General features: G+C 38.4%; 4 protein-coding genes, 3 long non-coding RNA genes and 2 pseudogenes across 34 annotated transcripts; 4 read left to right on the top strand and 5 right to left on the bottom strand.

The window, feature by feature from the left end:
* Positions 1-14,506: 14,506 nt before the first annotated feature.
* On the bottom strand, positions 14,507-28,219 carry LOC140632961 (uncharacterized). Of its 2 annotated transcripts, none has more exons than XR_012030600.1 (4): positions 27,902-28,219; positions 27,694-27,811; positions 18,007-18,092; positions 14,507-14,793 (listed from the first exon to the last, which is right to left on the bottom strand). It is a non-coding gene; the product is annotated as an uncharacterized lncRNA (long non-coding RNA). The 2 variants fall into 2 exon arrangements; XR_012030601.1 differs by having other exon boundaries at positions 27,907-28,219.
* Positions 28,220-28,398: 179 nt separating this feature from the next.
* LOC140633632 (uncharacterized) lies at positions 28,399-64,403 on the top strand. Of its 7 annotated transcripts, XR_012031199.1 has the most exons (6): positions 28,399-28,546; positions 30,832-30,978; positions 35,559-35,671; positions 53,296-53,581; positions 58,667-58,820; positions 61,914-62,184. It is a non-coding gene; the product is annotated as an uncharacterized lncRNA (long non-coding RNA). The 7 variants fall into 7 exon arrangements; XR_012031201.1 differs by lacking the exons at positions 58,667-58,820; positions 61,914-62,184 and adding an exon at positions 64,253-64,403; XR_012031200.1 differs by lacking the exon at positions 58,667-58,820 and having other exon boundaries at positions 61,914-62,180.
* A 1,199-nt stretch (positions 64,404-65,602) lies between these two features.
* IL6ST (interleukin 6 cytokine family signal transducer) lies at positions 65,603-124,834 on the top strand. Of its 4 annotated transcripts, XM_072826483.1 has the most exons (18): positions 65,603-65,833; positions 78,403-78,490; positions 90,626-90,705; positions 95,654-95,959; positions 96,832-96,952; positions 102,688-102,854; positions 103,440-103,594; positions 105,505-105,664; positions 107,581-107,663; positions 108,462-108,672; positions 109,349-109,531; positions 111,245-111,346; positions 111,781-111,927; positions 112,243-112,383; positions 115,868-115,964; positions 118,886-118,967; positions 119,745-120,122; positions 122,103-124,834. In XM_072826483.1, the coding sequence occupies exons 3-18, from the start codon at positions 90,642-90,644 to the stop codon at positions 122,199-122,201; spliced, it is 2,496 nt and encodes an 831-aa protein (XP_072682584.1). In that variant the 5' UTR covers positions 65,603-65,833; positions 78,403-78,490; positions 90,626-90,641; the 3' UTR covers positions 122,202-124,834. The 4 variants fall into 4 exon arrangements, with proteins under 4 accessions (XP_072682584.1, XP_072682585.1, XP_072682582.1 ...); XM_072826484.1 differs by lacking the exon at positions 119,745-120,122; XM_072826481.1 differs by having other exon boundaries at positions 119,745-124,834.
* A 7,824-nt stretch (positions 124,835-132,658) lies between these two features.
* On the top strand, positions 132,659-133,250 carry LOC140632960 (large ribosomal subunit protein eL19-like; annotated as a pseudogene).
* Positions 133,251-140,680: 7,430 nt separating this feature from the next.
* Positions 140,681-225,661, bottom strand: IL31RA (interleukin 31 receptor A). Of its 6 annotated transcripts, none has more exons than XM_072826429.1 (16): positions 225,392-225,661; positions 201,693-201,754; positions 194,713-194,791; positions 181,719-181,836; positions 177,811-177,992; positions 175,143-175,294; positions 170,712-170,877; positions 164,705-164,784; positions 162,058-162,274; positions 156,092-156,274; positions 155,105-155,206; positions 154,132-154,278; positions 152,025-152,165; positions 149,878-149,971; positions 148,678-148,759; positions 140,681-147,052 (listed from the first exon to the last, which is right to left on the bottom strand). In XM_072826429.1, the coding sequence occupies exons 3-16, from the start codon at positions 194,768-194,770 to the stop codon at positions 146,588-146,590; spliced, it is 2,187 nt and encodes a 728-aa protein (XP_072682530.1). In that variant the 5' UTR covers positions 194,771-194,791; positions 201,693-201,754; positions 225,392-225,661; the 3' UTR covers positions 140,681-146,587. The 6 variants fall into 6 exon arrangements, with proteins under 6 accessions (XP_072682530.1, XP_072682527.1, XP_072682528.1 ...); XM_072826426.1 differs by having other exon boundaries at positions 194,713-194,803; positions 225,392-225,660; XM_072826427.1 differs by lacking the exon at positions 201,693-201,754 and having other exon boundaries at positions 194,713-194,803.
* A 3,668-nt stretch (positions 225,662-229,329) lies between these two features.
* Positions 229,330-312,467, bottom strand: DDX4 (DEAD-box helicase 4). Of its 4 annotated transcripts, XM_072826421.1 has the most exons (22): positions 312,336-312,467; positions 311,443-311,536; positions 302,076-302,136; positions 279,798-279,875; positions 273,156-273,233; positions 271,699-271,746; positions 267,299-267,358; positions 257,690-257,791; positions 256,664-256,744; positions 255,109-255,156; positions 253,365-253,412; positions 253,219-253,266; positions 252,854-252,996; positions 252,078-252,230; positions 250,595-250,749; positions 246,667-246,796; positions 244,980-245,146; positions 241,297-241,442; positions 231,612-231,711; positions 230,590-230,860; positions 230,324-230,434; positions 229,330-229,648 (listed from the first exon to the last, which is right to left on the bottom strand). In XM_072826421.1, exons 2-22 carry the CDS (start codon positions 311,512-311,514, stop codon positions 229,562-229,564), a joined length of 2,187 nt encoding a protein of 728 aa, XP_072682522.1. In that variant the 5' UTR covers positions 311,515-311,536; positions 312,336-312,467; the 3' UTR covers positions 229,330-229,561. The 4 variants fall into 4 exon arrangements, with proteins under 4 accessions (XP_072682522.1, XP_072682523.1, XP_072682524.1 ...); XM_072826422.1 differs by lacking the exon at positions 273,156-273,233; XM_072826423.1 differs by lacking the exon at positions 257,690-257,791 and having other exon boundaries at positions 312,336-312,466.
* A 16,543-nt stretch (positions 312,468-329,010) lies between these two features.
* LOC140633617 (uncharacterized) lies at positions 329,011-349,547 on the bottom strand. The gene is made up of 3 exons (XR_012031192.1): positions 349,278-349,547; positions 346,940-347,065; positions 329,011-329,327 (listed from the first exon to the last, which is right to left on the bottom strand). It is a non-coding gene; the product is annotated as an uncharacterized lncRNA (long non-coding RNA).
* SLC38A9 (solute carrier family 38 member 9) lies at positions 334,258-416,592 on the top strand. 10 transcript variants are annotated; one of them, XM_072826438.1, is made up of 16 exons: positions 334,298-334,397; positions 346,933-347,079; positions 358,210-358,294; positions 362,322-362,454; positions 366,175-366,296; positions 366,434-366,497; positions 366,714-366,807; positions 368,512-368,682; positions 372,774-372,833; positions 377,213-377,407; positions 379,193-379,300; positions 395,373-395,479; positions 406,635-406,748; positions 408,283-408,431; positions 414,280-414,369; positions 415,803-416,592. In XM_072826438.1, exons 4-16 carry the CDS (start codon positions 362,398-362,400, stop codon positions 415,966-415,968), a joined length of 1,497 nt encoding a protein of 498 aa, XP_072682539.1. In that variant the 5' UTR covers positions 334,298-334,397; positions 346,933-347,079; positions 358,210-358,294; positions 362,322-362,397; the 3' UTR covers positions 415,969-416,592. The 10 variants fall into 10 exon arrangements, 9 of the variants coding, with proteins under 9 accessions (XP_072682533.1, XP_072682539.1, XP_072682535.1 ...); XM_072826434.1 differs by having other exon boundaries at positions 334,321-334,397; positions 362,194-362,454; XM_072826432.1 differs by lacking the exon at positions 358,210-358,294 and having other exon boundaries at positions 334,258-334,397.
* LOC140633616 (B-cell CLL/lymphoma 7 protein family member C pseudogene) lies at positions 373,557-374,266 on the bottom strand (annotated as a pseudogene).
* Positions 416,593-465,450: the final 48,858 nt, after the last annotated feature.

Genomic DNA, 465,450 nt, shown 5'->3' with positions numbered 1-465,450 from the left:
AGAGATCAGACTGTGCCATTAACTAAATAGAAGCTCCTCTGAGCCCAAATCATAGTTCTTTGGCTTTGCACTTCCAGAAATGTGTACAGTGCCTGGCACATAACAGGCACTCAGTCTTTTTTTTTTTTTTTTTCCAGGAAAGAAGGAAGGGAAGAAAGTAGGGATGTAGAGAGGAAGGTGGCAAGGTAGAGAGACATAGGAAGTGATAGTAAAGAGGTCCACAGTCTCATTTTGACAATGATAGTAGTCTGAATTAAAGATTATAGAAGAGAAAGCCCATGGCCAGTCATCCAAGCTAGACAGTAGCTGGTAGGGAGGACAAATCCTGGTGCAAATGGGAGAGCTCTCAGGACATAGATTCTGAGGGGTTTTCTGTTATGTTTTGTTTTGTTCTCTTTTCTTTTGTTTGTGCACTGCATATTTGAAAAATCATTCCCTGTGAGAATGATTTAGGTGAATCATTCATAATCATATTAATTAGGTGGTTCTATTATGTCACCTGGTTACTTCTGAATCTCTGTTCACCTGCAGGAGATACCTGGCCATCTACTGTTTGGCTTAATCAGGATAGGACAGCCTCTACTTCAATAATAAACAACCCCAAAAATCTCACCGGCTGACAGTTCTCATTCACAATACATGTCCCACACCAGCTGGCAGAGTTGGCTGATGTAGATTCTACTTCAGCATCCACCTCCTTGGTGACGAGAACAGAGGAAGTGCAAGGTAAGTCTCACACTACCTTTCACATTTCATTTGCCAAATCAAGTCGTATGGACATGCCTAAGTCCAAATGAGGTAAGCAAATGCAATCCTTCCATGGGCAGGAAAGGGGAGAATTGGAATATTTATGAATTATCCAAAAGATTACCACACTAACCAAAGCTCAGTCCCTAAGTGATCATTTAAGGTCCCTTTACCAAGTAGATAGCTAAGAGGCCAAAGCAATTAAAAAGACAAATAAGCAAACCATACCTGTTATAGCTAGGGGAAAAACCCACCATCCCCCAGCACTTGTACTTCTTTTCTTTTCTTTTTTTTTTTTTTTTTAAGATTTATTTATTTTATTTTAGAGAGTGGGAGAGAGAGCACAGGGAGGAGGGACAGAGGGGGAGGGAGAGAGAGAGAGAAAAAAAAAATCATGAGCAGACTCTGCTGAGCAGGGAGCCTGATGTGGGGCTCAATCCCATGACCCTAAGATCATGACCTGAGCTGAAACCGAGTTGGACACTCAACCAACTAAGCCACTCAGGTGCCCCCACACATAGCGTTTTCTAGTGTTAGGCCTTTCCCCTGAAGTGGATTTAAGGATCTTTTGTTAGATATGAAGAAGTAATTTCTACCAATCACCACCTTTTAAAATTAGAGCAGTTACCCTTTTGCCACCAAGAAAAGTTGCTTGTTTGGGGTGGATTTATCCTCAAGCCAATATTTTACTGATGAAATCAGATATTAGGTAATCACTGATTTGTGCCCAACTTAAAAAAATGTCAAGCGAGTTTTTCTTCTAAAATGACAGTTCTCTTATTTGACCTCTTATATTCCCCTTCCCTGCTAAGAACATATCATTTATTTACACACGAATCATAACTTTTCATTCATTATTTCATCGGGACTATTACATCAATTTATATTCTCCAAGTACAGACAAGGAATCCAGGGCAAAGAAAGAAGTTAACTAATTTGCCTGAAGTCACACAGCTAATGGCAGTCTTTCTAGTCACATAGTCCACATACATAATTCCCATATCTTGTTTTCCTGTTCCACAAGTTTCAATGGTGTGATACACCTTTGGCAAAGTGTCACTTTCTGAATTTATTCATTCAGCCTAAAAGCTGTAGAGGCATAATGGAGCTAATATTAATATTTGTGGCAAGAGTCCACCAGTTCAGTAATTTGTGCTAACCAATTAGAGTTGTTGGAAGGTAGGGTTTCCCCCCCATTTTTCTTACTTCCTTTTGGTGATCACCTGGTGTAACACAGGTGTTCTTTCTCCCCATAAACACTAAACGCTAATGTTCTCATTTCATAGATTCAGCCAACATAAATAGCTTTCTGTGGCTCTAGCTTATTATCCTTTCCAACTCTATTAAATCACAGCTTGATACAAAATTTTAGAAAGCCTCACCAAGTGACCAATTAGAAACAGTGCCTCCCAGAAAGACAAACATAACTAGTGATTTTGCTTTTGCCCCTACTCTTTGAAGTTTACCAACGCATGTCTCTAAGCAAGGGTATCCTGGCATTTTAAAGGTAGTCTTTTGAAAACAACCCCTTGGAATCTACCATAGGGCTCAAATGGGGGTAATTAAGAAGGAACATATTTGACCTTACCATAAAATACAACACTCAAGTTAAAAATCAAATTAATAATAAATAAAAAACATGAAAGCAGCTATCACATGTAGTAGTTAGCCTCTCTTACTGCCTTCAGGGAAAATGATCTTTCTCCTTAGGGGCACCTGGGTGGCTCAGCTGGGATAAGCAACCAACTTGATTTCTGCTCAGGTTATGATCTCAGGGTCCTGGGATTGAGTTCCGCATTGGGCTCCACACTCAGCATGGAGTCTGCTTGTCTCTCTCCCTCTACTCTTCCCTTAGTGCACACTTGCCTGTGCTCTCTCTCAAATCAATAAAATCTTTTTTTAAAAAAATAAAATAAAATCAGGAAATTCTATCAGATTCACATGTTTCCTAGATATTGGCATAGAAATATTAATACTGATAGGTGAAGACTGTCAACAAACGTTTCCATCAAAACTATTCTTTTCAAAGAAAATGCTTTCCCATTCCAACCTCGATTTTAATCCATCCAATCTTGGTCTTTTAGGCAGCTGAGCTCCAAGAAATCCCCAAAGTCCAAATACGAAAAGTCAATGAAGAAATAATATCAAAAGCTCAGGAGCATCACTATTGAGCCAAACACTAACCATGTTTGAAAGTATAACTTATTCAAGCTGCAGAGCTAGACAAGAAAAAGTATCTTGAAAGTATGTAAGAGAATAACAAATAGATGGTGAGGATAATCAGCGTTGTGGTTTACAGCGAAACAGAGGCTACCAGAGGAGTTTTCTCAAGTATCTATGACAAAGCCAAGCAAGCCTTTGAATTCCAGAGAAGTTAATGTTCTCCTGTGTCAAAATAGCTCGCTCTAAGATATCTACCCCCATGTTCTCTGAATAAGTGACTTTGAGGAGGAAAAAATAGAAATGCAAAGAAAAGGGAAAAGATTTAAAGAATCTCCCTTCCACCGAATGTTGAGTTCCTGAGTTTCTGAGAGCCAGGCCATTCAGTCTCCATTAGTGGAGCTGCCACACTGCACCAGTGAAGGATGAAGAGTCAAATTTCCATAAAGCCCTTTGTACTGTTCTAACAAAGACTTATGTAATAAATAAGATTTTGCTTCCTTGGATATGCTGGAGCCAGCTCTTACCAGCCTGTAAGAGTTGATTGTTAAATCCAGAATTCAAGAATTCTGTGAACTGGTTGTTCAACCGTTGATGGCTTGATATTGGCCCTGGTAGGAACATTTCCACCATGGAAACTGGAAAACACTGCAAATCAGGGCTTTTATTTGAGATCTGGTTTACAAGCATACCACTGGGTGTAACATTCTGGGGGGTAATCTTCCAGATTTAAGAGCACTTCAATTTTGCTTTCTGCAAAAGCTTCACTGTTTCCATTTGGCCTGTGGCCTGCGAGGGGGCTCCCGGTAGGCCGGGGAAGGGGCTCAGGCCGGAGCCCCGAGGGGCCTGAGGGGGCCGAGGAGACGCCGTCCCGCCCCGCCCGGGCCGCCCGCGGGGTCGCCAGGCCACCGGCTCCTCCGGGCGGCACCTGCGCCGAGGCGAGCTCCGGGCGCCCGGGGGGGGGGGGGGGGGGGGGGGGTGTGTCGGCGTGGGCGGGGGCCAGGCTTGCACCCCGGGGGGGGTTGGGGGACCTGCCTCGGGCTCCCCCCGGCGCGGCCGCCCGCTCGGTGCGCACCTTCAAGGGCGCGGGGGACCCGGGGCTTCCCGGTGGCGGCGGAGCACGTGCTCCCGGGGAAGGGCGGCCCCGAGACTGGGGGGGGAGGGCAGGGGGGGAGGCGAGGTGGAGAGTGGGGGGGGCAGGTGGCAGTGGCGGGGAGGGGATGGGCCAGGTGGGGCAGAGGGGGTGAGGGGCCGGTGGCAGGGCATGGGTCCCCAGGGCCAGGTGGGCCAGGCGGGAGGGGGGGAGGGGCTGGGCGGCTGTGGGGGGGGGAGGCGCGGGGCCAGGTGGGCCGGGAGGGGTGAGGGGCCAGGGGAGGCAGAGGGTGGTGAGGGGCCAGGTGGCAGGGGGTGGGGCGAGGGGTCCCCGGGGCCAGGTGGGCCGGGTGGGGAGGAGGGGGGAGGGGCCAGATGGACGGGGGGGGGGCGGGGAGTGAGGGGCTGGGCGGCCGTGGGGGGGCGGGGAGGGGGCGGGGCCGGGGGGGCGGGGGGGGGTGGTGAGAGACTGGGCTGCCATGGGGGTGTGCGGGGGCGCGGGGCCAGGTGGGCCTGGCGAGGGGCCCGCAGGGTGGGGGCTGCGGCGGGCCCGGGGCGAGAGGGGGGCGCGGCCTGCCCCCGGGGGGAGTAACCGCGGGCCACGGGAGCCCCGCTCTGCGGGCCGCCGGGGTTAGTGCTGGGGACACAGGGTGGCGCTCCGGGAGGCGGGGCACCCCGAGAAGGTTGCCACGGGAAAGGAGGTTGCAGGGTGTGGGAAGCCGGAGGAAGGGGCGTCCCGGGCCTGTTCCTTCCAAACAGTGTTGAAGCGAGAGACATACCTGGACCTGTGCAGCAGACTGCGATATTTTTAAAATATATCCCTTTGCAAACACTGATGCTGAGGCACGGGAATCATGCCTAGGTTTTACTGTATTAAATTGTAATATTTTATGGGATAGGATATAATCCAGGGGCTAATGAAACCCGTGTAATACGTGTATGCATGACTCAACACTGCACCAAAATGGGATTTCCTCTGAGAGCTCCTCCTGAGCCCGAGCACACCTTTATGAGTATTCATGGGCGAATGCTGTTTCTCCGCCCTACCTTGTGAGCCTATTAACAGTTCACAGCTCAATTTAGTCCATTTTTCTATTCAAGGTGCGTAGCCTGTGGTAATGTAGGCAGCAACTCTCTATAACTTCATGTCTGATCTTATAGTTACCCCCTATAATCCTCGAGAAATGCATAGTTTCCCCCTTAACTGCCCTCCTAGCTCAGAGATCAATACTAGCCAAGGTAAGGGGTGAAAGGCAGGTAGGAAATGAATGTGACCGTGCCTTTCCTTAGGCCACCTCTCCTAGAATCAAGGGAATAAACAAGGTTCTCCTTATATATGTGCGCCAGGCAAATTATCCATCTTTTGTGAAGAAATGGATATACATGGGTCTGAATTGTTTGGCTGGTTGCATAACCCGTCACTTTTGTTGGTAAAGAGAAAGGTTAGTTTGAACCATGTGACCTGAGAACTCAGACATCACTCAGAGGCAGGAAGGCCTCTCCTGTATTCAGTTCTAATATCAACACCTGGAAATTATCTCCATTTCCAGCACCTATTCTCTGTTCTTGCCTTAGCTTGTTTTGGATCAGAAGCAGATGCTTGTAACGCGTTTATGCTGTCATTCATGCTCTCAGCGAGCATTTATGGACTGTTTGCCCTGTAGTAGATGCTGTAGGAAAAAAATGTATAAAGTATAAAGGCTAAAGCAGATTTATATGAGGTTAAGTTATGAGGATTTTCCTGCATTTGTTAGAAGAAAAAAGCCATTTAAACTGTGCACTCTCTGTTTTGCTCATTTTAAAACTTTGGAGCCAATACATTATCTCTTAATATGTGAACCTTAAAAAAAACTATCCAGTTTAGCAGTAAAAAGAGTTTATTTGGGAATAGAAGAATTGCAGTTCTGAACATAAAAACTATGGCAACCATAGGCAAGTCCAGGGAACTAAGGAGAGGAGGGTTCTTTTGTAGGAATGGGTAGGGTGTTGGGAAGACCTGTCAGGAATAAAAGTCCATTGGAAGAGGGCAAGAGTTCCCGGTTGGGGCAGCTTCTCATTGGCTAAATTGCTATAGTTGTCACTGACTGGACTGTTCTGGGCCAGGATAAAACTTCCTTCTTCCTACAGGGTGGTAAAGTAAGCTTCAGCCATGCTTGCTTCTAGTGGGGTCTGCAAACAGGGGCAAGTGGTAGTGTGTGACAGCTCCCCCTTCAGGGTTTCCCAACTCCAGTTTAAATGAGGTGTCCTTTATTCTTTTCACAAGTAAAACCAAATGTTATCTCTTAAATTGCTTTTCTACTTTTATTTTTTAATTAATATATAGCATGTTATTTATTTATTTATCTACCTATTTATTATTTTTTTAAAGATTTTATTTATTTATTCATGAGAGACACAGAGATAGAGAGGCAGAGACACAGAAGCAAGCTCCATGTGGGGAGCCCGATGCAGGACTTGATCCTGGAGTCCCATGATCCTGCCCTGAACCGAAGGCAGATGCTTAACCGCTGAGCCACCCAGGCATCCCCTATTCATTTATTTTAAAGATTTTATTATTAAGTAAGCTCTACACCCAACATGGGGCTCGAACTCACAGCTCCCAGATCGAGAGTCGCACGCTCCACTGTCAGAGCCAGCTGGGTTCCTCTATAGCATTTTAGTTTTTTTAAGAAAATGTTTATGTTCATAGAATACATTTTCATGTTAAAGATTCCCATAGTGGGAAAGTAACAATTTAATGAAATGATAATCCAGAGTATTAATGCTGTACCTCTTCAAGATCCCAAAGATGAAAGCCAGAGTCTTTTTGTAAAGCTGGTACAAGGTCAGAGTATAGGAAATCTGAACCGGATCTTATAAAATGGTAACCTTACTGGCTAGGAAAAAGAAAGAAAGAAAAAAACCTGACATACTTGATAAAGCTGTGCTGCTCTGAAAAGTGTTGGCATTGCCAAGTATTTCTTTCTCAGAATGATACTTCGAGCTAATTTGACCTCATTTCCTCATCAGTAGATCTATTCAGGAAAGGATAGCCAACTGCTGAGACTCTGTAGGAAGTGAGAAAAGGATGGTGGAGGGGGTGGGGGTGGACTTTGAAGCTAATGCTTTCACCATCCCGTCTCTGCCATGCCCAGCCTAACCCAAGGGCCAAGATGAGAGATTCTCCAGGTGAGGGATAGGAGAAGCAATGGTAGTTACCCCAGCAAAGAGTAGGGAGGTGTTTCTGATACTCCTGAGGCCCACTTTTTTAATGGTTTATCCATTATCTCTCTCTCTTGAAGCAAACTGTTTTAACACAGCTGCTCTCGCAAGAGGCAAACAACTGATTTCTGTGATCCCATTTCTCTTAACCTCTTAGCCATTCTGTGGGTGCGTTCATAAACTATGGGAAAGAGAAGGAAAGAGGCCTGCAAGACCTGTCAACGTCCAAAGCAGTCCCCCGATGATAGAGAACTGGCTCTGAGTAGCATAGACCCAAGTATGTGTACATATAGACATCAAGCATAAAGTTAAAAATCATCTGCCTCTTCTGTGTTTTCAATGTGATGCTGGTTCTTTTGAGAAAAGAAACTTAGAACAAAATGTCAGGAAGCTTCTCAAGTGTGTTTTATCATCAACATTTGAAAGCTAACTGTACAAACCATTTTAAAATCAGGATTAAACCTAATAGAACATAATGCTTTGCTCTGAGGGTTTTTTTTTTTTTTTTTTTTTTACTTTACAATCTTCCTGGTAAGAACATATGGGTAATTGCCTTTTTTCAATTAAAGTGAATCTGGAGTAGGTGTCTTTTTGACAGCTTTTAAGAGAATATGAATAATGTGATGAAGAAGAATGGCCATTTAGATCCTAAGACATACATTTTTATAAAATGTGCTGGCCCTTCTAACACTACTAATATATTTTTTGATACAAAGAAGATTACTTCTTAGTAATGACTTTGGTCTTGTAATTAAGAATTCCATAAAAAGTTGTGGCAGAGAATATCAGAAGAAACTATGCAGTCTTTTATAAATGCCTCCTTGTTTTCATTTACCAGTTACCTTCTGCTGCTAACTCTCCCTTCTCCAGACAAAGATTGATTATTTCAGCAAAAAACGTTGTGCACACTCATTATGCACATCATTCTAGGGTGAGGAAGCTACAGTTGTGAATAAAACAAAATGGCTGCTTTTTGTAAAGCTCATTGTCAATGAGGATGCCAACCAAAATTCCCCAGATTGCATTTATATGGGCAAGACGGTGACAAAGACTGTTAATTATCTCAGGTTCTGTTTTCTGACTTTGTCCCATCAGTGTCCAAGGAAATCCACCAAATCTGATTGCCAAATACTGGCATAGCTGCTGCCAATAGCCCTATTCCTCCTGGGGTATATTGCCTGTGCAAATTGACAAAATATACAGGGAGAAAAGTAGAAAACCAGTGGGGACTACGCCACTTAATTTAGAAAGCTTCTCTTTCTCTAAAACGTTGCATTTCTTTAAACAGGCAATAAAGACAAAGTTCCATTAAGAGGAGGTTTTCAGGAGGTATTTGATAGTGGGGAGGGAACTGGAGGCCAGAGGATGGAGTTGAAGCAAAGGGGGCTTTTGCAGCCGGAGGGTGCCTGATGGAGGAGATAAGAATCCCGAACAGAAACAGCCATCCAAAGCAGCAGCAAAGAAGAAAAGAGGAAAGAAAAGGAGAAGTAGATGGAAGTCAGTGAAGGATCTCAAAGATTAGAAAAGAATATTTTTAGGGGAGCCCAGGTAGTTCAGTGGGCTAAGCACCTCACTCTTGATCTCTGCTCAGGGTCGTGAGTTCAAGCCCCATGTGGGCTCCATACTGGGCATGGAACCTACTTTAAAAACAGAAAGAAAAAAAAGAAAACATTTTTAGTTGAAGCTGTCAATAAGAGAGAGGAGAAACAATGGCAGCTCATGTTCTTCTGTTAGGCCTGGTTTAAATGCTTCCCATTCATAAATAGCTACTACCCATTAGTCCCTACTATGGTATAGCCACTGTCCTAAGTCCAGAACTCATGGGAAGCCTCTTGGGTAACCCTCCCAACAATCCCAGTAGACAAGGACCATTACTCTGCCTTACAGTTGTCAACTGCAAAACTACCTGTCCCGTGCCCTTGCAGCAGAGTGAGGCATGGGGTAGTTCTGAAAGTGAGTGGCTGTGATGTGTTTGAACTCCCTAAAACCTCTCATGGGTCCATTCATGTTCTCGCTGAGACTAAGATGTGGAGGACCCAGTGGAGAACTCTGAGGCCATAGAAGATGGTAAAACCACTCCCTGGAAGTGGTCTGAGTCCAAATGCCAAAGACCCAAAGGGACTTCAGTGTTTTCAAGAAATAACTTGTCTAGTCTTAAATCACTGAGATTTGGGAGTTGCTACAATAGTGGCTTTTTGCTGTGAAGACTCCTTTTATTTCACGGAAAAGCTCTTTGTCATCTTGAATAGGGAATCTCAACAAACTAGCGGACTGGCTGTTGGCTTTGCTTGTAGAGCTAACACTTCAGAATTCTTGGTGACCAACAACCCGGGGAAATATACTCTGGAAACCTGTACACTCTGGGAGGCCAAGGAGGCTTGTTAGCCAGAGCTGGTACCTGCATCTTTTAAGAGAGTCAACCTGAACTGGTGCCAGAGGATCCCCAAGGCCAAAAGAGAAGTCTTGCAGTTCAGGCCTCCTCCTCTTACAGTCTGCCAGGTCATTGAGACACCGTTGGGTTCTATCTGTGCATTGCCCAAGAGGTTTCTCAGGGAAAGTTCCACACATTCCTCACTACCCTCAGTATTTTTCTGAATATCCAAGGTCCTGACACACAGCTACCGACAATTGCCTCTTTCCTCTGATATTTTAACCACTCAATCACTGCATCTACTTCTAGACCTTCCAGACCTAAGAAGGAAAGTGGGGTTGGGATTTTTGGTGCTTTGGCAACCACAGAATGCTTGCCAAGCTACAAAAGAAGGTACTCGTATCTTCCCAATCCCGCCAATCACCATAGTACACATGGTAAGTGGTGGTTCATGAGTGGTAAAGGAGAGAATTTGCTGATATTAAAGGGACAACTCAGAAGGAATGAGATTAATGAACTATGGTCATTGTCTGCTCTTCTGTTTTCCTAAAGATCTTTGAAATATCTTTCCACCTTTGCCTCTGCAATTGGAGTGGGGAGAAAACCTCAGGGATGCAGAAGCAACATTCTGTGGAAAGACTGCCATCTTATAAGCCAGCAAGCCTAAATCTCTAAGCAGGCAGGACCCAAATGCTCTCTGAATACTTGGGTCAACTGATCTTATCTAAAACAAGGGCAATTTTGGACTCTGTTTTTGGATGCCCAGGCTTGGCTGTTGGTCAGATATTGCAGTTATTCATAGGCTGACAGATCCCTAGTCTATTAAAAGAAAAAGAAAAAGAAAAAGCAAGCATCCTTGCATCTCCTGCAGAAGCAGTGAACCAGCTGGTGTCTGGAGTGCCTCTCCGACACCAGAGATTACTTCACTCTGTTTTAAGATAGTCTATCCATATCCGTAAGAAAAAAAGTTTGGTTTATTTCAATAACTTCTGTAAGTGGCTGTCAATATTGTAAAATCAGAACCTTGGAACTGAAAGAGATCTTAACGAAATTTAATTTTCCTGATTTATGAAATGAGCATGTTAGACTAGAACATCCTTAAATATACTTCCAACTGTAGAAGTCTATGATTATGTATGTATGATATGTATATACATACATACCCACATCCACATAAAAAGAAGCCATTAAGTATCAAATTGATTTTTTTTTTTTTTTTTAGCAAAGATTCCCAAATGCCTTTGAGACCCATTTCTTTTAAGAAGTCTCAGGGTGCCTGGGTGGGCTCAGTCAGTTAAGCATCTGCCTTCAACTCAGGTCATGATTCCCAGGGTCCTGGGATCAAGTCCAGATGCTTCTCCCTCTCCCTCTGCCATGCCCCTTGCTTGTGCTCTCTCACTCTCTCTCTCTCTCTGTAGAAGAAATAAAATTTAAAAAAAAAAAAAGTAAGTCTCAATCAACAGTGAATATGAAATCAATTTTAATGTTGCCCATCACTTCCTAGTAGACAGAGACCATTTTTCTAGGCTCTAGATAAAATCTCTGGCAGGTCCCATAGGTTTTCAGGCGTAAGAACAGTCTGTCATGTTCAAGGATCAGAGCAGTTTAACATCTTAACTCCAACCTAATCCTCATCTGAAGTTCTAGTGCAAGTTGGCTTTAGGTTTGGAGGCCTGCTGTGGAGAAGTAGATGCCGTTAGCTTCTTCCCTCCTCCTTTATCTATCTCTTCTCCAACCTCCTGGCCCATGTATTGGACCACTCAGGGTCACCTTATGGAGAGAGGAGGGAGCAAAGATCCTAACTGCCCACCTTTCTTTTGGGGTCCCCTCTCTACTCTAAGAAGTTCTCTTCGGCAAGATCCATTTGTCTTAGTCTGTTCAGACCAAGAAAGGTGTAAGAAATAGATTTCTGTTGTTCTAACAGTCTCTGGGACTTGGTATAGGAGCCCAATTGGGTGAAGACAACACCTCTCCTCCCAGTCTGAATAGTAGTATAAGGAAGCCTGAAATATAACAATTTCTCCTCTCTGAAGATGAAATGGAATAATTTCATCCAGGAATGGCCTGGCTTTCCCTGTTAGGGCGTTGCAACTGTTTTATAACAAATGTGGGTGAAGACTCTGGAGATGGCAATCGCCAGCCAGGAGCAGATGTGTAAGTTACAATACTATTTATGGTTTCTGCCAGATATGCTCAAAGCTTCAGATGTAGGAATGTCTCTTTGCTCTAGGAGATCATCAGAAATTCCACTAACTCATAAATAGTGACCTCATTGTGCTTCACAATGACCTCCTTTTTCCCATATTAGCCATTAATATTAGCATATCATGTTAGCAACTGCATTTCTACAAGCAAACCAAAAGATGGCTTTGGTTTATTAATTATTTATGAGAATGAGAGATGGGAAACATGTGGTCCAGGTCAAACAGTTGAAAAACAAACCCTAAACAAGTATATTTTTAAGAGGTGATGATTTGGCCTTAGCATTTCTCAGCTTCTCCTAAATAGTTAGATGTACATGGTCAAAATATCATGGATAGCTGGGAAATCTATCCCCCTGAGGTTAGTGTTGCTTAAGGTCAGTGATTAGTTCTTTGGGCTTCCATACACTGGCCCCTACAAGGATGATCTCAGTTGTAATCACCACTGAAATAAAAAATGAAAGTGACTTTATTTAAATACCATTTCAATGGAATAAATAAGGAAGTCGTCTGGCTATTTTCCCTGCCCTTGGAAAATAGCATGACCTGTATTTAGCGTTCAGTGAATATTATTTTTGATGACGAAAGGAGCATGAGAACAATAATGTTAGTGTTCTCAGGACAGGCCATCTCACTGAACCACTCTTGCCCACAAGCATTGGTTGGAATCACAGTCATTTATTAAGCAAGCATTTTTGTCAGCACTGTGCAAGGTGTTAGAAATGGTATAGTCAGCCAGAGATGGGCTTGCCCTCAAGGTGCTTACCACTATCAGACACTGACAGGAATGTGGTAAGACTTTTGATCTTTGAGGTACTCTGTTGGCTCTGGAGCCACCTAAAAATCAGAAAAGGCTTTAAGAGGTGGGATTCATATCTCTAACCTGGGATCTGATAATGAGCTAGAGTGAGCCAGGAACAGGAGAAGGAAAGAGAATCCATGGAACTGCACAGACAAAGGCTAAGAGATGAGAAAGGGCATTTAAGACACTGCCAACAGTTCCATATGATGGGGTAACAGCAGGGATGATAGGAAATGAGACAAGAGAAGCACTCTTCTTGAGAAGAACTCAAGAAGAAAGTCCTTGGCGGTCATGTGGAGAAATGTGGCCTTTATCCCAAGGGTAATGAGGCACAATCAAAGGGGTACAAAGTCTCCACAAAGCGGTTGTGTATTCTGATGCACATGTATAGAGAGCGCGCTGGCTGCAATGTGAAAAATGGAAGAAAGGGACAAAACTGGAGTCAGAGAAACTATTAGCGACCATGGAGATAGACGGAAATAAATAGATTGGAAAAACTGAAGAAGTAAAACTGATAGGCCTCAGTGACTAACTAGATGTGGGGAATGTGGCAGAGGGAGGAGCCAGGGACGCCATCGAGACTCTGTCTGGAACCACAACAGGGAGGACAGTGCCCTTCACTGAGAAAGGGAGTACAGTGGGGAGGGGGCGTGGGGTGGAGCTGTGATCTCAGTTTAGGATGTCCCCATTCTAAAATGCAGTAGATATCCACGTGGAGATGACAAGTATACTATTGAATTCTCTATGGATTCTGCAGTAAACAGATAAACAGAAATGGAACCCACAAAAGATTCTAAGAAACTGTGGTAAAAAAGATAGATATCACTAAAGCCAAAGGAAAGCAGTTTCAAGAGAACAGTGATTACCCGTATCAGATGCTGCTTAGAGCTTAAATCAAACAATGCCAGAAAAGTTACCTTACATTTTAGCAACACGATTATTCGTGATCTTGACAGGAGCAGTATTAGAGGAGTGCTGGAAGAGAAGCTAAACTTCAGGAGATTTTCAGAGCAGAGGGTAAGGAGGTGGTGAAGGTGAGTATAGACACCTGTTTCAATATACTTGACAGAAACCAAAAATAAACAGATAAGGAAGCAGGCTGATATTTTAAAATTAGAAAATGAAGTTTCATTATTATTCCAGTAATGGGGAGTTAGCAGATCAGGAGATGGAAACATGGAATACATAGTTTGTTACAGTTCCCAAGAGGAGGGGCACACCGGGCCACACAGGGCCACTTGGGGGGAGCACCAGGAGGCAGGGCGGTGGTGGGGGGAAACATGGACAGAAGACTTGATTGTGGATTTTACAGGGACCAAAGGCAAGGTGGGGTGAACAGGCTTAGGATTGGCTAGTGGGAATGATTCCCGCAGGCTCTGGGCAGAGGGGCTGTCTGTAGTTGTCTGATATCTGGCCCTGGGATGGTTAGGGTAGGAAGAAGTGGGCCAAGTACAGTGGTTCTGTGAGAGCTACATAAAAGAGGTGGTTAGGGTATGGGTTCCTAACTGGCTAGTTTGCACAGGACAGACACACTCTCAGGTGAGTTGTTTTATGTCTCTAGGAGTTAGCTAAGCTGAAGAGAGGCAAACCCCCGCCCCTCTGGTCAACAAGGCCTCAGATCCTAGAGCATCAAGAATGCAGAATTACAAAAATATAGTTAATACACTGGAAAGGAATGTGGCCACAAAGGAGGGCATTGTTTGGGGGCTGGGAGAAACTTAAGCTGGTTTAAATGCTGATGAAATGAAGCAGTAGCAAGAGGCAGCAGGAAGGGGAAGGGACTAGAAGGGAGCCAAATCCATCAGGCTACCAGGGAAACTGACCGTGGCAATGAGCAATCTCTTCAGCTGCGGTGGAGGGAGCAGACGAAGGGAAGGGCGGAAGAAAGGTGTGTGGCAAGAACCTGAGGGAGTTTCTCTCCAATGGCTTTTATTTTCTCTTAAAAAGTAGAGAGAAAATCCCCCAACAGGCCACTGACTAAAAAAACCCAGATAGATAGATGCCAACTTTACGGTCACAAATTTTCTCCGAACGTGGTTTCACTTATAAGTAGAAAACATGACAAAACAGACCTTGTCATCCAGTCATCCTCTTTCCTTCCTTTAAAAGGTGGGTCTTAGCTCCCAGCCACCCACTGGAGGACCGGGCCAGCCCCCCGCCTGGGGCCCCGGGGACCAGTCCTGGCGCCGCCTCAGGTCCTGGAGCTCGGGAAGCAGAGGCTAAGGGGAAGGAAGAAAGAACCTAGCGGTAGAAGTGCAGCAGCGGTGCAGTCCGCTCTCAGACCTGCACAGTCAAGCGGTGCGGTGCGTCCAGATTTTGAAGATGCACGCTTGCTTTTCTCTCTCCCTCCTCCTCCCTCAGCTTTCTGTTTGTTTTAGGATCCTTGAGACCATTTTCTGCACTTAGTGGCTTCAATCAAGCGCCAATCTGCTGTACAGCTCAAGTGATTATTTCATGTCATTTAGTTGCTTTCATAATATGGTCTCAGAAAGCCGGAGCCACCTGAGATCCACCCCCCCACCGTCCCCCCACCAGTACAGCTTTCCACAGGAAGGGGACTGTCCACCCCACACAGCTGATCCCAGAAGACCAGGTACCCCTGCGGGCACAGGTGCCCGAGACCCCATCCGGGAGTGTCGTCAGGACACCTAAAAGCTGTTTTCAAGGCTCTGCCCGCCTTTGACACTCTCTGCAATCTGCTTTCCAGATCAGCCACATAATAAAGTGGTGGCGATGAGCCACCATTATTTGCCAAAATGACCAGGCCTCCTGCTGGCTCCTGGGGAGGAAGCAAAGGAGCTTTTCCCATGTCCATGCTCTGCTCTTACTCTGAGGATCAGGGTTTTTTCTCTACCACAAGGAGGGGAGTCCTTGAGAGGTCCCCTGGTCTGTCTCCAGCACCAACCCCTCCCCCAACACACATAGGCTCCACAAACTGTTGCCAAAAAAAAGAGAGGCTCCCACCCGCTTTAGTAAAACCTGTGGATAAAGAGATTTCATAAATTTCCGCAGTGACGATTTCAAAACCAAATAACGTTCTGATTTTGCCAGCCACTGAAATGAAAGTAGAGAAAGGGAGTGGAGGGGAGTGGGAAGCAGAAGGGCAGAAGGAAGAGCACCACTGCCAACAGGGAAAACAGGAAACAGAATTCTTCAGAGGAAGAACCAAATAATAAAACGGTTTAACCGACCCCTACATTAAGAATTTTGGATGGAAGTCTAAAGTCGTCTCTTTTCTCCCCTTTGTTGCCTATCAACCCTGTTCGGGAAGAATGAAATGTGACCTACTGCAGCACTAGAAATGTAGCTGTTGGAGAGATTTTCCTTGTTAAAAAAACAAAACAAAGCCCAAAACCCTAAAACACAAATGGAGCCAAAGCCAACAGATGTTCATATCAGAGTGGAGAAGACTGTCCCCTCAGGATTTCCAGCTCACATGCCCTGCTTTCATGACTCCTTGTCCAATTCCCTCTTTGCCTAAAGAGGGGTCAACAGTCTTAGGATTCCTCTCTGTTGAAAGCCTGAAATGTTCACGTTCTCTGGCTGCCTTTGGCCCAGGGACTCTTAAACACCCAGCTGTCCCAAAACTTCCCACCAACTCAATTCTCTCCCTTCCCCAAGCAGCCCACCTCTTCCTCTTCCTCTGAAATGAAAAGTAGATCCTGTTCTTCCTGGATGATTTGCTGGAGTGTCTCAGCCAAGACAATTCCCTGCAGACATTATGGCGGAGACTATGGACAAAACCCCTCCTATTTCTCAGTTCAATCAATGGAAATGTCTTTTTTCTTTTCTTCTACTTTTTCTTTTCCGCCAGGAGCAGCCAGTGTGAATGATTTACTGCCTGGAGACAGACCATCTGTCTGGAGCAAGAGGGTCGGGGGTGGCGCTGCTGGACCTTATATCACTTAGGAAACAGGGATGGGGGTGCCTGGATGGCTCAGTGGTTGAGCGTCTGCCTTTGGCTCAGGGCGTGATCCCGGGGTACTGGGATCGAGTCCCACATCAGGTTCCTGATGGAGCCTGCTTCTCCCTCTGTCTATGTCTCTGCCTCTCTCTGTGTGTCTCTTGTGAATAAATAAATACAATCTTTAAAAAAAAAAAAAGGAAACGAGGGATGGATTTGAGAGGCCATTGAGTTCATGGAAGTTAAGAGGAGAGAATTTAATTTCATTTAAAAACGGTGGCCCCTGAGTGCTGCTACCCATAATGAAGACTCAGAGCCCCAAGGTCAAGGACTCTGTCCTCAGCATGTTTTATGGACTCTGGGTCTTCATGTGGCTGTGCTGGCAGCTATAGAGGGAGCTGTGCAGGTTCCCTGCCTGATTGGAAGGTGCACACCCCCTGGGGCATGCCCACATGGAGGCCAGGGTGCCAGGAGAACAGTGGTGGGCCGAATCACCCCACTGTTCAGTCGCCCCTTCTCCTCTCTCACTTTTTTCTAGGGCACAAATCAAATATTTGATTTTTGAGAAGTTAAAAATGCTGATGACATAATTCCAGGCAGAGGTTTAAAGAGTTTGATTTGCATTAGTCCAATTTCTTGTTCTACTACAAGAAATTGTAGGATTGTAGGATCCCTACAACCACTCTCATGGAGCTAAAACTTTTTTTTTTTAATAATAAACCAATTGTTTATTGCACACTTAATGTTTGCCAGGCATTATGACCAAGCATTAAAAATAGCGTCTTTGCTCTCTGCCAGTGACAGCAACATTGGAAGAGAAGATTCTAGAATACTTGCAAGCAGATACCTCTTGGTTCATGATGAGAAGTGTTAAGGCCGTCCCCAGAGGAGTGAAATCACTACAAGCTGGGGATATAGGAGGGCTTTGTGGTGTGCGTGTGTCCCAGCAGGGAGGCAAGGGCCTCAGATGAGGGTGTCCTGGCTGAGCGCTGCCTCTGCCACTTACTAGCTGTGTGACTTTCGAAGTCTCAGTTTCACTTCTGTTAACGAGGACAACGATAGTGCATACCTCGTAGAACTTTCATGAGGATTAGAGAAGATGGAGTATGTGAGAGCCTGGCACACAGTAAGCACTCAATAAATGCTTGTAGGGTTATCCTGAGCAGGGCCCTGAAGGATGGCTAGGATTTGGACAAGCAGATGGGGGAGAGGGGAAAGTCCAGGCTTTGAGGCCATCTGCAGTGAGGATAATGGGAAGGAAGTACAGCCGTGATAAAACGGATGTGAGTTCTCATCCCGGTTCTCCTATTTTCTTGTGATCTGGGGCAAGTACGCTCTGTGCCACAGCTTCCTCGTCGATTAACGAAGAGAGTAATCGTAGTCCCGTGTAAGGTTGTAGTGAGGATTAACTGTGGTGATGCTCTTTAAATGCTCAGCACACCACCTTGGAAGGCAAACAAACACTGGGGACTGGTGAGCTGCGGTGACTCTGGGCAGAATGTTTCGGGAACACAAATGGAAGACTTACCTTATGGACGTCTCACTCTGTGCACTCCAGTTTCTTTTCAGTGTTCAGTGTTTTAGTGGATGGAGACTGCCAATTCTTAAGAAAACCTCAAAAAGCAGATGCAAAAAGAGATCATCAATAAGGAGCCTGGTCTATAGTAAGTACAAAACGGGAACCAGCATTATGCGATTACTGCTGCAATACTAACATACTCCACATGGGACAAAACCACATTCTTCCTCACCTGCAAAAAAGAAAAAGTGCAGAAAAAGCTCAAGAGATAGACTCCATCAAAGCAATATTTTGAAAAACAAGATTTGCAAAACAAATGCTAAAATCATGTTTAGCCTCCTGAAGGAAACAAACTGTGCTCAAGTACTTAAAGTGATTTTAACATCTATTTTATAACACTTAATTGACCTAATTGCATCCCCCACCCCCAGCAGATAAACACTCCCTGGAGGATTTCTACTTGCTTCCTCAGCTTTTTAACTCCTAAAGAACATGCCTTAAAATAATAACTTTATGTTTATTTTAAAAATTAACACATAATTTATGTTTTTATCCACATCAGACTTCTTTGACGCTATTCTGAGTTACTGAGAGCTCACTGTATGCTCCAGAGCTGTCCATCAGTATTTCTTCTCCAGCTTTGGCTTGAACTTCTATTTGCTTCCTTTTCCTGCCTCTTTTTCCTTCTTATGCCTCATTTCCCATTCTTTTCCCCGTGCACAGAGATCCTGTGGATCAGCTTGGTAGGTTCTCCTTGGCAGCTCTACAGCCTTTTAAGCAAAGACGTCAATTCTAAAAGGCTTCCCTAATTTCTCCAAAGCCCCCTGGGCCAGGAGGTTGACTAATGAGCTCTGAGAACCCCAGGCTTTGCTTTCCAGGCTTGGCTCAGAGCCCGGCCTCCCCCTGGGCACTCACACTCACCCAGTTTCCCATCACACACACCTGCAGAGGATCTGTAGGGAATCACTGACATTCAGCGACGGCCAGGAGCCCAGTTACTCAAAGGCGCCACACATGCATGTAAGAGAACCTTCCTGTGTTAAACCATTTGTTGACTTTCTAAAAATCCGACCACTTTACATTTTGTGTTAATCATTAGAGGGCCTGTGTCTTCCTTCAGTTAAACTCAACCTATGACTCTTTCCTCTTACTACCGGAAATCTATTGTGTAGCAAATATGCTAACAGTGCTTAAATTCCAGATTAAAAGTACAAGAAGCAAAGAGGAAACAATCTCAGCAAAACCTGTGTCCTTGAGGTTTCATTTTTGAATTCTAATTTTTCTGAGTCATAGGCAATATTTGTCTTGAAGTAGATTTTAGATTTTAGATTGGAGATTGTTTTTCCATCTGGCTTTTCCACTTAGAAAATTCATCAGGAACAAAGCTGAAGTCAAAATTCTCACAGCTCTGCAGTGGCAGCTTGATTATAGCTCTTCATCCAAGAAAAAAAAGTAAAATTGATTTGAACAGAGGACAAGACGTACAGAAAATACGCTTGGAAATATCAGACTTTCCCAACTTCCTGCTGTTTGCCTCACAGAGGAGAACAGATCTCACATTCCTCCTCTTTGGCCCCAAACACTTCTCTGGAAATTCTGCTGCATGAGAGCCAAGGATACCCCATATTTAGAGCCTGACATGTGATTAAGGGCAAATGATCAGTTTAAAAAGAGCAAGACTAGAGCTATTATTTCTTCCAGATGGATAGGGAGTCATTTTTAAAGAAATAAAGGCATTGATTTCTTTGGGGTCTTGTCAATAACAGTTCACAGTTTGCAATATCAGAGGAGGAGAGAAGCTTCCTCTTCTAGGAAAAGCTGGTAGACTTAGTGACGGGAACTCTGAAGACTTTTCTATAAAGCCATGAATTAATGAAGGTTAAGCTGCAGGGCCCCTCACTTGCCCAGGCCCCTGCAAGTGCTGGGAGTTCATTGCTGGTGGGAAGGGGAGGGCAGTTTGCAATCAGGAAGCTTTTCTTTGTAAGCATTTCTGGTAAATTACCTAATCTCAGAAGAAAAGGATTCAAATCTCCATGGCGCCAGTAATTTGTTGTGATTTATTTTCATTTTACGTATATTTATTTTCACACAATTTTATATTCATAATTTTGTATTATTTTCCTTAAAGAGAGCTCCCCAACATTGTATAAGCTCCAGGACCCACAAAATCTGATTTACTATTATATAAGAGTGAATCACTTTTCACTATAATTTATTGCCTGGTTTCCTTAATTGGTAGCTTCTTTTTAATTTTAAAAAGAGTTATTATAGTATTATCTTTCTTTCATCCAGCCAAGCCATGGAATGAGAATTTAGAGAAGTCTGTGTGTGTGCATGTGTTTGTGTGTGTGTTGATGGAGGAGGGGAACAGTGAGAGGAGGGCTTCTGAAGACAGGACTTTCTTTTTCTTCTAGAAGGTAGACTCTTAGGTTTTGTTCTCACTGAAACATCGAAATTTCTTAACTTGCCAATATGTTTCTGGCTTTCCAAAGTTATGAACACACACTGACGTTTCAAAGAAACAACCACCACCCACCCTTCCCCTCTGTAGAATTTGCTATAAAGAAAGATGCTATTAGAAAGAACTTATCATTGGATCTCCTGTAAAGATATGGTTGACCACAGTGTTCAGCATTTCACTGTCCTGTTACAGGGGACTCTCTAAAGCATTTGTCTAGTCTTAGTACCAAGAATGATTTACTTGTTTGGGGCCACTGACCTGTTCATCTTATCAGCTACATGAACTGTATGTATAACCAGCAGTACTCTCCAATCTGAGTTGGTTGCTGGGAAGCCTGGAGTTCACTTTGCAGCTGAATCATGCCTAGTGCTTATGACATGCTTTTATAATCATGTTCTTGTCTCTGTTTAATGTTGTCTTTCCCCCCTTTATTTCCAATAATTATTCATGCTATACAATTGGATTTTCTATCTCCTTTCTCTAGAGAATAGGGATATGAATTAATAAAAGATTCTCTCCAAAGCATTCTGGTTACAGTTTTGGTACAGGTATATGAATTTGAAGCAAAAATTCTTTACTAACCACACCAGAAAATACAAGGATTTCAAAGGGAAAGTAATTGAGATATGAAGCATTCTTCTCGTTTGTTCCCACTTCCACCTCTGCTCATTCATACTTCTGCTTGCTCACCAAGAGTGGCAGGTGTGCTTTTTGCATCATCCCAGTGTTCTGTTATTGAACATCCAGGGGCACTAATGGTGGCACTTTTTCTGATTCCTCCTTGCCACACTCAGAATTTATTCCTGCCCCCCCCCCCCCAGGCGCACCATCCCATTCCTGGAAGCTCCCTGATGCTTCGAGAGTAGTTACCAAGATCCAAATTGTACCCACGATATCAATCAAATGCACTCAGAGCAGATGGATACAAAAGAAGTTTCAGGGAAAGTTCTCCAAAGTCTGAAAAAGGGTGTGAGGGCATTCTGGCTCTAGGAAGAACATCACAAATAAACCAGACAGGAAAGAGATCTGACTGAGGGACCGGTAGGCCCAACCTCCTACAACTCCCTGCAAGACTTTAGCTACTGTTGTAGACATGCTGGCCCTCCTGGAAGATGCAGGCAAAGATTGATACACCCTGGTGGCCTGAAGGTGGAGAGAGCTGCTGCTTGACAAGGACGGGAGTTAAGTCTGCTAGGGTTAACCCAGGCCAGGACAGTCTTCCTCTGGACCAGTCTGAAGAATTTAGTAGTCTCCATCTTTTTCTTTTCTATTTCTTTTTCTTTTTCTTTTTTTAATTTTTAATTTTTTTTTTTTTTGAGAGAAAGAGAGAGCAGGTGGGGAGGGGCAGAGGAGTATCAGCAGGCTCCATACCCAGCCCAGAGCCCAACATGGATCTTGAGCTCATGACCCTGAGATCATGACCTGAACCGAAATCACGAGTCGGAAGCTTAACCAGCTGAGCCACCCAGACACCCCCAGTAGCTTCCATCTGAAACTTCTAATCACTCAGGATTTCAGATTCAGCTGAGAGTGTCCACTGAATCTAAAGGAGAGAGAGGCATAACCGTTACTCCAGATTTCCTGTTCTGATGGCCTTTGCCCCAAGTGTACCCACCATATAGGTATTCAGCTTTCAGATCCCCCTCCTGCAGCATCCCCCACCCATCTCATTGATAACACTGACCTCTTTCCTCTGTTTCAATCAGACATACCTTTCTCAGACTTTTCCTCCTATTCCTAAAAAGGGGGTGGGTTGACTGTGGGTAAATTTGAAAGTCTTCATGAATCAGGATGATGTAAGTGTTTTATTTCCACCCACAAATTGAGATGACTAGTACTGAGTTCTGTCACCTAAGAAAGGAAGTCACCATTCAAAAGTACTCTAAGACTGAGATGGTGAGCAATGTTGAATGATGTCTTGGTCACTTTGGGCTGCTAAGCCATAGATGCAGTGGCTTATAAACAACAGGAATTCATTTCTCATAGTTCTGGAGACTGGAAAGTCCAAGATCAAGGTGTTGGCAGATCTGATGTCTGGTGAAATCCCACTTCCTGGTTCATCCACTCCACAACGAAGGTTGTAGACACCCGAACTAAATGACAGACATATCTGTTACCTCCCAGTATTCACACTCCCACACTCCCACACTCCCTTTGCTGATGAAGTCCCCTTTGGTCCACATATTAGATGACCACATGTTTCAGAAACACAGGACTCTTCTCCATCCCAGGGATGAATTCTGATTAGTCTAGGCTAGTCATGGTATTCTCTTCTTACCAAGGCTAGTGTAGGATTATGAAGCAACTGAGGAAGGGAGTCTGTCAGGGGACTTCTGCAAGAGTTTACATCATCCTTACAATGGCACATGGAAGGGACATGCCTCTTCCCCTCTTCCAACCTTAGGACACAGTGAGCTATGGCAGCCATGTTGAGAACATGAGGGGGTGTGCCTGAAAATAAACTGAGGATGGCAGAACAGAAAAGTGGAAAGAACCTGGCTCCTTGATTACATCTTAAAGCCTTTGAACTAGTCAACTCTGGAGTCCCTGTGTTTCTCACATTTTAATGAAAGATAATACAATTTTCCTATTATTTAAACTACATTCAGTTCTGTTTTCTGTTACTTAAATCAAAAGCATATTCATTGGTATAATGACAAAAAATATAAGAACCAATAAAAAAAAATACCAGTACTCAACACTCACCCTGGTGAGAAGAGCTAAGAGTATGTATGTTGGGAACAATTAAGATTCCCAGCAAGGCCAAATAACACCAACTTACATTTTATAAATACAACCTTGACAATTTATCATTTTCATTATGATTCATTTGCCTAAAGTTATGCATATTATTCAGTGGCTTTCTCCCAAGTTATTTTACACTCACTGCTTTTTTTTTTTTTTTTTTTTTTTTTTGGAGGTGGGGGCAGCTAATTACACTCTAGAACAGGAGTCAGTAAGTTTTTCTGTGAAGGGCCAGGTAGTAAATATTTTATGCTTTGTGGGCCATATGTCTTTGTCCCAACTCCTTAACTCTGCCACCGTAGCTATAAAAGTAGATATAGACATTATGCAAATCCATGAGTGTGGCTGTGTTCCAATCAAACTGTATTTATGGATGCTGAAATTTGAATTATGTATACTTTTCACTTGTCACACATTATTATTCTTTTGATTGTTTTCAAACATTTAAAAAACGTAAAAACTGCACAAATGAGTACATGGAAAACAGGGCAAATCTGAACAAAATCAGTGGATTATACCAATGTCAACTTCCTGGTTATATGATGTATAGTTTTTTTTTTTTTTGATGTATAGTTTTTAAGATGATACCACACTTACCTCAGAAGAAACTGGAGTATACATGGGATCTCTTTGTATTCCTTTTTTTCAAATCTTGGTAAAATACACATAACATAAAATGTATCATTTTAACCATTTTTAAGTTTATTATTTAATGGAGTTTAGTGGCATTATAGAGTTATATAGCTATCACCACTACCCATCTCCAGAACGTTATCATTCCAAAATGAAACAGTAGCCACTTAAAAACAATTCCTCATTCTTCTTTTCCTGCAACTCTCTTTCAGTCTTTATGAATGTGACTATTCTAGATACCTTAGAATAAGTGGTATCACGCAGTATTTGTCCTTTAGTGTCTGGTTAATTTTGCTTAGCATATTTTTTTAGGTTCATTTGTGTTTTACCATGTATGAGAATTTCATTCCCTTTTAAAGATTTTATTGGGGATCCCTGGGTGGCGCAGCGGTTTGGCACCTGCCTTTGGCCCAGGGCGCGATCCTGGAGACCCAGGATCGAATCCTACATCAGGCTCCCTGCATGGAGCCTGCTTCTCCCTCTGCCTGTGTCTCCGCCTCTCTTTCTCTCTCTCTGTGACTATCATAAATAAATAAATAAATAAATAAATAAATAAATAAATAAATGCCATTTAAAAAAATAATAATAAAATAAAGATTTTATTTATTTATTTATGAGAGAAAGAGAGAGAGAGAGAGAGTGCATGAGTGGGGAAAGGAGCAGAGCAGAGGAAGAAGCAGAGAATCCCAAGCATACTCTGTGTTGTACACAGAGCTAACACAGAGCTTGATCCCATGACCCTGAGATCATGACCTGAGCTGAAACTAAGAGTCCGATGCTTAACCGATTGAGCTACCCAGGTACTCCCAGAATTTCATTCCTTTGTAAAGCTGAATAATGGTCCATGGTATGTATATACCACATTTTGCTTATCTTTTTATCCATTTAATGGACATTTGAGCTGTCTTGGCTATTGTGAATAATACTGCTGTGATCCTAAGTGTACTTATATATGGTTAAGTCCTTGCTTCTCATCCTTTTGTATATATAACTAAAAGTGCAATTGCTGGATCATATGGTAGCTCTGGATTTTTGTTTGTTTGTTTGTTTTTAAGATTTTATTTATTCATGAGAGACGGAGAGAGAGAGAGAGGCAGAGACACAGGCAGGGGGAAAAGCAGGCTCTCTGCAGAAGCCTATTGTGGGACTCCATCCCAGACCCTGGGATCATGCCCTGAGCCAAAGGCAGACACTTAATTGCTGAACCACCCAGGAGTCCCTGTTTTTAATTTTTAGAACAGCCACCATAATGTTTTCCATGGCAGCTACACTATCCTACATTGTTACCGGCAGTGTGTAAGAGTTTCAGTTTCTCCACATTCTTGCCAGCATTTGCTATCTTCTGAAGTTTTTTTTTTTCCCTGATTTCTCATAGCCATCCTAATGATTGTAGGTGGTCTCTTGCTGTTTTTTTTTTTTCTTGGTGTGGTTTTGATTTGCATTTCCCTAATGATTATTGATGTTGGCCATCTTTTCAAGGGCTTATTAGCCATTTTATATCTTCTTTGGAGAAATGTTTATTGAAGTCCTTGCCCCCCTCCCCTTTTTTAGAGAGAAGGAGTGGGAGAGGGGTAGAAGGAGAGAGAGAATCCCAAAGCAGGCTTAACCCCCAGCACGGAGCTGGATGGGGGGAGGTGTTCAATCTTCCTACCCTGAAATCATAACCTAAGCTGAAATCAAGAGTTGAATACTCAACTGACCAAGCCACCCAGATGCCCCATCTTTTGCCCATGTTTTTAATAGGATTGTCTGGGGATTTTTGTTGTTGAGTAAGAACGTATATTTTAGATATTAATCACTTATCAAGTATATGATTTGCAAGTATTTTCCCCATTTCTGTGAGTTGCCTTTTCACACTTTTGATAGTCCTTTAATGCACAAAAATTTTAAATTTAAATAAATCCAGTTTATCAACTTTTTTCTGTATTCTTATAACTGTGTGCAAATCTACAACTATCTCAAATTTAAAAGTTGAGTCAGTCAGACAAAAGGTACACACCAGGGGATCCCTGGATGGCTCAGTATTTTGGTGCCTGCCTTTGGCCCAGGGCATGATCTTGGAGTCCTGGGATTGAGTCCCGCATGGGGCTCCCTGCCTGGAGCTTGCTTCTCCCTCTGCCTGTGTGTCTCTGCCTCTCTCTCTGTGTCTCTCATGAATAAATAAATTAAATCTTTTAAAAAACAAAACAAAACACAAAATGTACAGCCATCCTTAGCTCATGGAACAAAAACAATCATCATTTGGCCCAAAAGCAGTCATGTGCCAATCCATGCTACAGAATAGGAATTGGAGTTATTGCCACTGTTTCTTTGAATTCAAAACACTAACCCCTCATTCTGCTCCTAACTCACTACTTCAAGGGCTCAAGAACTCAAAATACCTCAGCCACATAAATTGCTATGTATTTGAATTTATGTATGCACATGGTTCCATCTTATTTCAAATATCAAGGAATTATCCAAAAAACAGCCGTACTTCCACATTTACTCTAAGAAGCCACACCCAAGGTTTTTAAATGCTCCCTTGAAAGCTTTGCTCCTAATATATTTATTCTATTCATTGGCATTGAAATTTTTAGGATTCTTAGAATTTGAATATTTTAGGATTGGCACCTTTGCCAAGTCACTACCAGCTTTCCTACCCTCCCTGGACACTTTCCCCCACACCCTGACACAGGCTGCCCCTTGGCCTCCCTGGGCCTTCCATGGCCTCCCAAGGCAGCCTCTCCTATTGTGTAAAAGCTCTGATTATTAGAAAATCCTGATATCACTGCATTCCAAGGAAAGTTTGAATCCCCTTTTAAAATTGAGCACACAGTTATTTTGTTAAATTAACTAGAGTTGTGGTCCTTGTTTAAAGAGGGTTTTCATAATGATAATGTTCTAGTCCTGAAATAAGGAGATGCCTGTGGATTTTTCCTTATAATTTAATGTTACATGAATTCTTTTTTATCTATTGAGTATTTTTATAACAACAAATTTTAAGAGGAACCATTCATCATTCTTGTTTCTATTAGAAATATTGTTATATAAAAGGCATCAGTGCAAACTATCTCGGGATAAAAGAGAATATCTTCAGGACACCTGGGTGGCTCAGTGGTTGAGCATCTGCCTTTGGCTCAGGCGTGATTCTGGGTCTGGGGATAGAATCATGCATCAGGCCCCCTGCAGGGAGCCTGTTTCTCCCTCTGTCTATGTCTCTCTGCCTCTCTCTTTTTGTGTCTCTCATGAATAAATAAATAAAATCTTAAAAAAAAAAAAAAAAGAAAAGAGAATATCTTCAAGCCTACAGACCAGCCCATGGCAATCCAACTGGCTTCCCACAGTCATACATGCCTCCCTCTGGTGCCTTCTCCACCCTGCAGCCAGACTTCTCTTTAAAGGTCCTATCTGAGTATGCCCCTCTCCTGCATAAAACATTTTAATAGTCTCTCATCAGTCTCAGAAGAGTAAAATGCCTACCATGGCCCACAAAACCCAGCACTGAATATGCCTCTAGCCTCGTCTCGTTGCCTTCTCCTGCCCTCGCTGCTCCACATCCTCAGTCTTCCAACCTATCATGCTCTTGAAGGTGCCATTTCATCTGCCTGAATGCTCTGTTTCCACCACAGGTACCACTCCCCACCAGGGGTATGTGTTTTCATTTCCCTTAGGTAAATACCTAAGAATGAGATTGTTATTTTCTATGCTAAGTGTGTGTTTAACTTTGTAAGAAACCACCCAGTTGTTTTCCAAAGTAGCTGTACCAGGAATGTAGAGCAACGTATGAAGGTTCCAGTTGCTTCAAGTCCTTGCTAGCACTTGGCATTGGTAGCCTTTGTTATATGCTATATTTTTAATAAAGCATAGAATGATACCTGATGATGAGGTTCCACGGAAATGCATACAAGATGAGTAACTCCTCTGAATTCGCTTCAGCGAGAGCACTCGGTCTCCCCCTCTGAGCCTTCATAGTAGTAACCTTTAGCCAAGCTGCTGTGAAAGCACAAGGGGATTTAACATGCTTAACCACAGAGATTGTTTTTCAGACTGAATTGATGATGTACAGCAGCTTCAAAGTCTTACCTTACCATCTCTATAAAACCCTGACCACGACTTGTCTGTTGGAATCAACGTGGTGAGTGTGAAGGTCACATGTGTGGAAATGTCACAAAAGGCATAGTCACAAAGGGTGTGAAGACTTCCGGGAACGGAAATACTTTTGAAGACTGGTTAACATATTTTCCAGATCTACTTCTGGTTTAACTCCTCAGAAGATTACCAGTGAATTCTTTTTTTCTTTTTTCTTTAACACAAAATCTAAATGTTGGTAAACGCTGGGAGACGCAGGTGCCTTTGACAACTGTAGTTTACAATACTGAGTGTAAGTGTGGCTAATATTACACCAACTTAAAAAGGCTGACGCGCAAATTGCTTGGGGCTTTTTACAGACAATTTGCTTTTTATGTCATCAGAATATTCCAGTGAGAATGTTTTTGACTCAGAGGTAATAGAAGCCTGGCTCTGGAGCTAGCCTTTGCTAAGGTAACATATTAATGAGTCATCAGAAGCTATAAATAGAACTCACCGTGAACTTCTGTCCACAAGTACACCACTGTTCCCACAAAAAGAGCTTTTACTAATGACAGAACATGGTCTGCTCACCACCGTTACAACCAAGGGGGGGTGTGGACCCAGATAACCACAACCTTGTGGGAAATGTTCCTTGAGGTATGATTTGCCAAGATGTCATTATGTACTCTCTTGGTCTCCTTTATAGGCAGTGAAGCACTTGTATTGTTTTCCTTAGGGATCATCATTGTGTGCACCAGACAAGATGTTCAATCTCTCTCGCATGAATCCCAGATGTTAACTACCTTAAGGCAGTTATTTATCTCCCTTCTCTTTGTCTCTTCCTCCTCTCCTTTCCAGCATATGGTATAGTAATCATATAGAACAATAGTGGGTGCATAGGAAGGCTCCATAAATATTTATTGAATGCATAGACGGATGTATAAGCGTGTTAACTTTATGCTTCCATATAAATACTCCAGAATTTTGACCTTTCATGTATACAAGTCGATAGAGTCAAGTCAGTTTCCTATGTAATACACATTATGTTCCCGCATCCAAAAATATATCTCCACCAAAATCACTACCATGTTTCCTCACACTTCTGCCCTGCTTGTTTCTTCGGGTAATAGTGAGGGTAGAAGAAAATATCACGTGGAAGCAGAGAGAGAGTGAACATCTTAAGATTGTGCCATTTGCCACACCTTCAGCCCAATTTCATACCAGTTCTAAAGGGAAGAGATGATACAAGAAAAATAAGATTGAGGAAAGAAGAGTGGTCAGAAATGGTGAAGTACCTAAAGTCTTGCTGAGGTAGACAGCCCCAGAGCTCTCCACCCTAGGAGTCTCTAAAGACACTGAGTTCTGGGGGAAGAAGTCCAGGAAGGAAGATAAAAAGTCAGCCAAACAAATGGTCTTGCCTACAAGTTTTCCTGATTGTCCCTCATCCCCATGACCAATCTGTAGTAACCGCTCCCGGGCAAGAAAGTCAAGGTGTGGGGGCGGGGGAGGGCTGTAAATTCATTTTTTCTCATGATCAGATGCAGTCTAGGTAGACAGGAAGCTGAGTCAGTGATCTCTTCCTCACCGGTTCCAGACTGAACTGTGACCTCCTTGTGATACTACCCCCCCTCCCAATCTCTCTTTTTCCTTCCCCCACATCATACAAAGCACCCCCTTCTCCAGGCCATCCTTCCACCTCTGCTTTATCTCAAGTACAGTCTTATCTGCCTTTCTCCCCTTCATGTTTCAGCTCATGAAACTTAATAGGGAAAAGGCAATGATGGCCAGACGAGTAAAAGACAAGTGTCAAAAATTCTGCAGTATTGAGACCAATCTATCTATCCATTCTATCCAATCTATCTTTCTATTTCAGGGAGAAAGGAAAAGGTAGAGAAAGGACTCCCCTGACATACTAGACAGGGTTCTTTGGAGCTAGTAAGAAAAAGGCCAAAGTGTGTCTTTTTCAGATTCTAAGATTCAGTCCTCCCAGAGATGCATGGAGCTTGGGATGACGCCTGCCTTTCGGAAGGACTTTCCACAGTTCACTGGGGCTTAGGGAAACCCTGAGGGATTGAGTTCGACTCTGAGCTCCAGTTCCCAACTATCTTCTCTCTCTGCTTGTCCCCTCATTGACGAAACAGCTGGGAACACACAAATCCCAGAAGAAGATGTTCATGTAGGATGATCCTCTGGTTTCAAAGGTGGCTAGAAACACAAGTGATACAGAAAAACAAAAACAGAAAGCATAAGGATATAGGGATTTTGAGGGAAACAGAGTCTGTAGACTCTGGATTTGAATAGGAAATGGAGGACCCAAGAGACCCAGAGAATCTATTCTTTGTCCCTCCACTTCAGTCTTTCCAGCAAAAGAAAAATCCAGAACTAAGACTAAGGTCACTCATTTCATTGTCCTATGCTTTTTTTTTTTTTTTTTTTTTTTAATCTCACACCCTGTCTGACTGGTTTGGCTCATATCTGCAGGGCTAGACATACTCGAGCACAGTCAGGGCTATGAATGTAAGGTTATCTTGTGCCAGTGTAATGAGGTGTGGTCTATTCATCTGTTGCAGTAAGCAGCTCTATCTCTGCTGATGAAAAGTAAAAACCCCAGAGGGATGGGAATTGATAGGCAGCCAATCGCAAGCATCCACAGTTATTCTGTAAAATGTCTCAACAGACTCTAGAGCTGGCATGTCCCTGGTAACCTTCCGTGAGAAGAATGCCAGCCACACAGCTCTGCTCCAGGAGAAGCTGGACCCGGGCTTAATGCCAATTCCTTAGAGCTCTGCTTACACCAAAGCAGAATTGTGGTGACCTAGAATTCTAGATCCGTTCCAACCAGGAGCACCCTCCAAGAGCACTTAAACTACAGGTTTACCTTCTAACCACCAAAAGTTATTAAGACTCCCCAAACTTTCTAAAGAAAATTCCTTTTGTTACAGATCCATGAGTTGAAGATAGGGCCCACTTCCGAGGCTGTTATCTTGAGGCCAGCGTCTAACAAATACAGACAACTTGAATATGAAAGCCTCCTAAGATCAGGACTTCCCAACATCAGAATCACCTGGGAAGCATCGCTTTTAGTTGAGGTAAAATTTATATACTATAATATTAACTATTAATCATTTTAAAGCGTACATTTCAGTGGCATTTCATACATTCACAGTGCTGTGTATCCATAACCTATATCTCTTTCTAAGACCTTTTCATCACCCTGAAAGGACACTCTGCACCCATTAAGAATTCATACCTGCGGAGCATTTTAAAAGTATATATTCCAAGGCCTCACACCCAAGTGATTGTAATTCAGTGAGTATAGAAATGTTTTCTACAAGTTTCCAGGTATCCCATTCCTAGATATTCTGTTCCCAGAAGAAATGATAATGTGTGTCCACCAGAGATCTATATATGAATGATTATAGCAGCTTTACTCATAATCATCCAAACTTGGGAATAACTGAAGTATCTCTCAGTTGGAGATATAAAACAAACTGTGATAAATCCCTATAATGGAATGGTACTCAGCAATTAAAATGGGATAAGTTTTTGAACAAAAATGAGGATGAGGGGCTTCTGGGTGGCTCAGGGAATTAAGTGCCCAATTCTTGATTTTGGCTCATGTCAGAATCTCATAGTCATGAGATCAAGTCCCATGTTGGGCTGCATGCTGAGCATGGGGTTTGCTCAAGCTTCTCTCTCTCCCTCTGCCCTTCCCCCTGCTCACACATGTTTTCTCAAAAACAAAAACAAAAAAAACAAGGATGAACCTTTAGTGGAGGAATCCACTTTCCATACTGTATTCCACTTATATGACATTCTGGAAAATGCAGATTCATTGTTTTTTAGAGTGTAAGGGTGGAGGGTAGTTAGTTTTGGGTAAAAAGAGATAGCATAGGGTGCTGGAGTGGCTTAGTTATTGAGCATCTGCCTTTGGCTCAGGGCATGAGTCCTGGGTCTTGGGATCAAGTCTTGCTTCAGGTTCCCCATAGGGAGCCTGCTTCTCCCTCTGCCTATGTCTCTGTGTCTCTCGTGAATTAAAAAAATAAAATCTTCTTTTAAAAAAAAGAAGGGGGGGGAGATAGCACAGGGAATTTGGGGAGGCGTGATGAAACAGTTTTGGATCTTGACTGTGATGACAGTAACGAGCCTTTGTCCCAATGCATAGAACTTGACACTGAAAAGTGACTTTTACTCTACTTAAAGGTTTTTATTTATTTATTTATTTTTGAGAGAGAGAGAGAGAACTCTGTGCAGGAGCATACACATGAGCAGGGGGAGGGACAGGGCAGATGGAGAGAGAAAATCCCAAGCAGTCTCCACTGCAGAGCTCAGAATCCCATGTGAAGCTGGATCCCATGACTCTGAGATCATGACCTGAGCTGAAATCACAAGTTGTACACTTAACCGACAGAACCACCCAGGTGCCCCTTACTCCATTTAAATTTAAAAATAAACTGGGAAACATTTTATTTTATTTTTTTTCTGGGAAACATTTTAAACATTTTAAACCTCTCTAGGTGTTTATGATGTGTAGCCTGTTTGGGAAATGAGTACATAGATGATGCTGGACAACCTAGTTATTCTATAACCCAGTTGAGTTGCGCTTTGGACACCTGGGACCAGCCAACTTACCATTACTATTTCTCTGGTTATTATCACAGTATTTGGATTTTGCACAGACTAAAAGTACAGGAGTAAGTCGCCATGCCCAGGAGTATGGTATATATCTGAGTATTAGCAGATCACAGGACACGGGCTATGCAGTGATTTTATAACAGTGTTTGCCAAACTAAAACCACCACAGCAAATGTGGTGACTTTAGAGCTTTCTTTAAAAATATGAGTTCTACTTTCTCTCTTAGATTAATTATAATCAGAGTAATATGGAAATCATTTACAGTGATGGAGATTAGAATACAACCTATGAATTTCCAAAAACATCACATGTAACAGCTGAAACATCATGTTTAACAATTTATTTTTAAAATCAATCCCAAATCAGAAACCAAAAACAAGTTTTTATATGATAAACCCAATGATCCTAACCAACACCAATGTAAGTCATTTTGGTTATTTTCCTAAAATTTGATTTTCAAATTTCACATAGAGGAAAATAAGACTGACATATTTGACAGTAGCCTCCTCACAGAGCCCTGGATCCCTTTATTTGTGAAAATCTGTGGAAAACAAATGAAAATCATGGGCAGATGTTTATGTGGGACACCAGCCCCCCTTGGTTATGGGGCTAGACTTGTGCTCAGTCTCACTTGAAAAAAAAAAAAAAAACCACCCATATCCTGCTGTGGCTGATCATCTATCTACTCAAACAAGGTGGCTAAAATACAAATAGAAACTCCCAGGTATAAGAAGAAAAAAGCAAGAAGCAGGCAATGGTTAGATGCAAAGATAATGCTAATTTCAACTGTGAGACAAAGGAAGGAAAAACATCACAAAACAAAACATGTAGTGAGGTAGATCCTATCTGATGTTTCTGTCCCTGTAGAATATATTTTCTAATTTGCCAATCTCTTTGCTTGCCCTAATCTCAAACTATTTCTAACACTATTGCTTCCTCATCAGTTTGCAAACCCTAGCTACAGCTCTCTCTCAGGCATTCTGTTCACATTGCTTCTTTTTTTAGAGCTGCTTGTGCCCAAGAGGGAGGAAATGGAGCTACAAGTGTTTCCTTTCCATTCAAGACTGGCACTTGTAGTGGGGGAGGTAGGTAGCTGAGGACTAGCAGCTTGCTCCCAGCAGCTTGAGATAGCACTGAGTTTTCTTTCCTATAAGCCTCTCTTGAAGTCCTTGTGTTGTAAATTATTTATAAATTTTATCACAACCTCCAGGAAGCAAACAGGACCAGTTTTCCTGACGCCACATGGCTCAGCAGACTTTTCAGATGTATACTCCATTGTATATCCCAGCTTCTATTGCCCCACTCCCCAAAAGTCCATCCAGCTAGAAAGCGCATTAAAGGCTCATTATGTCATGGGTCCCCAGGCAAAACTTCTTCCATGAAGGAGTTAGACCCTTCCTCAAACTGAGAATAGGGTGTGTTCTTCATCTTTGCTATCTAAGCACCTCTAAGTGAGGAGGAGTATGTACAGAACTGGGCATCTAGCTATAGGCAGGTGTTCTTTTTTTTTTTTCAAGATTTTATTTATTTATTCATCAGAGACACAGAAAGAGAGGCAGAGACACAGGCAGAGGGAGAAGCAGGCTCCATGCTGGGAGCCCGATGGCAGACTCAGTCCCAGGACCCCAGGATCATGCCCTGAGCCAAAGGCAGACGCTCAACCACTGAGCCACCCAGGCATCCCTAGGCAGGGTTCTATCCAATTTTACACACGTATATAATATATTATATATATTACATATTTATATATATATGATTTAAAATAAAAATAATGTTTGGGGGGTTGTACAAATTTGTCTTTTTTTTTTTTTTTTTAGATTTTATTTATTTATTCATGAGAGATACAGAGAGAGAGAGAGAGAGGCAGAGATACAGGCAGAGGGAGAAGCAGGCTCCATGCAGGGAGCCTGACGTGGGACTCGATCCCAGGTCTCCGGGATTAGGCCCTGGGCTGAAGGCAGGGGCTAAACCGCTGAGCCACCTGGGCTGCCCGGTTGTACAAATTTGATAGCAAACAATGACTCTTCAGGAAAATTGCCACATATGGTCTGTAAGTGACAGATATATGTGCACTAGGTCAGAGAGGGAAGGGCACCTATTGGCTCATATAACCAGGAAGGACCAGGAAAAGAGTGACTGAGGGGCCCCAAACCCCTAGTTCACTTTTCCTCTCTGCCTCTTGCTTCTGCTTCTGTCTGCAAGTGGAGGACATGGCAGGATTTGGGGACCCACAGTTCAGTTTCACCAGCAAAGAGAAAAGAAAGAATGTAACATGCTTGTACACACACACACACACCAATCATATTTGTAGGATTTAGGCAGCATATTGGAGAAATGGGGTACAAAGGAACTCTTCCCCCAAAAGAAGAAGGAGAGCACAGAGGTGGCTCCTGTGGGAATTGTCCTGAGCCAGAAGTAGATTATTTTTATCTTGAGGCTTCATATTCTCCAGAATACATTTAAGTCCGTTTGAAAAGCAGACACACATGTGGTATCTCAGATGCTTCGAATTCGATGGCCCATGGAGTTCCCCAGTGAAACACTTCTTTCTCCGATAGGACATTTGATGGTTGGTGAGAGCTTCAGGAATCTGTGGGAGATCGAGGCGATGAGAAAGAGTTACAAAACTTTTTTAGAAAAAAAAATTAATTAATTAGTGTTGGGTTAGGGATGAGAGAAAAGGGTAGAAGGAAGGAAGGGAGAGAGAAGAATGTCAGCGTGAGGCTCGACGTTACATTAAAAACTCCCCAGTAGTGAAAAGGCCAAGGAATTCCTAAACTTAGGCGATGTAACATTAAATTTGAAGTTGTGTTTCCGCGGCGCAGGTCCTGTGACAGGGACAGATCAGGTGCTCTACCAAACCCGTTTTCTTCATGGGCTGGAAACTGGACTACGTTTCCCAGCGTCCCTTGCAGTTAGGTACAGTCACGTGGCTAGTTCTAGCCAATGGGATCCGGCAGGGGTGGGGCCGCCCCCTCCAGGCCTGGCTTACACAGCTACCCCTGTAACCTCCACTCTCTTCCCTCTCCTGCAGGCTGGCCGTAGAAGACCAAGTGGAGGGCGCCATGACCCCAACTGAACTTAGAGCCACCAGATGCACGAAGGCTCTGTCTGTCCCCTTGCCACCTCCATGGGACAATGATATGAGTAAGAGAATATCCTTTTGCTATTGCTAAGTTATTGCCGTTGAGGCTTGATTGTTATAGCAGTTGACTTATGCTGACAAATGCAAACTTTTTCACCCCTACCCCCTCAGATCTTCAAAATACACACAAATGTCCTGTGAGAGTGGGAGTCCTGTAGCAATCATAAAGGAGGCTGAATTCCACAGCTGGGTTCACATGGCGTGGAACAGAAACCACATTTACAGGGAGTAATATATTCAATAATCTAAACCGACGGCAAAAGCAGGAGTTTGAGGCCAGAGGTGACCATGAGGCCATAAACTCCTTGGGAATTTGCAAAGTGTTGGAATGGACTTTGGCTTCTGCAGAGCATGGAATAAGGGAGGTTTCAGGAACCTTATCAAGATCTGAAGGGAATGACATATGGATTGCGTTGTTATTTTTTTGTGGTACAGGGTGCTAGGAGTGAAAAAAGTTTTTGACTCACATGTCAAGGATGGAAATTGAATAATGCTTCTGACCACAAAATCCTTAAATAATACTTAAATGACTTGGATGCTTACAGAATTATTTTGCTTGGAGAAATCCTTGATAGACAGCTGAATGGAATCTGTTTAACTGGCAGTGAGAGAGAAACTAGGAGATCTATACTTCCCCTGGCTGTCCAGCCTAAATTACATTCTCCCCATTTTTTGTCTCCCATAGCATGCTGTGGTTTCCCTTTAAGGCATTAATTAGATATTTATTATGGCATTTATTTTTTAGATGTGTCCCCCCTGCTAGAATCTAAGCTCAATGAGGACAAGGACTGTGTCTCTTTCATCCCCCAATTTACACCCGGCATCTGGCATAGTGCCTGGCACCCACTTCATGCATATTTGTTGCAACAAAATGAAATCTGTACCTGTGAGAGCCTCACATGAGCACCTTTTAGCCTCAGAGAATTCATCTCCTAACTTAGGTTTGAAAGATCATATATTTCTTAGCTATCTGATGATTTGAAAATGCATTATTACCTTTATGTAAAGAGAAAGATGGCATTTATCATATATGAATATGGTAGGAGTTCTCATCCGTGAATCTTATAACCCCAGTAGCTATGTAGGGTTGTTATTATTATTGATGACATCTGCTTCTCCCTAGAAAATGTGTGAATCCTTTTCCCATGGGTTATAGTTTCGGTTGAGTTTCAAAATAAGAGTGTCTCTTTCCCTTCAATCCCGGCAGCACACTGTTAAGTAAATAGCCTTCCTGGCTGAACCTCAGCTGACCTGCCTACTGGAACCTTTCTTATCAGAGTTCCAGGAATGATTACTTTTGTTTTTTAAGAACAAGATATTGAAAGAGCATAGTGGTATCCTTTTTTTTCCCCCCCTGATGACTTTGTATGCCTCTGGCAGTTCTTCCTCACACAGTACAGCTTAAACTCATAATTATGCTTTTCCTCACCATTTCCCACCCTCTCCCAGCCACTGGAATGCAAAGTCGAAACTTCAACCTTCACACCCTTTTAGGAGGTTTTAATCATTTTGTGCATATTTATGTCGAATATATACTTACCTCTTTTTCATCATTTGCTTATAAGCTTATTGGGGCAGATTTGGCAAATGCCTACTGATTTTCTTTATTCCTTCATTCTGACAATATGTCCCTGAGATTCTTTCTCAGAATGGTAGGAAAAAAATGAAGAAGAATATCTTGGTTCCTGAGACAAAGAAGAAAATGCAGATCTGTTGTTAGAATGACTAGGATTTAATTCTGAGGTGACACTTGATTGGATGTTCAGCACATAGTTAGTCCACAGTAAATATTAGCATACTGCTTACTTCTCTCAGTGACTTTCTAGAGCCTAGTAGTGAGAAAGATTATAAAGCCACTTCTAAGCTTAGAGAGGAAGAAAATGCCATGATCTATTATCCCTGTCACCTTGGGTACAATAAACAAGCTCAGAATAATTTACTGAATTAGTGAAGTTCACAGAGACGCTGCACATAAGTGAACTTTTGATGACTCTAAACATTGGTAGAGTATCCAGATGTCATTTACTGCCAATAACTGCCCTGTGCAAACCAGGAGCCACTAGCAAGACATGGCAATTTGAATTCATTAAAACTAAATGAAAATTGGGGTGCTTGGCTGGCTCAGTCATAAGAGCGTGAGACTCTTGATCTTAGGGTCATGATTTTGAGCCCCACATTGGATGTAGAACTTACTAAGAATAAATAAGTAAGCTTTTTAAAAAACTAAATGAAATAAAAAATGCAATTTCTTGCATTTTAAGTGCTTGGTAGTCCCATGTACTGTTGGCTACTCTATTGGATAGCGCAGACCTAGGACATTCTCATCATTTCAGAAAGTTCTGTTGGACGGAGATGCTCTCTAGGAATAGTTAGAAAATGGTGCTAATGCTTAAAGGACATACACTTATATGTAGCCCACAGTAACAGTGTTTTACAAATTTGTTCAATTAGTGTGTACACTTTTTTGCTTTGTTTAGTGAGCACACTTTTTAGTCCTTGAAGAATAATGAATTAAACTGTCCCTCAGCTAGCCACTGAATATTTAAAGAAGTCTCAGTGGTTGACAACACTATGGCTGGTTTCACTTGCTGGGGAATAAAGCTCAGAAGATGAAAATCAAAAGATTAACTCTTATTTTCTTGCAAGTGATAAAAAGGAGTCATCATAGTTAGGGTTTTTGAGGCTGAGTAGGTGTTTGGGGTTTGAGAGCTAGTCACTACCACATGACCAACCTCACTATAAAATATTGATACCACTTGAACTAAGTCATCCCAAATGTTTCACACTCAGACTATAATACCATAGAGGGATTTTCTGAAGATTGAGTAGCCTGTTAGAACGGATTGGCAGGGCGGGGAGTGGCGGCATTTTGAAAGCTATGGTAGGAATCAAAGTGGGCATTGCTGGCGGCTCTGAGGAAGGTGGGAGCAGAAAAGATGAAGAGGAGGGAGGAGATTCATCTTCATTCATCTAGTACAGGCAAGATGTACTAAGGGCCTCTGCATGTGATACGAGGTCCCATCTTTTGACCAAAGACCGACAAGTTCCTACTGGAACAAGAAGCATGTTAGCAACTTCTCTCCTCAGTGTAGAGGCTTTGGCCACTGCCATGTCCTCAAGGAGGGAGGAGGAAGGGAAAGGATCAGGACTCGGGCAGAGGAAAAGGAAAGAAGGAAGGTTGCAGACGATTGACCACAACCCAGCCAGAGCCAGCACTCAGAGCTACAGAAACCATTACCCAGAGCCCTCCTTCACCTGTTCTTAGATAAGCATCATCTCTCTCCACTCTCCACTCCCTACCTCCACTTGGCCTCTGCTCTGGTTGTTGTCAGAGCGGAGGGAACAAGGAAGGACAGATTGCTTTAGACTTTGGCATCTTCCACATATTTTCAGCAACTGACAGTATCCGTGAAATAGAAATAAGAGATAAATTTATTTGGAGAAGATTAACATTACTTCCAATGGATCTGATTAGGTACCCAGTTGACTCAACCAGAAACCAGAAACCTTCTGGAATTCCTAAGAAAGGGACCACACCTCTGTTCTTCTGGAAATTAAAGAAAGACAGCCGAGGACCACCTAAACTGCCCAAACCGTGAGCAAGGGATGTCCACACTTACAGCCCTTTTGAGAGAAAACAAAGTAGTTTTACTTCCTTAGTGCAGCCAAGCCCAAGTAAGATAGATTTATATTCTGGCTGTTTTATTTTTAACGCATGCTACAGAGGAATTGGAGCCAGAAGACATGAATTCAACTCTTCTTTTATCAGCTTTATGACTTTAGGCCAAGCGTTTAATTAGGCTCTCTGAATCTTAATATGGTCGCTTTTCAAATAGGATTAATAAAAGTGCATGGCAAGTCGACTCAAATGTGCTCCAATGTGTAGGAGTCATTTGAAATTGAAAATAGCCAGAGAGAGGGAAATTCTGATATAATTAGACCGTGGTCTGTGCCTGGAAGGACTATCACTGTGGAACTGCTAGTCCATTGTCCCAGGACGCACAGAAGCCGCAGGGAAGTACAGGTGTGCTAGAGAGCAACACCGCGTCCGTGGGCTGATCTTGTGAAGCCCACCAGCCCTTCTCCCGGAGCCGTAGGCCCTCAGGGATGTGAGAGCATATGAGCTCCATTCCTGAGCCACAGTTTGGTCACTTTTGCCTGGTTTCAAAGTGCTTCCTTCATGTGACCTGAATAGACTTTTAAGGCAAATAAACATTGTGTTTGAGCCTCAGAGGACTGTATTTGCTGTTAGTCATATGTTTGTCTCATTGGGGTGAATAACAGCCTGTAAATATCTAAAGCTTCACCCTACAAGTGTTATTGTGCACTTCTTCTTTAGTTACTAAGTGTGAAGAGAAACATACCTACAAGGCGGCTATGTGTGTTTTTTAACCAAAGGTTTGTGCCTTATAAGCCAGGCAGAGCAAGATCGAGGCTGCACTGAGGCAAGAATTCCTAAAGCATTCTCCAGAGTTGTCCTGGCACATTCAGGAGGCCTCCAGCAATTAATCCACAAATTGGGAGACATATTAACCTAACTAATAAAAGGGTATATGCCCAAGATTTTAGACAGCCAAGGTTTCAGCAAAGTTTTATGTAACCTGTGGAAAGTCTGTAGACCTCAGTTTCTCCAACTGTAAAATGAGGGTTAGGTAACCCTTAGGGACCTAAATTCCCCACACCAAATCTCTCTATCTGGACCAGTACTACAAAAAATTTCAATTTCTCCACTTTTTCCTGAGTTCCTTTGGGGAAAGGTGACCATCCTTGGAGCTCAAGGGGATCCTTGCCCCAAGGATGTCTCTTTAGAGGGACTCTAGCTTTTCTCTGGATGCCTTGCTCCACACAGATCAAGGAGTCAGCAGGCCAAGGGATATGCCCACCAGGAGCCCACTCTACACTCCCTGTATTAGGGACTTGGACTATCCAAGGGACTTGGACTATCAGCTTGGACTATTGTAACAGAATACTACAGACTCAGGGGTGCTTAAACAACAGAAATTTATTTTTTCACAGCTCTAGAGACTAGAATTCTGCAATCAGTAGTGTGCCAATAAGGACAATTTCTGGTGAGAACTCTATTTCTTGCTTGCAGATGGGCACCTTCTGTCTTCACATGGCCTTTCCTCCGTGCAAAGACAGGGAGAGAGCAAGCTCTCTGTTGTCTCTTTTCATAAGGACACCAATCCCATCGGATCAGGGACCCAGCCCACTAACCTTATTCAACCTTACTTATTTTCTTAGAGGTCCCATTTCTAAATAAGCCATATTGGGAGTTAGAACTTCAATAAATGAATTTGGGAGTTGGAGGCAGAGGACACAGATATTCAGTGTATAACACTCCCCTTCCTGAATAGTTCATGGTACCCAAGACAATGGAATTTTCTGCCCAAAGAGCTCAGGCCACATTGCACAATATCTGCCTGAGATTTCCCTGAGCGAGGTGGCACATTGCCATCACTGGGATGTATATGGGGTGGGAGTTCTGGGCTTGACCTTGGACACTGAAGCAGGAAGAAGAAGAAGGCAAGAAGGGAAGAGGGTAGAGGCCAGGGCCTGGAGACCAGGGGCTGGACACTGGCTCTCTCTGTCCCTCCAGCTTCTTCTGGCATGCAACTCTGAGAATTCTGCATCCCAACCTGAATTTCCAGGTTGTTGAGAGGTGTATTTGTCAAGATAGGAGGATAGAAAACGTTTAACAGATTTTAACTTGATATATAACTTCTAAATATTTAAAATATGGTAGGTGGGCTACATTTATTACATTCTCTCCCAGTACCCTCCAAATGTGAGTGCAGACCTGGTGGCAGGTTGTCCCAGTTTCTTTGGACTCTCTTTTCAACTCCTACTCTGATGAATTAGCCAGTGTTAATCAGGTAATGAAGTTAAGGAGAGTAATATTAGTCTAATTCTACCTGAGATCAGGTTCTTGACTCACTACTATTCCTGACAGGAATTCTGTTATGATTCTTACATCATAATATTAACTAATACTTACTTAATCCAGACTTGCCATGTGCCAGTTATTGTTCTAAGCCCTTTATATATATTAACTCACTTGATCTGACAAATTATAAAATAATGTTATTATCTTCATTTTACACACAAAGACATAGAAACACAGAGGGATTAGGAAACTTGCCTCTAAAGATTTGAACCGACAGTTTGGCCTTAAAATCCTGCTCCTAGGGATCCCTGGGTGGCGCAGCGGTTTAGCGCCTGCCTTTGGCCCAGGGCGCGATCCTGGAGACCCAGGATCGAATCCCACGTCAGTCTCCCGGTGCATGGAGCCTGCTTCTCCCTCTGCCTATGTCTCTGCCTCTCTCTCTCTGTGTGTGACTATCATAAAAAAAAAAAAAAAAAAAAAAAAATCCTGCTCCTAACCATTATGCTATAGCCTCCTCAAATAAAAACTAATATTTAGTGAGCACTCCCTGTAGACCAGACCCTGTACTAGTACTATGAGGTTGGTACTATTATTTCCCCATTTTATAGGTAAAGAAACTGTACTTTAGGAAGGTAAAAAAAAATGCATCCAGATATACACTCCTAACAAGATATGTTGGTTGACTTGAACATGGGTATTCTGGTCCCAAGCACATGCCCTTAACTAGACCCATTCTGCTTGCTTGATGACCTTTCCTTGAAGGAGAACACACAGGTGGTGAGCCTGGACATATCACTGGGTCAAATGGTGACGGTTACCACAGAGGAAATCCATCTCTACTCAACAAAGAAATAGGGTGTTTTGAGTAATAGGGTTTGAGGAAGTTAAATGGATTCAGATTGCAGGTCATGTTAAACATTGGGAAATATACTTGCATTTTTAGTTCCTGTGGCTTTGATATGAAATCTCAGAGTGAATCATTACCATCACATTCTGACTTTAAGCATGTCTTTAGTCCCAGTAACAGTGATTTATTCCTCAGGAATTTATGAGCAACTTGAAAGAGGTGGGCTCTGAAGCAACCTCACCTTTGGGTTTCTGATAGTAAACTGGCTTTCTCCACAAGGAAGAATTTTGAATCTACGTTTGGGTTTGTCAACTACAAGGCTTTTCTTATGACATCTCAGCTCTACTTTGGGACATTGTTCACATCCTCATTGATGTGCTCGAAAGCTGGAAATAAGATGATATGAAGAATGTCCAAAACCACATTGTCATCCCTCCTTCATAGACTCATATCTAAAGGTTCTCTCAAAGCCACAGGGGTCATTGAGGGACAAAATGGGTAGCAACACCTCACTCTTCTGCCCCAACTCTCATGACCACAGTGGTCTGGCATGACATCATCTGTTATTGTTGTAATTGAGAACCCAACAGATTCCTAGCAGGCGTCTTGGGTCAGGTGGCTTTGGATGTTTTTCAGCCCCTTTGTCTAGTGTAGGGCCTTATTGATCTTCATTGTCTTTGAGAACATTATTTGATTATGGGGAAGAGCCTGCCTATAGTAGGTTAAAATATAAACTCCTAGGCAATACAAAAAGAGCTTTAGCTCAATGGGAAAAGATGGCTGCCCATAAGATATGATTTCCTGAGAAGGAGCCTATATCTCAAAAAAAAAAAAAAAAAAATACAACTTCTGCTCTCACACCTAGAGTCCCCCCTAGTTAATGTCTGACATTTCTGTTGCCACACTTAACATTTTAAGCTAAATGGAGCCCTCCCTATGCTCATGTTTATAACTAGAATGTTCTCTTCATCAGAAAGGACAAGTATCTAACTCAGTTATATTCAAGTTACAAGTTTAGAATGCTATACATTAAGTTAGGATTGCATATTTTACTATGCATCAGAATCACCTGGAGGGCTTTAAAAAATATTTTATTTATTTATTCATGAGACACACACACACAGAGAGAGAGAGAGAGAGGGAGAGAGAGAGGCAGAGACACAAGCAGAAGGAGAGGCAGGCTCCCTGCAGGGAACCTGACTTGGGACTCAATCCCAAGACTCCAGGAACACACCTTGGGCCGAAGGCAGGTGCTAAACCGCTGAGCCACCCAGGCTGCCCCTGGAGGGCTTTTTAAAACAGGTTTGTGGACTATACCCTTGAGAGTATGTCTAGAGTTAGGCCTGAGAATTTGAATTTCTTTTTTTTTTTTTTTGAGAATTTGAATTTCTTTTTTTTTAATAAATTTATTTTTTTATTGGTGTTCAATTTACCAACATACAGAATAACTCCCAGTGCTCATCCCATCAAGTGCCCCCCTCAGTGCCCGTCACCCATTCACCCCCATCCCCCGCCCTCCTCCCCTTCCACCACCCCTAGTTCGTTTCCCAGAGTTAGGGGTCTTTATGTTCTGTCTCCCTTTCTGATATTTCCCACACACTTCTTCTCCCTTCCCTTATATTCCCTTTCACTATTATTTATATTCCCCAAATGAATGAGAACATATAATATTTGTCCTTCTCCGACTGACTTACTTCACTCAGCATAATACCCTCCAGTTCCATCCACGTTGAAGCAAATGGTGGGTATTTGTCGTTTCTAATGGCTGAGGAATATTCCATTGTATACATAAACCACATCTTCTTTATCCATTCATCTTTCGATGGACACCGAGTCTCCTTCCACAGTTTGGCTATTGTGGACATTGCTGCTATAAACATTGGGGTGCAGGTGTCCTGGCGTTTCATTGCATCTGTATCTTTGGGGTAAATCCCCAACAGTGCATTTGCTGGGTCGTAGGGCAGGTCTATTTTTAACTCTTTGAGGAACCTCCACACAGTTTTCAGAGTGGCTGCACCAGTTCACATTCCCACCAACAATGTAAGAGGGTTCCCTTTTCTCTGCATCCCCTCCAACATTTGTGGTTTCCTGCCTTGTTAATTTTCCCCATTCTCACTGGTGTGAGGTGGTATCTCATTGTGGTTTTGATTTGTATTTCCCTGATGGCAAGCGATGCAGAGCATTTTCTCATGTGCGTGTTGGCCATGTCTGTGTCTTCCTTTGTGAGATTTCTGTTCATGTCTTTTGCCCATTTCATGATTGGATTGTTTGTTTCTTTGGTGTTGAGTTTAAGAAGTTCTTTATAGATCTTGGAAACTAGCCCTTATCTGATACGTCATTTGCAAATATCTTCTCCCATTCTGTAGGTTGTCTTTTAGTTTTGTTGACTGTATCCTTTGCTGTGCAAAAGCTTCTTATCTTGATGAAGTTCCAATAGTTCATTTTTGCTTTTGTTTCTTTTGCCTTCGTGGATGTATCTTGCAAGAAGTTACTGTGGCCGAGTTCAAAAAGGGTGTTGCCTGTGTTCTTCTCTAGGATTTTGATGGAATCTTGTCTCACATTTAGATCTTTCATCCATTTTGAGTTTATCTTTGTGTATGGTGTAAGAGAATGGTCTGGTTTCATTCTTCTGCATGTGGATGTCCAATTTTCCCAGCACCATTTGTTGAAGAGACTGTCTTTCTTCCAATGGATAGTTTTTCCTCCTTTATCGAATATTAGTTGACCATAAAGTTCAGGGTCCACTTCTGGGTTCTCTATTCTGTTCCACTGATCTATGTGTCTGTTTTTGTGCCAGTACCACACTGTCTTGATGACCACAGCTTTGTAGTACAACCTGAAATCTGGCATTGTGATGCCCCCAGATATGGTTTTCTTTTTTAAAATTCCCCTGGCTGGGCAGCCCTGGTGGCGCAGTGGTTTGGCGCTGCCTGCAGCCCGGGATGTGATCCTGGAGACCGGGGATCGAGTCCCGCATCCGGCTTCCTGCATGGAGCCTGCTTGCTTCTCCCTCTGCCTGTGTCTCTGCCTCTCTCTTCTCTCTCTCTGAATGAATAAATAAATAAATCTTTAAAAAAAAAATTCCCCTGGCTATTCGGGGTCTTTTCTGATTCCACACAAATCTTAAAATAATTTGTTCTAACTCTCTGAAGAAAGTCCATGGTATTTTGATAGGGATTGCATTAAATGTGTATATTGCCCTGGGTAACATTGACATTTTCACAATATTAGAGAATTTGAATTTCTAATAAGTTCCCAGGTGATACTGATGCTGCTGGTGTGTGAAACACCTTGAGAATGACTGGACTGATGGTTCTCATGCTTTCTTCGCCACATTAACACTACTGGTGGTAGGACACTGGGGATGGTGGGATGCTGTCCTGTCAGTAATAGGGGATCACCAGGGCAGTGATCCTAGCTGCATATTAAAAGCACACGGGGGGATCCCTGGGTGGCTCAGCGGTTTGGCACCTGCCTTTGGCCCAGAGTGCGATCCTGGAGTCCCAGGATCGAGTCCCACGTTGGGCTCCCGGCATGGAGCCTGCTTCTCCCTCTGCCTGTGTCTCTGCCTCTCTGTCTCTCTCTCTGTCTATCATAAATAAATAAATAAATCTTTAAAAAATAAAAATTGAAAATTAAAAAAAATTTTAAAAAAATTAAAGCACATGGGGTTTTTAAAAAAATATATCAATCAGGATTGTACCTCAGACCAAAAAATTAAGAATGCCTAGAGGTGGGACCCGGGTCTGGGTAATTTCTAAAAATTCCACAAGTAATTTTATTTTATTATTTTTAAAAAGATTTATTTATTTGTTTGTTTGTTTATTTATTTGAGAGAAAGAGCACTAACAGTGGGGGGCAGAGGGAGAGGGAGAAGTAGACTTCCCAGTGAGCAAAGGGTCTAACACTGGGCTAGTCCCAGGATGCTGGTGTCATGACAAATGCAGATGCTTAACCCACTGAGCCACCCAGGTGCCCCTCCACAGATAATTTTAATGTGTAGTCAGGGTTAAGAACCTTTGCTCAGGTGAGATCCTTTGGTGGGGGCAGGGGCGGGGGTGTGAGGGTCTAGGCAGAGATTCATGGTTTAACACCCTCCTCGCACATAGTTTTGATACATTTCTATAGGGTAAGACTCCTTCTGCCTGTTTTGTAACCAGGTTGAAAATCTCCAGACAAAATGTCCACATGACATTCCTAAAAGTGAAATGGTCAGGGTCACATATCTAGAATTCTTTTGTGATTATCATTTTCCTTCCCCCACCCCTCCGTATAATCACATAGGAGATGGCCACATAGCAAGTTGAGAGCCACAGTAAGGTAAAGGAGCTGAAATAAACATGGTTGATTCCTTCTTTGGCCTCTTCTCCTGCCCCCACTTTTACCCATATACCCTCCTTTGTACCTGCTGATACCTGGACCAGAGGGAGGGCTGAACCCCAATAGCAAAGACAAGCCGATAGCACCCTGAGAACTCACAGCTGAGTCCTTTTGACATCAAGGATGTGGACCCCAGAAACAGGTGAGATCTGAGTGGGTGTTACAGTGAAAGCCTCCTGGCTCACAAGAAGGCCTGGAGCCAAAAGTTTCCATTCTAGTATTAACACTCCATCAGTGACTAAGGATAAGCCATTGATCTTCCCAGAATCTCAATTCCCCCACGTATACAGTTAGAAAACATGCTAAGTTATCTAATAGAGAAGTCTTGTCAGACCAACTACATGTTCTTATATAATCATAAAGCAAAAAAAAAAAAAAGAGAGAAGAAAAGAAAGAAGAGAAAAGAAAAATGCTCATGCTGTATTCTTTGGATTAGAAAATACTGCCATTTTCACTCCATGGTATTTCCGCATATCTAATTCCACCTTTATAAACACCGAGGAATTCTAGAGTTCATAATTCTGTAGCAATACTTTAATACATGTACATATGATTCAGACTTCTGCACAGAGAGCAGTTCATAAATATTTGTTGACTAAATGACAGGTGATGAATCAATTGATTAAATGAAGGCATTTTCAAAATCAGATGTACCACTAATAAAATCACAAGCTGTTATTCTAAATGAATAACTCAATGAATACTTCCTAAGCTGAATTAATCACCATGGTCTACAATGATTCTACATTAGAGATATTAAATATGTAAAATATGTAGTAAATTTCCAAGTTAATCAGTTTACTCATGGCTAGGCTAAAACAGGGTGAGGTACTTAGAGTTGAGACAGCAGAAATCAAAGAAGGGACAACCATGTTAATGAGATCAGTGATTCCTGCCATGTTGTGACCAGAAGAATGTAGTCCCAGCACCCCCTATCCTGCTTTACTTTTTCTTGATTTTCATAGCATTTAGCACCTGCCAATATAGTATATATATAGCTGACTTTATATTATGTAAGCCAACCAATGCTTCAAGTTCACATTTGTATAGTGAAATATCATTATTTCTTTATTATTCTACATTTTTCCATATGATTTCATATTTGGTAACTTAAAAGTCTTCTGGATTACAGGACCTGGAAAGAAGCTCATCTAAAAAGAAAAAAATGCAGATTTTAGAGGACCTCAAGTTTAACTGGCATACAATGTGTTTCTGAAAAACCAAAGCCAATATTATATTCCATGTGGCCTACAAGGACATATAGAATCCAGCTCACAGAAAATAATGTCTCAATGTATTCTGCATTGGTCTGAATGAACTTAGGATATTCTATGCTCTGTTCTAGACAACATTATTTTGATGAGACAGGCACATGCTGGAGTGATCTCAAAATGGGCAGGCTAAGGGCACATGGGTGGCTCAGTGGTTGAGTGTCTGTCTTCGGCTCAGGTCATGATCCTGGGGTCCTGGGATTGAGTCCTGTCTTGGGCTCCCTGCAAAGAACCTGCTTCTCCATCTGCCTGTGTCTCTGCCTCTTTCTCTTTGTCTCTCATGAGTAAATAAAATCTTTTTTAAAAAATGGGGGGGGGGCTAGACAGTGATCTGGAAATTTTATCAGATAAAGAAAAATGGAACTCACTGTGAATTTTCATTTTAAAGACTAAGTGTTAGAGTGCTCATAATAGTTGACAGTTCTGGTATAGAAAAGTCAGTACACATATTCTTAGCTCAGGCTTCTATAACAAAATATCATAGATTAGATGGCTTAATTAACAGAAATTTATTTCTCACAGTTCCAGAGGCCAGAAGTCCAACATCAAGGTGCCAGCCTATTCAGTTTCTGCAGCATTCTCTCCCTGGCTTGCAGAGTGCTCACTGTGTGCTCACATGGCCTTTTCTCAGTGCTTGCAGGGCTTGCTCCCTCTCTTCCTTTTCTTATAAGGACATCAACCCTATCAGATTAGGACCCCACCTGTATAACCTCATTTAACCTTAATTAACCTCCCAAAACCCCTCTCTCCAAATTCAGTCACATTGGGGGTTAGGGCTCAAACATACAAATTTTGGGAGGACACAATTTAATCCACAGTAGTCTGTAGCCCTCTAAAGTAAATATATTGGGAGGGGGATCCCTGGGTGGCTCAGCGGTTTCGCGCCTGCCTTTGGCTCAGGGCGTGATCCTGGAGTCCCGGGATCGAGTCCTGTGTCGGGCTCCCGGCATGGGGCCTGCTTCTCCCTCTGCCTGTGTCTCTGCCTCTCCCTCTCTCTCTCTGTGTCTATCATGAATAAATAAAAATAAATCTTTAAAAAATAAATAAATAAAGTAAATATATTTGGAGGCATATTGTAACCAGTGTAAAAAAACTTTCTAGCTGAAGCTGTTCAACCATGAAGCCAATTGCCAACCCTCTGAAACTGCGGTCTTCCTATCACTGGAAGTCATAATTCAGCTCAAAGAACCATCTCTCAGTGATGTTGGAGCGGAGATTCCTACTGTGAATGGAAGTTTAGAACAGAAGATTACTAGGGTCTCTGCAGCTCAAAAATTCTACCATATTTAAACTTTTAAAATGTTGCTATTTTACTGGATACACCCTTATTTGTCCTTCTCTCAAAGGATTGAAACCATATGTGGTTATTTTGGCATAAGAAGAGAAGTTCAGTAAAAGGCTTAAAACAACAAAATTCAAACAATTTTGGATTAAGTAAAATTTCACAATTCTTGGTTTTGCAGAGAGCAACGATATATCTATGATTCTCATCTGGACTTGCTCGGGGTTATGATTTTGTGTGGGGTTGGGAGGAAGTGGTTTAAGAAAATTCTTAAACTGCATCCCAAACACTGCTAGTTTTCAGTTGCTTTCTTAAGAAACTCGGAGAGGTCAGACTGGATTCCATGAACAAGATTGGAGGTGTCTAATATGTAAGATCATTTCATACCTAGTGTTTGGTAACCTTTAGGTAGAAAAAGCCAAGAAAAAGAAACTAGATTAAGAAAGAAAAATAGGAATATTTTTTCACTACTTTTCTTCCAGAAATTACATGGCATCCTAGCATGACTGCCAGATGTAGTAAATATTCAATAAAAACTTTTAGTTCTGGATGAACCAAAACTGCTTGGCAACCAACACTGTTTATTAATTCTGAACTCTCTCTTATTGTGAGTTGCATTATGGTCAAAGTTTTAAAAATATGATAGTTTAGTTTAATACAAAATATGCTTTGAATTTTCCTAAAAATTATGTCAATGAGCCTAAGACAAAAGGAGTTAGTTGCAGTTGATGCCTTACTATTTAGTAAAATGAGTTATACTCTTACAAATGCTTAGCAAAAAGAATATCAAAAGCTGTATTTATGATTAGTAGAGAATAGTTTCCATACAAATTAAGAGCAGTGCTTCCAAAAGACAACAGTCAAGATCCAACAGCATAAAATATGGTTCGTAGTGATGGCTTGCTCTCTCTCTCTCTCTCTCTCTCTCTCTCTTTCTTTCTTCCTTTATTTTAGGTCCTTGAACACAGGACAAAGAAGAGATCTCCAAGTTGGTCCACATATTTTATTGATGAATCTTAGTATGAACTAGGATTTATAAGCCTGTGCTGACTTATAAAGAGGAGTCTTTGACTTGAACTCATAGTTTACTATAGTAAGATAATCATGTAATTTATATGTGAAGATGACCAAGGCACTTTTGAAAGTGAAAGGGAGCATAATTATATTAGCTTAATAGGCATAAACAGAAACTGTCCCAGGCAAACCAGGATATTTGGTGGCCATATCATCGGACACATTACAGTTGATGCTCCAACCTCCATTTCACCCCAAATGATATTCGAGGATGGTAGTCCTCAAAGTCTGGTCCCAGACCAGCAGTGCCAGCATCACATGGCAACTTATTAGAAATGTAACTTCTGACCCCCAGACCTATGGAATCAGAAACTCTGAGGTAGGCAGGGCAGCAGTATGTGGGTTTTAGAAGCCCTCCTGTTGATTCCAAGGAAGGCTAAAGTTTGAGATCTACTGGTGTAAGCCAATCATAATATTTATTTCCTTCATCACCGATGGGTTTAAAAACAGGAAAGCCTAAAGCCAGTTTGAGCCAATGAAATATAAAAAGAGGCTAGCTGGGGATTTCTGGGAAAGATCAGTCAATCTCTCTCTTGTTGAACAAGGAGATATATTGCCTTACTGATTGAAGACAAATGACTTTTTTTTTTCTCTGTGAACTGTAGAGCAGACACTTGAAAAGACACTGGCACTGTTTGGCTATTGGATCAAGCAATCCAGACGTCTATCCAACCTCTGGACTATGTGAAAGAATTTATTTGTTGAAGCCATTTCTATTTCAACCAACTGAAAGCATCCTTCTATGCCAGCACCCATTCCCACTTGTCTTGAACCTGCCTTCACACCATTATCTTCTCCCACAATGCCATCCTCTCTTTTCTCCCTCCTATCCCCACTCCTTGTCTCCTAGTCAGATCCTACCCCTCCTTCAAAGTCTAGTTCACTGCCTCCCTCATAAAGGCTCTGCCCCAATTTGTCTCTTCTTCAGAATTCAGTTTCACTTGCTTTCTGAAGCACTGGTCTGTTTTCATCATATCCTACCTCCTACTGCTTTGTCTCCTAAGTGCCTTGTCATGTGCGAGTACATGGCACCTGGCATAGGGATCCATGTACCAGGATATCAGGAACTATTTGGTATAGATGGTGATTCCACTGGTCCATGGAGATGAGGGATTCGGTGTGGCACCCGTTGCTGCCACTGTTAGCAACTGCCATTCCCAGGTCACAGGTGTTCCTTGGCTATGACCACCACATCAAACCCTGCCTTAATTACAACTCTAATTCTGCCTTGGCCTAAAATTAGACACCTTTATGACATCTATGAGACAGAAACTCCAAGAGCAAAAAGAGATAGGTTACCAGGTTAATGCTCGGCCACCTGTACAGAACAGGACTTGATGGCACTGAAGCAGGTCTATGCAGTGAGTAGGAAATGGAGTTGCCAGACCATCATTAGCACCCTTCTCGGCATTTGCTCTCTTCAGAAACTGGATACACCAACAGAGTTGTGCTGGTGGCAGGAAGCTGAGAGTGAAGAGATTACTCTGGCTCCTAAGAAGGCTGTTTGAGGATGTGAGCTTCAAAATCAGACCACCTGGTGCTCGCTTCAGCAGCACATATACTAAAAATAGAATCAGACCACCTGGATTTGACTCTTCATAGAGTCTACTGTCTACTTATAATCTTAGACAAGTTATTTGACTTTTCTGACTCTCAGTTTCCTCATCTGTAAAATGGGGGTACTAATTATACCTCATTTTCTGACATGAGAAATAAATAAGATCATGTATGTAAGACACTTAGCATCATGCCTGGTATACAGTAAGCACTCAATAAATAGTAGTTCTTGTTAGTGACCCAACCTCTCTGTGGCTCTGTGCTGGCCTCCCTCCTCCCTGTGGATGTGGGAGGAGGGGGGTGGCTGGCACTTCCCTGTTCGTAGGCAGGGCAGTGAGTGAATAGTAAAGGGAGGAAACTGGAATCTCAATGCAGCTAGAGAGAGCAGTCTTTGCCCTGGCTTTCTGCCTGCCCAGCAGCTGTGGTTTAGCATCTGAATATAAAACTGACCCATATCCTCCTCAGCAGAACACTTTCTCGCACCACCTTCAAGAGCCACCACCCTCACAGGGAGTCACAGGCAAAGCAGGGATGTTCTGTGGTTGATATTAACTCCTTGCATTTACCCAGCACTTTACAGTTTAGAAAGCCCTTTCCCATCGTTTCTCTCATTTGGCCCTCGTACCATCCTTGTGCCATAGCCAGGGATCACCCCTGTTGGCCCCATTTTACCCATTAGGAATCAGAGCAATTGTGTGACTTGCCAAAGACTTCAGAGTCAGGAAGTTACAGAGCCAGGACTCAGAGATATTCTCACTCTTAGTCATCTGCCCGCCTCCTTCATGACCCATATGCCCTGTACATGGAATAAGGTTTTCCAAAGAAAAGCATAATTCATATGTTCTACATGTAAGATTATTCGGCCAAATGTCAAATAGTGAAAAACTTTTCACCTCTCTCTCCAGGATCCTTTGCTTAATGTTCAAGTATGTATATGATTCCCAAGAAAAAGAGACCACAGGTCTGCTTTCAATTTGTTATGCAGAAAGTATTTACTATAAGGGACGCCTGGGTGGCTCAGTGGTTGAGCATCTGCCTTTGGCTCAGGGCATGATCCCAGGGTCCTGGGATGGAGCCCTGCATTGGCCTCCCCGCAGGGAGCCTGCTTCTCCCTCTGTCTATGTCTCTGCCTCTCTGTGTCTCTCATGAATAAATAAAACCTTCAAAAAAAAAAAAAAGTATATACTGTCATGCCTGAACCCTAAGCAAGCAGGACCCAAATCCTATTTCACTTGAGTGTTTACCCAAAGCTCTACTTTTGTTAATGCAAAAAAGGTTCCCATATTTGCCTATCTATTGTGATTCTTTGCTTTCCCTTCTTATTCAAGGAAGGAACCTGAAGTGCTTATGGAAATTGCAAGAAGAGGACAAAATCAGTTGGAAAGATTTAGAGATCTGGGGTCAAAACAGTGTGAAATCACTGCCCAAAGGGAAGGATTCTAAGCACTTGTCTGAAACAGAGAATCTTAGTGTAAATCACATTAAGCAAGCAACTCCAGTGTGGGACAGCTGATTGTGGTGCAGAAGTCTTGTTGTAAGAGTGGCAAAGAACTGAAAACATGGCCAAGAATGTATCGGCCAGCCTTAGTCTCTGAGCCATCCATACCCACCACGGTAAGTGACATAAAGAGCCTGGACTTCAGGATCTTACAGACCTGATGTAGAATCCTACTCTTGAAGTTTACCAGTTCTGTGACCTTAAGTAACTTCCCTAGCCTCTCTGAACTTTGCTTTCATCTGTAAAATGGGAGAGTGGTACCAACCTTCCAGACTGGGGGGAGAGGGGGAGGATTAAGTTATCCAATTTAAGTGAAGTACCTGGCACATACTGGGTGATTGATAAATGGTAGGTATGACTTCTTATTTTAAGCAATTCACAGGAATTATACCATGGCAGTGTTTTCTAAACAGTATCTTTACAGATAATATAATTTAATGATAATCAGAAAAATGGCAAAAATCCATTGGTTGTCCTCAATCCCTCTCTGGCCTCCATCAGGTGCAGCCAGTTACTCAGGAACCTCAATTATTTGCAGACATAAGATCCTGCGTCTGCATGTGACGAGATCACTTTAGGGTTTAACATCAGATCTAGGCTGTTCTAAGTCATTCATTCTTGTAGCATATTTATTTGATGTCATCAGTCTGATGTCATCCCACTTCTGCCGTTAACTATTTGTTTCATGCAAGTACTAATTGGAACTAATTGACAAGTCCCAATTTCTTCATCGGCAAAAAAGTTTGGACATAGAGTATATTTTCTACAGTCTCTACCCATTAATTCCTTAAAGCTGTGATTCTGGAATCTAGAAAGAATCCTGCCTTCACTGCTTGGTGAATAGGTAGCAGGAACTAGAAAATAAAAATAAAAAAATTTAAAAACCTATCTCATCTTTACCAAGCTCACCAACTAAACAAATTGCTCTGTGTGTGTGTGTAAAGATCTGACATTTATGTTTTCGTTTTATTTTGGGACCTTAAACTACAGACTTCTACGAAGCTATCACAGTTCACTAGTCAGTATATAGGTCTTTCCATGATTGAGCTTAATAGTTAAAAATAATCATAAAGCAATAATAACACACCTTCCCATTTATATTATTTTTCCATAAAAAGCAACTTTACATGTTTTGATTTCATAATAACTTGCTGAACTAAATTGTATTCCCATATTAAGATAAGAACTGGAGACTTAGATGAGACATTTAACTCCCCTAAAATCATAGAGCAAATACATGCTAGAACCATGTGGCCTTCAGTCTCCTCACCCTGTGCTTCCTCTCCACCCCATCATCTTAAATAGCAAATCATTTCCAACTGTTCAGCACGTACATGGGGTTGTGCCCGCCTCTAGCTGCCTGACTGGTTGCTTCCACCAAAGCCTGACAGAACAGAAAGCAGAACCAGCAGCCACCCCACCCCACGATCAGGGCCTTGCACCCTTACGTGTAATGTGATGATTGGGATCTCTACTGAGAGACCAACACAAAACGTGAAGTCATCGGAAGGCACAAAACAGCAATTAATAATTCTCTATATTGATGTTTTCCCCTTTCTTCTACAATGTTATAGCTTTACAAATGCTACTGTAGATTTTCCTTTAGGGCAGCTTCAATGATGTGATCCATTTCCTTGTGTGAGAAAGGCTCAAAAATATTGGAACTCACTACTTGCCTCAAAGAAGAAAATATTTTGTTTGGCACAATGTTGATTGTTGATCTACAAGTTCAACCTGACTGTTCTACTTAGAATAAGCACAGATGAGTTTAGATGCACAAATTCAGGATCAGGGGCCCCTGCGTGGTTCAGTGGTTTAGCATCTGCCTTTGGCTCAAGTCATGATCCCGGGGTCCTGGGATCAAGTTCTGCATGGAACTCCTCGCAGGGAGCCTGCTTCTCCCTCTACCTATGTCTCTACTTCTTCCTGTGTGTCTCTCATGAATAAATAAATAATATCTTTCAAAAATTCAGGATCTAAAGTCTTCTGACCAAATCCTAAAGAAATTGGCCCTCTTAAAAGTGAAAATTCTAACCAAAATGAAAAACACCTTGCACAGAGGCAATACCATATGTTTTTAGAGATGATGCCAGAGCCATGATGAGGGTTTTCAGAGTCATGCAATGGCAGCTCTTTCTACCCATGATCTGCCATACTTCTAATTAATTTTTTCCCATTGTTTGGTCTTTTTACCCAGGGTAGCAAGTTTCCCAGGTCATGAGGGGGTGTGTGTTGGTATCTAATGTTTTTATGTTGGAGAATGTGGGGCTCGAGCAAACTGGGCCAGATGCTTCTGGCACATGTGAGCCTTCCTTCCCCTCATCCTCTCCCTCACAAGCCAAGCCCCAGAAGCCTTGCAAAGAGGGGCTTGAGGCATGGCTGTAGGAGAGGCAAGAGTACCGAGGAGCAGTCTGGTATCTGCCCCTTCCAAGACCAGACCCAGGCTCACTTGAAGTAATCACACCCTCCGGCCATGTCTACTGCCAAGATCTATATATGGGAAATCTATTGGAAGATTTCATTGAGCTAATAAAAGCTTTATAAGTGTATTCAGTAAAATGAGCTTTTAACAATGTGGGAAATTGCTTAAGCCATAATGGTAAATGAAGAAATAAAACAAAAGGAATATGTAAGTAAAAAATATTCTTAGACAATAAAATTTGAAGAAAATACACAAAATATTAACACTACTAGGCTGGAAATACTGTGGACTACTGCTGTATCCTGCCCAGTACACATTCTCCCTCCAGGAAATTATCCCCTATGTTTGCCTTGTTGAACCACCTTCCCCTTTTTCTCAGACAAGTATCTTGGGTAAGTTGCAGGGGTGGGACCCAGTGGATTAAAGCTAGTCATCTCATCCTTCCTACCATGGTCTGTGCATGGACATTTAGCCAAATTTGAGCCGATGAGACATGAGGAAATGTTTGCTAGAATTTGAAGGAAAGGCAGATTTCACTCTTCTCCTATTGAAATGGCATGTGATGCTAAGTTTCAAACTGCAGCAGTCATTTTGTCAGAGTGAAAGCATGGTAATGACTCCGGTGACCACTGAGTAGAGCCCAAAGCTCCAGCCATACTGTCAACTCTGAGTAAAGACAGAGAAGCCAGGTTCTTGGTGGCATCATTTGAGCCCTTGGACCAAAGCTTGCCTGGAGCCTCTGGACTTCTCAGAAGTGGTATCGGGTTATTTTGTTGCTTGCAGTATAAGAAGCCCTGGTTGATACAGAAATTGATACTGACTGTATTTTAAATTATAAAAGTAACTTTTTACTCTGTAATTTATGAGTAGCTTTTCCCATAGTATTTAAGAGCAGTCTCAGGATTCAAATCCCAGAGTTCCCATTTAGTAGCAATGAGACTTTGGGATAGTAGCTTTACCACTCTGAGATTTAAAAGGAGGATAATAATACTCATTGCACAGAATTGTTGTGAGAATTGATAATTAAGATATAAAACACTTAGAAAAGTGTCCAGCCTGTGGTAAACACTAGTGTTTGTTATCACCCTGATTTTCACACAGTAATCCCCAGAGGCAGCAGTGTGACAGAGCATTGTGGATAGAAAAGATTTTTCTTCCAATCCTCTCTGTCCCATTACATTTTTGACAAAGCTCAAAATAATGAAAATCATTAGAAGGTATTTGTGAAACATGGTGAAGTGATAATGTGGCATCATGAAAGAGCATGATTTTTGAGAACGATAAAGACTTAGGCCCCAGTCCCCATAAACAAATTTCCAGCTGTGTGACCTTGAGTGGTTGTTTAAACTTTCAGAGCTTTGGCTTCCCCATATATAAAATGGGAATGACAACACTTCCCACACTGGTTCATTGCAAAGATTAATATAGTGAGTGCCCAATCTTGTCACACAGCTGGCACTCAAGGAAGGGTGGCCTAATGACTAGTTATTTAGGCATTGGATGTTTGTCTCTGATCAGTTAGAGAAAACAGCATGACTTAATCCTACTTGCAAGAAAAATCACTTTATCTTCTTTTTAAAATCAAAATCACAGCCTACATTATTTAGAACAGTTTTCTGTATATAAGGTTGGATCATTTAGTCCATTGGTAGCTAGATGCTAGAGATGTAAAGATATACTGGGTTTCCTTTCTCCCTACCTCCTACCGTTACAGGTAAACACATGAGAGGAATTGTCCATTCTTTCATTTCCTGTTCTGCTTTCATGCATGCAGAAAAAGGTAGTGTATGATGTGTGGCGGCACACTGGGACATTGGCCACCCTCTCTCGCACAGATCCACAAGCAGAACCAGAGCTGGACACAAAAAGTGCAATGCCACACAGCTTTTTTAGTTGTTCCCTTTATTTACCACAATCAAGAGTGTGAGCTGCCCTGAATGTCCCTGGAAATTTTCTACATGACCTCTGAGGCTCAGTTCCCAAGCCAGTCAACCCTTGGGAAAAAGCCTTGTTTTAAACTCTGGCCCCGGGTACTTGAAAGTGAGTTTTCACCGGGTTGATCTCTCCCCTCTTCTCATTCCCTCCGTAGCAAAAATCACATTTAGGACAGCAGATACTCTTTATTCTAACTTGGGGCTTCTTACCTCTGACTGTCTTGGCAGATGTGAGAGGAGAGAGCACAGGTTTGGAAGAGCTAAAAAGTTTCTTCTGGTATGACAAGTATTTTAGTGAAGTTCATTCCAAATTAAGTTTTTTCTCTTTGCACTTCCCCTTTACTAACTTTCCCCCATTTCTTTAGAAAAATTATCACAGCATTAGTCAGGAATAAAGGTATAAAACTCTTGGCCTTCAAATTCAAAAGACTTGGTCAGGTGTAAGAAGGACTTGGGAAGAGTGTTTGCTGGCCAGTTTTTGTTGCCCCTCCTGCAAACATCAGCCTCCCACCCACACCCACCTCCAGGCCAGAGAAAGCCTTCCCAAGCTGGGGAGAGCAGAAGTAGATAAATGAGTGTAAGCAAAAGAAGTAGAAGTAGTGAAGAAAAAAAAAAAAAAAGAAAGGATCGTCTACCATGTCCTTTACCTTGAGGTTAGCTCTACGGTGGGGAAGGATGATGGAGGCTCATGATGATATTGGGGATCTGTTACCATGTGAAATCTTGGGAAGCAATAGCCTCTCAGTGTTTCCTAGCACACAATGCTCTGACAGTAGTAAGTTAAAGATGGCCACATGGAGTGCCGTGAGTAGGAAAAGCTTAACACAGCCCCTCTGAATCTCTAGCAGCCCCAGAGAGGCACAGGTGAAGTGCTGAATGGCCCCTAGACACCAAGAAGGGCACAGAATTTAGCTGACAAAGAGCCCACGTGGTCTTATCATCATAACAGTGAGTCATAAAAGTGAGAAGTGGCATGGAATGTGCACATCACGAGTCCAGGTGAGTCAAGAACATCTCCACAGGTAACCTAATGTGGCAGCCGTGACACCCAGGAACCACAGTGGGCTGTTGGTCATCTCAGCAGAAGCCAGGCCATGTCAAGACTGGGGACAGAAGCCCTTTCCCACTGCCCCCAGAAGTTAGCTCTCTGGAGAGAAGAAAATAGAGGAGGTCATCTGGAATCATTTGCATTCTTTTGTTGTGTGTTTCTCATGGCCTAGAGCAGGGAGAAATCAGATATATTTCTGGGAGAAGGAAATAACTCCTAAGACGAATATTGAAAGACGGTAATCAAGATAGGCGAAGAAAGTGAAGGAGGCAATGATAGGCCAAGGGAACAGTGTAAAGCTGTGTTTTCTTGGCATGGAAGTAGGAAACAGTATATTGGAAGCTAGCCCAGGAACCATTAGCAAATTGGTAATATGACAGCCTGGAGTTGGAGGTTATGATGAAGATATGGTTGGAGAAGTAAGTAGAGGTCAGGACTTTTGGAGGACTTTCATGACACACAAAAGTGGCTTACGTGACATAAAGGCATTGAAAGGGTTGGATTTTCAACATTGTGCATGATGGATCTGAGGGTTTAATTCTGGTTGTTTATTCCTAACAAAACTTAGTGATTTCAAATAACATTTTTTTACATGTTACAGTTTTGGAGGTCAGGAATTTGGGCAGGGCTCAGCTAGGCAATTCTTCTGCTCTATATGCACTGGTTGGCACCCCAGTAGTATTCATCTGCCAGTTGATCTGGTATGGATGTTATAAGATGGTTTTACACTCATGCCTGGTAACTGGGCAGTCAAGTCACTGTTCCTCTCTGTGTCATCTCAACCCTTTCCATATGGTCTAACAAGAGTGTTGGACTTATTCATGGTGGCCCAGGACTTCCAGAGACCAAGGTGAAAACTTCTCTTAAATGTTAGGCATAGGGATCCCTGGGTGGCGCAGCAGTTTAGCGCCTGCCTTTGGCCCAGGGCACGATCCTGGAGACCCGGGATCGAATCCCACGACGGGCTCCCGGTGCATGGAGCCTGCTTCTCCCTCTGCCTATGTCTCTGCCTCTCTCTCTCTCTATCATAAATAAATTTTAAAAAATTAAAAAAAAAAAAGATTTAAATGTTAGGCATAGAGTCACTTTCTGTACCATATGGATCAGCGCCATACTCAAGCTTAGCTAAATTCACCAGGAAGGGAAATAAACCTCACCCCTCCACAGAGAAGTATCAAAGAATTTGTGGCCATCTTTAACCCACCACAGAGTGAGAAGATGTGAGATTGGAGGTAGAGAGAAGTTCATAACTCTTATAACCCCTAGTTCCTTAAGTATTCTTGCACAAGCACTTGCAAATGTTCTCTTAACACCTTTCTCATGGCACTATGACATGGCCATACTTGTCTGGCTATCTCATTACACTTTGAGATTTTCAAGATTTTTAAAAATTTTTTTCTATTTATTCATAAGAGACAGAGAGAGAGAGAGAGAGAGAGAAGCAGAGACATAGGCAGAGGGAGAAGCAGGCTCCCTTCAGGGAGCCTGATGTGGGACTCGATCTCAGGACCCCAGGATCACACCCTGAGCCCAAGGCAGACACTCAACCGCTGAGCCACCCAGGCATCCCTGAGATTCTCAAGATCAACACATGTCTAATTCAGATCCATATCTAAGGGCCTGGCACATAGTGGATGTTCAGTAATTGTTTATGGAATAAATGAACTGAATAAATTGGAACAATTGGGGTCCCCTTAATTCCTGGTTCTTTGGAACACCAGAGCAAGTTCCTATTTGATATAATTCCCTTTCCCAGATCTAGATCTTCTTATTGACTTAAGAAATGCTGGATTTGAATGTGTACAAATAACAGTCTGCATGAACATATATGTAAATAGCTTTTGACTTTTGCCCGCTGTGTTAGTTCTCTATTGCTGCAGAACAAGTTACTACAAACTTAGCATCTTAAAATGACACACATTTATTATCTCATAGTTTCTGTGGGTCAAGAGTCTGAGCACAGGTTGACTGGGTTCTCTGCTTTGGGGTCTCACAGGACTACAGTCAGTTTGTTGGCTGAGGATGTTGTCTAATCCGAGGCTTGACTTGGGCAGGATCTGCTTTTGTTGGCAGAATTCAGTTCCTTGAGTTGTAAGACTGAAGGCTTCAGTTTCTAATCAGCTGTTAGCCAGAGGCCACCCTTCATTAGATCTCTCCATATGCCAGCTCTCAGTATGGCAGGTTGCTTCATCAAAGCCAGCAAGGAAGAGAGTCTCCTCACCAGACAAGCATTACAATTTCATATAACTTAGAGGCTACAACATGGCTATTTGATTTTTCAAAGCCACAACAGACACTAGCAAGATGGGCACCGTAATCTTTCATCACGTAGTCCTCTGCATCTCTTCTATCATGAAGAGAAAACCACACAAAGAACACGGAGAAGCAAGAGGTCAAAGAATTTACATTAAAAGTCTATCATGCCCACTTAGAGCAAAATAATGATTCTCATAATTTGAAATATGAGCTAGATTAGCTTCATTCTGAGTTTCATTTGACTCTGACACTAAATTCCCTTTATTATTTGTTGATCCTGGAAAATGATCAAACCCTAAAATTCTACAGAAAAATCAGAAAGGACCATTTTCAAGAAATTTCAGCTGTCTGAAGAAGTATCTTCACTTAACGTTTGCCTTTTCGGTAGGTACCGCCAGCTTCCCTTGAGGAGACAGACTCACATTTGCCTAAGCCAGTATTTAATACAGTTAGTACCAAATCTTTATCCAAATTCTAGGCAAAAGGCTGGGAATTCTTGGCCATACAAGCCCACAAAATAAAATATATTTTTTAAAACATTCATGTTGGTACTTTCTTATTTATCTGGTAAGTATCAGACTTGGAGCCAAGGAATCTATTTTGTAACTAAACAGTATTCTCGCATATGAAGGTCAACAAAAGAAAAACTTTTGCTTCTCTCAAGAGTTGTGTCAGAGTTAACAAAAAGCAAATTATGGTAAAAATCATCAAGATGATATTCTGAAGCTAGTCTAGGCTGTTGCAAAGTTAGTGTCCCAATACCTGACTTCCTTATCCTATCTATGCAGGTGTCTAAGAATAAGATGCCACCTCATTGCTGCTCACACTTCTACACTGGCCTTTCCTGCTCCCTGTGAATGAGGGAATTCAAGATCATTGACAAGCCCAGGGCCATTTGACAGGGTTTCCCAGAGGTCTAGAGTAACGAGAAGCTAGATGCCCTCTGCTTCAACAAAGTCAATTTGCATCTGTGTTTAATTTTTATAGAGAGCAGTATTCATTTTATATAGAGCAGAACACTCTACTATAGTTATCCATTACAATGCAATAAAATAAGCAAATACTAATAACATGAAAAAGTTTCTGCTAAATTCTCATTTTTAAAACGATAGCCATAAAACTATGATGTTAGAAGTCACAATAGGGGTCACCAGTGGCTTTCCAATAACTAGAAGGAAGCAAGAGGGGCCTTTGGGGGGTGTTGCTCTTTTTCTTGATCTAGATGCTGATTATATGGCTTTGTTCAGTTTGTGAAAAACTTTCAAGCTGTGCTCTTACAGTATGCCCAGATATAATGTAAAATTTTTGAAATAGAGTCACATTGTTGCCTAGTTTTGTTGCTATGAAATGAATTTGTCATGTTTTTGAGTTTTTAAATTAGGTACAACTTGATTTAAGTTCATACTTCATCCCAAACTTATTAAGCAGGTTATAATGTGGCTGAAACTGCTTCATTTTGAAATTTATTTTGAATTACTTTTCATTCTGCTTGGTGAATTAGATGCTATTAGGTTACAAAGATTTTAACACATACAGAAAAGCCGTCCCCAACTCACCATTGATTAAATATTTCATTTTTAAAATTTTCTTAAGGTATTTTAGGCTAATAATGAAAAATATAAAACTAGGGGACTGAAATTGGTAAGAGTAGGACCAAGAATGCAGAAGGAGGAAAACTTTAAAAGAGTAAGGCAATGGGAAAAGAAGGGTATACAGTTTCCTCCTAAATTGGAGAAAAGTTAAGATTGCACACAAATGAGGATGGTACTGATTTTTTTCCAGGGAATAATGAAACAAGGTTCTGTACTAGGAATAGAATGTTGGGTTAGGGCTAGTAGTTCAAGGACAAGGGAAATGAGAAATAGCATTGATAAGGTAAACGTGGCTGAAAGTCAAGGGAATTGAGGATACTAGTGAGAGTGTGGTTTAAAAAGTCAATAAAAGGGTTCCCACAGTTTAGGGAGATAAGCAAAGGTAGGAAATAACTGATAAACTTTGAGAACAAAGACTGGAGGTCATGCTGAGGACAAACTGTAGACTCAATAGGAGTGAGCCAGTAAGAGAGGTACAAGAGTAGGTGGTGTTGGGTAGAGAGAAACTTACAATAGAAAAATTTGCAGGTGTTGTAATTTCATCTGATGACTGGATTCAAGGAGTGACTACATCTGTGGGTTTTGATATAGATGAAAAAAGAGATGATTGGAAAAGAACGATGAGAAACTGGGAGGTCAGGGTTCTAAGTGAGTCATTATCATGGATGCTAGAATCATTGGGCTGGGACGGGACATGCAGATAGTTCCAAGGCTGACACAGAGTTTCAGAAGCACGTTGGGCACAGGCAAGGAAGTAAATGGCTATCTTGGTCACAGCCAACTATATGAAAATACAAGCAGGCCAAATTTGTCTTTGGCATATATTACCTTTGTTGTGTAGCATTTTTTTTCTAGTTTTGTTCACCTACTCTCGACTAACCTCATTATCCTCATGTTGCTCTCACTGTACACTTCCTCTGCTTTTGACATATGTGAAATCCCAAATGATCCTAAGGCATACATGGAAAGTTCTCGATGGCTATGTCACTTTTTCCACTTATTGTTGCATTTTGACAGAGTTTTCTCCTGACAAATCCTTAACCAAAAAGTGGTCATTGCAGGGCCAATACCCTAAAGAGGTGTCTGCAAAGTCATGGAATTCCAGCCCGGGAAGGGAAGGAGGCTCTTCCTGTTTTGAAAAATCTTTCTCCAATATTGATCTATTCTTTTAGCCCAGGACTTCAACCATCCCCATAAAATGTGAGTTTCTGAGACATTAGGGCTGGTTTAAGCCAATACAGAGATACCCACGAAAGGACTCAGTCTTTTGCTCTCTTGACCAGTGCACAAGGCAGACTAGTGTGCTATGAGATATTGATTCCTTCCATCTTTATTCCCTGTACCAGTGAAATATCATCATTTTCAATATATGCGTCAACGCAAAAGGTTTGGGAAGCACCGACATAGAAGACATTCAAAAGCAGTTGGCATATATTGAGCACCTACTGTATACCAAACACTTCATGTCTGGTATATAATTTACTTCACCTTTGCAGCAATCCTATTAGGTCGGTACTATTATTCTGATTTTGCAGATAAAGAAACTGAGATAACTTGCCAACCAACTGTCACAGACACAGGAAATGGCAGCAACAGGATGCCAACTCAGGTGATTTGGAACCAGAAAGTACACTTAACCACTATCCATTGCCTCTAAATAAATGTTTGCTAGCTCTAAATAAACATTTTAATTTAAATCTTTTCTACGTTTGTTTTCAGCACCCCTATAAATGGCAGGACTAGGATACAATTCCATCATACCCTGTAGGTTAGCTGTAGCCTGACAGGGAGGAGCGAGAGCTGAACACGGTGGAGCTCTGCGTCTCTTACAGCACCGTCGCCGGGTTTGCTTGGGAGTCCCTTAGCCCTAGATCTGCTTTTCCGTGTCTCTTCAAAATTATCTGATCAACAACTAAGAGATTGTAACTTGTCCTGTGTTTTATTCTCTCTGCATCTGAATCCTCAATATAATGACAAACTTTGTAATTTTTCATTTAGGGGTATAATGTGTTCTAAGTCTGTTAAACCCTTGTTGCCCTCCTACGGCCTGGCCTGCCGTTCTTCCACAAAAGGCCCTGGCCTCTGGGTGTTTCTTGACACGCGCACGCGCACGCGCACACGGCTTATCCTACAAGTTTCTCCATGCCCTCGGTGGGGGAGTAAAAAAAAAAAAAAAAAATCACAGCGAGCCTGAAGGTCCATTTCTCAGGCGGGGGAGGCATGTAACGAAATTAGTTTTTGCTAGGTATTTTTTTATCACAGCTTGAGAGGTACAAACCGCAAGGAAGAACTAGTTTCTTGGCAGGTCACGCCAGCTCTGGGGGGTTCACCGATCAATCGCAGCCAAACTTGGAAATACATATCGTGGCAAGGTTCGTTTATGGTAGACTCGCACCGAGGCCGCCGCCGCCACGGTCTGCGGTCACCTCGTGTCGAGTCACGACCATCGAGTCCTTCACTTTCCCTGAGAAACTCCCACGCCTGCCCTGTCCCCAGGGGAGCCGGCGGTCCCTCGGGGAAGGCCGCGAGGGCAGGCCCGGGGCACCGCAGCGAGACGGGACGGCGGCGGGCGTAGGAAGCACCGGGCTTCAGTTCACGAGCCTGTTATTCCACGGAAAAATGGAACATTCCGCTCCTTCCGCCCGCAGAGGAGAGGCGGGGGGAACCCTTCGATCTGGTCTAGGAAAGGCGACGCGGGCGCAGCCGCCGGAATCCCGGACGCCAGGAGCCGCGTTACGGGAATCGCAGCTGCCCGGAGTCCCGCCCCTTCGCCGTCGGGCGGCCTCCCGACCAATGCCCGGGCGCGCCGGGTCTCGCCGGAGCCAATCAGCATACAGCCCCTAAATCCGGAGGCGGGGCGCGGCGAGGGCGCTGCGAGGCGGGGTCAGGGGGCGCAGCGCCCCGCGGTGGGAGGAGGGCCGCGTGCCGCGTCTGCGGGAAGGAACCGGGAGCGAGCCGGAGCCGGAGCTGAGAGCTGAGAGGCCGGCGGAGCCGCGAGGGGAACGCCCGGGCGCAGCTGAGCTGGAGGCCGCGACTGTGCGGCCGACCGGCCCGGCCTGGCGCCGGGGGAGTCCTGCGTTGTACGGATGCGGTTGAGTGAAGCGCCGAGGCCTGAGGTGAGGAGGTGCCGCGACCGAGTGAAGGGCCGCGTAGCGCGAGGACGAGGGCTAGGTCGGAGCGTTCGGGCCTGGGGCCGGGCCCTCCAGGGGGCCGCCCTGCCGCGGGAGAGGGGCGCCCCAGCGCCGCGCGTCCCCAGCTTGCTAGTTCCAGCCTGGAAACCCCCGCATTCCTCCTTCCATTCCGTGTTCACACAGCCCGGAATCTGATTCCCACAACTTTGTCACCTATATTTCTCCGGTACACACGCGCGCGCGCACACACACACACACACACACACACACACCCTTCTTAGGCCCACGCCCCCCAGGCCCCACTTTTCGCTCCTTTCCGTCTCCCCTTCAATTCCGCCGGCCCCGCACTTGACTCTTCACTTTCTCCCTGGAAGTTAGCAGCTCCTCAGCAAAGCCATCTTTCCATCCTGAAATCATAATGTCTCAACCCTGTTGAAAGTTCACCTTAATTCAAACATTTTCAACTCACAGCCTCTTCTTTCTTCTTTTTCTCTCTCACATGTATCCTCCCTTAAAGAATCCCACCTTAACGCTGTATCTGAAAAGTACCAAATCCATCTTTAAAACTTCACCCCTCCCCCAAGCTTAAAGGTTATTCCAAGCGGCAAGGTTCTGTTTTTCAGTAGATGAACAGCATTTTATTCATAACTCCAAATGAAAAAAATATCAGATTAGAAATAAGACTTGCCACTTGGAGGTTGTTGGGGTTTTGTCGTGTCCCCCCCTCCCCCCCCCCCCCCCCCCACTTCAGAACACCCATTTCGGCTTAATTTGTGTAGTCATGGGCATTTCAGCAGTTACACTAAGCTTTAAAATAATTAGTGATTAGAATGCCAGGGTGACTCTTCTAAAAGATTGGAGTCTTTGGTTAAGTCGGAGCTGTAAACAAACCCTTTAGACCGTGTGACTGCCAGCTTCAAGTTGGAACAACTCTTAATTTGAAATTCCTGACTCAGATCATCCTAGGAGCTGTTCGCCATTATCTTAATTTCTTAAATTCATGGTAATTCCCATTTTGAAGTATTTTTGAACTGTAAATAGAACTCTACGTTTATAAAGCCAACTGGATACTAAGTTAAATCCTGTTTTCCAGTTATTTCTTTCGGGGGATAGTTTTTGAACACTTGTTTTTAATTACAAGTGAAAGAAGAAAGTTACAGGATGGAGAAAGTGTGAGAAAAGGGGAGTAAGTTTCATGGTGGAATTTTCCCCTCTTTTCAAGTCTGTATAATTGACAGTGCTACAACATGTTTAGTTTTCTCATAGGTAATTTGGAATATTCTAAATACTGCGGACATATTTTCTTATGTAATGAAAAATGTGCACAGTGTCCTCATTTTTATTTATGACTTGCAGTGTTTTCAGTTTATTTATAGGTTTTCCCAAGGGCATTTGCACTGCAGTTAAATGTTAGGGTGAATGTCGATTATTATATACATTTGAAGTAAAATGTCTCAGTATCCACTTTACAGAGAAGGAAACTGAGGCTCAGGGTCCTTTTGAAACGTAGATCTGTGTAATTCCAACCCCTGTACTCTCACTTGGTCTTTCTGTTATACTGACACACTTCTCATGGAGGATCCACTACTACAGTTTAGTTTGGCCACTTATGGACTCCCCATAACTGATCTGCAGGGAGGGCTTTTTTCCTCCACAGAAGCTATTTTAGAGCTTCTTATTTTAACAGGAGTCAGGACTCCCTGGCTCTAATATATTTGCAGCTTGGCTCCTAGAGAAGTGTGGAATGTTCTCACAGTCTTCTCCATTTCTTTGATTGCAAAGGCTGTATGATCAGATTTGAAGTTTCTACTCTGTTATTTTACATAATAAATAGTAACCACTTACTGCTGGCTACAGGAATTCACAAATATGCATGAGATATTGTTAGGACATGTATAGAGCTTATAGAAATTGGGCTGACAAATGTATGAAAAATTGCAAGGATGCAAGGCAGCTTTAATTAAGTGTAGAATGATGCAGAAACTGCTATAGATATCTAAATTAGGAGTGATAAAAAATAATAAATTAGGAGTGATTATTAAAGAGTTGGAATAATCAAAGGATTGAGCAGAGGTCAGACCTGAAACCTTTGTGAGACCTGGATAAAGAGAAAAATGAAAGAAGCCCATTCCAAATAGAGGTCTATGTAGAAAGAGTCAGGAAAAAAAAATATTAATTACAATAGCCAGTACAAAAATAATGCTTATTTGTGCCAGTCACTGTTCTGAGCACTTTGCCTGTATTAATTCTTTTAATCCTCATAACCTTAGGAGGTAAATGTTACCATCTTCCTTTTACAAAGAAGGAAACCAAAGCAAAGAGAGGTTAATTTGTCTAGTGCCACGCTGAATAAGGGGTAGATCTAGAATTCATACATAGATAGCCTGGCTTCAGAATCTGAGCTTTTAACTGTGATGCATATATTCCCTCTTCATATAGTATATTTGAAAGGCAGTGACTAAAATAATATGGCCATACCAGGAGGTCTTTTAAAACCCACTCTTAATTGCCCTCGTCATGCCTCAAAGTATCTTGGATTCTGAGGATATTGAGACATAGAAACAGTTATATTACAGGGCTTGAACTCCTATTATGGAATTGTACGCAAGTGCATTGGGAGCAAAGATGTTTGTGGGAATGGGGGGGATTTCCTTAGGAGACATGATGTTTCATCTGAGTTACACACGGGGCAAATCAGAGTCTGGGGAAAGACATTGTAGAGTTAGGGGATGGCATATGTAGAAGTACAAACTCTTAAATAACAAAATGTGTTAGAGAAAGTCTGGTAGTTTGCTGTGTCTTGAGCTTGGTCTGTGGGAGTGAGCTTAGTCTGTAGGAGTAGGAAATGATAAAAAGTAGACCAAAATATGAATGGCGTGATGAGGTCAAAGAAAAATGAAAGCTTAAGATATTTGCTTTGCATTTGGGAAACTACATTAATAATTTCAACAGATTGTTCACTATTCTCTTTAGATGTACAGCTACAAGTGGTAGCTTAGGGAACAGTTTGAGTAGAGAGCTTTTTAGAGTCGTCTTTAGTATTTGTTTGTTTGTTGTAAGTAATCTCTACACCCAACGTGGGGCTTGAACTCAAAACTCTTAGATCAAGAGTTACTTGCTTTACCAGCTAAGCCAGCCAGGCTCCTCTAGAATAGATTTTAAATACTGGAAAAGATAATTTGGACAGGCACATGAAGCCAAACTTTTAGGTTCTTAAATAGCTAAAATATTTGGCATTGTTACTGCCCCTTGGAAAAACTTTTGAGCTTAAGAGTGACAAGTTTAAGGTAGTGTTTTAGGTGTATTCATTCACCTATAATGTCAGAATGATTTGGAGGATGGAAAGAGACTGGAAGCAGGAAGGCAGATAAGTATTAAGATGATCAGTGCCTAAATCACATTTGTCATGGTAGAGGGTAGAAAAGAAGAGACAAATGGGAAAGACAGCATAAAAGAAGATTGGATAAGCTAGAATTTAATGGATCCCATTGACTTTAGCAATTCAAAAAAGGTGGTCTTAGATGGGGGAAAGATAAGTACTGTGACTTTTTTTAGAAGCGCATGCGGTTACATATATATATATATACATGTGTGTATTGTTTTTAGACCTTTCTATTTGAGTTAGAGGCAGAATATCCAAGACAATGATACGTAACTGGAATCAAAAGAAAGGTCCCAACCAGAGTTCTTGAAAGTATTTTGTTTGAAATAGTGATAGTTCAAGTCATATGTCTTCAAAGAAGTTGTTATTTAAAAAAAAAAATTTAAAGTTTTTAAAAAATAGTAGGTTCCAAATACTCAGGTACATTCATAGCCGAGAGGTAAAACCTAGCAGAGAATTCAGTGAAGAAGACAATAAAGTAGGTAAAAGAATTCAACCACATGAAACCATTACATAGAAACCAGGAGAGAAAATTCAAGAAGCAAACATGGTCAACAATGTTTCAGAAACATTTGTGATATTGTTACAATGGCTACAGTCTCTTTTTCTATGTCTGTTTAGTATAGCTCAGTGAGATTTAATGAGATACTAGTTAGCTAATGGATCATGACTAAGAGAGCTCTATGTGTTGAAATGTGGCTGCAGTGTAGATTATTATTTTAAAGCTGTCTGTATACATATCCAGAGCCGGAGTTTTATTCCTTTCAGCACAATAAATCTGTTGCCCTCTTAAAATTTAGATGTTCTGCCTCCAGACTTTCTTTTTCTCTTTACTCAAACCAATCGGTTTCATCCTGTGCTCTGAGGCATTTGTATTGGTTGTCTACACAACCTGTTTTTGTTTGTATGTTCTGTTGTATGTATGCCCTCACCTCCATTCCCTAACACAAAGTAAACTCATCAGAGCTGTGTTTCAGAGAGCACAGCTCTGGTTTATACACTGGTATGTGCTGGGATTTTGCCATTGATAATATAATCTTCATTTGGCATTTAGAGTCAAAGATAACATATAGCTCAGGTGTATGCTATTTTCTCTCTTTAGAAAAAATCTTTATGTGTATTTTCATTTCTGGGCCTTCCTGGGCCCTTTGGGACTTGGGCTATTCTCCAAGCCTCTGTAGCATTCTGTGCATATTCTACCTTTCTGAACTTTGAACTTCTTGAGGGCAAGATGTGTTTATTTGGCTCAACTGTGTTTGTTATATTTTATTGAAGCTGTACTGAGAATGTGGGTGGTATCAAAAATACTCCTTAAACCTTTTTCATAGGTCTAAAACAGTTGGTCATAATATGTAGGGGGACTTATCTAACTCTAAGGTCATAAACCTAACTGTATTTTCTTCTAATACTCTTAATCTGAAGATCCTTAATCAGGAGTATATTTATCTGTAATGAAATAGAGCTCTTCAACTTTGTTTGTGGAGCCAGTTGTCCCAGTACTGTTTATTAAATGCTGCTTTATTTCCCCGGTGATATGCAGTGCTTTTTTTTTTTTTTTTAATCAGATGATTACATTCTTAAGTATATATGGATCTCTTTCTGGATTTTTGGTTTTATACCATTGATCGAATTATTCATATGCAATGTCATGTTTTAATTACTATAATGTTTTAGTACATCTTCATAGATGATAGGGCAAGTATTCTCTTTATTCCTTTTGAAAATTGGCTTTTGGCTATTATCTAATATTTTATATGAAATTTTAAATTGGTTTGTAAAGTTCTATAATAAACCACTTTGCAATTTGGATTAAAATTATATTGCATTACTATGTTAATTTGTGAAGAACTACGTATAGTTTGTGTCTACGTATAATTTGTGTCTCTACATATAGTTTGTTTTTCATTCCATGGCATTTAAGTCTTAAATGATGAGCTATTTAGTAAAGGTTTATAGTTTTCTGTATAAAGTTATTACGTAGTTCTGATTAGATTTTTTCTTAGCTGTTACAGTTTTTGATGCTATTATGAATAGAATTTTTTCTTTTACATTTCTAATTGATTCTGGTATATAGGAGAGCTCTATATTTTGATGGTCTTTTGCTTAAATCTAATGTTAAATTTTCAGTAGTTGTAGTAGTTTGTCATTTGATTCTCTCTTTTTTTTTCATAGATAATATCATCTACAAGTTTTTCTTTTTCCATTTTTATATTACTTGTTTGTTCTATTTTTGGTTAAGCCCTCTGGAACAGTGTTGAATAAGTGATAACTCCAAGCACCTTGTTTGAATTATGACTTGAATAGGAATGCTTCTAATTTTTATTTTTGAATATGACATTTACGCTAGGTTTCTGATAAAGGACTATGGCAGCAACAGCAAAAGCTGTGTTGGTAACAACAGGTTACCATGTATTGTGTACATAATATGAGCAGGTAGATTCCAAGTGCTTTATGTTTATTGACTTATTTAATCTTCACACAAGTCCTAGGTAATAAGTGGGTAGGTGGTGCTGTTATGCTCATTTTATAGATAAGGAAAATGAAAGTGAGGGATATCAAATAACTTAGCTAAGATGTTTTACAAAAAAATTAAGGAGTCCGGGTTTGAACATAGGCAATCTGATTTCATAATCCATCCTCTTCTTTGTTGTACTTCATCAAGATAAGGACGGTCTCTTTCAGTCTTAGTTTTCTGACACTTTGTTGTTATTTTTTAATTTGAATTGAATAGTTGTTGAATATTATCATTGTCATATGATTCTCAAGCATCTATTGGAATGATTTTATAGTTCTCTTATCTTAATAAATAGAGTGGGTAATATTTAATATTGTTATCTTTTTGCTTACTGGACCATACTTGTATTTTTAGGCTAAATACTTGTTAGAATTTATGGGCTTTTTGTTGTTGTTTTCATGTATTCTGCTAAAATTAATTTGCAAATGCTTTAATTAGGATATTTCACACCAGTATGCATAACAGTTTGACAATGGTTTTATTATGTACTCCTTGTTTGATTTGGTATCCAAATGACTATGCAACTTGCACTTAGGGCCAAAATGAGATAATAAGGATAGGATTTACTCTCCTGCCTGAAACAACCATAAAACAAACACATGAGACAATATAATCAAGATACTTCACACTGGATAATGAAAGGCACTAGTCTTGATAGGTGGGAAACAAGTAAGATGAAACATATGATTGCACTAGCCTACTATTTTGAAAAAGTTTCCAGGCCATGACACAGGTAGTGGGAATCCAGGGTAAGCTCCGTGGATTCTCTTTGACCTGTGGAGATGGCTGGCAATATCAAAAGAGCTAGAGTTCACAGAACAGAATACTAGAGGACTCTTGAAAGCTTCAAAGGTCCCCTAAACGATTCAGCTGAATACTGACCAGTGCATGCATATAAAGAAATTACTATAGGCCAGAGAAAGAACCTCCTGGAGGGGTAAAGATAACAGTACTTGGTGGTTGCATAGGGTCAGGAAAGGTACTTGTCCTCACCAGCCAGGGTGGGAACTGTTTGACTCATGGGACACTGATAGAGATACAGAAGAATCCTGCCTCAGTAGTAGGGAATAAATAAATCACCCTAGAATAAGCACTGCTCCAACCTCACCCAGTGTACCTTTTTTTTTTTTTTTGAGTTTTAATTTTAATTCCAGTTAGTTAACATACAGTATGATATTAATTTCAGGTGTATAATATAGTGATTCTTTATTACACCCAGTGCTCATCACAAGTGCACTCCTTAATCCCCATCACCTGTTTCACCCATCTCCCCTCTGGTAACCATCAGTTCATTTTCTTTAGTCTTTCTTGGTTTGCCTTTCTTTTTTTCCCCTTTGCTTGTTTTATTTCTTAAACTCCAAATATGAGTGAAATCGTATGATATTTGTCCCTGACTTGTTTCACTTAGCATAGGATTCTCTAGTTCCATCCACATCATTGCAAATGCCAAGATTTCATTCTTTTTTGATGGCTGAGTAATAATCCATTGTGTATATATAACACATCATCTTTATCCATTCATCAGTCAATGGCTGTTTCCATAATTTGGGCTATTTACATAATTTGACTATTGTAGATAGCACTGCTATAAGCATCAAGTGCATGTATCCCTTTATATTAATATTTTTGTATTCTTTGGATAAATAACCTAAATATTTTTAGGTATGTAAAACCTTAAAGAATTCATCACTAGCAGAACCACACTGCAAATAATAATCCATCATAATCATCATCATCATCATCATCCTTCAGGCAAAGAAAATATTAGATGGAAATATAGACCTTAAACAAAGGATTTGAAACTCTGGAAATGTTACTGACATGTATATATATATATACATAAGATATTTATATTATAGAAATCTCTTTTATTTATTTATTCATGAGAAACAGAGAGAGAGAGAGAGAGGCAGAGACACAGGCAGAGGGAGAAGTAGGCTCCATGCAGGGAGCCTGACGTGGGACTCAATCCCGGGACTCCAGGATCACACCCTGGACTGAAGGCAGGTGCTAAACCACTGAGCCACCCAGGGATCCCCCAGAAATCTCTTTTAAAATAATTGTTTAAACCAAAACAGTAACAGTATGGTTTACAACATATATAAAGTACATCTGAAGTTTATAAAATATGTAAAAGTAACTTGTATGCCGAAAATAGCATAAAGATCAAGAGGAGGAAAAAAAAAAGATTAAGAGGAGAGAAATAGATGTCTACTCCTGTGCATGAGGTGCTATAACATCACTTGTAGACTGAAAAGTTTAAGATACATACTATAAACCTTAAATTACTAAGATAACAAAATAAAGAATTAATAGCTTATAAGTCAGGAAGGAAGGCAAAATAGAAATCCTAAAACATACTCAACACAAATGGCAGAAATAGAAGAAAAGGAGGAGCAGAGATTAGATAAGTAGAAAGCAAAAAGATGATAGCTTTAAACCTAACTGTATCAATAATAATATATTAGTGGCCTAGACACCCAAAAAAAGCAGACTTTGTCCGATTAGATACAACTATATGCTACCTACCAAAACAAAACACAACAAAAAACACAGTGCTCTTTAAATCTGAAGAAATAAACAGATAAAATATAAAAGAATGGAGAAAGATAAACCATGATAACACTAATGGAAGAGAAGATTAGATGTCTGTAATAATGTCAAAATAGATTTCAGAGCAAAGAATATTACCATTGGTAAAGAACATCATTACACTATAGTAGAAGAGCCACTTCATCAAGACCTTATATTTATGTGCCTAATAACATAGCTTCAAAACAGGGCAAAATCTAAAAGAAGTGGAAGAAGAAATAAAGCCACAGTTCTATTTGGGAATATCAATACCTCCTTTTCAATAATTGGTAGAGGAAATAGACAGAAAATGACTAAAGATAAAGATTTGGAAAAAAAAAAAAAAAAGATTTGAATAACACTGTCAACCAGATTGGCCCGATTGACATTTATATAACACTCCTGCAACAGCCATGTTTTTTAAGTACACACAGAACACTGATTTCAAGACTTATAAGCAGATAGATCAATGAAACAGAATAGAGCAGGAATTGGGTAATTAGAGCTCACAGGTGAAATCCAGGGTGCCTCCTGTTTTTATAAAGTATTGTTAGAACACAACCACATTCATTTGTTTATGTATTATCTATGGCTGCTTTTGTGCTACAAACAGCAGATGGGATAGTTCCAACAGACATTATGGTCTGCAAAGCCTAAAACATTTATTCTCTGGCTCTTTACATAAAAAGTTTGCCCAGCCGTGGAATAGAGTACTAAATAGACCCACACATATATGGACAACTGATTTTTGATGAAAGTGTAAAGGCAATTCGCTTGAGAAAGGATAGTTTTTCTACAAATAGTTTAGATACTATCCGTATGTAACAAAATGAACTCGAATACCTACTTTACACCATATATAAAAATTATCTCAAAATAGTTGATAGACCTGAGTATATAACCTAAAACTATAAAACTTACAACGAGAAAACATAGAAAACTTTTGAGACTTTGGGTTAGGCAAGGATTTCTCAGATACAGTACTAAAAGTATTAATTCATAGATTGGACTCCATTAAAATGAAAATGTCTCCTCTTTAGAAAGCACAGTTAAAAGAATGGGAAGATAAGCCACAGGGAGAAATTACGAAGGATTTTCTAATAAAGACCTTATATCTAGCATTCTATTTTTTTTAAACTTTCTAAACATATTAATGAGAAAACAACACACCCAATTTAAAAATGAGCGAAGTATTTGGACACATCACCAAAGAAGAATATGAATAAATACTTACCATATATAGTACCTAGCTATTCAGTATTTTACCAAGAGAAATGAAAGCTATGTCCATGCAAAGACTTGGGACTAATATAGTGTATTTATTCCACTAATACATTATGCACCTACTTATAACAAGGAAGTCAGTTTATCCAACAAATATATTGGGGTGCTTACTATGCCCGGTATGATTCTTGATGCTAGGAATACAGTAGAGAACAAAACAACAAAATTTCTTGCCTAATTTGCTAGCATTCTGTTTTAGGTGCACAGACAATGTATTAGTTTCCCAGAGTGGCTGTAACAAAGTGCCACAAACTGGATGACTTAAAATAACAGGAGTTTATTCTCTTAAGGTTCTGGAGGCCAGGGGGATCCCTGGGTGGCCCAGCGGTTTGGCGCCTGCCTTTGGCCCAGGGCGCGGTCCTGGAGACCCGGGATCGAATCCCACGTCGGGCTCCCGGTGCATGGAGCCTGCTTCTCCCTCTGCCTGTGTCTCTGCCTCTCTCTCTCTCTCACTGTGTGCCTATCATAAATAAATAAAAGTTTAAAAAAAATTTAAAAAAAAAAAGGTTCTGGAGGCCAGAAGTCCTTCTGAAACTCTTGATAGAATCTTTCCTTGCCTTTTCATTACTTCTGATGGTGGTTCTTAGTTAGCCCTTGACATTTCTTAGCTTATAGCTCTATCACTCCAATGCTTGCCTGTGTTGTCACATGGCATTGTGCCTGTGTGTTTCATAAGGATAGCCAATCATATTGTATTAAGGACCCACCCTACTCCTTTATCACATCTTAACTAATTACATCAGTCACAGCCCTATTTCCAAACAGGGTCACATGATGAGATACTGGGGGGTTAGGACATCAACATATCTTTCAAGAGGAAAACACAATTCAATCCATAACAGCCAATAAAATAAGTAAATTAAATATTATTTTAGAGCAGGGGTTGGCATACTATGGTCTGCAGACCAAATCTAGTGTGCATCCTATCGTAATAAATAATTTTATTAGAATTTACCCATGCCCATTTGTTTACTATCTATAACAAAGTTGAAAAATTGCAACAGAGACCTTAATACCTACAAAACCTAAAATATTTATTGTCTGGCCCTTTACAAGAAATGTTTGCCAAATCATTTTAGAAAGTGTTAAGTGCCATTGAGAAAAAAAATAGGAAAGGGGTGTCCTTCTGTCTAAAATGAGTCTCTTGTAGACAGCAGATAGATGGGTCCTGCTTTTTTATCCAGTCTGAAACCCTGCACCTTTTGATGGGGTCATTAAGCCCGTTCACGTTCAGAGTTACTGTGGAAGGAGCCTCGGTGTCCATCGAAAGATGAGTGGATAAAGAAGATGTGGTTTATGTATACAATGGAATATTACTCAGCTATTAGAAATGACAAATACCCACCATTTGCTTCAACGTGGATGGACCTGGAGGGTATTATGCTGAGTGAAGTAAGTCAGTCGGAGAAGGACAAACATTATATGTTCTCATTCATTTGGGGAATATAAATAATAGTGAAAGGGAATATAAGGGAAGGGAGAAGAAATGTGTGGGAAATATCAGAAAGGGAGACAGAACGTAAAGACTGCTAACTCTGGGAAACGAACTAGGGGTGGTAGAAGGGGAGGAGGGCAGGGGGTGGGAGTGAATGGGTGACGGGCACTGGGGGTTATTCTGTATGTTGGTAAATTGAACACCAATAAAAATAAATTTAAAAAAAATAGGAAAGGGGGAAAAGCAATCCTGGGTGCTCAGGGAAGACCTGTTTGAGAAGGTGAATTTAAGAAAATGCTATAAGGAATTAATCTTTATGTATTGACTTAGAAAGGTGTCCAAATATAAGTGAAAAATGCATGTTACAGAACATTTTTGTGATCCCATTTTTGTATAATAAGAATGCATATACTTGGGCGACCCGGGTGGCTCAGCGGTTTAGCGCCACCTTCAGCCCAGGGCCTGATCCTGGAGACCCGGGATCGAGTCCCACGTCAGGCTCCCTGCATGGAGCCTGCTTCTCCCTCTGTGTATTTCTCTGACTCACTCTCTCTGTATGTCTCTCATTAATAAATAAATAAAATCTTAAAAAAAAAGAATGCATATATTTATACAATATAATGTTGTAATATACAAATTGAAAAAGTCTTTTATAATCCCACCAAGATAACTAATGTGAACAATTTGGTGGATACTTTTGGAAAAAAGACTTGTATATGATGTATTTTCAACTTCTGTTCATTTGAAATTTTAAAAATAATTTTTCCTTTGCATTTTAATATCTCATTGATATAAATTTAATTTCTTATGTATTATTAAATTACATCAAAGGCTTAATACGTGTGAAATAGTAATGGAGGATTCAACTTCTTGCCCAAGTTTGAAGTTATCTTTTATATTTCAAAGAGGAACCGCCATCACTCACACTAGAATTTAACCTGGAACTGAATTTTAAACTGAATTTTTATGTCTGTGTGCACAAAATAGTATGGCAGTTGAAGAGTCAGTAGCCTTTAACTGCTAGTGAAAGGGTAAAAGGTGTGATTCTGTTAATAATTTGCTTTTACTCCCTTTGTCACATTCAACAAAATATCCCTTTCATGTCTCTGTGACATTATGTCAACATCAGGGAAGTTTGGACTGGACATGGAGGGCTGATAATGTTTCCAAGTATTTTTCAAAACAGGACTAGGATGCTTAAATATTGTTATATAGGTGTTTATAGGATTGTTTTCTACTGAAGATCCAAGGGTATGTAAAATGGGATACTTTCAGAAATGCTTATAGCAGGCAAAGATTTAAGAAGAATGCTTATAATAAATATTATCAAAGCCAGCTTTCTGAACAAGGCTCTCCTCTCTTTATAGTGAGACCTGATGAAAAGAGCATGACCTTTGGAGACAGAAGACTTAGTTTCAAGTCCCTGTTTCTTCACTTCTTAATTTTGTGATTTGGGTAGTAACTTAAACTGTCAGAATTTTTCTTTTGTAAAGTTCCAGTAATTAATCCTTGCAATGGAAACCCATTGAATGTACAACACCATCGAGCCCTTAAGGTAAACTGTAGACTTAGGGTAATTCAAGTGTGTCAGTGTAAGTTCATCCTTGGTAAAATGTACTATTCTGGTGAGTGATACTGACCATAGCAGAAGCTATGCATGTGTAGGGGCAGAGAGTTATGGGAATTCTCTGTACCTTCCTCTCAATTTCATTTAAACCTAAAGCTGTTCTAAAAATATAAACTTTTAAAATAATGAAATAATGATTCCTGCCCTACCCACCTCCTTTTCTAGGATATTAGGAGAATCAACTGAAGTAATTTACATAAAAGCACTTGTGTAATGTGTCATAGTATGTAAGTGTTAGTATGAATTAATAATTAGTAATAATGGAATAGAGCAGAGTTGGATAATTTTTAAGATAATAATTAGTATAATGTAGGGTATGACTGACTCTTTGCATATTTATTCAAAGTAACACTGTAATGTGTATATATGATACCATATTTAAATTGTCCCCATCCTTATCCCTGCCCAGCTTACTCATTCAACAAACATTACTTTGCCTTCTTTTTTGGCAATTGTACTTCATCTACCATTCTACAATTATAGGAGTAACGTTACTATAGTAACTAAGTTTATATTGACATTCTTCCTCCCATGAAATCTGTATCTAAATGTATTATTCATACTTTTTCTTCTGTCCTTCCATCAAAAAGAAAAAGAGACTCAAAAATCAATCCATAAGTAACAAAAATAATTTATAAAGGGCATAACTATTAAATATTTATTAATTATAATTCCCACTTAAGAAAATACATGAGAATGAAAATGAATAAGAGTGATCAACTATAGGGATAATCTTGAATGTGTTCTAATTTTTAAAAACCATTTATAGACTTTATTGCTTTAATAGTCAATTACTTGTGATGCATCTTTTTTTTCCTCCAATTAGCTTTATTTATTTTTTTTAATTTATTTTTTATTGGTGTTCAATTTACTAACATACAGAATAACCCCCAGTGCCTGTCACACATTCACTCCCACCCCCCGCCCTCCTCCCCTTCTGCCACCCCTAGTTCATTTCCCAGAGTTAGCAGTCTTTACGTTCTGTCTCCCTTTCTGATATTTCCCACACACTTCTTCTCCCTTCCCTTATATTCCCTTTCACTATTATTTATATTCCCCAAATGAATGAGAACATATAATGTTTGTCCTTCTCCGACTGACTTACTTCACTCAGCATAATACCCTCCAGTTCCATCCACGTTGAAGCAAATGGTATTTGTCATTTCTAATAGCTGAGTAATATTCCATTGTATACATAAACCACATCTTCTTTATCCATTCATCTTTCGTTGGACACCGAGGCTCCTTCCACAGTTTGGCTATTGTGGCCATTGATGCTATAAACGTCGGGGTGCAGGTGTCCCGGCGTTTCATTGCATTTGTATCTTTGGGGTAAATCCCCAACAGTGCAATTGCTGGGTCGTAGGGCAGGTATATTTTTAACTCTTTGAGGAACCTCCACACAGTTTTCCAGAGTGGCTGCACCAGTTCACATTCCCACCAACAGTGTAAGAGGGTTCCCTTTTCACCACATCCTCTCCAACATTTGTTGTTTCCTGCCTTGTTAATTTGCCCCATTCTCACTGGTGTGAGGTGGTATCTCATTGTGGTTTTGATTTGTATTTCCCTGATGGCAAGTGATGCAGAGCATTTTCTCATATGCATGTTGGCCATGTCTATGTCTTCCTCTGTGAGATTTCTCTTCATGTCTTTTGCCCATTTCATGATTGGATTGTTTGTTTCTTTGGTGTTGAGTTTAATAAGTTCTTTATAGATCTTGGAAACTAGCCCTTTATCTGATAAGTCCTTTGCAAATATCTTCTCCCATTCTGTGGTTGTCTTTTAGTTTTGTTGACTGTATCCTTTGCTGTGCAAAAGCTTCTTATCTTGATGAAGTCCCAATAGTTCATTTTTGCTTTTGTTTCTTTTGCCTTCGTGGATGTATCTTGCAAGAAGTTACTGTGGCCGAGTTCAAAAAGGGTGTTGCCTGTGTTCTTCTCTAGGATTTTGATGGAATCTTGTCTCACATTTAGATCTTTCATCCATTTTGAGTTTATCTTTGTGTATGGTGAAAGAGAGTGGTCTAGTTTCATTCTTCTGCATGTGGATGTCCAATTTTCCCAGCACCATTTATTGAAGAGACTGTCTTTCTTCCAATGGATAGTCTTTCCTCCTATATCAAATATTAGTTGAGCATAAAGTTCAGGGTCCACTTCTGGGTTCTCTATTCTGTTCCACTGATCTATGTGTCTGTTTTTGTGCCAGTACCACACTGTCTTGATGACCACAGCTTTGTAGTACAACCTGAAATCCGGCATTGTGATGCCCCCAGATATGGTTTTCTTTTTTAAAATTCCCCTGGCTATTCAGGGTCTTTTCTGATTCCACACAAATCTTAAAATAATTTGTTCTAACTCTCTGAAGAAAGTCCATGGTATTTTGATAGGGATTGCATTAAACGTGTATATTGCCCTGGGTAACATTGACATTTTCACAATATTAATTCTGCCAATCCATGAGCATGGAATATTTTTCCATCTCTTTGTGTCTTCCTCAATTTCTTTCAGAAATGTTCTATAGTTTTTAGGGTATAGATCCTTTACATCTTTGGTTAGGTTTATTCCTAGGTATCTTATGCTTTTGGGTGCAATTGTAAATGGGATTGACTCCTTAATTTCTCTTTCTTCAGTCTCATTGTTAGTGTATAGAAATGCCACTGATTTCTGGGCATTGATTTTGTATCCTGCCACGCTACCAAATTGCTGTATGAGTTCTAGCAATCTTGGGGTGGAGACTTTTGGGTTTTCTATGTAGAGTATCATGTCATCGGTGAAGAGGGAGAGTTTGACTTCTTTGCCAATTTGAATGCCTTTAATGTCTCTTTGTTGTCTGATTGCTGAGGCTAGGACTTCCAATACTATGTTGAATAGCAGTGGTGAGAGTGGACATCCCTGTCTTGTTCCTGATCTTAGGGGAAAGGCTCCCAGTGCTTCCCCATTGAGAATGATATTTGCTGTGGGCTTTTCATAGATGGCTTTTAAGATGTCGAGGAATGTTCCCTCTATCCGTACACTCTGAAGAGTTTTGATCAGAAATGGATGCTGTATTTTGTCAAATGCTTTCTCTGCATCTAATGAGAGGATCATATGGTTCTTGGTTTTTCTCTTGCTGATATGATGAATCACATTGATTGTTTTACGGGTGTTGAACCAGCCTTGTGTCCCAGGGATAAATCCTACTTGGTCATGGTGAATAATTTTCGTAAGGTACTGTTGGATCCTATTGGCCAGTATCTTGTTGAGAATTTTTGCATCCATGTTCATCAGGGATATTGGTCTGTAATTCTCCTTTTTGGTGGGGTCTTTGTCTGGTTTTGGAATTAAGGTGATGCTGGCCTCATAGAACGAATTTGGAAGTACTCCGTCTCTTTCTATCTTTCCAAACAGCTTTAGGAGAATAGGTATGGTTTCTTCTTTAAACGTTTGATAAAATTCCCCTGGGAAGCCATCTGGCCCTGGACTTTTGTGTCTTGGGAGGTTTTTGATGACTGCTTCAATTTCCTCCCTGGTTATTGGCCTGTTAAGTTTTTCTATTTCTTCCTGTTCCAGTTTTGGTAGTTTGTGGCTTTCCAGGAATGGGTCCATTTCTTCTAGATTGCCTAATTTATTGGTGTATAGCTGTTCATAATATGTTTTTAAAATCGTTTGTATTTCCTTGGTGTTGCTAGTGATCTCTCCTTTCTCATTCATGATTTTATTAATTTGAGTCTTCTCTCTCTTCTTTTTAATAAGGCTGGCTAATGGTTTATCTATCTTATTAATTCTTTCAAAGAACCAACTCCTGGTTCTGTTGATCTGTTCCACAGTTCTTCTGGTCTCGATTTCGTTGAGTTCTGCTCGAATCTTTATTAACTCCCTTCTTCTCTTGGGTGTAGGATCTATTTGCTGTTTTTTCTCTAGCTCCTTTATGTGTAAGGTTAGCTTTTGTATTTGAGTTCTTTCCAGTTTTTGAATGGATGCTTGTATTGCGATGTATTTCCCCCTTAGGACTGCTTTTGCTGCATCCCAAAGATTTTGAACGGTTGTATCTTCATTCTCATTAGTTTCCATGAATCTTTTTAATTCTTCCTTAATTTCCTGGTTGACCCTTTCATCTTTTAGCAGGATGGTCCTTAACCTCCACGTGTTTGAGGTCCTTCCAAACTTCTTGTTGTGATTTAGTTCTAATTTCAAGGCATTATGGTCTGCGAATATGCAGGGGACGATCCCAGTCTTTTGGTATCAGTTCAGACCCGATTTGTGACCCAATATGTGGTCTATTCTGGAGAAAGTTCCATGTGCACTTGAGAAGAATGTGTATTCAGTTGAGTTTGGATGTAAAGTTCTGTAGATATCTGTGAAATCCATCTGGTCCAGTGTATCATTTAAAGCTCTCGTTTCTTTGGAGATGTTGTGCTTAGAAGACCTATCAAGTATAGAAAGAGCTAGATTGAAGTCACCAAGTATAAGTGTATTATTATCTAAGTATTTCTTCACTTTGGTTAATAATTGATTTATATATTTGGCAGCTCCCACATTCGGGGCATATATATTGAGGATTGTTAAGTCCTCTTGTTGAATAGATCCTTTAAGTATGATATAGTGTCCCTCTTCATCTCTCACTACAGTCTTCGGGGTAAATTTTAGTTTATCTGATATAAGGATGGCTACCCCTGCTTTCTTTTGAGGACCATTCGAATGGTAAATGGTTCTCCAACCTTTTATTTTCAGGCTGTAGGTGTCCTTCTGTCTAAAATGAGTCTCTTGTAGACAGCAAATAGATGGGTCCTGCTTTTTTATCCAGTCTGAAACCCTGCGCCTTTTGATGGGGTCATTAAGCCCATTCACGTTCAGAGTTACTATTGAGAGATATGAGTTTAGTGTCATCATGATATCTATTCAGTCCTTGTTTTTGTGCAATGTTCCACTGAACTTCTTCTTAAAGGGGAATTTTAAGAGTCCCCCTTAAAATTTCTTGCAGAGCTGGTTTGGAGGTCACATATTCTTTTAGTTGCTGCCTGTCTTGGAAGCTCTTTATCTCTCCTTCCATTTTGAATGAGAGCCTTGCTGGATAAAGTATTCTTGGTTGCATGTTTTTCTCATTTAGGACCCTGAATATATCCTGCCAGCCCTTTCTGGCCTGCCAGGTCTCTGTGGAGAGGTCTGCTGTTACCCTAATACTCCTCCCCATAAAAGTCAGGGATTTCTTGTCTCTTGCTGCTTTAAGGATCTTCTCTTTATCTTTGGAATTTGCAAGCTTCACTATTAAATGTCGAGGTGTTGAACGGTTTTTATTGATTTTAGGGGGGGATCTCTCTATTTCCTGGATCTGAATGCCTGTTTCCCTTCCCAGATTAGGAAAGTTTTCAGCTAGAATTTGTTCAAATACATATCTGGCCCTCTGTCCCTTTTGGCGCCCTCGGGAACACCAATTAAACGTAAGTTTTTCTTCCTCAGGCTCGTTTATTTCCCTTAATCTATCTTTCCCTTAATCTATCTTCATGGTCTTTTAATTGTTTGTCTCTTTTTTCCTCAGTTTCCCTCTGCTATCAACTTGTCTTCTATGTCACTCACTCGTTCTTCCACCTCGTTAACCCTCGTCGTTAGGACTTCTAGTTTGGATTGCATCTCATTCCATTGATTTTTAATTTCTGCCTGATTAGCTCTAAACTCTGCAGTCATGAAGTCTCTTGAGTCCTTTATGCTTTTTTCTAGAGCCACCAGTAGCTGTATAATAGTGCTTCTGAATTGGCTTTCTGACATTGAATTGTAATCCAGATTTTGTAATTCTGTGGGAGAGAGGACTGTTTCTGATTCTTTCTTTTGAGGTGAGGTTTTCCTTCTAGTCATTTTGCTCAGTGCAGAGTGGCCAAAAGCAAGTTGTTTTGGGAAAAGGAGAAAAAGAGAGGAGAGAAAGAAGGAAAGAAAAGAGAAAGAGAAAAAAAAGGAAGAAAAAAAATGAAAAAAAAAAGAAGAAAAAGAAAGAAAGAAAAAAGGGGGGTGGGGGAAGGAAACAAATCAAAAAGCAAAACAAAACAAAACAACACAACAACAACAAAAAAAGAACCACGGGGGAGTATCTTCTGATTCTGTGTACTTTAAGTCCCTTGGCTTCTCCTGGAAGTTGTCCGTCTAGCTGGTCTTCTGGGGGAGGGGCCTGTTGTGCTGATTTTCAGGTGTTAGCAGTTGGGGGAGCTGCTGTGCCCCTGCCTGGTGCAGGGCTCAGTGGGGGTTGTTTACCCCGTGAGGCCCCAGGAGCAACAGCCCTAGTGGCGGGGCCAGCTCTGGAGCCCTGGAGTCAGCCCCCGCAGTAACCCCGGAGCTCTCCGTATGCAGGGCCTGGAGGCTCCGGGGCGGGGCCGCTGATCTGCTCAGCTCGGGGCAGGAGCGTCCTCTCTGTCCTGGGCCCTCTGGGCCTCTGCCTGTCCCGGGGGGAGGCCGGATCCTGGGCTGTGTCCCGGCGCCCTGTGCTCCGGGGCCTGCGCTGTTGGATTCGCGCTCCCGGGCCGCAGCCCCCTCCGCGGAGCCGCCGCCCGAGCCCCTCTGAGCTGCTCCGGGTCCCGCCAGGTCCTGCCGTGCGCGCTGCAGCCCTTAGGGAGCTCGGCGCACTCTCCTGGGCGCGCAGTTGCTCTGTTAGTGTCCCCGGGAGCCCGAGGGCATCCTCGCCCTTCTGGGTCCTACTCCAACTCCCTGCGAACCCCTTTCCGCCCGGGAAGGTCGGTGCAGCTCCTGCTTCTCCGGGACGGGGCTCTCCTGTCCTGGGGACACTCGCCCCGGCCTCAGCCCGGCTCCTCGCGGGGCCCCTCCCCCTTGGAGGCCTTTGTTTCTTTATTTCTTTTTCCCCGTCTTCCTACCTTGATAGAAGCGCAAACTCTTCTCACTGTAGCATTCCAGGTGTTCTCTCTTTAATTCTCAGGCCGAATTCATAGATTTTCAGGATAATTTGAAGGTTTTCTAGGTAATTTGGTGGAGACAGGTGATTTAGAGACCCTACTCTTCCGCCATCTTGCCCCTCCTCCTCCACTTGTGATGCATCTTATAGCACCTTTCAACACATTACCTTGTTGAACCACCGTAGTTGGGGAATTGTCACTCTAGAAGAACCACTCAGTGCTTGGAATAAACCTTCTGTATATGTGGTTAATAATTATATTTTGGTTTTATAGAATCTTGTAAGATATATGCAGAATTCAAGGAAAATCATTGTATGCAATATGTGGTTATATGCATGGAAATATATACGTGAAAAATTCTGCCAGAGATGAAGGAGGATAAGGCTAATAATAGAAATTTAAGTTGAATATGTATTGCCAACAAAATGAAAGGAGAGGAACAGTAAGCAGTATACTGTCAATTTGGTCCATTTTAAAACAAGCCCCAAAATGAAGTTGACTGTATTGCATTTAATATTTTAGGTAGTGCTACTGTGTTTCCATATCTTAGGTTGGGACTATGAAATTAAGTTCCTTAATAGATGTTTCTTCACATCTCAATGACAATCTTTTAAAAATCAGGAAACATTACTTTTTTAAAAAGATTTTATTTATTTGAGTGACAGAAAATGAGCAGGGAGAGGGACAGAAGTGGAGAGAGAGACAGAGAGAGAGAAGCAGACTCCTGCTGAGCAGGGAGTCCCATGTGGGCTCAGTCCCAGGACCTGGAGATCATGACCTGAACCAAAGGCAGATGCTTAACTGACTGAGCCACGCAGGCACCCCTGCTTGCTTGCTTTTTTTTTTTTTTTTTTAAGATTTTATTTATTTGAGAGAGAGAGCACAAGCAAGGTGGGCAGAGGAAGAGGGAGAAGCAGACCCTGCTAAGTGCAGAGCCCAACACAGGGACACCATCCCAGGACCCTGGGATCATGCCCTGAGCTGAAGGCAGTTGCTTTACCAGCTGAGGCACTCAGGTGCCCCAGGAAACATTACTAACTATTAAAATGTGAAACCTACCTTTGCCTGTTTTTCTTTTACATACTTTGTTTCACAGCCCTGCTTAGATAAATTTAATTGCTTTGTGGTAACTATAAATACTTTTATGGGATCTCTTTGTATCCGAGTTTTGTTACAAGATTATAGTGCAGCAAGAGAAAGATTGCCAGTCTCTAGGAACCACAGAGAATCTTCCCTACACTGTGAACAAACTCATTGGTGTAGGTGGTCTGGATGGCATGACCACATAGTACTCTCCCAGTATGCTCAGATGTTTTCTTCTTTTTGTCTTGATGAGCAGTTGAATTATGTGGATTTTTCTAATATGGGACTATTTAAAGTTAGGAACTAAGAAATAAAACAGGTGGAGAAAAATAGTCCTGCAACTTAATTCTTTAATCCTTTATCCTGGAATAGTCTGAACAGTTTGTGATGAGCAAATAATTTATAGAGTGATTGTTGCATGGTTAGCGGGTCAAGTTAGTATTGATATTTAATAAAAGAATACCATATTCCAGATGTAGTACTGTGAAGCCCTCATCAAGAAGTTCATAGTTTTGTAAAGTACTAAAGAAGTTACATCTCAAGTATTTTTTAATTTAAATTTAGGTTTGACTAAGTACTGAAGTCACATGGTACAACATTGGAAAGATGCAAAGAGTATATGTAGAGGATTTTCCTTCTACCCTGGCATCTCACCCAGTGGCAGCCAGTCTTTATTTTTATCCTGCTAGAGGTATTTTATGCTTATATAAGGAAATGAGTGTGTGTTTTAGCTCCTTTTGGGCTTCTCCCCACAAATAACAAATATACTGTTCTCTGCCTTAATAATATTTTATTTTAGATATCATTACACACCTCTAGGTAGAGATCTAGAGCTTCCTCGGTTTTTTTGTAGCTACACGTATGCTATACTTGGATATACCATAATTTAACTGGTCCCCTATTCACGTGTCAACCTTTTATTATTAAAAACAATGCTACGGGGGCGCCTGGGTGGCTCAGTCAGTTAAGTGTCTGTCTTCCGTTGAGGTCATGATCCCAGGGTCACAGGATCAAGCTCTCTGCTCAGTGGGGAGCCTGCTTCTTCCTCTGCCTTTCCCTTTGTCCCTCCCTGTGCTTTCTCTTTCTCTCTCTCTCTCTCTCTCTCTCAAATGAATAAATAAAATCTTTAAAAAAAAAACAAAAACAGTGCTGTAGTGAATAACCTTGTATGTATTGTTTTGCTCATATCTATAGGATAAAATACTAGAAGTAGAATCATTGGATTCAAATGTGTATGTATATTTTAATTTTGATTGATAATGTAAAACTGGACATAAACCTTGTCTGGGTAGTTCTTTGTTTATAATTGAGTTTTAATTTACAAACAATGAAATTCACTTTTAAATTCCCACAGTTTGGGGAACCCTGGGTGGCGCAGCGGTTTGGCGCCTGCCTTTGGCCCGGGGCGCGATCCTGGAGACCCGGGATCGAATCCCATGTCGGGCTCCCGGTGCATGGAGCCTGCTTCTCCCTCTGCCTGTGTCTCTGCCTCTCTCTCTCTCTCTGTGACTATCATAAATAAATAAAAAAATTTAAAAAAATAAAAAAATAAAAAAAATAATAATAAATTCCCACAGTTTGTTGGGAAGGTTATGCCATTTTACACCATACTGTGCAGTGTATAAGAATGCCTTTATGTCATAGTCTCATAATACTGTGTTGATAATTTTTTAGTTTTTATATTTTTGCCAAAACTAGAAATGATACTGGGGTAGTTTTTGTTTAGTGTTTTTACTAAGTACAACTTAATATACAATAAAGTCCACAGATCACAAGTTTACAGCTCAGTAAGTTTGGGTTTTTTTAAGGTTTTATTTATTTATTCATGAGAGACACAGTGAGAGGGTAAAAGACATAGAGGGAGAAGCAAGCTCCCTGTGGGGAACTCGATGCAGAACTCAATCCCAGGACCCTGGGATCACACCCTGAGCCGAAGGCAGATGCTCGACCACTGAGCCACTCAGGCATCCCAATCGCAGTAAGTTTTAATCACCATCTAGTTCAAAGTATAGAACATGTCCAGCGTCCCAGAAGGCTCCCTTCTGCCCTCTTCCCCAACCCCCCAAAAAGATAACCACTGTTCTGATCTCTATCACCACAGATGACATTTGCCTGATTTTGAACTTTATATAGAGGGAATCATGTATAATTTTTTTGTGTCTCATTTCTTTCTTCTCTGTTATATATGAAATTCAGTCATGTTGTAAGTACCTGTAGTTCATTTTCATTGCTGTAATTGAGTTACTTGAATTTTTCTGTTTTACTATATTTGTGGTTTTGGTTGCTTCTACTTTTCAGTACTTAGAAATAAAACTTGTATGTACATTCTTGTACATGTCTTTTGGAGGAGTGAAGCACTCATTTCTTTTGACTCCATACGTCGGGTAGATTTGGTTGATTTAATATCTAATCTAATTAGCATTTAATTTATAAAGAATAAAATCTATCATTTTTAGTGTGCAGTTTTTAGGGAACAATTCCTCATAGGGCTCTTGAAGATTTTCTTAGAGGCTTAGAAAATAGAGATAATGTCTCTCTCTAGAGTAAAAGACAGACATGCTTACGCCCATTTTAAAAGGCCTGGTTTCCTAAGCTCAGTCTTCATCCCTGTAACATGACCCACTGGGTGTACAGGTGTTACCAGTCTCTCTTCACAGCGCTTTGTCAGAAACGGGCCCAGGCAGCCAGCACAAGAAAATGCTAATACTCTGAAAATGCTGCTCCTGGTATGAGTGATAAAGTCTTCTGTCTCTGACACAAGAGTCTTGTGTCTTCGGCCAATATCCATGGAACTAGCAGGCTAAATTGTTAGCTTGCAAATAGGGTAAAATCTCAGTGCTTTCACAATTCTTGATACAATTCAGTGAATTTTGACAAATATTTAGAGTTTTATCACTGCCACAATGAGGTCATAGAACATTCTTACCACCCTTAGAAAGTTCTTTTGTACCTTTTTACATTTATTTCCCTTTTCCACTTCAGCCCCAGCCAGCCCCTGATCTGCTTTCTGTCACCCTGGTTGTGTCATTTATTGAATATCCCATAAATGGAATTATATAGTACATAGCCTTTTATGCATGGCTTCCTTCATTCAGCTTAATGCTTTGGAGATTCATTCATGCCCTTGCATGTATCACTAGGTCATTCCCTTTTATTGCTGAGTGGTATTCTACTATATGGATGTTATTGTTTAGATATTGAGTATTTGTTTATTCTTTCTCCAGTTAAAAGACATTTTAGTTGATTATAGTTTGGAACTATGATGAATAAAGCTGCTGTGAACATTTGAGTATAAGTCTTCATGTGGACATGTTTTTTTAGTTCTCTTGAATACATTCTTGCAGCTTATTATTATGTTCATTTAACTTGGTAAAGAACTGTCAAATTGTTTTCCAAAGTATTTGTATCCTCTTGCATTCCTTTCTGGGGTAGTTTTAATTTGCATCTTTCATTATGAGTAGGGTTGAAAGTATCAATCCATATGTTTAAATTATTTGTATTTCCTTTTCTATAAATTGCCTATTCAGCTCATCTTGCTGGTTTTTCTCTTAGGTGTTGGAGATTTTTAGTGATTTGTAGGCATTCTTCATATGATGGGATGTTTTTGGTCATGGTATGAATTACAAACTTTTTTTTTTTTTTTTTTACATTTTGGCAAGTAGCTTTTGAGGTTGCTTTTGGTAGGTTTTGCCTACTAAAAGAAATTTGTCTCTCTGAAGTACTTGCTAATAGCATAAGTCCTCACATGATAAAGAAACAGGATTGCTCTTTTAATTAACCTTAGAGTATAAGTTGTGTTTCATCACTATTTTATGTAACCATAATTCCAGTGAGAATAAAGAAAAATATTCTGAAGAGTTAAATGTGTTTTCTGCATTCTCTAAAATTTTACCACCTTTTAGAAGATAGCTTATACAATGGAAACAAGAGCTTTAGAAATCGAGTCTTTACTTACTTTGTGTAATAAGAGAAAAATTAATAAAAATAATATTATATGTGTCTTTTACAGAAATATCTACTGCAAGATGTTGACATTGAAGATTTGGATAGTGCAAGCATTGTTTATTTTCTTCACCACTGAATCTGTAGGTAAGGCTCATGAAATACCCTACCTCCCAACCTCACAAATTAGGTTTATATATTTTTATATAATTATGTAATTATAATTTGACATGAAAAGTCACCCAGTAATCCTAAATTCTGTCTAGGTATACTAAAAATAACTTTAAGGTGGGAGGGGGAAAATATGTTGTTGGTTTTTTGGTTGTTTAATATATAGGAGAAAATCTGTTAACCTTTAGCGCTTTGTTTTTTAATGGCCAAAGGTGTCACTGCTGTTCAGTGCTCAGTGACACCTTTAGCAGAATAAAAAGGTCTGAAGCAGTACTGCTCAGACTGGTCCACAGCCTGATGATTCCTTTATTACTACTTCACAATGAGATAAGTACAGAAATTAAGAAAAAATGTTTAGACACTCTTAACAGTTTGACATAGCGGTGACATCCAAACATGTGATCATTGGACTTATCTCATCAAACATGGTATAGAGCGAAAGTATAAGTCTGTGAAACATTGAGGATAAAAAACCAAACTGATCTTTCATCACAGATAGCTTGAAAAGCACTGCCATAAATCAACCCTTTCTAAATCCGGGAACGCAGCTTCTTTTTGAACACTTCAAGTGACATAAAACTTATTTTGAAAAGTTTTGTTATTTAGAAATTTTTTCCTCATTCTTGAGCCCAAATTTTCCTTCTTGTAATTTTTTCCCATTATCCTTAATTCTAGAGTAGTCCCACTTTCTCTTCCCACTGTTCAGCTCTTGAAAAATATTGAAGGACTGCTTTCATGTGTCTCTGAGGCATCTCCTGCCCAAACTAAACTTACCCAGTGTCCTAATTATTCTTTATAGGACTTGACTTCTAACCCTATATATGCTGATTACCCTTCCTGATTCTTCTCTTGGTTGCCCATAGCCCATTTGAAATAGACCATCACACCTCTCACACTTACCAGCTGTAGGACTAGGCCAGTTGCTTGATTTGTGTCAGTTTCCTGATCTATAAGATGGAGATAATAATGGTTCCTGACTCCTATGGATATTGTGAAAATTATATGAGTTACTATACTGAAGACATCTGGACAGTGCCTGGCCCACAGTAAACATTATAAAAAGGATAGTAATTATCTGATTATTATTGAGGTTTGAATAAAATGCACTTAAGAAAAAAATGAATTTAATATACCAGAACTGGACATGGTCTGAATATAGTGATTTTATTATTTACTTTGATCTGAACATCATTTTTATTTAATCAGCATAGTTTTTGCTAGCTAAGATAGACCATAGTTTCATGGTAAGCTACTGGTCAGTGAAAATTCTTAGGTTTTCACATGGATTACTTTTAAGCCATTTCTCCCTTACTGTATGTTTATTTAATCTCAGCTTGAGTAAGAGATATTATCCTCTCTAGCAAGTTTCATTATATTAGTTTTGGCCTGTTGGTCTAATCTTTTAAAATAATTTTAATTCTAGTATTACCATCCAAAGTGTTGGCAATTCTTCATAGTCTTGTCCTTTGCTAATTTGATGTGTGTGTGTGTATATGTGTCTGTTTTCTGCCAAATTATTAAAAACATGTTCAGAATAGCAGGACTACATTATTGCTGCCTCACAAATTACTCAAAAACTTCATGGCTTAAAATGATAGTAATTATTTCTCAGGGTTTGTGTGTGTCAGAAATAAAGTTGGGCACAACTGGACTGTTTCATCTTTGCTTTGTGATGTCCGAGGCCTCAGCTGGAATATTCAGAGATTGGTGACTAGAATTATCTGAAGGCACATTCATTTACATGTCTAGTATTAATGCTGGCTGTAGGCTGAGGGCTTTGCTAGGCTTGTTGGCCAGAACACTACATGTGGTCTCCCCTTGTGGCCTTGGCTTCCCTGTAACGTGGGTAGGTTCCAAGGACAGATGTCCCAAGAGAAAAAGAACGGTAGTCGAAAGTTGTGTTCTTTTCATAGTCTGGCTAGTCACATAGCACATTTCATTGGCTGAGGCAGACATAAGCACCCACACAGATCTGAGGGCAGAAGGGGAATATTGACCCTATTTCTTTGTATTGGGGGTATCGGTCACATTGTAAGAAGAGCATGTGGTATGGAGTAAATACATAGGTATGACCATGTCTGGAAAATATAGTCTACTGCAAGGACTTCAGCATATTCTACTTAAGACCTCTCTGACTTTTTTTGGTAGTATTTTTTATATATGAGTTATCAACCAATTAAGAATCTCTTAGTTTGAACCTATGAAATTTCTTTTTTTTAAGGATTTATTCATTCATTCATTCATTCATTCATTCATGAGAGACACAGAGAGAGGCAGAGACATAGGTGGAGGGAGAAGCAGGCTCCCCATAGGAAGCCAGATGCAGGACTCAATCTTGGGGCTTCAGGATCACGCCCTGAGCCATTGGCAGGCACTCAACCCCTTAGCCACCCAGGCATCCGAAACCCATGAAATTTCTATTTTTGTAGACCAAGGACAGCCAGATATCAGCAGTTTTGTAATGTTCAGCTGTTATCTGTTATGGTATATACTAACCTATATTTCTTCATCTTGTCTGAATAATTACCCCAACTAACTTTATCAAATGCTTTTTTAAAATTAAAATGCTCTCAGGACGCCTGGGTGGGCTTAGCGGTTAAGCGTCTGCCTTTGGCTCAGGGTGAAATCCTGGAGTTCTAGGATTGAGTCCCACATCAGGCTCCCTGCGTGGAGCCTGCTTCTTCCTCTGCCTATGTCTTTGCCTCTCTCTCTCTGTGTGTGTGTGTGTGTGTGTGTGTCTCATGAATAAATAAAATCAATCAATCAATCAATAAAATTAAAATGCTCTTTTTATAATTTAATCTCAAATAGCCTGATAGCCCTGTAAAAATTAGATAAATTTGGCATAGGATGATTAATGAGCCTGTGTTTCACTTTGGAACATTTGCTCATTTCTAGTATTTCTCTTATTCTGTGTGATTAAAAATGACTAAGTCTGTAGTTACATCTTATGTTCTTTAGTATTTTAAACTATATTTCATATTTACTGTTCCTTATTACTTTCTCTAAATCATAAGAGTGATTTTACCAAGGAATAAAGTGAGGTCTAGGGAGTTGTAAGGACCGGCTCAGTATTACAGGGTAACTTATTAGTTTACCATAAGATGAAGTTGCATACATTTGGCTGTGTAGAGTAATATGTACACTGGGATTTAGTGTAGACATATGTAAATAATAGTAAGGTCATATAAACAGCCCATAAGTTTTGAAATAGAGAAATACACATTCCTACTCTGGGCATTATAGGTTTTATGAGAGGTTCTGGGATTCCATTTGAGAGTATAGTTTTGACCTAAAAAACTGTTTTTAATTCTTCCTGCTGATTTTGAGAGAACCTTCCAGACCCAATCAGTGTGACTTGATTGTCTCTGGAGAGTAATAATAATGATGATAGGCTACCATTTATTATTGGTAGACTGCTGAATACCAGGCATTGTTATAGATGCTTTACATAAGTAATTTTTAATCTCAAAACTCTTTAAGATAGCTTTTATTAACTTCATTTTCCAAGTGAAAAAACCGAACCTCAGTTAGAATGGGTAATCACCGAAGAACCCATTGGCAAATAGGGTTCGCTAGGGAAAGCTGCCTTACACTTCTGGGCAGTGAGGCTAGAATCATGCCAAGTACTTAGGATTTTATCTTGATGGTAGTAGGTAGCCATTAAATAATTTAAAATAGGGAAATGGCATGATCATTTTGAACAGTAATTCTGATAGCAGTATATAGGGTAAACTAGAAGGAGGTCAGACTGCAATATAATGGCTTGAACTTCAGTAAGCAAAATATGGTTGGGGGTAAAGAAGTTGATAGACATATTAAGAATATAGAACCAACAAGATTTCAAGTGATATTGTTAAGTTGGAAGTTGGAAGAGATGTAGAAGGTGACTGCAAGATATCTGGCCTAGATGACTGGATATAAATAGTGCTGTTAGCAGAGGTAGCGAAATAAGAATAAGTTTGAAAGGGACTGTGATGCTTGTAGTTTTAAATGTATTTATCCTTTTTTTTTTTTTTTTTAATATTTGAGAGTGGATGGGTGAGTGGGGGGAGGGGCAAAGGGGGAATCTCAAACAGACTTCCCACTGAGCACAGAGCCTGATGTGGAGCTCAATCCGACCACCCAGGAGATGAAAGCCTGAGTCAAAACCAGCCTGATGTTCAACCAGCTGGGCCACCTAGGCACCCTTTAGATGTGTTCATCTTAAAGTACTTAGGGTTTATCTCAGATAGATGTGTCTCACAGGTTATTGAAAGCAGTAGGAAGTTAGAGCTGGAGATAGGAATATAGTTATCATCAGCATGGAGTTAGGTGATAGTTAAAGCATATAGTTGTGGTATACTTATTTTTTATACAGGCTGATTTTTTGATTTTTAATATGGGATTTTACCCCATTCATTTATTGTTAAAACTAATATATTTGACCATCTTGTTCTCTTATGTTTTTTTTGTTGCTCCCTTGCTGTTTCCTTTGTTGTCTGAATTTTGATAAATGAACAATGTATAATATCTTCCCTGGCCCCATCCACATCCAACAGCATTCAGGACCAGAGAGGAACAGAGCCTACCACTGCCTGTTTGCTGGGGGTGGGTTTAATTTAGACCCTGGGACAGGAACAGGATTGGTGGTGGAGTAAGTATGAATCATGCTGTAGACAGTCTGTGTTTCCTTAAAGTAAAGTTAGATATTATAAAGAGGGCTAAAGCTAGGATAGTTTTTTTTCATCAGCCTTATAATTTGTATATTTCTTTACAAATCAAGGCACTGAATTCTGGCCATATTATTTTTTCACTGTGTATTTCTTTTTCCCTGTCTTTCAGAGGTAGTTTAGTGAAGATTAAGGGACTGCATTGATATGAAGTATCATTTTATACCAGAATAATTCAGTCCATTTTTATATTTTCTCTTGTTCCTTTTCAGGTGAACTTCTGGATCCATGTGGCTATATCAAACCTGAATCTCCAATTGTACAACTTGGTTCTAATTTCACTGCAGTTTGTGTGCTAAAAGAAAAATGTATGGATTATTTTCATGTGAATGCTAATTATATTTTCTGGAAAACAAACCATGTTACTATTCCCAAAGAACAATATACCATCATAAACAAAACAGCATCTAGTGTCACATTTACAGATATATCTTTATTAAATATTCAGCTCACTTGCAACATTCGTACGTTTGGACAGATTGATCAGAATGTTTATGGAATCAGAATAATTTCAGGCTGTAAGTTTTATTTTGTTTTTGTCTCATTTCAAACTTTGTTATGACTACTGAATTGCGTTTGTAATGTCTGGTTGGTCTTTAGGTAATGCATTTATTTGTTGATTCATTGGCTTTTGTACATACTTGTTTTAAAAAAAATACGTTTTGAAGTAGGACTCCATTTGCATCACTAATATACAGAAAGCCTGAAGAGTAACATAAGATTTGTATCTTTCCTGAAAGCCAAGTATCTGTCAGTTTTCTAGAAAAATGTTTTTACATGAGACCTGCAAAAAAGCAGTGTTAAATTGAAACTTCTGAGTGTATTCATAGTAACTTTTAGTATCCTTCAATTGCTGAGAAGATTCACATTTAAAGCAACTATCTGAAGAAAGTGAATAAATACTGGACAAAGTCCTTCTGTGTCAGAATAAATAATATGATCCAAGAGTGGACTGTCAAATTTTTGGATCCCCAAAACCATAATTTGGTATTTGCTTTTCCTCCAGCAGAGTTTCAGAAAACAATAGGAAGCGAAGTATAAGTGAATCATATATTTCCATTTAATTGCCTCTTACTAACATGCAGTATATTACTTTTTAAAATACACTTCATTGAGAATCAGTAAATATTCTTACTTATAAATGAAAGCTGATTTTATGTAGAAAATTAATTTGAAACATGCTAGTTAGTGATAGTTATAGAAAATGTGTATTAACCTAAAAATAGAAAAGATTAAGTTTTTAATCACTAATCTTTCTTTGTGTCCATACGTTTTGCTCATGTTTGGTTTTTTCATCTAATTTAGGTTACAAATGTCTTGGGTAGTATATAAATTGCATATTATTTGTGGATATAAAGCTTTTTGAAAATTGCTCATTTTTCCCTTTTAGTGCCACCAGAAAAACCTACAAATTTGAGTTGCATTGTGAATGAAGGAAAGAAAATGATGTGTCAGTGGGATCCTGGAAGGGAAACATACCTGGAAACAAACTTCACTTTAAAATCTGAATGGCAAGTTGTTTTTTATTTTTGTGTGTGTTAAACTTATAAAGTTAGTAATTTGTGCTGGAGTTTCTTTTTCTTCAAGTGGAAATATTAAATGCATATTTTTGTTTAAGCTTTTATTTTAGAACATCTGAAACATATAAAAATAGAAAGTATAATAAATTCCCATGGGTTCATCATCCAGCTTCAGTAACAATCCGCTCATGACCAGTCTTATATACCCCACCCCAAATTATCTTAAAAAATATCATCTCATCCATAAATATTTTAGTTTATATCTCTAAAAGATAGGGATACTTTTTTAAAACACATAACTATATACCATTATACCAAAATATAATTGAAGATACTTTAATTGTTGCATTTCATTTAGTACTCCTCTTTCCTCAGATGTTTCATGAATAGATGTATATACATATTTTTAAATTTTTTTCTTTGGCTGTAGTTGACAATGTTATAATAGTTTCAGCTGTACAATGTAATGATTCAACTTTTCTATGTCTTAGGCAATACCACAACATAGCTTCTGCCATCATATAACACTATTAAAATATTATTGACTCGGGATCCCTGGGTGGCGCAGCGGTTTGGCGCCTGCCTTTGGCCCAGGGCGCGATCCTGGAGACACGGGATCGAATCCCACGTCGGGCTCCCGGTGCATGGAGCCTGCTTCTCCCTCTGCCTGTGTCTCTGCCTCTCTCTCTCTCTCTGTGTGTGACTATCATAAATAAATAAAAAAAAAAAAATTAAAAAAAAAATATTATTGACTCTATTCCTTATGCTGTATCATGAATATATGTATATATTTTTACAAGTTACCAAATCACAGTCTAAATAATCTCCATGCGTTGCAAATTGATAATGTAAATCTAAGTAATCTCCATGCATTTCTCTTTCTTTTTCTTTACAATTCAGTTGTTCAAGTAACAGTTATACATTGTTTAACATACTCCTCTTTTTTTTTTTTTTCCTAGAAATTGCTATTAGATCTAGACACTTGATCAGATTTGGGATTCTTTTTTTCCCCAAAAATAATTCATAGGGGTGGTGTATACTTCTAATCAGGAACACGACATAGTGTTTGATTCTTTTTTCTCCCCTTTTGCTGCCTTTTTTTTTTTTTTTTTTTTAGGCGCACACCATATTTTATCACAATTTAAAGTGGAGTAATAATAAGCAATTAGACAATGTATGTCTACTATTTTTGTCAGTCATTTTAATCTTTTCTAGTTTTATTGTGAAATCCTTGATATACATTACTGTATAAGTTTAAGGCATAGAGAATGGTGGTTTGATTTACCTAAATTGTGAAGAGATTACCACAGTAGGTTTAATCTAACATCCATCTTTTCGTATAGACATAATAAAAAAAAAAAGAAGGGAAAACTTTTTCCTTGTTATAACTCATAGGATTTATTCCCTTAACATCTTTCCTATGTATTGTACAGTAGCTTTCTCTTCTTTCACTTAGCATAATGTCTTCAAAGTATATCTCTGTTAATGCAAATGTAGGATTTCCTCATTTTTTAATGGCTGAATAAATAGTACATTGTTACCACTTTTTTATCCATTTATCTATTGATGGACGCTTCAGGTTGTTTTCATGTCTTGGCTGTTGGAAGTAATGTTGCTATGAATGGGGCTTGCGGTGGGGGAGGTGGTGGTGGTGGTGCTGATACCTTTTTGAGTTAGCAGTTTTGATTCATTTGAATGTATTCCCCAGAAGTGGAATTCCTGGATCATGGCCACTGTATTTTTAATTTTTTTAGGATCTTCCATACTGTTTTTCATACTGGCTATAGCACTTTACAGTTTCACCAACAGAGCATAAGGGAACCGTTATGCTCCACATGCAGACCAACATTTGTTATCTTTTTCATGATGACCAGTCTAATAGGCTTGAGGTGATACATCATTATGGTTTTAATTAATATTCTTCCCATGACAGGTGATGTTGAGTGTCTTTTCATGTACCTATTGCCCTTTCGTAGATCTTTGGAGAAATGTCTGTTCAAGTCTTTTGCCAATTATTTATTTGAATTATTTGTTTTTTTGCTGTTAGTTGCATGAGCTCTTAATATATTATGAATATTAACCCCTTATTAGGTCTAGGGCTTCCAAATATTTTTTCCTATTCTATAGGTTGCCTTTTCTCTTTGTTGATGGTTTCTATGTGGATTTTTAGTTTCATGTAGTTCTACTTGTCTATTTTTATTTTTGCTTGTGCTTTGAGTGCTGTATTCAAAAAATCAGTACAAAGACCCATGTCACAGAGCTTTATTCCTGTGTTTTCTTCTAGGAGTTTCATGGTTTGAGATCATACATTTAAGTCTTTAATCCATTTTGAGTTCGTTTTTGTGAATGGTATGAGATAGGGGTATATTTCATTCTTTTATATGTGAATATCCAATTATCCCAGCACTAGTTATTGAAAAGAGGCTCTTTTCCACAAGTATTCCTCTTGGCTCCCTTGTCAAATATTAATTGGCTTAATTAGTTGAAGTATGCTTGGATTTATTTCTCTCAGTCCTGTTCCGTTGGTCCATTTGTTTTTATGATAGTACCATACTGTTTTGATGACTTTAACTGTGTAGTATAGCTTGAAATCAGGTAGTGTGATATCTCTGGCATTTATTTTTATCAGGATTTTTTTTGACTATTCAGTCTTTTGCGTTTCCACATAAGTTTTCAGAGTGTTTTTCTCTATTTTTGTAAAAAATTGGAATCTTGGTAAGGACTGCATTGAATCTATACATGGCTTTTGGTGGTAGTAACACTTTAACAATATCAATTCTTTGAATTCATTAACACAGGGCACCTTTGCATTTATTGCATCTTTGATGATTTCTTTCATCAGTGTCTTAGTTTTCAGAGTAGAGATCTTTTACCTCCCTAGTTAAATTTATTCCTATTTTTTTTAAGATTTTATTTATTTATTCATGAGACAGAGAGAGAGAGAGGCAGAGACACAGGCAGAGGGAGAAGCAGGCTCCACGCAGGGAGCCCGATGTGGGACTCGATCCTGGGTTTCCAGGATCAGACCCCTGGCTGAAGGCGGTGCTAAACTGCTGAGCCACCTGGGCTGCCGATTTATTCCTATTTCTAACAAATCTTTTGGTTGATATTTTTTGTTTTTCTGGTACTAAGATTGAGCACTGGTTTCAGTTGTCAGCTTGATCCATTTGTTATAAAATTTCTCTTTTTTTTTTGCAAGGACAGTTTCTGTTTATTGGACTTGGCTTTTTTTTTTTTTTTAAGATTTTATTTATTTATTCATGAGAGACACAGAGAGAGGGGCAGATTCATAGGCAGAGGAGAAGTAGGCTCCTTGCAGGGAGCCCAGTGTGGGACACCCAATGCAGGACTAGATCTGAGGACCATGGGATCACACCCTGAGCCAAAGACAGATGCTCAACCACTGAGCCACTCAAGTGTCCCTGGACTTGGCTTTGACATGAGTGACACATTCTGCATACCCTAGTACAAATTGATCATAAACAAACAGTTCTTGGCACAATTTTTATCAAATATAAAAGCTGGAAGAACTTTTTAGTGAATGTTTACACAGATCCATCACATATGTCATACAACATTTTACTATATTTGCTGTATCATATATATGTTTATCTATGCATCCTTCTCCCCACCTATCCATCTTTTTTTTTTTTTTTTTTTTTTAACTGTATTTTAAAGTGATTTGCAGGCATTAGTATAATTCATCCTTAAACACTTTGGTGTTTACATCACTAATTAGATGTAATTAACTAGATATTTACATGTACATTTTTGGTTTTTGGTAAAATTTATGTGTATCTTAAAATATACTTACATACCTTATGTGTATCAGTCAGTAACTTTTGACTAGTACAGTTATGTAACTCAGACCCTTACCAAGGTATAAAACATTATTCATACCCCCAGAAAGTTCCCTCCTGTTCCTTCCCAGTCGAATCCACCCCCATCTCACGTCATCCCACAAGACAACTACTGAAATGATTTTCTTCACTGTAGATTTTTGCTTGTTTTGAATGTCCTGTAATGTAATCACACAGTATATACTCTTCTGTGCAAGGTTATGACTCAGCAAAACGTTTTGGGGATTTAACTATATTGCTTCCCATTAGTTTTTCACTTAAAGGTTTGAGATCATCAGTGATCATTATTTGTATATGAGGTACAAAATAGTGGTATTCTTTTTTTTATTTTTTTTTTATTTTTTTTATTTTTTTTTCTTTTTTTTAAAACCTGATATACTTAAAACTTTCTTTTATTACCTGTTGGTTATCCTGAGGTACATTCATATAGAGAAGCAAAATGGTATTAATGTTTTCCCTTTCTAACCAGTTTTATAATGAGTTAGCATCCTCCACAGGTAGATGATGGTTATTCCCTTCATTTTGAATTCCTATTAAGATATATTTGAGGTGTTTCAGTCCATTACCATTATTTTTATTGATACTTATATTGTCCCATCTTTGGTTTGTAGGAACTTACTCAGATTGGCTTTTCCTTTTGACTTCAGTCATTAGTCTTGACAGCTTCCTTCATTTCTGATATGACATGATTTTCCAGTTTCATCTTCGTATATATGTCTTGCCCCAGACCTAAAATCAACCATTTCCCAAGTAGCCATGATTCCATTTAATATGAAATACTATTTAGAGACTATCTATTGTCTGGGTGCAAGGGGAGCTTACTGCTACTGGGTTGTTCTTTCTGAGCTTTTTCAGCAGAAAAACCTAGAAAATGTTTTTAAGGTAAAATATGTCATGTACTAATACTGATGTTTCTAGTTTAAAATCTGGACTGTTTTTACTTAATTTCATCCATCTAACATCTACATCTCTTTTTTTCTATGCTGAAAACCTCTCCAACAGCACCAATATAATTCATTTGCTTTATCTCATAGTAAACATAACAGCTGCAGAATAGTAATGCCAGTAACAGCACCAACAATATGAATACTAAAAAGAATTTTAAGATTGTTTTTATTCCACTAAGGATATAGTTAAATTACTGTTTTAAATATACTTAAAATAGTTTCCTATGTGTTATAGTACCAACTCAATGGAAGAGTTCATTTGTTCATTTTACTTTTGATTTTTAGGAATTTTTAAATTAAGATATAATTGATATACAATATTTTATTTGTTTCAGGTGTGTGTACATCATAGTGATTCATAAAAGTTTCCTGTTTTGTGGTTTTGACTTGCTCTTTTATTTAAAGACTATGTGTATTTTTTTTAACTGATGCATAATTTAAATATGAATGAGTAAATAGTAGTATCACTTGAAACTTTTTTGGTGATAGAAATCAGGAAGCTTTTGCCTTGGTTTGACTGCAAAGAGGCTAATGGGATTTTTCTGGGGTTGACAGAAATTTTTATCCCTGTCCCCCTAGCATATTGTGTTTAGAAAAAACATATTGTACTTAAAGAAAGGCATTGCAGGTAGTTTTCTGGAATGGAAAGAAATAGTAGTAAGATTACAGGAAATAGATGATTTTTAGAGAAGTATCATTGGGGATAGAGCACAGTATTCTAAATGTAATAGTGTTCTTGGAGTAAAAATTCAAAAATAATGTGTTTTAAAATATAGATCAAACTCAGTTTTAAAGGAAAGCATATTTTTAAGAAATTTTATTTCAAGTTGTAATAATCTGGGTCTCATCAAGTAACCTTTTTCACTCTAATTTTTTAGAATCTATTTTTAATGACTGATTCTTCCATTTTTGTATTTAGGGCAACAGAGAAGTTTGCTGATTGTAAAACAAAACGTGACACACCCACCTCATGCACTGTTGATTATTCTCCTGTGTATTTTGTCAACATTGAAGTCTGGGTAGAAGCAGAGAATGCCCTTGGGAAGGTTACGTCAGATCATATAAATTTTGATCCTGTAGATAAAGGTAGTTATAAACCTGAATTTTAGAACTTATTAGGATATATAGAGTGGCTTATTAATTAAAGTGGTTTTTATCCAATAAATAAATAAATAAAGTGGTTTTTAGATTTTAATTAATATAGAAACAAGCACTTACTATCTTAGTGACTTCTAAAAATTCATTTTATCAACAACATTAAAAATAATCTGGAAAAATCTCAATAATCTAACTGTACTTATAGTAGTTTTCACTTTGAATGTTACCTGTTAGTATTTATGCAATTTTCAAACATTTTATAACATAGTAATCATAGTATACATGTTTGATTTTTATTGTCTTTTTCTATACATATATCATAAATACTTTTGATAACTGAACCTAAAAAGATTAACGAGCATATAATAAATTGACAAAGAAAAGTAAGATTTCTTTAGAAACCTTTGCTCTTCATTATATTAGTATGACATTGCATTGTTTTCAAAAAAATTAGTTCATTTGGTAAGAATGAATATTGTGAAATAAAGAAAATATAAGGAGTATGTTTGATTTTATGTAAGAAGTTGTAAAAATAAACCACGATAAACATTCAGATTTATTTTTTTTCTTTAGTGAAGCCCAGTCCACCACATAATTTGTCAGTAAGCAACTCAGAGGAACTGTCCAGTATCTTAAAATTGACATGGATCAACTCAAGTATTCAGGGTTTTATAGGACTGAAATATAACATTCAGTATAGGACCAGAGATGCCTCAACTTGGAGCCAGGTAAATTGCAAGTTACTGTTTATGCAAATAGTCTTGCATCCCTCTAACCTAAAAGTCTCAGTGTCCTAAGATTGTGGTTATATGAAATATTTTGCTTGACATCTCCTCTTGTTCTATATTTCATAAGGGCAAACAGGAGGACTTTCAGATAAAAAATAGAGTTTTACTGAGTACAGTAGCTTTTAAGTGAAGTATGGAAGCGATACAAGGTGATAAGGAATAGTATTTTTTTTTAAGGTTTTATATATTTATTTGAGAGAGAAAACATATGGGCTGGGGGGGAGGGGCAGAGGGAGAAGCAGACTCCCCACTGAGCAGGGAACCCAAGGTGGTGCTTGATCCCAGGACTCCGAGGTCCTCACCTGAGCCAGAGGCAGACCCTTTGACTCAGCCACCCAGGTACCCCAGAAATAATACTTTTGATGGAAGGTTAAAGGAACATAAAAAATAAGCATATTAAGTGGGGGAATATATGAAGAGATTATATAACTCAAGTAGAGCAGAGGTTGGCAAACTATATCTGCAAGCCAATTTCAGCCTGCTTTGTTTTTATAAATAAAATGTTATTGGAACACAGCCACACTCTTTTTTTTTAATATTGTCTTTGGCTATTTTGTGCTACAGTGCACAAGTTGAGTAGTTAGAGCAGAGACCATCTGACCCATAGCCTAAAGTATTTACTATCTAGCCATTTTTAGAAAATTTGTCAAGCTCTTAGTAAAGGAAGGAGTTGTTGGGAACTTATAGGACTGAAAAGGAACAGTGAACCAAAGATGATGCTGTCATCAAAAGAAGTGCTTGGAACTATTTAAAAGATGATCACCATAGCTTTGTGCTCCCCAACGATATTCTTTGTTATAGCTTCATTTGTAACTAACAGTATGCTTTTGCTTTCTCTGGTTGCAATAATGAGCTCATAAGGGATTTGAGCCCATGACCTTAATACTTCTGCTCTCCATTCCACTTATCTAAAAGGCTACTCAAAATAAAATTAGAAAAAGCAACAAATGAAAATGGCTCAATGCCTCTTGTTTTACAGAGAGTATACATACCTGAACTTCAAAATATTTTTTAATATCATAGAATCTTAATTCTTTGATACAAAAAAGTTGATATACCTATTTTGTATTCAATATTGAAATCTCAGAGTAGTACAATCAGTTATCTATATATTCTCTTTTCCTGAAAACCAAGTTTATATACAATGATACCTTTTGCTTTTCTTGATTGAGCTGGATATCTTCCTTTTGCCTATCCAGAGCTGTACTCTGTTCTTCCCTACTTTACTCTGTCTTGGAATGCTGATCCGTATGAATTTCATCTGTGGATTCACATTCTCTCTGGTTTCCTCATGAATATGGTTAATGAGAGCCAGAGGGTCTGATGAAAGAGGAGGGAAGAAAAGTGAGATCAGCATATTTATTTTCCCTGCTTCCTTCCTGGAGCTGCCCATGTCTTTCAACCTAAGGCCACTGCTCCTCTCAAGTTAATCCCAACTGACCCTCTTCCAGTTTCGGGTACCTCGCCTCATTTGGGCCTATGGGTGATAATAGCTACAAGCCCCAAAGTCCTTACCACTGTCTAAGGTTTCCCTCCATTCTGCCCATACTTCCTTTAGTAAACTCTTCTTGAATTAAATTCTAATTGGAACATACCATCTTTTTCCTGCTAAGTGGTAGAGGCCCCATGGAAGAAAGAAATAAAAATAAATGATTAATAATAGATACTTCCATACTTCCTAAATCTATTAACTTCACTAATTTAGACTGCTTTTGGACTTGCACTTATTTCTTTCTAGAGCTTGAGTTTATTCTCATTTCATTAAATCACTTTCTAAAATCTTAGGGAATTTAGGACCCTTACAATAAATACCACTGGATTTTTTGTTGGCTGATGTGCTTTGATTTCAGATTCCTCCTGAAGATACAGCATCCACCCGATATTCATTCACTGTCCAGGACCTTAAACCTTTTACAGAATATGTGTTTAGGATTCGTTGTATGAAGGAAGATGGTAAAGGATTCTGGAGTGACTGGAGTGAAGAAGCAAGTGGTATCACATATGAAGATAGTGAGTAATTAAGATATATGAAGAAATAAAGGTTTTGGAATTGCGGCTATGCATTGTGCCTGGCTTTAATAATTAAGACCTCATTGCTTTATTTTTGTGATTATTTTATTCAAATTTACATGTTACAGTTTTATTTTAAGGACATCAAGATATAAAATGTACATTGATAGTATAAATCTATTTGATTTTTAATAAAGAAAATTATCATGGAATGACCATGAGAAAACTGTTGACCTAACAGTTAAGTATAGAACATTTTATTAAAGGACAGTGGTTCAGAGATGTCCCTATATAGAGAATCATATCCTGAGTCATTAAAATCATACTAACAAAATGTACCATAGTCCCTCACTATCATAAATATGTTTATACTATTATGTTTTTTTCTACCAGCACTTAAACCCCTTGAAAAGGACCCTGGAGTTTTGGTTGGTTTATTTTCATTTTCCTTTTTTCCCTCCATGATCATATAGGGCATATAGTACAGAATCCTAAAGGGTATAGGGTCTAAGGTAAGATTCCCTGCCCAGAGCAGTTAACATCACTGAGTTCTTTTGTAGCAGTCAAGAAATAGTCCTGTGGCATAAAGATTTTCCTTTTTGAACATTTTTCTTTAATAGTCTCACCTTTCATGTGTCAATGGCAACAGCTATGTCTGTAAATCCTCCTATAACCACCTCTATTCTTTCATTTCCAGCTCCACTAGATAGTGAAGTCAACATGTGAAAGGTAGAAAAGTAAAGTGCCCTTCTTCACAAAGAATTTTCTTTTATTCTCGTAAATGACATGAAAGAAAGCAATTCTGCTATTGCTGATTTGGGAGTTCTCAACCGGATTTCTTTGTCTTGGCCAGGAATTCTTACTGGAATCATTGGGGCGTTGAAAGTTAGTGGGTCAGTCTGGGGAGTGTGAGGGGTGGGTTCCAGAACTACTTTAAAGTGTAGACAAAATATTATGGTTAGTGCCTATATGTATTTTCTGGAGAGATGGTACTACATAATCTTTATCAAAGAGATACTTGGAAAATGATGAACCATTAAATTAAGTAAGCATTTCTTCAACTTAATGAATGATGCCTCTAGGTTCTTCTTATGTTAGGAAGTCTTTCTGGCCTGTAACATTTCTTAGAGTTTCTTGGTCTTTATTTTGTATACTCATGTATGTATATCTGTTTGACCCCCCTGTACTGGCAGCCTTGGCCCCAGCCTCCCTCATCTGCCTTGCCTTTTTTCTCTATTTTGTCCTCCATAATTACCTTTTTATAATCAGCATATCACTGCTTAGATTTTGTTCAGATCCTTTTTTATTCTGTTGAGTGCCATATCTTATAATTGCATTTATAAAAATTTTGAAAAATCACTTGATTCCATAGGAATTTTTAAAACCTAATTACTAGCATTTGATACTTGGTTTTATAAAGTGGACTTTCATTTTTCACATTGGTTGGTGATTATCAGAAAATGCTGTGAATTCATCTTTATTATATCCTATAAACAATCATCCCAACATAAGGTAATAAACTTGGCCCACATTTACCCCATTTATTTTGTTTTGTATTCTTACATATATGAATTCAGGAGTTTTAAGTATATATCTAAATATAATTTTTCAACTTGATTTTTAGCAGTAAGAAATGGTGATGCATCTTTGGTTATACCTTAGGATATATTTGTAGCTTTACAATTTTAAGATTAGAAAAGCATTCCAGCATAATTAAATTATCAAGCTATCTGTCATTCTGACTAAAGGAAGACCCAGGCATAGCATGCTAGGGTGCGGAAAAATGCTAGTTTAAACAAAGAGAGATACCATGTGACTGAAGAGCAAGAATATTAAGAACAAAATGAGAATAATCTCCGGGATTATATTTTAATGTTAAAAACTTTTATTTTAAAAAGTTTATATCATTTCTTTAGGACCATCCAAGGCACCAAGTTTCTGGTATAAGATAGAGCCATCTCATACTCATGGCTATAGATCTGTACAACTCATATGGAAGGTAAAAAACAAAAATTGCATGTTTATATTCTTTTTCACTTACATAAATACATTTTATATGGCATTATGAGTATAGTTTTTTAACTTCAATTTTTATTCATCTTAATATCAGGAAAACATTTGATAACATACAAACACAAAGCTTCATGTGTACTACTACATAAAAGAGCATAAGCTGCAGGTTATATCTCATAGATAATTTAGGACAATTCTATGGAAGTTTTATAAGAAGGATCTTGTCTATCATTGAACTTTCCTTAGTTTCATAGAAAATAATTATTAGAGGTTTTGAGTAATCAAAATGTATGCCAGTAATAGGAAATATAATATGTATGCAAGTAATAGGAAATATAAAATTATGCCAGTAATAGGAAATAAAGAATTATTGTCAACTCCATAAATGCAAGTGTATCATACAAAGAAAAAGAAGAAAGAAAGAAAGAAAGAAAGAAAGAAAGAAAGAAAGAAAGAAAGAAAGAAAGAAAAAAAAGAAAAGAAAAGAAAAAAAAATACTCAAACATAAAATAATTTAGGGCCAGATAGTCACAGTGCAGAAACCTATATAGAACTAAAAGCTAACAAAATGGTGCTACTTTCCTGCCTAGTCAAAGTCATAGGTTTACTCATTTACTATGTAATAGTTTTACTTAGGATAGTGAGTTGTAAATAAGGTTGCCAGTACCTTTCAGTTAAACATTTAGAGGTTTGACATAACAAAATTTGTGAACATCGAGAAAAATGATTAGCTTTATTAAAGAGTTGTTAAACATATTTTAAAAAATAAACTATCTTATTATAGACATTGCCTCCTTTTGAAGCTAATGGAAAAATTTTGGATTATGAAGTGACTCTCACAAGATGGAAATCACGTTTGCAGAATTACACAGTTAATGACACAAAATGGACAGTAAACATCACAAATGATCGTTATATAGCGACTCTGACAGCAAGAAATCTGGTTGGCAAATCAAATGCAGCTGTTTTAACTATCCCTGCCTATGACTTTCAAGGTTTGTGTCTGTGAGATGGAGTCGGACTTATGGGTGGAAAATGGCAGTTGATCATATATAAGACGGGGCAACCCCGGGTGGCTCAGCAGTTTAGCATCGCCTTCGGCCCAGGGCATGATCCTGGAGACCTGGGATCGAGTCCCACATCTGGCTCCCTGCCTGGAGCCTGCTTCTCCCTCTCCCTGTGTCTCTGTCTCTCTCTGTGTCTCTTATGAATAAATAAATAAAATCTTTAAAAATATATATATATATAAGATATTCTAAGACATAATACATAATGATTCTAAGTCAACAGCCACATAGTTTGTTCCATTATTATGCACCTCACTTAAACTTTGAAGTAATTTTCTGATTTCTTATCTGGTTTTTTAAATATTACTTTAAGGCTCTGGGAGCCATAGACGAATATCACTGAGATATATTGTTTATTGCTTTAAAGAAGAAAAATTGCCATTTACCTATAGAAAAGATTTGAAGAATTTTGAGAAAACTTTCGTTTCAAAATAAATTATATGTGTAAATTATAATAAAGTGCTTTTATTCATGAAAATACATAGTAATACTATAGGCTACAAAATTTGATAGCAAGGTTACATGGTCAAGCAAATGTAAAATATCAAAATTTAAATTTTTAAATGTTCATTTATCATATCAGTATTCAAACTTTGTTTTAAAGCTACTCGCCCTGTAACGGATCTTAAAGCATTTCCCAAAGATAATATGCTTTGGGTAGAATGGACTGCTCCAAATGAATCTGTAAACAAATACATACTTGAGTGGTGTGTATTATCAGATAAAGCACCTTGTATCCAAGACTGGCAACAAGAAGATGGTACTGTACACCGCACCTATTTAAGAGGTATACCCGGCTAGAAGAAATTTAAATTGATATCCTTTGTGTAACTCTTCAGATAGATTTTTCTTTTACATATTTTTTCATGCTTTATAGATGTTGTGGTCCATTGAAAAGATTGTCAATTTATGGCAGTTACTGGTTACATCTAGTTTTCTAGATGTGTGACTCTCACATTGTCACATTTAACCTCTCTCAATTGTAGGGTCTGTTTATCAACAAAATGGGGTTAGTAGTATCTTCTTTTTATAACTAAGTATTTTGATCATCAAAGAAACACTTAATGGTAAAGGAAGAGAAATCTAATCTGACCTCTGATGGTACTTAGTTGCATGTTTTCTGTACCTGATTTAACTCCCTCCTCCTGCAGTGAGAAAATAATTTCTTGTAGCATCTGAATGACTTGTTAACCTCTTAAAAATGTTGAATAGGGGAACCAGAACTAGAACTCAGATTTTCTTATGTCTTTTAACTGTAAGTTGTAATGGAGGACAGAAAGTAATGATGTTGTAGAGCTCCAAAATGGTGGATTGCTCTTTGTTTTAAGGTACAACTTACTACATAATTTTAAAGTGATAAAACAACTTTAAAGAGAAAACATTCTGCTTGAATCTGGGTTTTTGGTTTTTTGGGGTTTTTTTAGTGAAGAAGGATAAACATTAGAATTCAGCAATGAATAACAGGATTAATTAGAGAAAAGTTGTAAAACAAGAACATATCTGCCATAAAGTTTGTGAGTTTTATTTATAAAATAGGCTATTTGGCCCTCATTAACCTCTTATTTATTAAACAATTTTAATAAATTTTATTGTTTATCAGCCTTATCAAATTAAAAACCAGGTGGAGCTAGAGAGAAGATACATGTTGATAGTAACTGGACAATAGAAATGTTTTTAAGAAAGCATGGCATAATCTCCAGAGACCTTCAGGTTGCACAGGGAGCCCCAAAGCTCAATAGCTCTTACAACATCACAGAATATAACACTTAATCATTATCTTCCTGATAATATTGAGTCAAGAAAAAATAAAATTACTCTGTTTAAGAAAGCAAAAGAGCATATATAACTTTATGAATAATACTTAAGGAAATAAAAGTTCTTGTTGAATGTATAAGCTTCAGTATAACAAATACCTTATTTTCTGTTATGGACAGATAAAATTCTATATAAAAAGAAAGATTAAAAAAGATTTTACTATTGTATATTAAAGGAATAGATACTTTGTTAATTTGAAGAGATTATAAAGAGATATTCAAGATAACTTTTTATTCTGAAACTTTTTTTACTTTCTGGGGGAAATTACATGAATTCTTTTTTTCCCAGTTGCCTGACAAACCAGGACCATTTTCCTAGCTCTTACCAGTGAGTCTTTAGGCAGTTCTCAGATAATTAGTTAATATATACAAACACTGTCAAGCTATAAGGCCAAGGATAATTCGAAATCAGTATTTTAGAAGTTCTGGATATAAATATAATTACTTTTACTGACAGTATATTTTTTATATACATCATATTGGCAATAAAAGTAAGCTTTTACTTTCATAAACAGCTTTACTCTATTAAGCTTGAATCCATTACACAAAAAGCAATGCTTACTTTAAAAACTGCAGTTAGAAAAGAAAGTTCAATAACCATGAAATTATAATGTAAAAATAAATAATGGAATTAGACTCTTTTCTTATGGGGGGAAAAAATGCTTACTCTCCTATTCTTTCTTTAGGAAACCTAGCAGAGAGCAAATGTTATTTGATAACAGTTACTCCAGTGTATGCTGATGGGCCAGGAAGCACTGAGTCCATAAAAGCTTACCTTAAGCAAGCTCGTAAGTCCAAACTCATTTTCTTTGAATCGTGTTGAGGGATCCCTGGGTGGCTCAGCGGTTTGGCGCCTGCCTTCTTCGGCCCAGGGCGTGATCCTGGAAACCCGGGTTTGAATCCTACATCAGGCTCCCTGCATGGAGTCTGCTTCTCCCTCTGCCTGTGTCTCTGCCTATCTCTTTCTCTCTCTCTCTCTCTCTCTCTCTCTCTCTATATATATATATATATATATATATATATATATATATCTCAGGAATATATAAAATCTTTAAAAAAAATGAAATGTGTTGAAATTTCTGTTAACAAAGACATTTTATCTTTTTAAAATAAGGGGGTGTCTCATAATGTTCAAATATCATAATAATGAAATTTTGGCAAATTTTAGTGATAGACTGAATCGTAATATTTTCAGTTATCAAATACTTTTATTCTGTTCTAGCACCTTCCAAAGGACCTACTGTTCGGACAAAAAAAGTGGGGAAAAATGAAGCTGTCTTAGAGTGGGACCAACTTCCTGTTGATGTTCAGAATGGATTTATCCGAAATTATACTATATTTTATAGAACAATCATTGGAAATGAAACTGGTAATGAAACTATCAGTTATTAAGAATTACTGGGGGGTTTTTCTTAAGCTTTTAGATATTAAGTCTCACCTTATGTTATACATCTTAGTAGGGTATATTATCCTCAGAAAAGAGACACCTGAGAACATGCCTTGTGGTGGCTTTCATGGTTATATTGAAGACATACTGTGTTGTGATTGTAAAATATTGTCAGATACAAAAGTTTTCTGAAAAATATATTTTTATTCCTTTTTAATACTTTTGCAATGTCAAATAAAAGCCAAATCAAACAGAAACATTGAGTAGTAATAAAGCACACTTCTTGATTTCTTCTAGCTGTGAATGTGGATTCTTCCCACACAGAATATACACTGTCCTCTTTGACCAGTGACACTTTGTACATGGTACGAATGGCAGCATACACAGATGAAGGTGGAAAGGATGGCCCAGAATTCACTTTTACTACACCAAAGTTTGGTAAGAAATAATGATGTTTGTTCTTTTCTTTTTTCTTTTTAAAATTTAATCAGATTAAAAACCAGCTTAGTTAATAAGCTAAAATTTTGTTAAAAGTGCGTCTTTGGATTCATAGAAATGCACTGTCCATAAATAATGGTCTTTGTACTGTTTATCTGATTTTGGTTGTTTCTTTAAACTGTCAAAACTCACCTCTGTTATTTCATGAACTGCTTCTGACTGATTTCATCTATACTCTATAAATGCCAAAAGAATTTGTGTTTCTTTCTAAGTGGTTCATATATTCACTGGCTAAAGTCAACTGTGGTCTCTTTCCTCCTTCTCTTATTGCTTCTTTTTATAGGCAGGCTGCTGGAAAGATGAGTCCACCCTTGCAGGCTCCACTTCCATTCCTCCACTCAGTCTTTAACTTGCTAAAAACAGGACTCCAACCCACCACTCCACTGAAATCTCCCTAATGTCACTCAGGGAAGACCTCCTAGTTATGATCTCCAGAGCATGTTTTTAGTCTTCTTTTTTCTGTACTTCTCAGCATTTGACTCTTGGCTTCTCCATCCTTGAAACTGCCTCTTCCCTTGGTTCTTCTAACTTCTTTTTGTAATAGCAAATTTATTCTCCTTCTCCTGAGTCTTCTCCCTCTCTACTTCCTTCTTGGCCTCCTTTTCGCTCTTTTTAAAAATGGTTTGTATTTTCCAGAACTCTGTTCTCAATCCTATTTTATTATCTACCTGTTCACACTCCCTGTCCATGACTTCAGCCATCCTTTCTCTCCTTCCCGAATACATTTCTCTTTTCCCTGCCACATTCAAGTCTTTGCCAAAGCCAGAAATTTAGATAAGGATATAGTAAATTTCTTCCTTTCTTTGTGCTTACATAAGCCAAGTATAAAGTCCTGTTGATCATGTCTTCTAATTACTGCTTTTGCATGCCCTTTCATAGTCTCTTTCCTTGACCCTAAGCTTCTCATGATTTTCTCCATCTTTTTGTCTTTTCCTACTCACCTTCTCTTGTTTTGCCTGTTCCTGTAGCATCCCTAAGGCAGACTGAAGCTGCATTCTTTAGTCCTACTACATTTTTAATCATTACAGAAATTACCTTATTTTATTATAATTGTAACCCCCACCCCCAAGTACCAGCACAGCAATTGATAAATAGAAACTCCATATCCCTTGTTGATTGAATGGTTGCTGAAAGAGAAAATGAATGAATAATTACATAAAATAGATGATAAAAGATCCTGAGCTTTGCTGGGATAGCCAGTAATGAATATAATTTCTGAATAAGATTTGTGGTGACATATTAACAAAATATATATGTAACAAGTAATATTTGAAATTGATCTTTAGAAAAAAAATAAACTTTTAAAATATTATCCAGATTATGAAAGTAACATTCATTAATGGGAGTAGACTGCATCCTATATTGTCCTCTAAACTATACCATAAAATACAGAAAAGAAAAATCACTTCTAATCCCTCATCTAGAATAATCTCTTAACATATTTGTATATTCTTCTAGTATTTTCTATGCATACATTTTTTTCTAAAAATTAGAGCATATGTGTTAGGATTACTTCATCATCTGCTGTTTTCTCTGATCTGTTTATTGTTTTATGGATCTATTATGACGTCATATAACATGCTCCCAAAGGACCTTACAGCTTATTTGAAGAAATACAGCATAAGTAAAATAATTAAATGGAAAAGCATTTGGGCTGTGTAGGCAGTAGATAGAGTAGGAATTTAAAGGGGAGGAGTTTCATCTTCAAAGAAAGGAGAGAGTACTTGAGCCTCAAGATTAGGATGTGGACAAATAGGAGGAGAAGGGCATCTTAGGACAGAATGAGCAAAGGTCCAAGACATAAGAACATAGTAAATTGAGCAGCAGTAAAGAAAGGTTCTGCCTGAATTCAATTTGGTATATATATGAAACCTGAGTGTACAAGAGTTAGTATATGCCGGTCTATAGTCTGTTGATCTGATTTACTGATTTGTGTTAGGCTTCATAGAAAATCAAGTTCCCTACAAAGGGATATGTGTGGTGCAAAGATTAGAGTAAATGAATAGTATGTGACTCCAATATTTTATAAATTTTTCCAATAAAATACTAATTAGAAGGAGACTGGAGGAGTTAACCTGAGACAACCAGAAGATAAATCATTAAAAAATATCTCCACAATATAAACTATCCAATTAGTGATTCATTTGATTAAGTCAGCCCTCTTTTAAATGCAGATTAGGGATCATCTGCTATTTAGAAATCTTATGCTTACTGGTTTTTAGGTGCTTCCACTCCTGGTGCTTAAGATTCTTAAAAATTCTGGGGCACCTGGGTGGCTCAGTTGGTTAAGCATCTGCCTTTGGCTTGGGTCATGATCCTGGAGCCCTGGGATCGAGCCCTGTCTAGCGCTCCCCACTAAGCAAGAAGCCTGTTTCTCTCTCTCCTGCTCCTCCTCACCTCCTGTGCTCTCTTCTGTCTCTCAAATAAGTAATGTCTTAAATTAAAGAAAAAAAAGATTCTTATAAATCCTTAGCCGTTTATCAGATATGCCATCTTTTTTTTTTTTTTTTTTTTTAAGATTTACTTACTTATTTGAGAGAGAGAGAGCACACATGAGCGAGCATGTGGTGGGGGAGAGGGAGGAGCAGAAAGAGGGAGAGAATCTCCTGCAGACCCCTTGCTGAGTGCAGAGCCTGATGCAGGACTCAGTTCCACCACCCTGAGATCATGACCTCAGCCAAAATCAAGAGTTAGACGCTTAACCAACTGAGCCACCCAGGTGCCCCAATGACATCTATTTCAAAATAGTAAATAACTACTAAAAATTTTGCTTGAACCTTTATTTCTTTTTTTTTTTTTTTTTTTTTTTTTTAATTTTTATTTATTTATGATAGTCACACACAGAGAGAAAGAGAGAGGCAGAGACACAGGCAGAGGGAGAAGCAGGCTCCATGCACCGAGAGCCCGATGTGGGACTCGATCCTGGGTCTCCAGGATCGCGCCCTGGGCCAAAGGCAGGCGCCAAACCGCTGCGCCACCCAGGGATCCCGAACCTTTATTTCTTATAGAGAATCACAGTGCAACTTTTCCACTTCTCCACAGAACTCAAACAGACCTCAAAGATAAGGTTTTGTTAAGGCTCTGCTGAGGGGAAATCATAAATGTAATAAATAGGTTTGGAAGCTTTAACTTATTGGTAGATTGTCCAGTAAGATAAACTAGTCATTTTATTCCCCTAACCAACATACAGTTTATCTTACCCTGTGGCCAGGTTACTGTGTAAGGTATAAGGGGCTAGGATATCATTTACCAAGGAAAGAAGGGGAGAAAATAGCCTCTAAGTTTGAAAGGGCTATAAAAACAGGATGGTATTTTGTCTTTTCAACAGTCCTCTCTGGCTGGGAAGTTTCATTATTTGTGTTAGTACATGTGCTGACAATTATTTTCTTTTTTTTTTTTTTTCCTTCTTATCTCTGTTTTTTAGCTCAAGGAGAAATTGAAGCCATAGTTGTACCTGTTTGCTTAGCATTCCTGTTGACTACCCTTTTGGGAGTATTGTTCTGCTTTAATAAGCGAGACCTGTAAGTACCCCTATTTTTATTTTTGGTGTTTTTTCCTGGGTTTATGCTCTGTTCTCTCCCTCAACCCCTAGCCCCATATAATCACTGATCTGCTTTCTGTGACTGTAGATTTGCCTTTTCTAGGATTTCATAGAGAGTCAAATAATATGTAGTCTTATTTTTATATAGTGTTTCTGAGACTCATTGTTGCATATACTCCTATTTTTCTATTTATTGAATAGTAATCTATAGATTTATCAAAGTTTGTTCATATATCTGGTATGGAAATTCGGGTTGTTTCTTTGAATTGGGGCTATTGTGAATAGTGTTGCCATGAACATTCACCTACAGAGCTTTGTGTGGACATATCTTATAATTTATCTTGTGAAAAAGCTAGTAGTGGGATTGCTGGGTCATATAGTAAGTGCCTATTTAACTTTATAAGAAACTGTCAAACTATTTTTCAAAGCAGATATACCATCTTGTAGTCTCACCAGCTCTGTGGGTTACAGTTTCATATTATCAACACTTGGTACAGTCAGGGTTTTTAATTTTAGCTAGTTTCTTATTGGTGTTAATGCCATTTTTACATTGGGTTATTTGCCTTAATATTGAACTTAGGACTTCTTTATGTATTCTGAGTACAAAATTATTGTCAAATGTATTTTGGAAAGTCTGGTCTTGTGGCTTTTCTCATTTTCTTCACTGTGACTTTAGAAAAACAAGGTTTTTAATTGTCATGAAGTCCATTTTATCAATTTTTTTGTGATTCTTGTTTTATGTCCTGTGTAGGAAATCTTTTCCTAAGTCAGTGTCACGAATACGTTCTTTGTTCTCCTCTAGAACTATAATCATTTTAGCCATATATCTGTGATCTAATCAGAATTTCATGAGATCAGGGTCAAAGTTCTTTTTTTGTCATAGATAACTAGTTAGTTGCTCCAGCCTTACGTGCTGAAAATACTTGTATTGCCTAGATATCTTTGCCAAAATCAATTATCCATGTAAGTCTGGATTTGTGGATTCTCAATTCTATTCAATTGATCTATATGTCTATTCATCCCAATACCATACTGTCTTGATTTTTACTACTCTATAATAAGCTTGAAAGTAGCTAGTAGAATTCTTAAAATATTTTTCAAAATTATTTTGGCTAGGTTCTTTCATAAGCTTATAATATTTATGGAAAGGAATTTCCTTTAAAAACTGAGATTTTATTGAATCTGTAAATCAGTTCAGAGAAAGAAATGTAATCTGAACAGGAGTTTGCATCTTTATAAGTCACCCTTTCAGTCCAGGAACATGTTAATTCTTTAGATTTTCTTTAATTTTCTTTTGTAGTGTGTTGTGGTTTCCAGTGGATAATGAGCCTTATACATCTTATGTTAAATTTATTCCTAAATATTTTTTATATAATTGTAAATGGCATTTTGAGAAATTTTTATTTTCTAGTCACTCATTGCTAGAAATGCAATTTTTAAAAATATATTGTCCTTATATACTAAGACCTGGGTACATTCATCTACTCTATACCTTTTTGGATTTCTTAGCATTTTCAATGCTCACCAGTAAAGATGGTTATTCTGATGTTTATGTTTTCATTTACTTTTATTATACTGATTGAGTAGTAACTTTTCATTATCCCCAATTTTAAGGGAAAAAGCATTCAGTCTTGATCATTATATGTGATGTGGTTTTAAATTGAGAAAGTTGGGATCCCTGGGTGGCGCAGCGGTTTGGCGCCTGCACAGGGCGTGATCCTGGAGACCCGGGATCGAATCCCACATCGGGCTCCTGGTGCATGGAGCCTGCTTCTCCCTCTGCCTATGTCTCTGCCTCTCTCTCTCTCTTTCTCTCTCTGTGTGACTATCATAAATAAATAAATAAATAAATAAATAAATAAATAAATAAATAAATAAATAGAGAAAGTTCTCTTATATTTCTATTTTGCTGAGAGTTTTTGTCATCAGTAAGTGCTACATTTTGTCAGGTGTTTTTTTGGCATCTGCTGAGATGATCATACTATTTTTCTCCTTCCTACACATATGGTGAATTTTATTCGTTGTTTTTTTTTCATGTACTAAACCATCCTTGCATTTCTTAGACTTTTCTGGATTCATTGTGTTAATTTTTGCATTTATGTTTCATGAGTGATGTTAGTCTGGTCTCTTTTGTGGTGTCTTTATCTACTTTTGAAATCAGGGTAATAGTAATTACCTCATAAAATGAATAGCCTCATCAAATTAATGGGGACACATTGCCTTCTCTGTTTTCTGGGAGAGTTTACATAGGATTCATATTATTTCTCTTTAAGTGTTTGCTAGAATTTACCAATCCATTTGAGCCTGAAATTTTCCTATGGGAGGAAGGTTAATTTAACTCAGATTTTCTTTCAGTCCGTTTCCAGGAATTCACCTATTGACAGGTTGGTCTTTTTGTTTAGGTTGTTAACTTTATTGCTTTTTATGTTACACCCAGATTGTTATAGTAGTTTCCACAGGACAGTCAGTCTAGTCTGTTAGGATCTTATTACTCATTTTTATTTTTATATTTGAACCTATTCTCAAGATGACTCACTTCCTGTATACTTAGTATACACTTAGGGACCTTTAACTTTGGGCTAGGAATTATATTAAGGGAAATAATCTTGTGAAAAACCAAATTTATCATGTTTTATCTGGTAACTATGTGATAATTTATTATTTGATTTTAGTTGGAAATGGAACACTTTTGCTTTTTTTGTTGTTGGGAAGGGGTGTACTATAAAGTTTTGTGACTTGGCTCAACTTTGAATTGGTTTTTATTGCAGAATTTTATTTCAGTTTTTTTACATTGAATATTTAACAGATTTTTATTATGACTAGATTAAGCTCATGTTTAGAATTAGGGACTATTATTTATTGCATGTAATTCTACAGACATTATATTTCTTTTTTCTCCAGCATTAAGAAACATATCTGGCCTAATGTTCCAGATCCTTCAAAGAGTCATATTGCCCAATGGTCACCTCATACACCTCCAAGGGTAAGATAATATTTCTGACTTGTTTATACACAGGCATGTTAAGGGTACATTTAAGGAGTTGACCAAATGATGAGACCAAATTGAAAAGTAAATGATAGTAAGATATTATCACAGCATATTCTGATATTCCTTAGTCTAGTCAGTAAACATGAAAAGTACTTGATTGAACTTGCAAATAGAAAAGTTCATGTGTAAATACTACTATATGGCAACTGTGTTAGAAGGCAAGCATTTGGACTGGATATTAAAACCAAATTTAAATCCAATTTAATACTGTTGAAATAATTTCTAGAAACCTAGATTAAATTCTTTGAAATTCTCTAAAGCCACAATAACTGAACTATATTACCTTCTAATAATTCTTGAATTTTATGTTAAACTGTGTAACACATTTTAATCTTCTGTAAGACTTAAGTCATTTGAGTTTGATTTCTCATGTTTTCTAGTTTTTCTGTCCTGTTAATCCTAGGCTCTGTACTCTAGCAATGAAATACTCTGTACACCAGTAGCTTATCAAAATTTAACAACAGTGTTGATTTGGAATTCTGATGAAATACAGACTGATTCTTATTTCTCAGAATCATTTCCAACAGTATCTGCAGTTCATCTAGTTGACAGGGCTTACTGATAGATTATCTCTGCACCATGGGAATTACTGAGAAGTTTCAGAGATGCATTTCTCTGTGGCTTTAACTAGAATTTGACATATGTGCTTCAGAGTTTCTAAATGAACATATGCCATAGATGATAATACCTTCTTCTTTCTTTCTTTCTTAGCATAATTTTAATTCAAAAGATCAAATGTATTCAGATGGTAATTTCACTGATGTAAGTGTTGTGGAAATAGAAGCAGCAAATGACAAAAAGCCTTTTCCAGAAGATCTGAAATCATTGGATCTGTTCAAGAAGGAAAAAATTAGTACTGAAGGACACAGCAGTGGTATTGGAGGGTCTTCATGCATGTCCTCCTCTAGGCCAAGCATTTCTAGCAGCGATGAAAATGAGTCTGCACAAAACACCTCGGGCACTGTTCAGTATTCCACAGTGGTGCACAGTGGCTACAGACACCAGGTTCCATCGGTCCAAGTCTTCTCAAGATCCGAGTCCACCCAGCCTTTGTTAGATTCTGAGGAGCGGCCAGAAGATCTACAGCTGGTAGATAACATAGATAGCAGTGTTGGCAATTTGCCCAGGCAACAGTATTTCAAACAGAACTGCAGTCAACATGAAACCAGTCCAGATATTTCACATTTTGAAAGGTCAAAGCAAGTTTCATCAGTCAATGAAGAAGATTTTGTTAGACTCAAACAGCAGATTTCAGATATTTCACAGCCCTATGGATCTGGGCAAATGAAAATGTTTCAGGAAATTTCTGTAGCAGATGCTTTTGGCCCACGTACTGAGGGACAGGTAGAGAGATTTGAAACAGTTGGGATGGAGGCCGCAATTGATGAAGGAATGCCTAAAAGTTACCTACCACAGACTGTCAGAAGAGGTGGCTACATGCCTCAGTGAAAGACTAGTTCCTGTTACAACTTCAGCAGTACCTGTAAACTAAAGCTAATTTTATCTGTTATTTCAGATAAAAATAATCTTCACTCACTGAAGATGATCATTTGCCCTTGAGGACAACAATAAACTGTCCTCCCACATGGGCTATTTCTCTTCCAGAATATCTGGGATTCTACTTTCAAGCACTACATAAACTGACTTCATCCTCTGAATAGCTGAATGATTTTGTGCTGTTTCAGGATGTTTGCACTGAAGAAAAACAGAAAGCTTGTCTGAAATTTATAAAGTAAAACTTTGTTTTGGTAGCTAGAAAACAGAGGGTATTTAAATAATAAGCAGTGATATACTTAGCACAGCTATACTGATTTTAATGAGAATAGTCACCAAACACATTGGCTGAGATAGAGTTAAGATAAAAAATAACTTAGTCTGAGCAAGATCTAGACTCTACTTCGGCTGACAGCTTAAAGAGATGCAGGTGGCATAATTTTACAAACCCAGTTTTTGATGTCTGACCAAACTCAAACCCCCCCACCCCAAAAAGTGGGCTTAATTATAATCTTATCAACAGAAAGTAGTGGACATTCTCTTCCTCTCTTCCATTGGTAATGATGCTGCCAGTAACTAGAAAATGGAATTCTAGAGTCTGAATTTTGCAAATTAAAAAAAATATTTTTGAACATTATATAATCATAAATAATCTAACTAAATTTTCAGAATTTGCTTTCTGTCATTATTACATTATTACAAACTCAGCAGACTGCCCAGTTTGGAGGTAGCAGTGAATGCCAAACTGTGTTAACCATTTAAAAAATTCTTTGCCATTTATGAAAATTTATTTATTAACATTTTTCTATAAACATTATTGACCCTTTTTGTTAAAAGGCTAGAGAATTTGGTTGATGAAGCACTTTATACAATGAATCTTCACCTTAAAATGTGTTTTAATTTAATAGGTTTTGGTTTTGATTTTAAGTAGGCCAAGATTTGAAGGTTGTTGTTTTTTTCTCTAATTGTGTGAAGCAAACTAAGAGGACATGGGCACTACTTATCAAAATAAAGCACCATCCAAAAATGTACGTGTTGATGTTCGTAAATATCACAGTGCATACCCTTGTTGTAAAGGCACTTAATGAAGGGATAGTATTTTAGTGTCTGCCAGTTCTGAGGTAGGTGGAACTTAGTTCCCCATTGTGATTTAGATTTTAAGCGTCTCCCCACATGTTCTGTTCTTCCCAGAGAGAAGTTAGCCAGGACTCCAGAGTTAGCACTAACTCCACTTTCACATTTATGCCATACTCTACCTACCCACCACATTTGACGAGGAGGCAGGCAAAAGACAGGAACAAGAAGTATGAAGAAATTTTCATTAATCATTAGTGGTTGACTAGTGCTATCGAGTAGATTTGCAGAAAGTATGTTTTGGTTTTCTGTCGTATTTAACTCACAAAGACCAGGCCAACTTCAGATAATTTGTAGAAGTTACTCAATAATAAAAGGCTAAGAAAAGTTGCTATACATTGACAATTGAAATCTAATTTTATTCAGTACTATGAGACTATTGTCCATATTAGACCTCCTGTTTACAAGATATCCTGTGTATTCTTGCCTGCTATGTTTCAGAGCGCTTTCACGTACATGGTCTTGGTGAGATGGGGCAGAGGCATCATGAGATTGGCAAGGAAGCACATGATGAAGACTGGGCACAGAGAAGCCAAATAGGGACAGAAGGACCCCAAAGTCACACTACAGGATAATGGCACCACCACCATTTAGGTTGGTCAAAGCCTGGTCCAAACCAGGATTTCACTGATCTTGCTAGGAGTCTGTCAAGAAATTTCTATCAATTTTATTTTTCATTTCCTCCAAGTAAGTAGTCATGTTATTATAATCATGGTCAGCTCTACCCTTCCTCATGATAAACAGCAGCATTAGGAAGAATTCCAGTGTGACATGTACTCGGCAGCATAGGAGCAGTTAGAAAATGTTAACTCATAATCTAAGGGAATGAGAATGAAATCATTGAAGAAAGAACACTGTATAAGCAAATCTGTTGAAACTGGTCTAGAACATGGTGCCCTGGGTGTCCCCCAGCTGCCAGGCCACTTTAGACATACTAAATAGTTGCTATACAAATAATCCATTCAGGAAATAGCCCTAGATTCGTTTATAATATGTGATATACATCTTTGCCCGACAAGAGAAAAGCATTCATCAAGCTTGTTTACAGTACAAAACTACTTTCCTAAGCCAGGTCTTAGGATAAATTGGGGTTAGGGGCGGTTTCTTCAAGTTTCAGGGTAATTTGTTTTGAGGCATGAAATTGTATCTTAGGTAGGCATAGAAACAAATCTGGTTTATATGAAAATGAGTCTATGAGTTAGTGGCTGTGTTACTAACTCTTGAGTATCTAAAAATTTCCTGTAAAGTAATGCTGGCAGAGCCTCTCAATGGACAAAACTAATGCACTGCTTCTGATGCACTTGCCCTCGGATGGGATTAAAAAAATACAAGTGTGTCACATGTATTGCCACTGTAGTTTGACTGTTCCTGGCGTGTTGGGTATCCCATCCCCTTATAAAGGCATGATGCTGAGCAACTATGGGGAAACACCCAAACCTCAAACCCATTAAAATCTAAAACTTTTTTTTTTAAACTTGGATCAGTAGGTCAGCACCCAGGAACATACCCAACATGGAAGTAGAAGCAGGGGGAAAAGCAAAACAATTCACATGTTATGTGTTCATATCAGTTCTCTACCTGTCTGTTCATTTAATTTCAACCTTACACATGAAGTTACCTAATCTTCCTGGCGTACTGTGAAGTTCATGGTTCATGAAGTAGAAATATACTTGTAAAACATTTATTTATGAAAGCTCATCCTTTAAGTAGAACATCTTAAATAGTTTCATAAGTAGAAATCAAATTTTTTAAAATGTCTGTGTTCTCTCCACAGGGTTAACTAGTTAAAATCATGGCAGAGAATGTACAAGTAGGATAATCATACATACAATTCTCTAAAACTTGTTAACTGGCATGTATCAACCAAGTATAAGTAGGAGAGCTCTTCCTCCCTTCTGTTATATTCCACATCATTCTCCTATGTTTGGTTTTAAGAAGTTTTTAAACCATATATATATGTTACTTCATTGAGAGGGGTAGTATGTCAATGTAATAAGCTATATAAAATTTTTAAAATTCAACTGTTAAAAGTTACTGGGATAGCTTCCTGTTGCAGGTCGTGTTCAGTTCTGTTGCCTGAGTAATACTGCTTTAAAAAATTCATTGCACTTTTCTATGTATTGAGACTATGGAGCCATAAAATGGCAAGCTGTTTAATGTAAAATTGTTCATTGTTGGGGCACCTGGCTGGCTCAGTCAGAAGAGCATGCGACTCTTGATCTCAGTGTCGTAGGTTCAAGCCCCACGCTGGGTGTAGAGATTACTAAAAAAAAATAATAAAGTAAATAAAATTGGTCATCCTCATGGATTTCGAAAATGGTATAAACTAACAACTTAGAGCCTAATTCTTTTGGCTGGTCTTTTGATAGCAGTTCCTTTTCAGAACTGCTGACTACTTCTAAACAGAATTCAGATGTAAGTCAAAACAGACTTTCCAGAGCCAAACGTACCATCTTTTCAATCTTTTTTTGTCACACGTGCTCCTAGTATGCATTAGCGTGGTATTTTGGTCTACACTGCATTAAAAAGGAAAGAAGGGAACTTAGTGTGAGCTCAATTGGTGTCCATTTTTTTCGTAAATTTTTAAGGGCTTTTTGCAGTCAGCAGCTCCTACAAGTGGGTTAGTTTCACTTCATTACCCAATGCTTTAAAGTTGATTATAATGAAAATGCATTGAAGACCAATGGAGATACATGTCCTAGATCTCTTATCCCTTAAAAACAAGCTTCGTCTGGATGGTAACTACATGTTTCAAGTGCTATAACATGAATACCAAAATGTGATGTCAAATGGGTATTTTAAAAGCAGATATTTGAAAATTCTTGTCTTAATATATGTTTATTGAATATACTCTAAATAAGTGTGCAATTTGCTAGTATTACAATACAGTGATTAGCATTAGGTATGTATCCTCTTTATATCCCAGCTGTGTCCCTTTTACTTGTAAGTGCAATCCTTTCAAGTTCACTTGCTATTTTACCCCCACCTAGTCTACCTTCACGTAGAAGGCTTGCCTAGAGAGTATTGTACGTATTTTCACTTGTGTAGTGAATTGCATGTGCCAATTGTTACCGTAGTTATCAGTCTTATGTTAACAAGTCTAAATGTTACTGTAAATGTATCAGCTCTAATCTTTCAAGTAAATTTAAGAAATAAATTCTTGTTTAAATTTTTTTCTGCGTGATCACTAATGTGATGTAACTGCATGTAATGTTTGAGAAAACTTATTTGTCACTACTGTTGTTGGGTCTTACTGTAAACTAGATGCTTTTAGAGGTTTCTTTGGCTTTTTAAATGTTCATTTAGCATAATGGAATGGGTTTTAGAAGAAAATTAGTACATTATCTTGGTCTTAGTAACATGGAATGGACTGAGAGCTTGTAAATCTGGAAAACTGTTAAATGAATTTGCCAAGTTGAGTTCTGGAATCCAACCATCATACCGCCTCCCCGTAGGTTTTATTTTTTGGTTTTGGTTTTTCTGTTGGGCTGCCGGCGGACCAGCCAAGTGCAGAGGTACTGCGCCATCTAGTGGCTGGCCGAAGCCACACTTCTAGAGTCTCCTTACTGGCAGAGGCATGAAGCCAACTGAAGACGCAGCATCCCACTGCTACCCTGAGGTTGCTGAGTAGTAGTATGTAAATCTAAGTCAACAGTTCCACTTGGAAAATCCTACGCTATTAGATTTGCACATCTTCTCATTGTGATTTTGTCTAAAATATGCAGGGAGTTAAATCCACAAACCAAGTTAACTTCATCGCCTCACATACGTACTACAGGTTACAAAAATAATAATCTGGCTTTGGGCTAAGTGTTCCTGTTTTAAAATCCCTCATTTGACCCTAACAGGCTCAGTCTGACTTCTTAGTAGCACTTCTTGTCATTTATGTCATTTATATTATGCATCCAATACCTGCTTCCAGGAAGATTACAGACTTCCCTCAGCATTCCGTTCCCCTAGCTCAGGGGCAGAGACAACTTTGAGCTGTCTGTAATGATTTAGCTCAGAAGCCTGCCTTCCCCCGCCAGCCCCTGCATTTGCTCTTAGCACACACAGCAGCACCCCAAAGGGAGGTAAATGTACTGGAACTTAAATAAAAACAAGAAAAGAAACAGAAACAGGAAGGAAGGGAGAGAGGAGGAAAGGGAAGCAAAAGGGTCCTTCCTTCCTCAGCAGAATGCATTTTAACCCAACGCCTGCTCCCTCTTGGGCCTCGAGGGGAGGTGGAACCCGGCGCACAGCAGCTCGTGACAAGAGGCTCTGGGGGCAGGAGCCCTTTCCTGAGGGCCCAGGTCCCACACGTCCTGTCCCCGCCGTCCTGCCAGGCCGCCCACGCCCACGCCGGCGCCCCGGGCTCGCACCCGCCCGGCTTGGCCCCGCCCGGCTCCTGCCGAGCCGCTAGGGGGCAGCACTGGCGGCGTGAAAGGCCTGCCGCTGTCCAACGACTCGCAGCCTAGGGCCAAACACTGGCTTTTTCGGTTCAATCACCTTTCCTGGTCGGGCTGTGCCTCTCTTTCCATGCTTGTGTAGCCTCCTTTCCAGATCTATACCCTCCAGTTGCTGGAACACAGTTTTCTCCTACCTCCCAGGCTACACACATGATTTTTTTTTTCTTCTAAAATGTTCTCCTAGGCCCAGTCTCTTGTTTAGCTAGAAAATTTCTCACGTATTGATGAAGGAGAGACTCCCCTAGATCCTCCTGGGTGGGATCTTTCACTCCTCTTTCTCCCCAGGCTTGATGGCCTTCCGCGTCCCGAGACCACACTGATGGCCAGTGCTTGCCTCCAACCTAGGAGCCACACCCCTGGAGGCAGGTTCCCTGTTTCATCTCCGAGTCCCTGGCACCTAGTATGTCAGGTGGATGTAGGTGCTTGGTAGATCTTGCTTAGAGGAAGAAATCAAAGCGTGAGTATCAGAGCAGATTTCCAAATTCGTTAGTCAAATTCTTTTTTAGCACAGGTGTCATGTTTCTTTTTGCCCAAGGGTGCGTGGTACCCAGGCAGTCAGGGCCTTGCCTCTCCTCCACCTCCAACATGAAAGCACCCCCTGATTCCCACCTCTAACCAGCAAGGGCTTAAAGGCTTTTCTAAAGCAACACAGATACTCGATGTGTCAAAAAACAACTTCCCCCCTCCCCCCCAAAAAAATTTAAAGCCGGGATGGATCCTTACAGCTTCTTGTTCCATCTCCTCATCCCTCAGACAAGGACCATGAGAAGACAATCCAACAAACATTGCCACACCACAGGAGGGCAAAACTCAATTTGGGGGTGATTACACCAGAAAAAGACAACAGCCCTGTCCTCAGAAGTTATTCTGGAGAGGAAGATGAAATAAACACTTTGGATGAGCCTTAGCCTTAAAAAAAAAGAGTACATCAGAAAAGGAACATTAAGTGCAGACTAGGGAACCCAGGTTCTCGGTTACCTCAGGGCTTGAATATAAGGCAGCCCCAAATAAAGAGACATCTCCCAATTTTCCCTTAAGAAAAACCTGAAGAAAATTTTTGAACACGAATGTGTACCTTTTATAAATGTTGATTAAATAGCTGCATGTCTGCCTCTAGTTGCTATTTTAAATCAGACAATATCCAATACACCAGGACAAAGTACTGATTTTTCACTCATGAAATAATTCTATCCAAATCTTTCTGTGCTCATGGACAACAGGGTTTTCCCTTGTCATCACCAGTTCCTCTTTTTGAAGTATTAGCACAGTTTTCCAGAGCTCATCCGTGTCACTGCCACACAGCTGAGACACAGAGTGATGCAGCTGTCGGGAAACAGACTCCCAGTCCTGAGTACCCACTTGTGTAATATTGACAGTTTCCCCAACTGCCTCCGAAGTGGATATGCATTATCCCCATAAGGTAACTGCTTACCATTTTGCTTTTTAAGAGAGTCTTTAAAAAAAAAAAAAAAACTTCCTTAAAATGAAATCATATATATTTAATAGTGAGCTCATACCATGGGAGTGATTACTAAATCTGTGGGGTTTGCCTTTGGCTCTGTTTATGGCAATTCTTCTGGTGATCTCCACTAAAACTTCCAAACTAAGCCTAATTGAGGTCTTTTCCATTTATGAGTCTTTCCCAAACACTCCTATTTTCAAACTGAAAAAGAGCATGTAATAAGAGCAACTTTGCAGGGAATTTATTTTTAGGTGACTCCTCCTTTCCCTGGAAATGATTTTAAGGAAAGTACTCATTTCATATTCAGGCAAAAATCTGTTCATTAGGCATGCCTTCCTGGAAGAAAAGAACTTTCTATAAAACTTTGAAGAAGTGATGGGCATGGATGGATCAAAGAAGAGAGATCAGTATGTGCACACTGTTCTCAACTTAATGCTGCCTTTCTTCTCTGGGTCAGATTCAACTGTAATTCTTTTTATAATATGAGATTTAAATTTCAAAACTAAGTCAACCATAATTCTTTTTTTGTAAAAAAAATATAAAAATAAAAATAAAAATTCTTTTTTTGTAGTAGGATATTAAAATTCCAAAACTGTAATAGGAGATCAAAATTTCAAAGGAATTTTGTTGACCTTTCTAGCAACACCCAGATGTTACCAGCCCTACTTCCGGCCCACAGCCAAAAGTGCGACTTTCTCAAGCAAGGACCCTAAGTGTCCTAACACTACTACTCTCAGGCTGGCCACGGTCAGGCTGATCTGCAATCCACAGTCCTGTGCAAGGCAGAGAGCATCCTGCACTTTTTCTTCACCCAGGACAGAAATAGGAAGGCCTTCTAATCATGGATCTCTGACCACAGTTGAGGAAGGTTCAAGACAAATATCCAATTGCAAGCTTTTTACTGATTTTGAGGCAACATTTGAACAGGATTCTCTCCTCTCCTAAAGAATCATGGAAAGCAAACCAGTCCCATTTCTAAGCAACAAGGCTCTATGCAAATAATCCTGCAGGTGAGAGTCTCTCCTGACCCCATGATAATCCAAGTGTCAGGATTTGATAATGTCAGACAGCCTCCCTAGGACCTGTCATAGCACAAAGGGAATAGTTAGAAAAAAGAATGAGCAGGACAGACGGAGCTTGGTGACAGGCCTGGCTTGAGGCCATCCTGACACTCAGGATATGTCAGTAAAAGAGGCACTCTGGGTGCATGTGCACGGCCTTAAGGGTAAGCAGGTGCCTCCCTTGTTCCCATCTTGCTTGGAGAAGGTGTAGCTCTGGGATTTCTGTCAACTCATGAGACTGGGAGTATTCCAGGTTCTCTAGCTGGGCAAGTGGGGTGACCGTGAGATTCTGGTTAAGGAATGGACAAGAGAGAGTAAAGCCTGGGGGAGGACAAATGTTACAAAAAGCTTTGTTGATGCTGATGAAGGGTGACACAGGAAGGCAAAGACAGCTCACTAGACATCCCAGAAACCACACTGCCCAACAGGAAAGAGGTAAATGAGCCACAAGGTGAGACACAGGCTATACTTCTTTTGATGCTGTGGATAATGTGCCCAAGGAGAGACATCTTGCAGATAATGAGTGAAGCCTAAGGATCTAGGTCCCTGGCTTATGACACCAGGCCCTATCTCCCCTCCGTAGTAGTACTGGCAGGTTTCTGTCTTGGGGAGGCCATTTTATTGATTGCAGGGGCTCCTGTCTATGCTATGCCTCTGGCTGTGCCCACTAGCTGGAGAGGGTGAAGCCAACAGGAAGGAAGCGTTTCCTGGATGTGACTAGATAGGAAACCTCACAAGGGTATCTCCATGCAATCACTAATGGCCAGGAGCTGAGAAAGAGCTCATTTCCCTTTTTAAGACAATTGTAGTCAATACCCCTGCCCAATCAATATCTACCTGTATCCCTCCTTCCTATGTTCCAGCATCCACTGACTAGCCTTTGAGAGCACAGCCCTGAGACTACAGGCCTCAGCTGAGATTCTGTTTGTGGAAAGCATCAAGAAAAATGGTAGAGAAGGGGGTAGGAAAATGTGGAACTCCTGCCCCAGCTGCTCCCCAGGTTTTCAGTAACAGCCAAGTTCACACCCCCTCCCCCCACCCCAGAATTTAGCCATCCGCAATTACACACTCTGACCCACATAGAAATGAACAAACTGCAAGATTACCCATTAGAATCAGCAGGGACTTTGAAGGCACACTAACTTGGTACCACTTCTCTGACCCTCATTTTAATAACAACAATAAGCATACACCAACCAACTGGACAACCGGACATGGATAAATTCCTAGAAACACACAATTTACCAAGATTGAATCATGCATGGAAAATCTTAACAGACTGATTACTAGTAAGAAGATTGAATTGGTAATCAAAAACCTCCCAAAACACAGAAGTCCAGGACCAAATGACTTCTCTAGTAAGTTCTATCAGTCATTCAAAGCAGAAATCATACCAATCTTTCTCAAACTCTTCCAAAACAATAGAAGAGGAAGGAGCATTTCCAAACTTATATCATTAAGCCAGTATTACCCTGAAACCAAAACCAGATAATGACACTACATGAAAATTAGAGGCCAATATCCCTGATGAACATAGATGCAAAAATCTTCAACAGCTCTACAGCCATATCACCCTGAACATGCCCAATCTTGTCTGATCTCAGAAGCAGAGCAGGGTCAGGCCTGGTTAGTACTTGGATAGGAGAAGTGTTGAATTAAACTAACATTACACAGTATGTTACATAATTGGAATTTAAATAAAAACTCTTAAAGTCCTCAATAAAATATTACCAAATTGAATTTAACAATGTTCTAAAAAATCATACACCATGACTGAACAGGATTTATTCCAGAGATGCCAGAAAGGATCAACATTTTCACAAAAGTCAACATCCACTGACAACAAGAAACTCTCAACAAAATGGGACAGAGGAAACATACCTCAATATAATTAAGACTGTATATGACAAGCGCCTAGCTAATATCATACTCAACAGTGAAAATCTGAAATCTTTTTTTCTTCAGGAATAAGACAAGGATGTCTACTCTTGCCAGTTTTATTCAACAAAGTATTGGAAGTCCTAGCCAGGGCAATTAGGCCAAGAAAAAGAAGTAAAAAGCACCTAAATCAGACAGGAAGAAGTAGAAATGTCACTATTTTCAGATGACATAGTTCTGTATGTAGAAAGTCCGAAGACTATCAGAAAATTGTTAGAATAAACAAATTTAGTAAAGCTGCAAGATATGAAAATCAATATAAAAAAACCCTCTTGCATTCCCATATGCTAGTAACAAACTGGAAGAGAAATTAAGAAAACAATCCCATTTACAATTGCCATAAATAAATTGAACTCAAGAGGTGAAAGACCTGGGCTCTAAAAACTATAAGACACTGATGAAAGATAAAGATGACACAAGTAAATGGGAAGGTATTCCATGCTCATAGATTGGAAAAATATTGCTAAAAGCCCTTACTAAGAGGGGTCCAGGATGGCAGTGTAACAAGACCCTGACCTCCTCCAATGGACTCACCAAATCTACCTACATTTAGAGCAACTCTTCCTGAAGAACTCACAGCTGACTAAACCACCTCTGCCCAACAAAGGATAGAGGGATCACAAAGAGAACAGCAGGAGACATGGAGACAGTTATGACAGGAACCCCAGCCCCAGTGCTACAAATTTCAGCAGGAAAGGATATCACCGAGGGGCCCACGTACAGATTCACTTGACCTGGGGCAGAGCAAACAAAACAAAACAAAACCCCAGTTGTTTAAAGGGCAACTAGACTGTCAGTAAAGGAAACCTGTTTAACAAACCCTAGACCATCCCCTAAACGGTGGGAGAGCTGCTTCAACTTTCTCCAGGGTTGGAGGTGCTGATGAGTGGTAGGTTTGCATTTCCCCTCCACCTTGACAGAACAGGTGGAAGCAGGGTGCGGGCATTTTAGCTGACTTGCTGCCTCCATGGGCCCCAGGCACCTAGCCCACACCAGCCCATCATCATCTCAACACACGCCCCCGCCTGTGCTGAGCTACAGCCATCCCACCAAGGCTGCCGTGGTGCAATGCACACCAGGGAATCTTCAGCCTATGCCCACTACAACCCCATCCATCCTGCCAGGTGACCACTGGCCAGTGTCTCTCCTGGCTCCAGCCATCCTGCCAGGGTGGCCCTGGCATGGAGCACCCTAGAATCTGCCAGGCCATACCCACTTCAGCTCCAGCCATCTCAACATGACACCCTCTGTGAGGAATGCCCCAGCTCATGCTTCCTGAAGCTCTAGTCATCGCAGCAGGGTGGCTCCAGCATGGAAAGGCCCGGAACCCTGGCCTACACATGCCCAGATCCAACCAACTAGTCAAAGCTGCCAGGCATATGTAGTCCACACAAGGAAATTCCTATACAAGCCCACTCCTTTAAGACAGAAAAGTAGATGTTTCACCCATTTCATAGGAACAAAGTCAAACAAAATGAAAAGGCAGAGGAATAGGTCACAAAAGAACAACACAAAATTGCAGAAGAACAATTTTTAAAATGAAGATAAACAATTAACCTGATAAAGAGTTCAAAGTATGGTCATAAAGATGCTCACTCAGCATGAGAGAAGAGTACATGAACTCAGTGAGAATTTTAAAAAAGAGACAGAAAATATAAAAAACAACCAGTCAGTGTTAAAGAATACAACAACTGAAATTTTAAAAACATGCCAAAGGGAATCAACAGCAGATTAGAGGATGCAGAACAGATCAGCAATGTGGAAAACAGGAAGTAGAGGGAAGCACCTAAGCTGAATGGTAAAAAGAAAAAGAATTTTTAAAAATAATGATAGGGTAAGGGAACTCTGGGACAATATCGAGCATGTGAACACTCACATTATAGGGGTCCCGGAAGGAGAGGGGAAAGACTAAGGGGAAAAAACTTAATTGGAGAAATAATAGCTGAAAACTGCCCTGATCTAGGGAATGAAACAGATATCCAGATCCAAGAAGCACAGAGAGCCCCCAAAAATATGAACCCAAGGAGAGCCACACCAAGACACATAATAATTAAAATGGCACAAATTTCCCTTTCAGCACTACGGCCACAGCCATGAGTATGCTCAGGCTTCAGAAGAGGCTTGCCTCCAGGGACCTCCACTGTGGCAAAAAGAAGCTCTGGTTGGACCCCAATGAGACCAATGAAATCACCAATGCAAACTCCCATCAGCAGATACGAAAACTGATCAAAGGTGGGCTGATCATCTGAAAGCCTGCGACTGTCCATTCCCAGGCTCGGGGCCAGAAAAACACTCTGGCCCACCGGGGAGGCATATGGGCATTGGTAAGAGAAAAGGTATTGCCAATGCTCGAATGCCTGAGAAGGCAACATGGATGAGGAGGATGAGAATTCTGCACAGGCTGCTCAGAAGATACCGGGAATCTAGGAAGATTGACCACCACATGTGTCACAGCCTGTACCTGAAAGTGAAGGGTAACATGTTCAAAAACAAGTGGATTCTCATGGAACACATCCACAAGCTGAAGGCAGACAAGGATCGCAAGAAGCTTCTGGCTGACCAGACTGAAGCCTGCAGATCTAAGGCCAAGGAGGCCCGCAAGCACCGTGAAGAGTGGCTTCAGGCCACAAAGGAGGAGATCATCAAGATTCTGTCCAAGGAGGAAGAGACCAAGAAATAAAACTCCCTCTCTCTTGTCTGTATGTAGTGGCCTCAGCATTAATCAGATCAGTTATTCGAAAAAAAAAAATCAGTTATTCGATAAAACACATCTTTATGTACCCCCCCAAAATAAATTAAAAAAATAAAATAAAATAAAATGGCACAAATTTTAAAAAGAGAATCTTAAAATCAGCAAGAGAAAATAACTGGTTGTGCACAAGGGACACCTCATAAAGCTATCAGTTGATTTTTCAGCAGAAATTTTGCAGGCCAGAAGAGAGAAGCAGGATACATTCAAAATGCAAAATGGAAAAAACTGACAGCCAAAAATACCCTACCCGGCAAGATGGTCATTCCAAACTGAAGAAGAGTTTCCCAGACAAAAAAAAAATTAAAGGAGGTCATCACCACTGAACAAGTCTTATAAGAACTTATCAGGAACTTCTTTAACCAAAATAAGTCCTACCTAGATTTAAGGAAATTAGAAAGGGAGAAATCTCACTGGTAATTGCAAATATACAATAAAGGTAGAAGATCAATCACTTACAAAGCTAGTGTGAAGGTTCAAAGACAAAAATAGTAAAAGTTCAATTTTATCAAAAAATAGAGGATTCAACAAAACAGAAGTATGTAATGTAATATACTATGCAAATTATGTGGAGAAGAAAAATTAAAAATGTATTGCTTTTATAATGTGTTTCAATTTAAGTGACTATCAACTTAATAGAGGTGTCTGTGTACTTAGGATGTAACATAGGTGCAGAGTAACCACAAAACCAACCTATTACCGATACACAGAATAAAGCCAAGAGTAACATTACAGAAAGCAATCAATCCCAAAGAAGGAGAGCAAGAGTGAAATAGTGCAGAACTACAAAAACAACCAGAAACCAATTAACAAAATGGCTGTAAGTGCATAACAATCAATAATTTCTTTAAATGTAAATGGTGTAAATACTCTAGTCAAAAGACACAGGTTGATGTAATGAAGTAAAAAAAATAAAACAAGACCCATCTATATGCTGCCTACAAGAAATTCACTGTAGACCTAAAGACAAAAACAGACTGAAGGAAAGGAAAAAGATATTTAAACTCAAATTGAAATGAAAAAAAAAAAAGAAAAAGCTGTGGTACCAAGACTTGTATCAGATAAAATTGACTTTAAAACAGACTGAGGAGGGCAGCCCGGGTGACTCAGCGATTTAGCACCGCCTTCGGCCCAGGGCGTGATCCTGGAGACCCGGGATCCAGTCCCACGTCGGGTTCCCTGCATGGAGCCTGCTTCTCCCTCTGCCTGTGTCTCTGCATGTCTCTCTCTCTCTCTCTCTCTCTCTCTCTCTCTCTCTCTCTGTGTGTGTGTGTCTCTCATGAATAAATAAATAAAATCTTAAAAAAAAAAAAAAAACAGACTGAAGAGGACGAGTTAAGATGGCACAGCAGTAGATGAACCCTAAGCTTGCCCCATTCCTTGAGCACAGCTAGATAAACATCAAATCATTCTAAACACCCAAGAAATTGACCTGAGGACTGAGAGAACAAAACAAACTGCACAATTCAAGGGAGAAACACAGGTTTCTCCTCCCTTGAAGGGAGGAGCTGTGGAGTTGATTTAGGGGAGAAAAGAGCTGCAGGTGCTGCAGAGGGGAGGCAGCCTTGATCACAGAAAGGAGAGAGAGAGAGAGAGAGAGAGAGAGGGAAAGCATGAGCAGGAGATTGTGCTAGGAAACTACTAGTTTGGCTTCCTCAAAACTACTGGCTGGGATAAGGAGAGGAACTGACTGCAGCAAGTTTTTATAAGCAGCAGAGAGCAGTCTAAAGTTTTAAAGTCTGTCCATGGCCAGAGTCATGCCTGGTGGGGTAGTAATGTTCCAGTGTGAAGGAGAGGGGAGACCTGGGAGTGGACAGTGTGGGCAGAGAATCCACTGGATCACATGGGGAAACAGATTTCCTCTTCCTGGAGTGCTTTTGGGAGTGGTGACATGGCTTCTCTGGGGACAAAAGAACTGGTGGTGCCAACATGTCACCCTGTTCCCTAGCAAAGTAACAAAGACACCTTGGCTTCTTGCTGCATATAAACTACAAACCACCGTGTGGTCACAGACCATTTTCTGGGGTGCACTGGCCACAGCACAGCAAGACCCTCCCAGGGCACCTGGGTGGCTCAGCAGTGCACACTCTTGAACACCTCCTGAAGCACCAGGCCCAAGACCAGCTAGGGCCTTTCCTACTATAGTCAGTCTCAGAAGCAGGACTAGAACAGGCTTTCCTTACTATGACCCAAAAACAGTGACCTAGACAAAATAACAGGATGGAGGAAATCACCCCCCCAAAAAAGAAAAGGAAGAAGTAACAGCCAGAGATTTTATCAATACACATATAAGTAAAATACCTGAACCAGAATTTGAAATGACAATAATAAGGATACTGGGTGGACTTGAAAAAAGCATAGAATACACTAGAGAACCCCTTACTGCAGAAATAAAAGAATTAAAAACTAGTCAGGCTGAAATAAAAAATGCTATAATTGAGATGCAAAGCCAACTGGATGCAATAACAAGGAAGATGGATGGAGCAGAGGAACAAATCAGTGATATAGAAGATAAAATTATGGAAAATAATAGAGCTGAAAAGAGGGGAAAGAAAGATTTTGGATCATGAATGTAGACTTAGGGAACTCAGCAGCTCCTTAAAAATTAGTAACATTCATATCCTAGGAGTCCCAGAAAAAGAAAAGAAATAAAAACTTGTTTGAACAAATTATAGCTGAAAACTTCCCAAATCTGGGAAAGGAAACAGACATCAAAATCCAAGAAGCACAGAGAACTCGCATTAAATTCAACAAAAGTAGGCTATCACCAGGACCCAGGAGATCGTGACCTGAGCCGAAACTAAGAGCCAGATGCACTACAAACTGAGCTACCCAGCTCCCTCTGAACATTTTCTAATTGAAGACTGGTTAACGTACAACATATTTGCCTCAAGTGTGTCAAGTTTGAATTTGTGTTTTTTGCATTCTTTGGATAAATAGCCAGGAGTGCCATTGCTGGATCATAGGGTAGTTCTCTTTTTAACTTTTTGAGGAACCTCCACACTTTTCTACAGTGACTGCATCAGTTTGCCTTCCCACCAACAGTGCAAGAGGACTCCTTTTTCTGCACATCCTCACCAACACTTGATGTTTCTTGTGTTTTTTTAGACACTCCGACAGGTGTAAAGTGATTATCTCATTGCAGTTTTGATTTGCATTTCCCTTATGTTAAGAGGTATTGAGGCCATTGAATGTCTTCTTTGGAATGTCTTTTCGTGTCTTCTGCCCTTTCTTAAATTGGATTATTTGGTTTTGGGGTGTTGAGTCGTGTCAGTTCTTTATATATTTTGGATACTAATCCTTTATGAAGTATGCCATCTGCAAATATTTTCTCCCATTCCATAGGCTGCCTTTTAGCATTGTTGTTTCTTTCACTATGCAGAAGCTTATTATTTTGAAAAACAACAATAACCATATGTTATTCACCGGGGACGTACTGTGTGCCATGCCCTCCATTAAGCTCCAATCATTTCTTCATTTCATCTCTCCTTAACTGTATGCAGTGTTACTACTATCCCCCCCCCCAACAGTTTATAGATTAAAGAAGCTGAGGTTGAGGGGCTCGTGCCAGACCACAGACAGATGAGCAAGCAGCAAAGCTGAGGCAGTTTAACGGAAATGCTTCTGCTGCGAACTCTATCTTAACAATAGAGGGTTGCTCTTACAGGACTGCCATGGGAATATTAAATAACACAAGCTTTGACCAACACACACAGACCAAAGAATCTGCTGCATGTTAGAAAACACATCCTGGGGGCTCCTGGATGCCTCAGTCCATTAAGCATCCAACTCGTGATTTCGGCTCAGATTATGATCACAGGGTCTTGATATCAAGCCCCATGTGGGACTCCAGGCTGGACCTGAAGCCTGCTTAAGATTCTCTCTCTCTCCCACTCCCCTTTCCCTCTCTCCCCCTCTCTGCTCCTCCCCCATGCTCCTGTGAGCGTGTTCTTTCTTTAAAAACAAAACATATGCATTTTTAGTCGCTAAATCTGACAGCCTTACCAGGATACCTCCCAACCTACCAGCATCCAACATCTGAGAGCTTTTTTCTGTCACCTGGCCCCGAAGCTCCCATTGGGTGGCTGGCCTCCTCCACCTCTATATGGAGCCAAAAGTGCCTAAAAGTTACACATCCAGTGAAGAAGCCCTTAGCAGTGACTGAGGGGTTTAGGAGTGTGAAAACTCAAGTCCCTTGCCTTGACTGGCGACACACTCCAGGAACCCAGTTACTTACCTCTAATGTCCCCCCAGAATCAGGGTGGGTGTGGGGGGGAGGACTCTGCCCTCCACTGGCATTTGAAATCCCACCATATTTGGTTTCTTCCCCTTCCCTCTAAGCCTTCCCTCACTCCTTGACCAGTTTTTCCTGGGAATGTGCCCCTAGTAAATTAGTCACCTGAACTTGTGTCTCAGTGTTTGCTTCTGGGGAATTAATCTCAGATACCACCCCAACCCACACCCTGCACAGATGCAGGCTTCAGTACTCTAACCATATGGGTGTGGCCTTAATTTGGGGTGAGAGTGAGCCCCAAATAAGAGAGAGATAGGGGGGCCCAGGTGATGGGCGGAGGCAGACTCACACAAAGGCTCACACTCGCTCACCAGGCCCCAGTTTATCCAACTCAGAAAGGGCCCATCAGCATAACTTGTTTATGCAACCATTTAACAGCCAGGCTTCACTTAGAAATGTGGACGGAAGAGAACCTACACCTGGATCCCATCAGCCGCGCAGTACTCTCCTGCTTCCCCACCCACAACACGAGCTGACTCCTGACCCCAAGGCCCTCCACCAGGAACCACCCTGCCCCAAGGAAACAATGGTGCCCCATTTTGTTTCAGGTTCCATTTTTAAGATGTTGGCGTCCACAGCAGTTTCTAATTAGATGCCAGTTGTGTATCTTCATTTACAACACTCAGGCAGAGATAGTCTATACTCTGATCACCAGAGATACAGTATCCAAGGCCGGGGAGTTTTTCAAGGATCTACGAAAACATACACATCCTTAGCAAGAAAAGAGCATTGCTAAGTTGAAAATTGAAGGGTATTTGAGTAAGTGGTTATAAAACAAAATATCAACTTCATTATTTTAGAAGTTATAAAAATGTTATGTTGTTCCCTATAGAGGGAAGCCCAGGTGGCTCAGTGGCTTAGCGCCACCTTCAGTCCGGGTGTGGTCCTGGAGACCCAGGATCGAGTCCCCCGTCAGGCTCCCTGCATGGAATGGAGCCTGCTTCTCCCTCTGCCTGTGTCTCTGCCTCTCTCCCTCTATCATGAATAAATAAATAAAAATTTTTAAAAAAGAATCCCTATAGATACAGGATGATTGCTGAGAAATGTAATCATATAATAAAATTACATATAGTCAAGTAATTTCAAAAGCAAAACATAAAAACCCTTACAAAATGTTTATGGAAAAAAATGTAATGTGAGTGGAAGCTTCGATATAGTTGACAGTATGCAGGCTCCCTAACGTCTCTGCAAGCTCAGGAGGCCCAGGTTTTAGGATATGTATTAACCCCAACCAACAGGCCCCAACTGCTGAAGCACAATGCTGGCAGGCCAGCCAGAAATGAACCTATTCGTCATCATGCTGCAGGGGAAGGGATTTGACCGATCTAATCTGAGGGGGCTCATCACAGCCCCAAGGGGAGTACAAGCTTGCTCACAGCAGGCTTTGCCAATGGCGTGGCAGGGCTGTGGTCTGTTGGGAAGAGCAGATGCTTCTAGGACACCAGTGCCGCTCAGGAAGGATGGGGGCCTAGGTCATCCTAGGAAATGGAACAGAGCAAATCCTGAGGTCTGTGGTCCCACGCCCAGCTGGATCAGTGGCAAAAGCAGGTTAGAATGGACCCTGGCTATAGGAGTGAAGCGAGAGGAGATCCCATTTTGTTGCTGGTTTAAAAAAAAAAAAAAAGGACTGAATGTGTCACGGGGCAATTTTCTGTGACATGACCAGATGTGCTGACGGGGCCAGCTGGGGTCACAAGGAGCATCATGGCAACAGGGAGGGACACTGGAGCCTTACTGGAGGCCGATGAGCCTCAGGAGCAAGCGGACCAGGAGCGCCCCGCGCACCACACCAGCTTATGCCCCGGTTGGAGGATGGGCTCCCCGGGGGTGCTGTCACAGAGCACAAGCCGCCTGAGGCTCTGGGAGCAAGCGCACCGGCAAACGGAAGGTAACACCCGCACAAGCACAGAACTTTAAACGAGGCAAGAGGCCCGAGTTGCTACAGGAGAGGATCACACTACCCGGGTTTACTGGGACTTGGGGGTTCTGTCGCGGCAGGACCCACGCCCGGGCAGACGCCTCGGTCCCACTCAGCTGGGCTCCTACCACAGCCCCGGCTCCGCACAGCCCTTCAGGAGCCGGGGGCAGCCCTGGGCACGAGGGACGACCAGGTAGCCATGTAACCCTACAAAAGAGGGCTTTGTTGCTTGGTTCTGGAGCCCTGGTGGTGAGAATAAGCCAGAGAATCCCTGCTGTGTTATCGGCCTCTGTCCGAATCCCACCGGAATGTGGCCTGGCGAAGCTGGGGTGCCAGCGTGCCAATGCCCCAGAGCCTCTACCGTCGGTCATCGCCCCCCCGGGCAGCTACGTGGGACATGGCCTGATCTCCCCCGAAACCACGGGCTGACCCCTGGAGAGAACCGGCAGGCAGCCAGAGGTGCAGAGCAGATGCACACTCTGTTGTCTTTTAACACAGAAGTGACCTGAGCAATGTTTATGGAAACTGATGGGAAGGACTCACTCAAGATAGGGAAGTTGGGGGACGCCTGGGCAGCTCAGTGGCTGAGCGTCTGCCTTTGGCTTAGGGCGTGATCCCAGGGTTGTGGGATCGAGTCCTACTCTGGGCTCCCTGCCTGCAGCCTATTTCTCCCTCTGCCTCTCTTTCTGTGTCTCTAATAAATACATAAAATCTTTAAAAAGAGAGAGAGAGAGAGAGAAGTTGAAAGTAACGAGAGCCAGAGGGAGGGAGGTATACAAGCAGGGCCCCCTCTGCCTCGGAGACCTTCCCAGAAGTCTGGCCTGAGGGGAGGACAGATGGGCTGGTGCATCCCCTGTGGAGTAGGGGAAACACATCATCTGCTGAGAGCCGTGAGGGGAGATGCTGAGGGAACTTCAGGAGCTAGGATTGAAAATGCTGCCCCTGGGAATCAAGTAGAAGCAGGGTGAGGCGCAGCCGAATCCCCGGCGGGAGGTATGCTGGCAGGAGCAATTCCCTATGTCTGATTCCTGCTCCTCTGTGGGTCCGTCATCAAGAGACTCCCTTGATCTTTAACAAAGGTGGATATTTACATTTTGAAGTCTCATTTTAAACACCGGAGTAGGTAAAACTTTAAAACAGTAGCATAGCTTTACATGAAAATGTTATTACAGTTTTATTGCCTGAAAGATTGAAATACAGATGTGCTTACCGTAAAGGATTTTAAAGGCTATTCGAATTATAGCACCCCCTTTTCATACTCTGCTTAGGAGGACGAACTGTCACACACATGCATTACATACGGTATCGATTTCTGAACAATACGTGGGAAAGACAGCATGCAGAGCCTAGAGAGAGTGGTCCTCTTGGCACACAGGTCCGGCCTTCTGCATTACAATCATTCAGAACATTCTGCGTGTCCATTCTGCTTCGCCCATTTTGACTTCTATTTCAAAGTCCAGGCCGCAGGCTACTTTCCTGGCATTTTAGCTCACACACACAGTGAGGTTGGGCAGAACAGAGAATCCCGTTCCTAAAAATGAAATCGGTAGTATGTGCGCCTAGATTCCCTTGAATGACCATCTGAGGCTTGTGACTGCTGCCTTTGCACTCTCGTGGGCTTCCTCCCCTTGCCTTCTCTCACACCATTCTCAGCAGCAAGGGCCATGCACCTCCAGGCTTTCACCAACATGGACTGGGGCAGTTTGCGCTTCTGAGCAAACTCGCTCCCCGCTGACCCCAGCGTTGAGTAAAAGCTGCAACATGACAAGAACTGCTAATGGCATTGTCATACTTGGTCCACCCCCCAAAAGCACAAGACACAGATAATGTCCCGTATTACAATTACAAATAGGCCTTGTCACTAATAGGAAACACATCAGTGTGAAATTTCCTTTTGAATGCCCTACAAAACCCACATTATTTTAAGTAGTCAACCAAATGACAAAGTCAACCCATTGTTGTAAAGTTTGGCTGAGGGCTTCAAATGCCTAGCAGCTCAGCTGGTCTCTCAATGCCCCAATGGCTTGGAGGTAGAACATTCTGTAATGTCAGCAGGTGGACAAGCAGACTGTAAAATACACACGGGAAAACTTTGTCTTCACAATGACTTAACACAAATAACTATGAAGTGTCATTAACCATATCCAATAAATTGACAAAATCCAGTGTACAGCAGTAAATGGTTGATTATCAATAGCAAAGTCAAAGGATACCCCAGATACCCCAGGCGATATTGCAAACCATTGTAGCTTTCTTGGGGAACAGAGTTATGCAATAGGTGACAACAACTATAAAAGTTTGATCCAGTAAATCTACCTTAAGAAAGAGCCCCCGAGGAATTAGGACAAAGGTAGGAAAGGGAAGTGTGCAAAGAACAACATCTACTGAAGTTGCTCTCTATACAAAGATGATGTTTAAAACAATCCTATCAAATACGGGGCCTTAGCAAGCCATAGTATGCAGGGACACCGTGGAGTCCTGAGTGCCCATTCATAATGCTACCATGATGGACTATGTTCCCGCGTGAAATTTTAAACATGAAATAGTAAGTGAAAGTAAAGGTAAAATACAATAGAATCAATATATAACACGCAGTGAGATGAACACGTATATAAGTACACACAGATCATATCAGGAAGGGACAAAAAAATGATACAAATTATTGGTGTTTAGAGATTTTTGTTGTTGATGGTGGTATTGTTACAGGAGAGTCCAAAACAAATTTTAAATTCAAAAAGCGGGGAGGGGATCAGCTATGGACAATGAGTAGCACCCGTGCAAGCGGGCAGAGGTAGCTCAACCTGGATTTCTAAATCTCAACACTACTGAGGTTTTGGGCCAGATAATTCTTTGTTGTGGAGGCTATTTGGTGCATTGCAGGGTCTCTACCAGCATTGCTCACTCCTACCCACTAGATGCCAGCAGCACACTCCCCAAAATACCTCAAGGCATTGCCAAATACCTTGAGTTGGAGGGAAACCAAATAAACTGTATCAAGAACCACTGGGGTGAGTGATAGGCAACCACCAACTCTCCACCTGAGCTGTGGGCAGTTATGAAGCCTGGGCTGGGAGCAGAGTGTGTGCCCTTCCTACAGAAGCAGCCCCTGCTCAGAAATCCAGAATGATCATGACCATTTTGTTTAATTAGCAGCTAATTCAAAGTTAAAACGTTCTGTGGGCCAACACTGTGCGGTCCGAGCCTCCTGTCTGTGGGCTACCCAGCGGTGAGCGAACTTTACCTGTACGGGGCCAGGTGGTGAATATTTTAGGCTTTGTGGGAGAAATTCTCTCTCACAACTAACTCAGGTCTGCCTTTGTGGGAGGAAAGCTGACACGGAGGATACGTAAAGGATGGGCATGGCTCTTTTCCAATTAAACTTTATTTATGGACCCTGAAATTAGAATTCCATACAATTTTCACATGTCATTAAACATTATTTTTCCTTTGGTTTTGTTATCCAGCCTTTAAAAATATCAACATCATTTCTGGGTCATGGGCCTTAGAAAAACAAGGCCCAGCTTTAGCCCGAGGGCCAATCTGCAGACAGTAGGCAACAACTAGGGGTGTGCCAGGAGAGGGTGCTAGAAAGCCCTCAGGGTGTCTGGGCAGCCGGGCACAGGCTTCCTCCACACAAGGGAGGAACAGCAGTGGGCATCTTGCGACCCACACCAGATGCCTCTCCGTTCCCAACTCCCTCTCCCCATCTGCTGTCTCTTTTCAAAACCTACCTCCCGGCCCCATAGTGTCTGTACTGGGTGTGGTTTTTGCTGCCTCCAGAAAAACCACAATGAGAGTATCACTTTTTTTTTTTTTTTCCCCAGCCACACAGTGGCTTTTCTGCCAATCTTTTAACATTTTCTGGCATTATTAGAAAAGCCATTAATAAGGCACGGACATAGCGGTTTACATGATTCCCAGAGCCCCAGAAAACTTCATTGGGAATGTTAACAGTTTTTAATGACCTTACTGAAACACAAGTTTTCCTGCTTGTGTTCTGTCTCTTTGATATAACAGAGAAAATGCAGATGGCTTTTTCAGGCCAGAGTCAGCCCAGGATGCTGGGAGTGGGGACAATTTGTGACTCAATCCAAGGAAAGAAAGGCCACTGTGGCCTTGTAGCTTTTAGGCCTGCGTCCTATGAATCTGCTCTGGAGAGCAGTGTGTGGCCTGCTGAAGAAGCTTTTGGGGTTCCTGCTCCCCTTATGGCAGGAAACACTGACTCCCATGACCTATCTCAGGCCATCTAGAACACAACAAAGAGCCCGTTTCCCTAGCCCTCAAGACAGCAAAAGTCAGTATGAAAAATGATAAAAGGAGGCTAGTGGAAAAGGAAGAAAAAAAGAGAAGATAGAAGAAAGAAAAAACTGAATTTAAATAAAATGCATTTTAAAAAAAGAAAGAAAAAAAGAGTAACTGTTAAAAATATGAACAGCTCCTGGGAGAGACAGGAAAGCCAAAGACAGGAGGCAAGAAGGGAGGGAGGCATGAAGCAGAGGAAGGACCAGGAGCGTGGCATATGCCAACTGTCCACCAGAAGACACTTCAGGCTTTAATGAATAAGGGAGGAGGAGCAGAGGGGAATGTCTTCGTCTCTGAGACCCACTCACAGGAGCCATCTGGGGCCTCTCCTTTCTCCTCAGACATCTCATTCTTGAGTTTTAGGTTAAAAAACTTCATCCAGGGGCATCTCCCGTCAGTTCAGGTCATAATCCCAGGGTCCTGGGATCAAGCCCCGCATTGGGCTCCCTGCTCAGCAGAGAGCCTGCTTCTCCCTCTCCCTCTGCTGCTCCCCCTGCTTGTGCTCACTTGCTCTAATAAATTTTAAAAGTCTTGGAAAAAAAAAAACAAAACACTGGGTATTGTACTGTATATTGGCAAACTGAATTTAAACAAACATTAAAAAAAAATCTCATCTAGGTGTGAAACAGACAAGATTAGGGGAACTCATTCCAGGCACTCCCCTCCTCCTCCACTTTGCCCCTACAAAATTTGTGAAGATCTCTCAGTGGGAGTGGGCAGATGGCCACGGGAAAGAGGACAGTTGTGGGGTACAAGGCCAGCGTCTCCCTATAAGTGCACAAGTCCAAAGGCACAGGTGGAAAGGTCTCCATCTGAAACTCTGGAGGGCAGGGGTCCATAGAAGTGCCTGAGTCACCACAGATAGGGTGGGAAGATAGCAGAGAGAGCCTACCACAGCTGGATCTGGGGTATCCCTTTTGTTTGGCTCTGTTCTACTCCCAGTACAAAGGGGCAGGTTCCCCAGTGAGGCCTCCTGCCCCAGGCCTCCCTCACTCCTTGCCTTCTCAGCAGCCACTGTTCAGTACACTAGGCGTGAAGAGTTCCAGGTGGGGGGCAGCGTAGTGTGTGGAAGGGTGCTGCAGACACTGGAGATTTCATGAGGAGAAAACTCATGGAGAACAGCACTATCTGCTTGTGCCCAGGGTAAGGATGCAGCAATTGGCTGAGGAAAGCAGCAGGTGACCCAACAGGTGGGGGCATAGGCACATCCCCAGACCAGAGTTAGGCAGACACCAAACGGGAGAGAAAACCCTGCGGTCCCACTGAATAACCCTGTGGCACTCACAATCAGCCCCAGGTTGGACAGGGGAGTCAAAATCCTGAATGTGACTGAGTTCAAACCCAAAGCCACTCAAAAATCACCAAATTGGTTATTTCCAAATATCAAGGGCTTGGGCCAGAAATTAATTTCAGTTATAATTCCAGCATCCTGGAAAGTAAAGTGATATTTTTGCACATCTGAACTGGTGGCTTGTGAAGTGCATGCCTGCTACCTAAGTACTGACTTCTTATGCTCTCTTATAAAAAAAAAATACCGTCAGCCTTTCTGGCCGGTAAATGCCAGATTCACAGCCCCTTGGCTGCTCGCTTGTTGCCTGGCCTCCCCCGATCTCACCAGGCTCTTGCCACCTCCCTGAACCACCAGATGAATCAAAGCCCACACTAGGAAGTCGTCTGGCACCACTGGGGTCAAGATGCCAGGTCTTGACAACTGAATCCTGCCTGCCCTTAGCACTTGGCCTAAAGGCTCCCTTGACTATCATAAGTTCTGTGTTCAGCCAAGGCAAAGGAGAGAGGAGTCCTGGTGACGGAGCAGCAAAATTTTAGCAGCATGTTTCCACACCCTACTCAGGTCGTTCCGGGAAGAGGCCCTGAAGGTTGTGCTCAGGAAGCATTCCCAGGCTCGAGCCAGTGTGAGGGCCCAGAGTCGCTGTCTAAAAGCAGGCAGTGTTTGGTGCCTTCCTACTCCCAGGCTTGGGTGCAAGAGAAAGTGGCAGCAAAGGCCTCCAGGAATTGTTTCCAGGGCTGGGCAATGTTAAGATTGGGGTGGACCTTCTGGCCCAGCCTAGAGTCTACTCCCCAGTGCCCTGCTGAGACCTCCCCACATTCCTTGATTAACCAGCAGCCAATGTGCTGTGAGCTACTGGCAAGAATCCTGAGTGGAGGTACTGCTGCAGAACACTTGAGATGTTATGAGGTTAATAAGAAACCTCAGGCAGGCACACCATCAGGAAAGGCCACTCCATTTCCCCTACCTCTATATTGAGGGACAAACAAAATCTCAAAAGTGAGATTTCAGTGCTGCCTTGGAGGTGGAGGCCAGAGCTCAGGGGAGATCAAGGTATAAGGAGAGACTCTCACTTCCTACCAGACCTCTGTCCTCTTACAACTGGGAAAGTCTGCTGGAACTCTGAGGAGTAGCTCCAGCAAAAGCTGTGACAATGACCTCATTCCTAGGGAAGGCCAGATATATCCATCTTAGAAGCCCCACTGTTCCTTAAAGTCAGTTTCAGAGGCCTCAGGGTGAAATTGAAAAAAATAAACTGCTTTTTCCTGGGCAACGTGCTCAGACATATCATCACCCCTTCTCAGGCAAGTTACATGTCTGTGCCAACCAAGCTCAAGAAGCCCCTTGGGGGTATGTGAGAGTTTCTCTAACACAAGCAAGGGTGGGGAGACAGCCAAAGAAGCTCTTCTGGCAAGTCATGATACATTCTCTCTGCAAGAGTCACCCACACTGAGACCCATAGAGATTCAAGCCACAGCAACACTAAACTTCTCTTTAGGCTTGGTCTTGAAGTTTTTCAGACAGACAAATTCTCTGGTTGTCACTGAATTTTTCAAGTATGGATTTGGTTCTCCTTCCTCACAGAGATGGTCTGGCCCTAAACTCTGAACAGAAGAGAAAAGTTGCTCTTTGGTTTCTGAGCAGGTCCCCTCTGGTATTCTAGAACACAGCTGCTGGGGTTTTCTCTGTGGAATCTCGGTTGAAATGGGAGGATGATGAAGGCAATATGGAGAAGTCACATGCTTATTCTTTTCCTCTTTCAAAATGTTTTCCTGACTCTTTCCAAGTTCCTCTGTGGAAACCTCTTCCAAAAAATTCTCAAAGTTCACCACCAACTTGTCAATAAAGTCAGTGGGGGCAGAGTATGGTTTTAGAACCTGATCTTCTTCCATGTTCACAGGGTCATCAGACTCCTTCAGATTTAGCTTATCCTGAAAAAAGAAAGGGACACCCCCTATGATCATTTGGGAGCTACACATGAAGTATTCTACAGTTCATTAGGTTAGGGATTACCAATGTCTAACCTCTTGACCAGCTCCCCCTACATTCCTTCTAGAGACCAGAAGTGATGGCCAATCACCTCCATATGCCCTTCCATAGAAGCCTGGCAAGACTGGCCCATCTCCTGAGAAACAGCATATGATATTCAAACAACTTTTTTCTTCTAGAGAGCTCAAGGATATTTTCTACACAATCATAAGCTCACAAAACTCTAGTTGAGATGGGAGCATCAAAATTAGAATTCTTACAGATGAAAAATTATAATCATGAAGACAAGTGACCTTACCCAACATTACCAGAAAATCAAAGGTGGGCAGGGGCAGTGTCTTTGTCATCTTTGTGTCCCCAGAGCCTAACTCAATGCTTGGCATTCAGTGAGTGATTAATAAGTGCTTGCTATGGAAGTCAGCCCTATATTATACAAAAAAGCATTTTAAACATCAGACAATATTACCTATAAATTCACTTACTCTCTTCACGACTTTTAATAAGTAGCAAATAGAGTAACACACAGATGATAAAGGAGAGAAGAAAACAAATAACAAATATTAAGATAAATTAAAATGTCCATGTTTAGAAAATATTTCTGAGTTGAAACAAGCGCTAATACTAAAAATTCCTGCATCAAGAAGTACTAGAAACAGGGGCACCTGAATGGCTCAGTGGTTGAGCGTCTGCCTTCGGCTCAGGTCATGATCCCAGGGTCCTGGGATTGAGTCCATACCAGGCTCCCAGAGGGAACCTACTTCTCCCTTTGCCTGTGTCTCTGCCTCTCTCTCTCTGTCTCTCAGGAATAAATAAATGAAATTTTTTTAAAAATAAAAGAAATACTATAAATTATATAATTATAATATAATTAATATATATAATATAATTAATATATTATATAATATAATATAATTATTGAAAGACTTTTCAATAATTAAATTAATGGTTATATTTGAAAGGGCTTATTTTTACTAAGAAATTATACCTTAAAAATTCCAAAACAGTTTTCAATTTAAACTTATAAGAAAGGAAGTTTTCTACTTATGGATAACTCACTAAAAAACCCGATTGCCAGTTAAAATCTGGCTGTAACTCCTCCAAACTGGGGAAAACTGGAGGCAGCCTTGTGAGCCTTTGGACAGCTTCATATGTCAACATTCCCTAACAGTTTCTGGTGGTCTTTAGATTAGCTTGCTCTTGACTGCTTTTTAAATAGTCTTGAATCTTATAGCCAGGCTTTCTTTTGCTCCCCAATTAGGCAGTCAGGTCCTTCAGGGTAGGGCCAGTGTCCTTCAGTACCATCCCCAGTAGACCAGCTCCATCCCCAGCACACACTAGGTCCTCTGAGCCTAGTGAAGTCCTTTCTGCTCGTCCAAGAGGACTAAGGCCAAAGTGGATTCAGGAAGGCTGGTTCCACCTGTCATGCCAGCCATACCTCAAGTTCTGTTTATGTGAACCCTGTACAAATCTCAGCCCTGGACTGACTCCTCCCCACCTCCATCGCCCTTCCTTGTCTTCTGCAACCAGCCTGCTCAATGATTTCCTTAACAAAAACAGATGCATTTACCTTGAAATCATCTCCACGCCATGTGGCTATACTGCTTTCAGCAGGGTTGGGGACATCAGGCCAGCATAAGTGCTTCAATTTGCTAATAAGAAATGAGATTTTAAAATATGAAGCGAATTCAAGAAGTATGTTACTTACACTGCCTGGCTATGCTAGAAGAGGGAAGCTTTGCTCCGGGGAATTGTATGGCTCCCTGTTAAACAATGGCAGGCTTCTGACCTCCTGACAGAAACTGAGAACACATAGTCTGGGGAGTGAAACTGCAAGTCATCAATGGGATGTGATGGAAAGACACCTTTTCTACCTTCCCCTGCCCCTGCATCTCTACCACTGGTCCTGATGCTGGAAATCACACCATCACGGAACCATGTCTTTGAGATGTGTTCTCCAGGAAGAGTACCACTCGAAGCCTGATACAATACCCACACTTTAGTGCAGTGATTCTCAAAGTGTGGCTTCAACCAGCAGCAGCATCACCTGGGAGTTTGTCAGCCAAACAAGAGTTTGGTTGGTCACTTGGTTTCTACCTATAGTTGGGAAATAAGGTTGACATTCCTTTAACTATAACCAAGCACAGCTGTGTGGCAGAGTAGGCCCAGAACTATGCAGTTCTGGAGAGAGAGGTCTACTGGGGAGGGAGCCCTTGACCAGCAGGATAGCATGAGGCTCTCTGGGGAGAGAAAGCACAAGACTCTGAAGATGAGCTTCCTTTTCCACAGTGGCCAGGGCAGGCAGGACAAATGTCCTTGCAGCCAGGCCTCCAACACTGCACCACGAGCAAGGAGCAAGTCTATGCTGGGCATAGTACTGGCCAGTGCTCTAATTCCATGGGTATGTTCCCTCTCTACCCAGAAAAGCAGCTAGTGGCCTAAGGCCTCTTGCTGCTGCCAGACACTGGGAGAAAGGACCTTCTCCCTAACTTTAGTTTCAGATGCCAGATACAGAAGATAAAGCCTATGGGGCAGCTGGTAATCCCCTGGCGTAAGCCTGCTGCATGGGGCTGCGAGAAGTGAAAGTCATCTTGTTTGGTCAGAATTCTGATAAGCAGGCTATGGCAATATAATAAACTCAGTATATATGTACCAGATTAATAAATGAATCAATACCCTCTTAATAACAGAGTACCCTCTCCACTTATGACATCTCCCACCCCTTTCGATCCCTGATTTTGAGGGTATGTGCTGTTGCCTATAAACTCACTTGGGTTTTTTGAGACCATATGCCACTGTCAACATGATGAGAATGAGAAAGCCACCTCCAACCAAAGAAGTTATGAAGAAAATCTCAAGGACACCTTTGGGAATAGGAGAACAAAAGTCAGTAAAAGGATGGCCTCCTCACTTTCTTGACAAAAATTAATCTTTTTTCTTCCAGTAGTTTCAGCAACACATTGCTTAGGAGTTTTCAGTTCAATTAAAATTTATTTATAAAAAGAAACATGGTATTTGTGGCTCCTCATCCAGTTCTCTTCTGCCTGAATAATACCAAGTTTATTCTCCAACTTGTTCATTTAGTACATATTTACTGAGCACTTACCATTTATCAACCACTATTCTGGGTAATAAAACAAACAGCAATAAGCAAGAAATACAAGATCCCTACTCTACATTCTGGTACAAGGAGTCAGACAATAAAAAAAGGTTATTTCAAATATAACAGGATGATCAAATGTAATGTGGAAGGACAGTTAGTAACTTTCCATATTGGCAAAGGAAGATTTCTCTGAGAGGTGAAATTTGAGCTAATGTTAATAATAAAAAGAAACCACTCATGCAAAAATATGGAGAAAGGATTCCTGACAGAAGGAAAAGCAGATGCAAAAGCCTTGAAGCAGGAAGAAGTCAGAGAGCACAGATGGAAGCAGAAAGCAGTAGGAGGTGAGTTCAATAAACCAAAGCTCATGAAGGATCCTGAAGGCTATGGGTAGGTATTTGCATTTTATTTAAAACCCAACAGAAGCTACTGGTGGGTTTCAAGCAGAAGGCTAGAGTTTTAAACTCTGACTGCCGTGTGGAGAATAGACTGCAGAGGAATAAAGATAGGAGCAGAGAGATCTGCAATCTGCAGACAAGTGTAAGAAATATTGAGGCTCCAAGGTAGGCTCTTGCCTAAATTTGACCCATGGAGAAAATTCTAGCAGATAATGTAATCTGTGCCTAGTGCTATGAAAATACAGTATGATTTTAAAAGATTCTAAAGAATAATATCAAAAAGAACTCCGAAAAGGCAGTATTAGTCCTTAAAGACAGAACATGTTTTCTGTGTAAATACACATACTATACTTATAGTTTCCAGAACCTTAAAGATATTTTTCTTTTGAAAATATGTTGAGTAAGAGGCTTTCCAAAGTACTTGAACCACGGGTACCTGGATGGCTCAGTGGGATGGGTGTCTTGATTTCCGGTCAGGTCATGATCTCAGGGTCATGAAGCTAAGCCCCACGTCGGGCTCCATGCTGAGCATGGAGCCTGCTTAAGATTCTCTTTCTCCCTCTCTCTCTGTCTCTCTCTGCTCTTCCCCACCCTCCACCTACACTTTCTCTTTAAAAAAGAGAGAGAGAAAGAACTTAAACCAGATTATTTTCAGTTTTTACTGCAAAAATTGGCAATGTCTCTTCACTTTTAATATAAATAGTTCTTAAAACAGTTCTAGTATATGCTTAACACCAAACCTCTGCCCCTCAAAGACTTGAAAAAATTAACATATTTCTGTTTCTCTCATTCCCCTTCTTTCTCTCTTCATCTCTCTTCTCATTCTTCTTTTCTTCTTGATTATTTCCCATAACCATCCTATAACACTATATTATATTTCATATTTTGTTATTTACTAAATTTTTATTTCTATTTTTTCATGTAAAAGCTGGTAAGTAGAACATAGTATGTACTTTTTTTGCTCAAAAATCTTCACAAGTGATGGAGGTTAAGTTCCTTCCTGTGGGACAACAGTGCTTGTTCAACCAAGGCTTTCCCTCCAAGGCCCCACTGTGCAGTAACCTCTGACACACAGAAACTGGTGACTATGACCTTGGGGACAGCTGTGAAGCAGGGGCTGGTTTGGACTGAGAGTGAAGTTGGAATTAATTTGATCCCCTCTCCTCAAGAGGACATGGTAGTATCCATGAAGAAGGAGCAAAAGGACCTGTCTTTTCAAAATCACTTCTCAGTGTGCCTGCTCTCTCCTCACCCATATGCCTTCCAGAAAGGTCAATGAGCCAGAGGGCAGATGGTTCTTCTCACTTATATACTTCCTCTATGTTAGGCTTCCCCCTGCCTTTGGCAAATATCATCTTTAACTGGCCTAATGGAAATGCCAGGAAGACCTAGCCAAGGTGTAAAGGAAATACTCACTAATGGATAATGTCTTGAAGTTTATCTTGGTGCCATTAGTTCCCCCAGCATTGGTGCTGGCCATGACTTGGAGACTATAAGAGGTTCTTCGTGTCAGGGACTCCAGTCTGTACTGCAGGATGTTGGAATTGACTGTCTTGGCTAAAGGAAAAATATAGAAGTCAAATACAATAGCCAAGCCCAAGTAAAAACTGTGCTTTAGAACAGTAAAATAAGAGTAATGGAACCTGTACTCCCAAGCCAGTCCATCACATATCCCAATCTCTCTATCCATGTTCTGCTTAAAATTACTCTATAAACATATACCAAAGACCTAAACATAAAAGCTACCACTATAAAACTCTTAAAAGTCAACATAGGGTAAATGGTGGCCTTGAATTTGGCAGTGGTTTCTATATGATGCCAAATACATAAGTAACAAAAGAAAATAGATTAATCTGGACTTCACCAAAATTAAAAGGTTTTGTGCATCAAAAGACATTATCAAGAGGGATGCCCGGGTGGCTCAGCAGTTGAGCATTTGCCTTTGACTCAGGGCATGATCCTGGGCCTGGGGATCAAGTCCCACATCAGGCTCCCTGCGAGGAGCCTGACTCTCCCTCTGTGTCTCTGCCTCTGTGCCTGTGTGTCTCTCATGAATAAGTATATAAAATCTTTAAAAAAAAAAAAGACATTCAAGAGACATATCAAGAGAGTGAAACGACAAACCACAGAATGAGAAAAAATATTTACAAATCATGTATATTATATGGAACTTCTATCCAGAATATATATTTAAAAAATTCTTATGACTCAACAACTGAAAAGACAATCCAAATTGTAAAAAGGGCAAAGAAATTGAAAAGATTTTTTCAAAGAAGATATACAAATAGCCAATAAGCACATGCAAAGATGCTCAACATCATTAGTTATTAAGGAAATACAAAACAAACCATCCACACTGATAAACCATTTCATACCCACTAGAATAGCCATAATAACTTTTTTAACAGATAATAAGTGTTGGTAAGAATGTTGAGGAATTATAACTCTCATCCATTGCTGGTAGGCATGTAACATGGGGCAGCCACTATGGAAAATAGTTGGGTAGCTTCTCAAAAAGTTAAACTAGAATTATCATATGACCAGCAATTCTACTCATAGGCATATGCCCCAAAGAATTAAAAGCAGAGATTCAAACAGTATTTGCACACTGATGTTCATAGCAGTACTAATTACAGTAGCCAAAAAGTGCAAACAACCCAAATGCCCATCAACTGATGAATGAAAATGTAGAATAATAGAATATTCTTCAGCAATAAAAAGGAATGAGATACTAATACAATCTACATGATGGATAAACTCTGAAAACATGATGCCAGATGCAAAAAGCCTTAGATTGTATGATTCCATTTATTGGAGATAGCCAGAATTAGGTAAAACCAAAAAGACAAATAGCAATTGTGTGGTTTCCAGGGACTGTGGGAAGAAGACAATGAGAAGTGATTGATGAATAGGTATGGGGTTTCTATTCGGGGTGGAAACAGATAGAGATGATGGTCACAAAACATTCCTGATACACTTAATGCCACTAAATTATACACTTTCAAATGTTTCAAGTGGTAAATTTTGTTATATGTATTTTACCATAACAACAGCAACAACAACAAAATGTTAGCCTAAATAGGAATCCAAGCCTTGTCCAGAATTTAGGATGTGAGTAGTTATTGTGGATCAAGACAAAAGTATGACTTAGCAGTGGGCAGCAGGAGTCAGGATAATGGGTCCTGCACTGAGGTAAGTGCCACCACTCTACTCTTTAATCCAGGATAACCCCACTCTGCATTAATGATTGGGAAGCTCCCAGGAGGCCAACTTGTTTACAGCCTAACAAAGACAAACTGTATCAACTCCTGTGGTTCCTACAGGATGCTTAAATACTATCACTTCACTCTCATTTGACTCCAAAAGAACTCAAGAGGTAGGTGCTCTTGGTCTCATTATCAGAGAGAGTCAAAGAAGCGAAGTGACTGATGCAGACTGTAGAGCACCAGCCCTTATGGCAGGTGTATCCATAGCATCTACTTGGGATTTGGAGGTTTTCCGACTTGTCTACAAGCACACTTACAAAATTCCTTTCCATCTTCAGCTTGGTAAAATATGGTGTAGTTTTTGATAAAACCATTTCTCTTACTCTTGGGAATCTCTTTCCATGTGATTGTGACTGTCTTCACACCAATGCTGTCTGCCTGGGTCACAGGACCTGCTGATGGAACTTTACAGGACAGGGAGAAAACCAATAAACACTGAATCACAGCTGAGTAGATCCTTTCTCCACAAAGGTTGTGGCTAGTACTCAAAGCAAAACCGGTGCCAGAGGTGGAAGATAGGGGCAGAGTAGGGACACGATGTATCACCTTGTTTGGGAACACAGTTTTCTGGCAGTATCCATCTTGAACAGAATAAAAGCACTATTAAAGGCCTACAAAAAAGTACTTTCTTGCAGAGCCCTCACTGTCAGTTGGCATTCAGCTTTCATTCATATCACTAATCACTATTATCAAATATAGCTGAAGGACATGTCCCCATGGGTTACATCTGAGTGACAGGATTTATTTTCTCACATTGAATCTGGAAAAAGTTAACTACTAAAAGATAAAAATAAAGCGTGAGCAGTTCATCAGTACAAACCTTGATTACTGCCGCACAATTAAAAAAATTTTTTAGCATCTCCGACTTATGATTTAAATCTGTAAAGTCCCTAACTTGGTCTTAAATAAACGTTATTTCTGCTTATAGGGCTATTTGCACAAAGTTCCTTTGTGAGGCTGGGCAAACTATCTCACCTCTCTGAGCCTTGATATTCCATTTGTAAAATGAGGGACTTGGACTTGATGGTCTTTAACTTCTACCCCAGCTTTGAAATTCAGTGAACCTACAGCCTGCCCACACTGTGTCAAGAATATGTAGTTTACAAGCTGAAGGTGCAGCACAGCTAAGCACTGAGGCAACTGTGAATGGGCTACAGACATTCATAGCCTCATCTGGATGTTTGACAGGCCCCAGTGTTTACTCGCTCCACATGGCTTTTCCATACATACTGCCTTCTTGGACGTAAGCCTGGGTGGAATATGGCTGACCCACTCGGTCTCGCAACACTGGATACACAGAGATGTTATAGCACCATAAGGGTTTTAATTCATCTGTAAGAGAGAGAGAGAGAGAGAGAACAAGTCTTAAGCTCAGAGCCTGGCAAAGGAGAAGAACCACTAGACCCAGTTACAGCTATGACTTAGGGAAGATACTCTATTTCTCTACAGGTACCACATTTGGAAAATAAAGAGATTAGGTTGGATGGTCTCCAATGCCTATTCCAGTTCTAAGCTTTTAAAATTAATTCTTAGAATTAAGTCTGTGCCACTCTGATGAGATGACAGAGCCATCAAGGAAGGGAAACGTAAGAGATCCAGTCCCTCTTCCATCGTGGATTTTGTTACACGATTTGGAAGCACAGCAGAATAAAATGTAATCCTTCTGTTAACAACATGTCACCCTGAGAACTCAGATACCATGAATTCCAGCTCCTCTGTCTGCCTGAATCTCTGCAAGAGTGTAACTCTTTATATAGATGCTATCAAGTATTAAGAAATGGTTGGGCTGACAGGATTGGGAGGGTGAAGCCTCACTCATCTGTCTTTCAAGGAGCAGGGACTTTTTTGAAAAAGAAGGCTATTTCCTGGAGAAGGGACATAGATCTTAAACAGGAAACCACAACTAAAAGGGTAGCCTGGACAGAACAGGTGGGATACAAACTCTAGTGTTATCTATATGATCAAGAATCCAGGAAGGACTCTCTGATGGTGGTTTCCACCTGGAAATGGGACAAATACCTGGTCTGATACCCATGGCTTCCCAACCCAGCCTAAGGGAAATGCCAAGAAGTATGTCACTTCACTAAGCTTGCACTCATTGTGCCAAACACTATTAACCACATCTACACCTTTGAAGTCAAAGTTAAAGACTTTAAAACTAATGGAAATGAAACCGAATCCTATACACAGGGAGACTATGGGATCCACAATGGCTACCTTTCTGGATTGTCCAGTTCCTGGCCTGAGACACAGATTCCCAGGAAAAACTGGAGGGCTCTGAGTCCACATCTGGGAACCACTCAACCATCCATGTGTCCACCTCTGGAGCAGAGCTTTGCCATTCCACCACCAGCTGGTCCTGAGTGAGGCAGGCCTGCATGGCCTCAATGCACTGAAATGCTAAGGGAAGGAAAAAAGAAAAGAGAAAGCTGCTCAACTCATTCTCCAAATGCAATAACCACACTGGCATCCATTCACTGCCCAAATCAAAGAAGGTCAAAGTTCAAGATCTCCAGTGCAGTCTCCCTTATGGTGCTGTTTCCATCCTTTGTATTGTATCACTTTTCCTTGCGCCTCACCTTTGATGATTAATTACCTTCTTAATCTTTCCTTATATCCCCACAATTTACCTGTTTCCAAGAAAGGATCTCACTAGACTCACAAGACTTCCCTTCCACATATGTCAGTGCAAGTAAAAGGAAGCAAGTCTGAAACAAGGAGTGAATCTTCACAAAATTTCAGGTATCAGTAATTCTACGTCTGGGAACTGGGAGATGGTGTCCCTACAGTCATACCTGGGAGGTGGCTTCAAATTTTGACTGTCTAGGCTGGCCCCACACAACCTGGCTATGGATTCCTATCCCCAACGTGGTAAGAATTGTATCTGTACCAGAAAGATGCATACACACTCTCCAAAGCACCTAGGTATGGACTGATATGCAAATGACAACATTTTCTACAAGCATAACAAAAAAAAAAAAAAAAAAACCCTCATGTCTGGAAACGGGCAACAAGGACTCCTTTACTAGAAATTTGAACATGGGGGTTTAAATACAATACCTAGGATTTAATTAGAATCAGAGAACTATCTTTTTAAGATTTTTTTATTTGTTTGAGAGAGAGAGAGAGCAGAATGAGCAAGAGAGAGCAAAGCAGGGGGAGAGGCAGAGAGAGAGGGAGAAGCAGACTCCTCACTGAGCAGGAAGCCTGATGCAGGGCTCAATTCCAGGATTCCGGGATCATGACCTGAGCTGAAGGCAGATGCCTAACCAATTGAGCCACCCAGGTGCTGCCCAGAGAGCTATCTTACTAAAAATGTTCTAAATAAGCAAAATTGAGGAGAACTACTGGAGGGCAGTGTGGTACGGAAGCATGGCACAAAGGGGTGGGGCCCAGAAGATCACAGGATGCCACTCTCCCCTTTTCTCTGCTCCTTGCCACATGCCTAAGGCTTCAAACTTGGAATTAACAGAAAGTATACTTCAATGAACATTAAAGATAGTCCTGGATAAAGACAGTAGACAGTGTCTTTCAAAAACAAAAACAAAAACAAATCAGAGAGCTTCTGAAGCTAGAAGCCTAGGCCAAGTATAGGAATTTGGGAGGGGTCTAGGAGTGCTGAATCCTGCTATTGCTAGGCAACATGCCTCAATAGCTGTGTGCGTATTTTGAAGCTTCTATTCTTGAAGGCTACACTTTATGAATCTTTTCCCAAACTGGGCCTTTATGAGACACTCCAACTGCTAGTCCCAAGAACAAGGCCAGGTAATTTGTCAGCCTGAAAGGGTCAGGAAATGCACCTGAGGCATAAAGGAAATGTGAGGTGGAGGAGGGGCGGGGGCCAGGGTATCAACCCCACGTGATCCCTAGAGCTTCTATCACCCCTACATCTGCTCATAACCTCTAAGTATCCTTAGTTACCATTCCAGTCAGACTAAAAGGCTTCTGGAACCCTCCCTAGCCTCCTGTAGCAGGTGTTGTTCATGCTCCCTGATCTTCTCAATTCCTTCTGACTGTTTTTGTGTGTTCTCTTTGGTTGGAAGAACTGTGTGATGTAACTCCACACTCCAGAGTCCCCTTGCAGGTCATGCTGGAACCACCCTCCCTAAGATTTTTATTACAGATTGTACCCATTATGGGTTGAACTGTGTCCCTCACAAAAAAAAAAAGATATCCTCAGTACTGCAGAATTTAAGCTTATCAGGAAATCAGGTTGTTGCAGATGTCAGTAGTTAACCCAATAGGACTGGTGTCCTCCAAAGTGGAATGTGAACACAGAGACCGAAAGACATAGGAAGATGGCCCTGTGAAGATCAAAGCAGAGACTGAAGTTATACTGTCGAAGCCTAAGCCTATGGCTGTCAAAAGCTGGAAGAAGGAAGGAAGGATCCTCCCTTGGGCCACGGCCCTACCAGTACCTTAGACTTCTAGCCTCCAAACAATGAGACAATAAATTTCTGTTGAGAAACCACTCAGTCTATGGTACATTGTTACAGCAGCCCTGGGAAAATCACATAGCACATTTGGCTTGGCCAACTCCCCTTCCCCGGCCTTGTTTCCTTTACATCCTCTTCTGGACTCCCTGGAGGCACTTTCGTAATAATTTCTTGCACACAAATCCTGACCTGAACACAGGAGTGAGTGTTGGTTCCTAAGCCCACACTCCTTTACTTTACCAACACTAGCTGTCTGAGGATCAGGAGTCAGGTTGAAAGAGCCAAACATGCTGCAGGAATGAAGGGACTAGCCCAGTCTCTAGGCCATGGGAGGTGTGGAAAAGGCTCAATTAAGCCATAACTGTGTCAAGGGTGCTGAAAGAGAAGTTTCCAAATCATCACTCCACTTTATGTAAAGTAACTCCTGAATCCTTCTATTATTCAACAAGAGTATTTTGGGATGCCTGGGTGGCTCAGCAGTTGGGCACTTGCCTTTGGCTCAGGTCATGATCCTGGGGTCCTGGGATGGAGTTCCACATCATGCTCCCTGCAGGGAGCCTGCTTCTCCCTCTGCCTATGTTTCTGCCTCTCTCTCTGTCTCTCATGAATAAATAAATAAAATCTTTAAAAAGAGAACATTCTAAACAATTTCTCCAAATACAACATACCCCCAGGTGCAGTAGAAAAATCCATATTCTTCCTGAAAGAGGGAGGAGCTTTGACTGCTAACACCTTGAAGTTCTTGTGGTTTACATGAAGGCAGTCACTGTGGACCATCAAGGACAGCCCTGGGTGCTTCAGTGCCTCACCTTAGCTGTCTGAGCCTACCCTCAGCTCTGCCCCAAGAATCCTGACCACCTCTCATCCCCCACCACACAGTGGCTGTGCTCTTCTGGGCCCTGCCTCAGATCACTCCAGAGCCACCTGCTGGCTAAGGTCCTTTAAAACTTAAAGGAGGTTCAGGCTGGAAGGAATCTGAAGGTCTATCTATTCCAAACCCTTATTTTAAAGATGGTAAAAATGGAGGCCTTCAGAGGTATATGTTCAGTGTCAAATAGCATCAAGTCCAAGATTCTGAATAAAGTATATTGTACAAGCTTGGAACCTGCAGACCTGGGTTTGAATTCTACCTGAGTGGTCATGGACAGATTCCTAAGCTTTCCTGAATCTCAGCTTCATCATCTATGAAATGGTTCTAATAGCATCTACCTCATGGACCACTTCACAGCTAACATTAAATAAACCTATGTCATCTTAGCACAATGTGTGACATATACTAATAGACAGTATATGATAATTACACTTACTTAGTGATTGTTCTTAGTGAACACTTAGTGTTCTTAGTGATTGTTATAATAATAATTATTATTATAACTATTCTCTAGTTGACTCTACCTACCTTATTAACCAAAGTTCTGTAAAGCATTACTTTCTTATATGTCTAAAACAGTAGTCTTCAAACAGTCTCTGTATGAAGCCAAATAGTAAATATTTTAGGTTTTATAGGACACATGGTCTTTGTCACAACTATTCAACTCTGCCACTGTTGCACAAAGGGAGACATAAAAAAATGTAAACAAACAGGTGTGGCTGTGTTTCAATAAAACTTTATTTACTAAAACAGATGTCAGGCTAGGTTTCATCCATAAACTGTAACTTGCCCACTTCTGGTCTGGGACCATTATAACTGAGGATCACACTGATGCTTCTGCCACAAAGCAAGTACCTTCTGAATTGGGAAAAATTAAAAACTCTATGGGAATTTAGCCTAATTTTAGTTAAAATCAGATTTTGTAGTATTTTTTAAGTTGATAATCCCTCTCTAATAAAAATTTAATCAATCAGACATCTTATTAAGAATGACAATAGTGGGGTGCCTGAGTGACTCAGTCCATTGAGCATTCAAATCTTGGTTTTGGCTTAGGCCATAATCTTGCAGTTATGAGAATGAGCCCTGCACTGGGCTGTGCTCAACAGAGTCAGTTTCACATTCTCTCTCCCTCTTCCTCGGCCTCCCCCTCGCTCTCGCTCTCTCTTTCAAATAAACAAACAAACAAATAAAATCCTTTTTTAAAAAGGAATGAAAATAGTAATAATTAGAATTAGGCAAATTATTTTAAATACACACTCTCATTTCAACCTCACAACAGCTCTGTGAAGGAGGTGTTACTATATAATAGTTCCATTTCACAAGTAGCTGAGGTTTAGAGACGTTAGATAACTTGCCCAAGTTTAATGGTATCTAGATTTCTGTAGCTCAAAACACAGATTTTGTATATAACTGACCCTTGAACAACATGGGGGTTAGGAGCACCAACCCCATGTACAATTGAAAACCTGTGTATAACTTTTGACACCCCCAAAACTTAACTACTAATAGCCTACTATTGACTGGAAGCCTTACTAATAATAATGGATTAACACATATTTTGTATGTTACATGTATTACATATTATATTTTTACAATAAAGTATGCTAGAGAAAATAAAATGTTATTTAGAAAGTTGTAAGAGAAAACACATTTACAGTATTGTACTGTAAATAACTGACATTTAAGTGGACTCACTCAGTTCAAACCCATGTTGTTCAAGGGTCAACTGTATATAGGAGTTCTAAAATGAGGCAAAAGGGAAGAAATGGGTTAAGTCTGAGGTGAAGAGAAAGAAGGGAGTATAGACAAACAAGTCTAGGGCTGATAATACAAAGGACTGAATCAGTCTAGGTCTATGTAAAGAGAGGTCTACGTCTATATAAAGAGAGGTAAGAAACTGGAGAGTACATTATCTAACTATGATGTGTTTCAACAAATAGTTACTGAGTACCTTTTCAATGCCAACTGCTCTATGCCTGTTCTAGGTGTTGCAGATGGGGGAAGTGATATGAGAAAGAGAAAGAGGAGGAAAAGAAAAACAGACAAAAATCTCTGTGCTCAGGAAGTTACATCCAACTGACAGAGAGATAGATAATAAACAAAATAAATGAGAAAATCTATAGAATAAGAAACAGTAAGATTTATAGACAAAAAGAAAGAAGAAATCCCTTGCCTGCAATTCCTTGAATAAGAATCAAAGAAGGTATTTTATTCCAATATGCAATATAAAATATGTGTTTGCCTGGGAGCAGTAAAATGTTTAAAACTGCTTAACCAAAAGTATAATGAGCATTTTTTTTTTCAATTAAATTGAATGGTTTTATTTTTATTTGTTTTTTTGTATTTTTTTTATTGGAGTTCAATTTGCCAACATATAGCATAACACCCAGTGCAATAATGAGCATTTAATTGACAAGTACAAACATCAGAAATTTTCCCAACTGAGTAGTCACATGGAAAAGGGAAAAAAAAGAACACAGAAGAGTGAGCAGACAAAGGCTGGGATATGGTCAATACTGTGAGAAGGAGAGCTCAAAAGAGAAGTTTCTGCCACTGAGGACAAACATGATTTATCTGACAGTTTTATATGGCTCACTCAGACCAAAACAAATATGAACTGCTTGTAAAACTTCTAGGTGTATGACTTTGTCTCATATGACTTTATGAAGTCTCAGATTTTAACACAGGCTTTGTTCTAAAGGAATTGTATCTCATGAGTTCATTAATTACCACAAGATTTTGGTTTCCTCACCATAACCTAAAAGGTTTCCACTTCATTTGCATTTTGACTTGAGGGAAATAGCCATCCTTGAGTGGACTTCCTGGCCAACTAGTTGGGACAGGGCATCTAAGTAAGAAGTTTACACTGTACTTACTCTTTTCATTAAGAGCTGGAATCCTCAGGGTAGCCACCGGAGATTCTCCAAGAGAATTATAAGAAACCACATACACCCAATAGGTCTTGCCTCCCAGATACAGTTCATGTGTCTGGTTAGTGGTGTTCACTGTCTCTGTGAGATTAGTGTTGTTTTCTGGAAAGTACCATATGTTGTAGCCAAGTGCCTTCTCCAGGACTGGGGCTCCAGTTGCTTTCTGAACCCAAAGGAAACAAAACATGTTGCCAGAAACAAGAAAAGACAAGCATTGAGACAGTGATAAATGGTGAGGATGAGGGGTGCGGGGTAATGTTAATTATTAGGTGCTAAACTACAATTAGGTTATCACCCTTCTGGGATGAACAGTACAATCTGTGCTGTGATATTAACCCTTCAAGGGCCAAAAGAGATTTGATAAATAGTCTAATTCCATGAGGCAGTTTTAACTAGGAGAATGTCCAAGCCAATGTAAGCAAGTCACCCTCATAACCTTTTGATGCTTATCTTTTTTTTTCCTTCTCCCACATGCATAGGACAGTATAAGCTAAAAATGTGAGTCATTCACTCTAAGAATCCCAATTCTGTTCTGGCCTTGGGTCATCTCCTGTCTAGAAGCTTCCAAGGGCTGAAAAGTACTTGTGCTACTGCATAAAAAGCAGCATGCCTCCTTCTTTGAGAAAGGAATTAGCTTCTCTGGACCAGGCATACCAGAAATCCCAGCTAAGAGTCCTAAAATATTCAGGGTTGCCCTGTCAATCTAAATCTGTGGTGAGAAGCCTAAGGTGACCCCAGGGACTCCAAGCCAAACTCTTCTTTTCAGCCTTGAACCTGAACCTACTAACCTTATGTTTTGCTTAGGGATCAGCACACTGAGTATTTCCCAGGAACTATAAGGCTTTCCAGTTGTTCACTTTATGTTACTGATAACACACACAGATGGAATAGAATGAATGTAAGGTCAAACAGGACTTTAGAAGTCACTTTGTCCCTTTGCCTTTCCAGTTCAGGAATTGACTGAAACTTCCTAATGACTGGGAGGTTTTTACCTCTTAGGACAATGCATTCTCTTTTGTAAACAACAGCTTTATTAAGATATAATTCAGATGCCATAAAATTCACTATTTTAAAGTATACAATTAGGGATTTTTTTTTTTTTTTTTTTTTTTTTAGTATATTCTCAGACCTGCGCAATCATAACCACCATTCAGTTTTGGTCCAATCTTTTTAACTAACTTTAATTCTTAGAAAAATCTCTTACTGAGGCAAAAAGAAAGACCTCCCCAGGTGAGGGGGAGAAAGAGGAAGGTATTCAAGTCCATTTCACCAGCCTCACATGTTAGCCTACTTGACCCAACACTCTGTGGCTGACCACAGATGGAATATGTGCCACTGTTTGCTCTCCTTCTCCCAAAATATGTTGACTGAGTGATTTGTTTCCACACTTAATCACTGAGAAAGAAAACACAACATCTGGGATTCTCACAATCTTGATTTTCAAAGGTTTCCCAGTGTCCCTGTTTGTGTGCTCCCTGGCCTGCTGCCTCTGCAACCAGAGGGCGTCCCATAGCCCTAGGGTTTGACGCGAGTGGGGAAAGTAGAGGACATAATTGGAAATAGAATATCATTTTATAAAGCAGGTGATTTCTCCATTTCCAGAAGGATTTTAAACTTGCCTGGACTTTAGCAAGTGTGAAATAATATGATGAGTATCCCCTGAGAACTCTGGACACTACTAAAGAATTCTGACATCTTGCTGCTCTCCTTCCTCTCTTCTCCTCTCCCAAACTCTCCCGTTTTTAATCTGCTGGCTCCTGGCTGGGTTGTTTTTTTCTCATATTTGTCCCTTTCCTTTCCTGTTTATTGTTTCTTCCCCTCCTTTTCTGTCCTTTATCCTACCTCTTTTTCTTTTCTCTGCATGATGCCCCCACCTTCTCCTTTGCTCCTCCATCCCAGGCCTCCAACCTAGAAAGGACCATTTGGCCCCTGTTCTGTCCTTGTACCCCACTATACCAGTGCTCAAAGGGACATATATACAATATATGTTTTCAATGACATGAGGACGTGAGCTGACCACAAGTCAGTGTTCTTCTCCCATGTCGGGGTGGGTACTATACAATTTTACACTGCCTTCTAATGTAGCCAGCAGGTTGCAGGGGTGGGGGGGGGGGGGGTGTTCCCAGAAGGTCAAGGTGCTGCCTGCATTTGAACTTTGTACCTGTCCTAAATGTTAATTTTTAAGACCAAAGAAGAGAGGAGACAGGGTCTATAATGCACATTTAGGCCATCTATAAGATGACCTATGTGGCTTTCGGAAATGGAAAAACCATAGTAAGATTTGGGGCATTATAAAGCCTTGAGGGAAGGAAATTCAGGAGGTAAATTTCAAGAATTAGTTCTTAGAGGTGTAAAGGCCAAGAGTTTGTTTTTTTAAATATTTTATTTATTTATTCATGAGAGACAGAGAGAGAGAGAGAGGCAGAGACGTAGAGGGAGAACCAGGCTCTGTGCAGGGAGCCCGACACGGGACTCAATCCCAGGACTCCAGGATCACACCCTGAGCTGAAGGCAGACGCTTAACCACTGAGCCACCCAGGCATCCCAAGGCCAAGGGTTTTTAAACAGAAAAATATATATATAAGCAAGTCACCTTCCACATCAACTGCACTGGCCTTCTTCCATCAACCATGGCTGGCTTCAGGACTCTCCACAGATCCAGGCCATATGGAGCTGTAAGGAAACAAGAGTGGGGTGTCAACATAAGACAGAAGGGAGCTGAAACAAAATATGGGGAAATTAGCTGGGCTGCCTGTTAGAAATGCAGTTGGGAAGGATTTGCTGAAATGCAGTAGGAGAAAAGTGATTGGTGGAGGGAAGGCAGCATTGCAACAACCAATGATGTCTTCTTTTGTGGCCAAAAGATTGACATCAACCAAAAGTAAAAAATAAAATTGCTCTCAGATCTGATGACTTAATGTAAGGTAAAAGAAAAATACAATAGGTACTACTGTAATATAACTTATCACTGAAATCCGGATTGAAATGTAACATCTCATGTCCTCTAAGATAAAACATCTACATATGCTAAAGCTAAGAATAACAGAAATAACTGATGAGATAGACACATAGATAGAGATATATTATATTATATATGCTATTTCAGGGTGGGGAAAAGAGAGAGTAGGAGAGGGAGGAAGGGAGAAAGAGAGACCAAGATTGATTCCAAATAAGGATAAAACTGTATACTTAAAATGTTATAAAATATAAGAAAGAATTAAAGAAGAAAGGAGCCAAGAAATAATCTTTACTAGGTCATTCCCTGAGCTTTAAATTCAATGCCGATCTTCGTGGCAGAAAAAGCCAAAAAGATCATATTGAATTGCACGTTTCTCATAGGCTGATAAAAAGCAACCATATGAAGGAGCAAGTATTTTCTGGCTAGGGGAATGAATTAATAAATGGAATTTATAATGGGGATCTTCTCAAAAAATGGGTAACATAAAGTTCAATGTCTGCTATCAGAGTTGAGCAAAAGCACAAAAAATGGCATATGTATTTTTCATATTTATGTTCCATAAAATGCAAGGGCATGATGTTAAACCTGATTTGTACATTTCTCCAGTGAATAACATAATCCAAGACAATACAGTTCAAGTTGTATTAGCTTCTGATGATTTAACCACACAGAGATAATTTCAAAATCCTGAGTTTCTGGTTTAAGAATGACCTATGCACTTTAGCAATGAGAAGAAAGCAGAGAATTCTAAAGAACTGTCCAGAAAGCTAGTGCACTGCCTGTAACTTAGAGAAGGAATCAAATGCCTCTAATTGAAGATGCAGCTGATGAGTTCTGAATTTTTCTTGAGGAAACCACATGGCTGAAGATAAGGTAAGTAGGTCTGCAGAGAATGGGGTCAACCACTCAGGCCAAGATCTGAGCTATTTTAGTACTGCCAGACTGTTTTCAAGTATCTGAAATCACACTTTGGGAGATGGGGTGTCTTAAGGTGAAATTGCTGAACTTCAACTGAAAACAACTTCATAACGTAGAAAAATGAGCCAAAGGGCAATTAAGTCAGTAGCCTGTTTTATCATAAATGGAGAGCCACATTTCTACAACTACTCATGCAGAAGCTAAAGTGCGGGTAAAACAGCTTAACTGGTAGGACCCAATCTTAATGAGATCTACTGTAACTCTATGTTAAGTTGCATATCAAGAAATTAGAACTGTTTAGACTTTTAACATAACTTCATTTGTGCTCCACTAAGATGTTGTCTTACTGTCTTATGTGCTCTGTCATAAGTTTTCTGATTTCCCAAAGAAATCGATATTCTTCAATATCAGTATCTTCAAATTGATTCTTCAATAAAGAAATCAGAAGACAGCCTGTAGCTACCATTCTCAGACAGAGAACAAGAGGCTGGTTTCCACCCGTCTACAAACCAATAAGATGTGAACACAGGGTTCCTCCCAGCAGATAGCTTTAGCACAAAGCTCCAAAGTCACAAGATCTTCAAAGGTAACCCACAGAATCGGAAGGACTCTCACTCCATCTCTCACTTGCAGAGTCTCTCCGTTCCAGTTATGTTCAGTCAGACTCAGGGATAATAGCACTGAGGGTAAAAAAGAAAAAAATCTAAAGGCAAAGTGTGTATTACAATCCAGCTCCAAATAGTCATCTGATGGACAAAGGCAAAATAAATTGATTATTAGATAATCAATCATTCCAGGTACTTGGTTAGAAATATGAGTGAAATTCTCCTTATATTTATCCCACAGGCAGCCATTTAGTTATAGTAGATGATGACGGTAAAGAAATTTAATCAGATATTTTCTCCTTTCACTTGAAGCCACTATTTCCTGTAGATAAAGTCCAAAGAGGAACAGTCTTCTCGCTACTGACTTCCCACAGATGCAGCTTTTACTGAAACCACTGCCTGAGTAGCACGGAAACCTTCTACAATTAACAGCAATTTTCCATTAGCCATGCGCTAGTAATGGCTTTGCAGTATAACCAAAGTTAGAAAAGTACTAATTCTGTATTGTAAAAGAGCAAAATTAAATTTTTCCAAGTCCATAAAAATTACAGCTACATATTCAAAGGCATCAATTCTTTGAACCCATTAGCAACAATTTGATACTATTTTGCTTCCATTACAATCTTCCATTACAATCCAGACTGACAACCACCACCAGTCAGACACCTCAGGCACATCCTGGTGCCCTTGCTGAAAACCAGTAACAGGAATAGTTAACTTTTAGCATTTTATAGTATATAGTTGCTCTACTAAGCACTTTACCTGATTTATCTCATTTAACCTTGACACTCTTACAATTAGGTACAGTACTATCATCATTACTATTTCTGAAACACAGAGAAGCCTCTTTCAGTGTTATAAGCTTTTAGGTAATAAAGCCAGGATCAGAATATAATTACATCTGTGTCATATAGTAGATACTTATATGCTTAAATGTGGGCAAATAACCCTAACAATCAATCTATGGAAATCCAAATGAAAATAAATAATTTTCACATTTAACTTAGAAGAGAAAATTTCAGTTAGAAATGGTTTGAGGTGATGCGTATTCAACAACTGGCATTTCATTGTGAAATAGAGAAACAAATTGTTTATGAATTGGAAAAGGGGAAATCAGGATTTGCTAAGGGCCAGGGGGTGCATCTTCATCGATTTTCACTGGGATCCTGAAAAAATGAAGAGAAACAAAAACAAAAGTTCTATAGTGATGACTTTGATAAACAAGTGGTTTGCTTTATCAGACAGGCATCTAGTGTTCTGCTAACAAATCCTAGCCTAGTTAGCCAAAATAATACATCAGCTGAAATGGTAAATCTTGTTTCTGGCAATAAAACAAGTGGATGGAACTGAAGCTGACATGAGAGAGTGGCTGGGCTGTCATGTGCTAACTGAAGACCCGGAGCCATAGTGGCCTCAGAAGGTCACTGGAGAGAAGACTGCCAGCTACAGTGCAGAGAAGGGAAGTGCAAAACCTGAAGTGGAACTTAACCTCCTAGACTGCCTGCTGAAAGGTGTAGCAAAGGCAGAGGACACTTTGCTCAATGACACTGCGTGCGTTGCCTTCTAATCTTTTAAAAGGGAGGGCTCAGTTAAAATACAACGACTACTCCAATAGATTATAACCAATGGGCTCTTTTTTGCTGGGTAACTTATGTGCTGTTTTGTATTTATAAACTATTGTATCTGTACTCATTTGACACTTTGAGGTGATGTCTGTAGAATGCAAATAAGTTCTCAAAAATTGTATGTAATTTTAATCAAAAGTTACATAAGAACTTATGTAACTTATGTAACTTATGTAACTCTTACATAAGAACCAACCAACCAATCTGACTAGTTTTGTTTTAATCATTTCTGTATTTCTATTGATGTAAAATTTAAATAGCCTTATCATTTGTAGTACTGTTAGAAGTACATAAAGACATAATGATTTGGGATTCTCTACGACTTTTTCTTGTACTGCTGGAGCCTGGCATAGAAAACTAGATGCCTGAATGACATTGATGAATGGAGTCTTGGGGTGAAAAGGGTCTTCTCAGCCTGGGGTGCTTGAGTGGCTCAGTTGGGCAAGTATCTGCCTTCCCCTTAGGTCATGATCTTAGGGTCCTGGGATCAAGTCCCATATCAGGTTCTCTGCTCAATGGGGAGTCTGCTTCTCCCTCTTCCTCTGCCTCTGCACTCACTCTTTCTATATATATATATATATATTTCCCTCAAATAAGTGAATTTAAAAAGAAAAGAAAACAGGAAGTCATCTAGCCTAGTTTCCCATGTGCTTCATGAACCACTGTTGTGCAACCACATCCATCAAAGGGTAGTTTAGATTGAACTAGCATGGACATCTCCAGTGGGGGCTACAAAACTCAGAAGACACTGGATTATTTCCAGACATCTGACCATCTGGGCAAATGTGCTGAACATCTGTTAATACCAACTTGGTCTCATAGGAAACTCACCCAAGATCCAGAGGAATAAATTGTCATATGGACCAAGGAGCACAGAAATTGACTGCAAATGTTATCTGAGATCTCTATGATACTTGGCTGTAAGACTGAATAAGACTTACAAGAATATGACTGAAATTATGGCTGAATGTGTGAGTGGGGGAAATTTAAGGTCTAGAACCTGTGTGTCTTACAAACAAATGACAGTAAAGCCTCAGAAAGTTAGAAGGATTAGCATTTTGCATTTCTTCTCCTTATTTCAAAAGATGTGTGGACATACCAAGTATTCGACTACCCATTCATTCATTCATTCATGGTATCAGGCTGAAAAATGTACCCCAAAGATCTAAATCCTAATCCTTGCCATTTGTAAAGGTTACCTTATATGGCCAAAGGGATTTTGCCCAGATGTGATTACATTAGGATCTTGAATTGGAGAGATTATCCTGGATTATCTGGGTGGGCCCTAAATGTTTTCACAAAGGTCATTATAAGAGTGGAACAAAGAAATCTGACACAGAAGAGGAGAAAAAAAGAGTAATGTAATGATGGTTGCAGATACCAGAGTGATGTGTTTAGTAAATGCGGGAAGGGGCCCACGAACCAAGGAATACAGGCAACCACGGGAGCTGGAAATGGCAAGAAAATATATTCTACCCTCATAGTCTCCAAAAGGTAACAACCCTGCCAACAACTTGACTCTAGTCCAGTGAAACTAATTTTGGACTCCTGACTTCCAGAACTGTAAGAGAAAAAACTTTGTTGTTTTAAGTCATTAAATTTGTGATAATTTGTCACAGTGGCCATAAGAAACTGATACATTCAGCAAACATTTATTGACTACTGAGGGACAGGCATTGGGAAGACTCTTGATTTACAAAAAATGGTAACACAGGCTGAGTGATCCTGAGCAATCTGCTAATACTTAAGAAACCCAGATCCTTCACCTCCAAATAAATGGGGGTGGTTCCACATATTTTATGGGGCTCCTAGGAGATTTAATAAAACAGAAAGCCTGGCATGTATTGAATGTTTATTGCGAGCTAAGTACATTCTTTCATTTAATTTTTAAAATAACACTAAACAGTAGGGACTACTTTTAACTCAATTTTATAAATTATATTCCATTATGGAAAAGGGGAATAAATAATGAGAAAACTGAGGCTTAGAGATTAGGTGTCTACCCAAAGTCACTCCACAGCCAGGCTGGGATTTCGCCAAGCCCACAGAGTTAAAGTACTGCTCTAAATGACCATTCCTGAGTCACAATGAGCGCTCATTCATTGTACGGTCCTTTTTCTTTCCATCACTATCATTAAGAATCTGAATTTTTTTTTCTTATTAATTATACCTTTATTTATCTCTTAGTAGCAGTTCCATGGCTTATGCTTACAATATATAGCTTTATCATAGGATACCTTTGAATAATATTACACCGCTTCACATATAGTATAAGAAGTTTTAAGAATATTAAAGATGTGATCTTCTGCCTTTGAGGAGGGCTGGCTTACCGTGTGGGCTCAGGTGGGCACAGTGAGTGCCCTGAGGAGAGGGAATGTACAGACTGTGAGAGCGCATGATTCTCAAGTACAGAGCTTGACAAAACCCACTCAGGCTTGGCCCAGGCCACCCAAAAGCGCTAGGCAGAGAAGGAATTGCAGGGGACCAGCTTGCCTTCTTCCTCAGTTGTTCCCACTTTCTCTTGGCTCCAGCCACTCCAGAACATAGACTCCGCCGGGGCACATCGCAGAGTCATGACGTACTCTGTAAAAGCCTGTAGCTCTGTGAGGTTGTAGGTCTCATCTCTATCAATATCTTCTTTGGTGAAGTTGACTTCCATCTAAAAGACAGAGATGACCCTGAGTTTCTGAGTTGGATGGGAGACCACCTGTTATCTTTCTATTTTTCTTCTCCACTCCCCAACCCTATCTTACCTTTTCAGAACTAGAAGCATTGTACCTTAAGTTTAAAAAAGTATAATTTTCATAAATAAACCTCCATGCATGCCTAGGAATTATTTGCACCTAAACAGATGTGAGTCATCCACCACCCTCCCGGTTTCCTGTCTCCAAGTTTGGAGAGCAGAGATTCCTGCCCCTGGGCTGGGTGTGAATGAGCAGTCTTGTTTTGGAAAATACAAGGTGGAGTCCTGGGACACAGGGCAACCTGGGCCTCAGTTTAAACATGGCAGGTGACTCTAACACTTCGATATACGGAATAATAGGCAACAGAGATCTTAGTGGCATTAAGTTCAACCTCAGGTCATGGGCAAGACCTCACAAAGTTAAGTGACCATGGACTACATCAGGGTTTGTTATAGGCAACACTGGGATCAGAACATAGATTTCCTCCCTCCTAGACACTTTCCCTTTACCAAAATCTTCCACAGCAAATTACTGGTCTTTGGGTGACCAATAGGGCTGCTAAGGATCTCAGCATGAATTCATTTTGACGTTCTCTTGAAAGAGTGGAGGGGGAGAGGTAAATAAATAAATAAATAAATAAATAAATAAATAAAGTAAACAAATCACTTTTCCTTTCTAGACCTCAGTTTCCTTATTGGTAAAATTGCCTTATATAATCTCTAAAGTCCCTTGTGGATCCAAATTTCCAAGAAAACTAAAAATTCGGATATTTATTTTTGAGCATGGTTACTGTTGCTGCTATAAGAACTTTTAGGTGTTCGTTTATATAAACTCATATTCAGTTGATTAATAAACTGCACTAATAGGCATGTCTATTTTGAGAGTATGCCCACTAGTCCCATAAAACCTTATGAGAGAGGGAAGTCATGACATTTCTTATGTGTATATAACAGCTGTGAAAATAAGTACATAATTATAGGTATTGGGCCTAAAGGAAATTGAGCAAAATGAGAATGTGTATATGTGGCAAAAAGCTGAGCATCCCAGCTGCAGATAGACACTTCTGTACTGCCGGGCTAGTAAAATGGTGCTGGGAAAAGGAGGTAGGAACTAGAGGTTTCACAGCTAAATCCAAAGTTCCCTGATCACCCTCCTCCAACAGCCTCTGGAAATGTGCAATGGCAGAACAGGGTCACTAGGATAATCCATCATCTCTGGGAGTGTAGCCTCCCCAACTGAGCCTAGTTACGGGGAGAGTTGAAGCAAGATTAAGACCTTTAGAAGAAAGCCAATCATACATATGGTGCCTTCCTTATGTGAATCAAAATAAAAACCATATTAACCAAAAAAATAGATGCAAAGAAGTCTAATAAAGTTCTATTTTCCTTTTATGCTCATTTAAATATGTAATATTCTTTTAAAATAATCTTTCAAAGTTTTCTCTTGCTTTACTAGTATCCTCAAGCACACACTTGGCCTATATGTTGGGGATCCTCGGATTCATGCTTAGAGAGCTCTAATGTAACTATGCAAGCATGTTCTTTCCAGCCCTACTCCCAAAGCAAAAAGAAATAAAGAAAAAGAAAAAGAAAAATCTGCTCAGTCTTTTAAACAATGTGCCTGCCAGAAAGGCTTCTTTTAGTTTGGCTTTTTGTCCAGGCAAGTCCAAGATCAATTGGCCCTCAATTGATCCTCCCTATACATGCTTAACTAAAACTTCCCCAGCTCAACACAGACAAGGACTCCTAACAAAATACTAATTAACTTCATTAGGTTAACTTCATCAGGTTTGTTTCTAACAACCTATACTTTATGCCAAATTCTAGCTCGCCCAAAGTGTTTATGTTTTAAGAGATGAGTCAAAACTATTGGTACAAATCCTAAATTAAACTCTTAAAACAGTCTTGAGATCCTTTGGCAGAGTGCTCATATGGTTTCATTTTATAAAAGTGGAAACTCCTTAGAATAGGCAACAGGAAGATGGTCTGGAGGTTGCTAAAATATGGTCAAGTGAATGACAACTTGGAGTCAGAAAACCTTTGCAACTTATAAAACTTTAAATCTTGGACAAGGGATTTAAGCTCTATACATCACAATTTACTAATCTGTAAAAATAATAATAGTGATGCCTCATTGAAAGGTATATGCAAGGATTAAATAGCCTGGAGTATTAAGAAAGCACTGTGCAACCCATACAGCATCATACAAATGTAAGTCTCCCTGATATGGACATATTGGGATTTTTTTATAGTCTAATGCATGGAGAGATGACTTTAAATGACAGTGCTGAGTATTATTAAGTGCAGTGACAGAGGAGGAGTACCTCTCTCAAGTTCTCAGAAGGAAGTATGTCAGAACTGAGTTCTGAGACATGAATAGACTTAACAAGTTTGTGGGAAGGAGGAGAGGTACAAAGCAGAGAGACAGAATAGTGAAATGACATGACATAAGGGAAACCAGCAATTTAGAGCCATTAGAGAAACAAGGGCAGGATGAAAGATGAGGTTGGAGAGTTTGGTAGGGGCCACATCTTGGAGGGGTAAGGATCTGGACCTTTTCTGTAGAAAAGTTGGGTTGTTATAGTTGGATTTAGAATTGATTGTATTTGAAAGCTGAAAGCAGAGAGATACTAAATACATATTCCACTTCCCTTCTCATTTCCTTCAGGAGAGAAGAAGAAGGACCTCTTACCTCAGACACTGGAAGGAATAGAGCAAAGATACGTGAAGATGTAGGTGAGTTTGTCAAAGAGGTGGTGTAGAGAATGCTGAATGCTGGGGTAGTTTACACCTGCTGCCCTCACTGTTGTACATGGCTTATTAATTTTCTAGAGGAAGAGATTCTGGTTTATTTTTCTTGTTGAATCCTATTCAGCAGCCATAGGACTCTGGGCTCAGACAAACAGAATAAATCAAGGGCAGATCACCCTAGCAAGTCCTTAGCTTTACTTAAACAATAAATGTGGTGTGAAGGAAGATGAGCTTATGTTGTGCCAGGAATTACCTTGCTTAAGGGTTACCTTCTGGGTTTCGAAAACTACAAATTAGTAATCTTACATTACATGTAGTCAGGTACTAGGAGTATGGTTCCAAAGCTGGCATAGAAAGAAAACCAAGAGGAAGAGTGAACATCTTTATTTCTTTTGTCTTAAACACAGACAAGTGAAATTTAACCAACTTTCCTTTCTGAAAAGGTTTAGGTTAAGAAAGGATGCAATAGATAAAATTTGATAAAATGTGATAATATTAAAATAAAGAAGTTCTGTTCATCCAAAGTAACCATTAGGAAAGTGAAAAGGCAAACCACATAGTGAGATATGTTTACAACACACATAACAAACAAAAACTCAGAAATGAAATATATAAGAAACCCCTACAAGTCCATTTAAAATTCAGACCACCCACTAGAAAAAAAAATGTGCAAAAGGCTTAAATCAACACTTCACAAAGAAGGACTCTAAACAGACAATAAACACATGAAAAGGTACATGAGCTCATTAAAAGTCAGGTAAATGCAAATTAAAGCCATGATTCCACTGTGTTTGTATAATGTAAAATTATACAACAATGAAAATGTATAAACTCCAGCATTATATAACATGAATGAACCTTAAAAGTACAATACTGAAAGAAGCCAAATACTTAAAAAATACAAAATGTATGGATTTCTATTACATAATGTCTCAAGCCATGCTGTTCAGGGATGCAGGTTTAAATGGTAAATCCATAATAAAAAGTGAAGGATTATTTACCATGAAAAATCAAGATAACAGCTTTAAGGAGGTATGAGGGTTGTCATTAGGAAAATGCAGGCAGGGAACCTTGGTATACTATTTTAGACCTCACTGATTCTAACATAAGTGCTGACTTACTATAATTTATTAAATGTAATATTTATGTTTTGTTCACTTTTCTAAGTACAAGTCATATATCACAATTTCATAAAAGGTTGGAAAAATAAAAAAGGAAATAGCCAAGCCATAGACTCTTTGACCACCAACACATCTAGACACAACCAGAGTGGAATGCAAAAGTAAATTTCTCACTCTTTAATATGTCCCTGTACCCAGAATGCAAGTGAAACACTTGTCTGATCTAAAAGGCCCAAATAGGAAATTGGCAAGAAAAGTATTACTATGGTCTGTCTTCTGTTTTTTCAAGGTAGAAAAAGGAAAAAATTAGTTATCAATAATTCTCTTATTTGGGCTCACTAATAGAAACATTGTAAAGGCATAACTTACCCAGTAGGCACTATTTATTGTTCTGAATCGAAGAGTGTATTTTAAAGTAGATGAATGAGGAGCCAACACAGGCCTTATCCATTTTATTTGAAGCATTCGTTTGATGCCCAAAACTGATTTCACACTGAAAATCTCAGGTGGTTCAATTTTCACTGAAAATAAAAGTCATAAATTTCTCATATTTGCAAAAAGACCAGAAGGTGCCAATAACATCCACCTAAAATTGAAAAAAAAAAGAAAACTAGAAAGGAAATCATAATGCGTATTTTGTAATCTGTTATATGTAGATGGCATTAGGAAAGCAGTACAAGGGACACCTGAGTGGCTTAGTGGCTGAGCGTCTACCTTTGGCTCATGTAGGGATCCTGAGGTCCTGGGATGGAGTCCCTCCTCAGGCTTCCTGCAGGAAGCCTGCTTCTTCCTCTGTCTATGTCTCTGCCTCTCTCTGCATCTCTCATGAATAAATAAATAACATCTTTTAAAAAAAGAAAGAGGAAGGCAGTACAAAAGGAATGGTGCCACCCTTGCTTCTCCCACTCCCCCACCCCACCATAAAAAGGAATGGCCAGTGAGGAGAACATTCCTCTGATTTTTCTACAAATGTACCTTTTACTGATTGGTTCCAGATCTTATGCCAACAAGAAAGGAGGTCAAATGAAGAGACTACATGACTAGAAAATGTGTTGTTTCCCTTATTTACTCTCCACACCCCTCAACCTCTCTTTCCTAGACTCCCAAAAGTGTCTAGTAGAAAGCACCTCTCATTTCCCTTGAACACTATGAATATTCTCACCCTAAGTCTCTCTCTTTCAAAATACGTAACATTTTTCTGGTTTTCAAAGTAGCATATGCTTATTCCAAAAAATATTAAATATAGAAAAATACAAAGAAAAAGTTTAAATCATCCATACTTCCATCAACCAGAGCCATTATAACATTCTAGTGTATTTCCAGGCTTTTCTATGTAAATATTTGTCTATTTGTTTTTTTTTTAATTTTTATTTATTTATGATAGTCACAGAGAGAGAGAGAGAGAGAGAGGCAGAGACACAGGCAGAGGGAGAAGCAGGCTCCATGCACCGGGAGCCCGATGTGGGATTCGATCCCGGGTCTCCAGGATAGCGCCCTGGGCCAAAGGCAGGTGCCAAACTGCTGCGCCACCCAGGGATCCTTATTTGTCTATTTGTTAAACAAAGTTGATATTATGCTAACTAAAACCTTTGTCTTCTTAAATAACATTATTCAATCAGTATGTACTGTCTAGCATTAAAATTCTTCCAAACAATGAATTTAATAAGGTTGCAGGATATAAAACTAATATACAGCAATCTGTTGCATTTCTATACACTAGTAACAGAGTAGGAGAAAGGAAAATTAAGAAAACAATCCCATTCACATTTGCATCAAAAAGAATAAAATGCCTAGGAATACACTTAAACAAGGAAGTAAAAGACCTGTACTCTGAAACCTATGACACTGGTGAAAGAAACTGAAGACAACAGAAACAAATGAAAAGATATACCATGCTCATAGATTGGAAGAATTAAAAAATTTTAAATGCCCATGATGCCCAAAGCAATATACAGATTCAGTACAATCCCTATCAAAATGACAACATTTTTCACAGAACTAGAAAAAAATAATGCTAAAATATGTATGGAACCACAACAACAGACTCCAAATAATCAAAGAAATCTTGAAAAACAAGAATAAAGCTTCAAGTATCACAATCCAAGATTTCAAGCTACACTTCAGAGCTAGAGCAATCAAAACAGCATGGTACTGGCATAAAAACAGACACATAAATCAGTGGAACAGGATTGAGAGTCCAGAAATAAACATAAACATATCATCAATTAATATATCACAAAGGTGGCGAGAATATACACTGGGGAAAAAGAATCTCTTCAATAAATGGTGCTGGGAAAACTGGATAGTACTTCAAAAGAATAAAAGTGGACCACTTTCTCACACTATGCACAAAAATAAACTCAAAATAGATTAAAGACTTAAATATGAGTCCTGAAACCATAAAACTCCTAAAGGAAACACAGGCAGCAACCTCTTGGACATTGGCCTTAGGAACATTTTTCTAGATATATCTCCTCAGGCAAGGGAAATAAAAGCAAAAATAAGCTATCAGGACCTCATCAAAATAAAAAGCTTTTGCACAGTGAAGAAAATCATCATCAAATTGAAAAGGCAATTTACTGAGTGGAAAAAGAAATCTGCAAATGATATATCCAAAAAGGGGCTAATATCCAAAATATATAAAGTCATACAACTCAACGCCAAAACAAAACAAAACAAACAAAAAACCCACACACAATTTGAATTAAAAAATGGGCAGAGGACCTGAAAAAGACATTTTCCAAAGACAAAGAGAGGGTGAAGAGATACATGTAAAGATGCTCAACATCACTAATAATCAGAGAAATGCAAATCAAAACCCCAATAAGATACCACCTCATACTAGTCAGAATGGTATGAGAAAAAGAAATAACAAGCATTGGTGAAGATGTGAAGAAAAAGGAACCCTCATACATATCCATAACTCTAGGTATACCCCTAACACATACCTACCATATCCTTGAGTTTTGAATCACTTTTGGGTCTTCACCTCTTTGAGAAAAAAAAATGAGTATATAAGAATAAAAATGATACTTACTTATGGCATCTAAGTTCCAATATGTTATATCAGATTTCATTATACCATCTGCATTTTGAGCTTCTACTTGAATGGTGTAATTATCTGGGTTTGTTATTGTTGGAGGAAGAAAGGAGCAAGAAGCATGATTTCCCCTTGTAGAATTATCAGTTGAGCAAATATCACTTTTATATCCATAAGAGCTTTGAAGGAAAAAGCAATTCAACATGAGTTTAGTACAGCAGTTTGGAAACAAAGTCATACGTAACATATTAAGCATGTATTTATTAGTTTCATTCTGGGTTTCTCTGAGGACTATATCGACCCAAATATGATGCCTCTCTCCAAATTGCTTCCTCATCTCTTCCCAGGAGAGATCAGTTACCTGCTTTTTGCCTGAGATGCTATGAGCCATGGAGACTTCCTTGCAACTCTGTAAGTCCACCAAAATCTATGCTTGTAATACATCTCCTAATGGTAAGAAATACTGACTAGGATCCTGAAAACCCCAGATTCTAGCCTTGAGAAGTTATTCTTAAAAAGAAAAATCAAAGAGCATTTGTTAAATAAAGAGTGGTAGATATATAAACAGAATTTAAAATATAGTTTTTAACACATCTATAGTTATTGATATGGAAAGATGCCCGTACACTTACTGGTGGTAGAAGAAAAAAAAGGATGCATATTAAGTATTGAATAATCACATTTATATATATAAACTTATATATTTATATAACTATTCTTAGGGCAGCCCAGGTGGCTCAGTGGCTTAGCGCCACTTTTGGCCCAGGGTGTGATCCTGGAGACCCGGCATCAAGTCCCACGTCGGGCTCCCTACATGGAGCCTGCTTCTCCCTCTGCCTGTGCCTGTGCCTCTCTCTCTCTCTCTCTCTCTCTCTCTCTCTCTGTGTGTGTGTGTGTCTTTTGTGATTAAATAAATAAAATCTTTAAAAAAATGAAGTCATTTAAAAAAAGTAACTATTCTTAGAGATGTCTGGAAAAGTATTCATCAAAATGTTAAAGTTATTACCTTTAGTGATGGAATTTCAAGGTTTTTTTTACATTCTTTTTATTTTTCAGATTGAATTTTTTACCATTGGCATATATTGTTTTCAGACAACTCATTAAATTTTTTTCCTTAGACATACAGGTAACTTAAATCCTATCAAACTACAACTTAATGAACACAAGTACAAAGATTGGTAGGAATCAGATGGGTGGGTATAGTCAGAGTCTCCATGGCTATGGGAATGATATCAGAGATGAAATAGGCAGAGAATAGAAAAGGCCCCACTTTGCAAGATGCCAATGTTGGCTGGGGTTGAGGGCAAAGGAGCAGAGCTTAAATATATAGAATAATAAAATTTTGAAAGTAAAAAAGACTTTAAAGGCTTTCTATGGTTATTGTGCAGTGTAAAAATGGCCTCCAGAGTAATATTGGTTTGTGGTTAAAAGCACAAGCTCTGAAAGCTGGCCAGGTTTGAATCCTATGCCTTGGGCAAGTTTCCTAACCTCTCCATGCCTGAGTTTACTCATCTTTAAAATGAGAATAGTAATATATCTATAACATAGCACTGTTAGAAGGATGAAATAAGCTGATATACATAAAGTACTTTTAAAATGTCAGCCACTTAGTCAAAAAGTGAGATGTTACTATCATTGTTATTAGTACTATTACTATAATTGAATATTTTTGCATCTATTCATGCTATAACCTTTAAGAAATACCCTTTCTTCCCTTTTCTGCACCTCTAGAGCTCCTTTACCTCTCAGTTCAAAAGTCACTACCTCCAGAAAGGCATCCCAACTCCTCTTATTCTTTCCCAAGGAAAAAGCCATTCCTATCATTTCTGATCATCAGTAGGTTTTTTTGTTCATACCACTGACCCAACATCATCCCATCCACAAGAAATCTTCCCATTCTACCTTGAAGAGATATTCTCAGTGATAAGCTTAGAAAAGTACAAACAGTCTGGGAGTCCTGGAGATCCCAGCAGGCCTGAGCCATCAATAAGGGTTGTATACAGGCCTAAGAACACCAAGGCCTGGGGCACCTGGGTGGCTCAGTTGGTTAAGCACCTGACTTCAGCTCAGGTCATGATCTCAGGGTAGTGGGACTGAGCCCCACATTGGGCTCCCTGCTCAGCGAGGAGTCAGCTAGGCCCTCTCTCTCTCTGCCCCTTCCCGCCACCCCACCTGCTCGTGTTCTGTCTCTCTCTGAAATAAATAAATAAAATCTTAAGGAAAACACAACCAGGTGCTTCCTACTTTTACATGACCAATGGGTGAGAATGATAATGCACAGGGAGTGATGGAAGAGGTCGAATGACTCCTTAAAAGAAAAAACAGGAGTACACTTACTAAGGTTCCAGATTTTCATTCTACAGGTACTTTCTATTCAATACTGGGCCTAGAACTAATAAATCTGGGGGAAGATAAAAACACTTGGACCATGGATTATTGGGCCTTTATCACTCATTTTCAGAAGCAGGGCTCAGCAAAGTAGGCCTGCAGGCCAAGTATAGCCTACTTCCTGTTCTTGTATGGCCCACAGGTTAAAAACAGGTTTTATAGGGACATATGGTGGCTCAGTGGTTGAGCGTCTGCCTTTGGCTCAGGTCGTGATCCTGGGGTCCTGGGATCGAGTCCCATGTCAGGCTCCCCACAGAGAACCTGCTTCTCCCTCTGCCTATGTCTCTGCCTCTCTCTCTGTGTCTCTCATGAATAAACAAATAAAATCTTTAAAAAAAAAAACAGGCTTTATATTGTTAAATGGTTGGGGAAAATACATAAAAAGAAAAGACTTTGTGGCATGTAAAAATTATTTGAAATTCAAATTTCAGTGTTCACAAATAGTTTTACTGGACAATAGTCTGGTCCATTGGTTTACACATTGTCTATGGCAGCTTTCCTGCTATAGCAGGAGTGTTAAATATTTTCACAGAGACACAATCTCCTCTAGGTCTAAAATATTTACTATCTGTCCCTTTATAGAAAAAGTTTCCTGACCTCTGTTTTAAATCATCTCTCTGACATATCATTGATATATGAGTACTGCAAAGGATAGTGTTTGCTTTTTTCCTTTTATCCTACCATAAAAAATGACGTATACTTTCCGTACAACACTAGTTACCAATTTCCAAGGGGTAGAGGGAAAATACATATAAATAAGATCTTGTATTGAAAAACAAAACAAAACAGAAACTTGGAATTACAGACTTTCTTTTTGAAACATAAAAAATTTAAAGATCATCTTTCAATATTTCCTAACATGGGCTTCCTTATTCTTAGGGGAACATGAAGGACATAAAGGGTTTTATGAGCTATTTTTAAATTTTCAAAAAATTCTCTGCAAATGCTCACTAAAACATCTAGCTTTTGGCTAGAATTATAATAAAAATTTTATAATTTTTATCCTAATAGAATTAGAATAAAAAGGGATGCTTGAGGTAGTGACAAATGTGTGAATCACTGTCCGGGTGGAATACTTTTTGACAAGTGTCACAAGCAAATAAGTGGCAAACTGAGAAAAATTTGCCTCTTAGTTCTGGGTTTGTAACCTCACTTACTATAATTAGATCCATAAAAAAGGAACAGTTTTATGACACGTTATGGAAAGAGGACAAATATAGCTGAATATAGTAAACAAACAGATTTTTTTCCACTGGTGACTACTCTCAGCCGATTCAGGGCTTCTCAGAGGAGGTCATCATAAAGTTACACCTCCTCTCCCTCTGTAGCTACAGATCCTGTCAGCATGGCTACAGTAGCCAAGATGTCACCCCAGACAATGAACGCAAATAGGGGTCATCAAGAAGCTGTAATGGAGAAAAAACTTCACTTCATAATTGACTAGAACCAAGAATGAACCAGGAGTCTCTGCCTCCTTCCCTTACTCCCACTGATAGCACACAAGCTCCCATACTTACTAAGTTCTCTTCACTTTGTACCATGTATAACTGGCTTCTTTCTCTGGACTCCAGGTGCAAGTAAAATTTTCCTCATAGTAGAAGATACAGGAAATGTTCTCAGGCTTAGCTGGCAGAACTAAATAAATACAAAGACACACACAATCATTTCATGAAAATAGGCAGATCAAAGCTGGTCTTTTTTGATTAGTTGATAATAGATTCTCCCATTCAAGGCCAACGAAAGAATCTAACTCCCTCTCTTCAAATATCCCCCTCAAAGAACTAGATTTCTACTTTTTAAAAAACACTTTTTATATCTTACTCAAAAATAATATTTGAGAAGCAAAACTCATATTAAAATACCAGGTAAATATAAAGTGTTAGTTAAATACTAAATAAAGCATCATATGCTAGAACCGGTCCGGGTAATTAGGCAATGGATGATATGTGGAAAAGAGAAAAACACAAAACATTCAACTATACCACACTTCAAACTTATGTATCAATAATTTTTCCCTAAAGGACTGCATTAATAGAGAAAATTTCTAAAATATCCTTATCTGTATTTTCATAGCTTATAAATCTTGCTCCTTGTAGTTTCTCACCTAGTAATACCTATTCCTTCATAGGAAAATCAGATACAATCTAGAATATGGATCTAGACCCTGCAAGGGTCCAGAGATACAATCTATGGGTACATGAACTTAAAGAGGAAAATATTTTCACTAGTTTATTGTTGAAATTAATAATTTCCTTTCATCATGAATGTGGTCAACAATCTATAGTTGAATCATTACTTGTGATGTCACCATCAAAAGAGTATTTTCATACTATATTTATATTTATTGCAAATACCTTGAAAATATCAAATACTACTGTAACTATTACTAATAATTAAAGTAATTATTAGGCCTTCTTATTTCTTTTCTTTTGATTGATTGATTCATGAGAGACACATAAAGAGAGAGAGAGAGAGAGAGAGAGAGAGGCAGAGACATAGGCAGAGGGAGAAGCAGGCTCCATGCAGGGAGCCTGACGTGGGACTCGATCCCGGGTCTTCAGAATCAGGCCCTGGGCTGAAGACAGTGCTAAACCGCTGAGCCACCCGGGCTGCCCACATATTATTTTGAGAAGTGGTCCAGACATTTCACCAAATGACAAGGGGTTAATCTACACACTCATCCATGGACATATACACATACATAATTAAGAACAAAGGCAAATCTAAACTAAGGGCAATGTTCAGTTCTGAGACTGAAACTAACTTCTTTTTGAGTCTTTAGTAAAACCAATTTTAAGAAGCAGGCATTTTTGGGAGAGGAAGACAACTTAGGTTACCTTTTCATATCAAAGTAAAGCTTCAGTGCATCTAGGAAGAAGTCCTCGCAAGACAAGAAATAGGAAAAAGCCCATCACTTCTAGCAAGTAAAATACTCATGGGGATGGGTGGAGAGACAATGAAAGTAAGGTAGAGCAAGGAGCTCAGATGTCAGTGTTCTTGGTGGAGCAGTAGAAACACACAGATGGATCTGTGAAACAAGATCATCTGGGCTGGTGACCTACTTCATCAGGCACAGCCTGGGGCAGGTCACAAGCCTTTAATCTAAAAGAAGCCTTATTGGATCCCTGGGTGGCTCAGAGGTTAGCACTGCCTTCGGCCCAGGGTATGATCTTGGAGACTCGGGATCGAGTCCCACATCGGGCTCCCTGTATGGGGCCTGCTTCTCCCTCTGCCTGTGTCTCTGTCTTTCTCTTTCTCTCTCTCTGTGTGTCTCTTATGTATAAATAAAATATTTTAAAAATAAAAAAATAAAAAATAAATAAAAGAAGACTTATGCTCCACTCAGCTTCAACTCCAGCATAATGCAGAAGTCCTAACACTGCAATGGCACAGTGTAAGCTGAGGCAGCAGCTCTATACAGGCAAGGGCATGCAGAGATCCTGAAGTCCCTGGTATCTCAGGGTGGGGAGTGGGTATAGATGTGTGATGTTGGTCCAGGCCTGGGATTTAGATGAAGAAACTTCTGCACACGGAAGACTTCAGGAGCACAGGAAAACAAATGGGACATGAGCTTCAGGAACAGGTGCTAATTTGATGCCTCAAAGTCTAGACAAAGCCACCTGTCCTGCAATAGATAGCAGAGAAAGCATGAGACCAAAGCAGGCAGTCCAGAGAAGACCAGAAGGCAACACAAAGACTTTCTTACATAGATTCACAATCCCTTACCAGACGCTCTGCAGTCAGTCATATAAACTCTGATCATATACCCAGATACCATCTTAAAGAGGAGCAGGGGAAAGGCAGGAACTCTGGAAAGTGAGCATTTGCACCAGAGAGACTAAATTAGCTGAAAGACACTACAAACCAGAAGAAACTGAGCCAAGTTAACAAATAAGAGTGCTGCCCACTCTCCCCTCCTCCTCTCAACTCTGCCTGGCTTTCCAGGGTAGAAGGAACTTTTGGAATTGATTAGTTTGATCATAGACTATAAGGATGTTTTATTTTCTTTGCACACCTAACCCACACTATATTTATTTCACCTCTGTCAGAGGCATTAACTTCTAACAAAAAGGTAGCAAGCAATAAATGGTTCCAGAATGGATGGCATTCACTGTTTTGTTTAAGTCTAGGATTTTTGAATTTGTATATTTATTCATATATTTGTTCTATGAAATGAGAATTGTCCACATGGGTAAAGTAGCCCCTGGGAATAATAAATAAGAATGAGGGAGAGCTTGGTGACTGCATATTGTGTCAATACTCCCAGCTGTTTCTTGAGAAGCTGCTTTCCTCTGAATGCTACACTCCATCCTTGAAGCACCTATTAGTTAGGGACTTCAGAAAGACTCCTCCAGTAACAAAGGAGTTGGTAGGCACCATTTCACACCCCTGCCTCCCAGCATAAACTCATAGCCACCTATGGGAACCAGTAATTTGCCCACACTCCCTACCTAACTTGCTTGCAACAAGTCCCCCACCCCATGCTTCAATGGATCTGCCCTTTCCAGTCACACTTGCCTCAGTCCCAGCACTGTGGAGCCCCTCCCACAAAAGATCAATATAAACCTCACTAGTGCTACATCTCTTAACCTGTGCCTTTTGCAGAGCCTTGGTCATGATGGCGGCAGACTCTGAAAAAGCCTAAGGCACACCTTATTAAAAGTCCAAGACCTTCAGACAGTGTCCTTTGCAGATCTGCTTAGGCTGGCCAGTACCAATAGCAGCAGCTCCAGGTCTAAAGTAGAAGGCAGACCAGCATGTACTTTGTTTAAATGCAGGCTACACCTGCCAGGAACCAAACACTACTCACAACAGGCAGAGAGAGCCACTTCAGACAACTAAACTGATGCAAAAAAAGATAAGAATGCAACAAGGCAAATGCAATACCCACAGGAGAAACTCCCTAAAGAGCTAGGTCCTGGGGAGCAGGGAATGGTGCATTGCAAGGCACTTTAGGACCTCTTTTTCATATGGCCATTACCTTTAAGAACAGGAGCTATAGCTGACTTACCTTACACATAGAAAGACACAGACAATTACAAAAAATGAGAAGACAGAGAAATATATCCAAGTGAAAGAATTGGACCAATACACAGCAAGAGACCTAAGCAAAACAGACATAATATGCCTGATAGAGAATCTATAGTAATGACCATAAAGATACTCATTGGACTTTAGAAAAGAGTAGAGGGTATCAGTGAGACACTTAACAAAAAGATTAAAAAAAAGAATAAATCAGAGATAAAGACCACAATAAATGAAATTAAAAATACACTTAATGTAATAAATAGAAGGCTAAATGAAAGAGAGGAATGAATTAATGACCTAGAAGACAGAGTAATAGAAAGTAACCAAACTGAGCAAATGAGAGGGAAAAAACTATGCAATTTGAGAACAGTCTTAGGGAATTCAGTGACTCCATCAAGTCTGATTAACACTTGCATTATAGGAATAGCAGGGAAGAAAAGAGTAGAAAGGGGGGCAAAAATTTATCTGAAGAAATAATAGCTGAAAAAATTCCCTAATCTGGGAAAAGAAACATATATCCAGGTCCAAGAGGCACAGAGAACCACCCCACTTCCCCCAAAAAAAATCAATGCAGGAGATCCACACAAGACACATAGTAATTAAAATCGTAAAAAGTCGTGATGAAGAAAAATATCATAAAAGCGGCAAGAGAAAAAAAGTTACAAATAGAACAGTCCAAATATTTGGGACATAGAAAAATGGGATCTAAGAGGGAAGTTTATAGCAATACAGGCCTATTTCAAGAAGCAAAAAATGTCTCAAATAAACAATCTAAACTTACACCTAAATTAGGAGCTAGAAAAATAACAAATAAAATCCAAAACCAGCAGAAGGAAGGAAATAATAAAGATTAGAACAGAAATAAATGATAAAGGAACTAAAAAACAATCCAACAGATCAATGACCAGGAGATGGTTCTTTGAAAAGGTCAATAAAATTGATAAATGTCTAGCCAGACTCATCAAAAGAGAGAGAGAGAGAGAGAGAGAGAGAGAGAGCGCTCAACAGAATCACAAATGTAAAAGGAGAAATAACAACCCACACCACAGAAAGACAAACAAATGTAAGAGAATGTTACGAAAAATTATGTGCCAACAAACTGGACAACCTAGAAGAAATGGATAAATTCCTAGAAACATAAAATTATCAAAACTGAAATAGGAAGAAATAGAAAATCTGAACAGATTCATTACTAGAAAGGAAATTGAGTTAGTAATCAAAAAAACTCCAAGGAAACAAAAGTCCAGAATCAGATGGCTCCACAGGTGAATTCTAACAAACATTTACACAAGAGTTAATATGTATTCTTCTCAAACTATTCCAAAAAATAGAAAAGGAAGGTAAATTTCCAAATTCATTCTATGAGGCAAGAACCACCCTAATACCAAAACCAGACAAATCCACCAAAAAAAAGAGAACTACAGGCCAATATCTTTGATGAATATAGATGTAAAAATCCTCAATGGGATACCAGCAAATTGAATCCAATGATACATTAAAAGAAATCGTTCACCACAATCCAGTAGGATTTATCCCAAGATTGCAGGGGTGATTGAATATTCTCAAATCAATCAATGTGATACACATCATATTTAAAGAGAAATGATAAAAACCATATGATCATTTCAATAGATGCAGAAAAACCATTTAACAAAGTATAACCCATTTATGATAAAAACTCTCAACAAAGTAGATATAGAGGGAACATACCTCATTATAACAAGGCCTTATATGGAAAAACCCACAGCCAACATCCTATTCAATGGGAAAAAACTGAGAACTTTTCCCCTACGATCAGGAACAAGACAAAGATGTCCACTCTCACCACTTTTATTCAACATAATACTGGGAATCCTAACCACAGAAAACAGATAATAAAAAGAAATAAAAGGTATCCAAATTGGTAAGGAAGAAGTAAAACTTTCACTATTTGCAGATGACATGATACTATATATAGAAAATGCTAAAGAGGGCAGCCCGGGTGGCTGAGCAGTTTAGCGCCTGCCTTCAGCCCAGGGCATGATCCTGGAGACCCGGGATGGGTCTCCCCGCACGGAGCCTACTTCTCCCTCTGCCTGTGTCTCTGCCTCTTTCTCTCTGTGTCTCTCATGAGTAAATAAATAAAATCTTTAAAAAAAAAAAAGAAAATGCTAAAGACTACACAAAAAAACTACTAGTATTGATCAATGAATTCACTGAAGTCTCAGGAGACAGAATCAATGTACAAAAATCTGTTGCATTTCTATACACTAATAATGAAGCCACAGAAAGAGAAATTAAGAAAGCAATCCCATTTACAATTACACCAAAAATAATAAAGTACCTAGGAATAAGCTTAACCAAGGAGGTGAAAGACCTGTATTCTGAAAACTATATAACATTAATGAAAGAAATTGAAGATGACACAAAAAAATGGAAGACTGGAAGAAAAAATACCACTAAAATGTCTATCCTACCCAAAGCAATATACACATTTAATACAATCCCTATCAAAATAACAACATTTTTCATAGAACCAAAACAAACAATCCTAAAATTTGTATGGAACCACAAAAGACCTCAAAGAGTCAAAGCAATTTTGTTTGGAAAAGAAAAGCAAAGCTGGAGGCATCACAATTCCAGAGTTCTAGTTACACTACAAAGCTGTAGTAATCAAAATAGTATGGTACTGACATAAATATAGACACATAAATCAGAACAGAATAGGAAACTTAAAAATAGGAGTACCTGCATGGCTCAGTTGGTTGAGCTTTGCCTTCAGCTCAGGTTGTGATCTCAGGGTCCTGGGATCGAACCCTATATTGGACTTCCTGCTCTGTGGGGAGTCTACTTTTCCCTCTCCCTCTGACCCTCCTCTCCACTGGTGCTCTCTCTCTCTCTCTCTGAACTAAATAAAGACTTAAAAAAAAAAGAAAACTTAGAAATAAACCCACAATTATATGGTCAGGGATTCTTCAACAAAGCAGGAACAAATATCCAATGGGAAAAAGACAGTCTCTTCAACAAATGGTGTTGGGAAAACTAAACAGCAACATGCAAAAGAATGAAACTGGACCATTTTCTTACACCATACACAAAAATAAATTCAAAATGGATTGAAGACCTAAATGTGAGACCTGAAACCATAAAAATCCTAGAAGAGAGCATAGGTGGTAATTTCTATGACATTGGTTGTAGCAATATTTTTCTAGATAGGTCTCCTGAAGCAAGGGAAATAAAAGCAAAAATAAACTGTTGAGACTTCATCAAAATAAAATGCTTCAGCACAGCAAAGGAAACAATCAACAAAACCAAAAGACAATCCACTGAATGGGATAATATATTTGCAAATGACATCTCTGATAAAAGGTTCTTATCTGAAATATATAAAGAACTGATACAATTCAACACTCAAAAAGAAAATAATTCAATTAAAAAATTGGCAGAAAAAAAATTGGCAGAAGACATGAACGGACATTTCTCCAAAGAAGGCATCCAGATGGTCAACTAATACATAAAAAGATGTTCAACATCACTTATCATCACACCTGTCAAAATGGCTAAATCAAAAACAATAAAGAATAAGTGTTGGTGAGGATGTAGAGAAAAAGGAGCCCTCTTGTACTGTTGTTGGTGGAAATGCAAACTAGGAATGCCACTGTGGAAAATAGTATGGAGCTTCCTCAAAAAGTTAAAAATAGAAGTACCCTCTAATCCAGTAATCACACTATTGGATATTTACCCAAAAAAATACAAAACACTAATTCAAAAGTATTCATGCACCCCTATGTTTATTGCAGATTTATAATAGCCAAGATATGAAGCAGCTCGTGTCCAATGATAGATAAAGTGTGATATAAATAAATAAATACAATAATATTCAGCCATAAAAAATAATCTTGCCATTTGTAATAACATGGATGGAGGTATAGAGTATAATCCTAAGAAAAATAAGTCATAGAAAGACAAATACTATATGATTTCACTCATATGTGGAATTCAAGAAACAAAACATATGAGCAAAGGGAACAAAGAGAGAGAAATAAACCAAAAAGCAGACTCTTAAAAAATAAACTAATGATTACCTGAGGAGAGGTGGGTGGGTGAATGGGTGAAATAGGTGATAGGGATTAAAGAAGGCACTTGTCATGATGAACACTGGGTGATATATGGAATTGTTGAATCACTATACAGTACACCTGAAACTAATATAACTGTATGGTAACTAGATTGTAATTAAAATACAACAAATTTTTAAAAAGATTTTCTGTCTTTACTGCATGCATGCTAAAAACCATGACAAAGACAGTGATCTCTAAGTCCAAATGCTTAAAAAGACCGAGGTACCATTAGCATGATAAGTCATTCTCCATGACCTCACCTTCAATATGGAGGTGTCTGTGTGTCTAAAATGAGTCTCTTGTAGACAGTATATTGATAGGTTTTGTTTTTAATCCAGTATGATACTCTGGCTTTGGATTGGAGCATTTTTAGCCCATATACATTCAGAATTATTATTGAAAGATATGAATTTAGTGCCATTGTATTACCTGCAAAGCCACTGTTTCTGTAGACTGACTCTGTTCTTTTTTGGTCTTTGTGATTTTTGGGCTCTTTGTTCAAATGATCCCCTTTAATATTTCTTGCAGGGATGGTTTAGTGATCACAAATTCTTTTAGTTTCTGTTTGTCCTGGAAGCTCTTTATCTCTCCTTCCATTATGAATGACAGCCTTGCTGAATAAAGGATTCTTGGCTGCATATTTTTCTCATTTAGCACCTTGAATATATCATGCCAGTCTTTTTCGGCCTGCCAGGTCTCTGTGGACAGGTCTGCTGCCAGCCTTATGTTTCTACCCTTATAGGTTAAGGACCTCTTGTCCTGGAGCTGCTTTCAGGATTTTCTTTTTATCTCTGAAATTTGCAAGCTTCATTATTATATGTCAGAGTGTTGACCATTTTTATTGATTTTGAGTGCCTTGTGGACTTAAATGCCTATTTCCTTCCCCAGATTAGGGAAGTTCTCAGCTATAATTTGTTCAAATAAGCCTTCTGCCCCGACCCCACCTCCTCCACCCCCCCACTCCCTTATCTTCGCTTATCTTCTGGGACCCCTATTAGAATATTATTGTGCTTTACAGAATCACTGATTTCTCCACTCATGATCCACTAGTTGTTTTTCTCTCTTTTTCTCAGCTTCCTTACTTCCCATCATTTTGTCTTCTATATCACTGTCTCTTCTGCCTTGTTTATCCTAGCAATTAGAGCCTCCATTTTTTTACTGCATCTCAGTCAAACATCTGGTTCCATGGGTATCAGGAAAAAATTGTTTTAAGAATGATATTGTAGGGGATCCCTGGGTGGCTCAGCGGTTTGGCACCTGCCTTTGGTCCAGGGTGCTATCCTGGAGTCTCGGGATCGAGTCCCACGTCAGGCTCCTGGCATGGAGCCTGCTTCTCCCTCTGCCTGTGTCTCTGCCTCTCTCTCTCTATGTCTATCATGAATAAATAAAATCTTAAAAAAAAAGAATGATATTCTACTCTACGTGAGCTTATTATAAATGAAACTACATTTGTCTTATCCTTACTGCTTGGAATAGGACAAGAAAGCAATATTCTTTTTTAATATTTTATTTATTTATTCATGAGAGACACAGAGAGGGGTGGGGCAGAGACATAGGCAGAGGGAGAAGCAGGCTCCATGCAGGGAGCCCAATGCGGGACTTGACCCCAGTACTGTGGGATCACACCCTGAGCCAAAGGCAGGTGCCAAACCGCTGAGCCACCCAGGCATCCCAGAAAACAATATTCTTTTTCAGTATATGTGCTGCCAAAGCAAGCACCAGAAAGCAATATACTTATAAAGATATTGGAATTTAAGAAGAAAAAAATCTTATTTCTTCTACCCTCCTAGGTTCTGCAGCTGGAACCTTAAAGATGAGATTAACAAAAGACAGATTAAAAAAAAGAAAAACAGTTTATTAATGCATGAAGCACAATTCATACAGGAGAAACGTCAATGAAGAGTAACTCAAAGAGGTGGTTAGATCACAGGCTCACACAGTATCTTAACAAAAATACAATAAATTTGTGCAGAAGAGACAAAACAAAGGAAAAGGAATTTAGTCTTTTTAAAATATTTTTATTTATTTATTCATGAGAGACAGAGAGAGGAAAAGAGAGAGACAGAGATACAGGCAAAGGGAGAAGCAGGCTCCATGCAGGGAGCCCGATGTGGGACTCGATCCCAGGACTCCAGGACCACACCCTGGGCTGAAGGCAGGTGCTAAACCACTGAGCCACCCAGGGATCCCTGGAATTTAGGTTTTTAAGGGTAGTAAACTACAGGAAGGTAAATACAGGTAGGAAACTCATGGAGTAGCCTTCATTTCTGAATCTGTTGATTCTCATCATGTGTTTCCATATCAAAATAATCCTCACGTCAAAGTGGCATATTTTGCAAGGGAATATTCTGATCCCCTACCCAGGTATTACAGAAAAGATCTGTGATGAATAAAATATATGTTCAGTTGTGTTTCCAATGTTTATCAATATCTCCCCTTCTTGGACATATGGCAAGATTTTATTTTCTTGCCTCCTTGAAATTAGGTGTGGCCATATGACTTGCTCTGGCCAGTGACATAAGAGGAGCGTTTAAGTTCTGGTGTATGATTCTCCTTTCTCTCCTTCCTCTGTTCCTGCACACTCTGCAAATTCATGCTGAGATGATAGTGTCTTAAGATGGTAGAGCCTTCATCACCCTGGGCTCCTGCCTACTTCTGATAGACATATAGAATTTGCCATTTTAAACACTGAGATTTTCACAGCATGAACGACTTCCCTGAGTAATGTGAAAAAAGAGACAGTCTGCTTTAAAAATCCAGGATGCTAAGACTTGGGAGAATAATTCATTTAATCAGTAGTTTTCTTTCTTCTCTTCATGTGTCCTCATGAATTCAAGTTCTACACATGTATCTTAGGCCATTTGAGATTAGTTTTATCACCATTTGGGGATGGGAAGAACTGGAATAAGGAACCAGATAACAAATAATGTTAGGCTTCACTTTAACATACTTGCTTTACTTACAATTACATTTTTGCCAGTTACCTGGTGTGATCCCGCATATCCTAACAGCTTTTACTTTATGTATGTAGTAGAACCACCAGTATTCACAGAGCCTACATCTCTATCATCCTCCCTTTCCCCTTACTGGCATACAGGGTACTGATTTTAAGTCTTATCCACTATCCCTAATTCTAGTATCAACTCTATATCTGAAAACTGTTACAAACATGTGATAGGGCACAAAGGGCACTTCACCTCTGTTATACTTTTTATAAAAGCTCAGGAGTACTGGCAAGTACTCAAAAGTTTTAATAAGATCATGAGAAGTAAGGAAAAACTAAGAAACTGTCACAGACCACAAGAGATCAGAGAGATGTGACAATGCAATGCAATATAGTACCCTGAATTCAATCCTGGAACAGAAAGAACATTAATGAAAAAACTAGTGAAATCCAAATAAAGTCTGGAATTTAGTCTATAATAATGTGTCAATATCACTTCCTTAGTTTTGGCAAATGTATTATAAGGTATTAACAATGGGGGCAGTTGGTTGAGGGGTATACAAAAATTGTACTATCTTCACAAGTTTTCTATCAATCTAAGACTATTCAAAAACAGAATTTTGGGCAGCCCGGGTGGCTCAGCGGTTTAGTGTCGCCTTTGGCCCAGGGTGTGATCCTGGAGACCCTATGTCGGGCTTCTTTCATGGAGCCTGCTTCTCCCTCTGCCTATGTCTCTGCCTCTCTCTCTCTCTCTCTCTCTGTCTCTCATGAATAAGTAAATAAAACATTTTTTTTAAAAAGCCAGAATTTTTATTTTTTAAAAATGGGCATCTGAAGGCTAGATTTGCCATTTTGCATATCTATCCTTCCCCAACATGTTCAAAAAAGAAGCTTTAACTATATTCCTATGTTTCTAAGACTATCTATTTCTCCTATGTCTAGAACTAAGGGGAAATATTCATTAGCTTTCCTCTAAGAAAGATGAGAAGAATATTCATGTTTATCAGAGAATTTCCCACATGAAAAAAGAATATTTTTCAAAATTAAATATCTTTGATCTCCCTTCTTCCCTATATGCTCCTGATGCACTGTTGCAAGTTAGTGTTTTGAAAAATGTCTCGAAAAAGAAGAAGAACAGGGCTGATCAGAAACCTAGGGAAAGATATTCTAGAAGGGAAGTCAGGTGGAAACTGGACCAATTGCACAGAACATGGTTTAAGTAAAAGGTAATAAGAAGAGAAGAAGCCAGAGATAGAAGAAAAAGATAAGGGGAAGGGTGAGTTGATGAAAGCCATGATACACATATTTTGAACTGTAAATTGGATAAGTGGGGCAAATTTTTGGTTTCTAAGCTGGTGAGGAGAGGCTAGATGAGACTGAGAGATACAGGCCTACATGCCTATAGTGTCTATAAAACTCCTAAGCACCACAGGTATACCCCAGGGGTGGCTATAAGGCAGGCCGTCCCAGAGAAGACGTCTGGAAGATATTTTCTGTGGATCACTACTGCCCCTTGGTCACCTTCAATTACCAAATGTTACAGTCTTAATTATATACACCCAAATGCATATGTTGAGGCCCTAACCCCCATTACCTCAGAAAATGATTCTATTTGGAGATAGGGTTTTTAAGGAGGTATTAGTTAACATGAGGCCATTAGGGTATTCCCTAATCCAAATTGATTGGTGTTCTTTAAAATCCTAAGAGATTAGAACACACAGAGGGATGACCATATGAAAAGCCATGGAAAGGAATGCTACTTATGTACCAAGGAGAGAGGTGTCAGAAAATCAACCCTGTGGGCACTTTGACTTCCAGCCTCCAGAACTATGAGAAAATAAATTTCTGCCTTTTAAGCCATTCAGTGTGTAAACTGGTACATGACATGATGCCTTTTCTATGTTCCCAGTCCCCAGTCCCCACTTTTCTTCTCTGCTGTTAATACTTAGATGCAATCAAACTAATGGATATTAAATCCATTATGTACTCTATGGATATTAGGCCTGTAGTCTTGAGTTAGACCATTGTGAAAATGTGTTATTTCATCATTTCCCTTTATGTCCTTGGGAATTATTGAAAATACTGTGAAAATTATATTTTTGTTTTTATGTGTGTGTTTTACATGAAACCACTCCTCCTAACACAAAAACTATTGAGATAAGAACTTACTATCATGCTAAAACAGTGGATCTCAACCTTTTGGGGGGGTCATATTATCCTCTGAAAATATGATAGGCCATCTTGCCAAATTTGCACACAGATATGTGTACATCAACATGCACACACCTATCCACACAAATTCAGGGAGTTCAAAAACCTCTTGTTGCTCATCTACTTATGCCCATGGTCCAGGTGTCCCTTTGCACTCAAATTAATAGTTCTTGTACAAAGAAGTTAATAAAAATCAGATAATCTATAAAAGGGAAAAAGTCAACCTACCTGCCAGGCTGAGTTTACAGAGTAGAAGGAGCATCCATAGTACCTTGGCCCACATCATCCCCAAGTTAATGCAGGAAGGCTGAGAAGAGAACTGAAAATGTCACTGGTCAAAAGTTAGTTTCCTCTTTTGTTTTTATTTTTTTAAGTTGTATTTAAATTTAATTAATTAACTATAATGTTTTATTTATTTCAGAGATAGAGGTCAGTGATCCATCAGTTTTACATAACACCGAGGGTTCATTACATCACATGCGCTCCTTAATGTCCATCACCCAGGGACCCCATATTCCCACTCCACTCCCCTCCAGTGATCCTCAGTTTGTTTGCTATGATTAAAAGTCTCTTATGGTTTGTCTCCCTTCCTGATTCTGTCTTGTTTTATTTTTTCCTCTCTTCCCCTATGATCCTCCTCTCCTTTAAACAACTCTATTTCCAGTGACAAGCATATTCTGGGGTTTTTAAGGAAGAGTCCTTTATTTTTTTTTCTTATTTTATACTTTTAGTTATCACATAGACCCTTCACAATTACTTCATCAATCCCACTCAATATTTAATTTGTCCATAATTCATTCCACTCTATAACTTGAAAAGAATACCAGCCACCAAAAAAAAAAAAGTACTGTGAGTTGTAGAGATCTGAGACCATCATCTTGTCTCTGCCTCAGGCCCTAAGCCCTGCAGCCAAATGGAATGACTCCTAATCTCCCAAAAGTGCCACGGTATTTCAACATCCCCATGTTTTGCTCATGTGGTTCCTTCTGCCTACAATGTCCTTTTCCCCTCATTCTTGGCAAATTAATTCAGTCTTCCAGACTTATCCTTAAGGCTAACCTCTATACTTCTCCCTACCCCAGAGATGGAGTTGTGCACCAACCCCTCACCCTGCAACATATCCTATTGCATGTGCCAGACAGAATGGTGTTACCAGTTGGCTTCTCTATGTAGAGAGAGCTTCTGAATAGTGAAGCTTCTCTTATTCCTCTTTGAAGCTAAGAATTTAAGTACCTACTGGTACATGATAGACATAAAATACTGTTAATGGAATTAATTAGAACAAAAAGTTTGCTGACTCTTCATCTCATCCCACAGAGAGATGGTGGGATAATCTAAGGATGAAGCAAATGGAAAAGCAGTAACTCATTTTTGGAAGAAATAAAGGATGCCACATTTCATCTGACAGATCATTAGAGGGGGAAAAAAAAGAAAAAGAAAGAGTTCTCAACAAAATAAACCATTTGAGAAAAATTCATATGCATCATTTCTGGAAAAAAACACCAGAATAAAATTTTCTCATATACAAACTAAATGAAGTCTTACTAATTGAAAATGCCTATGGCAATAAAGCAGAATGAAAATTTGAGTCTATAGTGGTAAAAATGCCATCAGGAAACAGTATGAGACTGGTTACATAACAGCAATAGTAACCACCTGTTAACTCAACAGCAGTAGCTACTCTCTTAGGAAATAACGGTTTTGATTTAAAGGAGTCAAATCAAAGGGAAATTTTTAACTTTTTAAAATGAGGAATGTGTTCTTTAAAATTAGTTGTAATACTAATAGTATTTGTCAGTGCCTAATTATTCATAACATTGTCTTAATTTTCTCCATTTTGTAGCTAGGAGACATGCCTTTATACTGGTCCTAAAAGCATTCTGGAAAAGGATAGAGGCCCAACCATGAAAACTCTATAAAAACTACGGTGCTCAAATTATCAACAAATGAATAATTATGGATGTGAAAGTTAAAATTGTTATTCTGACATGGGGTTTTATGTTTTTAAAATCTTATCAATATTAACTGTTGAATAAAACATTTTAAAATTTATGGTAATTACTGCTTTCTCCTTTAAAATGAGACTAATCGGGGATCCCTGAGTGGCTCAGCGGTTTGGCACCTGTCTTTGGCCCAGGTGCGATCCTGGAGTCCTGGGATTGAGTCCCGCGTCAGGCTCCTGGCATGGAGCCTGCTTCTCCCTCTGCCTGTGTCTCTGCCTCTCTCTCTCTATCATAAATAAATAAAATATTATAAAAAATAAAAAATAAAATGAGAATACTCATATATTATTTGTGAATTAAAAAAATCCTCAAAACAATTGGTGGGAATGTGAACTGGTGCAGCCACTCTGGAAAACTGTGTGGAGGTTCCTCAAAGAGTTAAAAATAGACCTGCCCTATGACCCAGCAATTGCACTGCTGGGGATTTACCCCAAAGATACAGATGAAGTGAAACGCCGGGACATCTGCACCCCGATGTTTATAGCAGCAATGGCCACAATAGCCAAACTGTGGAAGGAGCCTCGGTGTCCATCGAAAGATGAATGGATAAAGAAGATGTGGTTTATGTATACAATGGAATATTCCTCAGCCATTAGAAACGACAAATACCCACCATTTGCTTCAACGTGGTTGGAACTGGAGGGTATTATGCTGAGTGAAGTAAGTCAATCAGAGAAGGACAAACATTATATGTTCTCATTCATTTGGGGAATATAAATAATAGTGAAAGGGAATATAAGGGAAGGAAGAAGAAATGAGTGGGAAATATCAGAAAGAGAGACAGAACATAAAGACTCCTAACTCTGGGAAACGAACTAGGGGTGGTGGAAAGGGAGGGGGGCGGGGGTGGGGGTGAATGGGTGACGGGCACTGGGGGGCACTTGACGGATGAGCACTGGGTGTTATTCTGTATGTTGGTAAATTGAACACCAATAAAAAATAAATTTATTATAAAAAAATCCTCAAAACAATCAGCAGTACCAAAACATACTCAGAGACAAAACTAGAAAAATTGCAGTAGTTGAAGAGAGTGGTATTCTAGGACTTGACACAGCCTGAGTTCTAGCCCTGGCACTCCTTTGAATCATCTGGTGACCCCAGGTATTCCCTTTAAAAAAAAAAGAAATTTACTCATGAGAGACACAGAGAGAGAGGCAGAGACATAGGCAGAGGGAGAAGCAGGCTTCTTACAGGGAGCCTGACGCAGGACTCAATCCCAGGACCCAGGGTTCACAAGCTGAGCCAAAGGCAGATGCTCAACCACTGAGCCACTCAGGTGCCCCCTCAGGTATTCTCATATTCATTCAGCAGTGTCCTAGCCACACATTAGGTGTGTGGAATAAAAGATAATCCTGTCCTTAACTTCACTCTAGTTCAGTGTTTGTTTGTTTTTTTAACAAGGAAAAGGGAGTCAGAGGATGGAGAGGATGCTAAAATCCAGAGTGAGCTACTATGACTGATGGGTCCATATCATATTCCTCCAAATGGGTTTAAGAAAACAGGAAAAAGAGTTGAGAACCATGGATCACTTGCAGAGACAGAAGCACAGACACTAATAGCAAATACCACATGGTAAGTGCTGTAATTATAATAGTGCAACAAAGAGCACAGAGGATCTAAGGAGAGAAATGAGCCAATGACTATAGAAAGTCAACAAGTGGTTCTAAATGATGATACTCCTCATTCTACCACTTGCCCGTCTTCCAGTGCCTTTTCCACTTTCCCCACACACACCAAAGGACCACCACAAAGTGATTGTTTATGGGGAGTAAACATGAACAAATTTGAGGTGCCTCCCAGGGACTTAGAAATAAGTTCAATTGGGAGTTCAATAGCAAAATCTGTGCACAAAGGCCAATCTAGTTATCTGTGAGTGTAAATCAGTGGGTAGAGGTCAAATGCAGTTGAAGAACTTGAGTTTACTCTAAACTCCCGCCGAGGAAATCTGGGCATATTCTCAGACAAGTGGATCTGGAAAATCATTATCATCATTTAGTTGCAAGAAACTACTCAACTAGTTGTATCTTAAGTGGGAGGAGACTTTGAGAACACAAAGGACAGGTCCCCTCAGACTTTAAAATATTGATGGTTAAAGAAGGGAGAAGTTGGCAGAGTTTATCCCGTACTATCTCCTGGAGGAAATGATGAAATTTCCTTGTACTGAACAAGGCAACTCATCAGACCTAACCACAGTCTTGATGAAAGAAAACTCAAAACCAAAGATTTCCACCATTGCTATGATTCTGCGAAGACTTCTATGATGATTAATTTAAGGGAAGAGACCCTGAACAAGGACATGAAGACTATCCTCAGAGCACCTTAGTAGCTCAGTCAGTTGAACGACTGACTCTTGATTTGGGCTCAGGTAATGATCTCAGGGTGTGAGATAAAGCCCCAAGTTGCCGGGGGTGGGGTGGCGTCCACACTCAGCAAGAAATCTGCTTGAGGATTCTTTCCCTCTGCCTCTCTTCCCTCCCATGCTCCCTTCTTTCTGAAATAAATAAATCTTTAAAAAAAAGAAAAAAAATCCTCCCCACTCCCTTTGGGCACCGTAAAGGTGTCACCTGTCGAAGCTTTTCTTGAAAGCAGTCATATCCTTAGTGCCTCCTTTGACAAGACCATTAGAATTAATGGTTTAAAATCTGGGAAAACCCTGAAGGAATTCTGTGGCCATTCCTCCTTTGTTAATGAAGCAACTTTTACATGAGATGGACTTTTTATTAGTGGGCCATCTGATAGCACTGAGGAAATCTAGAATATGAAGACTACAGAATGTTCAAATACCTTTAAATCCCAAGCAGCACTGAGGGGAGATACCACTGTCAACAGTGTGATCCTGCTTCCCAAAATCCCAGAGCACTTTGTGGTGTGCAAAAGATGAAATATAATGGTCATCATGAACATGCAGGGGGCAGATCAGAAGCTTCAGCTCTGGTAAGAGAGGTGGTGGTGATTTTGTTTGCTGCACCCTAATTGCCTGTGGTGAATGGATCTACTGTGTAGCAGGGGACTTTGTGCTTTAGTGTATTAGCACAGTTATTGGCAAACTGGAGAGAACTTGGACAGTTTACCAGAAGGACATGATTGGTATCGCACATCACTCTCATTAGAACGTGATTGCTACTTAAAGGGAAGATGGACTCCTAAAGCTCTGGAGACCCTAATTCCACTTTTCTTCTAAAATTTGCTTGAAGGTATGTACTTAAGTGAAGACAGATTCATGTATTGCTTTTTTTTTTATGCTACCTTTTCTAAGCAAATATGTGAATTTGGGCACAAGAGTAACTTTGTGAAAATTCGTGTTAAAAAAAACAACACATCAGTCTCCTTGCAGTCTTAAATGAGGTAAAGTAGCCTCACAAAATCTGAGCAATTTCTGGGGGGTATTCAAGACCCTGGGCCACAGGAAATTCACAAATATTATGCCATGTTCTGGAGGAAATCAAACAATTTCCTGCATTCTCTGGGTCATCATCCCTAACATCTAAATGCAGCAGCTTTGAACAACTATCTTCAGTAAAAGGTCACTTCCTAGAAATACAGTTTCTCATTAGAGGGACCTCATTTGAATACAGCATTTAATGGAGACCCAGAAATCTCAAACAACTATGAATATTCCACATTGGACTATAGGACTCTGAAAATATATAGTGATACCACTTAAGTAACCTGTGTTTTTTTAAAGATTTTATTTATTCATTTATTCATGAGAGAAAGAGAGAGGCAGAGACACAGGCAGAGGGAGAAGCAGGCTCCACGCAGGGAACCCAACTCGGGACCCGATCCCCGGTCTCCAGGATCACACCCCTGACCGAAGGCACGCACGTGCACGCACACACACACACACACACACACTATCCTTTGGCCTTTCAACAATTCCCAGCCAAGGCTGCATCCTGGATACAAAGTTTCATGTGAATATATTTGTACAAAAAAGTACCACTATGTGATTTTTCCCAGGGCTGGTCCTACTTTCATTCATTCATTTATTCATACATTCACTCAACTAATGTATGTTGATACTCATTCTCTGCCAGGACCCGTGCATACTATGGAATTGGGTTATTAAAGGATGGGCAAAGAAGAAATAAATTTTAAGTACAGAACTCTGGCCACAAGTTTAATTAAGAATCTATGAACTCTACTGATGGGAGAGAGGAAGCAAACAGGGAGCTACCCAGCCTCATTCAGTACCCCCACATTCCTTAACAATGCATGGTAGTGAACGTTAACTAGACTTGTTGTGGTGATTATTTCACAATATTTTCAAGTATCAAATCATTATGTTGTACACCTAAAACTAATATAATGTTATATGCAATTATATATAAATGTGGGGAAAAAAAGCTGTCAAAAAACCCACAAAGTCTGTAAACCCACTTGAGGTGCAGGATGCCTTTACACAAAGAACATTTTGAGATGCCAGCATCAAGATAGGCAAAATCAGAATTGTGATGTGATAGTGAGAGTCTACAAAGCACTGACACATTACAAAAAATGGTACCTTGCCTTTAAAAAAAATAGATTTTTATTTATTTGAGAGCATGTACAAACAGGAGGGAGGGGCAGAAAGAGAGGGAGCAACAGGTTTGATCCCAGAACCCTGGGATCCTGACCTGAGTTCCAGGCAGACGTTTACCTGACTGAGCCACCCTGGCACCCCATATCCTGCCCTTCTAAAAATCCCTGTGGACTTGGTATTATTAACTCCACTTCACAGATATGGAAGTTGAGGCTCAGTGATATTATACAACCAGTCCAAAAACCATTTATGGCATAGCTGGGATTCTAACCCATGACTGTCTTATCCCAAAGCCTAGACTCTTTCCACAAAAATCAAACAGTAGCTATTAATGATTTTCTGTCCCTCAGATCTCCTGCCACGAAACACTAATACACAAAAGGATCTTCCCCTGAAGCTCCTAATTTTCTCTAGCCTAGAGTTTCCAGAAAGAGAAATCCATTATATATATTCATATATTTCCACCAGCCCCTGACCTTTGATCCCCATGATTCCCCAGCCTTACCTCAGCAATTTAAAAGTGGGTCATATTCCCATAATTATCAAAAACCAATCTAAGGAGTAATTCATATGGTGGGTTCTGACCCATAATTTCATTAAGGAGAAAAGACCCTCACATAATTGAAAAAGAGGCCTAATTTGCAAGGGTTTATCAAACTTCTCTAAAGGAGTATGGCACTCACCTCCCTGTGGTGTCCAGATGTCCTGCTGGTTCAAAGGATCCCCATCAAAGGTGCTCTGTTCCCTACAGCACAAGTCAGGACAGAGAGGGAATTTGGAATTTATCTAGAGATGTGTATTTCCTCTCTGGTTGTCTGGAAGCTTTCTCTTTGCTTTTAAGCAAAACCCAAGACGGGTGGCACTTAACCCATTTATGCTGGGAAGTGAGATGCATTATTGTAACTGGAAAAAAAAATCTGCTTCTGTGAGATTACTCAACTTTACAGGAAAAATGCCATCTGAAAGTGTCATAAACAATTAAAAGGAACTACTAAATTTGAAATTTTCTATTCAGGAAGTCCTTACAAATGTTGTAATGGGTGAAATGCTGAGAATATCTTTAACTGAAAAAGAGAAATATGTAATCATGTGATTGGCTTTAAACGAAGAGAGAGATGAAGGGAAGAAAATAATAGGAGCTCAGAAAAGAGATTTATAATTCTTTATAATTCTTTTTTATGTCTAAAGCCCAAACTAAGCCACCTAAGATTCCTATTTAGCAGTTTATTATGACAATAATGATTAATAATATGTGGAGTTCTTATGGTGTGTCAGGCACAGTACTAAAAACTTTACCTCCTTGGATTTTCCAACATTCCTAAAACATTGATAATATTTTTATTCCCATTTTACAGAGGAGGAAACTGAGGTCCAAACAATTGAGAAACTTGTCCAAAGTTAGTAGTAGAGCCAAGAAATGAGCCAAGGCAGCCTGATCTGCAGTTTCCTACAAATTGAAAGTTTAAGTTACATGATCTCTGGGGTTCCTGTGAGCACTATAGTTCTACGTTCTTTTGCAATGAACAAAATCATAAAGGACATAGACTAAGGAAAAGATTATGATGCAAAGAGAAAGAAACATAAGATTTTATCTTTAGATTTTTATTTATTTGAGAGCGAGAGAATGTGTGTGAGTGGGGAGGAGGAGCAAAAGGAGGGGGAGGGACAAGGAGAATCCTTTCTGAGCTCCAAGCCAGAAACATAGGACTTGATCCCAGGACCCTGAGATCATGAAACCAACAGTCAGACACCCAATCAACGCAGCCGCCCAGGCACCTCAGAAATGGAAGTTTTAAAACATGATATGTTTTCCAACCTCATGTTTTACTTTAAACCCATTCCCTACCTTCCTCAGGCAATGTTCCACTAAATAAAAGAGTTTAGCAAAAATAAGAAGAGAGGTAGTCTCTTACCTAGTAGATTATGACATATTAAAAACCCCACTGTAAAGTATTATCTAGCATAGCTAAACTTATGCATAAAATAGCACTTCTTTAGTTTGTTCAACCAGTACTTAATAAACCCCTATTATATGTGTCACATCTGCCTAAAGATGTGTGTGAAATTAAATTCTGGTTAAGAATTTATTGATTAAACATATACAGTTATCTGTATTCTCTCAGGAAAACCCACAAAAATTATAGGAAAGGTATAGAGCCACAGAACAAAACAAATGGGAGCAGAGACAATTACACATGAAATCAAAGATGTCAACAAGTTTTTGGAAAATGAGAAATGAATCAAGTGGTAACTGAGCTGGTAAAAATGAGAGAGCTGAAAGCTAAAAATGCCTAAGAGAAGAATTATGCCAACAAGAATTATGTCATGGAATTTCATAATGGCTCACAAATTTGAGACACGAGATGGGCATAACCTATCCTTGTTATTCATGGATTCTGTTTGCAGATCTACTCTCTAATCTGTACCCCCAAAATTAATACTCTAGGTGCTTTCACAGTCATTTGCAAATATGTGCACTGGCAAAACACCAGAACCACCTGATGCACATACTTCCAGCGGAGGTGGAGCACTCTGCTCTCATCCTTGTACACAAATATCCTTTTCATAATCTATTGAGAGCCATGTTTTCTGCATTTTTGTTGCTGGTTTTGTTGTTTAAAATGATCCCTAAGAACAATGCTAAAGCACTCATTAGTGTCCCCAAGTGGAAGAAGTAATGTGCCTTACAAAGAAAATACCTGTATTTACTGACCTTAGGCATGAATTACATGGCTACTGGTTTTAAGTTCAAGGTTAATGCATCAACTATACATATTAAATAAGGTATCTTTAGGCCAAAACACACATAAAACAAGATTATATAATGATCAACTGATGAAATCATTGTAACCAGAGGCTTGCATGAACTCAACTGTGTACCTCCCCCCAGAGAGAACGGTTCCTTATTCAATAATTTAGTGTTGTCAGAGAGTTCACAGAACATAATTATCATAAATAACATCTGTGCCACAATGAAGATTAATGTAAATGGAGGCAGGAGAGTAACCTATCTGCAAGGCTCACTGACATTATGGCAGCAGAAGTATGATGACAAGGGTTAAAGGATGCGGTAGCCACATAAGAGGAAAACATGGACAAATCTGAGCATGTACCAGACCACAACAGAGGACAATATCATAAGTGACTAGAACAGATCATTAATTAAGCTTGAATAAAGTAACACTGAGGTTGGAGAAGAGACTCAATCCACACACTCCAGCCTTTCAACCCAATTCCACAAACTTAATTTGACATCAGGTCCTGTGCTGGCACTGTGGAAATGAAAAGAGGCCCCACTCAGAAAAAGTTCACAACTTAACTGGGAAAAGAGACATGTAAACACAATGCTGTAAACCAATATGGCAAGGGGTGCCAAAGAGACATGTATAAAGTGCTACAGAAAATGAAAAAAGGGAGATCTCTGAGTGGCTCAGCGAGTTTAGCACCTGCCTTCAGCCCAGGGCATGATCGTGGAGTCCTGGGATCGAGTCCCATGTCAGGCTCCCTGCATGGAGCCTTCTGCCTGTGTCTCTGCCTCTGTTGCTCTCTCTCTGTGTCTCTCATGAATAAATAAATAAAACCTTAAAAAAAAAAAAAAAGAAAAAAAAGAAAATGACAAAAGGGAGCCAGCCATTAATTCTATGCTAAGGGAAGTGGATCCCAGAAAATAAATAAGAAAAAGGGACTTTTTTGGTCAATCAGAGAAAGATAATTATCATACGATCTCACTTCTATGTGGAATTTAACAAACACAACAGAGGATCATAGGGGAAGACAGGAAAAAATAAAACAAGATGAAATCAGAGATGGAGACAAACCACAAGAGACTCTTAATCATAGAAAACAAACTGAGGGTTGCTGGAGAGGAGACGGATGGGGTAACTGGGTGATGGACATTAAGGAGGGCATGTGATGTAATGAGCACTGGGTGTTATACAAAATTGATGAATCACTGACCTCTACTTCTAAAACCAATAATAATACATTATATGTTAATTAATTTAAGTTAAAAAAATAACTTTAACCATAAAAAAGGGACTTTTTAGTGGAATACAATACATGGATGTATTATAAACATTTCTGGGACAAAGATGTGTAATAGATATTTGCTGACATCTGGGATGAGATCTAGAAGACATACTGGTATCCCTTCACTATACCTCTTGAAGCAGGTTGACTGTTGGACCCCCAGAAGATGTATCCAACCAGAACCTCAGAATATGCTCTTATTTGGATTAAAGGTCTTTGCAGATATAATTAAGATACAGATCTCTAGATGTAATCATCCTGGATTAGGTAGATCCTAAAACCAAGGACCAGTGTCCTTAGAAGAGACAGAAAACACAGAGAGACACAGGGGAAAGCTATGTGACTAGAAAGACAGTCAAAGTGATCAAAGTGATACATCTGCAAATCAAGGAAGCCTAAGACTGCCAAGACACCAGAAGCAAAAAAGGCATGGTACAGATTCTCCCTCAGGGCCTCCAGAAGGAACCAACCCTGCTAACACCTTGATTTTGGACTTCCAGAAATGTGAGAGAACAAATGCCTATTTTTAGCCACCATATTTGTGGTCATTTATTAGATAGCTCAAGGAAACTAACATACTCCTCTAACCCAAGGCAAGGGCAAGTCTGGCCCATCAAATTCTTTCATCTAAGAATATGAAACTGAATCAGCTAGATTGCGGTGGACAATGAGGCTCTCAGGTCGTAAGTGCTGGCAGATATGTTCTAGACATGTAAGAAAAGAATGAAGGTTAGGAAGACAGTGAAGAAAAGAGATAAGCAAAGGAGAAAGATCATGTGAGGGAAGTTCAGTACCCAACTTCCCAGCTGCTTATGTGGAACACATGGGATTCCGGTGCATTCTCTGCCTGTGGATATCCATGACACTACCTGCTATGTCATTCCAATACTATGCTGCTAAGTTATATTTCAATCTGTTTTTGTTCCTTGCAACCAAATGATCCCCAATATAACAAGGATGCTTGGGAGTAACTTGGTTTTAAGAAAATAAAAGGAGGTGGAAATAAAATGGCAGTTACTAAACAAATGAGCTATTTCAAAGTGTAAACTGATTAGGAAAGAAAAGGTTAACAGTTGGGAAATTTTACCAATAAAAAGGCACACTGAAAAGAAAGCAAGCAAGTTTTCTTTCATAAAGACAATGTTGATGGTTTCAGGCCCCAGAGTAAATATTCACATCAGGGGAGAAGTTGGAAAAAGAGAGAATATCCAAACAAAGACTGAAACAAATACAGGTCTACTAACCACAGTTCACATCCTTCCCCAGGGTAGGTCTTGTGGTCCTTCTGCCTTGGATTAGTTCTCAATATCTGATATGCCAATTGCTCAATTCTTTCAGTCTCTGAACATCTATTAGTATGTACTATGTGCCAAGGACTGTGGTAGGTCCAGCGTGGTAGCCACTAGCTACAGGTGGCTGCTAAGCAAGCAAAGTGCAATTCCAAACTGAGATGTGCTAGAAGTGTACTATAAACACCAGATTTCGAAGACTTACTACAAAAAGAAAGTAATATTCTTATTAACAATATTTCTATTGATTATATATTAAAATATTAAAATAACATCTTAAATGCATTGAGTTAAATATATTATAATTGTACTTTTTTTTTTCTTTTGGTAGTCTCCACGCCCAGCATGGAGCCCAATGAGGGGCTTGTACTTACAACCCCAAGATCAAGACCTGAAATGAGATCAAAAGTTGGACCCTAAACAACTAAGCCTGCCACCCAGGTGCCACTACTTTCTTTTACTTTTTAAAACAAGGCTTGCATTATATTTGTTAACTATAGCTGCTCTAGTTCTAATCCAGCCTTGCCTCAGCCTCTCTCCTCCCCCACTCTTCTGAAAATCAACTATATTTTTATACTCTCAAAGTTTGTAAATTTTCCATTAAGTAATCCATGCTTTTCCTTTACCTTGATCTTAAAACTTAAACATTAATAAAATAATCCAATATTATGATTATATGATTGGTAATCACAGAAGAATCAAGTAGTGTTTTGCACAGATAGAAAAAATAAATGTAATTCCATGTCCCTCAAATGGTCTTGCTCGATTGAGTATATTTCAAGAATCAAAGTCAACTGCATTACCTTTTCCTAAACTCTATTCCTCAAAATTATGGCACATTTATTCCTCCTATTTGGACAATGACTTTCTACTAGAGCTTTTTCTTTTTCCTGAAGTTATTATTTTCTCTTTTCTTAGTGATATGAGGAACCTACACCTTCACCTCATACTAAAATCATCCAAATTTTTCATCATATATTTTTTTAAATAAATCCATTTTCCTTATGAAGCATATTGGAACCAGCTACAATGAGGTATTGGCAGTAGGAGGTGGATGCAACAGGAGGAGTGCACAGGAAGTGAGGAAGCAGCACATCTCCTGAAAAGCTTAATTCTGAAATAAACATTGTGACGAGGACACATTGGTAGGATGCAAGGGAGAGGAGAGGGCATGTGTTTATTTGTCCTCCCAGAATTAAGAATGGGCTTGACTGGATGTATCTGTAGATTGGAGTCCTTTCCACCGGACAGCCTCAATCTTCCCCATCAAAATAGGAGAAACAGCCATTTGCTAAGAAAAGGATTTAAGGATCTCATTTACCTCATGAAAGGAGCACACCAGGGGCCAGATCCTGCTGAGGACAAGGATAACTAAGTGGCACTCAGGATCTACATGGCTGAAGAATGAGAACTGGTAAAAAACATCCTCAGATTTCTGTGGCACTTATCTGAAGACTTCAGTTCTTTATTATTTCAAGAGAAAAGAACTATAGTGTAAAATCAAGGAATATGTTCCAGGCACAGATCAAAGGAAGGTTTCTGTTTCCATTACTGTTTCCTTTAATAAACTCTTGACTCATTCCCTCTTCCTGTTTTAATAATTATAACGAGATAATTACATAGTAATCTGCAAATTAACTCTATTAAAACTATAAGAATCTCTGGCAGCCTTTCTCATCTAGGCTCCTCATCTGAACTGCAAACCAGAATTTAAATGACTATTTCACTTCACAAAGAATGAAAATAATTAGTACCAATCCAGATGACAGAAGAGAACTTCACTTACAAGATGTACAATATAATATTACATACAATTGATGTCTTCAGGGTATTAGCTTAATTCTCTCACAGAACTCCAGCTGAGAAAGACCAACTGAGGTGGATATCCAAAAAGGTAGCTGGAATTACTGAATTTTGAGCAATTACAGTATTCTTTTTTTTCAATTACAGTATTCTTAAAATACATTGGTGATCTTATAAATTGACACCCTGAAGAATTAACACTCCTTTAGATTAATAAATTCTGATTTTCAAAATAAATTCCTAAATTGCATAGTTATACTTTCCATAGTTCTTTTTTTAAAAAAGATGTGTTTGTTTATTTGAGAGACAGAGAGAAAGCACAAGTAGGAAGGGCAGGGGGAGAGGGAGAGAGAACCTTAAGCAGACTTTGAGCTGAGTGCAAGACTGATGTAAGGTTCAATCTCACAATCCTGAGATCATGACCTGAGTGGAAACCAAGAGATGGATGCTTAACTGTGTCATGCAGGCACACCCCCTTTCTATAGTTCTTAACTCTATACCTGCAAGAAGCAATGATCCCATTTCCAGGGTTTGGGATTTTAATCCGCTAATGAAGGAATGGTGTATAATTCCACTAATTTAACAAAGGAAAACTATAGTAAAACTCCAAAACTGCTGTGTGCACAATCTCACTTCCAGAGGAATGATGATGTGAATGAGGCACTTTAAAGTGGATTTCTGATACTAACTAGCCCTACAAGATATGTTAAGCAGAAAATTTTAAGTGGAAAACAAAAATCACAGAGTAATAAATATCAGAGGCACAAAAGCAAAATTTAAATTTATCTGTAAAAATCAGTCAAGAGAAACATAAAGTAAAAGGAAGTAAAATATGGTATCAAAACATGGAGGGGAGTGTAGTAAAGAGTGAGTTGTAAAATAAGTGACCAACAGCTTAATATAGACTGCTATATGCAGAAGTTGTTACATATAAACCAAATGGCAATCACAAATAAAAAATAAAAAGTAATAGATGGCAAAAAAATAAGGAATCCAGCTATACAGGCCTACCTCAAGAAGCAAGAAAAATCTCATATAAACAACCTAACCTACATCAAAGGAACTAGAAAAAGAATAACAAAATCCACAACCAGTAGAAGGAAAAAGATAATAATAAAGATCAGAGCAGAAAAAAACAAAATAGAAACTAAAAAAAATAGATCAATGAAACCAGCAACCAGTTCTTTGAAAAGATCAACAAAATCAATAAAACTTTAGCTAGACTCATCAAAAAAAGAGAGGAATCAAATAAATAAAGTCAGAAATAAAAGAGGAGAAATATCAACACACATAAATACAAAACGTTATGAGACTATTAGGAAAAATTAAATGGCAACAAATTAGACAATCTAAAGGAAATAGATAAATTCCTAGAAACATATAACCTCCCAAAATTGAAACAGGGAGAAATTTTCTTTTGACAAAGGAGGCAAGAATATGCAATGGGAAAAATATAGCCTCTCCCAACAAATGGTGTTGGGAAAACTGGACAGTTGCATACAAAACTATGAAACCGGGCCACTTTCTCACACCATACACAAAAATAAATTCAAAATGGATTAAAGACCTAACTATGAGACCTGAAACCATACAAATCCTAGAAAAGAGCACAGGCAGTAATTTCTCTGACATTGATTATAGCAACTTTTTTCTACATATGTTTCCTGGGGTGAGGGAAACAAAAGCTAAAATAAATTATTGGGACTTCACCAAAATAAAAGGCTTCAACACAGCGAAAGAAACAATCAACAAAACTCAAAGACAACCCACTGAATGGGAGAAGACATCTGCAAATGACATCTCAATAAAGGGTAAATATCTAAAATATATTAAGAACTTCTATAACTCAGCAAAATGAAAATAATTCATTTTAAAAATAGGCACAAGACATGAGCAGGTATTTCTCCAAAGAAGACCTCCAGATGGCCAACAGATGAAAAGATGCTCATTATCACTCATCATCAGGAAATGCAAATCAAAACTTCAGTGAGAAATCAAGTCACACTTGTCAGAACGGCTAAAAAAAAAAAAAAAAAAAAAAAAGAATGGCTAAAATCAAAAACACAAGAAAAAAAGAGGATGTGGAGAAACAGGAACCCTCATATACTCTTGGTGGAGTACAAACTGTGCAGCCACTATGGAAAACAGTATGGAGTTAACTCAGAAAGTTAAAAATGGAAGTACCCTATGATTAGAAAAAATACAAATTCAAAGGGATACAGGCACCTCTTTATTTAATGCCACATTATTTACAATAGCCAAACTATGGAAACATCCCAAGTATCCACTGATTAATGAATAAATAAAGAAAATGTGGTATATTCACAATGGAATAATATTCACAGCCATAAAAAGAGTGAAATTTTGCTATTTGCAACAATATCCATGGAACTAGAGATTATAATCCTAAGTGAAATACTAAGCCAGTCAGAGAAAGACAAATACCTATGATCTCACTCTAATGTGGAACTTAAGAAACAAAACAAATGAGCAAAGGAAAAAAAAAAAAAAAACAGGAGATGGTAATATTGTTGAATATAATAATGTACAGAATTGTTGAATCACTATATTGTACACCTGAACTAATATAACACTATATGCTAACTATACTGGAATTTTAAAAAAATTAAAAAATACAAAATAAAGTGGAGTTTTAAAATCTATTTTTCTGAAATAGAATCATATAACTTTAAAGGAGACTCTTAGAAATGGATCCATTACATTATCATGCCAAGAGTTAATGCAGTATTGTGCTTTCTGCGAAATTCTACAAGCCTTTCAAGAATTTACCTCATTAATTAATCTTCAAAAATGTTTAAGATCCATGAATAAAAGAAAACATTATTTGTATTTTCATATAACTAAATATGTCTCACAAATACCAAATCATTTTTCCACATCATTACATCTAAATCATTATACAAAAGAAGAAATGATGTACACAGATAATAGTCATGCTTTCTTTTCTGTGTTAGTATCAGCTGAGAACTAGTCAGTGTGTGCCAGAACCTGGTTTTTCCAAGTAGAGTCTAGGAATTAGCCATGTGAGTATTAACTAGCTTGTTTAGAAATGCAAATCATCAGGATTTGTTAGGCCTGCATCATCTCAGCTCCAATTATCCCTCTGCCAAATCCTGCTTCCTATCCCTTCCTTTCAGAAGCATTGATAAACATGCCATGCCCAAGGTAAAGCAATCACAGTAAATTCCCACAATAAAGACAAAATTTCCATGTTTATGTGCAGCTTGGCACCTGGCAGTATATTAGGTACTGCATAGATTATTAGTTGAACAAGTGGATACAGCTGTCTGCCTTGGAAATCTCAGAGCAATCTTTCATAACCAAATTATGTATTTTCTATAGTAGTGTTTTCCAAATTTACAAATCCACCCTCACTTTTGATTAAAAAAAAAAAAAAAGTAATTCACTCTCCTTTGTAGAAACAGCACAGTGACTCCTCTAGTTGAAAATCTCACATATCGAAGATATCATCAATCCTCTCTGTATATCCCACGAGGCCAAGAAAATTTGGTCTAAATTTATTTCTGTAATCTGTATCATGAAAATAATAGTCTTCTTTTTAGTTTTAAATAAATGAATCTTTTTCTTCAGCCAGTTATTTTGTAACCTTTCATCTCTTACTTGTTCATTTTCTTTAGACAAGGCATGCCACTTACATAATTCCATCACAGAGGGCCCTGCTCTTAAAAAGTCCCTAAATTAGGGTTAATGTCTTGCTACTACTGTCTTGACATTCTTGATTATTTTGCAACAAGGGTCCCCGCATTTTCATTTTGCATAAAGCCCTGTGAATTATGTAAGCTAGTCTCATCGGCAGATTTGGTTCTTAATGAGGGGGTAGCAATCAAAATCATCAGTGAAAGACATTCTTCCCCAAATATAAATAACAGGGCCCCACCTCCCGAAATTCTGATTTAAGAGGTATGGGGTGGGATCTGTACATGTATAATTCTTAAGACACACATATTTAAGAAAAAGTCCATGGTACAAATTCTACCTCATAACTAATCACATTGCTTTAAATAAGTTCTACTCAAAAAAACAAAACAAAACAAAAAAGCTCCTGATGGCTTTTAAGTAGGAAAGGCATTACTTGGTCACTCATAGTATTAGTAATTGATCACTCCAAGCTCTAATTGTTTCTACGTCCTGGGAAATCTGTCTACTCATCCACTAAATATTGACTCCTTTGGGGGTTTTGTCCTAGGCCTTTTCTTCTTTCTCTACATCTCATTCCTCAGAGGTCTCAACCATCATCTATGGATATCAGTTATTTATAACAACGTAGTTTATCATATAAAACATTATGGTTTTTCTATTTGAAACCTTATTTACTAAATATTTCAATTTATTTTTTTCCTTTTTATTCAATTACAATAATTTACAGTGTTACCTTTGTTTCGGGCATACAAAATAATGAGTCAACTATTCTATAAAGTATCAAGTACTCATCATAATAAAAGCACTCTTAAACCCCTTCAATTTTTCTTTTATAGCTTCTTTATTTACAATATTGATTGAGACGTTTTGAGATTTTTTTATACATTTAAATCTTTATATATTTAAATACCTACTCCATATGGAATTTGTTGGGGCCAGGCGGGAAGGGAAACTCCTCAATATGGCGGATACGCCAAAATGGCTGAGGTTCCTGTCACCACCTCCACTTGGGACGACAGCTTGAGCAGACCCTTACACCTCTCCTTTGGACTTCCCCAACCGAACCCAATGCCCTTCAAACCCCAGAGGAGGAAGTCACCTTTGACTGGTCGAATTGCAATCCTTCCTTTGCATAGTGAGGGTCACTCTGACTGGTTGGATTGCAATCCTTCCTTACAACGTTATGTAAACCCCCTACCACCGTGTCTTGGCGCGACTTCCTCGACTCACTCTCTTTCCCCTGTGAGTCGTGGAACCTCGCCCGAGGGTGCCTGCAATAAAATCTGTTCTTGGACCCTCGCTTGCCTTGGCGGTCTCATTTCCATCTAGTTACTAAAAAACTTAACAGAATTTACTTTGCATTCTTCCACTTCTTATTCTACTGAATCAAAGTATCATTTTTTTCATTGATTAATTTCTGGATTTTTCTTCCAATTCTAGGATCTATGTTCTGGAAGTGTGCAGTATATGTGAGGGGAAAGGGAAGAAGAAAAAATTTGTTACCCAAAAGGTCCTGTCATAATCTGGAAATGAGAGCTGATTCACATTATGTACACACTGTGCATTTATTTTAAGGGCCCAGAGGAGCAGATAAAAATAAATAAAAGTCTAGGCACTAGAGAAGCATAGGATCCATACAACTTGTACTATTATTGGCATGCTTATTTTATTTCATGTCAGCAAATCAGCTTTGGGCAAGTTAAAGGTGAAGCCAGAGACCACAGGAATCCTCTGCAATTTAATTAAGTATTCAGAAAAATGGAAAAATATTTGACACAGATAGCATCTTATATGATGGATAAACCAAACCAAAAAACTGAAAAATATTTATGTAGATAATAGGTATTGCAAAGACATTACAAATAGAAACATTATAACCAAGTTGGGATAAAGGTTTCTTTCCTGACAGATTTATGTATACTCCTCATCTTATTACAAGATGTGTGTTGCTGCTGCTACTTTTATTTTTGCAGCAGCACTCTATGAAATTCTACATTAAAGTGGGGAGACTTTTGTGTTATTTTTGTAACATGACCTCTGCTTCTGAGATGACTTGTGTTTGTGGAAAGTATTATTGCTAATTCAATGTTATAGAACACTGAATTTAGCCTCAAGCTTAGAATGTAGAAAATTGCAAGAAAATGTCACTTCCACCTTAACAACAACAAAAACAGCCAGATGATACACAAAAATTTTTCTTGAGCCCATAAAGGAGCTGAGACCCTAAGGCAACCAATAAAAGGAATTCTAAAGAGGGACAAGTTCCTGCAAGGAGAGGCAGAACAGACAAATTGCTTTACCTTAAACAAGAACAGGAGAAAGAACTGGCCACCCTACAAGCAAGACTTGAAACAAATCCTTAATGCCAAGTGTGGGCTAGCTTGTCTTTTTCAAATAGTTGGAGAAGCCAGCCACAAACAAGCTCTTTATCAGAGAGTGCTCCACTGAGTATTCACAAGAAAGACTGGGGATGGGGCAGGAAACTGATCTCACACACACCCAACCCCTCCTCAGTGAAGCAAATGGCAAGGTATCCTCAGTTATCGGCATCATAGGACAAAGAACACTCTCACCACAGGGCACAGACAAAACTCCACTGCCTCTGTAGGAGGAATAAAAGCAAACCCTCTGGATTTTGCTAAAAAGTCCCTAAATTGGGGTTAATGTCTTGCTACACAAGCCACACACAGATTCTCAACTCACTGAAACAGTGAAATAATGTGGAAGAGGGCAGGAAATCCTTTCACCCAGTACTCAAGACACATTGATGGCCTGCCAGAACAAGTACGTCTATTTTCAGATATAAAAAGTATTTACCTGAGTCTCTACACATAACTGGAATTTGAGCAAAATGTGTCAAGATATAGTTAGCAGAATTAAACTAACATATAACTCAGATATTGGAGCTATCAAATGGAAACTTTAATAATTATATGAACAGCTTGGTGAAAAATATTTAAATCATGTCTACGGAGTTTTTTTTATATGTCATCCAACAGGATAGTTTTGAGATGTTAATATTCCACTCTCTTATCTTTCCATTCTTCCATATTACTGGCAAGAAACCAGGACCACTGTTATTTCTTTGACTTAAGAATGTCAACAAACTAGAAATGTCCACCTGAAGTACAGGACTCTTCGTCTTTAGGGAGAGCCCAGATTAATAGAAAAGGTACCTCAGGGAAAGGAGAGGGAGTGCCTTGATGAGCAGCAGAGAGTAAGGGTAAGAAAGCTCCTACCCATCCTCAGACTGAGAATAGATTAAGAATTTGTAGGCTCAAAAAAAAAAAAAAAAAAAAAAAAAAAGAATTTGTAGGCTCTATGAGCTTGATGTGAAGGGCCTGCCCAGGGCTTTGGTGGTGCTCATGACCTAGAATCTCAGCCAACTCTAAGTTTATGTGTTGGGTGAGAGTGATCCCCAATAATGACTGAGATAAGGTTCCTACTAGTCCAATCAGATAAATGAAAGATTCAAAATGAATTTTTAATTTGTGATATTACATTCAAGAGTATAGAACAGGATTCCTATCCTTGTTTTCAATTTTATCATTATGTAATAATATATATTCTGTGGTACACAGCTTCTAAAAGGTCTCCCACTGATCTTGCCTTTTGTTATTCACACTCTCTGTAATGCTCTGTTGAGTTCAGGTTGGAACTAGTAACTCATTTCTAATTAATAGAGAACAGTACAGGTGATGATGGGATGTCACTTTTGAGATCACGTTTTTAACTTCTTTCCCACATTCTCTTGCTCATTCACTTGTCCTAAAGAAGCCAGCAGCTATGTTGTAAACTGTGCTACAGAGATGCACACATGGCAAAGAACTCACAGGGCAGCCTTTGATCAACAGGTTGTGAGAAATGGAGGCCTTCAGGCAGGCCAACAATCTGAGAGGAACTAAATCTTGTGAACAATAATTTGAGCTAGCTTTGTAGCAGATCTTTGCCAAGTCCTGAGATGACTAAATCCCAGCCAATACCTTGACTACAGCTTTGTTAAACACCCAGAAACAGAGGCCTTAGCTAAGCCACAGATTCTCAACTCACTGAAACAGTGAAATAATGTGGCTTTATGGCACTCAATTGGAGGTAATTTATTTTTTTTAAGATTTATTTATTTATTCAGATTGAGAGAGAGAGAGAGAGGCAGAGACACAGGCAGAGGGAGAAGCAGGCTCCATGCAGGGAGCCTGACGTGGGACCTGATCCCAGGTCTCCAGGATCACGCCCTGGGCTGAAGGTGACACTAAACCGCTGAGCCACCTAGGCTGCCCTAATTTATTTTTTTTAAAGATTTTATTTATTTATTCATGAGGGACACAGAGAGAGAGAGAGAGAAGCACAGACACAGGCAGAGGGAGAAGCAGGCTCCATTCAGGGAGCCTGACATGGGACTCAATCCTGGGTCTCCAGGATCACATCCTGGGCTGAAGGCAGCACTGAACCGCTGAGCCACCTGGGCTGCCCTGGAGGTAATTTATTATGCAGTAGTAACTAAAACAGATTTCAAGTAGGAAAGTTATTAGTAAACATCTATCTACACATAGTATTTCTTTCTAAAGTAGGTCTGGACAGTAGTTCTTTTTTAAATTTTATTTGAGAGAGAAAAAGAGAAAGCATGAATGGGGCGGGGGTAGAGGGAGAGGAAGCAAGTTCCCCGCTGAGTGGGGAGCCTGAGGCAGTGCTCAAACCTAGGACCCTGGGAACATGACCTGAGCTGAAGACAGATGTTTAACCAACTGAGCCACCCAGGAGTCCTGTCCAGTATTTTTTTTTTTTTACTTACTTACTTAACCCAGGGCTGATTATGTCACATGTCCTCCTTAATGTCCATTGTCCAGTTACCCCATTCCCCCACCCCGTCTCCTCTAGCAACCCTCAGATTGTTTCTTATGCTTAAGAATCTCTTATGGTTTGTCTCCGTCTCTGATTTCATCTTGTTTTACTTTTTCCTCCCCTACATAACTGTTGTTTCTTAAATTCTACATAGGAGTGAAATCATATAATTGTCTTTCTCTTATTTTGCTGAGCATAAGATCCTCTAGTTCCAACCACGTCATTGCAAATGGCAAGATTTCTTTTTTTGATGGCTGAGTAATATTCCATTGTATATATACACCACATTTTCTTTATCCATTCATCTGTCAATGGACATCTCAGCTTTTTCCATAGGTTGGCTATCGTGGACATTGCTGCTATAAATATTGGAGTTGCAGGTGCCCCTTCGGGTTACTATATTTGTATCTTTGGGATAAATACCCAGTAGTGCAATTACCAGGTCACAGGTTAGCTCTATTTGTATAACTTTTTGAGGAACCTCCATACCGTTTTCCAGAGTTGGCCAGTAGTTCTTAAGCAAGGGTGCATATCAGAATAAGGCAGGGCTAAGGGGAATGTAGGAATGGTGAAATATAGAAGAAAAGCAAAGTGGAGGTAACAGAAAAAGGGAAGACAAAGTCCACTTTGTTCCAATGAGATTCCAATGCCTCAGTTCAGTCGAAGGCAGCTGAGGCTGTCAGAGCCATTGTCCCAGGACAATGATCTCCTTGTTAAAGGGCCCTGGCTTAGGACATTCCTTAAATGGTCCCTTAAGATTCCTTGGTTCCCTGTTCCTATCTCCCATTTGGATTTGGTTTATTTCTTTCTTTTTTTTTTTTTAATATTTTACTTATTTATCCATGAGACACACACACAGAGGGTTGAGAGAGAGAGAGAGAGAGAAGCAGAGACACAGGCAGAGGGAGAAGCAGGCTCCATGCAGGGAACCCAACATGGGACTTGATCCCAGGTCTCCAGGATCAGGCCCTGGGCTGAAGGTGGCGCTAAACCGCTGCCCTGGATTTGGTTTCTATGCTGCATGGAAGACAAATCAGAGTGAAGAAGGATTCCACTAAGATATCATCAGAATCTTATCCCTAGACCTTATTTTGGGACAGCTTTAGCAGTCAGATTTTAGGAAATGGCTCGAAGTGATCCTACAAAAGCTCATAGAACATTCCTTGTTTAATTCATTTATTCTATCCTGGCAAAGCTTATGCAACAGCTCACAGCAATCCTGACACAGTACAAAGAGATATCACTTCATGTGTGTAGTATCTTTACAACTAACTCCCTCAGGATCATGAGCTACCAAATGAGGCAAGTTTCATTTTCAGTCATGTCATATTTCCCAAAAGTACTAAGCAAGATTTCAAGTTATTTCCAGAAAAGGCTGGCATACTTAGGTTCAAACAATCCCTACAAAAGGTAAATAAACCTCAGTGAGGGGAAAAAAAACAACATAAATTTGATAGATAGGTGTTTTTAGTCTATTGGTGACCTTTATAGGATCTAAAGGCCTTTTGTCAGAAAAAAATATCAGAAAACTTACTCTTCTCAGGTAGCTAAGAAATACTTTACTCAATTATGGGAAGCTCTCATACTTAAATATGTGGTAACAACCATTAAAGAACAATCATTCAAGGCAGCTCGGGTGGCTCAGCGGTTTAGTGTCACCTTCAGCCCAGGGCGTGATCCTGGAGACCTGGGATCAGGTCCCACGTCAGGCTCCCTGCATGGAGCCTGCTTCTCCCTCTGCCTATGTCTCTGCCTCTCTTTCTCTCTCTCTCTCTCTCTCTCTCAAATAAATAAAATCTTTAAAAAAAAAAAAAGAACAATCATTCAGATATTAACCTCTCTGCTTCAGAATTTCCCATTATATGCCCTTCTTAATCTATACCCTATATTTAAAATCTATCTCATCAGAACATGTTAGGAAGGTCTAAAATGTAGATGCCAAAGACATAAAATGCCAAATTCATGACCTGATATAGGTAGTTTATGAAGATAAGACAATATAAAAAGATACCACATCTCTTCAAACAATTCCATTTATAGCTGCATCAAAAAGAATAAAATGCCTAGGAATAAACTTAACCAAGGGGGTGAAAGACTTGTACTCTGAAAAATATAAAACACTAATTAAAGAAATTTAAGATGACACTAACAAATGGAAAGATATTCATGCTCATGGATTGGAAGGACTACTATTGTTAAAATGTCCACATTACCCAAAGCGATCTACAGATTCAATGCAATCTCTATCAAAATACCAGCAGCTTTTTTCACAGAACAAAAAATAGTAACTAAAATTTATAAGGAATCACAAAAATCCCCAAATAGTCTAAGAGATCTCGAGAAAAAAGAACAAAACTGAAGGTATCACAATCCCAGATTTCAAGATATACTTACTACAAGGCTGTGGTAATAAAAACAAGATGGTACTGGCACAAAAAAAATGACATAAAGATTAATGGAAAAGAAGGTCCAGAAATAAACCCATGTTTATACAATCAATTAATCTACAATACAGGAGGCAATAATATACAAGGGGGAAAAGACACTGAAACCAAAGACTTTATGATGCTGATACTTTTGATTCTACCCAAAAGTGTCAATGAAAGGTTTCACACAATTAGATCCCAACTGTTATCTGGCTGACATCAACTATAAAATGCATCCTGATTTCAAAGATACTAAAACCTAGGAAAATGTACATCCTGCAATAGATCAAAGTAATTTCAAGTCTTCAGCAGTGATTTTGTACTTGAGGAGTCCAGCTTCTGTCCAAATTTAAAAAACAAAACAAAACAAAACTTCTATGACATTTCAGGACTGACCAAAGGCAATTACAAACACTTTACCTGGCAGGGCTCACAGGAGAAAGCTGTCCTCCTCTCCACTCAGATATGGTATAAAGCCAGCCCACTGCAATTTCTCCAAGTTGCTGCAAGACTCAGACCTAGGTGACTCCATTTGGAGGTCTCCATATGGGGGAAAACTGGAAGACTTAATACTTTTCCATTTTGACTTAATACTTTCCCACTCCTAATCCTCCCTTTTCCTCTTCCTTCCACTGTAGTCTGTAAATCTGCAGAAGCCTTTTTGTGGCTTACTCAACAGTGAGCCAACACCTCATATTCATGCGGATGCTAATGACCTCCAATTAGTAGGCCAATTCATAGGGAGAAGTGTAACGGGGGAGTCTTTCTCTGGTGTAGACTGTTTATACAATTACAGTAAGTGAGAACTTGACTGTAGTGGATAGAACTGGAGGGTATTATGTTGAGTGAAGTAAGTCAATCGGAAAAGGACAACCATATGGTTTCACTCATATGGGGAATACAATAGTGAAAGGAATCATAAGCAAAAGGAGAGAAAATGAGTGGGAAAAATTAGAGAGGGTGACAGAACACGAGACTCCTAACTGGGAAACAAGAGGTAGTGGAAGGGGAGGTGGGCAGGCGGATGGGTGACTGGGTGATGGGCACTGAGGGGGGCACTCGATGGGATGAGCACTGGGTGTTACAGTGTTATACTATATGTTGGCAAATCGAACTCCAATAAAACTTGACTGTCACTTTTATTTTGGCTTGTTTAATCCAGTACTCTGGCACATGGCAGCTCAGCTGAGCTTCTGTGGATCAGTCATGTAGAATGCAGGAAAGTAATTTGAACACAAAGCATGGCAACAGTCAGAGGTTCCTAAGAAGTTTATTAGCCAGAATTCCCAGATTCTTCTCATTTTCTGTGTACTCAAGCTAATGTTGATCAACTGCTACTTATTAAAACACTGAGTTGGATTGCTACACATGATAAAACTTATTAATCAAATGGAAACAATTCACAACTCCGTAAATCAGTATTTGGATGACAAACTACTTGATTCTCATGAGAAAGGAATTCAAGGGAAGAAGAAAGTTACCTCAACTATGGTAATCAAGGAAGGCTTTGTGGAAGAAATGCATCTTTGGTAGAGCACTGAACTAGTACAATTTGGGTAATTAGTGGACAAAACATATACATATTAGAATATAATATTCCCATTTTCTTTTTTTTTTTTTAATTTTTATTTATTTATGATAGTCACAGAGAGAGAGAGAGATAGAGAGGCAGAGACATAGGCAGAGGGAGAAGCAGGCTCCATGCACCGGGAGCCTGATGTGGGATTCGATCCCGGGTCTCCAGGATCACGCCCTGGGCCAAAGGCAGGCGCCAAACCGCTGCGCCACCCAGGGATCCCTAATATTCCCATTTTCAAAGAATATAAAGGTCCTTTTCTAACATTGAGGAAATTTTTCCAGGTTAGATTTTTTTCTTTTTGTAAATTAACAACAAAGTATTTTCCTCTACAGAGGGACACGGAATGGGATATATGATTATTTTTCATATTTGCAGTCTTAAAATTATTTTGACTACATACATTTTCCTTTGATTTGTATACTCCAAACCCAAAGTAGTGGATTACAGAAAGTGTATCTTGAATATTTTGCCATAGTTGTTTACCTAATCCATTATGTGGCATTTAATACGCAATCTGACCAGTTACCAGCCATTGGGTTGGAAAGAGGCATCCTCCAATAAGGTGTAGCCACTCTGGTCTAAATAGCTGCACTTCGAAAGCTAACTAGGAATAACAGAGTTTTGGAAAAGAAGCCTGGCTTCCCTCCAGCTGTTCAATTAAATTAGCTTATTCAATTTGCCTCACTTTCAACTCCACTTAATTGAAAATAGTTTTGATATTATTTTCAAACCACAAATATTTGAGTACTTTCTTGATGCCAGAAAAAAGTTTGTGCTTTCCCTAGAGCCTAGATTTCAAATTCAGTCTAGAATTCTAGAACTGCACTGTTGATACAGAAGCCAGTGACCACATGTGGCTACAGGACACTCCTAACATAGCTAGTGCAACTGAGAAATTTTTAATTTTATTAATCTAAATTTAAATTTTAAAACAGACTTGCTTTAGTTATTGGAAAACTTTTAAATATGTTTGGCACAAATTGAGTATGTGAACCTATACTGGATATGTGAATCACTATGTATTATGTATATTTTACTTCAACTACTATTGAAGTATTTCCAATGAAAACCACGTACAAAACGAGATGTGAAGTAATTATAAAATGTGCAGTTGATTTCAAAGACTTAGTACAAAAAAAAGTAAAATATATCTCATTAATTTTTATATTGATTACATGTTGAAATATTTGGGATGCATTGTTTACATATATGACTCACACTGTGTTACTAAAGTACAGCACAGCTCTAAATCAAGCTTTGCCCATAGAAATCTTAAACACAGGGCTATTTAGGAAGCTCTACTACGTGTACCTCAACTCCTGCTCCTTTTTGTTCTGTTCCCTTTCTTCTTTTTTCCCCTTGTTTGCTTCTTCCTCCTCCAACAGTGACATGCACTGGACTCTTAAGAGCTACAGACTGCTCACCTAGGGTTTAGAGGATTCAAGGCAATCCATCTCTTACTGATCCAAAATTTATTTTTTTTTTAAGATTTCATTTATTTATTCATGAGAGACACAGGGAAAGAGAGACAGAGACACAGGCAGAGGGAGAAGCAGGCTTTATGCAGGGAGCCTGATGTGGGACTCGATCCCAGGTCTCCAGGATCATGCCCCTGGCTGAAAGTGGCACTAAACCACTGAGCCACCAGGGCTGCCCTGATTCGAAATTTATTAACGATAAGAAACAATGGAGTGACACCTGGGTGGCTCAGTGGTTGAGCGTCTTTGGCCCAGAGTGTGATCCCGGAGTCCTGGGCATCAGGCTCTCCGCAGGGAGCCTGCTTCTCTCTATATCTCTGCCTGTCTCTAATGAATAAATAAAATCTTAAAAAAATAAAAAAAGAGAGAGAAACAGTGGAATGACTTAGCAACTCTAACATATTAAGAGGATCTTAGGAACTTTCAGGAAAGGTGTCAAAGAAACAAGCTTCGCATTTCCCCATGGACAGTATCAGAAGTCATTTTCAAATAAGCCACTAAAAACCTCTTAAACACTTTTGAGTTTTAAGATTAAAAAAAATAAGTTTTAAAATCACAATGTCCTAACATATTAATAAAAGATAAGGTAATTAGCTTATTCTAAACTACATTTATTTTATAAATATATCAGATATTAAAAAATAAAATTATAATGGAAAAGATCTTTCAGCAAAGCATTTTAGCCATCACAGAATGGACTCATTAAGTTATCATTATCTGTACTTCTAATAGTCCCTTCTCCAACTCCTACAGCATTTTCAGGCCACACAAAGAGAATGGTAGGTGTCTTCCTTAGCAGTTTATACAGATTCATTGCTATTTGAAGCTAACAAAGAAGTTAGTCTTTTCCTGACTCAATTTAATACAGAAATCTATTTACTATTCCTGAAAACATAACATTTTATCACTATTGGAAAACTGCTGGCTAATTGCAAGCTTCTTGGGCACACAGATAAGGCTACTTTTTCCAGCCTCCTTTATGGTTAGATTCATCTGAGTTCTAAACAGTGGAATATGAGAAGAGATTCTCACAGCTATTGGTGTCACCACTGAGCAGCAAGGTAGCACCCCATGTCTTGATTCTATCTCACACTAAATTTTACCACTTAAGATGTACAGTCTGCACAACCTGACTAGGTAAATATGAAAAACAGATGTAGAAAGACAAAAATGCCCTGCATGCATATGAAAAGGCACTCAACGTCACTGATCACCAGGTAAATATAAATTAAAACCACAGTAAATAGCTAGAATTAATAATACTGGCAGTACGAAGTAACGGTGAATATATGGAACAAATTAAATACTCTTAAAACACTGGCGGCTGTGTTAAATGGTACAACCACTATGGAAAACTCTTTAGCTGTTTCTAACAAAGTTAAACCTACACACCTACCCTATGACCCAGCAGTTTCACTCCTAGGACAATTGAGTGCTTATGTTCACCAAAAGACTTGTAAAAGAATATTTATAGGAGCTTTATTCATAAAAAAAAACTAGAAACAACCCAAGTGCCCATCAATAGGAAATCAGAAAAACAATTTTGTAATATATTCATGACACAATACTACACAACAAAAAAATGAATGAACTACTGATACACAAAACACAACATGGATAAATTTCACATATTTTATGTTGGCCTAAAGCCAAACACTAAGGAATGGCATACTCTATAATTGTTTATATAAAGCTCAAAAACAGGCAAATCTAATCATTGTAATAAAAATCAGAATAGTAATTATCTCTAGGCAGGGATTTGACTGGAAGGGGGAAAGCAGGTGAGAAAAGTGTTACATATCTTGATTTGGGTGATGGTTAGAAGTATACACAGGTAAAAATTTAAGCTATGCTCTTAAGATTTATGCATTTATTATATGTAAATTTTATTTCAAATACAGAAATTAAAAAGCTAACTCGTCCCAGAGCACACAACTATTAGCAAGAAGTTGAGATGGGGTTCCAACTTAGGTCAACTTGAATCTTTTCATTATGGTAGTATTCATTTTCCTACCATATTATATACACAGAGGAGAAAACTACAACCCTCTGTTACCACTTGGTTTAAATAGGTGACTAGCATCACTCTATTTTATTCCTATATCCACACTACGATAAACTATACTTATTTTGGCACTGCATTCTACTTCAAATGCTCATATTTGTGGCACTGTACAACAGTACTTCTGTTTACAAAATTGAAGTAAATCACTGGAACTAAGTCTTCTAGAATTCCAGATGACTGCAACACAGTAAGATAGTTCAGAAGAACAAACATACTAGGATGAAACGGTCAGAACCTGCACTGCATTTACTTGGCAAGAACACACTGACTGATTACCACATGTGAACAATCATGAATAAATCTCCAGGGATGGAACATCTTAAGAATGATGAAAAAAATAACAGATGAGGTACACAGTAAGATGCCAAAATCGTCAGTTAACAAGCATCACTCATGCCCATGTGATATTTACAAGAGATTCAGCCACTATAGTTGTAAATGTGATCTGACTAGTTTCTCAACTACTCATTTAACATTGATAAAGCAGCTAGTGCAATACTAGAATAAGAACATTATAAGTGTACCAATATTTAGCTATGATACTCTGCATTCTTAAACAAGGCTGCCTTTTTAAAAAAAAAATATATCGTACTGTATGCATTGTGTGACTTCTTCATCAGCTGGAGATGAACAGGGAGAAAAATCCAGTTACTGCCTTCTTTTTATATATAAGCCAACCAAGGCCTAAAGCAGATCACCGATTGTCCTAGGCATCACACAAGTCAATAAAGCCAAAGTTAAGGTTACTCCAACTAGTTATTTATTATATAGCATCATGCCCACCGTGTTACACAGGAGCTTCCCCTCCTATACATAAAAGTTTTTTAATAAAGTGTTTGGATTTCTGTTGAGAATGTCTTAATACCCCACATGGTAACCTCCCCTCCCAAAACTAAGACAAAAATCAAATTTAAATATCCAAGACTTTGGGATAATAAGTTCATCTATTCAGAAGAAGCAAAGCTGGTTTTTGTTCCTGAATAGTGAAAAAGAATCCCACAAATACATTGGACTCCAAATGCGGTAAACACTAACTAATGGAGACCAAAAAAAAGAAAAAAGAAAAAAAAAATTCCTTCGAGGAATTCTCACACAGAAAATGCAAATCCAATACTCTGCTGCAACAATTCGCAATCATCCCCTAAATTACAGCAAAACAATTAAAGAATCACTTAAAAGATTAAGGAATTTACCTGAACCACCTGTCCCCAAACTAGAGGACGTCCGTTTGCTCTCTCGGACCGCCAACGACCGCGGGTCCCAGCTCCCCGGCCCGGCTAGGGGCGCGCGCCTCTGCCCAGGGGGGAGTCAGTGTGCGGTTCCGAGCCCCCGCGGTGGGCCCGAGTGGGCTTCAGAGCGGCTGACAAGACCCGTGGGACCGAGGGCACACGTGGGCTCCGTCATTCCCGTGGTGCGGCACGCTGACTCCGGGGTCCCCCGGGCCCACCTCCCGCTCCGCCCCAGCGCCTGTGGGCTGGCTTCCCGGCTTCGCGGCGGGGTGAGCTCCGCCAGGTCCGGGGCAGCGGAGGGACCGCGGTGGGGGCCGCCCGGGAGCAGCCCCGGAGGCCGGACGCCGGCGGCATCTGCTTCCCCGCGGCCGCCGCCGCCGCCGCGCCGCACTGCCCAGGCTCAGCTATCTCCCGGCCGGATCTGAGAGCGCGCCCGCCCTCCCTGCCGCTGCCTCGGACACAGTGAGATTCCTCACGAACTCATGTTTACTAATTTTTTTTTTTTTTTCTAAGCACGCAGTTCGGCGTGGGGCACGGTGGAGGAACCGAGCCGACAGTGAGCAGGAGCAGCGTCGGCCAACCACACACATAGCAGCCACACGCTGCTAAGCGACTGAGAAAGGGGCTCAGCAATCAAAGACTAGAGAGGTGCCCTGTTTTCAACACATTTAATAAATCTATGACGAGCATACAAACCAAACAAAATGAAAAGCTGCCTTCTCCCAAATCAGAGGATCAATAAAATAACAATGCAAACTGGGTAAAGTCAAGGGTAGGGTGGGAGGGGCAAACTTCTGACCAGTGCTGCTGCATTTCTACATAGAAATGTTATCAATGCTGAAAAAAATCTGAAAAACCGTAACTCCTCTACTCCCAGAACTTAGGAACAGACGGGAGTACCTAGGTAAATCTACCCTAAGTGGAATCAGGACCTCTCCTCACCTTTATTTGGTATTACATCACCATTATTCCCAAACCTTCCCAGGATGCTTGATATTCCACATTTTGAGCTTCCTACTTTGGCTTAGTCCAGAGCTTTTGGCTCATTAAAAAATGCAGAAGCCTCTAGGAAAGAGAAACTAAGCTTCATTATTCACATCTCAACCCTATGCCTTGAGAGAAAGCTTTGATGTAGAGTTAGAGAGACAAAGGAGCACTTAGACGATAAGGGCTTCCATGTAAATTCAGATTGCTGAATCTGAGTGAGGCTAGCATTCAAGGGACCTATAATTCATAAATTGATAAAGCCTTCTGATTCTGAAGCCAAGCAGCAGAAAAACAAATACTTAACATTAAAAAAAATATTCTTAAAGTCCTAAGCGAATACTAGCCAGACTTAAAAAGTCCACTCATAAAATTTAAAAACATCAAGATCTTTTGGGATCAATACAGTAACACTGAACCTAGAAAGGTAATAATAAGGTAAAAAGAGCATGTTTCTTCTCCTAGAAAAAAAAATATACAAACTACAGGGTAAACAAATTACTCAAAAAGAGTATGATGCAAGTTTAAATCAAAATAGTATGTGGAATGGTTTTGATCAATTTTCATTTGACCCTGACATGTATAATTCTCTGGAAACACAGATCACAAAATTGGATAAGTGAGTAGAAGAAAGGAAATCAGGCTGTTAATTGGTCCATTCAGCAAACAATATTTATGTAATGTAAACCCTTTCTACTGATTGCCAATTTTAGAATCAACATATAAATAAAAGAAGAGAGACTTTATGGTTATAGAATAGAATGCACATTTTTAGCTCTGGAAATATAAATGTACAGTTTACAGATGATGTAGTATAAAAGTCGTAAAAGAGAGGAGAAAGGGTGCTTTTATCATCATCTCATAAAGTATACTTCTAACTTTAATAAAGTTATCAAGGAAGTGAGAATAAGTTAAATCTTTACCTATTATATAGAAAGCCGAGAGAAATCTAAATTTGGTGAGACAAAAATAAAACATACAATATCAACTACCAGAAATGGTGAAAGTGGGTTGTGGATGTTGAATGTGGGATGTGGATGAGCAATTAGGAAAGGGAGACACAGACTACTGCTTCCTATTATAAACTCTTCTGTGGCATTTTATTTTCTAATCATACCTATATCTGTTACTTTAATATTTTTTAAAGAAATCATTCACATGTATACCTAGAAATGCAGAACGTAAGTGAACATAGGAACATTTACAGTTGGTTTGTAATGACAGTGATATTTGGTACAATGTTCTTTCCTTTTTTATATTTGATTCAGTAATGCTATTATGGTAATTTGACATATCATGCAAATTCAAAAAATTTTTAAAAGTAATTAGGCAGCTATGACCAAAAAGCTCTTTAAGAAATGGGGAAAGGTGAGGGAGACAAATGGGCTGTAAATATTCTTTATAAACAAAACAAAGTGGAGGAGAAAATTAAGACACACAGGTCCTGCAAGTAACGACCCAAACGCTTTCTTCATTTAACCTTTCCCAGAATTGAGATTACAGAATACAGGTTAAATATTTCCCGTGTTTTCATTACTTGAACTTCCCTTTGAAGTTGTCTGTTCTTTGTGCATTCTTCTACTGGTATTCCTATATACCCACATATAAAAAACTACACATGGATAATCCATTATAGTCACAGTAATATTTTTCCTTGTAATAAATTCCCTTTTTGGGCCTGAATTTGTTGTTTCCTTCATGACTTCTGACCCTTGAGATTAAAATCAACTCTCAATCCCAATTCAAAGGTTTCATATTTAGCCATGTTTTTTGTAGTTTAATAATACATGCGGAACAGATTTTGAATATGGCTGGGGCAGGCATCTAATTAGTCCTAACATCTGTTGAATGACCCTCTCTTTTCATATGTGATGCCTCCTTTATTAACCAAATTCATGTAACAAGATATATTTTGGGGACATGTTGTTTTGGATTTTTTTTAAATTAACAATAACAAACATTGATAATTGATCATTTTTTGTCTCCCTAATATTTATATCTCACTTGTTTCATGTCTTAATGTTTTGGTTAATTTTTTTAAAGATTTTATTTATTTATTCATGAGAGACATAGAGAGAGAGAGAGGCAGAGACATAGGCAGAGGGAGAAGCAGGCTCCATGCAGGGAGCCCAATGTGGGACTCAATCCCAAGATTCCAGGATCACGCCCTGAACCAAAGGCAGATGCTCAACTGCTGAGGCACCCACGCGTACCTCGGTTCATTAATGATTTATTAAGAACTACTTAACCTTAGTATGTCAAGAATGTAAGATATACACTAGTAAATGAAAAAAGGATTCTTTCCCTCACTAATCTTAAAATACCAGAAAATTAATTATGGCAAGAGTGAACAGCATTGTATTTTGTTGATATAGTTTGAGTTCAAAGAATGATTTTCACCATTACATCTGTGTAGTAATGTATACTATACATATTTACGTAAGACCTTGTTCATTTCATTGGTTTTACAAGTCTCAAAATTTCGAAATACAGATCTATGATATGCCAATAAAGAAAAATTAAAAGTACTGTTGGAAAACTAAGGGGGGGAAACGTGTTTCATCCTTTATTTTCAAGTAAAGTCTATATAGAATAAAAACAAACATTTGTTATGTTGTTGAGTACAGAGCTCACATTGCATTTCCATTTGCATTATATATCTAATGATCTAAAATAAAAGTCACCTTAAGAGGCTTATGTCTTTCACCGTCTGCTACCTGAAAATGTTACCTTGTTTCAGTGACATACTATTGCTTTAAAGGCTCCTTTTAAGTAAAAAATGAGACTCAATTATTTCTAAACAAGTTTGTCATAAATCTTACTGCTTGTTATAGGGTCAAATAAACACCACACTAAGATTAAGCACTTAGACATGAAACATGTCTAAAACCCCTGAAGAATGCACTAGAAATAAGCAAGACATTTAGAATGCTTTAATCTTTCCAGTTAACACCATGTGTATCAGTAACTGCAATGTTGTAATTTTTAGCATTTCACATAACTAGTAAGAATTTTTTTTAAGGGTGGGAGAACAGAAGAACAGAAGATACGAGAGTGTCAAGTTTCACACTTCTGTTAAAAACTCAAAAATCAAAACTATTTTCTTCTCTGCATCAAAACTATACCACAGACTTGAAGGATGTTTTAGCTTTAATCCCATGACTCATCGTCTACTGGATTGGGAGCTTGTGAAGAAGAAAACCCTGCTGTGTTCAAAGTGCTCTTGCCCTGGTAATTCTTAAAAAGAAAAAAGAAAGACACATTTAATTTTATGTTATCTCTAAAGTTACATTGCCCAGACTCAGAGAAGGGACTCAAGCTTCCCACCATGTTTTCCCCAAATAGATAATAAAAAAACTTGATTCTCACTAAATTTAATCCATTGGGGAAAAAAGGCCCATATCAACCTGAAATCTAAATTGCACAAAATATTTCAAGAAAAAGCTTTCTTACACCAGTAGTTTTGGCAAATGGAACTGAAAGTTCTGTATTTCATAAATAAGCATAATATTTAATGATTAGTACACTCAATGTTTCTGAATAAAAGTGGTGCTGCCTATAAAATGACACATCAAAAAAGACACTCATTTCTAGTATTTTTGTCTTAATAATACCATCAGAATTCTAAAAACAAAGAATTCTTAATAGAAGGCTTAAAAGAATCCAAATTAGAATGTTAAATGCCAGCAAGTTTGGGAAAGGATGTTTGAGCATAAATACTGTTAACTGCTCACTTTTACAACCAAAAATATATACATACATAAAATTTTAAGAAATATTAATCTCCTAGATGAGAAAAAATGGTTTAGATAATTATTGAATGTTAGTTATTTTACATTATTAACCAAGAGTAACTCACATTCACCAAGAGTAAACTGGAAGCCAAGTTTGGAATTTTTCCCCTCAACTAACCTTTCTAGTATCAACTGATGCAAATACATTTCCTCTTGAACTACCACTGAAGCCAGGAACATATGTACTAAAGGCAATTTCTTCCAACCATGCAGGAACATCCTGTTGAGCCTTTAAAAAAGAAATTAACTTCATATACAACATGCAGCAAGTCTCAAAGATTGGAACAGTTTACTTATCCTGAATATACATAAATATATTTAATATCTACTTTCAACGATAAGGTCAGAATACTATCCATTTGGTTTTAAACGTTTAAAACTTACATCTGACAGTACTTTCACTAAAGGTTGTGCCAAATGGTTATCTGATTCAGGATCAAAAAAGGAAATAGCTCTGCCAGTATTTCCACAACGACCAGTACGTCCAATTCGATGAACATATTCATCAATAGTAGAAGGAAGATCAAAATTGATAACGTGTTGAACATTTTCAATATCTAGCCCCCTGGCAGCTACTGAAGTAGCAACAAGAACTGGACACTTCCCACAGCGAAAATCTCCAAGAGCTTGCTCTCTCTCTCTCTGTTCTCGGTCACTAGAAATAAAAGCAAGCATGTGTTAGGACAGCTCTTAAGAAAATTATTACAGTGAACCACTGAAGTTCAACATATATATTTATTTTTAATAGTTTAGTAAAAAATAACAGCATTTAACATTGCTATCTACTTCTTACATACTAGTTATACTAATTCTTTTCAAGCCATCATTTCATTCTGACAATACTTTGAGGGTGGAACAGTTATCCCTATTTGCATATGGAAGTAAGGTAACAAACAGGTAGTACATAGAGCTAAAACACAGACTTCAGTATGATAAACATCAAATCTATTAATAATCTCTTTCTCGTTCTGACAAATAATATACAACTATTTGATTAGAATATCTCCTCAAAAATTTTTAACATATAATCTCAGATTGATTAATATTTTAGATCTACCAATAAAGTTGTATTAATATGACATTTTCATGCAACTCAATAAAAAAAATTGTCAAGCAAGAGAAAGACTGGATTCAGAACAACAACTTAACACCAAAGGATCAGAGAGCCTTAAGCGAACTCTGAGTAGTTACCAGTCCTCATGAGGAGTCTAACACAGACCTTTAACTCACCTACTCCTAACACCTAACTCTTGTAAAAACTCAAAACAAAAAATAACAGTTTAGATCTTGAGAACTCTGAATCCTAATCCTAGGATTATGTGATGTTAGTTATATACACTGGTATTTCTTAACAAATGAGAAATGCAAGTGTCCTCCCTACTGTGAAATCCTATTAATCTACTCACCCATGAATACTTGTTGTTGATATTTTTTCTTGACAAAGAAAAGTAGCAATAAAATCTGCTTTTTTCTTAGTCTCAACAAAAACCATAGTTCTTTCGTCACCTACAAAACAATGAAACAATGATTAACATTCAAACTACAAAATTAGGGAAAAGAAAAGGCGGCAGGGAGGTGTTAATAGGAAATGATCTCATTCACCACTGTATTCCCAAGACCATGATTTATTTCCTTTTTTTTTTTTTTTTAAGATTTTATTTATTTATTTACTCCTGAGAGACACACAGAGAGAGGCAGAGACATAGCAAAGGCAGAAGCAAACTCCCTGCGGGGAGCCAGATGCAAAATTTGATCCCAGGATCCTGGGATCATGACCTGAGTCAAAGGCAGACACTCAACCACTGAGCCACCCAGGTGCCCCGAAAGTTAAATATTTCCTGAATGAATGAATGTCAAAGTTAAAGAATCAAGGACTATTCTCCTACTTTAGAGACAAAAAAGAAAATTAGCTTGCCTATTGCCCTCCCAGGCCAACACCATGGTAGAGACTTAGGGCAAGATAAATGGTATCTATCTGCCAACTCTAAACAGTTACAAATTCATCTCAAGACCTTAATTTCCCTCTCTAGTTCAATAAATGCCTTTGCTCCTTAACTCCCAAGATAATCAAATCATTCATTTTGCCTTGATTGCCCTAGATATTCATAAGGCATCCAACCTAGGGTTGACATATTCTACAATATTCTATGTTCCAACATTCTCTCTTAATTCAAAGTATCATATATTAAGAAAATTATTAGGCCACAGAGATTATTTCACACATTTCCCTATGTTAGAGAGGAAAGAGGATAATTTACAGAAATGGAAAGAAGATTGTATTACTGTTCATAATCCCTCTCCCCCATCTCCCTATTAGTTAGCTTCATTTATTCAACAAATATATAGTGCGTAAGAGATTTCAGTCACTATATTCCAGGTGTTGGAAATACTGCAATAAAATAAAGCCCTGGCTCTCATTGTGAAGAAGCAAATAATAAACTAATGTTACACATTAAGTCCTAAAAAGGAAAAAAAAAACCCCACAAGGATAAAGAGTCTCAAGAGAGTTACTTCAGATATACCCTTATCAGATGATATCTGAGTATAAATAAGAATAAAATAACAAACTCCTGAGATAACTGGGGAAGCACATTACAAGGCATAGGGCAGGAAAAATATAAAGGTTCTGAGGTACAGGTGTTCTTGATGTGCTAAACAGAAAACAAAAACAAACAGAAAAGAGCCAAGTACAAAGTACATAACACTCTTGAGCAGCTTAAGCCCTGTTCTCTTTTCCTGGTTCTCAATATGAACCGAAGTGGCAATAAAAATTTAACTTTGTCTCTCTTGCTCTAAAATTTTTCCTATTGATTTTGTATTTGTTCTAGTTCAGACAATAAGCCATACTATCACTGGTGTCAGCAATAACTGCAAATGTCGCTTTATGATTAGACCATTCAGTGATCTCTATAAATTGATGAATTTTAATTCTCTATTCTGTTGGGTGAGAAGTGATAAAGAATACATTTTGTTAGTCTCTATTAGCCCACTGTGATCTAAATAAAATCAATTAAAAATCTAAAAAGAATTCTGCTAGATTGTAGTTTTTTGTATTTGTGTGAATTCTTGAACTGTGGCTGAAGTGGTAGGACTGAAGCTATAAGCTCTTTATGCATATGTAATTTAGAAAGGGCTTTTTTATCATGTGTAATCATTATGTTAATACCTTATGGATAATATTAACAAATTAAATTATAAAGTCTCTTAATGCCTCTTTAAAAAGCCTCACCCCTGTCAGAATGGCTAAAATAAAACAATCAACAAGTCTTGGCAAGGATGTGGAGAAAAAGGAACCTTCTTACATTGTTGGTAGGAATGCAAACTGGTGTAGCCACTGTAGAAAATAGTATGAGGGTTTCTCAAAAAAATTAACAGGACCACCCTACAATCCAAAAATCGCACTACCGAGTATTCACCCAAAAAATACAAAAACGGTCATTGAAAAGGATACATGCACCCCTATGCTTACTGAAGCATTATTTACAATAACCAAATTCTGGAAGTAGCCCAAGTGTCCATCGATTGATGAATGGATAAAGATGATGTGGGGTGTGTGTGTGCGCGTGTGTATGTGTGTACACACACACATCATGGAATAGTATTTAGCTATAAAAAAAGAATGAAATCTTGCCATTTGCAACAACATGGATGGAGCTAGTAACTATAAAGCTAAGCAAAATCAGTCAGAGAAAGATAAATACCATGGGATCTCACTCATATGTGGAATTTAAGAAACAAAACAAAGGAAAAAGAGAGAGACACAAATCAAGAAAGACTCTGAACTACAAAGAACAAACTGATGGTTACCAGAGGGGAGATAGGTGGGAGGACAGATTAAACAGGTAATGGGGATTAAAGGGTACACTTATCATGAATATTCACTTTATCCCATGAATAAAATACATGGGAGAAGATGAAAAGCCATAAAAGGAGGTAAAGTTTCTACATTTCAAACTAGTAAGATACTGACATCAGTACTGACACACTGTGATAAATTATGAATGTGTAATGCAATGCCTCAAATGATCACTAACAAAGCTATGCCAAGATATACTCCAAAACTAAAAAAAAAAAAAAAAAAAGGAAAATCAAAACTGAATTCTAAAAAATGTTCAAGACAGAAAAAGGGGGAAAAAAAGAAAAACAGAAGGAACAAAAAGAAAATAAAAATGAAATGGTTAGGTCCTAACCTCTAATAAGTGCACTGAATGTAAATGGTATAAATTTAACAATTAAAAGGCAAAAAATTGGCAGAGTGGCTAAAAAAAAAAATACAAGTACATCCATGCCATGGAATACTTCTCAGCAATACAAAGAAATCTACTTTTGATACACACAAAAACCTGGATGAACTTAAGGGCATTATAATGAAAGGGAAAAGCCTATTTCAAAGGTCACAAATGTATGACTCCATTTATATAACATTTTTGAAATTATAATATTATAAAAATGGAAAAGAGATTAGTTGTTTTGAGGGGATAGAGATGGGGAGTAAGGGTAGGAATGGCAGGTCTGACTATAAAAACAGCACAAGGAGTATCTGTGTGGTGATGTAGTAGTTCTGTATCTTGATGTTGGTGCTAATGACACAAATCTACCAACCATGAAGCAAAATGGCAAAGAACTATACACACATTATACAAGTATCTGTTTCTGTAAAAGTGAAGGTAAATCTGAAGAACTACCCAGACTATCTAGAATGCAGCACAGAACAAGTGGAAAATATGAAAATAAGGTTAATAAATACAGATAATGGAATAAGAAGATCTAGCATTATCTAATTAATGTGAAGAATATAATGGAACAGGGGAAATGCAGAACTAGGAAAAAAATGCTAAAGTCTCTTAGAGCGTCTTTAGAAAAGTCTCTTAAAGTTCTATTAAATAAATTGTAGATTTTTTTTTTATTTTTTATTTATGATAGTCACAGAGAGAGAGAGAGAGAGAGGCAGAGACACAGGCAGAGGGAGAAGCAGGCTCCGTGTACCGGGAGCCCGATGTGGGATTCGATCCCGGGTCTCCAGGATCGCGCCCTGGGCCAAAGGCAGGCGCCAAACCGCTGCGCCACCCAGGGATCCCTATTAAATAAATTCTAATTTGGTTTGTTGAGTTAAATAATAATAACAATAATTTATAGAGGTAAGCATTCCTAAAATTTCCAGAAAATAAAGAAATTGAATTCCTAAAACTTTTACTGTATTAAATGTTTTGATAAAAATTCTTCCTACAGGAACTAAATCTGAAACACTTAAGATTCCAAGTACATATAAGTTGAATCTTTGATAAACTCAAGAGTAATTTAATAACTTTGGTTTAAAAAGATAGCCCTATCTCTTCTCTGATTTATCAGTGTTTAGTACAGACACCTTGAGTTTTTCTAAGCATATATAGGTTTGCAACTAAAATAACCTAATATTCTCTATAATGTTTAAGAGTATAAAAAAGTAAATCTATGTTTAAATAAACTGATTCATTATTCAACAGTATTTTCCTTTTGCATAATTTGGAAGATAATTTCCAAGGTCTTTAGCTTTAGGTAACTTAAAACAGCAGACTATATTGAGTAAATTAATTATCAATGAACACAGTTCTCACACATTAATTATTAAATTTGAGTTTATATTCTTTTGCCTATTTCTCATATGCAGTATCTTTCAGTAATGTTAATGAACATGATCATTTTTGCCAATTTAACACTTTACACTTTTATATTTTAACAAAATGTGCCATAGAAAGTAGTATAAAAAGTTCATGAGCTCTAATAGCTACAGTGCTTGTGTCTAACATCTCTCAAATGTTCAGTCCTGCCTCCAGTTTCTTCTATGAAAAAGAAAAACTATGATTCTAAGTTATATTTAACATGACTAGTTGAGACTACCAGAGAAGTAATAATTTTTAAAATTTTTTATTTATTCATTTGAAAGAGAAAAAGAGAAAGAGCGAGCATGAGCAGGAAGAGAGGCAGAGACAGACTCCCCACTGAACAAGGAGTGGGTCATGGAGCTCAATCCCCAAACTCTGAGATTATGACCCAAAGGCAGAAGCTTAACCAACTCAGCCATCCAAGTGCCCCTACAGGAGAAGTAATATTGACAGAGAAATAAAAACTATATGTGCTTTTGTTTTTCAAGGAAAAAAAAAAGGAGTAGTTTTTCCCTCAAAGGAGTAGCTCTCAAAATTTTGGTCTATGGCCCCTTTAAATTCTTAAAAAATTATTGACAATCCCAAAGACTTACGATTAAGTGGGTTATAACTACTGAAATTTGCCATATTAAAACTTAAAACCAATAAAAAAATTAAATATTTGTTTAAATGTATTATGCTAAAGTAAATAATTCTTAGTGTAATAATAAAGTTATTTTACCTCATATACCCCATGAGAAGGTCTCAGGGGCCCTGGAGAAGGCTCATTTTGTCTTAAACTGAATTGACAGCTTACTCCAGAAAATTTTAAAAAGCACAGTAAAGGACAAAATCTGGAAAATGAGTTTTATTTGTGTTGATTTATACTATGTGAGTCTTTTAAAGAGAGCTATGAAGTATATTAAAAACTTAGCAAAATTCAATCAACTGGGAAGTAACTACTTCTTGATTTACTATTGATGATTAATACTTATAATATGAAAGGTTATTCTTTCTTTTCCTTCTAATCAGTTTATACAGCAGAGACTGTTCTGACTTTATTATGTTTTTGATTATTTAAAGGAAAAAAGAGCAAAGGTCCCATATTTATGAAAGAGCTACAGTTCTTTACAGTCATGTTGCCTTCTATATTTACTTTTTTTTTTTTTTTAAGATTTTATTTATTTATTCATGAGAGAGACAGAGAGGCAGGGACACAGGCAGAGGGAGAAGCAGGCTCCATGCAGAGAGCCCGACACGGAACTTGGAACTCGATCCCAGGTCTCCAGGATCCTGCCCTGGGCTGAAGGCAGCGCTAAACCGCTGAGCCACCGGGCTGCCCCTATATTTACTTTTAAATATTTTATTGTCACTTCAATTAAATTGGTAACCAAGTATTGTTTCTCAGGCACCAATGATCCTACACTAATCAAGTATTTAATTCTCCTTTGACAACTCAAATTTTGCCTTTCTAAGAGTACACTCATAAATTCAGAAAAAGATGGGATCCCTGGGTGGCGCAGTGGTTTGGTGCCTGCCTTTGGCCCAGTGCGTGATCCTGGAGACCCGGGATCGAATCCCACATCGGGCTCCCGGTGCATGGAGCCTGCTTCTCCCTCTGCCTGGTCTCTGCGCCTCTCTCTCTCTCTCTGTGACTATCATAAATAAATAAAAATTTTTTTAAAAAAAATTTTTTTAATAAATAAATAAATAAATTCAGAAAAAGAAATACACCCAAACTACCTTTGAGACTTCTCAGAGAACCTCAGGAGGAGCACAAAGTTTTGTTATCTCACCTTATAAAAGAGAGGCTAAAAATAACTAGGCTTGTCTGATGCGTTACTATTTTAAAGTTGCATAGTAAGAGATATCAAATCAAAGAGATACTAAGCTTTCCCTTAGTTAAAAGGTATAGGTAAGATATATACTTTATGGTAATACTTTCAAAATGTATACTTCATGGGAAATCCCTGGAGGTGTATAAATTCCCTTAATATATATATTATGTTTGTACCTTCAGGAGAAACTGAGTAAAACACTTATAAAATAAGTAAAGTTTTTCTATATTCACCAGAGGCCTAGAAGTACAGTGTCTAATATAACAACATAATGTCGCTAGTCATCATTTCACTTATTACTTAAGACATTTATATTTGGTTATGACTATACTTCTTTCTTCATTTGAATCTAGCACATTCTAGGCTAGTGGTTCTCAAATGGGGATATATCCCAGACTTAATCATAGCATTTTGTAAACATACACATAACCAGATTCTATTTGACACTTTTTGTGTCAAATATTTACCGGATATTTTTGGTATGAAAAATCAGGCCTACCCATTTTTATAAATCAAATATGACATTCATATACTTCTTTGAAAACAAGCTTAATCATCATTAGAGACATTTCTTCTAAAATTTCTTTGGTATGCTAAATATTCCAAAATAACGTATTACCTTTATTTTACATGCCAGACAAGCAACCACATTTCCTTATAAGTAGCATTATTTTTATTATGAACCCTCATCAAATCTTCCATGTTTAACAATTATCAGTAATAAATTAACCATGATCACTAAGTCTGTCAACTATACACGGTTTTTGTTTTCTTTTGGTGTTTTCCGAAAGGCTGTGCTATAAACTAGATAGCACAGTTTGTATCTTCACAAAGGATAGACTCCAGGCCTTGTGGAGAAAATAAAAACTGTATCAGGCACTTCAAACTACCTATATTTCAAAAGAATAGTCTTGGATAGAAGGTTCTATGTTGACATGACTTTAATAACTTTCAGATCCTATCACTGGACAAGCAGAATTTCTAGACTAGTTCAGAAGCAGACAGAATCATGAAGGCATATTGCTAACAGGTGCAATGGAACAAGAATTACATGAAATATCACAGGGGGACCTTTAGAAAACAGGAGTTCATTCAAATTTCTATGTACTACAGATATAATTTGACTGAGTTTCCCAGACTCACTTTCCTATCTAAGCAAATAATAGAGGCTTTTAAAAGGTCAATGTCAGATTTCTTAAGCAAACTTCCAAAAAGAAGTGTGTAATCTTAATAATTATGCAATAGTGTGTGGCTCTAGATTTGCAAGACAAACTCAAAGAGGCCTATATTGTTAATTAACAGTCTTGCTGCATCCATGCAAATAAGCCCAACATAATGAAACAATCTTTCTTGTGATCAAGAATAATCTCTAAGATTGTTGTGATCATGAGAGGATATATGTCATCAGGAAAAACTGTAAAAAACTTTGAAACAAGCAAAAAAGATTACTCTCTAGCACGTTTCATGGTTATACATCTTTTACTGTCTTTTTTCTGTTATACCTCTATTGCAACTGATAGCAATGCCAATGATTCTTATGAATAAAAATACTGATAAAGTTTTCCCCTCAAAAGCAGCTGAATATTGCTTTGTGGATATTTATCAATTTTATATTTAAGTGTGAATTTATTTGAGCCTTCCTAATAGCCCCCACATACACTTGGTTCTCTGAATTCTTCGAACTGGCTGTAACATCTTACTAGTTCTATTAAATCTCTGATAAATGTTCAAATAAAATTAAATTATTAAAAAGGCAGTTGGTTATACTATTATAAAATAATGATACCTATACAATTTAAAGGTGCAGGGGACTGGCTAGCAGATTTAACTTAAAGAGTAGAAAAAATATGTAAAATTTGGGGATGTACTGAATTCTATGCAGATTTTTAAATATATACATATATATATAAACTACAAGAACAATGAACTCTAAACTACAAAACATTTAACAGTTTAAATAATACAGAATATAGCGATAATGCTCATACAATGACCTCAAAGGTTTCTCAAAGGCAAAACTGCACTTCTGAAAAATTATCATTGGGATTATTCTTAAAATTATCTTTATTTCACAATTCACAAATAAAATAATCTTAAGGTTATTATATTAGAAATGTGCTTTAACTCCAGCAAAACTACATATTGCTCATTCCACATACGGAATTTCAATTTACTACTGGGCAAGTTATTTGACCTCTCTGTATTTGTGTCATCAATGTTAAAATGTAGTAACAAAACCTACCTCAGAAGGCTGTTTTGAGAATTAAATGAGTTAGCACATGTAAAATGATCAGAACAGTACGTAGCCAATAGAAGTTATCATTTTAATTTTATATGCCCTGTTGGGTATATTACGAAACATGAGATGAAGAAAACCAGTAATATTCCTCAAACTCAAGATGTTTGGCTTTAAAAAAAAAAAAGGCTCAGCAAAACCTAAAGGCTAGACGCCTTTAAAAGTGCTTTCTAAATCAACTTCCTCTTTTTCCCTCTCATTGTCAGAAATTATATAGTTTCCGGCCTTCCCTTATTCTTCCATACCAACAGCAACATCCAAATTGAAACAATTACGGGCAGCTCTGGTGGCCCAGTGGTTTAGCGCTGCCTTCAGCCTGGGGTGTGATCCTGGAGACTCTGTATTGAGTCCCATGTCAGGCTCCCTGCATGGAGCCTGCTTCTCCCTCTGCCTGTGTCTCTGCCCCTCTCTCTCTCTCTCTCTCTCTCTCATGAATAAATAAATATTTTTTTAAAAAATTGAAACAATTACTATAATGAAAGAGGGGCGAAGGAATGTACAGCATATAAGTACACTTACTTAGTCTGTGATGTAGTAAGAAGGTATTAAAATGGTAATATTAGGGGGATCCCTGGGTGGCTCAGTGGTCTAGCGCCTGCCTTTGGCCCAGGGCGTGATCCTGGAGTCCCAGGATCCAGTCCTGCATCAGGCTCCCTGAATGGAGCCTGCTTCTCCCTCTGCCTGTGTCTCTGCCTCTCTCTCTGTGTCTCTCATGAATAAATGAATAAAATCTTTTAAAAAAATAAAAATAAAATGGTGATATTAAAAAGTTTTATTTCCAGGCACAAACTAAGTCTATCTCAATCAAACAAAGAAATAGGACTTCCTCTAAAAATTGTGGTTTTTGGGGGGGTCGGGGGGAGAGAAATTTCTCATGGGTATTGTGAAGAAACACAACTACATCTTTAAAGTTCCCTTCAGCTCTAAAATTCATTGAATCTATGATTATGGGAAGCCTTAGGAAGCAAAAACTGGGAAATAAAAACAAAGAATTCACTTGTGTTGGAGTAAATACAGTTTGATATAAAGATATATTAGTGGCTTTTTTATTTCTTAAATCAAAAAATATGTATTTCTTATGGAATAGTTTTTAGCCAAATACTGTTTAAGTCTCAGATACTTTCTATTTTTAATCTTTATGAAGAAAAGACTATACTGCTACATAATTTACACAGGAAATTGAATCATAAAACCTTTTATAAAGAGAGCTTTAGAGAAAGAGCAATGAAAACAGTTATGCAAAACCTCATACCAAACAATTTGAGTAATTTTTTTAAATTGTCATTTTTAAAAAATCAAAACCATAACAAAAAATAATTATATCAATGTAAGATACCTATGCTTCGTAGAATTTCGACAAGTTTTTCTCTTTTTGAGTACTGGCCAACTTGGAGAATGGTCTGCTGAACATCTCTACATGCTCCACCCACTTGTCCAACAGCAACAAACAAATAATTCGACTTTAAAAACTCCCCAGCCAACCTTCAAAGACAAAAGATTATTCCTTAACTTATCTTCTTCCATTAATACTGAATTTCTGCAAGTGTTACTTCAATATTAGATTTTAACAATTATAATAAGAAAGTAACTTATGTCATCCAAGTACTAATTCCAAAGATCAGTATAAAATGTTAAGATTTTATAAAATATTCAATAACTGTTAGTGAAAAAGTTTGCATCAAATTATGGATACAGTCATTTCAAGTCGATGTGGTAGTCATGCAAAACTATATAAAATGTGTACGTTATAATAAAAGTATGCTTAAGTATCAGGCTACAACAAACAAGAATTTTTGTTAAAAAACTAAAATGCAAGCCTAGAGCAAAAATTCTGTTCTTCACAAATGCTTCTACGTATATTACTGCTAAGAGCTTATTTTCTTATAATATTATTTGTTAAATTACTATACTTTGAACAATTATGAGCAAACCAATCCTAGGTCAGTGCTTTTTGTGTCATGACACATATAAAAAATGATAATATTTATAGAGCATAACTGAGCAAAAAAGTCAGACAGGAGGTGAAGGGTCCTTGGGCTGATGCTCACTCAAAAGGTTAAGGGTATCAGCATGTAGACACACACGTGATTCACTGACAGCAAACAATTAAGGTCTGCTTTAGATCATCTAGAAACATAGGAAAGGGAGAAAGGGAACAGCCAATCAAATAGTTTAGCTTTCTGAGAATAAGGAGGAGATCTAAATCTATCATCACTCCTCTTCTCTCCCATTTAGCAGTTCCTTACTTTCTAGCTGTCTCCTAAAATATCATAAAAATAGTTCAAACTCATCATTTCCAGAATTTTAATAAATCACTGCTGCTTCTTTCGCATCTGCTCTTACAATAAAAGAAAAAGAAAAGCTTCTTTTTGACATCCCTCCTTCTAGAGTCAAGCACCTTCTCAAGCACAAATCTCAAAATCATCTGCAATTCTTTATTATACATCATCCTTTTCATTTGATAAACCATTCAGTGAGTATCTGTGGCAGGCACATATGGCGTAAGGTACTGCAAGGACAAAGATGGATATGATGGTCTCTGCCACTGAGATGCTTGCATCAACAGGATAAACAGTTATATAAAAATAATTACTGTATTTTAAAGTGTTTAACGTTTTAATATTTGCATAATCATATTAAACATTTTAATATTTAATATATTCAATACTTTAGTTTTAATAATTAACATCTACTGAACACATACTATATTCCCAAAAATGTTCAGTGTTTAAAATAGTTTCACAAATATAAGGGCAGGAGATGGATGAGATGAGGTAGATTTAGAAGAATCTTCAAAGTATGAACCTGGATCTGAGCAACAGCAAGCAAGAATGTAGAATGGTGGTGATCAGGGAAAAGCATTCTAAGCAGAAAGAAAGAAGAAACAAGAACAGATAATGAGGAGGGACAGAATTTGGCCTGATTAGCCAACAAGAAATATATGATTCCAAGTAATAAAGTAGCAGATGAAGCAGATTACATCACGTTTAGAGTTTGAAAGCTGGTTAGTCTGTGGAGATGTGAAAACACGGTAAGGTTTATATTGAATAAATGTCTAAAAATCCTAGACTTTATTTTGGAATTACTAACACAAAATTGAGATTAGAGTCAAGGGAGACAGGTTAGAAAGCTACTAATATGAGCAAAGGAAAACCTAAAAGGACTTAAATTAAGGTGGGAAACAGAGGAGAAATGAACAGTTTTGAAATATTTTAGAGGTAACTACCAAAATGACTATTTTTGAAGGGCAGAAAGTTAAAGCAATGTGAGGAAGGAATCAATACGATTCAAAGGATTTTGGCTTAGAAAGACCATGCTGCCAATAAGGAAAACTGGATAGGAAAGAGGGTACCAAAGAATAGCTTCTACTTTAGACACAATGAACATTAGTTACTAGTAATTCTTCTAAGAAAATACTCTTAAAGAGTTAAATTCTTAAGTCTGGCACTCAGGAGAGAGATTAGGGACACAAGTAATAAATTTCAGACAGTTACAGAAAGAAACATAAGCCGAAGAAATGGATGCTGCAAAGATTTAGTCAATATGCACAATGACAAAAGTGTACTTTCAATACGATAATGGGCAGCCTGTAACATTTAAAAGCAGAGAGTAAAGCAAGTGAGGAGTCCTCAGCTCAGGTCCTCTATTCTGTTTATCATATATCCCCAGGACTTATAATCAAATATGGCTCATAAAAAACCCTCAACAAATATTAGTGATGAGAGCACACATTAGTCACTTTGGCCAATATCCAAATACTTTCCTATTTCAGGGCAAATCAAAAAACAGACAGGCAGCAGAATATTACCTGCTATTTAGATAGGTAATTATCTACCCACTATTAATTGTCAAATATGATGATGGAAATGTAGATAACACTTTTCAAATTTAAGACATCATTTAATGTAAGCTATTATTTTATGTGCTACTAAAAACAAAAAGTCCTGATAATTCTTCCTTATAATTTAGACTTTCTCCTCCAAAAAACAGCTTTTTAATATTACAAAAAGACTTTTTATAACATCCCTTAAGTAAACCAAATCAATAGCCAGCCCCCACTATCTGATGACTTGAGAAGTATTGATCCCATGTAACACTGTATCAGACAAGGAGGCAGTTTACAGCAAAAGAGATAACTGAGCATGCCCATAACCATAAGGTTGGTTTATAGGTCGTATCATATCACAACACCCAGAAGCTGTCAGCCTCACAGAAAGTGGAATATACTCTTAAAGAACAGCTCAAAGGCCAACTTAGTGTTTCTTTACAAGGACAGCACATCATTCAACAAGGCACAGTGACTTTCAATCAGAAATCTTTATATCATGCATTTGGTCTGAGAGCCAAGGGGTGCAAGCAAGAGTGGCCCCCTTACCATCCCTCCCAGTGACTCACATAAGAAATCTGTTCCCCACTAAGCTATAGGTATGGAAGTATGGAGGTCGTGGTTCCCCAAGAGAGAAAAGTTCTGTCAGAGTCAAAGGCAGGAGTATTAGTGAATTACAAGCTCAAGCTGCTGTCTGGTCACTTGAGGCACCTTGTGGCCAAGGGAGCAGCAAGCAGGAAGAAGAGTCACAATTCTAGAAAGGGTGTGTCATCCTAATCTGAGAATTCACCAAGCCATAGAGTATATATAGTAAGATACTCAATACATGTCAACAATTGGTACATGAATTTTCTAAAAAAGGCCCAATTCTCCCAAGCCCTATGATTTTGAAGAGAAGGCATAAATATAAAAATAACTTCATTTAGTAAGCACTAATTAAATCCTAGGTAGGTGCTGTGTAATCACACACACATACACATTTTAATAAAATGTGACACTAACGGACAGCCAGAGATAAAGGCAAAAAACAATGAAAAATATAGTACATATTTTAGGAATACATCCACTTTTTAAAACTATGTTAAAATCTTAAAGTAAAAAAAACTCTTAAAAATAATATATTTGAATTGCTTTTCCTTTCACTAAACCATTTATATACAAAACAATTATTTTTAAGAAGAAAAAAATGTCACCTTTGAATTTCTTCTGGAAAAGTTGCACTAAACATAAGGGTTTGACGTTGTTCCTTTGATGGCATTCCAGGGCAGGAAGTTAACTTCTTCATTTCTGGCCCAAAACCCATATCCAGCATGCGATCAGCTTCATCCAAAACTAAGTATTTGACTTGTCTGAGACCAATCTTTAAGAATATTTGCAAGAGTTAGAGCAGAAAATGCATACTAGTCAATATATTAAACTACAATGTTCTCAACCATTCCAACTACTAATTTATTCATAGGCATGAAGATTAGAAATCAATGCATAAAAGGAGAACCGTTATGCTTAGATAACAACATACTCTTAATCTCAGTATTGATGGATCTTTGATCTTCACTAACATGTTAGCCATTAGCCATATGTAACTATTAAGTACTTGAACCATAGCTAGTATGCCTAAAGAACAATTTTTTATATCATTTTAAAATTTGTATAGCCACATGTGGCTACTGACTACCATACTAGACTACATAGATAATAGATCATATTATCTGATAAAGTCAGACTTGAAATTTCCTAACAGCATAACATATTCAAATGTCTTTTAAGTGGTAAATTAAGCTCTAACACTTAAACTCTTCATAAATTCTCCATTTCTCAAAAAAAAATTCTCCATTTCTCTAATCACTTACGAACAAATGAAAAACTTCTGTCACTTGTGCATGAACACTTATTACTAGAAAGAGAAGCAGACATTTTCAAGGAAAACAAATGAATTTGGCACAACCATGTAAAGTTATCTAGTGAAAAATCAAGGTGAATTTCTCTGGATAGTCTGAATAAGTATTCTAAGAAAAGTGCTTTTATGAAGACAGACCATGTTTTGAGTAATCTCTTTAGAGAAGAGCCTAAAAAAAAAGCAAATGAGGTTCATCAAAGTAGACTTAAAGCACTGATTTAATGAATAGGTATATGAATACCTAAAATAAGTACATAAGCCTAAAATGTCTTTTTAAAGACTCAGAAGTTTAATAATCCTGGCTAACATCATTCCCGGGCTTTAACAGGAGACAAAACTGCTAATACCACCAGGCTTTCTTTCAGGAAGAAAACATATCACAACTTATATGAAACTATATAGAATCATTTACTCCATTTTTCCTACTATGGTGGAGTATAAGATACCAACCTGAGTCAGATCCAGATTCTAATCCTAGCTCTACTGCTAGAGGTACCTGAGGGACTTCAAATAAATTATATAATCTCATTGTCTTTTCAAATACAAAAATAGGAAATACTATTTATCATTGTCTTTTCAAATACAAAAATAGGAAATACTATTTATCTCCTATTGGAATTATTTTAAGAATTATGTTAGAATGCATTCAAAGAGTGGTTCCTGGGTGGTGCAGTTGGTTAAGCATCCAGCTCTTGGTTTTTGCTCAGCTCATGGATTCAGGTTTGTGAGATGAAGCCCCTTGCCCAGCGTGGAGTCTACTTAAGACTGTCTTTCCCTCTCCTTCTGCCCCTCCCATCCCATGCTCATGCTCTAAAATAAATAAATCTTAAAAAAAAAAAAAAAAAGAATGCATTCAAAGAATCTGATGGAGGCTAACATAAATTATGCTCTAATAAATATATCTCTCTTTGCATCATTCTTTCCTGTCCCATACAAAAAAATTATTAATCAATCCATAATTGTATTACTTGTATAGAGCCTACCTTTTCTTTACCTATGATATCCATCAGTCTCCCAGGAGTAGCGCACAATATATTACAGCCTTGTACTATTTGTCGAATTGAATACCCCAACTGGGTTCCTCCGTATATAACAACAGCTCTTACACAGGTCCTATTAACAAGAAAAATTCATGTTATTTTCTAGTTATGTGAAAATTATATATTTGTTTCTAACAAAATATGAAAACAAATCTATTAAAGTAAAAAACTAATACATTCAAGTATCTAAAAAATTAAATTATTCCTCGGAAGAAGCTGAAAAGCAAATGATAAATGATGGGGAAAAAAAAAACCCTAAAATCTATCCAATAAAGGGCTCTTCAAAAACAATAGTAAACACCAATAGCACCCACATACAAATTGGCCAAAGACATTAACAAGTGGTTAATAAAAAATATAAATGGCTTTTAAACATTTGTTTAAAGTCAACATTATTTTAAAAATGAAGACAAATGAAGACTAACACATTTTTCCTGAACTGTAGTAATGCCATGTTAACCATGGTGTGGGAAAAGTGGCACTCAAATGGATAAACTGAAACAGGCTCTTTCACAATTTTAATCTCTTTTAAACTTTAAAAACTTCTCAGTATGTCTAGGTGGCTCACTGGTTGAGCATCTGCCTTCAGCTCAGGTTGTGATCCCAGGTCCTAGGATTGAGTCCCACATCGGGCTCCCTGCAGGAAGCCTGCTTCTCCCTCTATGTCTCTGCCTCTCTTTCTGTGTCTCTCATAAATAAATAAATAAAATCCTTTTTAAAAGAAAATAAAATTTAAAAACTTCTCTGTCCCAATAAACTCATACGTATGAATTTACCATTCAGATATGTCCCCACAAAGGGGAAGGTTGACTTTACAGTAATATTCCCTGCCACCTTTATTTATAGCCTCAAGAGACTGAAAATTAAGTGTCTAATAGTAGAAAAACTCTAATTATAGTCCACCCATCCAAAGGGATACCATGCATTCATAAAAAGAAAAGGGGTATAGTTCCAGATTAAGCATTATCTCCAATATTTACTATTGAAAAAAAAAAGAATAACAATAGCTTAGTATGCTACCATCTGCTAAGAAGAGTATTAAAGTGCATACATGTGCACCAGCTATTTCTACACTAAATCACACAAAATTATAAAGAGTTCACTTTAAAGAGGAGAATTAAATAAGTGAAGGGAAAAGAGTACAGGACAATTTTATGGTTTTTTTTTAAGTTTATTTATTTATTTAAGTAATCTCTACACCCAACATGGGGCTCGAGTTTTTGACACTGAGATCAAGAATTGTATGCGTGGGGCTCATGGGTGGCTTAGTTGGCTACGTGTCCAATTTGTAATCTGGCTCAGATTATGATCTCATGGGTCATGAGATCAAGCCCTACATCAGGCTTGCATTGAGCGTGGAGTCTGCCTGAGATTCTCTCTCCCCCTCCACCTCTGCCCCTCTCCCCTCTACTGTACACTAGCATGTGTGTGCTTGCTCTCTCTCAAGTGAATAAATAAATCTTTAAAAAAAAAAAAAAAGTTGCATGCTCCACTCAATGAGCCAGCCAGGGACCCCCAAAACTTTATTTTTATTAAATAAACTCATTACTCTAAAAGAATTCTTTGAAAAAAAAAAAAGAATTCTTTCTTTTCTCCTATTTCTAGGCCTAAATAAGGTAGTACATATAAAATACTTGTAACTTAGCAAATGCTAAGGCTTCAATAACTTAGTTATTACCATTATTATTCTAAGGGTACCATAACTTAACTAGGTCTTGAATGATAGACATTTTGATACTTTTCAGTCTTCTGCCACAACATTACAACAAATTTCCATGTACAAATATTCATTTTGTGCATACATATTATTTGAATTTACCATGCACATGTTTTCATTTCTTTTAAAATATGGTATTTTTTTACTTGATTTAAAAGCCTAAAAGCAACATAGTACACAAGGACTATCAAGAAAAAACACTGGCTGAAGCAATACATATCATCCACCTTTTCCAAAAAAGTCTGTTAAGCTTGACATTAGATTTTTAATAACTTTAGTTTTTCTTCTCATTTTAAAATAAACTGATTCTAACTTGGTGATGGGCACTAAGGAGGGCACATGATGGGATGAGCACTGGGTGTTATACTATATGTTGGCAAATTGAATTTAAATATTTTTAATAACATAAAAAGTAAAATAAAATAAACTGATTCAAGGGGCACCTGAGTGGCTCAGTTGAGTATCCAACTTTTGACCTCACCTCATGTCTTGATCTCAAAGTCATGAGTTCAAGCTGTCATAATGGGCTCCAAATAAAATAAAACAGATTCACAGAAAATAAAATGTAAACAATTCCTACATAGAAAGCTCTAAAGAAAAAACTGCGAAAACATTAAGATCCTATCAGATAAAGTGGTAAATAACAATGTTTAATTAACAAAGAAAAATTTATTAAGCATTCCAAAAGTAGTTCAACTCTTAATAATCAAATAAATGGAAAAAACGAAGATGCTGTGGTGGTTTTAAAATATATACACGAAGTTCTTCCATATTCTTTCCTTTCTTCAAATAAATATCCTCTCTTTCCCCTTAAGTGTGTGCAAGGCTGGCTTCATAGGTGAGCAACCTGTGCAGTCACGTAGGGTCCCAAGATAAGAAGAGCCCTTAGCTTGATTTAATGCTTTAATTCTTATGAATTTTAAGTCCAGAATGGACTCTGCATTTTCATTTTGCACTGGTTCCAGCAAGTGACATAGGTAATCCTGAGTATGGGGTAGACTTAGTAATTTGCTGAGTGATGAATACAATATGGCAGAAGTGACTGAGACTGTTTTATAAGAGCCACTTATAGCTTCCTCCTTGCTCTTTCTCATTCATTCTCTAAGCAAGCCAGCTGTCACTTCCTAAGGACAACCAAGGATCCTCATAGGAGCGGTACAGTGAAGCCTTCAGATGACTACAACTGTGGCTGGTACCTTGTATGCAGTCTCATGAGAGACCCTCAAGCAAAAGCACTCAGCTGAACTGTTCCCCAATTCCTAATCCCCAGTAACTATTAGGTAATATTTATCATTTTGAGCAACTAGGTTTTAGGTAATTTATTAGGCAGCAATAGATAACATAATACAAAATGTTGACAAAATGTGTAGTGAAATTGGCATTCTTATATACTGCTGATAGAAAGGTATATATTGGTGAAAGTTTTGAGTTCATACCCTTTAACATTAAACTTTTAAAAACCTACTCTAAGGAAATACTTAAAACATAAAAATAGAGTTTATTTAGCCAGCTATTCATTATAATTTTATTTCTAGTAGGTCCCAAACTAGAAACCTAAATGCCACAAAAGAGAGAAATAAAATACACACACATAAACAATCTTAAAATGATAAAAAATTTGGGTGATTATAAGCCTTTTATATATCACGAAGTTGTATGTAAACATTATTATTAGGAACACCCAAAGTGCATTATACATACATTCAAAATACCAGAAAATATGCCACCAATATGTTCACTACTTTATCAACCTTCTATTACCATTGATTTTTTTTTTAAGATTGTATTTATTTATTCATGAGAGACACAGAGAGAGAGGCAGAGACACAGGCAGAGGGAGAAGCAGGTTCCATGCACAAGCCCAATGCGGGACTCAATCCCAGGACCACAGGATCACGCCATGAGCCAAAGGCAGATGCTTAACCGCTGAGCCATGCAGGCATTCCTACCACTGATTTTTAATATGCATATTTATTTTAAAATATAAGCATGCTTCTTATAATAAAAATAAATAGGGAATTCCATAAAGAAAACTATGAAGAAGTACACTTAAATCAAGTAACACTAATTACACGATTACACTGAGTTCTTCCCAAAATATGTGAAAAAAGTCTCTACAGAAAAACTTTTGAGTGGCATTCCAGATGTACATACCCAAAAGAAAATTTTCTGGCTTCCAGATAAATCTGATTGATCAATTCTCGAGTTGGTGCTACAATAATACACTCTGGTTCCTGCAGCTCTTTAAAACGACTGGCTGTTATTCCATCATGCATCATATGTGCCAAAATTGGCAAGAGAAAAGCTGCCTAGAAGTTGAATTACATAATTTACAAATTTTTTAATACATCATCCTTCTCCCTGTAGAAGTAAATGTATTCCTTACTCCCTTACAGCCTCTATATTCTTCTTACACCTTGCTAATAAATTTAAAATTAGAGAGGAAAACAATTTTTATTTCAGTGAATATTTAACACTTTAGCTTTTATGCTGGTATTTTTTCCGTTAATTGAAAAGCACATCATACCCACCAATTCTAAATAATTAACTTTAACTTATTTACAGAGGATAATGTACACATAACCTGATACAAATCACTGCACTTAGCAATTATTCTAAATGAATTCCTTTTGGAGTAGAGATAAAATTCTCAGACTGCCTGCCAAAAGTGGTACACAAACAACAAAAATTGGGAAATCAATCATTTGGATTACCCACACTTAGTCAAGTTACTGTGGCAGAAGAAATTTTGTGCTATAGTTTTTCTCATTAAGCAAATTAGACACTAAAATCTACCTCCAAAATCATGTGTAAGTCATACATCAGCTGCTGTATTATACAACTCATTTATTATCCCTTCAACTCTACTACAGAGGCTGATTAAAACCAAAAGAGCATGAACTACAGTTCTATGATTCAGAAACGACAGTCTGTCATTAAGACTCATCTCAAGAGCCCTACTTAACAGACAGATTCCAGAGGTAAGTCCTAAGAGCAACCTGATCTCATCAGTCTTTTAGATAGCATAACCTGAAGTTACTTCATATTAAAGACCAGGTGCAATGCATATTGCTATTTCTCATTCTTTTGACTCCAAAATTTTATCCACTTTATTATGTAACTTATTTTCTCTCTTTCTCTGCATTTCCTAACCTCTGGTGCCTTGACCCTCAATCATTTTTTTTTTTTGAGGGGGGAGGGGCAAAGACAGAGGGAGAGAGAACTCCAAGCAGGCTCCATGCCCAACACAGAGTCCAGTGAGGGGGCTCAATCTCATAACCTTGAGATCATGACCTGAGCTAAAATCAAAAGTCAGACACTTAACCAACTGAGCCACCCAGGCACCCCTCAATTGTTTTGTTTTAGATACTACCATGTTCCAGAAGGAGTTGTTTTAAAACAGACTAAACATCTATGAACTTCAACATTGCTCCAGAAACAATTCAAAATTCTTTTTTGAGAAGTACACAAACCCCAATAAAACCAGAATTCAGAAGCAAAACTCAGTATGACAGGACATCAAAATCATCAGCCTTCCATCCAACAAAAAATATTCAAACTACTTCATAAGAACTAAAGTTCAAAAACTGCTAATAGTTTGATTATGGGGCAGAATACATGTGGGAAAAGGACTTACAGTCTTTCCAGATCCTGTCTGAGCACAAGCCATCAAATCTCGTCCTGCTAATATAATAGGAATACTGTATTTTTGCACAGGAGTAAGCCTAGTATAACCGGCTTTAGCAATGTTGTTATTCAGTGTCTGACAGAGATTAGCTTCCTCAAAAGTCTAAAACAAAAAGGGGAGGAATATGATTAAATTCCATATATCCTATGCAGATCATTCCATAAACTTCTTTCATTTGAGTTAGTCTCAAGTTTTTGTTAATTCCACTTTATCTACTAAAGTTACTTTACCAATACGCCCCTGCACAAAAGTACTATCTAGAGCCTGTATACTATTTCTTGATGGAATTAAAGAATATTCTCTGTAGATACTAGTTCTAAAGACATTTTTTTCTGGCCTCTTAGAACCTGTGAAATACAAACACAATGATCATTAACCAGAGACTACTGAAGGCACCAACCAACTCCTTAGAATATCATTCTCCTAAGGGAGACTTTTCTTATATACTTAGGAAGCAGAAATCTTCAATCTCTAGGAAAAACACCCTTTTTAGTAAATTTAAAGGAAGTTCTCTTACTAGTTTGGGAATGTGGGATGAAATTTAATACTCTTTCAACATAGCCCTTAATTCCATAAGTAATACATGGTAGATATGTCTCAATTTTTAATCTAAACCATTATATGTGAAAAATGAAATTTTTGTATTAATATCAACTTACAAAAATATACTATATATTTTATACATAAAGTTTGCTATATATTCAATACATAATTATTATACTGACCAGAATTGCTGGTGGTGCATCATGTCCAGATACTTCTACAAGAATAGTATCATATTTGTCAAAGTTTATGCCTGTTTGATAATGTGCAAAGATGGAGTCCTCATCCTCAGGTGGAGGAGGTGGTATGTAGGTAACCTTTGGTCCTTAGAATTCAAATAAAAGATAGAGCTTACATTACAATGATCAGAAGAAAATTAAGAGGGAAAACAAAACCTGAAAATCAAATTTTAAATACTGAAGAACTTCCCAATGTTTACCATTAAAGTTTTCACTTCAAATAAAAAAAAAGGTTAACTCTGTTCTTATTTTTCATTTTTATTATAATGCAACAGACGTTCATGTGGTTCACACAAAAATTAATATACCTTGAGTGTCACCACTTTCTCCTCCTTCAGCTTCCGATTTCCAAGAATCTTAAAGGGAATCAAACCAGAGATAAATATATTTTTATTTGAGGGGTGAAAGAACTTTCACTGTAAAAATCAAATACCTTATCTAAAATAAAACTTACTTTTTCCAGAGCTTGTTATTACTTCTTCATTTAAACCTTTGTAACCACCTAATTAAAGAAATCCATATTGACAATTAATCAAGATACAAGGCTATGCACCTCTTTATTTTCATTGCTTATCTTCAAAGAGAACAAGTTCTAAAAATGGACATTTTTAAAGTCCTTCATACAAATAAGACAAGACAGAATTCTTAACTATTTTAAGTTTCTTTAATATTCAAAATGCTGATTTTATGTAAATTATACTGTTTCATACTACTAGTTTTTACTTAAGCTGCTCTGTCCCTTTCCTCATTTCTATATTCCTCAGCAAAGGAATGCATTTTTTTAAATGAACTAAAAGTCCATCTGTATTGGGTATCCCCACTACCATTCCCAGGTTGTATGATTCAGCAGGACTCAGAATAGTCATACGCACAGCTATGATTTATTACAGTGAAAGGAAAGGGAGAACCAGCATGGGGCAAAGTCCAGAGTTAACTAGACACAAGTTTCCAAGAGTCCTCTCCCACTGGTGTCATACAGGATACAGTTAATTTCCCAAGCAACAAGTTGTGACAACATGTTAAAACTGTTGCCCACCTGAGAAGCTCATTAGAGACACAGTACTCATGGTTTTTATTAGAGGTTGAAAATGTAGACATTTTCTGGTTGGCACATACTAATATTCCACACTCCTGAATGAAAAGCATGTATTAAAACTACATTGTTGTACAAATACTCCAGACACAGTAAGCCACTCTTAAAACTAGTTGGGTGATGAGAACACTTCCCAAATCCAATTTCCCAGATGCCAAGCAAAAAACAACCTTGTAAGCAGGACATTAGAAGAATAGCAGTCAGCCCTGTCACGTTAACTCTTTTCCATATACTACCTTCATGGTTTTAGATAACTAGTTATCTATTAAAGTCACTTTCTGGTATTATCACAGAAAAGAGTAAGAACTGCATTCTATTTGAAAATCTAACTGGATATATATTTACATGCAAGCTCTCTAACTTCCTTGTCCTGAACATCCACAGGTCTTGAAATCCTTTTCCCAACAAGATTTGAGCATTTGTAGATATAGTTTAACTAGCCATTAATAACCTCCTTCTATAATGAAGAATCTAAGAATCAAGGGGAGAAATAAAGACAGTTCCAGGGAGTCATCTATTTGAATGCTCTCAGACTACTAAAGATCACTGAGGATTTTTCAGAGACATCAAACAAGTTTTATTATTTTCCTAGTCTGGAAAGCATTTTAACTTTTATATTATGAAATCTAAACATTTGTAACTCTGAAAAATTTTTTCATAGTACAAAATCATGTATACTGAAACTTTATGCCTTATGCCAAATTAAATAACTATCTCATGAAAAAGCATTGTTTTATTATAAGAACATGTACATATAGACATATTTCAATCTTCAACATCTGGACAGTATCCCGTTTTATGGTTATATTATTTATTAAACCATTATTTGTCAATGAATTTTGGTTGCTTTTCAGGTTTTATTTATTATAAATGAAGCTTCGGTGAACAACACCCTTGTGCATACATTGAGCAAATACATCTATGGTATATAATTCCTATAATGGAACTGTTACACTGAGAAGTATTAAATAACTCTCCAAAACAGGTGGAACAAATGTCTACTTCTCAAAGTATATAAAAGCAGTAACAGTTACCTTTAACTTTAAAAATTAAGTTGAGATTCCATAATGTTAACCATTTATAGGTAAACCAAGTAAGAACTCACCTCGTCTACTTCCACTGCCACTTCTGCTTTGGTAAGTGTCACCATTACCTGTAATGCATTTTTTTGCAGATTATTTTGAGAAAACTCAGCTCATTTTTTTAAACACAGTTCTCCTTTTTTATTTAAATATTTTACCTATTTATTAGAGAGAGAGAGCGTGCAAGCACAAGTGAGTAGAGGGGCAGAGGGAGCAGCAGACTCCCCGCTGAGCAGGAAGCCCAACATGGGGCTCTACCCTGGGACCTCAGGATCATGACCTGAGCTGAAGGCAGATGCTTAACTGACTGAGCCACCCAGGTGCCCCTATTGGGTCTCTTCCTTGAACATGTAAACCATATAGCTATTTCTATTCAAGTATTAAGTGTTGAGGATTCCTGGTCCCTTCATTTATCCATCTCTTAATTCTACATTTATTTTAAAACTTTTCTTCATTTGAACATTGTTCAAAGACTTCCTGGTTTTGTTTTTTTTTTTTGAGAGTTTCGAGTTTACAGAAAAATTGAAGGAAAGGAACAGAGATTTCCCATATACCTCCTCCTGCCCCCACATTTGAAGAGCCTCCCTCATCATCAATATCCCCCATCAGAGTAGTACATTTGTTACAGCTGATGAACTCAAGCTGACATGGCATAATCCAAGTTTACATTAAGGCTCACTCTTGATGTTGTACATTCTATGCATTTGGACAAATATAAAATGACATGTATCCACCATTAATGTATCATATAAAGTATTTTCACTATCCTAAAAAATCCTCATGCTATTCATCCCTCCCCACAACCCCTGGCAACCACTGATGTTTTTACCCTTCTCCAGAGTTGTTCCTTTTCCAGAACTTCGTAAAGTTAGAACTTATACAGTATGTAGCCTATCCATATTGGCTTCCTTCACTTAATAACATGCATTTAGGGTTCCTCCTTATCTTTTCATACTTCGAAAGCTCATTTCCTTTTAGTGCTCAATAATATTCTATTGTCTTGATATACCAGTTTATCCACATTTGCACATTTTTATCAACAACTGTGGTTTGTTTGTTTGGTTGGTTTTCATTTTCTCTTCAAATCCCCTAACTCAGAGTTCTGTCTTTGAAACTATTGCAGGGACACCTGGGTGGCTCAGCGGTTGAGCTTCTGCCTTCGGCTCAGGGCGTGATCCCAGAGTCCCAGATCAAGTCCCACATCAGGCTTCCTTCATGGAGCTTGCTTCTCCCTCTGCCTGTGTATCTGTGTGTGTGTGTGTGTGTGTGTGTGTGTCTCATGAATAAATAAAATCTTTAAAAAAAAGAAACTAGAAACTATTGCAAATTTAATTTTCCTTCCCCCAATTAAAGCTATAATTTACACCTCAAATTAACTGGTAGATAAGAGAGAAGAAGTAATTCACAATGCACAATTTTGTAAGGAAGGCAAACTTGCCCATGAATTTTTGCCTGCTGGTCTAAAAAGCAGAGAAAATCATGAGCTAACCTAGTATACTTAAACATATTAGGTTACTAACTGTAGAGCTAAAATCATATATAAATTATTAACATTCAATAAGAAATTCTATTTCTTACCTGCACCACTTAATACTGGTCTTCTAGAACCAAAAGGGCCACCAGTGCGCTGTGTCCCCTCATCTTGTTCATATTCACGATCTATATTTGTACATAATAAAATGAGATTGTTACTTTTAAGAAGTTTTAAAACCATACAGCAAAGAAAAGAAAATCAAATTATAGTGCCAGAAATTAAAGATGTGAGGCAAAACAGTTTAAATTTTACAGGAATCAAAATAAGCATTCTTCTAAGTACCATACAAAGGACTTCTCCACAAACTATTTCTTTCAATTATAAATTACGTCCTCAAAGTTTTATTTTATTAAAATTATTTTATAAAAGAAGCTAGGGCCAATGCTATGTTAAAATAGCATATAAGCAAAAGTTAAAGAACCTCCAAAAAGTAAACTGTTACTGCCCCCAAAATTTCAGAATTACATAATCTCATTACTTACTCTCCAGAATAGCACCCCCTTATTCCCACTGTTGCCAAATGAAAGCTTTCAAGTCCTGAACAACAACCCCTAGACCCCTACTCTTTTTTAAATGTGACAATTCACTAATCTCTTACACATTTATTAAATCATTATTACAAATTTAACTTCCAAAACCACTAATCTAACCATTAAGAGACAAATGCAATCCAACAGTGACTTCTGAAGTCAATACCCCTAGCTCCAAAGAATGATGGCTGGAGTAATTTAAGGGAGAAAGCCACATTAGTAAATGTACAATGAGGGGTAGAAACTTAGAGAAGGCCATCTCTTTCTAAGCTTGGTCATTATCATCAGAGCTCTAAAACACTTAAATAAGATTAAAGAGCTGAGTCACACAAACTTCTAGAAAGATTCATATATTCCAACTAACAAGTATGCAATTAGATATGGATCTAAAAAATAATGTTATATACAATGTAGGTGATTATGTACCAGTCTGAAAAGCTATTCTCATATAATCCTCTCAACAATATTATGTGTTAAGGAGGAAATGATGAAAAATAAAACCTAATAGATAAAGCACACCGTTTGCAATTCACTACTAACTTGGATTTCCTAGACCAAATCCTCCACGGCAACCTCGGAAACTACCTCTTCCACCTCTTCTAGATGACCCTGAAGCTTCTGAATCATTTCCATCTTGAAAGCCTATAGTATTAAAACACACACACAAAAAAACAATACAAAACAACAACAAAAATCTTGGAGAAATGGTGGCCAAATTTAATTTAAGCCCTGGATATTTCAATGACCTTAAACATTTTAAGACATTAATAGTTATTAAAAAGAACTGCCATATTTGACCTATAAGGGTTCAACTTAACTAACATAAACAAACATAGCTACAATTTAGGAAAAAAAAAACACAATGCTTGCTTTGAAAAAACTAAAACTGACTAGGGGTGGCTGGCTGGCTTAGTTGGTAGAATATGTGACTCCTGGCTTCAGGGTCTTGAGTTTAAACCCATGTTGAGGGTAGAGTTTACTTAAAAAAAAAAAAAAACTAAAAATGACTAAAAGGAAAAAGTGTCACTTGTAAAACAATGAAAGTTGCCACAGTTGGATCATTAACAAGATTTTTACAATGTAGAGAAGGATTAGATAAATCTATACTTCTATTTATTCTTTACAGAAAATAGTAAAACATCTTAAAGCACAGATATATAGGCATATATAAAGTCTGATTTCCTGCTATAATGTATTAATTCAACTGAATACCAAAAATCAGAATAAACAGCTCAAGTAAAATTTGATCCCACCTGCAGCAAAACAAGATCAATTCAAAACCAAAATGTCAACTGGGCAGAAAATAAGGAAACTGAGATTTAGTTTATGAATCTGTCACTATTTTACACCCAAAGAAACTGATCAATAAAGGTAAAAATTCTCCATATATTTCTTGCTATTGAAGTACATGTGTTTTTAAAACCTTAAGGGCAGACTTAATGTAAGGTAAATTCAGAGTTATACATCTACTACTTAAAACTTAGATTCCTCAATCTGGCAATAATCTTTTTGTCAATAATTATATCCACCTTTTAATTCTAATTTATTTGTGCCTCTTTATCTTTGAATAAACTTTGTTGGGGTTTATCTCTTTTCAAGAGACAGTTTATCTTTTTGATCCACTTCTTTTTAAGGTATGTTACTTTGGTGTGTGAACATGAATAAATAAAATATATAAAACATATGTATATATATATATGTGTGTGTGTGTGTGTGTATATATATACATATATATATACACACACACACACACACACACAAGTTTAAAAAATAAAATCAAAACCTATGGACTCACTACCCAGCTTAAAACAAAAAATTTTCAATACCTCTGGAGCCATGGATAGTCTTTTTCTCTATAATATTTCCCTTTCTTTCTCAACCAATATCCTAAATTATTTTTAATTTCCTTGCTCTTAATTTTAGCAACCATGTACATATCTTTATGCAACATATTGGTCAGTTTTGTGTTTGAGCTTTATGTAATGGAATTATACAGAATATATTCTTGGTCCTGCTTCTTTTATCCACCTTTGTTGTTGTTGTTGATTTGTAAAAATGTACTTCACTTTTACTGTTGAATAATACTTCATTGTTTCTGTTTCATTCATGTTTATTATCTTTTTAAGTGGCTTCTACTAAGTTTTTAATTACTTAAGTTGAACACTTAGCTCACTTCTTTTCTACTCCATATATTTAAGACTATAAACTTTCCTTAAAAAGTTAGCTGCTTAATAGGTTTTGATGTTTTTACTGCCAATTCAGTTCTAAATACATTATTACTGCCATATGAATTTTAATTCATAAATTGAAATTTTCAGTTTCCAAATCTCAAGGGTTAGGCTTTTCATTATGGATTTCTACTTTCATGATACTTTAACAAGAGGACACAGTTTGTGATAAATTCTGTTATATTTTGGGGCTACCTCTTCGCCTTAACTGATGGTAAAATTATAGTATTTTCCATATGCTGCAAAAAAATGTGTAATTTATGATATGGGGCATATTATTCCAAGCACAAATATTAAATCAAGCTTAATAAATGGTATTCAAAACTTCATAGATCTCACAGTCTTAATCAGTCTGGTCTGCTTATTCTGTCAATTCTAAGGGAAAAATTATTTAAATCCAGGATTAGAGGTTTAACTAGAATTTGCAAATTTTTCCATATAATTATGTTTACTTTTACTTTAAATACTTAAAAATATGTTGTTAGATTTCAAGCCATGTTCCAAACTATAATAACTTCCCAGTAAACTTGACTTTTATCACTAAGTAATTATTTCTTTATTCTTAATATGTCTGCTTTAGAGTCTATTTTGTCTCCCATTTCTATGTCAGTTTATTGGGGTTAATCTTGGACTGACATTTTTTTCTATTTTCAACTCTACATTGAAATTACATTTACTGTTAACATATATTATGATTACTTACATATCCATTTTTTACTTCTATCACCCTATTTTGTGTTCTCCTTACCCTGAGTTTTTTAATGTATTTTGTTCTCCTTTCTGTCCAATCGATTTTCCAAACGCTGCATTTTATGTTTTTGCTTTATTCTCAATTTCAGTATAAATAAGAAGTATTTATTTTCAGCCTTGTCTCCTTCCTCAAAGTCCTAGCCTTCTATTCTACTGGATTTCTTCCACTAGTAGGTTATATATTACATCCTTTTTCTTATTATCCTTCAATTTTACCATTTTTAAGAAATTCTGAAATTAGTTTCAATCTGTTCTCTTTCCTACTGAGTTGACAAAGAACTAAAGTATTTTCATTTGCTAGTATTTTAGTTATTTCTAAAACCCCTAAATTAATTTACATTACTACAATCTTCTAGAGTCAGACTTACTTGTTTACCAATATGTTTATCAATTTTAAAATGTGTGTTTATTTAGTTTTGCTCATCATTGCTTCCTACTTCTTTCTTGTTGCATTGTTTCTTTCCTGCTAATACCATAATTAAGTAGTTCTTTCCTCAGTGGCCTGACAGTACTCAACATCATCTTTATCTGGGTGTTTTCTGACACCTAAATTATCTGGATATAGCAGTTTGGATTCAGAACTACTCTCCCTCAGGATTCTAAATTCTACTCTATTATGTTCTCCACCTTTATGGGGAAAAAATTCTGCTCTCTGTTGTTCCTTTACAGGTGTATCTGTCTTTTTTCTCTGTTAGTTCTAATTATTTTTATCTTAGTAATTTTGCAATGTCAATATACAGATAAGGGTGGAATTTTTTTTTTCATTTGCTCAAGATTCTTGTACCTCCTTAACTCTGGAAAAGTCTCTCAACTAGTCTCTGAATAGCCTTCTTTTTCCTGCTTCACCTCCTCCCATTTTCTCTGTTCTCTCTTCAAGTGATACTTAGACATTTGTTAGAATAACAGAGCTTCTTATTTTATCTCCCATATCAATTAAATGCTTTCGTGTTTTCCATTCTCAAATAGAATTTCCTCAGATCTATCTTTGGATTCATTTATTCTACTCATCTTCGTTTAATCTGTTTAATCTATTATGTTTTCAATCAATAACTACTGCTTTCTGTAAATTCAATTTGGTGCCTTTTCAAAAATAGTTTCTCTACTAAGCAAATGACTATATAATGACTCCCTATCTCCAGTATCTATAGCTTTTAATTCCATACACAGGAGATACACATTTAAATGAACATTCTCTTTTTTTCCCCAAAGCTTATGCCAGTTTCTAATTATATAAGGAGCCTAATAATTAGAGGTAAAAAGAACATGGATATCCTACAGAATTAAAATTCTGCATGACTTTCTGGTTAGAAGGTAGGGATAGAAACTTTACATATTCTACATGGTTTTAAAAATAATTTGTTTTTGGACGCCTGGGTGGCTCAGTGATTGAGCATCTGCCTTTGGCTCAGGTCATGATCCTGGGGTCCTGGGATCAAGTCCCACATTAGGCTCCCGATAGTGTCTCTCATGAATAAGTAAATAAAATATTTTTTAAGAATAGAAAATAATAAATTGACAAGGTAAGTAAAACATTATAAAAGTTAAAATAAATGAATTAGAACTATACTTCAACATATAAATCTTTAAAAACTTGGAATAAAAAGGTCACAAAAATGGGGGTTGGGGTGCCTGGCTGCCTTCATCAGTAGAGCATGCAACACTCGACCTCGGAGTTATAAGTTTGAGCCCTACTGGGTACAGAGACTACTTAAAATCTTTAAAAAAAAAATCACAAAAACTAGGTATAATAAACTTTTTAAAAGTATGAATAGGAGTATACTCTACACACCAATGTTTTTAAAAAGTTACCTCTGGGAAAATGATATATAAAATACAGAGGGAAGGTGGGTCTTCCAACAATTGTGGATTTTTTTTTCTATATATGAAGTAACATATGACAAAAAGTTCCTGTTAAATCCAGGTAGTGGTATACAAGTGTTTAGAATATTCTGTGCTTTTCTGAGTTCTTGAAATATTTCAAAATTTACTTTAAATGTCACTTTTCATAAAATAACATTAATATATTTTTAAAGGTGACATTAGTCCTTCCATGAAGTATATTCTGCATTTCAGAAGTGACAACTGACAATCTCTTGCAGCTCTTAAAGAGTAATTTTATAAATCATTTAAACTTTGTGTAAAAGAAACATGAATATTTCATTTCAAAAAGTACTTACCATAAATTTAGCGAGGTCACTCAACCTTCAATATACAAAATTCAATTTTATTTCTATATACTAGCAAACAAAATGAAAAATTTTAAATGATATAGATCACTAACATCAGCAAAAACTGCAAAGTGAGAAACTCCAAATTCTGCTTCTCCAAAAAAGAAAAAAAAAATGAACAAAAACTATCAGAATTAACATTTTCCAAAATGAAAACTAATCAGGCTTGCAGTAATCCAGAGACTATTTTTTAAAAGCTGATTCTCTCAAAAAAATAAATAAATAAATAATAAAATAAAATAAAATAAAATAAAATAAAATAAAATAAAAGCTGATTCTCAGCAAGAAACAGTGAACTCTGTGGCATATTTCAACTTACTTCAGTTCCATCTCCTGGCAATTCCACTTCTAGGCATATATCAAAAGATGCAAAGACAAGGACTCAAACAGACACATATATATGAATGTTCACAGGAGCATTATTCACAATAGCCAAAGTAAGTAAAAACCCCAAATGTTCATCGATAGATGAATGGATAAAATGTGGTATTATACATACAAGGGATAATTATTCAGCCATAAAAAGAAATGTTCTTTGTTCAAATACATGCTACAAACATGAACAATCACTGAAAACATGCTAAGTGAATTAAGCCAGACACAAAAGAGAAAATGTATGATTCCACTTGTATAAAATACCTAGAATAGAGGCAAATTCAAGGAAAACATAGAGTTTACCAGGAACTCAGAGGAAGAAAATAAAGGGACTATATAATGGGTACAGATTTCTGCTTATGTTTCTGTTTCAATTTTGGAAACTGTGGTGACAATTGTACAACACTGTAAATGTACTTAATGACATTTAATTATACAGTTAAATTTAATTAAAATAGCAGATTTTATGTCATAGTTATTTTCTCAAATTTGACAAAAAATATTAATTCCCACATCCAAGAAGCTTAATCAACTCCTAATAGGATAAATTTAAAGAGATTTACACCTATACCTAACAATATAAAACATGAACAAATGGTACTGGGATAGTCACTTGCAAAAGAATGAAGTAGGAACCCTCCCTCATATCACATACAAAAATGAACTCAGAAGGGACTAAAGAGCAAAATAATAAAAGTATTAGAAGGAAACATAGGTGAAATCTACATGACCCCGTAAGAGGCAAAGGTTTTCTAGATACAAGAAAAGCACAACCAACAAATGAAAAAATAAACTAGACAGCATCAAAATTTAAAACTTCTGTGCTTCAGAGAACACCATCAAGAAAACAAAAAGGTAACAGGAGAATATATCTGCAAACCATATATCTGACAGAACATGTATCAAGAAGATAAAAAGAATTCTTTAAAAGACAAACCAATTTTTTAAATAAGCAAATGATCTGGATACACCTTTCTTCAAAAGAGATACAAATAGCCAATACACATATGAAAAGCTGTTCAACATACAGCCAGCCATCAGGAAACACAAATCGAAATGACAATGAGATACCATTTTACACCCACAAAAATCACTACTGCCAACAAGACATACAGTAACACAGATCAGTGAGGGTACAGAGAAACTGGGACACCTATACCCTGTTGGAAGGAATATAAATTGGTGAAGCTGCTGTGAAAAATAATCTGGCATTTTCACTCCTGGGTATATGTACCAGAAAAGTGAAAACATATGTTCACATAAAACTTGTACACAGAAGTTGATAACAGTATTAGTCATAATAACCCAAAAATAGAAACAACCCAGTAATCAATCAACTGATAAACAGAATGTTGTATAACTGTATAGTGAAATATTACTCAGCCATCACAAGTAATTAAGTACTATCACATGTTACAACATGGACGGACAAACCTTGAAAAGATCATCCTAGGTGAAAGAAAACACAAGAGACCACATATTACATAATTCCATTTATATGAAAAGTCCAGAATCAGCAAATCCATATCTACAGAAAGTCGATTAATGGTTGTCAAAGAATGGAGAAAAAAAGGGAAATGGGAATAACTGCTGATAGACACAGGGTTTGGGGGGGGGGGGTGGAGAAAGGAAATGTTCAGGAATTAAATGATGAGATGGGCATACAACAGTAAATATATTTAAAACTACTGAGGTATATCTCTGAAATGGTGAAACCTATGTTATATGGAGTAATAGATAAATAAAAAACATATGCATCACAAAATATCAGATACTTAAAGAAAGATGTTTAATAACTCTCTAGCGGAAACTGCAAAACACAACTAGGAAAAACTAAAGATTTACTCGAACGGGGATATTCATGGATTAAAACTCAATATTGTAAAGATGGTCATTCCACTCAAATTCAATGCAATCCCCAAAATACGTCATTAGGTTTTTTTCCTGAAAATTGATAAACTGATTCTAAAAATCACAAGGAAATACAAAAAAAAAAAAAAAAACAAAAACAAAAACCTAAGAATAACCCAGAATACTGAAGAACAATGAACTTGGAAGACTTAGCCTACCAGATACTGAGATCTATTATGAATTGCACTAATCAGGCTATATAGCAAAGATGCCAAAATATAGTAACTAACTAGTGGAAAGGAACCAAGTCCAGGAACAGTCATGCATATATACTGTCCCCTGATTTAGGGCAAAGAAGGCCTTGTAGTTTAGAGTGGAAGGAAAAGTGTTTCAGTATGTGATATGGGATCAAACGGATGCCCTCATGGAGAAAAAAAAAAAATGTACCTTGATCCTTATTTACACCATATACAAAAATAAAGTCCAGATGAATTACAATCTGAATGTGGAAGTTAAAAAGATAAAATTCTATTATTTTTAAAAGATTTTTATTTATTTATTCATGAGAGAAGCAGAGAGAGAGAGGGGCAGAGACACAGGCAGAGGGAGAAGCAGGCTCCATGCAGGGAGCCTGATGCAGAACTCGATCCCGGGTCTCCAGGATCATGCCCTGGGCCAAAGGCAGACGCTAAACCACTGAGCCACCCAGGGATCCCTAAAAAGATAAAATTCTAAAAGAAAAATAGAAGAGAGTTCTCTTCATGACTTTAGAGGAAGCAAAGAGACTCCCAATATAAATGTCATCCAAGAGTTATTTTTACTACTTTACAAACTTTCTCTAAGTTTTAAATTATTTGCCAATGAAAAGGTAAAAACAAACACCCAACAGAAAAGGTGGCAGAAGATTTGAGTCAGCACTACACAAAAGATGATGTGCAATGGCCAGTGAACATATGAAGCACTGCATATTTCATTAGTCCATCAAGAAAAGGCAAATTATAACCACAATAAGATATATCACCACAAACTTAGTAGAATGGTTAAACTTAAAAAGAAAATACCAGGCGTTGGTGAAGATGTGGGAGTATACCTTAGTACACCTATCTTGAAAACATTTGACAATAGCTATTAAAGCAAAAAATATACAAAATCTATGAGCCAGCAATTCTACTTCTGAATATATACCAATAGTACCAAAAGAAATGTACTAGAACATCCACAGCAGCAGCTTCAAAATAGCCTAAAACTGAAAGACATCCAAACAGCCATCATTAGCATAACAGTAGAACCAAAGAACCTTATAGCAATAATGATCTACAACTGCAAACAACACTATGAATGCATCTCACAAATACATTAAGCAGAAGATGGACAGAGAAGAGTATGTTGCATGATTCCATTTATATCAAGTACAAAAACAGAAAATTAACCTAAGTTGCTATAAGTCACAATAAAAGTTAACCATGGAGTGGGAGTGAATGAAAATGAGCATTAAAGGGACTTCTGGAGGTGCCAGTAATTTCTATTTCTTGATTTGGATGCTTATAAACACACTAAGCCCAAGTGTGTTCAGTTAATGAGAAATCATTGAGCTACACAGGTACGAATGAGGTATGCACATGTCTGGTGCTATATATATATATGTCATATTTCAATATAAACTTAAATATGCTTATATTAATGCATACATATTGGTAATTTACTGAGTGACCACTATGTGCAAATTTTCTACCTCCAAATATATATAATTAAATAGAATAGCCATCAGAGATGTGCAAAAATGAACGATTCCCTGCCAGTCATTCTATATTAGTCATTAAGCCAGGATTAAGCATAAAGATCTGCAACTGACTTTTGATTACCTCACTTAAATATGAATTGGACTAATTTAAAGAAAATATTAAAAAAAGAAAGAAAGAAAATATTGAGGAAGATACTGGGCTGCAGAAAACAACCAAATATTTAAAACTAAGAACAATGTCTAAGGAACATTAAATGTTAAAAATTGCTTGTTAAAGGGGGAAAAAGGCAATTCTAAAAGAAGAATCTGGCTTTTTCTTAGCTAAACTTTCTCCTCGTCATTACACATCCCCCTGCAATCATTAAAAAACATCCCAATTTATGACAAATAGTTAACCCTCATTCACCAAATTCTTCCCCACCTCACAGCCCTAAGAAGGCTATTTTGAAGGGCATACGAGTCCTAGCTGTACTAGGAAGGGCCTGGTGTTCAATGGGCTATCTAATGGGCAAAAGAAAATGATGTTCTCAATACAGTAAAATGATGTATCTGATTATCATATATTGTTCCTAAGAATAAACTCTTTTATCATAAGTAGGTTTGCACAACTTTAAAAATTTTATAAGTTCACTATGTTTTCATGGGTTTTATTGTTGCTATTTTAACATGTCTACCCAGAAATTATCAAGAATTAAATATAGTAATGTTTATACCATCTCACCTCAACTTCATTAGAGGCCGAATCAGCAGAGTATGGTAGAGCACTGCCAGACCCGAACAAAATGGGGGTCTTCACTCTCCCACAAATCCAAATATTCTATTCAGAGAGACATCCCAGTTCATAGATATTGTGACTGACCAGAACTCACAGTCCCTATTCTGTACTTCACAGCACATTCTGGGGATCTTTAGGGAAAAAAAAATCCAGTGACCTTAGAAAGTCTAAGTACAAATCATTCCAAAATGTGGTCCTTACCGCCTCTTTTGGAAAATCCTCTGTTCCGTGTTTGATTATCTTCACAGTCATTATTAGATTCTTGAATAAAAATTTAACATGTGAATAGGATCTAAATAATTAACTTTAAAGTTGTAATACCTAAAGAAAAGCACTATCACAGTATAAATTAGTGAGGAAAATGAGTATTAAGTTAAAATATGAACATTTTAATTCTTTTTTTAGTTTTATTTTTTTGAACATTTTAATGCTTGAAATAATTTTAGCAACAGAAAAAGACATTATTCAGTCAACTATACAAATCATTTCACGTATCTAAATGTTAAATGTTAAGTGTATAACTGAGAACTCACTATTTCCCAAGTGCTCCACACAAGTAAAAAAATAAGAATGTCATCAATATTGATACGATTGAAAATGGTTTCAGAATTATCTAAACAAGGGACACCTGAGTGGCTCAGAGGTTGAGCATCTGCCTTTGGCTTAGGGCATGATCCCAGTCCTGGGATCGAATTCCACATCAGGATCCTTGAGAGAAGCCTGTTTCTCCCCTCTGCCTATGTCTCTGCCTCTGTGTGTCTCTCATGAATAAATAAAATTTATTTTAAAAAAAGAAATATCTAAACTATTAAAGCAGTCAAGTGGTTCTTAAATGTAGGCCATACACCATGAGAAATACATGACAATTTTTTTTTAAGATTTTATTTATTCATGAGACACATGGGGGGTGGGGTGGGGGGCAGAGACACAGGCAGAGGGAGAAGCAGGTTCCATGCAGGGAACCTGATGCAGAACTAGATCCCAGGACTCTAGGACCACGCCCTAGGCCAAAGGCAAGACACTAAACCACTGAGCCACCCAGGGATCCCCGACAATTCTTTTTAAAATGCTATCAATATGTCTGTAATTTGCCTTTCTTACTAAATCTTAGGCATTAGTGGTTTTTTTTAAACATATGCAAACTTTTCCCCAATCATCCTAATGAAACAATTGGGGGATATCTTGTTTTTTCTGTTTTTAATGACATTATCAAGTAACATTACCATTTTCTAACCAGTGGAATAAGAATCACTACAGTGAAGGCTGCCTAAGGATTAGCTAGAAAGTTTGTTAAAAATAAATTCCTAGAAAAAAATAAAATAAATTAACTAATTCCTAGAATCCACACCCAGAGATGTTTATCAGCAACAAATAAATAATTTTTCAAAGTTTAAAAATATGTTAGTAATATGACTTTAAGTAATAACTTTAAGCTTTCTGGAAGATTCCAACAAAGCCACATTTGGGGATTACAGAAACAGTTTCAAGAGACCTTGCTACATGTCATTACTGTTTAAAATCCGAGACCTTTATGTCATAGTAATGACATCAAGTATCTAGAAAGCTTAGAAGATATCAGTTAAGTTCCTATGCAAAAGTACTAATCTACTTAACAATTAATATTATTTTAAAGAAATAACCCAGGGCTCTTGTTGTAGGCTCCTACTTGAAATGAAGTCAACAAATACCAAATATTTCCTAAAGAGCCTTTTAATATTGACAACTTTCCAGGAAGGAGGCTTTAACACTACAAGGGAGCTTAACAGGAAGGAAAGAATTTTGGAAAGCTTGGCCATCCCTGGAATAATGAGGACAGCTAACATTTATTGCCTTATATAAGAAAAATCTACAAATTAATTTGAGATCTGACAAGGACAAAGGGGTCTCACAGTGTCTTTGTCCAGTTATTCCCCTAAAACAAACCTGTATTTTGACCCCACTGGAAATTATAATAGGCAAATGACATCAGGTGAAGTTGGGTGAAGAGTACAATTGCAATAGGAGAAGGGGAAGGAAACTCTCTACTATTTTTCTAACTTGTAATGAGGCTCATACTATTTCAAAATAGTTATTAAAAAAAAAGAATTTCTGTAAAGTTAGGAAATAAAGCCAAGCACAAACAAAAAAGAAATATCATCCCAAGATTAGCTATGACCATATATTACATGAAAATTAATTATAGAAAACATGCAAAATATACATAACATGTAAAGTATAAATACTTAAACATATAAACAGAAATAACGATACATTAAGTATATTAAATATATATTTAGTATGTAAATATATTAGATATCCAATATAAACATATTTATACACATAATTTTTAAAATAGTAATGCAGAATTCAGTATGGTTTAGCACTGTTCTAAAGGAATAACATGTACTTTTTAAATCTTCACAAAAACCTTGTAAAATAGGTATTATTCTTTCTATAAATAGAAAAAATGAAATACAGAGAAGCTTAATATGTTTTTTCAAGGTAACATAACTGAGAAGAGGAGAATTTGGGTCTTAAACCTACAGTGTCTAAATCCAAAATTAAAGGTCTTTATCACTAACTAAACCAGCTGGAAGAAATGAGACTGCAGGGAAAATAACCACAAAAGATGCTATTTGTGTGTAGAATAAAAGCTCTATCATGATATCAGAATCTGTTCCTCATCGTATCAACAACAATTTTAAGAATGAAAGAACTCAATCCATATACATTTTTTTTTTATTTTTAGGGGAAGTAAGCTTGAGAAAGAAGAAAGACTATTTTGGAGGAAAGTTCTTTCAGGTTCCATGAGAAACTAGAATTTGCGTTCAAAAGTGCTCTGGCCTACCACTGATAAAAATCAACAAGGGAAGAAGGTCTGGGCTAAGTGAAAATGATCTTGAATATTCAATGATTTTAAAAAGGAAGATTAAGTAAAATAGAAATGGAAAAGAATTAAAATGGTCATTTTTTCCTTCCATCAAATATTTGTTCTATGTTAGGTATATTTTCATTTGAATAAGATGAAAAAAGCACAGAAAATCAGGAAGAATGAGACTGACAATGGCTTAGGGAAAGAAACAGTCTTATAGGTATATTAAAACCCTATCTAATTCCAAAGGGTTTTATGGTGATCAGTCTAGGCTTGGTTTTGATTTTGAGAATCACTGTTAAAAGTACAATGAGATTAACTCTCAAATATTTAATGAAGATAGATGGCATTTACCATGAATGTGTCTGGTATTAAACTTCATATTTTCATTAAGCCTGCCTAACAACCTATAATACAGACGTCCTCCATTCTGCAGAATACAAACTGTGGCTCTGAGAAATTAAGCAACTTGCTCTTAGTCATTCACATAGCAGGGACAGGAAACAAAGTCTGCAGCTCCAAAGTATATTATGTTATTAAGAGTCTACAGATAAGGGCACCTGAGTGGCTTAGTCAGTTAAGTGTCCGACTACTGATTTCAGCTTAGGTCATGAGACAGAGCCCCACATGGGCTCTGCACTGGGCATGGAGACTGCTTAAGATTCTTTCTCTCTCTCTCCCCTTCTGCCCACCCACCCTCTTCCTCTTTTTTTAAAAAAAAGAAAAAACATTCCACAGATAAGTGATTACCAATAAGAAGACATCAGAATCACCAGTGATGCTTTTTAAATATAGGTTCCAAGGTCTCACCCAAATCTACTTAATCTACTTAAAAGCACTCTCACCCAAATCTACTTAAATCTACTTAAAAGCACTATTACTTACAATAATCTATCTTCTGATAACATTACTCTACTTTCATCATTCTCTGTATTCCTCCAAACCAGTTGGTTAGTACCTTTGCCAGAAATGTCCTGATTTCAGCAGTAATCCACATTCTCATGAATCTTTTCCCACTGTTAAAAATTACGTGAGGCTGAAGAGGGACCTGCATGTCCTAAATTGTATGTATATATGGACATGGAGTTTTGTTCTTTCCATTATCCACTTTTTCTTAAGGAAAGAAACCATTCAAAAGTTGCACCTCGGGCAGCCCGGGTGGCTCAGCGGTTTAGCACCGTCTCGAGCCCAGGGCCTGATCCTGGAGACCCGGGATCGAGTCCCATGTCAGGCTCCCTGCATAGAGCCTGTTTCTCCCTCTGCCTGTGTCTCTGCCTCTCTCTCTCTCTCTCTCATGAATAAATAAAATCTTAAAAAAAAAATAAAGTTTAAAAAAAAAAAAGTTGCACCTCATAGATTAACTAAGGCAGGTTGCAAAAGGTCAAACTAGGACACCTGAATCCTTGGTTAAGGCTCTGGCTATAGCTGCTTTATATATTTTTTTAAAGATTTTTATTTATTTGACAGAGAGAGAGAGAGAGAGAGAACAAGCATGTAAAGGGAGAAAAAGGGTTCCCACCAAGCAGGGAGCCCAGTGTTGGGCTCGATCCCAGGACTCTGGGATCATGACCTAAGTCAGAGAAAGATGCTTAACCAATTGAGCCACCCAAATGCCCCTACAGCTGCTTTGTAAAATCAGGTTTAAATAAATTAGAATTGAAAAAGACTATGACACTTAATCTTAGTTTCTCTTTAGCATGTACTTTGAACATTACATTTTAAAAGCTACTACAAAAAACATTGAACTCACCTCTCCAGAAACCAGAGCTATCACCTTCTTCAAACTTATTTGAAAAACCTATACAAAAGAGAAAATTAAACTTGTAAACTTCTGACAATACCTATACCTCTATGGTAAACCAAAAAAAAAAAAAAACAACAACAAACAAAAAAGGGACTGCTAGTTATTAGTTATGATGACCCTTTAAAATAGGATAAACCACAAAGAACTATATATAAACACTGAAAGAAAACCAACACAGGTTGGATTATGACTTCTGCCTTGTGTCAATTAATGAAGGTAAAATGTCCAGCCAATGTTATATTACCTCAAATGTCATATGCTTCTATATACAGATGGTCAGAATAGGGGTATATATATCAACATAAACACTATATATTTTCTATTCAAAAGATCAAAGTTTTTAAAACCTTATAAATTAACTCAATCTCTTGATCCACCAGTGGACAATACCAAATTATAATCTAATCTTTAATAATCCTTCCCATCTCAATAATAAGGAAATTCTTCCAACATTTTTTGTTAAAAAATTTTTTTTTACATCTTTCATTTATCTCTGCTTTCAAATTTTTCATATAATAAAAACCTGTATCTAGATTTATGTGTCTCTGGAGCATACAGATACATCTCTAAAATTAATTTTAAATGCATTGTCAGTAGTATTTCACAAAAGTATTAAATGTTGGATCTTAAAAAATGATCTTTAGTGCAAAGATATTCAGAGTAATATTCATTAAAATTAAATGTCCCTATAAGATGGCTGTCAATCAGTATTTAAGCTAAATTATAAAATATTAAATGTATTAAATCATGGTTTCTGCAATACAGAAACCAATTACTGTCTGACATATTAAATTTATATGCAGAATGTATACATAAAGCTACTTAATATCTCAGGTTCATAAATCTAACATCGCTTTTAGCACAGAAATTTAATACATAATTATGATACAAAAATAAGTACCAATAGGATTAGGTGACAAAAAAGGTTTTCCTTGAAAAGATAAATAATTTCAAAATAAAAACAATCTGTACAGAAAGAGTATATTACCATGAAACCTAAATTTTGAGTTATTTAATCCATTTCAAGATTTGCAATCTTTCAAGTTGGTTCAGAAAAGGATTATTCTATCTACTTCCCTCTACAACTGCCCCTTCCCTCCATTCTATCCTCTTTAACTGCTGGGTTTCCAAAATGCTTCAGAAGTCTTCCACCTACACAGTACTGGTCTTGATCTTAAATTCTGCATCAGTTCTGATATACAGTTTTTAAAGTTTTTAAGGAAGAAAAGAACTTCAAAGCTTCTACTCGTTCTTTGTTCAACTAGATGAAGATTCAAATTTACCTTTGGAAGTATGTAAGATGGATCTCTTACTGGGAGGCACAGGGGAAGGGAGTCTTGAGTACAGAAAAAAAAACTAGGGTTCACTAAAATTGTGATTATAAAGTATCATAAGCAGTTTACCTCTGTTTCCAAAACTCTTTCCAACTCCAAAACCACCCATTGTAGATGTATTCTCTCTTTTATTAGACTCACCAGCATCTGAAAATGTTCAGAGTTAAAACTCTTTAGAACATAAAATTAACTGTCATCAAAAACTAGGAATTAAATGAATCTTTGGGATTACTTAAAAATAAAATTTTTTAAGGGGGAGGCGGGGCACCTGTCTGGCTCAGCTGGTAGAGCATGCAACTCTATCTCAGGATGGTAAATTTAAGCCCCATGTTGGGTGTAGAAATTACTTAAAAATAAAATCTTAAAATGAAAGAATGAATCAATCTTTTCTGTAAAGGGACTTCCAAGGATAGGGAGAAAGTAGTACAGAAACTTATAAAAATAAAATATCCTGCAACTTTTATTTAAAAACTCTTGAATTATAATACCAAAGTAAAAACATAAACATACTACTGGTGAAATACAGCTTTCTACTACTACTTGTTACTTAACTTTTTATCAGGAAATTCAACTCTGTGATTTTCTGTATATTGAAACCTCACCCTGAAGAAAGCCACTTATTTATGCTTCTGCATGGAAGTCCTGCTATTGAAAATTTTATACTCTTATCCTGTTGTGGTTTTTTTTAAGATTTTATTTATTTATTCATGAGAGACACAGAGAGAGAGGCAGAGACATAGGCAGAGGGAGAAGCAGGCTCCCAGCGGGCTCCCAGGACTCTGGGATCACCACCTGAGCCAAAGGTAGATGCTCAACCACAGAGCCACCCATGTGCCCCACCAGAGAGCCACCCAGGTGCTCCTCTTGACCTTTTTTAAAATTATTATTACTTAATCATTTTGTTAGCATTTAAATTGCTCTCAATCTTTCTACTTTTAAAACTCAAATTAGGAAGGAACTACACAATAAAGAAATAAAAGCTGAACTACCACTTCCTGAGTCACATCTCTACCACTCCGGGTCTTTCCTTATATTATCCTGTGAACTTTATCCTCACAATGATGAGCATCCAACATTTTAACTCATACCAAACTATTTGCCATAATCCACATTGTTAACTTCTAATATTTTCTACCTTCCTACACACTGGTCCTTAAGCAAGGCATTCCCTGCTTTTCTATTTTTCCTATCAAAATTCTTTTCACTCTGCAAAACCCCATTTCAAAGGCCACCTCCTCTATGAAGTCTTCTTTCAGACTTCAGTCATAATCAATCCTTCCTCCACATTCCCACAACATACTATCACTTACTTTCTTTGTGTTTCTCTACCACCAGTTAAGAATTTTGAAGACAGAGTTGCTATGGCAAGAAGCATAGCTATTTAAGCCAAAAAACTGGACAAAAGACATACAAACTAATATAAACTGACACTTTAAACTATCACTAGAAAAATTTAAAGCATTTTCTTGTGGTCTTCATAAATTGTGTCTTACCTAACTATACAATAACCTAATACAGGGAAGTTAAAGATCTACAAAACTCCTCAAGCCACGTGCAAAATTGTGTATGAGCAATTATCCGTATTTTCATCAGATTCTAAAGATGTGTATGATTCAAGAAGTTAAAGCTATTTAGGGGATCCCTGGGTGGCGCAGCAGTTTAGCGCCTGCCTTTGGCCCAGGGCACGATCCTGGAGACCCGGGATCGAATCCCACGTCGGGCTCCCGGTGCATGGAGCCTGCTTCTCCCTCTGCCTGTGTCTCTGCCTCTCCCCCTCTCTCTGTGTGACTATCATAAATAAATAAAAAATTAAAAAAAAATAAATAAAGCTATTTAGGTCATACTTCACAGAACATGAAAAGTGATCAATACTCTATTATGAGCAATTAAGGGTCAGTTTCTTTCTTTCCTTTTTTTTTTTTTTTTCATTTTCTTTCTTTTTTTTTTTTAATTTATTTATTTATTTTTTATTGGTGTTCAATTTACTAACATACAGAATAACACCCAGTGCCCGTCACCCATTCACTCCCACCCCCCGCCCTCCTCCCCTTCTACCACCCCTAGTTCGTTTCCCAGAGTTAGCAGTCTTTACGTTCTGTCTCCCTTTCTGATATTTCCCACACATTTCTTCTCCCTTCCCTTATTTTCCCTTTCACTATTATTTACATTCCCCAAATGAATGAGAACATATAATGTTTGTCCTTCTCCGACTGACTTACTTCACTCAGCATAATACCCTCCAGTTCCATCCACGTTGAAGCAAATGGTGGGTATTTGTCATTTCTAATAGCTGAGTAATATTCCATTGTATACATAAACCACATCTTCTTTATCCATTCATCTTTCGTTGGACACCGAGGCTCCTTCCACAGTTTGGCTATCGTGGCCATTGCTGCTAGAAACATCGGGGTGCAGGTGTCCCGGCGTTTCATTGCATTTGTATCTTTGGGGTAAATCCCCAACAGTGCAATTGCTGGGTCGTAGGGCAGGTCTATTTTTAACTGTTTGAGGAACCTCCACACAGTTTTCCAGAGTGGCTGCACCAGTTCACATTCCCACCAACAGTGTAAGAGGGTTCCCTTTTCTCCGCATCCTCTCCAACATTTGTTGTTTCCTGCCTTGTTAATTTTCCCCATTCTCACTGGTGTGAGGTGGTATCTCATTGTAGTTTTGATTTGTATTTCCCTGATGGCAAGTGATGCAGAGCATTTTCTCATATGCATGTTGGCCATGTCTATGTCTTCCTCTGTGAGATTTCTGTTCATGTCTTTTGCCCATTTCATGATTGGATTGTTTGTTTCTTTGGTGTTGAGTTTAATAAGTTCTTTATAGATCTTGAAAACTAGCCCTTTATCTGATATGTCATTTGCAAATATCTTCTCCCATTCTGTAGGTTGTCTTTGAGTTTTGTTGACTGTATCCTTTGCTGTGCAAAAGCTTCTTATCTTGATGAAGCCAGCATCACCTTAATTCCAAAGCCAGACAAAGACCCCGCCAAAAAGGAGAATTACAGACCAATATCCCTGATGAACATGGATGCAAAAATTCTCAACAAGATACTAGCCAATAGGATCCAACAGTACATTAAGAAAATTATTCACCATGACCAAGTAGGATTTATCCCTGGGACACAAGGCTGGTTCAACACCCGTAAAACAATCAATGTGATTCATCATATCAGCAAGAGAAAAACCAAGAACCATATGATCCTCTCATTGGATGCAGAGAAAGCATTTGACAAAATACAGCATCCATTCCTGATCAAAACTCTTCAGAGTGTTGGGATAGAGGGAACATTCCTCAACATCTTAAAAGCCATCTATGAAAAGCCCACAGCAAATATCATTCTCAATGGGGAAGCACTGGGAGCCTTTCCCCTAAGATCAGGAACAAGACAGGGATGTCCACTCTCACCACTGCTATTCAACATAGTACTGGAAGTCCTAGCCTCAGCAATCAGACAACAAAAAGACATTAAAGGCATTCAAATTGGCAAAGAAGAAGTCAAACTCTCCCTCTTCGCCGATGACATGATACTCTACATAGAAAACCCAAAAGTCTCCACCCCAAGATTGCTAGAACTCATACAGCAATTCGGTAGCGTGGCAGGATACAAAATCAATGCCCAGAAGTCAGTGGCATTTCTATACACTAACAATGAGACTGAAGAAAGAGAAATTAAGGAGTCAATCCCATTTACAATTGCACCCAAAAGCATAAGATACCTAGGAATAAACCTCACCAAAGATGTAAAGGATCTATACCCTCAAAACTATAGAACATTTCTGAAAGAAATTGAGGAAGACACAAAGAGATGGAAAAATATTCCATGCTCATGGATTGGCAGAATTAATATTGTGAAAATGTCAATGTTACCCAGGGCAATATACACGTTTAATGCAATCCCTATCAAAATACCATGGACTTTCTTCAGAGAGTTAGAACAAATTATTTTAAGATTTGTGTGGAATCAGAAAAGACCCCGAATAGCCAGGGGAATTTTAAAAAAGAAAACCATATCTGGGGGCATCACAATGCCAGATTTCAGGTTGTACTACAAAGCTGTGGTCATCAAGACAGTGTGGTACTGGCACAAAAACAGACACATAGATCAGTGGAACAGAATAGAGAATCCAGAAGTGGACCCTGAACTTTATGGGCAACTAATATTCGATAAAGGAGGAAAGACTACCCATTGGAAGAAAGACAGTCTCTTCAATAAATGGTGCTGGGAAAATTGGACATCCACATGCAGAAGAATGAAACTAGACCACTCTCTTTCACCATACACAAAGATAAACTCAAAATGGATGAAAGATCTAAATGTGAGACAAGATTCCATCAAAATCCTAGAGAAGAACACAGGCAACACCCTTTTTGAACTCGGCCATAGTAACTTCTTGCAAGATACATCCTTTTTTTTTTTTTTTAAGGAAGGGTCATTTTCAAAAACAAATTGCTAGCTACACAAGCTCTGAGAAAAAATATAGAGGTTGAAACTAAAGTATTCCATTAACAATAAGGGAAAGGAGTTATATTCATTGGTCTATGAATTTCTAAGATTATTCGTAGTACAATGATAACTTTTTAAAGTATTAACATTCAGCCAAGAGTTTTGATCAGAAGATTAATGTGTTTTTCAACCTAACACATATGAAATTAACAGTGTGTAGTAAAATCGGTCTCAGTGACGGTTTTCTCATTTAAAAAGCCTTTATTTAAATAAATAAATAAATAGAAAATTAAAAAAAAAAGCCTTTATTCAAAGATACAGGCTTCCAGTTACAGAATGAATAAGTCACACAGATAAAAGATATATCATAGAAGATATAGTCGTTGGTATTGTTAATAATTTTGCATGGTGACAGATGGTAGCTATACCAGTGATGAGTATAGTTGTGGAATCGCTACGTTGTATATCTGAAACTAATGTAATGCATTGTGCATCAACTACACTTCAATTTAAAAAAGAAAAAAAAGGAAAAAGCATTCAATTAATGCAAAACTTTAACAAGATATATGAATATACTTTCTGAATTTGAAAATTTAAAAATACCTAATTAAAACATTTCTGGGGAGCCTGGGTGGTTCACTAGGTTAAGCATCCATCCAACTCTTGATTTCAGTTCAGGTGATTATCTCAGGGTTTTGAGATGGAGCTTTCTCTGTGCTGGGCATGGAGCCTGCTTGAGATTCTCTCTCTTGCACGCCCTCTGCCCCTCCCCCCCACTTCATCTCTAAAAAATAAAAAAAATTTTAAAGGCTTTATTCATTAGTATTTTGAAATCCGCATCAAAAAGTGTCACCTAGGGGATCCCTGGGTGGCTCAGCAGTTGGTGCCTGCCTTTGGCCCAGGGCGTGATCCTGGAGTCCCGGGATCGAGTCCCACGTCAGGCTCCCAGCGTGGAGCCTGTTTTTCTCTCTGCCTATGTCTCTGCCTCTCTCTGTGTCTCTCATGAATAAATAAATAAAATATTTTAAAAAAAACAAAAACAAAAACAAAAAAGTGTCACCTAAATTAAATTCTAAAATTAGATTTTAAAACATCTACTCTAAAATATATTTTTTAGAATACATTTAAGTATTAAATGTTCCTCTAAGTGTAATAATTTTCAGGTATTTATTATCTCTAATGTTATTAGTAACCAACAAAACCCCCACTTGAACCTTTTAGCAAATCATCAATGTCTCTTACTATGCAGGCTTTAAAAACACAATAAAAATGCATATTTAAAGAAATTATTTCTTGGGGCAGCTCAGCTGGTTAAGCATCTGCCTAGGACTCAGGTCATGATCTTAAGGTCCTAGGATTGAGCCCAGCCCTGTATTGGGCTCCCTGCTCAGCAGCAGTCTGCTTGTCCTCTCCCTCTGCCCCTTACCCCTCTTGTATATTCACTGTACTCTCTTCTCTCTCAAATAAATAAAATCTTAACTGAATCTAAACAAGAAATAAAGTTTTCCAAGTATCAAAGGAAATACCATACAACAATCTTTAATGTCTCCAATGAATAAAAATACCTAGAAATAAAGTTTTTCAATTAACATCCAATGACTTCAAGATTAAGCACTACGTGTATTTAAAACTACCAATTAGCCCTAACTTATGATACCCTGTAAAAGAAATAAACAGTCATGTGGATTTTTAAATAAATTTTAAGTTTTAATATTTTATGGCACTATACTAAAACATAAAGTAAAATACTTTCAGCATTGTAATATCAAATCTAAAAATGGACTGTAGGAAGGTATTTTGCTATATCATTACCTGTCAAATCAAGTACTTGTTCTAAAAATAAAAAGTTCCAAGTTTGGGGAAATAACCTCTTAATACTAATAAACTTACAGAAATGTTTCTATATTGCCTTTTTTTGAGAAATAAAAGTTTAAAAAAGAGGCCCTTCCTACCCTAATCTCTGAAGTTTTTACAAACATTCTCCTGCCAATTGTGGGATATCAATAATCATAAACACATCAAGAAATATCCCTATAAAGCCATCCTTAACCAATGTAGTTTATCAATTTAACTCCTACTATCCCAAAGGAAAAAGCAAAAAGGAAACTGCTAAGTGAAAAAACAATAAACTCATTATTCCAAAGTCTACTGTGCAGTGAGTTACAACAGACTTAGCTTTGCACTAAACAGCTATAATAGTTTCTATTCTTTCCACCACTGAGCAGTTAGTAAGATTATGGAAAGACAAATATACTTACCTCTGTTTCCCATACTCCTCCCTGAGAGAAATCCACCTCTCATGAAATGATCTCTTCGAGAAGGTCCATCATTCATTTCTGAATCAAGTAAATTTAAAGCAAGTCAAAAAGGTATCTTGTGGTACAAACATTAAACCTTTTCAATGTGCCATCCCCCATGATAAAGGAAGAATTCTATAAATCAATAAAGACAAACAGCCTAGTAGCTTTAGATAGGTAGTTCTCCAAAGGAAAAATAAATGATGACTAAATCTTACTCAGTTAAACAAAATGGAAATCAAAGGAAGAAGACAGCTTTTTTCAATCATATGACTGACTGGAAAATAGTTTTAAGTTTGCTAATACCAAAAACAGTTAAGGGCATAGGGAAACAAGCACAAATCATATACTATAGTAAAGCTACAAATTAGATCTTGATCCTAGCTTTAAAAGAACATGCTTTTTGAATGTATATTCATTTCTTCTCTGGATAAACAAACCAAATTGTCACACAGAAATTAAATCAGTACTTAAATCTCTGCATCATGGCCTAGTTGTTTTTTCTTTATTTTTTTTTTTTTAACAGGCGAGCTCTACCAAACTCTCAAAGAACAAATCATTCCAATGACATATAACCGTCCCAGGAAACATAAAGAGGAAATATTTCCCCACTCATTTCTACCAAGTCAACACAACGTTAACAAGTCAAGGACAGAAGAAAATCTCTTTGACTCACAAGTAGATGCAAAATCTCCATAAAAATTATTAGCAAAACAAATCCAATAGGAAATTAAATAGAACATTATGACCAACTGGGGTTTATTCCAGTATGCAAGGATATTTTAAACAACAGAGCATCTTAAAAAGGTAAGTAACAACATTAACATATCAAAATGAAAAAAACTATCTCTACAGATAAAAGTACATGAAGTAACTCAACATGGGGGCACTTTGGTGGTTCAGTCCAGTTAAGCACCTGCCTTGGGCTCAGATCATGATCTCAGAATCCTGGGATCGAGGTCTGTGTCCTCTACTCAGCAGGAAGTCTGCTTCTTTTTTTCTCTTTCTCTCTCTTTCCCCCCCCTTCCTCTATCTCAAGTAAATATTTTAAAAAGCACTCTAAAAATAACATGATTTATGACAAAAATATATATTAGCAAACTAAGAGGTTTTCATGGCAGCTCTATTCATACTAGCAAAAAGGAAATAATTCAAATGTGAGTCAAGAAGAAAATAAACATATAGTATGACCTGTTTAGCCAAAAAAATTAAAGTATAATAGATCTAATTAAACAAAACAAAGTACTGTCTCCTTCAAAAAAAGCACTCTACATGGTATACAACTTTACACTTTACAAAATTACATTCATCACCTCATTTGATCTTTATCCTTATAATAACCCTGTTAGGAATGAGGGTAGGTATTGCTGAGTTTGTTTTTAGAAAAAATTAAAACCCCAAAATAACAGAACCTATATGTGCTAGGCCTAGAAAGCAGGATTTCCATCCCAAAACTGTGCTTAATTATACCCACTGCAAAAACAATTTAAATGATCTGAACTAGCAGCAGACATAAGAAGAAAAAAAAGCTAACACCCAAAAAGAAAAAACTTAAGATTCAAGTAGTTTATTACCATCAAAATAAAATTAGTTGACAACTAAAACAAGTGGTCAAATTCAAGATAGATAATTGTTATCACATGTGCACAAGAAAATCATCATTTGAGCACCACAGATATCAGGCACTACACTATATTAGGCCTTTGTATATATTAACTAGCTTATTTAACACTTAAAAATGTAAGAGCTATTATCCTCATTTTTAAAATGAGAAAACAAAGTTTAGAGAACCTAAAGTTTAGAGAACCTAAAGTTTAGAGAAGCAACTTCACCAAGGTCATCCAGCCAGTATGAAGACTGGACTTCAATTTGAATCCAATCATCAGACTTAAAGCCCTACTTGTTGGAGACCTGTATACATTCTCCACAGTACATCTATAAGAGAAGCACCTTAACATCTCTAGATGGTAAATCAAAGGACAAACTTAAAAATAATCTTGGACAACACCCCATTAGTCATTCAAATCTGAAAAGTAAAACACAGGAAAGATACAAATATTTTTAAGAGTTAAAGGAAACAGCATGCAAAATTTTTAAAAATCCCAAGGTATAGTCTAAAAATGATGGTCCAAAAACTGAAGGTTCTAATAAAGAATTAATTCATCTTGTCTTCTTTGCTTTTAGCACGCAGTCAAAAGGAAATAGGCAATTACTCTCTTTACTTTTTTTTTTAGTAGTTTTAGGGATTGCTGCTCTCACTTTCATTAATTTAATGATATACCATCACTGAATTTTATCAGGTTCAATCCCCATCATAATAAATACATAGTTGGAAAAATATCAGTAAAGAAGTCCATGATACTAATAAATGATAGAGTATAGCTATTTACCTTTGGTGCTCTGAAGCCTATCAAAACAAAACAAAAGAAATGAAAAGAAACTCCATTTAAAACGAAATTAGATTAATGGAAGCAATTCCCACCAAATGACATGTAATTACATCAGACCAGATTCAGAAAGAAGGAGCAAATTATGAACAACTTAAAAAAAAATCCACATATTTAACCACCAAGAAAAAGAACAAGAACTAGAAGACTTTAGTTCGAGCTCTAATCCACCTGTAATCTTCCAATCTTCATCCAGCGTCATCTGCTTAACCCAAAGTGAAAAGGGTAAGAGAAGATGAAAAAGACTCAGTGGCAAAAAGTTCTGAAACAACTTCTCAGTATTTAGGGCTGCCAGCTGTATTAATCTCTAATGCCCTTCATTATCTCAAGTAGCTCAAGGACTACACATTTATAAATCATCAACCTTCAGTCTTCCAACCAGAGATCATGTAATTATAAAAGTAATGTGCACAAAAATTGCCTGGAAATCTGGTTAAAATGTAGATTATGATATAGTAGTTGTGGGTGAAACATTAGAGTCTGCATTTTTTTTCCAAGTTTTTTTTTTTAATTTGAGATAGAAAGTCCATACAAGCAGGGGGATGAGGGATGATGAAGGGCATAGAGAAAAGCAGACTCCCCGGTGAGCAGGGAGCCTGGCATAGAGGTCTATCCCATGACTCTGAGACCATAACTTAAGCTGAAGGCAGACAGATGTTCAACCAACTTAGCCACCTCTAGATTCTGCATTTCTAAGTTCACAGGTAACACCAATGCTACTGGTCTGCCAACAATATTCTTACATCCACCAAAAGACATAACAGAAGTTTACAAAATAGGAAAATACTGTAAACTATCCACATGCCCATTAATACAATGTCCTATGTTATATCCATAAATAACCTACAACTATTTCCAATAACATGGAGAGAAGCTTAAACACAAGAGAATTTAATGTATGGTTCCAATTCTATATAATTTGTATATACAGGAAAAACTTTATGCTGCTAGAAATTAGAATAGCAGTTACTCCTAGTCAGAGTGATGGTTGCCTTGAACAAGGGTTTTTAGAGTTCCACTAATGCTCTGTTCTTGATATGGGTGAACACGAAGGTGTATTCACCTTGTTCAAATCCAGCGACCTGTACATTTATGATGTATACCTTAAAAATACTGAATCTGGGATCCCTGGGTGGCGCAGCGGTTTAGCGCCTGCCTTTGGCCCAGGGCGCGATCCTGGAGACCCGGGATCGAATCCCACATCAGGCTCCCGGTGCGTGGAGCCTGCTTCTTCCTCTGCCTGTGTCTCTGCCTCTCTCTCTCTCTCTATCATAAATAAATAAAAATAAAAAAAATACTGAATCTGGCAGGGAAAGAAGGTAGAAGAGTAGGGTCCCCAAGTCACCTGTCCCCACCAAATTACCTAGATAACTTTCAAATCATCCTGAAAACCTACGAATTTGGCCTGAGATTTAAAGAGAGAACAGCTGGAATGCTACAGTGAGAAGAGTTCCCGCTTCTATCAAAGTAGGAAGACGGAAAAAAATAAATAAAAAAGCATCCAAGGGGGAGGGGCCCTGCAAGGAGCGGGTCAAAACCCCAGTCCCAGAGAAGCAGGAGCTTTACCAGCCTTCCCGGACGGAAAGGCGCTTGCAGGGAACTCGGGCAGGATCCCAGGAAGGGCAGTGGAGCCCCCCAGGTCCCCCGGGTCACTAACAGAGGAGATGTGCCCCTGGGGAGAGTGCGCCACATTCCCCGGGCTGAGCTCCCTACAGGGCTGGAGTGTGCGCCCCAGGGGGCCCAGGGACAGCTCAAGTGGAGGCTCTGCACGAAGGGGGCTGCATGGCCCCGGGAGCCCGATTCCAGGGGCGGGCGCAGACCCCATAGCCCAGGGCACCAGGGGACACAGCCCAATATCCAGCGCTCCCCCCGGGACACGCGGGGGCAGGGAGGACCCAGGACAGCAAGGACGCTCCTGCCCCCAGACCCCCCAAGCTGTGCAGATCGGCGCCCCCGGAGCATTCAGGACCCTGTGGACTGGGAGACTGTGGTAGTTACTGCAGGAGCGGACTCTAGAGCTGGAGAGCTGGCCGCTGCCACTGTTGTTGTTCCTCCTGGTGTCACCTTGTGCCTGGGACTGAGCAGGGCCGCCAGGGAGCAGGGACCTCGCAGGATAAACAGCTCCCACTGAGCAGTGCACCTGGCAGGGGGCGGGGCAGCTCCCCCAGGTGCACACACCTGAGAATCAGCACAGCAGCCCCTCCCCCAGAAGACCAGCTTAAAGGACAGGGGAAGAGCAAGTTCTTGACCAAGCAGTGCTGGAAAGTTCCAGGGGAAGTCTAGGGACTTACAGTATATAGAATCACAGGATACCCCACCTTTTGTTTTTGTTTGTTCCCCCCCTTTTTTTCTTTCTCTTTTTCTTTTTCCAGTACAACTTGTTTTTAGTCACTCTGCACTGAGCAAAATGACAAGGAAGAATTCACCACAAAAGAATCAGAAATACTCCTCTCTCCCACAGAGTTACAGAATTTGGATTACAATTCAATATCAGAAAGCCAATTCAGAAGCACAATTATAAAGCTACTGGTGGCTCTAGAAAAAAGCATAAAGGATTCAAGAGACTTCATGACTGCAGAATTTAGATCTAATCAGGCCGAAATTAAAAATCAGTTAAATGAGATGCAATCCAAACTGGAGGTCCTAAAGACAAGGGTTAACGAGGTAGAAGAACAAGTGAGTGACATAGAAGACAAGTTGATGGCAAAGAGGGAAACTGAGGAAAAAAGAGACAAACAATTAAAAGACCATGAAGATAGATTAAAGGAAATAAAGGACAGCCTGAGGAAGAAAAACCTATGTTTAATTGGGGTTCCCGAGGGCACCAAAAGGGCCAGAGGGCCAGAATATGTATTTGAACAAATCATAGCTGAGAACTTCCCTAACTTGGGAAGGAAAACAGGCATTCGGATCCAGGAGATAGAAAGATTCCCCCCTCAAAAAAAAAAAAAAAAAATCAAGGAAAACCGTTCAACACCCCGACATTTAATAGTGAAACTTGCAAATTCCAAAGATAAAGAGAAGATCCTTAAAACAGCAAGAGACAAGAGATCCCTAACCTTTATGGGGAGAAGTATTAGGTTAACAGCAGACCTCTCCAGAGACCTGGCAGGCCAGAAAGGGTTGGCAGGATATACTCAGGGTCCTAAATGAGAAGAACCTGCAGCCAATAATACTTTATCCAGCAAGGCTCTCATTCAGAATAGAAGGAGAGATAAAGAGCTTCCAAGATAGGCAGAAACTGAAAAAAAATATGTGACCACCAAACCAGCTCTGCAAGAAATATTAAGGGAGAACTCCGTAAAAGAAAGAGGAAGTCCAAAGAAACAATCCACAAAAACAGGGACTGAATAGGTATTATGATGACACTAAATTCATATCTTTTAATAGTAACTCTGAACGTGAATGGGCTTAATGATCCCATCAAAAGGTACAGGGTTTTAGACTGGACAAAAAAGCAAGACCCATCTATTTGCTGTCTACAAGAGACTCATTTTATTTTTTTTTATTTTTTTTTATTTATGATAGTCACAGAGAGAGAGAGAGAGAGGCAGATCTACAAGAGACTCATTTTATTTTTTTTTATTTTTTTTTTATTTATGATAGTCACAGAGAGAGAGAGAGAGAGGCAGAGACATAGGCAGATGGAGAAGCAGGCTCCATGCACCAGGAGCCCAACGTGGGATTCAATCCCGGATCTCCAGGATCGCGCCCTGGGCCAAAGGCAGGCACTAAACTGCTGCGCCACCCAGGGATCCCAAGGGACTCATTTTAGACATAAGGACACCTACAGCCTGAAAATAAAAGGCTGGAGAACCATTTACCATTCAAATGGTCCTCAAAAGAAAGCAGGGGTAGCCATCCTCATATCAGGTAAATTAAAGTTTATCCCAAAGACTGTAGTAAGAGATGAAGAGGGACACTATATCATACTTAAAGGATCTATCCAACAAGAGGACCTAACAATTGTGAATATTTATGCCCCGAATGTGGGAGCTGCCAAGTATATCAATCAGTTAATAACCAAAGTTAAGACATACTTAGATAATAATACACTTATACTTGGGAGACTTGAACACGGTGCTTTCTACAATTGATAGATCTTCTAAGCACAACATATCCAAAGAAACAAGAGCTTTAAATGATACACAGGACACGATGGATTTCACAGATATTTACAGAACTTTATATCCAAACGCAACTGAATGCACATTCTTCTCAAGTGCACATGGAACTTTCTCCAGAATAGACCACATACTGGGTCACAAATCAGGTCTTAACCGATACCAAAAGACTGGGATCGTCCCATGCATATTTTCAGACCATAATGCTTTGAAACCAGAACTAAACCACAAGAAGTTTGGGAGGATTTCAAACACATGGAGGTTAAAGACCATCCTGCTAAAAGATGAAAGGGTCAACCAGGAAATTAGAGAAGAATTAAAAATATTCATTGAAACTAATGAGAATGAAGATACAACTGTTCAAAATCTTTGGGATACAGCAAAAGCAGTCATGAGGGGGATATACATTGCAATACAAGCATCCATCCAAAAACTAGAAAGAATTCAAATACAAAAGCTAACCTTAAAAAAAAAAAAAAAAAAAAAAGCTAACCTTGTACCTAAAGGAGCTGAAGAAGGAACAGCAAATAAAACCTTCACCTAGCAGAAGAAGAGAATTAATAAAGATTTGAGCAGAACTCAACGAAATAGAGACCAGAAGAACTGTGGAACAGATCAACAAAACCAGGAGTTGGTTCTTTAAAAGAATTAATAAGATAGATAAGCCATTATCCAGCCTTATTAAAAAGAAGAGAGAAAAGACTCAAATTAATAAAATCACAAATGAGAAAGGAAAGATCACCACCAATATCAAGGAAATACAAACGATTTTATAAACTTATTATGAACAGCTAAATGCCAATAAATTAGGCAATCTAGAAGAAATGGACGCATTTCTGGAAAACCACAAACTACCAAAATTGGAACAGGAAGAAATAGAAAATCTGAACAGGCTGATAACCCGAAAGGAAATTGAAGCAGTCATCAAAAACCTCCCAAGACACAAAAGTCCAGGCCAGATGGCTTCCCAGGGGAATTCTATCAAACGTTTAAAGAAGAAACCATACCTATTCTACTAAAGCTGTTCAGGAAGATAAAAAGAGATGGAATACTTCCAAACTCGTTCTATGAGACCAGCATCGCCCTAATTCCAAAACCAGACAAAGCCACCAAAAAGGAGAATTATAGACCAATATCCCTGATGAACATAGATGCAAAAATTCTCAACAAGATACTAGCCAATAGGATCCAACAGTACATTAAGATCATTCACCATGACCAAGTGGGATTTATCCCCAGGATGCAAGGCTGGTTCAACAAGCGTAAAGCCATCAATGTGATAGATCATATCAACAAGAGAAAAAACAAGAACCATATGATCCTCTCAATAGATGCAGAGAAAGCATTTGACAAAACACAGCATCCATTCCTGATCAAAACTCTTCAGAGTGTAGGGATAGAGGGAACATTCCTTAGCATCTTAAAAGCCATCTATGAAAAGCCCACAGCAAATAACGTTCTCAATGGGGAAACACTGGGAGCCTTTCCCCTACAGGAACATGACAGAAATGTCTACTCTCACCACTGCTATTCAACATAGTACTAGAAATCCTAGGCTCAGCAATTGAGCAGCAAAAATAAAAGGAATTCAAATTGGGAAAGAAGAAGTCAAACTCTCCCTCTTCCCAGATGACATGATACTCTACATACAAAACCCAAAAGACTCCACTCCAAGATTGCTAGAACTCATACAGCAAATCGGGGGTGTGGCAGGATACAAAATCAATGCCCAGAAATCAGTGGCATTTCTATACACTAACAATGAGACTGAAGAAAGAGAAATTAAAGAGTCAATCCCATTTACAATTGCACCCAAAAGCATGAGAGACCTAGGAATAAACCTAACCAAAGAGGTAAAGGATCTATACCCTAAAAACTACAGGACGCTTCTGAAAGAAATGGAGAAGACACAAAGAGATGGAAAAATATTCCATGCTCATGGATTGGAAGAATTAATATTGTGAAAATGTCAATGTTACCCAGGGCAATTTACACATTTAATGCAATCCCTATCAAAATACCATGGACTATCTTCAGAGAGTTGGAACAAATCATCTTAATATTTGTGTGGAATCAAAAAAGACCCCGAATATCCAGGGGAATATTAAAAAAGAAAACCACAGCTGGGGGCATCACAATGCCAGATTTCAGGTTATACAACAAAGCTGTGGTCATCAAGACAGTGTGGTACTGGCACAAAAACAGACACATAGATCAACGGAACAGAATAGAGAATCCAGAAGTGGACCCTCAACTTTATGGTCAACTAATATTCAACAAAGCAGGAAAGACTGTCCATTGGAAGAAAGACAGTCTCTTCAATAAATGGGCTGGGAAAATTGGACATCCACACGCAGAAGAATAAACTAGACCATTCTCTTACACCATACACACAGATAAACTCAAAATGGAATGAAGATCTAAATATGAGACAAGATTTTATGGTCAACTTTATGGTAAACTAATATTCAACAAAGCAGGAAAGACCATCTACTGGAAAAAAGACAGTCTCTTCAATAAATGGTGCTGGGAAAATTGGACATCCACATGCAGAAGAATGAAACTAGACCATTCTCTTACACCATACACACAGATAAACTCAAAATGGAATGAAGATCTAAATATGAGACAAGATTCCATCAAAATCCTAGAGGAGAACACAGGCAACACCCTTTTTGAACTTGGCCACAGTAACTTCTTGCAAGATACATCCATGAAGGCAAGAGAAATAAAAGCAAAAATGAATTATTGGGACTTAATCAAGATAAAAAGCGTTTGCACAGCAAAGGACACAGTCAACAAAACTAAAAGACAACCTACAGAATGGGAGAAGATATTTGCAAATGACCTATCAGATAAAGGGCTAGTATCCAAGATCTATAAAGAACTTATTAAACTCAACATCAAAGAAACAAACAATCCAATCATGAAATGGGCAAAAGACATGAACAGAAATATCACGGAGGAAGACATAGACATGGCCAACAAGCATATGAGAAAATGCTCCGCATCACTGGCCATCAGGGAAATACAAATCAAAACCACAATGACATACCACCTCACACCAGTGAGAATGGGGAAAATTAGCAAGACAGGAAACAACAAAGGTTGGAGAGGATGTGTAGAAAGGGGAACCCTCTTGCACTGTTGGTGGGAGTGTGAACTTCCTGCCACCTGTGTGCCAATCTGTGTGGAGATTCCTCAAAGAGTTAAAAATAGATCTGAAAATAAATAAAATAAAATAAATAAAATAAAATAAAATAAAATAAAATAAAATAAAATAAAATAAAAATAGATCTGCCCTACAACCCAGCAATTGCACTGCTAGGGATTTACCCCAAAGATACAGATGCAGTGCAACGCTGGAACCCCGTACCCCAATGTTTATAGCAGCAATGTCCACAATACCCAAACTGTGGAAGGAGCCTCAGCGTCCATCAAAAGATGAATGGATAAAGAAGATGTGGTATATGTATACAATGGGATATTAGCCATTAGAAACGACAAATACTCAACATTTACTTCAACGTGGATGGAACTGGAGGGTATTATGCTGAGTGAAATAAGTCAATTGGAGAAGGACAAACATTATATTGTGTCATTCATTTGGGGAATATAAAAATTAATGAAAGGGAATAAAGGGAAAGGAGAGAAAATGAGTGAAAATATCAGTGAGGGTGACAAAACATGAGACTCACCCAACTCTGGGAAATGAACAAGGGGTAGTGGAAAAGGGAGGTGGGCAGGGGGTTGGGGTGACTGGGTGACGGGCACTGAGGGGGGCAGTTGGAGGGATGAGCACTGGGTGTTATGCTGTATGTTGACAAATTGAACTCCAATAAAAAAATAAAATTAAATAAATAAATAAATAAATAAATATAAAAATAAAAATACTCAATCTGGGGACACCTGGGTGGCTCAGAGGTTGAACGTCTGCTATCAGCTCAGGGTATGATCCTGGGATCCTGGGATCCTGAGATCAAGTCCCACATCAGGCTCCCTACGGGAAGCCTGCTTCTCCCTCTATGTCTCTGCCTCTCTCTGTCTCTCATGAATAAATATATCTTAAAAAATATATATTGAAACTGTGTGTGCACCATGCTTCAAAAAAATTTTTTTTCTTTTTAAAAAAATAAGAAGAACCTGGCCTAGAGAGATATGTAGACAAAGGCAACTAAACTTGTAATAAACAGGTGATTTACATGTTCCAAAGTTTATTCTTTAAAAAAGATAAAAAGCATAAAACGAAAATTGAATTAGAACATGAGAAAAGAAAACTAGAGGCCAATCTTACTTAATTCAAAAGCACTAAAAAGGGGTTCCTGGGTGGCTCTGTCAGTTAAGCGTCTGACTCTTGATTTCAGCTGAGGTCATGATCTCAGGGTCGTGAGACTGGGTTCAGCACTGAGCATGAAGCCTTCTTGAGATTCTCCTTCTCCCTCTCCCTCTGTCCTGGATCACCCTACCCCTGGCCTGCACACTCCTTTTTTTTCCCCCCTAAAAGAGAGAGATCTGGCTCCTTTAAATAAAAGTACTAAATAAGATATCTCATTTCATTGAATACTGCAATAAAATAGCTATGCAGGGCTTATCCTAGGAACACAAAATTAGTTCATGTTTAAAGAATATTAGGAGATTTAAAGGAACAACAGAAATCTGGAATTCAAAAAAAGGGCATTTGTTAACATTCAACTGCCTTTTCTTTTTTTATATTGAGAGAAAGAGAGGAGGAATGGCACAGGGAGAGGAGAGAAAATCTCAAGCAGGCTTTCCCCACTGAGCACAAAGCTTGACATGAGGCTCGATTTCACAACCCTGAGATCATATCCTGAGCCAAGATCCAGTCAGACATTTAACCAACTGAACCATCCAGGCACCCCCTTCACTGCCATTTCTAAACAAAACAAGTATTTGAGCAGAAATAGAAAGAAAATTCCTTAGCACAATTTAAAAAATCAACTAAAATAAGCCTAAAGCAAACATTATATTTTAATTCTAAAAATTTTGGAGCATTCTCATTGAAGCGAAGAAAAGTCTAAATGCTTGTTATTTTTACTATTATTTAGTGAATGGTAGGTTTTATCCATTGCTTTAAGACAAAAAAAAGAACAAGGGGCACCTGGGTGGCTCAGTGGTTCAGCTTCTGCCTTCAGCTCAAGGCGTGATCCCAGAGTCCTGGGATCAATCCTGCATCATATTCCCCACAGAGCCTGCTTCTCCCTCTGCCTATGTCTCTGCCTCTCTTTCTCGGTGTCTCGCATGAATAAATAAATAAAATCTTTTTTTAAAAAAGACCAAAAAATGACAAAATTGTGTAAGAGATGAAATTTGCATCACATATCAATAGGGAAAGGACAGTATTTAACAGAGAGTGCGGGGAAAATTGGGTTATTTTATGTGGGAAGAAAATAGGTTATTTTACATCATATTCAAAAAATGGATTCAACTGTCTACTTAAAAATGGTTAAAGAGGGGGCAGCTGGGTGTCTCAGTCCGGTCTAGAAGCTGACTCTTGATTTCAGCTTAGGTCCTGATCTCAGGGTAGTGAGATAGAGCCCTGCATCGAGCTAGGAGAGTAGTCTGCTCCTGACTCTCTCTCTCTCTCTTCCTCTGCCACTCCTCCCTTCCCCCAACCCCTGCTCACATGCAAGCACATGCTCTCTAAAAATAAATAAATCTTTCCTTAAACAATGGTTAAGCAGGGAAAACAACTTCAACTTCTTAAAGACTATTTACAAAAACCTACAACTAACATCATACTTAATAGTGAGAAACACAAAGTGTTTCCACTAAAATCAAGTACAGGTCAAAGATGTGCCTTCTCATCACTTCATTATCATACTGCAAGTTCTAGCTAAAGAAATAAGGCAAGAAAATGAAAGGTTCACATATTGGGAAGAAAGAAATAAAACTGTCTTGTTTCACAAATAACTGATCACCTATGTAGAAAATCCAAAATAATGACAAAAAAACTCCTGGAACTAATAAGCAACTATAGCAAAAGTGCACGATACCAGATTAGTAGACAAAACCAATTGCTTTCCTGTGCACCAATAACAAACAAATTTACTTTGAAAATAAAAATATATTACCATTTATACTAGCACTCAAAAATGAAATAGGTGGGTATTAATCTAACAAAATGTACAGAAGATCTATTTGAGGACAACTATAAAACTGTCATGAAAATCAAAGGATTAAATAAATGGAAAGATATTTCACACTCATAGATAGGAAAACTCTTTATTGTCAAGATATCAATTCTTTTATCTCTAGATTCAAAGCTAACCCAATCAAAATCCTACCAAGTTATTTTGTGGATATTGACCAATTGATTCTAAAGTTTACATGGAGAGTTTACATTCTATACCTTGAATAGCCAACATAATATTGAAGGAAAAGAACAAAGTTGAATGGCTGGCACTACCCAATTTAAATACTTACTCTAAAGCCATTATGATCAAGACAGTATAGTATTGGCAAAAGAATAAACAAATCAATGAAACAGAATAGAGAACCAAGACCCATGTAAGTATGGTCAACTGATCTTTGACAAAGTAGCAAAGGCAATACAAAGAGCAAACACAGTCTTTTCAATGAATGGTGCTAAAACTAAACATCCACATGAGGGGGGAAGAAAGAACATAGAACCAACCTTACACCCTTCACAAAAATTAACTCAAAATGATCACAGATCGAAAGAAAAGAAAATGGATCACAGATCTAAATACACATGTAAAACTATAAAACCCCTGGAAGATAACGTAAGAGAAACTCTAAATGACCTGGGGTATGAAGATGACTTTTTAGATACAACACCAAGAACATAATCCATTAAAGAAATAACTGATAAGCTAAGCTTCACTGAAGCTAAAAACTCCCACTCACTAAAATCTTAAAAAGAGAGAGAGAGTGAGGAGGTTAGTGCCTGGGTGGCTTAGTTGGTTAAGTGTCAGACTTGATTTTTGGCTCAGCTCATTACCTCAAAGTTAGGGGATCCAGCCCAACCTCAGGCTCTGCTCTCAGCATGGAGTCAGCTTGTGCCTCTCCCTCTGCTCTTTCCCCTGCTCTTGCTTGCTCACTTGCTCCCTCTCTCTCTCAAGTAAATATAATCTTTAAAACAAAAAACAAAAACAACTTCTACTCTGCAAAAGACAATGTCAAAATAATGAGAAAACAAGCCACACACTAGGAGAAAATATTTTTGTAAGACACATCTGATAAAGGATTATTAGCTAAAACACAAAAGGAATTCTTAAAAACTCAACAATAAGAAAACAAACCTAATTAAAAACGGTCAAGACCTTAACATCGGAAAAATGCAAATTAAAACAATAAAGTACCACAATTTGCCTTTCTGAATGGCCAAAGTCTCTAACACTGACAATATCAAATACTAGCAAGGCCATTTAGCAACAGGAATTCCTATTTATTTCTGATGGGAATGTAAAATGGTATGAATATCTTGCAAAGCAGTTTGGTAGTTTCCAACAAAACTAAATATACTCCTACCACATCATCCAGCAAAGTATCCTCATTGGTATTTACCCAAATGGGGTGAAAACTTATATCCACACAAAAACCTGCACATGGGTGTGTTTCTAGTAGCTTTGTTTCTAATCACCAAAACTTGGAAGCAACCAAGATACTTACTGAGACAAATGAATTAACAACTGTTGTACATCCAGACAACAGCATATTATTCATTGCTTTGAGAAACAAACAACTGGGGGTCCCTGAGTGGCTCAGCAGTTTGGCACCTGCCTTCGGGCCAGGGCGTGATCCTGGACTGGAGTCCCAGGATGGAGTCCCACATCGGGCTCCCTGTGTGGAGCCTGCTTCTCCCTCTGCCTGTGTCTCTGCCCCTCTCTGTCTCCCATGAATAAATAAATAAAATCTTTTTTAAAAAAACTGAGCTATCAAGCCATGGAAAGACATGGAGGAAACTTAATGCATATTACTAAGTGAAAGAGCCCAATCTTAAAAGCCTATATATACTATATGATTCCAAATGTATGACATTCTGGAAAAGGTGAAACGATGCAGACAATAAAAAGATTATTGGTGGGATCCCTGGGTGGCGCAGTGGTTTGGCGCCTGCCTTTGGCCCAGGGCGCGATCCTGGAGACCCGGGATCGAATTCCACGTTGGGCTCCCGGTGCATGGAACCTGCTTCTCCCTCTGCCTGTGTCTCTGCCTCTCTCTCTCTCTCTCTCTCTCTCTCTCTCTCTCTCTCTGTGTGTGTGTGTGTGTGACTATCATAAATAAATAAAGAAAAAAAATTAAAAAAAAAAAAGATTATTGGTTACTAGGGGAAAGAGAAGGGGGAGAGATAGGCAGAGAACAGAGGATTTTTAAGGCAATGAAAATCCTCTTTCTGATACCATAATGATGGAAACATTCATCCAAACCCACAGACTATACAATACCAAGAGTGAGCCCTAACGGTAAACTACAGACTTTGGGTGATTATAATGTATTGCTGTAGGTTCCTCAATTCTAACAAATGTACCATTCTGGCTGGGGATGTTGATAATGTGGGAGGCCATGCAGATGTGGGATAAGTGCATATGGGAAATCTCTATGCTTTCTCCTCAATTTTGCTATGAGCCTAGAACTGCTTTTAAAAAATGAAGTCTTACTTAAAATTTTTTAATTTTAAAAAATGGTTAAAATGGTAAATTTTATGTTATGTTTATTTTACCATAAAAAACCTTCATTCATACTATATACATTACATTCTGATTTGGCTAGCACTCAAATAAATATGGTTACCATGAATTTAAAAAAAAAACATTCGGATGATTAAAAGCTAAATGTGAAAGGTAAAACTCTAAGCATAACATAGGAGATTACTTCTGACATAGAGGTGAGGAAGAGCTTCTTAATTAAAACTGCAAAAGCAAATCAGAAAGCAAAAATATTTAAGCACTTCAAAAGAAAGTTTTTGATCAGTAAGGCAAATCATGGACAAAGATGACAGAAGAGCATAAAATCTAAAATACTGGAGTGCCTACCAATCAACAAGAGAAACAGAGCATGAATAATAGAAAAATGCTCTAAAAATATGAAAAGGCAACTTATAGAAGTGGAAACCTACAATAATAACAGCACATGAAGAGACAGGTAAGCTCTTAAAAATCAGATAAATGCTTTTAAAACATGAGATTTTACTTTAAAGCCAAAAGACTGGCTAAAATTAAAAGACTCAATAACATCCAATATAAATTGAGATATAAAAACCCTCATGTCCAACTGATGGGAATATAGACTGGTATAGTTATTCCAGAGAATAATTGTTAAACATTTAGTCAAACTAAGTACATATACACTCAACACTGTAACTCCTTTCCTGAGCCCATTACCCAAAAACACTCCAGCCTATGAAAGGGTATATACAGAAATGTTCTTCCTTGTGGTAGTGGAAGGTAATAGGAGGTCTTCTTAGTGTCCATCATGGTAGTATAAGGGTAAATAAAACTTCATGATACAGTGTATGAGATACCTTGCACTAGTAATAAATAACGATGTCAATTATCAATTACAAACAGATCTTAAAGGTAGCAGTGGGTGGATGAGAATGAGATATTTATCTGTTACATTTTTCTAAGTTAAAAATATATGTGCACACAGAAAAAACTGGTACACAAAATATTTTTTTTAAAGATTTTATTTATTTATTCATGAGAGACACACACAGAGAGAGACACAGGCAGAGAGAGAAGCAGGCTCCTCACAGGGAGCCCAATGCAGGACTCAATCCGGGACTAGGATCACGCCCTGAGCTAAAGGCTGATGCTCAACCGCTGAGCCACCCAGGTGTCCCACAAAACATGTTTTAAAACACACACATAGGGACGCCTGGGTGGCTCAGCAGTTGAGCACCTGCCTTCAGCCCAGGGCATGATCTGGAGTCCCGGGATCGAGTCCCACATCGGGCTTCCTGGATGGAGCCTGCTTCTCCCTCTGCCTATGTCTCTGCCTCTTTCTCTGTGTCTCTCATGAATAAATAAATAAAATCTTAAAACACACACACACACACACACACAAATAGTTCCTTTGGGAAAAAAACAGAATGAGAAGCCCCTGACACTGCCTCACATAAATAGCTGGTCTAGGAATAATTCAAATCATTCAAAAACGGGTAATGAAAAAAATCAGCAAAGGCAGTACAAGATCCATGCAATACAATGAAGGAGGAAGAAAGAACATAATAGAAAAATGACACAGAAACCAGTTCAAAAAACTTAAATCCTCTAGATATACACTGGCTGGATTCCTCTCTAGGGAAACAGCTCTGCCCAACAAGACGGCCTGGCCCGGGCCCAAATACTCCACAATAGAGCCAATCAGTCAACAAGCTGTGACTATGCACACAAAGTTGATTTCTCATCAGCATTTTTAATGTTTCACTCAAATACAAAAAGGCACCCAAGTATAACCACGCTTTTGAAGAAAGCCACCCATAAAAAAGACAGACTAGGCCGGGTTTGGGCTGGACAGCGCTCTTATTGCTCTGGTAAGAAAGGCTCCCCAAGCAGACACCCAGATTCAGGGCTTAAGGTGGGTCTTCAGGGCTCCAGCATGGCAGACACCCATCAAGGGCCCTCTCTGGACACAGAGAATAGGTGGAACAGAGTCTGGGGGCCATGCTAGACCCCAAGTGTAGGATCTGTACCCTGGAGAGAGCTGGTGGCTGCACTCCTGAACAAATCAAGTGTGGATCAGGCCAACTTGTCAGCAGGTGGGCCTAGCCTGGGCCAGGGGTGCCCAGAGGTGGCAGGCGTGGAAAAGGGAAAGGAGAGAAATTGGTCTGGTGCCTGTGATGGGTATTATAGCTCAGTCAATTTTATATCACAGTTACTGAACTCAGAACAAGTGTTTTAAAAGATTTAAGACTTTGGTTGAAATGTCTGGCAAAGGCCTAAATATAATTCAGACACTAAAGTGTTACAGTTTGTGTTAAGAAAGGAATGAAGACAGGTTGGAAGGAACAGAACAGGATATAAGAACCTAAGCAGAGTACGCATTATTGGAATATTTAATGTTTTGTTGTAATTGAGGTTTAGAGGGAATGGTCATTTATTATGTCTTTTTTAATAACAAACTTTCATATTGAGCATTTTTACTCATTACTAAATAATGAGGTTAATTTTGAAATAGCATTCTCAACCAAGAAAACATAATTCCTAGAATTAAATATTAAAAGATATTTAACATCTTTATGGAGAAATTATAAATAAACGGGAGACAATGAGGCCCATAGATGGAAAGACTAAGCACAATAAAGATACTTTTCTTCCAAAATATATAAATTTACTGCAGTTTTATGAAAATGTAAGATTTTTGTGACTTTAAACAGATGCTAAATTTCACTTGGAAAAATAAAGGTCAAAAATATGATTCTGAAAAAAGAATGAAAGGGGAATTGCCCTAGCAGATAATAAAACTTATTATAAGCCCAAAGAATTAGTACAGTATTATTTTGTGCAGAGACAGACACATGGAGCACTGGAAATCGAAGGAGAATCCAGAACAATGTCTCTCCAAAATTCATGTCCTTTCTGCAACTTCAAACTGCGACCTTAGTTAGAAGTAAGATTATTACAGATGTAATTGATTTCCAGTTACGGAATGCATAAATCACAGATATAAAAGGTAGAACAGAAGGAATATAGTCAATGGTACTGTAATAGCATTATATGGTGACAGATGGTAGCTGTATTTGTGAGCACAGTATAACGTATAAACTTGTGGAATCACTCTACTGCATACATGAAACTAATGAAACACTGTATGTCAACAGTATTTCAATAAAAAAGCAAAACATGTATATAATATGCCACTGCAATATAATTATGTATGTGGGAATATATGCAAAGATTAAAACATCAGACTCAACAACATACTACCAATGGGGGCTTAATTCAGGGCCCAAAGTTTCAAATCATTTTCTTTCTTTTTGTCTCTGCAACTTAAGTTGTTTTTTCTTTAAAATGCATATTTTGGTATTGGCTTAGATATATTCATTAGCCTGATAAGCATTTCTGCAATTTAGAAAGGCTATTTCTATGAAAAAAAATTTTTTAATTTAAAAAGAGCTACAAAAGTACCTGTAAATTGTCTGCTTACCTTCCTCTGAACAACATATTCCATTACCTAATTACATTTTTAAAAAATATTTTGTTTATTCATGAGAGACACAGAGAGAGAGAGCCAGAGACACAGGCAGAGGGAGAAGCAGGCTCCATGCAGGTAGCCCGACATGGGACTCGATCCCGGGTCTCCAGGAGCACACCCTGGGCTGAAGGGGGCATTAAACCACTAAGCCACCAGGGCTGCCCCCTAATTTCATTTCCTTTGCCTAAACATTCAGAGATCACATGCTAAAAGAAGTCCTTGTTTTTGGTTGGTGGCTATTTCAATCTAGCTTCTTGAAGATTTCACCACAAAACAATGTTCTGCTTTGATATACTATAGATGTAAATTTTATTTCCTTTACAAAAACTAGCTTTCAACAATTCAAAGAACAAGGTTTCTCCTGATTACACAGTAATTTATCCAAATAGACACAGATTAGTTTTACCTATTCAACTTTTTTGTATATTTCAAGTACACATGAATGCATGTGATTCATAGGATGGAAGCAAAGTTAGTCTTCTGCTGGGGTTTTAGCAGGCAGCAGTTTAATCAAGTTTTCATAATCTGAATATTCTATGTTAAATCGCTGCATTTAAATGTTTATGAAAGATAAATGGATCTTGACAATAGCAAAAGCATCTCTTCTAAACTTAACTTCTATCAAGATAATTACTCTGAACTGAAGATGAACAGGGGAATTAAATTTGCTTTACCCCGATGAACTCTCTCTCATATTCTCCTTTACATTTTAGAAACTATCTTTCCACATTTTTTTCACTTTAGAACAGGCCTCAGTGACCAGGCAGCTACCTTGACTATAAAATGTTTTACCTCTTCCACTAACTTTTGAAGAAATAAACAATGAAACTATCTGGTGCCATTAGTCCCTCTCTCTTGTACTACAGCAAAACTTAAAAGTGATAGTTACACAAATTCAGAGACTCAGTAAATTCATAGTAACTGAAATGGCACAGGAAGTACCACACCGGTTGTCAGGAACTGAGGAGAAAAGGGACAGGGGAGTTACTGTTTAGCGAGAATGAAGTTTCAGTTTAGGAACATGAAAAAGTTCGAGAGGTGGGTGGTGGTGACGGCTGCATGGCAATGTGAATGTACTTATCAATGCCACTGAAATGTACACTTAAAAATGGTGAGGAGGAGGGCAGCCCAGGTAGCTCAGCGGTTTAGCACCACCTTCAGCCCAGGGTGTGATCCTGGAGACCCGGGATTGAGTCCCACATCGGCTCCTGCATGGAGCCTGCTTCTCCCTCTGCTTGTCTCTGTCTCTGCCTCTCTCTCTCTCTCTCTCATAAATCAAACAATCAATCAATCAACCTTTAAAAAAAAATGGTGAGGGGTGTCTGGGTGGCTCAGTCAGTTAACTATCTGCCTTTGGCTTAGGTCATGATCCCAGGATCCTGGGACAGAGCCCTCAAACTGCTTCTCCCTTTCATTCTGCCCCTCTCATGCTTGCTTGCTCTCTCTCACTCTCTTGCTTTAAGATAAATAAAATCTTTTTAAAAATAGTGAAAGTGGTAAACTTTATGTTACATGTATTTTACCACAATAACTGAAAAAGATACATCAGAAATAGCACTTCAGCCAGCTTTGGATTTCAACAAAAATCAAAGACTACCGCCATGAGTTTTTCCTAACCTAAGTCCTATCACTTGTGCCCTTCATCTGCATCTACTCTATGAAATATTTAGGCAACCTAGCTAGAAATAAGTGGTAGGGGAAAAAAACAGTGGCTCCCTTACCTTGACTTGTTTCTCTTATTCTTCTATGACCTTTCCTAAATTAATTTTCAGATCCCAAAGAAACTCATGATATCCTGATGTTAGAGCAGATTAGTTAGACCAGGACAATTATTATCCTAACATGTTACCACTACTGCAACTTGCTTCAACAATCTTATAGCCTATAAGAGATCCATTTTAGACCTAAAGACACGTACAGATTGAAAGTGAAGGGATGTAGAAACATTTACCACACAAATGAATGTCAAAACAAAGTCAGAGTAGCAATACTTATATAAGACAGACTAGACTTTTTTGTTCTTGTATTGTTTTTATCTTGCTTTGGCATCAGGGTAATACTGGCTTCATGGAATGATTCTGAATACACTCCCTCTATTTCATGATTTGTAAAATTTCGATAAAGAGTATCACTAACTTTTTTTTCAATGCTAGAATTCACCAAGGAAACCATGTGGTCTTGGGCTTTTCTGGGCTGGGAGATTTCTGATTCCTAACTTTAATTCTTCTTACTGGTCTAAGAAGATCTCCTATTTCTTGGATTCAAGTTTCATGATTCAATCGTGGTAACTTGTGTGGTTTTTAAGAGTTATCTGTTTTGTTTACCAACTTATCTGATTTGTTAGTATTTAACTGTTTATATAGTAATCGGTTATCACACTACATATTTCTGTGGTTATCTGTTATAGTTCTCATTTTGATTTTTGAGTAGTTTTCTTTGTTAACAGCATAGCTAAACATTGCCAATTTCTTTCCTTTTTTTAAAACTGATCATTACTTTCAACATTATATTATTGTTTACCCTGGTCTCTATTTTACTTATTTCTGATTTTCTTTGTTATTTCCTTCCTCTACTAAACTTCAGTTTCTTCTTTTTTCTAGTTCTTTGTAATGTAATGTTTATTTAAATTTTTTCTTTTTTAAAAGATTTTATTTATTTATTTATGAAAGAGAAAGCATGGGGATAGGGGACAAATCTCAAGCAGGCTTCATGATTTGCAGGGCCTGATCTCACAACCCTGAGATCATGACCTGAGCCCAAATCAAGAGCTGGACATATAACTAACTGAGTCACCCAGGTTCCCTGAACTTTTTCTCTAATGCAAGCATTTACAGCATAAATTTCACTCTCATATCTGCTTTTCCTTCACCCCATAGGTTTTGGAATATTTCATTGGTTTTTTTTTTAAGATTTTATTTATGTATTCATGAGAGACACAGAGAAGTAGAGACATAAGCAGAGGGAGAAGCAGGCTCCCTATGGGGAGCCTGATGCAGGACTCATTCCTAGCACCCCAGGATCACAACCTGAGCCAAAGCCAGATGCTTAACCACTGAGGCACCCAAGCATCCCTCTTTTTCTTTTGTTTTGAGACATATTTTGATTTGCCATTTGATTTCTTATTTGGTCCACTGCTTGTACAGTAGTGTTAATATTTACACTGTAAAAAACAAACAACAGTCTTACAATTCTATCTCCTACTCCCTTATGTCAGGAACCCTGACAATTCTCTAGCAGCCTGAAAGCCAAATATGCAACTTCCAGGTTGGGCAAAGGTTCTACGGGAAACCCACAAAATCAAATAATATAGCATTACACCTCTCTTCTTTCCTTTCCTCTATCTAGAAGTGGCCCTCATCCTAAGACATCCAAACAATAAATTCTCACAGAAATTTAACACTCTACAAGATGTCTACTAGTCTGCCCTTCATTCACTAGATGAAGCCCTTAACCTAAAAAGGGTTATAACTTTTTCCTTTAACACATACCCGATGATGAAGCTGTAGTCCTGTTAAAAGTGTCTCCATTTGCTCCAGAAGAATACCTATCCTGTAAGAGGGAAGAAAAGACTCATTTTCTACTTTGAAAATAAAAATGTGTCATCACAAATACCAGAAAATTTTAACAACCAGGCTTTGTTCCAAACAAAACAATAGCAGATTCAAAGATTTTCTGGATCATTCGTTCCTTTATTACTTTAAAACCTCTTCACTTTAACACTGAATGCATAGCATATTTATATATCACTTAAAACAGTGATCAGCAAACTGCAGCCATGAGCCAAACCTGGTGGGCCACCAGTTTTTGTAAATAACGTTTTACTGGAACAAAGCTACCCTCATTCATCTAGATATGTCTATGGCAGCTTTCCCACCACAACAGTCAAGTTGCAACAGAGAATAATTAAGCCCACAAAGTCTAAAATATTTACTATCTAGCCCTTTATGGAAAGAATCTGCAGACATTAGACTTAAAAGTTTACCCATCCATATACTTGAAAAGTATAATTAAGTACTATTTTTTATTGTATTTATTTATTTGACAGAGAGAACGAATGAGCAAGCACAAGCAAGGAACAGCAGAGGGAGGAGAAGCATGCTGCCAAGCAGGGAGCCCAATGTGGGGCATAGTTCTAGGACCCTGGGGATCATGACCTGAGCCGAAGGCACACATTTAACTGACTGAGCCACCCAGGCACCCAGTTATAATTAAGAACTATTATTACATAAATAAAATCTGACCAAAGTAACACATGAATAAATCAATGCCTACCAATATACAGTATATTTTCAAAAGTTCAGTATTTTACAATATACTCATCAATACTGTATAAAATAGAACACAAAAGGAGAGTAATAGATAACAGTTTCTGCATAAAAGTACTACAGGATTTTATTGTTATAACTTCAGTTATGCTCATATTAAGGGAAACAAATGTGTTCACAATTTGTAAAAAGGAACTCACTCTAAAATAAAGACTAACATCACTGATGCACTAAAAACAATATCCTATAAATGTACATTGCAAGTAGTACAAAGAAGTGGCTCATGTCAGCTACAGAATATTCATAATTATTTTTTTTAAGATTTTATTTATTTATTCATGAGAGAAAGAGAGAGGCAAAGATATAGGCAGAGGGAGAAGCAGACTCCATGCAAGGATCCTGAGTGGGACTCGATCCCAGAACTCCAGGATCATACCCTGAGCCCAAGACAGACATGCAACCGCTGAGCCACCCAGGCATCCCTATTCATAGTTAATTTTAATCAAAGTTGTCACAGCAACAGTTGAAGACTGTCACTGATGCTCTCAAACACTGACTGTCCCATTTTCCCTACCTTGGTCTCAAAAATATGCATTCGTTATTAATGCGTATGTATTACATTTGCAGTGGTATATCTGCATTTTTGATGGGCTCAGAAAATCCAACTTTTGTTATTAAATGAACAGCTAAATGTCAAATTAATCTAGGAATCTTCCAACATTTCTCAGGGCATCTCTGTAAATGAAAACTTGAGTAATTTTTTCTCACTTGGAACTCCCAGGGTGTCCTTATTATTGTTAACCGACTCCCTTAATTTCCCCTTCCATAATCTTCCTCTACTTAGGAAATAACTCAGAGAAGAGAGCTCTCAAATTCCTGTACATGAAAAGCAGAATTTCATAATTTAAAAAGAAAGGTGACCTAAAACTTACAGATGATATCTTAGTTAACTGACTACATTAGAATAGTCACAACATTCCTTCAAACGAATTACTTTAAATAAAACGAAAGCTAGAGGGAGTGCATTAGTAATACTTCCTAAAATTTAACAAAAGACACTAAGTGATTTTAAAAACTACTTTTATAAAGCTCAAGAGTCATTTAATTATTTTCTGAGTTATTAAGAACAGAAAGGCAATATACCATCCTTGAAATGCCCTGAGCTTTTGATAATTACTACAGCTAAAAGTTCCAATTTATCATTACCACAGACATTAAAACAATTAAGAGCACTTCAGGGGTGCCTGGGTAGCTCAGTTGGTGAAGCATCTGCCTTCGGCTCAAGTCACGATTCTGGGGTCCTGGGATCGAGCCCCACATCAGGCTCCCTACTCAGTGAGGAGTCTGCTTCTCCCTCTGCCTCTCCCCTGCTTGTGTTCTCTCTCTCAAAATAAATTTTAAAAAATCTTTTAAAAGAAGAAGGAGGAGGAGGAGGAGAAGAATTATTCTTCTTTAAAGTGAAATTCTGAAGACTTTTTTTTTCTTTTCTAGTGGCCAAAGTATTATTGGATAAAGAAAATCCAAAAAAAGGCTGATTTCAGTGCTATAAAGCTAATAAAGGTAATGAGACACTGTAGCATTCAAGAATTTAAAAACTATTAGTATTAGATGATTTTCAAGTTGTGGAATTTAATATCCCACATACACTGAATTTTAAAATTCCAAGGCAAATTCTGAAGTAAAACATAAAAAATTCAGGGCAGAGGTGCCTAGGTGACTCAGGTTGTGATCTCAGAGTCCGGGGACTGAGTCCTGCTTCAGGCTTCGTACAAAGGAGACTGCTTCTCCCACTGCCTATGTCTCTGCCTCTCTGTCTCTCATGAATGAATAAATAAAATCTTAAAAAATACATTAAAAATTCTTAACCTTTTTCATTTCCTTAAAACTAAATTAATTTCATATTCCTTTCTGCTACTGCACCACTTCTCTGCTCCTCTTGAAACAAAATGTCTACAGTTGCTGCCTCTTCTTTCTTATATCCCATTTTTTTTCCTTTAAGGTACTGAAATCGAGAATACTCAGAATAAAGCCCTCTAAGTCTGTTTTACACCATGCAACTTTACCCAATCTCAAAGCTTTAAATCCATTAATATACAGATAATTATCAAATTTATATCTATAGTCCTGATCCCTCTTCTAGGCAATAAAGTCCTATAACCTACTGACTGGTATCTTACATGTTTTCATAGGCATCTCAAGTTGAACACAACAAACTAAATAAACATTCTTTGTTTTGACCCCTCCCAAGCTTGTAGATCTTAAACAGATTCTCCATTTCAGCAGATGGCACCACCAACCATCTAGTTGCTTAAACAACCTGTGGTTGTTTCCCTACAGTATAGGGAATACAGTGAATAGCATTATAATACCACTGGATGGTTACAGATGGTAGCTATACTAGCATGAGCACACCATAACATACAGGCTTGTCAAATCACTGTTGTACACCTGAAACTAATGTTACATTGTGTTTCAAGTATACTTCAATAACATCAATAAATAAAACTTAAAACTCTAGCTATCATCTTTGATTACTTTCACTCCCCATATCCAATCAAACCCGTCCTATTAACTCTAAGTCCACAACTATCTTCAGTCTTCTCTCCCTTTTCTCTCCCCTTTCCCTCTGTGACTTCATCTTTCACCACTCTTGTCTTATCTCACTGTACTTTAGGCATACTACCTATAGTAGGCTGATATACGGCCACCTAAATATATTAAGTAATAAACTCTGGAACTTGCAAATGTTGCCTTATTGGAAAAGAGTTGTTGCGAATATAATTAAGGATTCTGAAATGAGGAGATTACTCTGGATCACCTGTGTAGGCCCTAAATGTCACCACAAAGGTCCTTATGCGAGGCAAAAAAAAAAAAAAAAAAGACACACATGGCAGCCACAGGAAGACAGAGCAGAGACAGTTGCAGCCAAAAGACAAAGAATGCTATAGCTACCAGAATGCTGGAGGAGGCATGGATTCTCTCCTAGAGCCTCGAGAAGGAAGACAGCCCTGATGACGCCTAGATTGCTAACTTCTGGCCTTGGCAAACTAATACCTTGCTGTATTTTATCTATCATGTTCATCACTATCCCCAGTACCTAATAGGCCTCAATAAAAATTCACTGGATGATTCATAGATCTTGTCATTTGCTTACTTGTAGAACATTTGGGTGTAAACCATTTATAACCTCTTTAACTATCCAAATAAGCCAATTTAGAAATTTCAAAATGTTTTTACACTTAAGAGTTCCCATATGCAGCTGCAAATAATCCATTTGCATTTTGGCGAGCACATTTCTTTTGACCTTGTATGTACTCTTAATATTTTCAATTCTGGAATATCACAATTTCTTTTCAGGTCTTTTGTTTTTTTAAGCAAATGAATTCCTCTATCAACATGGGAAGTTTGTTTTTGTTTTTCTCATTTTACTGTATTAAGGTTTTGACCTCAAAAACTTGTCAGATCTGCTATTCAAATGAACTTCTAGCTGGACAGTTTATGAACCCTGAAGATGCCTCCTCCCTGTCCAATAGGGGTCCAATGCAGATAGTTTCCTGTTTTCTTTCCCCAGCCCCTTCGAGTCTAATGCAGACAGCTCCATGTTTTTTTCCCCAGCCCCTTTAAGTCCTTAACAAATATCTCTTTCATTTTATTTTAAGATTGTATTTATTTATTCATGAGAGACACAGAGAGAGAGGCAGAGACACAGGCAGAGGGAGAAGCAGGCTCCATGCGGGGAGCCCGACGTGGGACTCCATCCCAGGTCCCCAGGATCACGCCCTGGGCTGAAGGCAGCGCTAAACCGCTGAGCCACCCAGGCTGCCCTTTCATTTTTATACCCAGAATCTCCTGAAATGCATCAGAGTATTGTATCAATTTATACAGAATACCAAGATCTCACTTCCTATTCTAGGTTCCATGCCACATATAGCTGAGATAGGTTGTCCAAATAAACTGACTGACAGCTTATATCAGATAGTGTGCTGCATAAAATTTAAATTTCAAACAATGTCACTTCCTTTGGTCTAATGTAGAAATTAAAGTTCCAAAATACAAACAATATTATCCTCTATCCCTTCTTCTGATTGATCAGTTCTAGCCAGATCAGCCACATTCATATCCTCAGTTAAAGTCTGGTCCTTTACTTCTCTTTCTTCAGCAATTGCTACATGGAGACATCTTCTAAATTCCTGCAGCTACGTCAGCAATTGCATGGCTCGACAACTCCAACTTTGAGTCTCATGTATCACACACATACCCAAAGTTCAAGAGAGCTAGCCAGCATATCACAAGAAAGAGCAAAGCACCTCAAAATTTAGAAATAACAACCAAAGCCAGGAACCAATGTGACTGCTGCAAAAGCATACAATCTAGGCCCTAATTTCTGTACATGACAGCATCTTCCAAATAAAAGTTATTTCAAAAAGAAATTTAACAATCAAAACTCATAGTGAAATCATCTATCCTATACTACGAGAGAAACCTAGTGCAATAAGGACAAAGTACAGAGGGAAAAAAAAGAAAGCAAAAAACTCTCTAGGTTTCACCTTCTCTCTGGCATCACACAATATCTATCAGTTGACTAGAATCCACTGGCTGTAAACTGTTGATCTTCAAAAGGATTCACTTTTCTCTCTTCCAGACCTGGTCCATCAACATCTCTGCCATCTCTTTAGCCTTCTCTCCACCTTCTCATACCTTTTTTTTAGCACTGTATCCTCAACTCTATTATTTCGATTTCAAAGATGTCACAGCTCTTTCCTCCAAGCTTGCCATCTGGGCTTTTATTTGGAACCATTTTAACTGGCTTCCACAAGTTGCACGTATTTAGCATATAAGAATTTCCCTGCTTTCTAATAAGGGACACAGTATCCTCCCACATCCCAGTGATGATTATAAGCAGAAATTGCTCATAATCTTCTACAGGCTGTAGCATTTCAACTTCTGGAGGCTGCCAACTCAATGATGTCCAAGGGCCACATTTCTTCCTGTTACTTCAGAATCATACTATGAATGTGAACAGAGAAGTCCCAAACTTTATTTTCTTATCTAGACAATTATAAACGTTGCTAGCACTGCTTATTAAAATTATTACTGTGGGGATGCCTGGGTGGCTCAGGCAGTTAAGCATCTGACTCTTTTTAATAATAAATTTATTTTTTATTGGTGTTCAATTTGCCAACATACAGAATAACACCCAGTGCTCATCCCATCAAGTGCCCTCCCCTCAGTGCCTGTCACCCATTCACCCCCACCCACCACATCCCCACCACCCCCGCCCTCCTCCAAGCATCTGACTCTTGATTTCAGCTCAGGTTTTGATCTCAGAGTCATGAGCCCAAGCCCTGTGCTGAGCTCCACATTTGGTGTGGGGCCTACTTAAAAATTGTTATTGTGTATGAACCAATTATCTCAAGCTATGTCCACTTTAACCACAAGAGTATTTGTGTTCTGAAATGTGCTACCAAAAGGCAAAAGGATGAGACAGAAGCAATCAATATGGAGACTTACTCCCATGGTCATCTAACAAGAAGCATTCATTACACAGCTAGTAAGCAAACCCACTAACTTGTTACATTCACCATACTCATCCACTCCAATACTCATCCCAACAAGCTTATATGCAATGTGCAAATGCCTAACAACCGAGATGTCTGGACTACATAATTACTAGATAATCAAATTTTTCTTAACCTCACATCTTTCACTGTTTGACACCCAGGTGGTATACCAACTTCAAAAGCCTATATTTAGGAAGTTCCAACAGCTATCAGAAACTCAGCATATTAGTTCATAATTATATAAGCATGGGTAAATATTAAATTTCAAAAAAAAAAGATCCTGAAAAATATTCAGGATGATCAGATATTTTTAAAGATAGTATCAATCCAAGACAGCTGCAGAGCCAGGACAAATTTTAAAAAACAAAAGTCAGGCTGTCTCTTGAAACAGAAATTCAGAACAGCTAACCAAAGAAGTGCCTTTAAAAGAAACTAGGCTGAACAAAAGACCTCATCTCTCCCACACATACATATCATGTATTCATCCTCATTTTCTGCACTTTTTTTTTCAACCAAGGCACACAGTCATTTATTGCACTATGTTCCTTCAAGTCAACAGGGTCAGATAACTAATTGCACAACCAGCACGAAGAATCTTAATTCTAAACTTATTTGCAGACGATGCAAAAAATTTACAAATTGGCCCCACATAAATATGTATTAGGAATCATAAGGTATCCTCAATTTAGAATTCCTAAATTCTAAGAAACAAGGTTTGTTACTAAATAGCAAAAATATTTCAAGAAAAGTAAATATGAAAGCTCTCACAGTCAACCATCCCCAATTTCAGACATCCTATGCAATAAATATACACAACATGCTACAGTCTAGTGTACTATTTGAAGAAAACTTAATGAAGATAAAAATCTCAGACCAAGAAGAAATAAAAATTAGGTAACTATTAAAGTTCAACTGAAAAATCTTTATCTGTGAATTAAACTTTGTAATAAAATGAGTCTATTGAGAACCAGGGGTAAAAAGGACCATAAAATGCCTTTTGACCATGTAATTCCATTTTTGAAAAAAAATACTCCCAAATTAAATCAAAATATAAACTGTAGGGATGCCTGGGTGGCTCAGTCAGGCATCTGCCTTCAGCTCAGTTATGATCCCAGGATCCTGGAATCAAGCCCTGAGTCAAGTCCCTTGCTCAGTGGGGAGTCTGCTTCTCCCTCTCCCTCTGCCTCTGCCTGTCACTCCCCCTGCTTGTGCTGTCAGATAAATAAATAAAATCTTAAAAAAAAAAAAAACTGTAGATATTCTTGACATTACAGTGAAAAGCTAACATCTTAAATTTCCACCAACAGAAATCAATTATATTATGGTAGATCCATTCCATGACATATTATGCAACAGCAAGAAATTACTTCTAGGAAATTAGGAGTAATACAGAATAGTTAGTGCTGAAGAATGAAAAGCTGCAATCAAAAACACTTTTATGTACTACCATTGGAGAAAAAAGAAGAAAATCTATTAAAAATTTACAAAAGTGTACTAATAAGCAAGATTGTTAAGCAATATTTCTCTTCTTTTCCCAATGTTGTAATGAAATTTTTATGATAAAGGAGTATAAAAAAAGTAACACATGAAAGATGTCAGTTCCAAAAAAAATGATAAATTCATATTATCATCTTGTATTTTGAAATAAACTTTACATACATATCAAATCCAACTAAAACAAATAAAGGACTACATATTTTATATTTTTGTGTGATATAAGAACTTCCAAGATATCATCTGAAGTAACAAAATGGACCAACATAAATGCAAACAAGAAATTCTAAAAGAATATTACTCAGCTATTAGAAATGACAAAAAAAACACCATTTGCTTCGACGTGGATGGAACTGGAGGGTATTAGGCTGAAATAAGTCAACTGGAGAAGGACAAACATTATATGGTCTCATCCATTTGGGTAATATAAAAATTAGTGAAAGGGAATAAAGGGGCAAGAAGAGAAAATGAGTGAAAACATCAGTGAGGGTGAAAAAACAGGAGAGACACCTAACTCTGGGAAATGAACAAGGGGTAGTGGAAAGGGAGGTGGGTGAAGGGGGGTTGGGGGGGTTGGGTGACAGGCACTGAGGGGGGGGCACTTGACGGAATGAGCACTGGGTGTTATGCTATATGTTGGCAAATTGAACTCCAATTAAAAAAAAAAAAAAAAGAAACTCTAAAAGAATTGGGCAGCCCCGGTGGCTCAGCGGTTTGGCATCGCCTTCAGCCCAGGGCCTTATCCTGGAGACCCTGGATTGAGTCCCATGTTGGGCTCCCTACATGGAGCCTGCTCTCTCCCTCTGCCTGTGTCTGTGTCTCTGGCTCTCTCTCTTCTCTGTCTCTAATAAATAAATAAATCTTTAAAAAAATTCTAAAAGAAAAGAAAGTCAACTTTTGGAGAAATTTCAAGTAGGTTAACACACACACAAAAAAAAAAAAATCCCTTAAAATATATTAACTTCTAAATATGTGTGTGTGTGTGTGTTTTTAAGTCCATTTTCAAGTCAGAACCGAAAGCCAAAAACCAACTCCAAGGCCTCTTCTTTTGAATTACAATGTAATTCTCCAAATGCCACTAAGGAAAAAGATCTGACACCACTAAGGAAAAAGATCTGATTATTCGCACGTTTCAAAAGCAGAGCACTGATAAGCCTACCATGTTCATCTTGAGATAAGATGTATTAAAGCAATTTTAAGAATTCAAAACATCACCCAAAACCAAACAGTATTTTCAATTTTTAATATGTGTCTCTCAGACATATCCAACCACATTTGTACCAGCCTGCTTCCACCCACAGTAAGTATGTAATAGTATTACATTTATTCTAATTATCAAATTACCGATTTTATTCCATTTGAAGCCCAGAGTGCCTCTTTCTCACAGCCCTTAAGATAGTTAATAACAATCAGATAGATGGAGGTAGGCACAGCATACTGAAACAGACTGTAATTTTTAACTTTTCCACCACAGTGATTTTCAACTTTGATAAAATCTGTAGCATTTAATAACCACAAACTTTCAATGTTACTACCTTCTCAAATACAGGAACATACGAAGGCATATGAGGTTTGATTATTTCTGCTTCCCAATCTTCATCTCCCATGGTGGCTTCCAGTTGTTTTTATCTAAAAAAAAAAAAAGGAGAAGCAAACAACAGACAGACACATTTGGCCTCTGTTAGATCAGAATCCTAGATCTCAAAGCATAAACTATCATAATGTCACATACACCTCCTGAAACTACTGAAATAACTGGTCTTCCCCAAAAGCGTTTTCAAAAAGAGGGAAGTTTTCTTACCTTATATCTTTTTTTTTTTCCTTTAAAAATGAGTTGAACAACTTAATTGATCATTCTAGCAATCACCATGTCCCTACTGATGTCTAGGATTTTCCCCCCAAAACCTATCCATTGAATTTATCCTCTCCTTCCAAGGGTCCCCAAGCAGCTTCTTGGATATTAAGGGTAAGGGAAAATTTTCAACCACTACCCAAAGTTACTCTCTTCCCACACCTCCCTTCAAAGGTAAAGATGCTTGATTTGGAATCTTTGATAGTTTGTTGAGAGAGTGGGAGCTGAGGCCGAGGCAGGAGAGGGGACACGGGCTAGGCGGCCCACGGCCTCCCAACAATGGACAACCAGTTTCTCCGCGGGGCGTGGGCACATAAATCACACTACCACCGTTCCTGTTCAGAGAAAAGGCCTCACAGGGGCTGCGCAAAAACGCTCCTTCGTCTCCTCCACGGGCCTTGAGCCCTCCGGGCGTCCGCCGGCCTTTACGACCTACACAGGTAGAGAGGGGAAAGCCCCAAAGGACGGCCTAGCCTCGCCTGCCCCATCTGTTCTCTGGGCCAAACCGCCGCCGCCGGGGAGCCCACACCGGCAGGTCAAGGCCCGCGCTGCGAAGAGAGGGGCCAGGCCACTCACCTCTCCGCCGCCTGTTCTCCCGGGGTCCTCACAGGCGCCGACGCCGCTTAAACGGCTGCACGTGCGGGACGCCGGGACTGCGTCAGGTGCGCGGCTTCAGCAACAAATGGCACCAGGCGACGAGCGCCACCAGCCAATCAGCGCTCGGACAGTCGGCGTCGCCCCGCCCACCTCCAGCCGCGCGTTCCCTGAGTCAGACCCGCTTTCTAGTTGGCGCGGCGGCCCGTTGGGCCTGGGCGGTATGCGGCTGGTGTGAGCCGCTTCTCTCTAGGGTCTTGGGTGGGGGGTCTTTGATCTGGGGATGCCCTCGATTTTCCTCTCTGCGGGTACCTCAAGCCCAGGACGTCCACCTTCCTTTTCCTAACACCAAAAATAAAAGGGAAAAGGGGTAACGCCCCAACCTCTTGAGCTTTCTCTTCCAGTTTTCCCACTGCAGGCCCTGGCAGTTGGCCCCATCTGGTTCTTTATTCCTGTGGTGCTTATGTCACATCTAAGGATTCCTGCTGCTTCAACACGGAGCGTAGGCCCTTGGAGCCGGCAGATCTTTTCCTTCCAGTGACCTTTGGAAGAAGGTTCTGTCTCGCTGTGGTAAAGAAAGCCTGTCGTGTAGACTCAAGGATCCACCTCTTTGGGAAAGAGATGCCCTCTGGTGCACAAGGAACACAGATATTGTGCTAGAGTAGGTCTTTCAACAAGGCTTGAAATGATGGTCCACCTGTCTATACCCCTAAGGGTACTGGCCATACCTAAGAGTAACCAAGGGTCATTTCCATGTTTAATGCTCTCACCAATCAGATATTCTGGTTTTGCCTCACAAAAAGTAAATTCCTCGGTGTTTTCCTATTCCACCAAAAAGCCTAACAGTGGACTGTTTGAAAGTATAGTTTCCATGTTTTATTTTCATCATTCTCTGTTCTCTGAATTTTTGAAGAAATTCCTGAATATTTCATTGGGTAATAAAAATCCCAGCATAGTCTGACACTCAGGCATAGAGGATGATGCACTTTATGGGTTCAGCTTCATAGTTTTTCATCTTTAGAACTACCATTATTGTTTCTGTCTCTTCCACCAAGAATATGCCACTATCTAGTTAGCACTGTTTTCAAGGTAAATTGTTTTTTTTTTTTTTAAGATTTTATTTATTTATTCATGAGAGACACAGAGAGAGAGAGAGTCAGAGACACAGAGGGAGAAGCAGGCTACATGCAGGGAGCCAGACATGGGACTTGATCCCAGGTCTCCAGGATCACACCCTGGGCTGAAGGCGGCGCTAAACCGCTGAGCCACCCGGGCTGCCCCAAGGTGAATTGTTTTTAAAAGATTATATTTAACAAAGATCAAACCAGGATACATTTTAACATAACTGTCATTTTTGATAATTTCCATTTTTAAGCCAAATTTTCACATCATATCCTTGAGGAGGCTAGTACCTTAAATCACTGTGTATGTAGTGGAGAGCCACCAAGTACTCCCAGTGCCCTGAATTCATAGAAGGGGTCCTCTGAGGTATTTTAACTCACTTTGCATTGAATGTTGTTCTCTCAAAATGTTTTATGTCATGGGAAAATATTAAGTGAAAAGAGCAAGATATGAAATTGTATAGATAGAATGATAACCAAGTAGAATCTTTTTTAGATATAGAAAACTTGGGAGAGGGGCACCTGGGTGGCTTAGTGGTTGTGCATCTGCCTTCGGCTCAGGGCATGATCCCAGAACTCCAGGATCGAGTTCCCCTGCAGGGAGCCTGCTTCTCCCTCTGCCTATGTCTCTGCCTCTCCCTCTGTGTCTCTCATGAATAAATAATTAAAATATTTTTTTAAAAAAAGAAAACTTGGAGAGAGATTTTCTAAACTGAACTTTTTTTGTAATTGATCTAAAGATAATAACTTTCTAATTGTAGAATAGTTGACACACACTGTCACAGTTTCAGATGTACAATATAGTGATTCAACAAGTTTATACATTATGCTATGTTCACAAGTAAAGTTACCATCTGTCACCATATGTCACTATAATAATATTAATTATCCTTATGCTATGCCTTTTATTCCTTCCTATGACATTCATTCCATAGCTGGAAACTTGTATCTCCCACTCCCCTTTACCCATTTTGCTCATCCCCTGCAACCTCTTCCTTTCTGGCAACCATCAGTTTGTTCACTGTATTTAAAGATCTGATTCTGCTTTTTGTTGTTGTTTCTTTTCCTTTTAGATTCTACATATGAGTGAAATTGTTTGATATTTGTCTTTTTCAATCTGACTTACTTCACTTAACATAATACTCTCTAGGTCCATCTATGTTGTCTCAAATGACACAGTCTTATCCTTTTTCATGGATGCATAATATTCCATTGTGCATTGGAATACCACATCTTCCATCCATTTTTCTATCAGTAGACATTTAGGTTGTTTCCATATCTTGACTATTGTAAATAATGCTTCAATAAACAGAAAGGTACATATATCTTTATGAATTAGTGTTTTTTCTTTGAGTTAAAGAAAACAAACATTTTCTGCTATTCAGTCTTAGATTGTTATTGCTTTCAGGTATTGCAATGAAAGAGTTGTTTATGAAACATTCTACATAATTTTTGAGAGCTATCCCTGGTTAAGAAAAAGTAAATTCTAATTAGAACTTAAGTTCAATGTTAAGGAAAGGATAAATGAGCAATGGATGAAAATAATATTATTCAAAAATTGAACATAAAGAGTGAAAAAAGACAAACAGTTAAGTAAAAACTTGCTCCATGATGTGTGTGTCAAGAAAGTAAAGCCAGTATAAGTATCTTCAGTGTTTTGAAAGCTCACATTCTGCCATTTTGGTTCTATGAAAGACCTACATTTGGGCCTGTCCTCACTAACAGAAAAATCCAGAGGATTTCTACTTTTACAGAAAAGAAAAAGAAAAAAAAAAAATAGCATTCAGTGTTTTTTCTGCAGTGATGCATTATAGAGGCAGTGAGTAGCACCAAGTTCCTTCTGCAAGAACTAAGCATCTCAGCATTAAGCTACTACAGCTTTGAATTATATCTGTGAGCATCTTTGTTTTAGCTCAATTTATTTTGTGCATCCATTAGCAAGATCCATCATCAGGTATCAGAAGAGTCTAAAAGAGGTAATTTTTTGGTTTGAGAAGGGTCAAAATTTTTTCATATAGATTCATGGTAATTGTTTCTTCACTTTACATTATTGTGACTTGTGGAAGGTTTTACAAGAATACTCCACTTTCAGATAGTGGAGAACACCCATATGTTCTATTTTCCATGTTCCCTCTGACAGATCTTAAAATAGTGACAGTACTAAATTGCAACATAGGGAAAATGGAGGAATTCATTTAATTATTCATTTAGTTATTAAATAGGTTTTAAATGAACACCTGGTGTGTGCCAGGTACTATGCTAAGTGCTGCAAGTAAAACTAGCCAATTTCTCAAGGAACAATCTAGGGAAAAGAATGGCAATAGCTAATGGAATATAAAACCTTAAGATTTCTGTCTCAGAAGCTTCACTGTAAAGCTTATTTACAGTTTATCCAAAATCTATATATCCCACGTAACAAGGCTTCCTCAAAGATGTTTCACAGTTTAGAATCAAAGTTTGCTATTAAGATCCTTTACACTTTGGAAAGAGGCATTAAATTCTCTGAAGAGAACTGATATTTTAGACTTCTTATGTTTTCAGTATGATCTCCGCATTATTCAAATAATGATTTTTTAATTGATGTAAACTATGACTAGTATCATGTCAAGGCTGTTAAATTATTCTTTTAAACTATCAATAGGACAAAAAGGGGTCACAGCAAATAGGGGAGAATAGATATTCATTCCTAGGTACTAAAAATATTTAGAATCTCTTACTACACACATAACCACACAAAAGATTTTTTTAAAAATAAATATTACAGATTGGAGCCCTGTAAATCAACACAAAATGGAGGAGGGGGTAGGTTAATAGCCTCTCCAAGATACTATGGTGCTTGTAACACATCTAAGGAAGAAAGTCACTAAAGAGGGGTTTTCAGCATATTAAGCAGGATTCAGAGAAATGAAAATCTCTATTTTTCCAATAATGTATTAAAGCAGTATTTAGGGATCCCTGGGTGGCACAACAGTTTGGTGCCTGCCTTTGGCCCAGGGCGCGATCCTGGAGACCCGGGATCGATTCCCACGTCGGGCTCCCGGTGCATGGAGCCTGCTTCTCCCTCTGCCTGTGTCTCTGCCTCTCTCTCTCTCTCTCTCTCTCACTGTGTGCCTATCATAAATAAATAAAAATTTAAAAAAAATAAGCAGTATTTACCGAAGTGTGGTACACATACCACCAATTTCAGGCAATTATAGGCAACTTTCATTATAATAATTATTTGAGTGTTTATACTTAATATATATTTTAATGTTTTAGAAAACTAACAATCATATCAAACCTAGTATTTCAGAAATATAATTGCTTAGAATGAGGCTAAAGAGTTAAGATAAAAAATGTATCCAATTAAAGAAAAACTAAATATTAATAGCATGCAGGACTGACAAAACTCATGAAAGTGGTATTCAAATGACAAACATTGGGAAAACATTGGTGCAAATAAGAAAGACATTGGATATGGGCACTGGTCACTAGACAGGTTTCCTCTATTGTGAGGTAAAGATATTTCATCAGCACCTGTTCTGATTCTATGCTCACTTAGCAACTTTCTAATCAATAATTAAGCTTTCCCAAATATTTTGATACTAAGAAAGGAGGTGCAGTTATAAAACATATAAGCCTCATTTGCTCCCTTTTATGAAAACAATGACAATCCAGTTTAGCTATCAGTCTTGTTTAAATAGTGTTCCTGAAAGATCCTGACTGTAATCAACCAGACCTCCTAGAGGACATAATTCACTCAGTAGTCCCTAAGTACTTTCACAAGTGTGTTTAAGGAGAGCTAAAAGTAATTGTAGGATACAAGTCAAATACTGTGTCAGAGTACCTTAGACAATCCTTTCTTAGACTAAGGGATCTTCTTGACCCTTCACTGTAAGACAGTGTTTCACCAGTGAATTTTAGAACATGGTAAACAATCATGAGGAAAGTTAGTATTCCAAAGTCTAGTCTTTTCCATTCCCATTAGATGTTAGCTATACCTAACAACAACAACAACAAAGAAAAAAAAAAACTGGCTTTTCTGTGTCCCAAATGGCAAAAGAACTGTGATTTGTAAAAGTCATCACTATCACTCACTCTTCCTGGGTATAAAAGAGGGAAGTATTTCAACTCAAGAGAAGTAGCAACCAGGTCCTGTCAATGAACCTCAGCCAGGGATAAATCTCTTTCTACCTACCACTACTAAGATAAAAGGGTTGGAGCTTTCAAACAGGAAGGAAGAAATTTCTAGCATTTGATTGAGAAGTCAGTATTGATAATCTCTAGTTGTCATTCATTAACTACATGGGTAAGTTATTTTATCACTCTGTAAAATGAGGATAACTAGAGCCAACAGATAGAGTTATGTAGGTTTAGGCCCTGCACAAAACATCTGTATACCCCGAAATCTATATTTTAGAATTGTAACTCTGTTAAGTGGTGCTTAATAAAAAGACTTTATTTGTTATGAACTCACATGGAGTTATCTATACTTGCTTATTCCACCTACCCATCTTTCATTCCTGAACACATTGCAATCTGGCTTTTGCTCCATTGCTTCACCAGTATTGGCAAGGTCATAGCAGCACTGACGCCTTTGTTTCTAAAACCAACTTAAAGTTTTCAATTCTTAACCTAACAGATCTTTCATCAATCCTTGACACTGTTGACTACTTCTTCTTTACAAAAATACTCCCTATATAATTGGATAACCATATGGAAACAGATAAAAGTGGACCTGTTCTTCACACCATATAACAGGATAAGAAACTCAAATGTAAAAGCAATAAAACCTTGCAAATACTAGAAGAAAATTTTAATGAATTCTTCTTCTCTTTTAAAGATTTTATTTATTCATGAGAGACACAGAGAGAGAGAGAGAGAGGCAGAGACACAGGCAAAGGGAGAAGCAGGGTCCACGCAGGGGGCCTGATCTGGGACTTGATCCCGGGTCTCAGGATCATGCCCTGGGCCAAAGGCAGGCACTAAACCGCTGAGCCACCCAGGCTGTCCTTTGTGAATTCTTCTATACTTGGAAAAACATTCTACTTACAATTCAAAATCCAGAAGCAATAATTTTATATAATGTAACTACATAAATATTACAAATAAAACTTTTCATTACAAAAAAATTAAAGGAAAAGCAAAAAGCACATGCAAACTGGGAAAAATTATTTCCAACATAATCCAGAAAAAGGATTAATATCTACAATACAGAGAGATGCTTGATTTCTTTCAATAATGATGCAAATTAAAACTACACTAAAATACAATTTTTCACCTATTAAAATGACAAATATTTGATAATGTACTGTATCAGACAGGCTGCAAGGAAACCGTTATGCATTGCTGCTGGTGATGCATCATGGCCTAGTCCTGAGGGAAGGTAATTTGTCAATATCTATCAAAATTACATGCACATTTGCCCTCGGATCCAGTAATCCTATTCCTGGAATTTATCTCAAACACACACTGTCAGAAAATATAAAAGGGTAAAAAGGGTATATACACAAAGTTATTAATTGAAGAACTAAAAGGTAAAGACTGAAAAACTCAAAAGTCTCTAATTAACAAGATGAATACCACCCATGTAGTTGCAGAGTGGAAAATTTTTCCCACTTATTTTCTAGGTTCTTTGGCTGGTCTAACAATTAAATTGACATAAGACTGATTAACAGGAGAAAAAACAAGTTAATTTCATATGTAGAGAAGACCCCATAAAAATAAGAGATTCAAAGAAATGATCAAAGCAGAAAGCTTTTATACCTTTTAGATAAGCAATAAATCTGTGAAGCACTGACAAGACAAAAATATTTGGACCTAAGGTAGTAAATTGATGAAGAAATAACAAACGCTGCTTATATAGCCTTCTCAGCCCTAAGTTCCCTATCTTTGGTGATAAGGATCCATTCTTCCTTCCCAGTATGAGGGTGGTGGATAACATTTCATATGTTTTTGGGGACACAAAAGAAGCTCGGAGAGTCCTTCCTCCAGCAGCTGCTTCTCGAGTACATTTAATTCGAAATAGTATGCCAGGAGAGAGGCAAGACGATGGGAGAGTGGGGGACTCTTCATCTGGTTCCTTGAATTTAGCTAGATAACTATGAAAGCGTTCTGAACATCCATAAATTCAACAAGGGTTATAAAAAAAAGAATATCTGGAACTCTACAAGTAAAAAAGCAATGACTTTTTGAAAGGTAGGAGATGTGGACAAGTGAACCTAAGGGGAGACATCGGAAGATAAGTGGGGCAGGGGGGCTCCACTAGTGGAAAGTGTTATAGCCCTGGAGGACAAAATCAGAACCCTTAGAAATCTGCTCCACTGTGAGACATCCCTGCTTGAACAGTGCTCAGTTCTAGGTGGGACAGCGTAGTCTCAGGATCCCCAGAGTCACAGAATTAACGAGGGCCTGAGCCAGTGGAGTTCCCAAGCAGTGGAATGGGGAAACTGGTTGGGGTCAGCGAGCCCAGGAGGTTGCTCTCAACTTGGTTTGCCACAGACCACTAGTAATCAAGGGACTGCTCTATCCCTGGGGAACCTGCAAAGGACTAGAATGTGGAGACCCTCTGCCCTCCCCTGGGAGGGGCAGAGCAGATGCGCTCACAACCCGACAACAGCTGTCAGGGCAAAGCCCTTACAAAAGATAATCCTGGGCAACACTCTGACTTCCCCCAGAGGGGTGGAGCAGATGTGAACACAATCTGGCTGCCGCTCTCAGTGCCAGTGCCCTACGAAGTGCAGTGGGGTGAGACGCTCTGCCTTCCCCTCGGAGGATCAGTGTTGCACGCACTGTAGGAGTCAGCGGACTGTGGCAAACACCAAAGTGAAGATCGTTATCTCTGAGGGTTTCCCCGAAGACAAGGGACCATGATCTTTCGTTCTGGGGCTGGAGATCAGGGCACAGCCATTTTTATTTGGATCCTCTAAAGGGGCGTGGAAAGCCTTCAGGGAACAAAAGCCACACTGAGGACCAGCTTACACTGAATCTTGGCCCCCTGGCAAGGGGCAGGGCTACTCTACTCAGGCAAAGACACCTGAGGAGCAGCGCAGCAGGCCCCTCCCCCGTAAGACCAGCAGGAAGAACAAGGAACAGCAAACTTATAGACCCCACAGGACTATAAAACTCCAGGGGGAAATAGTATATAGAATTTGGGGTTTGGGGATGCCTGGGTGGCTCAGCTGTTGAGCATCTGCCTTCAGCTCAGGGCATGATCCAACAGTCCAGGGATGGAGTCCCACATTGGGCTCCCTGCATGGAGCCTGCTTCTCCCTCTGCCTCTGTCTCTGCCTCTGTCTCTCTCATGAATAAATAAATAAAAATCTAAAAAAAAAAAAAAAAAAAGAAGAAGAAAAGAATTAGAGGTTTTTTCTCATGATTAATCATTTATCTTTCAATTTTAAATTTTCTATTTCTTTTTCCCCCTTTTCCATTTTCAACTAGTTTTTTATTTACTGTTTAAGTCTCTTTTTAACTTTCATTTTTTATATTTACATCTTATAGATATATACTTCATTTTTGTCTTCCTTTCACTCTATTCAATTCCATTCCAGTATATTTATATATACTTTCTTTATAATTTTGGGATTTAGTGTCTTCTAATACAGAGATCAAAATATACTCAGAAACAAGTGGATTACCCTGCTTTGTCCACCCTGTGATATTATATTCTCTCTCCCCTCCACTTTTTTCTTTTGCTTTTTCTTTTGTTTTTCTGTTTTGCTCTCTGATTTCATCACATTTATCTAGTGTATATTTTACTTGCGTCATGGTTGATATTTTTTATTCTTCTTACTTGTTGATTCATTCTTCTCTGGACAAAATGACTAGAAGGAGGAATTCACAACAAAAGAAAGAACTAGAGGTAATACCCTCTGCCACAGATCTAATCAATATGGATTTAAGCAAAATGTCAGAGATGGAATTCAGGATAACAATTAAAGTTACCAGTGGGGCTTGAAAAATGCATAAAGACACTAGAAAATCTCTTAGTGCAGAAATGAGATCTAATCAAGTCAAAATTAAAATGTTCGAACTGAAATGCAGTCTAAATTGGATGCTCTAACAGCTAGGGTAAATAAGGCAGAAGAGAAAGTAAGAGACATAGAATACAAATAGATGGAAAGGAAGGAAGCTGAGGAAAAGAGAAAACAATTCATGAGGAGAGACTTTGAGAAATCAGTGATTCTATGAAAAGAACCAACATCAGAATTATTGGAGTGCCTGAGGGTGGAGGGGTGCAAACAGAAGGTATATTTGAGTAAATCATAGCTGAGAATTTCCCTATGGGGAAAGAAACAGGGATTCACGGCCAAGAGGCAGAGAGGACCTCTCCAAAAATAAATAAAAATCGATCAACACCCCAACATGTAATAGTGAAGCTTGCAAATTTCAGAGATAAAGAGAAAAACCTGAAAGCAGCTCAAAACAAGAGATTCTTAACATACAGAGGGAGAAACATTAGAATGACAGCAGACCTATCCACAGAAACCTACCAGGCCAGAAAGGGCTGGCATGATATATCCAGGGTACTCAATGAGAAAAACATGCAGCCAAGAATACTTTATCCGGCAAGGCAGTCATTCAAAATGGAAGGAGAGATAAAGAGCTTCCAAGGCAGACAGAAACTGAAAAAATATGCGACCACCAGGCCTGCCCTGCGAGAAATATTAAGGGGGATCCTGTAAGTGAAGAGAGAGCCCAAGAGTAACATAGACCAGGAAAAAACAGAGACAGTCTACAGAAACAGTGACTTTACAGGTAATACAATGGCAGTAAATGCATCTCTTTCAATAGTTAGTCTGAATGTAAATGGACTGAATGTTCCAACCAAGACACAGGATATCAGATTGGATAAAAAAGCAAGACCCATCCATATCCTGTCTACAAGAGACTAATTTTAGACCTCAAAATACCTCTAGACTGAAAATGAGGGGTGGAGAAACATTTACCATGTAAACGGACCTCAAAAGAATGCTGAGGTAGCAATCCTCATATCAGACAAATTAGATTTTAACCAAAGACTGTGGTAAGAGATGAAGAGGGACACTATCTCATACTTCTTGTTAATAAGAAGATCTAACATTTATAAATATTTATGTTCCTACTGTGGGAGCAGACAACTATATCAGCCAATTAACAACCAAAGTAAAGAAACACATAGATAATAATATATTAATAGTAGGAGACTACAACACCCTACTCACAGCAATGGGCAGAGCACCTAAGAGAAGATCAGCAAAGAAACAAGAGCTTTGAATGACACACTGGACCAGATGGACTTCACAAACATATACAGAACATTCCATTCTAAAGCAACTGCACATGGAAATTTCTCCAGAATAGATCCCATACTGGTTCACAAATCAGGTCTCAACCAATACCAAAAGATTGGGATTATTCCCTGCATATTTTCAGACCACAATGCTTTGAAACTTGAACTCTATCACAAGAGGAAATTTGGAAAGAACTCAAACACTTGCAAATTAAAAAGGATTCTACTAAAGAATGAATGGGTCAACCAGGAAATTAAAGAAGAATTTAAAAGATTCATGCAAACTAATAAAAATGAAAGCACAACTGTTTATAACCTTTGGGATACAGCAAAGGCAGTCCTAAGAAGGAATGCTTCTCAATACAAACCCCTCTCAAAAATTAGAAAAATCTCAAATACACAACCCGATCTTACACCTAAAGGACCTGGAGAAAGAACAGCAAATAATGCCTAAACCATAGAGGAGAAGAGAAATAATAAAGATTAGAACAGAAATCAATGAAATAGAAACCAGAAGAATAATAGGAACAGGTCAACAAAACTAGGAGCTGGTTCTTTGAAAGAATTAATAAAATAGATAAAACCCTAGTCAGACTTATCAAAAAGAAAAGAGAAATGATCCAAATTAATAAAATCATGAATGCAAAAGAGATCAAAAAAAAAGGAAAGAAGAAAGAAGAAAGAAAGAAAGAAAGAGAAAGAAAGAAAGAAAGAAAGAAAGAAAGAAAGAAAGAAAGAAAGAGAAAAAGAGAGAGAGAGAAAGAAGAGATCACGATTAGCACCAAGGATATACAAACAATTTTAATAACATATTATCCGGAAAACTGTGTGGAGGTTCCTCAAAGAGTTAAAAATAGATCTGCCCTATGACCCAGCAATTGCACTGCTGGGGATTTATCCCAAAGATACAGATGCAGTGAAATGCCAGGACACCTGCACCCCGATGTTTATAGCAGCAATGTCCACAATAGCCAAACTGTGGAAGGAGCCTCGGTGTCCATTGAAAGATGAATGGATAAAGAAGATGTGGTATATGTATACAATGGAATATTACTCAGCCATCAGAAAGGACAAATACCCACCGTTTGCTTCAACGTGGATGCAACTGAAGGGTATGATGCTGAGTGAAATAAGTCAATTGGAGAAGGACAAACATTATATGGTATTATTCATTTGGGGAATATAAAAAATAGTGAAAGGGAATAAAGGGGAAAGGAGAAAAAATGAGTGGGAAATATCAGAAAGGGAGAAGGAATGTGAGAGACTCCTAACTCTGGGAAACGAACAAGGGGTGGTAGAAAGGGAGATGGGTGGGGGTGACTGGATGACGGGCACTGATGGGGGCACTTGATGGGATGAGCACTGGGGGTTATGCTATATGTTGGCAAATTGAACTCCAATAAAAAAAAAAGAAACAAAAAAGAACATATTATACATATTATGAACAACTATACCAGCACATTAGGCAATCTGGAAGAAATGGATGCATTCCTGGAAACTTATACATTACCAAAACTGAAATAGGAAGAAATTGAAAACCTAAACAGACCAATAACCAACAAGGAATTTGAAGTAGTCATCAAAAACCTCCCAAAAAACAAGAGTCCAGGGCCAGGTGGCTTCCCAGAGGAATTCTACCAAACATTTAAAGAAGAAATAATAATAGTAATGATAATGATAATAATAATAAGTAAAAAATAAAGAAGAAATAATATCTATTCTACTGAGCTGTTTCAAAAAATACAAATGGAAGGAAAACTTCCAAACTTGTTCTATGATGCCAAAATTACCTTGATCCCTAAACCAGACAAAGACCCCATCAAAAAGGAGAATTACAGACCAATATCCCTGATTAACTTAGATGTCAAAATATTCACTAAGATACTAGCTAATAGGATCCAACAGTACATTATAAGGATTATGTGGGACGACCAAGTGGGATTTATCCCTAGGATGCAAAGGTGGTTCAACATTTACAAATCAAAAATACAGGGCAGCCTGGGGGGCTCAGTGGTTTAGCGCCACCTTCAGTCCAGGGCCTGATCCTGGAGACCCAGGATCAAGTCCCAGGTCGGGCTCCCTGCATGGGGCCTGCTTCTCCCTCTGCCTGTATCTCTGCCCTACCCCTCTATCTATCTATCTATCTATCTATCTATCTATCTATCTATCTATCATCTATCTATCTCTTTGTCTCTCATGAATAAATAAATTAAATCTTTTTTAAAAAATCAAAAATAGATCACATTAATAAAAGAAAAGACAAAAACCAGATGATCCTCTCAACTGATACAGAAAAAGCATTTCACAAAACACAGCATCCTTTCTTGATTAAAACTTTTCAAAGAGTGGGGATAGTGGGACTCCTGGATGGCTCAGCAATTGAGTGTCTGCCTTTGGCTCAGGGCCTGATCCTGGATTTCCAGGATTGAGTCCCACATCGGGCTCTTTGCATGGAGCCTACTTCTCCTCCCTCTGCCTGTGTCTGCCTCTCTGTCTCTGTGTCTCCCATGAATAAATAAATAAACTCTTTAAAAAAAGAGTAGGTATAAAGGGAACATACCTCAATATCATAAAAGCCATCAACAAAAAACAAACCCACAGTGAATATCATTCTCAATGGAGAAAAACTGAGAGCTTCTCCCCTAAGGTCAGGAACACAACAGGGATGGCCACTCTACCCACTACTGTTCAACATAGCCATTTCTTTTTGCTGTCTGATTGCTGCAAGTCCTAGCCTCAGCAATCAGACAGCAAAAAGAAAGAAAAGGCATTCCGATTGGCAAAGAACAAATCAAACTCTCACTCTTTGTAGATGACATACCTTATGTGGAGAACCCAGAGACTTCACTCCAAAATTGCTAGAACCCACATAGCAATTCAGCGACATAGCAGGATACAAAATCAATGCACAGAAATCAGTTGCATTTCTATATACTAACAATGAGGCTAAAGAAAGAGATATTAAAAAATTGATTCCATTTACAATTGCACCAAAAACCATAAGATGCCTAGGAATAAACCTAACCAAAGAGGTAAAGGATCTGTACTCTAAAACTACAGAACACTTATGAAAAATTGAGGGAGACACAAAAAGATGGAAAACATTCCATGCTCATGGATTGGAAGAATAAATATTTAAAATGTCTGCCACCCTATCAATCGGAATTGTCTATGCAATCCCTATCAAAATCCCACTGACATTTTTCAAAGAGCTAGAACAAATGATCCTAAAATTTGTATGCAACCAGACAAGACCTCTAATAGCCAGAGGAATGTTGGAAAAGAAAACCAAAGGTGGGGGCATCATGAATACAAATCAAAACCACAATGAGATACCACTTTACCAGTGAGAATGGCTAAAATTAACAAGACAAGAAAAAACAAGAGTTGGCAAGGATGTGGAGAAAGGGGAACGCTCTTACAATGTTGGTAGGAATGAAGCTGGTACAGCCACTCTGGAAAACAATGTGGAGGTTCCTCAAGAAGTTAAAAATAGAGCTACCCTATGCCCTAGCAATTGCACAACTCGGTATTTACCCCAAAGATACAGATGCGATGAAACGAAGGGGCACCTGCACCCCAATGTTCATAGCAGCAATGTCCACAATAGCCGAACTGCAGAAGGAGCTGAGATGTCCTCTGGCAGATGAATGGATTAAGATTTGGTATATAAATACAATGGAATACTACTCAGTCATCAGAAAGGATGAATACGTACCATTACATCGATGTGGATGGAACTTGAAGGTATTTTGCTAAGTGATATAAATCAGTCAGATAAAGATAATTATCATATGGTTTGGCTCATATGCAGAATATAAGAAATAGTATAGAGGACCATAAGGGAAGAGAAGGAAAACTGAATGGGATAAAATCAGAGAGGGAGACAAATCATGTGAGACTCTTAACTCTGGGAAACAAACTGAGGGTTGCTGAAGGAGAGGTGGGCATTAACTGGCATTAACGGACAGGCATTAAGGAGGGCATGGGATGTGATGAGCACTGGGTGTTACACACAACCAATAAAAACTACATCTAAAACTAATGATGTACTATATGTTAACTAATTGAATTTAAACAAAAAATAGTAATAATCAGGAGTGCATGGTGGCTAAGTTACCAGGCACATCTGCCTTCGGCTCAGGTCATGATCACAGTGTCCTGGGATTGAGCCCCATGTTGGCTCTTTGCTCAGTGGATGGCCTGCTTCTTCCTCTCCCTCTGCTGCTCCCCCTGCATGTCCTCTGTCTCTCTCTGTGTGTGCATCATATAAATAAATAAAATCCTTAAAACAATTTTTAAAATAAGGTAAAAAATAATCAATATGCGAAAGTGGCGTATTTTGCAGTGGCATATTCTTCAGAGTACTCTGTTGCTACTAAAAAAAAAGAGAGAGAGAAAGAGACAGAGAGAGAGAGAGAGGATAATCTCTAAATATGCTATGAAATGATCATTAGGATCTATTTTATTGGAAAAAGGCAGGTAGAGTGGTATGATAGCATTTACCTAAAAAGAGATATATTTGCTTATATTTTTTAAAATGGAGGAGAAACCAAAATTTATAAAGTTGCTACTTATAAAAAAGAAAAGAAGTAACAGGTTGAGAAGGGTAAGAGTATGTGCTAGACTTCTCTAAGCAAGTGAATTTGATTGTGAAACCATATGACTGTCAACAAAATTATAAAACAAAATAAAATTACAATTTAAAGAGCAATCTAAATAAATAATAAATAAATAATAAAATAAATAAATAATAGCAATCTTGGGGATCCCTGGGTGGCTCAGGGGTTTGGCACCTGCCTTTGGCCTAGGGTATGATCCTGGAGTCCCAGGATCGGGTCCACATCGGGCTCCTGCATGGAGCCTGCTTCTCCCTCTGCCTGTGTCTCTGTCTTTCTCTCTCACTGTGTCTCTCATGAATAAATAAATAAATAAATAAAATCTTTTTTAAAAAAAAAAGCAATCTTAAATTTTAAAGCAAAAGGAAACATATACACACAAATACACATTGAGTTAGTGCCTTAGCCACAGAGTGAAGAATTATTCCAAGTGCTCCAAAATACAGTAATTTGGCCATACGTCTTTAGTGGGACAAAAGGCAAAATAAGACAAAAGAATTGCAGAAAAACTCTATAATCATATTGTTAGCAATAAAATTAATGTTGTTTAAGAACTAAGATTTTTCAGTGCAAGAAAAAAGACTGAAATAGGAATTCAAAGAAAGTAAGAATTAATGCTATCTTCCAAATGTGAGTTGAAATATTAGTATGGGAGTGCCTGGGTGGCTCAGTCGGTTAAGCATCTGCCTTTTGCTCAGGTCATAATCCCAGTGTCCTGGGATTGAGCCCTTCATGGGGCTCCTTGCTCAAGTGGGGAACCTGTTTCTCTGTCTCTCTGACTCTCTGTTTCTGTCTCTGCCCCTCCCCTCAGTCATGTGCTCTTTCTCTTGCTCTGCTCTTTCTCAATGAAATAATAATATTAAAATCTTTAAAAAAAGAAAATATTCATATGAATTCATGATACATTAACTCCTAATAAAAAAAAAAATTTAAGTATTTCCTAACTCTTTCCACTTGAGAAGCCTAGAACAATGACCAACCCCTTAGCAATGAGCCTGGTAGCACACAGACTGTGGTCTCTAAATACTATTTCCCATTACAAGAAATCAACACTGTTGCGGGGGGGGGGGGGGGGGGGGGGGGGGGGGGGGGGGGGGGGGACAGGAAGTCTGGGGCAGGAAATCTACAAGATCAGCCTGAAACATCAACTGACACCAAAAAGTAAGGAAGCTTTCAAAAACAACCAAAATACTAAGGAGCCAACTGAAATAGCCTCCCACCAGCCAAATCTGGGACAATCTGAACATCAAAGTAAAAATGATAATAATACAGATAACTCACAAATGAATAAAAATAAAAACCCATACATATATACTGGTAATATATAAGTAAAAAAGGAAGCAAAGCTTTTTCTTACAGCAGAGTGCTAATACATGTAGAAGAGCTGAAAGTTTTGATGTAAAATCATCACTTCTGCAACTTTTGATTCTGGCTTCCTAAAACTAGCAGTTGAAAGTTTGGTAAAGAAAAGGACATTAATAAGGTCTTAAAATGTCTCTCCACAAATTATTAATTATAAAGGAAAAGCAGTAACTGCAGAATGGAGAAACCTGGTAGGCACTATCTTAACCAAGGGATCAAAGTTAAAAATCAGCATTCTGCTTATCTATTGTTGCATAACAAACTCCTCCAAAATTTAATGGTTTAAATCAGTATGTTACTACCTTTCAAGTTTCTGTGGATTAAGTGGGCTCAGGTGGGATTACTCATGTAGTTATGATCAGATATTGTCTGGAATTTATTTCATCTGAAGTTTCCATTTTAATTATGTTAAATATTCAATATGGCTTCTTTACTCAGATCACTTGGCCAGGATAGTTGGAAAAGTTGGGGGTTGGTCAGGCATCTCTCTTTCTCCAAGTGGGTAACCTGAACTTCCTCAAGGATTGAGCTACCCCTAGAGTGAGGATTCCAAGTGAACAAACATTCCAAGGACAGCATTCCAAAAGATCAAGCCAGAAACTGCAAGGCTGCTTCAGACCTAGAATAAGAAGAAACAGTGTCACATCTGTCACATTCAAAAAAAAAAAAAAAACAAAAAACAAAAAAAATCACAGAGCCAGTGGAGATTCCAGGAGAGGGAACTATATGAGGACATGAAAAGTGGAGACATGGTTCACTGAAGAGCTTGGAGACTAGTTTTCAACGATGGCCAATATGTACCGGTGATGCTACGATTATACTGAGAAATAGATATTTGGTCTTTGACCCCTTTCTGGCACAGAGCTAAAACTCTTAGAATTTCCTAAGTGATGAGGGTGATAAAGATTTTTTTGCTGTGTTAATGAAGTGATTTTTGTACCACACTTAAGGATGGGGCTGGTTGCCACTGGAGCCAAGTAGGTATTTAGAGAGTTGGAATTTTCAGTTCCCCCACTTTCCACCTTGGGCAAGAGAAGAGGGGCTAAAGGTTGAGTTCAATTACCAGGGGCCAATGACTTAATCAATGGTATCTATGCAAGGATGCCTGTGTGGATCAGTGGTAGAGCATCTGCCTTCGGCTCTGGGTGTGATCCCAGATCTCAGGGAACCTGCTTCTCTCTCTGCCTATGTCTCTCCCTTTCTCTGTGTCTCTCATGAATAAATAAATAAAAATCTTTTTAAAAATATATTATCTATGTAATATGAAACCTCCTTAAAAATCAAAAAGGATGGAGTTCAGAGAGCTTCCAGGTTGGTGAGCACATGGGAATTTAAGGAGAATGATGCACTTGGAGAGGGCATGGAAACTCTATACCCTTTCCCCATACCTTGCCCTCTGTAGTTCTTCCATATGGCTGTTCCTGAGTTACAGTCTTTTACAATAAATTAATAATCTACTAAGTAAAATATTTCTCTGAATTCTAGGAACCACACTAGCAAATTAGTCAAACCTAAGGAGAAAGTCATGGGAATCTCTGATCTCTACAGCCAGTTGGTCAGAAGCACAAGGGACAATCCGGACTTTCAAGGGGTGTCTGAGTGGGTAGAGCGGGTGGGAATTCATGTAGGACTAAGCCTTTAACCTGTGGATCTGGAGCTATCTCCAGGTAGATGGTTCAAAATTGAGTTAAATTGTAGAATACTCAGTTGGTGTCCAAGAATTGGTTGATGGTATGGGAAACTCTTCTTTCATGTTGGAATTAATATTAGAATCTTTAGCATCAGTTAATATCATGTCCCCTATGGTATGATGCATTGAGAAAGACTCTACTACAATACTCATGTATTAATCCTACCAAAAATGCATAACTTGAATCTAAAGGCCTGCCCTCTTCAAAAACATCAATGTCATGAAAGAGAAAGTCTTACAGAGCCATTCCAGGATAAAGGAGGTAGAGAGACATGAAGACTAAATGCAATGCAAGACCAATCTTGTATTGGGTTCTGGATGAGGAAAAAAGACCCAAAACAAAACCTCTTAAAAAGAACATCATTGAAATAATGGGTGAAATATGCCATCGGCTTGTAGATTAAATGAAAGCATTGTATACATTTTTTAAAGTTCTAGTTCTGACCATTATACTGTAAAAATCCTTTTCTTGGAAAATACACACTAAAGAATTTAGGAGCAGAGGTATATGGTACACAATGTAATTTCAAATAGTTTAGGGAAAAATGTATGTGGAGAGAGAGAGAGAAATTGAGGAGTCAGAAAGAGGGAGGAAGGGAGAGACTAAAATAAATATGACAAAATGTTAACAATTGATAACTCCGAGTAAAGAATATATTGGATTTTTTTGCACTATCTTTGAAACTTTTTTGTAAACTTGAAATTATTTTAAATTTAAATATATATATGTACGTATCTTCAAAGGATTGAAACACATCAAGTATATTTTTAATAATAAAAAATAGAAACAAAAAACTTCAATGTCACCTTTGGAAGATGCTAGGCAACCAACTCATTTTGAAAACTGTTAAAAAAGAAAGATGCAAGTGCTTATACTATATTTACCAAATATATTTTATCTTGATGTAACCAAATCATTGAGAAAAAATTCTTCTCCTTAGAAGAATTTCAACTAATACATAAAAATCTCCACCCTCGATCCTCTAGGCTGATGGTCAGAAAATTATAATCCTGGGGATAAATCCAGCTCAGTACCTGTTTCTATAAATAAATTAGAATACAGCCACTCCATTTGTTTACACATTGTCTATGTTGGCGCCTTTTATGCCATAAAGACAGAATTGAATAGTTGATGACAGAGACCATATGGCCCAAAGTCCCAAATAATTACTACTGGGCCCTTTATAGAGAAAATGTGACCATCTTTGTTGTAGAAATAATAGTAACCTGCAGTTCCCAAACTGTGAGAGTACCACAGGGAACTCATAGGGACCCCCAGAGTATAGTAGGTTTTTTTCAAATACTTATTTATTTATTTTAGAGAGAAAGCATGCACGAATGCACACTGGGGCTGGGGAAGGGGCAGAGGGAGAGAATATCCAAGCAGAGTCCTGCTAAGTACAAAGCACGGACATGAGGCTCTATCTCACCAGCCATGAGATCAGCACCTGAGCCAAAACCAAGAGTTGGATGCTTAATCGACTCAAGGCATCAAGGTGCCCCAGGGATTTTAAATTTTTGAGGAAAACCAGCAACAGCTGTCAGATACCATGTGAACTACCACACTGAGATAATTCATAAATTCAACATTAGATTAAGTTAAATTTCTTTTGGATAACATCATCTCTATGCGGTTGAGTTGTCAGTGGTTGCTATGTTCTCAAGCAAGTGTTGTGCAAAATCCAGTGTGAAATAGGAAACAAGAATAGTGGTATCCTACCTGATTTCAAGGTTTGAGAAGTTATGCAGTGCCCAACAGACGTACACATCCCATTAGTAAACAATTGCGGCTATTTAAGAATGAATTAAAATATTTTTCTTTCAATTATGTATATATATTTAAATGGCTACTAAGTTGTCAGAACATAAATGCTTATTAATTTGTTTGGTCCTAACAACTTAGTCAACTCAATATTAGTGACTAATATGTTCACTTTATTTTTTTTTATTATTATTATTTTTTAATATGTTCACTTTAAATGCTTTCTACAAACATAAAGGCCTGGGAAGCTGCCTCGGCCCTGGGGACATTCCAAGGCAGGCAGTATAAAGGCAATCCCTTGAGCCAAGCCTTCAGGGAACCACCTGATACGTCAAAACGCATAATTACAATTCCCTGAGACTAAGTTCCCTCAGGTACCAGCAATCTACACCAGGAACATAAGCTTTTTTCTTCAAGGTCGCTGCTAACCTGAAGAGTAGGAGATGATCACAGAGCTCTCTTGCCAAAATTCAGCAGTCTTTTCTTAAATGTTCCCCCGTTTTTTAACATCTTTTTATTAGATGCCAGAGTTCCAAAAAAAAAGTGGATTCCAGTAGGTCTGCCGGTTTGTTTGTTGCTTTTACGGAGGCAGTGTTTTGAAGTTCCCTACTTTGCCATTTGCACTGTCATTTTGTACCATTCATTTTGTGTTTTCAGTTTTACCTAAAATTATTTTCTCAATCTGGAATTCAGAGAAAGAAGAAATGTTTGCTATCACCGAAGTTATCAAAAGAACGTTCTGCTTATTTGAAGGCAAGCCAAAGAGTAATTGCAAAAAGTTTTGAATAAGGACACCCCTAGCAAAATAACTTTTACGGGCCATAATGGCAGTATTCATTGCATCATCTGCCTGTTGTCAAGCCCCCAACAATAAAGGCAATGTTTGGCGGTGTTTAAGCTCTCAGGCTTTGGGCGGTGCGGGTGACTCAGCGGTTTAGCGCCGCCTTTGACCCAGGGCCTGATCCTGGAGACCAGGGATCGAGTCCTACATCTGGCTCATCTGTGTGGAGCCGGCTTCTCCCTCTGCCTGTGTCCCTGTCCCTCCCTCTCCGAATAAAATTTAAAATAAAATTTTAAAAAATCTTTAAAGTCTATTAAAAAAAAAAAAAAAAAAAAACTCAGGCTTTGAAATAAGACCTTAGCTGGAAATCTGATTCTTCTGCCACTTAATAGTTGTTTGACTTGGTAAGTTACTTAAATTCTATAGGACTGTTTCATTGTAAAATGAGGATAATGCACATTTCTAGAATCATGGTAGAGACTTAAAGAGGTATTATATGTAAAATGCTTGCCGCTCAGTATTAGCTATTAAATCTGGATTCATTAATTAGGGGTTCTTTATCCCATGACATTTGTTGTTGTTGTTGTTTTTTTCCTTCTGGTATTCTAAAAAGAAAAAAGAAAGCTACTGGCTTCCTATGTAAGAAGGGCTTACGTGTTGCTATATGCTTTCCGTGGGACTTTAATTGAGCTGGCTTTTTACAACAAGCACAGTAATTTTACTTAGATACAGGTTAATTTGGGGTGGCTTTGGGAGAAATTACTAGGTATGTGGAGAATGGGCTAAAAGGTTCCCAAAGCCCCTCTTTTAGCCTAGAGAAGAATTCTTCAACGCATTAAAAGAAACAACAACAACAGCAAAAAGAAACAACAAAAAACTAAGCGTCTAGACAAGAGAGTGAGAGTGCCAATCCAGTTTTCCAACCCAGTTTTCCCCGCGGGCGGTGGGATTCAAGCACGTGACGACGGTACAGAACACTAGCCACAGGACCCCGAAAAGAGATAACGGGAGTTCAGTCCTAGATGAGATGCCACGTCAACCCCTTCTTATGTGCCTTCTGGAGGTGTAAGGACTGCAGGAGACGGCATTTCTTCTCCTATGCTTTCGGACCTCAGGCTAGCATAGCCGCCAAGGCCGAACAGCAAGGAACAGAGATGAGATTTGCGTCCCTGGACCGCCCCGCCTTCCAAAGCCGGACGATTGGGCTCTGCGGCGAGAGGCTTGTTGGCTATCGCAGAGGCCTCTGGGAGTTGTAGTCCCCAGGGGCGGGAGGTGTCACAGCGGCGGTCGGCTTAAAGCGCTCAGAACTCCATCCCCCGGCGGCCCCCGCGGCCCAGGCTGTTGCCTCTTCCTGTTCAAGGGAAGAGAAGCCCTGCTGCCGCAAGTTGAGAGGATTTGGGAAGGGGTCTCCGCCTTCTCCCTAACTTCTCCGAGATTGAGAGCTTGGCCGACGCAGGTAGGGCATGTTTCCTGGTCTTGCAAAAATCACCCTTCCGGAGGAAGTGGAGGGGACAGAGAGGAGCGGCGGGAGCCGCTGAGCTTGCTGTGGAGCCGGCTGTCACCGGGGAAGTTCCTTAATGAAGCGCGTCGAACAGTTGCTTCTTGGGGGAGCGGTGAGGCCGAAGTCGGGGACCGAAGAGACCCCTCCGGAAGGGCGGCGCGCGCTTCTCTCCGGGCTCTGGCGGCTCCTGCGGGGGCTGAGAGAATTCGAGGGGCTGTGAGGGAGTCAGTGCCTGTTAGAGCCTTCGGAGAGAGGCGGGGGGACGGGAGGTAAACCCCCGGGTGAGAAAGAGGAGAACTGGAATCATTGCGAGAGCCGGAGAGCCTTTTCCCTACCTCGAGTTGGGAAGAGCTGGAGAAAGGAGATGGGGAGGAGTGTTTCCTCCTTGAGCGAGGACCACAGATGGGTGGCGGGCCCGAAACCCTTGAAGTCCTCGCCGCATTCCTCATCCGTTCCCCTCCCCCACCCCCACCCCCACCCGGGTCTCTAACGTGAGAGAGGGTGTCTTGATGGGAGTAGGTGGCTTTACATCTTAGCTGTCTTAGAATACTGGAACTGGAAGAGGCCCTTGAGAAAAGCCTCAAAAGCTAGCCAAGCACATTCTCCTTACTGGACTTAGGAGGAAACGACGGTCCACCAAGTTGGAGAAACTGCTTCGCGCATGACCAGCCAGCCAGTTAATTGCCAACTGGACTAAAACCGAAATTTCATGACTCTGAAGTAGTGCCTTAATCTACTGCTGAGATCTGTAGATCAGCAAACGTGTTACTCCTCCTTTTTTCTTTTTAATGCTTACGTACTCATTTTCTCTCCTTTACCCTATAATCCCTTTCACAATTTTTTTTTTATATTCCCCGTATGAGTGAAACCATATAATGATAAATCAGAGAGGGTGACAAACCATGAGAGAGACTCCTAACTCTGGGAAACGAACAAGGAGTGGTGGAAGGGGAGGTGGGCAGGGGTATGGGGTGGCTGGGTGACGGGCACTGAGGGGGGCACTTGATGGGATGAGCCCTGGGTGTTATAGTGTCATACTATGTGTTGGCAAATCGAACTCCAATAAAAAATATATACATGTTTAAAAATGCTTATGTGTGCAAAATAATAAGCAACCGCTGAAGGGAAAGTTTTTAAACGTCTCAATAAATCAAAGAAACCGCTGTCTTAACTTGAAGAAAAATCTCTACAAACTTCATAGTAATGTAAAAGGATGGTAGTAAATTAAGCTGTCACCTTTCCTTTCCCACTGTATGCCCACTTGAGCTCTGAGAACACTCAGCCTTAAGTTGCTTCTCTCAATCCTAAATGCTGTATATCTCAGTCACATAAAAATAGTATGTTAATTGTGATTTTACAATACCTTAAGTATTTATAGTGAAGGGTAAACAGCATAAGAGGACGGGAATACTCACCTGAATTACGAAATAAAATCATTATAATATTTTTTTAAAGAAGGAGATATGAATATAAAAGTTAAAAATATCATTAAGAGGTTAAAAACTGCTACTGGGCCTGCATTTTATAATACACTTAAGTTTCAGTTCCCAGTGTGGGAGGAGAGGTTCGTTGGTGCCATTGCATTGTTTTGGCTGGTAATTTGTTTATCAGACTACATTGCCCTCCAGGACTGTCAAATTTAACACCTTTTGAAGCATTAATTGATCAATTTGGAAGCATGTTTCATCAGAATTGGAGCAGTATAACTCTTATTGGCTGACCATTACATGATTTATAAGGAAGAGGTTGAGATAAGTTTGTTACCACACTTTATAGCAGTTACAGACTTATATAGAAAAAAACACATATACATAGCATAACTTTTTTCACCAAGCTGCCTTTTTTATGATATGGTTCCATTGGCTTTTATTTACATTAACATAGTACAGAGGTGAGTAAACTACAACCAAATTGCTATGACTATTACTGCCAGATGTATTTTTTATAGAGTCTTATTGAAACACACCCATGTTCACTCATTTATATATTGTCTTATGTGCCAAAGGACAGAGTTGAGTAGCTGCAGAGATCATAAGGCTCACGAAGCCTAAATATTTATTATTTGGCCCTTTACAGAAAAAGTTTGTCAACCCCTGCTCTGCTAAGCTGAATATAAATATAGTATTGCAACCTCTACCATATGCAAGGGTATTAGGTAATACTAATTTTCAGTCTCTCAAAAAGAGCATATAAATACTTGTATAGTGGGTCCATAATTCAACTGATCTGTAACTCAAGCTTGAACTGCACAGGTCCATTTTTACATGAATTTTTTACAGTACAGTACTGTAAATGTATTTTTCTTATGACTTTCTTAATAACATTTTGTTTTCTCTAGCTTTTATGTAAGAATACTCTATAACATGTACAATATACAAAATATGTGTTAATCAACTATTTATGCTGTCAGTAAGGCTTCCAGGCAAAAGTAGGCTATTAGTAAAGTTTGGCGGGGGAAGTCAAAAGCTACATTTGCATTTTCAACTGCAGGGTTGTGGTAAGTGCCTTTAACTTCTACTTTGTTCAGGGGTCAGCTCTACATTTCTTGGACAAATACTTGATAGGTCCTATTGCAGATTGTTGCTAGCATCTTGGCTAGATACAATAGATTAGCTTTTGCAAAGAATTGTAAAAGGACACTTCTGAGCCTAGTGTGGAAAAGAGCTGACATCCTTTGAAATATACTGAAACTCACAGATCAGCACCTTTTAAAATAATGTCATATGAACTTTCTTTGGTTGCTTTCTATGTCCTTTTTATGGCTTTTTCAATGCAGGTATCAGCAAGCAGGTCAGTAAATTGTCATTTTCCTCTTGAGACTTCATACTGAAACCAATTTTAAAGTAAGTGGGACTTATTATTAAAAGACTTTGCTTTGACCTTAACAGTCTTGCTTCTGGGACTTTGTTTTATTTTTTTTTATTTTATTTTTTTTTAAGATTTTATTTATTTATTCATGAGAGACACTGAGAGAGAGAGGCAGGCTCCATGCAGGGAGCCGGACACGGGACTTGATCCCGGGACTCCAGGATCACACCCTGGGCCAAAGGCAGGCACTAAACCACTGAGCCACCCAGGGATCCCTGGGACTTTGTTTTAAAACTCGGAGGATTGAGTGAGCATTAGAAATGAGTATATCTGTTTATGTCATCTTTCACGTTTAGCTCCCTGTATCAGTGTTATGTCTATGGCAAATTAATGGTATAGAAGTATTCAACATTTTAGTTATTCATTGATGGTGCTGTTATGTGTTATTACCTATATAATATTAGTTGTGGGACTCTAATTTGCCTCTCAGTCTAATTCATCAGACTTCAGAATATCTTGTAGTTGTACTCATCAAGATTCCAAAAAGCATTACATTTCCTTCAAAATAGCATTCTTGGGGTATTTGAAATTCAGGCTAGTCGACTAATTGAGGCAACTAAAAATTACCAATTTTCTTACAATTCTTTGTATTTACTTGAATTTTTTTAAGATTTTATTTATTTATTCTTGAGAGACAGAGAGAGACAGAGACACAGGCAGAGGGAGAAGCAGGCTCCATGCAGGGAGCCCGATGTGGGACTCAATTCTGGGACCCCAGGATCATGCCCTGAGCTGAAGGGAGGTGCTCAACCACTGAGCCACCCAGGCGTCCCATATATACTTGCATATTATTAAATCTTTGAAAAGCACTAGAGACTTCAGGCTCATTTACAACTTATTTAGATCATTGAGGTATTATCAGTGTTCTTGCTTATTTGGAATAAAGAGCTAATTTGACAGTGTCACAACATTTCAGATTTGCTCAGAACAAATACATGTATGTGATTAAACTGAAACCTTTAACTTTTTTTTTTTTTTTTTAATTTATGATAGTCATACAGAGAGAGAGAGAGAGTCAGAGACACAGGCAGAGGGAGAAGCAGGCTCCATGCACTGGGAGCCCGACGTGGGATTCGATCCCGGGTCTCCAGGATCACGCCCTGGGCCAAAGGCAGGCGCCAAACCGCTGCGCCACCCAGGGATCCCAAACTGTAACCTTTATGTCAAATCCTGAACACCTTTCATGTTTTCCGTAAATTTGATTATCATTTCTGGTAAGGCTGACTGAAATCCAAGGACCTTTCTAGATTTTTCTTGTTCTGGGTTTCCTAACATTTAATCTTAGCAAAAGTATTAATCTCCAGGAGTTAAAAGAATCCTCTCTTCCTAAACTCAGCCACATTCTCAGTTCAGTATAGAAACCTATACTGCAGAGAGTATTGGTTAAAAACAGAAGTCTGGGCAGACACCACAGTATACTGGAAACGACCACACTCTACTTAATGTACCAGTGTAGGCCATGCCTCAAATTAACCATTGTGTATAATTCAAATAAAGAACACCCTGACAATACTTTCTGAAGGTGATTTTATCAGTTTTTAGAGATTGAGGAGCAATAAGATTGTGTCTCCTCATCAATATTAAAATTTTTCTCTAGCATTTATCAATTCAATTGATGACTTTTCTCTTACAGTATACAAATTTCATTAAGTTTGGTTTTATTAAGTTCAGAAATAATAGCAAACTTATCTACGGAGTATAACAGTGCCTGGCATGCTTCTAAATGTTTACACAAAGGAATTTATAGATTTTTAGAAAAATTTTTGTGTGCTTAAATTGTTTTGAATGAATATTCCCCCGGTTCTTATGTACTCTTTAATGAGAGGATCCTGGCTGACAATCATCTTTTCAATTCCTAAAATGTTTAATTTTTGAAACTGAGAGAATATTTTTTAAAATTCTGTAAAGCTAATAACCGGGTTTTTTTCAGGAGGCAAATTAATGCTGAGACTGAGATTGTATTTGCCAGTGGTTTATTTAACGTAGGTTCACTGTGGGAATTTCACAAGCCAATAGTATACAGAATAATGCCTCTTAATAAGCCAACAAAGATATAACATATTCCAAATCAGTGATAAACTACCCATACGCTTGTTCAAGACAAGGGTAGGTGAAAGGAATGAAGTCCAAATTTAGTTAAGGTGTACCTTTTTGGAGTTGGTACTTGGGAAAGACAGCTTAGCCAACCAGAGCTAATGTCCAGCTGCCTGCACAAAAGTAAACGTCTCCCGTTAGAGCATGTTGTTAGGGAGGATCAATGTCCCTGTTGATGGGCAAGATGATCTTCTGGGCTGCTACACAGCTTTTGCCACTGCAGACAAAAGTAGCCTTTGCCTCAGCAGGATCTAATTGCCTCCAGGTCTTTGGAGAGCTATTTTAGATCAGCAGTCACCTTGGCTATGCCAAACACACTAGTAGTCCTCACATACTCACTATTTATAGTACAGATACCCTCTTGCCATAGTTGCATGTTCATATGTTTTTATTGATAAGCAGTTGAGCTCCTGAGTTCTTATCAGTGAAAACAGATGAGATGATGACATCCTAGCACAACTTACTTTGTTTATATCAAAATGACTGTACTTCTAAAACAACACTTTTTTGACCTTTGTCATAAACAGATGGATTATAACAGTTCACTTAAATTGTGAACAAGTAGACTTGAAGTCAAACCAATACACAGTATAACTTCTCTACAATATCTTTATTTCCCAAGTTTTTAATTTCTGTGCTATATCTACCTTAATTTAAAATGTATTTTTCATTGATATTTTATATATTTTCACTCCTTATATCCAGGAAACAGTTTTTTCAAGTTAGTCATTGACAGTTTGAAATTAAGGAAGTTTAATAGGACTGTCAATCCTAGTTTTATAATTAGCAGTTCAAAGTAATCTTGTAAAATACTGCTTTTTAGTTTTAAAATTTAAGACCAAATAAATCAACTGAATTATTAGTTAGCTTTATTATGAAAAGGGAGGAACTGAAAGATCAAGTTTGTGTTTTTGCTTAACTAATTATTTTCGTGCAATTACTTAACTTTGTCTCAGTTACTTCCATCTTATTGGAAGATTAATAACGACTACTATTAAATAATGTACACTTTATATTCAGGATCATTTCTCATGCTTCACATCTGATTTTTTTGTGAATCTGTGTTTTAAACAGGCAAGTAAACTTTTTACCATAAGAGATTAATCTTGCACTGATCTATTACAAAGTTAATTTAGCAGCCAGGACTAACAATTGGCGTAGGAAATGATGAACTGAAAATTGGAATTGGTAATTAACATCCTGCTACGTTTTATTTTTTAAGTGATTTAGGACAAGTTACCTGACTTCCAGGCTTCCTAAAATAATAATATATTTTTTAAAGTTTTTATTTATTTATTCATGAGAGACACAGAGAGAGAGAGGAGAGACACAAGCAGAGGGAGAAGCAGGCTCCATGCAGGGAGCCCGACATGGAACTTGATCCAGGGTCTTAGGCAGCGCTAAACCGCTGAGCCACCCGAGCTGCCCAATAATATTTTTTTTTTTTTTTGCCCAATAATATTTTTTAAGTTTATTAAGGATGGGGACTATGAGTTAAAAAAAATTTATTTTCTCGGTACTTCAGTACATTGTAGAGTCTCAGTGTGACGTTGCTGAATGAATATATTGTTCAGAGTTTGCCATTAGTCAATATTTTAGTTGTCTCATCTTAAAAGAGATTATCAAAAGGAAGACAGAATAAAACGCTTCATGACTAGAGATGGTAGTACTTTGATTTCACTTTTTTTGAAAAGTCACTTTTTTTTTTTGTCTCTGGTAAGACTGATAAGTTAATGAGAGCTTTGGCTTAAATGCTGGGCAGGAAAACAGAACAGAAGAGGGAATGACAGAGGAAAGAAAATGCACATATTTTAGGGATGGAATATGTTACCAACATCTTTGTCACTTTAATAGTGGCATTTTGAAGACTTTCACCTACCTCCCACTACCTCTACTGCAGAATTTTTCACTTAGAAAAAAGAGGAAAACCTCAAGAGGCTGCATACGTAAAAAAAGTTTTTTCGTTTGTTTTCTGAGAGAAATAATAATACGTTTTTGAAAATTTATTTTCCCATTACGAAGTACTAAGTATAATACACATCATTTTGCTTAATTATCAACCACACCAGTGAGGTGGAAGTTATTTTTTCAGTTTCACTGATGAGGAAATAAATTAATGGAGGTTAAATGGTTAACCTTCAGTTACATAGGTAGTGAGTAGCAGGTAAGGATTGCTGACTCAAAAACTTTTTTTTTCTACTCTGTCATAAATGCTATATTTAGAAAAATAGTAGTAGCAGTCTTAAGACTCCGTTAAACAAATACAGCACCAATAAAACTATACTTGTTAAGAAGTCAGGAAAGAAGCACAGCATAATGGCAAAGCATATAGACTCTGAGCCTAGATTGCCTGGGTTTGAATTCTAGCTCTCCCACTTACTAACTTTGTAATTGGTTAACTTCTCTGTGCCTTGTCTCCTTATTTATAAAACGAAGATAATCATAGTAACTTAGAATTGAGGAATAAAGATAAAGCACTTGCCTTTAAATGTTAAAACCTATTTATTTCACTTTATGGAACTTTGTGTTTGTGTTTGCTTATGTGTGAAATGCAACATGCGTACAGAAAAGTGTATAAAACATATATGTAATTATAGAGTAAATTATAAAGCAAACCAGAATCAAGTTGAAGAATACAATATTGCCATCACCATATAAGATACTTTCCTGTCCCTTCCTATCACAACCTACTTACCTAGGTAAAATCACATTCTACTTACCTAGAGCAGGGTTTCTCAACCTCAGAACTATTGACATTTAGGACTGAATAATTCTTTGTTGTAGGAGGCTGTCTTGTTCATTGTAGGATATTTAGCAGCATCCGTAATCCCTGCCCACTAATGGCATTTTGCCTAGTGATAAAGACCAATTGGGTGAGATTAAATGCTTCTCTGTAACTCTACAACTCTGCCTGCTATGTACAGAGTAGACTGTAAGGGCATAGGGTAGAAGCAGGGATCTCCATCAGAAAACTGTTGTAGAAATCTTGGTAATAAGTGATGGTGGCCAGACCCTGGATATACTTGAAGAGAAAGCCAACACTATTTTCCTAATAGATTGAATGTACACTGAGAAAAAAAGTCATGGATACCCCCAAGAATTTTGACCTGAATAAATAGTATTTAAATGCCATCATTTGAAATCAGGAAAACAATGAGTAGGATAGTTTTTTGGGGAAAAAACTAAAAGTTCGGTTTTGGATATATTGTCCATTATATCCAAATAAGATGTTAATAATATATACATATATCGAATCATTACATTGTATAATACAATGTTCTATATCAGTTATATTATTAAAGTGGGGACACTTTCATGTCTCAGTCAGTTGAGCGAGTGTCTGACTCTTGATTTTAGCTCAGGTCATGATCCCAGGGTCATGAGATCGAACCCTGCATCAGGCTCTGTGCCTAGCAGCGAGTTTGCTTAGGATTCTCTTTCTCCCTCTGTCTCTCCCTCTGCTTGTATGCACTCTCTCTAAATAAATAAATAAAACTTTTTTTAAAAAGATGTTAGTCTGATCTAAAAGATTAGACAGTTGGATATGCAAGTGTGAAATCCAGGAGGGAAATGTTGGCTGGAAATGTTACTGTGGAAGTTGTCATTGTCTAGATCAATAGAACTTTCTGCAGTGATGGAAATGTTTTATATCTACACTGTGTAGTTTGGTAGCCACTAGCCACATGTGGCTGTTGAACACTTCAAATGTGGTTAGTGTGAACTCAAGTACTGAATATTTTTAAATTTAATTTTAATTAATATATACAGCTACATGTGACTAGTGGCTGCTGTATTATATAATGCAAATAGTATTACTAAAACCGTGAGATTGGATAATATAACCTGCAGATTGAGGGTAGATAACATTACATACAGATTGAGAACCAAGGCTGAACCTTGAGACTGCAATTTTAAGAATTCTAGGACACAAGAAATAAATAGAAAATGAGACAAAGGGATCCCTGGGTGGCGCAGCGGTTTGGCGCCTGCCTTTGGCCCAGGGCGCGATCCTGGAGACCCGGGATCGAATCCCACATCGGGCTCCCGGTGCTTGGAGCCTGCTTCTCCCTCTGCCTGTGTCTCTGCCTCTCTCTCTCTCTCCGTGTGACTATCATGAATAAATAAATTTAAAAAGAAAAAAAAATTAAAAAAAAAAAAAAGAAAATGAGACAAAGAAAGAGGAGAGACCAGGGGGGTGCAGAGAAAACCTAGAACCCTAGTGAATCTAGTTTAAGAAAGAAAGTGTTGACTTATGTCACTTATTTCTGATAAGACTGAGTTTAACTGAGTATTTAACTGAGTTAAATATTAACTGAGTTAAATATCAGTATTTAACTGAGTTAAATACTGAAAAATGACCATTGGATTTAAGTCATTGACAATCTAACAAGAGCACTTTCTCTGTAGTGATGGGGAAGATAGCCTGATTAGCATGGGTTCAAGAAAGAATGGGAGGATCTTTTCTATTTTATGCTGTTTCTCCTAGGTCTTTTATGTTTTTCTCCTTTTCTTGCTTTTGTTTAGATCTGCATTTTTTTTATCATTCTCTTTTTCTATTCTACTAGATTTTAAGTTACGTATTGTTTTAAAGTTACCTTTAAAATTGCAGCATGCATTGCTCAAAATATAATGTTGATCTAGATAATACAAACACCTTAGAACACTAATTCCAAGACCTTCACTTGACTTTTTTCCCCTTTGGTCTGAAATTTTAATTCTTTTTTTTTTCTGCTCTATGATATTGTTTATTAATTCTGCTTGGAATTCGTTAAACTTCTTGAATCTGCAAATTGTTATCTTTAATGAATTGTAGAAACTTCTTAGGCACTATCTCTTCAAATCTCCTCTCTATGGTTCTCCAATTACATGCATATTAGACCTTCTATATCTCCCATGTCTCTTAACTTGTCTTCCACATTTTCTATCTTTTTCTTTTTTTGCCATTCTAGATAGTTTCTTCTGATTTATCTTCTAGGTCATTAGTTTTGAACTTTCATTTTTTAAAAGATTTTATTTATTTATTTTTGAGAGAGGCAGAGACATAAGCAGAGGGAGAAACAGGCTCCCTGTGGGGAGCCCATTGTGGGACTCCATCTCAGGACTCTGACCAAGCCTTGAGCCAAAGGCAGATGCTCAACCATTGAGCCATCCAGGCATCCCGTTTTAAACTTTTAAATTCACCCATCAAGTTTTAAATTTTGGCTATCTTACTATTGGGGGAGGGGGGGGTAAAATTCATTCTGGTTCTTGTCAAACAAGCTAAGTTACTTTTTGGTAATCTCCACTTTGTCTTTATTTGTTGTTTGCTTTACAGAATATATTTATTGCAGCATGTACTGGGAATCATATTCGAAGTTATAAACTAATTTAGTGAAATGAGCTTCATATATGCAAAGTGAGATTAATGTAATTAATACATATTAAATCAAAATTTCTTTTTTTTTTTTTTTAAAGATTTGAGAGAGAGAAAGCGTGCATGAGCAGGGGGAAGGGCAGAGGGAGAGAGAGAGACAGACAGAATCTAAGCAGACTAGACTCCCTGCTGAGTACAGAGCCTAATAGAGTGCTCAATACCAGGACCCTGAAATCATGACCTAGGCTAAAATCAAGAGTCCACCACTTAACTGACTGAGCTACCCAGGCGCCCCATTAAATCAAAAATTCTTTTTTTTTTAAATATTTTTTATGTATTTATTTGTGAGTGAGCATAAGCAGTGCGGAGGGGCAGAGGAAGAGGGCAAGCAGATTCCCCACTCAGCAGGGAGCCTGTCACAGGGCTCAATCCCAGGACGCCAGGGTCATGACCTGAGCCAAAAACAGGCACTTAACCAACTGAGCCACCCAGGCACCCTTAAACAAAAATTAATACAAAGTTGGCAAAAGAAGGGGAAAAAAACCATTTTTATTCATGAGCAACACAGAGAGAGGCAGAGACACAGGCAGAGGGAGAAGCAGGCTCCATATAGGGAGCCAATGCAGGACTCAATCCCAGGACCCCGAGATCACTCCCTGAGCTGAAGGCAGACGCTCAACCACTGAGCCACCCACATGTCCCTGTATTAGTTTTAGCGTACAATATAGTGATTCAGCAGTTCCATATATTACTCAGTGCTCATCAAGATAAGTGCACTTCTTAATCCCCATCACCTATTTCACCCATCTCCCCACCTACCTCTCTACCTCCCCTCTGGTTACCATCTGTTTTCTATAGTTAAGAGTCTGTTTTTGATTTGTCTCTTTTTTTTTTCCTTTTCTTGCTGTTTTGTTTCTTAAATTGCACATATGAGTGATATATAGTATTTGTCTTTCTCTGACTGGCTTGTTTTGCTTATCATTACCTTCTCTAGATCCAGCCATATTGCTGCAAATGACAGGGTTTCTCTTTTTGGCTGAATAATATTCCACTGTATATGTATCTACTTTATCTTTTATTTAAAAACAGGAAACATAATTATTTTCTAATTTGTTTTTTTTTTTTCTAATCTTGTTTTGATAATCCCTGTAGTTGAAGTCTTTATAAATCTATTTCAGCTGGTGTTTCTTCTGGTTCTCACTTAATAGTATTTTATTTCTTTGCATGCTAGGTTATTTTTGACTGTATACTGTTCATCATCCTTGAAAGATTGTTAGCAGATCTTTGAGGCATAGGATCAAGGTGTGTCCTCCAAGAAAAGATTTACATTTGTTTTTAGCAGTTACTAGAAGTTATATTATATTATATTAAATTATATTCACAACTTTAAGTGTTCTTTGACCTCCTTGCAAATCCACATGAAGTGCAGTTTATAGTATATAACACTTCCCCCTCTACAGATACAGGCATGCACATATGCGTGCGTGCACATGTGTACACACACAAACTGCCTATGGGCAGTGTCAGGAAATTTGGTTTGTAGTTCTCATGTCAGGGAGTGACACTTCTACTGCTTGCTAATCCCTCATCTGATGGTAAAGATTTTTGTAGTCCCAGCTATATTATTGTGAGGAGGGAAAGGGGATGATTTCTTATTATATCATTCCTTGCTCTGAGTAAATCCCAGGTTTTGTCTTCTATTTCCTAAGTACTTCACAAGGCCTTGAAAACCTCAGTCCCATCTTTTTCTGAACAGCAAATACCCTCTCGGCAGAAGCAATTTCTTGAGCTATTTACCTCACTAGGTTCCTTAACTGTACCTACTAATCACCTGATTATCATCATTATTTTTGATGCTTTTCAAAAGATGTTTTCTGTATTTTATCGAATAGTTTTAGTTGTTTTCTATGGCAAAATGGGTCCAAATAGGCTAATCTGTTTTATTACTAGAAATGGATTGCCCCACTTATTTTTTTATTAAGCTGAGAAAAACGGTAACTACAATTCAGCTTAGCTAATTTCTGATGAAACATTTTAGCCCTATACCTCATTAAGATATCATCAGCAAATTCCTATATTTTTCCAATATCTTAAGCATGCAAACGTATTACCTGTTAATAGGAAAATAATTTTTAATTAAGTTTTATATTTTTTTATCCTTTCTGGTTTATATAGGACTGACCTGATCAGTGTTTAGAGCCTAAGAAAAGTGGCAAACATGGATAGTGATTCTAGGCATCTTCTCATCCCTGAGGTAGATCATGAAGTAAATCCTGGACCTATGAATATCCAGTTTGATTCATCAGATCTAAGATCCAAAAGGTAAGAGATTAAAATAAAATACTATTCATAATTAGAGTTTTAATTATTAGACTAGAACTAATTATGTAACCAAATATATATAGCTTTAAATATAAAACATCCAATTAACAGCATTTGTATGTGGGAGGGGAAAAATATGAATATTCTTTTGTCTTTTACATTTGACTTTTTTGACTAAGCTCACTGTCTTTGGAATGGGTTGGGTTAAATTTTACAAAATAAGATGTATTTATGTAATATATTTAACAAATATATTGATTACCTGCTCTGTGCAGGTATATGGTAGGTACTGGGGATAAAACAGTAAAACTAATACATAATCCTTACCTGAGCTTAAATTGCAGCAGAAAGTTTAAGATAATTTGAGTTTAAAATTTATATTTCATTGCATACCTGGAAAACCTAAAAGAAACCACTGCAAAATTATTGTAAGTGAGAATTCAGTAAAGTGGCTCTTTACAAAATAAGAAAAAGTAGTATTCCAGTAAGAGAATGTAATGGAAGGAAAGAAAAAAATAAGATAAGAGTAGCCTTAACAATGTGCAAAATCTACATGAGAGGGCAGCCCCAGTGGGTCAGCAGTTTAGCGCCGCCTTCAGCCCCATGTGTGGTCCTGGAGACCCGAGATGGAGTCCCATGTCAGGCTCCCTGCATGGAGCCTGCTTTTCCCCTCTCCCTGTGTCTCTGCCTCTCTCTTTCTCTGTGTCTCTCATGAATAAATAAAATCTTTTTAAAAAATCTACATGAGAGAAACTTTAAGATTTAGAGTATTTTTTCATATCTGAAATGCTGATTGTGAGTTGAACTGTTCTTTATTTTTGGTAATATAACACTAAGATAAACTGCTACCAAAACATCTGATACAATAATCTCTTAGTTCGTAAAGATATATTTTTTTAATTTACTGAAAGAACTCTTGAGCTTATTTGGTATTTTATCATATATCTCTTATGCAATTATAAAAGTAAAAACAAAATATATCATTTAAGAAGCTACTAATACTTCACCTTTAGAATATGATTCCTTGCCATCAATTTTCTGATTTGGTGTTATCAAAATTGGGATTTTTTTCCCTCCCATACCTAATTGTCCTTTGTATCATTAAGGATGTTAATAATGTAGTATTTGTTAAAAGAATTTTCTTTCAAATTGCTGACACTTTCTTTTAGTTTGGATGCTTGCACTTTCCTAATCTTACCAGAAGGTGTCACAGAAGGTTTTCTGACAATATTAGGGCCCATATTTCTTCTTAAACGGTTTGATGACTGAAATGACCAGAAATTACAATTATCTGTCATACCACCAGGAATGACACCACTTTTCTGACAGCTGACAGTGATTAGAAGATGTACTGGATTATGAGATCTAACCATATTTTAGAAGTGTATATATTAGAATTGGTAAAATATGACATATAATGAAAAGGTATATTTTGCATTCAGTGGAAGGACTCCAAAATACAGTTAATGCTCTTTAAATTTTATTCCATAAATTTAATGTTTCCCTTCTACCCCAAAAATGCCAGCAGCCAATTCCAAAGTTTATATGGCTCACCAATTTCATTTCTAAGCATTAACTCATAATGTCAAATAATATATGTACAAGGTTTTTAACACAATATTTTTTTATAATAGTAAAAGATTTAAAACAACCAGAATGTCTTTTCTTACAGGACTGGATAAATAAATTTTGGCACATTGATAAAATGGAATATTTTTCATCCATTAAAAAGAAGGAAATGGCTTTATCACATATCAAAATGGAACAAGTCTTCAACTTGTTAAATCAAAAAAGTTCAAAACAGTGTATATAATGTACCACCATTTGGGTAAAAATAAATTTAAAAACTATATATAATACAATATGTATAAGTGGCTCTGGAAAAATAATTAGATGTTTCTGGGTTTTTTTTAAGATTTTATTTATTTATTCATGAGAGACACAGAGAGACAGAGAGGCAGAGACACAGGCAGAAGGAGAAGCAGGCTCCATGCAGGGAGCCCGATGCGGACTCAATCCCGGGACTTCAGGATCACTCCCTGGGCCGAAGACAGGCGCCAAACCACCGAGCCACCCAGGGATCCCCCTAAGTAGTAGATGTTAAGAGTAGTTGCCTCCTCAGAGAGAAACTGTGCTTGCGGTGGGAGATGTGGCAGATGCTGTTGGGTAAATACTCAACAACTATTCAACCACTATACCTGTTCCTTGCCCACAGAATCTTAATTTTGTCAATAGTGGCAATAGATTCTGATCCAGGAGATGAAGGAGGATTGATGTAAGCTAGTCTTCATAATCCTATTTCCATTTTCCAGATACGTAATTTTTTAGTCTTTTCTGAAGCTAGAGATGGCAGAGAAATGTATCATTGTCATTTATATAATGGCCATCACAGAAGATAATGAAATGAATCTTATAATTTTCACTTGTGTATTCCAACATCAAGTGAATACAAGAACTTATGAATGCTAAGTGAATGTTCAGGATTTTTTGAAACCTCTAAATTCTATGATAAATAATTGACCACTGTGACAATAAAACATAGGTCATTAAAGTGCATTCCATTGCAATAAGTTGGCAGGAGTTCATCCAGTTTTCTGAGAATCTGTTTAACCGTGTAGATTAAATGGAAATATATTTTCTGTAATGAAACTTGTCAAAATGAGAAAGAGTCAACTATTCATAATCATGGGATAACTACCTAGGTAAGCATGTTTTAAGGAAAGCAAATATTTATTGGGACTTGCAGTATTGAATACCAATTTGCTTGTCAAATAATTTCTGTTTAAGAAAATAGGAACTATTATTTGATGAGAAAAGAAGTAGGAATACCTAAACACATTTTTAGTTCTATTAAAAGATGGGTTACTTCACTTTATATGCATAAAAACACTTCAGACACACTGAGGGAAGTTATCTTCCACTAGAAGAGCCAGCTTTGATAACTATTTCTAAAACATTGATCATTTTAGAGTTACCATATAACTTTGGTGATGTCCCATTACAATATTGTGTAATACTATAAGATATATTTTAAAATCTGTTTACTTCTTTTTTTTTAATTTTTTAAATTTATTTATGATAGTCACACAGAGAGAGAGAGAGAAAGAGGCAGAGACATAGGCAGAGGGAGAAGCAGGCTCCATGCACCGGGAGCCCGACGTGGGATTCGATCCCGGGTCTCCAGGATGGCGCCCTGGGCCAAAGGCAGGCGCTAAACTGCTGCGCCACCCAGGGATCCCAAATCTGTTTACTTCTTAAAATTAGGCTTAATTTAGCCACATCTTCACAGATTTGTGAAATGATGAGTTTAAGTATTGTTTATCCTTTATTCTAATATGTGTTGTGATAAATATCAAGTAGTTAAGATAGCACTAATCCTTGTGCTACCTAAAAATTATCTTACGTGTAACCACACTTTGGGAAACTGGCCATTCGAGTATAGAAAACATTTGATTCTTTTAGATTGTTCTTCCTCAGTTTTGCTTGTGATTAATTTTCCCTCTCCCACTAGGTGGCAATCAAAATCATGTTATCAGTTCAAATGTAACAGTTTTAAGAACTTCTTTGAACTGATAGTGTGCTGGATCTGCTTATCACATTGGTGGAACTGGGATTTAACTAGACTCAAGTGGAGGAAGAAAAGGAATACATGTCAACCATTTGGTCATTGAGGAACTTCTATGAACTATGCATGTGCACTTTTCTCTCTCTGCACCTCTCCTCCCCCTCAAGTTTTTCACCTGGCTTGGGGTGGAGTTTGGAATGTGGGTGGAGGGACAGAAAGGTTAAGAAATCTCCCATGTTATATGTGATATATTCCATTGGCAATCACTGGTCTGAGAGATTGTTATCCTGCTTTTCCCAGACTTTGGTAACCAAAGATAGAGCTGGTATTCAGGATTGCTTCATACTGTGCTGCTGTACTGGGATTATGCCCCTTGGGAGTTAACATTCCAACTAGCCTGAAACCAGATTGTAAAGTGGTTAATTTGTTTTTGAGTTCCCCTTTCTCAGTTTTCTTCTACCAACATTACCTCTTCCATTTTTCCTAGGGCCTAGGGCTTTCACGCTCCTCTCTGTATCCCTAGTGTTCCCCAGGGCAATAATTTACCAGGAGTTTCCTCTTAGGCAATGCTTGGTAAATCATACTTTTCCTCACCCCCTTTTCACTAGTATTTATCTGTCCTATTCTTGTAGGGATTTGTTGTCTATTTGGTTTTTTATTTATTTATTTTTTCAAAGATTTTAATTTATTTATTCATGAGAATACACAGAGAGGAGAGAGAGGCAGAAACACAGGCAGAGGGAGAAGCGGGCTCCTCGCAGGGAGCCCAACACGGGACTCGATTTCAGATCCCCAGGACCATCCCCCGGGGCCGAAGGCGGCACTAGGCCATCCGCTAAACCGCTGAGCCACCCCGGCTGCCCTGTTTGGTGTTTTATTTATTTATTTTTTAAAGATTTATTTATTTATTTATTCATTCATTCATTCATTCATTCAGAGAGAGCGAAAGAGTGGCAGAGACACAGGCAGAGAGAGAAGCAGGCTCCATGCAGGGAGCCCAACGTGGGACTCGATCCCGGGTCCGCAGGATCACACCCCGGGCTGCAGGCGGTGCCAAACCGCTGCGCCAGTGTTTTAATGGAAAACAATCTGATGTGTCACAGACCTAGTCTATTACCTTTCCATGGCTATTTGCATTTTAATGTAGAGAATCTTAGAAATATAAAAGCCTAACCTAAAGGTTAGATTTTTGTTGTTGTAATTGACAACTTTGCAAGAAATCCGGTAAGCCAGCGGGATAGAGGTAGGTATTGAAAATAAGCAGCAGGGCAGCCCCGGTGGCGCAGCGGTTTGGCGCCGCCTGCAACCTGGGTTGTGATCCTGGAGACCCGGGATCGAGTCCCACATCGGGCTCCCAGCATAGAGCCTGCTTCTCCCTCTGTGTCTCTGCCCCTCTCTCTCTGTGTCTATGAATAAATAAATAAAATTAAAAAAAAAATAAGCAGCATTCTTGGTGCCTTCAAACACACTGCCACAGCCCCTGGTTTTTTAGAATGCCTACTAGTTTGCACATATGTAAGCTGGCCTCTTTATGTTTCATCTGGCAATAATACTATTCCTGAATAGCAGCCTGAATTGACTCTTTGAGTCCTTGTGGTCTTGGGAGAGAGAAGAAATAACAAAGCAAAGTGAGGAATTTAATAATTTGTAAAGATAGATTGGGGGCTAGTAATAGTGATCGGAAATGGTTACTGAGGCTCGGTAGTTCCATAGTTAAAGATTATGGAGAAGTATAACATAAGTTAGAAAAGTAGTTTTCCCAGGGCGGTTGGTTTCCAGAGCTGCATAAATTACATTTTGAGGAATGTCCCATCCATGTTAAGTAGATGGGACTAGGGTCTTGACTGTATATCAGTGACATGGAGCAAATGGCCAACTTGCTGATTGCAGTGCTACTTCTATACCCTCCCTCTATTCCTTTTTTTTCCTCCTATTCTCTTCCCTCTCCTGTCCACTTTTCTCACCTTTCTTCTCGGCTCTTACTTTTCTAAAATGGAACACCTTTTTACTAAATGCTTACAAACGTGTATGTGAGTCTATGTGCATTTGGAAATGCATCAAAATATGAAATGATTTTTTTCTAATGAATGGTTTTCATTTTTCTCTATAACTTCTATATTATTTTCAATATGGGCAGTATAGTACTTTTATAATGAGAACCAAGTTATTCAGAAAGTATAGCATTCAGGAGTACCTCAGTGGCTCAGTTGGTTAAGTGTCTGCCTTCAGCTCAAGTTATGATCCCTGGGTCCTGGGATCGAGTCCCACATTGGGCTCTCTGCTCAGCAGCACAGGGTCTGCTCCTCACCACCACCACCACCACCACCACCTACCCCCCAGCGCTCAGACTCTCTCCCTCTCAAATAAATGAATTTTAAAAAATCTTTTTAAAAAGAAAAGGAAAAATGGCATTTCTATAATTTAGGATTAAAGTAGTATATGCAAAATGAAAACCCATTTTCTTAAAGGCATTGTTTGAATCACTGTGCTTCTGTGGAATGATACAGATCATGTTTTTTCTCTACGTAGTGGAGATTTTTTGGTGGGTATGAGGAAGTTTCTGACAAAAATAGAAGCATAAAGAAATAAATTCCATTGCACAGAGGCAAGCATTATTGAAATATTTTGATATATTTCATCTTGTCCTTCTTTTCTATGATTTTTTTGAGGTCACATAGTATATATAATTTACTATACTACTCATTCAGTTTAAATTCATTCCTAATGCCTATTATTGCCTAGCTGTCTCCCTGCCTGCCTCCTATGTCTTTATCCCCCCTCTCCACTTCCCTCCTCCTATCCTTCTTATATTGTTTTCTTTAGTTAGCAAACATTCACTAAGCTCCTGTACTGTACTCAAACACAACCCCTACCTACCTCCAGGGAAGGAGATAGACACACACTGAAAAAAGAGAGCACTATGATGAGCAGTTATAAATATTTTGATTTTAACTTTTTTTTTTTTTTAACTCAGTACTCATTTTTCATTAGGAAAAATACTGGTTTATCCCATCCTAAGCCAGCATTACCAAGAACCCTGTGGAATTATATCCCTGTGAGTAACTGTGCTGTAGGGTCTGGCTGAGCCCAGCCAGGAATACAATGAGGCCATTTGTAGTACTGATGGCTAGGTGTTTTGGGGGCTTTCTGTGCAGGCACTGCTCTGGGTAAGAACATCTGTTGTGATCATGTGTTTTGACTGAGGTTGAAGTTCTTTTGTTTGATTTTTGTTTTGTTTGTAATATGTAGGTGGTAGATTTTCTAAAGGATTAAGCTGGATGAAGTTTACTAACATCTAGTCACAAACATTTCTAAAGAGAAAACCTATTCAGTGCTCCATGACAGATGTGGCAAGGGCATGAAGCCTCCTCCCTGCTTACCCTCTCTACCTACCAGGAAGAGGGAATAGAAGTCCTACTTCTCCACCTCTAATTTAAGTCCCTAAGGAGACTTTCAGTGGTCTATGGCAGGAGGTGGCAAACCTTTTTTTGTAAAAGTCCCACTCATTTCTCTCTCTCTCCTTCTCTTGCATACACACACTCTCTCTTGCTCAAATAAATAAAATATTTTTAAAAAGTCTTTTATCACATGATATATATACAGAATATTTGGCATATGTGTACAATTTAATTTTTTTAAAGATTTATTTATTAAAGAGAGAGAGAACAAGCAGAGGGAGGGGCAGAGAAGGTGGGAGGGGAGTAAACTCCCTGCTGAGCAGGGAGCCCAACAAGGTGGTGCTGGGACTCCATCCCAGGACCCTGAGATCATCACCTGAGCCAGAGGCAGACACTTAACCAACAGAGCCACCCAGGCGCCCCTATATGTACAATTTAAAGAATAATTATAAAGCCAACACCAGTGCAAGCAACACCAAGGTATAGAAACAGCAGCACCCCAGAAGTTCTCATAGGTCCTTCACCAAACACATTTTCCTTCCTCCCTACAGGTAACCATTCTCCTGATATTTGTATGACCATTACCCTACTTTATTGTTTTTGCATCCCTAAATACTGAATTCATTTTTACCTTTTTGAGTACTTTATGTCAATGAGATCATTCTGTATGTATTATTTTAGAATTTTTGTTCAACATTGTAATTTCCATCCAAGTTGAATGTAACAATAGTTCTTTCCCATGCTTTCTGATATTTTATTCTGTGAGTATCTGAAGTTTACATATACATTCTACTGTTGTTGGACATTTAGGTTGTCTCCAGTGGAGTTCTTACAAATAGCATTCTTATAAACATTATTGTATGTTTGTCTTAGCATACATGTGCAAGAACTTACCAAGGATATATGTATGTGTATATTCATCTTAACTAGATAATGCCAAACTCTTTTCTACAAGAGTTTAAACCAGTTTACATTCCCACTATAGTAAGAGTTTCCATTACTCCTGCTAGTGCTTGGTATTGTCAGGTTTAAAAATTTCAGCAATTTTGGTGAACATTTAATGGAATCTCATTTTTCTTACAGGAGAATGAGGTTGGCCAGTGTTATTAATAACTACTCATTGTGGGATTATGGGTGATTATTATATTTGTTATATTTTTTTAATGCTTTCTGTAGTACTTATACTTAACTCCTTAGCTACCACTACATTTCTTTCACTCTTTTGTACAGAAAACTCTTTGTAAGGATTATTTATACTCACCGTATCCAGTTTTTCCCTTGAACCTAATTCAGACAGGCTTTTGCCTTGCTACTCCACTCAAACTGCTCCTATCACTATCACCAGTGGGCATTTCATTGATCAGTTCTCATCTCATTTGACTTAGGAGTAGCATTTGACACGGTTAATCATTCTGTCCTCCTGAAAAATTTTTAATTGGTTTGAGGAAAACACACTAACATACTAAATTAACTTTTGTACAGGTTATTTCTCATTTTGTATTTGTATTTGACACTTCGGTTACTCCCTCCCTCCATCATTTCTCCCCCAAGTTTTTTATTTTAAATATTTTAAACCTACAGAAAACTTGAAAGAATTTTCCCCATAATTTTTCATTAACTTTTTTGCTAATTGTAAAAGTAATATAGATTTTGATGATTATACTATGGTTATTGAGGATATTGACATTGGGGAACTCTCTGTACTATTTTTCTAACTTCTTTGTGACCCTAAATTACTTCAAAATGTTGGGACACCTGATTGGCTCAGTCGATGGAGCATGTAACTCTTCATCTTCAGATCATGAGTTTGAGCCCCATGTTGGGGGTAGAGTTTACTTTTAAAAAATCATTTCAAAATAGAATTTTTCTTAAAATGATACACCATATTTTACGTACCATATTCTAATGAGTTTTTATGATATGCCAAGAACTATGGGAAAATATGGGAGTGACCACATTGACAAAAATCCTTGCCTTTGTGGAAGTTAGGTTTACTGGAAGCAACAATAATAAATAAGTATATGTTGTATTAGTATAAATGCTAAGGAGATACTGTAAAGCAGAGAAGATACATGAAATGACAAAGGTAGAAAGATAGGCTGAAATTTTAGCTGTGCTGTCAAGGGTATCTAAATACCTCATTCCTCAAGTGAGGAAAGAATTGAAAGAAGTAAAGAAGTAAGCCATGCAGATATCTAGGGGAAAGGCTTTCAGAGACTTTGTTTTTACTTGAAATTAGTAACAAAGGTCCTGGAGTAGGTGCATGCTTGTAGCGTTTCAGGAATTGTCAGGAGCCTAGTGTGTTTAGTGTGGTAAGCAGTGAGGTCCAAGAGATAGGGTGGAGGAGATGGGGTGGCAAAAGCAGTCTGATAATATGAATCAGGAGTTTGGGCTAAAGATAATAGTTTGAGTGCCATTACCATATACATGATATTTAAATTTACATGACTAGATGGGTCCACCAAGAGATTGAGTCTAGATAAAGAGAAAATGTCAGTGGATTAAACCCTGGGTTACTCTGATTATTTGAGGGTTGGATTTGGAGAAGGAATCGACAAAGGAGACGGAAACTAGGGGTTCTTCCCTTTAGTATCATATCCTTTGTTGGATGTGAAGTCCTCCATGTCCTCGTCCAAGTTTACCTCATGTCTTACCACTTTTCTTTCTACTCCTTAGAGTTTCAAAAATACATCATGCTCACTCTCCTGGTTCTTTCTACATGGAAATACTATTTTTGGAAACACTATTTCATTCCTTCTTTTTCCCATACCTGACTGACTCTGTATCTTTTAGGATTCAGCTCAGCTGTAACTTCCTCAGTTATCTGCCAGACATGGTTTAGCTTCTCCTTCTGTTTGATCACATAGTACACTGCACATACCTAGCACCACACAACTCTGTTCACTCTTTTTTGCTTCCACTGTTGTTCATAAGTACTCTCTCTCTTTTTGCTTCGGGATTGGAATTGCTTACCTTCTAGCAGATTATGATCCTGTAGGTTCTATGTCTTATTGATTGTTAAACATTTAGAACAATGCTTAATATTTGCTTGGTACTTAAGTAATATTTAAAAAACTTGAGAACCGGTACAAATTAATTAACCATTATAAAGAAAATCCTTAGGCCCAGCCTTTGATAATATTGAGTGAAATTGGAGTGTAAAGAGCGTTTTTGTGAAAAAGGACATTGTACAACAACAAAGGAAGTGAGAAACACATTAGCAAGCTACAGGTCACCAATATTTTTATTGTAGCAGCAAGGAATTTCTAGGTACAATGGCTTGCTTAACTTCTTTTCTGTCTTTATTGAAAAGCTGCGTATCCGACCTATCATTTTACTGTAGCATTTTACCAAGCAGGAAGAAACACGTATAGCAGACTCATTATTTTGAATGTTTATTTGCTTGAGATTTTTGAATATTTGATTCCCTTTTCATTTCTTAACAAACTACCCCAATCTAGCAGATGTTGGAGTGCTTCAGCTTTCATAGAGATGTGAATAAAGGAACATCTTTAAGTCATAGGTCTTCATATTGAGTATGAACCTTAATCATGGGATTGAGTTATTAAACTTCAGAGAAGCATAACTGGTCTGTAGACGGGTGGAGATAGATTTAAAAGCCAAAAATTTTTAAAGGAATTTAAGGAGTGGAACTTTGAAAAGGTGTTAGGTAGAAATAATGTTTCTCTGTTTATAAGAGTATTAAATAAAAATATAGGATTTTGAGTCACATTTTTAAATATTTTAAAAATTTTGCTAAATGTTAGAAGTGTTTTTTCTGTAGTATGATCATACATATTTATAAGGTAAAACAAATATAACTTCTACATAAAATATCTTAGTTTATTTTTACTTCTGCACAGTTGAGCTACATTTCAAATAGGAAATAACACTGATAGGGAGCAGTCATGTGAAACCATGTTCAAAAGAAAAAGCCCAAGTTTCAAAAATATTTTACTCTTAATATTGTTCTGTATTTATTAATCTTAAAAGTGTTTTCAGAGCCAACTGAAGTTCAGTTTAGAAATGTAATTTATATATTTTGCTCTCTCAGATGGAGCTTTAAGCATATGTTTCTAATAATTTGGATTATTATTGGATGGATAGTTTCTTTATTTTTAAAAGAGAATCTGTTTTGAAAAGATTCCAAAATATTTGTTTGAACAGGCACTCAGCATCTCGATGAAAACTGTTGGAAAAGAAGAACTTTCAGAGTCATTCTGTTCTCAGAGTACCCAAGCCAACTAAACTGGTACCGTTAACACTTCTGTTAGAGGCCAGGAGCCAAAAAATGTAGCACTTCCTGGACTGCTTTTCAGCAGTCCTTCAAGCCAACTTAGTGGTTGATATTAATACTGTTGAATTTTTAGAGTAAAAAGCTACCAGTAGAACCTCCACACCTCTTATTAATATCATACTTGTTAGTCTCTTTTAGTTATCCTTGATTAGTTACAATCTCTGCTTTATGCTTTATGTTGGTATTAAAGCTGTAAGTCTTTCTTGAATTTTGTGGGGTATCATTCTTGCAAAAAAAAAGAAACGAATGCTCTGTGATTGTGACCCCAGATCTGATTTTTTTTTTCCTTTTTTTTTTTTCCAGATCTGATTAAACTGTCTCCTGGACATAAATATTTTTGCATTGCTTTTTAGTACTGCTGTCACAGTAAATATACAAATTATATAGAACACTGTGATGCTTTGCGAGGGTCGGTAGTTATCTAAGGCTACCAGATTTATAACTAGGTATAGTTTACTTAGCCTCTGACACTTTCATTTTCTTTATATCCCCTTCAGATTTATTGAAATCCCTTAGTATAAATAGATTGTTATGTTGATCTCTATATCCACATATTTGCTCTAGTAAGTGCTCAACTTTAAGATATCTGCTGGATTGAACTGGAGAGTACCTTTCCTTATTTAGATACTGTGGTGGAGAGTAAATATCAAAAGAAAGATTCAGAGATTCTGTATACTAACAAGCGATAAGATTAAATTTAACATTTATACTATCATTTCTCTAATATCTAGTAGTGGGGAAAATAGCCGAAACTAAAATTTCAGTCACTTGATTTTTCAGGTACTTCCTTCCATAAGATCAATGTCTCTAGAAATGACTAACATAAATTTTTTTATTTAAATTTGATTTAATTGGGGCACCTGGGTCGCTCAGTGGTAAAGCATCTGCCTTCAGCTCAGGGCATGATCCCAGGGTCCTGGGATTGAGTCTCACATCAGGCTCCCCACAGGAAGCCTGCTTCTCCCTCTGCCTAAGTCTCTGCCTCTCCCTCTGTGTCTCTCATGAATAAATAAATAAGAAGTCTTTAAAAAAATAAAAAAATAAATTTGATTTAATTAATGTACGGTGTAGTATTAGTTTCAGAGGTAGAAGTTAGTGATTCATCAGTTGCATATAACACCCAGTGCACATTCCATCAAGGGCCTTCCTTAATACCCATTACCCAGTTACCCCATCTCCCCACCCACCTCCCCTCTAGCAACCCTCAGTTTGTTTCCTATAGCTAAGAGTCTCTTATGGCTTATCTCTGTCTCCATTTTCATCTTATTTTTCCTTCCCTTCTCCTATGTTCATGTTTTGTTTCTTAAATTCCATGTATGAGTGAAATCACGAGATATTTGTCTTTCTGTGACTTTCTCTGATTTTGCTTAGATAATACCCTCTAGTTCCATTCATGTTGATGGAAATGGCCAGATTCTGTTATTTTTGATGGCTGAGTAATATTCCATTGTATATATCTACCACATCTTCTTTATCCATTTATCTTTCAGCGGACATCTAGGCTCTTTCTATAGCTTGGCTGTTGTGGACATTGCTACTATAAACATTGGGATACATGTGCCCCTTCAAATCACTATGTTTGTATCCTTTGGATAAGTACCTAATAGTGCAATTGCTGGGTCATAGCGTAGCTCTATTTTTAACTTTTTTTTTTTTTTTAAGGTTTGTTTGTTTGTTTTTAACAGAAAGAGAGAGTGCACAAACAGGGGGAGTGGGAGAAGCAGGGAGTCTGATGTGAGACTTGATCCCAGGACCTTGAATCATGACCTGAAGGCAGAAACTTAACCAACTGAGCTACCCAGGTGCCTGTATTTTCAACTTTTTGAGCCACCCCCATGCTGTCTTCCAGAGTGGCTGCAACAGTTTGCATTCCCACTAACAGTATAAGAGGGTACCCCTTTCTTCACATCCTTGCCAGTTATCTGTCATTTCCTGAGTTAATTTTAGCCATTCTGACCATTATGAGGTGGTATCTCATTGTGAGTTTTTGTTTTTTTTTAAGATTTTATTTATTCATGAGGACACAGGGAGAGAGACAGAGACATAGGCAGAGGGAGAGGCAGGCTCCCTGTGGAGAACCTGATCCGGGACCTGATACCAGGACCCCGGGATCATGCACTGAGCCAAAGGCAGGATCTCAACCACTGAGCCATTCAGATGCCCCTCTCATTGTGGTTTTGATTTATATTTCCATGAAGGCCGAGTGACGTTGAGCATTTTTTCATGTGTCTATTGGCCGTTTGTATGTCTTTGGAGAAATGTCTATTCATGTCTTCTGCCCATTTCTTGGCTGGATTTTTTTTTTAAGACTTTATTTATTCATGAGAGACAGAGAGAGAGAGGCAGAGACAACAGGCAGAGGGAGAAGCAGGCTCCATGTAGGGAGCCTGATGTGGGACTCGATCCCAGTACTTCAGGATAACGCCTTGGACCGAAGGCAGGCGCTCAACCACTGAGCCACCTGGGTGTCCCATTGACTGGATTTTTTTGTAATTTTGAGTGTTGAGTTTGATAAGTTTTTTATAGATTTTGAATACTACCCCTTTATCTGGTAAGACCTTTCCAAATATCTTCTCCCATTCTGTAGGTTGTCTTTTAGTTTTGTCAACTGTTTGCTGTACAAAAGTTTTATCTTGATGAGGTCCCCATTTTTGCTTTTGTTTCCCTTGCCTTTGAAGATGTGTCTAATAAGAAGTTGCTGTGGCTGAGGTCAAAGAGGTTGCTGCCTATGTTCTTCTCTAGGATTTTGATGGATTCCTCACATTTAGGCAGGAATCCACAAACTCCATTTGGAGTTTATTTTAGTGTATGATGTAAGAAAGTGGTCCAGTGTCATTCTGCCTGTGGCTGTCCAATTTTCCCCACATCATTTGTTGAAGAGACTGTCTTCTTTCCTGCTTTGTTGAAGATTAGTTGACCATAGAGGTGAGGCCCCATTTCTGGGTTCTCTATTCTGTTCCATGGATCTGTGTGTCTATTTTTGCACCAGTACCATACTGTCATGATTACAGCTATGACTAACATAAATTTTAAACTTGTTTCAGAATGTAAGTATAGAAGAATTATATGGAACCAGAAAAATCTAGGGTTTTTTTCCTTCGTTATTTGGATCTGTGTATAATCTAGAAGTAAAATATAGGTACTTTGGGGCACAGTATTATTTGTGTCTTTGAGGGATTTGAGAGTCAGTGAAGTAAGGCACTTCTTTCTGCCTGGTCTTTCAGTTTTGGAGTATGTTACTGGAAGCTTAGAAGGCAGATTGAGGAAGTTTTGGTAAGGAACTAGCAGGGTTAATGGCTGAAAATGATTGAAAACCAGAATCTGCAGTTGATTGAGACACAGTTATGGGAAAGAAGCATACACATGAATAATAGCATAATGGGATTTGTTATTGAAGTCCAAGAAAAGTAGAATGAGGCAAATATCTCTAATGTCTTGATGTTCCATTTGATAGCACTTTGGACAAGTTTCACAAGGGAAGTGGTTGAGATCACTAATCTTTAGTACATGAACCAAGAAGTAGATATTTCATTTGTCATAGGAAATAACTTAGGCCCATAAAGAAGGAGTGGAGACTCTTTAGTAGAGGAACATTTATGACAATTTCTTTGATTTAGGGCCAAAAGCTTTTTGAGAGAATATTCAAAGCTGTGTGGGTCTAAATTTCATTGTTGAAAACTGACAGCTGCTATACTTCTTTTTAATAACTGATTGAAGCTCTTTCTGTTATATCTCCTCTATTGCTAAATTCCTAGAGATTAGAAAAGTGTGTTTATAATAGTATTATGAGACAAAAGCTTAGTCTGTGGATTGGATAAAACTTCTTTTGTGACTTTTTCTTTTCCCACCAAAAGTGAGAAGTGAATGCCTTGCCTTGGTACATCCCATTTCTAATGGAGGACAAGAAGTTATTTTCTTCAGTGGCTGCCTTCCAGAAACTCTGGCTGAATGTTCTTTGTCAAGTGTATATTCCCTTCTTTAGGCCTTTCTATATAGAGCCCACAAACATCGTCAATGTGAATGATGTCATTCAGAGGGTTAGCGACCATGCCTCTGCCATGAACAAGAGGATTCATTACTACAGCCGCCTCACCGCTCCTGCAGACAAGGCTCTGGTAAGGGACAAACATTGCTAATTGTCTAAGGTTAAGTTGAAATGAACAGTGAACAGCATGAGCCAAGGAAACTCCCAGTGATTGAACTTTTTGCTGGCCAAATTCCAAGGATAGCATCATGGAAAATCAAGATAGTAATTAATTAGTACATGTCTTACATCTCAGGCTAGTTCATTCTTATCAAGCATGACAGAGATTTGAAACAATCTCTCTCTATTGACAACAGCCTAAGAAATTTGTTGGATTAAATTCTGCTAGTCCCCAGTTCTAAGAGCTCTGCCTGTGTCTCTGCCTCTCTCTCTGTGTCTCTCATGAATAAAAAAATAAAAGCTTAAAGAAAAAAAAATTTCTTAGCAAAGAGGCTGTAAAATATCAGGTTGAAGGCCAGATTTGACCATGGGCCATAGTTGTTAACTCTTGATCTTCTAAAATCTATATTATTATTTTAGGATCAAAAATTATATTGGAAGTAATTTGGTTGCTTATGAGATATTCAGAAACTTGAAAGCTTAAAGAAAAATGAAAACATTCTTGGTGGAAAAAATGATATTTTTATAGCTAATAAAAAAAAGGAGAAAAAAAAAAAAAAAGGAGAAAGGAACCAACATTCTTTAGATGTATACTGAGGGGCAAGGACTGGGATATCTCTTGAACCTAGATACCTCATTTAAAGCATTGTGAGTTATTAAGATCTCTTTTTGTATAGCCAAAGTAATGACTTCCAAAGTGTTCTGGGTGGGGTCATTTTTTTCCCCAATTTTTTTTTTCATTTTTTTCCTGCCTTAGGCCTTTATATCAGTACTTGTAGTAAAGTCTTGGTTCTATAACAGAATTATCTAAGCCCTCTGGAGTAGAAGTAATCCAGTATCTCTGAGTCTAATTCAGACCTCTGAGGCTCTACTTGTGGAAATAAATGTCAGAGATACCAGCTGGGCCAGTCTAGGCCTGAATGGACATTGTTTGCTTGGAAATTAAGTCAGCATTATACATCAAGTTGAATAGCTTTTGTTAACTGACAGTTGAGATGACTCTAGTAATCAAAATATATAAACAGTGATCTAAAGTTAACAGTGAGACATAACCATTTTTAATGAATGTATGTATACATCCAGGCTCATTTCCTGAGAATTCCAAAATTATTTTTCTGAAGATTTTTAAGGGAAGAACAGTGTGAGACCACATGTCTCAGGATTTTACAGAGTTATACCTTCTTATTTCTGAAAATTTCCTCAATTATCTTATTATTTTTATTCTAAAATGCAGGAAAGAAGAAAATTATTTGACTGCCAACCTCTAGATCCTTGTAAATAAAAATGTGTCCTGCAGAGGCCAGCAATATTGGCATCAGTGAGAACTTACTAAAAATGCAGAATCTCAGTCCTTACTCTGGACCTACTGAATCATAATCTGTGTTTAACAATATCCCTGTGTCAGTCACAGGAAAATTCAAATTTGAAAAGCACTGCCCTACTCCTGATTGGCTCAGTCAGTTGAGTGTCTGCCTTTAGCTCAGATCAAGATCCCAGGATCCTGGGATCAAGTTCCGCTGCATTGGGCTCTGTGCTCAGCAGGGAGTCTGCTTCTCCCTTTCCCTCTGCCCTGTTCCAGGTCCTACTCACTCTCTTGCTTTCTCTATCTCTCTCAAATAAATAAATAAAATCCTTTAAAAAAAAAAAAAAAGAAGAAGAAGAAGAAAGGAAGGAAGAAAAGCACTGCCCTAAATTACTGCCAGAGTATGGAATCCAATTCTCCATTTTGTCTATGACTCTTAAGAATCTGCAACTTCTTAACTTTGAGCTTCTTCTATCCTGCCTTTTGTAACTTTTGATTTTCACTTTTTCTAAACTTTGCTAGGTATCATGGTTTATCTCCTGCCTGATGCAGATATGGTCCCTCCCCTGTTTTCTTTTTATTCCCTTGAAGAAGATAATCGAACTCAGACCCAGGAGCATTAAGGGTAAAAGAGATGCCAGCAGACCCATTTCCATATATGCCTTTTTAGCTCTCAGAAATAGTTGTTTCCAAAGCCACACGAGGCATAGCATTCAAGACATTTTTTACCCACAAGATACTACAAATTATATGCATAGAGAAGAACTGGACACTTTTTCTTTTTCTGCCAGTCCATATCCTGTCTACCTACTGAGGCCCAGTATTCCATCACTTCCTTGACATCTTCCCCAACTATTCTAGTCCCTGTTAATTTTTTGTCATTCCTACAATACAGTATCCCAAACCTAATTTTTTCTCTCTTATAGCCTTATCTAATTGCTTCATATGTCTTCCAGCTGGAATTTAAGCTTCCTAAAATTGTAGACTGTATTGTTTTTGGGTTTTTTTTTTTTTTTGAACACTAAAGCTAGCACAGAGTTGAAAATATGCATAGTAGATGCTAAATATAAAAGATTATTGAGGGGCACCTGTGTGGTTCAGTCCATTAAGCCTCTGACTCCTCAGCTCAGCTCAGGTCTTCATCTCAGGGTCATGAGTTCAGACTCTGTGATGGCCTTCATTGTTGGACATGGAGCCTACTTTAAAAAAAGAAAAAAAAAGGGGGTGCCTGGGTGGCTCAGTCAGCTAAATGTCCAACTCTTGGTTTTGGCTCAGCGTAGTGAGATGGAGCACCACATGGGCTCTGGGTTCAGCATGGAATCTACTTGAGATTCTCTCTTTCCTTCTCCCTCTGCCCTCCCCCAACTCACACAATGAATGAATGAAAGAATTGATTTAAAGAGAAAAGATTGCTGATTTATACCAGTCAGCTCCCACGTCTTTACTACTGTGTATAGGACTACATGTTTTCAGAGTACTATTCTCGGGGAGGTGGGCAGAATTCTTCCAGGAGACTAATTTTTTTCTCTCTCTAGGGAGGTAGAATTCAGAAGATATGTTTGGGTGATAAGAGCTATGTATAAGAAATACGTATCTATTCAGTCGTTCTTTGTGTCTCCAACCTCTCCTTGGCTCCTTGCCCTTTGATTACTATATCCATCTTTAAGAATCCTTGCTTCGGGGACACCTGGGTGGCTCAGCAGTTGAGCATCTGCCTTCGGCTCAGAGCGTGATCCCAGGTCCGGGGATCAAGGAGCCTGCTTCTCCCTCCATCTATGTCTCTGCATCTCTCTCTGTCTCTCATGAATGAATATATAAAATCTTTAAAAAAAAAAAAAAAAATCCTTGCTTTACCTTCCTTTAGGCTATGTTAGCTCACTTTTATCTTCTACTTTTTAAATGCTTTTAGTAAGCATTTGAAAGAATGGTCTGTATTTATATTTTCTTTCTTTATCTTGTATTGACAGGTCAGTTCTTTATGATTTGAGTTTGTTACCTATCTCTTTTTTAAAACTACCCTGATTCTTGAAATTCCCCTCACTTTAGGCCTAAATCTCCTCCATCCAGATTTCCTTAATCTCACTCTTTGCTGACTCTTCTTTCTTTACCCTGAAAATAAAGAGAAAGATATTTTGACATTTGCATATTTTAAAAATTAATTGTCATTTCACATGAACATTTTATTGCTTTTATTCTTTAAACTCTTGGTCCTTTAGATCTTCTACATTTGGAAAGGGTTTTTTATATTCATTAATCAGGAATACATGCTGTTTGTTCACAATATTTAGAATTGTGTCTAGAGTCAGGTATTGTGATGAATGGAAAATATCCTATTTTGCACATTTACTGGTTCTAACATGTCTCTTATGACATTTCTTCTTTTACTAGATTGCCCCAGATCATGTAGTTCCAGCTCCAGAAGAGTGCTATGTATATAGTCCGTTGGGTTCTGCTTATAAACTTCAAAGTTACACTGAAGGATATGGTAAAAACACCAGTTTAGTAACCATGTGAGTAAAACTTCTTTTTGAAGCATAACTTAAACTATATGTAAGTGAAAAATACTGGTTATTTAAATTTTTATCTTAATTAAAATGTTTAAAGAGTCAGACTCCATATATTTACTGCTATTACTCTGTGTTTTCAGTTTTATGATTTGGAATACCATGATGGGAACATCTATACTAAGTATTCCTTGGGGCATAAAACAGGTAATATAATTTTTCAGCGCATTTTTTGCCTGAATTATTTTCTCTTTATATTGTAAGTTTTACAACAGGGGTTTTAATAAATCTATACAACATTTAGTAAAGAAAATACATAATTTAACATTGTCATGTTTTTATCATAATTATTTAGTGTTTAATATTTTTGCATATGCATTCATTCTGACATGATAATATATGTTCTATATTTTTTTTAAACAGGCTGGCTTTACTACTGGAATGTGTGTCATCATGCTGATGGGCATTTTAACACTTTATTGCTGCTACAGAGTAGTGAAATCACGAGCTATGATATGTAAGAGATTGCCATGGTGAAAATAAAATGGCAATTTGGATATTGATAAGTATTTCTTGTTGAAATAGATCACTAATGTGTACATGTGTGTTAACACACGTGTGTTAAATATTTTGTGCCTAAAGAATTTACTTCTCTAATGTGTAGCATTCGACTGAACTGATAAGTCAATGTATTAGTGACTGCCTTTGAAATTCAGAGAGGTTTGTAGTCCTAAGTCTTTTCCAGAACTAAATAGAGAATTCTGTGATTCTAGGGTCCTTGGGTGGCCTGCGTAAGTTAAGCATCTGACTCTTGATTTCAGCTCAGGTTATGATTTTAAGGTCCTGAGATCAGGCCCCGCGTTGGGCTCCATGCTCAGCAGGGAATCTACTTCAGAATTTTCCCTTTCTCCTCCTCTCTCTCTCTCTCAAATGAATAGATCTTTTAAAAAAAGTAAAGAAAATTCTATGATTCTTATTGGTTAATGGTGACTTTTGATGTTTCCTTACCAAGAGATCTAAATGTTGGAATCACCTAAAAGTAGAAAATATAACTAGAAAAATATGAGAATATGAACATATCCATTTTAGTGAATTCACAAAGTTTAATAATACATTGCCTCTACTCTTCTCTATAAATTCTAGATTAGGGAAATACCTTAGATTGTTTTAAAGTAGTTTAGGACCTAAATAGACCTACATTATTTTAGTGAATCTTTTGCAATTTTGTTTTGTTTTGTTTTTTGTTTTTTTTTTAAACATTTTTTTTTAATTTATTTATTCAGAGAGAGAGAGAGAGAGAGAGACTGAGAGGCAGAGACACAGGCAGAGGGAGAAGCGGGCTCCACGCAGGGAGCCTGACGCAGGACTCGATCTCGGGTCTCCAGGATCAGACCCTGGGCTGCAGGCGGCGCTAAACTGCTGCGCCACTGGGGGTGCCCTCTTTTGCAATTTTGAATCAAGAGACCAGGCTTTGCCTTCTTTGTTTTTTTTTTTTGTTTTTTGTTTTTTGTTTTTTTGTTTTTTTTTGTTTTTGGTCTCTGTTAAGCAGTGGTATATTTTCTCTTTATTGTATTATTTATTTGTATCCTTTTCCCATTTATCCTCAAGGTCCTTGGTGCTCTTATAGATCTGCTAAGTTCTTTGCATGATTGTAGGCCTTAGCCCTTTATCCATTATTTTTTGTCAGTTTTCTTTTCTATCCAACATTTGGCTTTTGTATAATATGAGTTTGTTTATATCTACCTATCTTTTCCATTGTAATTTCTATTTCTTCGTTTGATAGAAAAGAATAACCTTTCAAGATCTATTTTTACATTGTCTTGTAACTTTTCTGTTATTTAATTTTTGAATTTTTAGCTCAATTGTCTGAAATTGGCATGTGGTATAAAGTATGACTCAGGAAAACTTTTCTCTGTAGGTTATTTAAGTATGCCAAATATTGAATAATATCTTCAGAGTCATGATTTTTGTCTAGCCTTGATTTATTATTTTTTTAATTAATTACAAAATATTATCATACTATAGTTTACTTATATTATCTATACTGTTTTATTGGCCTTTGTATGTATTTGTTCTATAATGTTTTAATTTCTGTTATATGATTATATGGTCTGATGTCTGGTGGTGGAATATATTCTTAATATCTTATTAAGTGTTCTGAATTAATTATGATTATGGGTGATTAACACCTAATTTTATTCTTTCTCTTATTTTTATTTAGCATCAGTGGATACCACTACCTGGGAATATCCAGATGTGTGCAGATACTATTTTGGCTCCTTTGGACAATGGTCGAGTCTCCTTTTCTCCTTGGTATCTCTCATTGGAGCAATGATAGTTTATTGGGTGCTTATGTCTAATTTTCTTTTTAATACTGGAAGGTTTATTTTTAGTAAGTATCTATATCATATGCTTTAACAGTAGTTACTTTAAAGTACAGTAACTACTGCATTGTTTTACTTTCAGCCTTAAATTCTGGACCTGGGATAAAGTAAAGTCATTTGTAATTCTGGAAAATATAGTTGATTCAATTTGTTTTAATATCACAGATATACTTTTATCTCTATATGAACTGTGTGTATATTTGTGCTTTATATATAAAAAGAGTAAGGGGTTTTTTTTGCACCCTCAGAACAGATTTTTTTCCCCCTTGGGGTCATTATCTTATCCATTGAGAAAACATGACCTATGCTTATACCCACGCCTCACCTTCATTAACCATTATATATTCAATTCTCTTTTTTAAATAGAACTTCTATTCATAGAAACATATAAATTTTAGGCATACAACTTTGATGAATACATCCATGAAACCCACCTCCCCTTCATGAAACTATTCTGTCTTCCCAGAAAGTAGTGATATATTTTTTAAATATAAAAATTCAAGTAAATTGTTGCTATTATAAAATAACCTAAATAATTTTGGGATCTTTGTCTTGAATCTAGCAGATGTGTTGAACTCTTACTGATTCTAATTTTGTAGATTCACTTTGCATTTTCTGTTTAGATAGTTACATCATCCATGAGTACTGAAAACTTCCTGCCCAATTATTACTTAAGTGATTCATACATATATATATACATTTATATTTATATACATATATCCTTATGTATACACAAACAACATATAAATGTTTATATGTACACATATATAGACATATTTATCTTTTTTAAAGTGTAAAGTTACATAGATGCAGTGCTGGTAGACATCCTTATGTTGTTCCTGTGGAAATCTTTCACCATTAAATATTGAGTTTGTTGTGCGATATTGGTTACACCCATTAGCAATTTAAAGATGTTCCTGCCTATTATTTCCTTAAGAATTTTTATTAATGTGTGCTGGATTTTATCAGACGCTTAATACTCTACATCCCTTGAGACAATCATAAATTGTCTATTTTCCTCTATTTTTTTTTTTTTTTTTGAGAGAGAGAGAGTGTGTGTGAGTAGAGTGGGATGGGACAGAGGGACAGGCAGAAAGAGAATCCTGAGCAGACTCTACACCCAGCACAGAGCCTGATTCGGGTTGATCTCACCACCCTGAGATCATGACCTGACCCAAAACCAAGAGTTAGACGCTTAACCAACTGAGTCATCCAGACACTCCAGTCTTTTCTACTTTAAGTTGTTAATGTGGTAAATTAAATGAATACATTTTGTATGATTTAAATCATTTTTATATCCTGGGATAAACTTAATTTAGCAGTCATGATATATACTTTTAATTTCTTACTGGATTCAATTTATTTTCAAGAGGAATGGGGCTACTGTTTTATTTAGAAACTTTGTGTCTTTCTTTTCCTTTGGGTCTTTTCAAAAGAGATACTAGCCTATGATGTTTTTTTCTTTTTTTTCTCATACTGTCCTTGTTGAACCTTGCTGTATTAGGGCTGCTGTAACAAATTACCATAAACTACTTGGCTTAAAACAAAAGAAATTTATTCTCTCACAGTCCTGGAGACTAGAAGTCCAAAATTGAAGTACCACTAGGGCTCCATTCCCTCTGAAGCCTTTAGGGAAGGAGACTTCCTTGCCTCCTCTTAGTTTCTGGTGATTGCTGGCAATCCTTGGCATTCCCTGGCTTGTGGCTACATGACCCAATTTCTGCCTGTCCTCACATAGACATCACCCCTCAGTGAGTCTTTGTACAAATTTTTCTCTCCTTATTAAAGCTATCAGTCATTGAATTTAGGGCCTCAATGACCTCATCTTAACTTGATTTTATATTCAAAGACCCTATTTCCAAATAAGGTTACATTCTAAGGTTGTTGTGGACATGGATTTAGGGGGAGAATATTCACCCTACCATACCAATCTTGGTGTCAAGATTTTACTAGTCTTATTTGAATCTTCAGCATCAGGAAGTAGATAATGATTGATAACCTCCAATCTTATCACTAATAACCCTTGAAGATACTATAAAAACCTAGAGCACTACTCTACTTTTTTTTTTTTTTTTACTACTCTATTATTGTAAGAAGCATACAATGGAGGTGAGTGATTCATGTACTTAACTTGCTTTATGACCAGAAAATCTAATCCCACATTTTTTATCAACTCATTTAACTTTCACATTAAACACTTTTTTAATGGTTACTAAGGTTATAAAAGATTAACCTCAAACAGAATAAAGTAAATTCAGTCTATCAAGAAAACATGTTCTTTACCCATTCTCTCGTTAATGGTAGAATGATTTGAATGCTCAGATATCTGCATATACTTTTTTGGAATTTTAAGCAGTCAAATACTTTTTCTTTTCAAATTTTTATTTAAATTCTAGTTAACATATAGTGTAATATTGGTTTCAGTAGTAGAGTTTAGTGATTCGTCACTTAAATATAACACCCATTGATCATAACAGGTGTCTTTAATATCGATCACCCATTTAGCCCATCTTCTACCCATGTCCCTCCATCAACCCTCAGTTTGTTCTCTATAATAGGAATCTCTTGTGAGTTGCTTCCGTCTCTTTTTTCTTCCCCTATGTTCATCTGTTTTGTTTTTTAAATTCCACATATGAACGAAATTATATGGTATTTGTCTTTCTGTGACTGACCTCTTTTGCTTAGCATAATGCACTCTAGCTCCATCCACATCATTGCAAATGGCAAGATTCCTTTTTTTTTTTTTTTAATTTTTTATTTATTTATGATAGTCACAGAGAGAGAGAGAGGCGCAGAGACACAAGAAGAGGGAGAAGCAGGCTCCATGCACTGGGAGCCCGATGTGGGATTCGATCTCGGGTCTACCAGGATCGTGCCCTGGGCCAAAGGCAGGCGCCAAACCGCTGCGCCACCCAGGGATCCCAAGATTCCATTCTTTTTGATGGCTGAGTAATCTAGTAATACACACACACACATACATGTACCCCACATCTTTATTCATTCTTCAGTTGATGGACATTTGGGCTGTTTTCATAGTTTGGCTATTGTTGATAATGCTGCTATAAACATTGAGATGCACGTACCCCTCCAAATCTGTACTTTTGTATCCTTTGGGTAAATACTTAGTATTAGTAGTGCATTTGCTGGGTCATAGAGTAGTACTATTTTTAAGTTTTTAGGAACTTCCATACTGTTCTCCAGAGTGGCAGAAACAGTTTGCATTCCACCAATAGTGTAGAGGGTTCCCCTTTCTCTGTATCCTCACCAACATCTCTTGTTTGCCGTGTTGTTTATTTTAGCCATTCTGACAGGTGTGAGGTGCTATCTCATTGTGGTTTTGATTTGCATTTCCCTAATGATGAGTGATGTTGAGCATCTTTTCAGGTGTCCATTAGCCATCTGGATGTCTGTTTTGGAAAAAACGTCTGTTCATGTCTTCTGTCCATTTCTTGACTGGATTATTTGTTTTTTGGGGTATTGAATTCTATGAGTTCTTTATAGATTTTGGATATTAATTCTTTATCATATATTTCTTTTGCACATATCTTCTCCCATTCTGCACATGTTTTTTACTTTACTACTTCCTTTAGTATAGCTTCGTGGTAATGTGAGCAATAACTATATAATCCTCAGTCTATAAAAGCATATATAACACTTTGCAAAAACTTTAAGTGATTCTTCAGGTAAGTTTTGCTGTTATAAGTGTTGGTTTTCCCCTTCTGCAGGCTTTTAAAACTTTATATAAGATATAACTATACTTACATCAATTAGTGTGAGTATCAGAAAATTATTGTACACTTTATCTTGATTCCAGGGCTTTAACTAAATTTTACTGTGTAGCTAGATTTTTTTTTTTAAATCTTCAATCATGTAAGAGTTTTCCGTAATGGGAACTATGAAGCCAATGACATCATTCCTCTAAGTAGAGAAAGCTGAGAACAGTGAAGCTGTGTTAATAATGAAGCAGTTTTGATTCATTGTATGGTAATATTACCACACAGTAGATCTTAAAAGATTTTTATAGATCAAAGATTTTAGGGGGTAATTGATTTAGCATCTTTCCTTTGGTATTAAACTATATTCTTTCTTTAATTTTCAGATTTTATTCATCACATTAATGACACAGATGCTGTACTAAGTACCAATGATAGCAACCCTGGTAAGTAGTTTGGAATTTACAGTTTAGTTTGTTTTTTTATTTCCACTTTGCTTCAGAAAGAATTTAAGGTAGAACATATTGTTTTATTTTAGGTGAATAATTAGTTCAACATCGCTACCATTATGTTAACTGAGCCACTATTAATTGTTGGCAACTAATGCAATTCAAAAAAAAAAACTCCATAAAAGATTGTGTTAATATGAACACATATTCATATGAAGACAAGATTCATCTGTAGAATCCATATTTGCCTATAAATAGTCAATATATATTTTTAAGAGCATTATCTTTGCTAATTGTTTTGGAAATCTAGAAGCATAGGTCTCAGGTCGTTAACTTTTTTAGGCATTTATTAGTCACTAATATTTAAGATACACAAATGTAAACTACTTTCTTAATAATGAACAAACATTAGTAAATACAGAAAAAAATAATCTTCATTTCTTTGAAAAGTTTCCTTTAATTAGTTAGAAATAAGTCTTTGTGTCTTGTGTGTTTATCTACTATGGCAGTCATAGGGAAAGTGAATATAAAAGCTAATATAACCTTCCTAACAGTTAAACTGTTAACCTTTAACATCACCTAAAGCTTTATGTATTAATGATTTAGATTTCAGAGTATTGGGCTTAAGAAATGCTAATGTATCTTTACATTATGTATTTAGATTTATGTGCTTAGATTTCAAAGATAATAAATTGATATCATTTTAAGTTTATTTTATTTATTTATTTTTTTACAAAAGGGTCTTTATTTGTAAAAAGCCAAAGGGGCCCTTGGGGCAACAGAACAGGCAGGCTGGCTTCTCAGGGGTCAGGGGCATTTGGGCAGATGCGCTTGAGTGGGGGGGCACCCTCCGAGTCCTCTGTGTCACCCTGGGCTGCATCGGGGACAGGTGGCACTGGCTCAAAGACGGGGTAAGCTTCGGGGGCCTCAGCCTCCAGCAATTCTGGAACAGGCTCCTCCTTGGTCAGCATTGGGGGTTCATGGGTGCTGCCTGCAGTGATGCCCTCAGGATCTCTCTCTTGGCCCAGCCGTGGGGGCTGAGCATCCTCTGGGACCCCTTCTGGTGGTCCAGCAGGTGACACAGGGCAGCTGGGCTGGGGGGTACCCCCAGGGCTGGGTTCGGTGCCCTTTTGCAGGGAGCTTTCCGAATGGAAACTCTGGTTACTGTTTTCACCCCCTCGGGGACTGGTGCCCCTGCCCCGCCGCTCCCGGCCTCAGGATCTCTCCGTTCCGCCACCTGCCCTCCGTTGTTCCTCCTCCTGGGGGTCCACCATTGGCACCCACTTGAAGATATGAAGGGAAGTGTCACCCACAGTCACCCAGCGCTTCTCCCATCTCCTTGGATGGACCTTCTTGATGGTCACCATCACCTTCTTGATGTCATCTTTGGCCCAGCTCCGGGTCTCGGCCCGCATGGTCTGGCAGGCCATGCTGGTGGGACTGGGGCCAAGGCCAAGCCCGCAGCTGGGCCGCCTCCCGTCCGGCAGACTCAGACTCAGCGCCAGACCCGGGCGCTGCTCTCTCAGCCTGCCGTCCCTCCAGGAGTTGCCCGCGCCCTCCCTCGCTCCCCTCATTTTAAGTTTATTTAAGAGAGAGAGAGCACGCACACTTGTGTGTGGTGCCTAGGGGGAGGGGCAGAGAGTCCAGCAGATTCTGTGCTGAGCCCAATAAGGGGCTCCATCCCACCGCCCTGAGATCACTACCTGTGCTGAAACTAAGAATCAGCTGTTCAACTGCCTGCGCGACCCAGGCACCACTCAATATATATTTATTAGGTCTCTTTTATGTCAGGAACTATTCTAGGCTATGAGGATACAATGAATGGACAGAAGTCTCCTCTCTTGAAGCAAATGTTTCAATGTCTTACTCTGTCTCTTAATTAAACTCATTAACCTGTGTTTTCTTAACACTAGCAAATGAGTGAGTGCCATGCCAGCTTTTCTGTGGATATATACACACACACCTTTGAATAATTATACTGAAGTATTTCAGTATAATTTTAAAATATATTCATAAATTTCGTGATGACACTGATGATTTGGAGAGCACCATCAGCAAAGTCAATTTACTTTACATTCTTCTCTTTGAACAATGTGTTAAGTAGAATGACAGTCTCAGTTAATGTAAAGTTACAGCTGACCTTCATTGGATATTTACTGTGTGCAGGCATTACTCTAAATGTTTTACAGCACCTCTGTAATGCAGATAATGTTAACTTCACTTTGTAAATGGAAAAACCAAAGCACAGAGAAGTTAATGACTTGCCCAACGTTATATATAACTACTAAGTGACAGAGTCAAGATTGACTATTCAGTCAGTTAACTTCCATAGCCTGTGCTCTTTACCACTGTTATTATTAGCGCAAGAAAAATTCAAGTTAATTTACTCTGTGCAGACGTAGAAGAAAAAAGTACATGTCAAAATGCTGGCTAAGCAAGAAAATTGTTTGGCTTTGTAGCATGCCAAATATATAATGGATAGAGAATAAAATTAAAAACAGAACTTAAATTGAATATATCATTTTTCTCTTTGACTAGTGATGAGTATGATTGTTACTTATTAGTAGTATTTTCATCAGCATTAAGAATTCCTTTTAAAGGGCTGATTATTAGGAAAAGTACTACTATGAAATTAAAAAACACAGAATGATTTGTATCCTCTCAACAGAAGAAATTGCCCCTTGAAGATTAGTGTTAGAAAAAATATGTTTTATTCAATTCTCAGTTCTCTGGATATCATCTAAGCTGTTGGGCTACTGTAAAATATGATAAACCTCCATGAAAATTATTCCAGATTGCCAGAATTCAAGATTCTTAAGCATTAAGCAACAATTAGTTTTTGGCAATACCATGTCATCTGTTTCAGTGATGTGCACTTTTTATTCCAAACCCATAGATTTGTTTTATTGTTAAAAGAAACCTGTTCTAGGGTGGCTTGGTGGCTAGGTGGGTTAACTGTCTGACTCTTGACTTTGACTCACATCATGACCTTGGGGTTGTGAGATTGAGCCCCACATCGGGCTGTGCCCTGGGCATGGAGCTTGCTTGAGATTCTCTCTCTGTCTTCCTTTGCCCCTTGCCCCCCTCTAAAAAGAAAGAAAGAAACCTGTTCTTTGGCCTTTGTATGGGTTATTAGCCCAAATGTAACAATCACTCTGAATATTTCTTTTTTTTTTAATTGGAGTTCAATTTGCCAACATATAGCATAACACCCAGTGCTCATCCCGCCAAGTGCCCATCACCCAGTCACCCCAACCCCCAGCCCACCCCTCTTTCCACTACCCCTTGTTCGTTTCCCAGAGTTAGGGGTCTCTCAAGTTTTGTCACCCTCACTGATATTTTCACTCATTTTCTCTCCTTTCCCCTTTATTCCCTTTCACTAATTTTTTATATTCCCCAAATGAGACCATAAAATGTTTGTCCTTCTCCGATTGATATTTTACTCAGCATAATACCCTCCAGTTCCATCCATGTCGAAGCAAATGGTGGGTATTTGTCATTTCTTTTTTTTTTTTTTTAATTTATTTATTTATGATAGTCATACAGAGAGAGAGAGAGAGAGAGAGGCAGAGACAGGCAGAGGGAGAAGCAGGCTCCATACACGGGGAGCCCAATGTGAGATTCGATCCCGGGTCTCCAGGATCGCGCCCTGGGCCAAAGGCAGGCGCCAAACTGCTGCGCCACCCAAGGATCCCATATTTGTCATTTCTAATGGCTAATATTCCATTGTATACATAAACCACAGCTTCTTTATCCATTCATCTTTCAGTGGACACCGAGGCTCCTTCCACAGTTTGGTTACTGTGGACATTGCTGCTATAAACATCGGGGTGCAGGTGTTCTGGTGTTTCACTTCATCTGTATCTTTGGGGTAAATCCCCGGCAGTGCATTGCTGGATTGTAGGGCAGTTCTATTTTTAACTCTTTGAGGAACCCCCACACAGTTTTCCAGAGTGGCTGCACCAGTTACTCTGAATATTTCTTACATTATTGTATAAATAAGATCAAATGCCATTCAACCCAATATTTTCTCTCTGGCAGTGGAACCAAAGGATAGTTGGTGGGATAATTTTATAGCTTCCCATAGAAATTAAGGATATACGGCGTGGGGTCGCGGGCTGAGGGTGGGGATGGGGGTGGGGCAAGAAGAAAAAAAAAAAAAAAGATATACCTCAAAATTTTTTAAAATTCTCCTACCTTTAATTATTTGTAGGTAAAAGATTCCTAATATATTTAAATATAACCTTCTATTTTTTCCAGAAAGGAGAAACTTATTCATGATACAAATTGAGGTTGGTAGAGCAAGTGTCAGTCTCTGGGATAGTCATTTTGAATTCTTCATGATCTTCTCTAATCTGATGCTTTTCCTATTGCAGTGATTTGTCCAAGTGCTGGGAGTGGTGGCAGTCCTGAAAATGGCTCTATGATTTTCTACGCCAATGACACAGAACTCCAGCAGTTTGAAACGTGGTGGAATAAGTCCAAGACAGTGCCCTTTTACCTCATAGGGCTCCTCCTGCCACTGCTCAATTTCAAATCTCCTTCATTTTTTTCAAAATTTAATATCCTAGGTAAGCTGAAGCACTGTGTTATAGAGCTTCTGTGTAATAGAATACACACTGGATTTTGTGGAAATATGATCTGGCTGGGGAGAGACTTACCTACCAGCCCTGTTTACCTGTGTTTAATTTGTTCACTTATATGTTACCCTGCTTTTTTATTTTCTTTATGGAGTTCGGCACAGAGAAAAATGCAGATGACCATTTAAAGTCCAAGTTCTTTTTTTTAAAAGATGAGTTACTAGATTTCCCATTCTATCCTTACTGAACCATTGTTCCCCATTTCCTTAGTGGGTACAACTTAGAAGAAACAGATGAAGTTTTCAGGAGGAGAGATCCAAATTGGATATTACAGGAATTCTCAATACTAAGGATTGAAAGCGTAAGATAAGAATATTTACTAAAGGAGGTTATAGAATATTTTTTCCTAGTTTCTATTTAAGAGTATGTCACAGAATTATCACTTAGCTTTCTACCTGGAATGTCATTCTCTGTCTAACTCAACCGATTGAGGTTTATTCTGCTTTTGCTTTCCTCTTTAGTGCTTTTTCCTTTTTGGAACACTACTACCTCCTTTAAAGGAACAGACTTCTTACTGTGAGCCTGGTTTTTCAAATTTCTGAAGTCACTGAAGAAATTTCACAAATTTCTGCATCATTAAAGGAATGTTTTGATCCTGTCTTCTTTTGTAATACTGAAATTTAAGATGGCAAAAGGAACCCTCAGTGGAAACTTAGATCTTGGGGCAGCCCGGGTGGCTCAGTGGGTTAGCGCCGCCTTCAGCCCAGGGACCCGGGATCGAGTTCCATGTCGGGCTCCCTGCATAGAGCCTGCTTCTCCCTCTGCCTGTGTCTCTGCCTCTCTCTCTCATGAATAAATAAATAAAATATTTTAAAAAAGAAGAAACTTAGATCTGGCTAACTAAAGATAACGTTCATAAAAAATTGATAACCCCAAATAAACCATAGGGTTTCACCTCCTCCCTATAGATTTGATCTCCTGGTAGGCAGTGTAGAGTATAAAATAATTAGATTACTCATCACATCAAGGAGGTAGCTTTTGAGGTTTCCAGAAGACCAAAGGAGGAGGTAAGGATATTTCTCTATACTTCTCTGTGTCACAATAGGATTCACTGCAAGACTGCCGCAGACACACACAGAAAATCAAGCATTGTGGTTATATAAGCTTTGGCCTCTTGTTTTTATCATTTCTGAATCAGCTGAACTGCGAACCCACAGAGAGCTTATATAGCTCATTTGTGGTTTCCTGATTTGCTTGCTGACTTTCCTGTGGAACAGCTCTTTAAAAGTTAGCATATAAACTGGTAAAGTATTTGCTAAAACAATCACCAGACTTGTAACCAGATTGATTATCTCCTTAAGAATATTTTGCTTCCTCCCCCTCCCCTTTGTTTTTTTGGTACTTTCCCTTTCTTTTACAATTATAGCTTCTTTACAGAAATTAGTGTCTAATTCCTATAGAAAGAAACCTACTTGTATTTCCTGACTCTACTCCATAATGACTGGACTTAATTTCTTTTTTCTTTTTTTATTTTTTAAGATTTTATTTATTTATTCATGAGAGACATAGAGAGAGAGGCAGAGACACAGGCAGAGGGAGAAGTAGGCTTCATGCAGGAAGCCCTACGTGTGACTCGATCCTGGGTCTCCAGGATCACGCCCTGGGCTGAAGGCAGCACTAAACTGCTGAGCCACCAGGGCTGCCCCAAAGCTTAATTTTAAAACAGTCTGTAAAACACACAAAGATGATAAATGGTTTCTAAATTTTTTCTCACAGGTACAGTGTCTGTTCTCTATTTGATTTTCCTTGTCACCTATAAGGCCATACACTTGGGATTTCATTTGGAATTTCACTGGTTTATGCAGACAGAATATTTTGTACCAGGTAAGCTGTTTTAGCCAAATAAAGAATCAATAAATTACAAAAATGTGATCTTTTAGTTAACTTGTTAAGTATTATTATTGTAATATAAATAATGGTATTTATTTGGATGAGCACTTTTTATTAATGCTATTAAGCTAAAAACAGGAGTGCAGTTAAAATTACTCTGCTTTTCTCTCAGGAGTAACCAGGCTTCTGTATCATTTCTGGTTAAGGATTGAAGTTCATTGAAGTTACAATGCAATTTAAAAAATCAAACTCATTTTCTAGACTTTTCTGGGGAAACATACCCCTAGAATTTCAGAGGCTTAGAACCCGGTCAGTGATTAACATATGTAGATAATACTGTTCATTAACATCATTATTCCCCTTATAGTTTTCTTTTTTTAATTGTTTCTCAGGCTAATTAAGATGGTGGTTATTAAGTATTCCCTCCCCTCCTTTTTTCTCTTATGGTTATAATTTGGCAGTGTTTTAAATTTCACCCAAATTCAGTGGATCTGGGGTATGATAAAAGCACGGTGAAGCAATGAATGGCCAATGTAAATGAGAAAACAGATTAGAAAATGGAAGTGAATATTAGACTAGTCTCCTGAAAACTCATGAGGAGAAAGCATTACAAAAATCTCTTGTTGGTTTAGGAAGACTGCTTTCTTTCTATTCTTCACCTGGCAATTTGGGCAGTCTAGAATTCAAGTCCATTTAGTATCTGGTGTTACTCTCTGAAGTCAGCATTTATAACTGTCTCCCATTCCTTTGGTTTCTTTTTTTTACAGCATGTCTGGGTTTTCCAAGTATATCAAGTTGTTTGTTGGAAGTTGTTTGCTACTATGGTTACTTATTTTCAGATCATCTGGGTGCATTAGCTTTGATTTTTTATTTCTCTAAGAAGCCCATAAAGACCAAAAAGGCAGTGTAAATTAAAGATAAAGGAAATACTGGAGCTTGAAAGGCATCCTTCTCTTCCAGATTGTGTGTAAAGTTGGACATGAATGAAAATGGCCACTTTAAGCTAGTGGCCATTCATTGATAGAAATAGTCTGGGAAGTTTTTTTCTAAAATTAGGTCCATACTGATTTATATTAAGAGTCTTAATGATAAACGTTTCTGCTAATGATAGGACTTGAGAGAAATGGGGAAAAAGTATAAATATTTAAAAGATGGAAAAGAAAACATTTAAATACATATTAAACCATTTATTTCACTTTATTTCATTTCTGAATGATACAGAGAATCATGAGGATTAAAAAGCCTCATGTTTATATTTATGGTCCTGAAATTAGTTTATTATGATTGAAGAATTTTTTATGAAAATCTGTCATAAATATGTCATAAGTCTTTTTCAGTAAGGCTAATTAAGAATCAGAGAACTTTGGAATATGAGTCTGTTTACTGTCCTGATGAAGAATTCACAGAAACTTGTAGTTCTGATTGAATCTTTATATACATTTATTATCAAAAATGTTTTTCAATGCAATGAATCCTATTGCCCTTCTTCCTAGATAATTGGAAAAATAGAAAAAAATACTCCTATGTGTTTTATCCTATTCTTTTCTGCCTCCAGGACTTTATTTCTCTAGTTATCCCTTCTGTCTTCTTAATCATGTACCATTAAATATTTCCTTTACTGAACTATTCCTACTAGAATACAAATCTATCTCTCAGTCTAAAAAAACAAAAACTCATATGCTCCCACATTCCCCTCTAGCTATTGCTTCCCTTTAAAGAAAAACTCTTTGAAAGAGTTGTCTATTCTTACTCTCTACTTCTCTTTCAATTTTGCCTTGAATTCATGTTAGCTAGGCTTTTGCCCCAGTCACTCCACTGACATCCAATAACTCCATCTTGCAAAATCCAATGACGAGTTCTCATATCCAATGACCATATCTCATATCTCAACTTAGCAACGTGGGCACATTTGGTCACTCCTTATATCTTGAAACATTTTCTTAACTTCTAAACCCAATTTTCTCTTAATTCTTTTAAGAAAATTTCTCTGGCGCCTGGGTGATTCAGAGGTTGAATATCAGCCTTTGGCTCGGGTTGTGGTCTCAGAGTCCTGGATTCAAGTCCCACATTGGACTCCCCATGGGAAGCCTGTTTCTCCCTCTGCCTGTCTCTGCCTTTCTTTCTGTGTCTCTCATGAATAAATAGATAAAATCTTAAAAAATAATAATAATAATTTCTCACATTCCTGACCAGTCAGTTATGGAATTATCATAGGGTTTTACTCAAACTTCTTTTCTCCCTATTTTATTCCCTAAGAAATATCATGTAGTCACCTGGCTTTATATATTATCTATATGGTGACTAGGCCCACTTTTATATCTCTAGGCCAGATCTCTCCACTAAGATCCATCCTTATGTATCTACCTGCCCCTTCTACATTTCCACTTGGACATCCACTAGATATTTCAAACTTCTTTATGAAAACCAAGTATTTGTTTCCTTCTTCATCTATCCACATTACACCAACATTCTTAATCTGTTCTTCTCCCAGGTTTCCACTTGCTTAGGCCCCAAACTTTAGAAATCATACTTAACTGTTTTCCCCCTACCCTCCATATCTACAAAGCATGTCAGCTGTACTTTTAAAATAAATTGAGTATCTGACTACTTTTTATCATTTCCATTAGAAAGAATTAGTCAAATTGCTAATCTCTCACCTGGATTAACGTAGTAGCCTCTTAACTAGTCTCACCATTTCCACTCTGCCTCCCCCTCTATAGTCTGTTCTTCACCTAGCAGCCAGGGTGATGTTTTTAAAACAACCTTCAAAAGCCTCTAATGGTTTCCTGTCTCACTTAGAATAACGCAAGCTTCAGGGCATCTGGGTGGCTCAATGGGTTAAGTGGCTGCCTTTGGCTCAGGTCCTGATCTCAGGGTCCTGGGATTAAGCCCCTTGTCTGGCTCCCTGCTCAGTGGGGAGCCTGCTTCCCTCTCTCCCTCTGCCTCTTCTCCACCCCCTTGCTCATGCACTCTCTCTCTCTCTTTCTCTCTCTCAAATAAATAAATAAAAATCTTTAAAAAATAAAAATAAAACAAGCCTCTGTCATAGTCCACAAGTCCTATATCATCTGACTCCTGGCTTCCTGTCTGCCATCATTCCCTATTACTTTCCTACTTATTCAGTCCACTTCAGCCACACTGTCTTCCCTGCTATTCCACAAGAATGGCAAGCACTCTCCTTTGCTCAGAATCCTTGCATTAACTGGTACCTGTACATGAAATGCCTTTGTCTTTTCTCAGATATCCACTTGGTTATTATTATTAGAGAGGCCTTCCCTGGCTTCCTACCCACTCCCACTTCTTGTTGTGGCTTATTTTTCTTTAGTGCTCTCATCACTATCAAATCATATGCAAGTATCCCTGGTTTTCTAAATCTATTAAGTTCCAAATTCTTTTTTTTTTTTAAAGGTTTATTTATTTATTTGAGAGAGAATGAAAGGGAACATGAGCAGAGGAATAAGCAGAGAGAGTAGACTCCTTGCTGAATGGGGAGTCAAATGGGGGGCTCAATCCCAGGACTCCGGGATCATGACCTGAGCCAAAGGCAGACACTTAACTGACTGAGCTACCCAAGGAGCCCTAAGTTACTAATTCTAGTAATGAATTGAAATATTAAGGGATATCTATTATTCTAACCTATTTTGTACCTGAGTTTCAGAAAATAGCAGACATTAAGATAACAAAGGACTTTCTAAAAATGCTTCTAAAGCTATTTGGCTCTTGAATTCAGAGAATGAAAATTCAGTTGGTAAGGAGTTACCTGTATTTTTTTTTTTTTTAATTTGTGTATCTTGTGAAAAGGGTTATTCTTTGTTTTTGTTTTCTGTACTTGTCTGTTACTGTTGTGTCCCAGAGGCCTGTAATAATTCTGAGGGCATAGTGAGTAGTCCATAAACAATGTTGAATGAATAAAGGTGTTTATCCCTACTCCCTTCTAATCTCATTAAACCAACTGTGAAGAAAAAAAATGTAAAAACAAACACAGACTATAGAAGAGACAACAGCAAACAAGAGACAGCAACAGATTGATAGATACTGGAAAACTAGTAGATAGACTGACAGCAAAGCAAACAAAGCTGAAATTTAAGCACCTGTGGAGAGGGATTGAAACCCTCAGTAGTTGGAGTCATTTGGGTCACTCTGAAAGCAAGAGTAAGGAAAAAGGGCTTAAAATGGGGAGAATGCCATGAAAGTTTACATCAGGAATAGATAGATTTTAACTATCCTCCTCCACCTATCAAAAGATGGAAGAAACTGAATTAGGCTCAGAACTCAGGTTCTCCAAATACAACAAATGAACTAAGGAACTAAGTGAAAGTGTTATGTCGAGTGGTGAGACTCTCCTCTCTCCCTTTGTTCCCTTCAATTCTCTTTTCTTTACTCTTTGGCTTCCAGAATGTTGAGAGTATAAGATAACAGGATTCTCCTCTGGAGAAACTGATATGCCCAAGAAGAAAGAGCTAGGGGATCCCTGGGTGGCGCAGCGGTTTGGCGCCTGCCTTTGGCCCAGGGCGCGATCCTGGAGACCCGGGATCGAATCCCACGTCGGGCTCCCGGTGCATGGAGCCTGCTTCTCCCTCTGCCTGTGTCTCTGCCTCTCTCTCTCTCTCTGTGACTATAATAAATAAATAAAAATTAAAAAAAAAAAAGAAAGAGCTAGAATCTTGGACATTTGGGTTTTACCAAAGAAATGGCAGGTACCTTGCTTATATCAGACCATTTAGATGTTTACTAACTATACTTTTTTTTTATGCTTCACTTTTCTTTTCATTATTAAAAAAAAAAGATAGCCAAAAATCACTAGATACTTGTGGAAAGCCTCTGACTTGAAAACAAAACTAGGCCAGGGAAGAAGACCTTGTAAGGAAAAGAGAATAAGAGGGAAAAAGAATAAGAAAACAGGAACACCTGGGTGGCTCAGTGGTTGAGCGTCTGCTTTGGCTCAGGGTATGATTCTGGGGTTCCGGGATCAAGTCCCACATTGGGCTGCCTGCGTGGAGCCTGCTTCTCCCTCTGCCTGTGTCTCTGCCTCTCTTTGTCTCTCATGAATAAATAAAATCTTTAAAAAAAAAAAAAAAAGGAAAACATCCCAAAAATTACCTTCTCAAAGTGACAAAAGACAGTGATATATCCGTGAAACATTAATTGAGTGCCAAGGAAAGGAGGGAGGTTGGTCTTAGAAACCAAAAATATAATAAAAGTTAAGAATGCAAAGAAAGGGATCCCTGGGTGGCGCAGCGGTTTGGCGCCTGCCTTTGGCCCAGGACGCGATCCTGGAGACCCGGGATCGAATCCCACATCGGGCTCCCGGTGCATGGAGCCTGCTTCTCCCTCTGCCTATGTCTCTGCCTCTCTCTCTCTCTCTGTGACTATCATAAATAAATAAAAATTTAAAAAAAAAAAAAAAAGAATGCAAAGAAAATTTGGAAGATAAAGCCAACTTCCAAAAAGTAGATTAGAAATCATGGTTGGATGGAAGAAAGGAGGGATGGAAAGCAGGAGAGAGGAAAGAAGGAAAGAAAAATAGAGAAAAGATAAGAAAATTAAAGAATTAATCCAGGTAGCCCAATAACTAAAAATAGTTCCATGGAGCAGAGAGAAAACGAAAGGAGGAGGAAATTATCAAAGAAATAATTTAAGACATTTCCCACTAACTAAAGAACATGAGTTTCTAGACATACAGACCCCAAAGTGCCCAGCACTGTGAATAAAACCCACACCAAAGCATATCATCGTAAGATTTCTGAACACCGTAGATAAAGACCCTGAAAGGTTCTAGGGATGAAGAACAGGTTTTACAAAAGGTCTGGAGTCAGAATACTCTCAGACATTTTAACCAACTCCAAAGCTAAAAGAGAAAAATGTCATGAAGTCTCAGGATAAGTTATTTTAACCTAAAATTCTAAATCCCACTATACCCTCACCTAAGTGTTAGAGTACAACAAAGATATTTTCAGAAGGTAAAGTCTCACAAAACTTTACCTTCCATGCACTCTTTCTCACACACACACACAAAAAACCCTGCAGAATGTGCTCCACCAAAAAGCAGTAAATCACAAAAATCCTCAGAGAAGTGGTGAAGGCCTATGCTAAGAAACAGCTGTGCAGCAGGCCTAGCAAGCAACCTGCCCAGATCACAGCAACAGAGGGCCCCAGGAGGCATTTTCTTCCAAAAGGAAAATGAAACGGAAAAGATTGTTTGATGCATTGTATAGATGAAATGGAGTTTTACCATTCTTTTGTAGAATTTGAGGAAAAATTATTGTTAAGTAGACAGGAAACCAAAAAAGGAAAAACTTCAGTCTCCATAAACCTCCATAAAAACAAGCCAACAAAAGTATTTTTATATAAGAAAATATATTGATAAAACATTTCATGGCTTACCTGTGAATAATACAGAATAATCATTAAAATTAAAACACTAAATATTAAAAAAAAAACACTAAATATTGATTTTGCAAAATCAGAATTAGGATTATGATTATAGATAGGGTCACCTGGGTGGCTCAGTTGGTTAAGTGTCTGCCTTTGGCTCAGATCATGACCAGGGCACTGGGATCGAGTCTACTTCTCCCTCTGCCCCTCCACCCCAACTCATGCTCACTCTCTCTCCCTCTCTCAAACAAATAAAATCTTTAAAAAAAAAAAAAAAAAGAATTATGTTGGGACGCCTGGGTGCCTCAGCGGTTGGACGTCTGCCTTCCACTCAGGGTGTGATCCTGGAGTCCCGGCATCGAGTCCCACATTGGGCTCTCTATATGGAGCCTGCTTCTCCCTCTGCCTGTGTCTCTGCCTCTCTCTCTCTCTCTCCCTCCCTGTCTCTCGTGAATAAATAAATAAAAATGTTTTTTTAAAAAATGTAAGAGGAGGGACTCTGGGTGGCTCAGTGGTTGAGTGTCTGCCTTTGGCTCAGGGCGTGATCCCGGGATCTGGGATCAAGTCCCACATCAGGCTCCCTGCATGGAGCCTGCTTCTCTCTCTGCCTGTGTCTCTACTTCTCTCTCTGTGTCCTCATGAATAAATAAAATCTTTTAAAAAAGAAAAAAAAAAAGTAAGAGGACTAAAGTCTCCTGGTGGAAAATCAATGGATTATGTCTAAAATTTTAAAAAGAAAGGAAAAGTAATATAAACATTTTTTAAAAGATTATAAATTTACAGTGTGCTGAATAGTTATGAGTTCTAATTAATTACCTTTAGGAAATAGGCTTCAGGATGGGAGATATGAAGTAAAAGAATGCTGTTTTTTGTTGGAAGCTCCATAATGCTGTTTAACTCTCAACAATTAGACACATTTAGGACTATGTTTTTGTTTTTTGTTTTTTTTTTTTAATCCATTTGAGAGAGAACATAAGCGGGGGAGCAACAAAGGGAAAGCAAGAAGCAGGCTCCCCTTGAGCAGGGAGCCCAAATGGGGCTTGATCCCAGTACCCTTGGATCATAACCTGAGTCAAAGGCAGATGCTTAACCAGCTGAGCCACTCAGGCACCCCAGGACTACATTTTTAAAATGAAAAACTGTTAAATGCTTTAAAACTGATTTCAGACATTGATCTGGGATTGTGTGGTGATTTGCCTTATGATAGCATTGTGTTCATCTGCAACCAGAAAAAATTTTCTGACCACATATGCTTTAAAGTCTTATTATTGGGACTCCTGGGTGGCTCAGCGATTAAGTGTCTGGCTTTGGGTCAGGGCGTGATCCCAGGGTTCTGGGATCAAGTCCCGCTTTGGGCTCCCTGCAAGGAGCCTGTTTCTCCCATCTGCCTATGTCTCTGCCTCTGTCTCTGTGTGTCTCTCATGAATAAATGAATTAAAAAAATAAAAATAGTTTTATTATAAGCTTTCCATTAGGAGCAGACTACCTTCTACCATGCACTCATTGACACTTAATAATGCTTCCAAATATAATCAAATTTCTGTTTTCATATTTTTTATTTGTAGGCCCTACCATTCTTTTTGTTTTTGCTTTTAAACTTTTTATTGAAGCATAACATATACAAGTGCACAACTCTTAAGTATACAGCTTGATAATTTTCACAAACAGTATACTAGATACCCAGCAGCAGGGCAAAAACTAGCACTCCAGAAGCCGCTCTCATTATACGTACCAGCTGCTATCTCCCTACAAAGATAACCATTCTTCTAACTTCAGAGATTTGTTTTGTCTGTATTTTGGTTTGATTTGGTTTTAATGTCATGTAAAAGGAATAGAAAACATATGTTCTTTAGTGTCTGGCTTCTTCCAATCAGCATTAAATTGTGATATTGATCCATATAGTTGTGTCTTTTTGTAGTTCATTCTCAATGGTATTTAATTGTGTAAGTATACCCACAATTTGTTGATCTTTACTGTTGAGGGACATTTGTCTCCAGTTGTTTAGTATTATGTTTATTGCTCTACTCTATTCTTACACATATCTTTGGGTGAAAATATGACAGGTTTCTCTAGAGCATAAACCTAAGAGTAGAATTGCAAGATCAAAGAGTATGCATACATTCTGCTTTGGTAGATGTTGCCAAAAGGCTTTCCAAAATGGTTGTACACTTTAAGGGGGTGAAGTGCATATGAATATCTCAGTAAAACTGTTGAAAAGAATTTCAGGTTTTTAAGTTACTCAAAAACTGTTTTTGTTGATTAATTGGAAAAAGCTGAATACTTACTCTCTTTTGACGAGAAACAACACTGATATCACCTGTCATAGTTAGAAAAGGATCAATTAACAAGTTGTTTCAGGAAGCAGTTAGAGGTAATAGAAGTTGATTGCTCTGAAAGAAAAGATCAGCTATTCTGAAGAGAGCTTATTGAAAACTAAAAGATATTAGCAAAAAAAATCATTCTGAACAGTTTTAAATAGAATTTTGACCACTTACATGGCTAAAGTCCTTTATCCTGAATATAAATGAATACTTCTGATTATGTGCCATACATTCTCAAAAAAATAACATGGCTCACTGCCTTCTAGGAGCTTAGAGTTGAACAGTAAGACCAATTTGTGAGTTATTGATCATAGTGCATAGATAAATATGACACAATAAGATAGAGGAATTGCAAATAAAAAAGAATTAGAAATCAGGAAAAGGTTCTAAGGACCAAAAGGAGTTCTTTAAGTGAAAAAAAAGTTGGAGGAAGGGATATATGCCAGATCAGTAGAACATGTTTAAGCAACAGTTAAGGCCTAAGATAACATGATCCATTTAGGAAATTACAAGAATCTGGGTGGCTGGATTGAAAGAATACTAGTTGGGGAAAAGATTGGAGATAAGGATAAGTAGGCAAAATCCCAATCATGAAAAGCCTTTTCTTTTAAGCTAAAAATAACTTCAGTGGCTCTGAAACACTCCTTACCCTTTATTTAAGGTTGGCTGAAGTTAGGACATAATCAATGACTCCAGGAGGTCAATTGGGTAGAGGAAAAAAAGTCCTATAATTCCCTGTCTAAAACTAAGATTCATAATGGAGCTGCTACAGTCAAATGCATAATTATAATATAAGTTGAGGTCAGAGGTGCTATAGCCTCATTTATTCACTCTCTGAATCAACAGAATATGTAGAAAAGTAGCGTTAATGAAAATACTGTCAGAACCTGGATGTAGGGGCAGCCCCGGTGGTGCAGGGGTTTAGTGCCACCTGCAGCCCGGGTTGTGATCCTGAAGACCCAGGATCGAGTCCCATGTCCGGCTCCCTGCATGGAGCCTGCTTCTCCCTCTGCCTGTGTCTCTGCCTCTCTCTCTCTCTCTGTGTCTCTATGAATAAATAAATAAAATCTTAAAAAAACAACAAAAAAACAAAAAAGAACCTGGATGTACAAAAGCACTGCTGAGGTGATAATTCAGAGGTGGGTGATGAGTGATCCACTTTATTTTGGCTCCTTTGACATAAATGAATTGACATAAATGAATATATGTATGGGTTTATTTCTGGGCACTCTCTTCTGTTCCATTGATCTCTATGTCTCTTTTTTTGCTAGTACCATACTGTTTTGACTACCATAGTTTTGTACTAAACTTTAAAATCTGGAAAATAAAAAAATAAAAATAAAATAAAATCTGGGATTGTGTTGGGACACCTGGGTCGCTCAGCAGTTGAGTGTCTGCCTTTGGCTCAGGGTGTGAGGGTGTGATCCCAGTCTGGGGATTGAGTCCCGCATCAGGGCTTCCTGTGAGGAGCCTGCTTCTCTCCCTGCCTATGTCTCTGCCCCTCTCTTTCTCTCTCTCTCTCTTATGAATAAATCAATAAAATCTTTAAAAACAAAATAAAATCAAATCTGGGATAGTGAAACCTTCAGTCTTGCTCTTCCTCAAGACCACTTTGGCTTTCAGGGTCTTTTGCAATGCTATACATATTTTAGGATAATTTGTTCTATTTCTGTGAAAAATGCCATTAGAATTTGAATAGGGGGGGAATCCCTGAGTGGCTAGGCTGTTTGGCCCCTGCCTTCGGCCCAGGTTGTGATCCTGGAGTCCCAGGATTGAGTCCCTCGTCAGGCTCCCTGCAAGGAGCCTGCTTTCTCTGCCTCTGTCTCTCTCTGTGTGTCTCTCATGAGTGAATAAATAAAATCTTAAAAAAAAAAAAAAAGAATTTGAATAGGGATTGCATTGAATTGCTTTGGATAGCATGACCATTTTAATAGTAATAATTCTTTAAACATGGACATGAAATATTTCCATTTATTTGTGTCTTCTTCAGTTTCTTTCATTACTGTCATACTTTTCACCTTACAGATCTTTCACCTCTTTGGTTAAATTTATTCTTAAGTACTTTATTTTTTATATGTTATTGTTATTGGAATTGTTCTCTTAATTTCTGTTTCTAATGGTTCATTGTTAGTGAGATTTTTACATATTGGTTTTGTATCCTGAAACTTTACTGAATTTATTTATTAGTTCTCACAGTTTTTCAGTGGAGTCTTTAGAGTTTTCTATATATAATATTATGTCATCTGCAAATGGAGACAGTTTTATTTCTTCCTTTCTAATTTGGGTAACTTTAATTTCTTTTTCTTGGTTAATTGTTGTGGCTAGGATTTCTAATACTGTGTTGAATAAAAATGGTGAGAGTGGGCATCCTGTCTCGTTCCTGATCTTGGAAGAAAAATTTTCACCTTTTCACTGTTGAGTATGATCTTGATCATGGATTTATTATGTTGACGTACATTCCCTCCGTAGCCAGTTTGTTGAGAGTTTTTATCATAAATGGATGTTGAAATTTGTAAAATGCTTTTTCTGCATGCATTAAGATGATCAAATGATTTTTATCCCTGGTTTTATTAATGTGGTATATCACATTGATTAATTTGTGGATGTTGAACTATCCTTGCATCCCTAAAATAAATCCCACTTAATCATGGCATATTATCCTTTTAATGTCTTAATGAATTCAGTTCGCTAATGGTTTGTTGACAATTTTTACATTCCTGTTCATCAAGGATATTGGCCTATAATTTGCTTTTTTTGTAGTGTCCTTGTCTGGATTTGATATAAGGATCAGAGTAATATTGGCCTCATAAAGTGAGTTTGGAAGTGTTCCCTCCTCTTTTATTTTTTGGAAGAGTTTAAAAAGGATTAGTATTAATTCTTCTTCAAATATTTGGTAGAAATCACCAGTGAAGACATCTGGTCTTGCCTGGACTTTTCTTTATTGGGAGGTTTCTGGTTACTGATTCAGTCTCCTCATTAGAAATTGGTCTGTTGGGCAGCCCTGGTGGCTCAGCGGTTTGGTGCCACCTTCAGCCTAGGGCAGGATCCTGGAGACGCGGGATCAAGTCCCACGTTGGGCTCCCTGCATGGAGCCTGCTTCTCCCTCTGCCTGTGTCTCTGCCTCTAACTCTCTCTCTCTCTCTGTCTCCCATGAATAAATAAATAAAATCTTAAAAAAAAAAAAAAATTGGTCTGTTCGGGCAGCCCTGGTGGCTCAGCGGTTTGGCACCGCCTTCAGTCCAGGGTGTGATCCTGGAGACCCGGGATTGAATCCCATGTCGGGCTCCCTGCATGAAGCCTGCTTCTCCCTCTGCCTCTGTCTCTGCCTCTCTCTGTGTGTCTCTCATGAATAAATAAATAAAATCTTTTTTTAAAAAAAGAAAGAAATTGGTCTGTTCATATTTTCCATTTATAATTCAGTCTTGGTAGTTTGTATATTTCTAGAAATGTATCTATCTATTTTTTCTAGATTGTCTAATTTGTTGATGTATAAGTGTTTACAGTAGTCTCTTTTTTTAAAGATTTTATTTATTTATTCATGAGAGACACAGAGAGAGGCAGAGACGTAGGCAGAGGGAAAAGCAGGCTCCCCTCAGAGAGCCTGATAAGGACTCAATCCTAGGGTCCTGGGCTCACACCCTGAGCCCAAGGCAGACGCTCAACCACTGAGCCACCCAGCTGCCCCTACAGTAGTCTCTTATAAATCTTTGTATTTCTTTGGTATCAGTTGTGCTGTCTTCTCTTGCATTTATAATTTTTTTATTTGAGTCCTCTTTTTTCTTGTTTAATCTAGCGAAATGTTTTTCTATTTTATCTTTTCAAAAACCCTGCTTAGTTTTATTGATTTTTTTTTCTATTTTTTTAGTCTCTCTTTCATTTATTTCTGTTCTTATCGTTGCTATTTCCTTTATTCTACTTCAGGTTAATTTGTTCTTTTTTCTCATTATTGCTTGAGGTATAAAGTTGAGGGAGTTTTTTAAAGATTTGTTTATGTATTTGAGATAGAAAGCACATGCTCAAGCAGGGGGAGGGGCAGAGGAAGAAGGAGAATCCTCAAGCAAACTCTCCAATGAGTGCAGAGCCCAGTGTGGGGCTCAACCTTAGGGCCCTGAGATCATAACCTGAGCCATGCTCAACCATATGAGCCACTCAGGCATCTAGTGTTTATTTGAGATCTTTCTGGTTTCTTAGTGTGATTGTTTATCACTCTAAACTGTCCTCTTAGAACTTTTTTTGCTTCATTCTTTAAGTTTTGTTAAGTTGTGTTTCCGTTTTCATTTGTCTCAACATACTGATTTCTCTTTTTGATTCCTTCTTTGTCTCATTGGTTGTTCAGTAACATTGTTACTTAATCACCACATATTTGTGAATTTTCCAGTTTTTTTTTCTAATAGTTGATTTCTAGTTTCATACCATCATGGTTGGAAAAGATGTTTGGTAAGATTTCAATTCTCTTAAATTTGTTGAGACATATTTAATGGGCTATAACATGTGATGTATCCTGGAGATGTTCCATGTGCACTTGAGAAGAATGTGTATTCTGTTATTGAATGGAATGTTCTGTAAGTGTCTATCAAGTACATCTGGTGTAATGTGTCATTTAAGTCCAATGCTTCCTTATTGATTTTCTGTCTGGGTGATCTATTTGTTGTTAAAAGTGGCATATTGAAGCCTTCTACTGTTATTATATTGCTATCTGTTTTTCCCATCACATTTGTTCATATTTGCTTTATATACTTAGATGCTCCTATGTTGGAGATAAATATTTGCAAATATTATACCCTCTTGATGAGTTGATCCCTTTATCATTATTTAATGACCTTCCTTGTGTCTTGATACAGTCTGTAGTATATTTTTTAAGATTTTATTTATTTGAGAGAGAGAGATCACAAGAAGAGGGAAAGGGCAGAGGGAGAAGCAGACTCCCCACTGAGCAGGAAGCCCAACATGGGGCTTGATCCCAGGATCCCGGATCCTGGCATCACGACCTGAGTTGAAGGCAGACATTTAACCAGTTGAGCCACCCAAGTGTCCCAGTCTGTGATTTAAAGTCTATTTTGTTGGATATACGTATAGCCTTGTTTTATTTTGATTTACACTTGCATGGAATATCTTTTTCTATCCCTTCACTTTTGGACTTTGTGTGTCCTTAAAGCTGAAGTGAATCTCTTAATAGGCAGCATCTGGTTGAGTCTTATTATTTTACCCATTCAGTATCTTTTGGTTGGAGAATTTAATTCATTTACATTTAAAATAATTATTGATAGTTATACGCTTAATATTGCCTTTTTATTAACTGATTTCTGGTTGTTTTTAATTCCTTTGTTCCTTTCTTTCTCTTTTGTGATTCGATGACTTTGAATTCTTACTGAAGAGTTTTTCAGTTGCTGCTCTGCAGAGAATAAAGTCATGTAAATAATAATTTTATCATCTTTCCAAAAATGCTACTTCTCTATTATATAAATATAATGCTGACTCTTGATCTGAAGTGATCAGTGTATCCTCGTATGCTCAATGTATTAAGAGTTGATTTTGGAGGGGCTCCTGGCTGGCTCAGTTTATGGAGCATGCAGTTCTTGATCTCAAAGTTGTAAGTTCAAGCCCCACGATGGGTGTAGAGATTACTTAAAAATAAAATCTTTTTTATTTTTTATTTATTTATTTTTTTAAAGATTTTATTTATTCATGAAAGACAGAGAGAGAGAGAGAGAGAGAGAGAGAGGCAGAGACACAGGTAGAGAGAGAAGCAGGCTCCAGGCAGGGAGCCCGACGTGGGACTCGATCCCAGGTCTCCAGGATCAGGCCCCAGGCCGAAGGCAGGCGCCAAACCGCCGAGCCACCCCGGGCTGCCCTAAAATCTTTTTGAAAACATTTTATTTTTTTAAACAGAAGTGGGAGTTGCCCCCACATTTTATTTTATTGCTTAGATGTAAAAAGTTTAGAAGATTATAGACAAAGGGGGAGAATTTTCCTGAGAAAATTTTTATTTTGTTTTTTGTGTTTTTTTTAGAATGAGTGTGCACAGGGTGTGGGGGGAGTGCAGCAGGAGAGGTTGAGAGTCTTAAGCAGGCTCCCTACCCACTGTGGAGCTCACGACAGGGCTTATTCTTACAACCCTGACTGAGATCATGAGCTGAGCCAAAACCAACAGTAGGACACTTAACTGAGCCATCCAGGCATCCCAGAAGAATATACTTTGAATTGCTTCTGCAAATAAAAATTTAGATAAAAGCTAACATTTCAACAAAAATTTAGTGGAAAACTAAGTTGTGTAATTTTTTAAATCTTACAATCCTGATTTCTTTCAGAATCAATGCTTGATTCTTACTTCCTTTCCTAAATACTTCCTTACTTCATTTCCTAAAATGTCAGTGGACTTTATTTTCTAAACAAGAAAAGGATAAACAGTCCTTTTTATACTAAGGAGTCCTTCAAGATGGGTTGTTCTCCATTTTGTCACCAACTTTGTCTAGATCTAGCACTGTTTTCATGTAAATCTGGGTGTTATTCTACATATAAGCAGTTTTTCATTTTTGTATTAGCAAACTTCAAAGACAGAAATTGGCAGTGCTTTTGAAATATTTATTATTTTATTATTCTTATTTCATAGTAACTTTGGATTTATTATAGAAAATTTAGAATATAGATAAGTGGTTAATTTAAAATAAATCCCTCTAGCCAGCGATAACCGTTATTTAAACTTTTGTGGTTATTCCTCCAGTCTTTTTTCTTAATATACACACAAACTTTTTAAAATAAATGTAAAATCATAATATATATGCTATTTGAATCATAAACATTTGCCACAGGGTAAATAAAACCTTTCTCTAGAATATATTCTTACATACTATATACCACAGAGCAACTGTATCATAGTTTAACCTTTCCTCTGTGTAGACATTTGTTAATTTCTAGCAATTCTATTGCTAGTTTTTAAGCAATAATTTTAGATTAGCCTTTGGAAAATGTTAAGTGACCAAATCTCCCTTTTTTGATTCCTTTTCTAAAGGTGTTTTACTGGCAAATTCAAGTGTTAGAAAAAGAAGACTTTTAAAGTTGGCCCTAAATTTGAATTCTGCTGTGCCACATACCAGTTGTGTGACCTCAAAAAGGAATAACTGATGTAAAGTACCCTCACAGAGTAGTCATTTCTTGATTCCTTTTCTTACCTTTTCAAGTGCTTTGCTCAAGTATAATGCTAGCCTTGAGCAACTTTGTAAAGACATTTTAATATTCTTATTCCCTGGATAAAGCAGAGGAAACTAATTTTTGGCAGCCAACTTTTGGCTACTAACCTTCATTTTCTAGCTGTCAGTTTTAACGTGTCGTTCTTTTGTTTTTGTTTTTTGTTTTCACTCTTTTTCTCCTAGAGATAAGATTTCAGTTTCCGCAGCTGACTGGAGTGCTTACCCTTGCTTTCTTTATTCATAACTGTATTATTACACTCTTGAAGAACAACAAGAACCAAGAAAACAATGTGAGTAATTGTCAGAGGAATTGAATTTTGTTACTGGATCTTAATTCTTAAATTTAAAACAAAGAGCAGTGGTCAGCAAACTTCTACTGTAAAGATTTAGATGGTAATTTTTTAAAAGATTTTATTTATTTGAGAAGCTCATGAGAGAGAGAGAACACTAGTGGTAGGAAGGGTCAGAGGAATAAGGAGAAGCAGGCTCCCCGCTGAGCAGGGAGCCCAGTGTGGGACTTGATCCCAGGACCCTGGGACCATGACCTGAACTGAATGCAGCCGCTTAACTGACTGAGCCACCCAGGCACCCTAGATGGTAAATATTTTAGGCCTTGTGGGCCATATGGTCTTTGTTATAACTATCTAACTCTGCTGCTGTGTCGTGAAAGTAACCATAAACAGTATTTGAACCTGGATGGTGGCTGTGTTTCAAGAAAACTTTATTTACCAAAACAGAGAGTGGGCCAGATTTCATCATGGACCATAGTTTGTCAACCCTGATGTAGAGTAATCACTAAAAAAGTAAAGAGGCATAGCTAATAGCCAACAGTGATGATAAAATCTTTTTTAAATACCCAGGTTATAGCTCAGTGGAGAGCCTGCTTCTCCCTCTCCCTCTGCCTGCCACTCCACCTGCTTATGCTCTCTTTCTCTGTGTCACATAAATAAATAAAATCTTTTTAAATAAATAAATAAAATAAAATACCTAGGTTATCTAAAATATTAAAACAACAACAAAGAACAGATGGGACAAATGGAAAACAAATAGCAATAGATTGAAACCTAATCATATTGATAATTACTTTAAATATAAATGGTCTAGGGATGCCTGGGTGGCTCAGTGGTTGAGCATCTGCCTTCAGCTCAGGGCATGATTCTGGAGTCCTGGGATCAAGTCCCACATCGGGCTTCCTGCATGGAGCCTGCTTCTCCCTCTGCCTACGTCTCTCCCTCTCTGTATCTCTCATGAATTAATTAATTAACTAATTAATTAATTTTAAAAATAAATAAATAAATATAAATGATCTAAATCCTGCAATTAAAAGCTATCAGACTGATTAAAAAATAAAACCTGACTACAGTTAACCCTTGAACAAGGTGGGAGGGTTAAGGGTGCTGACTACATCATCTCCCACGTGCTGCAGTCATAAATTCATGTATAACTTTCCCCTACAGCTTAATTGCTAATAGCCTACCATTGACCAGAAGCTTTACTGGTAACATAAACAGTTGATTAACACATATTTTGTATGCTTTATGTATTACATATTGTATTCTTGTAGTAAAGAAAGCTAGAGAAAGGAAAACATTACTAAGAAAATCATAAGAAAGAGTACTGTATCTAGGGGGGAAAATCTGCATATAAGTGGACTTGCACATTTCAGACACATGTTTTTCAAAGGTTAACTGTATACTTTAAATGTAAAGATATACCATGCAGACACTAAATGTAAGACAGGTAGAGTGGCTATTTTAATACCAGACAAAGTTGACTTCAGAACAAGGAATATTTCCAGAGATAAAGAGCAACAGTACGTAATGATATTTAGGGATCAGCCCATCAAGAAGACATAATAATCATAAATATATATGCACCAAGAGACAGCTTCTAATAAATGAAGCAGCAACTGTCAAAACAGAAAGGAGAAGCAGACAAATTGAGTATTAGAATTGGAGACTTCATTACCCCTCCTTTAATCATTGATAGAATAGAAAATAAGCAGGATATAGAAAACCAAAACAGCATTAACCTACTTGATCTAACTAACATTTATAAAGATCTCTCTCAAGCAACAGCTGAATCACATTCTTTTCAAATGCTAATGAACATATACCAAGATAGTTCATATGCTAGGAAATTGAATAAATCTCAATAAAGTAAAAAGGATTGAAATCATACCAGGTATGTTCTTTGACCACAGTAAACTGAATTTAAAAATCACTAACAAAGAAATTTGGAAAATTGACAAATACATGAAAATTAAATAGCCTCCTAAGCAGTGAGTCAAAGAAGAAATCACAAGAAAAATCAGAAAATACTTTGAAATTCTTGAAAATGAAGATACAACATACCAGAATTTAAGAGATGCAGCTAAAGCAGTGTTAAAGGGAAATTTATAGCTGTAAATACCTACATTAAAAAAGAAGATCTCAAATCAGTAACCTAACCTGTCTACCTTAAGAAACAGAGAAAGAAGAGTGAACTGAACCCAGAGCAAGCAGAGATTAACCAGTGACTTGTGGCCTTCTCTGCAGATTTCAAATTCAGTTTGATGACTTCTAACCATATAAATGAAAATTATAGTGATGTTCTAATAGAGATCTACACATTTGTTACTGAAATACAAAAGAAGAAGAATTCACTATGCCTGGGGATTCTGAGAAGACTTCAACTAATGTTTGGCAGAGTCATTAGAAAGACAAAAATCCTTCTGAGGAGAAGGAAGTTAGCTCTCAAATTGGGGCAAGACTATAAGTCAAACTACCATTTTCATGTTTACTGTTGCCTGGTAACACATCTGGCACATTACCTGTGAATGGAGTAAGAATTGAGTTAATCTGGATTTTCCGAGCTCTAACTTGGTGATCCACCCAGGCGTCCCTAGATTTTAATTTTAAAACTGCCTTTTCACCAAGGGTTCATATTTTTGCCATGGCTTTTGGAAAACTTAAGAATTAAGTTCTCATCATTTGGGCACCTGTGTGGCTCAGTGGTTGAGCATCTGCCTTTGGCTCAGGTCGTGATCCTAGGGTCCTGGGATCAAGTCCTGAATCAGTCTCCCCACAGGGAGCCTGCTTCTTACTCTGCCTATGCCTCTGCCTCTCTCTGTGTCACTCATGAATAAATTAAACATCTTTTAGAAAGAAAAAAAAAATAGGTCTCATCATTTGCTATACCTATTCTTAGGCACAATTTACTTGTAGAGGTTTTTTTTGTTTGTTTTTTACTTTTAGAGTTCTTATCTTCCTTCCCACTTTAGATTTAGTTTGGTGTTTGTTTTGTTTTATGATTATTTATTTATTTGAGACACAGAGGGAGCACAACCCTGGAGAGGGGCAAAGGGAGATGGATAAGCAGACTTCCTGCTGACCAAAGAGCTTGATGATGTGGGGCTCGATCCTGGGACTCTGAGGTAATGACCCAAAAGGAAGTCAGACACTTAACAGAGTGAGCCACCCAGGCACCCTTAGATTTAGTTTTTATCTTGGAAATGTTTTGTTTATCCTAAGTAATAAGCATTTGGAACTTTGGGATGTAAGGGAAAATTGAGCATATACTTTTAAAGCTCTAGGAACGCCTGGATGGCGCAGTGGTTGAGCATCTGCCTTCCGCTCAGGGTGTGATCCCAAGTCCAGGGATTGAGTCCCACATCAGGCTCCCTGTGAGGAGCCTGCTTCTTCCTCTGTCTATGTCTCTGCCCCTCTCTCTGTGTCTCTCATGAATAAATAAAATCCTTAAAAGTAAATAAATAAAGCTCTGTACCTTTTTTTTTTAAGATTTATTTATTTATTTGAGAGAGAATGAGAGGTGGGGAGGAAAGTGGGAGGGAGAGAAAGAAAAAGAAGAAAGAAAAAGAAAAGAAAAGAAAAAAAAGAAAAGAAAAGAAAAGAAAAAAAGAGAGAAAGAAAGAAAGAAAGAAAGAAAGAAAGAAAGAAAGAAAGAAAGAAAGAAAGAAAGAAAGAAAAGAAAAGGAAAGAAAAGAAAGAAAGAAAAAAGAAGCAGATTGCCTGCTGAGCAGGAAGCCGAGTGAGGGGCTCGATTCCAGAACCCAGATATCATGACCTCAGCCAAAGGCAGACACTTAACTGATTGAGCTACCCAGGTGCCCCAAAACTCTATACTTTTAAACCCCTTCCTCCTTCACAAGTTCCCTGATTCATTGTCCCTTGAAAAAGCTACCTACTCCCAAATTTTAGGAAGTTTAGAAAGATATGTACCAAATATCTGCTTCATCTTCACAGGAAATAATGCATATCTCAATAATATATTCCTTTAAAAAAAATGTATTCCTTGGTGCAGTCTAAGTCACCCTGTCTACACTGATCAACTCTTTTCTTAGGCCAGCTTAGACCAAGTGCCTCAGAAACCCACTTTGTGAGGTAGGAATCTCATGTATTGGATCATTCTATCCATAAGGCTCTGCTTCTCAAACTTTACCATTAAAGTCTCCCTTTTTTTTTTTTTTTAAGATTTTAATTCTTTATTCATGAGAGACACAGAGAGAGAGAGGCATAGACATAGGCAGAGGGAGAAGCAGGCTCCCCATGGGGAGCCCGGTGCAGGACTTGATCCCGGGACCCCAGGATCACGACCTGAGCCAAAGGCAGACACTCAACCACTGAGCTACCGTGTGCCCTTACCACTAAAGTCGCCTAATGACAGAACACCTTGCACACTTGGGAATCTGCAGGTGAAGAACACAATTTCATTGAAGTCTCATATTTCATCTTAAGCATGCATGTACATTTTTATTGTACTATAAATTAGTTTATCTTAGTAGAAGGGTCTTAAAGTAATGAGTTAAATCACAGGCAGACCTCACTTTACACATTTCCTATATGCATTACTTGAAGTTACTTGAAGTTTAAATTACCTCAGTCTCCCTAACAATATGGTTTAAATTCTAGTTTCCACAGAATTTGAACTTTGAGTACTTACATAAAATAATAGTTACCTGCCCTTCGACTCACAAGTCACCACATAGATAACAGACCTATATCATGATCTGTTACCAATCACATCACTTCTTTGAAAGTGTCAGTGATTGGTCATTAGACAACTGTTATTCACTTTATACACGTACAGCCAAGTGAATAGTTGAGTTGCTTCATTCTTACCTGGTGGTAAATCCACATGATATTTTACAAAAATGGAAAATCAAGAGAGAGAATTGGCAAATAAAGGTGAAAGTGCATTAATGAAACAAAAAGTGATATTGCTGGAAATGAAATTTGAATGAAACTTAAATGGGTCATAAAAGAGACATCTGCTTCTGGAAAGGCAGATATTCAAGACATCTGTGCAGCCAGAGGAACCTGGGGAAGATGAGTTTATCAACATGAATGAAGAAAGTGGTTGCGATGAGAATGAAATTGTCCCTGAGGAAGTGGCAATGTCAGAAGACTTCACATTGAAAGAATTCTGAGAAATACTTCACAACTTAGAAGGCACAATGGATGAAGTAGTGGAAGCTGGTGCAAACTTAGAAGAAAAGAATATGACAGTTCATTATGACATGGAAAAGATGCTTGCTCTGTATTGTAATTATACCATGAGAAGGAGGAAACAATTTAAAGTGCCTTTGGTAAGTGTTTACAAATAAATAAAACACTTTAATTCTCCATGTTTCTGATGTTTCCTGATAGTATATTAAGGGTGCCTGAGTGGCTCAGTTGGCTAAGCATCTGCCTACGGCTCAGGTCATGATCCCAAGGTCCCGGGATGGAGCCTTGCAGAAACTCCCTGCTCAGCGGGGAGTCTGCTCCTCCTTCTTAACCTCCTCCATGCTTGTGCTCTGGCTTGCTCACTTGCTTGCTCTTTTCCTCTCAGATAAATAAATTTAAAAATCTTTTTTAAAAATAGTATACTAAATAAACAGTACTTTTACTTTTTTTTCCTTTCCTTTTACATATGTAACTGTCAGAGTTTTTAATGTTTTGACAAAAATTGTTAGAGCGTCAACAACCATAATTTTTCTCATAGATTATTATGAACACTTCACACATTTTTTAAAACAACTGATAATTTATTGAAATAGTTGGTCTAAGTATCTACAATAATATCTATAATAGTGACTTCAACTGTTCGATACCGATGGAAATAATCTACTTAATAATCTCTGAAGGACTATGCAAGTCCGTTAGTGGTTTATGGATCCTTGTCAGGAGCCAGCTTTGGAAAATCTTAAGAATCTTTGTCCTTTGGACCTTCAGCCCAAGGAAATTTTCTTGTAGTGATCCTGAGTCTTGGTGGGCTTCCAAACTGGTTCTTTTACTTTTAGTGTTGCTTTCCTTTCTGCCTCTGATCAAGTCAGCACACAGATTTTCCAGGGAATTTACATTTAGTGAATCCCCGCCTTGGATCTTACGGGAGTCCTTCTGGTATCTGTAAGCCATGGCTGTAGTGCAGAGCTTCCTGACCAACTTGTTCCCTGGTGAGAGCAAACAGCAGTAAGGCAGGAGCAAGTAGATCCTAGCTGTGCTGTGGCTGCCACCACATCTCTCCCTCAAAGAAGTGTCCAGACAGTTTTAGTCTCATACTACTATGAAAACAGAGGATGGCCTCTACTTAAGTTTGTGCTTCCTAAAACTTGTAAGTAGAATCACTTTTTTGGAAATGCACACCAGTATATCTGGAGGTGTGCATTCCCCAGTGGGAGAAGCTCAAGACTGCATGTAGGGATAGAAGTTTCAGTTCATGCTCTCCCAAGGGTTGCAGGAAGATTCTTTGTCTTTCTTACTAGGACACTCACTGGACCTTGAAATCTGTTTTTTTATATGTAAATACAATAAAATGGGTGCCTGTTTCTGCTCCGATTTGGGACTATCACTTTGTTGAACTAGTATGTAAGATTCAGTTGATAAAATTTGACTCAACTTTTGTCTTTTGTGGGAAATATTTTTAAAACAGAAGCTTGAAAGTTTAAATAGATGATGGTTTCTTATCTTAATTGAAACTAGGATACTAAATATAGTCTTTCAAAAAATCAGTTAGACTTCATGTTAACTTCTTAAAATTTTAGTAGCTACCATTTATGAAAGTACTTTGTTCCAACAAAATTCTAAACCTTTAAATACATGTAAATACATAAGCTCTCCTTTTGATTATACTGAAATTGGCTTATATATTTGCATAAATTAAGCTAAATGGATACTATTTTCTGAGAAAAACATTATCATTTATTTAATGATTATACTTTTCAGCAGGTTTCATAGTAATTTGACTCATAGAAGTCCTGTTAATATCGTATTTTCTTGAGATTTAAGTCAGAAATTGTGAAGCTTGTCAAGGACTCTGAATTTTTTTTTTTAAGATTTTATTCATGAGAGAGGGAGAGAGAGAGGCAGAGACACAGGCAGAGGGAGAATCAGGCTCCATGCAGGGAGCCCAATGTGGGACTGGATTCCGGGTCTCCAGGATCAGGCCCTGGACTGAAGGCGGCGCTAAACTGCTGAGCCACTGGGCTGCCCAAGGACTCTGAATTTAATGTTGTGTTAGTCGTTCAGAGTTCAGTGAACAAAGGTTTGACAGTAGAGAAGACAAAAAAGATAACAAGGCCTCATTTTCTTCTGTGTAAACTACAATTGGATCTAAAGACATTTGTGAAGGAAGAAAATAATGTGGCTCCTACACAGGTGTAATGATCAAATTTTCCAGGTTTGTTAAGTTCAGCTTAATTTCATGGTTGGTTTTTTTTTCAGAAACCATAATTTTTTTAAGTGTCACCAAATGGGATATAATTTCTATTCCTTAGTATGGCATACATTACCACAAGAGAAAAAAAAAAAAGTTGTAGAGTTGAAGATCATCCAACCCATTCTTTATCGTTGGAGGATATAGTCTCTAACCATCTAGGAAATGATCCTGGATATGTGGACTAACCTCTTGATATTTCCTCATCATGTTTGAATTAGAACCTATACTACTTTTTTGTTTTGTTTTGCTGTCTTTATTTAGTTTCACACTCTATTACTTCTTTAAAAACGATTTGCATTATATCGTAATTTGTTATTTACTTTTTGCTTCTTCATATGAATCCATATAGTTTTCTTAACTACACATCATCAGGAGTTTTCATGTACATGATAGGGTAGGTTGATGTGGTCAGTTTCTGTCATTTTTATTAGTATATGCTCCACTGGATAGTACTTCCACTACAAGTAGTATATGGGATAAATTATAAGCCATATTCGAGAAGCAGAATGTGCTTCCAGCACCACTTGTGCCCCCTGGTAAAGCTAGTCCTCATTCTAAGGTGGCATCCCTCCCATCACCCTGCCAACCATTGCTTATTCATAAGGCAGAGTAGATTACCTAATGTGTAGGATTCATATTGTCATTTGTACCTCTTTTTAAATATATTTTTTACTTTTGAGATTCATCTAAAAGATACCTTTTTACCTCCCTTTTCCATTAAATGGGCTTTTAAGAGGCTTTATCTCTAGGCCTAGTACAGTGATGGCTTGTATTCAAGCCAGAGAAGAGCAAAATGCACATATGCGCATGGTATTCATAGGTGGCATGTTTCCCAGGATCTTGCTAAACTCAGCTGCTTTCACATTAAAACATATTTTCTGTTCAGTAGAGTAGTTTCAGATGAAAACAATGCAGCTCTTGACCTAGGTGTATTGTATGTACATGTAGAATACTATAAAATAAAATTTCTGATTTTAGTATTTCTCTTGCATCTGTATGTGTAATCTGTTGTATCCTTTATTTCTCCTAATTTATTACCTCTTTATCCTTGTTTTCTTAATTGTTTATTAACTGTGATACAAATGCATTGAAGACTGATCATTTCTCCATTATAATAGCTGAGGGCATGCAATTTTTTTTTTTCTATTCGTGAGAGATAGAGAAAGAGGCAGAGACACAGGCAAAGGGGGAAGCAGGCTCCATGCAGGGACCCCAATGTGGGATTCGATTCTGGGTCTCCAGGATCAGGCTCTGGGCGCTAAACCACTGAGCCACCGGCGCTGCCCAAGGGCATGCAATTTGGAGCCATAACATCTTTGGTTTGAATACTGACTTTTCCAGCTACTTAGTCCGTAACCATGAACAAGTTTTGTAATCTTGCTGTACTATTTTACTTATTTACAAAAGGAAGAAAATTAATGCACCTGTATTTAATGAGATTGTATGTGTTAAGTGCTTAGTGCAAGCCTAGCACCTAGCCAATATAATAACTGACTACTAACTATAACCAGTGTGGTTATTATTTTTTCTCTACATTTACAAGGTTCCTCCTCTGTTCCAGGTGTTGTCCTGGGTATTGAAGATATAAAGATGAAAAAGACACAGTCTTTGTCCTCAAGGATCTCATAGTCTAGTCGTATGAACCAACTTAGAAAAATTAAAATACCAACATGATACAAGAACTATTAACCTTGGCTATGTTTTGGGTGTTGAGGGACAGTTTTTTTCTACTTGAGATCTTTCATTCATTAACAGAGATTACTTTTATAATAAAAACTAATTATATAAAAAAACTAATAACTATAATACACTGTAGTAGATGCTATTATTTCAGATATGCATACAGTGCTATAAGAACGGGAAAACTGATTTGTCAGGGAAGCTCTTGCATCTTAGCCTATCATCTTCATCAGACTTTCCCAAAGTCTACTAAGGTACACATCTTTGCAGAAAGCCTGACCAAAATAATCAGGTGCTAAAGACTGTCCATGAAATGGTAGCTGTGCCACTTTATGTATTGCTGTCTCTGACACAGCTGCTTTAACCTCCCAAGATTTTGCATTTTATAAGACTACCTGTGTTTTTGAGTGACACTGAGTAGGTTGAAGGTAGAATGACTTTTAAACTTCATAATGGAAGACTACTACTCTTTGATATGAAAGGTATAGTTGCCTCTTTCATTTCTGTTCGTTCTATACAAGACCGTAGGACATGACTGAAGTCTAGCCTGAAATGGGGCCTCAGCTTCACAGAATAAAGAGGAAAGACTTTGAAATCCCCCTGGAGTTTTGGTCAGCCTCTCCTTCCTCAGCCCTAAACAACTAGAAGCTCTTTGAGAGTGCAAGAACCAACCTGCATAATCCAGCTTCCTGTGGCATCATAGACCTGTCCACTATGTAATTCAGGGTATGGGATCCCTGGTTTGTTTTCAAGCTGATTGTCTATTTAGACCTAACCTCAGGATTTCTCATAGCTTGTTAACTTGCTTTTTAAGTAAATTTATCAACATTTTAGTTTATAACTTTCTGCTCTTACTCAGCTTATTTAAGAAGAGTTGTCAAAAAAAATCAGTTATGTTCCCTAATGCCAAATGTCCACTTTCCTTATTGTGTTATCAAGCTAAAAGTAGAATTGTCTATAATTTTTTCCTTATCTGTTTTCTTAGCTTTCAAAGTAATTTGTGTTTAAAATGAAAGATGAATAGGCTTATTGCCATAATTTAGTTGTGTTGAATTGTTTGGCTGTAACTTTAGTGATGATGGATACCAGATTTGTGAGCCGTGGGATCTGTTCTGTTTGGATCTGACAGCTGGCTGCATTAAATATCTTGGAGCATTTTCCTTTGCATGAGGGTAGGAGGTCAGGAGGGTGGGAACAGCAGTGGAAGAAAGCAACCCACTTGATTTAATGTGCTGTATTTGTTTACTGGTTCCAATAACATTGTGCAGCTGTTTGAACAGCTGCCTTTTTTATTTCCTTTTGTTTACTGTTTAGGTTTATTAAGCTTGTCTGTGATACCTGTTTACTGTCTGCCCTTTAACTAGCTTTCCTTCTTTATTAAATATATTTTAACATGTGCCAGTTTCTTTCAGCCCAGGCATGCTTTGATGGTTTAACAAAGTCACCTTTCTAAAAGAAAATTTTTTTAATTCTGTAGATCATACTGAAGGTGGTTTGGTTTTGCTTTCTTGTTGTCCCTTAGCTTTATTATTTTTATTTTTATTTATTTATTTAAGATTTTATTTATTTATTCATGAGAGACAGAGAGGCAGACACATAGACAGAGGGAGAAACAGGCTCTCTGCAGGAGCCCGATGTGGAACTTGATCCCAGAACTCCAGGATCGTGCCCTGAGCCAAAGGCAGATGCTCAACCCCTGAGCCACCCAGGCATCTCAGCTTTATTGTTTTTAGTCAAATGTTTTATAATTTGGTGAATAAATTACCTTAGAAATTAGTCATAATTTTTTGTTAAGGCGCCATTTATGTTAATATACTAAATCTGCCAAAGGGTAGCTTAGTCTACATGCTCCAAAACAATAATAAATAAATCAATAAAAATAAAAGTACATGAATTTTGTTTTATCTACTTTCTGTGAACAGATTGGATACCTAGAAGGCATGTACATAAAACCACACGCAGCCAAAAGATTAATCTTGAATTTGTCAATTTTCGTATTTAGTCAATTTAGGCAGATTTAAATGCAAATTTATTCAGTATTATGGTAATTTTGTTCTCTTTATACAGGTGAGGGACTTGTCCATTGCTTATATGCTGGTGACATTAACTTACCTCTATATTGGAGTCCTGGTTTTTGCTTCATTTCCTTCACCACCATTAACCAAAGATTGCATAGAGCAGGTAAGGCACTAGGTACTCTCTTTTTATGATTGTTTACACCTTCATATCTGCAAAGCAGCTGGGGTGAAATAGTAGCAAGTTATAATACCAGATAGACCTGGGTTTGAATACCATCTCTACTGTTTACTCTGCATGTGAACATTTAGGCACCTTCACCATCCTTTCTAAACTTCAGTTTCTTACTCCATTAAACAGTGTAATACATACACCACAGATTTTTAAAGAGACTCTGAAGAAAGCATACTCTACTTGCTGGCCCCTTGTGGTACTCAGAATAGATCATTTCTATTATGTGCATAGTATTTCTCTTTGTTTGGAAAACTGTTACTAGTGCTATTCATGAATTTATAAAACCTCCACTGAGGATACATCAGCCTCCTTATTTTCCAAAGCGCAGATCCTGAAATGTCCTGGATTATCTGATGTCTTCACTCATCAGTCCTAAATGATAGGTCCCATTCATTTTTGTACAGTACGGCAGGCAGTAAAAGATGATGTGGCTGTTAAAAACCAAAGGAGAGATGGAAAGAATAGAAGAAAAAATTTTACAAAAAAGGTTACACAAGTAGTAGGTTCTTTGATTTGACCCATCATAACCTTGGGAATAGTACAATTTCTACTGTAATGTGACTGACAAAATTTCCCACAAAAATAGTATTTTACAGATGAGTTTCTCTCTAGTCAGAAGAAATTTCTCTAATAGTGTAGTAGAATATACTGTATGATTTATCAGGGATGAATTATAAGAGTTATTTCAGCATATTAATATTAGTAATGTTCTCATCCTTGTAAGAGAAATAAGTTTGAATTATTACTGTTATGATAGCTTGAAATGTTCTTCTCTTGATTTCTATGATTCCAGAAGTTCTTTGGCAGGCAGATGTTTACTGAAAATTCCCCTCATGCAAACAATCCCATATAAAACCCACTCCCTTGGGAATAGGAATATCTATGGTATTCACATTTGAAAGGAAATGAAAAAACTCTGAGTAATTAACTTTTCTTTTAGATGCCAAACTAAAATGGAGAAAATCATCAAAGAAAATAGAAATAAATCCTTTTCTTCTTAGTTATAAGCTATAAATAATAATGATTCTAGGTGATACTCTCACATTATTCTATAATCTGTAATTTGAAAGTATTATGATGCTTCAAGGGAGGTAAAGCAAGGGAACTAGTGAGGATCAAATAGCATTAAATTAAATTAGCCATCTAAATGTATTAAATTTATGCTTGTACCTTACAGAGCATTGTTTTTGAGACTGTGAAGGGCAAAGTTTCCTTTGTCATTGTTTCAACGTCAAATCAATTGCAGGCCAATACTTTTGTAAAAAAGTTTCTAAACACTTATTTCAATTTCTGTACTTAGCTTATTGAAAATAATAGTTAGTAAACAGTTTGTACATGAGTATCGGTCCACAAACCACAATTTGAGTGGCATCTGTGTTCCAAATGAGCAAAAGACATTCTATTTTATAAATTTGTGTACACTGAATTGATATTTAACATTACTTCATTATCTTTCTTCGATTAGAATTTTTTAGACAACTTCCCCAGCAGTGACATCCTGTCATTCATTGCAAGGATATTCCTGCTGTTCCAGATGATGACTGTATACCCACTCCTAGGCTATTTGGCTCGTGTTCAGCTACTGGGCCATGTCTTCGGTGACATTTATCCTAGGTAAGGGCTCTTCTCTTGACCAGCAAGATGTGCCAAGCAACAAATGACTGTGCAAACAGGTCAGTTTAAAATGTGACTGATCCTTTTGCTGTAAAAATTTGCCTGATGAAAAAAAAAAAAATTTGCCTGATGAAAACGGTTACTAAGGATAGATCACAGGCGTCCTTTTCCCTGAAGAGCTGTAAAATTAGAAGCCACTTCCTCATCTAGAATGATTTAAAGTTAATTCCTGCTGGTATAGTCATGTTAGCTCTCATACCAGTTATATTTATCATATGATCTGTTTGCCATAAATCCACACATTGCCAAGAAGTTAATAGAATATAGTTACTTGTATTAGCAATGTATGGCTAATGAGAAGCAACACTTTTAATTATTGGTTATCAATATATTCTTGTATATTTATTAACATTCATGCATTTTTACTTAAATCGTGGTTGTTTAGAATTGAAGGTAAGAAATGTAGCAAGTTTAAATTTCTATTTGCTTCTATAGCTACTGCTGTATATTTTAATCTTACTGATGATGGGGCAGTTTTGAGTCCTTTTTAAAATCTATTCAAAGTTATTTACCCTAATCTAAGAGAAATTTCCATATATTGCTTCAGGGTTTCCATGTAACTTCATTTTGGATTCCTGGTTAACTCCTACTCTAACATTAAATTTTAATATAAATTCACCCTACTAAAAAGTACCCAGTCCTAACCTATTTTACTTGAAATAAACGGTCTCAAATGAAGAGAACTTTTGAATAAAAATCAGTTCTTCTTTAAAGTGAACCAATGCAATCTGTTCCCTCATTAAGTAAATAATTACTATAAATATGTTGATTTAAAAACCAAAAAGTTGTAAAAGCAAAAGTCAAGAGGTACCTCCTCTCTAACATGGACAGTAGCAACACCTACAGTTATAACATTGTTCATCTGGAAGGCTGGAGTTTAGTGCATATAAAATTCCTGTTGTATTTATGCCCTATGTTGTATTGACATTCACCAAAATAAAATAAATACAGTGAAGTCGTAGATGAAAAAATTCTGGGTAAATGAATTATTCCTGTTTTCTGCCATTATTTTGCATAATGGTGGCTCTTAGAGTGCTTTTTCCTCTTGGAAATAATCTGGAAGTTCCCTTTTATGTTCACATTACATTTCTTTCTTTACCACCAACAAACTATATAATAACATACTATCATTTGTCCTACAGTTACAAGTGCTCTACTGGACTGCATATTTCGGAGCATACATTTTTGGGCTCAGCACTTCCTTTATACTCTTAAAGTTTATTGAGAACCCCCATAAACTTTAGTTTATGTGGGTTATATCTATTAATATTTAACATGAAAAATTAAAACAGAATTTTTAAAATATTAATTAACTTATTTAAAAAACAATAATAAAACCATTACTTGTTTAAAAATAACAAATTTTTTTCAATTGGAGTTCAATTTGCCAATATATAGCATATCACCCAGTGCTCATCCCATCAAGTGCCCCCCTCAGTGCCTGTCACCCAGTCACCACAACCCCCTGCCCACCTCCCTTTCCACTACCCCTTGTTCGTTTCCCAGAATTAGGAGTCTCTCATGTTCTGTCATCCTCACTGATATTTTCACTCCTTTCCTCTTTATTACCTTTCACTGTTTTTTATATTCCCCAAATGAATGAGACCATATAATGTTTGTCCTTCTCCGATTGACTTATTTCACTCAGCATAATATCCTCCAGTTCCATCCACGTCGAAGCAAATGGTGGGTATTTGTCTTTTCTAATGGCTGAGTAATATTCTATTGTATACATATACCACAGCTTCTTTATCCATTCATCTTTCGATGGACACCGAGGCTCCTTCCACAGTTTGGCTATTGTGGACATTGCTGATATAAACATTGGGGTGCAGGTGTTCTGGCGTTTCACTGCATCTGTATCTTTGGGGTAAATCCCCAGCAGTGCAATTGCTGAGTCGTAGGACAGCTCTATTTTTAACTATAAAAATAACAGACTTAATGAAAAATAATTGTTTTTGTTTTTGTTTTTTTTTAGATTTTATTTATTTATTCATAGAGACACAGCTAGAGAGAGAGGCAGAGACACAGGCAGAGGGAGAAGCAAGGCTCCATGCAGGGAGCCCGATGTGGGACTCCATCCCCGGGTCTCCAGGATCACGCCCTGGGCTGCAGGCGGCGCTAAACCGCTGCGCCACTGGGGCTGCCCGAAAAATAATTGTTTCAAAAAAACTTTTGTTTTACATTTTCAAAACTTTTTAAGTTTTTTTAAATTAATTAATTTAAAATTTTATACATTCATGAGAGACAGAGAGAGAGGCAGAGACACAGGCAGAGGGAGAAGCAGGCTCCCTGTGGGGAGCCCAATGTGGGACTGGATCCCCGGACCCGGGATCATGATCTGAGTGGAAGGCAGATGCTCAACCACTAAGCCACCCAGACATCTCTTAGGTTGTATTTATTTAAGTAATTTCCACACCCCATTTGGAGCTTGAACTCATGACCCTGAGATTAAGGGTTGAAGCTCTTCCAATGAGCCAGCTGGGCACCCCAACATTTTCAAACTCTTTTTAATACCTGTTTTGCTAGTAGATTATTGGATTCCCCTATCTTCTGCATTCAGTCTGTTGTAATATGTTATTTAATTTAAAAGGGAGTTTTTTAAATTAAAAAACTTCAATTAATAAAGTTTTTATTTAATGGCCTTTTCAAGTTGTTATGGATATTTGATACTCTGCTGAACCTTAACAAGTGGTAGTTTCTTGTAAGTTAGTTGAATCAGCAACTCACTGATATTAAAACCTACTGGTCTGTCTTATACTTTAGATCCTTTACCTATCGTTTTTATATCATGTTTAATCATTTGAAAAATATTTCCTGAGTTCTGCAGGTCTTCCAAATGTTGACACACTTCATTATATAATATCAAAACCCACATTCAGGGATCCCTGGGTGGCGCAGCGGTTTGGCGCCTGCCTTTGGCCCAGGGCGTGATCCTGGAGACCCGGGATCGAAACCCACGTCGGGCTCCCGGTGCATGGAGCCTGCTTCTCCCTCTGCCTGTGTCTCTGCCTCTCTCTCTCTCACTGTGTGCCTATCATAAATAAATTTAAAAAAATAAATAAATAAATAAAAAACCCACATTCATATTGCCAACCAGTTTCTTCTTTTCTTTTTCTTTTTTTTTTTTTTTTAAGATTTTATTTATTTACTCATGGGAGACACAGAAAGAGAGGCAGAGACACAGGCAGAGGGAGGAGAAGCAGGCTCCATGCAAGTAGCTGATGTGGGACTCAATCCCGGGAATCCAGGATGAGGCCCTCAGCTGAAGGCAGATGCTCAACCTCTGAGCCACCCAGCTGTTCCAACCAACCAGTTTCATTATAGATAGAAGCTGTTAAATACTGGAAAACTGTCAAGCTCAGAGTGGCAAATGTGTCATCCAAAACTCTAGTTTTTACTTGAAAACTCAAATTTTATCATTGGCCACACATACCTTCCTTGAAGTGACAAAAACTCATAATCACTCATTTAAAAAAAAAAAAAAAATGTCAGGATACCTGTGTGGCTTAGCAGTTGGGTTGCTGCCTTTGGCTCAGGTGCTGATCCCAGAATCCAGGATCGAGTCCCGCATTGGGCTCCTGCAAAGAGCCCACTTCTCCCTCTGCCTATGTCTCTGCCTCTCTCTCTCTCTCTCTCTCTCTCATGAATAAATAATTTTTTTTTAAGTCTTGTCAAGTACCCAAGTCTGAAGAACCACAGTTTGTCTGTCTTTCAAGTAAAAATAGCATTCCTTGGGGCAGCCCGGTGGCGCAGCAGTTTAGCGCCACCTGCAGCCTGGGATGTGATCCTAGGGACCCGGGATCGAGTCCCACATCAGGCTGCCTGCATGGAGCCTGCTTTTCCCTCTGTATCTCCTTCTCTCTCTCTCTCTCTCTCTCTCTCTCTCAATAAATAAATAAATAAATAAATAAATAAATAAATAAATAAATAAATCTTTAAAAAAATAGCATTCCTTGGGAAAAAAGGGCTAGGTTGCTCCCTGCTCACTTGCACAAGTACTTTTCCTTAAGATAACCATTATACTTCACTGGGTAGCAGATATGCTGTATTATATACTTCCTAATTGATCACACAGAATAGTAAAAAAGATGTATATTCAAAGCATGAGATTTAGTAAAACTAATAATTTTTACTTTTCTCTGAAGGTCTATGTTTTTGAGAGTGTTTGGCAGTAAGGCATACAGTAAAAAATACATAGAGGTGCAACTGCCTCTAGCTATGCTAAGGGGCCAGCAGTTTTACCCACAATTGCTTTTGCAAAGCAAGTAATGTCTTTTATGATTTGAAATTAATCTTTACCTCAGTGACTTCCTGAAAGGGTATTGGGACCTTCCCTGGGGTTTGTGGTTATACTATGAGAACCACTTCTTTGGAAAATACACAAAGTCGTTTCCTTTTATGTCATAGAAATAACAGAGGCCCAGCCATTGTCTCAAAGCTCTGGAGCAATTTTAAAGTTGAGTTTCTAGATAAATAGCAAGATCTGGAAGCCTGAATATCTTTGTAATTCATCAGAATATATGACTAACTACTTATTTGTGTAAATAATTTTCCTCATTTTTGTTCTCTCTGTAATCTTTACCTGGGATTAATTGCCCTCTGATAACTTGGGCTCACAAGATAGCTTTGATGTGTAAATTTGGCTTTTAAGAATCATCTTTTTTGGGAAATGGAGTTATTTCTTGAGCATCAAATTTTATCTACATTATTTTTCTATTTATGGTAAACACTGAATATCTTTAAGTGGGTGAATCTGGAAAATGAAAACCTGCCCATTTTGCCTTTCCCTTAATATAATTTAGTTTCCTAATTATAAAAGTAAAATACAAAAAATATTGTAAAATATAGATTGTGAAATACAGAAAACAGGAAAAATTATTCCAAATGCCAAATCAGCACAATCACGACTGCCTTTTCAGTATATTTCCTTCTGATATTTTTTCAAATGTTTTCAGATTTTCTTGTGTAGTAAAAATCTAGCTACCCTTTTTCCAACTTGCCTAGATAGATTTTTACTATTTAGGTAACAAAGATAAGTTATTTTGAACAATATTTAGTTAGTTAGTTAGTTAGTTAGTTAGTTAGTTATAGATTTTATTTATTTAATCATGAGAGACACCGAGAGAGTGAGGCAGAAACAGAGGGAGAAGCAAGCTCCATGCAGGGTGCCTGATGTGGGACTCCAGGAACATGTCCTGAGCCAGAGGCAAACGTTCAACCACTGAGCCACCCAGGTGTCCCTTGAACAATTTTTAATATATTCCATCAAGTAAATTGTTACCTTGCTGTATATCTAGGATACTTAATGTTTTTGCCACAAATATCTTTGCTAATAGCTTTTTTCATATTTTTGTTTACTGTCCTACAAATCTTTTTTTTTTTTTAAGATTTTATTTATTTATTCATGAGAGACACAGAGAGAAAGACAGAGACTCAAGCAGAGGGAGAAGCAGGCTCCATGCAGGGAGCCTGATGTGGGACTCGATCCCCGATCTCCAGGATCACACCCTGGGCTGAAGGGGGCACTAAACTGCTGAGCCATCCCGGCTGCCCATTCCTACAAATCTTAACCTATTCATATATTTGCACAAAAGGACCAGGGTCATTATACCATCACCAGCATTGATTACTATTGATGGCTTCTCTTTTCTCCGCTTTTTGATTTTATTATCAAGTTTAAAACATTCTCATTTTGAAGATACTCGTAATGAATTTTATTCTTGTATTAATGGTTATCATTTGCCTTTTTTTATTTTTTCCTCCAAATTCTCTCCTCAACTTCTAGCATTTTCCACGTGCTGATTCTTAATCTAATTATTGTGGGAGCTGGAGTGATCATGGCCTGTTTCTACCCAAACATCGGAGGAATCATAAGGTACAACCTATAAGGGAACTGTGTCCCTTCATGTATGGGTCTTTATTTTTATGCTTTTCTTGTTGATATTGTCCTCATCATTGTTGTTAATTTAATTGTACAAAGTTTTTGTGAGTACCTAAAACTGGAAACATTTAAATATAGTTCCCTGTTAAGGTATTCATTTTCTTCCATTGCACTGCTTCTTCCTGATTTTAGAAGCCTCATTATCCCTTAGACATCTTTCCCTTTCTCTTTTTCTTTTTTTCATAATTTCCTTTGTACCTTTTTCTCTTTATCCAAAATTTAAAAAAAAATTAATATATAGTGTACTTCTTGGAGTACCTGGAGATCGCTTATATTTCTTAAGGCTGTGTTGTAACTTTTTTTTTGTTTGAGAATAGTTGAAATATTTTTAATAATAGAGACAACCACTATGCTATTTTTACTTTTATTTAAATTTATTTTAGCAGAACTTATATCTGGGCCAAAAATTTTTGTTTCTTCAGTTCTTCTGGGATGTCTTTTTCTTCTGTGCAATTTTCTCTTCTGATTTAGGAACAGTCTGCTCTTTTTTCAGTAGGGATCATCTCAGTGTGGCTGTGTTCTAACTTTTTTTTTTTTTTTAACTTTTTTAATCCATTTCTACTCAAGGCATTTTGCTGTGAGTTGCAGTCATAAAGTATGAGTTTAGGTAGGAATTTAGATCCCAGATGGCTCTTTACTTAATAGATTTTTCTTTAGTTATTAGACTTTCTCTAAAAATACTGTGATAGGTTGAGTAGATGAGGAATAAAGTTGTGATCTCAGATTCTCATGGAAGACCTAGAGGTTACAATGATCTGATTTCTCTTCCTCGACCTGTAGAACGCAGGGCTGAGTTACTTTTTTGAAACAAAAGGAGAGAGTATTTGCCTTGTGCTTATTGAATATAATGGACTTACAAGTTTCTGTTAAGCTGAGGATAGGGTAAGGGAGAAAAAAGTTCAGGTTCCTCTGTCAGTGTAGTGTTGAGGTATCTTTGATAATTATGCTGAACACCACAGAGGTACTCATCTGTTCTTATTCTTAACCAGATGCTAGCAGTCCTTCAGAAACTCAGAATGCATAATTAGTTTATAAAAGATCAAAGATAGGAAGCCTATCTCCAGATGTTTCTGAGGAAATAGCCACAAACATGGAGACAAAGAAGAACTATGGAAATTGGAGAGATGAATAAAAAACTCTGTCAAGCAGATGCTATAAAGATGAACAGGAAATAATATTTTACATTAACTTAGGAAGTAAAATGTTTTCAACTCAAATGCTTTATGTCAGCAACAGTTGAATAAAAAATAACTTTGTTGCAATATCAGACTGAAGAGGGTTTAAATTATACTATATAAACCTTAACTGTAAATCAGAAAAAGCAAAATGCAAGGTGAATATTAACCCAAAAAGTTTTTATTTTGCAGGTATTCGGGAGCAGCGTGCGGCCTGGCCTTTGTATTCATATATCCATCTCTCATCTATATAATATCCCTCCACCAAGAAGACCGTCTGACATGGCCAAAATTAATCTTTCACATTTTCATCATCATTTTGGGCCTGGCTAACCTGATTGTTCAGTTTTTTATGTGAAATACTCAAGGTCTTCTCAAGATCTTTCATGGCATTTTGAACTTTGAGAACAGCTCCACATAAATTCACTTGTAAATGCTATTGTTGCTGTAATTCTAAATGTCTTCCTAAAATCATTTTAAAAGGGGGGTGGGGAATAGTAGTCCATGAATAAGTAATTTGGATTAGAGTGGAGAAAGGAGCAAGAAGAATGATCTTTGTCTCTTTTCAAATTTACCACCCCTTCATTCTCACTGTCTTTTCTGAGTAGAAGTGTATGCCCTTCGAAAAAATGCTGGGTTTTGCTTTTTATGGATATAAGGTGGGTAGGTTTATTTTGACTACAGTAAGGATTCTCAGGGTATCACAGCAACTATTGCCAGATGCTATTTCTGTCTTATGTTTCAATGTATTCACTTTCATTTTATTGCTTGCTAGACCATTTCTGCAGTTTATCCAAACATGTACTGTTTGGGACAGTAAACCAAATACCTCATTTGTAAAAAGAATTCTCCATGGCATCAGTGTTAATAGAATGAACTCTTAACTGCATCCTTTATCTCTATTTAAAAGAGAAAGAAAGAATGTCAGTAGAGGGGCTCTTTGGTCATGAAACTTACACAAAATAAACAAACTAGGAGAGTTTGTTGCCTCTGACTTCTTTTTTCTAATCTAGTACTAGTAATTTAGGTCAAAATGCTAGAACCCCCAGCCAGATTTTGCATAGGAACCAATATGATTGTCTCCATACACCCAAAAGGGCTCTTTTGCTATTTGAATCCCTTAGCATTGCACAGGATGTCATGACAGTACCAGTGGGGAAGCATATAGGAAGCAAGTAACTGTCTCAGGTACATGAATCCTTACAAGGGAAAAGGGAAATGGAGAAGGGTCCAGAAGAGTGAGGCCTCCTGCCCAGTATATTGTAGGGGGTTGAAGTGTTGATTTACCACAAGAAAGGACTAATCCTTTTTGAGGTAAGACTTGCAAGAAGGGGACCCCCACCACCACCACCACCACCACTGCCTTACTTGTTAACTGACAGGGTAGAGATTAAATCCCCATAAGAAAAATCTCTTTGGATCTGAGAAAAGGATTAGGGAATCTGGATTCTTGAAATTAACTCTCCTCTTTTTCATTCAAACTAAAATCTAAACCCAAATTCAAAGCCATGTCTTCCATGTAATATAGACTTCATGTTCAGCTTGAAAAGTTAGTTCTCTGATTTTAGGCTAACGTTAAAAAGTATATTTTGTGGGACACCTGAGTGGCTCAGCGGTTAAATGTCTGCCTTGGGCTCAGGATGTGATCCTGGAGTCCGCGGATCAAGTCCTACATTGGGCTTCCTGCATGGAGCCTGCTTCTCCCTCTATGTCTCTGCCTCTCTCTCTGTGCCTTTCATGAATAAATAAATAAAATCTTTTTTTTTTAAGTATATTTTGTTAATACACATTCCACATTCTAGGATATATTTATGTTACTTTCTATTTCTGAGAAAGATAGGCAAAATGGTTTTTGAAAAACCGGTGAGGGGTACCTGGGTGGCTCAATCAGTTAAGCATCTGCCTTCGGCTCAGGTCATGATCCCAGGTTCCTGGGATGGAGCCCCACGTTCTCCCGCTGAGCTGGGAGCCTGCTTCTCCTTCTCCCCCTCCTCTGTCTCTCTCTCTCTCTCTCTCTCTCTCTCTCAAATAAAATCTTTTTGAAAAAAGAAAAGAAAGGTGAAATGGTCTTTTCTAAAGCCTGGTAAAGAGCCCAAAATTTCAGACCACCCATAATTTCTTTGAGAAAAAACTTCTGTCTATTCCATAGACAGATGTATGGAAAAATCATGGTATTTCTTAAAGTTCTTTTTGTAAAAGTTTCATGAAAATTCTCAAGCATACTCAAAAGTAGAGAAAATAATAGGATAACCCTCCCAAATCCCCATTCCTTATATTTAGTAATTATAAATCTTAAGCTGTATTTGCTTCATCTGTTCTTTTTTTCCTTTTCCACTGTAATATTTTAAAGCCAACCTCAGACATTATGTTATTTCATCTTCACAAACATTAATATGCAGTAAATGGAGCCAGGCTCAAAAGTTATTGTTTTTGTTTTTAAGATTTTATTTATTCATGAGAGACACACAGAGAGAGAAAGACAGAGACACAAGCAGAGGGAGAAGCAGGCTCCCTGTGAGGAGCCTGATGTAGGATTCGATTCCAGCACCCCAGGATCATGCCCTGAGCCAGAGGTAGATGCTCAACCACTGAGCCACCCAGGTGTCCCTGATTAGAAGATTCTGCAATAAGTGTATCCCTATGATAACCTCTTAGAGTATACATGGAGGAAATGTCTCTATGCTTGGGAGCTCCTGCATCTTTGTGACTTCAGTCTTATTCAGTTAGAGACATAGGAATCAAAAGTTACCTAACTCCTTAAGACTAACGTTTAGTCCCTATTTATCCCTAGTCCCCTCTCTCTGAAAACTTCAGAAACAGAATTTTCATTTCCTCTTTTCAGAAATATACTTGAAAGTTTTAACACATGGAAAAATAACTTGGTATATCTTTGTCCATGTAATCAAAATGAATATGACAATGCATTATTTACTGAATTAAGAAGGAATGTGGATATTTGTTTTTTTCTTTAAAAGACTTATTAAGGGGATCCCTGGGTGGCTTAGTGGTTTGGCGCCTGCCTTCAGCTCAGGGCGTGATCCTGGAGTTCCGGTATCGGGTGCCACATCAGGCTTCCTGCATGGAGCCTGCTTTTCCCTCTGCCTGTGTCTCTGCCTCTCTGTGTGTGTGTCTCTCATAAAAATATAAATAAAATCTTTAAAAAAATAAAAGACTTAAATAATTTAGAACTTCCAAAATGCTACATTAGGCTTATACTGAATGATTTTGCTTTAAGTTTCTTTTCATGAAACTGATGCCTTTGGCTCATTTAGCTTGGGCAGATGCTGTCTATGGGAGTGTGTATGTCCTGGCTCATACATTGGAATGATGAGATATGAATTCATTTGGATCACATTATAATTTTAAACTTTCTCTAGTTTTGCCTTTTCGAATTTTCTAATTAAATTTGTTTTACTTATTTTATTTTACCATTCTGATGTATGTAGCTAACCTTAGTGTCTTTGAATTTTGCTGATTTAACACACAACTGAGGACATTATAAAATTTAAAATGGCTTATTTAGAGAAGTTTTCCGTAGAAAGTTTCGATGAAAATAGATTATGCTCATACTGGGCCAAAAAGATCAAAGAAATGCCCTCAGACATTTGATACCTGCAGATAATCATCCAAAATCAGTTTCCCCATCACACCCAAAAAAATTATTACAGTAAAGAATGAATTTACCCACAAATAGGGACTGTATTAAAAGGAAAAACTCACTTTACTCACATTTTGCAATCTCTTTTGACATTCGTTTCCATAAATAAATAAACTACTACATTCAGTGCTTTAGAGGAGTCTGAGATATGTGAGATTTCATTCATATTCTAAAAGAACTTTAGTAAAGAACTAGGTATGTAGTTAACTATAATACAAGGGACCATTGGAAAAAATAAAACCCCTTCCAGTTGGGATCTTCAGAGAGAACTGGTATAAAAAAAGAAAAAGGCAGCAAGGACCCATTTTCAGACTCCTAATAACTCCAAAATTTTGGATATTTGATACATTCACCATCATATGAGATCATGTAAAGTATAATGGCTTTTATTTTGGCAATTATAAATTACTATTCTAAGTATTATATCATTATAAATAATATATTTTTCTAAGAAATTTTGTGAGAAGTATTTAACTGCTTCAGTATACTATTTATTGTTCTCTTTGCATTTTTAAAAGTACATTATTCACTTCTCCGAATCTTGGACAGCAAAGCACAGTTGCTTAATAGGGGAAATAAGTAGTAACATATTGGGCAATACAAATGGATTCCATAAAATTTTCTCTCCAAAGACTTGACTTACTTAAATATCAGGAGTCAAAATGTCAAATGTTTGAGTTCATTGATAAAAGCAAAAAGTATTGGTGCTGCGTGTTTAAACTGACCTTATTGCTTTTTAGAATTTGGTGGTGGCAGTTTGTTTTCTTATCCCAATTTGAATGTCCCAAACAAAACCTAAATCTAGTTGACACTTAAACAATAGAATGTTACATTGGTTTGTGATCCAAAGTGAAATGCGCACAAGGCGGCCTGGCTGGCGTTTCACAGCTGACTGCCCACTTCACTTCAGATTATGTAAACACGTATTGCAAAACAGCTCTGACGGGAACCTCATAACCTAAACAGCATTCTCTGAAATGTAATTTGTTGTCTTTTTATATAAAAGAAGAAATTAAGTCAAAATTATTTTGAAGAAAAACAACTCCGGGATTTTATTTAATTGAATTTTACCAGGAAATGCTATTATTGCCAGTAGCACTGACCTCAGGCCAGAGAGAAGCTGAAGTTACATATTTCCACAGGGTCAAGCTTCTCTAATGATTTAATGCATGTCACATCAAGTCACTGAGTGCCGCTTCTGTCACCTTTGGCGGCAAGGAGCCCTCCCTTAGTGTTCTGTTTTGGAGAAAGGTATGTACTAGGTTAATGTTAACTAAAATCTAAAATGATCACCCCTTTCGGACAATAAACTGTTGTGATCGCTCCCTGCAAAAATAATACAAAATGAATGTGGCACTTAAGCTAAGTGTACTTCAACTTCTGGCAAAGAGCTAGGTGTCTTAATCTTCCAGAGCCACTTAAGGGCAATAAAGAGCTCCAATTTTCTGCCTTCCCTAAGTAGAGTTTCTTTTTTTCCTCAATATCATTTATGTATACTTCCCTACTCTTCTGCAAAGAGAAAATAAGGCTGTCTTTTTTAAAGATTAAAAACTTCTCCAGATGCGTATTCATCTTGGGCCATAAAAGTAAGGATTAGGATTGGGATTTGAACTGGAAATAGCATACTCTCTGGATTTTTCCTCCTTTGGCCCTCACTTGATCCCAAGTGATCCAATTTTATTTGGTCATGGAAGACACAATATATTATTAAGTTAATGAGAGAGATTCGACTTTAATGGAAAACAATAAATTATTATTTTCTAAAAATTTTATCTGTCAATCCACCCCCACAAAATAAGTAAAACAGAACTAGTTTGGTCAGAGTCAGGATTAGGCCCTCAGTAAATGTTTAAAAATTTACTGAATGTCAAACCCTGTGCTAAGCACAGAGTATAGAGTAGTGAACAAACTGGATGTGACCCTGACAGTTTAGCATCCTTTGCCCACCCTCCTGTGTACCAGCAGCTGGTCGTTTTCCTTAAGTGTCACTGAAACACCATGCATTGACCTTTTCCTTCTGCTCTGTCTCCATTGAAGGCTGGGATGTAGCCACATCATACACATTTTCAAGAGATAAGTGTAGGATAAGTGCAATAAATGCAACTTTATGGGGCCCCTGGGTGGCTTAGTTGCCTAAGTGTCTGCCTAAGGCTCAGATTGTGATCCCAGGGTCCTGGAATTGAGCCCTGCATCGGGCTCTCTGCTCATCCCGGAGTCTGCTTCTCCCTCTCTCTCTGCCGGCCCCTCTCCCTATTTATTCTCTCTCTCTCTGACATAAAATCTTCTTAAAAAAAAAATGCAACTCTATGTTGCATGATTATCAAGATAAAACCTTTTTTTTTTAAAGACAAAGTTGTTTTTTTTAAAAGATTTTATTTATTCATGAGAAACAGAGGCAAAGACACAGGCAGAGAGAGAAGCAGGCTCTTTGCAGGGAGCCCGATGTGGGCCTCAAATTCGAAGGCAGACGCTCAACCATTGAGCCACCCAGACATCCCAAGGTAAAATGTTTCAAAATCCCTGGGTAATCACAAAATTAGATAGACATGTGGACAAAAACTGCAAAGGGCCACAGGAGAATGAACATGGGTGACTTGCTGAGGTGATGGGATTCTAGGTAAGTCATTTCTATCCTCACTTTACTAACTGCATAACATATATTCTAAAAGGATGTCTAGGAAAAATAATGGAAAAGAAGGCTTGCAGAAATGAATCTACACTCAACCCAGGAAGAGCAACCTACAAACAACCCTTGGAACAGGTGAGAGAGCTTTTATTATAGGGGCAGACCCAGGTTTTGAGGGGCGGGAAGTTTATATTATTTGGAGTTCCCTCTTAAGGAAGTACATGCAAAATTAGGAAGGCAGCCATGCAAAGGAGGAGCCAGGACTTTAGCTGCTTGAACTTTAAACCATCTACAAACTATTCCAAGGATGGGGCAATTAAGAGGCTGAAGGAGGTATAATGAAGAAAAGTTTTGTGCCCTCCAATATGTCAAACAGTTTCTTAGCTATCTTTGAGAATTCTTTTACCAAGTCTGAGCTTCTATTTCTGGAAGTGTCAAACAGGATTTAGCAAAGTAGCATGGAGTACATATGCATTAATGGTTTACTTGGGATCAAAATAGGACTTTTTTATTTTTTAGATTAGAGTTTTTATTTGGGTAGATCTTCAGTGTTTTTTTGTTGTCGTTGTTGTTGCTTCTAATTTTTACAGAGATAAAAAGTACAAAGAATACTATTTAATTGTCCAATGGCTATTTAACAAACCTTAGGGATGAGGAGCTTTTTAAGAGCTCTTGATATAAGAAAACACGCTATCCAGAACAACATTTATTTACTCTGCTTTATTCCAAAAAGGATCTATTTCTACTAAAGTAAAATCTTTTTTTTTTTTTAAGATTTATTTATTTATGAGAGAGAGAGAAAGAAAGAGGCAGAGACACAGGAGGAGGGAGAAGCAGGCTCCATGCCGGGAGCCTGACATGGGACTCGATCCCAGGACTCCAGGATTGCACCCTGGGCCAAAGGCAGGCGCTAAACTGCTGAGCCACCCAGGGATCTCCTAAAATAAAATCTTTTTACTTGAACATTTTTTTTTAGAAAATAAATTAGAAATTTATGATACTCAAGGAAACTAAAATGATTCAAATAAATTACTCCTTGGTACCATATCATCATCTTTTATTATATGTAGATAAAGCCTAATTCCGTGCAGTAAACTTTTACTGATTGTTCTAGATTTGGAAAGACAGAGTCATCCTCCCCAGTGCTACCAGAATCTTGTATTTACTATGATATTGATTACATTCTTAGCTCCTACAATCATTCGGTGCCCCGATAGGAAAAAGTCCAGGACCTTTGTAGCAGACAGTTCTCAGAGGAAAAACTGTAAATTAACACGAAGAGAAAAAAAGTTCAGGGTCAAACTAATGGATAACCTCAAAAACATAATGTAAGTGAAAGAAGCTAGATGCAAAACACAACATATTGTATGGTTCCATGTATATGAAATGTCTAGAAAGGCAAATTTAGAGGAACAGAAAGCAAACCAATGACTGTCTGGAACCGTGTGTAGGAATAGGGATTCAACATTAAACAGGACCTTCCTAGGATGACAGTGTTGTATGGTTGCAGAGTTCTTGTCTCCACAGAGTTGAAGAATGAATCTCGCAGACAAAAGGATTAAGTGAGGTGAAAGTTTATTAAGGGTAGGTGAGAACCCAAAGGAAAGCTCTCTAGGGTAAAAGAGGTCTCCAACCAGTTGCCACTGAGGGCTTTTATGTTGGGTCTTATTATATAGAACTGACCAGAGAACTTGGTAAATACCTTGCTATAACATTTAAGACAAGGTGGATTTGTAAATATTATGAAAATATCTCATCTATATTTAGAACAAACAAGGTAGATTTGTTATGTTCCCTTCTCTCTAGTTAATATCTTGTCTGTAACATTTCTCCACATCTGGAATTTCTGTGAGCCGGGTTACATAGCCCCCTGTATGACCTCGAATCATGTTGTCTGCTACCTGTCTCTCCCTACCTTGCCTTACCTGTCCCTTACTCAACAGAAATGTTCCAAAAGTGGATTGTGGTAGTAGTTATACCACTAAATAATTTCAAAATCATTGGATTGTACCCTTACATTGGTTGAATCTTATAGTATATAAATTATCCCTCAAAGCTGTTAAAGAAAAAAGTTCAACTTTACTAGCAAAAAAAAAAAAAAAAAAAGAAAAGAAATTGTAAATGCTTTCTACTTGACAAATATTAAAATAATAATAATATTAGTACCCTGACAAAGGTGTAGAAAATGGACACTCAAACATATGTAGTAGTTATAAGAGTGGGCACAGACTTCCTATAAGTTATTTGGCAATAGGCACCAAAGCTTCAAAGTGAGCCTTTGACTCATTTCCAGGAGCATACTCTAATGAAATAATTGGACAAGTGTTGACATACACACACAGAGATGTTCATCTTCCTATTCTTTGTGGTGAAAAAGTTAGAAACAACTTTAATGTCCAGTGATAGGAGGTAAGTTATGGAATAGCCATCTAACAGAATACTGTGTAGCTATTTAAGTGATGCAGAGGTATAAATGTAACATCAAAAAATGTCTCTATGGGGCAGCCCTGGTGGCGCAGCGGTTTAGCGCCGCCTGCAGCCCAGGGCGTGATCCTGGATACCCTGGATCGAGTCCCACGTTGGGCTCTCTGTATGATGCCTGCTTCTCCCTCTGCCTCCCTGTGTCTCTGCCTCTCTCTCTCTGTCTCTCTCCCTGAATAAATAAATAAAATCTTAAAAAACAATGTCTCTATGAGTGAAGGGAGATTACAATTAACTATAGAATTAAAAACACATATATAAATATACATCCATACACATATAAAGGGCTAGGATTTATATAAAATATAAACATCAGTTACCTCTATGTGCTAGGACTATTGGATATTTTTTATTGCCTTTTGTTTATCTGTATCTTCTAAAGTGTTCAAGTAAAACATACCATGTTTTATGAAGACAGCAATAAAGGTTTCTTAAAAAAAAACCTTTCACCAACTTCTCATCACTTAAACTAATTTTAAGGATCCCTTTTCGTAGTAATAAAAATCCATCAGACCCTCACACCAATAAACCTTTCAGTGTTTATTGATTGATAAAAATAATGGCAAAATGCTGCCATAACTTCTATACCACTTGCTTAGCTTTGAATATATCATTATAATATCACAAAACTGTAAACAAGTATACACATACACACATATATTTCAGCTTATTTATTCAGTCTGTGTTGTAAAACTCTTTGAAACAACTCTGGTTGGCAGGTTAAGAAGGACCAACCTTAGTACCTAAGGCTCTTCTAATTAAAATCTTCATTCCTTTCTAACTTCACCTCACACCAGTTCATACAAAACTGCTATTCCTTTTTCCTTTGTACAGGCAACAAGCTTTTATCTTTCGATGCATTACTTGAAAATCAGCCCTCCTAACTCTCTCCCAGATAGTTTAGGTGCCTCCTTTTCTCTTTGCTCCCGCACTTCATACATGATTTTATTATAGCGTTTGTCACACTGTATTGTAATTAATACTTTTTGTATGCTTCCCCAGCAGCATGAAGAACTTTATCTCCACTGGGTTTTTAGCACACTGTCTGCAACAGAAGAGGTGCTTGCAATAAATGTCTAGGGATGAGTGCATGGAAAAAGACCCAGTCCTTGCCCTTAATGCTCTCATAGTCTGGTTAGGGAGATAGATCCGTGCTTAATATATGAGTAGTCCTTTAATAGAAGATGTGAATGAGTACACAGGAGAAATAGTGATTAATTTTGACTGAGTGAAAAAATTTAAAAAAAAAATTTTTTTTGACTGAGTGATTAGGAATTGCTTCCCAGAGTAGGGTCTATTTGAGTTAGACTTATTTTGACAAGTGGAAAAAGGAGAAAGGACGAATTAAAATAAACAAAAAACCCTGGGCCCTTTGATAGACTTGGAATTCATTCTGTAAAAAAATAGGGATATCTCATCAGTTGCTCCCTGAACTTCCAGCCCTCAGCCATCCCTAGTACTAGCTGGGCCTAATTCCCAGTGCTCCAACCTCCCTTTCTTCTCATCTCCTTGTCAAAAACTAGTGACAGCACAGACAATAAATTTCCTTGTTAGGGTGCTAAATTGGCACTCTATTTTGGCAGAGAGTTTGCTTACCCGGCCAGATATATATTTGGGCGGTAAGAAAAAGTACTAGGTGAGGCATAGAAGAACTGGTTTCTAATCCTGGCTTTATCCTAGACTCACTGAGCAGATTAACTGTATGATATGCAGAAGTTAGATTCATCCTCAGTTTTCTCTTTTCCAAAATAGGAGTGGTTATAATAGTATTTCTGTTACCTAACTCATATAGTTATTTAGAAGAATTTAGAATACTGTATTTGAAAACACTTTATTAAACTGTGATACATAAATGCCTAGTTTTAGGATTACATTTCTGAAAATAATTAACAGATTGGGGCAGACGCCTGCTTGAGAAGAGAAGCATGGCAGTGGGTTGAGAAAAGCAACCTTGTCTTGTGCAATCAGATCAGGGGTTTCTTTTTTTAAGGATTTTTTTTTACTTTAAAGATATTTTTTTAAGATTTTATTTATTCATGAGAGGCACAGAGAGAGAGAGAGAGAGAGGCAGAGACAGAGGCAGAGGGGAAGGGAGAAGGGAGAAGCAGGCTCCACGCTGGGAACCTGACATGGGACTTGATTCCGGGTCTCCAGGATCACACCCTGGGCTGAAGGCAGTGCTAAACCGCTGAGCCACCCGGGCTGCCCAGATCAGGGGTTTTCAAGTAAATTTGGGTGGTAAAATATCTGGGTATCACAGAAACACAAAGTATTGGTGTATTTAACTATGTCACCCAAATCAGGACTATTAATTTTTTTTTTTTTTGGCAAAAGTGTGATTGTATAACCTGAATAGAAATAAAAAGGAATGGAGATACCCTACTCCCCAGTTCTTGCCTCAGTCTAATCCCAAAGTAGGGTTATTTGAGCTCTTACCCATTGTAGCAGTCAGGGTTCTCCAGAGAAATAGAACCAATAGAAGAGAATGGAAGAGAGATGCCTGGGTGGTTCAGAGGTTGAGCGTCTGCCTTCAGCTCAGGTCATGATCCTGGGGTCCTGGGATCGAGTCCCACATCAGGCTTCCTACATGGAGCCTGCTTCTCTCTCTGCCTATGTCTCTGCCTCTATGTGTCTCTCATGAATAAATAAATAAAATCTTTAAAAAAAAGAGAGAGAGAGAGAGAATGGAGGAGAGAGGTGGTATTTATTTTAAAGAATTGACTCCTGATTGTAGAGGCCAGCAGGACTACCATCTGCAGGGAAGTTTAGCAGGCTGGATATTGCAGCATCAGGGTCTAAAGGCAACATGAGGGCAGCCCAGGTGGCTCAGCGGTTTGGCACCATCTGTGGCTGGGGGCGTGATCCTGGGGACCCGGGATCGAGTCCCACATCGGGCTCCCTGCGTGGAGCCTGCTTGTCCCTCTGCCTGTGTCTGCGTCTCTGCCTCTCTCTCTCTCTCTCTCTCTCTCTGTGTGTCTCTCGTGAGTGAATAAATAAAATCTTTAAAAAAATAAATAAAATAAATAAAGGCAATGTGATAGCAGAATTCCCTCTTCCACAAGGGGTGTCAATCTTTTTCTTCAGGTCTTCAAGTTATTGGGTGAGGCCCACCCACATTATGGAGGGTGATCTGCCTGATACTCAAAGATGTTAATCTCATCAAAAAATTCCCTCACAGGGGATCCCTGGGTGGCTCAGCGGTTTGGCACCTGCCTTCGGTCCAGGCATGATCCTAAAGTCCCGGGATCGAGTCCCACATCGGGCTCCCTGCATGGAGCCTGCTTCTGTCTCTGCCTCTCTCTGTGTGCCTATCATGAATAAATAAATAAAATCTTTAAAAAAAAAAAATTCCCTCACAACAGTGTCCAGATGTGATTAACCAAATATCTGCAGACTGTGGCCTAAGCAAGTTAACTGTGACACTCACCAGCTTACAAACCACTGCAGCGGGTAGCAAATCATTTCGCCTTTTTCTGGGACTTTTCCAGGAATTCCCTGAAGCTATGAATATCCGAGGGTCCTGCTGGATGTGCCAAATGAGGGAAATAGTACGTCATATAATGGCAGAATCAGCGGATAGCATCTCTGAAACCCTGAGGGATGAGTCCCTACTGAGACAGCTTACACAGACTAAAGCACCCCTGGGACTCAGAGTGAGGTACATGAATGGATCCTTTCTCACAGATCCTCTGCAGGAAGCAGAGCCCTCACAAAGCAATTCTAACCCCTGCCCATTGGGCTCAGCACCTCCTAGGCCTCAGATGATCCCAAAAGGCAGCATCAGGTCAAGTTTAGGCGACATCCCATGGGACACTCAGAGCCTCTGTGATTACAAGTGATTGTTCTCTTCTGCACATTTACTGGTCATTTGGAGGTTTCCTTTAATTGTTTATTATGCAAGTGTAAATCATCTCAGATATCTTGCTACTCTGAATCCTGATTTGAAATCCTGGCCAAGGTGTATTTTGTTGTTTTTCTAGGTCCTTTTTATAGACTCTCTTGATGCCTTTTGTTTCTCATGACTTTTTGCCTGATAGCCAGAGTATGATTAATGCTTCATGGTTAATCAGATTTAGCCTGCTGCAGAAATCATTTTAGTTTATCAAGTTCACTCAAGGGGATTCTCTGAGAAAAAATGTTAAGGTTTGGAGGGGTTCCAGTGGTTCTCAACCCTGACCTACTTTACTCGGCTCAGTACTGCACCCAGAGCAGCCAAACTACCTTCCCTGGCACTCCTCAGCTATGTGGAAATTGCCTATTATTACTCATAGCTCTCTTCCACCGGATGATGGGAGGGGGATGAGAGCACAAAAAACTGAAATCTCGAATAAAGTAATATTTTTTGAAGATTTTATTTTTAAGTAATTCCTACATTTGACATGCAGCTTTAACTCAAAATCCCAAGATCAAGAATCACATGCTTCACCGACCAAGCCGCCCGGGCACCCCTCTAATAGGTTAATATTAAGATATTTTATTAGGTGCACCTGGGTGGCTCAGTTGGTTAAGCCTCGGACTCTTGATTTCAGTTCATCTTGTGATCTCACTGTCCTTGGATGGAGCCTCTCCTAGAGCCCCACTTCAGGCTCTGTGACCAGCAGGTAGTATGCTTGAGATCGTCTCAATCTCTCTCCTCTCTCTCTCTCTCTTTCTCTTTCTCTCTCTGCCCCTCCCCCTGCTCCCACATGCAAACGTGTGTGTGCTTTCTCTCTCTCTCTCTCTCTCTCAAATAAATAAACAAATAAATCTGAGGCACCTGGATGGCCAATTGGTTGAGTATCTTCCCACTGGTTATAATCCCAGGGTCCTGGGATTGAGCCCCTCATGGGACTCCCTGCTCATTGGGGAGCCAGCTCCCTCTCCCGATGCCCCTCCCCCTGTTGGTGCTCTCTCACTCTCTCAAATAAATAAAATCTTTAAAAATAAATAATCTCAAGAAGATACTCTAATACACATAGGTAGAGATAAAATATATTTTATTATTTGAAGGGTATGATCTACATGTAATCCACCAACCCTTTATTTTAGTCACCCATACCTTCAGTGAAACAATCATCAGTAACTATAGATAATAATAAAATCAGTTGTATTATAGCTTTTTTTTTTTTTTGTATTATAGCTTTTTATTGGGTTTTGTTTTCCCAAAGGTCCAAAGAGAATCAACTGTGTCATGTAATACAAGTAAAAATTTCTTCTTTAAAGTCTTTTTCTGGGGGGCACCTAGGTGGCTCAGTGGTTGAGTCTCTGCCTTTGGGTCAGGCTGTGATCCTGGAGTCTTGGGATGGAGTCCCACATCGGGCTTCTCCTGGGACTCAATCCCAGAACCCTGGGATCACGACCTGAGCCAAAGGCAGATGCCAAAATATTTTCTATTTCAAAATACTATCAGTTTATTCTCTCTGGGTGAACTTTAATAGAGATTTTATCATTAGCATGGGCCTCAAAACTGAGAATATTTATAAATCGGTCAGTTTCAGAATTCTTTTCTCTCTCTCACTCTCTTTCTCTTGCTAATCACAAGCCACAACGTGAATTTCTGTGAGAGCCAGAAAGCCATGTCACAAAAGACCAGTCTGGCTTCAAAGACTCTTCTTATTTTCCCTGCGTGGAGGACAGATGTTTTTTGTTGAATCAGGACCATAATTTGCATCTGGTAGGACAATGGGCCATATTCTCCTCTCCTGTCTACACAGAGAGCTACATTGACGACAGCAAGAGTTGCCCAGAGATAGAGGCAGAATTTGGCTCTGCCGGCGCAAAATTCAGCCTGATTTTAAAGAGGAAATGGTACAGTTAACATTTAGTGAAGAGCACAGCAGCTAGTATATTTGGAAGTTTCCTTTAAAATTTTTTGAAATTTTCCTTTGAAATTTCCAACCCTCTGTATGAAGTAATTCCAGACTCTAATGAGCTTCAGAGGCCCTTGGGCTGTAAATAAGAACCAAAATGATTGTCTATATTGGATCCAGGACTGTCGTAGCCAGTGGATAATTTATTGTTATGCTCTATGTCCTGGTTTTCCCTCAGTGATTGATTTGTTCTCTTCTGTTTCCAGAAAGCTTTTCTAATATTCACCTTTCTTCAAAAGTGACCCTGAAAGATGAGTCAAAAGTTCCATACCTGTTTTCCATATGAGGAAGCTGAGGGCCCAGAAAACTTGCCCAAGCAAATTTTTTTACTTGTGCAACAAAGGAACTCTGGGTTCTCAAGTGGTTATGGAAATATAGTCAAAATGGAAACAAAACTTCTGCTTCCTTAGGTTATCTTTCCTATTTGTTTAAAATGAAATCCTTTACATTTCATCAGTTCCTAGGAGATTGCTTTTTGACTCATGTAAATTTGGTATCCCCTCTAATTAGAACCAGGACATCTCAGTCGTTCATTAGGAGGAGCCTCTTCTTAAGCCCCTCCTCCCAGATGCAAACAGAGCCCTTTTGCTGCTGAGCAGGTCGTTGCTGATAGATATCACCATTATTGTACAGAGGGTTTAGAGAATGATTCATTTCACTGTGGGCTCTGCAGTGTATTGTCTTTGAAACCCATGCATTCGGGATTTTTTTTTTTCTTAGTGAAGTTATTTAGACATATTTACCTTCAGTTTCCTTATTTACTTTTAGGTTCCAAGATGTTTTGATCCTCTGGATTGAGAAATAAAGTAGATATCACTTTGAGAAAGGAGAAAAAGTAGAGAGGGAGTTAAGTAGAGAGGGTTTTGTGAATTTCAGATTTTCCCACGGAAAAAAATGCAAAAGGGACAATTCCGTTTTTATAAGATCACAAAATTCTTGAGCTATATGACATTTCCTTTTTTTAGAATGAAATTTGAAGGAATCTTTGAGATTTTTTAAGTTTAATCCCTCCATTTTACAGATGAAGAAAATAAATTCAAATGAGCTGTGATATGTCTTCGAGCTATTTCCATGTCAATATGTACAAATTTATTCTTTTTAGAAACTGTATAACAGTCTACAAGGATGTACCTTAATTTATCTAGCAATTTTTCTTTGAGGAATATTTTTTCTCTGAAGAATATTTTATTTCCAAGTTTTCACTACTAGAAATACTGCTACAGTGAATAAGATATCTTAGCTCAATGCATGAGTATTTTTACAGGATAGATAATGAGAAATGAAGTCAAGAATTCTTTTAAGGATTTTATTTATTTATTTGTTTGTTTATTTATTTATTTGAGAGAGAGAGAGAGAGAGCATGCACACCACTTGGAGGAGGAGCAGAAAGAGACAAGCAGACTCTGTGCCCAAACAGGGCTCAACACAGGGCTCAATCTCACAACCCTGAGATTATGACCTGAGTGTAAATCAAGAAGATTTGGACACTCAACTGACTGAACCACCCAGGCAGCTTGTCCAAATTTTAATAGAAATAGTTCTACGAAATTGTAACCCTGCCTGCACATCTTTGCCAACATTGGATGTTATCGAACTTTTAATTGAAGTTTTTAAAATAATTTTGGACTGGAGAAAAAAAATAATTTTGGTCTTTACATTTAGCTCATTAATCTATGATTTCACATACTACGTGAGGTTGGGGGCTAGCTTATTTATTTTGTCAATATTTAATAGGAGAATAGGAGCAGAGCACTAGGCATGTGAAGAGTAAGGGTAGCAGCTAAAGGCAACTGCCATATGGAATCCCCCTCACCAAAATAAAAGTCCTGCAGCCTATCGGACCTGCCCCTTGCGGCAACTTCTGAAGGCTACTTAGGGACCATGTATTGTTACAGCAAAGTTGCATCACATATGGATCTGGGGATTTAACTATACAGGCTTATCACTTTCTAAGGGTCCAGTACTAGGGACTTTAGGACAATTTAAGAATATCACTAACCAGGACAGACCCGGTGGTGCAGCGGTTTAGCGCCGCCTGCAGCCCAGGGCATGATCCTGGAGACTGGGGATCGAGTCCCATATCGGGCTCCCTGCATGGAGCCTGCTTCTCCCTCTGCCTGTGTCACTGCCTCTCTCTCTAGCTGTGTCTCTATGAATAAATAAATAAAATCTTTAAAAAAAGTCATTAACCTATGAATTTCATTTTGCCTACACTGATTTTTTACCTTCCATGTCAACAAAAGAACCTAGACTGTCTGCACCCCCCTCCCTGCAACACCACCCAACAAATATACTCAAGAAGTGTCTAGAGCACGCTGCCTTCTGTGTCCCTCACCCTCCAAGGATCTTTTTTTGTTAAGCTCTTATTTATTCATGAGAGACAGAGACAGAGAGAGAGAGACAGAGAGAGAGAGGCAGAGACACAGGCAGAGGGAGAAGCAGGCGCCATGCAGGGAGCCTGATGTGGGACTCAATCCCAGGACTCTAGGATCAGGCCCTGGGCTAAAGGCAGGCGCTAAACGGCTGAGACACCCAGAGATCCCCCACCTTCCAAGGATCTTAAAAAATATTCCTTCCAATTCCATATATACACATATAGTATGCTCCTGAAAGGATCTTGAAAATACAATTTTCTCCACTTCATTAGGTTTGGAGTTTTGAAGTTTTCCAGTGATTTTTTTTTTTCACCCTTATGGATTGGTACCTAGCTATCCTATAACTGTAATTCAACCCACTGTTTCTCCCAAGCTTCAGAATTCTCAGTAGAGTGTTCTGGGCAGCCACTACCAGATGATGCGCTGTTGGAGTCAGTTTACCATCTCTGGTCTGAGTCATTGTTGGTAAAAGTTCTGTGGTAGTGGTGGGAGATTTGTGTCTTAAGTATAAGCATTCTATCACCATGACATCTATCAGCAGCCTTGCCCACAAATGTGAAACAAAGATTATTTGAGGAGGTCTGGCCACCCATGGAAAAATAAGATGTGGCTCTTTGAGGAAGAAGACCCTTCCTTTTTCCTTTAGTGGCTGAAGTATGTCATACGTCTTCCTACTTTCTATATTGATGGGCAGGATCAGTGGCACGATTTCATATTAAGCCTTGAGAGGTTGCAGAGGGGGTTCAGGAGATGCCTTTGGTGCCCACCCACATCCTCTAGCACTCCTTGTTAGCATAAAAGCAGGTGGCTTTTGTGGCTCTGCCTGGAGTCTTACTATGGCTATCAGAGCTCATGTGGCTTATGCACGGGGCTGGTGGCAAGTGCTGGGGAATGCTTACAGGAGTAGAACTCAACCGGTAACAGATGGGAATTGTGGTACAACACTCCAATAGGTATTCTCTGCAGTTTCTTGGGGGTCTCCCAGCTGCCCCACTGGTAATAGGCTCATGCTTCCTCTCTATGGGCTGCCTATTCTTCCATCCCCATTCCCCCTAGCAAGATCCTCTTCTAGATAACCTACTTGAACTTCAGTCCTTATCTCAGAATCTGCTTCTGGGACAACTCAACCTAAGACAGGAGGGGACATCACCTTTGTAGAGGGGTATGACATATCCTTTTGAGAAATTATATTAACTAACAAAGCATTTTAAGGAGCTACTATTAAGTAATAACAAATTTTAATTCTTCACTCTGAAAAGAGATGCAAAGACTTCTGGGAAGGACATCTGTTTTTATAGAAACAGGGAACTACAAAAGGGAGAAGGTGAATCTCGGGGTAGGGAATCTCTATCATACCTACTGTCCAGCCAGTATGGGAGCATACTGGGCTTGCTCTGAGAACTCATCAGGGCTCAAGCACCAGGAACAGTACCAGAGACAGCAATGATAAATAAAATATTATGCTGTGATTTTTCCATTTGAAAAAAAATTAGAAATATATCATTAAAAAATATGTCACTTGAGTATTGCCAAATGTTGTTTGAGGAAAAGACTGTTGTTTTGTCTTTTTAATATAAAAAAATGTTAAAATAGTCATATTTATAAGAAATGTTGATAGATGATACTATTTTTATATAATATTTTCATTTGGCAGAATTAAAAGCTGCCAACCATTGTCATTGCCCCTTTTAGTGGGGGGAGGGCATGGTTCATGAAATCCTAAACTCTGGGAGCCACTGATCATAAGTCCAAATGGATATACCTTTTTGGTGATGCAAGAGTTGACACAAAGTAGTTGTATTGTAAAGCCAGTGTCAGGGCTGGTCCCTGACATCAGAGGCCAGCCCAACTGATGAATTTTGGGATGGTAGCAGAGGGACAGATTTCTCACACAATGTTTTTCTGGGGATCCCTGGGTGGCGCAGCGGTTTGGCGCCTGCCTTTGGCCCAGGGTGCGATCCTGGAGACCCGGGATCAAATCCCATGTCGGGCTCCCAGTGCATGGAGCCTGCTTCTCCCTCTGCCTATGTCTCTGCCTCTCTCTCTATCTGTGTGTGTGACTATCATAAATAAATAAAATAAAATAAAAAAAAAACTTTAAAAAGTCCCCAATTAAAACAACAAAAAAAAGAAGAATGTTTTTCTGGAGCCAACTGGCCGATCCCTCATGCCTCCAGTGGCTTTCCTTGCACTCTTCACATGTCTGCCAGGATTTCGCTGGGATGTTCCCAGATACTCTAAATGCTTTCCTATCCCTGCCTCTCTCCCAGCACCTAGACATAAGGGACAACAGAGCCTTCACATCTTCTCATTCAATCCCCGCTTTCCTAATGCACCCTTTAGAGGTACATCACTAGAAAAGAACTTGCTATTTTTGTTGTTGATGATATTGTTTTAACTCCTTTGAGGTCAGAATTTCACCCTTTTGGGAGAAGTTATTACAAATTATCCGTATCCCATTCTTTAAAAAATTTCCTCCAATAACAAAGTGCCATGGCTTATCTGCATAAAAATGAAGTTCAAAGCCATTCTTTTTTTTTTTTTTAAGGTTTTATTTATTTATTCATGAGAGACACGGAATGAGAGAGAGAGGGGCAGGGACACAGGTAGAGGGAGAAGCAGGCTCCATGCAGGGAGCCGGATGTAGGGCTCCATCCTGGGTCTCCAGGATCATGCCCTGGGCTGAAGGTGGCGCTAAACCGCTGAGCCAACCGGGCTGCCCTCAAGCCCATTCTTAACTTTAAATTGATAGAAACCAAAGGTGTTATTAATGATAAATAAGGAACACAACTTTGAACATAAGAGGAGATTAGTTAAGCTAAGGATGTTTTTACAAAAAAAAAAAAAAAGGAAAGAAAGGTGGATAATTTTTTAAAGAGACAAGTACTAAAAAATGAGGATAATTTTTAAAATAAATAAATAAATAAATAATGAGGATAATTATATGAAAAGGGACTGCCTACTTCCATGGGCTCTGGGAAAATGAATTAAAAGGGGGCAGCTTTTAAAACTGAATAGGACGAGGGTATATAGGGAGCATCTTTCTCCCTCTTTTGAAAGACACAGATCCCACCATGGAAGACCAGAGATATTGCTTTTCAAATTCTTAGACAAACTGTCTCTCTTGAGTACTTTTATTTTCATAGCATATGTCCAGTGTAGGGGGCAAAGTGACCCAGGGAGCTTTGGGCAGGAGTATCAGGAGACCCAACTGGCATGGCCATTCTAGAACTAAGATGCCAGATATGATAGTTTACTAGGGTTGCTGTAACAAAGTAACACAAACTGTTTGGCTTAAACAGCAGAAATTTATTGTCTGATAGTTCTGGAAGCTAGAGGTCTGAAATCAAAGTGTCAGCAGGATTGTTTCCTTCTGAAGCCATGGGGGAAGGATCTTTTCACAGCCTCTCTCCTTGGCTGTAAATGGCGGTCTTCCTGTTCACATGCCCTTCTCTCTATCTCCCAGGTAATGTACATCAGGGAGATATGTGTCTCTGGGTCTAAATTTCTCCTCCTTATGAGGACACCAGTCATATCGGATTAGGATCCACTCCAATGACCTCATTTTATATTTCAGTAAAGACCTTCTCTCCAAATATAACATTCTAAGGTCCTGGTTGTGAATTCTGGGGAGACACAATTCAACCCATAACACCAAGCAGCCTCCCTGTCTTCAGTTTCTCTAGAGGAGAATATTGGTCTTAATGCTCTTATGGGCTCTTTCAATCCCAGGTTTCCAGGATTCACTCAGCCCTTATGAAGCTGCCAAGCCTGCACCCTCTTCCTGCCCTTCCCCCTGCTGCTCCTGGCACCTCATTCACAGGACTATAAATATAAGAATTTTCCTGACCCAAGATTGCCAGGAGGGCGGGAAATGAGTGGGGAAATGGTGCTAGGGTGGAGTTTTCTTTAACCTTTTGTCAGTTGCATGAGTTCTGTAATCAGATCAACACTCAGGGTGTGGTGAGCTGGGGGTCCTGACATCCTAAGGCAAACAAGCAAACTCAATGACATTTGTTCTTTTCCAAAACCCAAGGTCTTCTGTGCTCCAACTATAGATGACAAAATAGTTCCAGGAGAGCTGCAGTGTTTTGTTCTCCCTGCCAATTCATTAGCAGCAGAACGGTTGCCGGCTATAATCCAGCCAGGCTGACATCAGTTCCCCAGTAAAAGGACAGAACTGGAGCTGGATCTGTGCAGCCAACAGGGATCAGGAGGGCTCAGCTGTACTGACACGTTGGCAAAAAAAAAAAAAAAAAAAAAAAAAAACAAAGAAGAAGAACAAGAAAGAAAGAAAAGAAAGGAAGGAAGGAAGGAAGGAAGGAAGGAAGGAAGGAAGGAAGGAAGGAAGGAAGGAAGGGAGGAAAGAAGGAAGACGAAGGGAAGAGGAGAAGAGAAAAGAAAAGAGAAGAAAGTTGGGAATGTTTCTAGAAATGAAGAGGTCACCCACCTTCTTTAAGGGACTCAGACAGGAAGAGAGGATGGAGGGGACACTAGGTGTGGCCATAACACAAATTAGGGTCTTGCCAGCTTTGTCTTCAGTGAGTATTTAGAAAAATTAGGTTTTGCCTAACCTGCAAATAAAAACCATCAGTTTTAGAAACTTAAACTCAGAGCATGTGTGTAAAAAGAAACCTATATAAGGAAGCTGAGCTGGACTGTAGTTATGGCAGGCCCAGGAACAGCCCACTTCCTTTCTTTGTGCCTTTTTTATTCATCTCTAAATGTGGGGATGGTAATACAATTGCACTCCTCTCAACTTAAAAATACTTTTCTTCCAAATCACCTGACAAGGCTTTTTTTTACCCCTGTATAGTGCCTACATCCAGTAAGAGATCTTCCAAAACCTCTTTATCAGTCTAACAGATCTTGCTGGAAGCTTCTAGCACTCCAGATGCTGAATGCTCTATCATTGATCCCTCGCTCTCCTGCGTGTCTTAAGAAAGTGCCAAAACCTTATGTTGAAGCTGTGTTTTATTAGGAGCTTCCTGGGCTTTTTTTCCATGGGATTTCTCCATTCCTATTTCTGGAATTTCTTCCCAGCATTTATGATATTAGAGAGTGAGCTTTGGATGTCACTCTACGGCTGGATATTATATGAGTGTATGTGCCCACATTGTACCTTCAGTTTCAACCACATGCGGCAGGGCAAGGGAGGAAAAATAATCATCCTGGTGGCCCCATTCCCAGCTTCGTGGAGGCAGAACATGTCCCTGATGGGGCAGGCACGTTTCTGGCTATGTAGGGACTGGACAAGGGATCTCTGCATGCAGAAAACTAGGACACCAATGAGGTCATCCTAAAAGCAAAGTCTGGAGTTAGGTGGATTGAGGACAAATTATAATACATTCAACAACTTAATGTGCTTCAATCACACTTTCCAACTGGATTATCCTTGATTTAGGTATCCCAAAATGCTCTGATCTGCTATCCTCCCATCTATACCCTTAGGTATTGACTCTTAGATCCTCCCAATTAAATTGAACTTTTGAGTACTAAATCTGACCCTGCTTCCTTAGAAGTAATATCCATTTATTTATTTAGCATCCATTGATTCACTCAACAGCAGGAATTAGGTGCCTCTCATCCACCAAGCATAGTGCTCTGTTAAAAGAGTAGGAAAGGCTTCCTGCCCTGGAGGAATTCCTAGTTCAAGCTCTCTTCCAGCTGCTGAGGGTTCTGGATTTGGGTTTTGACTTTGACTTTTTAAACTTAGAGCACCCATGCTTCCTTTCCAAGGGGGAACTTGGCTTCCTTGCTAATGCAGAGAATGGATAGCTGCCAAGTTGCTCTACTCAACCAGACATCTAGTCTCAACTACTCTTGGTCCTTCCTGTCTCTGTCTGAAGCCCAGCATGACAATCCCTTTGCCTGCCTGGACTCTGCTTGAGTCCAGAAGCTCTGTCCCCATACCAAAGGTTATATACCCGAACCTTTGGGCGTCCAGAGCCCTGCAGATGTATCTTCTGTAGAATCTCTTCCCCATTTGTTTCCTCTTGGGCCTACTCTCAGCCTGACCACCACTAGACCATGACAGAGTTCTAAGATCCTAGTGTGTCTGAGAGTTCATCTGTGACAACTGAAAATGGGACCCAAAGGGGGAACATCTAACTGTTTCCCTTCTAAATCATGCTAGTCTGACTTGGGAGCCCAGGTCTGCCCAGCACAATCTTCTTGGCCCCCCTTGCTGCTCTGCCTTCTGTTGGGGGTGGGGGGAGATGGTCACTGTGCAGTGATGTGCAGGAAAAGCTAAGGTAAGGCACTGCCCATACCTAAGAAGCAGTCATACCTATAGGGTATTCCTGTCAAAAATGCTCTATGTGCAGCAGTGCAAGGGAAGGGAAAAATAAACCATCCTTGTGGTCCCACTGCATCTAATCTGGAGGAGATAATGAGACATCCAAACTAGACATTCTACAAAACAGTAATCCTGGACTCTTCAATAATACTGACGGCAAGAAAGATTTTTTTAAATGCGAGTGAGCTGTTTTAGATCAAAGACAGCTAAATGTAATGCATGATCCTTGATTAGATCCTGAATTGAAAAAAATATAGTCACAAAGACATTATTGGGACAATTATGGTAGTATGTGCATGTGTGCATGCATGTGTGTATGGATGTGTATGTGTAGAAAGAGCAAGTAAGAAAAACAAATGTAACCTGCTAACAATTAGTAAATCTAAGTGAAAGGTATATGGCTTTTTGTTGTACTGTTTTCTCAGCTTTGCTGTAGGGTTGAAATTTTTCAAAGTAACAAGTGTAGCCTGGTGTGGGGTGAATGGACCATAAGATGGGAGAAGACAGATGAGCCGACTGGCAGGAGCCAGGACAGGCATGGCAACTCCTGACTGCTTCTGGATCAGATTCTAGTCCCAGGGAGAAAACAGGCAAAATACAAGTCTGGGCGAACTGGCCACAAGCGCAAGGAACCTGCAACTTAGTGAACACCTGGAAGCCTTGGGTCAGCCCCACCATCTGGGGACCAGATGTGGGTGCAGCAGGCAAATTCCAGGCCTACTAACAAACAAAGAATTCCCAATAATGCCACGTGTGGCCTTCGGAGGCTTAGGACTGGGAAATGCTGAATGATCAAGTGCTTGGCCGTTTTTCCAGGGGCCAGACAGGATTGAAGCCAGCAGGAACTGACACGTCTGCCTGTTGCCCAAGGAGCCCAAAAGCTCGCCCGAGGTGGGGGCAGGGGCTCTCAGGAGGCAGGGACCTAACTGGTTCTCTTTGCTTTTAACTGGGTAAACTTTGCACTGACAGATTAAGTTACTGATTATACTCACAGATATCACCCAAATTTCCCCTTTTCCCCATATTTTTCTTCTATTCTCTATTTGTAATTCTTTCTGGCTGTCCCTGCCCCTCCCCTGGTTTTATGCCATTATGATGTATGGAAAACATTAGAAGACTCTCTACGGTGTCTTAAAATGCCTAAATATAAAGCTGCAAAACAAAAAGAAAACAAAACAAAACCCCAGCAAATATCAAAGCTGGTTTTGGACTCAGTAGTGTCCACGTTGCTTGACATGCTGTTTCCAAAGGTCAGGGAGCTAAGTGCTAAGGGGGCCAAACATTCAAGCTCTCCCTCTGGCTTTGTCATTTTTGGCATTTCCATAAGTTTTATGGCCCTTAAAGGAATGGCTGACCTCTCCTTCCTGATTCTCTTTTAATCTCAGCTGTCCTGAGCAAATTCTGGACAGGACAAGCATTTCAGCCATCTCCTGTCCAAGGCTCCTGAGTTTTCTTCCCCTGTATGTGAGATGTACAGCGGGAGAGGTCAGCCAGGGGTTGGTGGGACAGACCCAGCCAAGGGCTCTGCCATTTCCACCATGCAGCTCAGTGACAAAGCAGCTATGACAAGCCCTGCCAAGACCATCTGTTGGGAGCCAGGAGTAGATGAATTCCCGGTGTGAGTAAGGAAAACAGCAACAGAGTTCGCTACAACTGTGATTAACACGCAGGATTCAGCCAAGTGAAGGCTCCTCCTGAGAAACCATAACATTTGCAGAAGTGAAGTTAAGCAAACCCCAGTGGTTTTCATTCTCAATCTCCTTTCTTTCACTTTCTCATGGTCTTTCTCTTTTCTCCTTTTTTTTAAAAAATATTTTATTTATTTATTCATGAGAGACACAGAGAGAGAGGCAGAGACATAGGTAGAGGGAGAAGCAGGCTCCACACAGGGAGCCCCATGTAGGACTCGATCCCAGGATGCTGGGATCATGACCTGAGCTAAAGGCAGATGGTCAACCACTGAGCCACCCAGGTGCCCCTTCTTTTCTCCTCCTTCTTTGAGCAGCAAATCCCTATGTTCAAATACAAATATTAGACAAGAGCCAACATACAAAAGGAATCAAAACTCAGTCTGATTTTTTGTGAGGGCTCTGCATCTAGGTGGCTCCTCCGCAGTCGCCCAGGATAATTTCAGATAGTGCCCCACTGAATCCACGGTTTGAAAACCATTGCTTTGATCCGTGTGTTTTCCACACACAAAGGGAAGATGGTATAGGGTGTCTTTTTAAAAAATATTTTATTTATTTATTTTGAGAAGGAGGGAGAGAGTGCAGGCATGAGGTGGGGGAGGGGCGAGTGAGAGAATCTCAATCCAACTACTCAGAGCAGGATGCTGGGCAAGGGCTTAGCTCACCATGTAGAGATGATGAGCTGAGCTGAAATGAAAAACCGAACTTGTAACCAACTGAGCCACCCAGACGCCCTTCAGGTGTTTTACAAACACCTCCCTACCAGTCCCTGAGCTGTTTTCAGGCTTCACTGCAAACCAAGAACAGGTGAGATCTGTTCTATTTCTTTCTTAGAAGCCTGGAAAGTATTCTTTGATGGAAAAAGAATCTAATGATAATTTATGATATCTTCAAAAAAGGGCTTTGGCCTGAACTTGAGGTGTTTCATCCTACTAGAAAAATGGAGGTGTGATCACATGGTTTCATGTCCATGAAGTTAAACCGGTGGTATATGTGGATCTTCAGTTCCCTCATGAGATGAGAGAATGCCAGGGTCTGCTGTCCTCACAGGTTCTATTGTGCTGGCTGTGTATGTGCGTGTGTGTGTATGTGCGTGTGTGTGTGTGTGTTTTATTGGAGTTCGATTTACCAACATATAGTATAGCACCTAGTGCTCATCCCATCAAGTGCCCCCCTCAGTGCCCATCACCTCATCACCCCACCCCCAACCCACCTCCCCCATTGTGCTGGCTTTATGTTAAATCAACATCTTGGATCCAGTTGAGCTTGTTTCATTTTTTTGAACGTTACATATTGTATCAGCGGCTTACTTTTCCTGCCACGGACCACTAATTACGTTTTCATCTATAACTCAAATGTCATGGAATAGAAAACTGTGAGAAAGTTCATCTCTGAAGCAATGGAAAGTTCCCAAATGTGACAACAACACAGTAACCTATAACAGGAAAGGCCATTAAACACGAATATTACATCAGTTATCACAATAGCAAAGACTTCTGAAGTGGAAAAAAATATATTTTACACAACTACCAGTCATCCCAAAAGAACAATGTGTTTTTAGTCATTCGTTTCAAAACTGTTTGGCTCATTTCTGAGCTACCTAGTTATTTTTTAATTTTGTTTTATTAGTAGTTAGACCATATTTTCCTAGGCCACACCAGCCAAGATGCTATACACTTTTAACAGACAGATAGCAATGACCCGCACATGTCCTGATCTTTCCTCACCTCTATCCCCATCAGTGCCCCCTCTGGGAATCACCAGAGAGCATATTACCTGGGCTCACCAGAAAGTTCAAGAGCTACCACCACCATTTTCTTCTGCCCTGCCCCTCTTTGATGATGTTGACCGCTCCTGTCTTCACTATCCATACAATTTTGTGAAGTTGTCTCATGGTGGCCTCCAGTATCACCAGTCAGCCACCCTCTATAGGCCCATGGCCACCTTCACCAGCCCTGAGACACAGGGCTGCTCTGTATCAATATGGATATGAATATTCTGGAGGTCATGAGTTCTCTCTCCCTTTTGTGTAGCATATCGACTGAGGCAGTACTGCCTTTCATTCATTGCCTTCGAGCTTTTATGGAGAGCAATTGTCTTAGTCTATTCGGGCTGTTACAGCAGAAATACCACAGGCTGGAAGTCCAAGATCATATCATGGTTGGGTTCTAGTAAAGGGCCTCAGGTGGGTGGTTAGGCTGCTGCCTTCCCTCTGTGTCCTCACGTGACAGAAGGGGCTAGGGAACTCCGTGGGGTTTCTTTTATAATAGCTCTAATCCCATTTAAGAGGGCTCTACCCTCACAACATAAGCACCTTCCAAAGGCCTCACCTCCTAATACCATCACGTTGGGCACTGGGATTTGGAGTGGCGGGGGAGAGGGGGAGCAGGCAGGGATGGAGGACACAAATATGCGAAGCACAGAAGCAGTGCTTTCAGGTTTTATGCACAGGACTTTGTCTCCTGGGACTCAGTTCTGGGTATGTAGAGGCAAGATTAGAGTTTGGGGAATACTGTGTATTCGGAGCTGTGCTCCCACCAGAAGATTTAATAAGCGTTTCTGTTTGAGTCTCTCTTCCCTTAAATGAATTCTCTCTCCTGAGTTCATTGGTCCCTCTCACAAATCAGCTTCTGGCAGCTCAGTCTACCAGACAGGCCTGGACCCGTCTGAACCCCAGCAGGGGAATGCTGAGGCTCACCAGAGGCCACTGCTGTGTAGCTTTCAAGTTGAAATTTACTCCAGGCTCTTCACACAATATGTATGCTTTTTTTTTTTTTTTAAAGCAGACAACTTTGGTTATCTCAATCATTCGTTCCTAAGTTAGTCATTTTCTTTTCTTTTGCCTTGTCCTTATGAGCTCTTAGATGTCAAATGGCAGATGGGTGAGGTTATCACTGACCATTTGATTCATACACTTAAAACACATGGGTAGAAGGTTTATCATTCCTATTCCTGCATATCAGCATTCTGTTTGCCTAAAATAAATTTACTCAAATGGATCTTCACTAGAATGTGGAGAAATCAGAACCCTCATGCATTACTGGTGGGAATGTAAAATGGTGCAGCCACTTGGGAAATGAGTTTGGCAGTTCTTCAAATAGTTACATGAAGAGTCACCACATGACCCAGCAATTTCACTCCTAGGTATATAGTTCTGAGGATTAAAAACATAGGGGCACACAAAAGCTAATGCACTAACATTCATAGCAACATCATTCATTAGATCCACAAAATAAAAACACCCTAGATGTTTATCAATGATGAATTGAATAGTGGTAATGGCTGCCCAATTTTATGAAAACACTAGCACTGAATTACACACTTCATTTTTTTTAAAAAAAGATTTTATTTATTTATTCATGAGAGACACAGAGACAGAGACAGAGAGGCAGAGACACAGGCAGAGGGACAAGCAGGCTCCATGCAGGAAGCCCGATCACGCCCTGGGCCAAAGGCAGGCGCTAAACTGCTGAGCCACCCAGGCGTTCCTGAATTACACACTTTAAAAGGGTGAATTTTATATCTCAATTTTTCATCTCTCTACACGGTAAGCACTTAGCACAGTCTGCCTTTTTTTTTTTTATTAACTGAAATCCAGTACAGTCTTTTTTTCAAGTTTCTTTAGTTTCTGTCTAATGCCTTTTCTGTTCAAGAACAGCCTGCTTTTTATTTCATTTTAGATTTGATTTATTTATTTGAGAGAGCGAGAGCAGGGGGAGCAACAAAAGGAGAGGGAGAAGCAGGCTGCTCACTGAGCAGGGCTCCATCCCAAGACCTGGGATCATGACCCAAGCCAAAGATAGACGCTTAACCAACTGAACCACCCACCTGCCCTGAAGAGCCTGCTTTGTAAAGAAAAAAATTAAATACTGTATGGATCTATGTTTGTAACAAATTGCAGCTTTCTTGTGAAAGGTAAAATCTTTGTAAAGCCCAAGTAAAAAGAATGAATGCTTCTCTTATTCATTCATTCAACAAATATTGAGAATGTGATATGGCAATATGCCAGCACTGCAGAGATAATGGTGACCAAAGCAGATATATCCCTGCCTGCACAGAGAGATATAGGAAAGTAAATACAATTTGACAAAAGCTGTGCCCAGGAAAGCACAGAGCTCTCTGAGGGCCTACGGGAGGAACACTACTCAGGCCTGAGGACACAGGGAAATCTTTCTGGAGCCCTTGATTTCTCCTTCTTTTTTTTTTTTTTTTAAGATTTTATTTATTTATTCATGAGAGACAGAGAGAGAGAGAGAGAGTCAGAGATAGACATAGGCAGAGGGAAAAGCAGGCTCCCTGTGGGGAGCACAATGCAGGACTTGATCCCAGTATCCTGGGATCATGCCCTGAGCTGAAGGCAGACACTCAACCATTGAGCCACCCAGGTGCCCATGGAGCCCTTGATTTCTAATAGAGAATTGAAGTTGAGCCACAGTCTAGGTCACAAAGAGCCAAGGAGGGAAATGTCCTAGACAGTGGGGATAACATGTGCAAAGACCCTGAGGTGGGAGGAAACACAGCATATTCCAGGAACAATTCAGAATGACTTTTGAAAAAAGATCCAATCTAAATATTTGGTTTGAGCAAGTCCAGACTATCATGTTTAGGAATTCAGTACTTTTTTTGCCAGGGTTCCCACTTGTTCAAATTCTACTCTGTGTATTGCTTAGAATGTTTTCAGCTGCAAGTAAGAGAAATCCTGGCTCCCACAGGAATAAAGAGTAAGGACTTTTATTATTTCACTTGACGGGGAGAGTAGAAGTTGGGCAGACTTCAGGATAGGTGCATTCAGTGGTTCGACAATGTCATTAGGGACCCAGCTTCTTTCTGTCTTTCTCTCTGCTATGCACCCATTCAGCTTCTTTTTAAGGCAAGTTCCCCTCAAGACCACACAACATAAGGTCACATGCTTCCCTGTCCTCTTTCATCAGCAGAGACACTTCTCTGCTTTTCTCCAGGAAGACTTTCCTGGCAACTCATTGGCACAATTCCTAAAGAGAGCCCTGGCAAGGGAGTAGCCACCGTGAGTGGCTTGGATTATTTTCAATGGATTGAATGTTGGGGCATCACCCTTAGTGTGACCACAGTGGGAACCTTAAATATAGGTGGGTGTCTTGGGCTGGCACTGCATTTACCAGGGCCTGCCTTGAACCAAGAATATGTCCAAGTCCAGCTTCAAAGTATGGTGAGTAATGTGGTTTTTGTTACCACAGGTTTTGTGAAAACTGGCTATCATACTGACAAACTTCCTAAAAATTATCTCTAAACCTCTTTCTTTTTCCCCTGATTTCCACCCCATCTTCCTCTCCAGACGTCTTTCAGCCAAACTGGTTGTTACCTCTTTTCCACTCATTTTCTTCAAGTCACTTGGCTTGCATTTTCCACCCAGCAGAAACCACTCCTCCCCACGTGAAGGAATGGACTCTCAGGTCACCTCCTTTTCCTCCCACATGCTCCTGAGGACCTCCACTTGCCCTGCCAGGAATTCATTGGGGACCTACAATGTCTTATTAGTGTTTCGACACACAAAAACCTGGATCTCAATGTTTCCAAATGTTTTCAATCAATAGGCCTATTAATTATCAATCACTATTAAAAGTTATGGGTAGTCACACAGAAATTGGTGGCTTTGTGGGTTTATTTACTTGAGGGAAAGAGCACAGAGGAAGAGGGAAAAGTACACTTCACCTCAGTAGAGAGCCTGACATGGGGCTCAATACCAGGACCCTGAGATTATAACCGAGCCAAAGGCAGACGTTTAACTGACTGAGCCATCCAGGCATCCCCACAGAGAAATTGTTTTATGTAGGAAAAGAATAATTTCAATATGGCCCAGTATGGTTAAAAATACCAAAACTATGAAAAAATATAAACTATGTCCGAAGACAAAAAAGTTGGGAAATACTTGTAAAATAAGTGACAATTTCCTTAATCCTTAATCTAGATAATTATTTTTACAAATCACTAAGGAAAAGGTAAACATCCTAAGGCAAAAGATATGAACTGTCAAAGAGAGAGAGATAACATTTATTTTAATTTTTGCTGATCAGATTGATAAAGATTTTAAAACTTATTAATCACTAGTATTGGCAAGAATATGGAGCAAGAAGCACTGTTAATGGGAACGTCATCGGAACAATGTTTCTGGAAGCCAATCTGCATTTGTATTAATATTTTTTTAATGTTTACTTTAAAAAAATTATTTATTTGACAGAGAGAGAGCACAAGCTCTGTGGAGGCAGAGGGAGAGGGAGAAGCAGGCTTCCCAAGGAGCAGGAAGCGCAATCTGGGACTCAATCCCAGGACCCTGGGATCATGACCTGAGCCGAAGGCAGATACTTAACCAACTGAGCCACCCAGGCGCCTCTAAAATATTTTATTTACTTCTGGTTGATTAATGTTTCAGGGAATTTATTTTAAGGAAATATCCAAAAAAAAAAAAAAAAAAGGAAATATCCAAGCAGGGGCACAAAAATTTATGTACAAGATACTTCTCATAACTCTTTTTTAAAAGGATTTTATTTTTAAGCAATCTCTACACCCAGCGTAGGGCTCACACTCAAAACCCTGAGATCAAGAGTTGCATGGTCTACTGACTGAGACAGTCAGGTGCTCTCATAACTTCTATAAAACAGCAAAATTGAGTAACTTTATTGTCCAACTAATTAAATTAATTGTGGTAAATTTGTTATTGCAAAGACTTGCTTACCTATGATTGCATCTCCAGAATCTAGCTTGGTGCCAGGTCCATATATGAATATTTATTGAATAAATGAACAAAGAAATATGTTGGATATTCTACAGACATTAAGAATGATGATACAGGGGATCCCAGCAGTTTAGCGCCAGCCTTCAGCCCAGAGCATAATCCTGGAGTCCTGGGATCGAGTCCCATGTCGGGCTCCCTGTATGGGGCCTGCTTCTTCCTCTGCCTGCATCTATGCCTCTCTCTCTCTGTCTCTGTGTCTTTCATGAATAAATAAATAAATAATTAAAAAAAAAAAAAGAATGATGATACAGGGATGCCTGGGTGGCTCAGCGGTTGAACATCTGCCTTCAGTTCAGGGCATGATCCTGGCGTCCCAGGATCGAGTCCCACATCTGGCTCCCTGAATGGAGCCTGCTTCTCTCTCTGGCTAAATGTCTCTGCCTCTCTCTCTCTTGAATAAATAAATAAAATCTTAAAAAAAAAGGTGATACATATTTACTTTTATTGAAATAAAAGTAAGCTATTATTACAAGGAAAAGCATATCAACAAGAGAAAGGATAAAAACCATATGAGCATAATAGATGCAAAAATGCATTACACAAAATACAAATTCCATTCATGATATAAATACTCAACAAAGTAGATGTAGAGGGAATATAACTTAACACAATAAAGTCCATATATGAAAAACCCAAAGCTAACATCATCCTCAATGGTGAAAAGCTGAGAGCTTTTCCCCTAAGTTGGGACTAAGACAATGATGTCCACTGTCACCACTTTTATTCAACGTAGTACTGGAAGTCCTAGCTACAGCAGTCGGACAACAGAAAGAAATAAAAGGCATCCAAATGGGCAAGAAAGAAGTAAAATTTTCACTATTTGCCAGTGACGTGATACTATGTATAGAAATCCCTAAAGACTCCACCAAAAAAATTACTAGAACTGATAAATTAATTCAGTAAGGTCACACGATACAAAAATCAATATACAGAAATCGATTGTATTTCTTTTTTTTTATAATTTTTTTTTTTTTTTTTTATGATAGTCACACAGAGAGAGAGAGAGAGAGGCAGAGACATAGGCAGAGGGAGAAGCAGGCTCCATGCCGGGAGCCTGACGTGGGATTCGATCCTGGGTCTCCAGGATCGCGCCCTGGTCCAAAGGCAGGCGCTAAACCGCTGCGCCACCCAGGGATCCCCATCGATTGTATTTCTATACACCAATGAAGTAGCAGAAAAAGAAATTAAGAAAACAATGACATTTACAATTGTACCAAAAATAATAAAATATCTAGGAATAAACTTAACTAAGGAGATGGAAGACTTGTACTCTAAAAACTATGAAATACTGATAAAAGCAGTTGAAGATGAGGGTGCCTCTGTGACTAGTTGGTTAAGCATCTGCCTTTAGCTCAGGTCATGATCCTATGGTATTGAGATCAAGCCTCTCATTGGGTGCCCTGATGAGTGGAGAGGCTGCTTCTCCGTTTCTCTCTGCCATTCCCTCTACTTGAGTGCTCTCACGTTCTCTCTCACAAATAAGTGAATAAAATCTTTTTTTTTTAGAAGTTCTATTTCTTTATTTGAGAGAGATAACGAGAAAAGGGAGAGAGGGAGAAGCAGGGCTCCGCACTGAGCAGAGAGCCCAATGTGGGTCTCAATCCCAGGACCCTGGGATCAGGACCTGAGCCAAAGGCAGACACCTAACCAACTGAGCTTGTATTTTAAAAAGAGTGCTTGTATTTTAAAAAGAGAAACTGAAGATGACACAGTTAAATGGAAAGATATTCTGTGCTTATGAATTAGAGGACAAATATTGTTAGATGTCCATACTACTCAATAGAATCTACAAATTTAATGTTGTTAGTCTACAGATTTAATGCAATCCCTATCATAAAAGACCCTGAAAAGACAAAGCAATTTTAAAAAAGAACAAAACTGGAGGCATCACAATCCCACATAACAAGATATACTACGAAGTTATAGAAATCAAAACAGGAGTATTGGCACTAAAACAGGCACATAGATCAATGGAACAAAATAGAGAGCCCAAAAATAAACCCACAGTTATACGGTCAATTAGTCTTTGACAAAGGAGGCAAGAATATGTAATGGGGAAAATCCATTTGTTCAATAAATGGTATTGGGAAACCTGGACAGCTACATACAAAAGAATGAAACTGAACTAATTTTTTACACCATACACAAAAATAAACTCAAAATGGATTAAGGACCAAAAAAAAATGGATTAAGGACTTAAATGTGAGATCTGAAACCATAAAAATCCTAGAATAGAGCACAGGCAGTCATTTCTCTCTGACAATGATCAACATTTTTCTAGATATGTCTTTCTGAGGCAAGAGATATAAAATCAAAAATGACATCTCTGATAAAGGGTTAGTCTCCAAAATATAGAAAGAACTTACACAACTCCACATCTAAAAAACGTAAGTGAAAAATTTTTAATTAAAAAAAAAAAACTAGGGCAGCCCCAGTGGCTCAGCAATTTAGCACCACCTTCAGCCCAGGGCCTGATCCTGGAGACCTGGGATTGAGTCCCACATCAGGCTCCCTCCATGGAGCCTACTTCTCGCTCTGCCTTTGTCTCTGCCTCTCTCTCTCTCTCTTTCTCTCTCTCTCTCTCTCTCTCTGTGTGTCTCTCATGAATAAATAAATAAAATATTAAAATTAAATTAAATTAAATTAATTAATCCAATTAAAAATGGGCAGAAGACATGAAGACATTTCTCCAAAGAAGACATTCAGATGGCCAACAGACACATGAAAAGATGCTAAGTATCACTCAGCATCAGGGAAATGGAGATCCAAACCACAATGAGATATCACTTCAAACTTGTCAGAATGAGTAAGATAAAAAATGCAAGAAACAAGTGTTGGTAAAGATGCGGAAAAAGGGGAAGACTCTTACACTGTTGGTGAGAACGCAAACTGGTGCAGCCACTATTCAAAACACTATGGAAGTTCCTCAAAAAATTAAAAATAGAATTACCATATGATACAGCAATTTTGGTACTGGATATACCCAAAGGATATGAAAACACTAATTAAGAAAGATATATGCACCCCTCTGTTTATTGCAGCATTATTTACAGCAGCCAAATTATGGAAGCAGCCCAAGTGTCCATCAACAGATGATTGGATAAAGAAGATATGGTATGTGGGACACCTGGGTGGCTCAGTCGTTGAGCGTTTGCCTTCAGCTCAGGGTTGTAATCCTGGGGTCCTGGGATTGAGTCTTCCTCTGCCTATGTCTCAGCCTCTCTATGTATCTTATGAAGAAATAAATAAAATCTTTTTTAAAAAGATGTGGCATGTATACATACATACATACAAACACAGTGAAATATTATTTGCCCATGAAAAGGAATAAAATCTTGCCATTTGCAACAACATGGATGGATCTAGATAGTGTAATGCTAAGTAAATAGGCCAGAGAAAGACAAATACCATAAGATTTCACTGACATGTGGAATTTAAGAAACAAAACAAATGAACAAAGGAAAAAAGAGACAAAACAAAAAAAATCAGACTCTTAACCATAGAGAACAAACTGATGGTTACCAGATGGGAATTGGGTGGGCAGATGGCTGAAATAGGTGAAGGGGATTAAGAGTACAGCATCGTGATGAGCACTGAGTAATGTATAGAATTGCTGAATCCATATTGTATACCTGAAATGAATATATCACTGTGTATTAACTACTGAAATCAAAATTTTATTTATTTATTTATTTATTTATTTATTTATTTATTTATTTATTTATCTATCCGCACTGAGCAGAGCAGTGCAGATAGATATCTATCTATCTATCTATCTGTTTATTTATTTATTTGAGGTAGAGGGAGAGAAATACTCAAGCAGACTCCATGCTGAGAGTGGAGCCCAACACAGGGCTCAATCTCATGACCCTGAAAATAACTGAAGAATTTTAAGTAATTATGTTCACCGCACATTTGCTTAGAAAAAGACAGACAACTGCAATGTCCAATAGAGAATTGTTAAATTACAAGTCATCATAGGATAGTACATCATGCAGCTAGTAAAATAGTTGTTCAAAGAGTTTTTACGGGCATGAGAAGACATTTGATGCAATATTAAACCAAAAAAAGACATTAAATTATATATAAAATAGGATCTCAACTATATTAAAAAATGTGGGTGGGAGGAGACTACAAGGAAACAGGAAAATATTAACAGTGCTTATCTCTGGCCAGCAGCTTTTTGTTCTGCTCTTTATTTTTTTTTAAGCTAGATTTTTTTTTTATGATTTTACTTATTTATCCATGAGAGACCCAGAGAGAGGCAGAGACATAGGCAGAGGAAGAAGCAGGTTCCCACTGGGAGCCTGATGCAGAACTCCATCCCAGGACCCCAGAATCACAACCTGAGCCCAAAGCAGACGCTCAACCACTAAGCCATCTAGCCATCTAGATGGTCATCTAAAGCCATCACTTTAACATCTTAATCCCTTAAACTAGATTCCTAGTAAAGAAACTACTGGATTGTAGGGTATTAATGCATTGAAATACTCTTGAGACATATTATCAAATTCCTTTCTCAAAGACTGTTCCAGCTGCTTCTCTCTCTCTCTGTGTGTCTCTCATGAATAAATAAATAAAATATTAAAATTAAATTAAATTAATTAATCCAATTAAAAATGGGCAGAAGACATGAAGACATTTCTCCAAAGAAGACATTCAGATGGCCAACAGACACATGAAAAGATGCTAAGTATCATTCAGCATCAGGGAAAGGGAGGCTTTCCTGAATTTGTGGAGACGGGAGCCTCTGTAATGGGGAATTGGACTAGAAGTCAAGAGGGGTGTGGTCTCTGCTCTGCCACAAAACAGCTATGTCATCCTGAGAAACAATATTAAAAAAATTTTTTAATATGTGTAAATTTACATGTTTTGGGTTTTTTTTTAAAAGATTTTATTTGGGCAGCCCCGGTGGCGCAGCGGTTTAGCGCTGCCTGCAGCCTGGGGCCTGGTCCTGGAGATCCGGAATCGAGTCCCACATCAGGCTCCCTGCATGGAGCCTGCTTTTCCCTCTGCCTGTGTCTCTGTCTCTGTCTCTGTCTGTCTGTCTGTCTCTCTCTCTCCCCCTCCGTGTGTGTCTCACATTAATAAATAAATAAAAATCTTTAAAAAATAAATAAAAAAGACTGTCCTTTAAAAAAAAAGATTTTATTTTTAAGTAATCTCTACACCCAATGTAGGGCTCAAACTCGCAACCCTAAGATCAAGAGTCACATGTTCTTTCAACTGAGCTAGCCAGGTGCCCCAATAGGTTTTTTTTTTTTTTTTTCCCAATAGGTTTTTAAAACACTTTTAACATTTTTTTTTTCCAGACATCACAACCACCCCCATGAAACAAGGAGAGATTATTCCTGTTGGAAAGATCAGAAAGCAAGGCCCAAAATGGTTAAGTGATTTTTCCAGGGTCACAACTGGTAAGTGACATGAAATGCACAACTTCTGGTTCTTATTTCAGAATAATTTCCATTATCTCACACTGCCTCTTTCTTTTCATCTTGTCACGCAAACATTTTAGATCTCAAGGTAGGGACTGTCCTCATGCTTCTCAGATTTCACTGTGCATGCAAATCCCCTGAGGAACTTTGTTAAAATGCAGATTCTAATCAATAGGTCAGGATAGCATCTAAGATTGGCATTTTTAACAAAGCGCCCCCTGGGGCGGGGTGGGGGGGTGGCCGGCGGGCGTGTGGGGAGACAGTGCTGCTGGTTTGTGGGCCTCACTTTGAATAGCAAGGTACAAGAGAGTGTCTTAAATTCCTTTTGGCAAAAATATTGCATATTTGAGTATTTTTCACCTAGGATAAAATTATATCACATGGAGAAGCCATTTATCATATAGAATTCACCAGGTTCCACAATGTCTAGGTCAGTGGATGGGGATCAGTAGCGGACTGCAGCCTGGACTCCATCATTTCTGCCAGTTTCAAATAAACTTTAAAAAGCAATTAAACCTAATAAAGAAGTTCTTCGAAACCAAGTACATGGGTTGCAGGAGCAGTCCAGTACTGAGCAGGACATTTAGAGGGAAGGCAAAAGCTAGCCACACAAGAAAGAAACTAAGAACTCCAGGGTGCATGATTAATCCTGGCTAGAGATGGCATTCCAGGCAGGGGACCCAGCGTTGGAAAAGCAAAGGAAAAAGGAATGGGTCAGATGTTTTAGGGACAGTGAATAGACTCATTTGGGAGGAATGTAAAATTCATGGAGGGGGATAAGATTGGAAGGACAACTCCAGGCCAGAATTTTATAGCCTGTGATGCTTGGTTGAATTTAGACTTTTATTTAAAACTCCAGAGCTGTTCGCCACTGAAGGCTTTTGAGCCAACAAATGACATGAAAAGGTGTTAGAAGATAAGTTTTCAGAGGGCAGTGACTGGAAAGTTAAAAAACAACAACAATAACACCAGAATATGTTGTTTGTATTGGTTGATTACATGTGGCAAGTGATGGGAGAGTTTAAGGGCAATCTTTGAGGTTTCAAGGCTGGATGATAGGAAAATGAAAATAGAGATGTCAGGGGATAAGCAGATTACATAAATAGCTGCAATAACATTGTCCCCACCAACTTTAATATCCTGGCATGGCCCCAAATGCTATGATCACAATGGCAGAAGAAAGGTTATTTTGAGATAATTTTGCCTGAATTGTCTGATTATTAGTTAAAATTCTGTCTTGACAGAAAAAGGTTTATACTTGGTTTTCTAGGAGTGATAGGTATGCATGAATTTTTGCCTTCTTTCTACCTGTCTTAGCAACTGTCACTGGTAGCACAGTTGACTAGGAATCAGGAAATTTGACTAGGAGAAGAAAATTGATGTGCTTGGATCAGGAACCAAACTAACTGGTCTCTGAGGTTCCATATCAGAAGAGGGACACCGTGAATTCCTGCTTTCTCCTCCTTCCCAGCACATACCTCTATATAAAGGCATTAATCTAACTGTGATTTCATCCTGATTTAGCACGGTCCACTAGAAACTCCCTCGCTGGATTCTGAAATTCTTTATAACTGAGTTCAGCTGACAAATGCACTGGTTTCATTGCCTTATAGAGGCCTTGATGCCCTCAGAATAGCACAGTTATTTGTAGCAAAGGGCAGACCTTTGTACTCAGTTGGCAGCTTCTGCTCGCTAGAGCTTGTGGGAGCCTGAAAGGAAGAAGCCCAGACATGCATGTGGTTCCCTCCCTGTTCAATTCAATTCACTCCATTGTCTTTTTTTGGTGGTTTGACCTCTTATGACAATTGTAAGGTATCCTGGAAAATTCTGAGATATAATTCATAGCTCTTGCAGTGCAGACAAAAGATTTTTAATTAAAATGAAAGCAATAATAGAAACATTCTCAAAGAAGGCTGGGTTTTGTTTAAGCCACATGTCTCCATCAGATTCCAACTGTATGGAATCACACAGATTCCAACTCGTGTGTGTGTGTGTGTGTGTGTGTGTGTGTATTTTTTTCTTCTCACTTCTTATCACAGATAATTAACAAGAATTTGTGGAACACCCACTCTGTTCAGAGCACAGTAATAATGTGCCATTGTTTAGGGTTCAAAACAAATTGCTAATTCAACAACCCCAGTAAGAGCAGGGTTTTGTTTTTTGGTTTTTTTTTTCTCTTTGTGGTGACCATTTTTATCTGAGACTTTGATTGTGTTTTGATAATAGAATTATGTGGTATGGGACACCTGGGTGGCTCAGTGGTTGGGTGCCTGCCTTTGGCTCAGGTGGTGATCCTGGAGTCCCAGGATGGAGTCCTACGTCAGGCTCCCTGCATGGGCCCTCTCTCTCTCAGTCTGTGTCTCTCATAAATAAATAAATAAATAAATCTTTTTTTTTTTTAATTTATGATAGTCACACACAGAGAGCGAGAGAGAGAGAGAGGCAGAGACACAGGCAGAGGGAGAAGCAGGCTCCATGCACCGGGAGCCCGACGTGGGATTCGATCCCAGGTCTCCAGGATCGCGCCCCAGGCCAAAGGCAGGTGCCAAACCGCTGCGCCACCCAGGGGTCCCTAAATCTTTAAAAAAAAAAAGAATTATGTGGTAGAATAGAGTGTGATCTGTCATAAATTTGTGGTTTACTATGAAATGAGATGGGGAGGTGATCTGAAACCAGCAAGGTAAGGACTTATCTCCATTCTTCCACTCTCTGGCTTGTGACAGGTTTAGTGGTGAGAGAGATGTTCCAAGCTTAAAGCAAAGACAGAAACAACATCACTATCTGGCACAGTGAGATGTGTAATGTGTTCTCAGGATAATTCTGGTTTTGTTTGGTTCTAAAAACCTGCCTGTGTTTTTATTACTCAGTCACTTCTTGAGCCAGTAAGCCTGATACAGCCACAGAAATTAGTTCGGATATGTCTTTAATCACAGGATAGCTTTAGAGAACAGGGATCTGATTCAGAATAACTGATTGTTTCAACCACAGTCACACAGCAGATACCCCAAAACCAAACAAATGCCCTACATCTTGTTTAAGAACAAGCACACCGATAGAGATGATAAATCTCTGCCAGAAACCAGCTAGATTTCATTGTTACTTCAGCTATTTGGCAAGGTCTTTTTGACATATACTTTTTTAAAAGTCGTCGTCGTTGTTTTTTTAATCTGTGGTTCCCGGATGACTTCTTTGAAATGTCACTTCATCTTAAAATTTGGAATGATAACTGAAGTTTAGCTTACTGGCTGTGTCCAAACACAAACCCAAGGGATTTTACCCTAAGAATTTAGGTAAAATCTTTGGATGATTTGGGCCAAAAAGAACTCTTTCAGTAATCTGGAGCCCATTTCTGTTGTTTCACTTTCAGTAATGGGTAATAGGGTCAGAGACTAAACAGTGTGTATTGCTTCAAGCTTTGAATTTATCTTTTGGGATAGTGTCCTAAATCTTTCAGAATATCTGATTTATTAGGTTTAATAGAGTCAAAATATTATTTGAAGGTAATATAGCTTTTACCTATGTTTATAAAGTAAATCCATTGGCCTCAAAACCTTAAACAACTCATCTTTATGTCCCTAGAAATATGTGGGGTTTTTTTTAAGATTTTATTTATTTATTCATGAGAGACACACACACAAAGAGAGAGAGAGAGAAAGAAAGAGAGAGGCACAGACACAGGCAGAGGGAGAAGCAGGTTCCATGCAGGGAGCCCGATGTGGGACTGGATCCCAGGTCTCCAGGATCACGCCCTGGGCTGAAGGCGGCGCTAAACCGCTGAGCCACCCAGGCTGCCCAGAAACATGTTTTAAAATGTTCAGTGGGACATGAATATATCCCTACTTGATATTTTCCTTATCTTGCAGTTAATGTAAGGGCATCATAGAAGGTAGTCTCAGCATCAATAACGAACATTACAATTTTTTAATTGAAATTTCATTTTATTATTTTTTTTAAAGATGTTATTTATTTGTGAGAGACAGAGAAAGAGGCAGAGACGTAGGCAGAGGGAGAAGCAGGCTCCCTTTGGGGAGCCTGATGAGGGACTTGATCTCAGGACCCCAGGATTACAACCTGAGCCAAAGGCAGATGTTCAACCATTGAGCCACCCTGGTACCTCTAATTAAAAATTTTAATTGAGGTTATTATAGATCTATATGCAGTTATAAGAAATAATACAGTAAGAGTGTCTGGGTGGCCCAGTGGTTAGGCATCTGCCTTCTGCTCGGGTCATGATCCTGGGGTCCTGGGATGGAGTCCCACATCGGGCTCCTTGCATGGAGCCTGCTTCTCCCTCTGCCTGTGTCTCTGCCTCTCTCTCTGTGTCTCTCATGAATAAATAAATAAAATCTTGAGAAAAAAAAGAAAGAAAGAATACAGTGAGATCCCTTGTATTCTTTCCCCAGTTTCCCTCAATGGTAACAATTTCTAAAACTATAATACAAATTGGGATATTGGCATTGATACAATCCAGCGATCTTATTTCTATTTCCCTAGTTTTACTTGTCTGTGTGTGTGCTTATTTACATACACCACATTGCCATCTATACAGTTTTGTGGACTCACCACACAGTCAGGATACACGCAGTGCCATCACCATAAGGATTCCTTATGTTGCCTTTTAATAGCCACATACCCTTTCCCTCCACCCACCTAAACTGTATTATTTTCTGACCAATCAGGTAGTTCTCCACATAGATTGGAAAGCCAGTATATATAGTAATTATTAGATTAAGTCTCACTGCCTGAGTTTGAATCCTGGCTCTGCCACCACCCTGGGTAACTGATATGCCTGACCTTATTTAATCCTCACAAAAGCCCTGTGAGATAGATATTCTTGTCCCTGTTTTTAAATAAGGAAACCAAGCCTGAAAGAAATGAAAGTATATTATTCTATTTGCCTAGAGTAACATACTAGCACACATTTGAATTAGGATTGAAAATCAGGTCTGTATGCCGCCTCCACCCAAACCCATGTTTTTTCACAACAGCAAATGTATTAATTTCAAGTGTTCCAGTTACAGCAGCGTGCTGGTTGTTAAGCATTTGCCCCAGCCTCAAACTCATACTTCTAGTCACTGCTTTGTGACACAAAGCACAATTCTCTTTTGCCAGATAGGTTCTGCCAATAGGAGGCGCTAGGGGAATAAGTCACTAGCTCCTTCAAGGTTGTTTTCTGTTCTTTCAATGTCACCAAACAAACAGCCCTTCATCCTGGCAGTGACCGTTCCTTCTTATAGTCACAGTTAATTCCGGTCTGCAGGTGGTCCACATTCCCACAACTGGCTCCATTGCACCCCTCAGTGATACCATACCATCCAACCACACCCCCACTTCAGAGATCTCTGGCTCCCAGTAACTCTGGGTGCCTCCTCTGTGTTCCTGAGGCATCCTGAGCTCTTTAGTCTTTGCTTCCTGAGCTTCTGAATTTTAATATTTCAGGCTCTATCCTTGGTTCCTCCAGTCCTGAAGTTACTACTTCTGTGATGATCACTTCCTGGAGTTGCTACTTCCATGATATCTTCATGTTCTCTTTCTGTGTTCCTAGTATTCCAACACCTGCTAAACAATTCTTTATATTCAATTATTGCAAATTATTTATTTAAGTTAGTTATTAGATAAGTTAATTATTTATTAAAATAATTGGTATGGGGATCCCTGGGTGGCGCAGCGGTTTAGCACCTGCCTTTGGCCCAGGGCACGATCCTGGAGACCCGGGATCGAATCCCACGTCGGGCTCCCGGTGCATGGAGCCTGCTTCTCCCTCTGCCTGTGTCTCTGCCTCTCCCTCTCTCTCTGTGTGACTATCATAAATAAATAAAAATTTAAAAAAACTTAATAAAATAATTGGTATGGTTTCTGACTCCTTTTTTTTTTTAAAAGATCTTATTTAGGGATCCCTGGGTGGCGCAGCGGTTTGGCGCCTGCCTTTGGCCCAGGGCGCGATCCTCGAGACCCGGGATCGAATCCCACGTCGGGCTCCCAGTGCATGGAGCCTGCTTCTCCCTCTGCCTGTGTCTCTGCCTCTCTCTCTCTCTCTCTCTCTCTCTGCCTCTCATGAATAAATAAAATCTTAAAAAAAAAAAAATAAAGATCTTATTTATTTATTCAAGAGACGCAGAGAGAGAGAGAGAGGCAGAGACACAGGTAGAGGGAGAAGTAGGCTCCCTGTGTGATCCCGATGTGGGACTTGATCCCCAGACCCAGGATCACACGCAGGGCCAAAGGCAGATGCTCAACCGCTGAGTCACCCAGGTGTCCCTGGTTTCTGACTCCTCCTCTTGTATCTTCTGATACAAGATACAAGTATCTAACTCAGGGACACCTCTCCTGAATAAATAAATAAAATCTTAAAAAAAAAAAAAAAAAAAAAGTAGCTCGGGCAGCCCAGGTGGCTCAGTGGTTTAGTGCCGCGTTTGGCCCGGGGCCTGATCCTGGAGACCCAGGATCGAGTCCCATGTCAGGTTCCCTGCATGGAGCCTGCTTCTCCCTTGGCCTGTGTGTCTCCCATGAATAAATAAATAAAATCTTAAACAAAACAACAACAACAAAAAAAAAACCCATGTATAAAAAAAAAAGAGTAGCTCATAATTTGGAACTTTACTTGCCAGATTGACCAAGAGCATGGTAAAATTTTTTAACAGGAAGGATATGTTATCATTTTAAGAAAAAAATATTTGAAACTTTAAAATATGGCAAAAGAATGATTGTGCATCTGTCCCTTAAGTGTCATACTGGCATTGTCTAACAGGCTTACCTACATATTTTTTACTTCTCCATGGAAATGAACCTTTGTTTACTATTTGTTATTGCTTAGGGCCCATGGTCTGTGAAATCAGACATAAACTTGTAGAAGATTGATAAGTGGCAAATGATTTTTCTAGGGTACAGTTGTAAAAAATTTCTGTTGGGTGGAAAAAGGAATTTTGAAAGTTATAGTTTTATTATCCTATAGGGCATTCAAAAGGTTTTTTGAAAAAAAAAATTTTTTTTTAGGTTTTTTTAAATTAATAGACTGCATTCTGGCAGTTTTAAGTTTACAGATAAATTCAACAAATAATGCAGACAGTTTAGTATATCCTCTCTTTCCTTGACCTGACCTCCAATGTTGCCCCTGTTAATAATATCATTCTTACTATGGAACATTTGTTACAAGTGATGAGCCAGTATCGATCCATTGTTTTTAACTAAAGCCCATAGTTTACCTTATGGTTCATTCTTTGTGTTGTACACTCTATGGAATTTAGCAAATGCATAGTGTCACGTACCTACCAAGCACATACCATACAGAAGAGTTTCCCTGCCCTAAAATCTCTTATGCTTTACCTATTCATCCTTTCTACCTCCCCTGAATCCCTGGCAACCAGTGATCTTTTTTTCCTATGGTATATATATAGAAAACTTTTATTTTTATTAATTTAGTGAGTTGTTCTCCTAAATTATTAAATTGATATGTATATACACAAGGAATAAAATGACGCAAAAATACGAGAGGAAAAAGTTCATCTATGTCCTCATTTCTAGTCTTACTCCTCTTCCTGGAGAAAACCATGTATCTCAGGTGTGCATTCTTCCACAGTTTTCTTCCTGCTTTTGCAAAACTGTGTTTGTGTGTGTGAACCACTGATCTTTATATTGTCTCTACAGGTTGCCTTTTCCAGAATGCCATGTTTGGAATCATAGAGTATATAGCCTTTTCAGACCGGTCTCTCACTTAGTAATACACATTTAAGTTTCCTCCATGTCTTTTTGTGTCATTTCTTTTTAGAGCTAACTAATACTCCATTGTATGAATCTATCAGTTTATTTTTCCATTCACCTGTTCTGAGACATCTTGATTGTTTCCAGTTTGGGGCTTTTATAAATTAAGCTGCTATAAATATTTGTATGTAGGTTTTTGTGGCAACATGAATTTTCAACTCATTTGTGATTACTGGATCACATGGTAAGGGTACGGTTAGCCTTGTGAGAAATTGCCAAACTGCCTTCCAAAGTGTCTGGACCATTTCGCATTCCCATGGGGTTTAAAAAAAAAAAAAAACAAACCTAATTAAAAACAACAACAAACAACACCTAACTTCATAATCTTATTGCTGGACTCTTTCATAAATCACATATACTCAATCTCTTGAATTCTCCTCTGAACCAGTTTGACCATTTTGTTGGTGCCCCAATTACAAAGGTCAATAAATATTCAACATGGCCTCACTTAAATGTCTGTATTAGGGCCATTTTTGGCTTTTTAAAAATCATACTTTGACAATAATAGCCAATGATATTCCCCAAGTGAAAAATGACCCTATAGATTAACCATAGGAAGAAAACCCTTTTGTCTTTTTTCTAAATTATGGCAATGAATTTTACAGTCACACTCCGATTTCCTCAGGATCAACTCATATGTAAAACTGGCTCAGCAACCCTGCTAAAGGGCTAATATTTTATAAGTGCAAAAGAGTAGCTGGTGAACATTTCAGTGAACTGATCCATAGACTCATAAAAAAAATAAATAAAAAATTCCTAGATAAATGCTAAGTCACCCTGATATAAATCAGATTAAAGCCACACGGTCTTTTTCAAGCCACACGGTCTCCAAATTTCTATACATTTTTATTTGGTGGCTTCTGTGAAGGGAGAAGATTGAAATCAACCCCCCGAAACTAGATCCTAGACTTATCTGTAAGAAAGAGAATCCTCACAGGGTTTTGAGGCCTACTGGCTGAATTCTGACACTGCACAGACCTTCCCCAGGCGGAGAGACAGAGTAGAATTACGAGTCTGGTAGTCAGGGAGGCTAGGGTGTGTGGTTTGAATGTCAAGGGTGTTCTTGGGCTTGCTGCAAACCTCACTTCTGATTCGTCCATTTTCAGACTGTTGAACTGAAGTCTGCTTCTCGGCAGTCTTAAGTTATTCCAGACGGTGGATCGAATGATTTTCCCCCCTTACCTCCCTCAGACGCGGAGCCCCAGCAGCGGCTGGCACGGTGCACGTGTAACTTGCACACACACACGCACCCCCTCCCAATTAATGTAAAGGTCCCAACATAAACATTAGTTCTCATGAGCGTTCCAAGGATTTTAAAGGCTTTGGTGTTGTAAAAAAATATTTAGTCAGCTTGTGACAGCTACAATCCTGCTCCTGTTTCAGCTTAAAAAAAAAGAAGAAGAAAAAAAGGAAACCATACTCATTTCTTCCTTCCACAGCTCTGTGACGTTCCAAAACGGAGAAAGAATCCCTTAGCTTGCCTCATTGGTAGAAATGCCCGACTGGGACATTCCTTTGGCCACTTTAGCTGAAAGCTGCATACCTTGGGGATTGAAGCATCCCTGCGTTAGTCTCCTGTCTGAGAAGTGTCTACAAAGATAGGAGAACTCTGTGCCAAACCCTCAGAGAGAACAGCACAAAACCACACCTGACCCCACATGGGGGCTGCTGCATTTCCAGAGAGAAAACAGCCACTGAGATAGTAGCATCCCTCAGCATCTCTTTTTATTTTGACTGCCAGGCAGGTAACTACTGTCTTAGGAGTGTTTCCAACATAACCAAGGAGATGTAGGAAACCCTCCTACCCAGTGAAATGAGGCCATTGTCAGTATGACACACTGTGGTAACCTTCTCCAAGAAGCCATCCGTCTGAGCGAAGGAACCCGCCCTATAGGAAACGGAAAAGCTGACCAGGCCTTTTCTATCTAGGATACACATGTTCCTGGCCCTTTTGCTGCAGTAGCCTGAGCTTAATTCCTTGTTGTGTTTGGCAATGAGCGAGTGAGAAAAACAAGGGTATTAATAATGATAATAGGCATTTGAACTTCCTGGGTACACTATGTGCTTGTACCCAACTGAGGAATAGAATTTTTTAAAAAGATTATTTGTATGTGTACGCAATAGAGACTAAAATTTGCCACAAACTTAAATCATTCATTTTCCTTTGTCCCGGAAAAACACATTTTTGTCTCTGTGGCATTTGAATCAACTCTCCTTTCCTAATTTTGGCATCTGAAGAGGTTTTATGACATGAAATGACTTTATTTATATATTCGGCAACTCATGCCACAAAGCCTTAGGGCCTGCCAATTAAAAACACAGCAGCAAAGAAATGAATCAGTTTGACGATTTTCCATCGATGAAATGGTTTTCCATCTTCAGCAAGCGCCTTGCAAAATGATACTGCTATTTGCTGACTCAAACGCCATAAATCTGGTTGTCTTTCTGGTTTTGTGGCAAATCCCACCTGCTGTGGTCTTGGTTGGTAACTTGCGGATTTTATTCTGGTTGCCAGTTATTGATCCCTCTTCCCCATCCCTCCGTTATTAGAAAGATAGAAAATCAGCAAGAATTATAGGGGCTGGGAATACAGGGGTCCTGGTAGGAGCTTCCTATGGATGGTACCATCTATGGAATTCAAATTTTAGGGCAACTGAAGTCTGCCACAGAAGTTTTCTTGGCATCTTAAAATTTGCCCGCAAGAGAGTTTACCAGAAAAAGAATCCTCGAGGTAAAGAGCTGGTGTCTACATCTTTGCCTCAGATGGTCAAATTTCTGGGAAAATCTCGGCTGGGAGCTCTTCTGAGAAATAAGCTGACATCATAGGGTTGAAGGACTTACTGCCTCAAGACTCTAATGCTCTAGAAATTTGCCAAAGCCACTATTTATTTAAAATTGACTCTAGGGGCACCTGGGTGGCTCAGTCTGTTAAGTGTCTGCTTTGCTCAGGTTGTGACCCCAGGGTCCTGGGATCAAGCAATAAGTTGGGCTCTTGGGATTGAGCCCTATGTTGGGTTCCCTGATCAGCTGGGAGCCTGCTTCTCCCTCCCCCTTTACTACTCCCTCTGTTTGGTCTCTCTCCCTCTCTCTCTCTCTCTCAAATAAATACATGAATAAAATCTTTAATAAATAAAAGAAAATTGACTCTAGCTTGTGGTCACATGCATTTATGGCTCCTTACGAACAAATGGAGAAGCCATGGGGATCCCTGGGTGGCGCAGCGGTTTGGCGCCTGCCTTTGGCCCAGGGCGCGATCCTGGAGACCCGGGATCGAATCCCACGTTGGGCTCCCGGTGCATGGAGCCTGCTTCTCCCTCTGCCTGTGTCTCTGCGTCTCTCTCTCTCTCTCTCTCTCTGTGTGACTATCATAAATAAAAAATAATAATAATAAAAAATAATGGAGAAGCCATGCTTCAGGAGGGAGGGTCCTCTGCTGTGAGGGATTCCTGCTCCGGGAGTTTGTATGATTAGTACAGTGGTAAGAATACATTCATTCATTCATTCATTCATTTTTAAAGTTTTTTTTTGTTTTTTTGTTTTTTTTTTTTAATTCATGAGAGACAGACAGAGAGAGAGAGAGAGAGGCAGAGACACAGGCAGAGGGAGAAGGAGGCTCCATGCAGGGAGCCCGATGTGGGACTCGATCCCGGGTCTCCAGGATCGTGCCCTGGGCAGAAGGCAGACCTGCTAAGTCTCCCAGGCATCCCGGTAAAAACACGTTTAGAGGGAGCATCCAGCAAAAGCAATTCATATTTATCTCTGATACCTTTTCTCCCATAATTTGGCCTTCTTAAAGAAACTGATCCACCAAATTGCACTTTCGGCCTTCTGAAAATGCAATATTTTCAGTGAATACAGAGAGTAAATTGAAGCTAGAAGATGTTTAAGTGTTTAAATGACCTAATCCAATCCTTAACAAACTCCTCTGACTTTTCTTTTTCTCCCTTTTATTTTTAATTACAAAAGCATGGCATTAACATATGAAATTTAAAAAAAAACACATGAAATAAAAATTATATAGTAGTTATCATAGCACAAAAAATTCTAAAAATCTTTCATGGTTCTATCAATTAGAAACAAGCATTGTAATCATGTTAGTGTATTTCCTTCCAGTTTTTTTTCAATACCGAAATTTTATGTATTTTGTATCATAAACTGTATATATTATACATTATAAACTATAATGTATTATAAGTTGGGTACTTACTGTAAACAATTTACATGTAGAAATGAATAAAGGAGAAACTAGCATTTCCTATAATCTCAACCCACTATAGTCATAGAAATGACTGTGAAAAGTTTGATAATATTATCTATTATATATAGCATTCTTATATACCCATTATATATTATATGTATTATAACCTGTAATGTTGATGTGTAATATCTAATATGTTATCTATTATATATACTGACTTATATTTTTACCAAATGGCTTCTACTATATATTCTGTCCAGTAATTTGCTTTTTTCATAACAATATATCTAAATATCTTTGTATATCTACTCCATTTTAAAAATGACTATATAGTATGCCACTGCATGGATGTACCATACTTTCTGTAATCCCTACTGATGAAGATTTGTTATTTCTAACTTTTGCTATTATAAACAATACAGTGACCATTCTTCCATATTTATCTTTGCACATCTGTTTGGAAGGTAGAATTGTTGGACCAAAGGATATTGTGCATATATTTTAAATATAATCATAATTACATTAGATGTAATTATGTCCTCCATTTCCACTAAAGCTTACATCATTTCATGGTATCACATTAACTTTGTATTATTTTAATATCTGCATAATATCTCACCAAGTCATTTCATACTTTTAAGTCATATGATATGGTGTACATGAGACACCGCTTTTACCTACTAACACTACTGGCTGGTTTTAACC

This window comes from Canis lupus, chromosome 5 (genome assembly GCF_048164855.1).
Source record: "Canis lupus baileyi chromosome 5, mCanLup2.hap1, whole genome shotgun sequence".
NCBI classification, from domain to species: Eukaryota; Metazoa; Chordata; class Mammalia; order Carnivora; family Canidae; genus Canis; species Canis lupus.
This window is presented reverse-complemented; position numbering and strand designations above follow the sequence as displayed.

Bases quoted from the DNA above. Each gene is read 5' to 3' on its own strand.
- IL6ST (XM_072826482.1), top strand. From the start codon at position 90,642: ATGTTGACATTGAAGATTTGGATAGTGCAAGCATTGTTTATTTTCTTC. The intron at 111,347-111,780 runs GTAAGTCCAAAC...ATTCTGTTCTAG, and splicing joins AGCTTACCTTAAGCAAGCTC to CACCTTCCAAAGGACCTACT. The intron at 111,928-112,242 runs GTAATGAAACTA...GATTTCTTCTAG, and splicing joins AATCATTGGAAATGAAACTG to CTGTGAATGTGGATTCTTCC.
- IL31RA (XM_072826429.1), bottom strand. From the start codon at position 194,770: ATGATGTGGGCCAAGGTACTATGGATGCTCCTTCTACTCTGTAAACTC. The intron at 170,878-175,142 runs GTAAGTTATGCC...TCTGTCTTTTAG, and splicing joins CAATAAATAGTGCCTACTGG to ATGGAAGTCAACTTCACCAA. The intron at 164,785-170,711 runs GCAAGCTGGTCC...GTTTCCTTACAG, and splicing joins GGGAACAACTGAGGAAGAAG to CTCCATATGGCCTGGATCTG.
- DDX4 (XM_072826421.1), bottom strand. From the start codon at position 311,514: ATGGGAGATGAAGATTGGGAAGCAGAAATAATCAAACCTCATATGCCT. The intron at 253,267-253,364 runs GTAAGTTTTATT...ATTCCCTTTAAG, and splicing joins AATAACAAGCTCTGGAAAAA to ATTCTTGGAAATCGGAAGCT. The intron at 252,997-253,218 runs GTATATTAATTT...TTGAATTCTAAG, and splicing joins AGAAAGTGGTGACACTCAAG to GACCAAAGGTTACCTACATA.
- SLC38A9 (XM_072826432.1), top strand. From the start codon at position 346,976: ATGGATAGTGATTCTAGGCATCTTCTCATCCCTGAGGTAGATCATGAA. The intron at 377,408-379,192 runs GTAAGCTGAAGC...TTTTTCTCACAG, and splicing joins TTCAAAATTTAATATCCTAG to GTACAGTGTCTGTTCTCTAT. The intron at 414,370-415,802 runs GTACAACCTATA...TTTATTTTGCAG, and splicing joins AACATCGGAGGAATCATAAG to GTATTCGGGAGCAGCGTGCG.